Raw genomic sequence first — 405,779 nt, forward strand, 5'->3', positions numbered from 1 at the left:
CCCATTTAGCACCTAAACCAAGGAATTTTGTAAGCTTACCTACTGGCTGGCTGGCTTTCCTAGCTAGTTCAGTTTCCAGCTACTTTTTATAAAAACAGTCCTCTCCTCTGCATTGTCACACTCCTCTTATCCTGAATGAAATGTTCAAGCACATGCACAAAAGAGGAGACAATCATCTAGACATCTCTCAGGATGCTGGATTAGGGTTTGGCCGATCTTGTTCAAATGTCCACAAAACAGTAGGAATGCTTCAATATACAAAAATGTCACATAGTGAATAAATCCCAAATTTCCAACCATTTGTTCAGTCATTATTGCTTTTCCTTTGATGCGACCCACAACCACATCAGCTGATATCAGGGCAAATTTGCCACGCGGACAGGAGTGCTAGCATGTGGAGATCAAAAGGAAGAGTTATGACTTTTAAGACACTATCTTCTTAAAACACCTCTTGAAGACATAGTACCAGGAGAACTTGACCATTATAAAAATAACCATCTGAAAGGGTCACACAGGTAGCCAACTAAAACAGAGTTTTGTGAATAAATACAATTTATTCATAGAATATAGTTCAAATTAATAGTCCCATTTTGTGACAAATCAGTGTCTTTGTACCCAAGGAATAATTACTGCTCTCTGAGAACTGAAGTTTGTGCTATGTGGTCAGCCACTGAATGAAAACATTGTTAAGGTGGCTTATAGAACTTAAAGCCAAAAGGTGACTACTGATCAAACAATCTGTCTTGTCTGCCCTTAAAAATTCTGGAGATAGGAGTTTACTCTTTAATATATATAACACAACTCTTATCATCCATGGGTTGGATATTGGTTTGAAAGAGTATGACTCTTTCATTGTTCTGTGTTCACCTAAAGGAAGCTATTCTAAATCGTGAGTTATGCTGGAAATAAATTAAAATGCTATGGTAGGCTGCATTTTTGCTATTATTCTGGTCATTTGGGTTGAAGCTGGATGAGAAAAGTACCCTTTTACTTCAAAAAAGTAGGGGCAAGAAAAAGCAACTGCTGGCATTTATGGTAAGCAAATGACAGATGTGAAAAATCTAATAACATGTTCATAACAAGGTGGAAGAGCTAAACATATATTCACAGACAGAATCACCAGGAATTCTAATCTGACAAGATACGGCTATATTTCAGAAACAGCAGCAATGAAAATTTGACATCACAGAAATGTACATTAGCCTCCATTTTATTCTGTTCTCTTTATGAAATACAGATTCAAAATAAGTCAATTATTATTTATCTGCATGTTAGACTGCAAAGACAGCAACAATTCTGCTAATTGTGTTTAGCACTGAAAAAAAATGGGAAAAAAAAGACGAATCTAAGCTTATCTTCAATACATATTGGTAAAATAATGTTTGAATCGGCTACATACAGGTGTCTTTAAGAAGCAGCAGCACAGTATTCGTTGCAGGGCTTGTCAAACTGCTTATCACTGGTTTGTGCCAATATGCTGCTGGGTACTCTGGCTTGAAACCAGGGCATTATGTCCTTAAAATTGAGCAATGTGTAAGTGCTTTACTGGATAGCAGCCAATGATAGCAGGCAAGATAAAGTCCATTGAGCTTTTAATGCTGCAGTTGTACAGTTAAAATTTACAGATAACATAAATTAGATACACCCTAGAGTACCTTAATTTGTTCATCTTATTTGGGAACCTACCCAAGCGTTTTCCTTCCTATTTATTACGAATAGATTTACTCTGAAGACCATGGTATTTGTTCCTTTAAATTCCACCTGTTCTGTAGGAGATTCAGCTGCCTGACAGGATGAATGCTTTAAAAAAACCCAAAACCTAACAAGTACCTCTAAAAAGTATATTCTCTTTCAGTATCATTTCTAAGGTCTAGGACTGTCTCAGTTGTTTTTGCGTTTGTCAGTCACAGAGACTGTAGCTACGTAAGTACAGGGCAAAATGAGTTAATACTCTTTCAAAACTTATCTAAAAACTGTAAAATGATGGCGAGAGGCAATTATTCTCCTGTTTTCCCATTTCTTTAACTCTATGTCCCTCATGTGTGTTTTGATTTTGTTTCTGTTCTTGGCCAGCCTCTAGGCTGCTTACACACTTCGTACAAACAACACAATAACACAAAAATAACCTGAATTAATATTTAAATATTTAATGACCTAGGTCCAGAAGTAGATATGAGTTGCTGCTATATAACCCCAAACTAGTATGTTTCACGGTAGGGAGTTTGGGAAAGCAATTCGAAATAAGCAGGAGAGGTCATGTAAAATCATGGAATATCCTTGAAAAGGATAAGGGTGGATAAGGGTGACACCAGATTTGGAACAGGAACAAATAGCTCTTGTACATTCGCTTTAAATTTTATAAATTGAAAAGTCCACATTGCTTTTCCATTAGAAAACTCCAAAAGGCCACTAATTTCTGCCACAGAGTATTTTCCTTATAATCTCATTAATATTGTGGATATGTCTGAAAGAAAAAATCAATAGCCACAGACTATTGGGAAGTCTTCTCCAAGCCCTGCTGGATGATCATTACCAGTGATGCATTTGATGAGGGGCTCTTCCGATTTCCAGGCTCCCACAGACTCCTAATGTAGCCTTGGAGAGGGCGCTCGGCTTTTGTTTCATGCACTTCCTATCCTGCAACGCTCTTAATGATTTTATTTTCTTTCTTATCCACCTCTCCCCATTCCCGGTATCACAAGACCTGGGCTTTTTACCCTTTTTCCAGCTTTTCTCCTCTAGGCACACACTGTGTGCAGAGCAAGGGGGAGCACTTGGGAGCTGAGAGGGGATAGGATCCCTTCTCTGACCCCATCATGGCTTGAGAAGACCTGGATTTTTTTTCCAGCAGCCCTCAGCAGGGAGAAGCATTGTCCTTGAGCTTGTATTAATTATATGCAATTCATGAGCACGTATGTGAGCACGTGTTTCGACAGTCGCAGTGCAATGACACTCTGATGCCTACGGAGGCCTACCTGAGCTTTCTATCACAAATACATTAATCAAGAACAGCCCATCTGTATAAAAATATTATCCCTGCCATGCAGCCAGGAACCATGCTGACTGCAATATAGTGATCAGTTGAATTGGTTCTTCCTTTGCAAATTAAAACTGCCTGAAGCCAGCTTTATTTCATCTAGAAAATTTTTTCTTCCTATAAAATGAAAGAGGGGGTCTATAGGCATGCCATTGCTTTTAACTGAGTTTATTAAAAGCAGTTTTGTAGCCTCTTTTGGTCGTTGTCTGCTTCTTTACATGTACAAGATAAATAATTCACCTTTAAAGCCATGATTGCTGTTCAAAGTCTGAGGTTCATCAAGCAAAAGTATGGACTGAAGTAGGAACTGAGCTGTTTAAAAGTCTGATATTGAAATGGAGTGACATATTTCTCTGTATGAAATTCTTCTCGCTACATTTTAGCCATCTATAGTATAGGCGTTATAATGAATCCATTTGCCTGGAGTGCCTTTCCAGTTGAGAGGGAGAGAGAGGTGCCTCCAGAAGAAAATTAATTTGACTTCGCAGTTATCCTACAACACACAGCTTTATCCCTCTGAAACGACTCCTTCCAGAGGAAAGAGCGAGAGACTGGCAAGAGGATGCTTCAGCTAAGATGTTTAACAGTGAGATGGCCAAAAGTTTAGCCTGCTTCAAAAGAGCAGCACAAGCTATTTATCACAAGGAGCCAAGAAACATCATCTGGTTCAACCCGCTGGCAAATGTCATCAAGTTAAAGTACCCCATGGGTGCTGGCAGCTTGCTGATAATGGCCGGGCTGTGCAGACCCTGACCCATCAGCACTAACAGACACGGCTGTGGTCTGCGAGCAAAACTTAGTAGCCCTAGAGCGAGTGGTTACTGCCTTCTCCATTTTTCGGCTACAAATACTGTCTTGGTAATGCCGCAATGATACAGAGCTTATTGCTGGGTCTTTATTCCTCCCTTTCTGCAGTTCCTTCAGGGCATTTTGTAGTTTAAGACAGGTAGGAGAAGCAACTGACTGTCAGTAAACTGTGGCAATTTTCAGGGAGCCTATGGCTCCTGAAGTGATCATTGTCATTTGGTTTAAATTACAGAAATCTTCAGGCTATTCCATCAGTGTCTGGATTTCTCAGGGTTTTGAGGGGAAAAAAAAAAGTCAAGGATATTTTCTCCTCTGCTCAGTAAAAGGAAAAGAAAATTTCTCCCTGTAGGTTAGCTTAAAACAAAAAGAAAAGGAAAAAAAAATCAACCACTTTTCCCATGAATTTTGTTCATATGAGCAAGACATCAAAATCTTAAGTAATGACATTAGACTCTCTTTGATATGGTCTCCAGGGCTGCGGAGAAACAGAACAGAGATGAGTACAGACTCACACAGCTCACACCGTGGTCCCAGCTTGCCCCAACACTGTCCCATCAATCCTGGTTATAAAGGCAGTTCAACAAAAGGAGGGAGAAAGTCATTACTGATTGTTCAGTGTTTCATCCCAAGTTACATTCTCTCAGAAATAATTTTTCAATCCATAATGAGCCCATTAAATGGCACTCTAAAAAAAAAAAAAAGATATTTTTTCGGATTCTGTCATCTGACTTCATTGTACTGCTCTAACATTTACCCAGCACTTTATTTAACCATAAGCATAAATTATGTACCTGCTAGCTGAAGAGCTCTTAATAAATGAAAGTGACAGAAAGACAGAAAGACTGAGATTAGCTGACCAGTTCTTTTCTCCACAGAACCCGTAGCTCTAATTTTAAGTCGTATCATATTAATTTGCTTTTCTTTCACAAATTATTTTTAGTCTCAGCCCTTTCAGATTGATGTGTATAGATATAAAACAAGGCAGAGGCATGAGCTCCCTCCTTTTTATTCCTCAGTGTTACATTTGAATATTTACCAGTGAAGAAAGTAAGAGCCAACAACGAGATTTCAACGCAAGATTTCACAGCACCTCTTTGGAAAGATGTTTATATGATTAATAACAGTTGTTGAAAGTACAGGATATGAATCAGCCTCTATGTCCTGATGATTGGCTCTGTGAGAAGAAGAAAAAGTCATCATACCGTGGGAAAAAAAAGTATTTATGAAAAATTACTGGGAGTGATTTAAAGCAATCTATTTGTTGACTTACTTAGCTAGGTAATCGCTACAGCTATGGTCTAAGGAAAGAAAGATTTCTGGCCTGGCTTCAGTTTAAAAATATGAATTTATATCTCAGAACATGACTCCTGAGCAGGTCATTTCTGCTGCTTATGCACTGACCAGTTTAACTGCTCATTGAAAGGCATAATTTCTGTGAACGCAACGTCCCTAGCATAAAAGAAAGACAAAATCTTATTACAAAGATCTGAAAACTGGTGCAAATGTAGACCTACCTGGGAAAAAAACCCAAAAAACAACACACACACACACACACACACAAAAAAAACCAGCAAAAGACATTGGCTTTGAATTATCTTGGATCAATCGTGAATCTCTGACTATACATTGAAAAACAGGTATTCCCGTGCATTCTATGCTACAGCAATTCGTGCTTGCTTTGGTGATAGGCCTTATCTAGGGAAAAGTAGGGATGAATATATTCCATTAGCTTCCTGAAATACAGTGCCATTGTTTCTTTCTCCTACCTTTTTATCCATGGATATTTTCCCAGTCATTTTTAGTTACTGCCTCCTGTGGGCTTGTGTAGCAGACATGCTGACTCCTTAATTAAAATTGCATGCCAGGAAGTAACTGCCAGCTGAATGCTTCCCTCCTACTGTTGCATTCTGTCAGCTCAAGGATGGTTTTCTTTCTCCTCCCTCCTTATTATTTTTTTTTAAGGAAATGCCAGTTGCTGATTCTGAAAGTAAATTTGGGAAACTCTGGAAAATTAACTGAATCTGATGATTAAATCTAGACAATGTCTTTTTGTGTGTGTGTGTAGAAGGAAAACACAAGCAAATTCAAAGTATGAAGTCAGTTTTGTGGGTCTGAGTAACCCAAAAACCATCCAAATGAATACTGGGATAAAAACATTAATGGACAAGCTAGAGGGGTTTATACGGCAGTTGGTACTCACCTGAAGACATATCTGTGGAACATTCCTGTAATTAAGCCAGAACTTCTCGTGTACATGTCCCACCCCCTAGATATTTGTCTGTTTTCCTGGAGGTAAATTCCTGTTCAGGGAGAAATGAGAAGTGTGGATGTTTGCCTGAAGCTTCCCAGGCTTTCAGAAGGGTTGCAGGGCAGCAATTGGTCTTCAAGAACACATCGGTGAGACTCACAGGCTCACACACTAGTGGTGCTTCTGCAGGCTATTGCCGAAAGGGCCATGGCTGGGAGGCAGCAGGAGGATGGCTGCCCCATGCTTGTGCCCTTCTGGAAGCTGCTGCGGCTTCTTCTGTGATTGTGCACTGAGCTTCACCTAGGATTTTTGCCTTTGAAATATGATCACACTGTCTTTGTTCTGAACCAAGGTGGGGTGGAGTGCTAGAAGTCATTTCCAGCATGGGAAGATTAAAGACACAATCATTAGGGCCAGAATTAGGCTCTTGAATGCCTTGGGTAGAGTCAAGACATTCACTCTTCTCTGCCGACGCCAACATTTGTTGATTTTCATTATTGCATCCCATGATATCAGGCTCAGGCAATCACCCTTGTTGCTTGTAAGAGGCTGAGTAAGAACAGAAACCTTCTCCCAAAGAGAAGGAAATTAACAGAATTCGGCAAAAGTTCCTCCTGTCTTTCTAGTTCTACCTTTCTTTATATTCCTTATCCTGTGAATATAAATTCACTTACTGTTCCAAAGCTTTCCAGATATCTACAGAGGTTTGAAACAGGCTGCTTTGTTTGCCCTGATAAGTGGAATCTACTTCTATGTTGGATTCCGGAGAGTCTGAAATTTCATCTTTACTCTAACTAGAACAATACATTCCAGCACAGTCCAAGACTCAGGGCATATACCAAAGCACTCAAGCAACCATGCTTCTTGGCCTCCAGTGTTTCTTCAGGCTCATCCCATTTCTATGAGCAGAAATAGGTGTGTTACAAGTGCAGCAGAAATTCCAGGGTAAGCATCGCATCCATTTCCACTACATCAGTACTTTTGCAATGGCTTGTACCATACTGCACTCACAATGATTGCTGAACATCATTGATGTTAAAAAGGACAAACAACAAGAACTGCCAACTTCCATGTCACTTCTGTACTACCAGCTCCCATGAAGGGAGCTCCTGGGCAGCCGGAGGCCTCAGCAGTTCGCAGTTCGTGTGCGTGCTGTGCTCCACAGCTTCCAGGGAGAAACAAGAGCTTAGCAGCTGTGATAGCTGACTACTTTAGCATTTCGTATCTTCAGGGTATGATTTTTTTTTACACTTGCCTTTGTTTTTTCACTTAGAATAACATCTTGACCCCAGGAAACTCAATAGGAAAGTTCCCATTGATTTTAGCTAAGCTAGGTGTCAACCTATTATTGTAAAATGGGAAAGCAAAGCAAAGATTTTAGAGACAAGTAACATCTTCTACTACAGTTAACTGACACAGTTGGAAGAAACAGTAAGCTTTTGAGTGAACAGGTTTTATAGTTCATATTGCACTAGGTTAAACATTCGTCTGAAGTTAAAATATACATAAGCATAAGCTAAACACAGCAGGATGAATATTTTAACTAATCCCCCAATTAATCTCACATTTCAGAATTAATTTTGAAAATACCACTCATTTCAGTCTTCCATTTCTAGGTTGAAACTGATAAAGCACAAAGATCCACCACAAGAAAAACACTGAAAAGGAAAATAAATAAAACAAAAATACTCTTATCATTTGCTCTAGGTTATTTTCTCTGCCTAAGCCATCACAGTGCATATTGAAAACCAGCTAAGAAAAGGCCCTCAAGTAGATGAGACCGAAATGGCGCTCTTGCTCTGATTTATATTTTAGTTCTTATTTTCCATGTTTATTGCAAGCAGGTAGGTGCAAAGATCGTGAGTTCAGATGTCTGGCTGCATTCAAACTTCCTTGAGTTTGAATTTCAGTGAGGAGAAAAGGAGCAGAGAAAGTCAGGGATAAATACATGATAAAATTTGAAACAAAACTTTTAAAAACTAATCGTGGTTGCTAAGTAACAAAAACATATTTAACCTTTGCTAATGATTAACAAACCTCAAAATTCGCATAAACCAGGAAACAAACCACAAAGGAGTTTTGCAGACATTCTTTTGTTTTGAGAGCTTTCCAGGTTGCTTACAGCTTTTGCTCTTCTAAAATCTATAAGGAGTTAAGAGGAAGGAAATTACCTGGAGTACTGAACTAAAGAAGGTATTGTTTCTCTGTGAAAGGCAAATGATATTTCTTCAGAACATGAAGCTTTTTTTTTTCCCCTGGATGATACACACACCCTGAAATGAGATCTAAGCCTGAATATCCCAAGCTAGTTTTAGGGCAGGGACCTATTTTTGCAAAGTTTATGTCACCCACTCATTGCTGCAAAGACACTGTGCATAACTTTCACTTTGACTGTTAAGAGTCAATTGATGTTAAGAGTCTTCACAGAATATATTCCCTGTCAGGTCTTTGTCATAGAATCATGCAATCGTTTGAGTTGGAAGGGACCTTAAAGATCATCTAGTTCAACCCCACTGCCATGGGCCAGGACATCTTCCACTAGATCAGGTTGCCCAAAGCTCATCCAACCCGGCCTTGAACAGGCCTTTATCCTTTTTCTCTCAGTATAGGTAGTTGTAGATACTGCTTAAACACTATTATTTGTGCCCTTGAAAATGTCTTATTGCATGCACTAAAATAAAACCCAATCTACCTCATCTGCATATCTCTAACTTCATTTATAAAGCTTTCATCACTATATTTTGCTAATTTTCTTGTAAAATTTCCACAGAGTAGTATATAAGGGATCAAATTCATTTCTCTTTAAGGGTCAAGCTTCTAGATAACCAAAGGTTATACAGTGAGGCACATGAAAAATACTTTCCAGATTTGTCTTGGACAACCATGAGGCCATAGTTCAGTCCACAGCTACCAATGCCTCCAATGCATAAAATCAAAGAAAATCTCAAGTTACAAGAGACCCATAAAGATCATCGAGTCCAACTCCCTGCTCCTCACAGGAATACTTAAAAATGAATTATATGACTAAGAGCGTTGTCCAGACACCTCTTGAACTGTGACAGGCTTGGTGCTGTGATCAATTCCTTGGGGAGCCTGTTCCAGTAACTGACCAACCTCTCAGTGTTACTTCTCAAGTAGTTTTTGCCTATGAATATCTCAGGAAATCAGAGACTTCATAAGACAATCCGTCTCCTTACCTATCTAATAAAGCCTAGTTAGATTAGTTTAGATTTATCCTTTATTTACAACTCCTCTAGGTCTGTTATGTACATCTGCCTATTTGAGAATGGGAGAACCAGCAACCTGCAGTTATGAAAGTAATGATTCTATGTCTGACTGATTGTAAGATCCTTGATGTCTGCGTGTTTCTGCTGTGTGATTCCATTTCTGCATCTAAGGAGATCTTTTTACTATTATTTTCTACTCTCTGTCTTGCAATAGCAGGCAGTACATCCTAACAAGGTACACCAACATCCCAGAAAGAGTTGGTGTCCGTTACTATCACACAGCCTTTGTTTGGACCATCAAGGACGAGGGAGTAGCACAGAGCTTTCTTATTCTCTCCAGCTCAGAACAGGATGTCTCACACCCGTTTACTGGAAAACAGATAGTAAAACTGGTTGGGTAGTTTGGGGATGGTATGCTTGGTTTCTCAGAAAAATAACAATTTATTGAAATCAAAACACTGAAAAAGAGAAGCACTGACATTTTTTGATCCAATTTCTTTTATAAAACTACAAATTCCAGTTTTCCGGTTTGAAATTATATTTAGCTTCATAATTTAAGCTAACAAGACAGATGGTACAAATGAACCAATATCTAAAAATCATTCAGATTCAATTGCAACACTATATTTTGATTGACACAGACAAACATAAATATGATCAGCATTGTGCCAAAAACTTTCAAGTTATCTACTATTTATCGTGAAGTTGGAAAAGAGACTCTTTTGATATCACAAAAACATTCTTGGGATGAAAAAGCTTATTTCCCGGAAAAGTTGAAAGAGAAGTTTAGCAGTACTCTTTGTCAAAAATAAGCCAAAGGACAAACAGACTAGGAATAGGAACGTCAGACAGATCACTAATACCTTTACAATTTACAAGTCTTTATTAGTTCTAAATTTAAATGTTTATAACCGATGACTAAGATACTAAAGATGAATTCTCTCTCTGATCTTCAGAAGACCCCTGAAGATTGAGATCTGGAGGATGTACTGTGTATCAGAGACTCAGATGCAAAAAACTGTTTTCATAAAACTGTTCAACAAGGGTAAAGTTGATTTCATTTATTTGTGACATCTCTAAGTTAGATGCCTAAGTCTTAGCTGATGTTGTCCTCCGTTTCTAACCAAGGGATAAAAACAGGCACCTCTTGTTGATGGTTTATCAGACTGATACTAGAGGTTTATGTTAGAATAAGCTGAATTGCTCTGTTTGCATATTTGCCCATGTAGATGGCAAGTGAGCCTAGGATATCTAGCTTTGACTTGGAGGTTTAAGGTTTGGGCATCTAAGTAAAAACTGTTTATTTCTCAAGTTTATTTTTTGTTATTTTGAGAATATGTATAACCAAGCTGATGACGTCATGTCTCAGATTGCCGTGATGGTTCAAACTCTCTCCTTCATGTACATGTACTCGTATTCTTACCGTTTATTTTTCAATATTCTGTTTGAAATTTTGCATCAGCATCAGCTACTTATGTTCCTCATTAAAAGACGAATTTGTTTTCAAGAACTGTTGCCAGAACTCCAGACATAAAGCAGTAGAAAAAGTTTACTATCCTGAGGAAATAGGCCTTTGAGCCAAAATCCTGGGTGAGATTGTATTGAGTATCCGATGTATATCGGGAAATGTATGTTCACTGATCTGACAAAGGAAAGACATTGAGTGATAATTTCATGCCTGACAGAAAATAAACAGCACTTTATTTACAGAAGTTTAACACTTTATCACAGAAGACTTAATCAGCCTCTTACTTTGCTACAGTCAGTACTCCAGATCCAATTCTTTTTTCTGTATAAAGATTCACATGCGTTTCTGTACAAAGCAAATCTCCCCCATGATCAGATGTCTCCTCTAAAATTTTATTTCATTGCCAAAGCATCATGGCTACTGGACAGCTCAAGCAGAGGCTGAAGAGAGATAGACAGGCTGATTTAATCATTTGCCTGTCAGAATAGAAAATGAGTTCTCAGTTCTATTGCCATTAGCATTTCAAAGAGACTGTGACAGGCATATGTAGTTTAAAAAAAAATAATAATTCTGTTTCTTCCCAGATGCAGAATCCAGCTGTTTGAAACTAGCACCAAAAGAAAAGCAGAGTGCATTGCATATAAACCAAATGGGCTGGCACTCTTGATCTCCATTTAAAGGCTGGATATGACAAAAAAGTTTGAAATTCTGTTTGACTTTTGAGCTGTTGATTATTTCAGAAACAGTAACATTTCAAGAGAATCTGACAAAGCAGTGTCATGGTTTAGGCTAGCCGGCAACTAAATGCCACACAGCCGCTCGCTCACCCTCCCCCGCCCCCAGGGGATGGGGAAGAGAATAAAAGGGGAAAAGGGAAAGAGACTGGTGGGTTGAGTTAAGAACAATTTAATACTACTACTAATAATATATGAATACATATATATGTATAATGATAATAATATATACAAACAAGGGATGCACAATGTAATCGCTCGCTACCCGGTGACCAAGACTGGTCCCATCCTGGACTAACAATCCCAAAACAGATAAATCCGGACACCACAATCCCAGACAAGCGAGAGGCCCATAAACAGAGAGAGAGAGAGAGAAACAGCACTCTGAGAATCTGAGAGTGAGAGTCCCCAGAAGAGTGAAGGCCCTTCTTTCCAGTTAACCCTCATCTTTATACTGGGCATGACGCTGCATGATATGGAATATTCCATTGGCCAATTTGGCCCTCAATCCTAAATCTAAGTTCAAATCACAAGGGAAGTTGTGGACTCTCTGTCCCGGCTGTGCTCCCCCCTATCGTGTTGTGCTCCTGCACACTGGCAAGAACACGGGAAGTTGAAAAGTCCTCAAAGTCTCAGTGCCAACTATAAACATCAGTGCATTATCAGCATTCTTCTCAGAGCAAGTCCCAGACTAAAACCAAAACACAGAGCTCTTCTAGCTGTTAAAAAGAACTAACTGTCCCAGCTGAAACCAGGACAGCAATAACAAAACCATAGAGGTTAAGTATGAGATACAAAAACACTGCACGCCTGCAGGGTAGTGTTTAAAATGGCCATAAGGCATAATACAGTACTTAAGACCATATGATCTGAAGGGAGCTGCTACTGAATCTAAAATTCACCAGGCACTTCTATTTCAGCTCTAAAAGTTCTCTTGCCTTTGGCAACTGACCTTAATCTCATGGAGACACCCTCACTCATGGGCAGAACTGAGTCCTACAAAAGGCAGAGCTCTTATTTCCCAGACTCACAGCAAATGGAGAGGTGGTGGTGATTTGTACAGTTGGATCCTGCCAAGCACTACGGTTCAGGAAAGCAAGATCAGGGTTTAATTCTCTCTCTAATTTGATAGGATTCAAAGCCATATCCTCCACAAGAATGCTGCAACCATCAGGCTACAAAATACTACCAATTGGATGGAAGCATCTGATGAGCAGACCCAATTCATGCTTTTGCTAAGGACAAATAGGAATTCAGATACAGCCTGTGCTCATTCCCCTATTGACTAGGTCCAAGCAGCTCCCTTGCAAAGAGAGTTTCTATAGACCATTCTAAGACAGCTGAATGTCTCAAGTCACTCATCAATGAGTCATCTTTATACGGGAACCTAACTCTTTTCACTGATTACATTACAAGGAATATAGTCGCCTCAGTTTGACCCTCCCAGTTATCCTAACAGGGTTGATGCCTAATTTTATAGTGTTGCAATATGTGATTTGTGAGGGTCTAAATGGCTTCTTTTCATCTCAACCTTACTGCACAAGGCCCTCAAGAGATTCCTGTAGAGTGGAGATAAAAATGTATTCCCTGTGGCTACATGGGAGTTCAGATTTTTTTCTGTAAATATGTCCTTTGGCTTTATGAATGCCTCCACAGGACAGAATTTTGTATGAATTACCCTGCATCAAAACCAAAATGAATTCCAAAGAAAAATGTCTCATTTCTAACCTCAATGCATGAAAAATTAGTTCCTTCATTAATTGAAAGGCTACTTACTGTGTGATCTAAGCTTGTTGTTTACTTCTGTAATTGCTATATCTTTAATTACTAATTATCTTATCCTATGTTATATCTATGTGTGCTTGGTGAGTACCCTTAATATTTATGCATATGTATAGACTCTTTCATCTTGGGAGGGGGGCTATTTACACTCTTACATTGATCTGGATTTTCTTTCACAGATTAAGTGCAATTATTATGGGTTTAGGAACAAAATGCCTCTGCATTGCTGTTTTTTTCAGAAACTGGATACAGATCAAATTCCTGGTAATTCATTCCAGGCAACATATTTGTTTTCCATATATTTTCTGCCATTGCAGTATATGATCTCCACTGTTCACTAAGGCTGACATCTATTTTTTCATGTTGATGAGACTTTTGATTCACAACACATAAGACAACTGACAGTTAGCAAGATTGGCCAGCTTTCTACAAATCTCCTCTTCTTGCTCAGACTAGCTCACTGCATTCCTGTTATCTTGTCAATTTTCTATTGACAAATTTTGTCCTCATCCACATGAAAAGAAGTCAATGGAATTTATTATTTGTATGGAAGAGTGCAGTATTATCTTAAATCCTCAGTGAGTATTTAAGGGTCACTACCCAAAACATTGTTGGAAGTTTGCATGTTTGGTTTTTATAGCGTGTCTTTTGGTGTCATGGATGGAGTGAAAGATTCAAGCTCTGTCTCCATGCCGTTAATGGTGTGACTGCAGCAGGGCGGGGACATCAAATTAGCCCAGGTATATGTATATGTATATGTATATGTATATGTATATGTATGTGTATGTGTATGTGTATGTGTATGAGTGTATATATATATATGTTAGATATCAAAAGCAAAGGAGTCATAGAGGCAGAAAATGAAGCCTATAGCTTAAGTAAGAAATCAAAGCAGTTGCCCAGAGTTTGGATACATCAGAGCTGCTACTTCAGATGTGTATACCACATCTACCATTGCATAGATGTAGCCAAAGAGCAAGGTTGAGTGCAACATCTTTCTGACGAGAGAGCATGTCACATCTCACATAACTTTTGCTGGATCACTCAAAAAGCTGCTTGCAAGCACTTTAGTTCTTTCTGATAATTCAACAACAATTAACCTCAGGAGAGTAGGGTTTTATGCCTGGTTCTGCAATGTGACTTTGGGGAACTAAGCTTTGCTTCCGTGTCTCTCTCTTTTCTTTCTTGTAAAATGGAATAATAACAGCTACCTAAAAGTGTAAAAGTGTACCTAAAAGTTTAGCTACCTAAAGTATTATAAGACCTAAGAGGGGAAGGAAGCACAGAAAGCAAAGCACTGTTATTACTTCACCTTACCTACACTGTGTCTTTTCCACCAAACGACGTTTTATTCTAAACAAAAGAAATTCATCAGAAGTTCAGCATTATCCTTGGCCCATCATGTTTCTATGGTTACAGAGCCCGTGTTTTTCATCTGTAGAAACCAGCAAGAATTTTCCCATTTTAAAAGACTGCCATGCCCTGTCTTGCTGACCCTCCCTTATCAAGGACTGGTTATTCTCATTTTCCTAGCCTCATCAAGCCCTGCACTGAAAGCATCACTGAATCAGACTGCAGGACAAAGTATTTGAATACAAAGTAAGCATTATTTGCAGCAGTACCCAGAAATGTCATCACAAAAAATAGAAATGTAGGAAGGAATGTTAAACTTTAACCCTGAAGGCTTATCCGGTCTCTATGTTTCAGCAGATTGGACAAGCCATTACACAGTAGAGGGAACAAAATCCTCTTCCTGCCAACAGCAGCGTGCCTTGGCCTCCCTCAAGGAGAGAGCCCGTGTCAGATAGAAACTATCAAGCTTCATCTCGGATTTAATCCATCTTGGATACTTTCTCATGCTATGTGAAGGGCAACAATGCATATACAAGGATATATGTTTTTGTATATATATATGTATATACAGTGGCAGTGCATAAGCAATACACGTAAACACACACACACACAAAGCCCCTCTACTATAGGAACCACAGTGAATTATACAGATCCCTTTTCTCACCCCCAATCATTCCTTTCTACAATAAGAAGGCATGCTTATGGATCGAACTTAAGCTTCCCTTAAGCACAAGCTTGCAATTCCCTTAACATCCTCTAAAATACTACTTCTTTCTCTTCTCTACTTCTTTATGAAGTAAAGCCCACCATCCCTTCTTAGAAAAGAAGCACAGCCCACCCCTTCTCAGGGTGATGTCAGAATTTGGCTGCTTCTCAGCCAACTCCCTCTTTATTCCCCATCCCAATCCATGTATGCCAAATTTGCATCCCTTTCTTTCAGACATCTGAGGGATTTTATCTGTTGCTGTAACATCAGTGCAAATTACCACATAAAATCCCAAAGTTAGCTTGGTGCAATGATCTACCACGACTTCTTCACAGCATGCTTAATAGAGGGTTTTGTTATGACACAGAAAACAACTCACACCAGAGCTGTGCAAGATGTTCAGTGTGCTCTTGAAAGACTGATACTCATGCTGGATGATGCACCCACCTCTCTCCTATTTGAGGGGAAACATATAAGCTCTCCCTAGGCCAGTCATGGCCACTGAGCCCCAGCTTGCAGGCTTTGCCACAGGTTTGTCCAGCTAGAGTTGTCTGCATTTAAGCTTTGCTTCCATGACCATATCTCTCTAACAGAAACCTCTGCAGGTGCTTTTTTCCAAGATTTTTTTTTCCCCAAGAATTCTTTGGGAGCTTCCATCCTCCTTGTAAAGAATCTTTTATCAAAATACTATTTCTTTGATCATTCACAGTCTTATTCCATATTTTTTCTGGACTACTGCTAACTCCACGGGAAACAACCAGGGCTTAAGGTACCTGCAAGAGTGTCTGAAAGGAGAATTTTCTGGAAAGTTTTGAGAAAGATAAATGAATCCTATTTTGAGCTGATTGATGCAAATCAGCAGAGAAAGGTTACCTTCTGCTGACACCTGTTTACACCAGCTGCAAATTTGGGGCCATAGATTTAGGACTGGTTATGGTTAAGATTTATTTTTATGCCTCACCAAAAGCTTAAATGTAGTTTCAATTAAAAATAAAAAATAGTTTGACAATGAAGTGGTTGCCAGTTCTTCCTTAATTATCACATTCACCAAATACTAGAGCTAGCTTGTCAGCATTTCGAATTTTCTAAGTGGAAAGAAGAAGAGGAAATAGATAAGATGTCAATTATAGCAAACTGCAATTAAGATTACTGGCAGATGAAGACCCTCTGGGAACTAGAGTCCCACATAGCAGTAAGCTTGATAATCAGATGGCCCAACCTTGCCCTAAAGAAGCAAATGAGTCATGTTATACAATATAAATTAATCATTTAAAAGAAAAGTTTAAGAGAAAAATAGGATAGAGAAATCACACAGAAAATTCTCTCAGTTTGTCTTGTCTTCTAAAGGACACCTTTCTCATCTGATCACAAGTTTCCTGACTACATGCAGAGCAGGGAACCCAGGAGCTTCTGGCACACACCAGCCACGTCCCAGCTCCGTACTGGAGTGAGACCTGGCAGTGCCCCTGCCTGAATAACACCCAGCAAGGGAGCCTGAGCGTGCAGTCCCTGAGAAGAATACCTGCTCCCCAGCTCGGTGGGAGGTGGAGGATTGGCTGGGCAGCCGTGCAGGTTGTTGATGGGACCTGCATGTTGGGACTCCCCTCAACACACCCCCAGCAGAAAAGCCCAGATGCTGCTTTTTCCTTCTGTCATTAAACCACAGCAAAAGCAGCCGGCTGACCTCCTATGTAGATTATCATAACAAAAAAGACATCTGAGGACTGATACCGAAGATGGCATCAGAAAGTAGGGAGGCTTCCTGGGTTACTACTCTCTGTGGCAAATTAATTCAAAAATTAGTGCCATGAGAGATACTGAAGACAATAACAGTTGTTTGAAAACGGTGGCAATCTTTCCCCCAGCCAGCGACCTTGTGCAACAGCACTTTTGTCAAGTGAGAAGCATGAAAACAAGACTGTTTCGGTTCGTACTTCCTCCCACCACATCTCTCTCAAACAATGATGAGGCTGGGGAGAAAGGAAGTTTTTGTAGTCCTAACAGCTGTAATAAAACATTTACACCAGCAGATACCACGAGGTTAAACTAGATGAGATAACTCAGTACTGCAAACATCATCTCTGTCCTTAACGTCATAACCACCGCTGAGGATTTGCCATGAGAGATATGCTGTGCTGCCTTTGCATTTCTTACTCTGAAAGGGGAGCACAAAAGGGAGCTCTAGCCATTTTCCTCCCTATTAGCACTGCCTCAGGGGTCGTACAACTGAGAAATACTCATCTGACAACCACATTCTCCCTCTCATTTCAGCTTGGAGCTCCATCAAGCTGTGCTGTTAATACCTTTTTATTCACTAAAGTCTCTTTTAAATCTAAGTAATCCATTCCTTTCAGTATACAGAGTTCCATCTGCCTACTCAGGGGACAGGAGAAAATTGTCATTCCTTTAGTCAGCAATAAAGCACCAGCACATTTCAGAGAACATCAGTGGGGTTTTATCGTGACTTCTGCGTTATTCTATGTTAGCTAAGTTCCCAACAGTAAAAGAAATTCTGCCCTCAATTTTTCTACTGACAACATTGCGGTGACAGAGACCATACAAGCAAACAGCTGGTTTAGACAGCCTGATAGACTATATAGAGAAACTAGAAGAGATATAAGTTTACATTGCCCCATGCATTGGTAAAATTTGTCACTGAATTAAACAGCAGAAAATATATTTTAGTGAAACCTATACTGGAAGTAATATAGCTCAAGTTCCAGAACCAAGATGAACTGTGCATAGGAAGTGCCGATTTGGTTCACAAAGGCAGGGCATTTCTTCAGTGGCTACTTGAAAGAACAGGGAGCTTAGCACTCTGTGCACAGAAAGAATGAGAAAACTTGGCAATTATTCCTAATAGTCGTCAAGGATGACAGCTGCTTTTTTTGCACACCTGGCTGATTGTGACTCCCAGCATCCACTGCAGATCATGGGATTGTGGAGGTGACATCTGCATCCCAGTGACTGTAGTGACTGGTCTTGGGCCACGTGCTTAGAGGGTGACTGGGAGCTGTGGTGCCTTATCAGTAGGTGGCACTTATGCTGTAGCTTTATCATCTGCTGAAAAAGACCAGTTCACCAAGTACAGGAGGACACAACACCCTTCCTCTTTCCATCTGCAGTGGTGGGAAGCTGCCCAGAGTTAGGGCAGAATGGGACAGCAGGATCAGAGCTCAGGCTGCTGCAGGCAACTTTCGCTGCTTTGAAAGAGTTTTTAATTTTGAAAGAATTGTTATAGATCTGTACAACTAATTAATATCGGCTCCAAACTCTCAAGTAACGTCTCCTTTTTTTTTTTCCTTTTTACTAAAACTTATGACACTACTCCATCTTGGGAACTGAAACGTCTGCCAGCCTCATGCTGGTGATCTATTACAACATACAGCGTAGGAGTGACAGGTTCACTTAAATAGTATCAGAATTAAATAGAAAAGCAATGACTGGCAGTTGGTTGGAATTATATACTGTATATGGGGGGGGGTTAAGTAAGTCTAATTTTGGAAATAAAGTATACACAATCAACTAAAGGCAAAACAAGTTTTCCCCAGTAATCATAAAATTTCTGAGAGATAAGACGCATTCTATTTTAGAAAATAAAAAATCATTGTGGTGGGAAAGACTTTCTGGTTAACCAGTGATACAGCACATGAAGATATCTTAGTGAGTTTTCCTCTCTTTGAAATCTTTAAATCAGAATTATCTTTCCAAAAGATAAATCAGAATTATCTTTCCATAAGACACTGGAAAATAATGGATTTAGTGCAAAAATCACTCGATGAATTTTTAAGTTTCTGTATGCTCTTTTAAATCAAGCAGTTAGATTACTTGAACACTGTGTCTCACTACAACTGAAAATATATAATTTGCTGAATACATTCATGATATACATAGACTACAAACGTAAGTATTGTAAATTATCATGACAATCATTTCACTAATGACCAATCCTACTTTGCAAGTACTCTGATATTCCAGCCCAGATTTCATCATTTCATTAAATAATAACAAAGTGATAGATTTAGGAAATAGAAAATTGTTAATTTTGGTGAAAATGAAATGGATAAAGTGATGCAGACAATAGAAAATGAATTAAAGGTAATATTTAAAGATTTTATTCATTTTAGTTCTGATCAAAAGTAAGTTAAGTCCTAAATTGCATTATGCTTCCAGTTATTTTTCATACAAATCCTGTTGTGCATGACATGAATAGAAACCTACCTGTGAACTGTAAATTATGAGCATAAAAAAGAATAAAGTAGTTGAAAGTTTGTTTCGTAAGTCTTCACAGAATTTTGTGTTCATCCACAAGTCAGGGAGTCACCAGGGTAGAACACTTACAGAACCAAACTTAGATTTGGGTTAACTAATCAGGTTAATCAACTAATTTATAGCGTTATTTAGAGATTTGCTTTACCGTCTGGAGTTCTCTTCTGTTTTCTCTTGGTGAGACACCTAGACTACAGGCTTCTAATTTAGGTCCCCAAACTGAGATTTTGTGTCCCCATCATTTTAAGAAGATTAAAAAAAATACCCTCTGAAAGAGACTTGTAAGGAAGGGAGGGAGCAGAAGATTAAAGAAGTTTTGAGGTAAGCTGGGAAAGAGATTTTCTGCAGTTTTTTAGAAAAGTAGGATCCAATTTTGTAGTTAACCTCAGGGAGGAAAAACAAACAAATTTTGAAGATTCAGGAGGTGCATTTGAATGGAGCTATAGAGGTTTTGATTGCAAAAGTCCTTTTGAAGATAAATATGTGCAATTAATTATTTAACAGTCCAACAAAATCTCAGGACTGAATGTAGAATGCTGTTAGCTCCTCCAAAGTTAATATTGAACATCACATTTCTATATGCTTCTAGTATTGAATACAGCCTTCAACTTCAATCCTTCTCTTCTTCTAAATTTTATCAAAAGAGAGAAGATATTATGTGGTTTACATATAATAGTTCATCCCAGACTAGACAAGTTTTGAAAAGTTTTAGAAAGAAATAGTAAAGTGTCTGAGGCAAGAAGACCATTCTCTCCCCGACTGAGGAGGTGAAAACCAGAGACTGTGCCTGACAGCCTCCCTCCTGTGCCTTCATCCCACGTATGAGGGGCAGACCGTGGGGCTGGCAGCATCCCCTGATGCTTTGTCTGCAATAACTACAGTGTCCAAACAGCTCCCGAGATTTACCCTGAGAGTGTATGCTGCCCCGAGATTTGACCGATATATTCTGCAGGGCCGTCATGGCTTTAGGACAAGCATGACTCACAGTTGTGATGGTAGAAAGCCAGTTATCACGCTAATAAATGCAATATGGAGGAAGCTTCTAGTGCTGCTGTTGAAATGCTCTCCTCTATGAAGTGTACTCCATCCACATCCTTATCTTAATGGATCTCAGATAAAATTGAATGCCTCTCAAGCTCTTTCCATCACTCTCTCTCCATACTCATGCTTTCTTCTTTAGTCATGCTTGTCAGATCCATGTTAAGTGGATAGTCACAGTTTACAGACTACAACGTAGTCTTTTTTCTTTTTTTTCCCCCCAGAATATGACACTGTAGTTGACCTATCTTATATATACAGCTATGCAATACAGCTTTACAGTTTTATGCATAGTTGAACTTTGTTGTCCTGCATCTGCCATTAAAGAGTTTGTACAGTTCTGTTACCTCGAACAAAAATATAAAAGAACGTATTTAAAACAGTAGTTATGCAAAATTTAATAAAATATGCTAGAAAACATTTGTTTTTAAGCTATAATGAAAGCACATAGCAGAGGTTAGCTTGAAAAAATGGATAAACATGTATTTATGTTATCCTAATTTTAATATAATTGCTATTAATAAATAATATTGAAATCTGATTAGAATAAATACTTTAGGACTACATTAATAATAGTCACTAATAACCATTATGTAATTAAAAGATTTTGTTGTCTATGCAGATATTTATATATTAATCAACAATCGCTGGGTTTAAATGACTTCACTGTAATTATACACTCACCCTTCATGCAACCTTGTCTTTTATTCCATACCATTTATTTATGCAATATATCCTTTATATCATTTATGACAAGCTTTTCTCCTACACTTTTCAGCTACTTCTCTGGACCATTCAAATCTATTTAATTTGTTTTCCTCTAGGTCAGGCATCAAAAAACCCGATCCAGAGAAACCAATACTGAGTTGAATATAATCAAGCGACCCCAAGGAGGCCAGCAGCATCCCATTGGCATTAGAACCATTCCCTTCTGGCTCCTGTTCGAATCTTGGTATTTCTGAAAACCACTCACCAGTCTGGAAAGGGAAGACACAGAGAGGAGCAACATAGAGAATGGAGAGTTTTGGAAAAGTCCAGGGCAATGGGCAAACCGCTGGCACAAATAGGGGTGCAGCTCCTGGAGGAAAGCAGCCGTCACACCTGGCAGGGCTGGTGTGACCTGCTGCTGCTGGGAGGCATCCATCAAGCATTCCCACAAGTCACATCAGCTTAAGCTATCCTCGCCACCACTGGAGAAGCAAGACTTAGCTCAGTCTCTTGTTTATCCTCAGTGAATATGACTGGAACTGCTGCTTTTCTTCATGTTTTCCCTCTGACGTTTAGCACTAAGGATTTCTGCTTGGCCTTCAGCTTGTGTCATCCCTTTTCAGCAAACTCATCCTCTTCCTTCCTTTCCCTCTTTTTTTTTTTTTTAACTTTTCATTTTGAATTTTTGTAGTGAAACAGAAACCACATTTAGCAATTCCTCCATGGACTCTTCCTTCAAGTAGGATCTGCAAAGCTCTGCCCTTGGCAGCAAGTGGTTTCCCCACTTCAGCAAAGCCTCTACTGAACAACACTGTTACTTACATGACAGCACTGTCCTTACAGGAGTCAGGGACATGTGGAAAGACGTGGAGTTTAGCCCTAGGACTTGTATGAATATTCAGCTTAACTATCTATCTCAGGCTCTCACTGCCATAATTAGAAAAGGCTTCCAAATATCATAATGAGAAAGAAATGTATATAGCTTTCTGGGAAATGCCTAGCAATCTCACTTCAAGTATTATCATTTCTTTCTCACACTTTTCAGTGCTGTTGTTGCTGCTTGTAGCAGATGGCTAGTTTATATCTCTTGCCCTTTGCGCTGGAATTTTTGTTGTTTTTGTTGCTTGATGAAACAACTGGCTTTCAACAGTGTTTTTTCTTTTAACTGACGTACTTTTCGGGAGATGACTGAAACTTAAAAATGTTTGTTGAAGCAAAGTGCCTGGGCACAGACACACACATTTAAAATGAGGAACATGTACAAGGCAATTTGGGTAGGATGTTCAGAACAATGGACTGAAAAAAGCTGCTGTTTATAAATTGCTATTTACATAATCTGCCATTTCTGTTATCTGCAACATTCTGCACAACAAAATTACTGCAAGCAAATGAAATTTAAATGTCACTATATGAACTAATCTTAGCCAAAGCATAAGAAATTTAAATTAGCTCATAGTTAAAGCAGCTTGCATGACACACTTAGAAGATGAAGTAATCTTTTCAGCAGGACAGGGATGGTGGCTCAGCCTTGATTTTTGCTCAGCTGGTAATTTGGCCATTCCCCCATATTTTGAAGGTGAGAGGTGTCATTCTTAGAAGGTGGCACACCGGCCTGCCAAAATAACACACTTCTCACATGGAGGACTCACCTGCAGGTCACCTTATGCTTCAGTTTGAACTATTGAGCAAAGAGGATGTTCTCCTTTAACTACACAACGATTGGTATCGTCAGATCTGGGGCAACTATCCAACAATGAAAAAACATTGAGCATTACAGGTTCAGTCCCTACAAGTGTCTTCTGGCCCTGATTCAGCAAAGCAATTAAAGCTATGCTAAATGGGATGCATGCGAGTAGTCCCACTGAAACTCAAAAGTACCTTGTGCTCTTTAATATAAGCACACGCTTACAGTCTCTGATGGATTAAGGCAAGAATGAGCACAAGTTTGTGGGAGTGAGTCTGTATTTTGCCCTGTTGATAACAGGGTACTAGTTCAGCACTGTGCGTCCCAACACAGTTTCTGAATGATCTCACAGAACATCTATACCACTAACAACAGTATTTGGGGAGCTGTCATAGACAAAAAAACACAAAGTAAGTTACATGCTCTGACCAGTCATCAGCAGTCTTTGCAGCAGAAGTGATTTTTAATGAAACATGGTTGGGAGCTCCTTTCATGAATAAACCATAACCCCCCTCTCTGTGGGTTGAGTGGGACAGAGTGAAATAAGATGGTTCTGGATGGTTGTCCCATATTATCAATGCATGTCTTCTAGCTGTCAAGAGCGGTCTACTGCATGAATTGATGTCCCTAGTACAGCCTGTTCACCCCTCTTCCTGACTTTCTTCATCTCCAATATCATCACCCACATGAAGACACTCTGTGAATCTTTACTCTTGCATCACACTAGAGATGTGCACTTGCTCGCCAATCCTTGGGGCTGCTGCAGGCAATAAAGTCCTGTGCTTACATCCACTATGGCCTGAATGGCTGAGGAACTCAAGATGAAGACCTGGCTCTTAGGCTACAGCATCTGCTTGTGGACACTCAGCACTCATTGCAGAAGCACACAGACCATAGGATTTTCAAGCACAGCCTTCCTCTCAAAGATCAGCACAGCATGGGCAATTATGTTCAGCTGCAGTCAAGAACCACAACTGTATGGATGTGTCTCTCATCTCTTTAATTCTGGATACACACTGCAATTTAGTTTGTACAAAGCCAGCTCAATCCAGGTGAGCCAGTACAAATTCACACTAGGACAGAGGCAGGGAATGAGAGAGAGGGAGGAGCTTTCTAATCCCGAAATCCACCAGTACAAACACCACTTTGCAGATGTTGCCCATGGTTCTTTTTTCCTTCTATGCACGTCCTTAAATATGCACATGTTGTAACACACCATACATATCCTTTTGTAATGGCATCCATATATGACTCAATGATAATGACGCAATCATGGAGGTAAATAATGAGGTTACAAAGTCTGCTGATGACACTAAGGTAGCATAGTCAACAGCCACAGCAGAGAGGTGCAGAGACACTTTATGGTCCCATGTGACAGGACAAAAACACAGCAGAGGAAATTCAGTGTAGATAACTTAAGAGATGTGCATGGAAATAAACACCCCCAACTTCATCTATAAAAAAGATGAGCTTTGAAACAACTATTTCCAAGAAACAAAATATGGTGTTACACTAGATAGCTTTATGAAAGGTAAGATTTCCCAGACTTCAGAGGGCCACTTCCCCAGAGAGGAATAAATTTATTTGTTATTATATGTAGTCTTAAGGAGCACTTTGTAAAATAATTTGTTATAAGACTATTACAGTCAGACTTTCATAGTTTTGTACTGAAATTGATATTGTGAGATAAAACTAATGCAAATTGTTTTATTGGATTATTTCCTGCATTTTATCAATTCTTTGTCAGGTAGCTTGTAAAGACTACAGAAAAATCCTGAGGGTACCATAATTATGTTTCATCATACAGTAATTATATGTGCATAACTTCAAAAAAAGAGAAGTCTTTAGGGATATCTTCCTTTTACAGACTGTGATATCACAATCATCTCTAGTCATCTCGAAATTTAAATAATTAAATGTCTGAATTTGCTCCTGCTTTTAACTTCTTCCACTATCTGTGTCACTATGATTTGTTAGTACATATTTTTATATCCACATATACAGAGCTTTCAGAGATGACCTACAAACCATTAATGTTTTGGATTAAAATTACAAAATTAAAAAAAAAAACCTTTTTCTTTTAAATAGTAACTCTTTTAAACACTTTTTTTTCATATTAAGTGGAGATGGCAGCAGGTACTAGACCAGTACAACCAAAATGAGTTTTGCTTTTCTGCAACTGCATTAAAGGACTAGACGACGTCCTGAGTCCCTGCCAACCTGAGTTGCTCCATGGCTCTGCGATCATTGCCTGAGAGTGAGCCTGTGGCTAACTATAACCGTCAGACCCTTTCCTGCCCTGCCAGTATTCCCCACAGTGGTTAAATACACTCTTTGCGGGAGGTAAAAAGATCTTTCCAAAATTTTTAATTTCCACCCTTCTTTGTGAGGAAAGGAAGAGCCACAGTCTAATTCCAGCATTATAACCAGAGTCTGAAAGGGGTCTGAGCCTTATCTCAGTCTAACTCAGTTTACTTTGGCTGCCTTTTACAGTGGCATGAGTGCGAAATGAGTCATGCTCTCTATTTTTTATCACCATGCCTACAGCCAAAGTCAAGAGATACAGATCACCCCACACAAGGGGGACCAGTATCTTAAAAAGCGAGCTACTAAGTTGCTTCCATACACTGCTCCTAAGCTGGAAACTGAACATTTCAAGGCTGAGACAAATAATACCAGGAATGGTGAGAGTCATAAGGTCTCTGGCAGAGAAGAGGAGGATCCCGGAACAATGCATGTTGTCTGGTCTCTGTGCCTTTTGAAGTCCTGCAATAGAAAATTGTCATACTACCACCTGTTACAGAATGAGTGTTAAAAAGAAGTGAAAGAGGAATTATAGCCTTCCTTGGACTGCAGTCTTATTCTATTTAGCTAAACTACTCCGCAAAACTGAAATAGCAATGTTATTAGCCAGTTAAGAGACCGAAGGCTATATTTCTGTAGAATCATAAAATCATTCAGGTTGGAAAAGACCTTTAAGATCACTGAGTCCAACCATTAATCTAGCACTGCCAAGTCCATCACTATACCATGTCCCTAAGCACCACATCTACACATCTGTTAAATACCTCCAGGGATGGTGACTCCACCATTTCCCTGGGCAGCCTGTTCCATTGCTTGACAATCCTTTCAGTAAAGAAATTTTTCCTACTATCCAATCTAAACCTTCCCTGGTGCAGCTCGAGGCTGTTTGCCCCCATTCTATCACTTGTTACTTGGGAGAAGAGACCTACACCCATCTCACTACAACCTCCTTTCAGGTAGTTGTAGAGAGCAGTCAGGTCTCCCCTCAGCCTCCTTTTCTCCAGGCTAAACAACCCCAGTTCCCTCAGCCACTCCTCACAATTCGTGTGCTCGAGACCCCTCATAAGGTTTTACCATATCAAAACTCAGTCAACACAGTTTGTCTTGCTTAAGATAAACTCTGTTATGAAACACTTAACTACGTACTGATTCATTTGACCTGCTTCACCGTAATAAATGGAGACCTGTGCTTGTCCATATGTGATGAATCTCTGCAGCAAAGGGCTTCATGCAATGAAAGCTTGTAACAGTGGATGACATTGCATTAAATAGTATTAAAAACTAAAGGAGAAAAAGCAACACAACTAGTCTTAGAAGACTGTTTACAGATTTATTCTAGAGTATTGAGTTTTGATATGGGAGCACACACACGCATAAGGAATTCGAATACATAAGATAGATGTGTCCTAGAACACTAGATCAATGGGCAAGTAAAGGCTAAACATTCATTTCCAGCATAAGATAAAGCTCTGTCTCTCCAAGAAGAACCTGATTCATGAAGAAATGAAATGTGAACTAAATAGAAAGCCCTTTGGTAAGAAGAAGGGTACAGGCATCCATTTACTGAACTACTTAAAAAATTTAGAGACTGAAGACTAATTTCTAATTTCACTTTCATCCATGTAAACTCAAAGAAACTTCCCTGATTTCAGTGGAGTTGCTCTAGACTTTAGCATTTTTAAGGACAAGTCTGGCCTTGAACTCTCCATTTGTCAGAAAGATCAATCTTTCTCCTAAACCCTGAGTACTATTGTCTGGTTTTCAGTGCTGCAGGAGTTTTGAATAAGGTCAGTATTTTATCTCTTGATGTTCTTTTTAATATTCCAGGCTACCTGAGAGTTTCTGCAATGTTCTGTGCGGATGTCTCCATAAACTGTCCTTATTCTGAATTCATTGAACAGGTGTTACTTTTATATACCTGCAGATGGTAAGGCTACCAGAAAGGACATCAAAGCAAAGCTGAATAGCACTTCTGATAATATAATGCTGATTCCTCATTCAGTGCACAGCTATCATGAGTAACTTCAAAATGGGCAGGCTCCAAATGCTGAAGTGGACTTAGATGGAGAAGTAGAGATATAGAGTTAGGAGGAATAGTGCAGGAAGTCTCTCACTGTCTACAGAAAGATATGTTTTTCCTTTGTACACAGGAAGGAATATTTACCAGAGCCTTGCAAAACGCCTTTCAGAAAAAATAGTCTCATGCAAAAAGAATTATTTAATTAATTAATTTTGGTAACAGAACTGCTTGGGGATTTCCTTTATTATTTCATTGCTATGTTTTGCATATATTATGTTAGAATATTAAACAAAAATCAGAATTATTCTTTTTGATTTGATTTAAGGGAGATGAGATGAGGCTGTGACTTGTGAGGAAAAGGACTTCTTTGTTATTTTGATTTATTGGCTGTCCGGCTGCAGGTGTCTCCCCAGCACTGGTTCTTTTCATGCTTCTGATAATCACCTTTTTGACTAAATGATGTCTTAACTGCTCCCCCCATAAACAATTGCACAGGGTCAAACTGATCCAAAAGCTGCCGTGATACAACCTCATTACTTTAGTCTAGTCCCTTTTTGCATCAAGAGGAATGTGAGCTTCTGGTAGTGTCTTAGAGATGACCTTGCATCCTTTGCCTCCTGCCCACCACAGTTCTGCTCTTAGAGGCACCTGCAATGCAGGGAGGTTACTTGCACTACTGGAAAGTGAAAACAACAGTTTCTAAACCTATACTGGCAGTTTTCATGGACTGGCTGTTTCTAAATGGAATGAAGAATAGGAAAGAGGTTATAGTTTTCACAGCAAAATACAATAAAAAGTTATGCCAATCTGAAGCAAATAGAATTGCAGTTCTGTTGCATGTCAAACAACAAGATGCAGTCAGTGCTTCAGATTTAGGGACTACTTAACAATATATACAGTACACAGTAAAAACTTTGAACTAAGTTATATTAGTAGCCTCCACGACACTAGGTGCTACTTCATATGTGCCAAACAAAGCAGGTAGATGTTAACAAAGCCTTAAAATGTGTAAGAAAATAAAATTATAAAAAATCTAATGCATAAGTCTTAAGGGCAACATATACAGAAGACTGATAGCTATTGATTTAATTTCTTAGGCTCAAGTACTGAGAAACTTGGATATTTTTATTTTTAGAATATGCCACCAACAGATCAGGTGCTTGTGTAATAAAGTAATAAAATATTATTTTTTTTTAAGGACAATATTTCTCCAGCCCTAACCATAGGAGAAAGTTTTGTTGCTTTCATGGTTAGATCCAACTAGCACCTTTTCTCTCCAAAGTAAAACTACAGTACTAATAGGGCAGTGGGGTTACACAGCCCTGCTTCTCTCCTACCATTTGGCACAAGTCAGTGACACAGCTGATAGATGTCATTTCCCCTACTGGCAACACTGCTGTGTCAGAGATCAATCCCTCTCTCTACAGCCAAGTGCGAACCAGAATACAGCATTGCTTTATGTACAAATTAACATCTACATGGCTCTTGGAGATTAAAGCACATAAAGAGTAAAGTCACAGCCATTGAGATTGCAGGGAGGCTTTGGGGAGAGAATACATATATTTGCTCATACTTAGATTAGTCAGGATACATGGTAAAAATCTTCACTTCTAACGCTTTTTGTAAAGCCATGTAAATAGCTCTCCTTTGGTCTCCAATTCAGTCACATTATCAGCCTTGGACCCAAATGCATTTCTAGTCATTAACTAATAGTGATCATTTTAGTGAGCTTTTCATCAACATTGACCATAAATGTTTTACTCTGCCTGAATGACTCTTAGTGTTCTAAGGCTGTAAGGGAATTGTCTGACAAAAATCATAAAGTGCAATCTGGCCATTCACAGCAGGTACAGTTTGTTGGGAAAATACCAATGAAGTATTCAGTTGATTGTTAGTTACATTAAAATGTTATTAACTAATCTAATCTAGAGTTTCCTGGGGAGCAGAGAAATAAATAACCTTTTGATTTCCAAAGTTACTGGCTCCCCAGCATGATGCACCAGAAACCTGGATAAACTATATTCTAAGGAATCTAACCAAATATAACATTTCAGGCAAATAACCTCTAAGCCACAGAGGTGTATGGTGAAATGAACCTTCCTCATTACTTGGTAATGAACATTAAATAGAAGAAAAAGCTAGTTTAATTCTGGTTGAACTATTAGTTCCCAAAAATGATACGTTATTTATCAAGTCCAGTTGGAAGCAACTCTAGATCAGTACCCAGATCTGAACATATCTGCAACCAGCTGAACAGGCAGGTGGATTTGTGCAAATACTCACACTCAGGACCAATTTACATTTATAAGCGAGTCCTGAATATGCACAGATATGAAGTCCTGCAAGGAGAGTTCTGTAATCATGTGCTTGTTTATTTAACACACAAATGCAACACCAGACACATTGAGCGAGAAAGCATAATATTTTATTAGGCAAGAATAAGAGCATTCAAAGGGAAAGGAAGCATTATTATCCAAATTTTACAGAGCATGAAATAATGAACAAACTGCTTAGTAGCTTATCTTGGGTTACATAGGAAGACTGTGGCGCAGGCAGGAGATGAAACTGGGTCTGGCTGCTTCACCTTCACTTCTTAGCACAAGATCATCCCCCACCTTTAAGTCTGCATATCTGAAATCAAAGGCATACACATTCTTTCAGACTAAATCAGGGAAGGTTTGTACCGTTCTGCTCTTGCAAGTAGTAAAACTGTAACTTAATTTATAATTGAAGAGGCAGCACTTCCAGGAGGCAAGCCCATGTCAGGGCACTGGTTCACTACAGAATATGACTACTCATGAAATTGTTAGTATTTTTTTCTAGCATCAGCTCTGTGGTCCTTAAAGTTTTCCATTTGAACTCAATTTATCTAGTAAGATCATGACCAGAAATAATAGGACAGCAAGAAAATGAAGCAATAAAGCATATTGCAGAAATAGTCCCATCAAGAGACCACTGGCTTTTACAGAGCAGAAGAAGTATTACCTAATTAGACCTAAGGCCACAGATTTGTAAGATGAAGTAATGTTGACAGGTCATTGGCCAATGCAAACTCTTGGACATGTCTCCATCATGAACTGCACACCCACACAGGTCCCTGTTACACAGGTACCTGGATGCCAAGACTGAGGGACCCACTGGAGTGCCCTGTCTGGCCGCTCTCATAGAATCATAGAATCATCTGGTTGGAAGAGACCTTCAAGATCATCGAGTCCAACCATTCACCCTGCACTGTCAGGGTCCCTAAACCATGTTGCTCAACACCAAATCTACACGTTTTTTAAACACCTCCAGGGATGGGGACTCCACCACCTCCCTAGGCAGCCTGTTCCAACACTTCACAACCCTCTCTGTAAAGAAATTCTTCCTGATGTCTAACCTAAAATTCCCCTGGCGCAACTTGAGGCCATTCCCTCTTGTCCTGTCATTCATAACATGGGAGAAGAGACCGACCCCCATCTCCCTACAACTTCCTTTCAGGCTCCGGGGTGATCTTATAGCAGCCTACCAGTACTTAAAGGCGGCCTACAGGAAAGCCGGAGAGGGACTTTTTACAAGGTTGTGTAGTGACAGGACAAGGGGAAATGGCTTTAAACTGAAAGAGGGGAGATCTAGATTAGATATAAGGAATAAATTTTTCACTCAGAGGATGGTGAGGCAGTGGAACAGGTTGCCCAGAGAAGTAGAAGCCCCATCGCTGGAAGTGTTCAAGGTCAGGTTGGATGAGGCTTTGGGCAACCTGGTGTAGTGGAGGGTTTCCTTGCCCATGGCAGGGAGTTTGGAACTAGATGATCTTTGAGATCCCTTCCAACCCTAACCATTCTATGATTCTATGATTCTATGAATTGTAGAGAGCGATAAGGTCCCCCCTGAGCCTCCTCTTCTCCAGATTAAACAGTCCCAGCTCCCTCAGCCGCATCTCATAGGACAAGTTCTATAAACCCTTCACTAGTTCTGTTGCCCTTCTCTGAACCCGCTCCAGCACCTCAACATCCTTCTTGAAGTGAGGGGCCCAAAACTGGACACAGTACTCCAGGTGTGGCCTCACCAGTGCTGAGTATAGGGGGACAATCACTTCCCTGCTCCTGCTGGCCACACTGTTTCTGATACATGCCAGGATTCCGTTGGCTTTCTTGGCTGCTTGGGCACACTGCTGGCTCATGTTCAATCAGCTGTCGACCAGCATCCCCAGGTCCTTCTCTGCTGTGCAGCTTCCCAGCCACACTTCCCCAAGCCTGTAACACTGCAGGGGGTTGTTGTGGCCCAAGTGCAGGACCCGGCACTTGGTCTTGTTGAATTTCATACAGTTAGCCTCGGCCCATCAATCCAGTTCATACTGTCCAGGTCCCTCTGAATAAAACAGGGTGCACAGAAGAGTCCTGTGGTTCAGGTTTGCCCTGATGTAAAGTCTGCAGGTGGCCAGACTGGACACAGTTACCATACTACAGCCTTACAGTACACACGCAGCTGCTAAGGCTCAAATCTTTCACTATGTCTCCTGACATTTGGTTATGCTTGGCCCATCTCAGCACTAAGATTTTTTTCTAACCTTTAACTGCTGCTAAATCTTTGTGAGAAACTGTCACCATCTGCAAAGAAAACATACCAGGAAAAATAACTGTATACTTGAAAATACAGGTTTTGAATAGTTTTTCCCTCAGTGTAAGACACTTGTGGTAAAACAAATGAACCTCTGTCTAAATGAAAAATGAAATTATGAATGTAAGATATCTGTGTTTTTATGACTTAGAATAATTCTGTGAAGTACTGTTGCTAACAAAACATACTTTGAGATCGCACAGTATAATGGATGACTGAGCAAATACCACTGAGTTAAAGAGTTGGTGCTACGGAAGTATTTTATGAATGGGGAATCCACACAGGCAGTTTCCATTAATATCAGTGACTTATCAGTGCCATTCTTTATTTGTTTTCCTGAATGGAATGAGAGTCCCTGCTAATGAGAATAGATTCCTTACCTCAAAATGAGCAGTAAAACACTAGCACAAGAGTCATACACTCTGCATATAATTACATGTTGCTCGATTGATGTTAATAGAATTGCGGTAGCTGTTGAGTTGGTCCTTTATAAGCATAGGACTGCATAACCTCAAGATTCATATATTATACATAGCTGGATAGATATATGTGTACAACTAATCTACTTATGCTTTATCGTTGCTACTACTATTATTATTATCTGTTTCCCTATCATGCACAGGAGAGACATAGCTCTTCAGTTATCATATGGTCTTCACAGAGACTAAGGTAGATTTTATTTCTTTTTACCCTTTCCACTTAATTTTAAAGAAGCTCTCACCGTCTGGAGACACATAAAAAAAAAAAACAACCTCTAGGAAATTTGCATTTTCACAGCCCACAAAGCTCTTTGGCTAAGAAAGTCCTATTGCAGTCAATGGCAGTTACCCACCCATCAGTCCTGCGCAGGGCACAGGGCTGCAGTTCGTTATGCTTCTGTATCTGAGCCTTCGGAGAGGAGCTCAGGTACATATGGAGAGTGTTTCGGTCTCTCTGGAGTATAAGTAGAAATTTCTTTTAAAGTTCTTTCTATTCTTTCTGCTGCAGCATCTTTCCTGGAGCAGAAATGCTGGGGTGGTCTCACCCACTTAGATGGGGTGCTCCCAGGGCGTCACGCTTCCTGTGGTTAAGTGCTCTGCCCTCCCTGCCTGCAAGATCTTAGCTGATACCCAGGGAACGCCCCACCACGGCTTCCAGTCCATTAGAAGGAACATCATAGGTTATCAGCTAGTTCATTATACTTCTCCCTGCTTTAACTGAGAACCAGTCTACATCCCTTGCAGAACTTCAGGAGCTCACCACATTATCGATACTGTTTTACATCCCCTTTAACAATCTGACAAATTCACCCTGGGTGATTACAGGCTTTCTACCGCTCATTTGACTCCTCCATGCTCATCGCTTTACCCTCCACTCCTCACTCAACCCACAGCTCTGATAACAATTTTCCCAGCTGCCGTGGGGGCCACGCAGCTGCCTTCATCTTCAGGAAACACTGCTCTGCTCTGACCTCCTCATTACCGGAGTCTTCTCCGTCTTCCCCATCTTCTCGGTGTGGCTGCTCATCTCAGGCTCATCAACTTTTTCTGCTCAACCTCGCTATGACTTTAGATCCATGAGCCTTAATGATTCTCATCAGCTCTCAGTCTTCTCCTATTTTGTCTGCCCTTTAGTTTGCTAATGTGGTAGTCGGTCCTTTCTATGTATATGTCTCCTCTTTGGCCCTCACCATGGAAACCGCCTCCATCTTGCCTGTCAGTCAAGCCCGTAGCACAGGCAGCACTCTTGGCTAGAGCTCTGAAACGCCAACAGACTAAAAACTATAAATTATCATCTTTCTTACCATTCTGCAGTTAAATATTCAGCCAGATTCTTATGATCTCAATATTTGATTGCTGTGACATATTTTCTGCTCATTTTGACATGTGTCTTCTTGCCCAATTGTACATATCAAAATTCTTCTTCAAGGAGCATCTTCTTGGCTTGTGGCTAGAGCAGCATCACTTTTCTCTCCATCTGTCCTTGGACTCTCCTTTTGCTGCTCTCCAGCTACACACCTGTGTCTTGAATTCCTCCCAGCCTCTGTCTGTTCCACCTGAACCTCTTATTTGGTGTCAGGAGTTAACTCGCAGTTTTGATTTCCTGTAACATCAGCTTTCACCATACACTTGCTAGTTTTTCAAGGAGGTACCTTTGGGTTGTCTCCTCCCAAGACTTGCACAAAGCTCCCGATGGACGTCTCCAGCAACAGCGGTCAGCATTGGCTGTTGCCACTGCCCTGCCTTGTGTCAAATCTGCTGATTCTTATGTCACACTTGGGACACTGACTTCATTGTGCTCTGTTTGTTGGGATAAACGAGTCTGAACAAGGGCCTTGGGTTCCTGGGCGCCATGGTGATGGAAGTAATAATAAATGTTTCAAGATCTGAGTCTTAATTCCTTTGTTGCTGATTTTAATGGTCTCAGTAGACTCTGTCTGAATCAGATCGAAGCAGAGCAGGAATCAGTCTGTGCATTGTGCATATAATTTTAATCTGTATAACATGGCTCTGGTCTGAATATGGTTTTACAGTATGAAGGACCATTTATTTCCTACTCCATGTACATCTTTACTTGAGGAAAAATAAAGTGTTATCACTCAATCACAGGAACCTTTCCCCTCCACAAATTACATATAAAGTCTTGTTATGATGTATTACACCGTGTAAAAATAAAAATAAATATCTGCACTTGTATCAAAATGAGTGATCCCAGCTTTTGGGCTCTTTCACAGACACCTCTACATCAATCTTTTAGAGTTAACAGTTTAGATTTACTTAGTACTCTATAAAACAGAGCTAGGAAAGGTCCATAAAAATATTAATCAAATTCAACATTTGATGACTTAAATCAATCTACAAGATAAAGAAATAAGATAGAGTCAGCAAATGAAACTGAAAAGCAGTTAAGTCATGCAGCAGGAGAACTGCCTTAGTCTGAAGTCTTTTCTAAGTGATGAAGTCTTAATTTCTGTACTGGGGCAATACATTGTTTTGTGTGAGACTGCTCTCTCCTAACTAAAGGAATTCAATTTAACAAATAAGAAGAGGAAAAAAAATGGGATTTTATACAAGCTCATAGGAGCAAACCTACTTTGTGTTACGAGAGTGGCAGGTCCATAGTCATGCTTGATTATGACCACAATCACCTGTTAAAAAAGCTGCGAACAGTTTTTCAGCTCTATTTCCTTTGTTGTCAGGGTGTTCAGCAAATGGCACAACGAGAAGATAGTCTGAAACAACCTCATTCCTGCTGATATAACAGCAGTTTAAGAGAAGTCCTCCATAAAAACAAGTCACAACAGCAATGAACTGACCTTGTGGGGAACTACAGCCCGCACTTAGACAGGTCATGTAACTGCACCAGGAATCACTGCCTCGTAGGTGACTGGATGGCACTGTTCTGCTTAGCACAGCTGCAAACACAAATACTTTTGCTTGTCTAGTGAAACACCGCGAGTCCTGGCTGAAATCACTTTCATCATCAGTACAAAGACACAAGAAAGAAAAGCCAAGCTTAGTATCTTTTTATATGAACAAAATAAGTTTTATTCTTTTCTTGAAGAATTTTGAAGCCTTTATTTATTGTAAGGCTATTTAAAAGAAACTATGCATTAAAAATATGTAATCAGGCAGACAGATTGAAGAGGTATGAAGAGGTATTACCTACAGGGCAGTACACTCAAGTTCAGACTGGTATAAAATCCAAGCAAAATAATGTTTCGTAATGAAGTGTAGCTTTAAATGGTTTATACCGTTCTGGTAGTCTTGGATATGCTGTCATTAGCTAAATACTTTAATTCATTATAGCATCTGAGTTAAAATCAAGGTTCAGTAAGCAATGACAGCTACATTAAAAACATATCTTTCATGAGAGTGTCAATGGTTTTAAGATGAGCTAATTTTAATATGACTGATGGTCTAAGAGGAAGGCGATACTCCCTGTCATTCGGAGGGAGATTCAAAACCAATTATATGTATATGAAAAGTAACTGTATGTACGAAACAGAGGAACTCAAGGGACAAACTCAAAAGACAAAGATTAACAGTTAAATGAAGACCTTTCTCTGCACTTTAAAGCTCAAACGTGACCTGTCCCTGCAGAGGATGGGTGCATGGATGCACCAGCTGGAGCTCATGGGTTTTCCAGCTCTAGTGGAATCAGAGGTGAATTGTTCATCATCTAATTCAGAAAGAATCAGCCAGATTAATTCAGATCACCCCTTTATCTTCTCCAAAGAGAACACTTGTTTGATGCCATCTGTACAGCAGAAGATCTTGGGAAGCAAGTATCCCCAGAAGAGAGACTGTAAGAAATGCTCATGGGTTAATAACTTCTTAAATCATTTCAGCTGTTTGCAAAGTTAATGTCTGTGCTTGACATATTTCTTCCTTAACAAGGTTTGTCTGTCCAGAGGTTGGAGAAAACCTAAACCAATTCAGATTGCATAGAGGGAGGCAGAAAATCGTTATAATTAACATAGCCATTCCTGGTGTACTTCTGTCACTGTATGCAATAATCTTGTACATCCTTCACTTCCAACTCAGACTCAGCTTTTCTTTTCTGTCAAAGCTGTGAGAAAGTCTTTACAGAGAGCTTGATGTGTTTACTTTTGGCAAAGGGAGAATCTGCCACATGCTCAATAGAAAACTTTTAGGATCTCATTCTAGGACTTCAGTCTTTTAATCTGGAATACAAAAGCCAAAACAGTGGGTGAGGACTTCTTATCTTATATTTATTCAGACTTCTGAAGTATCTTTTTCTACTACATGAAAGAATGCTGCAGACTGTTATGTGACAAAGGATCTGTCTGGTTCATAAAATCTTTTGCCTGGGGACTTTTATGCCTCCAGTATTTACAATGAGGCACCTTCAATTTCTAGTAGCTACATTATTCTTTAACAAACCTTTGCCCTACTATTACTATAGTCCTAATGTAAACTATTCAGCTATGCCCACAATTAACCGCAGAATGAATTGCCTTGCAGCACAGAGAAAGAAATTATGATTCAAAGACCTTTAAAATCAATTCAATAAAATTGATAGAACACTTCCAGCACTTTGCCTGGGAGCAAAGCATTTCTCAGCAGGCCCATCAGGTCCGATGCAGGGAAACCAGACGCCTGCTCACGCTGCCTCCTGGCTGGGGCTGGAAAACACACATTTATGCAGAGCAGCCTCTTTTACAGTCTCTGATCCCACATGTCAGATCTAGTTAGATGATAGGTCGCTCTTGAGTGTTCCGAGGAACGTTCAGTTACTGCCTTTTTTTTTTCTCATTGCAATTCTGTTATACACAGCTTTTGCTGCTAAGATAAGACGTTATTGTTATTATTACTTAAGAAGGCTGTGAGGATGGTCTGTAAAATCCATAAGCTTTCAGGGATGATTAAACTATGTTAAAACTAGCTTATCTATCGGGGGGTTTTGTTATGATTTTTTGTGTGTGTGTGTGTGATATGTTTTAACCCACTTCAGATCCCATGTCCTTTGTTGTCCAGCTGACAGGAGGTTGACTTAGTACAAGGGAACTAATGATGTGAGGATAAGAAGAAGCAAGCACGGGAAACAGTGGCAAGGATAGCTTTTCCTATGGCAATGAAAGGTTATTCTGGCTTGATGTTGTCGAAAAACACAGCCTTTGACTTACTCGGCACAGGAGATGCTTTTGGCCAAGGTCCTCCCGAAGCACAGGATAGCCAGGTGTTTCGCTCCTGGCAGAGATGAGGAGTCTAAAGTCAGAAACGCAAATGGCACAATGGCTGTGAGCACCGTGGCTCTATGTCTCATCAGAAGGGTGATGCTGTGGAGTGCTCCATTTCTGCTCCGGTATTGAAAGCTCATGAGTCAACTATCAAGATTTTGAGAGTCTTTAAAAAGTAGTGTAGGAAGCGGGTGTTTACTATCTAATACCTGCAGTTGGGATATCTTTCAAATCTCCTTTTTCTATCTAGAAACTCCTTAAATATACTAAGACCTATTTTTCCTTATTAGCCTAGAAAATCAGGAGTCAAGAAAAAAGCCACTACCACAAGCTTCAGGATAAAATTCTGTAAACTGGCAATGCTGAGTGTATGAGACGCTGTCTTCTGAATTACCAGTTCATTTTGTGTTATTTTTTCTGCCTTATTTCCAGACTAAATCCATCTTGTTGTCTCACCAGCCCCACTCTGCTTTGCTTATGAGCTCTGACAAGATCACAGCTTGAAGTGGGGTGGCTGCATACAATAGGCAGAACAGGGTTGTGATCATGGTAATTGGCTGAGACATCCAGGCCTGTAATTGCTTAATAATAACCATATCTGGTCTTTTCTTTTGCACAGCAATCCTGTGTTAAAGTTCTCTCTGACTGCTTAGCTAACTAAAAGTTGTGTTGCACAAAGCAGAGCTGCATGCAAATGGTGTGACAAACATAGAAACCATCAGATACGTAAAATACTTCAACTCAGGGGTAAAAGACAGCCAGTAGAGAAATTCCTGCTGCGGAAAAACAAGGCTTGAAAAGCCCTTGGTTTCCTGAAATAAAATAGTACTTAGCACTCCCTAAGAAATACAGTTCTGTATTTCAAATTATTGCTCTATGCAACATCCTGCCAGAGATATTATAGAGAAAGGCATGTTGCCATCGTTAATTTGTGGCCACCTTTTAATTTTTCTTAGTTGCTTTCTGTAAATTGATCTGATGGTGAATCGCCACTCCTGAACATGGTTACTTTATTCGCTCAATGCTATTCATTATTGAATTCATCTGGGTGAAGGTTAGAAGGAGACAGTCTTGGAGAAAATATTTTTGTGAAATGCCTTCTATATAAACTGTTTTAAGGACTGTGATTGATTGGCATGAATTCCTGTGGACCAACCACTATTCGCGTTAATTTTAGCAAGAGCAAGTCCTGAGGATATTCAGATGACACTTTTTTTAATGCAGAAGGAAATTAATGTTTGGAACAGCTTGTCAAATAGCAGTTGTATCTGTCACCATTGCTTTATGTGCATGTGATACATGAATTGGACAACTGTATAGAACAAAATTACAGTCTGGATGTGAAAGTTAGACAGAAGGATATAGTGACTTAGATAAGTCACCTGTCTGCCTTTTTTTTGATGAATTTTTACTGTTTTGAATTATATCCCAAGACAATAAGCCTGGAAATTATATGAATAAAAATGCAGTCTAGCTCTTTTATTTAGTGTTTTAATGATGAGTTTCTCCATATATGTTTTTTTTCAGCACTGAAGAGTATCATTACAGTATAGAGGGTGCTACTGAGGTGAAACTAAGAGGAATAAAAAGAGGAGCAGCAGTAATCAATACAAGGGTAGGAAATATGGTAGAAGCAAAACAAATGAGTTAAAAGACATGGCATAGGTTGGTTAACTACTTACAATATATAAAAGTGGCTGACATTCATTGAATGTCCTGCCAGCCCACCACTTAGTCAGCTGGTTGCTCAAAGGTACCTGAGAAAAAACAGATGTTTGCTTCAAAACTGAGTGAAGTTGATTCCTCGTAGCAGAAATAGAAGATTATGGGTCTCCACATGTAAATCAAAACAGTTATGCACAGAGAGAGTGGCATTAATATGTAGCGCAACAACCCCTCAACTCTGGTGGTGATGGGAATGGTGGCTGGAGGTACAGGACAGATGATTGAGTAGATAGTGTAGCAAAGGACTGGACTGTGCAGAAAGCAGATTATAGCTGGCATCAGATTCTCCAGGTACTTTTCTGGTTCTGTGGTGACACAAGCTGTGCAAAATGATGGTGATGTGCTTAAATCACAGCGGTCTATTAATTTCTACTTTTGCCTGTGGTATGTTGCTATGGACATAAGTAACTGCAAGGTGTGCATTACCTGAGCCCAGAGACTCACAGCTGCAACTACAGGAAAGAAAGGAGGAATAAGTCAAACAAAACTGCCTGGCTTCATGGTGTGCCCAGCTGTTAGACTTCATGGTGTTCTCAAATAGACTTTCTAGCTGTACACTTCTCAGTCTGCTTAATGGCATTGTATTTTACAAACTTGCTAATAGTCTCATCTAAAGCAAATAGCCCTAAACCTGTAGCAGCTGATTTCATTCTCTGAGGAAGCTTTCTAATCCTCAAGTCCAATCTTTGAAGACTTTTCGGCAACTGCAACATTAAAAAAAATAAATAAATCCTCGCACAAATTTCAAGCAGGTACAAAAAAAGGAATTGCTAGTTCGATCAATCTTACACTGCATGAGCTTTCCATACTTAATTTTTACCCATCAGATCAAAAGACTGAATTCTTCCAGGCTTCATTGAACTTCTTTAAGTTCTTAAAAATAAAAAGGCAGTAATATCACACAAGAACCATGTTGTTAATATCTGAATAGATTTTGTGGCTCATGTAATTACATTTTAAAAAAATACTCTTTTTAATCTGGATTGCCATGCAGAACGAATGACTTATTAACCTTTCAGAAGTTTCACCTTTACAGAAGTATCTTCTGCACTCAAATCTGTAAAAACTCCATTTTAAATTGTGTGTAAACAAATAAATTCCTGGTTTGTAACTGAAAGCATGTCCTTGCTGGAAACTGAGGATTTTGCAGTTTCAAAGAAATCTAAGTCATGCAATGTTTCAAGGAGCTTGTAAATCTAATTAATGGACAGACTCAAATTATTAAAGGGATTACAGGGCCTCCCAAATCTACGTGTCTAATATTAGTTTAGTTGCTGGACTTTAGTGGGAACAAATCTAACGACATGATTCGGGAAAATATACACACTCAAATACATTTTTATGCAAATGCCAAGACATTAACTCATACACCTTCCTAAGCCAGTGTTTTTTAACTAGATGTATCTACCTATCTGAGTTGTCTTTCTTGGGAATTTTTCCCAAATCAAAGCCTTAAATGATATACCTGCTGCAACAGATGTAAGTATATCTGGTGGGTGTAGAGGATGTTCTTGCGTCCTTAACTCCTGGTGTTCTGCTACATGATCGAACTGCCACAGACAATATTTTCAAGGATAGCTAATCACACTGCACTTTAACAAACAAAAATATTCAGCTACAGAGTGCTGGAAAATCCAAGGTTATGAAAACAACATAACACTTAAAAGGAGAATAGTAACCATTTTGCAGATTCAAGTTCACTGGCAAAGCTAAGGAGCTTAAAACTTAGAGACACTGGTGCTATATGACCCAAAGACCATTCACACACAAATGTATATTAAAAGAAAAAGAAATAAAAGCAAAACTGACTGTGTGCAGGCTACTATTGTACAGAAAAGTACACTCTTTTCTTTGCAATATACATAATGAAATACAATCCTTCACCAGTTCATCACTCAAAGAGCTAAATCTGATTTTACAGTGAAAATGCAATTTCATCTCATCAGGTTCCATAGTGCTGAAATACTAAACTTAACAATAGAAACTGATGTGATATGTTTCAAATTAAACTGAACCACTGCAAACAATGGGTTTCTTCAGAGGCTGGCCTTGACTGAATATGTTTTTCCACTTCATTTTGCAAAGAAATCATCAAGTCTAATGGCTTCTAGCAATCTAAGTGATGAGCAGGTTGAATGAAAAAAATAAGCAACATCTCTGAAAAAATGCCGCACACAAACAAAGAGAAACTATCACACACTGTACTGAAGGCCTTACCACTTCCCCAGTCCATCTGAGGAGCTTCTAACCAAAGCAAGGAGCACAGCCTTAAACCAGTGAAGTAGTAAAAAATATTTTGATTTCTTTAATTCCTGGATAAGGCCCGATGTCTGAAGAACGTTGAGTGAAGTTAGTGTATGACCTGAAAAGGCAGATACAGAGGCATGAGTTTGAATTTTTTATCAAACGTCAGATGTTCTCTCTAGAACCAGAAGGAGAAAAGCAGAGGAGCAAGCTCTCAGCCCACAGAAGACGCACCTCAGAGCCAGCCCAATGGGCATCTGTGGCCAAGGCCAGCCATCATCCATGAACAGCATGGGCCATGCCCTGGATGTAGGATGCCAATCACGCAATGGCTCTGAGGTCTTCCATATAGTACTGCTTCCTTCCACAAGAGGTATAAGGAGGATAAAGTCTGGAGCTAGACATGCTGGCAATATCTGAGTAATGAGTAACACCAATCAAGAGACTCCAGCAACTGGAGAGGGCAGGATCAGGGCCATGTCACTCACGACTGCATAGTCAATCCTTCTGCATGGCTGCGCTTTCCACACAGAAGAGTTGGGCAGCTTCCTCTAAAGCGGGAGAGTCTTACAAAGATTTTTATCCACCGTCCCTGGAAGAAGGGGACAGTATAAGCCTGAGAGTTTGTCACTGTTACATAATTTTAAAAAGGCTTGTTTAAGGCATAAATAGTCATTCAAAAAAATTACAAGTAAAACAGGAGTCATCTCAGTCTGAATTCAGTCTTCTGTGATTTTTTACTTCCTTGCAGATACTACGAGAGATGGGTTTCTTCAACATAGTCAAAATAAACTGATGGTTTGTGGTTTTTTTTTCTCTGCCTACAAATAAAAAATAAAAGGTGAGGGGGAAATATCCAGAATTGTTTGTTTCTTTTAGAGCTGAACTGCCAGCCAATTCCTCCTTTCAAAGCCAGATGGCTGTGAGCTAATTCCAGCACCAACTGTCCAATTCCTAGATGCCTGTTTGACAATATTGTTCTTCTTTATTTGTTTACTTTAGGAATAGGTCTGTAGGGAGGTTTACAGTCTCTATCATCCTCACTTCAGGGAAAGCCTATGTGAGCAAAGAGAGGGTTAGGAAAACAAAACCTGGGAGGATTCCCAGAGAACGCTTTCTCCTAATCCTTCCAGGAGTATAATCAGATCAATGGCTTACTGAAAGCAAAAGCACTCAACTGCCAAAATGCTCTGGTCCTCACATGATATGGGCATCTGAGCCTTCCCTGCAGGACAGTGAGCACATGTCCATAGCAGTGTTGTCACTTCGGAGCTGAGCTCCACTGCCCTCTTGTTGGCCTTCAAGGCCCTCTTGCTCAACGACATGCTTCAGAGGGCTCACCTCAAAAGCTATAATGACTTCCAAAAAAGTTCTGGGGAAAATATGCAAATTCCCAGAAACTAGCCCAGCACCCCACATGGGAATCCTGCTGCACGCAGGCAGTGCATTAATGTCATTGCTGCAGCTACTACATGGGAACCCAATATTTACCTAAAACAACAGTTATATGTTGATGTTTCTAGGCTTTTTTGCCTAGTTTTCTTGGGGTGTTGTAGCAATGCTGACACACAGAGCTTGTGAAGAGTATTCGTCTACCTAAGCAACTAACCTAAGGGAAAGTCAGCAATTCAGCTGATAGTGTTTGTAGATACTGAAAATGGATCCACTAGAGTTTGTTGCTTACCTTTTACAAAAATATTTGTAGTGCATCAATCACTCATCTGATCAAACAACTCTTATTTTCACAATCGTACTCAGGGCAGTTGAAAAGTGAGTAACAGACGTGAAGGGGCTTGACTGGTCATACACACCCCAAGAGATGTTTCACCAACTCCAGAACAGTAGCTCTGAAGGGTCTAGACTTCCCTCCACAGCTTATAGCTACTGTTTAACTCATAATTTCAACAGATATATCAGAACAGTGCTAATAATAATGAAATTTGGCCTTCCTTCATGTTCCTGCTCTGGGCAAGTAAGTTCTACAACTAGGGTGAAAAAATGCAGACCTGTTACACTCAATGAGCTAAATTCAATTCTACCAGTTGAGAATCTGACAGATGATATCTCAAGAATATCATGTGGGTCAAACTCAAATATTTTTACATGTACAAATATAAAGAGATTTAAAAAATAAAAATATTCACCATTTCCTACCACTCTTACATTAAAAATTAGGCTAAGTTGTTTGGTTTTTTCTTTCCATGGGTAACACTTCTGAAAAGTTGACAAGTCAGTTGCTATCCCTGGCAGCACAGAAATGTCACTATTTTTCATATGATTACATTAAAAGCAAAGTCTACTGAAATAATAATGACATCATCTTCTATCATATGACTGCCTTTTGATTTCTAGGAAATTAAAGAAGTCTAATGCAGTCTGGAAGAACACAATCTATTGATCAAATGGGTAAAAATTAAGATGGAAAGCTCACATAGCTAACTACCTCTTTATACATCATTTTATCCTGGTGAAAATAATTTTGCAAAATGGCAGCATCTCAGCGACTTCTACATGGAATGTTCTTTTACAATGAAACAGACAATTTTTCAAACCGTTGGCCCTGGAAAGGCAGCCTGTTAACTGGGAATCACACCATGATCCTTTTGATTTTTTTCCAGCCATGTTGCTTGGTGGCAATGTTTCTGCAGGTCAGATTCTGCTTTGCTTATGTCTGTGCAGCTGCATTGTTTTGGAAGAGTGTCGGGAGCAGAAAAGACAAAACAGATAACTGAGGGCGCAAGAGACAGCTTGTGCTCTCTTGGGACAAAATTTATATGTAGGGCTTCAAAGGGAATGTTTGGTTTTATATAATAAGAGGAAAGATGGTAATTTAGAAATTATGTGACTAGAGAGCCTGAAGATAAAGATGAATTTTGGACCACCCTTTGGGTCACGCTGATGTGAACAGAGGGAGTATTAGGGTGAGTAACTAAGTTGCCTTGGGCAGGAATTTTAATGGTGAGGGAGAGCAGAAATTGGAATGTTAATCAGGAAAAAGCAACATAAATTTGAAAGCAGGTTGATCTTGGGGAAATAGAGATGGTCATTAGGGAATTCGACCCCAATTACATATATTACCTTAGGAATATTTGCACTTAACTCAGCCATTATCTATTGAACGTGTCATTCTTTATCAGCACTTTCTGTTACATTAGAAGTGCTACACAAATAGTGTCTTGAAGCTATCCTGAAAATTCCCTTTTTCTTTTTCATTTTTTTCTTTTGGCAATCAAATACTTTCTAAAGGCTGGTGAACAAAAGTAATTGGCTTTCACACAGTAAGTAGCAGGGTTTCATTCTGATTTGATAGGAGATTCATTTAAGATCGAGTTTTCAATGCCTTCTTTCTTAAAATTATACAAGTATACACATTTTCTCCTTTCTTATGTTCATGCAATCTAATTAACGGTAAAAGGATTAAGCTTTTCTTAAAAGTTGATAAATGTGAGGTTAATAAGCAGTGGAAGGAGCAATTCGAACCACGCGGCCACACTACTTGGTTCTAAATTAACTGTAACCATTCAGGAAATGAACTTAGGAATCATTGCGGACAGTGCAATACAAATCACTCATCTGTCTGTGAGAGCAGTTAAGAAGCAAATAAATTGCTAGAATTTAAAAGGAGCAGGAGGGAAAGTGATAACGAAAGTATAATAATGCAGTTCTCTGAATTGACAGAATGATGCATCTGGCTCTAGTCTCTCTATCCTCCCAAAAGACGCTGTATAGAAGTAAAGAGCTCAGAGGTAGATGATGAGAATAATTAGATACAGGAAAGAGAGATGGGAGAGAACGGCACTACTTTTAGAGAAGAATTGATATAGGCATGCACAATATGGAATGAAAAATGTCTTCTAAAAATATTTATATGTTATCCTTCTTCTTGAAGCATCTATATTGTTGTGCAACCAGTCCTGACAGTGTCTGTACTAGACATACTTCAGATAAGTCTTATCTACTTCCCAGTTGATAACACTAGCACCAAGAAATCTATATTAAAGATTTTCTTTAGCAAGCCCTGTGGGCACCTTGCTATTTAATCTGTCTTCTACATTTGCCTGTGACCTGCCTCCTATCCCTAATGAGGCCCAGTGATGCTATTAAAGATAACGCTTATTGGGAATCCAAATCAGCGCATACAAGCTAGCAGTGGGTGAGCCAATGACACAGACATGCATGGCAGTGCTGTGCAGATGACACACAGCTCTAGCTATCCTTCAAAAGGTTTGGTCACATCAGTGTCAGTAAATTGCCTGGTCCTTAGGCATATTCTCTGCTGTGTAAGGACCAGCAGGCTGGCTCTGAGTCCAGGGGAGGCAGGACAATGTTTGCAGGTAGATTAAATCACTTTGAAGAATTTCCTGTGCAGCCGTCTGTGGTTAGAGGTACATACCCATTATGGCCAGTTAAGCCTGTTGCTAAGGCATGCTCTCTCATTTCTCGGTGTCACTAAACTCTCACAGGCGGCATCTCCAACCGGCCCCAGTTGCCTGGGAGACCCACCTCCATCCTGGTGAGCAGCAGCTGGCCTCCCTTACACACATCTTCACAGGGTCTCATCCAGGCTACAGCAACATGCCTCAGCACAAAGCAGTCGGGTCAGCGGCACAAAGTGCACTTGCCCACCCCTCCGACAACCTGGGTAACTGGGGAACAATGCCACCGTGTACACGAGCAGCGCTGATTTCCCACAGAGTACCGTTCAGATTCACAAGAACCACACTTTTCTTAATGACGTCTCATGGTATGAGCTCAAACCAGCCGGAAAATCCAGGATAGATATCATGGCTTATATCTCAGGGATAAAATAATTTTATTCCTAAATTATTACGGAGAACTCAGATTTTTCAGGCATATGAAAATGTGATATGAATTCCCACAGGCAGTGAGGTCAGCCTCAAAATTCACCCTGTTGCTTCAGCTGCAAAGAGAAGTCTTCAAAATTACTTTCTTTCAAAGTAAACAGCAGATTATATAATAAAAATGAAATAACTAAGTACATAACCTTAAACAATAATCCCATCAAAGCAAAGTACTGTGCTTCACATATTTCTCTTCTTTGAGAACAGATGAAGAAAAGAATAAACCACGTGTAATTTTGGCCGGTTAGGTCATTTAGAGAACTACTGCCAAGAAACTGGCTGAGCTTGGCTGTGACTCACATTTTTCTATTAAAATCTTGTTGTTGTGGTTTAACCCCAGCTGGCAACTAAGCCCCACACAGCTGCTCACTTGCTCCCCTCCAGTGGGATGGGGGAGAGCATTGGAAGAGGAACAGTGAGAAAACTTGTGAGTTGAGATAAGGACAGTTTAATAGGTAAAGCAAAAGCTGCGCACACAAGCAAAGCAAACCAAAGACTTAATTCACTGCTTCCCATCAGTAGGCAGGTGTTCAGCCATCTCCAGGAAAGCAGGGCTCCATCACACGTAACGGTTACTTGGGAACACAAACGCTATCACTTTGAACGTCCCACCCTTCCTTCTTCTCCCCCCAGCTTTATATGCTGAGCATGACGTCATATGGTGTAGAATATCCCTTTGGTCAGCTGAGGTCAGCTGTTCCAGCTGTGTCCCCTCCCAGCTTCTTGTGCACCCCCAGCCTACTCACTGGATGGGGTGGAAAGAGGAGCAGAAAAGACCTGGACTCTGTGTAAGCACTGATCAGCAATAACAAAAACATCTCTGTATTATCAAAACTGTTTTCATCACAAATCCAAAACATAGCCCCATACCAGCTACTATGAAGAAAATTAACTCTACCCCAGTCCAAACCAGCACACTCATAACAAAATAACACTCATTTGTGACAGACCTTGGCTCCTCAGTAACAGCAAATCACATAATTGCTTGAATCTTTGGGCCTTTCTTATTTCTAAACACAATTTCTTCAAGCTTATAGTTTCCAGGGAGGATTATGGCTATTTTTCTGAAGAACCTAATTTGCATGGAGCTTTTCAAGAAAAAAAAAAATCCTGAAAATACACGAAGTATATTTTTTGTTTTCACAACTAAAAATCTTCAAATAACCTAGATCAGTGTTCTTTACATGTGAAGAAAGTTATCTGGTATACCGTGGAGCATTTTATAAGCTTATTTAGATCCTGTTCAACATTAGATATGCAAGGAATACAGATGAGATACTGGTTTACACCTCCACTTTATCAGAATTTACTGAAATTCAGTTAGACTTTCAAATTACCCATATAGATACATTTCCTTCAAATAAGCTTTATTTAAAAAAAAAAATAAAAATTGTCCCTTTAAAGCTCAATTGTAATCGGGCTTCAGACAAAATTTCCAGATGGTAGTTTCATTCTAGACAATCTGCTCTCTCGAGTGCCTCTCTCTGTAAAGCCCAATGAGTATCAAGTGCATTTATTATATTCTGATGCAACTCCTAGTGCAAGATAAATTTACTTTTCATCTAATAGTATATCAAATATTTTACATCGTAATAATTGATGCAGCAATTGCAAAATTGCTGTTCAACAAAGGAAAAAATGCCATTACAGAACAGAGCCAAGCACCCTGACAGCATGACGTGAGCCCTAATGAATTAGCTGACAAATGAGCACAATAAGTTCGACTCAAGTGTGCTCTCTAAGCAACAATTCGGCAGATCTGGTTTTCACTGTATTTTTCCTTTGTAAGGCTAAAGTCCATGCAAATTAGTTCTCAGCTGGGGTGTCAGGTGAAATGTATTGAAAACATACAAAGAGCAGCTTCCAGTGCCCCTTCAAGCTCTGCATTATGCTCAGCACCTCCTTTCTGTACACTAAATACCTCTGAGCCCCGCAGCGCTGGCCATGCTTTAACACTTACGGTCAATGACACTGAAAGAGGTAGCAGAGACAGAACGAGGACTTTTGACCACAGCACAAACCAGGCTTTGCTCTTCTGAGACGTGACTCCCTTGGCCTCTTGTAGCCTTTGGCTCAGAAGAGTTCTGCTGTAGCCTCCCAGGCGCCCGCTGCACCTGATGAAACCTTCACTACACTGAATCCACTAAAGACATTTTGAAATTCTCCACCTTGATCACAGTGCAAAGTCTGCCCACCAAGTGCTCTGCAAATCTTGTGCCGGCAGATTTTGCCTCAGGAGCAGGATGCAGCCCTTATCTCAGCAGAGGATTGCACTTTATTGTTGATCATATGGCACAGCAATCAAGCTACCTTAGTTTCCTCGCCTCATTAAGGAAGTCCATACATAATTTGAAAATCACCATTGTAATATTTCCAATCTTAAGCATGTTTTCCACAACTAATTCAGCATCTTCATTTCCTTCGCTCTGTCACAGGATTGAGTAGCCTAGATGGTTGCTGGTTGTTCTTTGTGGATTCATAATAGTCTCCACCACTCTCAATGAGTCTTCTGTTCACATACAGACAGGACAATTCTCCATCAGACCATCAACCCACCGCTTGTCAGAAACCGAGGTCCCCCTTCTCAACCATCAGAAAAGACTAGTAATATGAAACTTTAACAGCAGGATCCAGTGGCTTTGGGATGGGATCACTCTTCATTACATCATCCTCTACATAGCCTGAAGATCTCACCTGACGATGGACATAAAAGCCAATATATTTTGGAGACAGAGATTCCTTTGCTTTGCTGATGGTTAGGAACAGGAGGAACTTACCCAGGCAGAAGCTGGGAGCCGTCGGGACAAGGAGACCAGCAGCCACCTCTGCAGGATGGTCTTAACTCTGAGCAGAAGGAGCTCATCTCAAAGCTGCATCCATATTTTTAACTGTCTTTCAGTTACCATCTCAAAGCTAAAATCCCTCATCATCCTCACTATCTAGCTACAGGAGTGCCTGACAAACACAGCAGGAATACTCAGGCACAGAAGCATGAGGGGAAGGAGAGAAGACTCAGCACTCCTCAGCCTGTGCCAGGACTCAGGAGCCCTCTGCCCAGAGTGCCCCTTGGAGATGACAGTGACTTTCCATTCATCTGGAAGGAGTGCCTCTGGGAAAGCAGTTTCAGGAAACTGAACCACAATTGTCAAACAGGAGACCACCGATGACCTTGCAAGGAAAGCGCTGCCATTGGGCATGACTGTAAGTAAAGGTGAAAAAAATGGAGAAGGCCCATGGTCCCATGGTCATGCCAAGGACAGCAATTCTCCATTGCAGAGTTCCACTTTCAGAGAAAGAAAATGTACCGCAGAAATGGCCTTTCCCAGAAAAACTGTGACAGAGAGGTGATATAGGTGCATGGAAAACATGCCCAAACTTCAGCCCCCAGTCCACTTCCAAACAGGATGAGAGTCCAACACCATCCAGCTTTGCACAGCTATGAGTCTCTGCTTTCTACAAGCAGCCTACTAAGGACACCAAACAGGCAACAACACGTAGCCAGGTGATCTCCACCAGCAGCAAACCACTGGTGCCTACAGAAGAAAAGGTGTAGCTGGAGGAGCCGGAGCAACAAGCCAGGACATGGTGAATAACAAACACGAACAAGGAACTTGACTGGGGAAAAGAAGTGGTGGTGTGTGAAAGGCGTGTTGTGTACCTGTCAGACGCAGGTACACTGCCTGGACCTTGACTATGCGGCTGTCTCACCTCTCTTGGACACCTGCCCTCTTTGCCTTTCAGAGCACCCATGAGAGCAGCAGTCTGGCTCAGGGAGAGCAGGGCTGTAGGGATGAACCCGCAGGAACAGGCCCTGCACCATCCCTATCCCATACGCAGACTCAGGCTCTCTTCAAGACATGGCCAAGAAGAGACACAACACTACAGTCCAGGACGGGAATGGTGTAAGTGATGGGACCCCACAGAAATGCCATGGGATGTCCCCCAGTCATGGTCACAGTGGATACCTGGGGAAGTACAGAGGCACTGCAAGAATGAGTAAAATAGATGCAGGCTGTGCCGCAGCCTGGCATGTCCTCAAGAATCCCTACATTAGGAACAGAGGATAATATCTAAATATTCTTAATGGTATGGGACCCAGTTGCTTGATTCATCACCTCCTTTTCATGTTCTGTCACAGAATCTGAGTTCAGAGAAGTAATTTGCTTCTGCCGTTGCTGTTCCATGGGACTTGTTAGGGTACATCTCTCCAGAGGGAACCTTTGCTCAGGGAACCTATTCCTCATTGCCACTCTGATACCTTCACTTGTCAGAAAGATGGTTAACTGCAAGCATCTATGACTTTTATGGCATATCTTAGAATTCATTTTAGAAGTTACTTCTGTTTGTATGTCATTTATATACCTACTGAAAACATAGCATTTAGTCATCATCTCTCCTGGAGATAGCTGCTTTATAAAATAATAAACACAGTTCAGAGACACTTTACTTTTTTCCTTTTCTTATTTTGACGATAGTGTGTGTGTGTGTATATATATGTAAAGCAAACCAAGAATTCTGTCATGTTAAGATCATAATGGATGAGTTCATGAGTTCATCTTTTTTTTAATAGGTCGTCTTGGTTTTGAATTATCTAACAAGTTTCATAAAGTGAAAAAGACAAAGCCAAGGGGCATTTTGGCACTGTTGTATAGACATAGCTTTTACCCTGAATTCATGCTTGCCACTGAAACACTCCGTCTTTGTAGAAGCAATGTGAGCACTTGCTTTGTTGATGTAGTACATTATCTAATGTATCAAATGAATGAGGTATCAGCTGGCATTATAATAACACAGCACATCAGCAGAGTTAGCTGTCTCTATAATCAGGTCTTGCATCACTACACCGAAAAGCAATCAGAATGCTGCTTGAAAGATGGCACTATAGGAAGGAAGAAAAATTCCTGAAGTGTGTTTAACAAGAATTCACAGGATTAAAATAACCAAAATATATTGACAGCATCTGTTACATGATGCAAGGTAGAAGTTCCAGCCCTACATTAGCATATAGCCTCTTGAAACTAATCTTATAACATCTGATGAATAATATGGCACACACTACATTTGCTTTATATATGTATATTTTTAGCCTCCAATTTATATTAACTCTATTAAAGTAGCTTGTGCTTCCTTCTTTTCCTCCTTGATCGTCTGAACTGGTTCAAGAATCAATTTGCCTACAGAGAAATGTTATCACATGATCAGGTACTGTTAAGAATGATATTTCAGTATTTGCTTAACAGCTAAATAGCAAGGAGAAAAATGAAAATATCTTTCAAGTTTGTGCTGTATCTTTCACCAAAAGTAGTTACTCTTTTTTTCAATCTAGGGACCAAAGTTAGGCGTATAAGCCCACAGGTTTTTCTGCATAACAATTACGAGTGAATATTTGCCAGCTGGAAAGGAGTCTCTATCCTTCTAATGAGGTAATCGGAGTTTCACTAGATCTGGGATCAAGAAGGTCACAGGTTTATGCAAAAAGGCAAAGGAGGATGATATCTGCAGAGAATATCATCTCTGTCCCTCAAAAACAGAGGAAGATGTTATGAATCTCTCAATGACATATTCCATCTTCTGGTCTGGCCTGGATCAGCTCAGGTGCACCGCTGACACTAAGTGCTCTCCCTCTCCCTTGACCGTGGACAATTCACTCACCGTTCCCTTTTTTTCTTGCTGCCTACAGGATGGTGCTGCACTGAACCCATCTTTGCTTCTTCCTCTCCTTCTGCATTAGCCATTTTGCATCTTGCATCTTCCCTGACTTTTGTTTTCAAGGACAAAAAAAAATTACTCAGACTATGTACAAATAACTCAGAAGTAAATGCATAACTGAAATAAATTATATTGAGAACCAGAGATTTATCAGCTGGTCACTTGCTCCTGTCATCTCACCCCTTCAGAGAAATGAGCAGGGAGAAAAATGTATGGGCAAACTTGAATGATTCATGCAGGCAAAATTCCCAGTGCAACAAGGTCTTTGGAGGATTGCAGCCTTCTAGCTGAAACACACGTGGAATTGCAGGGACCTTGGCAGATGCGACAGCCTTTTCCCAGTCCGGCAGTCTCCTTTCCCTCTCCCTGTCAGCAATTTGGCTGGCTGGGCTGGGAGCCACGGTACCACCGGCAGCTCAGCCCTGGCTGTGCATTACTCCAGCCATGAGATGTGGGGGAAGGCGATTACTGAGCTATAATCCACTGCCCAGGCTCCAGCAGGATAACGCTGTAATTGGTTGCTCTCCAGCCAGTCCTCCGACACCATTGTTCTCACCAAAATCCTGCAGTACTATTTGTTGGCTGCACATGAAATTTCTGCTCTCGCTGGCTGCGTGGGTGGTTATAATGCCTCAGATTCATTTCTCCCACAGTCTTTTCATTTGCTGGCCAGATTTGGCCATTATCGCTCATCTTATCCCTTTAAATAGAACCCCCAGTGCACTGTTTTGTCTCTTTTTCCATTAAAGTCATGTCTGGAGGAGTCCTTGGACCATCACTTGCCTTCAGCAAAAAAAGGATGGAACGAAACTCGGTTGTGAAAGCAAGCTACCGGCAGCTCATGTTCCGAGCACCACTGAAACTACCTTTCAGCTGGTTTTACATTTTTCAGGCTTGAACAAAGATGCTGTGACTAATATTTTAATACATATAAATTAACATATTGGAGTGACTGGAAACTAACATTTGCAATATGCCTGACAGAAATTGTTACCAACACTCTGCTTACAACAAGAGCTCTAAGCTACAATTGCAACATACTTTTTATTTTTCAATGCAAATGACTCTGGTCAGATTTAAGATACAGCACCATCTTATGGATATTTCTGTATAGATTAATGAGTGCAACTGTTTGCTGGCAAAAAAAGGTTTCTTTGCTAACAAAACATCGCAAGGCAGAGTTATCCATCACTGTGCACTTTCTATATATGTGAAAAGTCAGAATGAGCTCTGGAAATGAGAAAGGAAATTGTTCCGACACACACTCTTCAGCAAATTTTCCATTTAACTACCAAGTCTATGATCAGGATGCTGAGTATTCTCAATATTCTAATATCACAGCTTCCAATAAGTACTAAGATTTCGTGTAAGACATCTCAAAACACTTGAGATTTATTGCTTAATCATGATATTAAAAAATACATTTAAATCTCATTTTATTTGTCTTTTGGTTTCTGAGCCATTAAGATGAAGTAGGGTTATATTTTCGAGATTTCCTCTGCAATTTTAAATAATACCTTCTTTTTCATTTTTCTCTCCATGACAGTTGAAGTTCATTCCTATTTCAGTGATTCCAGAAGCTCCAGAAAAATACCCACATTCAAATAGCAAGGGCTGGCAATCTATTTTCCAGTTTGACTCTCAACTATTTAAGAAATCCTGTTATTAAAGGAGGTGTAAATGTTCACTCTCATTTCATGCATTTTGAGTCACAAATGTCGTAAAGAAACTTTTGTGTAAGCAAAACCCAGAGCTTACCTTTTTTTTTCCTTCCATCAGCATTCCAAAAAATTAAACAAATTACATTTATTTTTGCCATTTCTCACCTGGCAAGCAAAGGATTAGTAGACGCTAATGCTTTGTTTGTTAATGTATTATATAAAGCATAGGAGACCATTGAATGCCTCAACTCATCAACAGTGATATTGGACACAAACCTGGACTCTCTCTACTAATGCAGATCTGGTTATAAGGAAAGGATATATTATCACTTAAAAAAGAAAAAGATGCCTCCTTGGGAACTCATGCAAGTATGTGTTTAGCCATAAATCTGTTTCAGTCTCATTAAACTCAACAGTCTTTAAGTCTGTAAGTACTTTCTTGACTTGGGTTAGGTTTATATGTAAAATGAATTATCTTCCTGAATGGTGGAAAAAGCACACATACAATATATGTCTGTGTATATCATACATTACATTACATTATTGTTATTAATTACATTTTATTATAAATACATCCACTACATCTAAAATACAATCTAAAATTCTAGGCATCCTGATGCTTCACTAACCATACAGTACATACCGTGAAACCCTAGGAGCTTTGAAACATTAATTGATTTCTAGAATAACTTCTGACCAGGATTTCATTTCTCTAGGAAGCATAGGCTCCAAAAATCCCATTAGACTGTACCCTTGCAGCCTTCCTGAAATGTCACCAATGAGGGGCATAAAAGGAGAAAGGTTTTCTTTGTCATAGGCTATTAAGAGCATGTTCATAGCTTCTCCCACACTGGCCTATTCCAGACCTCTCACAGCTTTGTGATTTACAATAAACATCTTACATTCCACTGGATACCAACGGACAGCCAGTGCAGTATCCTGATAACCGGTGACAGTGTAGAGGTGTCACATGGAAACTGTAAGATCACACCTTCAACAGGTGATCAGGCAGGTGGTGCTGGATATCAAAAACCCAGTGGCAAAATTTAGCAACCAATGGCAGGTGAATTTGGCATAACTCCTGCCATTTCACTTTGCTAACTTTCTATTTAGCAGTAATCTCATGTCATGATTTAGCAACCATCCCCAAAGGCTGTAATCCAAAGCACCAACTGCAAGATGCAGGACAGCAAAAAGAAATTGTATTTGTACTTGCTGTTTGTCTTTGGAATTAGTTTAAAACAAACATTTAAACATGCTCAGTATGAAGAAAGTGTGTCACCTTCTGCTTGCATTATCTATTGTTAAGTTAAATATATTTCAATAAACTTATACTGAAGCATGCGTTTTAACCTGGGACTCTCTTCAAATTAGTTTTTGAAAAAAATAGAATTAAATTAAAACAGATTAATTAATTAAAAATGTATTTGGTAAATGCCCATTTCAGTTAAAATATCTATTATATGTATGAAAAGGTGTAAAAAAAGGAAAACAAAATATTATCTTTGCTCATACATATGCCCTTATGTTAGAGGCAAATGCAAGAATTATTTATCTGGTGAATGTTTCCAGCTCTCCTTTCAGCTTACTGCCAGACAGAAAGTTGGTAATTTCAGAAAAACCACGTCAGAGATTCATTCAGGATACACATGAAAATCTTACCTGTCTTGAATGATAAGAAGAGTGAATTTATGACATCCTCCCTGACACAGTCACCAGGACATCACAAACACAGTTCCAGTAATGACAGTGGAAAGATGACAAAATGCTGAAGAGCCAATGTAACACTATAAAAAGATTCATACAGGCAGTAGTACCAAGGCCAAATTTCTTGGGAATCCAGGATCCCAAATCATAATATTGCCTTTAAAATCATTAGATCTGAAAAAAGCCAGACTCAACATTGCATTCTTTTTAACCATCTCCTTTTTGACAAGCCATTAGAGTGCAGCCACTTCAACTTCCCTCCACAAGGGTAGGGGTTTTTAGGAGGGAGTGGGGAGACTATGGAAGCTGAATTCTCACTAAATATACTAACTGCAGTTGACGAATTTAAAGATAACATATCCAGATACTATTAAGATTGTGTCAAATTGCATGAATAACGGAATAATGCAACTTCATGTTGTAAACAAAAATTCCTGGGAAAAAGGAGTTGTCACGTCACCTGTGAAGAATGAACTGAATTGTACTAAAACAGCAAAGAAACTATAGTAAAACAACTGTATTGAAAACAGACCTTCCCCTAACCCAAGGCATTGTGTTAGAAGACCAAGAGGCTGAGAGCATGAGAAAGCAGAAAATTTTCACATGGTGAAAATGCAGAGAAAAGAGTGTAATGTCACTTCCACTTATATGGTTTAAATTACCGGGCTGGTTCAAAATAAAATCTAAAGAAATATTTGACTCAAGTCTAGCCACAGAACAGTAATTAAAAATGAGCGATTAAAAAATGGTTCCCACTTGCTAGGTCTAAAAATATCCCCCTTCAGAAAGGCTATAAGAAGGTCTTCTAAGTGATAAATCCAGACATTAACAAGACTTCTCTTATCCCTGGTTTAAAAATTATTATGTTCTGGCATATCCAACTAGCAACTTCATTCAAGTTCAAACGCAGGGTAGAGTTTAGGAGCCCTCTGAAAATGAAAAGAGAAAAGCCCACTGAAGAGAAAAAAGGGGCTATTTCTGTCATCAGTGGACTTTGAATCAAGTCCTAACTTATCAGGATTTACATTCAAAACATGGACCACTGGGTACGATTAGAAGGCTTTTCAAAGAGGCATAATCACAGTGACGAGCTTTCTGCCCTTCCCAGAGCACAGCCTTTGGGTATGCTCGGTACAGCTGCCTCTATCTGTATTCTCTGCAACATTTTTCTGCCCAATAAAGTACATAAGCTGTTTGCAAAGAATTCTTCTAGAAGAAAATATATCAAATTCAAGCTCATACATAAGTGTCTGAGCAGATTTTGACTGTCCGAGTACTGAAAATGCAGATTTCAACCGTGACAGCAGGGATTCTTTTTGTTTTGACCATATGCTGCAAAAGGTCTGCCAATGTGTTCAAACACTCCCTTCATCACGAAACAGTAAATTACCATATATCACTCCATAAGGGTTTGAACCAAGCTGGCTTCCTCGCATGTAGTGGGAAGACCTGGTCATAACCACAAGGTTTTCTTGTTGCCATTTCAAACTCTTGAATAAATTTCCATACACTTTCACCATCCTTTTGGAATGGTTTGATGAAACAGCTAATCTTGTTTTGCCATCCAGGAATATTTCCTTCACACAAATCATTTAGGATATAAGTTAATGAGCCTCTGTACCATTTATTTCATCTTCCAGAATTTGACAAAACAAATGTTGACTCTAGACGTGAGGGCACCAATGCTTAAAGTTAATCTGTTTTCTTTTCCAGAAGGTTGATTCTCTGCATATCGGTCAGTGCAATGCTGAAGAGGGCAGTGATAAATGACAGTTCATTTCCATAACAAATGGAACGGAAGATACGAAATGGACATTGTCAATCCACCGGAACTTCACCATACACCTTAAAAGAAGATAAATTCATTGTAGGTGACTAAACTGAGACTCAAGTCCAGAGTTTAGAATAAACAAGAAAGGATCTCCCTGAACTATGCAAGCAGTCATCCATCGCACTATTCAGTTGCAGGCCCAGTTCCTGGTAAGAGTCCATAGAAACTGCATTTTTAGTTAATTAATCACTTATGTACACAGCCAGGAACCTAAGCTCACACATGAAACAGAATTAACAGGACAATAATGACTTCAAAATATTTTTTAAGTGGCCGGTACACAAAACTGCAGGCTTGCGCGGTGAGAGCAGCAGGGAGAACTGGAAAGGCTGAGCCCTTCCTGCATCCCTGTTATTGCTCTCCCCACCTTTCCCCTACTCCTCTCATGAGCACAGAACCGTCCTCACCAGCAATAGCACTGCACAAAGCCCCTGCTTGGACCAGAGAGCCGGGCCAAAGTTCTATCACAAGCAGAATGACAGAGGTGGCTGCTCGGCTCATAGTGTTAGGAAAAAAAGGCAGCTCTGCCATTGGAATTATTAAAAGGATGGTCATATGTAAGCTCTAAAAGTGTTCTGTCTGTTCAGTATGATGTGGCAAGGCCAGTGTACCTTCAAGAGCGCTGCTTCAGGAAAAGTGCACTTCAACTGGGAAGAAACAGGGATAATCAGGATTTGCACCCATTGCCTGTGCAGAAAGACTGAGGAATCACATAGTCCACAGAAAGCTGAGTAGAAGGAGAATTCCCTTTTATACAAAAACCTTGTATAAATAGGGAAGGAATAAACTGTTTTCCACGTTCACTGCAGACAGACGAGACTAATAGTTTTAAATTGCTCAGGGACATGGCATAGATTTTAGCAGGTCTGAGCTCATTGCTGGCAAGAGGCTGAAAACTTCCTCTCTTGTTCTTCCCCCGGTGTGTCCCAGTCACTGTCCCCTCTTGTTCCTGTCCTGTCCTCTGTGGGTCTGGAACCAAGCTCCAAGGCAGTGCCAAAGGGAGCGGAAGAACCAGCCACTTGGTCTCCTCTGCTCCAGACCAAAAAACACCACAACTTCCTGGCAGGAGCACACTCAGCAGTGGCTCCTGGGAGAGGGACAGGCCAGGTTCCGTGCATGTCCAACCTCCACCTGCTGCCCTGAAAACCCACCCTGTGCTTCCTTCTCCATGCCCTGGCATCAAGTGGAGAACCAGGTCAGGTCCCCTTTGCAAGTGCCTTTTCTCTTCAGCATGAAAAGATGGACATCACGAGTTTTTTTTACATAAGCCCCTCTTCCATCCAGGGAAATTCCCCTCAGGGTCTTTCCCATCAGCATAGGGAAAGCTCTTAAGGTCTGCCCTTGTCTAGAATGAGCAGAACAGGTCCCGTAGGAAAGTGAAGGCAAAGTGCTTTTGTCCTCCTGCACGCCCAGGAATTGAGAAAACACAGAGCAGAGCAAGCAGGGCCAGGGTCTGGGACCTTTTAAGCAGCAGTAACAGAGGCCAGGCTTCATGCTTCCATGTATGGCACAAGTTTCCAGAATAGGAAGCTTAGGGTAACATTAAGATAAGCTTTCTGAACAGAAAGAGAGTTCAGTGTTGGACCTGTTTGCCTAGGGAGGTGAAATACTAGAAGGTATTAAGAATAAGGTTAGACAAGCATCAGTCCTCAACGAGTTAGGTGTAGCGGATCTTATCTGGGAGCAGTACAATCCCGATAACTTCTTAAGATCCTTTCCAAGTCTACTTTCTATTGTTGTTTACAGACCTGAATAGGGCTTAAGCAAGCGCATTCCTCTGGAGATATGACAGGATCCACCGGAACTCGGGAGCAACGTCTGGCGGTGTCATACGTGCAGCACCTGTGTCATCCTGTAAGAGATACCACGTTCCATTATATTACTCACAAGACTCCACATGGTTCATATCAGCAAGTTTTGTGTCATTTGGGCTTGCTGAGAAACCAAGTATTTTAGAATGCAGTAACAATCCCTAGTAAAAATAACACTATCTGTGTGTTAGTGATAACCACAAGAAAGTATTAATGTATTATGGCTAAACAACAGCTACTTTATGGCTCTTACGTTTTTTGATGTTGCTAATTTAGAAGTTCATTAACCTCTAATGAGATTAATTCTAAGATTTCCACTGGCATTGTTAAGCTAATAGGACAATAGACCCTGTGTTATATATGGTCCTAACATCCTTCACCAATAAAGACAGGTTGCAGGGTAGAGAGCTTTATTTTGGTTAGAAACATTCCTTTAAGAAAAATGGATTTGGCTATTTCTTTAGAATTTTAAAGGAGATATTAATGTCACTTTTTGAACCCCACAATGAAACATGAGATTGCTTCAACTACTTGAGTTTAAGGTGTGGAGAAAAACACTGCATTTCAGACACAAGGCTAGTCTGAATCAAATTGCTTCAAAAATCTCCATTTTTTAGAATAGCTTTTAGTACTAAGTGATGATGTGACATAAATTTTAATCTGGCCTCTTAGCAATAACCTGCTCATTACATTGATGTGGCACAGCTTGTGAGTAATGCAGTGCCTCCAAAATATCAGAGCAGGACACATGATAAGCATTTTCTCACTTAGTTCTGAACATTTACATACATATGCATGAGCTAAACCTGAGTTACAAAACTGGAACATACACATGGAAATACTTTGATTCAGTTTAGGTCTCTTCTTTACATGGATCAGCATTGACATTACTTGGTTGCCTGTTGCCTGTTGCCCCTGATCAGTTGCCCCTAGGAACTCACCTGAGGAGGGGATTGGAATTTCTCTTGGGGGTTAGAAAAGTTAGTAGGAGTCAAGCATGTGGATGCTCTTTATTCCCTATGTTCTTGTCTAAGACCCATCTAGCTCATGAACACTGGCATCCAGTTCTGGCACACCAAAAGGAAATATAGGACATAAAGGTCATTCTGTTTAATGATTACTCTTAGTGAGTCAAATCAAATGGAATAGTTTGGGAGGAACACTTTCCTAAACTTTGCAATTCTGATATAGATCAGTGGAGCAAAGGTGTTTGATTTAAGTAGGAGAAGAAGAATGTATTCCATATTATCTGCAAATACAAGATGTTGCAGCAGACAAGAAAGACTTTGCAGCAGAGCAACAGCATGATGATGGCTGCAAGAGCGCGACAAAAACATAGAACCATAGAACCACAGAACCACAGAATCACAGAACAGGTTGGGTTGGAAGGGACCTTTAAAGGTCCAACTCTCCTGTAATAAGCAGGGACATCGTCAACTAGATCAGGTTGCTCAGAGCCCCATCCAATCTGACCTGGAATGTTTCCAGGGATGGGGCATCTACCAGCGCTCTGAGCAACCTGTTCCAGTGTTTCACCGCCCTCATTGTAAACCATTTCTTCCCTGTATCTAGTCTAAATCTACCCTCTTTTAGTTGAAAACCATTACCCTTTGTCCTGTCACTACAGGCCCTGCTAAAAAGTGATGTAATGTCTTCTCCACCTTCATTGTAATGCTTAGTTACTACTGCCAAACCCATTTTAGGTGTGGCCAACACCAAAATGTTACTTACCACAAATGCCCATCCAAGTACTCCAATCTGCACAGAGCACCTGAAGTTAATGGAGACATATCATCTGACATGCCTCTGTGAGGAATGCATTCCTGAAACGAAATGAACTTACATCCTAGAAATGAAACCTGTAGAAATTTTAGCCACCTCCTACAAACTCTTTGCGAAGGAATAAAATAATCTGCTGCATGGCAAAGCTGGAGGACTGGGAAACATATCAGCTATGCACAAACTTCTCACACCATAGAGCTGAGCACTGCAAACTGGTAGCACATGAACGCTGATAAATTTATCGTTATGAAGATCCATTGGACACTGCTTATCATGAAGCAGAATGCAAGCTCTATTGCTCTTTCAGACTTCTGTGCTTCCAGGTGGATTGTAAATCTGTATTACTTATTCCATACGCCTGTACATCATCTCCATTACGTGTTCTTGCCTGAGCAAAAACTCATACATATCAATGAACAACGGTGTCAACGGTCAGAGGCCTTCAGAAAATGCAAGTCAGGCCACAAATGGGATATATGCTTAGCTTCGCCATCATATTATTTAAAAAATAATCACAAAAATGTGGTTAATTCTTCTACTTTACTTCTAGGTTTTGTACTTTTGTGGCAGTATTCCTCCATGCTTTCCAGTTTTCCTCCACAAGTTCATGGTATACAAGGAAAGGCGGTCACAGTGGCTAAGGCAAAGGGAGAGGCAGTACTTCACCCACCACTCAGCAGTGTCTGCAGTAGTATATTCCCACGATAATAGCAATTACAAAGCACCCTAGAAACATCACTATCATGTCTGGCTTTGGCTACAACCTGCTTACAAACAAGGTAAGGTGAGATTCTTGCTTAATCACATGATTTGGTAATGCAAAGCATTAAGGAAACACAGTATAAGAAGTGTCTAAACTGACAATGCACTGCATGAAGCTAAAACTCATTACTGTGAACTACTGAGCCTCAAAATAATAATGAATTTTATGACCAAAAGACAGTTTATAAGTGAATTACAAAGCACTGATTCTACAATAGGAAATATTTACTGAGCATAAATATATTTTTATAGACCTTATTTTTAGTCACATATTTTCCCAAATGAAGGATTTGAAAACATAGCTAATATATTTATCTGCATCTTGAAATAAAAATCTTGGATCAGTTAAAAACTGAATTTTTCACCATTAACTATTTTTACTGCTTCTTTTATCCCCTAAATAGAAAGCTTTATTGACAAAATCCTCATTTCGTTGTCATATAAAAAAGAACAGTCCCGTTCTTAACATCATTTTGTTAAAAAAAATATGTTTTACAATCTACATCAGGCGAAATATCACATTTAGGCAGAAAAAAATTGCACTTGAATGACTGCGACTGCAACTGTAAACAAACCTGTGCTGAGGCTGGACGAAGCAAAGAGAAAGTAAAAATAAAACGGGTGTGGTTAGATCACCTAATGAGGACCAATGACTTTTTGTCATTGTGGCTGGATATTTTAAGCATATAGGTATTAGAATATAAACATTCGGCAGTGACATTTGTGTACTTAACCAGTTGAGCAGCATTTGAACACAAGCATCTGAGGAATTCAGAGACAAGCTCTGCCTGATTCTTGCAAGACTGATACCACCACCGTTTGATGGCAGCATTATCAGTAGACAAGGGCATTCAGGAAGGGTGGCTTTCATGATCTGTGGAAATATTTTAAATTTAACAGAAGATACTCTATATTTAAATGCACTGGGCAAAAAAATAGCACCAACAAGAGATCAGAAGCAAAAACTCAAATAATGTTAGATGAGAGCAGCTTTGCAGAATGGAATCATGCAATATCAGATAAAAGGTTGTGTTAAAAGTAGCTGCAGAAGGTAGGAGAGTTCGTCCTAAGCTGTTAGATATCCTGATAGATATTGTGAATTCATTTTATCGATGCAGTCAATTCCAAGTTGAGAACATTCTATTTTGAGCCTGCTCTCATAGAAAACAAAATCTAAATTGTTCTTGTTTTTATCTTTTTCCCCACATACGGAGATACAGTGAGAAACGATGAGGCCTGAAAGCAAAGTACAAGACTTTTTCTGCCTTGCTAGAGGTCCTTTGCATGCAGCTCTAGGGAAGATATTTTAAATGAATGTTTTAAGTGGCAGAAGAAAGCAAATAGCACTATCTTCACTAAAGGTAAGAAAAAAAGAGCTACAGGCCAGTCAGCCTCACCTCGATCCCTGGCAAGGTGATGGAGCAAATAATCACGGAAAATGTTTCCAAACAAATTCAAAGCAAGAAAGTGACTGGGAGTAGTCAGCATGGATCTATAGCGGGGAAATCATGCCAGACCAACCTGGTAGGCTTCTACAACCAAATGACTGGCTTGGTGGATGAGGAGAGAGCAGTTGATACCATTTATCTTGACTTCAGCCAGGCTTTCAATGTTGTCTCCCATAACATCCTCACAGACAAATTAGTGAGGTGTAGGCTAGATAAATGGGCAGTGAAGTGGACTGAAAACTGACTGTCTGGCCCAGAGGGCTGTCAGCAGCAGCACAAAGATCACCTGGAGGCCAGTCAGTAGTGGTGTACCCAGGGATTGATACAGGGACCAATACCATTTAACATCTCCATTAATGACCTGGACGACAGAACAGAGCACACTCTCTGATGGTTTGCAGGAAACATGAACTTGGGAGGAGTGGTTGATACATCAGAACATTGTGTGGCCGTTCAGAGAGACCTCAGTAGGCTGGAGAAAACAGTAAACAGTAACCTCAAGCAGTTCAAAAAAAAGAAAGTGCAATGTCCTGCACCTGGGGAAGAAATGCCCCATGCATCAGTACAAGGTAGCAGCTGATCGGCGGGAAAGCATCTTCGCAGAAAGATTTAGGTCCTGGTGGACACCGAGCCCAACACAAGCCAGCAATGCACCCTTGCAGCGATGAAGGCCAGCAGCCTCCTGGGATGCATCAGGATGAGTGTCACCAGCAGGTCAAGGGTGTGATTCTTCCCCTCTCCTCAGCACTAGTGAGGCCACATCTGGAGTGCTGGGTCCAGTCCTGGGCTCTGCAGTATAAGAGGGACATGGACATGCTAAAGCAAGCAAAAGAGCAGGGAGGTGATTAATGACTTGCAGCATGTGAGCTATGTGGAGAGGCTGAGAGAGCTGGGATTGATCAACCTGGAGAAGAGAAAGCTCAAGAGAGTCTTATCAATGTATATAAATACCTGATGGAGGGGAGTAAAGAACGCAGAGCCAGACACTTCTCAGTGGTACCCAAGGAAGGACAAGAAGTAATAGGCACAAAATGAAAACCACAAAATTCTATTTAAACATAAGAAAAAGCTTTTTTTTTTTTTACTGTGACAGTGGTCAAACACTAGCACAGGTTGCCCAGACAGAATGTGGAATCTCCATCCTTGCAGATATTAAAAAACTGACTGAACTCAGCCCTGAGCAACCTGCTCGAGGTGACCCTGCTGTGGAGGTGTCGTTAGGTTAGGCCGCTCCGGCAACTGAACCCTACACAGTCGTTCACTCACCCTCCCCCAGCCCCAGGGATGAGGAAGAGAATTAAAGGATAAACGTGAAACCCGTTTAATAATAATTAAATAAGAACAATTTAATACAGATGATTTAATACACAGTGTAGATGCTCACCACCCCCTCTTATCCGCAGCCCGTCTTGTCCCGAAGCTGCAATCCCGGATGAACGCGAGGCCTCGAAATAGAGGGGAGGAGAGAGAGATAGTACTCCAAGAGTGGGAGTACTGGGAGAGAGAGGGGGAAAAAAAGGCAATAGAGCAAAAGCGCAGCAAGCGCAAAAGAGCAGAAGCAGCAAAAGAGCCAAAGCGCAAAAAGCCCTTCTGTCCGGCTGTCCCTCACTTTTATACTGGGCATGACGCTGCATGATATGGAATACTAATTGGCCAGTTTGGCCCTCAGTCTTAAGTCCAAGTACAAATCATAAGGACAGTCATGGACCCCTTGTCCCAGCTATGCTCCCCCCTATCCTGTTCTGCTCCTGCACACTGGCAAGAACACGGCAGCTGAAAAGTCCTTGAGACCTCAGTGCCAACTACAAACATCAGTGTGCTATCAACATTCTTCTCAGAGCGAGCCTCTGAGCAAAACGAAAACACGGAGCTCTTCTAGCTGCTAAAAAGAAGAGCTAACTCTGTCCCAGCTAAAACCAGGACAAGAGGTTGGACTAGACGATCTCAGGAGGTCCCTGCCAATCTCAACAACTCTTGTGATTCTGTTACGAAGCATGAAGGAAAGTAAGAGATATCTTCTCTCCAAAAAGGTGCAGGCAGCTAGTGCAGCAAACGCAATCTTTTCTATAAAGAAGAGTCATGTAATCTTATGTATGATCATGATCATCTTGGCCTTAACACAGCAGTAGTTGTGAGATAACTCTGCTGGACTGAGCCATTACATTTAAAAATCATAGAATCATAGAATCGTTAGGGCTGGAAGGGACCTTCAAAGGTCATCTAGTCCAATCCCCCTGCAAGGAACAGGGATATCTCCAACTAGATCAGGTTGCTCAGGGCCTCATCCAACCGGGCCTTGAACGTCTCCAGGGATGGAGCATCCACCACCTCTCTGGGCAACCTGTTCCAGTGTTCTACCACTCTCATGGTAAAAAATTTTTTCCTAATATCCAACCTGAATCTACCTCCCTCTATTTTAAAACCATTACCCCTTGTCCTATCACAACAGTCCCTCCTGAACAGCCTCTCCCCATCTTTCTTGTAGGCCCCCTTGAGGTACTGGAAGACCGCTATAAGGTCACCCCAGAGCCTCCTCTTCTCCAGGCTGAACAGCCCCAACTCTTTCAGCCTGTCCTCATAGGAAAGGTGCTCCAGCCCTCTTATCATCTTCGTGGCCCTCCTCTGGACCCTCTCCAACTGGTCCATGTCCTTCTTCTGTTAGGGACTCCAGAACTGGACGCAATACTCCAGGTGAGGTCTCAGGAGGGCAGAGTAGAGGGGGAGAATCACCTCCCTCGACCTGCTGGCCACGCTCCTCTTGATGCAGCCCAGGATGCGGTTGGCCTTCTGGGCTGCAAGAGCACATTGCCGGCTCATATTGAGCTTCTCGTCCACCAGCACTCCCAAGTCCTTCTCCTCAGGGCTGCTCTTGATCCATTCTCTGCCCAGTCTGTATTTGTGCCTGGGATGTTTGGGACCTGACTGTTTTGAAGTTTCAGAGAGTTCATATCCCAATTGGTGCTTTCCATACATTTGGTGGCAAATATTTTACAGTGTTACTTAATTTTTATTTGCCATTAGAATAAGAACAAGTTATTGCAAAAGGCACCCACAAATCTGAGTGCACATTGTATTCTTCTTACTGAAAAAGCAGTTTACAGTAATCAGATCCATATTTTTAATGAAACTACCTCTTACCTACTACAGGACTAGCACTACTTGCAATGATACACTAGGAGCACAAGCACTGACGTGTGACTGGTGTTGGTGCTACTCACAAAAAAAAAAAATTAGAAATTCCTGGACTAAGGAAATGTGACCAGAGATGTTCAGCAGGTTGATGTTCGTACTTTTCCCTGCCTGCCTTTCTGCATTTCACAAATTTTGCCTACTATTATCAGGTAACGATAAGGATACGATCAAACCATATAAAAACCCCACCTATTTTTATATAGCTGCTACACTTAACACCCAAATTTCCAAGAAAGCCAGTGTGTTTGTCAGCGTGGGTCTCCCTCAGTGCTCTACCTCATTCCTCTGGTAGAGTTCCAGAGGCAGAACCCAGATTCCTGATGCTTAACACTGCCATCGAGCTAACAGCTGCTGCCCGCAGCAGGAGTAATTTCACCTTCTGAAAGCTGGTTCACTCTGGAGATAACTGCTGGCTTTAAAGATCCTTTCCTAAATCTCCTACTGGAGGACTGGGCACTTCAAAATATCGGTAATGGACTAGAAGAGCCTTTCATCACTCTAAAGCCAGCCCAGCTCATACAGTGAGAACTGGGTAGGCCTCCTGAGTTTGTTGAGTTTCTATTCCGGGTTTTGAAAACTTGCTGCTGCTAATCAACAGAGACCAAGAGCTGGGCAGGCAGAGCCTCAGATGCCATCGGTTTAAAGCAGGACGCTGCCTTTCTGTGAGCCAGTCCGTCCCTCCAGCCTCTGTCCTCCTGAAGCTCTGTTCTTCCTCATTCAGGAGTTCTCACGTCCGTCCCCCCTGGTACCAGCACCGCCATGGATGGGTGTGTAGGGAGCAAGGGAAGGACTTGGTGATCCACATGAAATCTCACGTGCCTTCCCTCCCCAGGGCTACCTTTCCCCAGTGCCCTAATCTGATTTCAGAAATTTAGCTTACACAAGGCGAAGCCTTTTTTATTTCATTTTAGAGAGTGACAGTGGCAGGCTTTCATATGTTTCCCACAGCCTTAACTGTGAAGGGAACTATTGTGAATATGAACCTGGCCGGATTTGCAGACGATTTCCGAGAGATGCGGACTCCCTGTTTACCGCAGCGGGCTCCCAGCAGAGGAATCCTGAGAGAGCAATGCACGCTGCAATCCCCGCACTCCCCATCTCAGAAGCGCGAGGTTTCAGCGGCTCCTTTTCCTGCGGGTATTGGAAATGCCTCTCGTTTTTCCTCCACACTACACGGCAGAGGAGGCCAGCGGGCTCGGGGTCGGCAGCGAGCCGCGCCGAGCCGAGCCGGGCGGAGGACACAGCCCACCGCTCTCCCCTCCCAGCACGGCGTTCCCTCGGGCGGCTGAGCCGGCCAGCGAGCGGCAGGCGCGATTCGCACGCCGGCCCCGCTGCCCGGGACGCGGGGCAGGGCGCAACCGGGGCACCCCCGCCAAGACCGGCAGGGTCCGAGCGGGGCAGCGCTGCTGAGCGGCAGCCACGGGCTTCCCCCGCCAGCGGCTGCCCTCGCTGGGAGCCGAGCCGAGCCGCGGCAGGTGCGACGCGGCCCCGCCCGGGCCAGCCACCTGCGGGCCGCTGTCCCCCACCGGGGCGGGCGGAGGTGTTAGCTCGGCCCCGGCCCCGGCCCCGCCTCCGCCGGGAGCCGCTCGGATCAATTCCCACGGCAACCTAGGCTCGACCCCCTTCCCAAACCCCGCCTCTCCTCCCCGCCCCTCCGCTCCCGCCCGCCGGCCGCTGCCGGTCGGAAACAGTCTGTGTGTAAACTCGACGTGTCCGGAAAGGTGCGCGCCGTTCCCCGCCTCGCTCTGCTCTCGGTCGCGGAGTTTGCCCGCCGAGCGCGATGCTGGATCCGTCCTCCAGCGAGGAGGAGTCCGATGAGGTGCTGGAAGAGGAGCGGCGGGACGTGCTGGTGGCAGCAAGCGGCGGCTCTCCGCGCTCGCTGCCGCCGCCGCCCCGGGACCCGCGGGGCAGAGAGGCCGGCGCGGCGCGGGCGGCCAGCCCCAGCCCCTCGGTGCTGAGCGAGGGCCGGGAGGAGCAGGAGCGCCTGCAGCGAGAGGAGCGGGAGAAGCGGCTCCGGCTGCAGCTCTACGTCTTCATCGCGAGGTGCATCGCGCACCCCTTCAACGCCAAGCAGCCCACGGACATGGCCCGTCGGCAGCAGAAGGTGAGCCGCCGCCGCCTCCCTGCTCCCGCTCCCGCCCCGCCCTCCCGGGCCCCCGCCGCCTCCTCTCGCCCCCCGCCGGGCCATCCCGTGCCCGCCCGCCGCCGAGCGCCGCGCTCCGGCCCGCAACAGGTTGAGGCGGGCGCCGGCGCGGCGCGGCGCGGGGAGCCGCCGGCGGCCCCCGGGGCACGGCGGGCGGGCGGGGTTAGAGCAGGGTGTTGCAAAGCTCGGTTTCAGCGCGGCTTCTCCGGGCCGGCACGTTTACCTAGAAATCCATCTGTCAAGAGGGGTGAAGTCTGTTAAGTTTTCGGAGCGGCGCTTAAAGTCGCCGTGCGAAGGAAACAGGAGCGCGGGCGTAAGGGCGGTGGGGCCGTTTGGCAGAGGATGAGACGTTCCTGCTTCTCGGCGTTGTGTATGGATGGAGTTAAACCTCGCGGAGGTGCCTCCTGCAAACCGTGTTCTCACCATCTGTGCCCAACTGGAGCAAATTCAGCCGTAACACAGAGGTGAACGAGAAAACTATTTTGTTTCATTAATTAAGCGCAGTCTCTGTAGAGAGGAACAGTTAACACGCGTGTTTGTGATGAGAATGGCTGCCTAGTGAAGGTTGACCAAAATTACACTCTGCATCTTGCACGTCAAAGACAAGCTCTTGAGAATTGCAAGGTATGTGGTAGGTATTTATGCTGTAACAGTGCTCATTCTCTCTTACTTTTGAGCTATTGTATAGGAAGAACACAAAGTTTAGAAACAAGGTGCTGCATTTCCAGATGACCACTTAAAAGCTCAGTTGTTGTAATGTTTGATCTAAAAAATTTGGTTTTGTTTTTTCACTTTCAGTTCTGTAAAAGAAACAAACAAACCCAAATCAAAACAGAAAAGAAACAAACAAAAAACCCCTGTCCACATCACTTTCCAGAGGGAAGGAATTCAGTTCCACTTGGCTTTTTATGATCTTGGTACTTCCGTGCCTTTAAGGGTTTGTAAAATCCAATACTGAATGCTTTGGGGTGCCTGGATTATGCCTGCTATTGGTAATTTGCGCTTAGTGAATTCTCTGACAAGTTAACGTGCCAGTAATAATAAGATTATTTCTGGAAGAACATTTTGTTTTTATTAAGTGTTAAGTATTTAAACTGCGAAGCCTGTATAAAGATATCTTGTAAGCAGGAAGTCCAAGAAAACCTGGCAAAATGAGACTTTTCACCATGCCACTAAGGACAGAGTCGGTACAGAAATGATACTTTGAAGGGACATCTGGATGTCATCTCAGTGTGACCTCCTGCTGAACAAAGCCACGGCTGACCTGATGTAGTGTTGATATTAGTCTAGGTTCAGGCAGGAGGCTCAAAAACCTCTAGAGATGAGATCGCACAGTCCATCCGCGTGACCTGCTCCAGTGCTGCATTGCCCTCTTCTTGATGAAATTTTCCTAATCAGCTCCCAAGTTACAACTCCTGGCCATCAACTACGGAACATATGGAACATTTAGAAGTTCTCACTGATCTCAGACACTAAGTATAGGAACTGTGTTTTAAAAATAACTACAGTATTAATTATTTTATTAATAAGATGTATGAAAAGAGATTGCTAATGTGCAGCTAATGCAGAAATACAATAGTTGTGTACATATGAGCAATGAACAGACCGATTGACAGAATTGGTTTGATAGCTGAAATTATATGTTACTCTTGCTAATTACTGTTTTTAAGTGAATTCTGACTTTTGGCTTAAATACTGTATGTAGAAAGAGACTTTTGTCATGTTTAGGAATTTAGCTGCAGAACAAGGATGATTTGTCTTTTGCTGGTTGGGAACTGGTGTTTTTAAATGAGACATAACACAAAAAATAATTCCTTCTAGGAGTTGCGCTTCCCTCTGGAAATAATGAAATGCACATAAACATCCTTCCTCTTATTTGACATTTTGATATATTACCCTATGGATTACTGAATATAGGGTAGCAGAACTGATCTTGAGTTTCGAGACTTGAGAAAACCTGCTTTGATAGTTCGGGATCCCTGAGAGCCGTACAAAGGAGCCCTCTGTTGTGCTCTTATTTTTGTGGTCAGTGCTGCATAGAATCATAGAATGGTTTGGGTTGGAAGGGACCTCAAAATTCATCTAGTTCTAATTCCCCTGCCACGGGCAGTGACACCTTCCACTACATCAGTTTGCTCAAAGCCTCATCCAACCTGGCCTTGATCACTTCCGGGGATGCGGCATCTACAACTCCTCTGGGCAGCCTGTTCCAGTGCCTCACCACCCTCTGAGTGAAGAATTTCTTCCTTATATCTAATTGTAATCTCCCCTCTTTCAGTTTAAAGCCATTGCCCCTTGTCTTATCACTATATACCCTTGTAAAAAGTCCCTCTCCAGCTTTCTTGTTGGTCCTCTTTAGGTACTGGAAGGCTGCTAGAAGGACTCCCTGGAGCCTTCTCTTCTCCAGGCTTAGCAACGCCAACTCTCTCAGCCTGTCTTCGGAGGAGAGGTGCTCCGGCCCTCGGATCATCTTCATGGCCCTCCTCTGGACCCGCTCCAACATAGTGGCCCCATGTCAGCCCTAGGAATGAGAGTGCAACCATTCCTGCACTGTGTCTTGCACTGCACTGCACTGCACCACAGTCTTGCACTGTGTCCTGTAGTAAGACGCTTTTGGATGTGTGATACCTGGCGTCATATTCCATAGGGTGAAAGCCTGTCTTGTTTCCTTAATGAATTTTCTCACTGCTGAGATATGATACAGATGTGGACTGTCCCTTAATCTCTTGCTCTTCTGCTTCACATGTGACTTCTGTTACGTGGCTGGCTGTCCATTGCAAGCTGGACTGAGATTCCGTACCTGTCTTACTTAACTGGAGGCGTTAACTACTGCATGCCCCGTCCATCGTCAGTGGCTAGGGGACCCAAAGTATGGTTTTGAACTAGAAGCTATGATGCTCTGTCATTCCAGCTCCTAGCCCAGGCTGCCCGTCTCTGATTGTGCACTCTTCATAATGCTTTTGCACCAGCAGTCTTTCTGATAACCTAAGAATAGTATCCACCCTGCTTGAGAGCAGAAGTAATTTGTTCTTTCTGCCAGTTCATTTGGCGTATTGCTGAGCAAATATTGCAGAATGCAGTTTGCTTCTTTTTTAATGTGGAACATATTATCCAGTGAGCGAATGAGATGGAATTCACATATCAAATATCCTCAGTTGCATTGTAATATCAGTAAGGAAATGGTTTACAATATGACTGGCTTCTTATGTTCTTGCTTCAGTATCAGATTAAAATGTGCTATACGGTATCTGGAAACCATCATACTTAATGGACTGAGTTATACTAATGAATGTAAAGAATTTTAAATGCAGGCAGTGTTTCACTCCTCTGTTGTCCTTTCTCATCCTTCCTTCTTCTCACTAAGTAAAATTAGCTCAGCTGTATTGCAATAGATAAAATTAATTAAAAAAAAAAAAAACTTTAAGGAAAAAAAAAGAAATCAAACTTCAAGAAAGAAAAAGAACTATTGTAATTCACCAGAGTTCATCAGCTCTGCTGACTTGTTTTTAATGCCAAATTCAGTATATTTTGGTCCAGACTTTGCTGAAACACTTACTTTTATAACCTGGTTGCATTTCTTCTTTTAATCTGTAGGATTTGTGGTGGAAATACTCTTTTTTTAACTCTTCATAGTTAGTTGGTGACCTCCGATTACATCCTCTCTTACTTCGGTTGTTGATAGATTTGTGGTGGAGAAGGAAGAATAAACTAATATTGGAGATGTGGAAATGAAGCATGGCATGATTTTTCAAAGATGGGGTAGCAGATCCTGACAAAGATGGAGTTAGTTCTACAGAGTAGAACTAATACGTACTTAGTAACATATTTTCAGTAGATATTAATGGACATTTGGTCATGTGTGTTCCAGACTTTTAGAGAAATATTAATACATTAATGCATTACATGTCATGCCTTTCTCAAGTAAGGTTTTTCTGTGCCTGGTTTAAAGAGACTTGGTAACTTCTTTGTAATGAGTCCTCTGGAATGTATTTCAGCATCTTTCTTTTTCTGCTGCTCTGCTCCTCTTCCTTTCTAGTCCAGCAGAAGAGAAGAAGAGAATAGTTAGCTCATCCCATTCCTCTTCCTCCTTCTCTCCCACCCCAGCCAAACTGAATCTCAAACCAGCAGACTGAATTTGTCCTCAGAATGGGATTTAGATGGTGAAAAGGAATGCATTCCCGGTGTGACTCTCTTCCATCAAGGGGAAGTGATGTATGTGAATGTACACAGAGTAAGTGATTAGATGATGACCCTGATAACTGTGGCTTGTACTAATCTATTTCACACTTGTATGTACATACTCTGCTTTACTCAGGGAGTGTGTGCCAAAGGGTTCTGTATCGGCGGGATGAATCCCAGTTAAAGTTCCTGGGAAGGAAGCGACAGTGAAGTGCTGCAATTAGCTATCAAAAACGGTATTCTTCCAGTGTTTTTCTTCCTCAACACTTTAAAATTTACTCTAGTAATCAAGTGGTCATGCAGTAGAAACCCAATACTGGAAGAGACGTAACACTTCTGTACTAAATAAGATTTCCTAATATGCATGAAAGGCTTAGTACATCAAAACTGATAATTCAAGTCTTGGTTTCGTAGGTGATAAGTAGCAGAAGTAATTGAGCTGACTATTTAGAAGTCATAACTAATTGAGTTTATTTCCAGAATACATGCCAACCTGTTTTCCTTCTGTTTCTTTTCTCTACCTGCTTAATGATGAGTATATCAAAACCATTGACTTCTAGTTAATACTCAAAAGTAAGAGTGGTACTATTCAGTAATTTATATTCGTCTGAACTCCATGAGTTCCTCATGTTCTTTCCTCTTTCTTGGACTTCACCTCTAAAGGAGACGCATAACTTTATCAGGAAAACGTTGGCTACAGGGATAGACTTAATTCTCTGGATCACAGTTTTGTTCTCAAGGCCTTTATTTCTCCTGCCTCAAGTCTCAGTTTTCCTTGCTTTTGAGCAGGTGATGTGTGTCTGCTTATTGATTGGCTCAGCATGTTTTGGGAAGGAAAAATGGTCTCTTGGTTTCTGACCCTCCTTCATAAGATGCTTTTTTCCCACTGCTAAGATAGCAAGGAGAGTACATCCAAAGGCATTCTTGCCAGAAACTGTAAACACATTTCAAAGGAAACTATAAAACTTTACCATCTGGTCAAAATTCTGCTGAAGAGCTTTCTAGGAAGATGTCTTCCGTTCCTACCTTCAATTTTTCCTTTACAAATTTCATTTTTTTGTGAAGTGTTTCAGAAAGTAATTTGAAATCAAGTTTCATTTGCCTCTTTGTTTTTCCCCATCACAAACACCTAGATAACACCTTGTCATGATGCTCTTGAGTTGAGTGTGTTTTGTTTCAGTCAAGTAAGTACAGAGTATTTTGGTAAATCTTGTCAAAGCCCATTGAGATCCTGGCCTACAGAACTCTATACGTGTTGAGACAAGATTATTGACAAACAGATCTTTTTGCCACTGTCAGAACTTGTTCTTCAGAGGAGTTGTTCTTGCCTGCAGTAGGAAGGTTGCTGACAATGGGCAGCTGAGTCAACCATGGCTGAAGAAATACTGAAGGGCGATGAGAGAACCAGAGCCTTCTGGTTACCAATGCTGCTTCAGAAATGACAATCCATCAGAGTTTTGTTTTAATCTTAAACTGTTCTACTGCCCTGCCAGCTCAGCATCGATCGGTGTGGCTTGGACAAAAGCTAGGCAATGGACTGGGAAAACAAGGCTTTGGCAGACAGCTGTGTAAGGAAGCAGACATGCAGGGACAGTCCGCACACCTAGTTTACTACGCTGAAAATTCATCACTCTCTTCTTTTGCTTGTTTGTTTTGTTTTCCATGCCTATTTTACCTATATTTGCCTTTGAAATTTGATTATTTTTTAATTATTATTATTTGAGGAGACAAATTTAATTATTTCTTTTTCCCGAATGAGTGACCTCAGATTGTTTGCTTCTTTCTGTCAGCCATGCAGTTTGACAAGTGTGTTAACTCTGTTGGCAAATACCCCATTTAAAGTGCTTGAGGAAGACTACTGATTAGTTTTTTCTACAGGGCAGCTGACAGGAAGGGATTTTGAACAATCACTTGGCTGTCTCCATCTCTGCAGGGACAGTATGGGGGAATTGGCTGGCTGGGCTGCCTTGTGTTTCTCACCCTTGGCAGGCAGTTGTTATTCTTACATTATATTTAGTGTATCTGAACCATTGTTGATTGGTGACAGAGAAGCAGCAATAGGAAATTGGCTCATCTTGTCCTTAAAACTTTCTCTGACATCACCTGAGAAACATAGTCATTGCTGCCATGGAAGAGCAAAGCTGGTGAAAATATTCTTTTCCCCTCCAAACCATGCTCCTTTCCCTGCATCTGGAGAGGGGCAGTATATCAAAATATTCATTACCATGTACTGTCTTTAACTGTAGAATATTGCCAGGGCAGAAAATACTTGTTGATTGCTAGTTGACCATCCACTGAATGATTTATTTTTATGAAGGCAAATTGACCATTTTCCCCCTTCACTCTCCCAGGCAGACCTGTTGTCACCGGTTCATGTTTGGGGACACCACTAAACAATCACCTCTCCATTTGCATGCTGCTTATTAGACTTGATTTTTCTCTTTCTGGCTTTGTACCATTTCTTTTTAATATTGGTGAATATTATCCCGAAGTAGCTTTCAGTGTATATTGTTTTGCTTTTTTAATGTACCTCTGTATTTGTGTTCTGCTTTCCTGTTATCCTTATTTCTTTTTTGTATGCAGATGTCTTCTACTTTGCTAGCTTAACACATCTGTGTCTCCTGCTGCTTCGCTTTTAGTCATGTGCTTGCTAGAACTAGAAAGCTAACAGCTCAGGGAGAAACTTGCTTCCCATTTGTCAACCCAAAAGGTGTCTGTGGGGGAAGATGGGATGATGCGTTGTCTTCTAGGAAAGCGCTCGGCTCTCCCCTGCTGATAGAAGAATGTGTGTTGGGGTGCTAGTCTTTGTGCCTTGACTCTGGTCCTGTATTTAGTTGTACTGAGCCCCAGTTAGTACACTACTCTGAACTGGGTGCCAGCCTTTGAGGTTTTCAGACTTTTTAATCTTTAAGTCTCTTTTCGTATAGGGTTTTTTTTTTTGGCACAGTGGTTGCAGAGATGCCTCCTACATTTCTTTCCAGCTTAATCCTCTTGCTGCCTGATGATGGCTGTGGCATGCACAGGTCTGGTACTCAAACTTCTCCATGGTTTCTAGCTATTGCCGCTCAGGAGGGGAGGCAGGGAGTGGAACAGCATCTGCTGAACTCTTGTTCCCTTTGCTTGGTGCCTATCTCCAGTGCCTGCTTCTGCTGAGAAGTGCTGGCACCATATTGCAAGCAGCCCAGTTCTTGGGCGGTGCAGCTGATTCCCCCAGGTTTCAGAACAGCAGCTGTGAAAAGGCAGTTTTCAGTTTGTCGCCGTGTGGGGGGAAACTCTGAGCAGCAGGAGAGGCAGAGTGTTTGCATGTGGGTAGCAGGCTGCATCAGCTTAGGTTTGCGTTTTGAAGGTTATTTTCACAGCCGTAAGCATGGAAGGCTTTTCATTTTTTGTTTAAAATTCTCTAGAAGTTGATAGTACTTGCCCAAAAGAAGCTATTTCTGGTTCTTATTTATTTTGCAGTGAGGAGATAAAGCATATGCTTGTCTTCAAGCGTGATTACTTGTATGCATAAGTTTAAGAATGTTCTTGAGTGTTTTTCCTGTCAGGAAGGGGAAAAGCATTAATTAACAGTACTGTGAAGAACGAACAGAGCTACAGTGAGTACTTCTTTACATGACCTGGCGAAGAAAATTTAGAAGAAAAGGTAATTGTATGAGAATCTTTCTCCGGCTCTGTTTCTGGTTTTCTCTCATGCATTAATTATTCATTTATGTTCAATTGTCTTGGCTATGGAGTTTTGGAAGTAGAGGCCGGCAGCTTCTGTTTAACAAAAGTGCTGGAGGGATACTCTGAGTTACAGTATAGACAGACACAAAAAAATCCTGAGGATAGTACTTTGAGTAGACTTGTTGAGGCAACAGACAAGGACGTGGAAGAAAGGACAAAGCTCAGATAGTGTGTAAATGAGATCTCCAAAGAGATGATGTACATCTACAAAGATTAGGGGAGAAATGAAAATCAGTGATGGAGAGTTTCATGGACTGAGTTGTAGGTATTGAGAAAGTTCGTGGAACTGAATTAATTTTGGAGTAGAGCAAGGACAATGACAAAGTTAAGAGGAATGAATTTGTAGCAGAGAAATCCACTGATTGTGAGAGTTACGCTTTTCAGTATGAAACAGAAATGAAGGAGGAATATCTTGGGGATAAGAGTTTGCAAGAAACATATTGGTCTAGAAAAAAGAGATAAGGATTAAGCTGGAAAAAAGTGAATAGTCTCAATATCCATGTCAGTGTAATACAGAATAGCAAGGGCGAAGAGTATGTGAGAAACTTGGTGCTCAGAGGTTGGAGTCCATGGAAATCAGAGTGGTAGGATATAATACCTTGGGGAAAACAATCTTTTCGTGGTCCCAGTTTTTTTTCTGCAGAAGTTTGCAGTTGTTTTGTGTGTTTAGGCTCTTCTTATGGTAAATTCATGAGTTTTCTTAAAAAAACAAACAACAAACAACAAACCAAAAAAACAAACCAAAAAACCCAAAGAAAAATCCGCCTCCAGGCACTCTGTGCCGAATATTTATCTTGCTGGCATTTGCTGGGGAGCATCCCCAGTTTGTGCCTATTGCTCATACGTTCCTTCATTTATTTCTAAATTATGTATTCTGAGGCCTTGTAGCAAGGTACTGGCGGCTGCTTCTTGTTCAGAAGTGTTCTATGAATGTTTTGCCGTTCCGACTGTTTAATACATCAAATATGCATTAGTGTTAAAATATTAATATTGACCAGTTTTAAATGTTTTTATTTTGATCTCCTTAAGGATGGAGTATAAGCAAAGCAAAGAAATAAAAATAAAGAAAAAGTGATTGTTTAGTATAGATCTGATATTAAATTACATCTTGGCAATCAGTTCCTGTCTGACACTCTCTTCCTTCCTACAGTTTCATTAAAAGGCAGAGGATTTTTTTTTTTTTTTTTTAGTCTGTTACCAGCGGGGACTGAAGAGTAACAAATAGTGATATTATTTGGAGACGGAAGTTAACAAACTCCTTTAGAAATTTTTGTTGCTAGTAATCTTCAGCTTGCAGAGTTTGAGTATTTGCCTGAATAGACACTTTGATTCAGCTTGTGGTGACTTAACACCAAATGCAGTATCGTTCTCGTAACCACATGTATGCTACAAGTGGAGGTTCTGAGTGTGCTAGTACATAGTTATGAAATAATTAGAAGCATTTTGGCTTAAATATTCTGTGATACAAATTCTACCATTCTCATTTATATCATTTTGTGTTCTTTTCAGAATTCTTTGGCTCCCAAATTGTTACTTTAAAAACATCACTTGAGATTTTTAAGGCCAGCTTTTAAAGTTGTCTTTCTCTGCCATCCAAGTTTTTGAGTTATCCTTACTGAATGCTTCCAGGCCTTTTTCAATGATAATAAGTGTTCGAAAATGACTAGCAATGTTTTATGTATATAAACCTTCTGTTTTACCACTTGGAACATGTCGTGGGTTAGGCTGACCCTCCCACACAGCTGGTCACTCACCCTCCCTCACCCCCAGGAATGAGGGAGAGAATTAAAGGATAAACGTGAAACCCGTGGGTTGAGATAAGAACGATTTAATACAGATGATTTAATACACAGTGTAGATGCTCACCACCCCCTCGTATGCGAAGCCCATCTCGTCCCAAAGCTGCAATCCCGGACGAACGCGAGGCCCCGAAATAGAGGGGAGGGGAGAGAGAGAGAGAGAGAGTACTCCGAGAGTGGGAGTACTGGGAGAGAGAGGGGGAAAAAAAAAAGGCAATAGAGCAAAAGCGCAGCAAGTGCAAAAGGGCAAAAGCGGCGAAAGAGCCAAAGCGCAAAAGCCCTTCTGTCCGGCTGACCCTCACTTTTATACTGGGCATGACGCTGCATGATATGGAATACTAATTGGCCAGTTTGGCCCTCAATCTTAAGTTCCACCACAAATCACAAGGGGAATCGTGTCCCCCTTGTCCCTGCTATGCTCCCCCCTTATCCCGCCGTGTTTCTGCACTCCGGCACACTGAAAGGTCCTTGGAGTCTCAAACATCAACTTGCTATCAGCATTCTTCTCAGAACAAGCCTCTGAGTAAAACCAAAACACGGAGCTCTTCTAGCTGTTAAAAAGAAGAGCTAACTCTGTCCCAGCTAAAACTAGGACAGAACATTAAAAAATAAACATCCTATAAAGGTAAGCTGAGGATTATGAGATCTGGCAGCCTGTGGATGTATGTTTTGCTCATGTGTTGCTGAAAAGGAAATAAATTAAGGATGTGATTCTTAACTGTGTCATTTAAAGGTGATCTACTCGATTTGCAGATCAGTCACCCACTAGTATCAGTGTATGTGAGTGTTTTTGTGTGTGGCTCTCTCAGACACCCTGTCTGTAGGGTGATTAGTACTTTATGGGACTGCTGGTACAGCGAGATGAAGATTCTTTTCCCCCTTTTTGCCCCTACCTCCGAGAGGCTGGGATGGGGAATTTTAGGAGTAGTACTTGTTTTTTAAGACCTTTTAACTTTCTAAATCGCAAGGAAGGACAGTGGTACACTGCAAACAGGGCTGGGTATTATTGCTGGTCCTTGCTTGGCTCTTCCTCAAATTGCATTGGAGCAGCTGGATTACAACGGTCTTTCTGCTACTTTAATATAACTTGTCTGTAGATGAAAAGCATTATCTAAGAATGCGAAGTAGTTTTTATTTAAAAGGGCAACAAAATTATTCAGGTATTCCCTAAACTGCTAGATGTTTTCTGTGTTCTGGATATTTAAATTCAAACAGATTATTAACATTAATTTGCTAACTACAGTTGTTAGTCAGAACGTGATCTGGAATGGGCTTCAAGAGGTCACAGAGATGTGATAAAATCAGGAAACTGGCTGAAGCTTCCATACATGACCCTCTTGCTTTATTACAGACTATATCTGTTACAAGTGCACTTAATTACGCAGAGCAGCACACAAGGGAAGGAGGCTGTACAGGCTGGCAGAGTTCTTTCCATATTATAAAAATTTTTCTAAACCTGACTGCTGTATTTTGCTAATCCATGCCTGATGGCGCTGGGCTGATGTGCAGTGGTCGTGGCTGCTGTCCAGGAGCTGCAGAAGTATGATCTGCTGAGGTTGTTGAGACGCTTTTTAAAAGACCATCCCCAAAGGTAACACACTTGATCAGTGACAACATCCGCATCTGCATCACCATTTTAGCTGGGCTCAGGAGTGTGCTTTAAAGTCATCCTCCTTGTCTCGCTTGCAGAGTTCTGGTTTGAACCGCTTGAATGTGACTATGTGTGGGCAAAGCTGCATCAGAAGTTACATTATGGAAACAATCATTAAGTCCATGCAACTGGACTGAGGTAAAGGCTCCTGAAATGCTTTTTTTTAGGGTGGGTGTTAGGTCCTCAGCATGAACAGCTTCATTGTACAGATGCACTTTGCTGGTGGCACACTGCTTGCCAGTGTAGATGTGACTTCAGAGGGACTTAAAATACAGCAACTAATGCAGAGTCAAGAGAGGGAGATGGAACCTAAATGAGATAAATAGTGTAACAGGGCAGTTTCCTTTCTGAGCCAGTAAAGCAGGACAGAATATGCAATGCAATCATAAAAACAGCTGAAGTAACAAAGTAATCGAGTCTTGCTATGTCTGAAGTTAATTAGGGGCAACAAACTGCCCCTAATTACTAAAAGTGTGGGATCCTCAGCAAAGCTGCCTGAGATACTAATTAAAAGAACTGTTTATAAGAAATAGAATGCATAATTAATGACTGAGAAATCATTTTCAAGAGTATCTTCAGACAGCAAATGAAGTGACCTTGGAAAATATTGTGACACTGAGCCATCCATGGAATCTAATCCCGCAGATAGACCGGACTGTTTTGCAAGAGGTCGCTGTGCTTATACTTTCTAGTGCTGAGATAGGGATTAATGGGGGCAGAATGACAGGTAGAATAGGAATAGCGTTACCTTTTTAATATCAAATGCTCTCTTCAATTTTTTTTTAAAATGTATGACTTTGATAGAACCCGCTTATGAAATATACTGACATACTGTATTTTGCTTTAATAATTGGCTTTGCAATAGTCTGCTGCTCGTACAGCTGAGTGAGGTCTTTAATGCTTGGAGAGGGCCTTTGGGTAGCGTCTTCTCTGTGTTGATTAGTAGCATGTGTATGTGTGGCAACTGTTGGCTGTCAAGTGTACGGGCCACCACATGGACTGTGATTTCTCTTTTCTACAGGCACCTGTTTGGGTTTCGCTGCCTAATTGGGCACTCCTTAATTTATAAACTTGAAATGTTTTAAATATCCCTGATCCTCAATTACTTTGACATGTTTATAGAAACTTAGATTAGGAATAACAAAGCTATAAACGCTTGGAAGCTTTGAACCCTAAGTGCGATTTCCAGTACTGGTTCTAAGCATCTGCTGGAGGCCAAGGTGGGAGGCTAGGGGTGCCCTGAAGCACTGGGGTGCGTGTGGAGGCAACCAAGAGGGACATGGATGCCTGTAAGTAATTAGGCTGAGAGACCAACCCACTGCTGTGTGGTGTCCCTCCAGACAGGCGTTACATTTAATTCTCACTGATCGATCTGTGATGTAGTGAGCCCCCCCCTTTATGTGGGATTTGTGTTCACAGAGGGAGCAGAGCCAAAACTGAAATATCCATATCCTCCGTTGTGTTTTTTACTTGTTATGGGCTTCAATAAATTGATTTGTATCTTTTCGGTCCCATAAGGTTGTGTTGTAATTCCAAATGTATTCGTATCCTGGGAAAGGGGAAACGATCGACTCGTGGCACTTGAAGTGAGACCGCGACCGAGGCAGGGGGGTCCCACTGCTGGTGCTGCATCCCTGATTCCCTGCACGCGGCCGTTCTGCCAGATTCCCTGTGGGATGGGAAAAATACGCGTACGTATGGTTATTTATAAAAGGAGGGAGAGAGAGTCTGTGTGTGTATGCATGAAGGAGGCAGGAAAAAAAACTATAGGTACTGATACGAGGGGAATAGAATGAGTGCTCCATAGCATGTTATGATCTGATCTATTTTAGAGAGGCTTATTGAGTGTAAAATACTGAATACAAGTCACTTAATACTGCTGCTTTTTCAGAAACATCCTTTTCTATTCGTTATTGTAAATTGCCATTTACTTTCTTTAAAAACAAACGACACCCACTCCCCATCCCCCCAAACCAAACCAAACCAAAACAACAAACCCAATGCCTCAAACCCTGCAGATCTACGTATCTGTCTTGGCTCAGTTTGGTAGCTACTTCATGTGAAATGAAACTCCTAAACCTTGTGATATGGAAGCAAAGAGGTTCCTATGGTTTCTATTAACAGAGGGTTTTTTTGTTAATATTGAGCTTTCAGGATTGATCTGATTTCTTAGGGCTGGCTCAGAGTGTGCCATGTTGAAATCAGTAGACTGAATTCTGCTTTTCTATTTCTGCTCTTTAAGTCTGACAGGCATAAGACTTAAATATCTGATTTGTTTTTGTATTTGAGGATGGATTTATACCTTGGCTGCAGAAACTTGCTCTGGATTGAAACATAGCATATGTGTTCTCAGTGTGAAGGATAATTTATTTTCCTAATTTGATCCGATTTGTATTTTTTTGCCTACAGTGGAAAAATATTTAGTTCCAACAGGAAAACAACTATCCTGAATGTGTGGTTAAACTAAAAAAAGGCAAAAAAAGTATTACCCCCCTGCACTGCAGAACTGTGCAGATAGCTCTTACCTTTTTCTCATTCTGACTTCAGTGAGGCTGCAGAGCAACTAGCACAGCTGTAAGAAGCCACTCTTTGAGTAAAAAAAGAAGTTGGCCCATTTTATTTTTGATAGAGATGTGGTTAGAGTGGAACAGCTTCTTCATATCAGTGATCAGAATCACACTGCCTCAGTGCTAATAAGATAAATGGGGTAATGCATACTGATTGTAATAGCTGGAGTGATGTATAGACTGAGAGATTGAGAAAAGACGTGCGAGATGTTGAAGCTCTGAGCAATACAGATGGTCAGCGATGCAAAACCATTTCAATCTATAACGCTGGAGAGCCTGGAAAATGGACAGAATTGCATAATAACATCAGAAGAAGATATGTAGTCTCTAACCTTTTCTTTCAAAAAGGGTGAAGGATTCAGAGTGAGAAACTAGATCTTTTGTCAGTGGAGTGAACCCATCCTTGGTCAGTGTGCATTTGTGTGTTTAAGGCAGGTGTCAGGGAATATTTATTCACCGCAGCCATTTATATGAATACGTAAAAAAAGAATAGAACTTAAGAGTACTGTCAAAACTGTAAAACTGTATCAAAATGCTTGCAAGTTGCTTGCTAATTTTAAGCCTAATAATTTTAAGCCAAATAAAACATTAGAATAACTTAATTTTTTTTTTCTATAGCAAGTAAATTGTGTGATCAGTTCAGAAGAAAGATCAGTGTGAACTAAACTAATGCAATTTTAAAGAGGGGATGGAATTTAATGCAGGAGAGTTTTATTTTTTTAAGAGGAGTCTTAAACTTGTGGATGCTTTGAGATAGGCTGAGTTAGGAGCACTGTTTCTGATGCAGTAGCTTCTAAGCAGTCTCATATGTGCATTTGCAAATTATGCACATACAACTTAGTGAACCAAAATAAGAGCTTCTTCTGAAAGGTGGCAAACATATCATATATGTAGGTTTGCCTTCAGAAGTTTTTTGTGTTAAACCAGGTACTTAATCCACCTACCAGTTCAGAAGATTCTTTCTGAATCACCAAGTAGTTACTGGGGAATAGCACCACTATTGCCAAACAGCTCTGCCGACTGTATTTGTGCCTTTAGTGATGCCTGTTTAATTAAATGCTTTGCTTCTGACAGAACGTGTAGTAAGCTCTGCTAACAAAGCTCTCATGCCTCAGGTACACCTAGTGAGCATCCTGGCACATATTGCGGCTGAAGGAAATTATTGCTTTGCTGTGGGATGGAAAGCTTATCTCGCAAAAGTGTTGCAAAGCTGGAGAATGTCTTCAACAGGTGAACAAGTTACTGTGTGTGTGTCATAGTTCTACACCAAACAGGAAGGGACCTCCTGGGTCAAGGCCGTCTCATGTCCAAAGAAGAGACCTGTTGTCTCTCTTATAAAGAGAGGTAAACTTCAGTTAGTCAGCATCCCTGCTGTTTTTCGTTGCTCTAATAGTTGTCAGACTTCTGTTTCCTGACTGAATGCTCTTGCATTTTGTTTTATACCCACTTGCTGTTCTGTCAGCTTCAGTTAAAATAGCAGCTTTTCCTTCCTGAAGGATTTAAGAGAATGGTGTCTCGTTCTGCTGTATGAAACAATCCAAGCTCTGAACCATCCCTCAGGCAGTAGTCTCTCTCCCTCCCTGACTACCCTAACGGCCTTCCTTTGTATGTTTTGCAGCTGGAATTAATGCACCCTCCTTCTCACGTTGCCTTTCACATTAGCATGGTGCCTGGGATGCTCTGAGGCAGCGCATCTGAGCCTTCAGCTCAGAGCAGCCCAGGAGAATGAAACCCTCGCAGAAGTTCTTGTGAATCCTCACCTGAAGTGTGGGACTGAATTACACCCCGTTTCGGCTCCCATGCTGGCTGTGCTTTCCAGTATGGTTTTCTTATCCACTCTGCGTGCCAGCGCATCCCAGCCTTGAATTTCAGTATCAAACTTCAAAATCAGAAGATTTCAATGTCGTGTTCCTATTCTCATATCTGTTATAACAAGTATGGAAATACTTTGTTTACGTTTCATTTGCAGGTACAGCCTTCCAGAACTTTGCAGATACATTTCCAGAGGCCTGTTATTTCTCCTTTAACACTTATCCTCATCTTTTATGGATTTTTTTTTTTTTCCCCTTTCATGGCAGTATCTTGGCTTCCTAAATGTTGACTAGATAAGATCTACAACATTCGTTTAGCCAGAAACCAAGAATAAAAAGGAAATGGAAGCAAGAATAAAAAGCAAACGGATTACTTGATTTTACTATCTTTTAAATAATTCTGACAAATCTGTGACTTTGTATGACTACTCCTTCCCATTCTGAGTCAGACATTGCCATATTGCCCTGATTCTAATCTTAGTTTTATACCTTTCTCCTGAGGAGTCTCTTCTCTGAATACAGAGACCGACTGCCCTCTTTCGGGATGGAGGTTTCTTTGAGTGATGCTGGAGAACGCTCAGACTCTTGTTCTAAAGAACTTCCACACTGCCGCATTCAGATCTCTCAACTCTCCAGTCTAGATGACTGAACTGACTCCTCTTAATTCCTTGACGTAGAGAATAAGTTATCACTTCTCAGTTTCCAGGCTAAAAAGATCTTTCTGACAAAATACAAACTGCTGAGACTGAATTCATGTTCAATAGCTATGCATATCAGCAAACTCTCAAAATAATTAAGTGCTGCAATGATAAAGAACAAAGACTGTTCAGTGGCACAATTCATATGCATTCAGTTGCAGCATTGCCTTCCTTTTAATTTGTTATTAGCCCAACTGCTATCAAAAGTCCTGAGTTCCAGATTGTCCAATAAGCTTCTAAAAAGGTTGTTTCTGGCATTCTGCCCTGGCCACATTTGGCATGCTGCAGAGCAGAGTTTAACAAACATCTGTTGGGTCAAGCTTTTTGTTGACCACAGGAGGTTAAATGGTCAGGACGTGCTGATTTCTCTACAGAATGTGTCTAGACTTGTGAATTTTTACTATACTTTTGCATATGACTTGAATGCTTGTAGCAGACATGTATCAGTGCAATTATGCTGCAGCATTTGCAGTTAATTCTCCCCTCTAGAATATTATCCAGCGTATTTGAGCCAATGTTTTTGTTTTCAAACCCACTGACATGTATTGGTTTTCTGTGCAACAAAACACAGATTTGTGCTTCCTTCCTAACTTCCTTTGACACCACAACTTTGTGGTTGAATAAACCACAATAATATATGACTTCTGGATCTGCCTCATCTTTTATCGTGCCTATAATGCTATAATTCAGGCATCTCCCAACATTGGAAAGTTTCAAGAAGCCTTGGCCTGTCTGCATTACTCCTGCTCAGCACTTCTAAGTAATTACAGTTTTTTGGAAAAGCTGGTACCATGAACATGCTGTGAATTGTTCTGAAGGTCAGTCATTATTTCTGGGCTTCTTGGGAACAATGCTCATGCTTGTGCAAGGGACTGAGTGAATCACTTGAAAACTCTAGTTCTGGTTCCTGTGAGGTTTACTTACACAAAGTTAAGTAAACCTCATTCACCACAACTCTTTCACTTCTCATACTCCTCAATTATACTGGATTTTATAGAACTTGTCTTTTTGTTGTGTGGTCCTTTGCACCAGAGGGAAGAAGAGCTCTCTGAAGGCTCTGATTGCTATATGCTTTGGTCCTTCATTGTTACGCCCCACGCACAAAACGTGAAGGATAGCTAAGTATTGGTACTCCACAGTCACTTTGCAAATAAGAGAAATATTGAAAGTTGATTTTTATCTGAAGTTTGGAAAGGAAATTGCATCTCCAGAATTGCAGACACCTCCGCCAACCCCCCCCCCCCCCGTTTACTGTGCAGTAGCTACGCAAAAGTCTCAGCTCTGTTCCTCTGGCATGTTCTTAATCACTGTGCCAGTTTTTTTCTGGGACAGTGGGAGAGATGGAGATCAGGAATCTTGTTCTGTTGCTTTTGGTTAGATACATAAATTGCCAGCACAGTGTGTACTGAAATTTTCTTAAGCAGCTTTTGCAAGATGAAAGATGAGAATTTATTCCCAACTTTAAAGAGAAAGGCCTGTGCTGAGCATCTGCAGATCTGTTGCTCAGCCCCTCCTGGTGATCCAAGAAGGAAAGGGACTTGATAATTGTGTGTGACAAGGTTAGTCCAATTTCTTTTTTACAAAACTGAATTGTTACTGTTAGAAAAATTCCTTTTAAAGCAAGTGGATGTTTTTAAAAAAACAACAAATGCAAACCCAACCTCTAGATTATAGAGTGTTTTTGGGGAGGAAAAAAATGCAGGTTTTCCTCTTCTACTAGTTTGAGTAACTTTTTGGTGTCACTTCAGACACTGATGAGTTGACTAGGTAGCTCACTCAAATTAACTCATCAGAGGTTTAAAAAGACATCTGAAGACACTGCGTTTTCTTCCTACAGTTTACCGCTCCATTCATAAGCCAAAAGCTTCTTGTAAAACCACCTGCGAAGAACTTTGTGGTGAGTTTATTTCAAGTTAGGGGAGGGTTTCTTCTGTGTGAACTTAAATGAAAGACCTGAGGACAGAAAATAACCCCTGAACATAAACTGCGGGCGTTCGGTGGCTTCTCACTGGATTAAGACGGGTCCTCGAAGCTGTTGGGAGGAGGAAGCTGTGGCTTCCCCCCGTGTTTAATTGCAGTGGAAGAAAAGACACACTCACACACCTGAGAGGGAGAGTGGTTGGTTATTAGCCATAGACCGGAGATGAACAGGACATGTTCACTGGGTAGTGAAGCATATTAACCTACCAATTTGGGATTTTGCCCTTTCTGCCTGTACCTTTGTGTTCCTGCTTGGTTGTGGTGCCGAGGTGACATGCTCTCTTTCCCTGGGCTCCCTGGTCATGATCTCTATCACCTGGAGGGACTGCTGTATAAATGCAGACTTGTAGTGGTCTGTGTTTGAAAGTGTCTTTATTCTCCCTTGGGTTTGGATTTTACAGCTTTCGTTCTACTCCAGTAATTTCCTTGTTGGCCCGTTTTTGTTAGGCTTGTCTTTGAGTGCGGTTGTTGTCAGCAGGGAAGGCTGGGAGGCTTTCAGCTGACTTCCTTTCATTGTTTCTTTCAAACATCTGATGTTATCTCTTCTGCCTTCATGTTATTAAATATGAGTGCTGTTCTGGAATCACTTAACCTCTTCCCATTCATGTGCCTGCAATGCCCTGCTCAGATCCTGGCCTTTAGGGAACGCGAGCAAGGAAACTTTTTTCACTTCAGTGGGATTTTGGACAAGGAGATGCTCTATGAATATATTATGAAGTTGTAAATAAGCATTTACAGAGAGTAATAGCTTTAAGATTATTTTCTTTTCTCTTTTTTTTCCTTTTGTTTTTTCTCTTTAAGAAGGGAACAAAAAATGGTCACACTGCTAAGCTCTAATTACAGTAGCTTCGGAGAGACCTGCTTGATTTGCCTTTTGAGCTCTGCACTGTGTCAGGTAGGTTTTGATCAAATGTGTTCCTGCCAGCATTCAGTCGTTAGCATTCAGTCTAAGTTAGTCACCAGTGAATTATGGTCTGTGATATGGTCCAGGTCCCATTGCTCTAGTTCTTTTTCTCTTTATTGATTTCCATTCTTGTTTTCGTTATTGCCCTGGTCTCTCGCTGCATGCTTCCTAGTGCTTTTATTTCATAGCTTTTCAGAATGAATATCCATGAGTCATGATTTGAAATAAAATGCTAATAGTGACATTATACAACACTTTGAAATAAACATTTCTGAGATTGTTCCTTAAACTTCTTAAGTGGTAGGCTTTGAGAAAAGAATCATACCGCTTTGCAATGATAAGGCAGTAGGAAAAAAAAAGACTGGTAGACTTTAGGATTTTAATTTAAATACCTCATTCTTGAGTAGGTTTTCCAGCATCAGGCATAGAGAAAAAAATTTGTTGGCCCTTTCCTTTAAGCAGAAATTTAGTAATTAAATCATAACTGGTACAGCATTAAAAATATTATATAATTGTATGCTTTTTCCTAATTGTCATGGTTTGATGGGGGGGGGGGGAGGTCTGGGTGGGCTTTCGGCGTAGCTGCAGTAGAGACAGAAGGCAAACAGCTGTCTACTTTGCCTGGTCTCTCAACGGATCCTTCTGCTGTGGGATTACTGAGGGTGAGAGGGGACTGTGTAGGGTATAGTTGCCAGAGCAGCCTAACCCACCACACTGATCTACATAGATCTGAAAAATGGCTAAATAGTGTCATGTCCCCCTCCCCACTGGGTTCCTGTCTTCCTGTCTTTCTCAATATATAAATGTCAAATGTCAGCTGCTTCTAGTTGTCCCGAGGAACATAACATGCTATGGCTATGGAGCCAGCCATGATATTAAAATAGGTAGGTAAGAGCATGGACTACTATGATATTCAAAAGTTTTTCACTTTCTCTAGTCAGCTATTGGGTCTACATTTCTGGGTTTGTTTCTAGACTGGGAGATTTCTCCACTCCATTTTATTTCACTGGTTTGCTTCTCTCTGAAAGTGATATTTTAAAGACCTACTGATGGAAGTGGGGAGCACTTCTGGTAAAAATTTGTCCCTTGTCTTCGTTTCCTTTACAACAGCAGTCTTGAAACTCAATGAGATCATGGGATGCAGCTGCTGATGTTTCATGATATGCTTTGCAGCAGTGCAACTCCTATCCTCGCTCCTGATTTTTAATTAACGTAATCTGAATATTATAATTTTGATAATTAGTTTCCAGGAGGGAAGTCTTCTCAGCTGTACTTGCTGCCATTGAGGAATAGCAACTCTGGCAGCAAGCTCAAGTTGCTGACTAAAACTTTGAGTAGCTTGTCTTTAAAACAAAAAACCCCAAACTAAACAAATCCTGCAAGAGGAGAAAGCTCTCTCTTGTCACTCTTATCTCATGGTGTTTTCCTTTATTTGTTAAGATTTTTGCAGCGGGATTGGTATATTAGACACTTTCTGAGCTTTTTTCCTTTGGTTGACCTATTTTGAAGACTTTTTACTTGTGCAGTTTGTTCTCAGAATGCACCTCAGTGTGAAACATGTTACTATTTGGACAAAATAGCCTCTGCTCGCTCTGCGGCCAGTGCTAGGAGGATCATTCCTATGTGTTGCTCTGAGCAAGGCTGTAGGACAAGAATTTGAGAGAAAGAAATTAAAGACTAAAGGAATTTACCTTTTTTCTAAACTTTAAAAAACTTTTGAGATTCAAGGCTGCACTATCCTCATTTGGAATTTCTATCAAAACATGTTTTAAAACTCTTGAACTTTATGGCTCAAGTTCTAAGCTCTTCTCTGTTTGTTATGGGATGAAATTTTTATTTAAGGCAAATTGCCTCAATGTCCTCCATGAGGATCTCGTGTCTTCCTCTAGAGAACCTGGTCACAGGCAGAGTACTGGGATAAACTGGCTGTGTCTGAATCAGTCTGGAAATGCTTTTGACCCCTTAAGTGTTGTGGTTGAAGGAAATTAGCAAATCTTGAATTTTAAGCAGTACTGTGAGCATCTGTAAAAGGCACCTATGAACTAAAATCAGGCAGAAACTGTAAAATGGCTGGCCTATGAGTTTCTGCATGGTCCCCAGTAGTAATCAGAAAGACATTTTGGAGGTGTTTGTAAATGATGATACATTAATTGTCTCTGTTTTCTGGACGGTGTATAGAATCTACTTTCTTAATTGTCATTGCAAGAGAGGAGTAATGTCGTCATGAAAGGGGAGAGGTTGGGGGCGCCATCACATATCCTTTGCTAGAAAGTTGATAAAACTGCTAGTCTGATTACTGTGCAGGCAAAAAGCCCTTGTGAGACTGAAGGTTACAGCTCTTCTGTCCCACTTCAGTGAGTGGCTGGGGGGAAGGCTCCAGGTGTGCAAGCAGAGTGTGTAGGTCTCCCATTCAGGGTGACCGAATGAGAAGCAGGCTCAAATAATTTGTTCTGGGGGAGGCCATCTGAATTTTACCTTACTGGTAGTGATGAACACCTTTGCTTGAATGTTTTCACTTAGGAGAAAACTCTGGGAGGGCTAGTGAGGAAATTTTTTAACGTAATTGTTCAGAACTCAGTGTACTTTTAGTTTGGATAGTATAGCATTTCCTAGAAATCTGTATTTTTTTTAAAAAATTAATTTAATTAGTTCTACCTGTTTTGACAATGGTGCCTCTGAAGGTCAGACATGATTAAAAAAAAAAAAAAACAACAGCAAAACCTGTCTTTTTTTTTTTCTCTCCTGCTTTGAGGATAATAATTTAATCAAATTAATAGGAATTACAAAACTGTTGGTAGATGGGAGCCTACTGTATATGTGAACGTAAAAAACAATATTAGAGAAGGGATGAGCATCTGAAAGACTTGCACAATCTAAACACTGATATCAGACATTAGTTGTCTGGGGTAAAATCTGTCATTATTTGACTTGAAAATGCCTGTTGAGCTAATATACAGCTGAGCAGTTACTAATCGGCTGGTGACATAAGAGCAGTGGGATAACTTGGAAGTAACAAAAGGACTTCAGTGTTGTTTGTGTGAGCCCGTACCACTGTGAATGAGAAATACTGCACTGAAAATTAGGTGTTTGGTAGTAGCAGCCCTTGACTAGATTCTATATATAAAATTTCTTTCAACCTCTTGTCCAGAAACAGATTTTCTTTCTGACTGCTGTCAGAAATGGACAGGCTGCAAATTTATCCTCATAAAATGTGTTTGTGAAGCTGGCTTAGAGGGAATTGTTGATTTTTGCTAGGTGTGTTCCTCTTGAAAGAACAGTAATGTGCTGTTTTTATATTTATACATGATTTCTGGGTGGAGGAGAAAAATACTTGGCTTTAAACCAGATGGCTCATGGAGAGTGTGAATTTATTTCTTTAACATGTGACTCTGGGACTTCATTGTATGTAAGCAACTTAATTGTTGATAATTTTTAGTTTTCTTGGATTCTTTTGTAGCTGTTGTTCATAGGAGCAATATGGTGTGGCTAAGTATGCCTGAAGGTGCTGCATCTGGTTGTTAGAGGTTAGAAATTTAGGCTGGATATGCTTTATTTCTGTAGCTCTGAAAGTTAGGAGAAATAGAGAAGAAATATTGAGGAAAAATTCCCTTGTCAAAAGATGAGGTGATGTTTACAGAAGGCTCACAGAATCTTGGTTTCTTTTCCTTATTTTTCTGTTGTTTGAGAGTTTATGATTAAATAATTGATGAAATAATCTTATGAAAATCTCCAATTTTTGGCTTACACAGAATGTATTTTCTGAAGTAAGAGGGGCATTGGTCCTGAAGCGTTACTCCCCTTAAGCATAGGTTTTCTGCAAGTTGTAGATGATTGTGGATGTTGTGAGCATGCTGCTGTCTTGTCATAAAACATCTGGTATTTGGGTAATAAAATACTTCGCTTTCTGAGTATCTTGTAACGTGTGATGCTGCATCAAGATGGAAGCTGAGAGATGCGAAGTTTTCTGTCAGCCTTTCTAGTGACTGTACAATATTTGTGTCCTTCATGCTATGAATGAGTCTGCATTCCTGCACTGCAACTACCCTTCATATATTTGACAAACGAAAGAATGGACAATTTGCAGGGAATATACCTAATTACTGTAAATTACAAAATCGTCCATAGAGTAGGATTATTTCTCTCACTTGATGCATGAAGAGGCTTTATTACTTCTGAAGTGCTGTAATGTTGAAGTGGCAGACATTGTCATGGATGTAACCAGTGATACAGAAATGAGCTGACTATTTGTAATGTTTTTATTTAACTGGAGAGCTAGGTCTGTCACACAAGAAGAAAAGCTTGGGAAAAGAGGAGGTTCAGCAAGATCTGTAGATTCGGGCATGCTTGTCTGAACTCTCTCATTTAGTTGCAGTGATCTGGTTAGCAGAGGCTAGCGTGTGTCAGTTCATTCATTAGGTCATCCGCTCATTTGGGCCATTTATAAAGCATCTGCTGTAGAATGAGATGACTTGCTCGCTTGACTATGTTGGGTAAGATCTCCACTGAGTGTTCTAGAGGAATTTGAACACCGCCAAGGATGAAGACTGTAACCTCTCTGTATGTCTGTTCAGGGGTTTGACCACTCTCATGGCGAGGGGTGGGAGGAGGGGGCAAAGTTCCATAGGTCTAGAGAAGAATTTTGCAGGCTGAGTTCTCCAGCTGTAGACAGTGTAGGTGGGACACATCTGCGAGAGTCTTTGGCTATTGGGAAGTCCTAAGCTGGGATGCGATGGCTGCAACCCAAGTCATGGTAAGGAACATCCATGTGACTGTGTCACAAGGAAATACAGTGTGCATCCTGACGTGTTGCCAAACTGTTTACAGTATAACTTGTATTTAGAGTTGGATTTGAGTGTTGCATTCATTTCGCTGGTCTACATTTATACCACATTGTGTTTTTCGTGCAATCTCTTTCTTCAAGACCAGAGTTCATCAAATCCAAAGTGATTAGTACTCACACAACATTATTTTGCTTACATGTAAGGGGTGGTGTGAGGGGGAAGCCCTGAGACACCTCTCCTATCTCTTAGGAAGACAAACATAATTTCCCAAGGTTATGTCCCCATGTTTACTGGGACAAGTGCCAGGATGAAGCTACCCCATTTAATTTTGACGAAGTGATGAGACTTTAAAGTTTCTAATCTAATAGGGGTTCAAGAACTTCTCTGTGAAGATGAACCTCTATCAACTTTAATCTTTGTTTCCATACATACGTTAGTGTTGCTGTAGTACACTGCTATAGACAAGCACTTCTCAGCTAGTGGGCTGAGATGCTCCAGGGTCATGAAATAGAGTTAGGCCTGATGTTTGAAGGTGTACCGTGCTCTCTGAATTCAAGACAATTTATTCCAGTACACTTGACTAATAAAGATGAGTGTTCTGTCAGCTGGCCACGAATACTTTTCTATAATAGAATAAAATAGTTAAAATTAGAATCATAGAATGGTTTGTGTTGGAAGGGACCTTTAAAGATCATCTAGTTCCAAGCCCCCTGCCATGGGCAGAGACACATTCCACGAGATCATGTTGCTCAAAGCCTCATCCAGCCTGTCCTTGAACACTTCCAGGGATGGGACATCCACAACTTCTCTGGGCAACATGTTCCAGTGCTTCACCACCCTCATAGTGAAGAATTTCTTCCTTAGATCTACTCTAAATCTATCTTCTTTCGGTTTAAATCCATTACTCTGTTAGAAATTACATTTGTTTGATTAAGAAGTATGATTTTTTTTTTTGTAGTTTGTATTGTGTTTAATATTGACAATTATCTGTCCCAATTAGTTTTTTTCCTGTACCTCTTATAGACCTCTTGCAACTTGCTCTGTTGTATTTGAAGAAAAGAGCAGTTGTAGTTTTAATATGATATCAAATTATATTAAACTTTATTTAGCAAAATGAATTTACATTTTTTAAAAACAATTTTTCGACAATTATTTTCCTCTGAAAAAGGGCCTTATTCTTTAGCAACTAGCTTATTGGTTTTTTGTGTGGGTTTTTTTTGTGTGTGTGATGTCTTTTTTTAGTTATTTATTGTTTGTTTGTTCAGTGTTGGTTGCCTGTTCCTGTTTTTAGGGCTTTGGAAACACTGTTTTGAAGGAAGAAGTAGGCTGTCATGACGAGTTTCCTTTTCCCCTGCTGGACTGAGTGGTCCTAGAAAAGATACTGCTCCCTAAAATCTGTCTGTAGAGAAGTGGCTACCACAGCGCTGCTCTTTTGGCCTTGGCAGTCGATAGTAATCTGTCCAGTTCTTATCTTTATGAAGTCGGATTTTAGGAGATGATACTGCTTGTTCTACCTATGCGAATTTATTATGAAGAACAGAATCTCATTCTTTATATAATTTGTTTGCTTTCTGCTTTCTCAAGAGTATTAATCTTATTTTCAGTCATTCTCCTGAGAGAAAATCCTTTCAAGGTAGCTGCCTCTGAAACCTTTTGTAATAACTTCCTGCTACAGCTCCTGTTGCTTCACGACATGCTTTCGTATGTTTGCCTTTAAAATAAGAACAGAAGCTCTACCTCCTTTTTGCAGTTCTTAAAAGCAAACTTTCTTGGGATGTGGGCTTTTGAAAATTAAACTTGCAAGTTTCAAGTTTTACTTCAAAGGAGGACATAATGCCTTCGTGAGAATGCTTTGCTTCCCTGTGAGCTTCGACTTCTTACACATCAGAGGCCATACCTTGGGGAATCAGGGTTTCGTTCAAAGAAACAGACGCGCAGATTATGATGAATTCTAATGTCAGGAAAGATCATGAGGTGGGATTTCTGTATTTCAGTAATGTTAGAGCAAAGTCGTCGTTAAAAACTTATTCGTTTCTAATAGTTTTTGTTTTTTGTTTTCAGCTGGCTAGTTTGTAAAGCCAGGCTTGATTGCCAAGGAGTTTTGAAATGTTAGGAGAAAGACATCTGCAAAAGTGAATTATTTTATCAATGCCGCTGAAGATGCACATGAAGTAACTAAAAAAGATGAAAACTAAAATACAAAGTTAAGTAATGTGCTGCCTTTAGAGAGTAGGAGCATAATCTGCAAGACCCAAAAGATGATGAATATACCTCCAATATTTTAGTAATCGATACTTCATTGAAGCTATGTTATCTTGCTGTAGCTGATTCTTTCCATGACCAATTCTGATCTATTATCTTTGTGCTGCAGTGGAGCTCGCAATTCCTTTTTTCTTCTTCTCTGGGAACTGCGTGCACTTGTATCACCCATGGGACACTGTAATAGGTATGCACCGTTCTGCTGGAATTTCTGGTCAGAAGAGCTTTGAAAAGTTTTTGTGTTCAGTTCTTGACTTATTCCTATGTTCATAGAAGTCTGTCTTCTATTGCAGAATCTAAGTGAAGCTGATGTCATGTAGCTTTTTAACTGAAATTACACAGCTTCTTTGTTGTTGTTAGTTTTTTTTTCTCCTTTTTAAAATTATTGTGTGTTTCTGTCTTTACTACATACCACTGTTGTTGCAAGTTGGTCAGCTTAATGAGCTTATTTTGGAGCTACAGTATAAAATATTTTTCGTTAAAAAAAGAACAGAAAAGTCAGAACTTAAATGCCTATATTTGTGAGGTCTTAAGCCATATTCATAGGTCTTCATATGGCTTTTGTTTAAAAAACGAAACAGAACCTTAATATTATTCACAGATCTTTGGGGGAAAAAATTGTTTTGTTTAGTAATTTCTTCTAAATTGCCTTGGCTATGGGGAAAAGTCATTATGGCTCTAGGTTTAATATCTCTCCCTGTTTGTTTCTTTTTTTTTTTTTTTTTTGAGCCTTTTGTTGGCTTCTGTTTAGCTGGAATAGGGACTGCAGAAGTTAAAGCAGTGACCCTGGCAGAGAGCGTGCCTCGTGCTCTGGGATCGGAACTGCCTCCCGTTTCTTATGGATGTGAAATTAGGCTGCACCTATGGGGGTCTGAATTATAGCTCCGTTCGCTTGAGCTCGGGCTTGTAACAACCGTCTGTCTTCAGCGCAGGGATGCAATTACTTAGAGGAGACTTTTAAAGTGGGAACTAGCACACCGTGGGCATAATGTAGCTTTTCTATTGATTTCTCCCTGTTTGCTGCAAATCTTGTGTTCGAGTGTAACATCCTTCTAAAATCTGGCACTCGAATTCATAAGAGCTCTTCCATCAGTGTTGCTACTTGTCTCTCAAGGGTAGGGATGCTTTCGATGTGCTGCCTGGTAGTCCACTGTGCAAACTCTTTGCTATCGAAGAGTTCACTTAGATGAGGGATGGAAAAGAATAAGCTGTTTCAGAGGGATAAACAAAAGTATTGTGGAGATGTAGTCTTTCAAATAATTGCTACTTGCAGTACAGTGGTCTACAGTACTTCAGATGATGTAGAAAGCTTCCATGTGGCTTAAAGCACAAGTACAAATTGGCACCATAATAGATAAATTAATATTTATGGGAGTCCAGCCTCCTGTCAGGCCTGAATAACGGTGAAAGAGCAGCTGAGAAGCATTAAGAAGGGTTGTAGCTAAGAAGATGACATTGCAGGCAAACATGTCCATAGTCCTACGACTGAAGTCTCCTACCCGAATTAGAAGTTAGGAAGGGAGTGGCTGATAGTCTGAGCTGTGATCTTGGGAAACCTGGTGTGCAATCTTTGGAGTCTTCACTCTTCCTGGAATAGAGTGGAGCTGAGAGGCTGGGAAGTTGGGTGCAGGAGGAGACTTGTATGGGCCATGGGACAGAATGGGAAAACTTTTATTTAGGTGGCTGTTCAAAGCCCAGAAGCCTCATTGAAAGTGTCTTGCAGAGAATCAGGGAATCTCTTTGTTCTGTGCTCTTTCTTCTTTTTCATACGGTCTTGAGCTCTCTTTCCTTTGGATGACTACAGGGCAAAATAAATGACTTTGAAACCACAGTAAGCTTCTTTAAAAAAAAGATACTAAGAAGTTAAAACTTTTTGGTGTTGCAATCTTTTCATGCGGATAGTACAGCGATTATATTGTCAGAAAGGCATTTTTTGTGCAATCACTTAATTTACAGTGGTGTGTTTTTTTTTTTTTTCTAAGTAGTTCTTTATCTGTAGAGAACTCTATTTAAAAAAAAAAAAAGAACAAATTCGAAGCGACAAGAAAGGTGCTGTTTTTCAGAAATTCTTAAGTGAGCATAGCTGTTCAAAGGCCAAATGTAAATAGTGGTTAGTATATAATGCCACTCAGAGTGATGAATAATAAAGTTACTTAAACTCAAGGGTCACCTACTACATGTTCTTTGTCAGTACATTTCCATGGAGTCCGAAAGCATTAGAGGAGAAGTGTAAGCTAGCAAAAACTGAAGAAAAACTTGCATTTGATATATTGCCAAAAAATCCACATAATTGATGGAGTGGGTTGCATTTATATTTTATATTAATCATAAGATTTATTTGAATTATTAGAGGCTATCAAGGTTTTTTTTTAAACAAATAATGTTTAATGCAGTAACATTTCCTGTTGCGTTTACTGAATTGCACAATTTATGATAAGCAGTTTAAGATTTTTGTAAAGTAACTGTTTGTGGTAATGCACTGGGAAAGATTTAATATTAATTAATGCAGAACTACAGATGGCAAAGGGAGACAGTTCAAACCTGCTGCAAGTTTGCATTCATTATAAATGATCTTGAGCTTACTTCCTTCAAACCGTTGGTATTTCCCTGTGTCCTGCTTCAGTGCAACTGCACCGACTAGTTCCAAATGATAACCTGTTATCTTGATAGTTTGATTGTAGAGTTTTTTATGCTGGCAAGTGGTGAAGGACTCTTAATGATGTGTAGGTCTGGGTTTGGTTCCCCCATTACCCTGCTGGGGGAATACACCCTTTGACCACGTTTTAACTCCTTTTTTAATGGATCACTTCTTCCAGGCTGGACGCTGGGGCTGGCTGCCCGTCAAGCCCTGCAATTCCCCGCACCACCCTGGTGCACCCATGCTGCTGGAGCCCTCTGCGCAGCATCATGCTGGGACTGTGATGTGACTGGGGCTGCAGCCACCTGGCAGCAGAAGGCACCGGTGGAGGAAGCCTCGTGCAGCAACCAAGCTGCAGCGCTGTAAGGCTGCCCTGGGATGTGCCGGCCCTCCTTCAGCCTGTTGGGGTGCCCGATGGCCAGCCCTCTGCCATCCTGCCTGCTTGTTCCCCGTAGCATAAGAGCACTATGCAAAACACCATCACTGACCACGTGGCTAGGGAGGAACAATTTGCTGCCAGTGAGCACGGGCTGGGTTTTGGCTTTGGTTTAGCCCTGGTAGTCTTTTCCTTCTGCCAGTGCTTGCTGCTTTTCCTGCACATGTTGAAGTGTATGCCATAGGGCAGGTGTCACACAGACAGCAACCCTCCTTATTTCACTAGATTGGCTTGTGGGAGCTTTTCGACCCAGTTCTTGCTCATTTTCCAGACTAATTTTTCTTTCCTGCTAAGAATCATGCTGTAACGGAGCTCTCCTGCCAGTCTTATCTCCTTGCATTGTCCTTTTTCAACCTCCCTGTGCTACCTCCTGGTCCTGTCCCAGCCTTGTTGCACAACCTGCCCCAGCTCTAGTTTCCTGTTTGCCCTAGTTGTCATCTCTCAACCTTTCACCATTCCCCCACTGTCTTTCCTTTCTTCATTCATCAGGTCATCTTCTGTTTTACCACCGTTGAGTGCCTAGTGTCGAGGATACCCTCAGCTGAGGAGGGTGCCCTCATCGATTTGAGAGAGAAGGAAAAACTGGCAAAGGCAACATTGCTGTTTGGAGTTTTCCCTTATAACTTGTGTTAGCTTGTTAGCTGTGTCAGAGGGCAGGCCAGCATCTTGGGCTTCTGGCTGCAGGGGATGCTCTAGCTTCTGGAGGTCCTTCAGGCTACACTGCTGCAACAGACTTGATTGAGTAGGCAGAAATGACCTTGACCAGCTGCTAAAACACCACCCAGCTGCTCTCTCCCTCCTTAATAGGACAAAGGGAGAAAATAAGATGGAAAAGCTCATGTGTCAAGATAGAGAGGGAGATGACTGACCAGTTACTATTGCAGGCAAAACAGACTTGACTTGGGGAGAATTAATTTAATTTATTGTCAATCAGAACAGAGTTGGATGGTGAGAAACAGATGAAAACTAAAATGCCTTCTGCCCCCATCCCACCTCATCTTTTTCCCAGGCTCCTTCATTCCTGACTCATCTACCTCTTCCCCCCAATCCGAGTGGCGGAGTGGGAAGAGGAATTGAGGGGTTGTGGTCAGTCCAGAACAGCTCTTCTCTGCCGCTCTTCTCTCCTCTTGCTTTTTCCCCTGCTCCAGCATGGGTCGTTCCCAGGGGCTGCCGTCCTTCAGTAAATAGCATGTGCTCTGGTGTGATCTCCATGGGCTGCAGGGGGATGACCTGCTCCAGCATAGTCCTCCATGGGCTGCAGGGGGACAACCTGCTCCAGCATAGTCCTCCATGGGCTGCAGGGGGACAACCTGCTCCAGCATAGTCCTCCATGGGCTGCAGGGGACAACCTGCTCCAGCATAGCCCTCCATGGGCTGCAGGGGGACAACCTGCTCCAGCATAGTCCTCCATGGGCTGCAGGAGGACAAGCTCCTCCAGCATAGTGCTCCACGGGCTGCAAGGGAATCCCTGCTCCATGCCTGGAGTACCTACTCTTTCTCTCACCATGGTGTCACGGGGCTTTCTCACACTTTTTTCCTCACTCCTCACTGCTATGCAGTGTTTTGCCTTTTTTTAACTGTATTTTCCCAGAAGTGACACCATCGTGGTGGAGGGGCTCAGCTGTGCCCTGCGAGGGGTCGGTTGGGACTTGCCGTGTCCGGCGCGGGGCAGCCCCCGGCTCTCCATGGAGGCCGCCCTGCAGCCCCCGCTGCTGGCATCGGGGCACCTGCGCAACAGCTTGTCTAAAACCAGAGATTGTTTTTACGTAGGTGGAAAAATGCCCTTTCTGGACAGAGGGAACGTTCTTTTGTCGTGCTCTAAACTCCTCTCTCGGCGTCCAAAGGTATTACAGCATTTCCAAGAAACGCACCTGTGGTGGTGGCAGCAGGCCCTGCCCGGGCCGCTGCTCCGGACATGGCTGAACTGCCTTGGTTGAGAGGGGAGATCACTGCAGGCAGGTATGCACGAAATTGCAGCCTAAAAATGCGTTTGATGTTTTTGCTGTGTGATCCAATTAAGGGGGTTTGCAATATAGTGCTGTCAGTCTCGCTTACGGTAGCAAAACATCTATATAAGTGTGTTTAATCATGCATAAGAAGAGTCGGATTTATTAAGAAGTGAACTGTCCGTTTACACAACACAGTGATTGCTTATTTATTTGTGGCTTTTGTTCTTCTCTATGCATTTGAGATATTTTCTAGTAGAATAATCATCGTGATTGCTTTCTTCTGATAACATTTAAATCCATCTTCCTTTCCCTTTTCTTATTTGAAAAGATGTAATTAACTTCTTGTTTGTTTTTTTTTTTTAGGTCTAGGTTGACTGGATATTATGCTCTTTTTATTTATCTGCCACAGCAGCCAGAGAAGGGGTAGTGTTCAATCAAGAGCTGCATAGTCCTTTGTCGTTTTACTCCTTTTTTTTAAATTCAAAACAAAACAATTGGTATAAATAATGCATGAGGAAAAAACTGTGGGTTTTACAAAGATTTAATTTTATTCTCTTTACCAATAAAAGCTTGGGAGGGGAAGGGGATAAGCTTTTTTTGATAAATGTGGTCACTTACACCCCCTGGTATTAAATGTAATTGTTTCATGGTGATTATTGCTGTTCTTTGTGATTCGTCTTAATATTAAAAAGAGAGAAGGAATGCAAGTTGAACTTGGCCTCTCTGTGCATGAGGCTAGACCCTCAGAGGTGCAAAGCAGGCACCGCTCCTTTTTCGTGCCAGTGGCATTAGTGTTTTTTTTTATTTGCAGTATCTGTGCCGCAAGTGTTCGTATCTGAACTGGATGTTAATTCTGAGGCTGGAACATAAGAGAGCTGTTTTAGTTGGGTTGAGGCTACTTATTTTCTTTTTTTCTTTCTCTCAGATTTTATCTATTACTTGAAGGAGACAAAGAAAACACAAATATAAAGGTTTCTGTCCCTTGTGGCTTTGATCGGTTCCGGGAGGGGAAATGAGAGCTGTGTTGCAGCACCCTGTCTCTAAAGGTGACCCTGTACTGCTACTGGCGATCAGAGATTGACTTTCATCCCTTCTAGCTTTTAATGTATCAGAGGAGGAAGAACCTCTGTCCCAAAGCTGAGGGTTTTGGTGCACAGCGGAAATTCTTGCTTTTTCTGTTCTTTCCTCTCCCACCTGATGCACTTGAGGGAGTACATAGGTTTGGGCTGGCATTGAGAACTAATAAACAAGTAAAGCTTATGTGGAGAAGGCTGGCTATTAGGGCCATGTCAGGTAGCGGGGAGCTCAGCACTTGAGATGTGTGAGAACTGGAGAAGGATGGAGCTTCTGCCAGAGCCTGGAGAGCTAACCTCAGTGTTAATTGTACAAGGACTCAGGCAACATGAAATCCTATATCCTATGTCTGTCATTGGGTATATTGGCAACTAAGTTGTGTTTCTGGATTTCAAGATGCTTTTTAATTGTTCAGAATAGCAGAGAAAGCCAGCTAGGTGTGTCCAATAGTCTAGTGTTCGAGCATAGAGAAAGGTTTGCACGTCAGCCTGATTCTATTCACATTTACATGCATTCTTGTGCTCTCCTGCAGAAAGAAGACATTACATTCCTTTTATTAAAATCAGGCTCAAACATTGACAAGGAGTGGAATTGGTGTTTTACACTGTTACCTGAATTATCATAGAATCATAGAAGGGTTTGGGTTGGAAGGAACCTTAAAGAACATCTGGTTCCAAACCCCCTGCCATGGGCAGAACACCTTCCTCTGAATCAGGTTGCTCAAAGACTCATCCAACTTGGCCTTGAACGCTTCCAGGGATGGGGCATCCACAACTTCTCAAGGCAACCTGTTCCAGTGCTTCAGCACCCTCAGAGTGAAGAATTTCTTCCTTAGATCTAGTCTAAATATCCCCTCTTTCAGTTCAAAGCCATTACCTCTTCTCCTATCACTACATGCCATTGTCAAAAGCTCCTCTCCAGCTTTTCTGTAGGCCTCCTTTAAATACTGGAAGGCTGCCAGAAGGTCTCCCCAGAGCCTTCTCTTTTCCAGGCTGAACAACCCCAACTCTCTCAGCCTCTCTTCAGAGGAGATACGCTTCAGACCTCTGACGATCATCATGGCCCTCCTCCGAACCTACTCCAACAGCTCCATGTCTTTCCTATGCTGAGGACTCTGAGCAACCTGATCTAGTTGGAGATATCCCTGTTCCTTGCAGGGGGGTTGGACTAGATGACCTTTGAAGGTCCCTTCCAGCCCTAACCATTCTATGATTCTATGACTCCAGAGCTGAGCGGAGTATTCCAGGTGGGGTCTCACAAGAGCAGAATAGAGGGGCAGAATCACCTGCCTTGACCTGCTGGCCACACTTGTTTGGATGCAGCCCAGGATATGGTTGGCTTTCTGGGCTGCAGGTGCACATTGCTGGCTCATGTTGAGCTTCTCATCAATCAACACCTTCACGTCCTCCTCGAGGCTGCTCTCAGTCCATTCTCTGCCCAGCCTGTGTTTGTGTACGATGTTGCACTTGGCCTTGTTGAACTTCATGAGGTTTGCACACACCCACCTCTCCAGCCTTTCAAGGTCCCTCTGGATGGCATCCCTTCCCTCCAGCATGTCAATCACACCACACAGCTTGGTGTCATCAGCACACTTGCTGAGGGCGCACTCGATCCCACTGTCCATGTCACCAACAAAGATGTTAAACAGCGCTGGACCGAATATCGACCCCTGAGGAATGCTACTTGTCACTGGTCTCCACTTGAACATCGAGGTGTTGACCACAACTCTTTAAGTGTGATCATCCAGCCCATTCCTTATCCACTCAGTGGTCCATTCGTCAAATCTGTGTCTTTCCAATTTGAGACAAGGATGTAGTGCGGGACAGTGTCAAATGGTTTGCACAAGTCCAGGCAGATGTTGTCAGTTGCTCTTCCCTTTTCCACCAACACTATAACCCAGTCATAGAAGGCCACCAAATTTGTCAGGCAGCATTTGCCCTTAGTGAAGCCATGTCGGCTGTCATCAGTCATTTCCTTATTTTCCATGTGCCTTAGCATATTTGCCAGGAGCATCTGCTCCATGATCTTGCCAGGCACAGATGTGAGACTGACTGGCCTGTAGTTCCCTGGGTCTTCCTTTTTTCCCCCTTTTTAAAAATGAATTTTCCTGTTAGTGGGAACTTCACTGGACTGGAAGTCCAGTTGACTGTCAGTCTGAATTGACAGTCCAGTTGACTTTGAGACTGTTGATATGCTTGAAGGAAAACCTATAGTGAAGTACAAGTAATTAGCTGTAAATTCAGTTTAATTGTTTCTCAATAGCTTTCTCTTTAGCACTGAGACATCTTGTTCTGAAACAATAGGAATCCTAAGAATTATTGTAACTTCCTTCATACTGTTGGGTCCTTATGATTTGAGTTTGCGTACAAAACAAATAAACAAAATAAAACCCCAATCCTACAAATGCCAAAATCTTTTGGCCAATTAAACTGTGGCTCCTATATGTAGGTGTCTAACGGAGGGGACCTCGAAACTGTGTGATGTAGAAGCACAGGACTTGGTGCTTTCCAGCAATAACCACTGCTGGAGAATGTTTCATAGTCAGAAGTTCTGAGGCTTTACCTGTGGTAGTGCAATGCGTAGATGCATGATGTGAGTTTACATTATTGCTCTTGCTGGAGAAGTCACCTTGGCTTTTCTACTTCAGATGGTCACTTGAAATATGAAGCAAGGGGAAAAAATTATCTGTGAGAAGACTACATCTGTAAAACAAGGTAAAACTTCTTCAGGAAGCTAGAGGACTGTAATTAGAAATGCACTAGTAACCTATAGCTAAAAACTGAGTAGCATCCAAATACATATAGTAGTGCAACTTGATGTTAAGTTGAAATTGTTTATGAATTTTAACCAAAAACCGTATCAAATTATATTTGTCTTTCTAAATCAGGAGTTGAATCGTATTCCCATTGTTGCTTACTGATGAAATGATATCACAGATTTGTTTTTAGATCCAGTGATTTAAGCTGGACCTTTCTATAAACATAAAGGAAAAATCTTTTTTAAGATTTATTAAGATTGATACTTACAGTAGGGTCATTTTTAATGGCTTATTTAGTTAAAATATATTTTAATACGTTTCTGACAGTTTGTGAGCTGGAGGATGATTGTTATGTCTGAGTTAGATTTACTTTTAAAATAATGGATTTATCTTGTTTTATTTTTTCATTTTTAAATTTTAGTAGTTACGGCAAGGATGAGGGAATTAGACCCTAGATGACAGAATGAGTGAGTTCATCCTATCAAGTGGAAATGTCTGGCTGAGCATGTGCTGCAGGTCACTTTCCATTGCCAGTAGAGGAAAAGAAGGCATTTCTGAGCTGCGTTTTGTCTCATCTGTAGATAACCTGCATGAGGATGAGCAGCTTGTGCTCCTGTTTGTCTCCACTGACTGTAAGGGGCCTAAGCTGACGGTTCAGCTGTGGACATAAGTATGTATTCAAAGACATCTCAGATTAGATGAATTACACCTTTCATATTGGCTGTATATTTGGGGTTGGGCTTTTAAAAGCGACAAGGGGAGCATTGCAGTATACTGTCACTGTTGGGTTAAATTTTATGTAACTGGCTTTCTACTCAGTAGTCATGATGTGTGAGAAGGCTTGGTTTTTCAGAGTCATTTGGACTTCTTGCTGTAGAAGCTTAGTCCATATTTACTGAGGAAAAGTAGTATCTTATCTATTAATAATGTTTTTCAGGCTCCTAGTTTGTCATACAATGTTCCTGCAAATGCATTTGCTCTGTTGTGATTCTTTTTTTCTACGATGCTTGTAGAAGTGTTTAAAATCCTTCTGCAATCTAAAAAAATAACCCAATAACATATTTAAAGTCACTAATTTAAACATTTGTTGCTCTCTCCTTTCCTATTAATCACTGTCTTATTTTCCATTACTTGAGTGAATCAAGTGTTTCCTACTTGTGAATTTAATTGAGTTCCTTCGCTTGTCCAGTCTGGCCTCAAGATTTTCTATTTTTTTCTCCTATGTTTCTAGCTCAAATTAAAAGACAGAGTCTAGAAAATTCTTAGGGTTTAGGTTGTCTATTTGAATCTCTGAAAGCTCTCCCAAAACTTCATAAACTTAGAAATCTGTCTCTTGACATAACGTATGCTCCTGAATCTGTGGAGGGAAATTGTCACTGAGAAGGCTTTGAGCTATGAGACTATTTACTTCTGCCACAAGGATTTTATTGCCAGACAAGTTGCTGTGTAATTAACTGATGAGTTGGAATCACAAGTTCTTGTCAGGAAACTGGCTACTATATCATTCAGAACTAAGTGAGATCTGTTTGTTTAAAAACAATGTAAATTGTCCTCCTCTTCTTAATACTTATGCTTTTTTTTTTTGTGGTTCTCTTTCTTTAGGAAATGGGTTTTCTTAAAAATTCTGGCAATTTGGCTTATCTTCAGTAATTTGCATTGAAATGCAAACTATGACTTTCGTCTTTTGTGCAAGTAGAATATAAAGAAATGATGATAAAGACATAATTAGCTAGCACTTTCCTTTAAGATAATGGTTTGAGGCTTTATAACTGCTTACTACTAAGATATGGGAGAGGAAAAGAAAGAAAATTGATAGAGTTTTGTTGTTCCTTCCATACAGTCTTCTTCCATAATGCATCCATTGCATACCCTGAAGTTCAAACCAGAAATCTTTTCTGCTGGCACACAAGTTTTAAGGGATAATTGCCCTTCGTACTTTCTACTCTGTAAAAGAGAGCGCCGTGGTCTATGAGACTGCGAATATATAGGCACATAGAATGTATTGTTTAAGCAAGATAACATTTAGCAAATTGCTCGTTTTCCCCTTCCTCTGCTCCCTTTGCTGTTCCATTATGTTAACACTTAGATTAGAACTAAATGGTCTCAAGCGTGTTTTGTATGAATAGATAAAGGAAGGGGAGAAATGGCTGTTGTGTTCTCTTACGTGCACTTGTAGAGTCACCCCAACAAGAGAAATGGTTTTGACATGTAGTATAAGCATATCTGTAGGTGTATGAATGAAAAGGCAAAGAGTGTAGCTCTGAATACTTAAAATACTGTACCATCTATCAAATATGCTCCTAATATGCACTATGGGAGCTCTGCTATGAAGTGTGTGGTGTTGGGAGAGATGTAAGGGGGGAAAAAGAGGAGGTAAAAGAAATAGTAGAAGTGTAAGAAGAGAAGATAACCCACACTGTCCTCTATCTTCAGAGAATCTTCTGTAATTCAGCAGATCATGAGTTCCTCTGTGGCACGTATGAACACTTTGGTACTTTGAGTAGAGTGAGGAGAAATAGAATCGTAGAATCGTGGAATGGTTTGGGTTGGAAGAGACCTCAAAGATCATCTAGTTCAAAAACCCCTGCCATGGGCAGGGACACCCTCCCCTATATCAGGTGCTCAAAGCCTCATCCAGCCTGGCCTTCAACACTTCCAGGGATGGGGCATCCGCAGCTTCTCTGGGCAACCTGTTCCAGTGCTTCACCACTCTGAGTGAAGATTTTCTCCTGCGTATCTAATCCAAATCTTCCCTCTTTCAGTTTAAATCCATTGCCCTTTGTCCTATTGCTACATGCCATTGTAAAAAGTCCCTCTCCAGCTTTCTTGTAGGCCCCCTTTAAGTACTGGAAGGCTGCTAGAAGGTCTTCTAGAGACTTTGTTTGCTGAAAGTTGCACTCATAGCAAGAATAGAAATATTTGCTTTTGAAGTAGCAGGTATGATAAAGTGTGGGGTTTGGTTCTGTTGGGTTTTGTTTTGGTTTTGGTAGTTTTTGTGGGTTTTTTTGGTTGTTTGTTTTTTTTTTTTAAGTGTCTTAATATGTTGTGGTGGTATGAATTTATAGGGTAGTATGTATTTTGAGGGCAATGAAGGTGTTTGATAAGGAGTCTTTTCTTCTTGTCTCAACAGCCCAGATTTGTATTTTCATAGAACACTTGGAAAATGATTTGTGCTACAAGGTGGTTGAAAGTGATGTGACCACTAATACATTCAAGTTTCAGCTAGCAGAATTTAGTTCCCTAATATTAAGTGGAAGAACATAAGTAAATGAAGAAGTACTCTAAATATAGGTTTTAAAAGAAGAAGAAATGAGTTGTTGGAATTGTCTTCACACTGCTAGCTCTTTGATCATAGTCTTTCAATCCAAGAAGTTGAGAAATATGAAAGAGACAATAAATTGCTTCCTTAAAATATTTTCCGATTCTCCCCCTTCAGAGATTCTTAACTTGACTTTTTAATTTCTCCTCATAGAAAATCGTAGGCTTGACTGAAAATCTTTCAATGCCTAGTCAAAGCAAAATGCATAAAAAGTAATAAATGTTATTTTGTCTACTCTGCTCAGAACAACCCAGCTCAAAGACTGTATCTGTATTTCTGACACTTTCGGAACTGTTGAAGATTTTGTGTATTACTAGCTTCTGAGATGCAGCTGTTAGCGGCTCGTTTTACGGTTGGGAGCTGTAGGCTTACATGTGGCTTCACGCTGAGTTCTGAATAGAATTTAGCTCTGTAGCTTACAGTGATCATCCAACATGGGAGGTGTGGAGGCTTCTCCACACCTTTCTGCACATCAAATAAGAAATGGTGGCAGGCTCAGAATTTATGATTCACATTTGGATTTATAGTCATCAGGGAATCTTTCCTAGAGATGACAAACAGCTTTGGCTGTTACATTAGTTCACTCACACATTTTTCTTCCACCTGCTAACAGTTCTTTCTCAAAGCATTCTCCACCCATCCTTTGTTTTTATTAATTAGCTCCTGTCTTAATTAGGACAATACAACAGTATTGCCCTGCTTGCCTCTTTTTATTTATTTTTTTAAGATCCTGAAGAATTGGTGAAAACTGGATTTTTTTTTTTTTTTCATTTTAGTTTTGCATGTTTGAGTGTGACACAAGTAGGATTTATCACCTTCTAAGGGAAAAATAGAAGTTTATTATCGTTTTACTGTCCTAAGCTGTCAGTTTTCGCAAGCTCACTGGATGTTTTCTTGGCTGGTAGTTTTGAGCTCTTTCTGTGCTAAGGATTGACTGGAAGTTTCTGCTTTTTGGCCTTCTTGGAAAGGACTTGGGTAAACTTTAACATTGTATTTGATATACACAAACTGTTGCTAATTAGCATAACTTTAAAATGTACCATGCATTATTTTAATTTTTCTTTTTTTCTTTAATGTATGTTGTCTTTTAGATAGAAAATGCTGGAGTACATTGCCTCTAAACTGAATTCCTGTAAGGAATCCTTGGCTCTATTAGTGTGCCTGTGTGTTTTAGAACATTTAGCTGTTTAGTATTCTAGCAGGAGGTCATGCCTGTTCCCTTCCCACAGATAACTCTTAACGGGATATTTTATAATTGGATATGCTGCCTGCCATCTTTAGACCACACTCTGTTCTTGGAGCCACATATAAACATCTCTTACCCTGAAAATTCTGCTGCTGTCACAAAGTTAGTGGTTTCCTGGTGGAGCATATGTTGCCCATATGGGCTTCTCTACATGCTGCTTCCCCTCCAGTCATTCCTATCTGTGTTGTGGATCTGAGAGTTTCTAAGTTCCAGCACTGGATGACCTACATAAGGCTGGAAAGTCGACTTTTTTTTGAGCTACTATAATTATTTTGTTGCAACTGTTGAAAGTATTAGGAGAAGTTGTATTTTGAAGTAAATATGTCACACTTGCATTGTGTGCTTTTGGTTAATGATATTTGTTTGCTCAGACCGGGGAGGTGTGCTTTATGCTCTTGGCACCTGACAGAAGGATGTGGAAGAGCCACTGGTGTGCCAGGTGCCTCTGTGAGGGATAAGGATGGTCTTACACCAGCACTCCGCTCCTGCGTTCGCTCGCGCGCGAGCATCGTGCTGCACAGCGAGATGGAGAGGTGCTGGAGCGTATAAGCGTGAGAAGAGCCAGGCTGGCAGCTGTCCCAGAGCCTGGTGGCTGGCAGGGAGTCTGTCACTAGTGCTGACCGGAGGAAGGGAGATGAGCCAGGGCACGGACTGAAATGCGAGCTGAGCTGGATGCTGAATCCACTCTGGGCACCGAAAGGACAGGAAACGGGGAAAAATGAGTTGGTGGCAAAAATGTTATATGGGAAAACCATCAGTTGGGATTGATGAGAAGGGAGTGATAGCAGAGGACTGATAGCAGGGGGAGGATGAGAAAGAGGTTTCTTCAACAACAACAAAACATAAATTAAATGAATAACTACGTAAGCAGTTTGTATTACCAGACTCTGAGATAATTCACCAATACAATAAAATTAATGACATGCTGCAATTCTTGTAGCCAATATTTCTTGGGCAAAACAACTAATAAAACACAGCACCGAAGGGCCATCTGCTAACGTGAGACACTATATTAAAACATGTCATATTACCATCAGCATGTGTGCATATATAAGAAATGGGGTCCTACAAGTCTTTAAAAAGGAAAAAAAGAGTAATGCTATTTGTGTCTAGTGAAAAAGCTATAAAATACAATAATTCTAATAATATTTTGCAATTTCCCTTGTTGATGTATGTATCCACAATTGTGTTGGATGTTTTTAAGTGAGAGAATTCAGTCCTCTTTCTGAGAGTTGGAAATGATCAGCAAAAAGAACTCTTGACAAAAGCCTTAGCACCAGCCTCTGCTATTACCGTTATGTTCAGTAATGTGTTAACTTTTAATCTATGTTGGCAATGTAACAGGGGAGAGAGCTCTCTCTGAGAGCTCACTCTGCATATCTCTGCAAAGAAAGCACTTGTAAATGAAAGAAGATGGCACTGATCAGGAAAATCAAAATCATCATTTTTGGGACTGGGCCTCTGACTCAGCTGATACAAGTCATGCATGGTTCTTACCGACTCCCTTCCGAAGCTGCAAGACCAATACGCGATGTGTGCGTTACCTCTGGCTTCATCGTCTTGCTAAAGTTTCACTGTTTTTGTCATATTGATAGGAATTTAGGATTAATCTCAAATCAGATTTAGTTAGTATGGAATTCTAGTAGTGCTTGCACTGTTACTTGCTGGTCTTTGTGCTGTGAACAGAGGAATAAACCTGAGACTTTTGTCACTTGCTTGGTGGAGTCTGGATTTTCACCAGTTCTTATCTGTGACCAGTTCCTGCTGTATCCTGGAGCCAGATGATCAGTTATTCAGTTCAGTCTGTTGTACTGAAGGAAAAGCACTTCACTTTTTGTTCTCTGTGTGTTGCTTATACATCTTGCCTGGGAAATTATGCAGCCTCTCATCTGTAAACCGCCTTCTAGAGGAAGGATGCTTTTGGAAAGAAGCCCTGTCCAGGGCAAGAGAACAATAAGCCTCTATTAAGACTGATTTCTCCATCTTAGACATGTCTTGTCAGTGACTAAGGAGTCTAAATTCTTCCCAGGAGCTGTGGTGGTATCTTGATCAGCATCCTAAATTGCTGGAGGATGTCTGTCTCCACTAAGCAGTGTTTAGAATCTTGCATAGTAATACTACCGCATTGTAGAGATAAAATGAGGGATAGAAGCTGGAGTAGCAGCTAGTCCTTTTAAGCAATATTTTAGGAAGATGGGAGATGGCAGATCGTAAAATTTTGAGTTCATTGGGGCTTTCCTGTACAAATGTAAATACAACTGAGAATTGCTTGTGCTAATGTAAACAGTAAGGCTTGAAAGCTATGAAGCTTTTTTGCTCTCCTCTATATGTTTCAAATTTTTCCTCTCCAGGAAAACAGAAACAGCAAAAACCCCACCCCTGTCAATAATAAATAAATAGAATCCTGTCCTGTCCCTGTATGGAACAGGGAGTAGTGACCATATTTATGTCATTCATGTTTGTTACTTGTAGGACCCACTGTCTGTTCTGTAGGTACATCTTCTGCTTTTAGCCCTCAAGTTTAGCTTTTTTGAAGGCATAGCTAGTTGTTTTACCTCTTTCACTTGAATTTACGTTCTGTGTGGCTTCTGTACCTTTCTTGTCACCTTTTGCTTTCCCATTTTCTGCTCTAAACGCTTCTATGAAATCTTGAAAGTCAGGTATAAGCTGAGATGTCCCAAAGAAACTGGGACAGTTACCTTCTCTAGCATTTCCTGAATTAGTATGTTAGAGAATTTATGATTTTATTACAATTGCTGGTATATGTTCCATATTTGGTGATTTTTGAGAGTTTGTATTGGTTTTCAATAGCTGATGAACTCCCAAATCTAAGTTTCATGTGTTTAAATATAAGATGAAACATTTTTTTCACTATTTTTTGTAGGTTGTGCGTTTTTTGGGGTGGCAGGGGAGAAGAAAAGAAGGAGGAAAAAGTATATTTTCTTAAGTATTTCCCAGTTTTAATGAATCAGGTAAGATTAGCTGATCTGTCACAATTTTTCAGTGTGTAAGGAAGAAAGGGATGGGGAAGAGGACCAGTTTTATGATAGCCTGTAAAAAACCAGGCATTTCTCTGTTTGTTTACCATGTTATACAATAAAGGCTATGAAAGCACCAACTACCACATATCACAATACCAAAGCATTCGACAAATCAGGACAGTGCAAAGATAGTGTCTTGAAACTCATCAGAAATAGTAAAAACTGGATTGATTTGATTATCTCAGAAAGGCTTTTTAAATACTAGTCTAAGATTATGACTAGGCAGATAAAATTTCATTTCTTTTGAGAACTTTGAAGTAATTGATTGTGGTTTTTTTTTCTTTAAACCTTTCTTATTACAGTTCATCACTGTGGAACTTAAAAATGAAAGATTTCTAGATTATCCTGGATAACTATATCCTTGTTAATGCTCTAGACAACTTGATTTATCTTTGAAGCTAGCTTTGTTCTGGTGCTGGGGTTATGCTAAATAGCCTCCAGGCATTCCTGCCCACCTAAATTTCTCGATGACTATATTGGAACAACAAATGGTTACATGATTAGATTCAAATGATATTTCAAATTAAAAGTTCCAGGACTGCAACATGATTGATTGCATGTGTGATTGCAGATTAGGCAATCAGTTTGCCACATTCCATTTGGAATTCATGTTTCATGTAGGTTTGGAAAGGACAATTTGATTACTCTCAAATAAAGGCAATTTTTTCTAGTTGTTAGTAATATCTACTGCGTCTAGAATTGTCAGCCTGAACTCTAAACCAAGTTTCTAAGATTCAGAATTGTCACTTGGATTGATTTCTTGTCCTCTTTGGACTGCTAGGATGTAGGGAGTTCATTACCTAGTTGTTCTGCTTCTTTCAACACTAGCATGTATCCTTTGTAGTCAATGTACTCGAGCAAACTATCAACCATCATCCTTTCCTTCATTAATTAGAATACTAATGATCTTATTTCCCCCCTGATTTCCTGCTAAGAAATTTGGGAAGCAGTCTTGTTCAACAGATTTAATAGAAGTGTTTGGTTAGTAAGACAGATCTGAAAATAGTTGTTGCAACTGCTTGGTTCAGTTCTTTTCCACAACTGCTTATTGTTTAAACTTTCTCTTGAGATTCAGCTTCATCTCTGTAAATGCGATCACCATACTGCAGAATGAGAATGAAGTGATCGGTTTGGATTTCCATCAGTTATTTAACTGCCTATTTTTACAGCAACAAATGGTATATAAGGATCATTCTTAACCTCATCTCACTGAGGTGATCAGATTTTGGGACAGAACAACCCATTGCTTCTGTCCCGACAAATGCTCTATTTGTGGAACTAGGGTTGTGTTAGTTGATTGCAGTTTTCCTGACTTAATTAAAATGTCTGCTACTTTTAAAAAACTTTGCTGAGCTTTTGATCAAACAGCTGATTCACCTGCACAGTCAGCAGCTGAATTTGTCATTGGAGCACAGGGGTACCTCAGTGTCGTGGGTTAGGCCGATCCGGCAACCAACCCACGCAGCTCTCCCAGTCCAGTAAATGGAGAGGAGAGAAAAATGTAATAAAGAGCTGAGGATCGAGACAGGAACAGAGGAGCACCCACCAACCACGGTCCCGGGCAAAAGAGGCTGTTTTCTTAAAGCAAAACTATTATTAACAGCTACCTACAAAAGAGAAAAGCAAACCAAAAACAGTTACTTGAGAGAATAACAAGAAAACAAGGCCAGGTCTAAAAACAACACCACTCCCCCCCCCCCCTTTTGCTTCTTCTTTCGGCTCTACCTCCTCCCCCCAGCGGCGCAGGGGGGCAGGGAATGGGGGAGTGCAGGTCAGTTCATTCCATGTTGTTACTGCCGCTTCTCTTAAAGGAAAAGGAGTCCTTACACCATTGTCCCTTGCTCCAGCGGATCCCCTGCTCACGGCGAAAGCGTGAATCCTACCCGCAGGGGGGGCCGATCCTTACCCCATCGGATTTGCCCCAAGTGTGGGCTTTACCAGTCCTGGGCTTTTAAGGAGCTGTAGCCACCGCTCTGGCGTGCATGGGTCATGAACAAACTTTAAATGCGCTCCGGCGTGGGTCAGAATACCGACTTAAATGCGTCTCCGTACAGACTTTAAATGCGTAAATGCGGTAAATGCGTCTCGACCGGTGCCCATGATTCACAATAGTCTCAGGCTCAGACATCTCCTTTAACAAAGCACCTCCCCATTGGCGGGGGTTGTCTCATGGACTCTAGATGCGTACCGTGCTCAGGCTCTGGCATCTCTTCCCGACGTGGGTATCCACGGGCTGCGAGTGGGTCTCTGCTTGCTCCACCGAGGACTGCTACAACGGGGCCGCTCGCAAGGGGGACTCAGCCGCGGCACACGTTGTTCCGTTCCATCTTCACTGACCTCTTATCTGTGTGGCCATTTCTCTTAGATCTCAGTCCTTCTGGGTGAACTCGGCCCGGTGGGTGCCCCAGGAGCGGGGCTCTCCCCGAGTTCCCAAGGGCTCCGCCGCCGCCATCCTCGACGGGGCGGGCATCGGGGCCGGCCCGGCCGGGAGCCGGGAGGGGGCCGTGCCCCCCTCCCGTCTCCTTGCTCCTGGGCACCGGCACACCTTTCCGGTTCCTTTGTCCGACGTAAATAGGGCAATTCGCAGAGGCGCCGATTGGCTCAAGCCCCGAGGGGGACGGGAGTCCGGTGTGATGGGCAGCTTCTGCCACCCGGACCTCCCCCCCCACTTCAAACCATAACACTCAGGATGGGAATTGTCTTCTAGGTAGGTACGTGACATGCAGGGAAGGCAAACGTACATAGAGCTCTGTGTGTGCTATTTTATTAAGATGAGTGTCATGTGAGGAAAATATTTCATGATTATTTTTGTGGTGTCAGTCAGTGTGACAGTAGAGTGTATAGATATAATGGAGGCAAGTTAAGGTGGTAAGTTAAATTTTGATTGTCTTTTTTTTTTTTCAATTTGAATGGGTAATTTAAACATAACTTGAGTATACAGTTCCTTATCCTTTAACTAATAAAAACATGTTCCGTGATCACTCCATTTTAAACCTCAGAACAAGAATTCCAGTTCTGAGAACATGCTATGAACTGTCTGCAGACCGTCTTTTACTACGGAAGGAGAGGCGGGCTAACAGTGCTGCTATTAATATATTGACTGTACTTGGTTCTCTGTATGGTCAGACATCTTGATACACACAAAATTTTTGAGTTTCTACATGGGAAGCCAGGAGACTTTTCAGATGTATATAGCTGCTGAATCTAAACAAAGCTTCAGGGCAAGCACAAAATAATCTGAAGTCTAGGGCTTTGATTTAACTTTGAGGATTTGCTGCAAATAATGTTGAGATTCAGAGCTTGTATGAGATACTGTATGCATATTTTCTAAAAGGACAGAAACGTTAGGCAGTGAAAATTTACAGATCGTTACCAGCTGCTTCTTTACTTATTTGTAGGAGTAACAAATATTTTAAAATACTGAAATGAGAGAAAACTTACATTGCATGTGTTATTTACGCAAAGAGCTAAAAGCAATACTGGAATCCTGACAGCTTGCAACCTAGCTAATGGCATCAATTCTTTCCTCCAAACTGAGAGTGTTTAAAATAAGAGTAATGTAGATTTATTGGAGAGAGTTTTGGCCAAAAATGATAAAAAGATTCAATCACTTGATCTAGTGAAGTGTTTCTTTCGGTTTCTTTCTTTTTCCCTTTTTTATTTTTCTCCCCATGAAAAATACCAGTTGCTGAAGAGAAAAACAAAAACAAAAACAAAACAGCAGGGGAAAAAAAACCCACAAAAAATGCTTTAACAAAACAACACACCAAACTAAAACCCAGTGTATGCAGCTTTCAAATAATCAAGCCTCTTTATCTTCTGTCTTCAAGCCAAAGTTTAGCAAGCCCTTGAACTTTGAAGATTTATTTTCCTCATTGGTATTCAAATTGTTGCTTTTGGGTGGATTTTGGTGTGGAACTGATGGTAGCTGATGGGCAGCTCTCAACTGGGGAATGGCTGTAGTGCCTTACTAATGCTTCTGCTTTTTGCCTTTCCGCCTTTCTATAAGTTTGTTATGAATTGGAGGTTTTGTACTCACTCTGTAGCTGAGATCAGAGGACGTTTCAGAAGCAAGTATTTCCATCTCTGCCACTTGTTTTCTTTCTGGCAAGGTAGCAGGAGCTAGTACTGCCAGCTGGTCGTCTTCTGGACACAGTGCCATCCCACTGATGAGGCATAAACATCTGAGGCTGTGTTTTAAAGCACAAAAACATACCGTTTTGTGTGAGGGCTTTTCCTGCTCTCCGTATCACTGCAGTACTCGTCTTATTGCTTGTTTATCTTTGTTCATCCGTTGAAATTACCGTCCTGTGTGGTGGCAGGGACCTGGCTGGACCTGTGCAAGGAAACCCTTTCTTTTTTATTCTCTTTCAAGGGTAGATTCTGCCATCGTTGAAATAGTTGGCATCTACTCTTCTGTAGTCCTGGATGCTGGAAAGCCTCATTCAAGATGCGTAGACGTTTGGCCCATGAAGTCAGGGAGAAAGTCAATAGGCGTGTGGTGGAACAACTAAAGACAAGTAACATAAGGCTGAAGTCCGGTAGGGACTGGAGGAGGTGAGAAGGATCATTTTAGGGTGGAAAGTAATTTTAAGGGAACTAGAAGATTCTAATCAGTACTCGTTTAATATCTTTTTCAACTCATTTAAAAGATCCAATTGCTCCATAAGAAGCAATTTCCATAAAAAGCAGAATCTGCTTTCCTGTTTTATTCAGCCTCTGAGTTAAAACTCGCTTAGACTATACCAGTCAAGAACTCGCTGTCCTCCTTCCCACATTTTTGTGCAGGATAAGTGGAGAAGGTGATAAAGAATTACATATTGATGAACCAGAAAAAAAAATCTGAATTGGTATATGGAGAGTCTTGGCAGACGTTTCTTACCATAGTTGACATAAGCTAACTGTGCTGCAGATGTATGACTAAATGCAATTTGTAGTTGTGAACATACTCTGTTTCTCTGGTCAGGATGATAAATTTCGTATGTATGTATGCTGCACCAACTAAACCATGCTCTGTTGTTAGCAGATGAGTCCACATGAAGATTTTTAGGCAAACTGATGCTCAAAAGTACTGGAAGAAAATATACATTCACCTGTTTGTTTGGCCCACAGAGGCAGAACATGAAACTGAAGTTCTTCAAAAATAAGTAAGAATTCAGTACTTTCTGCAGCACTAGACGTGATGACAAAGCCTTATATAAGGTTAGGTTCTTCAGCGCTAAGTCATTAGGGAGTCTTTCCTTAAATTCCTTTGCAGTTTGAGTGTAATTTGTCTTGGATAAAATAAACAGGAAGGTTCTAGAGTCGAGTCACTGAAACCTGAAGGCTCAATATTTAGCAATCCAAGTAAGTCATACTTTTGAATAACTAGACTAAGCACTCAACTCTTCTGAAACAGCAGCCCCTCCACCTCCCCCACCCCAGGCAGCCCCTGTTGCAAGAAGTTAGTCCTCCACAGGTACTTTCCCCATGCATACAGTAAGGCTATGATTTGACAGGCAGGACATTACTTCTAAAATATTCATGAAGTATTGTTGGCTTTTCCCTTTAGGGAAAAAAAATCACTGTGATATAGTAGAATTGGATTAGTAATTCTTAGAAACATGGTTAAGATGTCTGCACAGCAGTTGTCTTGTTCCACTGGGGACCACGTGATAACTGGTGCTTTCAGATACCCTTTGACATTTGCTCCCCAGTGAGTTGATCTGACTCTAACAGCAGCAGGAGATTCATCAAGTTTTGTGTTTTTATTTCTCTGGGTGATGTTGTAGGAATAGCTAACTGTCTTTGGGCGCCTTAATCATACTTTTACTTGTAGTCTTAAGTTTGGATTTCAGCATAATTAACTCTGAATTTCAACTATTTGTAAGGATAGTTCTGGAGGATGACTGCAATCTGTAAGCTATAAACCTTGTACTGGCACCCAGAACTCCAATATACTGTGACTCTAACTAGTTTCTAAAATCTTGTTAAACTACTTTGCATAGAGACACACTGTATCAAAAATTCAGTTTCTGGTACAGGCAGGAGAGATAAGATTGTACAATCAATGTATGCTCTTTTAAGGGCCTTAGCGCAGGATGTCCTATTTGTGGTACCTTGAATGTGACGTCCATGTTTTCCTGCTGTTGCCAGCATGGTATGGAGATGAGGAACCTTTCAAGAACACAAAGGTGTTTGCAAGGTAAGTTACTAAGAGAAACTTGACTGTGTGCAGTGTCTCTCAGACAACTAAGTGCTTGAGAGTGCTGCTACTTTTTTTTTTTAGACTGTGCAAGTGTTCCTGTATCTTCCAATCACGTGTGCAGAAGACACGTTTAGCTATTTCCTGATGTGTCTTCCTCTTTTTCTGCCTTGATATCTTCCAGTGTTTATCTTTTTTATGAATAACTTTTCTGTTGATACATAGAGAAATCATAGACAACGGTCTCAAAAGCAATTTCCTGGCAGCTTTTGCAGAGGTGAGGTCAGTGTTATAGAAGAAATGGAGCCAGATTCTTCTGAGAGATGGACAGCTAAAAGGATGAAACACTAAAGTTGCAAGTTGCAACTAAAGGAAACTCCAACTGGATATCAGGGAAAAAACCTTGTGTTAGTGAATATGGTTAAGCACTGGAACAGATTGCTCAGAGATTTTGCAGAATCTGCATCCCTGGAGGTGTGCAGACCTGGATGGCCAAAGCCCTGGGCACTGCAGTAGTTGTAATACAGCAACTTTGATGGCTGACCCTGCTTTGAATAAGAGTTTGGACCAGATAATCTCTACAGATCCCACCCATCCTAAATTTTTCTGTGATTTTTGTGCATGAGCAATACACAATGGTGTGTACTTGCACTGTATGCTTGATGCTTCCAAGAAATTTTGGATTGATTATTTGGGCATATGCGTACCAACTGTATGATGTATTCAGACATGGACAGGAAAACAGATGTGTCTCAAAAGCGTGGGACACACTGAGCTTTGGCGACATTACCCAAAAATAAGCAACTGTTAGGAAAATCCTAGAAAGAATTATGCTTAGGTGTATTAGTTAGGGAGGGATAGGGCAAGCTTATTTTGTGACATGATCCAGAACCATGAATGGAATATGACTGTCAAAACAGAGGAGAAGCTGGACTGCAGCAATGCCACATGCCAGTGCACTGGAACGTACGGGCTGTTGTCACAGCTGAAGTTGCAGAGATGCTGCTGGTACTGTAAAGGACGTTGGAAATAACCTGTATGGTGGGAAATACTCATGGGGACAGAGTTGGCTTTCAATGATGTCAGAATACCCTTCCTAGTTAATCTCTGCCTGCTTTCTAGTGTTTTAATCGGCTCAATGCACTTGTTACAATTCAGCCAACTTACTATGTATTTCCTTTAAATATATAGCCTGTTATTTGCTTGATTCCAGGTAGTTGTAACCATATGGGAAGCTACATGTTTTGGGGGAGATCGTTGTAAAACAAATATTCCTGAAGAACAGTGACTTCAGCAAAAGCTATACCTCTGGAATAGCTGAGTTAGATCCTTAGTGGGTTTATTTGTGATTCTCAGAAAGCTTACTGCAATTTTAAAGTAGCAATTTAAATATAACCTTTTAGGCATCTGTAGAGAGCTTGAATTATTGCTTCATACGCTACATGTTGCCCAGCCTCAGTTATGCAGTCTTCATCCACATCATAATAGTAAGCCCTTGGAGGCTCAAAGTTTTGCTTAACAGCTTAGCATGTTGGAGGCAAAACTTGTTCCAGTGTTTAGTTTAACCAGTAGTTTTAGGTGTTGATAGTCAACTAGGCGACTTTGCTTTGTCTGTGCTTGCTTGTTTTCATCATCTCTCTCTACTTTTTTAACTAGACAGAAGACAGTTAACATTGTTATTTCATTCGTTTTTCCTCCTTTGTTTAGGAAAACTTTGCTCCTTGTGAGGGTGGGAAAAAATAGGAAGTTGTAGAAGACTAAGGCAATAAAATGAGTATGGAAAACACTTCAGTTTATTATGTGCATATTGCAATATTTGTGATCGCATGTTTGGACTTTGGGAAGAGAGAGAGATGATGGCATTTTAATTTTCTCTGTTGTGATATCTAGAACAAGATGTTTTGATATAACTGATTTTGAAAGGGGTGTTCTAGATGTGGAAGATGTAACTCCTGATAGGCAACCTGTTTCATGTATCACCTGGAACAGCTCCACTGGGTAATAGGAGGAAAAAAAAAATCCAACAGAATAATTCCCACCTGTAATCCTAAACTTCACAGATTTTTTTTTCTCCAGGGTTTTTGAGATTTTTAACTAGATGAAAGGCAAAGATGTAATTTTAGTTTAAACTTAAACATTTTTTCTGGTATCAGCAGTAATACCAGTGTATCTTCCAAGAGCTGTATGATATGTAGTTTCTTACTTCACTTCCTAGATTACTTGGATGCCTAATTTTTATATATGTTAGGATGGTAGCCATTTAAGGGAGTGAAATGACTCTTGGAACAATAGCTTGTAATATGTTAATGAAACACATCATGCTGCAAATACTTGTCAGAAGTAAGCATAAATTGAGAGGAGTTCATTGGTTCCATTTCTACACTTCATAAATTTGGGAATGAATTTCAGCAGGCTGAAGTGAAAGTGTTCCCAGTAGATTTTTAATGAACCCTCAGGAATAACTCAAGTACGAAAACGCATCTTCACTCACTTATCTGCAGCCCATGTTACTCTGAAGGCTCGTCTCTGGTTGGTGTTGTACCCGGTTAGGGGTTTCTTAAAGCTCTTTGCTCCATCTTTTCTTTCTTTTTGTACTTGTCTATGAAAATCTGGCACAGGACATTGCCCCTTGGTGCTTGGATCGCATGGAGCTTTGTCCTTGCCTTGCAGCTGGCCAGTTTCAATGCCAGAAACCTTGATGAATTTGGTACTTCAGACTTCTGCTATTAGTTCACAACGAACTAATTGCATTTATGTCTTTTTTTCGCCTCTATTTCTTAACATGTACATTTTTCAAGTCTAAGCAGAAACTAAGCACAATGTGTGATTAAAGTTTTGTCTTGTGTTAGGATGTCAGTAGGGAAGGGGTTTCATCAAGTGTAAAAACTGGTTGACAGACTCCATCCTCTCCTTCATTCCCGTAGACTAAGTTTTAAATTGTTGTTTCAAAGTTGTTTACTGTGTACGTAAAACCCAAGCAGTTTAGTAACCAAACACTTACCAAACTGTATTTATAACATTATTTTCCTAGACCATATTCCCTCAATTGGTGTTTTCTAAATAAATGGTCATTGAATCCTAGTAATAATTCGTAAAGCTAGATTTCCTGTAACTGTGTGGTGCTTTTTCCTGGTCTGTTTTCTTTTGTTAGCTCCTAATCAGAAATTTAAGACTTCTACAATATTTATTTAATCTTGATCCAACTCATTTTTTTTTCTCCTCTGCACTGAGTTTAACAAATGCACATATCCCAAAATACTGTGTCAATCCAGTTCCCTTTCAAACCTTAATGAACAATCTATGACAAGCTAATATTTATAACAGTTCTAGACTTAGTAATATATTTATCAGAAAAAAAGTTAGTAGATGCTGTACTGTTCTCTGAACAAAGACATAAGTTAAAATTTGGAGATGTATTGCTGTGTTCCTGTCATTCCAGAAGAAAACCCTGGCACTGGTTTAAGTGCCTTAATCTCTAACAAGCATCAGAGAAGAAATGAACACGATTGCTTGTTGACTGATTCCTGGGTTGAGTTGAGACTCAGCAGAATATTGTTGCTATACAATGATTTCCACATTTGGGTTACTTTATCAAGGCAAAGGGCAGTTATTTCTTCTATCAGAACTCTTTGGCAAGTGACAACCTGCTGAGCTTGGCTCGAACTTGACTCTCCCTCACTTGGATCTCAGACCATCTGTCCCTGCTCCACCCGCTTTGCATCCAATGCTGTTGCCTTTTCCTGCCAGTCTCTTGTTGTTTTATCAAACCTGGTTCCACAGCGTGCCCCAGGAATTATTGCAGTCTAAATTGATAGTAAAAGACTCTCAAGTTTTCTGTCACTCTTTCCAGCCTCATTCCCACAGGTGTACTATGCTTTCACTTCCTAGCAGGGAAACGGGACTGTTGATGTAAGAAAGGAATACTGAGGTTTCACAGGCATGGTCTGTTCTGGTAAAAACTCATGAATTGTACCATGAGTACAGAAAAGAACATCTTTTTAGAAAATTAATCATAGGTAAGTCTTCAGATTCACATGTTTTTGTAATGAAAGTACTTGCATTTGAAGTGACTTTTTGCCTAACCTGATTATTTGGATTGTTACATTGGAGAATGTCTTGAGGCCTTTGTTCTTCATTATTTGATATATGTAGGCTGTCCAAAAAGAGAAGGGAAATAAAATGTGCTTGCTGTGTGCTGTACAGAGTAAAAATGAATATCTTGGAGGTAACATTACCAGTGGATCCTCTCTGCTATACTGCAAACTAAAAAAAAAAAATTCCCTCCCGGGGAATGAGTTGTAGTAACTGCTTATATTTATTGTTGAGCTGAATATACATGTATGGAGTAAACAAATCTGTAGTATTATACCGTACAACCTCATTGTTTGTTGTGATTCATTTGGTTTACTCATGAAGAGAGAGCAGGTTATCAATATATCCAGCATGATACAGAGTCATGTTTCAACTGGCAGACAGTCAGCTTTGTTTTCAATATTCTGTCCTGTTTAGTATTCAGAGCATGGAGGAGAACGTGATGTAAGGGAATTGGTTTGCTGTTTTACTGACTGACTCAGCCATTTAACTCTGTTCCCTCAAGGCATCAAAGACTGCAATAAAGGAAATACATTTTGCCAATAACTTTCTATGGAAATAAGTGCAGCTTAATAACTTTTTAGATTAGTGCCAACATTATTGCACAGTGGAGAACACCTTAATTAAACTTATCTTTTGGTTTTTGTTTCCTCTAAGTCTATATTACTGATACTGAAATCTTATGTAAATCTAACCTCTGATTTATAATTAGAGATGAGATTCTTTTATTATTTTTTTTTAAATTGAAACTTCAACTGAAAGGTGATTTCTTTCACTACTATTTCTTGTGGGAAAGCAGAATTTTGCTATGACTTTATTCCTCCTTATTTTTAAGTGGGATAAGTGATAAGGTTAAGGCCAGACTTCTCTAGATTTTTATGCTCTATTTTCACAGAACTTAATTTCTCCCAGTGCTGTGTATTATGCATTGCAATGTGTCTGATGGTCCCCGTTGCTTGCACAAAAGGGCTGTACGAGAAATTAATTGCTAGGATATACCTGTAAAGTACATGAAGTTTTCAGTTAAACTTCGTTTTAAAAACCTAATAGAATATCCTAATGCAAGAATGTCAGGGACTTGAACTGCAAAGTTTCTCTATTAATTGATTTGGAAAAATGCATCTGTGTAAATCTGGTGATATGACTAAATTATATCTCAACTGTCTACCTTCTTTTCATGGCAAAAGAAATGAGCAGGTATTTGCAGTGGTGAATAATTGCATCTTTGGAAGACAATGGTACTGTGCACATTAGGTAGAATTTGAAATAACTCAAGTGTAAGTAGCTTGTGTTGAATGTAGGAAAAGTTGGATCACAGACATTATTCTGCTTGGAAGGAGGATTGAGCTGAAGCTGATTTAGATTTCTAGTCCCATTTGAGAATTGTGGTGTCTATCCATGAGTGGTGAGGGGAGGAAGGAAAAGGGGACTCGAGCATGGACAATGTTGTGAGCCTCTGAGGAGGGCTGTACTGGACCCAAGTTGACACCTGGGCATCATGGGAGAGATACCAGAATGACCATGTAACACCAGGTCCCTTTTTCTAAGTGAAACCTATGGTTGAATGAGATCTACGTGTGCATGTGAGCTGAGATGAATCCAAAGGTGAAATCTTCTGGATCCTCTTTGAAGTATCTGTGAGGAAGAAGATATACAAGGAGAAAATTGATTTATGAAAGCTGAAAGACTGCAAAATTTTGAAAACAGTAGAAAACTGGGAAGACAAAGATACAGCACAGGTTATGTTTGTAAAGAAATCATTGAAGATCCTGATGAAAGCTATTCACATCAGTGAATAGTTTATGTAGTTTACGTTGGGTGGATGTATCTACGGGGAGATGTTATAAATGGTGTAGTTTCTGCTTTGATTTTGAGTAATGTAGATTCAAATGTTAAGGGTACAGTTTTATTCTTGAGGTGGTTGTTCTGCAGGGTGTTCTGCCTTTCTGCTGAGAACCTGCCTGATAGAAGAGAAGGAGGAGAGGTGAGATGGAGAGCAGCATGCTAGAAGCTGTGTGGTCACCAAAGCTGGAGGCAGGAGTAAGGAAAGAGAGGAGAGCAGATGTGGAGGCCCTGGGTTATTGCTAGGAAAGGGATAATTTTGAGGATTGAGAGGGAAAATGAAGGGGATGTTGGGGAGCAGTAGGGGCAGGCCAGCCCTCAAGGGGAGGCAAGCTGGGATGCCAGCAGGGGCTGTAGTCGGGATCATGTCTGGAGGCAGCGCTCAGGGTCAGCCTCTGTCTGGTGGTCACCTGGGAAGGCCACAGTAATGAGGCAGGTTCAAAGCAAGCCAAGGATTCATGTCAATGAGCGAGGATTGGGCTGAGCATCAGGGAGGCAGGAGACGGGGTGCTGACAAGTGCTGCGCAGCCACCACAAGAGCTGGGGCAAGCGGCTCCAGGGCAGGAGGGTCAGGAGCTCCCTGCTGCCCTTTTGCATCACAGCTCTTGCCACGAAGGGGCTGATCTCTGACTCGGCCAGAACACCGTACAGCAGAGGTGACAAAACCAGGTGTTATACTCGGAAATGTTAACATACTAATACTGTCCATTATTCAAGTCATCTGAGGTGCAAGCACATATGTGCTGGAGACCAAATTAAAGCTCAGCAGCTGTGGGAATTGTGGTGGCCTGAACTGTGCACATCAGGTCGTAGAAGGACTTGGTGAGAACCAAGGAGCATCTGTGTTGGTTTGCACTATACAGCGTTCTCACAAGGGAAGACAGAATTAACACTCAGGGATGAAATTTGTAGATGATAATTAGTAGATATTGTGATAGCAAATACTGCGACTTCATTTCAAGTGGTTAGGAAGAGGTAAATACTTAGTTAAGTAAAAAAGGAAGGAGAATCCAGAATATTGATTATGAAAGAAAAAACAATCAGATATTTTTTTTTTAATGTATGAAGCTGCTTCTTCCCTAAAAAAAAAAAACAACACAGGAATAAGGATTAGATGGGGAAAAAGATGTTCATAAACAGAAGTAAATTCTAAAAGGTTTGGATGATATGAGTACGTAACGAGCAGAGGAAATCACTTAGCATAGCAAAAAGCAGCACTAGAAATAGGATTAAAATGCAGCGAAAAAAGAGGAAGTTCTGAGTCACTATGAGGAAAAGCCTGACAATAAAATCTGTTAACTACTGTTATAATTTTCCAATTTAACTATTATGAGGATCCCGTTGCTTGGAACCTCTAAAACAGAATGGACAACCATTATTTGTGATATTCTAGGGGGCCTTTTTGAGTACTTCTCCTTTTAAGGGAATTCTAATCAAGTGTTTTCTTGTGGCTTTTAATTATATAAAGATTGCCCAGGGAAATATAACTTTGTATAGAATTAGTATACCAATCTCTTGGGCTTCTCTTAAGAAATGTATGAAATCTGACATTTATTTAGAATGTGAAAACTGTACATTTAGTTTTATATACTGTATTTGGCTTACACATTTTAATGTTATAGCTTACAGTTCTCAGAACTCGTTCTATCTGAAGCTCGTGTTTCCAGAAAGGTGAGTGAATTTGCAGTAACTGATGAATTTGCTTTACCTGTTATGAAGATGCTGGGGAAGAAAGATGTCAACAGATGTTTGAGTGCTGTGTGTAAATTTTTCACAGACTAAAACAATGCTTTGACAAAAGAGGGCACCATAGTCATGTATGGTATATATGTATGTATAACTGAAATAAGTCTGACTGTGGAATGCTCGATCTTGTGTTTCAGATATGTAGGTCAATATGACCAAGTATGTAGACTTGGATAGTATGTCTGTGTGCTTCAGTATAGAAAGGATTAATTGAATCTGGTGTACACAGACATCTAAGAAAACATGTTGGATTGTACTGTGCTCAGGGATCATGTGTTATCTCTGCATCCCTTTTGGAAGGCTTTTTTTTCAGTTTGAGAATTCAATACTAAGTGGAGTACTGCCTAAAGCTGCAACCAGATGTCACTATAAAATCTTATTGCTCATCTGGTAGTTTCAGCTGTGTAAATTAAGCCCTGAGAACTTTCTGCAAACTGACCAGAACAACTGTGATTATCTAGTCTGACTTCCTAATTATGTGCATTTAAAAATGCATCTTGTTCCTTTTTCAAATCCTTCCTTTCTACTGGAACATTTGGTTGAGGAAGATGTTCCTTTGTACTAAGGTCTTCAAATGGTGGCGAGTTTCCTGCACATCTTGATAAGCAGAACCTAGCCGTGTATTTTTTTTTCTTTAAGAATTTTTGAGTGTATTAGATAGACTGCTGGTGTTGAATAGTGCTGTAGCCGTCATGGCTCTTGGATGTTAGAAAAAGATTTGTAGGAGAAAATTAATACTTTCTATTAGACCAGTCTATATGATTGGGGGAAGGGGTGGGGGAAGTTTTAGGTGCGTGAAATAATCAAGTTTCAGATAGAAGCATAAAATTTCAGAGTTAATTGCTAGCTGGGGATAATTGTTCTTCATTGAACAGACTGTGTTAGAGAATAGATAGTTGTGGAAAGTGTACATGGGCATTGGGGAGGACATGATAAAACTTTTACATACTTATTATTTCTCTGGTATAATTTTATAACGCAACACAAAACTAAACTTTCTTAGATTCGTATGAACTGCAATCTTTAGATTTCTGAAAATTAGTTCCCAGAGATAGCTCTGAGAGGCGGGACTGGGAGGTCAGAGATGGAGCACTTTCACGAGAAGTGCTCTCTTTGCTGTTAAGGAGGTGTTTGTGCGAGTTGGTTGCCGTGTGCAGTTGCTTAGTTTCATCCCTGTGGTTTTCATGAGAACATGTGCTGTGCTGGTTCAAAATCATATTATGTGCTGAGAAATAAATGTATTCAGGAGTTAGGATGTGTCTGTCTCAGAGGATGTGATGGCTGTGCAGATGTTGTATTTGTCATTCAGATGGTGTCTAGATGTTGTTTGTGATAAACGGATTCCTAGGCTCATTGAAAAGTGGGAGATAGAAATGTTTGAATGTTCATCTTGAGAGGCTGAGGAAGGATTTCGAAGTAGAAATTTCTCCCCTTACAGATTTCCAAGGAAGGAGAGTATGTGACAAATATAAGTGTACAAGATGAGATCTGGTGATACCTGGGTAGCTCATTCAAAGCTGCAGTCTTTTCACAGCAGTGGTGTCCTTGCCAGACAAAACTGAAAGGCACTTGGGTTAGCGGAGTATTTTTGTTTGGTTGGTTGTTTTTTTTTCTATGGTCCTTGACATTATGGCTCTTTGAGCATCCTAGTTCTACCATACCATAGCTAAACTGGGTTGTGTGTGGTCATGTGTAAAGTACGTGTGTCTGTGTGATGTGACAACATAACTGTTAATGACCTTACAGGCCAGGCTTTACCTCTGTTTCCTTAGGTTCTTCTGTTTCTTGATTGGATTGGAGAAACAGTCAGTCTAGCCAACTACACTATTTCTAACAGTGGCCTTAATCAGATGCCTAGGCAGAGACTGGAAATGGAGCACGTGTATGTGGTAATTCCCACAATTTTATTAATCTCAGGAATTTTCTATACCAGATGGAGAGGAGTGGGGGTTGTATTTAGTGTGTAGCATTTTTGTACATATAATCTGCAATAGATTTCTCTTTCATAAACTTGTCTAGTCTCCCAAGTGGATTTTTGGTATCTACAGTATACTTTGGCAAGGTGTTGATACACGTCTGTTATCCCTAATCTTGTTAAATTTTCTTGACGTTAATTTGTTAGTTGAAGTTGAAGGCATGTCATTAATAAGTGTGAATTTATTGCCGTTAACCTGAAGAGTGATTCAGTGATGTGGACTGTCTGCTCCTATCTATTTCTAGGGAAGCCAGAAAGCTTAGTTCAAAATAACCGTTTGTGCAGCAGTTTATGTATTGTCAATTTATCTTTCCTATCTCTATGAAGAAATGGTATTTTCATGTTTCTGTTGGGATGATGAACTGAGAGAGGGTATGGGTTGACCAAAAGATGCTGATGTACAAGTATAGTAATCAAGTGTAGGACTCTATGATCTTAAATGTCTTTTCCAACCTACAAGACTCTATAGAATGTCTTAGAATATAGAATTGAAGGCAGCCTCAGCACGTTCTCAGATAACATGAAATTGAGAAGAGCACTTGAGAGCAGAAGGGCAGGGCCGTTACTCGGGAGACTCCTGACTTCCTGAACAAAAATCTTCAGATGTTCAGCACAGAGCGCTTTCAGGCTAGAGCCCCATGCATCTTTACGGGCAAGGGACTGACTGGCTGGGTATTCTGCAGCGAAGGACCTGCAGATCCTGATGGAGAGCAAGTAGGGCATGAATTGGGGGAATGAAGGCTCATCTGGAATACTCTGTCCATTTTGGGTTGCCAAATAGAAGAGTGATGTCAACAAACTGGAAGTTGTCTATCGGAGTCCCCACAGATGCTTAGAGAGATGGAAGACATGGTCCACAAGGGGAAGTGGCGAGATCTGGGTTGGTTTAGACTGGAGAAAGTTCACAGATCAACTGCTGTCTTGTAGTCCTTAAGGGGGACAGGGCTATAGAGAAGATGGAACGACTCTTTTAAGAGGTGCACAAGGAAAGAACATGAAAGAATAGTCACATGAAAGTATAGTCACAAGCCACAACACAGAACTTCTAACGTGATATTAGGAGGCCAGGAGGGAACTTCAGAAAAAGCATTGGAGCAGGTTATACAGAGAATCTGCAGTATCTTAGTCCTTGGAGATATGCAGAGCTTGTCTGGACAAGGTCTGGAACAGCAAGATGTATCTTCAGCCTTGCTTTGAGGAGGAGGTTTGCCTAGATGAATTCTACAGGTCTTATCCATCCTAAATTCTCTTTCTCACAGCCTTCACAGGGAAGACAGATGGAGTATGGACACAATTCTGCTTATTAATGGAACTAGATATTTTTTTGTGGAAAATATTTTGTAAAATTATCTAGTTTGATTAAATAATTTTTTAAACATTATCAGAACCCAGAATAAAATGGATACTTTTTTCTGGATTTTATTCCAACTTTTATTGCTATCCTTTCTATTCCTCGAATTTAAGCCAAACTAGTCCTAAAACATGTTGCCACAGAGTGTGATGGACGTGTAACTTGTATTTGCCAGGTGCCAAACAGAAATTACAGTCTCTTAGTTTTGCTTTTATTTCCATCTCTGAGAAGAATAATTTGGCTTTCTTTTTAAATCCATTTCTTCAGAGAAGGGACTATCTTGTTATCTGTGAAACCTTCACATGGTCATTTTTCTTAGAACTGAAAGAAACTGAGAAGTGCATGCGGAAGTTGTATGTGAGGAAAAAGCTGACGTTTGCACAACCAAGGAGGGGTTGTTTGATCATAGCATCTCCTTAGAAAGTGGGCAAAACAGAACATGAATTTCAGCCTTGGAAAGATGAGAGTAGGCTGGAGGAACATGTGTTTTGCTGATGCTTCTGTTAGTTCAAGCAGCTCTGCCGTAGCCTCCTCAGCTACACCTAGAGATCTTTGCTGGCAAAATATCCTGGTGTAGGTTGTTGGCAAAGCTAGCTCTTCACTGCAGTGCTTTAGACGTATGAAAAAGCAGTTTCTGCTTAATTTATTTGTGGAGAATTTCCACAAAAGGAAAAAAACTGGTTTCTTGGAGTAATAGGTCTTCTGACAAATAGTTGTGGGGGTGCACAGTTGACATGGGGTGGAAAAGACGATGTAGATGCACAGGAGGAAGACAGGAGCTGTGCTGTCAGAACTGATGCAAATCCGTTCAGTCTCACACAGTTTGAACTGGTGACGAACACTGTGTGTCGGAGCTGTACTTCTGTCTACGTGTTAGCAGCAGTTACCTCTAAAACGTCACTCCATTTTTATTTCTGGAAAGGCACTGGTAGCTGAGGTTCCCGCCACGGCCAAAGATCACCCTGTGCATCACTGCTGTGCCTAATTTTCATGGTCACCCGCACGAGCCACCATGGGCTTTCTTGGCTGGAAGCATTGCTTGCATAGCTTTCGGGCATGACTAGTCTCCTTGCGGCTCTGGCAACCTCAAGGAAGTCAAGCCGCAGTGCCGGCGTGTGCTCTGCGTGGGAGATGGCCCCAGACAGTGGTGGCACGAGGGACAGCAAAACACAGCTGGCCTCGCTGTAGCGCGTCTACACAGCCACTCCAGACTTGAGAGGAGATCAGTGAAGTCTGCCACACAGAAGAAACAAATACAATAGTCCAAATCGAGCTGATGATTGTCAGCTGAATTCTACAGCGGATCTCAGGTAGTAGGAGTAGGTACAAAGAAAATTATTGCAGCTCACTGACAGCCTCATCTCAGAGGAGCTAGATTTTATTGGGGTGTGATATTTACTGCATTTAGGACAACTACAGAGCAGATTCTTTCTTTCCTAGTGTGGCATAGTCTGTAAAAGGTTGACTTTTTTTTTTCAACAATAAAAAAAAACTACCATTGCTATGAGGAGCTTCTAAGTAGTTAATTTTTTCTGCATTTCTTTATATCTTTTCATTCTTCTTTCCAAAAAATAGGAAAGTCTGATTTATTTGGGATTTTGTGTTTTGTTTGTTTGTTTGGAGTTTTTTTTCCCCACAAAATATTTATTCCTCTTCATTATCAAGTACTTATTTTTCTTTTCCTCTCAGGTGGCTAATGTGAGCTTTTGGAAGCTGTCCTTGGTTCTATATTTTGGTAGTCAGTGTGGTACACTTGAATTCCTTCACATAAATCAGACTTTGCCTTTGGATATTGCCTGTGATTTTTATCCCATCCCCTCTATTCCCTGAAGAAAATCAACCCCTAAACCCTCTGTTCTTCATGAAATGTTTTACGGTCCTGTCAAAGAATTTTGAATATGCTGCTCTGAACAATGAAAATATTTAAAGTTTCAGAATTAACGATACAGAAAATATTTCTAACTTACAATGAAATACCGTATAAGTGGAATTGAATGAACAGTGTGTTATTGCTAGTGTTTCTGGTTTTTAAACAAGTAGCACACAAACGAAAAGTAAATCCCATATTGTGCTTGTTTGATTATAAAGAATGAGAAATTTGTTTGATAAATGCGTTAGCTGATTTTGGAAATCTAATGTTTGATTCTTTGAGGCACTGAATTGTTGCACAATGAGGATGTACACAGCGTAGTCACTGCTGAGTGACAGAAAACAGAATCCTTACAGACACTATTTTACTTGGAATAACTTCAGCTTTAAGAAAATCAAAGAACAGCTAAGGTTGCTAAGTGACAGAAAAATATTTATCCGTTATTTAGAAAATCAAGCCGGTTTATGCAATGAATAGTAAAGGGCAGCATATATTGTGTGCCACCCACATGCTGTATAGGGCCATTATTGTACATGACGAAGACCTGCATAATTCAGCACAGTAACCACAGCTATCACCATGTCTTAGTGCTGAGATTCTCTAATACTATTTATTTAGTCGTCTTCCTCAAAAGAAAATCTCTCCAGTAATTCACTATAATTGAACACTCTCCATCTCTGCTCTGAAACACAAGTAATATTCTTGTTTGTGTAGGCAGATACTGGAAGAAGAGGCAAGGTGGGAGAGAAGGAGGGGAAATGGAGTGAGAGTCACTGTTTATAACCGGCTATTTGCTTTGCAGACTTATTCTCATCAGCGATGTGAGGTGAAGCTCGTTAACAGCCAGTGATGTGGCACAGGTGTGTTGTTTTTGTGGAAGGATAGGATAATGATGGGTTCAGCCTAAGGCTCTGTGCCCTGCCCTTGGCTCTCCCAGAGGAAATATGGGTGTGGCTTTCCAGAGTCCAGCCCTGTGGGTAGAGCCCTCCCCACCCACCACCATGGGTGGGAAGCTAGTTACAGCAGGGCTGGTCAGGGACAAAGACCTGGGTGGCTCTTGAGTCTTGCTCAGCAGTAGAGTGAGTGTTGTTAGATGCTGTCCTGCTGTTTCTAAGGCTCCTTTGGAAAGAAGAAAGCCTGATGTTATGGGATGACCAGTACCCCTGCACAGCTGGGCTGAGAGACCCTGCAGAGGAGGTGCAGGAAGGGAGTTGCTGAGCTTGACATCTTTAAGCATGCTACTGTGGTTGGAGACCAGGGAGATGACAGTTAGATTGGCACTTAGCCAGCTACCTTTCAAGGCAGAGTGAAATCATATGAAACAAAATCTTAAAAAAAAAAAATCAAAAGCCATGTAAAGTGCTGCATGCTCCTTTCGTAGGCATGTAGAGCTTAGGTTGAAAACTTGGTTTGATATGCAAGTGGACTTGTTAAATGTATATGGCCTTGAATGCATGGTCTGTTTGAATCCCTAGGAAATTATTAGTAGTTGAATTTTTATTGTCCTGGAAGTGGTGTGTTAAATTGAGCATCGCTGTAAATGCATTGACCTGTTGTATTGTCCAGGTTTGGTTCTGGCTGAGGGTATGGGCAAGTGGGATGAATTATCCTGTAGCAAAACTCAATTCATGGCATCAGAAAGTTAGTCCTTGGCATAATTTCTACTCTTTTTTCCTTTTTTGTTTTCCTTGACAAAGAGCCTGGCAGGACAAGAAACAAAGTTATGTTCAAAGAAGGGCGTGAGAAGTTGGATGCAAAAGGATTTATCTGTACCTTTGTTTCTGTTCATTTAGGAGATGCAAATTTTTATCTCCTGACTGAAATGGAGGGGAGAGACAGCTGTTTGAGGGAATGCTCATTGGGTTATTTATTTTTCCACTGTTCTCTGCTCTCTAAAAGTGTCCTTTTAGCTGAAGTTGTCCAAAGGCAGCTGCTGCTGTGGAAGGCATTGGACAAAATGGCTTAGTTTTGAAATAATAAAGCTGCTTATTCTTAGGAAGTGTTCAGGGACTTAAGTCATGTTTGGTGCTACAGATCATGTATGTTGCAGCTGAGAATTCGGGGAGCAGCTCTTTAGTTGACTCCTCCCTACCTCTTTCTTTTTGTAGTCTGCATGAGAAATATTTTATCTAGCTCTTTCTGTAATTGCAGTCATCATCTCCTCCTATTTTCCTAAAATATCTGTGTGGTCTGAGAAAGGGTAATTTCACGCTACGCCGTGAGAGTAGAGAAGAAGCAATGCTGGTGCCTGTGTTAAGGTCAGGGGCTCATTGATACCCGCACAGATCGCAGCTCGGAGTGTGAGGGTGTGCGACCTGCGTTATTTCTCTGCTGTATTTCTGAAATTACCACAAGGTGGCAATGGTTCGGGATGTTATTCCTCCGGCAGCAGCTCTTCGGCTGGCTGCGCTCGCCGGGAATAGGGTCAGCCGCAGGCTGCGGTTGCCAGCCAACGTCTGCGGCGGCTGGTTGTGGCCAACACTCAGGCCACGTTTTAAGCTTTTTCATTTAAAAGGCCAAAGTTTTGTAAGGGACAGTTGTGCTGAGAGTTCTGTCTTTGCTGGCTGCTGTGGCTGCGTATGTTTAGAGCAGTTGTGAGCTGCTCTGTGTACTTAGGCAGCGAGCAGCAGATGAAAATGCTCTAGATCTAGCATCAAACTCTGTGAAGTTAGGTTGTTTTCCTTCCTTCTCTCCTTCCCTCCCTCCCTCCCTCCCTGTATTGCTGTTACAAATACATACGTGCTTCATTTTTCCTTCAAAATATTGCAGTTTATTATTTAATGAAGTAAAAACTGTGACATTGGAACAACTCCCTAAACTGCCAGGTCTGTTTGACTTGTGACTTCTTATAAAAATAAGAATTTAAACTCTGTGTAAAATCCATTTATTGAAATTGCTTAAAAGTACAAGGGGAGCTAAACCAGAAATGCCTCTAGGTTTTCATATCCAAGTTTCACTTTAGAAGGGAAAAACCAAATCTTTAAATTAGTGCTCAGAGGAATATATTGGGGGATATAAAACTCCTTTGAAATGTTAAATGCAAGGTCAGAATATTTTAATACTTAAGTGCTTTAGGCTCTTTTGATACCTTTGTATTACTCTCTAAATTATGAAAAGTTAAATTGCTACTGCAACGTGAAAAAGTTATTCTTAATTAAATAGCTCCTTGAGAAGTTTATTCTATCTTAAATACATTTTCATTCTTTAATAGTCTACTAAGGTTAGTAAGAGAAAAGTAAAAAGTAGATGTTACCTTCTGTAACACAGGGATGGAGGGGAAGAGAAATTTTTTATCTGTTGTGTGGCTGCAGTAAAGTAAAAGCAAATCAGAGGGCAGTTAATCTTGTTTTCCCTTACAGTTGTCTTTGCTTATCTTCAGTCATTCTGCAGAATGCAATCAGACCTGATATTCTAAGTCGCTGGAATTTAGTTATACATTCTCCCATGAAGCAGCAGTTGTTATTTATGAAGTATCACACAGAGTTGCGACAACAGATTTCCCACCACTGAGAATGTGAAATCCAGATAAGCAATATGAAACTGAAACGGGTTGGTGGAAAGCAACAGAATAAGTGAGCCTTTGCTGTATGCTTCAGGTGATATTCACAGTTCAGTTTACATTTAGGGGTACATGTAGTAATGTCAATTTTTATTTTGATGTTCATGGTTCTTTCTATTAGAATTAAAATGCGGACACAGACACTGATGGTGAAGATGTGAAGAAGTAGTGAGAGACTGAAAGCAAAGGTCTGACGTGTATGGGTCTTGCACGGAGGAAAGGGCACGTGCAGTGGAAGGATAATCCTACTGCAGAAGGATTTTGAGCTCCTTTATGTGAACTCTTACCAGAGAGAATCTGGCCAGGCTTATTGCCCTTAAGTTTAAGAATTTCTCTTGGGATTCTGGTGATGCATGATGTCCTCATCTCTTGTTCCTTGTTAACCAAGATGGACAGCTTCAAAGGTAGCCCAGACTTGTATAGGTTAAGCTGTTTGGCAGTGTCCAAGAGTTAATGTCCTGTACAGACACCTATTTCTCTTCATTTGCTATTATGGTATTCTACTGCAATTAGATTTCCTTTTTTTTCTTCACATTTCTAAGCTACTACTTTTACTGTTAGTTTTGGGTTTTTTTTTCATTTTTAAAGGCACTTCACTGGAAATTCAAGAGTGTTAATGAATCCATTGAAAATGACCAACATAAAATGAAAGATGAGTAAGAATTCACTGTATGCTCAATATTCTAACAAATAAAAGAAAAACAGAGGAACTGTATATACAACAGCAGACTACTATACATTTTCTATATCTTGGCAGTTAAAACAACTGTGTCTCTATATATGACAGTACTTGGACCTGTAAAATAGACTTCAGATCATCCTTAGTGCAAGGTACAGCTTTTCATATTTTCCATTAGAATTCTTACTATTTTTTAGTTTTACAGGAGAACTTTATTCCCCTACATATCCAGATTTTGCACTGAAACATAAGTAATTAAAGAAATGTACAGTAATCCTAAAATGCCGCTCAACCCTTAGAATTGCTTACTACCTGAAGTAGTGAATATGAAAGCCATATAGAAATATTTTAAAGGCATTTCAGTTTGCTGAACTATGATGGTTAGAAAGGAGGAAGTCAGATTTAAATTTATATTTCATTGCCTTATTCATCATAATGTTTTTGTTTGATATGTGGGTAATAGACAAGCAAATCACCTAAAGAATGAAGTCTGCAAGCATGAGAACACATTTCCATAATTGCCTTGGCAGGAAGCCCGCGTGTTCTCGTGGCAGAGCTGTGAGTATTCCATGGGATGAAGGAGCTGCTTGCTCAGCAGTGGTACACCGTCTGTGGGAGTGCTGGCCTCTTTTTTAAGTCCCCTATGAGAACAAGTGTGTGCTGAAAAAAGCATCAAACCATCTTTAATTATTTGCATTTTTTGATATCTCAAGTTGTCTAATATCTTTAGAAAATAAAAGAAGAATAAGGGGAATCAAAGAAAGGGAAGGATCTGTCCTGCATATCTGGGAATAAAGTTTGATTTCTGTTAGAAATAGCTAAAATTGTTGTGCAGATTCTGTGCAAGGAACAGATGTCTGGCAGACAGGTGGAGAGATGCCATTTTTGGTGTATGTGCAGACATGATACAAATACTTCTCTCCCGTTGGTTTTTAACTAGCAGTGGTACAGGCTGGCAATGCGTCAGTGTTGGGCTGCTGCTCTTAAGAGCTCATGCAGGAAATTTTTCCAAGTCACAGCAACTCTGAAGTTTGCTTGTTTCAACGGGAGGTCTTTTCTCTGTAGGGGTTTCTTGGGGCTTGTTCTGTATTGCTAATTGTTTTGTTATGGTGAGGAACAGAATTATCATTTATTTTTAACTAGCTTGGATTTTTTCCAAAGGCATGGTTCTTTGGCTTTGCATTGCTACTGCCTGCATTTTGCCGTTTTTCAGAGGATCTCATATCAAGTATTTAGATGATATCTATACTATTGTTACCTGTGAAAACAGAACAGCTTTCAGGTTTGCGTTCAGTTTGGAGACTTTTGCAGTAGATTGCTACGTGTTTGATAGAACCACATGACTTGACAAACTTTGCAACTTTATGTAGTATTAAAATCCTCCCTTCATATGAAGGAAATAAAGATTGTCCAAGATAGACACATTATCAGGATAGTAGTAATTTTGCTAATCTTGTAACAGTGGTGTAGCTTAAGTGGCTTCGAAGTATTGACACTAGAGATCTGATAGCCTAAGGTCGCCATACTTAACTGTAGATGCCAAAAAGTTCTGTAAGAAATGGTGATGTGATCGGGGTAATGTTATTTGTTGCAGGTTGGCCATTACAAACATAACTTTCTGCCCTCTGGAAAATATTTTCAGTTTCTGGCTATACATTTATTTATTTGTTTATTTTTAACTAACCAGAATACAGGAGGGATGAAAAAACTTTTCAATGACTTCTGTTTGAATTTTTGTAATGTTAAAGTACAGGAATACTCACTGGAATAAAGGCTTTACATTAGTTTTAAAGTTCTGGGAAAGCAAAGCAACTATTTTTATGTTTTTAACTGTTGCTTTGTTATATTAGTATGTTAGTGGCAGTCTCCTTTGATGTGACATTCTAACTTCTCACAGATTTGATAAGGAGAAATATCTTGCTAAATATTTCAAGAGTTGATAGGAACCTTGGCAAAAGACCTGTGTCTGATCCCTGGAGAGCTTTCAGATTTTGTGTTTTCCCATAACATTACACTGATAAAAATGGGTTGATTGCAAGGTTTAAGCATGTAATGTTCTCTACTAGGAGTCCGCTTTCAAAGTGGACTCTCTTTTGATACGAAATCCACCAAATGTAGTTTGGTATCAGTCTTGGAGCCTTGTGGCTGCTGTTCCCTGAGAATTAGTTGTTTCACATCATTCATAGTGATATAACATCGATGGGTATCAGTCTATTTTCTTCACATTGAGCATATTTACTAAAACATGGCAATGTTGGTGCCTAGTTACTCAGAAAAATGGAGGCATCTCAGTTGTTATTTACTTATTTGAAGGCTGGAAAATTGAAATATTTGAATACTGGAGCTAAGAGCTATATTTTGTTAGCTGGTGCTGCTGCCAGGGGGAACATCAGCCATTTTGTTCAGCATATGCATATAAAATATTGCTCTGAAGAAGTATCCATGCAGACTTACCTTGTAGCATCCCAAGGACACAAGGGAAAGAGGAGAGGTTTAATTGCATGCTGCGCATGTGCATGAGTTGCTGCAGCAACCTGGCTTGCCCAGGGAGGACCTTGAAGAGCTGCAACTCATTAGGGAGCCAGCTGCCCAGGGAGCCTCTGCCTTTTCTTCCCTGTTTACATCTTCCCAATGTGTATAGTACTGCATATTTTTACTTCAAGACTAACTGCATTTATTATTGTTCTCTCTGCTCTCCTTTTTGTCTTGCATAGCTCAATAAGCAGCAGCTACAGATACTGAAGGAACGTTTCCAGGCCTTTTTGAATGGGGAGACGCAAATCGTAGCAGATGAAGCATTTTGCAATGCTGTGCGAAGTTACTATGAGGTAAGTACGTGCTTTGTTTTCTGTATTGTTTAAAAAGTTAATAGGATCTCTTTTAATGAAGCTACAAGGCAATGAATTTTAAGTTTCAAAGGCTGTGAACTTCCAGACCTTCTAGAAACGGCTTCTTCCTACTCCAACTTTGCTGTTTTAAAAGTTGAAATCCACTGCCTGGGCACATGAGATAAACTGAAGTGGAAAATATCCACCCTTTTTGAAGAAGGGAGGTGGAGAAAGACAAAATGAAAACCCTCTGATGCTAAAATTCTTTCTGACAGTGTTCAATACAACTAGACACCACTATCTTTATCTCCATATGTCGGTTACCTCTTTTAATCACCACTTCAGTTGTAAGTTACTATCTTGAGAAATATGTCTTCTGATTTTCGGTTATGGTGCAGAGATTTTTAGAGAGAAGCAGCCTGTTCCCTTCTTTCTGTGCAGCTGGGCTAGCTCTCGTGTTCTGCTGTGACCTCCCAGGCATGTTCAGTGCCTATGGCCACCAGTGCAGATCTTTATGTGTGGTTTTAATTGCTTAAGGGACAGGTCTTATTCCAAACTAGGAGGACAGTTCACTGTCCTTTTTGTAACATCAGCAGTAAGTGGTTAGAGAATTTGTTTGCTACTCTTAGCAAATAGTACTGTGAATTCATTTTGTCTCATCTAACTTCAGACTTACTCAAAGAGTCACGAGTGCTGTATGTTAAACTTGTATTTCTTTAGAAAGGTCTTCCTCCATATTTCACTCTATCACATCTTTTTTTTTTTTTAATTGTTTTAGCTTCATTTTTTTATGTATTGTTTGTCCTTTTCTCTGTCAGCTATTCTTTACTAGTGAATGAAACTTCTTCATGGAGGAAAAGATGTGACTTATAGCTTGGTTTTAACTACATTAAATTATGTTGCACAAAATAAAGAGGAGACAGGAGTGGACAAATGGTTTTCCTGTTGTACAGAAATGTGAGAAGTCAGTGAGAGTTTCTCCAAATCATGGTCTGATCAGTACTGTGGCAGTTGAAATGAAGGAAATCTCATAAAAATGTTTGTGGAAGGATAGGGATGGGTCTAACTTGGTTTACAAGTCTGCAAGTGAAACAAGAACATGAACGTTCACAAAGTACATAGGGGTGTGAGAACAGCATAGAAGTTGTTAGAAAGTAATTCTCTTTTCTATGTAACTAATGAAGAAGTTAAAGCTGGGAAGGACAGTTTGGAAGATGGTGCAGGGCAAGGCTGAGCTAGTTAGCTGCCCAACAGTAGATTTCAGAGGAGTGTGATGTCTCAAGATGCTGAACCTGGGGTAGAATTGGAAGAGACATAATGTTTATGGTTCTTTCTTTCAGCAAGCTGTGTAAGAAGCTTGATGTGTTGGAGGAAGTAGCCTGCCCTTTGGAAATGATGCAATAGTGAATAAAAATGATTTTAAATTAAATGTCTAAAAAGTAACTGTGCTGTTAAGATTCACTTTGTGTGTCTTGTTAATGAGATTTTTTTTGTCACATCGAGAACTATGTTTTTAGACATATCTGCTGTTGCACTGAAGGGCTACACTTAATAATCTTAAAATAGCCCTTTAAAATGAGAGACTCAAATTCTCCAGCTGTTTTCAGCCATTCACCACTTTGAATTAGGTGTACTAATGTTCTAGTTGTTCATTTTCAAACAGAGGATTCCAAAGATCTTGGTATCACTGTCAAAGCTATAATGACACCATGAGCTAGTGGGATCTTTGTCCCATGTTAATACACCATGAGCCTATCTACCAGCTGTAATTTGGTTCTTCAGTCTTTTTTTTGTTTGTTTATTCCACCCCCTCTGTTCTATTTTCCATCCTTTCGAGAGATTTCCTTCCAGACTTACACAACCTTTTCCAGTTGTGCAGATTGAGTCAGCATTTGCTAGTCATTTTTAATTTCTTTTCATTGGGGTAGATAGTTACCAGTAGTATGCAATATTAGATTTAATGAACATTGCAGTGGTGAAATCCAGCTGGAGACTTAGTTCAAGCCACTGCTCCTCTTCAATGCATTTTAATCAAATTTTATGCATCTTACCATGTATTCTCATGTCATCGCTTATATGTCTCTTGTGCCTATTTCATTTGCTTCGTTACCCATTTGTTGAAAATATTAATCTGTATTACTTCTTTGTGTGTTCTGTGGCAGCTGTGCTCTGATGCTTTCTCATTCTATGTCTTCCACATATGATCCAGCACAGCTCCTGTTCGATGGTGTTAATAAGTCTGAATTACGAACATCTTGTGTGATTACGTCATACAGCATCTCATACCTCAGTGTTAATTTCTGTATATTTTAGTTGCTGAGCTACAGTTCAATTTTATCTGACACGGAAGGAAACAAATACGTGGTCTGCACAGTAACTATTCTACTCTGAAAATGATTGATTTCCCTTTAATCCTATGCAGTAGTTATGGTTTGAGACTTATTACAACATTGCTTGCTAAGCCAGGCTATTCTCGTTACTGTAGTTAATTTTCCACACCCAACTCTTTAACTTTGAATGTAAAAGAGAAGGTTTGTTTTGGGCATGTGATATAAATCCTGTATCACTAGTTGCAGGTGTTTTAAGTCATTAAATCTGTCTATACTTACTGGGTTTGTTAAGAATTCGTCCCCTTTAAGAAGCTAAGAGTAAGTTCCTAGGATTTAGAAACTCAGTCTTTGATTTTTTTTTTCTCAAAATATTTGCTGAAAGAGTAATTTATTTACTAAGTAAACATGAATGTTACTATGTAAGAGAGACATGCTCCTGTGTCAGGACTGCTTGGGAAGATTTATAATGGTCAATTTTGTTGCCTTATCCTCCAGCGTTTTGTCTTTTCTAATGCTGCTGTGGTTTTTAAGACTTTTTATTAATATTCTGGTATAGTTTTTCCTTCATCTTAAAAATCTGGTAGGAAAACAATTCATAGGAAAATTTGCATAAACTCTTCTTTAATTCTCCAGAAATGGTTATTTTTGTGTTCTGCATAATCTCCCTTTGGCATCTCACCACACTTCCTGAAAGTACTGCTGAAATTTAGCATAATTCGTTTTTGTATACATATAATTAAGATTATCTCGAGGAATTATTTCCTCTTCCGTCCTAGTTTTACAGAAGGTATGGAAATGTTTACAGTTTTCTCTCTGTAATCACTCTCTCAGAATTAACACAGAATTTTTTTTCATGGAAAATTCCATTGCAGACATTGAGCCAGATTCTAATCAGTAGAACGTCAGATGTTGATGATGATTTTTGGATAAAGAGAAAAATTCAATCATATGGCAATTTATTATGAGTAATTATATTGGACACACTGCTAAGTGTAAAATTAAGTGAGAAAGCGACTTATGAAAAAGTCTTTCCTTGCATATTTCAACCCAGTTTTTTAAAAAGTTACCAGTAAAATAATAGATAATCTTTCATTCATCAATTCTTGCATGCTCTTTCATGGAGATTGGAAAATGTTCTTGTGCAGAGCCCTAAGAGGTTCATTAGCCACCTTTAGTATACATGCCTTTAATAGGTATGTATATACCTTGAGTTAAACTCACAGTAATAATTGTTTAGTCTTGAATGTATGCAGTCTTAGATAGTTCTCAGGTTTTCCACTCTCTGCTTAAAGCATTGTGCAGCTGCAAGAAATTTTATGTACTGATATTTTTCCTGTTTTTCTTGCTGCTTCATTTTAAATATGTAGTTCTAAGCCATAATTACTGCATGCTGCTTAAATCTGAATGTTAAATGCAGGATCTGTGACACTTAGCACTATGAGGGGTTTTCAGAATTTAAAATCAGACTTAGTTCGACTGTACCTGTTTGCCTGTGATACAGAGATCATATTTAACTTAATTTCTACTTAAATTCAGGTGTTGTAGTCCTTCGCAAATTAAATTGTTGTCTGCAACAGTCAGGCAATAGGAAAGAACTGAGGTATGGCCAATAGCAAAAATTGATGAGGGAGAGGAGTCATGTAAAACCTAGCTAATGGATAGGCCCTGCCTGGCTGGGGAGAGGGTTTAAAAAAGGTGAAGTAGAAAGCAACCGAACTCAACCATAAGAAAAAGCAGAGGTCCCATATTGTAGAATCATAGAAGGGTTTGGGATCCTTAAAAATCATCTAGTCCAACTCGCCTTCAACAGGCGGGGACATCTTTCATTGGATCAAGTTGCTCAAAGCCCTGTCCAACCTGACTTTGAGCACTTACAATGATGGGTCATCCACAACTCCTCTGGACAACGTCTTCCAGTGACTGACCACCCTTATAAAAATTTCTTCCTTATATCCAATCCAAATCTACCCTTTACAGCTTTCTAAATGGTAAGAGAAACCCTTTCCCTTCCCTCTCCACAGTGGGGGTAGGAGACACCTTTCAGCTTCTGCAGTAAGTAGAGCAAGTGTCCTACAGATACCTTTCTCCTTCGGTACCAAACCCTGAACTGTCAGTGCAAGCCCTTCTGAGTAACATGTTGGCAGGGTGGCAGTGGGACATGAATCCTGGCTGCATGTCGCTGGTTAGACCTGCACCCGTGTCTGTAGGCACACCTCTCCTAAAGACTGGGCTGCTTTGGTCAGTCTTTGCTGGTGTAGCCTGCCTTCCCTCTCCTTGAGGTCAGGGACGCTTTCTTTCCTGGTGCAGGCGGTGTGCAGAAAGGACTCCTGGTGGGCTTTATCAGCTGGTTGAGGTGGTTGTGGTGCAAGCCAAAGGTGGACAACGCGAATCTTGGGCGTAGTCGGAGGGGTTAATATTGGGCTGTTAAGGAGTTTCGAAGTTTTACAGAGACTGTGAGTGAAAGAAAATTATATGTAAAATAATCCCATAAACATCTGCCCGAGTAGATGTCTCTGTGATAATATCACTGTTGCTTTGTTTTGATCAAATTGGTGGGAGCATTTACAGGCATCCTGAAAATGTTTTCCTTCCCTTAACACAAAGCAGTTGTTTAGTTTACAGGAGGAGCACACACTAGTGTGAGAAAAACATTGGTTATTTCTTGCACATATCCTTAGAAAAGGCTGAATTGTGTTTATTGGAGCTTTTTTATATGAAGGCATTCAGATGTTGTTTAGTCTGAAAAAAGTTGAGGTATTTTTGTAGAGGAAGGGGTGAAGCAATGATGCTATTTCTGCCCATAATTTTGGAAAATTTGGTCTGAAGGTTTTTTGCACAGAAGTGAGGAGCACAAGGATCTTGCTGATGAAATGGCAGAACGGAACTAGCTTTTTGGACTAAGTGATATATTGGTTGCTTTTACAGCATGATTTTTTAATATCAGCTATTTTAGGTACACAGTTTTTAAAGGCAACAAAAGGCATAGTTGATCCTGATGAATATTTCAGGGATGAGAATGACCACTAAAGGAACTAAAAAGCATTCATTAGAATCAAACGATAGTACACAAAAAATAAATAGTAGCTAAATGTTGGAATGTTCTGTTTCGATAGTATCAAGGCAAAATAATGGAATCAGTAGATTAAACATTTAAATGCATTAGGATAATAATTGTAGAAGCTAACTGGGTTTCAGGGCATGAATTCACTGGTTTCTGCTTTCGTTTGTTTTTCTTGAAAGTCATAATTGGCATACATATGCATTGAAGAATATGGGCTTTTGCTCTGTTCAGATCCTCTTCAGAAACCTGAATACTAGGCCAACTTGGGATTTATTGTTGATACAGTCTTATTTGGAGAAGCTGTTTCAAAAGGATGTCTTCTTACATTAACTTTAGGATAATCTTGTGATTTGCCTTGTGAGGGAGCCTTTCAACAACAAATATGTTTATAGTTGCACTTACCAGCACTTACACAGTTAGTTTCCTTCCAGTTGCTTTAAAACACTGGCAAAGTTGAGGTCAGTGTAATGTTGGCATGGAGGCTGTTAGGTTACACATCTGGTTTAGGCCAGTTCTTTGAAAAGCTTCGTAAAGATGTTCTTAAGCTGCTTCTAGGAAAGAGGCATGACAAAGTTTTATCTAGGTCATCCATTTCATTGAAGAAGCTCTAATGCCCTCAACGTTTTGGATCAGCAACCACAATTTGGCGTGTAATGGAAATTGTCTCAGTGTTAGCAGTGTAATTAAGAAGTGAGGAGGAGATAAGATGCAACAAATTAAAACATGCTTTACGTGATCTAGACCTCTGCCATGCTGAGACCTGATAGAGTGTTATATTGCTCTTGCATGGGAAATGTGTCAGTGCTGAGGTCCTTTAGTTTCTTGCCTTACAAATAGCTACGTGTAACTGTATTCTTTGCATTTTCGAAGACTGGAAGTCCCGTTTTCATTTCACCTGTATGATGTCAGAGAAGCAAATCATTTTGCTGCGTATCAGCACAGAACATAATTGCTAGCTGTTGAAAATGTGTATGTCCAGTCTCTTTGGACACTGATATTTGTGGATGATCACTGTTAATTTGACTGAGGATGTCGTACAGTTTCCATATTGCAGATGTAATTATAACAGACCTATATTTCAAACCTCTAAATGAGGTAGGTAGTTGACAGATGGAGTTTAGTGCATTAATTGTACCAATTGGTAGCTTTGCAAGTGGTGTGTGCTGATAGGAAGAGAGGAGGAAATGGCTCATTGAGTTTAAATGAAAAAAAAACGCCAGTAATGGTATCCTTTTTGTTCGTTTTGTGACCACTGTTGTTCCAGGCAAATAAAGAATGCCTTGTGCATCTGACACTACACTGCAGAAGTAATTAGTGTTGGGTAGTGAGGTATGTCTTTACTGTAGTAAGCATTATGTGACATTACTTGTTTATTAGGTAAATTCTGAATGTCTGTTAATCTGAACAAACCAATTAGAAAACCAGGAATGGCTCAAATTGTTACACAACAGTGAATTTGGTCTGTGTTGCTTAGTAATTTTCGTCCTAGTCCCAGTCCTGTTTTACTCAGTCTCAAAGAAAAACAAAACTTACCTGGACACTGGTTTTGCACAGTTAACAGTATGTTGCACTGAGACATGGACTCTAGACATTTTTATTGATGCTATCTTCTGGGCAACCAAAAATAGTGGAGATTTTTTCAGCTAGCCTGATACTAATAAGAAATGTGACGGTTTAACATCAGTGCTGCAGAAATTAGGCAGGAGATGCTAAATTTTATTCTCTTTTTTTTAATTTGGAAATCATTATTTGGAAGGATTTTTCTTTCACTAGATGATGAAAGGATGACAACTCTTGATCTTTTTGTTGTCCTTCCCGCTGCCATTTCCAGGTCTCAGCACAGAGCTGACCTTAAGGCCCTTTGGAAGTGCAAAGAATACTGCAAAATATTTCATTAAAAGAGTTATGTTAATGCCAATGAATTTTCCTTTGTGCCTTTATATTGTGATGTCTGGGTGTTCCAGTCAGCAGTATCTCAGGGTCTCTCCAAAATAATGGGGAGCAGCAGGACACTTTTTTCCTCCTTTCAGCAGTCAAACAGATACTCAGCCCAATCTGTGACTTGCTCTCTTTCTCCATGACCGGAGGGAGGTGTGTAGTTTCTCATTAATAGTACACTTGAAGTATCTGAACACAAGACACGTGAAAATATCCACAAGATGCTTATGGACTCCATTTGAGCCAAAGTTAGTCTCTCCTGACTGCTGCTGGAATTTTCTCACATAATTTCTTTAGGTTTCAAGTTTTGATTAGATATCCACTGTAGAAAGCTGCCATATTTTCCTAATTAATCATTCTGCTGAATTGCAAGCAACAAATAGCTAAAGGATTTCTTGATCTTAAAAACAAAACAAACCAAATAAACAAAAACCCCAAACCCAACCCACCAAGCAAACAAATATTAAAGGAGAAAACCTCCTGGTTTTGTGTACCATTAGATTGGATTTCTAGGACTGATATTTACTCTGGATATTATTTCATTTACTCTTAGATTTCTTGATGGTGGGATAAATAACTTTTGTTTGCATATTTTGATTGAACCTCTCTGTTACCATTTTGCTTTGTGATATAAAGCTTTACCTGTCAAATCCTTAGAGATGGGTGACTTGTCAAAATCTTTTAAACTTTTAAGTAAGGTCTTGTACAGTGGCATTTTGTTCTTAATGGTGTATTGAGAATCTCTGAGTAAACCAGCCCAGAGAGTACATGGCAGTAAGGGATAAAAAAGGTCAGCAAATGCACAGCTGAAATCCAGAAGTTAGTAAATGAGAGGTTTTAAATCCTCGCTGATCTCTCTCAACCCCATTCCATTTCTCTTCTATTACTAATTTCAAAAGATGACAACAAATTCTTACATCCTGAGAACTGTGAAGGCAGAACACAGACAATGATGATGTAAATATTTTCTTAGCGATTGTTTTCAGGTTTTGATTGATCTACATTTCTCACCATAGGGTATTGCTGAAAAGCCAAATTGGAAAATAAGATTCTTCTCAAGCTTCTATTTTCTGAAATAAGCTTTATGGTGCTGTAGTGATGGCTTTTTCTATTTCATATTGCCTTGAAAAGGTTTTGCTACTCACAGAGCAAGAGATTTCTTCAAAGTTAAATCCAGGCATAAAGTTGCTATCCACTCAAGATACACAAAAAGAAACAACATTATCTTAAACGGAGCATACTAAGACGAATAGATTACCCAGTCTGTTCCAGTTAGTAAATTCCTGCTTTGAGCACTGCTAGTGAACAGTAACTACCTCATTAAGGAAACTGTCCTTCTTTCCACTTGGCCATGCCATCAAACCATTTCCCTTCGTTTCCTATTTCAATTTTTCCTACTAACTTCAGCTCATTGCTTAGCTTGCTGTTTTTTAAATGTAAATTGTACAGTCTCTGCTTTTATTGTGTAACCTTTTGTATAAGTGGGTCTGTCTTGTGCCACCTTAGCAAAACAAAAGTGCTGAGCAAATTACGTATTCTTAATCTGTGGTAAATAATTTGATATCGGGCATTTATTATGGTCCCTCTTTGGACCCTTCACTTTTCTTATTTCTAAATGAGAGTTCCAGACAGTTCCCCAAATCCTGGTGCAGCTCTGATACTTTGTACCACTTTGTTTTACTGATGTAATTCCTCTCGCCCAGCTGAGTGATGGTCCTTACAGAAGTGAGTGACCAGCAGGGATGTGAATTTTTAAGGCTGATGTAAAGGAAGGAGGATTCACAAGTGATTGTAGGAAATACCATGGGCCTTGGAGCTGCATCTGCAGGTGTTTCGAGCAGGTGCGTAGGACAGCTGTACACAGAGCCTGTAGTACCTCAGTCAGCTGGTGCAGAACTAGCTTCTGACAGAAGCTTCTGGTCTGCTCGCCAGCACGTCGTCATGGAGGTGTACTCCAGCGTTCAGAGCCCAGTCCCACACAGCCTGCTTGCTTGCACAGTTGCCAGCGACTGGCAAGATGATTAAAGAAGGTGCTGCTGTCTAGTTTTTTCCCTTCTTGAATGGTCAAAAGATGCAGTTCTGCATCTATATTTATAGATTCATATGGTCCTAGACATGCATATAATTTCTCTGGATATCTTCTTTCTGTTTCTTGATCTTTTCAGCAGTGATGGCAAAATAAACATTAAGATCCTCACCTGTGGCATGCTACTAGGCCAGTGCTTCCCAGCTAGAAAGCTGCAACTGAGTGCTTGGGACCTGTGAGCATTGCATGCCTTTCAGCATTTTCCCTCAGTTTGGAATGTCAGCATGCTGGTTCACAGCCCAGCGTGAGAAAATAAATAATCTCCAGGGGGTGAGGCTATGATGTTTTTGTTACTCTCAAGTTTTTTGTTCTTGGTGTACCTTTCCTAAAACTAGGAAAGGTTTTCCTTTGAGAGTAGCAGGCATCCTTTATTTGTATGTGTTTGTATCTCTGCAGTTCTACTGGGATAAATATGCACCGTGAATAATATGTTGTTCTGCTCATCGTATGCAGATACTACTGCAGCAGAGGCTTCCAAGTCTAAGTGTAAGAAGTACTTTAATCAGAGATCAGATTTTAGTTTCAATGAAATCCAACATTTTCTCTGACCTTTCTTCATGCCCAGCATAAAATTAGCCACGAATACATACTTAACTCCCTGTTTTGAGTCTATTCACTTGGGAGTCTTCTATAATCTTCCTATGAACATTAACAATAAAACGGTTTATATATGGAATTACAGCTTGTTTATTCGGTCTTTCGTAGTTCCTGTCCTTGGTTTGTTTATGTCCAGACAGTCTGGAATGCTGTGGTAGAAATCTGTGGACAAATTACAAGAACCGATATCCTAGTACTGTCCCTTGTCTGTTTTACTGCTTGTCTCTGAATGCTATTCAGTTTTTAATGCTTCCAAGACTATTTCCTCTATAGGTAGTTAAATTAGATGGAAGCAAAATGAAGCAAAGTTAACTGTCTAGTTCTGTACTGTTTTTCTTGCACTGTCATAGTGAGCAGTGGCACACGCAGTGCAATCAGTAGAAATGCCCACGTCTAAACCCCTTTGGTTTTACTCTCTCATGAGATCTCTCTGCACCTTCCTCCAGGGCAGTAGTGCAGCAGTTTCTTATTTGAGATAAATCTGCAAATTAGAAAATATCTTTTATTTTTGCCATTAATTAAGAAGTAATTTTGTAATTTTAAAACCTAACCTTTTGTAATGGAAAGCGAGTTTCCATTTATACTTGGCTTTTGGTAGCTCAATAAAATTTAGTGGAAAACTATGAAAAAAAACACACAGCCAAATTTTTACAAAAGTTGATTTTAAAAAAAAGGCATTGGACAATTGCAAGTTTCCCAAACTTAATAACATTCAAGCAGCAATATTGTCTCAGATCAAAGTCCAAAGAATTCAGTATCCTTTCTCAGATATTACCAGATCAAAGGAGATGTCTGATGAAAAATACCAGGGCAGGGGAGGCCCACACGATGATTTAAATAAGTGTTCTCCCCAATTGCAGTCATCAGAGCTCAGAGACATCCTCTGTTTGGCCACCTTTCCATCACTGGTAACAGCATAAGGCAATTAACCAGTTCTTCAATTTTATCTTTCAACAACAGGAAGAGCTTGTTATTACTGTGTTCATATTCTGTTCAGGCAGTCTTCTGTGTCTGGAAAATGAGACTTGCATCATATGTTAAAATGTTTTCTTTTCTCTTTTCTCAAGTTTCTTGGAAGTTTGGTTTTGCGGGTAGGAAGGAGGGATATGGGTGAAGTTTTCAAAGCCCTGTGGTCTTAGCTCCAGAATTAATTAATTTCCCTCTCTTTACTGTAGTGAAGTTTACTTCCCTTACTTTACTGAAGTGGTTTTAGTTGCTATCCATCCATTCCTTCTCTGCTTGTGTTGCGAGAGAATGATGGACTTACAGAAGTGATCTTAAAATACGGTCTTTTTACTTCTGGACAGTGTTGTCCTGTCCTAACAACTATAGAAATGTTCAGTTGGAAAAAGACTGAGTAGGCTGGTCCTTGAGGCCCCAGTAACTGATGAGATTTTTTTAGCTGGAGAAGAAAGTTCTTTTGAAATACAGGTTCTGAGCTGAGGCTTGCAGCAGTAATTGGTGATTAATTGTAAATGATCCCTGTTGCCTTATTCCAATTCTCAGCCTTCTGACTGTGCTTCAGACATGCAGCAAATACAATTGAGAAAATTAAACAGAGGAATAAAAAGAAGTGATGCTTTCCACTTAGCTCCCTCTGTTTCTTTGCATGCTTTGAGTTGATGGGTCTTCTGTGCCTTTCTCCTGGCAAGCGACTCAGAGGGGAATAAGAGTGAGCGTGTGTCTCAAAGTGTGCTGGGAACCCACAGCTCCATCACGGCTGTGCAGCTCACAGTGATGCTTTTAGTTCTGCTTCCCTCTTGGACTACTGAGCACATCCATAAAGGCTCACTGGGAAGTAAGTAAAGGCTCTCTTTCATCTTTCAGCATGAAAGAGATTTACCACTTTTCTAATCCAACTGGCAGTGAGTACAGATTCAGAAATTTGATCTCTGCTGCTGATGAATTGGTGAAGGAAAAGGTAAAGACTGTCCTTCCTCCCTGCTTTGAGAACGTGAATCACTTTTAACTGCGTTTTCCCTTCACTTCAGAGAAAAGTCAGAAAGGATGGACTGCTTCCCTGTATTTTATGTTTACATTTCCATGAACATAACATTGAAATGAAAGATGAACTTGAGACAAGTATCTTTATCTAAACAGAAATACACTCCTTTTGTACTCTGGGTGTGACACACAGTGTTAACTACACCAGCAGCTCTACACCTTCTTCATATGAGTCATGTTCAGCTTAAGTTTGCAGCTCATTTGACACTGTGATGCTTTTTTCTTTTTGCCTTTTTTTTTTTTCCCCCTTTATATGATGGCTACACCATCAAATCGCTTTGTCTAAAGGATTTTCAGATGCGCAGAGCTGCATGGCTAAAACAGCACCTTTGTTATTTGTGAACAACATGTTCTGTTAGTGTGTGATGCCTCAGGCAAGGTACAGGAAATCTCATAGTTGGCATGTATCATCTGAGTGAATACCGAAATCTGTTGAGAATCCCTTTTCCCTCAGCTGTCTCTTCAATGCAGTACCACTGTTGGGAACCACTTCTCACCTGAACCTAAAAGTTACTTCCAACTGCAGAAGAGCTCCTGACGCCACCGTTATACTACTCTGAGCATAGTACAGTTCAACACCGGTGTTGAAACAGTTCAACACTGTTTGAACTTCAAAGCTAAGACTGAAAGGAAGGACAGAGCCAAGACCACACCAATCACAGGCCCTGAAGAGAAAGAATGTGATTAGGAGAAGTCCAAGATGAGTCATCACACTTATGTGAGTAGAGAGTTTATCACTGTTAGAGGAGTGAGCTTTAAACACACAGGACTCATGGTAGTGGCTGTTCAACCAGATATGAATGGATGCTCAAGTCCTTTTTGTGGATACCTCTGAAACAAGAGCTGAGATGTCACCATAGGGTCTACTTGGAAAGTACTGCTCTCACCTGGAAGGTTGCCTTGTTTCTGACATTAAGCAAGGATAACTCTCCTACATTTTGAGGATGAACCCAGAATGAGTATGTAGCCTTTGTTTCCTTGCCAGTGTCACAAAGATGGGTCTGAGAACTGCAAGTAGGCTGCTATCATTCTGACGTGTCAGCCTGATCATCGTGACCCAACATGTGTGCAGCTTGTATCCAACTGCATTCTGTAGTTCTGTGAAGAGGAGACTGAATTGTCTGCCAGCATTACCAGACAGGCTGATGATGCAGAGGTCAGGCTTCTGTAACCAAAAAATGGCAGCAAGACAGGAAGAACTTACGTGTGAGAGTTGTCATAACTATTTTAAGGCAGCCTGTGGAAAAAAGATAAGGCTCCTTTGAAGACGAGTCACAGAGAAATTTCCAAGCAGTTGAGTGGAGGATGTTTTAATTCTTTGTGGTTGTGAAATGCAGATTTTGGTTCTGTTGTTGTCTCTGAGAAGAATGAGTTATGTATATCACTTCAGAATCTTATTGATCACTGTGGATCTCTTAAGGCTCAACAGTGTTTTGTGACTCTTGATCTGAATATGCATAGTCATTTCTCCTGACTTGAAATATGAAGACTCAGGATGGCTGTAGGCTTCACAATAATTCTTTCTTGAAATCCAGTCTCCTCTACTGAAAGGAAAGGTACGTCTGTCTTTCCTCAGGTGAGACAGGAGGCAAACGCTACTTCCAAAACATGTTCATATTCAACAGTCAAGAAGTTAAGTAAGCGGTCCTGAAGGTCTGAAAATATACGTAGGTAAATAACGTGCTGCAGGGGCTGGAATAACTTCAGGTGTCAAGGAATGAGACATTTCTTTTAGAAGTACACAAGCCCTGTGTGTGTATACAAGCTCAGACCTGATCCTTTGCAAAAGTAATAATGACAGTGAATACCGCTGGCAGAGGAGTCTGCAAAACAGGAGCTTGCGTAGACTGGAAATTGTGTTCAGTGTAAGCAGTAATGAGAAGTTCTTCTTATTACTGTTAGTTTAGAGAGGGGAAAAAAACCTTTTTTAATGAAAGCTCTTTAAAGGTTAACAATATAGCACACATTACTTATAAAACAGTCTGTAAATTTCATTTTTGGAGATGGTCTTGATTTGTCTGTTAGCCTAAGTCAGAATAGATGTTAATGAATGTGAAGTTGATGCTGTTAAAGTGTCAGAAAAGGTTATGGTTAAACAGCAGTGTGGACATGTTAACAGCTTTCAGCAAAGACAACTTTCCGTTTCCACACAACAGAATATGACAAAGGGGTTGATGATTTGAAAAAAAAAAAAAAAAAAGTTGTCTTTTTCTGTCAAAATAATGTTACAGCCAGCCTGATGACATCCTGCGAGATGGAATTTAATTTCTCTTCAGCACCCAAAGCATGACTCTGGATACTCACAGTAAAGCAGCGCTGCTTCTTTTTTTATCACATTGTTCTCTGCGTGGATCAGGTGCCAGAAAAGTCTCATCCACCTGCTGCATGTTCAAACACCATTGCTTTGTTTGAGGAAATGCTGAGGACTTCAGTGTCTGGCATTCTTCTGTTTGGATACCAACAGAATAATAATCATATTAAGAATATTTGAACAACGGAAGTATTTAGCTCAGTCTTTGGTTCTTTAAAACGTTTGTTTATTCACCTTTAAAATATATTTCTAAAATATGCAAATCAGTGATCCTGTAACAGTTGTTACTCGGGTGGAAAGAGACCCCCATCGCAATTTAGAGGTTTGGAGTAAGTGCAAAATACCTAAATTACTGTGGGTTTTGGAGTTTGGGGTTTTTTTTACTTACTTTGTTTAGTACTTCAGTAAGCATTATGGTGAAAGAAGGTAAAGTGGGTCTGGAATATATAGAAGCTTTAAAATGGAGGTCTGAAAAAGCCACAATGACACGTTTTAAAATTATTTCGATAAAAATGTTCTTGGTGCACTTGAGGTAAATCACACGTAGCTGTGTGACCCCAAGTGGTCCAGCTGTTGTTACCTGTCCACTAGATTATGGGTCGAGCAGATACCCTGAGCGTGGCCTAGTATTGAAATAAAATGCATTTATGAGGAACAACTGCAAGGGAGGCTGTTTTAATTTGAAATTCAGCACACGTTTAGCTAATTATTAGAGCTCCAGCAAGGGACTCATCACATTACAACCTACTGAAATTTTTTTATTCTGGACTACAGCAGCATATCAGGCTACATCTTGAAGAAACACTGTGGTTCTGGTCCTCACATCTGGATTGCCAGGGCTGTTTAAACTAGAAATCCGCCTCAATTTGTTAGAAGATTTGTACCAAGTTTCCACACGCCCTGTGCAAGGCCCAAAAACCCACCTTCTCCCGTACATGGAGGCTGGTTTAAAATTTTTTGAGTTCCTAAGTAATAACCAGACATGGTGTTTTAAAAAGCAGGATTTAAACAGGTTTTTCCAGTGGTCATCTGTTGAGTTGAAGGGGGAATAACGGACCAAAACTCCATGGGAATTTTACGTGCAGCTATTTGCAGTTCTAGCGTAAAGTCCGTGTTCTACACAGAAACTGCTGGTGTTGGCTTCCGTTCTGTGAGGGGTGGGATTGATAATCAAATGCATGCTCTGCAACAGAGGCTGGTGAACTTAAATGGCGAGAAGCAAGAGATTCCCATAAGCAGAGCTGAATGTTTGGTTTTTCAAATTTGCATAACTAATTGACAGCTCATTAGGAAAGCTCTAACTGCAACTGGAGCAACAATAGATGTTGTTCGTTCTGGCTTCCTCTCCGAGTGCTCTTGCAGTCCCTCTCCTGGATCTCTGTGCCGTGTTGGACGGATGGGCTGTGAGTTTCGTAGCTGGTCTGAGACCTCTGCCACGCATGAGGCACCTAGTGCTGCTCTGCAGGGTCCCTCTGTCTGCTAACAGCATCCTGAGACACGCTTCTGGAAAAGAAACTCCGTGCAGGGCAATGTCTGCTGTATCATACTGATTAACAGGGTAACCAAGGGTAGGGAATGAAAGGATGCATCCAGCCTCAAGGAAAGGATGTAAAAAGTAAACAGCTCCGCCCATGACAAATCCACCTCAAGCACTCCAAAACAAAAAAGGTAGTAATTATGTTAAAAAAAAAATAGCTCTTATTGTATATGTCTTGTGGCTATGTGTATTTTTTTTGCAAGATCGATAATGGAACCCACAGTATAAAAGAGAAGAAATTCAGCAAAATTAACTTCACATATAAAAGAGAAGGCATCTCCTGCAGGCTGCTGATCTAAGTTTGAGAGTGGTGGAAACTTGTTTCTTAATTTCTGTTTCAAGAAGGGAAGAAGCTATCATGGAAAAATTATATTTAGATGGCTTTGGTTGGAGATCTCATGTAGCTGGTTGTAAAATACCATCAGCTCTTTTAAGGCTTCTTGCAATGCTTTTTCATATAGGATAGACTTACAAAGTGAAAGAACTCTTTTGGGTCATATAAAAATAGGATTTAAAGAGTACAATTTCCATAGCAGCATTCTGAAGCTCATCCTGCCTGTTTAGCTGGCCCTGTGCCTTGTGCTGGAAGCATTTCAGTATGTTCTTGAGGAAAATGTTGCGAGGAGGAGGAGGTTTGTTAAGAATTAGCAAAAGTTTCAGCAGTCAGAGGGCCGTATGAAAAAGACAGGCATCACCTAGGCTAGAACAGAACAAGATTGCTGGTAGCTAAAATTAGAAAAAGATTTTACCAGGTTTTTAAAAGTAAACTGTAGGAGAAATCAATCACTTCAGGATAATAAATTGTTTGTAAATGAAATCATAACTTTGTATCTTAGGAAAAATAGGAAAAGCATCTGTAAAAATCAGTTACTAAATAGTAAAGAGCAATCTAAACAAACATCAGTTAAGCAGAGTGTGTAAATTAAAAGCTGAAAATTATTTCCAGCAAGTTCAGCCATAAAATCCAAGTGAGTACTTCTGCAAATGCACCCTGTAGTCAGTTGAAGGGGACAGATATCTTCAGGAAAGTGCAGCATATTTTCAGATGGCAGGAACCAAACTATGATCTGGTTATGATCTGTTTATGATCTGTTTAACATCTGTATCAATGACCTGGATGAGGGGATTGAATGTACCCTCAGTAAATTTGCGGCTGACACCAAGCTGGGAGGCTGTGTCGATCTGCTCGAGGGTAGGGAGGCTCTTCAGAGGGATTTGAACAGACTGGATCGTTGGGCTGAGGCCAATGGCATGAGCTTTAATAAGGCCAAGTGCAGAGTCCTTCACTTGGGATGTAAAAACCCCAAGCATCGCTACAGGCTTGGGGAAGAGTGGCTGGAGAGCTGCCTGGCGGAGAAGGACCTGGGGGTGTTGGTTGACTACCGGCTTGATATGAGCCACCAGTGTGCCCAGGTGGCCAAAAAGGCCAATGGGATACTGGCGTGTATCAAGAATAGTGTAACCAGCAGGAAACAGGGAAGTGATCCTGCCCCTGTACTCGGCACTGGTGAGGCCGCACCTGGAATATTGTGTCCAGTTTTGGGCCCCTCGCTTTAAGAGAGATATTGAGCTCCTGGAGCGAGTCCAGAGAAGGGCGACTAAACTGGTCAAGGGGCTGGAAAATAAAACTTATGAAGAGCGGCTGAGGGAGTTGGGGCTGTTTAGCCTGGAGAAGAGGAGACTGAGGGAGACCTGATTGCAGCCTACAAATACTTGAGAAGGGATGGTGGGGAGGTGGGGGAAGGGCTCTTTACATTAGTGATGGGTGATAGAACAAGAGGAAATGGGTATAAGCTTAGTCAGGGGAGATTCAGGTTGGATGTTAGGAAGTATTTCTTCTCTGAAAGGGTTGTCAGCCCCTGGAATAAGCTGCCCAGGGAGGTGGTTGAGTCCCCATCCCTGGATGTGTTTAAGAAAAGGGTGGATGAACCACTTAGCGATATGGTTTAATGGGGATTAGGGACGGTTGGACTGGATGATCTCTAAGGTCTTTTCCAACCTAGAAAATCTATGAAATCTATGATCTGTAGAAAGCGATAACTCTACAGAAGGAATACTACTCAAGAAAGAAAACAAGCCTGTAATTGTTCTGTATGACTTTAATTGCTGTTGACTGCTGCATTTATTCCACCTCCAGAAAAGGATATAGCAAAATTAAAAGAGCCATAGGAAAGGATATCTCATATATATTCGTATATTTATATGTACATATTTTATATGTGTATATAGAACAGTTTGCAGATGATATGGACTCTTCAGCAAGGCTGCTGGAGTAAATGCAACTACTCTTGCGGTTCCTGAAGTGCAGCAGAATCGCTAAGTTCCTGAAGCTTAAGAAACTGATTGGGAGGGGGAAAATGGATGTGGAAAATTAAGAGCTGTTTAATAAAAGCCGATTACCCAGAAACCATGATTGCAAATATGGCGGGTGAAAGCAACCATATCCAGGAGGAAGGAAAACCTCAATTAAACTGAGTGTAAAACAGCTGGAACTGATAATAATAAATATAACTGAGAATATATGAAGTGTAGGCGATTGAGAAGTATTTGCTGAAGGTGGGGGTGGAGGGGGGAAGAAAAGCCATAGTTACCAAGGCAGAGATACATGTTCTCTGCCTTTGATTTAGCACTTCATATAGCTCATAAAAGAAAAAAAATGAGTGCTATAAATTAAAATGCCTAAAGGTGTTCCTCAGCATCTTCTGTAGATACTACCTATAACTACTATTAAACCAGTTTTAGCTATTTTTCTTGTTAACACAGAAAAAAAAAAAGACAGCAATTAACTCTTTGGCTTTTCAAGTAGAATTCCAAAAGACCTCATTGATTTAAGCCTTTAAGATCAGAATAGGTACCTCCTTTAATATATTAGTTAAATGTAAGCTAGGTTTCCCTTGAGTTATCAGACTTCACGCTTGGTAACTGAGTAGGATTCCTTGCTCAGAAGGTCCTATATTTGTATCCTAGTGATGAAAACAAGGTCATGTCAAGCTTGCAAGCAGTTTCTGACTTCAAGAACTGTAATAGTGGAGTAATGCTCTGTTGGCATTTCATCTTCTTTAAGGCTTCTCTCCAGCTATTTGTTCATGCTCTTGTTTATGTATTTTAGATTAATTGATCACTGGTTAAAACAGATTAACAAGCCTTGGAGGAGGAATAAGAATACAGACTACTTCCTCCCAGGTGGATGTTGAAATATCACTGATCTGGAGATCCAACTTCCCATGTCTTGGCTGTAGTAGGAAGATGGAGTAGGTTCCTTGACTGAGAGGAAAGTCAGTCTCCTCACTGATGGAGAATTAATTCTTCTAGGCAATAGGAGATGTATTTTTCATTCTCCCAACTCCCATAACCTCACATCGTTGATAAAGAGGCTTCTCATCTGTGTCTGGGAGAAATTATTTGACCATTTATCTTCAGAATGGAGTTCAGGACTGTGAGGCAAGTTAAGTCCTCCAGCTTGATGGTTGACACTTGGGCTCTTAAGAGGAATATTATTTTTAGATATGGTCCCTTTTCTCTGTGTTTAGACATCTATGCACTGTGTAATGTTATGCCACACCTCCTGGTACGCTGGTTTAGCGTATGGAGGCATCTAAGTCTGGGCTCTCCACTGCATGGTAAATTCCCACCATCAGAGCACCAGGATCCTCCTGAGGTCTGTCTCTGAGTTTTCCCAGCTCCTTGCAGTATAGAGGGCATCTGAGGCTTCTCATGTCTGTTTCCCGCAATTACTGAAATAATTGATGATGTAAATAAATTGACAGAGTGAAATCAGATTTTTATTATTTGTATGTAAGTGTTTTCAAAGACAGTGGTTTAAGGATTCATTTGAGGCAACCTTAGTGAAAACTGCCTGTGGAAGGAGTTCTCTGTCCCCATCTCACCCTCCCTGCTGCACAGCCACACTGTGAGCCAGACTCATCTGAAAACTAACTCATGGGCAGAGAGATGGAACAGGTTGTTTTGAATATTATCTGGTTTTGTGTTATTTTATTAATTTTCAGCTGGATCTGTTCCTTGATTTATATGACTGGGTCATGTAAGCCAGATCATCAGCAGAGTCAGCTGAAAGACAGCCACTGGACACTTAAGGAGGGATTTGGGCAAGGAGTACAGGCTGCCTTTTGCTGGCCACCAATCTCAGGTTGCCTTAAACATTACTGCTCAACACTACTTTTTGTTGCTAGCATTTTAATAATTTGCAGGGGAAATTGAATGAGAATATTATTGGCCTTATTAGATGTTGTTATTTAGGTGACAGAGACTGTGTTCATGTACTAGAAGAACTCTTAGTTTACCATTATTTTGCAAAATAATTGGACAACAATTCTGGTGCTTCTTCACCTTTTTCCAGCATTCTGTAACAGAGGTCCTGAAACTTTGTCCACTCAGAGATAGCAAATTTCTTTTTTTAATACAAGGCAAACCACCTCCCCTTGCACACTTTTTCACTTTTAGGTACAGATAATGGTGATTCTGTTCTGACATGTGAGAAAACTTTAATATTATGTGCTTGTGGTGGTTTTAGGCTGATCCAGCAACTAAAACTCACACAGTCTCTCCTTCTCCAGTAAAGTAGAGAGGAGAGAAAAAAAAACAAAGGGACTGAGGGTTGAGACAAGAACAGAGGGAGCACCCACCAACCATGGTCCTGGGCAAAACAGGCAGAGCTTTTCTCAAAGCAAAACAGTTTATTAATGATTACTTAGAAGGACAAAGGGAAACAAAAACCGATTACTTGAGAGGACAGAAAGAAACAAAACCAGATCTTAAAACCGACACCTTCCCCCTCCCCTTCCTTTTCCTCCCGGCTCTACCTCCTCCCCCTAGCAGCACAGGGGGCAGGGACTGGGGGAGTGCAGGTCAGTTCATTCCGTGCTGTTACTGCTGCTTCTTTCTTAAAGGAGAAGGAGTCCTTACACCCTTTTCCCCTGCTCCAATGGATCCCCTACCCACGAGGAAAAATCCACAAACTTCTCCAACGTGAGTCCAGCCCACTGGAAACAATCCTTCCCCACAGATTGCTCTGGTGTGGGCTTTACCACAGTCTCGGGTACTTAGGGAGCTGTAGCCACTCGCTCCGGCGTGGGTCGTCACGCAGACTCCAGATGCTGCTCTGCCTCGTCGTGCACCCCAACACGACCATCCTCAGGCTCAGGCATCTTCTCCCCACGGGCTGCGAGTGGGTCTCTGCTCCACCGAGGCCGTCCTGGTTGCAGGGGGGCAGCCTGCCATCTCACCATCAGCCGCAGGGGAAACTCGGCTCCGGCACACCTCCTCCCGCTCCATCCTCACTGACCTGCTGTCGATGCGGCTGTTTCTCTCAGATCTCAGTCCTCTCCAGGTGAACTCAGCCCAGTGGGCACCCCGGGAGTGGGGTGCCCCCGAGTTCCCCAGCTGGCTCCGCCGCCGCCATTCTCTGTGGGCGGCGCCGGCCCGACGTAGGCAGCTGCCCGGCCGGGAGCCAGGGAGCGGGGGCAGTGCCCTCCTCCCTTCTCTGCTCGATCCTGGGCGAAGCACCTTTTCCGGTCCCTTTGTCCTGACTTAAATAGGGCAATTCGCAGAGGCGCCCTATTGGCTCAACCCCGAGGGGGATGGCAGTCTGATCTGGTGGCCAGAACTAAGCCTAACCCGGTTCCAAAACCGGGGAGGTCACAGGGACCAAAACCCCTCTCCTGCCACCAGAACCACCCCCCCCTCCACATCAAACCATGACAGTGCTCCATGTGCAGTGGAGCTCATAATTCTTACATACACAAAGTGAACTGAACCCAATTAAACACCTGCAGGAATGAAAAAGGAAAAGTCAGAGGAGAAGCCACCTCTGTGTACTTGCGGTACAGATCTATAGTACCTTTCTTTCCTACTCCTATTTGCACAGATTAGAAAATGTAACTTTTTTCCTGCAATGTTCCCAGAGTTCCCAACTAGATAAAATGGGAAAAAACTAAATTACTGTCCTCTGATCCTAATTGAAATACCAGAAGATGTCATCTAAAAAGATGAGAAAGTCGATAACTCCGTTCCATTGGGTTTTAGGTTGATGAAATTGATTTCTTCTCTACGGCTGTGTTGGAATCAGAAATTCATATTGCTTATATAGCGTTTAGACTAAAGTCTGTTCAGTATAATGGATTATTTTGAAGCTCTCTCCAATCTTTCAGTTGTTTCTTCCCTGAATAATGCTGCAGAATGGAAGCCCAGCCTCAGGTTCATTCTAAAAGTAAAAGCAAACAAAAAACCACTACATGAAGCATAGTGAATATGAGCATAATATCTAGAAAATTTTAGCAAATTAGGGTTAGCTAAGCTACTTCTGGACCGGAACCATGCGGTATTGGACAACGTATAACAAAACTGCCTTTTTTCTCACATTATGAGTTGCTTACCGGATAACTTCATGGGCATAATGGTAATAAATGGGTACTGTTCATAAACAGTGTTTTTCATGAAGAAAACAGGAGGATGCATCTGGTTTAATGCCTTTGTTCAGTTCAGGGGTTACTTCTGAGTGTGTCTGGGCAGGCAAGAGAAAAGGGACCCATCTGTGTTTCGGTGGCTGCTACACACCAGGTTGGGGAAGACCTTCAAATGTTTTTTTTTATAAAACATAGCTTTGGAATTTGAAAGCTTTGATATTTTCTCATGTGCTCAATTTAGATGGAAGGTGGGACAAAAGTTGGTGTAGAGTCTTATCTCAAATGACATGGGCAAAGGCAACTGTTACAAAAGTTGTGTCTTGTTTTTATTTGAGTACTGGGAAGAATTGCTGGAAAACTATCATGAATCTTTGTTCAAATCAAAGCCAAAATCTGGGCAAACTTCAATATAAATCCATTTCTGTTGCTGACATTAAAACATAACTGCCTTTGCTGAAGTTTTAATTTAGAGTTTGTTCAAACCTGGCAGTGGCTGCTCAGCTGGATGTTGTTTTATTTTGGTGTCAGTTGTTCTTTGCATCACAAAAGATCAAAGGCTGAGAGTGACAGTGAAGTTTTTATCCCTTTTGACAATGTATTTATGTGCTGCCTCTGTGATCGTTTCACTGCCAGTCTCTCACTTGACGACATTGCAGCTTTAATTGCTTCCTGATTACAAGAGTGGTGCTGCACCTTGCTCTCTGCCTGGAAGCTCCAAGGTTTTTTGGTATAATTTAACGCAGACAGATTCCAAATGCAACCTGTCAAAATATCTATTATCTTGGAAGTTAAAGATGTTGAACTTGGCTCTGTCAGCGTGCGAAGCAGTTCCTGCCAAAACCAATTGGATGTGCTGGGTGAGGAGCGCAAGGGCAGCCCCAGGTAATGTGGAGGCAGCTTGTATTCGCTGTAGCTTGTGTGCAGTGTCGTACATCCGTGCGTCTCTCTAGCTGTACCTGCTCCACAACATGTGCTCTGGGATGTGGCAGTGCTGCTACGCAGGTGTATTCCAGCGTGCTGAGTTCATAGTTTATATCTAACAATCTTGTAAAATCTCTTTCCTCCTTAACTTGGCAATAGAGAGTTCACTTCTCTTTTTCTCTTGTTGGGCAGCTATGTACTGACTTTGTGGCTGCAGCAAGCATTAGGCTTAACTTCTAGTAGACTGCGTCCTGTTATAGTTTTGTTCCTCTCTTAATCTTTATCCCTTACCTGTTCAAATTCACTAACATTTTGCTTATTTCATGATTTATGGGCTCAATTCTTAGTGTAAAGGTTGAGGGCCACAAAGATGATCCAGGGACTGGAGCACCTCTGTTACGAGGACAGGTTGCGGGAGCTGGGATTGTTCAGCCTTGAAAAGAGGAGAATTCGGGAGGACCTAATAGCTGCCTTCCAATACCTGAAGGGAACCTACAGGAAGGCTGGGGAGGGACTTTTTCCAAGAGTGACCACTGATAGGACAAGGGGAAATGGGTTTAAGTTGAAGGAGAACAGATTTAGATTAGATTTTAGGAAGAAATTCTTCAGTGTGAGGGTGGTAAGACTTTTGAATAAATTGCCCAGAGAAGTTGTGGATGCCCCTCCCTGGAGGTGTTCAAGGCCAGGTTGGACGGAGCCTTGAGTAGCCTGGTCTAGTTGAGAGGCGTCCCTGCCCATGACAGGGAGGTTGGATTAGATGATCTCTGAGGTCCCTTCCAGCCTGTGCCATTCTATGATTCTATGATAATCCGAGTTGTTTCATTGAGTGGAAACATTAATTCTGCAGCAACACTAACAATGTAAATTCTAAATACATAGCTTATTTCTTTTTTACTAATTGTTTTTTTTTTTATTATTACTTAAATAGTGATTAAGATGTGTATGCAAATTCCAAAGTAATCTGTTTATAATAGAAGTGTCTTGGAAGGTACCAACATTCATAGAAGTGGCCGTGATAAGGAGTTTGTTTCTGACTGTCATAAAATTTATGATTAAAATAAAAAGCCTTGAGGGATTATCCTGGGCTTTTCAGAGCATCAAATTAGAAAATCTGTGTTTGAAGATGGCAGAAGGCTCTTGGTATGAGTAATGTGTTTCAGAAGTTGGCAGACGAATAGTGCAAGTGTTTCCAAATAGCCTGACACTGAATTGAGTTACCTTTTCTATAAAAACTACTTAGATCAGGGCAAGTCTGCTTCTTAGATAAGTAAGCGGGAAATATGTTTTCAGAATAATCTAGAATAAGCTATAATAAAAATGAACAGTCTTATGCATTAGTGGAATTATGACTAAAGATTGAATGGAATAACAAAACGAAAACTAAAATGAGAAGAATTTGCAATCAGACTTTGGGTTTGCAGTGTTTAGGATTGAGCCTTAGAGGTGACAAGAGAGGTGCACTGTTCTCTCTGCACATTAAAAATGCATTAGGATGTTGACTAATAGACTAGTCACAATAACCAAATAACTTGAGCCTTATCTTGGCATAAGTAGCACTGTTTTTACAGCAGGAGGTTAATGTTTGTTTGCTTTTTACATTTGACTTGTATACCATTTGCATTTCTTGCCAAAGCTCTTGCCTTGTTCTTGAAAACATTTTGGAATATCTGTGTAGTAACTACTAGCATTTATAAGAAAAAGCTAAAAAATAAGCATATCTTCCTGTATCTTTCTAGTTTATTGAAACTGGTTCCCTATAATTAGAGAGAAGAGAAAGAGAATGAAGTCTTTTTACTGCAAATTTGAAACTGGACTAGGAGCAAACTGGAGAAAGAAGACTTTTCAACGTCATGGTGATGGTGGTTTTCCTTTCTTTTTCTGTCCTCAGTTCTCTACCCTGTACACATTGCTGGGAACTGTGAAACAAAAAGGATCTGGGTTTTGGAGGAGTTTGAGGGAGGATTAATTATAAGAGCTCTATGAAGATTTTTGTTTCTTTTTTCCTGCTTCTACATGTAATTGTCCAACAAAACTGTCTGCAGGATCTTGAAATACAGTGGACTGATAATAGATTTCTGTTGTTAACAGCATCTCCCTCTAGAAGCATGGTAAAGGGAACGTGTTAGTGTGGAAATGCTGAGGGAGGAGGACAAAGCTGCTGGGACAACATCTTCCCTGTTGTCCCAACCTGGGTGCAGATTTTCTTACCTCAACTGTACCATAATTTTGGATTTATACAATATTTAAACAGTGTGGGCACCACGGAGGTTGGGGTGGTGGGAGCTCGGTGGGTAGCAATTGCTGCTGTAAAAGGTAGAGGCAGTAATTGACCAGTGTGGCTGTAGGGGAGTTACTGTTCAATTTCGTGTCTTAAATTGTTTGCTCAGTTAAATCCTTGCTGTAGAATATACTGCTAGCAAGGCAAAATAACTGATGATTGTATAAAATAAATAAATAAGAAATTGAAGATGTTTCTGGCTTAGGATGATATGTTGAAAAGGAATCTTTAAAATGGTCTAGAGAATACTGTAGTGGAGTGAATTAATGTTTTAAAAAACTGAAGTACTGTAAAGAGAGAGCAAACTATGACTAAGAAGCCTCAAAGTTACCATTAAAGCTATTTGGACCTTGACATATAATTGGAATGCATAAAAATAGTCTAATTTATAAAAGTTTGCACTTTGCATGCGAAAATCTAGAGGGATTAATCTGCAGACCAAATGTTCATTAATCTTCCCATTGAAGCATTGCTGTCTGAAGTGTAGCCAGCTGGGTGATTATTAAATCTAAAGAAGGATTTAAGATTCAGAATGCATTTTGAAGCTTTTATGTATATTATAACTTTTCTACCCACACCATGAATTGATCACCCTTGTGAAAAATTAATCGAGGAAAATGTATTGTTGGGTTTTGACACACAAAGATTTCACTTTATAATGGGGGGAGAGAAGGGAATTTATTTATAATAAAGACTGACTTTTTAAGAAAGTGGTATTGGAATAAAAGTATTTATAAGACTCCAGTTAACAGCTAAGTCCTACATGCCAATGGCTTGGTGTCCAACAGCTCTGTGTAACCTATGTACCACTTCCCAAAATAGAAATGCGTTGTAATGAGTGATGAGATGGTATTGCTTTAAGAGAAATGTCCAGACAAATAATAATGCATTTTAAGCCTACAAACAAAACAAACAATTCCCCAAATGGTCCTGCTTTCATGAGGCATTGTCCCTGCCTGATTTCCACTCGTATTCCGTTATTCATGTCTTCCTCTTAAAACAGAAACACTTTGAAGTACGGATTGTCTTTTTGCAGGGGCAGAGAGGCAATTCCATAACAGCAAATATGTTGTCATCATGAAGCAAGTATTACCTATCACATCAGCTTGCACGTAAACTTGACTGTATTGTTCCATCCTTTTCCTCCCCAAATCATTTGAAGTCTTCTGTTTGGCCTGTTCAGAAACTTTCAGAAAGCATTTGCACCCCTTGCCTTGAGATGCTTTGTGGAACAGTCTGGACAATGAATATTTGTGAGCTTCTCTGTCCTCATTGTGGAGAGAAAGATTCCTCCAGGTAGTGCCTCAGAGCAGAGCCTGCGTTAAGTGCTCTGTGTTGTCCTCTGGGTGAATGTGCCCTTTCCCAGCACATGGAAAGGTGTCTAAAATGGGTGAGTTGCGCAGGTAAACATGGGTTGTAGGACTGTTTGTCCTTATTCTGCTCTCAATGGTTCCTTTCTCTTAGCGCATAATTACAGATGGAGACACAATACTGAGACTTTTCGTTTTTCTCTTTGTTGAGAGTTTAGACATTGCTAAGTTATGAACTAGACGGGCTTTTACTGCTTTAATGTTCTGGTTTGCACCTCTTTATTTACTTGCCTCCAATCGTACAGCTCTTGATGCCTACAGCAGTTTTTACCTTATTTTCTCCTATTCAGCCTATTTGTTCTTACCTCTTATCAATTTAGTAAGGATAGAATTATTTTTTAAACCATGAGAGTGGTTTATCCTAGCAGCTGTTGGGTTGTACAGGAGAAGGTAGATGCAGACAGCCTTTCTTTTTGATTTTGAGGTGGGAAGTACACAGCTGTGGTTCTTTATCAGAGATCTTTCTCTGCCACTTCTGCCTACTACATCTAGTTCTCAAAAATACTATTAAAACGATGTTACCCTTCATGGGATGCAAAAGAAGTTTTTTTTCTTAGATGGAAAGCAGCTGAGTTTTCCTATGTGTGTATGTAGGGCTTCCTTAAATCTTGAGTATCATAATAGGAGAAAGATACTATACTAAAAGATGGGACATTGTCAGTAAGCCTTGCAAGGCTTAAGAGAGTCTACTCTTTTCTTTGTTTTTCCGGTGACTGTCCAAGTTTTGCATTATTCATGGTATGTCAATTCCTTTCGTTTCCTTAGACCACAGAGTGAACTCAATGCTTTAACCTTTCTCCCTGCCCAACAGTGCCCCTTCCACCCCACCAAAAAAGTAACTGCCAAAACTTAATAGTACACAGAAAGAAGTGGCAGGTTAATTGCTTAAATTGTCAGTTTACTGACACTTTTTTAGTTGCTAAAACAGAGACAGAAAAAAAAATAATGTTATGTGATGACATTTCAGGAGGCGTCAGTCCAATTTCTGTTTGCTTATGTGCATTTTGAGCATTCATCTGCACTGGCAGAATATATAAATTGGAAATGAAAAAGTGATCTTGATGAGTAAAAAAATATATTTTAAACCGGTGTCCTCCTCATTTTAAATGAAAGTATTTAGGGTGGTGGTGGGGAATAGGGACCAAAAGGGTCTCAGGAGGGCAACTCTGACTATAGGCTGCCTGGTATTATGTTTAAAAATACAGATATAGTCGTGTGTTTGTTCAAACTAAAAGCTACTAATCCATGCTTGGGTGAAAATGGTTAATGCAAAACAACATTAATGGTAATAGGGAAATGAAGTAGCCAGTTCTTTTCATCTCTGACAAAATGAGCCCAGTGCAATACCAATGATGAAAACTGTCACTTACATAACCTCCACTTTTCAGTCAAGTGGAATAAAAATTAGAACCACAAGTGACTGTAGAGGAAAATGCCATGAAGGACTGTTTTCCCTTCCTTACTTTACTTGCCCATTTACCTCACTTTTTCTCAAAGTTAATGCAAGAAATTGGATCTTATATTTAGAACGACTGTATCCTAAGAGATAAACACTGTTGTAAGAGATAAAGTGCTGTGTTTTGTTGTATTTTGTACAGCACTAAACAAACACCAAAAAGTCAGCAAATTGAGGAGTTCCTTAGCAAGGCAAATAGAAACATGGGCTATTGATTTTGAACAGCTATGTGGTTTTCCTCAAGTTTACGGGTAACAAAGGAGGTAGTTATGCATAAACTAATCATCATCTGTGATTGTGGAATAAATAAGTATGCTAAGTAAGTGGTTTTTGTAATACTTCAGGCATGACTGTGTTTGCTGCTCATTGTTTTTGTGTATATATGTTTCCTTTTTGAAGTCAGTTTCTTTTGATCTTCAGTTTCCTTTTTCTTTCTGCTTTATTATTTCTAGCTGCTTTTCTTGTTCTTCATCTTCTTCCCTCATAGTCAGGGACAGACACCTTCCTTCTGGAATTTGTTCTGGAAAATTAATGGGACCAATAGTGCGGTGAAAGTAAGCCTTTTTCGGTGTTATCTGTAAGGCGTGCTGTGTTACATATTCATGTTAACAGCCGCCTTCTGGCTTATGGTAGCATTCTGATTTTGACTGGGACAGAGTTAGTTTTTCATTTTAGCAACTAGAAGAGCTCGGTTTTGGATTTGGTCTGGGATTTGCAATGAGAAGAATCCTGACAGCACACTGATGTTTATAGTTGGCATTGAGACATCAAGGACCTTTCAGCTTCCCGTGTTCTTGCCAGTGTGCCGGAGCACAACAGGCTGGGGGGAGCACAGCTGGGACAAAGGGTCCACAACTCCCCTTGTGATTTGAACTTAGACTTAGGATTGAGGGCCAAACGAGCTAATGGAATATTCCATATCATGCAGTGTCATGCCCAGTATATAGATGGGTGTTGACTGGGAAGTAGTTCTCACTTTCTTCTGTGGGACTCTCTCAGTCTCTCAGAGTTCTCTCTCACTCTCTCTTTCCGGGCGTCTCACTCCTCTGAGATTGCAGTGTCAGGACTTACCTGTTTCGGGATCGCTTGCTGGGACAGGACAGGCGTTGGTCACCAGCTGGTGAGGAATTACACTGTGCGTCGCTTGTTTATATATATTATTTTATATATATATATTCATATATTATTATTATTTTATCACTATTACTTTAAATTTTATGTTATTATTAAATTGTTCTTATCTCAACCTATGAGTCCTCTTCCCTTTTCCCCTTTAATTCTCTTCCCTGTCCCCAGGGGTGGGGGAGGGTGAGTGAGCGACTTCGTGGCATTTAATTGCTGGCCGGGTTAAACCACGACAGTCGGGTAAAATAGACCCTTTGAAATTCTCACCACGTGAAACTTTCCATTGTTCCCCAAAGGAAGGAGTTCTGGTCAGGCATGATCAGCATACTGGGGAGCAAGTTTTCGGCTCTTTTGTAAAGAGGCAAGGTACTCTGGAAGGAACGTGTTGATAAGCTCCTAACGCTTGCTGAATTTCACGTTAGTAACCAAAAAGATGTACTTTGGCAAAAAGAGTCTTTGCAAATGACTTATACTTCTATCAAGTAGATGATGATGAGTATAACCAAGGACAGTAAGCATGATGCAGCCTTACACCATGGAGGAAGAAGTTCCTTATATGATCGAGGAAAACTTCTGCTTTGTATCTCTATGCTGAAATAGTTTCATGTCTGCTTTAATTGCCAAAGAATGGGTAGTTGGCAACTTGCCTGGCTTGATGACAAGACAACCCCTACATTTAACTTGCAAGCAAACAAATGTGTACTTCAAAGTATAAAACTCTTTTCCCTCCCTTTGTGTTTATGGTCTATATCAGTGAATACATTACAGAGATGGATGTTGGAAACTTCTCATGTCTAGCATGGAGTTTAGGTTTCTCTTGCTATGATGGTAATTAACATCTTCCCTTGGGCAGGCTGACAGCTGGAGAACCATTTCTGTTTTGGAACTATTGAACTTACTGATTGATTCTAGATCCATTCTATGCAGTCTGTTCTTTGTTCTGTATCTGAAAGGTCTTGAGAAGCATCTACAGAGATAATACGGCTTTTTTAGCAGGAGAGAGCTGTTGAATAGAAAAGCCTAGGCCTGTACAGAAACTGCTCAGTCTCCAGTGACATTTATACATTTATTTCCACAGTTAAAAGGAACAATGAGCGGACTGTATAGGTGTGATTTCAGACCTCATGGCATTGTCTACAGCAGACTTATATCCTAGCCAGGAGGAAAGCAATATGCAAAGGGAATGGTGCTTTCTCCCAAGCAGCACGTCGGATGTCCCAGTCCCGTTATTAAACACAGAATTACTGAGACCTTTTGACAGCAAGCTGTTTCTTATGTTTCAAACAAATCAAGCATCACAACATTTTGAAATATGCAGATCTATTTCTGTTGTTGTTTTATCTGTTTATCAGCTAATTTCTCCCTGCTGTAGACAACTGGAAGACGAGAAGTCATTTTTTGTATTTACTTGCTTGTATTACCCTCCTGCAGGGTCCAGCATGAAGGTACTTGAGTCTTATCTTTGGGGAAGAGGATTTGCCTCTTTCTGGCTGCTACTGTTGAATACGTGGCTGTGGATCTGCCCACACAGATCTTGAACCACGTGAACGTTAATTGCCTGTGTGAGCAAAGTCACTCAGGAAGGAAGTTGGACCACTTTGAAGTTGTACATCCAGGTGATATTTGGAGAATGACCCCTCCAGTGTGCTGGTACTTCCTGAGGTCCAATACTATGCTGCACAGAGTCCCTCAACACACTTCAGACAGCCAGTGAACTTGGGCTTGGTAGAAGGGGAGACTGTACTTCTAAAGAGAAGATGGCAGTGGCTGTAGCAAGTAGAGCTGTTGCTAAAGTAATCCACAACTGTGCTCATACAAGCAGCACTATATAACTTGCTGTGTCTCACCAGGGTGCAGAAACTATTGTTGCTGTTGTCAGCCTTGAAAGGAGGATAAATATACTTGTTCCAAAAGGGCGTCTGGATAACTTTGATAAATGAATCCAGGAGAAAACACTGCTTCTGGGTGCAATAGTTTTGTGGATTTTTTATGATGATTGTCACTATAGCTCTGTTTGTTCTTCTGCCCAAGGCGTGAACATTGCAGTACATGAGTCTGTGAAATGTGTAGCCATTAGGAACAGAAATTTGGGAAGACTTCAGGCAATTGCTTGTGCCAATTTGAGAAAGGAGGCAAAGAAACAAATCCCAGTGCACAGTGTTGTGTAGTATGCATACAAGCATGATAGCCTAGAGAAGTAGCACACATTTTAATTCACAAGAGTTTGGGTTTTGGTGGTTTTTTACAGATAGCTGGTTGCTAAGCTGTGGGAAATGTCCAATGTGCAGCTGTGACGTTGCCCAAAAGAGCTGAAGAAAAGTAAACTTTCTAAAGAGATCAGCTTTGATAGTTTCGGAACCATTACTCTTCATAACAAGAACTCATAGCTTAATATACTCCAGAAGGGTAGTAGACATGATATTACAGAAAAAAAAAAGAAAAATATTACATGAAGATTATGCCTCTTCAGACATTGACAGTTTATTAATTTAAATTTTGTTTCATTTTCTCACCTTAATGTAATGTGATGTTTAAAGGAGGTTTTAAAAACAAATAAAAAATACTTGCTCTTAACAAAAATTTAGGATTTTTTTTTATTTTGGCATTATTTTTTCTCTCTGAATTAGGGAAATGTCCTAGTCAGTGTAGTATACTTTTAGAAGAAGGAACCTCTGATTAACAAAATCGTAACAGAAATACTTAAATAGAGAAATAGATGTTTATTAATGTGATCTCTTACAATTTGAGTATCTTTTGCTTTTACCTGAAGGTAAGGTCTCTTTTCTGAAGACTTACACAGATAAAGAAAATAGCCCTTTAGCTCTAATAATTTCATTGAGTAAAAATCAAAATAGCACCTGGAGGATATTTCTAGGGGGTGAAAGAAAATGAGGGAGACAGAAGACCTGAAAGCCAATCTTATAATTGATTCTTTTTTTTCTAAAATCATAAGAAATACTTCTGATAGCAAAATACTGAGGAAATCTTAGTAAGTGACTCAGTTTCCACTCATGTTCAGCAGTCAATAGTTATTAAAAGTAGTTACTAAAATGCGTTGGTAACTGTTAGTCTCTTCTTAGAATATAAATGCTGTTTCAATGGCTAATGCAGTAATTTTATTCAACTAGCGTAAAAGTAATTAATGTGTACTATTAGGTGTATGAAGCTACTGCATAAGCTATTTATTTTTGACCCCAAATGATCTTGTTATTGTAATCTGACTAGTTGATCAGACTAAACCTAATCTAAACATCATCTTCATAATTTTTGGAGTAGGTTTTTTTTTTTTCTTTCCAGACACTCATAAGTGCAGTGAGAACATCATATCTGAAACAATGGGTTTTTTCTGCGGCTCCAGGGTATAGAAGCAAACAGTGTTGGTCTTAACATATGTGAATTCCTACTAGGCATAAGCCTTTGTTCCTAAAATATGTAGTTGTGGAAGCTGTTCTCCAAACTGTCAGAAGTTTTTTGCACCTTCATCAAACTATCCCTAATTCTCGATGTGATGCACTGTGCGGCTTCAGAATACAATAGAACTACTGAGGGCCGTGTGAGCTGTTCCCAGAGAACATTGCTCACGCTAATGGCTGAAATGGGGAATATTTATATTCCTGTGGAACAGGAAGGGCTTCAAGAAATGGGTGAGAGCTGTTGACTGCAATGAGAGTTGCTCATAAGCTTTTGTGTGAGAGGCTTTGAGGAGCTGCTGCAGTAGCAGCAAAGGTGCCATTTAATGTCACACAGTAAATAAATGTCCTGTGCTTTGTTTTGCTTCAAGTAATGCTTCTAGTACAGCATGAAGATGCATATCGCAACAAATTTTTAAGTAAGAAACTTATTTCAATTCCTTTTTAATTGCTGGCCATTTTTAAAAATTTATTCTGTGCGTCATAAGTTCAAGAGTTCTGGTAACTATACGAAACACATCAGGAGCTTGAGTGGAGAACACATCAGAAAACCACATCAGAAACCTGAAAAGCGTTCACAAACTTGAGTGTTCCTTGGACTTCCGTCAAAGTCCTTTTTACTCTTGTTCATTCTTTATCAAAGAGGTACTTCTGTTCATTTCTATTTTTTAATTTTGACTGATAGTTTTGTAATACAGTTCTAGCTTTGTTTCAGGCAAGTGTAAAATTGCAAAAAAAAAAGACTCTTTAATACAAAAATGATTTGTTGAGGACAAAATGCTGCTCTCTGTATTTGTATATCTGTGTCAGGTTGATAGGGTTCTCCTGAAAAAAAACCAAACTCAAACAAGAGAAATATCTGTAATCCTTATGTGACAACCTTTGTTCTTAGTTCTTTTTATCAAACCCTTTTGAAAATTTTTCTGCCTGAGGATAAAAAAAACTTGTAAAATAATTTTGTCAGTGCAAGCTTAGTGTGTTGCCAGTTGGTGCTGTGTGTAGAGCTGAGTCAGGCTCTGCTAGAACCGATCTATAAGCAAGTAGCTGAAAGGTCGTGTTTTACTGGTATGCGTAGAAGAATTACAAAACGTTATTTTCTAATTAATAACACCACTTATACAAACTAATAGAAACATTATTGATATTTATACCTATAGCATTGGGATTTTTTCTTCCAAACTGGCTAAAAAGGTGACCTTAATAGAAAACTCCATCCGTATGTGTATTTCAAATGAAAGAAAAGACATATAAAACCCACTGCCCAAATCACAGAAGGCAAAGGCAGGGACTGTGAGAATGAAGAACCTCCTACTGTAGGAGAAGATCAGGTTCAAGACCATCTAAGGAACCTGAAAGTGCACAAGTCCATGGGACCTGATGAGATTCATAGATTCATAGATTTCTAGGTTGGAAAAGACCTTAGAGATCATCGAGTCCAACCATCCCTAATCCCCATTAAACCATATCCTCAAGTAGATCATCCACCCTATTCTTAAACACATCCAGGGATGGGGACTCAACCACCTCCCTGGGCAGCCTATTCCAGTGGCTGACAACCCTTTCAGAGAAGAAATACTTCCTAACATCCAACCTGAATCTCCCCTGACTAAGCTTATGCCCATTTCCTCTTGTTCTATCACCCATCACTAATGTAAAGAGTCCTTCCCCCACCTCCCCACCATCTTTTCTCAAGTATTTATAGGCCGTAATCAGGTCTCCCCTCAGCCTCCTCTTCTCCAGGCTAAACAGCCCCAACTCCCTCAGCCGCTCCTCATAAGTTTTATTTTCCAGCCCCTTGACCAGTTTAGTCGCCCTTCTTTGGACTCGCTCCAGGAGCTCAATATCTCTCTTAAAGCGAGGGGCCCAAAACTGGACACAATATTCCAGGTGCGGCCTCACCAGTGCCGAGTACAGGGGCAGGATCACTTCCCTGCTCCTGCTGGTCACACTATTCTTGATACACGCCAGTATCCCATTGGCCTTTTTGGCCACCTGGGCACACTGCTCGCTCATATCAAGCCGGTAGTCAACCAACACCCCCAGGTCCTTCTCTGCCAGGCAGCTCTCCAGCCACTCTTCCCCGAGCCTATAGCGATGCTTGAGGTTTTTATACCCCAAGTGAAGGACTCTGCACTTGGCCTTATTAAAGCTCATGCCATTGGCCTCAGCCCAACGATCCAGTCTGTTCAAATCCCTCTGAAGGGCCTCCCTACCCTCGAGCAGATCGACACAGCCTCCCAGCTTGGTGTCGTCCGCAAATTTACTGAGGGTACATTCAATCCCCTCATCCAGGTCATTGATAAAGATGTTAAACAGAACTGGACCCAGCACTGAGCCCTGGGGAACCCCACTGGTGACCGGCCTCCAGCCGGATTTAGCCCCATTTACCACCACTCTTTGGGCCCGGCCGTCCAGCCAGTTTTTAACCCAAAGGAGGGTGTGCCTATCCAGGCCAGCAGTTATCAGTTTCTCAACCAGAACACTATGAGAAACTGTATCAAAGGCTTTACTGAGGTCTAGGAAAACTACATCCACAGCCCTTCCCTCGTCAACCAGGCGGGTCACCCTGTCATAGAAGGTGATCAGGTTTGATTGGCAAGACCTGCCTTTCATAAACCCATGTTGACTGGGCCTGATCACCCAGTTAACCTGTATGTGCTCATTAATAGCACTCAAGATAACCTGTTCCATGACTTTGCCCGTCACCGAGGTCAAACTGACAGGCCTGTAGTTCCCTGGATCCTCCTTCCGCCCTTTTTTGTAAATGGGGGTAACATCCGCCAGCCTCCAGTCCAGCGGAACTTCCCCAGTGAGCCAAGACTGTCCAAAGATAATGGACAGGGGTTTGGCAATGACATCCGCCAGCTCTCTCAGGACTCTCGGGTGGATACCATCAGGCCCCATAGACTTGTGGGCATCCAGCCGGAGGAGCAGTTCCTTGACCCGTTCCTCTGGGATCACAGGAGTTTCGATTTGCTCTCCCTCCCTGCACTCAGACACCGAAGGCCAGCTCACCTGGGAACTACTAACCTTATTATTAAAGACTGAGGCAAAGAAGGCATTAAGGACCTCAGCCTTGTCCTCATCCCTAGTGACTAACGCACCCTCTGAGTCCAGTAGGGGCTGGAGGTGATCTTTAGCCCTCCTTTTGTTATTAATATATTTATAGAAAGACTTTTTGTTGTCCCTTACAGAGCTGGCTAGTCTAAGTTCCAATTGGGCTTTTGCCTCCCTGATTATCTCCCTACACGTCCTAACTTCCTCCCTGTATTGATTCCTGGATGCCTGCCCATTCTTCCAAGACTTATAGACATCCCTTTTTCTTTTGAGATGTTCCCAAATCTCCTTTGTCATCCAAGCTGGTTTTCTACCCTGGCGGCTCAACTTCCGGCACACAGGGACAGCTCACTCCTGTGCCTCCAGAATTTCCTTTTTGAATAGTAACCAACCCTCCTGCGCCCCCTTACCCTTGAGAGCTATCTCCCATTGGACTTTGTTAATCAGACTTCTAAACAGCCCAAAGTCAGCTCTGCCAAAGTCCAGCTTGGCCGTTTTAGTGTTCCCCCTTCTAACTTCCCCTAGAATTGAGAATTCTATTATCTCGTGGTCACTATGCCCCAGGCGTCCTCCAACCTTCACATCTCCCACAAGACCTTCTCTGTTCACAAACAGCAGGTCTAGGGGAGCACCTTCTCTAGTCGGTTCACTGACCAGTTGCGATAGGAAGTTGTCCTCCACACTCTGCAGAAACCGCCTAGACTGTTTCCTGACTGCCATGTTATACTTCTAACAAACATCAGGTAGGTTAAAGTCACCCATAAGGACAAAGGCTAGTGAGTGCGAGACTTCCCCCAGTTGTTTAAAGAATAGCTCATCAGTTTCACTGTCCTGACAGGGTGGCCTGTAGCAAATTCCCACTACAATATCCGCCTTCATAGGCCCCCCTTTGATTTTCACCCACAGACATTCTACTAGGTCATCCCCAACATTTAACTCTAAACAGTTTAGACCTTCCCTTACATATAGGGCAACCCCACCACCCCTTCTACCTCTCCTATCCCTCCTGAAGAGTTTGTAGCCATCCATGGTAGCACTCCAGTTATACGAGTCATCCCACCATGTTTCAGTGATGGCAACTATATCATAGTTTCCCCGGATAACAAGAGCTTCCAGTTCCTCTTGTTTATTGCCCATACTGCGTGCGTTCGTATAGAAGCACGTAAGTTGGGCTTTCGACCCCACTGCACCCCTAGGGGGGGAAGTTTTATTACCTGAGCTGTTATTTTTGGGATTCTCTATTACCTCTGGGCAACTTGTGTGTTGCTCCTGACTACACATATCACCCCCTACTATCACTGAGGCAGCAGGCCGAAGGCACCTGCCTACACTCCCTTCATCAGACAATGGAGGGCCATCCTCGGCTGTTAATCCTCTAAGTCTGACAATACCCCCCACCCCCTTCACATCTAGTTTAAAGCCCTGTTGATGATCCCAGCTAGTTCTGTAGTGAGCAGCCTTTTCCCCCGTGGAGACAAACCCGCCCCGTCCCTAGATAGAAGATCTGGCATTAAGGTCAGCCCGTGGTTAAAGAAGCCTAGGTTGTTTTCCTCACACCACTTTTGTAGCCAATTATTTAAGTCCTCGATCTTTGTTTTCCATCCCGTGTCATGTCCCAGAGTCGGTATGATAGGAGAGAATATTACTTGGGCCCCTGATCCCTTCAACATTCTTCCCAAAACCCTGAGATCTTTCTTAATAGTCCGGATGTTTCTTTTCCTAATGTCATCCATACCAACTTGGAAAATAAGAAGAGGGATGAGAGATGCATCCACAGGTCCTGAAGGAACTTGCAGATGAAGTTGCTAAGCCACTGTCCATCATGTTTGAGAAGTCATGGCAGTCTGGTGAAGTTCCCACCATCTGGAAAAGGGGAAACATAGCCCTCATTTTTAAAAAAGGGAAAAAAGGAAGACTTAGGGAGCTACAGGCCAGTCAGTCTCACCTCTGTGCCTGGCATGATCATGGAGCAGATGCTCCTGGAAACTCTGCTAAGGCACGTGGTAAAAAGGAGGTGATGGTGCCAGCCAACATGACACTTCACTAATGGCAAATCTTGCCTGACAAATTTGATGGCCTTCTACGACTTGGTTATGGTGTTGGTGGATAAGGGAAGAGCAACTGACATCATCTACCTGGACTGGTGCAAAGCATTTGACACTGTCCTACATGACATCCTTGTCTCTAAATTGGAGAGATATGGATTTGACAGATGAACCACTCGGTGCATAAAGAATTGGCTGGATGGTCGCACTGAAAGAGTTGCGATCAACAGCTCAGTGTCCTAGTGGAGACCAATGACAAGTGATGTTCCTTAGAGGTCGATATTGGGACCAGTGCTGTTTGTTTAACATCTTTGTTAGCAACATGGATAGTGGGATCGAATGCACCCTCAGCAAGTTTACTGATGACACAAAGCTGTGTCGTGTGGTGGACATGCTGGAGGGAAGGGATGCTGTCCAGAGAGACCTTGACAGGCTTGAGAGGTGGGCCTGTGAGAACCTAATGAAGTCCAACAGGGCCAAGTGCAAGGTCCTGCACATGGGTCAGGGCAATCCCAAGCACACGTACAAGCTGGGCAGAGAAAGGATTGAGAGTGAGCAGCCCCGAAGAGAAGGACTTGGGGATGCTGGTTGATGAGAAGCTCAGCATGAGCTGGTAATATGCATTTGCAGTCCAGAAAGCCAACCACGTCCTGGGCTGCATCCAATGAAGCATGGCCAGCAGGTCGAGGGAGGTGATTCTGCCCCTCTACTCTGCTCTCGTGAGATACCACCTGGTGTACTGCGTTCAGCTCTGGGGCCTCCAACATTAGAAGGACAAGGAGCTGTTGGAGCGAGTCCATGGCTGGAAGAGGGCCATGAAGATGATCCGAGGGCTGGAGCACCTCTGCTATGAAGACATACTGAGAGAGTTGGGGTTGTTCAGTCTGGAGAAGAGAAGGCTCTGGGGAGACCTTCTAGCAGTCTTCTAATACTAAATGGGGGCCTACAAGAAAGCTGGAGAGGGACTTTTTACAAGAGTGTGTAGTGATAGGACAAGGGGTAATGGCTGTAAACTGAAAGAGGGTAGATTTAGATTAGATATAAGGAAGAAATTCTTCAACATGAGGGTGGTGCAGCACTGGAATAGGTTGCCCAGAGAAGTTGTAGATGCCCCGTCCCTGGAAGTGTTCAAGGCCAGGCTGGATAAGGATTTCAGCAACCTGATGTAGTGGAGTGTTTCCCTGCCCGTGGAAGGGAGTTTGATACTAGATGATCTTTAAGGTTTCTTCCAACCCAAACCAATCTGATGATTTTGTGATTCTAAAAGTTTGTAGTGCATGGCCTAACGGGCCTCATATTTAATTCGTTTACAAAGAAAAGGCAAAGGTTATCTACAGTTTAGTTTATGCAAACTCTTTTATATATATCTTATGGGTTTTTTGTAAGCTTTGCAGTAGAAAATAAGATTATCATATTTGTGTTGCCCGCATATACGATTAGTTAAATTTGCTATGATGTTTGATAAATACAACTGTTACTCAAGGGGTATGTGCTGGAAGATGTAAAAGCAGTTCTTTGTTTAATATTTTCAATATTTTCTCAGGTTGTAGGCACTGCTAAATGATGATTTTCATCTTTCGACAGAAATATACTTTTAATGTAGCTATTTAGTGCTAAAAACTATTTTGAATTACGCTTTTTACTAGCATTTGCAACAGATGAAATTGCATATGTTTAATGATTGGAAAAAAGTGAATTTAAACCATACTTCAGTAGAGAGTTGCAAATGATAATTGTTACTGTAATTATAAGGGAAGAAGAAATTGAGGAATTCTTTAAAAAAAAATTCCTTACCTGATTATCTTTGAATGGTTTGGATATGAGGAGAACTTCAGCTGTGGCTCAGTCCAAGAGTATTTAGAAGGGCTCTAAATACCATGAATTGAAAAAGTTCCTCAAAATGCATATATTTGGCCCATAAAACCTGTATTTTAACTATCTAGTTTTTCCTGAGTGCATCATATGTGTTAATGGAGTGTTTCTTTTTGGTGTTTGCTAGTTTGTTAGCAGTGGTTAACATGAAGAGTTGATGATGACTTAGATTCAAGGAACCACTAATGGTGCTAAAAGTTCGGATGCTGACTGACAAAGAGCATCACTTCAGGATTTCTTTGAGGAAGACCAGAAAACGTTAATAGGAACAGGAAATACTTTGTTAAAACATTGGACTCTTGTCAAATTAGTTTTAAGTCATACAAGGATTTCCAAACAGTCGTGGCTGATCTGCCAAACCTAGTTCCCTGTAGAAATACATTTCTTTGTCCCTTCAATAACTTTTCTTGCGATTCTGTATTTCATGTTCAAACCTCTAATTTTTTTTTCTCTCCAGGTTCCCCCTAGTGTGGAGAGACTTGGGCTAACATTCTAACACTGGAGGTTTTTGAGTGATTTTTAAATTAGAACTAAGTCTAATAAGCAGACAATTCAAATACAGGAATAAAGAGGAGAAGAGCTAATAATTTAGGGAATGTACTTAGTGTTTTTTTTTAAAAGATTGATACCAATACAGATATTTTCCCCAATGGGAATGATTGGGCTGCGAATATAATAAATGTTGAAGAAAAAGTGGTGAACTACATTAAGACTACTACTAAAGCTTATATGTTTCATTGTGAAAAGGAATGCTGCCAAGAAGTGCTACCAGTGTTGGAAAGCATGTGTGTATCCATAGAGACTGGACCCACAGATACTCATCCAGACTGGCTTTGTGGAACAGTGGTGGAAACAATAACTCCATTGGCATGAAACTGATGGTGTACCATTCTCCACGTATAGTAGTGATTCCCGTAAACTTCTATTTAGAATTTTTTTTTAAAAAGCAGCACAAAACAGCTTAGAAAAGCTTTGAAATTGAGGAGACAAATCTCAAGAAATATAACTGAAGCAAAGGATTTTGCCTTTAACATGAAGTGTACCATATGTCTTTCAAGAACAGGAGCAACGAGACATTTAATAGCTTTTTAATGCATCTTACTGTGTCAAATTTGAGACACATATGGTACACTGCTAACTGAATTTCCATTCTCTTACAGTTTTCTGTTGCAAACAAAATTTTGAAAATTGAGTCTTTCTGTTCCAATGTTATTATTACTTTTTAATTATCTCAAATTATAGCAATTATAGCAACCAGAGATCAGGTTAGGAAAGCTAAAGCCCTGATAGAGTTAAATCTGGCCAGGGACATCAAGGGCAACAAGAAAAACTTCTATAGATATGTCAGTGATAAAAAGAAATCTAGGAAAAATGTAGGCTCTCTCTGGAAGGAAACGGGGGAACTGGCTACTCGGGATATGAAGAAGGCTGAGGTTCTCAATGACTTCTTTGCCTCAGTCTTCACTGGCAAGAGCTCCAGCTGCACGGCCCAAGCCACAAGCCACAGAAGGCAAAGGCAGGGACTGTGAGAATGAAGAACCGCCCACTGTAGGAGAAGATCAGGTTCGAGACCATCTGAAGAACCTGAAGGTGGACAAGTCCATGAGACCTGATGAGGTGCATCCGCGGGTCCTGAGGGAACTGGCAGATGAAGTTGCTAAGCCACTATCCATCATATTTCAGAAGTTGTGGCAGTCTGGCAAAGTTCCCACTGACTGGAAAAGGGGAAACATAGCCCCCATTTTAAAAAAAAGTAAAAAAAGAAGACCCAGGGAACTACAGGCCAGTCAGTCTCACCTCTGTGCCCAGCAAGATCATGGAGCAGATCCTCCTGGCGACTATGCTAAGGCACATAGAAAATAAGGAGGTGATTGGTGACAGCCAACACGGCTTCACTAAGGGCAAATCAAACCTGACTAATTTGGTGGCCTTCTATGATGAGGTTACGGCATTGGTGGATAAGGGAAGAGCAACTGACATCGTCTACCTGGACTTATCCAAAGCATTTGATACTGTCCCACACGACATCCTTGTCTCTAAACTGGAAAGACATGGTTTTGATGGGTGGACCACTCGGTGGATATGGAGTTGGCTGGATGGTCGCACTCAAAGAGTTGTGGTCAACGGTTCAATGTCCAGGTGGAGGCCAGTGACGAGTGGTGTTCCTCAGGGGTCAGTACTGGGGCCAGTGCTATTTAACATCTTTGTTGGTGACATGGACAGTAGGATAGAGTGCACTCTCAGCAAGTTTGCAGATGACGCCAAGTTGTGTGGTGTTGTGGACACGCTGGAGGTAAGGGATGCCATCCAGAGGGACTTCAACAGGCTGGAGAGGTCGGTGTGTGCAAACCTCATGAAGTTCAACAAGGCCAAGTGCAAGGTCTTGCACATGGGTCAGGGCAATCCCAAGCACAAGTACAGGCTGGGTCGAGAATGGATTGAGAGCAGCCCTGAGGAAAAGGACTTGGGAGTGCTGATTGATGAGAAGCTCAACATGAGCTGTCAATGTGCGCTGGCAGCCCCGAAAGCCAACCACGTCCTGGGCTGCATCAAAAGAAGCGTGGCCAGCAGGTCAAGGGAGGTGGTTCTGCCCCTCTACTCTGCTCTCGTGAGACCCCGCCTGGAATACTGCGTTCAGCTCTGGGGCCTCCAACATAAGAAGGATATGGAACTGTTGGAGTGGGTCCAGAGGAGGGCCACGAAGATGATCCGAGGGCTGGAACACCTCTGCTATGAAGACAGGCTGAGAGAGTTGGGGCTGTTCAGCCTGGAGAAGGTTCCGGGGTGATCTTATCGCAGCCTTCCAGTACTTAAAGGGGGCCTACAGGAAAGCTGGAGAGGGACTTTTTCCAAGGGCATGTAGTGATAAGACAAGGGGCAATGGCTTTAAACTGAAAGAGGGGAGATTTAGATTAGATATAAGGAAGAAGTTCTTCAACATGAGGGTGGTGCAGCACTGGAACAGGTTGCCCAGAGAAGTTGTAGATGCCCCATCCCTGGAAGTGTTCAAGGCCAGGTTGGATGAGGCTTTGGGCAACCTGGTGTGGTGGAGGATTTCCCTGCCCATGGCCGGGTGGTTGGAACTAGATGATCTTTGAGGTCCCTTCCAACCCTAACCATTCTGTGATTCTAAATACAAGTAGTTCATTTTAAAGATGATCTTATATTTTTTCTCCTCATGAAAAAAAAATGATAATTTTCTGCTCAAAAAGGAGTAGTACAATAAGAGCTTTAGGTCTAATGAATACGTTTTCAGAACCAACCATGTACTTTTTGTAGTCTGTTATTCTCATCATGGGTTTATATTTTGAGTAATTTCGTTCAATATCCACCATATATTTTGCGAAAGAATTATCTTGGAATAATTTTTTAAAATTTAGTAAAAATACAGTTTGTGACCCAAAACATTTCAGAGGGGAATATTTTGAGGTTAGGAATACATGCAAATTTTATTTTGTATTTGCACATACCTGTTGTTTCGACCAACAGGAACATGCCATCATTTTGTCAATGTTGCAGGCACCAAGTGTTAGAATAGTGCTTCCCTTCCTTGGTTAAGTGTTGCAAAATTGAACAGATTTTCCCTGCAGTCTCCTTGAAAATCAACTTCAAAATAAGAAATAAATTAGGAATTAATGTGGTTCTTAAGTCAAGGAAATGCTAGCAGCTTTTCAGCTCTTGCATTCTGGATTAATGGTTTTGAGTAGTATGAGTGAAAGAAGGTAATGAAAGGTGAATGATTCTGATGATCTTACAGTGTGTATTTTGCAGATTTATTTTTTTTGTTAGACTGATCTAGTTCTATTAGCAATACATAGGGTCATGTAATCTTGGATAAACATGAGATTTTTGGGAGGGAAGAACCTGTAAATATTCTTAATTTCACTTTTTCTTCTACATCTCCTTTCTCTCATTGGGTATGCAAACTAATGTGATGGAAGATTTAATGTTGTTTATGAACAGTACTAAGTGGCTGAAGTTAGTTTGCAGTAATCTTTTTTTAAATATTTTTTTTGTATTTGCTTTCTAGGGAAGATGTTGGAGGAATGAATTAATTGTAATTGCAGACTGTTAAAACAAGGAAAGGCTTAACATCCTTGTACCTGTTTGTGTTAAGTGGAATTTCTAATTATTTGTTTTGAAATGAGGTTCAATATTTGTGTATCGTTTTGAGGAAATTAATATCAGCATTAATTGACGGTAACCATGTCAGGTCCCTTTATGGATAAGAATTCAACCTGAGATACTTACGTTTCCAAAAAAGGAAATTCGTCATGGTACAGTTAGAGCATGAAATGTGATTAGAGATGATGTTTTTTTGAATAATCTATTTAGGCAAGTACTTTTAAGCTTAATCTACAGCCTTCTGTACAATATCAATTAGGATATCTGTTGAAAGATGTATTTTGTAAGTACCTGCATTTTAAAATGTGCTACAGGGAAACATGCATCGACAAGCACTGGAACTTTTAGAAAATGTTTTTCTTGAACTTTTCCACCTGTGTACTTGTCTCTGCTTAGCTTTTTAGCTCCTCTCCTACTCATCTGTTTTGTATTTTCCAAATGAAGCACAGTAGTATTTTAGGTTGGTTGTTAGGTGCACCATCCTCCAACATGTCATAACATACAGAGTCAGAGCTCTGCTATCCTATCATCTCCATTCATTGCGTTTTCATAGCTCTTGGTGACTAAAATAACTATCTAAAAACGCATAGTTAACTCATCTTCCACTTCATAGCATCTGATTGAAGAGAGGAAACAGTCAGAAAGATGATGAATAGGAAATCTGTTTAGACTACATGGTATCACATCTCTTCTTTGCATTTCAGCTCTGCTTGACATGTTGATGTGGCACCCAAGCGGTCCCCCAGCAGCCCAGCCTTGCAGGGTAGAGGGCCTTGACCCATGTCCCTCTGCTCCAGCAAGCCTAGTGGTTCTCCCTGAGTTATCCATTCAACAACATGATGCAGTTTATCCATTGTCCAGGGCACGCATCAGTTGTTTACACAGCTGATCATGCTGCAGTAGTCATCTTTTTGTTGGCTGCATTTCATAGAGGAACAGTTTCATGGGACTTGCTCCTAGAAATGAGCTGGCCACGCACAGTGGCTGGGAAGCTCAACCTTGCCGGGGCCTATGTTAGAAGAGATGAGTGACGAGTGACTATCCTTGAACACTGAAAAGTTCTTACAGAATGTTGATTTAATTGGCTTGTTGTTGTAATTGCCTTGTCATATCTTAGAGTATATGTATGTGGGAGGGTTTTTTGTTTGGTTTTTTTACACAGAGAATCCCATATTGTGTCTCCAGTGTTGTATCTACAGTAATAGAACCAGTTCTCTATATTTGAGTCTTTCTTCTCTCTAGTGTTAATATTGTTTGCAGTATTTCTTCAAGGTGTTTTTTTTTCCTGCATTTCTGGCTCATCTTCCATGAGATTCTTGGCTGGCTTAAAGATTGTTTTTTAACTTATATTCTTCAATTTTGAGACAGTGTAGTTTATCCATGAGTTACTTGCAAGTAACTTTAGACTTCTGTGGTTTTCATGGAGAAAAGAGTAATTAAATCTTGTAGGTAAGTTTTAAGTTAGCTACTGTTAATTCAAACTTCACTCTAGCTTAGCTATTGTAAATTTATGCATAAATACTTTAAAAGCTACTTAATTTAAATACTTATTCAATGCAGAAACTTACTTTTGCAACAGTCACTTGTTTCTTTATGAAAAATATAGCAAACTTGGTCTGTGTAATTCTTCTTTATAAAGCCATTACACTGAAGCAAAATATTAGCTTGTAATCCCTTTATAAGGGATTATTTTGTGTTTGTGTCCATGCCTAACTTTTTATGTTTATTTTTTTTTTCTCTTCTTTTATTTTAAAAGGTATTTCTCAAGAGTGACCGGGTTGCAAGAATGGTCCACAGTGGAGGATGTTCTGCAAATGACTTTAGAGATGTTTTTAAGAAAAACATAGAAAAGAGAGTCCGAAGTTTGCCGGAAATCGATGGATTAAGCAAAGAGACAGTGTTAAGTTCTTGGCTAGCCAAATACGATGCCATATACAGGGGAGAAGAGGACTTTTGCAAACAGCAGAATAGAATGGCCTTAAGTGCTGTATCGGAGCTGATTCTGAGCAAGGAACAGCTTTATGAAATGTTTCAGCAGATTCTAGGCATCAAAAAATTGGAACACCAGTTGATTTATAATGCCTGCCAAGTAAGTATTGGTGTCACTCAGTTCTATTGTGTCCAAAATATCTCCCCCCTGCCAACAGATCAAGCGCTTCCTCCCTGTGTATAGAAGCCTTCAGTTTTCAGTACATCTCCACAGTCTGAGGAGATGAGACTACTCAGAAAGGAATCTTTGCATTGTTTGGTTGCTGGAGAGCACTTGGAAAAGGGTATGCCAGAATATATGGTACTTGTGCTACAGGGGTCTCCTGAGACCTTTTACCGTGTCACAGTTCCAGTGATTTGGGTGATTCTGCAGAATGTTCTATGGTCTATATACTGACATACCTTCATATAAATTGCATATATATGTACATACATTTATGTGTATGTGTGTACATCTTCAAAAGAAATTTGCTACCATAAAAGGATAGGTGACAGATGATTGAATTCAGGATGCTCTTGGCCATCCAGTGTCTAGAAGGTCAATGTGCTTAATTTCAAACACCATCTACGAAGCTAAACGTGCACATTTTTACTTTGTTGTTTTGTTGGATAAAAGTGTGTTCCCCATAAATTACAGAGGACAGGACAAACAGTCTATTCAGCAGTCGTATTTGGATTTATATGTATAATCTATTGCTAATCAGTAGTGTAAATAGTATGTAAAAATATTTTGTCTGGCCAGTTTTCATAGTGATTCAACTGTGAATTAGCAATTACTTAGGGAGGAAAAACCTGGAAAAAGAGAGATATTTTTGCGTCTTGCAAGTGACCAGTGTGGATGTAGCATTTCAAGTGAGCTGACACAGCTTTCTACATGGTCTATAAAATAGTACACCAAAATACAGCTAAGTGGTTTTTCATATATTATGCTGAAGATTAGCTTGTAGTTATTGGCCATCTTAATACGAGAACAGATGAAGAATCTTGGACATCATTGCCTACTTCATTTAGGGTGTACTGTGGCATAAAATCATGTAACTGTTCTATGATTGAAACATCTGTGGTGTTTAATGCTTCTCACGGTCGTAGACCCAACTTTCATAATGAGTAAGTGTAATATTTTATTCTGCATCCAACTATGAGGGCTTCCTGTTTTCATTGTGAGCTGTTTACTGACAGGGTGGAAAGAGATTTCTGAATGAGCAGTGTTTTGATTGGAAAGAGATAGAAAATATTCCTTCTTTTTTTCCTGTTTGCCCCATCTTTTTCCTTTTGCCTCTGAATTCACATACATGTAAATCATGAAGATAACCTCTGGGATATGCAGGTTGGTAACAAGATGAAGAAGAACTGAAGTCTTGGAGGATAATCCTGCTTATTTCGGGTTTTTTATACAATAGAAATAGAGGCATGGGATAATTCAGTTTGGAAAAGACCTTAGGAGGCCATTCGGTCCAACCTTTTGCTTAAAGCAGGGTCAGCTGTGAGGACAGACCAGGTTACTGACGGATTTAGCCAGTCAGGTCTTAAAACTTCGGAGAGTAGAGATAGACTGCACAAACTTTCGGGTCAACCTGTTCCAATACTTGAAAACATGAAAAAATAACTCTTTTTTTCCCTAAAATATATAACTTCTTACTTGTAGTAGAAACTCCGTATGACAGATTCCTGCCTCCTCTGGTGTCTGATGGTTGCTAAGTCTTACTTTATGTGTCACTGTGAATGGTCAAAATCTGCTGTTAGTCTGTGCTGTGCTAGAGGAACACAAACAAATGTGACTGTAGAGCTTTGAACAACTAAATAAAAAAATGGTTCCTGTAGTTTGGAAGTCTTTCTAGTGATACAGTCCACTAGGCTTTTCTATCTGTATATTGGGAGGCTTCTTAATTTTGGTTCTTAATTGCAGGAATGTTGATGGAACAAAACTGAGTGGCAAATACTAACAATTTTCTGTCTGTTCTTGGTCCATAACCTATGGAGAGACCGAAACATCCCAGCGACTCATTTTTGTCTTCTGCCATGTTAGAATTTTGAGCATGGGATGATTTTTTTTTTTTTCTATTTTTTAAATTGCAAATTAAAGAGGAAATAATCTTGTAGGTAGGAAGGGAGAATGACTGACTGATCATCCTGATGTATGCAAAGAGGACTCAGTGGGATTAAGAGAAGACTCTTCTCTTGCTCTTCCTGGTTTTGAGCACTGAAGGTTGTAAAATCTCCTGTGCAGGTCTCCAAAATACACATTGTTTACCCTGGATTCATATAAATATTGAAGGACAGGAAGAAAGGGAGACTTACTTCTTTGGGCAGCAGATACAGGAGCACCTGCAAATTTCAAGCTGGGAAGAATGGAGAGGGAAAGGCTTCAAGCCTCCACCTTTCTTGTTTGAGGTTCTAGCTTTCTGAAGATTTTAGTTTTCAAGGTAAGGATGACATTACTTTGCTAGAGCAAAAACTTTCATTAGGTACTCCAGCAGAGTTGCTACCAACCATACATTTCATATCCTGTTCCTATGGTCCAGTCAAGCACATAATACACCAAAGGCATGAGGAGATGTCTCTTGCAGAGAAAAAGACAACAATCATAGCTTTCCCAGGAAGCATATTGCAGACAGCAACCAGTCTGATAATGTAGCACCTTTTCGCCTTTGGCGAAATCCCTTATTTCTCATTATAGTTTTAATAAATATTTTAGTTTAGGCTCTATCTTACTCCTTTCTATTGACAGTGTATTTATAGAAGATGAGATGAAGTTAGACTCGGATTTCAGTCAGCAATATTCATTCTGCCCTAGACGCCTCTATCTGTCTTTATATGAAAATACTCACGTTCATTTCCCTTTGCTGTGGCGGTTTAGAATACTAGAGACTTGCAGATAATGATAATCAATAGTGTCTGGGAGCAGTGAGATAAGTGAAAGTCCAAACAGATGTTAAAATTGTATTTTTGATAGACGTTTTCATGAGTTGGCTTCTAGCCTATGCTTCTAGCAGAGAATCAGATATATGAAATTCTGTATATTTTGCAGCTCTGAGAAACAGCTGCCCTTAACAGCAAATCTATGCGGTTAGAATTTGTGCAGAAAACCGTCTTTTTCTTTCCCCCCTTTTTTTTTGGTTCCTTCGAGCCCTTTGGAAATGGGAAACAGGAAAACATCTTACAATGTCAATGATAAAGAGTAAATTATCCTGCACCTACAGGGCTGCTAAGCAGACAAGGATGCTCTTTGTAACAGCAGGAGGTATTGTCTGACAGCCTCCTCCTTGTGACTTTCTCTGCATTAAGAAACTTTTTATTGGTTTTCAGCAGCTTTTGCTTCCCAGCTTGTTCTAAACGGAGTGTTCCCTTCAACTTTTAAACTTTTATCTTGCAGCAGCCCATCAGACAGTTCTGCTAGGGTGTGGGTTACTGTTGGTCCACATGAGTTGTCAGTCTCCATCCTTTGTATAACAGCAGTGAGTAACAGCATTCATACAATTAGCACAAGAACTTAATTGAAAATAAAGTGAATAGCAGTAGACCAGCTCTCTGACGTTGTCAAGCACAGTCCCCATAGCTATGAGAATTTTATGCATTTTTCTTTGAAGAATAACTTTTTGTTGCAATCTTTTAACATATACTAAATGCCTAAGCTTGTCCTTAGGTAGTGAACATTAATAGGATGTTCACATTAGGATGCTGAAAACTCCTTCTATGATCTCATTTTCAACTTCACAATTTAGAGCAAGGTCAGCAACTGCTGCTGACCACCTACCTCTCTTTGTGATTAAAAGATTCAGTTTTATAAGTGTTAACTCTTTCACCTGATTTTTGTTTACATTCTGTTGCCTTGAGCTGTGTTTTATGATAAAGAAATGATTGCTCATTAACTGAGACTTAATGAGCTCCTTGACTTGCTTTTGAGATGCCTGGCCACAGTGTGTTGTTATGGTTTCTTTGATTTATAGAGATCAAACATGATGTAGTCCTTTTTCTTTTTTTTTTTTTTTAATTATTCACTTATGTAGAGCATAACTTTGATGCAGAAAGTCAAACTGAAAGTCAAACTCAAACTGGTTTGTGGTCATGCACTATTTTTACACCATTTCACCAGTACCAGAATTTCTGTATCAGGTAAATCATAACTCTAGACAGAGTTGATTTTATTTTGAAAGTACCTTTATAAGGTTGACTTTTTTGGCTGATCTAAAGCCATTATCTTGAGTGCGAGAAGGAGATAACAGCACTGATTTTCATAATGAAAGAACTCTTGCAAGTCACATTCTCTTTTCTGAAAGGTATGAGGTAATTTTGAGAATAATGTAACACTTTTTAAGAAGAAGAATTATTTGCTAAGTCTTTTTACAGTAGACTTTTTGGGAATCAACCACAAACTAATTCTTCTGGAAATAGCATTAGATGGTACTTTGTTGCAATATACAATTTTCTGTTTAAAAGTCTTGTTATTGCATCTGGTTCACAGTCTTTATTATCTTTAGCTTTCATGAGATGTAACTCTTTGTATAAGTGTCTAATATTGAGAATGGTGGACTATATATTGTATCTTCCATAATAAATTTTTGTATTTTTAATTATGAGAATATTTTCTGTCAAGAATTTCTCCTGAATGGAAGTCTGCTTATGGTGCTCAATACAATTGGACTCTTTCACCCAGCACTTCACTGAAGTCCAGTTAATTGTGCAGTTTTGGAAATAAGTCAAATTAAGGGCAATAAGGCCTTCCTGACTTTTGAAAGTTTGTAGTTCTGACCCTTTCCTCAGTAAAATCATGAAAATCGTAGAATCATAGAACGGATCAAAGAATTTCCCACTGGATATTTTTCTTAGAAACTTTAATACCCTATATAAGTTATAGGGCCATATGCAACTTTATAAAGCCCAAAGAATAATGATATTTTTGTACAGAAAGTTTCAGTGTAGAGTTGATAAACTTCTTCTTGAAGTAATTAAACATTTAAGTGTTAAGATTCCCTTTAGTGTATAGACCAAAACTTAAACAGATTAATTAATTCTTTAAATTGAGGGAAGGCACAGGAAAAAAAAAAATTATTTGGGCTCTATATTATATCTATATTATAGACCACATACCATTATGCAATATGTATATCTGAGTCTTTTTAGACAAAAGAAAAGACACTGGATCCATGAGATGTTACGATGTTACCAGGGCTTCAGCTAAGCCACTATCTTTCCGATGGTCCCCAATGTCTGTCATTGCTTATTTCGTGATAAGTTATACCTGATACAACAAAATGACCTCTGAAGAATGTTGGCAAGGTCCATTGCTGTGTTTTCAAGGTAGCATCAGATGTTAGGTAAGACATCCATTGATGTCTTCAACATCTCTTTGGGCTGAAAATGTGCTTTTACCCAGCCAAAGATATTCCTACTCCTCTGTTTAAAAAAAAAAAAAAAAAAATAGAAAAAAGAAAAAAAAAAAAGATACCTCGTGCCAATCACCTGCTTTACTCAGGAGATCTGCTACCTTCAGGCCTTACCTGGTAAAAGGTTACTGCTGGGCAGCCAATGCATGCCCCCAGTGCGGGGCAGGATTTATTTGCTCTCTAGGTAAAAGGCAGTTTTGCAGAGACTGCAGATTAAATGGTTTGAAAGGCAGGAGCGAGGAGGGAAGCTGTCCGGGCTCTTGGTGGGCAGAAAAGACTGCAATGGTACGAGAGATAGAATCATAGAATGGTTTGAGTTGGAAGGGACCTTAAAGATCATCTAGTTCCAGCCCCCCTGCCACAGGAGATCTCTTGGGAGCAATAATTTTGTGGGACTGTGGGAGGCTGTAGTGTTACAGTTAGTATTCAGTTGTTGACTGCATTTTTACACGATAAATGTGAGCCTAGAAAGTTTCTGCACACAGTCATGTTGCAATAAGCATATGCTTCCTTACACAACAGGTCAGTGCTTTAAATTTGTCATATGCATCTGTCAACCTCAAAAGTGTTTCTTGCCTTTGATAACAGAAACGTTCAAATGTTCACACTTAAGGCTTTTTCACACATCAACTCTAGTACCTGCAAATACAAGAAGATACCTTCTCCCATGCATTCCCCCCCCAAAATCTTTCTGAATGATTTTTCCCGGTTCTTCAAGGGGAAGAAAGATCTTCCACTGTCTATTCTTGAGCAAGAGCAGAATCATTCAAACCAAAAATTTAAATGGAGAAATTGTCATTTCTCACAGGATTTTACATGTTGTCACTTCTTCATGCGATGTCATTCTTGGTAACATGCACACAGGAATTTAATATGAAGTTAGCTCATCAGTTATCTTTTTTAATGTTTGTTTGTTGTTTTTTTTTTTTTTTCTGAGCCTACTTCATGTGTCTTTTTCCTCTATTCCAGAGGTCTGGAGAGGTGTTACTCAAGATGAAAGTTTCAGTGCGTTGGAGAATAGTGCTGCAACATCACATATTCTTCTTAAGATTACTTCTGTAATGGGACTATGAGAAATCCAGAGCTAAGCTGTACAGCTTTTGTCAGACCAGTTTTGAGTTTCAGCTTAATAACATGAGTTCTGGTGAAAAAGGAAGTCTTGGAACCCCTAAGTGATTTGGTTCTGTTAGCACACACTGATGATATTTAAAAGAAAAAAAAAAGTTTTAGCTCCTGTAAACAAGTGTTCTTTCTATAATTGCAAAGTTTGCTTTGGAAAAAAAGCTTCTGATTGCCCCAAAGGGTTTTGATTGGTTCTCATTTACTCTAATGATAGAAGAATGATGGAAAGAATATTAAAGCATCCTCAGAGAAGCAAGTTACTTTTTTAGCATGTTTAAATATCTGACTCTGAACAACATTTAAAAGCCTTGCAAGTTACATGATGGAGAAGTACTTTGAAATATTTATGCTTTTAGTTGAAGGAATACTGAGAAAATACCAGGGAGAAATGGTGTGCTGGCAACAGTAATGCATTTTCAGCACTTGAGGTATTGCAGTATCCTGCTTACATTCAGCTATTGGGTGAGAAAAATTGGCTTTTACATCTACATTTAAAAGGAAAACAGAAAATCACAAAAATATTCAAAGGTTTACTTGGTCAGTATAAGTGTCAAGAAAAAAACATTGAGGGATAGTTTTTTCACTTTCAATCACTTCTAAGACAAGATTTACTTGTGGATTTTTCTGTCATAGAGCTTTCTGCGCAAATGTGGCTTTTGTTCTTGTTGTGCTTCGTTTTCCACTTGTGTGAAGGAGTTGGACATGTGTGGCCTCCAGTAGCCCGAGAGACTACCAGCACTCATAGACTAGTAGATTTGCCTGTGTTTTCTAAGTTAGCATCCTTCTAGGCCTGTTCTCCTGTGCATCACTTTTCTTATCACAAGAGGTAAGCCAGGCTTGACTGAGAATCAGCAGAGGGAAGCTGAGAATTACATGTCTCCCCTGCTCTGTCTTCTGCCTCCTCTGAGGATTGAAATCATCAGTGTTGGGATTTGGGCTGCAGATCTTTCTATCAAGTTGTTTTGTTTTCTGAGACTGTCTTATAGCATTCAGTGAGTGCAGGAAAACAGCAGCAGAATGGGCATTGTAGGATAAAAAAATAAGGAAGTTAACTTTGGTTTTGTTAAAGCAGATCCTTTTAAACTGCTTCTGTTTTTTACCTTTCCCTGTGCTTCTTTCCCTGAAATATTCTTTTGGAGCCTTCATGAAGTAATTGATGCTGTTTTGACATTCTCTGGAGTTCCAGATCCAAGGGAGTTAAGCTGCCTCAACACTCGAAGCCAAACTTTTCCAACATTGAACTTGCACTTATATTAACATCACCAGTGCATTTGACTCATCATGTTTAATATTACCCGCTGATTATAAAGTTCCTCTAGTTTGGTATTAAGCAGTAAAAATAAATCTTTTCTCCCAAAGGCTGTAGTATTTATTTTTTTAAAAAATGTGGCTTTTTGTTTTTAAGGAGAGATTCTCTATCTTCAGGTAAATAAATACAAGCCAAGTAATTTTTACAGCCACGTTTTCAGACTGATGATTAAGTTTATTAGTGTGTCTGATTCCTAGCTTATATATTCATTTGAATGATTACTTGTGAGCAAGCTGAATAAGTTAATGACCCTTAGCATGAATTTTTCACCTGTTCTGCTTAAGATATGGTAGTATTCTGTATTCCCTCTCTATCATAGATTTCTAGGTTGGAAAAGACCTTAGAGATCATCCAGTCCAATTCGAAGTAATGCAGTTTTGCTTAGAACAGTCACTTCCATCCCAAGGATCAATTTGATTATTTAGATTTGTTTCTCTGCAGCGTTTTTCATCCTGTGAGGTGTCTTCAGCAGCCAGTGTGAAGCCAACAGAAGCCACTGAAAAAGCCACAGGAAAAGAATGTTTCCATACCCCTCTCTCTCACTGACACAGAATGTTTTGTTCTGAAGCTGCTTTTTTTCCCCCCAATTTTGAAATTTTTAAGGGAGAACCCTCTTAGCTCTTCCTTCTTGAGAGGAAGTTTCTTTGCAACTGGCTGCCTGGACAAGGTTCATATGGGTTCCCACACCCAGTCTCACTCTGTCTCAAAGATGCAGGTAAATTTGGAAATGAGCCAGCAAATATATATATATGGTAGAGACATATTTTAAACAGTTATGTCAAAGCCCAAGCACAGTAGAGGATAGGCTGTCCTGTGCAAGAGTAATTGTGTATGTAAAATGGCTGAGAGATCTGCAAGTTTGTATTTTATCCTCTAGGAGGCTGTTTTTATGGCCGTCCTGAAAATGAGGGAATTCTTAGGTCACCTTTTCAGCTGTCTTCTCTGCTGAGGCTGTCCTGATCTCTAGGATCCAATCTCTCGATCTCTAATCTTCCAGGCTGTCCACCCCTGACACCCTCTCACCCTAGAAGAAGATTGATTCTCAACAGAAGAGGTGTCATGCTGGGAGATGCTCCTTGGCCTGTCATTTATTCTCATATTTGATATTACAAGACTCGAAGAGAGTTGTTCATATAATCCAGATTCAGTCTGGTGCCAGTGCTGAGGCTGTCTGCTTTGTTATCAGATGTTCATCATTTCAGACTGCCAACATGTTTACAAGAAAGTGCCTATTTCTCTCTATATAGGTCTTCTATAGCTAGGTAGATTATCTTCATTTTAGTTTTCTGCTACAGGCATGGAAAGTTCTCAGACCAACTGAAATAACACTTTTTTTGGTCAGTAACATGAGTAGAGAGAAGAAAAAATAATTGCAACCCTCAGTCTGAAAGTTTACAGCCTACTGGGAAGCGGAAGAGTAAGAGGAGAGTTAAAATAGGATTCATCTATACTTTTTGTCCTCTATGGGAATAGGTTTCTTGAGATAACAGATAAATAAATTGACTTCCAGGTATTTTACCTATAAACAGGAAAAATCTGAAATAAAATTGAGGCTACTTGTTTAGCAGAAATGTTCTCTTCTAGCTGCTGTTCAAAGGAGCCGTTGTATGGTAAGCGCTCTGGAGCTATGGCAGAAGAAATACACTTTTGCAGATGAAGTAAGGGAAGAGTCAATCCCTCCGTCACCTCCAAATAAACTTTTCCTCCCTGGTCATGCAGTGCCAAGCTTTTCTAATGTGAGAACACTAGGACTGCCTGTAAATGAGGGAATATAATACTGAGCCATGCCTGAGAGAGCCTCCAAGGGTGCACACGATTTCTGGAGTAGCTTTGTTTTATTCCTAGGAGCACTGTAAAATCATTCTCCAATCAATCTGAGACATCTTCTCCCCATACTGTGTCTTTCCTCAGGAGACTGGAGACAGCAGGATCTTGCCTGAACAACCTCTCTGTCCTTAGGGAATCTTGTCTGACCAGTATTCCAATTTTACCATACTGGAGCAACTATTATGTTTTACAGATGGATAGCAGACTTTCTGTAACTGGTGTTTTCCCACCTATTTAATGTTTGTAGTTTCCTTCTGTTCCTATGTTTGCAGGGGGATGGAAGCTGGAAGCTGATAACTTCTAGCAGCAGGAGAATAGCTCCCTGTCTCTCAGCAATTGTTTAGAAAACTGGTTCAGGACCCTGGCAGCACAGAAGGATAACTGAATCCTTTTGTGGGAAGAATGCATGTTGGACACCTCAAGTCATGGGACTGGGATCAGCAAAAGGACAAGCAACAAGTGTTAAGAGTTTGGTGACTCCACCCTGTCTGGGACAAAGGTACCCATCTGCTGGACAGATCTTTTTACTTGCTTCTAGCCTGGATCTGTGATGTTGCAGAGAGATTGCTGAGGCTTCTCTAGCCTTCCAGCTACTGCCCCTTGCTGCTTGTCTGTTTGAGCACCAGTGATGTGACCTTGAGAAGATCAAAGGTGACTGTAAGACTAAGAGCAAAGATGGCCCAGGGTGACACATCCAACCTTCATAACTGATGTAATCAGTGAGGCTTTGACCTTTGGTTGTGGCACCTTGTTTTGAGAAGCAAGAAGTGATATAATGAACCTGATGAGAAAACATGGACATGTTTGCAGACAGGATTGCTAACCTAACATGAATGACTTTAAACTAGGTTTGTTAGAAGATAAGGAACTAATCTCAGAGTTAAATGAGAAAGCAATGCATGTGGAGAAGATATGTATGGTAGAAGGCTACAATGGAGACAATAATATTCCCACTCAGAAAGGAGAGTGTTCGTAAATGTGTCTACACTAATGCCTGCATGATAGTGTCTACACAATTTAGGCAAAAACCAAGAAGTCCCGTCTCTGGGTCAAGATTAGAAGGAAAAGTAATGTTGAAGATGTGGTGGGGGTTAGTTGCAGACCACCTGACCAAGAGGATAAGGCTATCCATAAGCAATTAAAAGAAGTCTCCCAATGGCAGGCATTGATCTCATGGGGGATTTCAGACAGCTGCCACCAGTTTGCTGAGAGGTTAATGTGGCATTGTGCAAGCAATTGAGGAAGTTTCTAGGCTGTGTCAGTGATAATTTCTGAACAAAAATGCAAAAGGAGCAGCTGGGATTAGTGGTCTGTTTGACCTGCTGCTCACAAATAGGGAAGAGTTGGGGTTGAACGTGACCACAGTAGCAGCTGGGCTGGAGAAATCGCCAGTAGACAGTTCAGGAGTTGGAGGAAGGCTGAGAAGGTAAGCTGTGAACATACTCTTAATGTAAAGAATTGCTATGCAGAGACCTCTGCTATGCAGACACCCCAGAAACTGGAGTGTGGGGAAAAGGAGAGCCCAGGAGTTCACTGATTTCTTAAGAAAACATACTAAGAGCTCAGGAACACATCCTGTTGTACAGAAAGTGTGAGAGTTATAGGCCCTTAGTCCCTGGAAAGATTCTGGAGCCCCTTTTGCGATCCATTTTACCAAGAGCAAATGATGCCTCACCAACCTGACTGCTTCCTTTCATGAAGTGACTGACTATGTGAATAAGGAGAGCAGTGAATGGTAATGTACCTTGACTTCAGTAGGACTTTTTGACATCATCTTCCACCTCATTCACATTTGTAAGTTGAGGAAGTATGTAGCTGACTATTAGAGGGCTTGAAAATTGGCTAGATCACAATGCTGAAAGGGTGGTAGGCAGTATTTTAAAAACCCAGTTGGTAGCTGAGAACACAGTACTCCAGAGTTCAGTACTGTTCAGTGTTTTTATTGACAGCTTTGATGATGAGAAAAACTATCTTCAGCAAATTTGTGGACAGTGCTAAACTGAAGGGGAGGATGGTGCAGCTGACATGCTGAATGATTAAGGGTGATCTTGAGCATTAAGCTAGCGGAAACCCCATGAAGCTCATCAAGGAGAAATGGAAAGTTTTGCACCTTGCGCAAGGTAACCCTGTGCATGATTATGGACCAGGAACCAAGTGCCTTTGCTGAAAAGGATGGGACGTGTGAGAGTGGGTTTTCCGGGATGGATGCCAGCTTGAGTGAGAGCTAACCATGTCCTTTTATTATAGATGAGGTAATGCTGGGTTACATTAGAAGAAGCATAGGTAGGAGATTGGAAGAGTTGTTCTTCCCCTCTGCCTGGCACTGGTAAGGAAGATAAGACTTGTGTGGCCTGGCAAAGAGGAGTCTAACAGGTGGTTTAATAGCAGCCTACCGCAGGCAACTTGGAGAGCAGTGTCAAAGACAAAGATGATGGCACTGATACTGTATACTAGCTGATGGTATAACAAGAGTTAACTGTCACAAGCTGAAGTTCAGAATGATCATTAGAGGAAAACTTAAGTGTAAAGGTACTGAAGCAAAGGAACACATCAGCCAGAGAAGTTGTGGCATCTCCATCTTGGAAGTTTTCAGACCTTGGCTTGATACAGCCACAACTGACTCATCTAGTGTTGTGTAGTTGGACACTGGACTTGATAACTTCAAATTGCCTATCTAACTAATGTTTCTATAGTGCTGTGTCTTGTACTTAGATCAGAAATGATGTTGATAGCAGGTGCTGACAGTTCTTGGTGCAAACACCAAGATAGATAATACTTTCCATATTTTTTCTGAGTGTCAAAGCCGTGTTGTAGTCAGTTGCGATCTAGCCAAGCCATGGAACCTAGAGACTGCTATCAAATAGACCCTTCCTTCCTGGTCCGTTGAACTCTGTATCAAGCTTCTTTAATACTAGACTAGCATTTAACTAGAGTTGGCTTAGAGTCTGTGTCACTAGAGGTGTTTTCAAGTAAGTTGGAGAAATATGTTTCTAGGCTGGGCTAAATATAGTTGGACCTTCTTTTGGGATAACTGATGTACAAGGTGTTCTCTGACCTATTTTTTAAGCTATATGTTACCAGTGAAGTTGTTTGTAAACATGGCAAATTTCTGGTTACATTACGCTTTCAGAAGAGTAACAGTTGATTGTCATGGAAAACAGATGTTGGTTCTTTTCTTGCATTACCAAAAAAAAATGTTCCCCATATTAAGGATATCCTAGCTACATGCTATTAAGCAACATTTTGTCATCTGCTTTGTTAAGGTCTTTTTTCCTGATCATGAAGTAAACGGAATATAGACTGAAGATCTATCATCTGTTTTCTTTTGTACCTTACTCCAAACATTAGAACCTTCATAGATATGGAAGTCAATTTTTCATGGTGCAACTCAAATCTGTAGGTGAAGCTTGCCACCTTATACATTAACCTCTGGATTAAAACTTTTTTAATCCAACTATTTGAGTTTTTTATTTTTATGGATAGGTATGTACACATCACTAATACCACTGACTTCTAGAAAACAGTAGCAATACAGAACATTCTCCAGCTACAGAACTGAGCAGAAAGGGAGAAAATGAGATTCCATTTCTGTCATCTTCTCCACATCGTATCTACAAAAAACTTCAACGATATTTCTTAACTATCCACTGATTTTCTTAAATAGTTTTTTTAATAAATTATTAACTGTTTTTATTAATATGCTCAGATATTGTATATGTATTGTATATGTATACTGTATACAAATTCAGACTTTCAACTAAATAGAAATATCTTGCCTATTCGAAATAAGAACTGTTTATATGTGGCTGAGTGGTTTGGTCTGGGTTTTTCTTTTCCTATGATGTCCTTTGAACGCAACATCATATATAGATTTTCGAAAATCTGTGATAAATCAGTGCTTCAGTTGTGAGTTGTTAGCCCAAATCTTAAGTTTTCTATCTAGTTAAGTCAGCCACATGTAATTATTTGGGAAATAATATTGGCATGACATTCAAGATGCTTTTGCTTACTTAATGCAGTGCTCATTAACATTTATTGCCCTAATTGCATATATTCCCTTTGGTTTCAACACTCCAAAGAAAATCTAATCAGTGATTAATAAGGCGAGAAAACATTCTGCATGATATTTTTGGAGAGCGAGGAGGGTAAGCATAAGGAGAGGGGATTTCCTTCTGAAGCAGGGATAACTTCAGGAAAATATAAAACACCGTGAGCCCATTTAGGACATAAATATGCATATACCAACAGGATTTGCATGCTAATCTTTGGGTTGTCTTGGATATGATAATCTCTGTGCAGGGGGTGGAGGAGGAGGAAAGTGGAAGACTTCTTCTAAGGAGGATCAGGACATGAGTCATAGCTCATTTAAGGCCCGTCACTGCCTCGTTTGGGTGGATGTGGGAGGGTATTCCCTAGCCAGAACCTGAAAGCAACTTGTATTAAAGGAGGCAGCCAATATCTATTTCTGCGGGTTCTGGGGGAAGGTGAGAGGGAGAATAAGAACGCCCATTTCTTTGATCATCTTACTCACTAGACATTACCAGTGCAGTTGGGACCTCCACAGTATTTATGGTAGGTGTGTAGATAACTGCTTAAGTGCTTTTAATAACTCTCTGGAGGCTTCTCTGTGTCTCCATTGACTACCTAGGGGCCCTACATTTCTGACTTAAAAGATAACTTCATTTGAGTGGTAAAATAGGCATAGCTCTGAAGCTTTTTGCACTGCTTGGCTGTAGGAAGAACACCCATACAAATAACAAGACAAAGGCTTGAGTGGAAAATAAATAAAAGTTAACTATTTTGTGTGTGGATATTCATAATTTTGTGGTGGCAAAGTTGGAGTGGAAGGCATTTTCATAGTTAGCAAAACTGAAGACTGTAACTTTTACAGTGTGGAAGACGAGCTGTGCTGAGTGTGTAGAGTCAGTCTTGAACTCCAGTCAGTCTTCACATCCCTGAACTCCAATGTGGGGATGTGAAAATCAAGGTAGATAAAATATGTTAATAGTATGACATACTACAGATCTTAATTTTTCCATTCCCGTTAATAAAAAATGATGCTTTGCATCCACGTCCTTGATTTATCTGTGGGACATAGTCTTAATATTTAGAGTGATTACATCTGTAAATAGTAAGAGCCTGCCATTATTCTCCTTCTTTCTCTCTCAGCACAACATGCTTTCCTCAGGTTTTTATCCTGTCCAGCAAAGGTGGTCGAATATTGTAGTCTCAACCAGTAAGAAGGGCAAACCTGGGTTTTGCCTCTTGATCTGTGTAGTCATCAGAAATGCCAAAAGAACAAGAGGCAGAAAATTCCATTGCTTGTAGTGACACCTTTGAGCTGTGCTAACATTTTTTTTACTCTTCTATAATCCATTACTGAGCCACTGATGTGGATCCTAATGTGATTTTAATCACATCAACTTCTGGAGTTTAATATTAATACTTGCTGATTTAAAAGCAGTGCTGTTCTTAAACAGCCAGTGGGCTGACTCATCATCAGCCCATGACACAGTTTTCTGAATGACCAGCTCTGTAGTAAATATCCGAGGCCTGAGGGTATTGTTTTTATGGTGCAGTCTTAGTATTTTAGAAGGAGGTTTAGGGGGAAGGTTTCTTTTGTTTTCGTTTTGATTGGTTCCTAGAGAGTTTAAGCGTGGTTTCTATCTGATTCACTCTGTTTAGGAGAAGCATTGCATCTTTGTTCAACACCTTCATGAATATCCTGGAGAAGGCAGTATAAGGGAGATCTCTGAGTTTACAGATGAAACTAAACTGTTTTGAGTACTCTACTGTTGCTCTAGTTGCAGGGAACTCCAAAGACCTCACAAAACTGCATGGGCAGAAGTGTGACACATAAGCTCTCGCGTAGCTAAACGTAAGGTAGTACATCAGAGGAGAAGTAAACTATGCTGAACTGAGCATGGACAGTTACAGCTCAAGAAAGACACTTTAGATTCCCTGTGGTGAAATCATTAATTCTGTGTGCAACAGTAGCATTGTTTTCCTGCTGTATATAACCTCTTTACGCACATACATTGAGTCTTGTTTGCAGCTTTGGTCTGCTCATCTCAGGGATATAGGGGAATTCAATGAGGACTAGAGGGTGGCATTGAAAATCACGGAACAGCTGCTTTTGAAAGACAGACTGGAAGGGCTGAAGCTCTTCAGTCTAAAGGTGAGAAGATTGATGGGGAGGAGTGTGGTTGAGGTGTACAAACTTATGAAGGCAGTGACCAAGGTGAATGTGTACCTTCACTCACCAAATGCCTCACCACTAGAAAGTGGGATGCTCAAGGAAGTTTGGAGATTCAAAATGCATGCAATGCTTCCTTATCTGGCTTTTGGAGGACTCCCAGAGCGTTTTGCCATGGGGAGCGATGAGGGCAGACAGCAGCAGGAGGTTCAAAAGGATTTGGACAAGTTCCTGGGGAAAAGGTCCGTAAATTGATGCTAATAGGACTAGGACTGGCTGTACCTTCTAACATCCCGCTCACTTCCTCGGGCTCTACGCCTATCATTAGAGTAATGCACTTTGGAGAACAACCAGGCTTCAGCATTTTACCTAAATAACCTCCTCTGCTGTCACTGTCATGCCCACAATTCTGGGTTGTATGGACTATGAGTCTGATATCACGGGGTGTTTCTTATGTCTGTTGCACTCAAGATGATTGTAGAATCCAGAGAGAAAATAGGAAGGTATTTCCTTTAAAATTTGGAAGATGAAACAGAAATTATACATATGTATAATTACATATTTTATTGTTGGAAGAATATCATAATTGTATGAGATTGGTCAAAATGCCAAAAAAAGATGTAAAACAGTAGTTTGTGAAATGAGCAATTAGAATAAAGCATGACTTATAATTTTTTTAAATTCTTCATGTAGAACTGATTTATAGAAGTGTAACAACTTCTGCAAAGTAGATGTTCTATCAGTTTACTAGCACAGTTTCTTTTGATTGTCTGTATATGCTTTTAAGCTTTAAAACAAATTATCTGTCTGGTTTTATGCAGGTTTTATTGCCTCTCTACCCATTGTTTACCTGGGAAAGCCAAGGCTCTTGGCTTGCGTTGAACTTAAATAGGTTCTTATTGGACCTTTTTTATGAACAATTTATAAATGCAATACAGATACAAATAAGATAAACATGTTGCTTTTAGTTTTATTATTTAAATCTTGATGGTTTATCTAGTGGAAAGTGCATGAAGGTAGTGCTCATGAGAGCAACAGTCATATTATTTTTTAAGCATGTGTCAGAATAAGTGCTGTGGGATATGAACCACTCTCTGACAACAAACAAGCAAGAGTCATGCAAAGGGTTACATGGCCACTGTGGACAGTAAAAATAGTGTACATTAGATATGTACAACTAGAGGTATACTTAAATTTCCCTCTTTTTTATCTATTTGAGTAGGGACAAACGCTTGTGTAACAAGCGAGTTGTCGTTAAATTATGAAGACAATTGGGGCTACAGCTAAAACCAAAACATTATTGGAGGAGGAGGCATAGTTTGCAATTCTGGGGCTCAACTTACTACAAAAAAAATTTGAAGTGTATGTTCAAGGAAACTAAGCAAGATTGAAGAATCTGTTGCTGCAGAAAAGGACATCAATGTAGTGAAGCTGTTCTTGGTAAATGTTCCAATTAGTGCATATATATGTCTGTGTTTATACAGTTCCTAAAATGGATATGTCTTGATTCTCCTCATTGCAGAGAAGGTCAGAAGAGCACCAAAATAATGGCATTTATGGACAAGCTTGTGCCAGTGTATTAAAACCACATGAAACTGAAAAGCCATTTAAGTGGTGAATAAAATACCATTCTGGGTTTTTTTAATGTTGGAGTTTTCTTTTTTAATTTTATTTTTATTGAATTTTTCCCTTTCAAAATCTGCTGGTAGTAAGGTCCAATAAATATAATGATTCCAAGGCCATGTAAGAGTCTCTGATACTTAGAGAGAACTGCTATAATGAAAATGTAATCCAAGAAATGCTAGCTAAAGATAAATCATTAACTAAGTACTTGCTGTCTGATTTTTCTCTCTTTGATGCCTAAACAGACTATTGTGCATAAATAAATATTTAAAATATTTACATCTAGGTCAGTGTATCTTTTCCACTAAAACTCCACTTTGCATAATTAACAGCCTCTATGAACCAAATAAAGCCTTAACTTTTATCTTTGCATTAAATCAGAGGAAAAGCTAGTAGCAGACTCAGTGTTGAGATAGGGTAATTTCCTCTGTAAATACAAGGGCTTAGCAGACCTTCTTCAAATGTTATCATCCAAATTTATCATCCAAATACCTAGGCAAAAAGTGATTTGTGTGCATTACTGAATCTTATTTATTTACATATCACACATCAAGATTTGGTCAAGAAACAGATCTCTTAACTCTTGGAATTTAGGTTAGCAGAACATCAGTTTTAATTTCAGTTCAGTGATATGAAATAAAACAGAAAAAATGTTTCATTTGGACAGTTGATGCAGAGCAATATGACAGTCTGTTGTGGAAAAGACTATGCATATAAATTAGTGAAAATCTTGGTTGGGAAGCCCTACTCTTTCCTAGCCCAAGAGAGTGCTGGGATCCATTCAAATAGATGAACAAAAGACTTCATTCTTTATTGCGCGAAGATATTTGCATTACTTTTCCAAGTGTCCTTTTCACAAAATATCTGTTAGAGCCAGTAGATGAAAACATGCAATAAAATATTGCAAGACTACATTTTAATTTTGGCTAGGACAAATTTTGAATCGTTTATTTCTTTTTCGATTTTCTTCTCAGTAAAGATAATATTAAATAGAAGATACATGTTGCATTTGAAGAATCCTTTGAAGCTCTCTTTAAATATTGGCTTATTCTCTGCCATTTGGGACCTATCGTTTTGGCTAAGGTTGGCTGATGAGTTTAATCAAGTTAGCTGTTAATAGAAGTCATTTAACTTGTTACAGTTTCTCTAAAAGGTTAATAGCAGTCAAACATGAAAGATGATTGTTGGGGAAATGGTCATTGAATAAAGTTGCATTGCACATCTGCGCATCGCAGTGTAAAAGAAACTATTTCTTCCCAGAGATTTTCTCATTAATACATGGTATGTATTTAATTCTTCAAATGTCTTACCATTTACAGTTTTGACTAAGTACAGTGGAAGTTTTACCTGTGTACATGTACTTTATGTTATATTTTGAGTGGAGTGGACTCAATACAAATTTTTAACTCTTCCCTTTACATATATTGCGATCATCTTGAATACTGTGCGCATTTCCTTTCCTGTTTAAGTCTTATTGAAGGTTTTCCTGGGCCTTTTGATATTGGCAGTCCCTGAATAAACTGAAATCTAATTGTGAGAGACAACTTTTCGGCTGGTGCTGAGACATTCAAACAGCTCTTCAAATGTTTGCAAAGCTTGAATGTAAGGAAAAGCCGTATCAAAGTCTCAGCTTTGATTATTTGGAAACTGCCACAGTGTCCATCCAGTGGTTGATTAAAAAAAAGTCCAAGATTTTAAAATTGTGTTGTCACAATTAATTTTGGTTTTGTGAACGTTGAAGTTGTTTTATTGCATTGATTTAATTACTGTAATCTTGACTTCAGATTTTAATATTTTTATGATAACCATTTTTTCAAATTAATATATAATCAGTATATTAACGAGTACAAAATTAGTATAAATTGTATCTTCTGGCACCTTAATCAGTCATACATGTACAAATCTGCATTGAAATCACATAAGCAGGTCCAGAACTTTTATAAAAATATTTCAGAGACCAAAATCTCTCACGATCTGAGATTGTGCATGAATTTTTTGAGCTTCTAGGGTTGTATAGAGCTTGTAAGAAAATTTTGAGTGAGGTGTTATATCTCATGGAGTCATTGAAGGTACTCAGGCACAGCTTTTGAAAACATTGATTTGATTAGATTTTATTTTTTTATCCAACTGAAGCCACTGTAGAGTATTTGATTATTGACTGGGACTTGCTCTTTAGCTGCGTTATTACTTCTTGTCGACCATATTGGCTACAGAGAAAGTGATATGCGTATTGTTTGCTCTGTTCATCTATACCCCCTCTATCCTAATTTCAATATTTATGATATTGTAAAACTGCTGCTTCCCTCAAAAAAAAAAAAAGAGAAATAAATAGCATTCAGTAAGAATTTGTATTAAAACAAATCAATTCAAACTGATGTTTGAGTTTTTTGCTGGCACTGTGTTGCAGGAAAACTGAGTGATCAGCTTGACCAATTGTCTGAAAGGCAATCTTCTTGTGCTCTACTAGAGCAAAATCGATAAGAAAAGGCTGTGAGGCCTGATGGTGCATTGGGAAAAATTGTTAGAACACCTCGTACGGGCGTTGGACCTGTTAGCTTTTGTAAGTCTACTTGCTGCAGACGGATTGAAAGTGCTTTCAGTGGTTGCTGAGTTTGTCTTTTGACTTAGAATTAGCTGACAATATGCGTACTGGTATTCCACAAGAGAAATAATTTCAAAAATAGGTGCTTTTTCCCCGCCTTTCTTTTAACCATTAACGGTTTTTCTGTCTCTGACATCCTTCCTCTTATGTTTCACTTTGAGTCTGTGTTGCACATATTCTAAAACACATCTCTGAGTTCATTTGTCAAATCTAGCAGTTTGTTGCTGTTTGGGTGTTTGTGAGACACCATAGGGACTTTGCAGAGTGCAGAGAACGTGAGAGAGCTTTTAAATACCTTTTTATTAATCTGTTTTAAAAATCTGAATTAATCCTCTGTATAATCTATACACAAGGAAGAGGAAAGATCTTAAAAATGTCTCTAAATGGCATAGCCTCCTCTGAAATAGAGGAGTGACTACATTTTCTTTCCTTTCACAGCTGTGTCATTCTTGTTGTGAAACAGGAGGCAGAAGGTTTATGACAAGGTCCAGTAGAAGCCATTTAGAAAGCTTCCCATGTCCTGCCCTTAAATCAAATCTGTTTTTTCCCTCGTATAGGAAGAGGAAGCAATTTACTTATGTCACGATTTTGTTCTTCAGAAGTTAAGTCCCGTTGAATTCATGTCCAAAAGCATCTGCTGTCCGAGACTGGGTGGTCTGGTTTCAGCCTGACTTGGAATCTTGGTTCAGAAGCTTGGGAAGTTAGGAATCTCTGCAGCCTGTTGGTGTTCAGCACACGGTGGCTCTGTAACGCTGCAGACACCTTTAATCTCTTCCCAGTCTGTTCCTGTAGAGCAACTCTGCCTCTGTAAAGATAAGAAGGGGAACAAATCCTGCAAGTCTTAGAGGCGGCAGGTCTATCTGAAGCAAAACTCCTTATTTTAGAGTCAGAGATAAGATAAGTAAGGACAATGGTCTGAAAAACGCCAGTATTTGCATCTGCTATGCCTACTGCCTGCTTGTTGCTTACTTGATTGACAACCTAAATTGAGCACTAGGACTTCTCTGGCCCTCTCTTTCTCTTCCAGCCTTGCTGCTGGATGCTGTTAAGTTACTTCCAGAAATCAATTTTTTTCATCATTATGTAGTCACAACACTTTTAATCTAAGCCCTGTATTCCGTTTGGTGTGTGATGACAGATGTTGCCTTGGCCTGTCGGGCAGGAGGCAGGGATGGACCCTGCGGGATACCTCACGTGGGCTTCCGTGAAGAAGCGGCTGTAAAGAAAAAACAACCGTTACTGTCGCACAAAGGGAAAAAACTTTGGATTTTCTGTTGCAGAAATAAGAGCCAGTCCTAAGATACGTGAACAACTGGCAGTTTAGTCATTAAATGTAGAGAAATTTCTATTGCTGTGGGCAGGTCAATGTAATTTCACGTTGATGTTAATGTGAATTAGAAAGCTGCAGGGAAGGTAACCACACATTAATAAAATAGTCACTTGTGGGAACGATCAGTTAGCTTGAGCTCTTGTGAGCGTAAAGAACAGCAACTTGCAGCAGGTCAGTACTCATCCGTACTCAAACTGGTCTTGTTTCTTGGGCATAGGAGATCTGACTTACTTTGTATGTAGAGAAATGCAGATTAATGCCATGGGCTTTAGTGTGGTACCTCTTGGCAGCATTAGCACCTTTTGTACCTTAAGTTGCTCTGGCACGTTAACCAGATTTTTTGCCAGTGTACCTTTTTTTTTTTTTTTTCACCAAAATACACAAATATTTTACAGGCTTTTAAGTAATTTTTTTTTCCAAAAATTATTCTTCAAATAAGAATCGAAAAGTATGCAGTCTTTTCCAACCTTTAAAATATGTAAACGTTAATTCATTCGGATGTATTTCTGTTCTGTGCTGTTGAGGCACACAAATTAAACAACAGCTTGTCAAACAAGATATCATGCCGCCGATCCAAATAGTGATTTTTAACTCTGATAAGTTTACGGTGTTTTTTAAATGAGCAGATAATCTGAGGAGCGTAGACTCCATCCATACTCAAAACAAGGAGCGACACGGCCTGAACATGTGTCTGAATGCTGAATCTGCTTTAGCCTCTGGTAGTGGCTGTTTGCAGCCTGACTGCTGCAAAGTTCGTTTTTCAAAGGTTTGTAACTTGGCCAGAGTTGAGCTGATTTCCACGTGGGGCCCCACTGAATTTCAGATCCTTACTTCAAAGCAAGACAGTGCCAGAGCTCTTTGACAAGGTGGTCACCATTTTTCTTCTTACACTTATGAAGCAGTGTATTGTCCTCCCTGGCCTCTCCAGAAGCAACAGAGTGATTTGGTTGAATTTGGTAAAGCAGAAATTTCGAGTAGAAAAGTTCAGTCTGTTGACTTAGAAGTCGTCACTTATATAAGCAACCAAAAAAAACATCCTCTAATAAGAATTGTTAGGCAACTTGCATATTGAGGACGTTCCCACTCCATCTCTACTAATAAAGAAGTTTGTAATAAAAATGATTGCCCTTTTCAGAGTGAGAAAAAATAAAGGCAACTTCAAGCAATAATGAATAAAAACATTTTCAAGTGAATAGCTTGATGTCTAACAGTGGCAGGTTTATTTTAGAAAGCCGTTTTTATATAACACCATTGGGGAAAAAAATGATTATGAGCTACCACTTCTTTTTTTGAATAAAAAGTAGCTTCTTATTCACCCAAGCGTAGTCATTCCTAACTACTGATTTTTCTGAAGGAGCTTTTAAAATCCAAATAATCATCTTTGCAAAAAGAAAGGGCACAAGTGACACAGCTGTCTTATTCATACCCTTGCTCAGTTGGGAATTTTCCTGCTGAATTTACTAGCCCTTAAAAGGGGAGTCAGTGTCTTTGCCTAGGTTTTACAAGTTTTGAGGGCTGGGTATATGGCATTTAAGGGAAACATTGATTTGTTTGGTCAGGACTTCTAATGTATTTTATACTGAAAACAGGTCCGTGGTGTCTGTAGAGTCTTCTGTAGTGAGGTCCCCTGCTGCTAAAATACTAATTGGTTAAGTGAGGTTTAAGCAACATGAGGAACATCTCTATTGTTGGTGCAGTCAGTAAATAGCTATAGTGTATAATTACTACCATTGCAGAAAGCCGAAATGTTTTTATTAAATGGAATTTATATGTACCCTCTTTTAAAATAATCTCTAAGGCTATAACTTTTTTTTTAAAACATGCCTTCATATTGAAGGGTGGGAAGCATTATGTGATGCCATATACATGCCAATTATTCTTTTAAAAGAAAAACCAACCAGCAAAATCCCTTTGCTTGAATTTTAAGTGATAGCTAATTTTAAGTGATTACCAGTTAGTGATTTTTTTAACCAAATTTCAGTTGCAATACTGAGAATAAGTTGCTGTTCTGCAATCTTACATTTACCTTAATTTCTGTGCATAGTGTCATATGCTTCTCTAGTTTTTATTTAACAGTTTGAAAATTACTGCAGTGGTTGTCATAACTGTGTATTCCACAGATGTCTTGGATACGGGTTTGATCCACGAATAAGGAATTAAGGAAAAGCATACAGTTGATGTTAACCCTTGTCACCACTTCCCACCCATATGGTGGGTTGTATTGTTTTCCCTATGTAAAAAAAAATGGGCACAACTCACAAATTCCAAATGCCACCTATGTTTTCAGAATCTACTCAGTCTCAACTGTTATTGTCACTTCAGATTCAGTAGACATCTAGAGAGTGATTGATGATGCATTCATAATCACTGACTGATTTTCTTGCAAAGTTATTTTTCTTGCATTTTGTTGAATTTAGAATAAAAACAAGTAGAATGACCTTACCTGGAACATGATATCAGAGTTACTGTTTTTCTTACTGTCGCTTCATTTCACATACTGCAAAAATACTAATATCAACAACTGTACTTCTTACTAGGACATCTGTGAATGACCTATCAGTCATTCTCTACCTTAGCTCTTTTCCATAAGGAAGCACCTTTCTTCAGTATTTCACCTCTTCAGCTTCTTTCCATACCTTACAAAACATTATTACATTCATATACATTTTAATGGTTTTGCTACTGTTAAGTATTTCAGGAAGAAGACTCAAGTTTACAAGTAACTAAGTAGGGGAATCAGCACATTTTTAAGCACTCAAGTGCAAACAGATAATGGGAAGCAATGCATAGTTAAGAAAAAAATGTTAAGATGTACAAAACCGGGTTACATCTTCATTAATTAAATGATCATTTCATGTGGTTTTTTACATGGAAAAATAACTAAATACCAGTCTTTAAGCAAAAGCTTTTGCCTCTTCAAATGGGTTTATAATAAAGGCAGTCATTTAAGTTGTGCCTTCACGCAGAAAAAATTTTAGTTTCGTTCTGCTCTCCCACACCCTCCTTTTTGCAGAAATAAAAATTCAATCATTAAAATTACCTTCCAGCAGATATTTTTCAAACAACTGCTTATCATGGAATATATTACTAAGATAATGTTGACCTTCTCTTAGCCCAAAAGTTGTTTTTCTTGTTAGACTGACTTTTGTACTGATTAAACAAAAATAATTGCAAAAATTATGTGGTTATAATACAAAGGAAAATAGAAGTTAGAAGCATTCTTGGTGACAAGTTCAATAAGCAGTCTCTTACTTTGTTAAGTAATGGAAGAATACAAATTTGGGAATTTATTGAAAATACTGTAATTGTATTCTGAAAACCTAAAATATTTGCTTTCATTGAGAATGCTCTTGCATTTATGCTCACAGTCAAACTAGGAGTGGATTTACAGACAGGCTTAGTGGGAGGACCCTTCAAATCTGGAACATGATCCATCTCCTACTCTCTAGTTTAAACTTCAGCCGCTTTTGGGGATGCCATCAGATTTTTTTCTCTTGCTTTCTGTAGTCTGGATCAGTTTCTGCAAGGATCTTGTGAGATGCCAGATTGCACAGGTGACAGATTGCATGTTCTGTCATCGCTTCCGTACCAGCAGTGGAAAACTTTTCATCCTCTTGCTAAATGCGGTCAGATTTGCAGTAAGCATAATGCTGTAATTGACCTGTAAGTGCTGGACGGTGTATTTTTAATTATTCCTTTTTATTAATGGGATTTTGAAAGAAAAATGCCTAATTTTCATGAGCGCCTTGGTTCAATAAGATCTAACAGATTTAGCTGAGGAGCGTTGCAGAGGAGATGGTGTTATGTATTTGGCCTGATGCACTGAATAGCAGTCTTACTTAAAAGCCTTACTTTAATGTAATGAATCATTTACCAAATTAACTGTGTGTTCTTTAGCTGAAGATCTCATTTAATCAGAGAACCACTTTTTTCGAGTTTACATCCCTAATCTATTCAAGTTTTTTTTAAACAAGAGCAGTTCAAGTATCCTTAAACCTTAGCCACACACTAAATGCACCATGGTCATATCAGTGTGTGGCATCGTGTCTGTGGTTAGCCCCAGGGACAGAGTGAGACCTCCACTGGGACTCCATCTTTGTCCTTGTTTGGTATTTATTCCAGTGAAAAGGCAAGTTGTGCCTGATCTTTTCCAGATGCATCATTCTTCTTCCTCTTAACCAGCTGTGCAGATCAGCGTGTTGAGGTGAATCCCCACTTCACCTACACTCCCCTCCACCGCCTTTAACAAGTAAACAGGTGAAAAACGATCTGGGGAGTGTTTTCTGTAAAGACCCAGCTGTTCTGTTGAGGTGAAGAGATTCGTCCTTCCCTTTTACCTCCCTGATTGAAGTCAGGCATTTAGTCATGACTATTCCCTAGGTATGGAAATAGTGGAGGCTCAAAAATTGGATCTGCCTTGATGTGAGCAGTTGGCCATTATTTGGAGAAAAGAACTGTGAGTAAAGTAATACCATTCCCAGAAGGCATAGCCATATAGGTTTGTTTCCCTGTGCCTGTGTATTCCTCTACAGGAACTCCGGGCACCAAAGAGTAGATTTCCTTGCAAACATTTTCTAAGCCGGTCTGTCAGCCCAGTTTTCTGCTTCATGGAGAAATTTTTTCAGCTGCTGTTTTCATAAGGAAATAATGCTTCTTCTGTTTAGCCCGAGTATTATAAACTCAAGGGAGCAGTGGCTGCCCTTCAGAGACCCTGACTGCCATGAGTGAACTGGTGGCCATTACATTTCTTTCATCTTGGTAAGACTTAAAGTATTTGCTTAGTGTTTCACTGATTTTAAGACAAAAAGGATGCCATTAACTTCTGTTTTGTTTTTAACTACATTACTTGCTATAAAGTTAAAATATAGCGTGTGTTTCTCACAGTTTATTTTTGTTCTCTATCCAAGTTGGATAATGGAGATGAACAAGCAGCCCAGATCAGGCGCGAACTAGATGGACGGCTACAGTTGGCAGAACAAATGGCAAGGGTAAGTGGTTGCTTTCATGTACCCAAAAACATATCTTCATATGAGATTGAGTGGGACAATACATAGTGTGTGTTTCCGGTTTCTGATTCTAAAATTGAGCAGAAGATCGTTTGAAGACAGTCTGGCAGTTGCATTGCTTTTTGCTCTGGAGTATCTGTGTCAACAGGGGTGGGGAGAAAGCAAAAGTTGGTTTTGGAAAGTTATATGCTGTGTGATCCTACGTTTCCTTCATCAGCAAATCCAGTGGTGAAATAAAGGATATATTATTTGCACATTTGGGATTATGTATTTTGGAACTAAAATAAGGCATCGCTTATATACACAGGTGCATTATGTTGTGCTTTGGGTATAACGAAAATGTTTATGTCTTACTACAGGTTATATGTGATATACTTTTTAAGCATATATAATATAGTTTACATTTATAGGTTAAGTCTAAGTTCGTAATGGTTATATTAGTATTGCAAGTAAGAAACTATGAGTGAATCTTGTAGGTCAAATTAGTAATGATTGGGTAAATTCTAAATTCTTTCTGTAAATTTTAGAAAGCCATGCCTAGTTTTCTCTCCTATAGCTTGCATTTTATTTCAATGAACAGGATTATGCCCTTCTATATTAAATATCACAGGTGGGATTGGTATTGTCCCTGGCCATCTTATTAAATTTTGGGAAAAGACTCCTTTTTCACAGAAAGGCAATTTCAAGCCTCTTCAATCTTCTGTGAAGCCTGGGTTTATAATCAAAGGTGTTCAATAATCTGGTGTTTGCTCTGTTGCCTTCTTGCCTTTAGCTCCCAAAAGTTACAAACTATTGGAAGCACCTATGTTATACTCTGTGTGTGCAGAAGGAAGTATATCATATTAATATGATATAATTGTAAAGCAGTTAAGATTGGCTCGTTTCTTTAAAAGTAAAAAAAATATCATTTAGGTCTATGAAGTTCATAAAAACTTGGAGGTGTAATCTTCCTAAAAAGCAAAATGCTGTCCATAAAATTTTCAGATTCATTTTAAAGCAAGTGAAAATTATGAGCACTATTTGAACTGTGTAGATCTTGTTCGCTCTGTCGTTAATGTGTATTCACTGCACAGCTGCAGATTTTTTAAAGCAAAAATTATTTATGCATTTGTTACCCAAACCATTCCTTGAAAATTCTCGTGGTTGCCACAGTGTCAACTGCACGGTTTTGCACAGGATAAGGAGCTCCATGTGCTACGTGGTACATCCGAGTCACAAAGCAGAGTTTTCGGACATCTCTTTTAAACTATTTAAAATGCAGATTTTTCTGTGGTGGACTTTGACAGCTAGTCCTAATTCTAGCAGCTTTGAGAATTATTAAAGTTATTTAAGCCTAAGCAATCAAATGCTGCAAAATATGAACTTTATTCTCAGAGCTCAAAACCAAGGTAAAAAGCTTCTTCATACTGAATTATGTGTTCTAGCATGTTTGTTGGAAAATAAAAGGGTTTTCAGTGATGACTTGCCTGTAAGAGAATTATTAAACTGCAGTCTCAAAAGATCAGCATAGCTGAAGAGAAAACTCTGCGTGTAGCTTTTGTTGTTGTTGAGGTCTCATTCATTGTTCCTATAATACATTACTTGCTGATTTTACAAGTTGTTAAATATATATGAGGAGTTTATTTTAGCAGAAAAGATAATTCAGCCTATTTAATGGAGGCAAGAACCTTAGAAATATGTTCATCTATGGCAGAATAAAATCAGTGGGGAATTTGTGCATCTATTTGCCCATCTGTTTCTTCATATGTCTAAATTTAAAGCTTTTCTAAGATAAACTTTAATCTGATCCTATGAAGAGACTACCTCATGTCTTTTCTCCTTGAGAAATGCATCCTGAAAATCCCTTTTAGCACTCTCAGAAACCAGACCTAAAGGCTAGTGTGTGCATCAGCCTGATCAGTGTCTCACATCTGTTCCGAGAGTCTCTGTTTCAAGATATATTTCAGTATGTTGCAGTCAGAGTTGCCCAAATTTCAGTGTTGTGCTGGGGGATGTGGTGTTCTTCAGATGATCCGAGCTTTTCAAATCAATATAATTACATTCCTGTGCATATGCACTAAAAAGTAGTGGGGAAAAAAACACTATTCTTGTTGTGTCTCTAAATTACTATGTGTTATAGCAATTTGTTACAAATTCATCTTCTTAAAAATCAAATAAAAGGCAGGGGGTGGTGAGAGCAGTGTATGGAATTTGTAGACCTCAGATTCTTTATGGAGGATCCTTACCTTTGTCTCGTGAGGGAGAGAAGTAACTACAAACATTCAGGATTTACGGATATAAAGGCCTCAGTGTAGTCGGATAGTACTGTCTTAAGTCTCAGAAGACTGTAGTCATAAAAATATGCAGCAAAAGGCACTGTAAAAAGTTTCACCAACTTTCACTTTGGGGTAGAAAAAGCATCTTAACAAGAGGAAGGATATTTTAACAACACAGTAACAGTCTGTCTTCTTTGTATTCCATGTTGGCATGTTATTATTTGAATGATCCTCACAGGATAAGGTACAGACTGAAAAACACTCTGAAGTTGGGGGGCTTGGCTAAAGCATCCTAAGCCTTACCCTGTGAGTTTAGTTTCTAACTATAAATATCTTTTTTTTTTTCTTCTTTCTTTTTCAATCTGTAATATACTGGCTCTGTAATGCTGTAATGAGCCAGACCACTTGACTTGCTGCAAGTGTTTTGGCTCACAGTTAACTTGCTTTATCTTTGTTATCGGAACAAAATCAACTGTAAAGGTTTTAATGCAAAACATTTTATGATACTCCTCATAACAGCTAATTTCAAAAATTATCTGGTTTAGGAGCAAAGTGCCTACCTTTGCAGATGATAAGTGGGAAGCAGGACTTGTTTCTCATTTATACATAAAACATGTATTTTTGAATAAGATAACACTGAAGATATATTGTCACTTTGTACACTTAAAACACGTCTAAAAGAAGTATCTAATGTGTACGTATTCAACCTGGGTTTAAGGTTTCATGATTCTGGGGGGCAAGAGGTTCCATTTTCGCAAACACCCCTTACTTTATATTTTTTATGTGTTCAAAGAGATATTTTGTCTACTGTATTTGAGGAAGAAGATGGAATTCTCTATTCAAATTACATTTCTTCTTGTCAAAAATAACTGTATTTATAGGACAGACTTAGCCTTGCCATTACTGTTTTGAAGGTATAAAAATAGATAGACACTGGAATTAACACTTATTTTTATTAAATATCTCTAACTGACAGCAAATTAGTAAATTAACTTGACATCTAATGCAAGATGATTTTTTTCCTTCCCTAACTTTAAAAATACATCTTCCAAGGAAAGAAAATTCCCAAAATTCGTAGCAAGAGAAATGGAGAACATGTACATAGAAGAGTTGCGGTCTTCAGTGAATTTGCTGATGGCAAATTTGGAAAGTCTTCCGGTGTCTAAAGGTGGACCAGAATTTAAACTGCAGAAGTTAAAGCGATCACAGAATTCTGCGTTCTTGGACATAGGAGATGAAAATGAGGTTCAGCTGTCGAAGTCTGATGTGGTCCTCTCCTTCACATTAGAGGTAATCACATATTTCACTCAACATCTGTTGACAGTTTAAATTAACTGGAGTATCTATTTCTTGACACTTTTTTGTTATTAGTCTTTCCTTAGTGATTCTAAAATTTTATGATAAAGAAGTAAATTATGCTTTATCTCTGATAATTAAGCATTAGGATACAGCTATATGAGGCGTTTTCCTCTTGCAGCATTAGTTGCTTTTGAGCCCACACAGCAATGCAGGCAGTTGAATTCCCACACATATAACTTTAAATGAATTCCAGTTCCTTAAATACCTAGGTATACTTTTGAACATAATAATGAAACACTGTTATCAGGAACTCGTTAATAGAATTTTACAAACAAATTGTGTTTTCTCACTGAAAGGTTTTAGAGAATAAACAAAAAAATATTTTTTACTGGTGGTCATAGCAGATTTTTATAAATTTCTGCGTTTTCCTCAAGAGACTGGTTTGTATTTACTTGAGAGTAAGCAGGAAGTCAGGACTGTAGGGATGCAGTCCTAATCCATACACAGATCAACTGACTTCAGGAAGAAACCACAAATGCAGCTGGTTACTTAAACGTATCTGATGACAGCATCATAGCTCAAGTCCAATTCTGCATATGTGCGTATCAGGAAAAGCTGATATCTCTCTCTTGGTAATAACAGAATCAAAATATTTCCAGAGTGTGTATTGTATATTTGTTGGTTAGAAGGTGCCACAGTTGAGTTATGCACTTGAATTAACTTTAGTTTATTTAAGACAACAGATAATGTTACAGAATGAATATTTTGATTGTTAAATGGTTTAAAACAAACAAACAAAAAAGTATGTTTCTCTTTTAAACAATGCTCTTTCTTAAGTAAAATGAGCACCTGCTTTTTTCATGTGATATTGAATATTCAGATCAATTTTTCTTTCCTATGTCATCAATATACACATAGAATAATAAAAATGTCAAAAATGGACAGATGAAAAAGTTTAAATCCTTTATGTAACAGGGAAATGACTTATCCCACTGTATGCAATTTTAATAGTACTAGCTAATAATGTAAAAGCCCAATGTCAACTTTCAAAGAATAGTAAGATCCATCATTCTGTATGCCAAAAAGTATTAGTTCATCAGTCATGTAAAACTGAAATGCAGGCCTTAGTTCTGAAGTATATGAAATGATCAAGTAGTTTTATAACTCCTGGGCTGAATCCTGTGCATCTCCATCACGTGTGCTGTGTCTGCCTCAACTGGAATGCAGTGCCTGGAATGGTGCCATAAATAGCAAGAACAAAAAGTAGTTCTGAAGCACCAAAAAAGTACCTGAAAATGTTTGTTGATAATATTTTCTGTCTTCAAGAAAGTTTACTTGGTGAGGGGTGGAAGAAAAAGAAAAGCTTTCTCTGTGCCTCTAGAGAGAAATATTAAGTATGTACTAAAAATTATGTGATATTTGGGGGGAAAGCACAGTAAAAGATTGAAACAATCATGAAAAGAAAAATCACAGGAGATATAATTTCCAGTGAATTTGGAGCAGTTTTGTTTTGTTTGCAGACCTTCCCCTCTCACACGAGAAATGTAGACTATTAGATCTGGTGAACTAAGCTTCCCCTCCACCCCATTGCTCTCACCACTGATAAAACACACAGATGTTCTACAAGGTTGGTAATCTCCAGTTCATCCTAGGCAAGACAAAGAATTAAAATGTTACTCTACATGTAGCAGATTTTAGTAGGGCAAATTTTCATTTTAGATATGGTGTTAAGCACATAAGTTGAGTTTCTTGCTGGACAAGTATGTGCTTATTTTATGCTTGGGACAATAAATGTCCAAGGTTATAAGGGCATGTTCAGACTGAAACATGGTTAGACTGTTTAGATGTTTCGACTGAAACTCTAAACTAATGTTTAGACTGTAACATGGAAGATCTGCTCTTTTGCTATGCAAATGGGCAAATAAGAAAAGCTGATTGCATTTCCTTGAAGACACAATACTTCAGTTTTGGAAAATGTGAGGTCATATGTACATAATATCACATTTCTTGAATAACATGTAAACATATCCATGTCGTCTTTTGTGGTGTGACTTAACTAAATTGTAGGATAACCAGCAGAATTCCCACTGAGGGCTGCTGCACAGGCACGTGGAAGAACAGGAAATCTATAACATGTCTAAATGTTAGGACAGAATAAAAGAAATCTATGAAGATTTCTTGATGGGGGGGGGTAAGTGCCTGGGGTTCATGCTGCCGCTGCATGTCATTATTAAGACAGAACAGCAAAAGATGTTAGTAACATTTATAATGTTCTGGTGGGAATGGACCTTGCTGGCTAAGAGATGAGACACCCCCTGTGTGTGTCACTGCAAGTGACAATGACTAATTTTGCAAGTTGGAGTTTCCTCAAGGAGCTCATTTGCAGAAATTTGTAAAATAAACAAATAAAATATCGAAGTAGTAGGAAAAGACTTAATAACTTGCGTTCTTCAGCTGTTGGACAGTTTCAGAAATAGACAAACAATATTTAAGAAGCTGTTTATCAGCTAATGAGCTAGTACATCAGCTAGTGACAGTTTCCTTCCTAATGAAATGCAACTTTTTTCCATTGCTGGAATCCAGAATTGCTACCAAAGACAAATATACTGTGCAATTAAATTGGAAACTCAAGAAGAAGTATCAACATAAAAACAAATAAACATGAAGTCTGCATTCAACAAGGACATACATTTGGCATGTGGAAAGACTGCATAGGCAGCATTAGCTATAAGGACCTCTAGTGCAGTCTCTCAGTGATTGTTGATCACTTTGATAACTGCTTGAATTCCTGGACCACAAAAGATGGAAAAGAGAGATGATTACATCATTCTCCCTGAATTGCTGTTATTATTTGTAAAGCGTAATAGGCAGTGTTGATAATTTACGAGTAATGTTAAAATGTTCTAAATGATGAATGACTGTCATCTCACTGTAGTATTACCAAACTAGCAATTTTACAGCATATTTAACTATTATGAAGGTTCTGGGAGTTTCAAAGTACAAAGGATTTTACAGCTAGAGGTGAAGACTGGTGTAACGTACTTGAATTGAAACTGATTGGCAAATATGCAAACAGTTTAATAGCAAAACATTTTAGTAATTCCTTGCTGACCTAAGAAATTGATTGCCTCTAGTGAGACCAAAAGTAGTTATTACTTTTGTCACCTTTAAAACAATCAAACACATACTGGGTTTTGAGTATGGTTCAGTTGAGTACAGCTTCTCTGCTGATTAAATGGACAACATTTTTCCAAATTTCTTCTCATAGGCCCAAATGGGTCTGGAAAGGAAAGCAGCTTTTCTAAAGCAAGCAGGGAAACCAGACTTTCTTCTCAAATCTTCTCTGAATTAGAAACATCTGAAGTGTAAAAATTCCAATAATTTCACACCGTGACAAGCTGTAAAGTTTATAAAGGCGGAGAGCAATTGAAATAACACTGCAGTTGGCTCTTCTGAGCTATAACTGGGTAGTTCAGAGGAGCTGAAAAACAATGGGATCTGCCAAGCTCAGAATTTCCCTGGTGAGGAAATTTCTCAGGGCACAACTGGTAGAGATGGCTTTTTTCCTTTCTCTTTCCCTCTCACATCCCCATATGCACGCCAAACCTGACTGCAAGCAGGGATCTGGGAGAAGGAAAAGGAGGAGGTAGCGGGGGAAAAAAATTACAGCTGCTGATGGCGATGCTCTGACCTGCCTCGTGCTCAGCACACCACCAAATTGCTTCTGAGATTCAAGGGTTGCAACCTCCGACGTCACCGCGCCATGATTAACTTTTCAAGATGTGATCAGTGTACTTACTTGTCTTGTTTACTGCCTGACTTAGTAACCTGTTCATTCTGTAAATACTTATTTAGATGACTGCTTAAAAATATATTTCCTCATGTATTAACATTTAGAACTATGTTTAGACATTAGTCTCCAATTCAACTACTAGCATTTAAATTATGATTGGAATGAGGGTCATTGTCCAAGTAAAAACAGAGAAAAAAATTCAATTCCTACTATACATTGCTGAAAGTGGAAAAAGAAGACAAAATTAAAACTCTTCTCTTACTGCGAAGATTTGAGTGAGTAGGGTTTGGGGATTTTTTTTTCTTGTTTATTTGGGTTTTTTGCCTATGTGGACCTTAGTACTGCAATAGCTGTGCTATGTAATGTTTTCTGAAGGATAAGCTAGTTGTTTTCTCTTCCTCAGATTGTTATAATGGAGGTGCAAGGTTTAAAGTCAGTCGCTCCCAATCGAATTGTCTACTGCACCATGGAAGTGGAAGGAGGTGAGAAGCTTCAGACGGACCAAGCCGAAGCTTCCAGACCACAGTAAGCCGCTCTGCTGTCACTGCATCCAGCGCCTCTTTCCTTCATGTCATGGGAGAACCTGACTGAGTATCTTCACAGCTTTTACAATTAAGTTAGCACTGGGTTATATGAAGTCTTTTCCTAGGCAGCTATCCTAAATTCTTTCTGAAAAATAAAAATACAAATAATAGTTGTTTGGGGTGACGTAAGTACAAAGTGTGAAGAATGCTGTCCGAGTAAATGCCATCAAGTATATGTGTGAGGAAAAGAGCTAGAGACTGCAGCATTGTGTTCTTACCTGCATCCTCTGAAAATACAAACCTCACGATAGATCTTAGCCCAAGGTGATTTTATGTATTCTAGGTTAATGTGCAGGTGGCCTTGTGGAGTGTAACTTGCACAATTGATGGAAAATCAATACTCAGTAATCAGTCTTGACAAAGCTTACTCACCTGCTGAGCCTGTTTCATTTTAAATTGTAGGATCCACTTCTTTCAATTAATTTTTTGAGGGAGGCAGTCAGTAAACTGCTTTGGAGGGGGATAACATCATGCCATCTATAGTTGAACCAGTCAGAGTGGCAGAGAGAAGGAAAATTAAGTGTGGATTTTGGTTGATTTGTTTGACCTTACACACTGACTTCAGACACTTTTCTCTCTGTTAAAATGTTATTTGGAATCTTTTGTAGATAACTTTCCAGACAGTGTGTTGGAGTTCTACTGGCACCATAGTGTGCCTTGTGAAAAACAATTTAAAAATTGCAGTTGTTACAGTATCTGAGAAAACATCTTCAACAGAGTTGGAATGGTAGTTTCTGTTCTATTCAGACCACAAATGCGGACTTCAGTTAGGCAAAATTTTAAGCACAGACTTTTGTCTACCTCTTCTGGGGTTGGGAGAAAGAGATCTAATTTGGTGGACTTTCTCCTAGTTGCAGCAAATGTCATTGGCAAGTAAGCCAGCAGTCTACTTCGGTAGCATATTCAGACAGCTTTGCAGAACTCCAAGTATGTGGGACAAGATGTAAAATTCACTTGTCGCAGTCCCTGGCTGTGTTCCTTCTCCAGGGCATAGGAATGCTCAGTCTTGTCATTTGCATATAGTATGTGAAGAACTTCTAAAAGCAACGATAGCATAAAAGACACACAGACACACACATTGAGGCAAGGTCATTAGTGGGTGTGCAACATCTCCTGCTCATTTATGGACCTGTTGAGTCATTCTTTGGTCCTGTGAGAGTCACAAGGCTTTCTCACAGAGGACATATCTTCAAGCTGGGCTTTCTCTTCAGACTCACTGTTGGTCTCATACTGTTACCTGCAGTGAGTGCCTCCAACCTTTGCCTACTCTCACAGTCAAGGTTCCCCTTTCTTCTGATCGTGTGTCTCTCTTTTCTACTTCACACTTGAACTTGTTAGCTTCTCTTTTAAACGCTTGATTAACCCTGATGTCATTGGTACAGGTCTTAAAATCTCTCTAAGTCAGCTAGAATACACAAATTCTTGAATCTTGGTCACAGTCTTTCTCATTCCAGAAAACAGTTTGTAGATGTTAAGGGTTTTGTGTCTCCCTAGCTGTTTCCAGATATGGTGGACAAAACATGGTAGAGATGGTTCATATTCAGCTCATGGTTTACTTATTTCATATGGAGAGCTGCAGGTTAAAGTAGAGGTTGTAAAACCAATCAGAAGGTATATGTTGTGTATAGATGCATCCTACCTGTCAAAGTAGAAACTTTGTGAAAAGGAAGTTCCAGAATAGATGGAGTCAATGAGAGAACTGAAGTGTTTCTAGAAGAAAAGGGTAATGTTAGAGCTGATTTAGCAGTTTTCAGGCTCGATAGTTATGAGTTGACTGAATATGGGAGAAAGGCAGGTTATAGGCTTTCCGAATAAGTGATGTCTGAACCAAATTCGTATGGACTCTTATGGAAAAAATTATGCATCTTTACAAAGCGGGTGATTGAGGGGCTCCCTGAACCATACAGCGGAAGGACAGGAACAGGAGTTACTGGTGCTGTTGACCTGCTGTCCTATGAAACAATGTAGGTTGAAGGGGCAGGACTCATAGAGTGCTAAAATCTATCTAGTTCCTGTGCTCTTCTGAGTTGTACTGTTTTCCATTTCTGGCAAGAGTAATTATGAGACATTGTTATACGGTATGATTATGAGCATAGAGAGACATACAGTTTGTGAGCATATATAGAGACGTAGTTTGAGGCAATGGAGGAGGATATTAAATTAGACAAGCATGAAATTAGCAAATTATGGGCAAACAGTAAAGAAATGGAGGAAACTTCCTATGGAATGGGAGATCCTTTGTTCCACAGTTTAATTTTTCTGTCAGAGCCAAATCAGATTTTCTTGGTGCTAGCAATATTGATTTTTTTTTTTTTGCTTGGTGACAGAAGTAACTAAGAAAGCTTGGCAGAGTTTAACCAGAAAATTGCATTGGTGGAAGAGAGCCTAGGAGACACTGTTATAGGCAGGGAGAGGTCCCCAGGTTTCATAAAACTTAAGGTGTGTCTCTCTTCTCTGTCCTATCCCAACTTGTGCCCAGTCCTTCTAAGATCTTTCTTACTTCTATGACCGACACATCCCTTGCCCTATGCAGTCACTTGCCTCCTCTTGCCCCACTGCTTCTTCCAGCACTCATCACTATCATCTGATAGGGACCTGCCAGGGTGATGGGGAGGGTCAGTCACTAGTTGAAGGATTGGATGTTCTCCTGCAGAGAAAATATGAGAAGAGATGGAGCAGAAAGTCACTTCTGTTTCCTGTTGATGTTAGTAATGGTACTACTACTGGGAAGAGAGATGCCTCCTTTCCCCCTCAGTCCTTTGGCAGCAATGGGCAAAGTCATGTAAGTAGAGGCCAGTGACCAGCTGGGCAAGTGCAGCCAGCCCATCTCTTCTGCGATACAGGAGAAACAAGCTGTCGGCTGCCCTAGGCTACTGCTTACTTTGCCTGCTGCTGGACTGGCTCCTTACTGGGATAATTTTCGGTGCTGTCATTCTGATATGAAGGACAATAATCAGTGAGGCTGGAGGAGAAAACACAAAACTCATTGGAAAAATAAAAAGGAATCAAGAACCATAGTTCAGCTCAACTCTTCATATCACTCGCAGTAACATATTTGCTCTGACAAATCCCAGATAAACGAGAACGTAACTTCAGATTTTATATAGGATGTGCAGCTAGAAGAGGGTAGCAAAGCTCTCATACTAAGTGTAGAATGAGACCGTGATGAAAAGTTAATGATTACCACCAACCTGATGTGGGAGACTGCTGGCAAGAGCTCCAGATCATATGCTTGTCACACAGATTTTCGGTGGCTGGTTTATGGTTTCGAACTGCTAGCTACATTTGTGAAAAGAAGCAGTATAAAGAAGTATTTATGCCTGTTTTTTTCATCTACAAAATATCAGTGTACACAGTGCGCTGCAGCTACTCAGTCAGAAGTTTCAAAAGCTTTGACAGTGAAAAGGAGAAAACGAGATACTCAGACAAATGCTTCAAAATGGATTGCAAACCAGTGTGACCTCGGAGTGGAGATTAATGGAAGCATGAGTCAAGTGGAGACTTAATTCAGGGTTTATCCGCTATTCCAAAATGTTGAATATTTTCTCAATTATTTTTATGAATATGTATTTAGATATTCCTCTGAATCCCTGAATGCTTCTGTAAGAGTAATAAGGAAATTAGAAACAATGTTCTTTCTTAAAAGGGAAAGACCTAATTAGAGTCCCAGAGAGGAGAGCACGGTTTTATCCTGATAGTTTAACAGTAAGAAATATTTTCTAGTTTCTTATTACTTTTAACCCCTGTCTGCTTTCTCTCTCTTTGAATAATGATTTTGTGAGTTTATATTGAAGTGCTTCATCTCCTTCTTAACCAAGCTAAATAAAGCACTGTTTATATGTATGTTACCGAGTAGCTAATAGTCATTCTAAAGTGCAGATGCTATCGAACAATATAGTTTGACTGAGCTTAAGTCTTGGATAATTTTGCAAACAGATCAGTTATGCAGCTTCACATGCAAACCCTATAAAATTTTGATGACTGCCTGTGAAATATTTCTTCATTCCTTCCAACTGTTTCCTGCCTTTTAGCCCTGCTGAAAATCCCTCCAACATAGCCTGTGACCTTTTCTGCCAGAGCTCAGTAAGCAGAGCCTTCAGAGGACCCCTTCGGTTGCATGAAGCTTTGCATAACTTTGTTGCTGTGACGCCGTAGGGGGTCATCTTGCAAAATCCAGTGCTAATTTCATTTTTCAAATGTTACTGATGTGGCTTCACTTTTAGTCTTGTGGAGTCTGGTGTCCACATGGTTTCTTATCATTGATTTTGATGCATTCTGAATAGTAAATAATGTGCTTTCTTAAAAGTGTTGTCTTTTGTATATGTATAGTCATGTCTAAAGATAAAAGATGGGAATATGCTATCTTTTATCACTACAAGTGACATTCTGTTGTCACGTGTTTATGCAATAATAAAAGATCATATCTTGCATGATGAGAAAATTGTATTAGAGCCAGTATATTCTTCATGTAATCAAGACAAAATGATCGTATTTTGCTGCCAGTGATTGCATAACCTTATAAAAACTATTATTGTATATTAGAAGTATGTGAAGAATACACGATTGAATAGCTGACCATAGGAGACACAAATAAAGTAAATGCTGCTCATGTTATTTTTATGCAGTATTCTGCCATTGTTAATTGCATAAAGTACTTAAAGTATGAGTACTTATGGATATATAATTAAAGATTACTTAGCAAAAATTTTACGGAACACTTTTAAAAAAAAAAAGAAAAAAGGAGCTAAATTTCTAAAATTTAAAACTTCCTTAAATGACAAGGTATCTCCTAAAATAAAACCAAACTTTTTTAATAGAATGTTTTGAGGATATGGCCTAAGATGACATTGGCTAAGTGAAAAAGGATAGAAAACATTTATAACCTGTGACAATCATGTTCCAAGCATCAGCTAGTTTTATTTCTTCATCATAGTCCTTGCAACTTTCAAATTTTTATTTTCAATTAAGGGAAACAAAGAGATGATCGTACCTACAGCTGTCACCTAACTTGTGGTCACATGACACAGATGTGCAATATGTAAGGGAAGAGAAGGCACACCTACTCTTTTTTTTTTTTCCCACCTGCTGCTGCTCTGTGTCTGATACAGCTGCATAAATGAGATTAATTTTGGTGGGTAATGCTTTAATTATATTGTCAGTTTTCAGTAAGCATTCTTTATAGTGTTTACATGTGTAGAAATCCATGTTCTTGCTCTTGCACAGGAGAAAAAATAGAATGAAAAAGTTGTCCCTGCCTCATATTGCTTCGAGTCTGCAGTATAAAACTAGAGACTAAATATAGGAAGAAACAAGGGACAGAAACACAAGTGTTTGCTGGTCAGATAGGCAGTAATCAACCTGGTGTGTTGCTGGCAAGCCAACTGACTCTTCTTAGGGTGTTGGGGTTTTCTGTTGTTTATCTGAGTGCTTTTTTGTTGAAACGAGGGTATTTGCCCATGGGATTTTTACAGAGGGATAATGAGATTGCAGTTTCATAGAGCCTGATCTAACTGTGCTTAGCTTGTTGTTCATGTGCTTCCTATTGCATCTTCTGAGGATAAATCCTCTTTAGGATTTAGCTTCTTGAACAGTCTTTTACTTGGTGGGTTTAACCTGTTCTTTTGACTATTACCTGTGGAATTTCTTTACTTACAGACAAGTGCAGTGAAATACAGCGTTGATGTTATAGAGGATAACAAAGTAGAATTGTTCAGCCTACTTTTGGCACCCAGACTTATTTTCTTTAAAACCTAAATACATTTTATGCCACGTTTACAAAAGTGAGGTTATATGTTAAAGAACCTCTGTGTATCATTAGTAAGATCATTTGGAAGGCTAAAGCCTGACGTACATAATTATGTTGGTGTGGACAATGTTGAAAACTTGGTGAAGGTGAAGCTTGTTCCTTTAATTATTTTTGAATTTTAGGAAAGCTAGTGGGGTACAGATCATGACAGGCAACAAAGTGTGTCTACTTTCATAAACTAGGTTTGATTATTACCATTCGCTCTAAGATTCATCTTTATATCTTTGAAGGATAAATTCCATCATGGCTTTCATCTTCTCATATGTCAGTAAGTCTTTCTTTTTTGGATTGTCCTGATTGGAGCAATTCAGAAAATAGGGTGGAAGAAATTACTTTTCAAAAATTGGATGCTATGAGCAAATACCATATATGTCATTCTAGTATCCAGCTATGAAGAGGAAAAAAGAAAATGCCATTAGGAATTTATCTGATGTTTTCTGGATTCTGCAAAGGAAAAGATGGAGAAGAAAAAAACACACATTTATCCCAGCCTGTGTTCTGGATTAATGATGGTAGAGTTTCACAAAGGGAATATGGATTCAGCTGAAAATTTACATGACAATTTTATTCAGTTATTCTTGATGCCCAATCGGTTGCTTGCTTCTTTAGAGAAAGGAAACAATACCTAATCAACTCAAATATAAAGAGTAATATGATATCCACAAGAAAAAGATATAGGATTTCTAAAATAAGTCAGTTTCTATGCAATGTTCTGTCATTGATTACTATTTTATGTTGTCTAAAAGATTTTTCACCTCTCTTATTGCAGAGAAATATGAATTACATACAGGCTCTTTAATATTAAAAGAAATTTGAAACTCGACTGGATAATAATCTGAGCAACCTGATTTTACCTGGCCTTTCTGTGAGCAGGATTTGAACTAGATGACCTCCAGAGGTTTCTTCCAGCCTAAATTTTATGGTGATTCTATGATAAAGTCCCAAAATATTCTGTCATAAATCTGTCTACCTATGGGACTTGTGAAAACCACTGCTGTTAGAAGGCAATATTCACTTGTCAGATGAAGACAAGTGTGGCATGGAAGAAATTGGGATGAGAGGAGGAAAGAGATAATTAAACTTGGTTGTAATCTCTGCTCTATTTAGATAGTTAGCAATAAGCATAATCCTTCTGCCACCAGGGCATATCTTTTTCTAATTTTCTTCACCTTAATCTTTTTGATTGTTCTGGCTGAATCCCGGTTGTTCTCCTTGCTCCTGTGTGCTCAGCGTGCTAATAATTGACTGAAAGCAACCAGGATTTCTGTCCTGGTATGATGTTTGCACTTCTGAAGACTGCGGCTTTTGTGTCCCACCTTCTGCTGCAGCGCTTAGACCCCAGGCAGAAAGCTGGTGGGATGAGGGCTTTCTGTTTAACAGGATCTCTGTTCAGAGTCAAGGTGTTAACCCTCCTCATCTAGTATCATTGCTGGAAAGAATAGCTGTTTCGGGGTGATTGTCTTCTTTTAAAATGTGTAATGACATTACATACCTCTTGCAAGACTGTTACCAGTTTTATTTCACAGTGCGTTTTGGAAACCTTGGGGCTTGAAGATGTGTGTCCCACTGTTACCTATCTCACTATAACAATCAGGGCTTGGAGAAAGACTGTTTACATGCTGCTTAATGTACACAGTGTATCTGTTTCCATTCTCATTCCCACCTGATCCACAGCAAATGTGACTAATATTTTGCAGACAGACATTAAGCGTTCTCTAACATTGCGCTAAAGCATCTATAGATGTGTGATCCAGCTTCAAACTGGAAGGCATTTGGCTATGAGTAGTGTGGTGGTGAGCCAAAGGCAATTAAATCCCGCTTAGAAGAAAAATGCTTTGAATCAGGCTAAGCTTCATACTAATATAGCTACACGGTCTCTGGCTGGGTCTAAGGCAAAAGCAGCCTATAAAGTCTCATGTAGAGGGATGATGGTCTGTCAAAAAAAAAAAAAAAGATGGGATTGGGAAGGATTACCTCAAATTTTACCTCCAGTCTGCTTCTGGAATACTCCTGGATTTGAAATTTGTCATTTAAATTAGTCTGCACCTGCCTTATTTTTGGAAAATTGAATTATTGTTTGTGGGCGATAGTTGACGTGAAAATAATTCCTTTGGATTTTCTCTTAAATTTTGATATGATCAGAATGTCCCATTTTACGTTTTCAAAATATACAGGTTTTGTATCTTGTTTTGAAGAGACCTTTCAAAAATTTGCTTGTATTTGTTGTCAGCAATATAATACAGGTACATTCTAAATAATTGCTAAACATTTTACGAGATACAGTGTTTGAATTGGAATACATTTTATAGTTTAATTTAGGTTTGGTTTGTTGCTTTAGGTGAAGAGAAAGGTTGAGGAAAAGGGTTTACAAGGAAGAAGTTTTTGCCATTGAGTCCGGTTCAGGCTAAGAATACCTTGTGCACCTCAAATGCTCATGACACAGAAAACTGTTTTTTACCCCACCATGGGCAGACTATTCTTTGCTGTCACTGTGTTAGTATTGATCCTCAGAGCTGTCAAGCAGTCCAGTACTTTAGAATACTGAACAGATGAAGAAAAATAATTTATAGATCTTGAAATTTCTTAATAACTACATAGTATATAAGGTATGAGTCTATACCATAAAAAGCAATACCAGGAGATTGAGAGTAGGAGGACCGCAGAAGCAAAGGCAGAAAAATGTGGACAGCTGGTAAGAAGAGTAGGAGTCAAAAAGAGGAGTAAAGGAGTTTCAGAATAAAAGAGAAGTGGTGTGACACCAGATGGAATACTGAAACTTTCTTATTTGATTCCTGGGTCTTCCCTGATAGACTGTGCAGGCTCAGATAGGTCAGTCTGTTTTGTGATTTGTTTTCCCACATCTTTAGACTGAGCCGACAACATCTGTCTGCTTCATCAAAGTACTGTCAGTTTTTCAACATTTGTACAATGTTTTGAATGTTTAAAGTGTCACACAAATACTAAATAACGTGAAATAAATAGGATTTGGAACTTTTAACAATGTCATGATGGACTCATCATTATCTTTTTCAAGGCGTATTCACTTCAAGGTGTATTTACTTCACTTCAAGTGAAGTAAATATGCGTACAGAAATTTCAAGAGCATAAATGATCATGTTTTACCTTTGTGTCCATCACTGGCCCCAGGCTGGATTTGAAACTCGATGGTAAACAAGGGTTAATGTCTCTCATGAATTCTTCACTCAATATGTAACAATGGTTCCCAGTGCCTGGCAGTGTGTCAGTCTTGTTACATACCCATGGAAATCTTCACCCTGACTTGTCTTGCTTGCCTGTATTGAAAGTGAGATGGGAAAGCAAGACTAAGTAGTAATTTATTTGTACTGGTTTATGTTTGTGATGCCAATACTTGTCATAATAGCATTATATAGTGTTAGAGTGCATTTTTCTCGTTTTTGGTGTAGAAAGCCTAAATGAGTGTTTTTACTTATTTATTGTGCAGTGAATCCCTCTTCTGGCTTTCCTTTCTGTTTTGTATTAGGTCCTTTTTTATTTTGAAGAAAAACTATTCACAAGTTTGTCCTTTTTTACGAGTAATTTTTTCAGATATTAGTAATGTTTTATGTTTAAAAAGAAATACATGATTGTGTCTAGCTCATTATTAGCTCTGTGATTAATGGTTAGTAATTTTGAGCTCTGTTAATTCCTGTATTTAAAACAGTTATTATTTTTACCAAAAGCAAACCCTGCAAAAACCACCCCATGATCAAATTATTCTTTTCTCCCTGTCATATTAGTCTAGTTGTGTAAAGGTGCTTTACAATATAGCATATCCATCAAAACACTATATCCTTGCAGTTGCTGAAGTAAGGATCCAATTCAGAGCTTTCAGTTCTTCAGAGCAGTGTTCCAAGAAGAGATTGCCAATGTTTTGTAACAATCAGCCTAAAAGGCTTTAATTTTGCTGCTGAATCCACAGTAAAAAAAAAAAAAAAGCCACAAACAAAACACCACATTCATAACCATTCACTCTTTCTGAGTGACTATACTAGACAGTGACTTGACAATGCATTCAGAAATTGAATGCCAGGCTATTTAGTGCATGCAGCTACAGGTGCTGAAGACACAACTTTTCTCTTAGCTGAAGAGATGGCTTGTTAGTCTGCATTTCAAATCACTAGTGTTCCAAGACTGAAAAAAAAAAAAGTTCCCAATAGATGGAAATAAATGAAAAATGGTAAAAGAAAAAAAAAATAAGAAAAAGGGACAGTAGTGTAGACCCTGCTTAGGTGCAATCAAAGGTGACATTTAAAGACAATTGTATGACTTTTCATCCATCTACCAAAATTTCCCTTTTTTTCTATACTTCTCCGTCCTGCTATTATCCATCTCTGTAGAACAAATTATCTTTCTCGTATCTCTATTTTGTAGCTTTGGGAAGATGTCGATGGGAACATCGGGGTTAAAACCATTACTATTGTAATGCTCCTTCACTAGCTGACAGCCCTGAAAGTATTTATGCAAAGTGCCAGTGTTTCTGTAGTAGGGATTGTAAAATAAGCAATCTGTAGTTCTCAGCAAGATTTCAGCATGAAGTAGTGGAATCACAGAAACACAGGGAAGAACAGAATCAAGACATTTAGAAGATTAGACGGGGTTAGTGATGAAAGGCCAAGATACTTGGGCAAGCTCACGGTTTAGTTTGCCTGAGTGCAGGGATCATCTGTGCTTCTTCTGTAAAAGGACATTATGATTTTTTTAGAGCCTTCTTTATGCATTGCCTTTCAGCTGCAATTTAATGTGCCTGCTCTGATGGAGAAAATTATGGTCCTTGCACTTTAATCAAAATAAGTGAGTAATTTTCAGGTAGAGAAATAAGAAAATGTAGACTCTTTCTTTCCCCCCAAGAAAAACATTTGCAACCGCATTATAAGCATTATAGAAAGGTACAAATATACAAACTCTTGCCTTGTGTTTTCAAACTTGAATTCCAGATCCCACTGACTGAATGGAGAATATATGCATAAATATATATTGAATAAAATACTGGTTGTAATGTGGCATATAAGGAATAATCATTCCCCTGTTAATCCTTGATGCTGCATAATAAACTTGTCAGTTCTGCAGTAACATTTCAACATCCTTTTTCAAAAGCTTTCATTAAGGAGAGAAGCTGGAATGTTTATATTGTTTTCGTAAGGTGTGCAAAAGACAGAAAATAAACATGCCTTTGGGTTGTATGAAACAGCTGTTAGCGTTAAGACCATGATTTCTAGTGTGGCATCCTGATGTCAGTCATTGCCAAACAGATGGGTAGTTCTGTGCTTATAAGAGAAAAGGAACTGCTTATGATATTTGTCCAATTATTAGGGAGAAGAACGAGCAGCAATTAGTACCAGCTAATACCCTCTTTGGGAGGCTCATTAAAAAAGCCAGAATTGGGTAAGTATGGATTTAAGTCTATTTTTGTTCGACTGAGTGGAGCCTCCTCATCAAATTAAAGATTTATTGTCAGATCACTGTGGGGTAACTTGCACTGCTGATACAGCAGCTTGCTTGCTCTCTCACAGTTTTTTCTCTCTCTGTATATCCAGTTGTAGTTAGTAACATGCAACGCTTCATAAATTCCACATTCACACAATACTTCACTAACAATAGAATGTTTGACAGACCTGGAGTTAAGGTGTTTTGAACTAGATTGAAGAATCGAAGTAGTCAGATGTGTCAGGGAGGTGCCGTCAGTCTTGTCTGTCTTTTTGTTTCCTGGCCTTTCATCTCACGACTCGTGCTGCAAGTATGATCTCTAACCTGAAGATTATAGACACCTAGTTTTCTGCAGTTAAAGTATGTTTTTAAACAAAACAACCAAGTTGGTATAGATTCTTGAAACAGTTGAGACATGGAGATGTTATGGAGACCTGAACATTGTATTTCCAGTCCAGCTCTGAGATGTTTAATGGCTTTGAACTGAAAGAGGATAGATGTAGATTACATATAAGGAAGAAATTCTTCACTGTGAGGGTGGTGAGGCACTGGAACAGGTTGCCCAGAGAAGTTGTGGATGCCCCATCCCTGGAAGTGTTCAAGGCCAGGTTGGATGAGGCTTTGAGCAACCTGATGTAGTGGAGGATTTCCCTGCCCATGGCAGGGGGGCTGGAACTAGATGATCTTTGAGGTCTATTCCAACCCTAACCATTCTATGATTCTATGTGCAAAGATGAACTGCTGGTACATCTCTTAGCCCTGCGGAGCAGTCAGCAGCCTGACAGACTGGGTTTGGTGGGTCTTCCTGCTCATTCCAGCTCTGTAGCACATCCCTCTGTGGATAGGGAGTAACAAAATTCTTTGAAGAATGAAGAAGTCTCTTGAGGTAGGTTTATGTAGTAGATTTGAACCAAGAATCAAACCTGGAAAGATGCAAAAGGAGGCACCAAGGAGACCAATACACTTTGATATTGGTTACAAAAAGGCAAAAAGGAGATTTCCTAATTGCTGATCAAGTCCTGATGGTGCAAAATTCTGTAGACTTGATATTTTGTCAGAAAGAAAATGTTCCAATAAATAGTGCTGAAATAAAATTTCTAGATGTTTGCTCAGATTAATAAATTTTGTAACTCCTATGTAAGACTGGAGAGTTAAGTTCTCAAAGAAAAGCTTTGACTAACTGAGGCTGTGACTAGAGTGGAAAATCTGAGAGAGAAATTTGGTACCTTTTCCAGTATACCAGATGTGATACAAAATGAAGTAGAAAAATAAATTTGCCTAGACTGTGACACAGTGATAAATCTTTACCTGAAATAAACATCCACCTTCTTGCTGGTAGTGGGTACTTTTGTAGTGAAGGGAAAGCAACTTTGGTAAAAGACTCTGACACCAATTATAGTATCAGCACATGTACCTCTGGCAGAAATGTAAATAGGGTGAAAAGATAGGGGCTTATGGTTGAAGATGATCAAACATCAAATCATGCCAGTTTCTATAGTAAAGCAAATGAGTAGGTGAAAGCAGAAAAAATATGTATACAAAAGAAAATCATGTGGCAAAATGAGAGCCTAAAGAGGTAGGATTTTTTTTTTCTTTTTTTTTAGGCTTGAAGTTGGTGGTTTTGGAGGTTTCAAGTATGCTACATGGGGTGCAGCTGACCGCTCAGTGAGAGACACTGCAGCATTTAACACTGAAATTATTGTTACTTTTGACTACTTTTCCAGCAAAATTTTTTTAAAAAAACAACACATGATACCACTTCTATTTTGGCTGCTTTCTTCCAACTTCTGATTCCAAATGGTTGGAGGAAGGATAGCTCTGCAACAACACAAAGTTCCAAAGAAACTGGACTTGTGTTCTAGTAATCCACAAGGAATAATAAGGAAGATGAGCTATAAGCTTTATGTCATTTGCTGTGATTTTGGCAGCTGGGAGGAATATCAGATGCCCCCATGTGAGCATAATGCTAAGGTATACAACCGTGGGTTTGCCTTTTCTGACAAAACGTGATTCCTCATATGCCCTTCCATGAGGAATGATGTTAAAGTCTAGGCAGTAAAATCTGTGACCATCTGCTCTGCCAGATAATTCCGTTCCAAAGACATGGTCTTTAAGAGGCTATGAGAGTTAGCTGACATCCCAATCAGCAAGGAGCGTGAAGATCAGTGTGTGGAATGTTTCCACCAGGAACATTAAGCTTTAGGAATAGATTCAGGCCATTGCTTTTCAGTCCAGGATTTTCACTTACTGCTGCAGATGGAAAAAGGAGTGGGAGAAAGATGTTAGTCAATGGTAGTGATCACATCTGATGTTAAAGATGATTTCCAGGAGTACATTAGTGTCAGCAATAGGTAGGTGACCCGGTGTTAGTCCCATCCACGTCAGTCTCTCATTGTGCACCTAAATAAGAGAAGCAGCAAATTCTGCCAGGCTCCCTGGGCAAGGCTTATGTGTGCCCCATCCCTCCCTGCTGTGACCTGCAGAACTGGAGCCTGGGAGTGTGACTTCAAGGAAAGCTGTACCACTTTCTGGGGAGGTCTTGGAGCCAGATGCTGGGGTGCCCAGACCCCAGCACATGCCATAGGGTGTACCTGCTGCTCAGCTTGCAGAAGCTGAGCCGCCGCCGGTGATACTCTCTTCCTTGAGCAGGCTGGGTCTCTTCTCTTCCATTTAGTCAGTATGACTGCTTCTGATTTCTTTTCTTCTGTCTGTGGGTTAATGCTGGCACTAGATCATTCTGGAGAGGCTTTTGTTTTGATTTGTTGTTTTAATAGGAGTTTGTCTTGATTATTTGGGTGGTCCTGTCCTTTGTGATGTGCACAGTTCAAGGAACAAATTATCCTGGTGCCCAAGAGAGAGACAGTGCAACTAACAAAGTGCTTAGATTGTGTTTGCAATTGCAAGGCAGCATTCTTCCTGAATAGTGGGATCTGAGGTGGGGAGACTGAAGATACAACTATCTCATCTTTTATGAGACGTTCTCCTTGGAAATCTCATTTCTGTATTGTGATAACACCTACCCCTGGGATTGCTGCTGGGAAGAGCAGCAGTGCTGGGCCTTGTCTTGTCCTGCGACTACAGCATCTATCATCAAATCAGAAAACAAATTTTCTCCCTCTCAGGAAGGTAATTTCTTGTCAGAGTCCCTGTTTCAATTACTACTTTAGCCAAGGCTAAGACTATCTCCTCCACAGACAGAGAGAGCCTCCATCTAATCCAGACAAAGCAAAGACAGAATGTAACGTAAGATTCAGTTACTTTTCAGGGAACCTCACTTTTGTAGTCTGACATGTGTTCGGTCACCTGTAGGACTGGTTTATCCAGAACCACAGCTTGCTTTGGTTTTGGTTTTGGTTTTGGTTGCGTATTACTTTCTAGACTTTGTCTTGAAGTCTGTAACTCACGTTAGTTGAAGGATTTTCTTTTACCTGTGAGATCCCATTGCTGGAGGATTACTACTGTATGTTCATTTTCCAACAGTGGAGAGTCCATATAAATTATTCTTGAACGTAAAATGAAAATACTACGTTTGAAAATGAGGCCTTCTAAGATTTTAGATTGTGTAATACATTCTTTTATAAAGCATACTCTTAAGGTCACCTGTTTTATTTATTTCTTTAGTTTGCTAATCGTAATGTCTCAAGTAGTGGAAAAAATGAAGCAAAACTGGAGCTGCACTTCCTTTTTGCATTTTGTTTGTGCCTAGTAGCGTAATCAGAATCAGTATCGTCAATGCAATGAGTACCACGCAATTGTTTAGGAAAATGGAATTGCTTGTTGGAGGAAGTTGCAATCTAATCTGCGTAACTTTCATTTTTTTGTACTTCTGGTACACGGTGTGGGGAGAAGACTGCCAAACTGAATGCCTCAACTGAGATAAGAGATTCAGAGCTAGAAGTTTGTCTACCTAATTTAGCTTCACTAAAAGCATGAAGCCATGTGGCACTAGTTATCTGGCAGAGCTATAGCCACCCTGATAAGTAACAATCTTTTCCGGTTTTTGCATTTGTGTTTACATTTTTCCTACATGCTTATGCTAAGTTGTAACATCTCATGAAACATAAAGTTTTCTCTGTTCGGGTTTCTTACTTTCTGCATAGTTCATTCACGTAAAGTTAAATATCTGAGTATTTTTTCTAGAATTGAGATGTGATTCTTTGCTGAATTAGTTTGACTTGTATGCACAAGACAGTGAATCTACTAACATATTTAATAGAACAAAGATTTTTCTTCCTCTTCCCCCTTTCTACCTTTCCCCCTTCCCCTCCTTCGCTTTCTTGCTTGGTTCTGTTTTCCCCTATGAAGATATAATTTCAGTGCTTTTGAGTTTGCTATTAAAACATTTTATTACTGATTTTTGATGACAAAAATCATATAGAAAAACCCTGATTTGTCTTATCACAGAGAAAAGCCAATTTTCCCATGTAGATACTTTATCTTGGATGCTCAAAAATGTACTTCCATGTCCTTTCCCCTCAAGAGTTTGGAAATTAAGTTCTAGGAGTACATTAATAAATATTCCATACAAAAGATTACAGTCCTATCACTCTCAGGCCTGTCCTCTGCCCCAGTTAAATTCCGGTTTTTATTTATTGCAGATGGGGAACTCAAGGGGATTTCACCACTACTCACCCTCGGCCTGTTGTCAAAGTAAAACTCTTTACGGAAAGCACCGGGGTGCTGGCACTTGAAGATAAAGAACTGGGAAGAGTGAGTATTATGTGTAGAAACAAGAAATATGTGAGAAATGATGTGCAGAATCATAGAATCATAGAAATGCAAGTACTGATAAAACATGCCATAAAACGGTATAAGGTATTCAGTGCAGCACCTGCTCTGCTGCGGCTGTACCAAACAGTGCTTTTTCTTTTAAGGCTGATTTTTTTCCAGTGTTGAAAACATGATATCTCGACTTGGATTGCCGTTCAGAAACTTGCATCAGGGATCCGTGATGGTTCTCTTTGTCTTGTTTAAAACTTATTTTAATTCCTAGATGACCTACCAATGCTTGTAGCTAGTCAAATTAGGAGTGAAGACAAGAGAAGAGAGAGGACTTGGTGTGTAATAAATACAGCAAAGACTGGGGAAACGGAAGGAAGGACTTGAGTGATGAAAGCGTAAGAGAGGGGGGAGGAGTGATGGAGATAATATGTCAGACTAAAATAAGAGTTCTCACTCTTGTGCTGTATGAGCTTCCCTTCCCTTTCCACGTTTTCTCTATCTTGACGGGTTCATTTATCCTTCTTAGGGCAAAATCAGAGGCTAGAGAGTGCAATGTATCCTAGAAGAGGAGGGTAGTGTAAACAAGGCAGAGAGGGTCTGCAAATCTCACCCTCCCATCTCCTGTTGAAATTCTCCTCTCTGACATGTAACACATGGAGGATAGCTCACATTTTAATGCTCAGTTCTACATTCAAAGTCATGGCTGTTTCTCATTCAAGCAAGGAGAACTGTTGGAAAGAGCGGGGCTCTTCCCCACTTTGTGTCCTCCAAGGGCAGGTGGCGGCACAAAGATGGATTCTCCCACACATTGGGTTGCTTGTTAAGGTCAGGATTGTGTCCTCAGTATTACTTTCTTGCCTCCTCTCATATCCTTCTAAGAGGCCTCCAAGGTCACTTGGTTAAGGATGGCTGAGGTGAAGGTGTGATCTTCATTGGGAAGATTTCCAGCAGGGGTAACTCAACGGCAGGAGCCAGGAAGGCACCATGGCAGATGCAGAGGAGCCACGGAGCTACAGCTGAGCAGATCAGAGTCAGCAGTGTCTGGTTTCAAAACAAAGAAAAGAGACACTGAAAGGATGAACTTGGAGGAACAGCATAGTACTATTAAACACAGAGGAGATTCTTCTATGTCCCTGCTAGCTTGGTCCTTTCAAAGGAGCAAAAGGAAAGTCAATGCAAAGGTGCAGGGCAGTGGAGAAGGGACTGTGTGGCCATTGTGAACAGTAGCCAGCATAGTCATTGCCAAGGAGTCAGAAAAAAGAAACGTTAACAGAATAAAGGAGCTAAGAATTACAAGTGCTAACAGGATCCTCTTGCTCTGTAACCTTAAATAGCCAAACTTCAGGTATAGCCTTGGTCTGCTTTCTTACACTGCAGCTTGTCTCACTTTCTAGAATAGGACATTAAAAAGATTTTAAATTATTTTAAAGAATGGAAACATTTCAAATGTAAAATATTGAATATAGTTTTTGCCTTAACTGTGTCCTGTGGCTCCAGACGGTTTGGTTTGTGTTTTTTCCCTTCCTCCTCTCCCTTTCCACTCCTGGCCACCTTCTGACACATCTGTATTTGCCAACTGGCAATAACTTTCCTTTCTTGGTTGGGATGGTGAGGGGAGAGAGAGAAAATAAAAAGAGATGGTTGAGAGAGGCTAGGGCTGAGCCCACTGCCCTGTTGTTGGACAGTCTGACCCAGTTTTCCCAGAGACAAAGCAAGATATATAAAAGGTGAGAGAGGATAAAACCACATTCTGTTTCTGTTGCTGATTCTAACTCTCCTGTTGTTCTTCGGTGGCCAGTCTGTATGCTTTTATCAGATGCTCTTGAGGTTTGGCAGTGTGTACCAGAATTAGGCTATTAAAATAATAACTTTTTGCTGGGGTTTTTCCCCCTTGTTGCAAAGGACAGAGGCCATCACCTTTTTTCCCCTTGTGTTAAAGCTTGTGCTGAGATTGGGTGTAGCAAGCAGAAGTAACCGGGGGATACTTGGATACTGATTTTACATTTTATAATCCATTCCTGATTTACCAAAAATGTCCAGCCCCATCCTTGCCCAAAAAATACCTTCTGTAGAAGATAAGTCAGTAAAAGATAAACCTCCCACAATGACCTTATGCACAGCACATGGTCGTTAGTGGAGAAGAACATGAAAAAGAGTATGTTGGCTGTGCATTAGCCTGTTCGGGCGTCTGGCCTGTCCTGCACCTCCCGGGTCTGGCGATAGCCAGGGTTGCTGACAGACGCCTTCCAGCTGGTGGTAGTAGACACTCAACTTGGGAGAAGGGAGAATCTGCCAACTTTCCTCTCTGGGAAATACCAGGGTATTTGAGAGTGGTGGTTGCAAGCTTCAGGGGAGATCGGGAGAATATTTGACAGAATTATTACAAAATATTTTTAAGGTGCTGTGTACGCTCATGGTACACATTTTTCAAAGGCTGTGTTGTTGTCGACGCCTTTGTTTTCAGGTTTGAGAGATGTAAATTCAGGTAGCCTTTGAAAAGATGCAGGATCCTACTGGAGAAGTTTAGTTGTAGTAAGTTTGGTGACTTACAGTCAGTACATTGCAGTGACTTGCAGGAGTGCAGCTGATTCAGCTAGGCTTGTTACACTCCAAAAAGGCCTGAAGATACTTCTGCTGGTATTTTTTCTGTGCTTAAAAATTCACCTCAAACCTGCTTCTCTGAGCTAGGCTTGCTGTGGACATTAATTCTCATCTGCCAAGTACTTTCTTCAAAGCATGCATGTCTTGACCTGATACCACTTTTCTACGTTATTGAAGTTTGCGTTTCCCATACCCTGTGGTTATTGTGAAGGTTTTGTTCTGTTTAATCTATAATTAGAAATAGAAGACATCATTAAGCTACATGATTTGAATTTCGAACTTTCATCACATCCCAAAGGGTTTCTTCTGCCACCAAGGCATCGGCTTTTTATGAAAACAGAGCTAAGTTGTGAAATGTGGAGGCAGCACGGATTTCTCCTGAGCTGTAGAGGAGAAGGCATTTCCATTGACCCCATCAGTGCATAACAGTCTCTCACACTTACGAACTTAAGATGTAGGTCCTGATCTCAGTATGACAGCACCACAGCTCATCGGTTTCAGGAGGAGATGCTGCTGATTTCCAGAACTAGCTCATGGTGGAGCAGAAGAGATGTAGGCTCATGGTTTCAATAGAGAGGGCAGACCATACTTACAGCTTCATATACTCCTTGTTGGGAAGCAGAAGCTGGGGGCTGCGCAGCCTCTGCTGCAGAAGTCACCAGGTGAGCACAAAGCGACAAAAGGGTTGTTGTCTGTACTTAACATCTTCACCCTTCAAGTCATCAAGGTCTGACATCGCTCTTACTCTAAAAAAACCCAAATAAATCCAGTCATGAAGACCAATAGAATTTGCTTGCTAGGGGATATTATTCTGACTTCCTGCTGACCACTTCAAGTGTTTTCAGAAAAACACAAGTTGTTTAACCTTTATTCTCTGTTCTAAACAAACTGGAGGACAGTTGGACAAACTCAGTTTTCCACTGAAAGGAAAAATGGAGACGTGCTGCATAGGAGGAGTGTTGCGGACTACTGATGTCTCAATCTTCGGGGATCACAACCCAGAAGGTCGTTGTGATCTTCCTCGTATATCAGAAGGCTCTAACACCCTCCAAAGGTCCTTGTCACAACCAAAGGCTTCTAACAGAGAGCTTCAAGACGCTGCTCTCCAGGGGCTCCTATCACTCCAGTCTCCAGGAGGGAACTGCCCCACTCCCTCTTGGGAGTGCCCCACCTTTATTCATTCATGAGTCACGTGGTTTCCGGCTGACCAACGTGACTCACAGCACCTGTCCTAGCAAGGCACAGGTGCTTTCTATTGTAGTAGCCAGGAGCTCCCCCGACAGCCAGGAACTCCCCCGACAATTCCCCCTTTCTTTTTTTGAAAAAAAAGGAAAAAAAACACCTAGTAGCCTTTAGGGCTTTCCAATGTTCCAATTCCATTTTTCATCGCCATTTGTCAGATGCCTTGAAACAGAACCGGGGGGGAGTCGTTCTTATGTTTTTCTGTCATACCACGTCGGTGGTGGATATATCCACTGTTCTGATGAGGTTGGATACATCCACCCCGGTTGTTCTGGCTGCTTAATCTGCGGCTGCCGCAACATTCCTTCAGGGGTCTTTTCCGGATTAGTTTGCGGTTGTTGCAGTGTTCCCGCAAAGGGCTTGCCTGGACCATATGACATCTGTGCATACTTTCTCTTTCTGCTGCTCCTCGGCCGGCCATTGGATTTGCAGTTTTTTGCGAGATGACCTATTCTCCCGCACTTATAACACTTCAGTTTCTTATTATCTGAGGCCATCAAGGTGGTGGCTAGCGCGGTCATTTCATGTTCCACAGACCCGACCTTGGCACATGCAATGACCATCTCCTCTAGGGAGGGATCCCCTGGGAGTACTTCAATAGCTCTTCGACAGTCAGCGTTGGCGTTATCCCTTGCGAGTTGTTTTATCAACAGGGCCCGTAGATTGCCGTCATAAACTTGTTTTTCTATAGCCCCTTGCAATCTTTCTACAAATTGTAAGAAAGGTTCCTTGATTCCTTGTTTAATTGTGGAATACTTCGCTTGGGGTTTCGCCATTTCTGTGGTCCGCATGAGGGCCTGCATTCCTATTTGTTTGATCTGCCCAAGAATTTGGGGATGCCATTGGGCCTGTACCGCCGGATTGCTAAATACCTGACCCGTTCCCATCAGGACATCTGCACCTACGGCATAACATGGGTCACCTTGGGGTAACTGTATATTTTGTAGTGCCTGACGATCAGCCAACTGCCTCCATGTGCTCATAAAAATGGAGCGTTGTACCGGCTGGAACATAATCTGAGCTAGATGTTGAAAGTCATACGGCACCAATATTTCCAAGTTTAGTAATCGTAATAATTGTGTTACTGCTGGGGAGTTTGGCCCATACTGTGCTACCGCTTTTTGTATGTCTCGTACGACTTTCCATGACCAGCCCAGGTATTGATTGGGCTGGTTAGAACCCGGGAGGGTCAATTCCACAGGGAATACATTTGGCCTTTCCCCTATTTCCATCATGGATGATTTTTCGTTATTGACTGGCAGCCCCAAGACTTGAGCCAAGTCCCAATCCCCAGCCTCTATTGCTTTCATTTTTATTTCGTTCCAAAAACGGACCGGGTCACGGCGTTGAACTATTGCTGTAGGGGTTCCCAAGGGGTTTGGATTTAATAAACAGATAGATTCTAGTGATTTTTCCCTTGGTGGAGAAACCGGTGGTAACTCCTTAGCTGAGCTGTCACTTGTCTTGGAGGTTTCTCCTGAAATTTCTTTTGCTACAGGGGGGGTCATAGCCTGATGCAGTATCTCCACTACAGCTGCTAGCTGCTGAGATACTCCTTGGAGCATTGTTACGGCCTGGCGCACTAGTGCTGGCTGCGCCAAATGTACCTGGGCCGGATAACCAGATACCGCGGGATATGAAGTTGCCAAGGGTGGGGCCAATTGCTCGAATGGCGGAGCCGTAGGCATAACGCATCCTGAGGAGGAAGGGGGGGTTGCTGGGGCAAAGGGTGGGGGACGCTCCACTATTTCCTGCAGGGTGGGGTAGAGTCCCTGCATAGTCCCCGCAACTTTATTAATCTCTGTGAACAGCGAGGATACGTCTAACTCGCTGTCCACGCTGTCTGGGGTTAGTCTTCCTTCAGATAGTTCGTTGTTCCCTTCATACCCCTCGCTTGCAGATACATAATCTGTTGATTCCTCTTCCTCCTCTTCTGCTGACCCCTTTTGAATTATATTATCTAGGGCCTCCCATGTACGCAGCAGGTCGGTCCGGCCCTTTTGCTTGACCACAGCTTCATAGAGTAACTTATCCCCCAACCTTTTCCAAAGTTCTAGGTTAAAGGTAAAGGTGAGGTTGACTAGATCTTCATGTCCCGCTGCCCAGTTGAGTAGGTAATATAAATGCTCATTACTTATACTGAGCCCCGCAGCCATTCCTGCAGATTTGAGAAAGGTGAAGGTCTGGCTTTCCTTTACAAAATTCTGACCCATGTTCACTCTTAGCGGCTCACCTTGTTCCAGGTGTCTTGGTCAGTCCGCAGCTCCTGCCGCTCTCAAGCTTCGGTCTGCAGTCCCGGTGGTTCCTGTTCCGACGAATCACGTCGGGGTCACCAATTGTTGCGGACTACTGATGTCTCAATCTTCGGGGATCACAACCCAGAAGGTCGTTGTGATCTTCCTCGTATATCAGAAGGCTCTAACACCCTCCAAAGGTCCTTGTCACAACCAAAGGCTTCTAACAGAGAGCTTCAAGATGCTGCTCTCCAGGGGCTCCTATCACTCCAGTCTCCAGGAGGGAACTGCCCCACTCCCTCTTGGGAGTGCCCCACCTTTATTCATTCATGAGTCACGTGGTTTCCGGCTGACCAACGTGACTCACAGCACCTGTCCTAGCAAGGCACAGGTGCTTTCTATTGTAGTAGCCAGGAGCTCCCCCGACAGCCAGGAACTCCCCCGACAGAGGAGAAAGAATATTATTTGGATTTGAGTTCTGCAGAACGTGATGAGTTTCTGAAGTCATCTGTGTCTGTGGTTGTGTGGATCTCCGTGTACAGTGAGCCACTGAATTTAACTTCTAGAAAGTGAGGCAGGCTGCATCTTTGAAGCTAAGTTTCTTCTAATGAGGAAATGTTAATACTTTACTTTATTCAAATATCTTTGAAATGTGTGGCACAGTTTTTATGTGACTGATGCTGATCTGGCCATTTCAGTAGTTTTCCTATGTGCATACAGAAGGCAGAATTGATATTTGCGTTTGTATGTGCAACAACTGAGAAAGCGTGAAGAAGCCTTCAGAGTTTGGAGTAAATATTTCTGAAAAATCAGCCTGGTGGTTTCAGAAAACTCAGGGATCTGACACCACTTTCCTTGTTCAGTACTTTGTGTATGAAGATGTTCAAACCTAGTAATTCCGAGTGACAGCCGTTGTGCGTGCTTAGCACACATGTGAATACAATGTGAGAACAGCAGGTGGTGTTTGATTGCTGTTACTTTTGGAACATAAGAATATTTCAGCCTTGTCGCTCTGACTATTCAATTAAAAGGGAACTATTGTCTCTCAACCTGAGCTGCAGCCAGCAAGAATTAGCTGTGTAATTCTGGTTTCTTTCATTGGTGCTTTTACTCTGGGTTTGATTTAAAGGCATTATGAAATAGCAGCTCACTGGCTAGGTACTCGTACTTGCCTGATTGCCTAGTTTCTGAATGCCAACTGCACCGGGTGTGTTGGTTGTCTTCTGTGCTGTGTTTGAAGGGCTGCTGAGCAGAGACAATTTCATACTGTGAATATGTTGATTTAAAACCTGCCATCCTGGGGAATGTGTTTCTCCATCACATTTTGAAATGACTGAGGTTTCGCAGGTCTGACTTCTTCTGTCTTCTTTTAAGTATGGAAAATGATGAGAAATTGCTTCAACTGACCCTTTTTCTCTTGCTCCCCGAGCAGTCTGCCTGTCAGCACCCCGCTATGTCTGCCTGAGTGTTATTGTTTCCAGGCTAACAGGGGTTTTCTCAATAGCTTCTCTGAGAATGCCTCTCCTCAGACATTCTTGAGATATTTTTCATTCAGGCATGCTCTCTCTTAGATTTGGGGAACAGGCTGTTTGGGACAACTTTTATCAGTTGCTGACATCTGTTAAGGTAAGTCTTCAGCTGGGCTCAGCATCAACAGAGGTCCGTTCATTGCATAAATCGCAAAGTCTTCCAGGTTCTTTGTCAACGCCAGTATTTTAGGTAGCTCTTTCACTGTGCACCTGTCCAGTTTTTCTGTTTGATTTTTCTTTCTTTTTAACCACCTATTACCCGAAGCCTTGTCTCAGTGTTTTAGCTGTAATACAATCATAGCTGAATCAACAGCGAACGATCGCTCAACAGGTGAGATGATGGGGCTTGTGTAAAATACTCGTAAGCTCCCTTGATGGTCAAGCTTTTATTAACTCTTTCTTTAGAGGTTCCTTAGGTGAGAATTCTCAGAGTTACTTTCAAAAGAGCCATCTCCTTTTCCCACTTCTACCTCCAACCTTGTCCCTTCCCTTGAGCTTCTTTTGCTTCATCCTCGTGGCAGCCGTGCATCATGACTTAACACTCAGGGGCCGCGAGTGCGGTGCTGCTTGGCAGGCTGCTGCTGGGGCGTTCGAGGGAACTTCACTTCTTGCCACACTGACAGCAACTTCTGGCTTTCTGACATTAACCTTTCTTTGGGCAAGCAGCTGACATAACTCAGAACAGCTCCAAACTCAAGTTAGAGGGGGAGGTGACTTGAAAGGAGTCAGTAGACGTTTCTGTCAAAATAAGTCAGGCTGAGGCCAGAGTTACACAAACTACATAACATTAAAGGATCTCTACACTGTTACTAGTCATCTATTTCCTATCTCAAACCAGCTTCAATAATTTTTGATCTAAAACCAGAGTGTATATATAACTAGGAAATTTTCCTATGATCTTTGCTCAGGCAATGACCAGCAGCATAAATTTGCATGTGCCGAATAATAACGGGTGTTTATTTCCTAGCATAAAAATGGCCTGTCCTCTCTGCTTGTGCATCTTTTCAAATCACTACATTTTAACATAAGAAAGAAAAAGCTTTCTATAGAATGAATGTTGCATGATGAAAGCTTCCACAAATGCAGTTGAGGGACCGTATGATCTTATGTGTTGTGTGCTCACTGTTTTTCATTGGTTTAAATAATCACAAATTGAGTTAGAAGTGTCTCTGGTAGAGCACGGGAGTTAGAGAACTTGGTTTCTCCAGTTCATCCTGGGACTTCTTGCATGACCACAAGTGTATTGTTTATTCTGAACAGAGCTCACAATGCTGCTCTATGATTAAAGTCGTGTGACTTACAATTCAGTTTTCCATTGCTTGTAACTTAGCCAGACCTTAAGTGTTGAGGCTAAAATTTTTTGTCCTAGGCATGGAATGAGATAAAAAGAAAATGTGGATTTAGTCACTGGCAAAAAGCAATCGTTTGTAGCACCGTTTGTGCTCTGGAAGAGTACCTCAGGTATGGGAACTTCTTTTGTCTCATAAAATCTTCTGGCTTTCCTGTTGGGGACCATTTGGGTGCCAGAAGCAGCAGGGGCTCCCTGGGATGACAGGGAGCAGGGCAGGATGGGGGACACCAGGGCACATCCCTGGGGATGGGGGCAGGTTGAGGGTTTGATCTGCTTTTTGAAGATTGCTGAGGCTGTTACGAAGAAGAGGCTATTGATTGACTGGATCTTTATTTTCTTTAAGGTTGTGTGGTGTGAGCTGTACTGAAGGCGAGATAAGGGTTTTCTGTGATAGCATGTTAAGTGTCATCTGCCACTCAGCCAGAGCATTAAGGAGCAGCTGCAGATTTTCTTCACTTTCATCTTTTTGCTTGTGACAGTGAGCCAAAACTCAGCGTAGTCTGCTCAGAATTACTGTGATTAACCAAGGTCTGGTGCCCAAGGTCTGATATCTCAAAATGTGTCCTAAACCACCTCAACTTGTAAGATCTGTCTCATTTCAAATACCTGGGACAAAAGAGTGGGTAACTCCCGTGCTTGGGTTCCACTCTTGAATATCCTGGTTTGAGTGGAAGTAGGCGATAGGGAGGGGGAGCAGCTGGGATGCGAGGACATGAGTTGGCTGAAACTGAACTCAGCTGCAAGTGTGGGATGAGAGAAAAAGTAGAGGTTATCTTGACCCTTGATTTTTCTCAAGTGTGCTTACGGCTTGCCTCTTAGCTCCGTTGGTCCCTTTTGAAGGCTGCATTTTCTTTAGACAATGGGACCGCTGTGGCCAGGGATGGTTAGCTCGAGAGCTTTATCTAAATGTGGGAATATCAATAGGAGGTATTGTTGCACAGCACTTTTGACTCTGAAATTTCTGCTTGGTTATCTGCTCTGAGAAAGCAGTATTGTCCCAAGTTTCATTTGTTCAGGCTTTCAGATTATTTTGGACAACTCAGCTTTTCGTTCATACCTTTAAAAGAAGATATGGTCAATGTGCCGAAGAGAGAGGAGAGTTAATAGTTGCTTGTCTGGATTGACTGTTTCGCTCAGGTGTACTTCAAAGAACTTCTCTTGTGATGCAGCTGGGGACTTAAATACACCACTGAATCACAATGAACAGTGGTTAGTTAAGTTGTTGAATGATATTAGCTTCGTGTCTGTCAACCTGTCATATTTTAAGCCTAGGAGAGAAACATTGTCAGTCAATCACAGTTAAGAAAGTGTTTTGAAAATATCACCTTGCACAGACCCATAAATGTGTTGCTCTATAATATTTAAGATTTCTGTGTTTATTTTACATCCCAATGAGGAGAGGCATAAAGTGAACTTGCCACTTTTTCAGTTACAGTGTGGTCTGAGAAAATTCAATACTATATGTAATTGGACCACATGGTCGAATATTTTTAATGATCATGAGATGATTGAATTTACTGAATTATCCCAACCAACACTGGTCTGATACTATTAATTTGCCTAAAATCAGCTGAAGCAATGCAGTGCACAGCAGCTACGTTTGGTGTGTAGCGTTCTGGTCATTAATTGTTCATTATGCTTTTTAATGCAGATTACATGTTAGTTTACTTATTGTTAACACAGTCCTAGACTAACAACTCATATTTCTCTGTGCTGTTGCTGAATAATCTACTATGGTGATATTCACAGATATAAGAACAATAAAATAAGATAAAATAAAATAAAGTACAAGAAAAATTAACTCAGAAATGTATGATGTGTTAGGAATTTTATGAAACTTTTAGAAGTTTTAGACACACTGAAAGAGCGTGGGTGTAGTTCTATATCCTCCAGAGAAGACACATGAGTTGATACCAATTTAATTTTTAAAGTAGAATATAGAACAACAACTTGAGGATTAAAATCCCTTAAGCAGTGCTGAAAGGAAATCTGCAACAGAATAGCTTAGAAATTTTCTCTGTGGACAGTGACAATGACATTGCATGTGTGCCGATGGGGAGAGAATGCTTTTAATATGAATTTCATCAACTTTTTGCTTTTCCTACCGAGAAAAATTTGCCCAGCGTTTTGGTTTCAGTGATTGCATGGGAGTTTACAGTTTGTGTCGCTTGATGATATGGTAAACAATGGTTAGTATTACCTTTAGGCAATATTAGTATGAAAGTTATTGTGAAGATAATTAACGCCTGTCAAATGCTTTGTGTCGATGTGTGTACGTGTGTTTGTGTGTAATGATAAAAAGGTTGATGACAAAGTTCTTTTAGCTTTCATTGTTAAAAGCTGGAAGGTATGACAAAGTGTAATACAAACACAACACAGTGCATGCTTAAATATTCTGCCAGATACTGACTGGGAGAGGTTTGAAAACAAAGCTCCAAAATACTTGTTTAAAAATTAAGAAAAGGAATTGTCAGTACTGAAGTTATGAATTAATTATACACTTGTCTGCTTATATTTTCATCAGCATTCTAAAAACTCAAGAAATTGACAGGAGAAAAATTTCACTTGAGATGCATGAGCTGTACTAAGCTGTTACAGGACAACAGGAACTGCAGTCTGTAGAAAAGAAAAAATTCATAACATCACCTACAGTCCTGTGTGAATGCCAAGTGATTAAATGCGAGGAATGAGTAATAATTCTGTCTATATAATCTTGCATTTAAAAAGATAAACAAACTAAAAATCATTTTCTGTTTGATGCTTCAGAACTCAAAGGTTACCATACTCATAATGCTTTTAATTTTTTTTTTTTAAGGGATGGCTTTTACTCCAAATCAAAATCAGCTTGTTTCTTGGGAAAGAAGGAACAAGCTCTGTTTAGTGTTTGCTACCCGTTTGCAAAAAGAAAAAAAAAGTAGCCTCCTGATTTACTAAACCAGAATATGCTTTTTCTTTTTCTATCTCTTTAAAAGGTACTGAATGTACTCAATCGTTCTGACAGGTTGTTTCTGCCACTGGTGTTACAAAGGTTGCACACTTGATTAGGGGTGATGCATCGTATTTCTCTGCTTCGCTTGAGCTCCTGGTGTTAACAGGATGCAGGAAGGCATTTCTGCAAAATACTGAAATGAGAAGCTGAAGGCCGTCAGCTTACGTCATCTTTCAGATGATTAGATCTGAACGACACTATTGTAATAGTTTTGGCTTAATAACATCTGTTAGAGTTACACTTGCTTGGAGATTCTTAACTCAAATCCTTGATTCAACTTTCCTAACAACACAGAGGAGAATATCTTGTGTTTTATGTGTGTATGACAAGGCACAAGTACTGTGTATAAGAAATTAACTTGATGGTTAACATTAGGATTAATTTTAAGTTTTTAAGAAATAAAAAATGTGAAGAATGCTGCTTTTTAGAGTGTTGTTGCTTTTGAAATACTGCTTCATGGTAATGGTAATTCAGAACTCACTGAATGCGATGAAAGTCTCCTAAATAGCATGTTTAGATTCTGAATTGATTCAAAAGTAGTGCTTATAATAAGAATGAAAGGAAATTATGTTTCAGCAGCATTTAACTGCTAAATATGTGAGTGTGGGTAAGGATTTAATGAAGTAGTAATAATTAATTGTACTGACTATAAACAGATAAACTTTCTGGATGGTAAATAAATAAATATTTAACAGCTTTGACTAACATTAATCTAAAATTAATGATTAGCTAGTAAAACTGTAAAGAAATGTATATAAATGTTTTAAAAATAAATATTTAGAATTCAGTGTATTTTTAATTTTTTAATATATCTACCACTGGAGATTAAACAAAAGAGTTGTGTCATATCACATGGGAACTGGACATAGTATCTTACATTTATTATACTCCATTTGCAGCAAAGATACTTTGGAATTAATCTCCAATTAATTTCTGTGATTAATTAAATTCTGTGATTTTTGCTATAATTGGCTTTTATTAATACTATTGATCAAAAAATGGAGTTGGTAAGAAAGAGCATATTTTGGTTTTCTGCCTTTAAGCCATGTCACTTCTGGAGGAATGGTCCGTTGCATAATGCTACAGCAAATTGTTTCAATAGGACGTTTCCAGTAGGGCACTGAGTAATATGAAAGTTTAGGTTCTTGTTTAATTGTACATGACCATTTTCAAGTGTCAGCTGTTCCTTTTTGTTTAAAACTGTTAACTCAGAATGAACTAACAGAGGAGGAAATTTTATTAATTCATAATATGAAAATTCCTATTTGTAAGAAAATTTTTATTTTGCAAATTTGTCTATTACAATAAGACTGATTCAACTGGTTTATTAGCTTTATGAAGCCTTTTTTAGTTATCTTTCAGATTGGAGGAGATGCAACACGAATCCTCACTGCTTAGAAGTTTCCATGAAAGACTAGCAGATCTTTTTTATATCAACTCGTTGAAGTTTTTATTTTATGACTTGCAGGTAGTGTTGTATCCAACATCCAATAGCCCAAAGTCACCTGATCTGCATAAAATGATAGTCCCCAAAAACAGCCAGGACAGTGACTTGAAAATTAAACTGGCGGTGAGAATGGATAAACCACCTCACATGAAGCACTGTGGGTAAGTGTCCGTTTTCTGGCTGTCTGTATTTGTTATTTTGCCGCTTTGTGCCTGTGTTTAAGCATATGTAGCTAAAAACATAAAGTTTTAAAACATTATAAATAACAGTTCCTATAGCATGGCATTGTGTTATATGCTCATTTTATACATAAAGCTTGGAATAGTCAGGAATAACAATAATTTCAGATGTTCAGTGATGTGTAAAGACAGATGATGAGCTAACTCTGAAATGCAGAACTAAGAGTACAGTGTCATTTAGAAACTGGTTTTGACTGTTATGATTTAGAACACTGGAAAAAGGAGAAACGTATTTTTCTATTAAAATATGATAATTATATACCTGAATGTAATGGTACTTGCAACATAGTCTCCCCTTTTGTTTCTCTGTCTGCTCTATGGTATTTCTCTTGAAAGGAATTTATGTACGAATACCAATTTAAGGATGTTTTTTCTGTCTAACACTGAAACTATATGGAATAGATATTCATAAAGACAGCTCCCTTAGCCAGCTGCCACAGCTGTTCCTCATCCCAACTGCAGAAACAGGTAGTGGTGCTGACGGTAAGCAAGGCTGTGTCTGTTGTTATAAAGCAATTACCAGGGCTGTTTTCCATCTTTTTAACTTCTTCTGAGTTAAGTACACTTCAAAAAAAGAGGGCTATTCAACATGTTAATGTAGAATTAATGTAGTGGCCATACTATTTAGATTTCTTTTTAATCTTCTCCTGTTAATATTCTGCTTGTTTTATACAGACAGCAATTGCCAAAATTTCATATACTCAATACTTCTTTAAAAAAAAACCCCCACATCTTATTTAAGTTTTTGCAAAGCTGTAATTAGTTGGGCTGAAATTTCCCAGGTATCAACCTTAGCCCTCATTTTGGTTTTGGGAAACTTAAACACAAATGATCAGGACTGTAACAATGAGATATATGCTGGCTGGAGACCTGTGGCTGGTGACCAGGAGCTGGGAGGAAAGACAGGGAAACCAGTCGTGGAGCCAGCGGGAGAACTGAAGCTACTGTGCTTGGAGACTGGGACTGAGATGAGAAGACTTAGAAGTAGGGCCACAAATACACAAATAAGGGAAATGGAATAATGTGGCTGGAGAGAGCAGGAAGACCGGGTTGATGTGAGTAATTTGGAGTGGAGAGGACCTAGGGAGGGGAGAAAAGTGCTTGTATGTACTAAAGCATGATGCTGTCCTGTCAGTCCCCACGCCCTGCCCCATTCATTTGCACTCACCAAACACCTCTGAAATGGTTTGGTAATTGTTGCACATCCTTGTCTACATTCGGTCAACTAGCGTGGTTTCAAGCTCCTGCTGCTGGAACGTATTCAGCCAGTTGAAGGAGGTGGTGCAGGGTGGCATGGTGCTGCTTGTGTTCTTCAAGGGTTTGTCAAAAGGCAGCCATGGGGACGGGATGACTTGAACAACATCAGTAACGAATAATACACAACAGATGCATCTAACTTGCATGTGACCTGGTTCAGTTGCATACTCCACACCACACCTACATCAGGGATATTGTGCTCCTGTGCACCAGTCCCAACAGGTGACTGGGAGAAGTCCCTGGTTTTGATCAGGTCACTGATAATGTTGGGGTCGTGCTGTTTGCAACTCCAATTAGGGTATAATATGCAACTTATTTTGACCTGGGTCAGAAGCAAGGGCAGGGCTCCAATGCTTCCTCCCATCGTGCTCCTGGGTTTCCTCAGAGGCTTTCTTAGCTGGGAGCTGTTCTTCTGAGGTCTTCAGAGAGTCTTCCTAACCCCCTAGTTTGCTTTTCCATACTGGTTTATGTCACTTCTTTAGTCTTTATGTCACTTTCTTTAGTCTTCTTGTCTGGGCATTAAATGGATTGCCCAATCAAATATTACTTTCAGTAATGTAATTCAATCATTATCCCTTTCATCTGCTGCTGCTGGTTACTTCCTCACATTGATTTTGAATCCTAATCTCCTGGCACAGTTGTTTACTTCTTCATTTTACTTCAGAGTCACCGCTGTCCCTATTCTCCAGGCAAATATTGTTGTTCTTCCCACCAAAAGTTCTCAAGTCAGTCATCATTTCCCTTTCTTTATATAGAAAAATTTTGCCTTTCTATAGCCAATTATAATGATTGTTACCTACATATTTGTCTAGAAAAGTTAGGGCACCAAGGGAGGGCTGTATGGACTCCTCCACCATAAATATATGTGAAATGAAATAAAAGGTTAATAATTCCTCCAATAACTGTTGAAAAACTTGATGAAATACTGTGTGATGGCACTGGAGTTGCGGTGAGAGGAAGAAAGAGGATGTTTGTTTGGAGGGAAAAAACCACCTGCCAGAAAAATTATTAATGTGTACAGTCAGGAGCTGTTAATGTTATGAAAAGCCAACATTCAGACACTCTCTGCAGCCTTCTCTTGGCTTCCTGAGTGAGTATAAGTATTAGGTGGTCCCTTGATATTTTTCCAAGAGGGATTCCCACCTGCTTCAACACACAGATTAAAGTTATTCTGGTTCTGAACTGATACTGTGTTCCTTATTTGTGAAGATGCTGGAAACACGCAGTGGATGATGGACAGTATTATGGGAAGGCAAAGGAATATTTTGCAGTTAAGGTAGTTAAGTGATGCCTGGAAGAACTGGCTTTTATCCCCGTTTGTGCTACTCAGAAGGACCTTCCTGTAAGAGATTGAAATGTTTCCACTTAGAGTAGCTGGTGGTGGTATTTGTTTCCTGTGCCCAGTTTGATAAACTGGAATCTGATTTTGTAGATTGCCCAACACTCACAGCTACTAGCTGAAATCAATGGAAACTGGGCTGTAAATATATGTTATGCTGTTAGAGTCCGAATATCCCAAAGATTAGCTCTTCCACTTAATATCCGAAGCCTAAAGTGTTTGGTACTTCACTTCTCCCATTATAAAGTAAGAATAACACCACCTTCCAGTGTCGTAGATGTTTGAAGGTAAATCCTGGGAAGCGACTGGTAGAAAAGTCTCCTCCATGAGCTGGGGGAAGTGGGGCATGGTCACTGCTCTCACACATGGCCAAAGGCTTAAGCTCTGCTGGGCACTGTTATTGCGATGCCAGGCTCTGCAGCTCCATGGTGAACCTGCACCAGGTAGAAAAGCAAGTGAGTCGAGTCTCTCTGTAAAGCAGTGTTTGCATAACGTGCATTGAAACAGGCCATTGGAGAAAAGAAACTGTTGGAGAGCTGGAAGGCAGCTGCTGCTACCATGAGTAGTGAAAAGGGCTGGGAGGTTTTTGTTTATTTTATGTTATTTTGGTTTATTTTACTTTATTTTTAGTATGTGATCAGATATTTAAGCACAGTGTCATAGAGTACACAAAGCATGGAACTTTGTCATGTTAGCAAGTTTAATTTTACAACCTTACTAACCAACTTTTAACGTATTTAATGTGATTATCGCAGTTAAGTTCTAATCATTCAGTTTATTTTTGAGGAACATCTCATGCTTTATCTTTGCCCAATCTTTGAACTAGACAACTTACATTTTCTGTGTCGGTCTGAGTTAACAAGCCAACGTACAAGATCCATATTTGTCTCATAGGAGAAGAAGGCAATGTGTTGGCCTTGCAGCTGAGAATCTCAAAATTTATTCAAAGTTGAATTAAAATTTTACCCCACAGCCAATTGCAGAAAGAGGGGTTTTATTAGATTAATGCTCTATCATGATTAAAAAAAATAATAATGTTTTTTCAGATACAGAAGCTATGCTCAAATATTTCAGCTTCTGCAGGGTCAGCAAAACCCACAGGCCCAAGCTAGCTGTGGGGTTACAGTTTTACTCCTTCAGAAAAGTTTCTCCTATTTAAGACTTACTTTACTTACTGACACAGGGGATATGCTGAAAGATTTTAAAACCTGTCTTGCATTTATTCTTCAGGAATATCCAGTTTTGCAAATTGTACTGTCTTGTACTTAAACCGAGATTTTTAATTCATGAGTAGTATTCTGGACTGCAGCACGTTCAGATCATGTTCCCTCTTTTGGTTTCTACAGTCATAACAAATAATTATATTTGAAATAAAATTATAAACTTGGGATTTTTGCATTATAAATTGTAACCTAAGAGCAAGAAATAAAAATCCTTATGACTCAGCACTACTATGAATCTCAATTGCAGTTCATTTGTTCCGCTGCGAAAAAGAGGTGGCTTTGCTAACCACATTACTTTTACATTAGTGTTTATGTTAACATGTTCATACGGCTAATCTCGTGTTACTCCACTAATGTGATTTCTTAAAAAATGCTTGGTCAAGGAAACACTCCATGATTTTTCTATGCATTCTCTTACATGCTTAAAAAATAAGGAATACTCATACACATCTCACTGTAAACATAATCCTATTATTTATTTTAGATTTTTTTTTTTATTCTTGCATGAAAGGCTCTCAAAGTATGAAACAACCCAAACGATATATAACCACCCTTTTAAATTTAAAACCTCTCAATAGATTACAAGGGGAAGCATACACAGCCAGAAATTCTGAGTAAAGACAAGGTAAATGTCACTCATTAATGGGGATTTGTAGAACGGTTCCGATTATTGGCAATTCATGATACTTCAGATTCCTTTCTCACAATTTGTAATGTATTTGCCGCCTTCTCATAGAATGTGGTAACCTTCTCCTTGTCTAAAATGTAGGGCACATAAAAGATTTTTTTTAATCTTCTCTATTAAGGTAGTAAAGCCAACATCCATACAAATGGAGGGGTTTTAACATTTCTAATAATTTCTTCTGTGCAGTCTTGAATCTAAAACAGGTCATCAGAGGAAATAAGCAAAATTGGACCTAAAACTCCCTATATAAAATACTAAACCCCTGTTTATTTCTGTCGAGTTAGAATAGCAGCATTAGGGAGATGCTGTTTGCTTCAGGAAGACTCACTTGGCTCTCCTTAACTCATAATTAAATTAGGGTTGAAAACCCAAGCAGGACAGGTTAATCCACTCCAGATGCGTGGGTTGCTGTAAATACCTTTCTAATGTGCGGGGTTTTTTTAATGTGCCTTTGCACATCCCTGTGCATTGAAACCATGAATTTTTTTTAAAAGTAGATTTTGTGTCAGTTAAGTTGTCTGTTAGCATAGCCTAGTGGTTACTAAAGGGTATTATTCTCTTGCTTCCAATCTAGAAATAAAAAGGAATACTGAGATTTTTTCAAGTAGCTTGCTTTAAAAGGATTAGTAATGCTTAATGGTCATACTGAAAAAAGAAAAATAAGTAATAACAATAAATTAAATTCTTACAAATTGAACAGCCTGAACAGGACAGTGTTAAAAAGTAGTATTATTTGGTTTTGACTTCTGAAGTAAAACATTTCAGCGTAGCTCTTGTCCAGAACTTTTTCAAAGAGGTGAAAGGCAAATTTCATTCTTGTAAGTTCTCTTCTGCTTTCTGCTATGACATGTGAAGAAAAGTCTTAGAAACCTGTATGCAGATGTTTCCAACATCTTAGGAAATCCTTACTAATACTTGATATGGTAATATGTAGCATAGACTTCTTCAATTAATATTATTTTCCATTAGATAAAAACAATAACTTTCTACATTACTTTTCAAAAATTACTAAAAATACTTTTCTCATTAGTGAAAACAGTAACATTTTTCTCACGAAAAGGAGAGGGGGCTCTCTGAGAAATTCCCATTGCTCTTTTTCGTTTCTTAGCAACACAACGTAATTGCCTGTATGAAATGTTAAGATACGTAGATACTTAACTAATTATAATGTTTCTTTACATACGTAAAGTCTTCTGTACCTCTGTATAACATTTGATTTGTCTTTCCAAGTTTGTCAGAAGCACATCTAGTTGTAACCATGAAGTCAGTATATCAGCACCATCTAGCTTTCTGTTCGTTGCTATTGCACTTTTTCTTCCAGCTTAGAAAAGGGTAGCAGAGCACTGGCTTCAGCGGCTGCTTCGAAGAGTGAGGTTCTCGCTGTTCTTCTTCAGTTGTGAACGTCGAGACTGGGAAGCATGAGGAAACTCAAATGGAAGAATCTGTTGAGTTTGTTTGAATTTTTCAGATGTTACGTAATATCAGATAGTTTGGAATCCTTTTCTGATCATTTAGTCAATGGCCTCACTATAGCAGCCCAAAAATTTAGGTATTTAGGCTATGTCAGAGTTCTCTGAGTTTTCTCAAAGCTACTAGGTAGGGAGGAATACCTTGACAGATTGGTTTATCAATGCTAAGACATTGGCTATGGTAAAAAAAGGAAAGGTACACTGGAGTTGGTGAGGTAAACTTTTCTGTATGTGTCCTGCATTCAGAAGAAGTATACATTATCTACTAAATTAAAATAAATGCCTAATCATCAGACAACAAAGCTTTGGAAAGATGAATTACCAGAGCAAGATGTGGGCCTCCGTCATGTCATCTTTTTTCTTCCACCTAATTCACAGTTTCTCAAATCTAAATTCAGATCAGAGATAAACTATGCATAGCTGCCTAAGTGATTTTTAAAAGCTAAGTCTCTTCTTATTTTAAATGAAACTCAGGCTGCTTTGCTATGTAATGAGACAGTTTTGCTACAGGTAACCATGCAGTTGGGAGAAATATCTTCAATTCTACTGATATTTCTTAGTTTTCTTACTAGTTACAAATATTGATCTTTATAGATAAAATAGTGTCTGTGTATATAAACTTATGAAGATGAATGAAATTAAATAGATTTTTTATGTGAAATATATGTCACTTCAATTAATTCCTGTGAGGACTTTTTGTTTGCATAGGTGGTAGTTTAGGGTTTGTGATGTCCTCTGACCCATACAGCTGTTTCTGTTTGGCAGCAGACACACTTGATTTGTATTTTTAACATCTGCAGTTTTGTTCAAAGCATTTCCGTATCCTATCATAAGAACAGTAGAGTTGTAAGAAATGTGAGAAAGTGTATCAGTGCTCTTTATCATTTCTATTATAATTACTCCTACTTAGTCTCAAATACATTTTGGAGGTAGATCATTCTACAAATACCTGACAGAGATTTCCCACTGCCATTTGCAACATCAGGCCTTCCAGTATTTTGAGATGACCTGTAATCCGTAGGCAAATGGGAGGTTATCAAACTACCTTTGTGCCATTGATGAAAAAATAATCCTCTGCCACTCATTCCTCGTGTGTGGGTAAAGGGTGCCTGCCATAAAGGAAAGCCTTGGTCATCACCTGAGTCTTGTTTCACTAACCATACAACCGAAAATGCTCCTGTTTCCTGAGGCTGTCTCAGTTGTTACCTTGTGAAATCTTGTTAAAATATGTTGAAGCACTGTGGGATGCAGCCGTCTGCTGCAAGAGGATCTGAACACCGGAATCAAGTGTGCATTCAAGTCATCTGGGTCTAAGTAAAACTTACTCCCTCTAGCTCTGATTTTATAGTGTACACAGCTTTTCTTGTCTCTCCTGTTACTGGCAAAAGGGACAATATTTGCTGAGTGTAACTGGCTTCAAAACTAGTGCCCAAGCTGTCTTAAGAACCTCATTCTCATCTATCCACATAAATGAACTCTTTTCCAAAGACTTCCTTATAAGCGAATGGAGATGTCAGTAATATGGAAGATGAAAAAAAGCAGGCATATCTAAAGGGAATTCTCTAGTAAAGAAACTTTATTTATGAAGGAAAAGTAAGTTAAAGGTTTCTTTTTAATCTAACAAAGTATTTCGGATATGACCACTTGAGGAGGTCATGGGACCTGGCAGCAGAGAGAGAGAGAGAGAGATTATACTTGGTCAGCGCTCTGCCATGACCAAACACTGACAATGTGATGCCAGCACCTGCACTGCAGAACTGTTGGGGTTGGCAGCATGGTCACAACACTTTTGAATTAGAGTTGGCTCATGCTCAGACTCAAAACATGGGCAATGTGACCTCATATTTGCTTGCCATATGCAGAGGACCTTAGAGACACTGGATGAAAGATTTCATTGCAGTCTCTGACAGGAAAGCATAAAGAAGTATCGGAGTTTCAGTTAAGTTTCATTGGCTTCAAAGACAGAAGAGGAGTGAAGTGCAAAGCTTCATTTTCATGTCATCTAACATCCAGCATCACATATTTATATATGTAGAGCATATTTTCTCTACTCAATGAATGATCCTGCAGAAGAATATGTCAGAAACTACTGTGAAAAGCATCCTGGCTGCAAACTTCAGAGTACTTTGTGAAACGTAGTCGTCGCTGAATACCTTGAACTGGGCTGGCATTGCTGATCTGTAACTTAAATACTTTTCCTGCTGCGTGAAGTTACATGATGCTTTTGAAACCATAAGAGCTTTTTACTAAAACTTAGGAAGAGGAGATTATCTTTCTTTGCAACAGCAACTCTCAGACAGTTGCTGACTCCAAAGATCCAAGGCCCTTTCTGCAAGACAAGACTCATATATCCCAGTGCAGAGTAAACCCAAGTGTTTCAGGAACTTCTGACACATGGAATGAGACTACTGAGAAACTAATATAAAATTTGAAAACTAAACCAGTGACTTTACAGTTCAGCAGAAGTATTGGTCAAATTTTGGCCCATAATTAGTAAAGATTTTTAAATTTAAGTTCAATAGCAATGGTGTATATTTTTTGTTTAGTCAGAGAGTCAAAAGTGTCATTCATGTCGCTATAATTATCTTATATTTCTTGCTAAATCTGACAAACCTGTCCTCATTTTTACATTCGTAAGGCAACATGCACTTGTATATACTAAGGTAAAAATTTCCTGTGTATGTTAAAAGCAGCATAATAGAATGGCTCGATTTCTAATTCACTTTTAGTGATGTATGGATGCCTTACTATTATTATTCCAAGGTGTCTCATAGCAGTATTTTCTGTTATGCTAGTTTAAATTGTGCTAAATGCTAGTATTTCGTTGTGCTAAATGAACACTAGCATTTTGCCATGGAGAAAAGTGCTAATGTGTTAACTGTCTTCATTTAAATGATTTTAATATCATACACTTTTGCAAAATCAATTGACTGTAATCAGTTACATTTTAAAAATGAAAATTGAACTTCATGAAAAATGACACATTAAAATTACATTAATGATTGATTGGATAATGATGATGAGTTAATGGAAAATTACTATGGAAAGAAAAAGCAAAAGTGTTTATCCTGCTGCTAGATCCTTAGAGAACAGATTATAGCTATGAGCCTGATTTTCAGTGCTTCTCACAGTAATTGCTTCTGAGGAGGCATGGGGTATCTTGAACACCTTAATGATATGCCACTGCCACTTTAATTGCTAAGAGAAGCCAAGAGAATCCTAATTGCCAAGAGAAGCATTACTAATTAAGTTGTCATTCTTCATTCATTCCATAGTAATTAATCTGAAATATTTGTAAAATCTGAGATTTAATTTTAGATCCAAACTCACTTAGCTTAACTACAACAGACTTCATGTGAAAAAGATCTATGAGTTAAGCAAGGTTAATAGTCAGAAAACTTAAAATATATTTTTTTCATTAAAAAAAATTTGCTTTGTTTTTACTCATAACTTTTTAAAACATCAAGTAAAAGCATTGAGAATAGATTTAAGAATCCATTCTCACAAATATGTAAGTTATATTTAAATAATGTATGGTTTTGTCACAGTCTCACTGGGTCCTAAACTCTTATTCTTTCAGCATGGATTATCTCTTATGGTTTACCTTAATGGTGCCTTGCATTCAGATGTAAATGCCAATATTTATTTTTTTTTGTCATGCAAGATCTTGAAACCTGTGACCAAGCATCTCAGTGACCCACAGAACAGCTAGGTAGACTTTTCTAGTCTATACTATTAAATTTCTCTCTGTAATTCTCAATTTTAAATCTCTCTGCATCTAAACTTCCTGATCTTTGTGTTCATGTGTGAGGGAAAACCACCTTGGCAGCAATTTTCAGTTTATCACGTTATAGAAGAGGTCACTTTCAAACCGTAACAATGATCATGAGCTGTATTGCAGCATCACTGGGGACTTGTCATCAGAGTTTCTGTGACTCATAACTTGTAGCTACTCCACTTGAGCAGATTTGAATGCAGCATCACTGCATGAGAGAGACTGGTTGATTGAGTACCTACTAGTAACAGCCACTTGTTGCAACAGTAGGATGAGATTAAACCCTATACCCAGGTGGCATATTACATGTGATAATCCTACCATGGAAGGAGAGGAATTAAAGGATGAACAGTGCAAAGAGCAGTAACCTGGACTTGTCTGAGGCACTATGAAGGATTTTTAGCCACTGATGGCTACCAAAATTATGCTACCCAATACAAAGAGGTGGAAATCTGAAAGACCTGAACTGTGCTTGGCATGTGCCTCCTTCTTGACTACAAAGGGAGCCAAGTGTGAAGTGAGCCCAAAAAGATCTGTGAAGTCATTCACTGGTTGCTGAGGACCTGATGATCACCTTATATGAACTTCTGGGGATTTAGTTCAATCTCTGCCTGGTCTTGTCCTAGACTGACTGCCCTTTAATGGATGGAATCTGTGAGTATATTTAAGTACCTAAAAGTAGTTGGGCAAAGCTGGGCACCAGCTTCTATTGGTACCCATGGCAAGGATTCAAGCAAGGGTTCAATTCTGAAAATACATGAAATACATGCTCCTGTGAAACCTTACATTTGTTCTTTTAAATGTTTGCTTTATTGGATTTTTAAAAAACATAAAGAATGAAAGCTAAAGAGCCTTGCTTGTCATTGGAGATGCTCAAATCACAACTTCAGAAGGCTGTTCATGTGTAAAAAGGAATTTTTCTGTATTTTCATTAAAAATAACAAAGCGGGTGGTAATTTAGAAGGCTAAATGATGAACTAATATTTAACTGAAAATAGACCTTAAGTTCATGAAACTGTAGATGAGGGATTGAGAAAACCTAAAGTTTAGTGTGATTTGTAACGGGCTTTTTTTCCAAACCACTAAGTAATAACTTTGGTTTAAGTTTAATTTACATATAAATGTTTTTCTTATGCAAGATAAGAAGAATAGATAGGTAGACCGTTCAGTCCTATGTGGATTGAAGGTAGTATTAAAAAAATAAATGTTATTTTATTGTAGCAAAATATATGTCTTATTAGGTCCTCACTTAGAAGATCATGGTCTGAGCAGTTTAGTCACTACATGTACATGAAGAGAAATATAGGCAGGTAATTTTTTTTCCTATGCATCATTTTTCTTACTAAAATGAGAGCATAGAGTAGGTTGCTTGTTTTTACTACAATGAATGATGAACAGTTAAATTTCTGTCACGTCAGAGGTGTTCTAAAATTTGTACTAATAAGTTCAAAGTAGTGGGAACTTCCTAGTAATTCTACACTCTAATCAAGGAGACTCGGATCTGACTGGAATGTTCAGGTTGGCTTCTTTAGCTTAAATTTCTTTATGCTATTGTTACACAGTTCCCATAACTTTGAAAAAGTATCATTCAGAACAACATCTGACTTTCAGTTTTGCCTAAAACTTGAGAAAAAAATTACTACTCTGTAAATACGCCCAAAATGTTGCTGACAGTATCTTTAGAATGAAATCATATGCAAGTATCTCTACTTCATAACCTATTCCAGAATTACATATAATAGAATATATATATTTATTTTGTATTATCATCTTTTAAATAAAAAATCTTTTAAATATATTTAAATAAATAAGTTTTTTTAATATTTTTTTTGCCATCTAAGTTGCTTCTGAAAGTTGTCTAGAAACTTCCTTTATGTGATAAGTCTGTAGTAATGAAGATGTAACTGATTGTGATATTCATAACATTATTACTGTACATTGTAACCTAAGCAATATTCTTATTTTCCCAGACTGCAGGACCAAATATCATTGAAATAATTGTTTTAGATTTGGTTTCTATTGCTTTATTCTGCTACAAATCAGCATAGCACACATATCATGCAGGTGAAAGATCACAGAATCACAGAATGTTAGGGATTGGAAAGGACCTCAAAGGATCATCTCGTCCAATCCCCCTGCCAGAGCAGGACCACCTAGATCAGATCACACAAGAATGCGTCCAGGCAGGTTTTGAACATCTCCAGAGAAGGAGACTCCACAACCTCTCTGGGCAGCCTTGTCAGGTGATCTGACTTGTTTCTTGGTGCCATACACTAATCTGTGACATTGAAGAGTTATTTCCACCTGACATACACTGACATTGCATATGGTCTGGCATGGCCTGGCATTATTTCTGTACGGAGAGCGCCAGTAATATTAGCTGCAAGGACAGGGGCAGGCCACCTGCCTGTTGTGTCCTTCTGTCACATGTACTGTCCATCTGTTACTTGTAGGAAGGTAAAATTCTCCTAATTTTTGTCTTTTGAAATATAAACCCCGACAAAATCAAAGGCATTTGCCACAAAAGAAGTTTATTTTAAATGCTAAACGTACATAACCAATTTAACCCTCTGTATGTGCCAGAATGCTGGCTCAGTTCAATACTGTAGGGTCAGTTGTGCTACACTGTGTTTGAGGGTGGATTTTAATTCATAACACACTATTCTGTATGGGCAAAAATAATTTTGACACAATATTACATGTAAAGGCAGAGGTAACTTTTTATAAATTCAATTTAGTGGGGTTTTTTTTCTCTGCAGTAGTATAATTTCAATTATTGCAGTATTGCATTGAATTTTGACATAGTAACAGAGTCCCCATGGAGCCGCACTACTGTTGTTTTGCCCAAATAGTATATTCATCACAGCCAGCTCCCTTTAAATAGTCCACATCCTGTTAAATGTCAAGACAATTGTGTTGGCAGTTCCATTCTGTACCATTTTGTCAGGGTCTTCAAGTACATCTCACATCCCTGAATAAGCAACATGACAGTATCACCTTTGTATGCTGATGGTTTCTGCGATGTCATTGGAGTAGTGGTGCTTTCATACAGAGTTCTGCACGATTATCTTACTCTGTCTTTTCATTTAAATAAAAACTGTAATGAAGAGTTCACCCTGCATTACAAATAATCTTTTTAGTGTTCTTACTGTCACAAACCTGTTTTAGTTTAATCCCATCCTAGATTAACTTTGTGTCTGTTCAATGATGTAGCATTGCTTTGTCTTTTTGTAATGTGTGGGATTATTTTTCACTTTATGCATAAATTATAAAAGAGATCAGGTCAGTGAAAAATGCGTATGAAATGTGTCAAATCCTGTGCATCATTTGTCTTTGGAGCAAGACACAGAAAAAACCTGTTGATTATCATTCACGCTGCTTTTATGGAGTAAACAGAGGACAAACTGGCAGCGGAATTGTTGTAGTAGGCGTAGGTTTGAGTTCCACTGCTAAGTCTCCACCAGGGTCAGACCAAATTCCCTTGCTTTACCAGATGGAGAGCTTTTCTGATAACATTAGAAGATTGCCAGCCCAAAATTGCCATCTGCTTTTCTTCAAAGATGAAAAGCTATATGGTTCTGGTGAGAGAATAAATTCCTAAGTACAAAACTAGCAACCTTTGTTCAGTAAATAAATCAGTGGCTTAGAAGTTGCTATTTTTATCCTGTCTTCCTCCATGTCCGATTTTGGCCACTGATATTTTAAGCTTATTTAAATTTTGAAACCATTTTAAGTTCAGAGTTTTAAGTGGACTGTGCCATGCCATTGAGCAAGCAGAAGAGAGTAAGAAACTTGGCTCGGTTCGTAGTAGTGCTGGTGTGGGGAAGTCTACCTGAGGATGTGCTCCCCTCACAGCCGGACTCCTGACAGCCAGTCTCTTCTCTAAAGCTCAGTGTTTATGGCTCTCTAGCCCTTTTTCGTCTGGCTGTAAGTCTTACCTTTGAAGGGCAAGCTGAAATCTGAAGCAAAGGTCTGAACACGTAGACTACAGAATGATTCCTTTTAGGTTAAGGGCCGTAGGCTGGGAACAAATACCACGTTACATAGGCATGGGATGTCATCTGAAGGATCTTTCAGTCAAGCCATTTAGCAACACATTCTGAGTAATGAATGCATTCAAGCAACATTGGAGTTGTTCTGCAAGAAACACAACCGGGGCTGGTATTAAACATAACAAATGTTGCCAGTAGCTGAGAACAGGTGCTAGGCTAAGATCTCAAAAAATGTCACAGTTGCTTTTCTTTCATTCCCTACTTATGCCCCAAAAAATGCATCAGAGGAGAGGAGAGGAGCCAACAGTTTGCGTAAATGCAGCTTTGCCATTATTTTGTATATTGAGAAGCAATGGATCCGTTTTCAAACAGAAGATAACTCTGATCCCTAGATTAGTATTGTATGATTAAGTTAATAAAGTAATCATATGGCACGTAAAATTTTATTGCCATTCTAGAATGTAAATTTTCAATTTAATCACAAATGCTACGTTCATTTTTAATTGAGCTGTATGTATTCTACTTAATGGAAGGCTTGGACACTCAATAAATTTTAATTGAACACCTGATTCATGCCACTAACGCATTAACATCTGGACACTCTATCTTTTATGCATATAGATACACTGATTAAAACTTGGCAGAAAAGCAGATAATAGGAAAACAAAAAGACAACATTATGGAACACTTTCAGCCATAATTTTTTATTATATATTGAGAAGCATTTAATTATCTTATTTCATTTAATTAGCCTCACTACTTAGGTCAATTATTTTTAATTGATATGACATGTTAGCAACTTCGCTAATTGGCACAAAATAGCCTGTGAGTATACTAAATGTCTTGTTGTCTTGTCTGAAATAATTTCTTATGGTTTTTTGCTTTCCAGAGACTTTATTTATTTCGCAGTCCTTTCAATAACATAGAAAATATTTTGGCAGGGAGTGATTTGGTTTAAAATTTAGCATTTCACTTTTCATTTTTATTTCTGAGTTAAAGACAAAAATGATTCTAAAGAAAAATCATTTGCTTTCTAACTTTATATTTTAGAATCAGAAATTATCACTCTACCTTCTGTAGCTTTTAGAAATTGTGGTCTTTCTTTAGAAAGAAAAGTGTATTTTTAAGCATTCTTTCTCATTAAGACTTTAAGCAAAATTTGTCAGCATTTATGAATTTAGTCTAGAAGTAAAACAGCAGCATTGTGTCACTCCGGGTATTGTACTTGAGTGGTTTCGGTATCTGTTCCGTACTGACCTGTTTTAAACCAATGATTTAACACATCTGACTACTCTAACAGGGTATAGATGAGCTCAAATGATATAAATGTTTTGTAGTGTGTAATATCAATTTCCAGTTAAATAGTAACAGAGCTTATTAGAACAGAGGCTTTATGGAAATGTAATTGATCAAAAAATATTTTTGTTTTGCATGAGATAATTTCTTTCAATGATTGATTATACCTGTCCTTAATTTTAGATTCTTCTATTCCAAACCATTTTTGATGTTTTTCCTTAAAGGCGTAACGTATTTTTGACTCAATAATTCTTCCAGATGTATTTGGTATCTCTGTACTCAGAAAAAAAAACATTACAGTTTCACCAGTTGACACTTTTTGCATTTACCAAATACTGAGACTCTTGCAAATGATTTCCATGCTTTTTGAGTTGTTGGATAATCTTTGTAATATATGTGTTCAACTGTGTTGGCACTTCAACGGATGGAGTAACTAGTCACTATACAATGAATGGTCTTCCTCTAATTTGAGAAAGATGTATTATTAATATGTATGACTGTGCTCCTATACATACCTGATTTGTGGAATAATAAGACATTCTACTTATTTAAAATACTCATTTTCAAACTATTTCAAATATAAGTTTCACAGTCCTTGCCCTAAAGTTTAACTTAACCACTTTTTGTGGTTACACAGTAGCATTTATTTCCTCTTCAAGTCAGTCACACACAGGTAGCAGGAATAAATTTGAACTCGATTTCTTAGTCTGGGCCATTGCATTATACATATCCTGACATCCACAGGAGGGCAGCATGGTTAAATTAAGGGAGAAGATGGGAATATGATTATAGTGCAGCTAAATGAACTCACTTTTGATTGTTTATATTGTTTTGTGAAAGCTTTTATAATTGAGAAGAGTGCATGTTTTCCTAGCCAATACAGATAAAGCAATTGCATGTTAATTTTAGAAGTTTCCAAGTGTAGCTTTTTAGTAGCTATAAATGTGATTTTCTCTGTATATATGCTTTCTATTTGAGAAGAAGGTTTAAAATATTTAATGTGGAAGTTATTAAAGCCTAATTGGTTATTTAGTTCTGCAAATTCCAATAAAATCTGTTTCAGTATTTTGGCAAATCAAATATTTGGAGACTAGAGGTAGCTATTCCAGTAGGCTAATAGGACACTGGAACTACTCCGCTCTCTAACTCTTCACTGAGTTATAGCAGGAAATTACTCCTTTTGTATCTATGTGTGTGTCTAAATATATATACACACACACACACGTAAAGTTCTGTTTGGGGAAAGAGATTGAAAAATCTCAATCTCAGATTTGAACAATAATCAATGAGTGATGCTAAAAAGATTAATTATAACTTTTGTTCTGCTTAAATTGATCACCAAAACACTCATGGAAGGCATTTTACCCTTTATGTTGTATACAAATAAATACTATATTTAAAAAAGTATTTATAAAATTTCAAGTGAGTAGAAAACACTCAAACTTCCCCCCTCACATCTAATTCAGCAGTGTTACAATGTATATTTTCTCTTAGATTTTATGGATTTTTACTTTTATGTAACAGCACTTTTACGGTTGAATATCACTTTAGTATTGCTATTTTTGGGAGACAGTTGCTTGTCAGAGCAATCCTGTGCGGCAGGAATGGGCTGACCCCAGTAGATGGCTCTGATGCTCCCTCACAGGTGGTAAATTCTGTATTCCCGAAGTCTTACTTCTACAGCTCCAAACGCGAATCAGCTCCAGTTTATTAACTCTAGTGCAGGGACAGTGCATTTGAATGTTTTTCTTTTCCACGTATTTGTTGCAGTAAAGAACTTTTGACAAAAAGAAAATCCATGCTGTTGTTATAGGCTTTTATCTTTCTTGCATATCACTTTTTAGTTTTCTTCTAACCACCACCCAAAACAAAACCATTTTCAAGATACTCACATTTCTTAAGGATTTTTTTTTCCTAATTAAGTTAATCTATTTTTAAAATCCTGAATTCTGTGAAGGGATACTAAAGTTTCTCAAAGGGGATGTGTTTCTTAGTCTTGTGTTTCTATTATTTCCTAGAATAACTCCTGCAGAATTCAGTTTTAGATTGTTTGCTTCTGTATGGCATTTCTGAGGATAAACATCCAATCACGTTAGCGATTCTAATGCAAATTACTGTACACTGGAAGCTGTCTTTTCTGGTGCCACAAGACAATTGCTAAATAATCGTACTAGGTGGCAATTTTAGAGAGAACCAAAAGACCTGCTTCTAGGCACGAGTAGTTGAGATGTGAACTGTGCTACTAGGTGTAGATTTTGAAAGCTTGAAAGGGTTGAGAAAACCGTTACGGAAATTCATTGAAACCAAAATCCATTAACAAATAGTAAATACAGAGACACTATTTCTAAATAAAGAAGCTCCTAGAGCCAGTAATAGCATGAGTATAGGAGAAAATTCTGAGGTGTATAAATGCATGTTTCCATCCAGCTGCTGCTTCACTCCGCATCTTGTTGGGAGCAAAGTACAGGACTGAATGTGCTTTTCGGTGGCCACTTCTACATTCTTTCATAGAGAAAGTTTCTTCAAAAGAGCCAAAGTGGAGTGGAGTCAGAAGTCTTTTTGTTTCTTTGGCATCTTTGGAATTCTATATGTATTCTGTATAGGAAAGGTTCTTAAAATTTGTATTTTAAGATAATTGTTTGACTGGGTCATACTATAAAGGCTTTATTCCTTGTTCTTACTCCTTTATTGCCATCAAAAGGCTGCCAGGAGTATGAAAGTACGTTTTTGACTCTAACTTTTGTTGAAAGAATCACCTGCAGTTGTCATTCTGCAATGGTAGGTTTTCCAAGGCGGAATGTCTCTATCAGAATGTTAGATTAGCTTTATTGGCTTGGACTAGATGTTCATCTAAACCTGTATCATGTCTCCCACTGTGGCGAGCAGCAAATGACTGGGAAAGTTTATAAGAGTAATCTCTTTCAGACTCCACCCGTCTGCAGAGCAAGGACTTTAAGAGCCAAATATGGTTCTTTGCATATACTAAGATTCAAAGAAATCGAGTTTATCTTTCACAAACCTGTCCAGGAATGCCTAAAATGCACAATGAAGTGTAACTAATTTGAGTTTATGGAAACAAGCCATAACAGTTGCACTGCTCTGTGAGAATGGAAATTAACGTCTGGCACTGTTCCTACATTCCTTAGAAGTGCTAGAGGTGCAACGGAGAGAGTCTACACCACTGATACAGGCAGCATGATGTGTTCTTCTGCTGTCGAATGTTGGGTAGAGAGAGAAGTGGTATTTATTGGTTCCAATGTTTACATGTAGTCTGGTAGATTAAAAAGGAATTTTCCAATGTATGAGAGCTCGACGTGCCAAAATTTTAGTCCAGAAGAAAATCACATAGTTCCCAATAAAAAGCTTTTTATTTCTGCAAAGTGGGGAGAGACTATTTTAAAAATTGTATATGAATTCCGAGAAGGTAACTGCATTTTCCCCACTGCTGCTTAAATTGTACTCTAGCACTTTGCATTCTGGACTGTTCTGTAGTAGCACAACTAAAAAGAATTTTCTTCTACCAAGTGGGCCAAACATTTTGAAATCTTTAGAGTCAACATAGTTTGTGTTCATTGTCAGCTAAGTTTAGTCATTGCATCTACAGAAGCTTTACCTCACAACACTGACTTAAAGGGCAAACTAATGTAAATTATTCTGAATTGTGCTTTAGAATGAGTCCTTTTGTCAGACCACAGGCAACAAACACTTTCCGTGAATGTCACATTATCTACTGTTCATGATGCCTGGGTACAGAAAGTACCTCCTTCATTACGTCTGTTTTCAAGCAACTAACTGCAATGCCTAAGTTTGGAGTCTTTGCGCTGTAGGGATCTGGTATAGCCAATGGAGAGAGAAGGGCACTTCCAAAGGGTAGTTTGCAAAGCTCTGAAAATGAAATATGCCCTGAGTAGTTTACACTGAGTCCATACAAGGGAAACATGGTCATGGAAGGTGACATAGTGGAGTCGCAACGATGAACGTATTTAATTTGCTGTTTCCCTTTGTAATGTTTTCTTTCATATTTTTTTAATTCTTGAAGGATTTGCATGTTTTGACACACAGAGTGAAAAGGCTGAACAGCTTTACAGGCTTCTGAAATGCATTTTCCAATGTCTGGAAGGTAAGGGCTGGTGTGAGGCTTTCCTGAATGTGTCTTCTGCTGCACTAGGACCTCAGGTTCTGAAAAGTTCTTACTTTTCTCCACTTTGATTTCTCTGCTACAGATGCTAATGTAATAATGCTAACCTCCCTCACTGGACATGTTGTGAGGAGTAGTTACCTGAAGTTTATAAAGCACTACTCAAGTGTCCAGCAATGTTCCTATTAAGAAAATAACGATAGGTGAGTTAGGACTTGTTAAATTCATTTGTTTCAAAACTTTAGTGATGTTTTAAAATTGTGGGTTTAACTGAATTATTTTAGGGATTTTTAAAAAAATCCAACTGTGAAGAATTTTAAAAGATGGTTTTAAAACATCGTAACATTCTGAGTAAACATCTTCTGCTGTGCACAAATTGAAGGAAAGTGCTAGACTAACTCATTATCATAATTTCTGTGCTTCATGTCACAAATAGAGATACCAAGTGTAACATATTTCCTCATGCCTTTGCTAGACCAGATGTACCTCTTTATACTAAGTCATAAAGACTTTGAAATACCTACTAGTGATGATGACAACATACGTCATGAAAATACTTAGAATTTACAATCTTTAGGATGGAAATGTGTGCCTCTTGTTCTGCTTATATGATTTATTAGCAAAAAAAATGCAAAATTAGCTCTGCTGAGGTCTGTATTCTTCACGAAATTAAAGTTATAACAATTCAAAAGTAGCTTTCTAGACAGTGAAAAGAAATATATATCCAGCCAGAGATAATCAAAGCCGAGTATCATTCCTGAAAGAGGTCACTGCTCTTACTGGCCTCTGCCACTCTTCCCAAAAGTGGGCTATTTTCAACACTGGGACTCCAGGACTGGAATTGCTTCAGCTGGCAGCTTAGTTCATTGATTTGTTTTACACCAGTGTGACGCTGAGCAGAGTGTTTTGACTGATTCCATCTGTGACAGTGTATGACCTAGAAACAAAACTAGATTTTTCATATTAACAGGTCCTCAGCCATTTAAGTTTTTTAGATCACAAATAATATCACTGCCTGACTGGAAAAAGGGTCACCAGTTTTTCTATCTAATTGCAGTGTCATGTGCTTCCAGTGACATGGAGAGGTGTCTAGGCTGGATGCCCGGATGCTTCTGGGTGCTCAGGATGCTTCTGAGTTGATTTAAGGTCTGGCAATGTAAAGAACTGTTTCCATAGCCAAACTGGATGCTCAAGGGAGAGCAGTGCAATTGAAACTTTTTCTACTATGTCAACATTAGCATGTAATTCAGATTTTCACTTTTAAAATCAATGTGTTAATTTTTCCTGCTTACTGTGCTTTGTTTCACATCACAGAACAGTTTGTGTTCACAGACTTGTTATCCTGTTAGATGAAATTAAAACAGGAGATGAGCTCCCGGGGTGCACCCATATGTGCTGCAACCACTGGTAGCTATTTGGTCCATGAGTTCAGACAAGAGCAAGTCCAAAGTAAAGTGCATCAAAGAGCACAGAGAGTGAATGTCTGCTCCTCAGCACCGGTTGTTGCGCATTACCTGTTTACATTACAATTAGGTTGCATTAGAATCGGAACACTTTCTACATTTATGTTGCATCTGAAGGATTTCATTCTTTTATTGCCTGGAATTCTCTCAAGGCTAAAGGATGGCATAAATTGGATTAGTAATTCTCAGGTTGCCATTGCAGTTACTTCATAGGCTCCCTAAGTACTGGCATGAATATTCATAAATGTTGGAGCGCTCTGGAGTGCAGTAAGACATCAGTGTTAAAAGAATCTAGGGGTATCTGATCTTCCAGCGTACCAAGAACCGTTTATACTGTAAGTGAAAAGTTATTTAGGAAGGGAAAAACTCCACATATTTTCCTGTTCATATTATGAGTATCTTGCTCATTGGAATAAATGGAACTGTTTTCTGTGGCTGCAGTGTTTGTATTACTCGACATTCTTCAACGTTTCTTTATCCTTAACAGGTGTAATTACAGTAGAAGTTTAGGCTGATTTTTTTCATTCCATCTGTCAAAGACTTATTTAGTTCTCTTTCTCAAGAGCACAGAAAGTACTAAAATAAATCCAAGGATGTTTACAGCTAGGTTTCTTATGACCCAGGTCATATTGTTGTCTTGAATCAGTTTTCTCTCTCATCCTCAACTGAAGACAAAAAAAAAATGGCTTAATCTTGCGGGGTTAAATAAAAGAAGGAATGCGGTGCAAGGAAGATTCCTTTTATGCAAGCGAGCAGGGATGACTGAAAGTGCCTGTGGGCATTTGGTCCCCATTGGCTCTCACAGCGAATGCAATGATGCCCACAGATAGCCTGTATTGTTGTCAGTTAAATGGGATCATGAGTGTCTGAAAGGTGTTTGAGAATGAACTGAAAATCATTTTCACAAGTGGATGATTACTTCTGCCACATGTTAACCGAACTCTATCAGAGTGGCCCAGATTTTTGAGACTGCATTAATTGCTCTTTCAACCTTGACTGAGGTTTCTCTTTAAGAAAGGCCTTTGCTGGACTAAACTGCTACACGTATTGATTTTTCTTTCTATATTTTTTCATTGTTTGTGATAAATGAAGCCTTTTACAAGTAGAGAATTTATCATTCAAGATGTAGATAGATTGCTTCGTTCCTTAGAATAAAAAGACCAGTCTAAAAATGATCTCTGTAGAAGTAGTAAGTCCTCTCTCATTTCTCCAGCAGTGAATAGCTCCGGTATTCCACACTCAATTATGTTTTTCAGCTATTCATTAGGGCTGATTTTTTTCATCAAAAAGTAGAACCCTGCGCTCTCGCAGCGTGGACTTAGAGCAAATAAGCTGCCATCTTCTTTCCTGTCATCACATAATTGAAACTGAACTATAATATTTAGCAATATGGTTTTGCATTTTTGTAACATAAGGAAATGCACTTGGAAAAATATTCAACTTCATATGTTTAAAATATAGTGATGCTCAGACAGTTTAAATAAAATGGTTCTTCAGTTTGGTTGTTCTATTTCCAGAGGCAAAAATTATACTGACTGAGACAAGATTATATGTAAAACATTTTTATACAGATGTTTCTGGGTTTTATAATGGAAATTAATTTCTTGTATTTTTATTAGTTTTACAGGAAAATGAACTTTAAATATTAAATGTTTATTCTTCTACCGTATTGTAAGCATTGTGAGCTATAATCAGGTAAATTTGTGACTTCATACAAACCCAATTTTTATTTTTTAATTTGGGAGTGAGAAAAAGAAAGCAGTATGAAATAATGTTGAAGAAAAGGAAATTATAGAACTGTTTTTAAGAGCAAAACTCTTAGTAAAGAGATTGCGTGGTTTGTAGGTTTGGTTGCATTTTCATATTGCTACAAAACTGTGTTAGAAAATGTTTACATAAATCTTTACACTTAATGACTCAACATGTTTGATCAAGATCCTATTTTCTTTGTGCTGTGTAAAACCAGGCATATTAGTCTTAAGTTACTGGAAATTATGTGAGTAATATAAAAAGACTGAAGAAGGCAACTAAGCATGTACATGCTAACTATAAATATGCTTTCTAACATGCTCGTGTACAGATATAGATGTTATATATACGTATCTTACTTATTATATTAATATATTTTTACAGAATATGTCTGCCATCTGTATCTGTTTCTATGTACATCAGAAAACCAATCTTCCCTAACTTCTTGTCAATCTATCCATTAAACACTTTCAAAACATGACCTATAAGCAGTTACTATTTCAGTGCTCAGACACAAGGGAACTATTTCAGTATCTTCCTTCTCAGTGTATGGCTGAACTGTAATAGTTCAAGAATTATTTTACATTATCTCAACTCTGGAACCCAAATTAGAGTGAGAAAATTGTAGCAAATGATGTGGTTAATTTTTAGAAATATGGAATTGCCTACTTCTGAATATCAATTTCTTCTTTCTGTTGCACAGAATATTGTACCTAAAGAAATGTACAGTGTTTGAAGGAATGACTGCTGTGTGTTTCTTGTTGCTGCTGAGGGTTTTTAAAACAGTCTGAAGAATTAACGCTATGCATCTTGTGCACATTTTTTTGGATGGAGAGAGTGAACAAGGCTTGTAGGTGAATACAGATACACATACTGGTAGAGAAATATCAGGCTGCAGCTCTGTGAGTTGGTGACTATGAGAGTCAGCTCTGGTTTGTGATACTGACATTTACCAGAGACCTGTGAAAAATGATGCAGTTTCGCGTCTTAAAAATAAAACATTCTTCGACTTAGCTCAAGTTCACTTCTGAATATATTAACCTCTTAATTTTCTGCTCCAGTTGTGAAACTCAAGTGTCATTTAATTCTGGAAACTGACTTCCGTAGACTTGTTCTGTTCTAGATATCAACTGCAGTTTCTACAAATCCGGGATATTACTGTCCAAATTTAACAAGGTTCTTAAGTCCTTTGCTTCCCATTTTTTTCCAATGTAAAATACATGGGAAAGAGAAGTTCAAACAGGAGTCTGGAATGTTTGGCTTCTTCTGAGTATAAATGTTAGACTCTCAAGTAAGAATTAATCTCCTCATCTTTCAGGAGCATGCACACTTTAAGATGAGCACAAGATATATCCCCTGTAAATGGCTGAAACTTTCTACATTGGAAAAAACCTGTCACCATTAGTGATGGCACTGGAAGAGAGATTAATAACATAAGATTATAACTCTGTGTTTATAGTGATTTGTAAAATCGAGTAACGTAAGGCTTTGCACTTCTATAGTAAATCCCAGCTTTGTGTCATGAATACTATTTTCTTTGTTACCTAATCCTATCTAAGACCAGCAGATTTTAGAGTTAGCTAGTTAATGTTCCACTCCTTTGTTTCCCAAGGCAACTCTTATTTAACACCTTAGTTGGAAATGATTTATAGGAGGAACAAAAAGTGCATGTTGTTATTAAATTTCTTTTTTGTATGCTTTCTTATTTTATAATTTTGAATTTACTCTAACTTGTGATAGTTGTGCCTGTAATTCAGGACCGTATGTGATATATCTTACATGAAAAGTAATTTAAAAAGCAACCAACATTTTCTCTGATGGCAAATGTTGAGATAAATTAAAGGCACCTTTCTATACCAGGCTCAATTAATAATGGAAAAGAATGAATTAAACCTGATATGTCTAGGGTTGGATTACTCATTTTCTGCCATGTTCCTGTTAGAACATGAAGTCACCGCTGCTGATGATCCCAGGATTGCTCTCAAGCAAGAATCCTCCATTAGTCTATGGCTTCTTTACAGCCATTTAAGACATGCCAAGAGGCGGGGAACATGGTTAGGATATTTTTGTACTGTAGCATTTGAGGACTGTATTCTCAGTTGATCTTCACTGTCCATGGGGCTGTTGTCCTCCAGCATACCTGTAGAGAAACCTACAGGATATTCTGAGGGATGCGTGGCAGAATCGCTGTGAAGAACAGGGCAGGCTTAGGACTGAGAGAGCCCAAAGGCCACCTGTGGACCCTTTTACTTTTCTCCCCGCTGATCATTAATCTTCAAGGCTGAGTGAAATTCATCGGTCATTCCCCCTCCACCCTATGGCAATAGTAAAGAGATGAATGGGGCAATAGCAACGTGGTATGCTTTGGGGAAAGTAAATGCTCTGATTTAGGGGAACATGCCTGGCTCTTCTGAAACATATATGAAAAGCAGAACATTTTGTATTTTGTGGGGAAGATACAACTCTCATTCTCTGAGGTAAATGCTTCCTTAGTTGCAAAATATTATGAAGTTTCAAATAAACCTTAATGGGCCCTTTTTTGGTACTTTTCCTGACATAACCCTTACTCCTCTACTTTCTTTTTACTGAATTTATGATAATCACAGAATTAAGAAGTTAAAAAGAGTGTGGCAGGATCTGGACTATTCAAAGAAAGCTACATCATGTGGTAATCCTGTACACAAAGCCACTTGTCCTTTCTCTCATGTGAATAAAATGCAGAGTAACCAAGCAAGGCTGAGCTTCAATACACATGTAGCAGGAGTTGAAGAAGGGTAGATATCAGTGTCGTAGTAATGAGGGAGCCACTACGTAATCTGACAAACCACCACAGTTAATAAGCATTATGCTGAACATTCACATTAGACAAAAATTTGTCCTTTGTGATACCTAAAGCGGGAAAGAATGTGCTTGAGTGTATGCCCAGGACAGGTGGAAAAAAAGATTTTGGCTGTATCTCACTTGCCAACGTGAGATGTTGGTTCATTGCTCCGTTTTTCAACTCAGTTAAAAACCACCAGGCAACAAAGCTCTAGAAGATATCAGAAAGTAGAAGGCAACAGACCCTATCCTCTTACCACAAAGGCATCTGTCTATCTACCAACCATCCGACCAACCATCTCCAATCCTAGTTATTTTAACTTGTCCATAATATGTGTGCCATTATCCTCTGAAGAATGCCCTGTGAAGCCAGCATTCATTGCTCTGAGCAATTTGGATCTTTGTTCTGTCTTTGACCCACTTAGTTGTACTAGATGCCCTTGATAGAAGCTGGCCAGCCAGAAGGGACATCTCACAGGTAATATTTTGCTCTCCTGTCAGGTTTTAAGCAGCAGATCCTTACCACTCATAGGCTCTTGCTTACAATCCCACAGCTCATTCTTCCCCTCTTGCTGTCTTTGTTAACAACAGCGCAACAAGTTGACGGAAAGAAGTGTTGCTATAATGCCATTAAACTTGCTGCAATTTCTTGGGTAATGAGGGTGCTTCGTCTACTGCCAAACAGTATCAGCTTCTCTGGTTTTGTCATCTCACTGGTTGATACTCCTTATTACATTGTCTGATTCAAAGCCTGACAAGGTGACAAGGAGATTTTTGCCATCTAAGAGTCTTTATAGTGAAGTGCTTCTGTTTGGAAAATTAGATTCTAGTTTGCTCTGGGAAAAAAAAAAAAAAAGTAATCTTGAGTGTCTGCTGGCATTTTGTTATTTGAGCATTTTCCAAAACTGACACTGTGACTGACTTGTCACAGCCTAGAGAAACACTATCAAATTGATGGAAAACAAATGGAAAAAACCTGTTGGGGAGTTTAACTTTTCCATCTTTCAGTATTTCTGTGTAGTCAAAAGTGTTCTACTTTAAGCTATTTTTTCTGTTTTCAGATGCAAGTGGTGAAATATAAGTGATAAGCAGGTTAGTCTTCTCAAACATGAAATCTTTTGTTTCTGATTTTTGTCTTATTTTGAGTGAAAAGGAATATCTCTGGTTTTGTGTGATCTGAGTAAAGAGAAGAAAAAATCACTTCTTAGATGTGACAACACTGAAGAAGCAGCTTAGGAGGTAGAGCAAATGAATACACTCGTTTGTATTGGGTCCTCCTAATATCATGTGTCTTATAATGGAAAAATATTCCTTTGCAGATATTTGTATGCTCTAGGACAGAAGGTTTGGAAGCGGTGGAAAAAACGCTACTTTGTTCTTGTTCAGGTTAGTAGTCTGCCATAAAATTTCGTTGAAAAGTAGTCTTGTACTATCCATTTTTTTATGTATAGTTTCTGGAGCCATTAGTAAATTGGTATCTTAAGGCAACACATGGAGCATTACTCCAAGCTTCTTACAGCACAGAGAAACATCCAGGGTATTTTTTTTTTCAATTTACATATGTAGCAAACAGAAACGTCACTGAGCTTTACATATATATAAATGAGTCCCTACACTGAGCAATGGTTCAACTGAAACTTGGAATCTTCTGAATGAAATTGTAGTGACTTTGAAAGATTCCACTGACAGCTTTCTAGCAGTGCGTGATTTAAAATAAAGTTATATTTCACAAAGTGGATTGTACATACTGTTTCATTTATTCTATCTCAACAAAGATTTCCTGCCTTTAAAATTAAATAAAAGCAACAATATCTGCTATTAACTTTTTCATAAATGTTTTCTGAATAATGCTTTTTTTTTGCTCTTCCTTGCAATATCCAATTGGGTAAAATTATGTAGTTGTTACAGAAAATCTAGTGTAGCGATTGTTCTTGGCCACAAAACTGTGCTGGGCTTGTATTTCATAACTTTTTGTCCAAACCAAGAACTCTTTTAAGTATTTTCGCATGCTAGTGAATGGTGACATTAACATAAGGTTAGTAGAATAGGAATAGAAATGTAGGTTTTGAGTGATCAAAACTGAGACATTAAGGATTTTTGTGAGTCTTTGGAAAAATCGTTTTTTCTGTTTGTGCTTGTCTTCAGTTTGCAGTTACAAATTTGATGTTCTTCCGAGTCGGTTCAGAGAACGCTGTTCTTCTGTGTCCTTTGTTTTGTTGACAGAAAACTATTGAAGTGTGAGTCTCTGTAAATGTCGTACAAAAGATGAAGCCTGTTAACGTTTTTTTAAGAACGAAGGCTTCTAAAACTTCTTTAAGGAAAGCCTGATTCCTTTCTCTACCACTCTGTTAGTCACACTTAACTGGTGTCCTCCTATTCCTAAAAGATGACAATTGTAAGAATATTAAAAAAAAAATCCTGAACGAGGTCTTTATTAAAGTAAAGTTAAAAGCTGAGAGTATTTGCATATTATTCTGGCTAGGCTTGCTGTCAGTACAGTGTTCTCCTTGGCTTCAGTGGGAATTGACTTGCATATTGATAATCAGTGAGTAACGGTTATAACGTTGAACAAAATCTTCTAGAAAGTCTACTGATTCATTTGGGTTATGATATTACCAAGGTCCTCTGTGAAGAGATGAGGACTTTTTGTGGCTTTATTAAGATTTGCAACGGTTGGGAAGATCTCTATATTGGATAGCTGTTAAGGCATGGATGTGAAGAGAAAATAACTTAAAGTTACTGGGGAAAAAAAAGAGAAAAGCTGGATACTCCCTTCACCTTCATGCTCTTCGTCAACACTCTTCCTACTTTACATCCCCCCCTTTCACAAAAAGAAAGGTGTTGTTCTCTTCCTCTAAGCCATAGGCGTCATCCAAGCCTCAAAGTGCACACCTAAGAAACACATAGGCTTCCTCTGTGTGTGATAGGGAGGCACCTGTGAGACTGTGAGACCGTTTATTTCAGCCAAGTTAATTTTAACTATCTTCTGCGTTCTATGCTGCAATGGAAGTACTGCAGGAGAATATTACAGGAATTTTCCCACTGCGATGGGATTTAGACATCTATTTCATTTTAAGGCAGCTATCAACTCAATAAGGCTATATAAAAAATACTGTGTTAAATCAATATTTACTGTCCAGACAGCTCTGGCTCATTTATATCGTCCAGCCGTGATACATACACTGACAATAAGGTGAAGTCAATACGTGTGAAATAAGCATTCAGTAATGAATATCAGTCTGCTGTATTGACGTATTATTTACATATTGATGAGTCTTCCTCTATAGATTAGCCTTTAGCTTATGTTAGTAAAATATTAAGGCCATGAAATTCAGTTGTAAGATGGAGGCTATCAGTATGATTTGCACATGCTTTGCAGATTTAACTCAGGTGTGAAATTAGATGAATAATGTTGATTTTTCAGGAACGTGATGTGAGTAACATGCATCTTTGTTATTGCTACACGTATTAGAAGCTGTTAGTGGTTTGTCAAAGAACAGCTCAATATTATAGGAAGGTTACAGAGTCTGGAAATTTTAACCTCTTTGTTATATTTGCTTTTCTTCCTTTTACAATCCAGTCACTTCTCTAAAAGGTTATTCATTTCAAACTAGAAAAAGACAGGGACATAACATGTTAGGTAAAAAGCCTCAGCTGGACATGCTGTGTTTTACTTCATTTACTGTCTGAAAATATCTTCCTCCAGTAATCTGAATACAGTTTCACTTCTGTCATTTTAATTTCATCTGTTCTAATGTTTGAAAAGTCAGTCATTTGTTCCATGGATGAATTTTTTTGTAAACACCTCAGATACGCAGGCTCATTCCTGCTGCTGAACTCCTGAAGCAGGCTACCCAGTGATGCCCTGTAGCAGGGACCACGGAGTCAGCCTCCAGGTTTGCAGTAATGTTCCTCCTGGCACACTGAACATGGGGTCTTTCTGCCCCATGGGGACATCCCCTGGTGACACTGCTCATAAGTCTTGTCCACATTTCTGTGCGTATCTGTCCATCATGCATGCACAGGTTGTTGGTTTTCCACTGTGTTGTGACGTAGGTAGAACAGCTGCTAGTTGGGACCTCTGTAAAATTAGGAAATTCAGGTAAATGCAGTTATAGGAAGGAGATTCCCTTTTCTCCTGTTAAGCACTACTATTTAAGAAGGTGGCTTGATTCTTTTTTTGTCTGAGAATATATTGTACATAATCCTAACTTTTGAGTACCCATTATTCTATGAAGTATTGATACTAATTTGCTGATTTCTAAGGAAAAACTACCTACAGCTCCATTAACTACTAAAAATACACTTAAACCTAGTCATAGATTTATATAAAAAAATGTAATTTCAGATTGTGCTGGTGGTTCTCTCTATAGTAGCTGATACCAGCCACCGATAAAGATAAGGAAAAGGGTTTAGGGGATTGCAAATGTAAACAAACAAGATAAGTTCTGCATTTTTTTATTGTTTTGAGATTTTTTTTGCCATAACAAAGTTTTCTAGAGTTTTTCTATTTGTTGCTTTGGTGGAGAGACTTTAGAAAGCCTCATTTTCAACAAAAAGATGAAGTGTAAGACTGATTTTGACATGAATATCTTTTAAAAAATTGTTCCTTTAAAATAAGAGAATGCATTTGAAATATGTTTGAAAAAAGTAAAATCAACAGCATTATAATCTCTGTCTTGTTATAGGGGTGAGGTTAAAAATGAACAGAGACACGTAGTCCTGCTCTTCCACAAGCTGATTTTCAAAACCATAGAATGGCTGAAGAAATCTGAAAAAGCTGGACATTCTATGCATTTCCAGAATTAGTGTCTGCTAGCTTCCTTTTCAATGGCCGAGTTTGTACAGTGTGGTTACACAGAGTTGTTAACGTGAAAATGTGAGTGGTGTGGGTGCCTGTCAGGTTATTTCATTCAACAAAGTTGAATAATTTGAAAAATATTTATACTGTAGTGCCAAGTATCTGTAGGTTTTGTTTACAAGGAAAGGAGAGGAGGGAGCTCTCGTTACATACGCTGCATGGTTCGTTATGTATGTTACATAGCTGTTGATTAGTCACACACCTCTGAATCCTTTGCAATTATCAATGTATGTAACGAGAGCTCCCTCCTCTCCTTTTCTTGTAAACCACTTGAGTGAGTGTACTAAATTTGATGTGGAAAGCTGGCACTCAGTTTTATTTGCTTGACAGCGTCTCTCAAATTCTTCTCTCCTATAAATCTGCTTTTGCTTAACTAATGCATTAATTAGACCAGAATACCTATGTTTGATTTTTCTCAGCTGTAGACTTCTGCTGTGGCTCTGGAGACACGAGTTCAGCGTTTGAGGCCTGATGGCAGTTTTGCAGCGAGAGCTGTTACACGTGTTCCGTCCACCCGTACCGGCTGTGGCGGAGGATGTTCGGTCACCATACACATAGCACAGCATCATCCTGTTTCAAAACAGAGTTTCAGAGGCCCATGTAAATTCAGTTCCCTTAAGTTTCAGGTGTTCAACAGATTCATAAGCTGGCTCTTCTGGTCCCCTTTTATAGTCTTTCCAGTTCTTCATTTAAGGCTGGGAACATCTCAGTTTTGTTTCAGTGATTGCTTTTCCTCTCCCAGCTGTTACATTCCTTTCTTTATCTTTCCAATCACTTTTTCCTCAGCTCTCCTTATCACTTTCTGTTCTATCTAGGGAGTCTTAAACCACATGATGACAGATTATCTTCTTATTGCTTTCTTATTTTTTTAATAATTGTACTTGATGAGGAGTAACTGATGTTGTTCACGCCAGCTACGAGCTGCTTGGCCTACACAGTATTGTATCCAGTGAGCCAAACAGCCTGGAGATGGGTGTGAACACAGGTGAAAAAGATACAGGAATTAAACTATAAAATTGAACTGAAGATTCTGGTACTTACCATCTTTAACTAGAATTGGCCAGATTATGTGTTCGTCTCTCCAGCTACATGAGAATTGTAGCACTCCTTATGCAAACAGACTTTTTTTTCCCCCCAGCTTCTAGGAATACAGGAATTTTTTTTTTCTCACACACTAGACTAAGCACTTTGGTCACTACCACAGTACCAAGTATTTTCCCTACCGGAACCTAATTTGCTTACTTTCAATTTTTCATAAAACAACAGCCCAAAATACATTGTATTTCAGGAAACTGCAGAAAGTTGTGTTTATGGGAGGTTTTTTCCTTCCTTTTGGCAGGAAGGGGAAAAAATGCAAAGTTTTACACTGTAAATATTTCTGGGAAAAAAATGGCATTTATTTCTTCAGCACAAATGAAAGCTAATTTGAACAATGCTACAAGTGTTTTACAATTCTGGAATGGAATTCAGCAATTAAGAAGTCCTTTCTTATTCAGGTTAGCCAATACACATTTGCAATGTGCAGTTACAGAGAAAAGAAATCTGAGCCTCAGGAACTGATGCAACTCGAAGGATACACTGTGGATTATACAGCTCCTCACACAGGTACTTCTTATGATTTTGAAGTACAATATGTTTGTGTAAAACAACTGATTCAGTTTGTCCGTTTTGATTTAGCAGAAAAAAAAAAAAAGTTCTTTTTTTCAGCATCTGAAGGTTTTGGAATTATTCCACTATGATTTTCTAGTGTGAAAAATCATGCTTTTAGAAAGACGCTTGTTGTAAGAACAAACAACAAATTTACACTATGGTTGCCTGAAAAATTGTGAGACCACATATGATAAAAGGAAAAAAAAAATCATGAATTCTACTCAGTCTTTCCCTTTTCTCTCTATTTTTGATGGTGGAGTCATGTGTCAGTGTACTATGAAATATATTCATAAATGACTTCTTAGAAAAGAAGGCAAATGATGACCGTGCTTGCTAAAGACAAATTACTCAGAGTAACCAAGAATAAATTTGAAGATATCAGGAAAAGCTACACAAGTTAGTTTTAAAATGGCAGAGGGAAATCGAAGCTACACATGTAGAGAAAAACAATTCTACTCTACCTACACAGTGAAGGATTATGAATTTAGGAGACTTCTCAGATATTGAAGATGGATCTTTGGAAACATTGGTTTGATGTTTAGAATAATTGAGAAGATGAACAATGCTCAGAAGGCATTTGGAAAGCCAAAACAATGTTGTTGTTATACAAAAATCCCCGGCACAGCCATGTTGACGGTTGTGTGCTGTCCTGGTTATGCGCTCTCAGCGCAAATGAAAAAAAGTTGCCAAGGAAGGAGCAGCAACACTGATAAGAGGTATGGAGCTGCCTCTGTTCAAGAAGAGATAAAGTTAACAGGAACTTCCAGCTAAGAAAATGATACCTAGAAGGAGGGTATGTTAGTGAAATGCAAAATAGCATATGACATGGAGAAAATGAATAAGAGGTAAATTGGAATTGAATTGGAAATGGAATTACGGAAATATTTTCTCCTGTGACTTCCGTATTTATTCTACTTCTATGTTACTTCCGTATATTACGATTTCATCTTTATAGCTCTCAATTTTATTGTATTTCTAGGTCATAAATATCTATAAAATGTTTTAACACACACACATAGAGGAAAACCAATAATGTAATGAACAGCGATAGTGATTTAGGATGAACCTGTATTTATTAAGATTAACTTATTATTTCCTGCTTCAGGTCTTCAGGGTGGTCGAATGTTTTTCAATGCTGTTAAAGAAGGTGATACTGTGATATTTGCCAGTGACGATGAGCAGGATAGAATACTCTGGGTTCAGGCCATGTACAGAGCCACAGGTCAATCATATAAGCCTATTCCTGCAAGTCAAGCTCAGAAGATGAATCCTAAAGGAGGAAATGTCAACACAGATATATCCCCACTTTGTGAGTTGGCTTTCTTTTTCTTTTATGGCTTTGGTTTTGGTTTTAGTTGGTAAAATATGTAGCAGCTCCCTCAATGAAGTTTAATTAAGCAAAACGCGTTCACTAGGGAAACGTGCCTAGCAGTTTGTTGCTAGCCAGAAGCACTTTAACTCATATTATTATTACCAGCCAGGGAAATCCTGACTTGCAGGTCATTATTTTTATTATAATCCATGAAAATACTGCAATTAGCTTCAGATTCATTACAGTTGACCCAGATATTACCATGGAGATGGTATTTGGTTTACATTGTAGTTTTCAGTGGCCAGCCAGTGTAGTGTTGAATAGAAAAGCATCAATCTATTCTCAGAATTTTAGAGGTTTAGTTCAGCGTTATCATACATTGTATATATTTTATCTAAAAATTGCAATGCAGACAGTACGTTGTGAGCTGAAAGGCAGTAGATGGACTGCTGGATTTTTGCACTATTCAGTGTAATATTAAATTACATACAAAAATTAAAAAAAAAAATAAATCAAGGTTAAATTTTCCTCATCTATCTTTGAGGAAAATATTGTCTCAAAGAAAATCAAGGTAGATAACATGTATTAACCGTACTTTGAAATTTTCATATAAGCTCTTTGAAAGTATTCTTTCATGTAGGTACCTGCACATATGAAGCATATATGATTTGTTTGTTTGTTTCAGGGGCTGAGGGGAGCAAATTTTCTATCCTATAAAACTAGTGCAATCCAAGGATTTTTGTAATAGCCATCAAATATTTACAACATCATTGGACTGTATACAGTAATCCTTCTTTATCATATATCCATATATGTAAAGTGATAGAAGGGAGACTCAAGTTTTAGACTCAACTTGGTTTAATGTCTGAAGTCTATAGCAGGTTGACCCAAAACCATTCTCCTCCGTCAGTTCTACTATCACTCGGTCTCGCAGCCTTCCATTCATCCTGTAATCTTTTATCATTATGCTATTAGAAGACAGTAAAATATGCTCATTAAACTCAGTAACAGTTATCTAAAATCCTGACTGAGCTGTCAAGAACATTGAAAAAAAAACGTGATTTATCTCACAAAAGCAATAACATCTGTTTAATTTTTAATCTAAACCAGTTTGAAAGGGTGAACTAACCATGCATCACAGGGGGTGTTAAGGTGAACTGTTTTGCAGAGGTAACACTGCAAAAGCTAAGGTGAGGCAGCAGGCAAGGAGTGCTTCTGCTTACCTCCTCCCAGTCCTTTCCATTTTCCATTGCCTAGAAATAAATGCTAACATTTCCTTTTTCCATTGCCTTGTAGACAAAAGTCTACCTTCCAAAGTTAATGTTACATTATTAGATGTAATGGCAAGTTGTGAAAGTGCAGGCCTTTCACTGAATATTTAACATTTTTAATCAAGTGATATATGTACATGACAATAACGGACACTTTGTACTCACAGCCTCTACTGTTTTCTATATTCTCAAGTTCAAAACCCGTTTAAGAGTTTTCGTAAGCTGTGGTAGAATTATTCCTGTGATCTATACCATGAACTCCTTTTGTATAAAAGAAAGTAGTAGAAAGGAAGGAGTAGAGACTCCTTTTGTATAAAAAATGATGTATCTCTTGCAGTTATTGGTGCCTTGTTCCACATAAGATAATTCATTCTACAAAAGAGTACTTAAAATGACATGAACAAGATCCAGCCACCTCAGAGCTGCATCAAAACAAACACATCAGGAACTCCTGAAAAAAAACTAGACACATGATTATAAGAAGACAGCCAAGGTCTGACTGATCTTTAACAGCAATTACAACAAATGCAGAAAATGGAAATGTTGCTCTTGCATGTGCCCAGCAGCAGCGCTCCAAAAGGCCAACCTGCAGATCTCTAACTGATCTGAATGTGCAGTCTCTTCTTGTTGATACTGTATGACAGTTTAGGATCATTCAGGTAGGGCATTTAGAAAAAACTTGATATTCTGTACTACCAATGAGGTAAATAGACATTTAAGTGTGGCACTGAAATCAACTACTATTGTACCAGTCCAACTTCTAAAATGAATACTAGCCAATTTCTTCATTTCTAAGAAAAGCAACTTGGCAATGCACTTTTGTACTATTAGGTGGCTCCAAAAGTGAAGACAGGCTACTGTCAGCAATGATCAAGAAGAAGAGGCTGCCCTTCAGTCTCACTATTCTGAATTTTTTGAATATTTTTGCTGTAATGCAAAGGACAGAGTAAGGGTGCGTAACTGTAGAAAAGCCAGAAGTTTCCCAAGGGCGTGAAAGTTTCAGAGAAAGTGCCAATTAAAAATAGATTCATCTGAGTGACATGAAGTTGCAGGAGGAGATCCCTTTCTTAACGAGCAATGTATTCATTCATACAGTTAGAAAGGCTGCTGAATAACTTAATAACTTGGTCGTAACAAAGGACTGACAGCAGCACATGAGAGGATTGTCATGTCTCAATGAAGCAACACAAAGCCAAAGATCATTCTGATCCTACACCACCATGAGTTCAGAGACAGTCTCTGTGAAAATATCTGCAGAGAAGAAAGGAGAGAGACAGATACTGGAAAACCAAGTTAGGTGAGGAATCATTTGATCTGAGATGTATAGTTTGCCTCATCTCTCTTTTAGAATGATGTCAGTTATCAAAAGAGCTCACGAAAGGAAAATAGTTTTAGATTTTGCAGAGACTAATTATAACAGTTGTCATAAAAACGCTGTTTAAAGCCCATGTACAAAACTTCAAATCCTATTTATTAAGTAGCAAGGGAGTATCAAAGGGAGTCGAATACATAGGCCATACATTGGTATTACAAGACATCAATCCAATGAAAGCAATGCTGAAGACATTTTCAAATGAAACATCCATCTGACCAAAAAAGCATCACGGTGGAAGCTTGTGTGGACATTTAAATTGTCCAAGTGGAGCAGTCAGTCTTGTGTAATCAAGAACAAAGTGCAGGCAATCTGCCAAATGAAGAAATGCTTTGGGATTAGTCATGAAAATATAACATTAACGTTTTCAATCTATTTGGACATACCGATGATAAGGGCTATAAAATTTCTCTCCCTATCATAGTATGGGAATAAATTATGAATTTCGTATTTCTTCTAAATGTTATTTGTATCACTCTCAATCTCTGAACTGCCTACACCAGAGACAGAGACTCTGTGGGAAAACCAGAGTATGATTCGTACTAAGATGTCGTAATACATACACATATGAAATACCACTGCTTAAACTTAAAGTGGCATCGCTCAGTTTTGGAATAATTGATAATGCTCTTGTAAAGCAGTTCTTTTAAAATCATTCTGAGATGTTTGTAACTGTATATTCAATTCATTAAATGTTTTAGAAACAAACAAATAATGTCAAATTTTTCATTTCACATAGTTTTCTCAACAGGTTTAGCATCTTTATATCCATTATATACTTTGCCGCCAGAAGAGTGGAGTAACTCCACCCTCTCTGCATGTTCTTCTATTCCCCTTCATGTCCCATTCCGTGTCCAAGACCAATGGCTTGCCTCCAACTACCCCCACCTCCATTTTAGAAAGAAAATGTTAACACTGACCTCCATCACCTTAGGCAGTCAGTAAGTCACCTTTATGCTCTCCCCTGTGCTACTCAGAAACATGCAAAAAATAGTTATTATCCTCTTCAAATCCATCCTTCGGCAAAATACTGGCAGTCCATCAGTGTGCTATCCTGAGGCTGACAGTCAGGCTTTCTCATACTCTTATATTCTCATATTCATCGGTGGGATGGCTCCTATGACTGGAGTGTTGGAATGGAGGGATACAGGCTCTTTAGGAGGGACAAGCAGGGGAGAGAAGAAGGAGATGTCACCCTCTATATCAAGGACCAGCTGGAGTGCATGGAGCTCCACCTGGGGATGGATGAGGCACTGACTGAGAGCTTATGGGTCAGGGGATTGAAGGGAGGGCAGGGACATGTGACATTATAGTGGGGATCTGCTACAGGTCACCTGACCAGGAAGACCAAGCAGATGAGACTCTCTGTGAACAGAGAGGAGTTGCCTCACACTCACAAGCCCTGGTCCTCATGGGGGACTTCAACCACCCCGATATCTATTGAAGGGACAATGCAGCAGGGCATAAGTAATGCAGGAGGTTCCTGGAATATGTTGATGATAACTTCCTTCTCCAAGTGGTAGAGGAACCAACGACGAGATGTGCTTTGCTGGACCTTGTTCTCACCAACAAGGAGGGACTGGTGGGGAATGTGAAGTTCAAGGGCAGCCTTGGCTGCAGTGACCATGAAATGGTGGAGTTAAAGACCCTTAAGGCAGTGAGGAGGGTGCACAGCAAGCTCACTACCCTGGCTTTCAGGAAAGCAGACTTTGGCCTCTTCAGGGATCTGCTTGGTAGAGTACAATGGGATGAAGCCCTGGAGGGAAGAGGGGCCTAAGAAAGCTGGATCACCTCCTCCAAGTTCAGGAGTGATGTATCCCAACAAAGAGGAAATCAAGAAGAAATGCCAGGAGGCCTGCACGGATGAACAAGGAGCTCCTGGACAAACTCAAACGCGAAAAGAAATCCTACAGAGGGTGGAAGCGAGAACAGATAGCCTGGCACAAATACAGAGGAATTGTCTGAGCAGCCAGGGATCAGGTTAGGAAAGCTAAAGCCCTGACAGAATTAAATCTGGCCAAGGATGTCAAGGGCAACACAAAATGCTTCTGTAGGTACATCAGTGATAAAAGGAGGACTAGGGAAAATGTGGGCCCTCTCCAGAAGAAAAAAGGGGACCTAATTATCTGGGACATGGAGAGAGCCAAGATACTCAGTGACTTTTTTGCCACAATCTTCACTGGCAAGAGCTCCAGCTGCACCACCCAAGTCGCAGAAGGCAAAGGCAGGGACTGGGAGAATGAAGAACCACCCACTGCAGGAGAAGATTAGACCATCTAAGGAAACTGAAGGTGCACAAGTCCATGGGACTTGATGAGATGCATCCACAGGTCCTGAGGGAAGTGACGAATGAAGTTGCTAAGCAACTATCCATATTTAAGAAGCTGTGGCACTCCGGTGAAGTTCCCACTGACTGGAAAAGAGGAAACATAGCCCCTGTGTTTAAAACAGGAAAAAAAGAAGATCGGGGGAACTACAGGCCAGTCAGTCTCACCTCTGAGCCTGGCAAGATCATGGAGCAGATCCTCCTGGCAACTATGCTAAGGCACATGGAAAATAAGGAGGTGATTGGTGACAGCCAGCATGGCTTCACTAAAGGGCAAATAGTGCCTCACAAATTTGGTGGCCTTCTACAACGGGTTTACAACATTGATGGATAAGGGAAGAGAAGCTGATGTCATCTACCTGGACTCATGCAAAGCATTTGACACTGTCCCACCTGACATCCTTGTCTCTAAATTGGAGAGACATGGATTTGATGGATGGACCACTGAGTGGTTAAGGAATTGGCTGAATGGTCACACTCAAAAAGTTGCAGTCAACGGCTCAATGTCCTAGTGGAGACCAGTGGCAAATGTTGTTCCTCAGATGTAAGTTTTGGGACCAGTGCTGTTTAACATCTTTGTTGGCGACATGGACAGCAAGTTTGCTGATGACACCAAGCTGTGTGGTCGATGCACTGGAGGGAAGGGATGCCATCCAGAGGGACCTTGACAGGCTTGAGAGGTGGACCTGTGTGAACTTCAAGTTCAACAAGGCCAAGTGCGAGGTCCTACACATGAGTTGGGGCAATCTCAAGCACAAATAGATGCTGGGCAGAGAACGGATTGAGAGCAGCCCTGAGGAGAAGGACTTGGGAGTGTCAGTTGCTGAGAAGCTCAACATGAGCCGTAAATGTGTGCTGGCAGCCCAGAAAGCCAACCATGTCCTGGGCTGCTTCAAAAGAAGCATGGGCAGGAGGGCAAGGGAGGTGATTCTACCCCTCTACTCTGCTCTCGTGAGACCCCACTTGGAATACTGTGTTCAGCTCTGGGGCCCCCAACACAAGAACGGCATGGAGGTGTTGGAGTGGATCCAGAGGAGGGCCATGATGATGATCCGAGGGCTGGAGCACCTCGCTCATGAAGACAGGCTGAGAGTTGGGGCTGTTCAGTCTGGAGAAGAGAAGGTTCCAGGGAGACCTTCTAGCAGCCTTCCAATACCTAAAGGGAGCCTACAAGAAAGCTGGAGGGGGACCTTGTATAAGGGTATGCAGTGATAGGGCAAGAGGTAATGGCTTTAAACTGAAAGAGGGGAGATTTAGATTAGATCTAAGGAAGAAATTTTTTATGAGAGTGGTGAAGCACTGGAACAGGTTGCCTAGAGAAGTTGTGAATGTCTCATTCCTGAAAGTGTTCAAGGCCAGGCTGGATGAGACTTTGAGCGACCTGATCTAGCGGATGGTGTCCCTGCCCATGGCAGGGGGGTTGGAACTAGACTGTATGATTCTGTCACTTTCTCTCCATCTGTTATTTCATTGTCTGATATTTAAATAATAAGGTTCTGGGGGCATAGATTGTCTCTTTGGCCTGTGTTTCTAAGCATGTAGCACTTTGGAGTTCTGGTCAATGATCAGGAGCCAAAACGTGCCCGACGTAAGCTGTCACTATCTGTATGGAGTGGCACTTGAAGAAATCTAATGCATGTCTTGCCACTGTCTTTTGCAAAGAGCATGTGCACCTTCATCTGCATCCAACCAGTTCCAGCCTCTTCTGTCTCAGAGTCATAGTTCTTACCCTACTACTCCCAGTCTCTAAATCTTTTTAATCCCTACAATGCTAGATTTCTTATCTCTCCATGCTCTTCTTTCCTGCCTGCCTGATTTAGTTCCAATTACTTCCGCAATCCTTAAACTCAAGCAGGGATGTCACTGAGAGCCACAAAAAAAGGGGAGAGGTCACCACTTTGCAAGACCAGTTCCTGTAGTTCACCCTAGCACAGAGTAAATGCTACAGAAAACATGTATTTGCTTCTGAGCTGGAATGGGGCAGAGATGATGCCTGGTGATTTGGTTTTCACTAGGAACCACTTGAGCATGTGGTTCCATGTGAAGAAGAATTCCATAAACATGGAATTCTTGGCAGTCTTAATTCACCCGTCTCTACTGAGTCACTAAGGATGCGATGATGCATTTGCAGCTGGAATAAAATGGAGTTTCTTGCAAAGATGGCAAAAAGCATATTCGGGATGCTATTCTGCCAAAATGAATAACGTTGCCTAAAAGAACATCCAAAGATTTTGCTAAAACACCTGCAATAGCTTTTGTACGTTTTTACAATGGTTTTAAATATACATACTTGTACTACCTTAATAAAAAAAAAAAAAAAAAAAGGATAGTTTTTTTGCTAACAGTTTCCAAAAGATGAAACAAATATGCAACCTGAAACAGAAGCGTAACATGGAAATAGCAGCTGAAACGTTGAGTTTGAGTTAGAGGCAACTTGAAAACAGGACAACAAATTCCATTAAGAAGGGAAGAAAATGAATTGTGAAAAAACAGAAGTATTACTGCTTCAAAGTTCTCCCCAAATATGTTCCAAATATTTCCCAAGATTGAGAAAGTGTAGAGAATAAAATGGAATTGTATTTTTTCTTAAATGTGTATCACAATATGCACTCTTTTGCATTTGCATGTATCTTGAACACAACATCTAAATCTCATTTGTGTAGGAGTTTGAAAAATATAATCACTATAACAATTTTTAAAAGTAGAGTGTTAAATAACTTTTCAATCAGTCATATAAAATTTATGGATTCTTCATAATCTTTGATCAAGTTCTTATAATTTTTTAAAAATCTATTTAAATAAATCCCCCCAAATTTACTAGTTCTTTTGTATGTATATCATAACAGTAAAATAAAATGTAATGTATTACACTAGATCTGTTTTTCTATTATTTCCTGCTTGCCTACAGCTGGCAAAGGTAAGTTTTTAATTGTTTTTCTGTTGCTAGAATATATTTGGTAACAGATCTTCTGTTACTATTTGACAATGTCATTTGTACCATTTGATTCACTTAAAAAGATGGCAATCAGTCATGGATCTTTCTGTAGAATTAAATCTGGCAAATATTTATATTTTAAAATAAATATTCTTGCTTATTTTGCCCAAATTATGTAGTAGCAGATTCTGCTTTCACAAACTGCATTATATTCAATAGGTCACCTTACACGTTCTGATCATCTGGATGACAGTATCAGAATGCTGAATCGGTTTCATTTGCAATATCCAGTTTCTTGATTTCAAAATAACTACTTGTCAGTACTTACACAGATCTTCTGTTGAAAAAGGAGAATCTTTTATATTTGTGTGATTAACTAGAGAAAAAAATCAAGCTAGTTAATTTAAGAAAGATTCAGCTGTGTATAATTTGTACATGAGACCAATGGCAGAAAGAAATGTTAATCCTTGTTCTTTTCTGTCATCTGTCTGTGGTAAATAATGGCTCAAGAAATCAGATAGCCATATAAGAAAGAAAACTTACAAGAAATGTAGAAATCGGTCACTTACACATGAAACATATTGGATTTGGAAAACTTTTATCTGTATGTGGATCATTTTGGAAACTATAGATAACTTCACATTGTAGTTTAGTACTTTCACTAATGTAGTTGTGTTCCTACCAGTTGTTTATCTTTGAATTCATGTGTTTAAATACATTTACATTGCACTAATTAAGAGGGAGCATTTCATGTACCTATGTCAAAAATGGGCGCTGAGTCTGTCATTAATGATAGGCTGGTCTAATGCTCATGGAAATATTGTTAATCTATGTAATCACATATGCTACTGATCCTGGAACCATTTAAAATATATGCTGCTGTTTCTCTGGGACGATGGTCTCATACCTTATGCCATCGATGTATTGTCATACTGTTTATTTGCTACATCCACCTTGGTGAAATCTGTCACATGGATGTGACTCTTGCTTTGACAATGCAAAGCCAAGTGATATGAATTAGTTTCTGCATCTTTCCAGGATGTGATGCTGCAGATCCTTCAGCTTGAATTAAATAATTCTCCCGTCCACAAATACAGCTGAAAGTTGGACTTGACATGGATCAATATGATCTGGGGCTAAATTTCTAAATGTGACTGATTATGTTAGCATCATGCCCACAGATCAATATTGAGTTTTATTATGAACCTGACTCTATAATTGGGTTTAATCAATAAACTTTTGTCTCCTTTTCTTTAGAAATTTTAGGTTTGTACTATGCAGGTTTTCAAAATTGCATTTAGGATACACTTAGATCCATACTTTTCTAGTAACGAATATAAAAAGACCTAGGTTTGAATTTAAGGGAACAAAGAGCTAAGACCCTACTGAAAGGGGAAGTCAATTTTTAAGTTGATAGGACTGTTCACCCCAGTACAGTCTATAGAATCCAAGACAGCTAATGTGCTAATACATAACTAGTCCTTTTGGGCACTGTAAGGCTTTTTCTGTCCATACTTGATAGATAATTCACATTGAGGACTTTGACAAAACATAGCATTAATGAAAGCAATCACTGGAGCTTCTCTTTTGATAAACCCGCGGGGTTTAAAGGCGTTGAAAGATGCAATCTGTGAAGAACAATAAATTTGGGCCTTTGATTGAAGTGCCATTTGGGATGGTATGTTTTCTCGATGTATTTACACAAAAATGCTGATCCCTTTTTCACTACTCTTTGCTGGAAGGTTGAAGGAGCTCTTTGCCATTACTACATTAAGGTTTGTCTCATTAAAAGCCGTGTACAAAAAGAAGGCTGGAAATGACCTCGCTCAAGCCAGTGTGTTCATTTCTGCTCCAGTTTGCCATTTGAGAAGTAAGCTTCAAGCCATGATGAATATTTCTATGAGAAGTACTTTGATCTGCAGTAAAGATGCTCTTTCTTATCTGAAGAAATAAATGCATAAACCTTTTCTTTTTTTGCAACGGAGGGAAGGATATTTATTTGGCTATTTTGCTAAAATTAGAAAGAGAGCCACACAAAACCAGGAAATTATAGAATACATTTTTTTCATACTCATAACATTGTTTTGTAAATCATAATGTTTGAGGAGCTCCACTAGAAAACCATCCTTTAAGAATTATTTTAATGTTCCATGTTATATTTTCTGGTAGCCTTTCTAAATTTTGTTTAATCTGTCAGTGGGTAGCAACTTTATTTTTTTTTCACTGTTGCACTCCGTAGATCGATATGATAGAAAAATAATTCAGTCATATTATTTTCAAATTAAAAAACGTGGTTGTATAATAAATCACCTGCAAGCATCTACTTATGTAACTTACTTCTTTGAGGTGTTTTCAAGAAAGTTTATATATTGAGACTTATATACCATGTATGCACTTGCGTTTGTAAATCTGCACACACATTCACGTGTATTGTTCTGCACTTTTTTCCTTTGTATGAATAGATGCAGACCGTGGTCAGAAACATGGCATGGATGAGTTTATTTCTGCTAATCCCTGCAAATTTGACCATGCTTCCCTCTTTAGACTGCTTCAGAGGCAGACCTTGGATCACAGATTGAATGACTCCTATTCTTGTTTGGTGAGTACTGGCTGGAAGACAGATATAAAGAAGTGAGAAATAGTTGTTACAAAGTGGTCCTTTCTTCCTAGTTCATTCAATAGCTGCGGTTGTAGTTGGAATAAAGGGTCCAATCGATTGGTTTCAAATTTGAAAATTATACACTTGCAAGCTGCTGCTGTGCCACTCAATAGAAAGCAAAGAGACTCAAACTGCCTCTGATTTTATCAGCTGAAATTTATCATGTCCTCTGTGGAGCTTTGAATAAAAACAGAAGGTTTTGATACTGGTAAGAGCTCCTGTGGTAGGATTTACTGACACCTGTACAGGCATTTTAAGGTACAAATGCAATCGCTTCATGTCAGAGATTTGCACCTATCTTGTAATTCTTCGTTCCACTGTGGTGTGAATGAGGAAAAATGCCAAAAGAAGGAAAGCAGAACCACAGGCAATAGAGATATACGGACTATATGTATTACCTGAATTGCAAAAAACAAATGGGAGCATAATGATTAAACAAGAACAAGTAAAATGTGATCTCTATATCAAAAAGAATGTTTTTCACATTCAAAGACAGCTATAACAGATAAGATATTGGCATAACGTGCTTCCATATTTGTAGCTGCAGTTTCCCTTTCCTACATAATGCTTTCTATTCTATGCTTTGTGGGGCTAGGAGTTGGGGATGGGGCTGCTTCTGGTTTTGCTTTCAGTAGGGAAAACCAGCAACAATCTTGTGGAAGTCTTTCAGATTATGCACACTAGTTAAACAGATTCGTGTGGATCAGACTTCATAACTTCCTGAGGCTTTATTTTTCACCTCATAATGTGTCTGAAACAGCGATCTCTCACTAAGGACCTAAAGTGTCTTATAGCACGTAATTTTTTTCACTTTATTATCCCAAAAGCAACAAAAAAGGATAACTTTTTTTTTACTTCTTTTTTTCCGTTGATCTGACTAGTCAGGTAATACAAAGATAATGGTGGGGGTTTTAGGTTTGTTTGCAAGTGTAGAATAGAAAAAAAAAATGATTATTTTATGATAGTTGCTTCCTTTTTAAAACACTACCAGATAAGTATGTATAGAAAAAGTTAAAGGACTCATTTTCTGTCTGTGAGTTGCACACTGAATCAAAGAAGAGGCCCGAAGGTACATCTGTACAAAGTAATTGGCACTCAAAGAGAAAATGGTTAGCTGTCTAACAGTGCATTGGGGTCAAAATCTTTTTTTATAATAATAATATAGTAAGACACTTAATATAACCTTGAAATCAGGAACTTTTAGAAGAGGTTAGGTGAAATACACAGTGCTATAGCAACCATAAAGCAGATGCATTTCTTATTGTTCTTTTTAAAATTCAGCTTTTAATAAGTAGAATGAGTGATCATTTTGCGTTAAAATGCATATTTAACTTTATTTTTTAATTCAAAAAATTGGGAATGTCGAGGTAGCAATAGAACACTTGAACACATAAGTGTGATCTTTTTTTTCCTGAACATCTCTGTTCTTACCATTTTTAGAAGCAATGCATCTCTTTATTTCAATGAGTATAGAGTAACCACAGATACAACTTGTAAAAATAAAACCAAAAATGTTTAAGAATTAATATTAAGCAAAGATCTGTATTAAATTACTATATGACCTAAACTTCTTTAATTTTGTGTATGTCTCGGTATTGAGAAGCTTCTTTTTGGGTGTTTTTTTTTCAAGTTTATAACAAAAAAATATGCTGTTATCTAATACTCTGTAGCAAATAGTCGTTATGTGTTTGTGAGACTTATGCATGGTATGGGGTTGAACGAGGGCAAGTAAGGCACATATTTATATGAAAATGACCACACTAAAACAGATCTCTTCCAGAGACTGAAGTTGAAGTATTGAATTCTTTAAAAATTTGTATTCTTGTCACAATTTTCTCCTGGAAGAACGTTCAGAAATTGTAATAATTATTTCCTTTTGTATTGCTAAGCATTGACATGCAGCATTTTCGCATGTTTTCCATAAAAATGTAGAGAGAGATCAGTGACAATGGCAATGTATTGGCAGAATATCAGTCACAATAAACACTATTTATTATATCTAGGGGTAGGATACATGTTATTGCAGAAATTCAGTTACAATTCCATTTCATTCTTCTTTCAGTGGAATACTATATTTTCTAGCAAACACTGTGTAAACTAAATGAGCCGTCGCAACATGACTGGATATTAGTTTAAAACACCAAGTACTGTTCTGGGTGCTGTAATAAAGCTAAGTGTTCTCTAGAAACAGCTGAAGCTCTTTAAAGGCAGTGGAAATACTGGCTTCAAATAAATTAAGCAGGAGCAAATAAATTTGTGAAATAACTTTGAGATGTTCTTGTTTGCGAGAACATTATTATGTTGAATTCAAGAACTGGGAGAATATAAAATTGAAATTCCTGTCTCAGGCAAGACTTCTGGTAAAGCTCAAACACTGATGATTTAAACTTGATGTGAATATATTTTTAAGTGTTGTTTAATAGTATTTTGGCTGATATTTTGTATAAATGTTAAACACCTGAGCTTGCAGAAGTATTTACAAACAATAAGGAAATATTGGTCTTCAGCTGCTGAAGTGATGTTATAAATTCATAACTTGCAAAATCATTTTGCTTACCCAAGTGATTTGTGTATTTGAGTTCAGGTGTTCCTCACTGTCTCTTATCCATTTGACAGGGATGATGAGAGGGATATATCACCACAATTAAGAAAGAAACAAAGAAAAATGCTTATTTAGAACAGCTATGCAGTAGACGTGATTTTCCAAGGTTTATATTTTTCTCTCTGCTGCTTTTTGGAAGCTCACTGTAATATCTTTTTTCGTGTTGGAAGGCAAAGCAATCAAGGCTATTCTGTTTTACATTTCTACATGAAAAATCAATAATTTTTTTACACACTAAATTCACTCAAGAACTGTTTCGTAGTGAGGAGGAGTGTCTACTTCATGCATGTCTGTGTCAGGGTAATGCCATTCTGGTCTCATCAAGACTGCCTGAGCAAGTCCTCAGTGTGCCCCAGAATATCTAATTATTATTTAAGGTCAAATCATATTGACCTTATTCAGGTGACTTTTAACAAACTACCTAGCTTTGTATCTCTTTACTAGTGTAAGTTGTTAAAAAGTTGTTACAAGTGTGCGTGTGTTATGTAAGAAACAGGGTAAATGGTCCAATTGTGGTTCTCTCACATTAAAGTTGCAGCCACAGGGAAGTGACCATGCAGAAACTGTGTTTTAACTGTCCATGTTAATGTCCCTCACCATTACCCAAATGTTCTTTCATAGCTTACAATTAATTACTTTAATAACATTAATTATTTGGAAGTGTTAGTTTATTTTATATTAGGTTTTGAAATAATTGAATCTGTACCAGACTTTGGATGTATCAGCTTGTTTTTGTGAACCATGTATTTCATACTAGTGGTAATTCAGCACTGCAACTAGTTTCCTAACGTTTACTCCTTTCAGCAAGAGGGCTATTGTTGAATCTAGCTTCCAGTGCCATCAGCATTAGTCAGATATAAATCATCCTAGTTTAAAAAGTTTACGTAATGCGCATAAAAATATATGCTTCTATTCTTTCTTTGATTTAAAAGCTGCGTGTGGGAAAAGAAATCTCAAAATGTTGTGTGCTTTTTCCCTTTCTCTTTCAGGGTTGGTTTAGCCCAGGTCAAGTCTTCGTATTAGATGAATACTGTGCTCGCTACGGAGTGAGAGGCTGCCACCGCCATCTTTGCTATCTCAATGAATTGATTGAACATTCGGAAAACGGTTCTGTCATTGATCCAACCTTGCTCCACTACAGTTTTGCATTTTGTGCTTCTCATGTTCATGGTAACAGGTAATTTAATGGTATATTTTTAAATTCACAGCCTTAAGATGAAGCAAAAGTATTTATAGGCTCTTGCATTCACCAGGTAGGGAAGTCGCACGCAACGGAAATCAGTTCATGAAAGTTTCTTCAGGGGTATTGAAGGTTATATATAGATTACTATGAAAAAAAAAATTTAAAAAAATCTCCTTTCAGTTCGTGCTGTCTTAATGTGTTGTGTTTTCTTGAGCATTGTATAGACAGGCTGATTCAAGGCTAAAGGATATCATCTTGTTAAAAAGGTAGTCTTCTGCATTCTGCGTTTGTGTTGTGTTAGTGAATGGTGTTTCCAGTGGACGTTTTGAACAGTTTTGCTGTTTAAGGGAAACTTTTACTCTTTTGCTGCAGTCTGTAGCTTGGAAACTAATCATACTACACTGAGTTCTTCTGGCTGTACTACCACAGGGAGAAAAAACATATCTTAGGAATATGGTGTGACCCTCAGCCAGGAAGAGCTAGGACACTTCTGGAATTCTTTCCACAAAAGGGGTAGGGTGCTTCAGGAACTGTTATCACAGTGATGCTCTTGAGATGATGTCTTCCTTCCACTTGCAAATGAAAGACTTGGAAAAAATTAAGTTGTTGCTTTGCTGTGCTAAGCACGTTCTTTAAAAGAAGCTTTTGCTTCATCTGTCTTTTTCCAAATTGTGAGGGAGCTAGCTCTGCTGTTGAACAGTGGGTATTGGAGATAGGATCATTGGATAGCTCAGGTTGGAAGGGACGTCAAGAGGTCTCTACACCAATCTCCCACTTAAAGCCGGGTCAGTTGTGAGGTCAGACCAGGTTGCTCAGGGCTTTATCCAGTCAGGTCTTTACCCAATTTGAACCTGTCGTTTTCCAGTGTAGTTATATCCATTGTCTCTTGTCAACCTCCCGGTAGCAGCTGGGGGGCTGCCATTCAGTCCCACTAGACACCACCTATTCTCTAGGCTAAACAAGCCCAGCTCCCTCAGCCTCTCCTCAGAGCAAGTGCTCTAGCCTCTGACTATCATGATGGCCATCCATTGAACTTGCTTCAGTTTATCCATGTCTTCCTTGTACTAGAGCGGGGAGTGGGACAGGCAATCTATCAAACCATAAGACAACATGCATTTATACTGTACTGTGCATGCTAGATTTGTAGACTGCTATAGGAAATATGTTTGAAAAGTTAAAAAAAAAAAGAAAGAAGGGACAATCCTTAAAAAGGATATTGTCTCCTTCATTGGGTCAGACAAAGCCTCATCTGTGAGAAGAGGAGCTGAGCATTTGTGACCTGGGTGATTTGGTAGTGGGAGATTAACATTATGTAATCCTTCATAATAATATCCAAAATTAAAATGTTTTTGAATGTGGCTGAAATACTTTCAAGAATCTTAATGTTCATACTGGTAAGTTAGGATATTTTCGGGCTTTTACTTGGTAACCTGTTCTCTGTAAAAGCATGCTTCTTTTGTCAGTTCCTGAAGAACCTGACACATTTGTATTTCCTATAGAGTATAAGTCTTTGTTGTTTCTAGCCCTTTTATTACTGGTTTCAACCTAACAAGACGAATATACGGTGATAATTGCTCAAACTTATTTCAAGAATTCAAAAGAAAGATAGATACATTTCTTTTTATTTCATAATTTAAGTGAAGGACAACAGTGCGTGCAGTGCATGACAATATCTCAGGGAGCACATCATTTACACAGTGGTAAGCACTCTGTTTGTATTCTGTCTATTCCTTCTGTACAGATATTCTCTGAATAGCATTATGAGTGTTTTAGGAATAAAAGAAGTGTTGAACAGAGAGGGTCTGACTAGAACTGAGATATTGTAAAAAGGAAGAAAAAGAAACATGAAGAAAGAAGAAAAGTAAGTCAAGGACAGAAGCAGACACACTCACCGAGGATGACAGACACACATATACGCACATAATACATCCACTCATTCATCTGCCGCAGCACTAAGAAATAGTAAAAGGGAAAAAAGAATTTCACAGACAATGCACGACAGGCCAAAGTTCTAGGCTGATCCCTGGCATTATACATCTTAGTTTTATAAGTCAGGCTGAGAATTAGAAAGACCACAGAACAAAGACAAAGAGCTTTATACTCTGGGCTTGATGTATTCAATTTATTTTTCACCTTTGCTTCACAGAGTGGATCTTAGACCTTCCACTAGCCTGAGAAAGATCATCAAAATTGATCTCGAAGTCAGGTAATGGAGGAGCATGTAGAAATGCAGCCGTACCTGTAGTTCAAATTACCCATTTCTTTTAGGCATGAATTTTAGAGTAGCAGGCAATCTAGTGACATCAGTCAAATGATCAGATAAAGATGTCACTTGTCTTCATTTCTGGTAGTCTGGTGAGGAGAAACTCAAGCACAAATCAGAGAAAATCTACTGAGGCCATACCAGGACATATGCTGAGCACACCAATGACTACATCTGATTTCCTAAATAAAACTGGTGAGGAAGCAGTATCATACGATGGACCCCAACTGTCCATTAGTCATAGGCACTCTCTAAGATCCTAGGCATGGTTGTGGGATTGCATGTACTGAATACTGCTCCCAATAAACACTATGAACAAGACTAAATGAGATTTGGCTCTTTCCACCCTTCATATGTCTCTAGAAGTCTTTCCACAGATTTTGAACCCTCAGATATCCCCTATGCTCTTTTGCTGCAGCCTAGGACTTGAAATATGAGCTTGTTTCATGCTGCAGGCTGTAATGCTCTTGCAGGCTATAACACAATAGCCATGGTTTTATGTCAAAACACCTGGAATAAACACATAAAAGTAAATTGTTGTCCTAGAGCTTCAGGGACATTGTAGAGCACAGAGGAGTCCTGAACTGAGCTCTGGTGTAGACTGTACACAGCAAACACTGACACCTGGTCTCAGGACCAGTAAGCAGTCCCCAGCTGTTTTCTTTCCTGAGATGAAGATATAGGTAAGTTCTGACATTATCAAGCATACTAGTACTTAGTTTGTCTCATGCCAGTGTTGGTTTGGGAAGAGAAATGTTTATGCAGGGTCAAACACAATGTGCTGAGCCCTAGACTGAGGAATTTAAGCTTCAGTCCTGCGTTTCCTTTCCTGCTGAGAAGATCATTACAACTGGGCTAACAAACTGCTTATGTAGAAAGGGTGTTTCTGCTTTTGTGGATGCCATTCTTAAGGCATTCTCTTCCTAAATAGCCAAAAAGCAAAATATTTTAGTAAAAGAATAGGCTCGCTGAGTGTTTAAACAAAACCACATCCTTGTTTCTGAATCAACTGATACTTTTTTCACCAGTAAATAAAACCAGCTTTCATTGGTTATGCTTCTAATGCTATGTAACTTTACAATAGCATCTCCTTTGGCTCCTCTTCACAATGTTTTTCTTCTGAAAAGTTCCACTATATGGTCCCTGTCAAAGTCCTTAGTTCACAAGTGAACTTTTCACACTACAGTTATGCCTGCATTTGTGTACCTCTGGTGAAAGTGAAATGGGCAGAATAAGGAACTATAGAATATTCCTGAATGCTGACATTTCAGTCGAAACAGTCCAGGTAGGAGCTATTGTTTTCTTCTCCATCACGTTCACTTTTGTCTACTTTTCATGCTGTGACTTCTATTCAGCCCCTCTTGTCTGAAATGGATGCTGGTGGGTATCACATGAGGTGCAAAGTGACTTCTTTCCACCTGCTGAGTTACAGACTGAATTGAAAAATTCAAAATTTAAGCATATTCCCTGGTTATATCTTTTCTATTCAGAAAGAAAGCTGATTTATTGGAAGTTTATATATGAGAAGTGAAACTGAAAGTAATGCCACAAAAATCAGTTTATAACTGAAGATAAATAGTTTCTTTCTGCTTTCATTTTGAAATCTTCAGCACATGTGTGCTTGTATAGACCAGTCATATTGAGTCAGGGTTCTTCCAAGCCAGCCAGTCATCTGTCTCCAGCATTGACCTGCTTGGAGTAAGAGAAGGGCAAGCACATGCAGTATTTCCTCTTAGTGCTCTTTCAGTCCCCAAGTCTTTGCAGCTCAGAATATGCCTATTCCCTAACCTGAAGTGAGCCTCCATTTCAGGTACTTGTCCATTGCACCCCTGAACCTGTGTAAGCCCTTTGCACCCTCAACACCTTTGGTATCAAGTTCCACAACTCAGCCTCCTCTTGCTTGAAGAACTCCTGCTTTGAACTTGACTCCTACATGTTTCATTTCATTTTCTGTTGCTATTGGAAGAGAGAAAGGAGAGACACACACACAAAAAAAAATCTCTGTTGTCTCTTTGCTATTTAAGATTAAAGAAGTACGAGTGAACCATGTGTTGATTACACTGGATGGATGTTTTCTGCTAATTCCTTATCCCTTTCTGTTAATTTCTAGTGTTGATTTGCTTCTTTGACTGTTACTGAACAGGGATGGTTTCATGGAATTATCCATCATAACGCCAAGATCTCTGTCCTGAATAACAACTGATTTTTACTTAAGCCTATCTACTGTGATCAGTTGGCTGGTTTATTACTACTTGATTTCATAAGGTCCTTCTGGAATTCCACACTATGTCACATAACTATCATTACAGTTATATTTACTACCACCTCAGTTCTTAGGTATTTGCCAGGTCATTTATGAATACTGTAAAATAACAGGTCTCAGCACAGATCCCTGCAGAAGTCTACTGATAACTTCCCTTCACTGTAGGTACTCACCATTTATTCCTGCTCTCTCTTTTTTCACTGTAAATGTAAGGACTTTCACTCTTAACTCAGTGGCTGCTTACTTACCTTAACAACTTTTGGTTAGGGACTCTGACAAAAGATTTTTGGAAATCCAGGTACATTCTATCAGTCAGGTCCCACTCATCCACCTGGTTTTGATCCCTTTAGAGAACTTCAACAATATCAGAAGGTAAGATTTCTCTACCTTGTGGCTTCAAAGCCATACAGACTTCTTCATGATAGATAATATTTACCTAATTTTCTTTGGTTTTGTCCTTAAATATCCTTATATTATAGTTCCTTCTAATTTTCTGGGATGTATGTAAAGCTTACTGGCTTATAGTTCCCCCTATCTCTCTTGGAGACTTCTGATTTTTAGATTGATCTCACATTCTTCATCTCCCATTCCTCAGGAGAAAGGCAGTTCTTGGTGAGATCACACAACCATAAGTAATTCAAATCTGGCCCTGGCAACTTACTGCGGTTCATTTTTCTAATTTGTTCCATAAGCTTTTTCTTAGTTGCTTTAATTTTGGGCAGATTCTGTGCTGAAAATAAAGAAATTTTTTTGCTGTGAACAAAAGAGCTCCAGCGTAGGAGTCGTCTTAATTTTCTTCATAATAAACACCAGTGCAAATAATTCATTTCATATCTCTGCAATAGCCTTGCCCTCTCTGAGAACTCCTTTTAGATCCTTGCCATCTGTAGCCTGCCAGCACTGTAGACTCTCTGATAGGCTTCTTGCTCCTGTAATACTTGGAGGAGATATCTTAAAGTGGAGTAAATGAACACATAAGAGAAATGAAACTATGGAAACTTTGGAGAGTGCTATGCATTCATATATTTCTTTTCATTTTTCAACGTTTTGCGATAAGAACCATTTGTTGCAATTTTACACTTCGTGTCAAGTGGTAAAAGAACGTTCAGAGGAATCATCCCTTTCAAATCTGGGACAAGGAACTTTGTAAAAATAAGGAAAATAATATCATTACATTGCTGTGTCTCTTCTTTTTTTTTTTTTGAGCTTCTGAATAGATATTTCCTTCTCTTGACTAAATTAACTCTAAAGTAAGGTTTTCTGCATCTTGATGATTTCTCCTTCATTTTATAACCTTCATAAACAGTATCTAATAAGATTTAATCTAAAATTCCAGAACTTAAGTGAGTAGTTTCTCTGCTAATTTGCACATGGTCACCATGTGACATGAAAGGTTTTTTCCAGTTGATCTCTTCCCAGAAGTCTTATGTTTTTATATGCATAATTTTGTATTTAAAAATACTTTAATAGCATGTGGACTTCTTAGATGGTTTTCCCATTGCTAGCAGGATTTTGTGGAACCTTTCAGTTTTAAGGAGTTGAAAATGCTTCCTCTTTCTGCTGTGCTTCTTACTCTCCACCCTATATATTCTGTCTATATTGTAATGATAGCAGGTGCAAGTTCTTCTTTCACTGTTTTTTATTGGCAATTGAGCCTTCTTCTTTCGTCTTCAATCTGTTCCAAGGCTGTCCAACAACTGGAGGAAGGAGCCTGAGATCCCTTCTGGTATAGGATATTTAAGGAAGTGTGTTACATCAGAAATTATATTCCATAAGTCCACCAGCAGCTTATATAAATTCTCTCTCATGTTTGATACAGCATCTCGAGACTTAACAAGAGTCTTTTGGTTTTGTAGTTTGTCTTATTTTTCTATCTCAGGATAGAAATATCTCTTATTTTTCTATTCTATCTCAGGAGTTCTCCTGAGTTGAAAACTAGAAGCAAAGTTTTTCACCTTGTTGCAGGTACCAAGTAAAGCCATGTTCACCTCATCTTTGGTTTAAGGAAAGATACTGTCCTGCCTTGGAAAGTGGTAATAACTATAATAATGTTATAAGAAAATGTTTCCTCACTATAATATTAACAGAGGCACATTTTTCAACATTTCAAAACAAACTTGTTTCTGAAAAGCCTCAGAGAAATTGTCGATAGACAAATAATCACAATTCACACATTATTAAGAAATATTAGGACAAGGTTCTGTATTTTTAAGGTGATACTTGCCATCTTAGGCAATGAAGAAGCAGGTAATGCTTGCTATTACATACTCTCATCTTACCTAAACATTTTACATTGTTTTGTCATGAATTTCAACTGATTAATGCCTATACATACCCTTATACTTTGGGTAAAATGATATTATATTAGTACATGCTTAGCTTTTCAGTAGAAGGGCATTAATGAATCCCACCTAAAATAACTGCATAAAAGATCATTAAAATTAACCTGATTTATCATCTTAATCTGTTTTAGTGGCCTTCTGAATTGGTCTTTTTCATTCAGTTGTGAAAAAGAGGGTATGACCTGTAAGCAGATGTGGGATCAGCCTGAGAAATGCGTACAACAGAAGGCTCTATTGTGCCTTTTTTTTTTTTTTTTGTCAGAATGTTTGAAGAATAGTTAATATAAACAACAAAATGCTCAGTCTTCAAATGCCTGCTGGTTAAAGCTATGTTTAAATGCCAGGTGATAATTTGCCCTCTTCATTTTCTGTTAATAAAAAGATGTCTGCTCTGCCTGCTTCTAAGCTGATAATGTAAATCATTGTTTTTCTTAGGCTTCTCTAACATAAACCATGGACTCTGCAAAGGACTTAATAATAACAATGGTGTTTTAAAGGAAAATTTGGGTATTAAAGTCCTTGGATATTAAAGTCTATAAATAGATAATATAATCTCTATATCAAAATTCAAAACAATTTAATCTTCTGTTTACTAAGAAACAAGAAGTCACACTTTCATCTTGCTAATTTTAAAATTGTCACTATTCTTTCATTTTGTCGTGCATCCTACTGAATTTAAAAACAAGTGCTCTTACAAAGCACTGAAGTCTTCTAAGACAATTTGTTTCTAGGAGCCAAGATGACATTTAAGTTTTGTTTTTCCTACGCCCTTGAAATGTAGTTTATTATATCAATGTCTTGAAGTAAGACCTTAGCTGAAACATTTTTCTTGTATTTTCTTTTTCGTCATAATTTCTCATCTTTCTCTGGCAGATTCTTTTGGTCAGCCTTACTGTTGTGTTGTGTGCACATGTTATAATATCAATCTGTGCATTCCTCTCCTCATACTCTTTTTTTTTTTTTCCAAAGTGATGGTCTATGTTTTTAATGAGGAAAGCTTTTTGAAAAGACTTTAAACATTTGTATAATATGCAAATATGCAAAAAGCACCAGTACCAATGATGTTCCAGAGGAAAAAACAAAAGTCAGTCATGTTCAGTTAGTATTTCGCAAGGCTATCTCAACAGAGCAGTCTTGCTTAAGGTAACAGTTCGCTCTCTGAGAGGCCACTAGGAGAAGCTGTTTCCAAAGTTGAAGGCTGGAAACAATCTACAGTCAACCCAGTGTCCATCATATCTAATTCCCATTAGAACTGGAATGCCATTTTTATCTCATGTGCCATAGCTATTCACAGGAATCTTAATCTTACAATTCATCAAGTGACCTCTGCAAATTATTGCAGGTTTTAAGACCTCTAGACATCAAAATATTTCTAGAGGGCACTCTAAGCCTTAAAGGATTGTATCAAGTGAGGAAAAACAGTCCATTGCCAGAGGAAAACCTAAATCCACCAGCTAATCAATCAGCTTCCCTAGAGTAACTGCCATCAGGACAGCAGTCTCGCAAGATTGTCATAGTAAAAGTTTCTTTAAAATCTCTGGTCAACCACTGGTTTTGGTGTCATTGTTTAAGTGTCTCATGGTCGAACAGCTACTTCCCACTTGATTTACTAGCTCTAGTTCACGAGGTCTTTATTTCAAATCTCTTTTGATATTTAAGTCTGGGTGAATTAAACAATTTGAGATGTGACCAGGAGACAACATTACATCTGTGCCAGTTAGACTGTGATTTAAGCAGACAAGACAGGACAATCCAAATCCAATTGACAGAGTTCTCAAAAAATGGAAAACTAATATAAGTGAGAGAGAGAAGGCTACTCAGGTTTTGAGAGTTCAATTTCACCTAGTTCTGTAATCCAAAAACAGTTGTGAAGCATAAGGAGGAAAAGAATGTGAAAGAAAGGGAAATTCACTCTCCCTTTAGCTTCTTGAGAAGATAATGTTAAAATGAAAACTCTTCTTAAAACAGTCCATCACTTTTCTTGGCTGAGTTCTTGAACGAGAGGTCCCAGGCTGCAATAAGAAAACTGAGTACTGGTTTTGAATTGAAAAACTCAAGTCCAAACCACTATCCGTAACGTTTGGAATAGTAGGAAAGACACATTTGTTGTTGTTTTTAGTTGCAAAATAGTTCTTGTATAGTTTATAGATAACCTAAATCTTTGAAAGTCAAATGACGGCTTGAGTCTGATTTTCTTGACAGGCACAGTAATTTGTAAATAAAAATAACCAGCTCAAAACAGTGCTATTTTATTTTATTCTGTCTTTAAAGCAATTAAAGAAAAAGATCTAGAAGATAAAATGAGTGGGAATTTTGAAACTATTTATCTATTTTTTCTGTCTTGGTTCATCTCAGAGTCAGATTCTTTTTTCTGTGGATTCTTTTTTCTCAGTAGTAGATAGACATTGCCAAGAGTAGCAAAAATAGTCATCAGCACAAGACGAGTCTCAGAACTGTGTTGCAAAAATGCATTTTTGTATTCTGTTGGTTGCAATAAGGCTAACAGGCAGAAACAAAATAATGGTTCAGAGTTTGTGCTGTTTTCTAAAAGCATGTTTTCAAGAGATTAGTGTTTCAGTGCTATAGATGGTGTATTTTTCTAATGCTTTTTTTGTGTACTCTTTCTTTTTCTTCTGGGAAATTTGCTTCTATCTGAACATCCGCTGAAAAAATATTTAACAGTTCTGAAAATTTTAGGTGTTGTCAGCGAGGCTCTGTAAGACGACAAACTCAGTGAAGTGACAGGTCCCCGGTACGTAGTGTTTCTAGCTTTAGCGCAGGTTGACAGATATGACATCCTACTGGCTCACCTTTTTCACTTACTGTTATCTGGACCCCTAGGTCTTTTCTGTCGTATATATGACATGCCTCAGCGAGGTTTAATATGACAGAACTATTTGCTTTATCACTCCAGAGCACGATCTCTCCTGACAATGAAATCAGACAGTGCAATTTACTTAAATTTGAACCCATTCCATCTGTCAGAAGGCTGAGGTAAAGTATCCTGGCATCCATCAAAGGAGAGAAGAGAAGTTATTTGCTCTTTCACATCAAATTTATACAATAGTATATTGATGTGCCTGGTTACTCATAACTCCACCATATCTGATTTTTATTGTTGTCTTCACAATAATTTAAGGAGGCCAGGCATTCTTTCCACCTCAACTTGACAGATCACAAATATAAGTTATTTAAGGAGTGAGAATTATGTCATGACCAGGTAGCAACTTATCCCTCCTAGATTTAAGTGTCATGGAGAAAGTTAAAGTAACAATTTAGCAAAACAGTGTTGTCTTTCTTCATGTCATTTTACCACAATTTTCTTAGTTATAGAAACATTGAGATGCAGTTTTGGAGGCTCTGAAGGAGGTACAGGTTGGATCCACACTTCGTTTCAGAGTAGGAAACACAAGCAGGAAGCAGTAGCTGTTTTGTTACCCTGGAGCTGAAAATTGAGAGTAACAGAAAGTTTTCAGATACTTCTTTTTAAAGTATGCTGTATTTGGGGAAGTTGTGACTGCGGGGCAAAAATACCGTTTGGGAAATGGGCATTTCAATTTCCTTTAATTTTGTCATTATTTTAATATAAATACATTAATAATACCTTTAGGCTAAGACTGTAAGTGTGTGCTTAATATACTTAATGCAAGCCTTATTATTAATTATTATAGAATCATAGAATGGCATAGGCTGGAAGGGATCTTAGAGATCATCTAATCCAACCTCCCTGTCATGGGCAGGGACGCCTCTCAACTAGATCAGGCTACTCAAGGCTCCGTCCAACCTGGCCTTGAACACCTCCAGGGAGGGGGCATCCACAACTTCTCTGGGCAATTTATTCCAAAGTCTTACCACTCTTGTACTGAAGAATTTCTTCCCAAGATCTAATCTAAATCTGTTCTCCTTCAACTTAAACCCATTTCCCCTTGTCCTATAAGTGGACACTCTTGTAAAAAGTCCCTCCCCAGCCTTCATGTAGGTTCCCTTCAGGTATTGGAAGGCAGCTATTAGGTCCCCCCGAAGTCATCTCTTTTCAAGGCTGAACAATCCCAGCTCCCGCAACCTGTCCTCGTAGCAGAGGTGCTCCAGCCCCTGAATCATCTTTGTGGCCCTCCTCTGAACACACTCCAACAGATCTATGTCTCTCTTGTGGTGGGGACACCAGAACTGGACGCAGTACTCGAGGTGGGGTCTCACAAGAGCAGAGTAAAGGGGGAGAATCACCTCTCTTGACCTGCTGTCCACGCTTCTCTTGATACATCCCAGGATGCGGTTGGCCTTCTGGGCCGCATGAGCACACTGCCGGCTCATGTTGAGCTTCTCATCTATAAACACCCCCAAATCCTTCTCTACTCAAATACCCACTCTGTGCCCAGTTTGTATTTGTGCCTAGGATTGGCCCGACGCAGGTGAAGGACCTTGCATTTTGACTTGTTGAAGCTCATGCAGTTAGCACTGGCCCATTTCTCAAGCCTATCAAGGTCCCTCTGGATGGCACCTCTTCCCTCAAGTGAGTCCACGGCACCACACAGCTTGGTGCCGTCAGCAAACTTACTGAAGGTTCACTCAATGCCATCATCCATGTCGCTGACAAAGATGTTGAACAGACTGGGCCCAGAACAGACCCCTGAGGAGCACCGCTTGACACTGGTCTCCATGTAGACATTGCACCATTGACCACAACTCTTTGAGTGCCACCATCCAGCCAGTTCTTTAACCACCGGGTGGTCCATCTGTCAAATCCTTGTCTCTCCATTTTAGAGACAAGGATGTCATGTGGGACAGTGTCAAACGCCTTGCACAAGTCCAGGAAAATGACATCCGTTGCTTTACCCACATTAACCAGCGCTGTAGCTTTGTCGTAGAAGGCCACTAAATTAGTCAGGCACGACTTGCCCCTAGTGAAGCCATGTTGGCTGTCACCAACCACTTGGTTATTTTTTATGTGCCTTAGTACAGCTACCAGGAGAATCTGTTCCATGATTTTACCTGGCACAGAGGTAAGGCTGACTAGTCTGTAGTTTCCCGGGTTGTCCTTGTCCCTTTTTGAAAGATGGGGGTTATGTTGGCCCTTTTCCAATCTGTAGGAACCTCACCAGACTGCCAGGACCTCTCAAATATGATGGCTAGTGGCCTGGCAACTTCAGCCGCCAATTCCTTCAGGACCCGTGGATGTATCTCATCAGGTCCCATGGACTTGTGCACCTTCAGGTTCTCTAGGTGTTCCCAGACCTGATCTGCTCCTACCCTGGGTGGTTCTTCACTCTCCCAGACCCAGCCAACATCCTCTGTGATTTGGGTCGTGTGGTTCGAGTGGTTGCCAGTGAAGGCTGAGGCAAAAAAGTTGTTGAATATTTCAGCCTTCTCCATGTCCTCAGTAACCAGATCACCTATATCCTTCCAGAGAGGCCCCACATTCTCTCTTGTTTTTCTTTTTTCTCTCACATACCAATAAAATCCTTTTCTGTTATTTCTAATATCACTGGCCAGATTTGACTCTGTCAGGGCCTTAGCTTTTCTAATCTGGTCTCTGAGTACACAAGCAACTTCCCTGTAATCATCCCAGGTTACTAGTCCCTGCTTCCGTGCTTTGTGTATTCCCCTTTTGTATTTGATTTTAGCCAGGAGTTCTTTGTTTATGCATATAGGTCTCCTGGTTTTTATCTGATTTCTTCCTTTTAGGGATGCAATGCCTTTGAACTTGGAGGAGATGATCCTTGAAAGTCAACCGGCAATCTTGGGCTCCCAGTCCCTCCAGGGCTTTATCCCATGGCACACTACCAAGGAGGTTCCTGAAGCGGCGAAAGTCAGCTCTTCTGAAATCGAGGGTTTCAAGCTTGCTGAGCTTCCCCCTCTTAGCTGCCCTTAGGATCCCAAACTCCACCATCTCATGGTCACTGCAGCCAAGGCTACCCACGAGTTCAACATTACCTACCAGCCCTTCCCTGTTGATGAGAACGAGGTCTAATATGGCACCTCTCCTCGTTGGTTCCTCTGTCACTTGGATAAGGAAGTTATTGTTAATGCATTCCAGGAATCCCCTGGATTGTTTGTTCCCCGCCATGTTGTTTTTCCAACTGATGTCGGGGTGGTTAAAATCCATCCCATGAGGACCAGAGCTTGTGAATGAGCAGCAACTCCTATCTGCCTATGTAGGGCCTCATCCAGTTGGTCCTCCTGATTGGGTGGTCTGTAGCACACCCCCACTGTAAAGTCTCCTGCCCTTCCTTTCACCCTGGCCCACAGGCACTCAGTTCTTTCGTCATCACTTGCCAGGTGGAGCTCCATGCATTCTAGCCGTTCGTTGACATGAAGGGCAACACCCCCTCCTCGTCTCCCCTGCCTGTCCTTCCTGAACAGTTTATACCCCTCTAGTCCAACACACCAATCGCAGGAGTCTTTCCACCATGTCTCTGTGATGCCGATCAGGTCATAGCGCTGCAGGCTCACAAGCATCTCCAGCTCCTCTTGTTTATTGCCCAAGCTGCGGGCATTCATATAGAGGCATTTGAGGGACTCAATTGGGACTCAAATTATTGGGACTTAAATTTGATGTTTAAAAAAATACCAGTGCTTTTGTTTTTTGAAGACTATTTATTTGTTGCATCCCTTATGCTGTATTTATATGGAAGTCTTGTTTACGTGCTACTGTTTGTCAATATGGGATGGGAGATCAAAAATCTATACTCATTCTAAGCAGAGAGATTCCTAGGTGTTGCCTGCTCTGGCTTTTCTCACAGTAGTTTGCCTCCAACCTTTATTTTAATATCACTTTCAGCCATATTGTACCTGTGGGAGAACATATGGAAGATTCAAGGAACTGAAATTCAACAAGATCTGAATAGGCCCATCTATTGTGCCAATAGTACTAATTTTATTGAGAAAGATTATATATCTTTGGAAATGATGTGGTAGAAATCTTTGTGTTCATATTGAGATCAGGTAGCAACTTAGGACTTGAATTTAAAATTCCAGCTCAAAAGTTATTTGTCTAGTTTCAGTTCGTTCTTTAACTATATTCACAAGTTATTGTTTATCCTTCAAGGCAATGGGAAAGATGAGAGCTAGCGTGCATGTTAACTGAAAGCTGTAAAAATAAAGATCGCTGTTCAAAGACAAAGCAGCATGAAGGGATATCAACAATTATTAAATATTTACTGTTACAGGCCAGATGGAATTGGAACAGTATCTGTTGAAGAGAAAGAAAGGTTTGAGGAAATTAAGGACAGACTTTCCTCTCTTTTAGAAAACCAAATAAGCCATTTCAGGTGAGTGTATAATTTATTCAATGAATACTAAGTTTTGTCTGGAAGAATTTTCTCAAGGTGTTCAACTTTGGTATTGAACAAGTAGAGTGAAAATAAAATAGTCTACCTGCAAAGAATTTTTGAATATTTTAAATATGGAATCCTTTATTTACACAAGTGATTGTGCTTAGAATTTATTTCTGTAAAAAATAAATAAAAGTTCCATTTTTTAACGGTAAAAAAGATTGTATAGGAATATAGGCCTGATTTTTGTTGGTCCTTTTAAACTTTAAGCTTTCTATAACTCTAAGAAAATTTCCTGTGTGGAAATGACAGCCGTATCAGTTTCTGGATTAGTGCTGATTAGAAAAATCATATGAATAGAGATGTTTGACAAATGATAGCCAAAACTCTTTTCTAGATGTCTAATGTCATTTGCTCATTTTCCTAAATCAGCAAAGGTCCATCATCCTCAATAAAGTGTTTGTCATATGTAAGGACTCTCAGTGTAAGGACTGCTATAGCAGTAGAAGATGTTTAGGGGAAAAAATAGAAGAAACAGTGCAAACAGCTTTCTTTTGTTTGGCAAGGTTGGCTATAAGTTTGTTGGATGCCCCTCTGGTTTGATGAGGTAAGTGTCTAGTATTCACTGATGTCTGTCATGTTGATAACTAGGTTGCTGGGGATTTTTTGAGCATAGAAGGCATAGCAGACTTCAGTTGGGCCTCCATCTCTGTATCAAACTAAAGAGAGCTAGGATTCTTCTTGGATGATATTCCTTTTGGGAAAAATAAATGATGCTTCTTCCCTTTATTTCCTTTAAAGAATTCTCTGACATGTTTCCTGTTTCCTGTCTTCCATGAGATTAAATAGCTCTTGCCAGAGAAGCAGTACAGAGCAATGTAGGATAGAGTACTTTCTACCCAGGTCTTGGAAAGGCAGGAGGAGAGTACTGACAAAGAACATAATCTGCAGGGAGAAGGAAAACTTGTATCTGTGACAATCTTCTCATGCTTGCTACAAAGAGAAAAATGAAAGAGTATTGGAGCTGGGAGAAGATCTCTGGCCTGTGATTGGCATACTTAAGACCACATCCTGTCAAGTTTATGGTAGAAAAGCTTTTCTGTAATTTCCAGTGCGTATAAGTACTTTTATTCATACACAATGGTGAAGTCAGTGAGAGTAGCTGTGGCCGAAAAAGCGTTGAAGCAGTAGAAGCCTTCTGTATATGTACAGAGGTGGTAAATGGGGAACAAGAAAAGAGGGTCGGCATCTTCAGAATGATTCTGTTCACTTTCAGGCCTTCATGTGCATGAGACTAATTACAAAATGTGTGATAATGTCTAAATCATTATTTGAGTTGGAACAAATGAAGGTAAAACCCATCATGTCTGCTTACCTACACACTAGAGTATGTTGATGAGCTTGGGTTATGTCAGTGACCATAGGATCTTTCTGACTCAGTCTTGGTGGGTTTAGAGGGAATTCAAACAATGCTAGAAACTCCTCCTTGAGAGCAATTAGATGTGTCATTCAAAGATGAAGGCCTCCATGCTTCAGAGGATCCTAAGGTTTGCCTTAAAATCCTATTTAATCAAGATAGACAAACAGTGGTCTGCCAGGTGAAGAGCGATTATTGTATCTTTCTCTGAGCAAATATTAGAAAGAAATTAATAAATAAGTGTCTGGATTTAAATGAGGATACTGGCAGAATACTGGCAGAAAGAAGAATCGATAGTGCCCTGAAATCTGGATTTATAAAGCAAATAGAGTCACAATATAGGACATCCTGATAAAGAACTGGTGTTAGTCTTTTAAAGAAAACCTAGACTCAAGTAATGTAAAAAGATCACTTGTATCATTAATTAATGATAAATTTGTCTGTGAGATTGCTTTCTTAAGAAAACGTGGTATTAAAACCACTTCATATTTCTATCGATCAAAATTGTTGTGATAACTGTGAAATGATGAATATTGTGAAAAATACATTCATCAGTACAGATTGATGCAAAGCATGCACTGAGTTTCTTTTCTTTGGCCTTCCTGTCCCTGAGTGCCCTTTATTCCTTTTCACTGGGCAGTCCCACCATCTCCCAAGCTGGCTTCCTGCTTCCACTCTCCTTTCTACTGTCAGTTTGAGCATCCATGCTGTTTACGTGTGCCCTAGAATATTTTAGAGACTTTCATGTTCTACTTGTTTGGATAGGTTTTACAGTTCTTAATTGCCAGATTCTCTACAATAACCTTTTAATCTTTCTCATGGAGTCACACAGAGGTTTTTTTTTGTTGTTTTTTTTTGACCACTTTTTTTTTTCATTGTGGCATGCATTTGACTTGGGCTCCTACTTTTTGAATTTTCCCTCAAGCTGTTTATAGATTTCTTGCTTTTTGGATTGTTCCTTTAAGATTTTGACTGTTGTTTTTCGAGTTCTTCCTTTTTTCATAGTCCCCATTCTTGAAATTTAATATACATACACTGAATGTACATGTACTGGGGTTTTTTTTTGACCTGTTCTCTTTTGCTACATTATTAAATATTTATTGGTTTATGATCACTACTGCAGAGCACCTCTCCTGCTCTGCACCTCTCAAACTGTGTCCTGTTCACATTTGAGACCAAATGCAGAATTGCATCTTTTCTTGTGGGTCCTAAATTAACTGTCCAAGGAAGCAATTCAAAACTGCAATCCCAAAATATCATTAAATCTCATCCTAATGATGCATTGATCAAGTGTACATGTGTGTAGATGAAATCTCTTACTATTTGTCATCAATTTGCCGCTCCTTTAATCTCACATAACATTTCCTAATCACTCTCATCATCCTAATTATGGGGTCAATGATACAAACTTTCAATGATAACCAGCACTTTTTTTTTTTTCTGTATTCTGTTGGAAATTTTCTAAGCTCTGCCCTCACTCCATTGCTTAGCATTGCATGCACTAATCAGCCATCATTGTGGACAGTTTAGCTGAAGAGTGTATTTATCTTCCTGCCCTTTTCAGAGGTGACTGAACATCTACATCCATCTAGGTGACTAGGTCACACCCATCTGAAAAAGGTACTTTTCCATGCCTGTCAGCTAATCCGCAGCTTCCAGTTTTAATACTCCTCTCTGCCTGTCCCGTGCTGATGACTCTCATCAAAAATATTTCCCAGTTCTTAGGGTATTTAAACCTTTCCTTGCTGTCATCTTACCTACCCACTGACTCTAGATCCCTGCCTGCCTCTCAGGCATCAAGTGTGGAAGAGACAATATTTCAGAGAAAGCTGCCATGAGGATCTTGGAGTTAACCTCTTGTCTGGCTGTGTGAACTGAATCTCTGGAGCGTTACTCCTACACCTTTGTATGTTGCTGGTAGTAATGTAGACCATAAAAGCTGCTTGTTCTCTGTTCTCCCTAGGAAAGACATCTCCTGAGGTCCACTACCTCTTTACGCAGCAAGCAACTCACTGCTTGGTACTCTTGAATGTCACAGACCCAATTGTCCGTATGTCTAATAATTGAATTGACCACTGTCACCATCTGTGTCTCCTGGTCCTTAAAGATCCCCTCAGCTGTGGGAGCATCCTTGGCACAGCCAGAGAGTGTGAAATCGGCTGCCATGGGGGTTTTGTCCAAGAGCTTGAACTTCTTGCCAGCAAGACGCTGCTTCCTTGCCTCCTCAGCACACAGAGTCAGGACTGCTGAGTGTCCCTTTAGGTCTCTACTGTGAACATTTCCTTTCCTTTAAGCTTTTTATCTCAAGAAAACAACTCTTCTCTGTCGGAAGCTCCTTGCACCAATTGCACACATAAGCTTGCTGCCCGTGTCACACTCATGCAGATTGCCTCTGCAATAAACTGAGTAACCCCTATTCTACTGTAGGACTTATGCCTGCAACATGAACTTAAAACTGGTTGGGTTTTGGAAGCTTGTTATGTTATTTAAATTGCAGAACATGCCTGGAAGTTAGTCTTTGATTTGAAATATTAAGTATAATCAAGAAATGAGTGACATTTGTTGAAAAACTATCTTTAGAGATTGATAGGAATAAACAGTGGGAAAAACAAATCAAGGATTGTGGAAATATGCTGAATAGGGAGGAGGAGACAAAACACCTGAAGATGTGTTCTGTTTTAAGATGACTTAAGGCCTAAAGGTCATTAAATCTGTTTTACCAATTAATTAACCTGTCCCCCCAAAACTGGTAGCACTACAGTAAGAAAGAAACAAAATGAGGCAAAGCAAATACTGGAATTCTCACTGCAAGAAATCCTTTTTTGACCTCATTTACAGGGTTTTATTTTGACTGATCTAAATGTATATCTAAAATTCACTAGTCTGAATCCTTTTATCATTAGAAAAGAGTTTGCTATTGGAACATTAGAATATGAGGCTACCGTTCTCAGTGAGTAATAATAAGAAAAAAATAATCTCAGCAAAGCAAAAAATCCTTTTTCCAATGGGGGATATCCCAGCAAGATTTTATTGACAGGATTAAGAGAGGCTACAGTTGGCTGGGCATTGTAGCCTCATTGAGCTGGTACATTGGATCATTCAGTAGACAAAAATGAAAAAAAAAAGCTATGAATGGGATTACTTTTTAATTTACATAATTTTAGAAGTATCAAGACAGAAGTGGGTATGCTTTAAGTTGTAGCTGATAAAATTAAGATATAAAATGTTATGGAATATCTGCAGGTGTTTTTATTCCCATATATCTCTAGAAACTTAAATATTTGACATTTTATCCTTATCTTAATCCAATATTAAAACAAGATATAATATACAGAATGCTACTTCACAGCACCAGTAGCTGTCATGGCTACATGAGAAATACTACCTCTATCCAGAAAGATGACAATTAAGGTTGTCAGAGACCATTAAATATGCTTCGTAATTAAGGAAGTGGAAGTGATTCCCTTTGCCTTTTATATTTTTTCTGTATTTAGGCCTGAGCTACTGGTGGGCTAATACTGCTGTACTATGTATGTGCTCCATGCTAGGCTGCTGACGAGGTCTTCTGCTTCTATTAGTGCTTTGCATATGGGAGTCTTCTGCTAACGTAATGTAGTACCGGTTGTGTACAGTTACATCTCAAAGTAAATTCTTAATATAGGGATTATAATTCTGATAATTTTCTCTTCTTTTTTCTTTTGTGTTTGTTTTTTTTTTTTGGTTGGTTGTGTTTTACTTTTTAAGATACTGTTTCCCTTTTGGACGTCCTGAAGGAGCTTTAAAAGCCACACTTTCATTACTTGAAAGGGTAAGTTTGAGAACATATCTTAAATTCTGCTTGAGTACTAAACCTGCATTTTTCTTTTGCCTTCAGGCTGCTGAAAGCAGACTCGTGTCTTCTCAGGTATTTTACTACTTGTTTTAATTGTTCACTGGGAGGTTTTTTTCTCAACATTTTCCACAGAAGCAAACAGCTGTTTTCTGTAGGAGTTATTTTTTGAACTTTCTCTTCAAGCTACTGTAGTGACTCTCTGTTTCTTTATAATTTAATGATTACCCAGCATTGCCTCTAAAGTAGTACAAGTCTACAGCTCCCCTTTCCTGCTTTCTATGGCTTCTATACTGCTGGTATTGTCTATACTGATATGTAACATTTAAAAACTTCTGTATAATCCAAATAATCTTCCATAAATGCATAATCTGAGTCAAATTAAGAGAAAAAACCTATATGCAGCAAAACTGTCATGAACAGCTATAAATGTAAACTCCTGCCCACCAAATCTTGTATTGACTGGAAGGGAGAGGACCTCATAATGGCTAAAGCATCTCAGACTTCAGAGGAAAGGGAACTTTAAATTCCAGCAGAGATTCCAGAGGAATTGTATCAGCAGGAGCCCAATGAAGGTATGAATTGAAAAACAGCTTAGATGCCAGTCTGTGTAGCTCTGCCAAAATATGAGAGGTCTGATCCTGGGAAGTGTCGGTCATTCTGCACTGCAGAACACTCCATGGGAGATTCTGTCCTAGAAAACCCGTGCCATGTTCAAAAAAACATAGAGAGTCTGAATATATATGTTTCCTTTCACTTACAATCTCAGTGACTGTAGTGCTGTGTAGATTCCTTTGTGTTATATTAAACAGCCATTTCCTCTCACTGTTCCTGCTGTTACAAATGGCAATGGTACTCTCTGTCTGGTGCTCAAGCAACACCATTGTCAGTCTTGACTGGGAGCAAATGTACATGCCCATACCTGTGAATACACAATGAGTTACTAACATTTTATTTTACATGTCTTTGAAAATTTTGCAAAAGCTCAGATCCAGAATAATTTTTTTTTAATACTGTATTTTCACTTGTTGATAAACCAGGAGTTATTAATTAAAAAGAAGCAAGTTAACAAAGGTAGATATTTCATGTGTGTGTGCAAGTAATGGAATAAGTCTGCTATGCAACACCATCTTCCTAATAGCTTCTCTGTTGCTGAACCTGTTTCTTTTCTACCATATCCTTCCCCAGACCATATCTCTTTCTTCTTCCCTTTAACAGTAATTTTTAGTTATGTTGTATAGGGATGTAGCTTGTCTGAGAATCCATTGGAGAAACAACTTTAAAAGTTGTGAGTTATCTGAAATTTCATTATTTACATTAAAATGTGGTAAAAACATACTGAGTTTTGTTTACATCTACCTGTTGAAAGTTAATGGAGTATAAAATTAAAGTAAAAATGGAAGTGAATTGTTAACAATATTTATTCCATTTTTTGGATGACCAATGTTCATGTGAGTATCCCAGAGTATATAATCATAGAATCATAAAATAGTTAGGGTTGGAAGGGACCTCAAAGATCATCTAGTTCCAACCCTCCTGCCATCGACAGGGACACCCTCCACTACACCAGGTTGCTCAAACCTCATTCAACCTGGCCTTGAACATTTCCAGGGATAATGTTGCATTCGCATAAAGAGGTATATATTCTTAGTTTACCTCACTTGCAACAGGTGATCCATTTTATCAAAGTCCTATACTTGAAAAATCAATAGGCTTTAAAAACTGACAGGTTTTAGAAAAGCTTTATATGATCTGTTTTTCTACTTATCCATAATAAAATATTCCACCAGCAGTTCAATATTTCCCCTGCCTACTATAGATGACTTTTATTCACAACAAGGACAGGCTGAATTTGAATAACTTCATGAAGGAAGAAAAGCAAGTCGCTATTAGCTAGCTCTGATGTTATTGTTCATGGTTTCTCCTTTACACTAGTGAAGAGTTAATGGGTTTGCAATGGTGGAAGCTTTTCCACAGGTGAGAACCAAGCAGATTTCCACATCCACATCTTTAGTGGCCACCATGACTCAGCCTATTATGAGAAAGCTCTTGTTATAGTGGTTTTGGTGTCACCCAACTGTAAACTGCCTGGCATGCTGCAGGATGCCAAGTGATAGGAGTAGTCTTGTACTGTGTATAAATACCACTTAGGTGGTCAAATGTGAGTTGAACAGAAACCTTCAAAGACAAACATCGAGTTCCGTCAGCTGAAATAGTTCCTTTTTGATTTCCGCGTTTAATCATTATCAGATCTGTGGTAACATTAGGATACTTTTATCCTTTTCCCTTGGGTTTTGAGTAATGACTGTAACCAAGCGGTATAATTGTCTCTGGTGCAGGTTTTAATGAAAGATATTGCCACTCCCATACCAGCAGAAGAGGTGAAGAAAGTGGTTAGAAAATGTCTGGAGAAGGCTGCCTTGATCAATTACACTCGACTTACAGAATATGCCAAAATAGAAGGTTAGTACAGCAATCAACTGCCAAAGTGGCTGTAAAAGCCAACAATGCCTATTAACTGAATATTCTGTGAGCAGCCTTTTCCCTTTCCTGAACAAACCCCTTCCACAGCAAGGGGAAATGTCTCATTAAAATCTCAGCTGGTGAACTATGGAGCTTTTTCCTATTCATTGCTTTAATATGCCTCCTGGGACCCTGTTTGAATAGAAGACTAGGACTTCTTAATTTAAGTTGCCCTTTGTTCTTACTTTTGAGTTCTCCATAAATCTAAAAGACTGTTTATGGGTTATTTTTTATTTCTCTAACTATTTCTAGTAGTTAAACTAGAAGAATCCTTTCCTTATCTGCAGTAACAGTACCTTGAAACTTGAAAACTTTGGGTATAGATGCTTTTCTGATACACTCATAAGGCAGTCAGATAAGTGTTATTTATTTTTGCTGTTGTGTTGTCAGATGTATAATAATAATCTGATCGTTGAAACCTTAATTACATCCTGATCTCTTGAATGAACAAATGAGACAAAATACTAAGTTTAATGGTAATCAGCAGTTTTTCTGGAGTTTACATATATTCTAGAATGTATACCATGAAATTAATAAAGATTTTGCTCAAAAAAAAAATTACTAGCATGCATAATGTCATTTTAATGTTTGTAAACCTTATGCAGAACAAAATGGAAGTGATAATAGTCAACTGCCTTATCAAGACACATCGTTTTTTCTCCATAAAGTGCAGAAAGCTTGAAATATACCTGTACACATATATTCAGGTGTAGAAAACAGTGTGTGCGCATCTATATTATTGGTTTTTTTTGGAAGTAGAGTCAATTAGCAGGAAAATATATGAAGGATAAATTTCCTTTAAAAAAATCCAGTTTTTATGCATAGCATGTTTTTTTGTAGCATATATTTCTAGTAATGCACTGTAAGAAATAGAATTATCATAGCAGCAAAATGAAGAAGCCTCATATGTTTAGCAATATTATAAAGCCAACTTTTTTCCTTTTTTCATTTCTGCTCAAATTCTCTGAAACACATGAGTTAACTGATCTCACAAGTGATTAACAAAAAACCCATCTCATCACTATAGCAACCAGTATTATATCATGGGAGTAACAACATGAAACCATCTTAGTAACCAGTTTATCATAATTAATTATGATATCATGTTGTGTTAAAGAAAGAAGGATGAATATTAAATCTATTCTGGAAAATGAAAAAGCAAAAATACTATTTTGCTTAGTTTTTGTCTTTCTGTATTCACAAAAGGGATTTTTTAATGTTCAATATTTCAGTTGTTTAGCAAACCTGTTGAAATAATGGGTATAAAAATAGGAACATTTTTAAAAGATGACAAAAGCATGCAAAAGATAACTAAACTCACTGACACTAAATTGGAAAAGTTTTTTACAGTGAAGTAAATACATCTTTGCCCAGGATTTTTAACTATATCCTAAAGAATTGTGGCAGTTCCACTGCAAGTAGCAAATTTTGCGGTTTGTAATATGCACACTGTTAACACTGCAGTAAGCTGGAACAGCACATAAAACTGCTGTCCATCCCATGGCATATTTTGACTTGCAAATTTCTTTTTGGATTTATTGTCTTTTGGTTGAAACACAAGTAGATTTCTGTACGTAGTTTTACACTCGTGTAATTGTAAACCCAAAGCACAATAGATCAATTACATATATAAGTCTAGTACCTCAATCAGAAACAGGTTGAGTACTTTTCTGAGAATAAAGTAAAGTACTATTTGAAGGTGAAGGGCTCCAGCATCATAACGTGAGAAAATTAAACACATTAGTTTTCAGTAGCAATGAGATCTGTATTTTTACCAATATAAATGTAATAGTTTTCAGAAATAGGTTCCATTCTCCTTCTTTAGGTTTATGAGAGCATTATTGTATCCGTACACTGAAATTACGTTCTTCTCTTGAAAGTAATTCATGTTAGTGCTTGTTTTAATTGCTTACTCCTCAAATTGCATACAGAAAGGGTATAGTCATTGCATTTATAACGTTACTGATGTCCTCAAATGCAGCTGTCATATATTTGGGCAATTTTTGTCCTATTCTTTGACTATTTCTTCAGTGAACAACATCGTATCAGTCAGGCAAAATGCAACTATTGCATGATAATATCAGCTATAGACCAATAGTAACTACCTAAAAAGCAGAGATGCAAAGAAGGCTCTAACAAAACTAATATTCTTATATTCTTCCCTTCCTATATTCTTTTACTATTATTTATGTTTCTAAATTCCCAGGCACAATATTGATTCAAACTCAGCCAGAGCCTGAAATATAGACTATATAGGACTAGTAAATATAAATATACTGCCTAAAAGCCTACACCATTTGTTCCTCAGCTGACAAAACCCATCATTTGTGTGAGCTGACTGTCAGGACTCTCCCTGCTATACTCAAGATGTCAAGATTTTAACTCCTTATTTGGTATTTATTCTTCTCTAATGAAATTAAAATAGTTCTATCTCTGTAATGATGTTTTTCTTTTTTTTTTTTTGTTTTAGCAACAGCAGAAAAGGACTCAGGTGATTATTATTTGTGTGCATGTCTGCATGTATTGATGATGTAGTGTGTTGTTTCTGTTGTTTCATTATTTTGGTTAATTTCAACAATACCAAGATGTTGACCAGAACATATGTGAACATTAAAATAATTTTGGTGTAGTATAGTCCATGCATTCTTCATTTGCACTGATACTTAACTATGCCGTGCATATTTATTAGCAATTTAGATAATTTTATATTTTGGAATGTGATGCAATTGTCATTTCTGTGAAAGAGATGTAATTAAGTGATGCAGAAAAGTTTGGCTGTTAAATTCGGAATCAGTTTGTGTGTTTAGAGAAATGTAATTTCATAGCCATAAGCAAAAATAGTATCTATTTCTTAATGGGACTGCTGGATTTATTGATGAAGGTCTTGATAGGAGAACTAATTTCCTAAAGCTGGTTTTACAGTTCTCTGATACGGCTTTGTTTAGTGATATGTTCATTTTTCTAGTACAGCTGAAGGTTGGGAGGATGGTAGTTCTCCATGTTCCTAATTTCTTGAAGCCGATATGGTACATATTCTCTAATGGTGCGGAAAGGTTTTTCGAGCGCTTATATCCCAATATTTAACAGAGTGATCATAAAAGGAGCACGGCTGAAGCAGTATTTGTGGCTGAGTGTTATTGGCTGCATAGAAGTATGAGAGATTGTGCATATACATACTGTGAAATAGGTGCGTGTGCTACTTTGTCTTACCTTTTTTAAAGACGTACACACAGACCCAGTGAAAGCCTGATCATGATGCCTTGTGGGGTTTCCATAAAAATATATCCCACAGTTATGGGAAGGAGAATTGAGTTGGTAGTATTTCTCAGGATGAAATCATTTTCCATCTGGAAAGACAAACTGGCATGATGACCATAAAGATGGCATGAAAGTAGTTCCAGGTGGAGCTCCTTGCCAATGAGGAGCTTTAAGGGAGAAAGATGGTCCATTTTTGGAGGAACAGCTTCTTTAGCCAGTAAACAAGCAAAAAATACTAGCAAATTGTAAAAACTACTCTTTTTGAGGTCTGTGTTCGTAACCAAAGCTTGCAAAAATTCCATTGGTTCTCAGAACTTCCACTAGTTTTCATTTGAAAGCTTTAAATGCTCTGGAAATAGAAGAGCTCTATTTGCAGTGGTTAACAAAGAGGGCAGATGATGTGCTGGTGGCGTGGCTATTCATGCCGCAGCCTGTTAGGATGAGTTGATACGAGCTCATGTTGATCGGATCATCTCCCAATGCCCTCTGATCAACAGGGAGAGGTTCCTTACGCAGGTGATTCAGAGCACTTGGAGGCTCCTTCAGCGATTTCTCTGTGAAATTTCTCTCACACAATCAAATCAAATGCACTGTAAGACAGTTTCCCTACTAGGTAGGCTACCTAAAGCTAGAGAGCACAAATATTCCATTTAGTATTTTTACATCTGTAGGTATGGAAGAAAATATCTCTTCAATAGAAATTTAGAAAATGTTGAAATTAATTTGTGAAATGAGAAAACTAAGTTTAGAGTTTGTGTCCTTTGACCTATGCACTCTAAAACCTCAGCTGTACACTTTTATATAATGTATATCACCTCAAGTACAAATCTTTCTTGTGCCACACACTTACTATTCTTGTTTTTTCTCAGGCTCATTATGTCGGAAATGTAGACCATTAAGCACAGATGACAGACAGTTACAAGCACAGAAAAAAAAAAAAAAAAAAAGACTGTACCTGATTTCAGTCGTTTTACATTAGGTTTATGCATGCTTTGACAGAAACTGTTGCCATGTTCTTAAGACAGGATAGCAAAGCTGTCCCTTAAGTGACCTGGCAAATAACTGTATTGGAGAATGGATGAGAGGAAAGCCAATCACATACAGCAAGTAAATGGAAATTCACTGTGTGAGTTAGCTGAAGCTAGAGGCTTATAGGCTGTGTTTATAATTTAACTGCTTAATTAAATTCTGCTTCTGACTAAAAATTCAACTGAAAATTAGACCACTCAGAAAAACTAATTTTATTTGAAGTTGTAAAGTAAACTATGTTCCACCAGAATTTTTTGGCCCATTGAACTCTGATGGAAAAGATAGGGCATATGAAAGGAATCTCAATGAAATTATATTTTAATCTGGCTAACAGGGTTAGCTGCGTATCCTGCTCCTGTTGGTGTTATTATCTAAACTACAGATTTCATCATGAACTTAGTGTACAGTATGCTGAGCCCTAATACCATCTATTGCATTGTCATGGAAAATAAGGAAAAACTATTTCTTGATAACTGTTATTTACCCTTTAACTTGTGCACTAGATACTGTACAGGGATTGTTGAATTGCAGGAGTGTCCTTGTTAGGTAATACAGAGGTGAACATGCAAATTCTTTTTCTTGCGAGAATCCTTTTTCAGCAGTGTGGTTGCCAGGTTCCCAGGTCTATTCCCCAAGTGCTCTCATTTTCACAGTCTCAATTGAACAAGACTCTGAATGCTTTCCCAGAAGACGGTGGTTACTTTCTTAATGGCAGACACAGTGGTATAAGCAGCACTTTCATCAACAGGATTTGTTTGCAGTCAGGATGACATTTTAGTTAGCACTCCCATGTCGTTGTACTATTATGAATACAGAACAGCTTTTTTCAGTAAAAATTACATTTGCAATGACAATTATACAGGGTTCAGCATGTCATCCCTTACGACATGTACAGCTGAAATTCTCATGCAGTAGCTAATCTGTTCAGTCAGTATAATTGCCATTATGAGGAGAATAGCAGCAAACTTACTATTATCATTTTGAACTAGGTCTAAGAACTTTCATATAATGCCCTTGTAGTTTGCAGCAAGGGTTTATAATTTGTCAAGGAGATGATCAAAGTATCAATATGTGAAAATCTCTTTTCGAGTATAAAAACCATTTTCATTTCAGCACATGCTGCCTTTAAGACTTCGCTACCTGAAAATACTTTTTAGATTGTTTTGTGTATGACATTTTTCTGTCTTACTCAGTGTTTAACTTTAGTTAATTCTTCCTGTAAATAATGTTGAACATAACTGGATCTGCTAGATTCTGAGGCCAAAGACAAATAGCATTCTTCAGATGCATTTTGTATAGCTTCCATTGTACAGCTTATTGAAAATTCACATGCCTCCCTCACCTGTTTCCTCTCCTTCAAAAAAGATTACCTTCCTTATACAGAATTCACATTTTTGTGTATATTTTATACGCATCCATTAACACACACACACAGAGTAATAAAATACTTTATTTTTTCCTCTTCAGAAATGAATAGTTTTCCCCATTTAAATTTATTTGAATTCTGAATGGCTGAGGAGTAATAGACTTTGCTAGTGCTGTTGTCTTTGCCTAAGAGAAGTGACAGAAACTTACATGTAAATACATTTTTCAGTACAAGAGCATTACCTTGCTGTGGAGAAATAAAGGGACTGGGTTAGGGATTAAAGTGGTAAATGGCTGTGAAACGAACAGGGCAGTATCTGTCATTGTCCATAGATATTAATTTCTAAAGCAATAGATTGTAAACATCCGAATTATTAGGTAGTTGTCTTTTTACTCATTATTTTTAAAAGTCTATAGTAACTGAATACTTCTACAATGACAGGACTCCTTTTGCCAATCAGTTGTAATAAAATGAATGATAATAAATTTTATTAAAATCAAAGCAAATAGTCACTGTGTAGTGTGCGATTGCTCAAAGACAAATCACAGTTGTCATCGCAATATTTCTTTCTATCAGACAGACTGCCAAAGGCTGAATAACTGTTAACTCCATGCAATAGAAGGTCAGGAGCAGCTCAACAGTTTGCTGTTTTTTAAAGGACATCGATCGTTAACGTACACATTACATACAAGTTTCTAAAGGAAGGGTAGTATGTAAATGCCCTCAAGGCTCAGAAGGATCTATCTGACTTAAAAAGAAGAACACTACAAACATTATTGAAATTGAGAAGGCAAGTGGAGAGAGTCATTGTACCTGGAGAGGACTTGATTAAAGCTCTCCATGCATGTTCATTTCACTGAACAAACAAAAATGAATGAGTTGCACAGCGGCATAGCACCTTCTTGGTCTCTGTTTGTTGTGCAACTAAACAGAAAGGAGAGGATATGGGCAAATATCCCTGATTGCAGTTTTGGAGCAGAGGTTAATCCAGAACCCCTGGCTTGTTAGGTCTATGTCCTGATATGCCTTTGTAAACATACTGACATCCTCTCTCAACAGCTGGGCTGAGTCGATCTTTGTCAGTGCTTTTCCCATTTTCTGCTGCCTGCTTCACCCATGTGAAGGCCATTTCAAATCCTGTTTGCTCTAGAGGTATAGGAATCACAGTCAAATTAGTTCCTAGGTTTTAGCATGCTAACCTTGTCCTATATCCCTAGTGAAGGGATGGTTCCCTCCTTCATTAGCATTTCATCATCTCCAATTCCTCCTTGCCCTATAACACATTTTTGGACAATTGTTTTGTACTCATGCAACCTAGGCTCTCATCACTTTGTCTCAGAGTTTTAGCCTCCTGTTCTTCATTTTTATCATCTTAGGAGCCTTTCTCTATTAAAGTTCGAATTCCACCTTCTTGAACATTGGTAACAAGAACTGTGCAAAGTCGTCCCTGTGAGATGCCTTGCATAGTACTAGCAGTATTTTTGTACCAGGAATGCTTTATCTAAAATATTCAAGGTCTTTTGATGTCTATATCATGTTTGTGGCCATTCTGTGAAAAGTTAATTTAACTTAGTCTTCACAGTTTTGATCATTTCCAGCTGAGAAGCTCCCGGTTTATAGGAAATGCTTATTGCTATTCATGTGTCAAAATGTATTGCCCTCTCTCTTAAAGTATTAAATTTTGTTTCTCTCTCCCATGCTTTGGAATTATTCAGTTCTTGTTACTGCATTTAGACCCTGCTGTCTATTGCCAATGTTTTACAACATTGTTATCAGTGCATTCCTAATATTTATTCTGAAGTCATTGGTGAAAATATTAAGGAAGCTCAGCCCTAAGATGGATCTCCAAGGAATTTCTCAAGAAACCTTTCTTTGCTCTTTCTCAATGCTATCTATTGCCTTTCTCTAGAGGCAGCTTCCTTATCCAACACATAGCTTCTTTTTTAATCCTCATTTTCTTCAGCTTAACTGCTAGTTTTCCCATGAGGTTCAGTATCAAAAGCTTTATTAAAGCCAGAATAGATGAGATCTACTGAATTTATTTTATAAGAAAATATCCTATCAAGAATAGCTACTGCACAAGTCTAGTGCGACCTACGTTTGCGAATCTGTCATGTTTTATTCTGTTTTCTGTTCATTATCTGTTCTCAGTAAGTTCTTCAAAATTTGTTTCAAAGTCAATAATTGTCAACATCACTTTTCCCTTCTCCTTACCTGCCAGCATTAGATTTGTTGTTGTCATCTTTCAGTAACTCCCAAAAATTTAGACACTTAAAATTATTATATTTTTAAAAAACACTTATTATTAAGTCTGCACTTTCAAGTGCCAGATTTCTCTCAGTCTAGTATGTCAGTTATTTAAGTTGCTTCATTCATGGAACCCTTCAGTTTGCCATTTTTGTTACCTCCGAATTTTATTACATAGGAACAGAAAGTGCTGAGAACATTAGTTCTTTCCCCTTTTGAAGAGAAATTAGAAGTGAGGGAAAGGAAGAAAATACCAACTGCTTGTATCTGTATTGCCAAAACTAGAATACAAAGAATCATAAATTAAGTGCCTTTGATCAGCAATTAAAAATTTATATTTCTTTTCATCTCTGCCTTTTTTGTTTTGCTTTTACCCTTTCAGGTTCCTTGTTTCAATTTTTTTTCATGAGCCAAGATTCTCCTTCCTTTTTGAAAACAAAATATACAAAAAAACCCCAAAACCAGCCTGTGATAGTCCCATGAAGGTAATTCCATTGAATACTATGATAAATTTTAAAATACTGAAAACATTGTAGTGTGACCCACTTTATAAAATAGTAAGTTATAGACTAGGAGATGTGAACTCTGACTTTCTACAAATATTATTGTCTCTCTATACATAGGTGATAACGGTAATTAATTTTAAATTTTTTTGTCCCTACAATTTAAAATCCTATTGAATTCTTAGAAAGCAATTATAGAAAGGCTGATTTCAACTTCATGATTAAAGCTGAATTCCACTATTTATATAATGCTAGAAATTTTTTTTAATCAGAAGAATATACGATGGCCTCCCAGATGTTCACTCCTTACTTTCTCATATAGAATTAATTCTGTGAGAAATTGCAAGGAAGTCCTCCACGGTCCAATTGAAATTATCTGTGAGTGGATTATCCCAGTTGCGGATTAACTCTGCAGAGTCAGTTCAGGTCTAGTTACACATATTAGCTCCAGTTTATCAATGTTGGTACTGCTTTTGATACAAGTCTAGAAGCAATCTTGCTGGTTTCACACGTCAAAAAGTCTGAATTAATGGGCCCTCCTGGAGCAGAGTTGGCTCCATACAGCTCGAATTATCATGTATCTATATTATCAATTTATATTATGGCCTGTTTTACTGCAGGGCTTCCTTGTCATCTCCTCTACATCAATATAAGTTCACTCCCAGGCTCCTATTTGGAGTGAATCAGTCAAATTTCTTGACAAGAGAGCTGGTATAGAATAAAGGGTAGCTCATTTAGTCTCCATGCAGTACAACTGGATTTGGAAAGAAGCACGTAACATTTAGGTCACTCTGCACAGTATCCAAAAACAGGCAATATTCCTTCAGAAACTCCAAAACTTGCTCAGGCTGGGCACTGCTGTATGTGCTGCACATCCTATAAGGAGATTGATAGCCAACAGTCATCACGTTATCTGCCTTCCTGGCACATGCATAGGAACGAATTAGTTGATGGTCAGATACCTCCATTAGTAGACATCTTGCGCTTTCTCCAGGCTTTAATGCTGGTAGCACTAATACTAAGTAGCACAACAGCTGAGTGCTGCCAGCAACCAGAGCGACAGTGCCAATGAAAATTAAAACAAATGCCAGTTTTCTTACATGAAGGATCAAAATGCAAACTAGATGTTCTGCTGCAGTTTGGCATGAGATGACCAACTCCTAAGCTGCAGCATCACCATGGAAGTCTCCAGCCCCATCGAGCTGTCTGGATGAGGAGGTACCTGTAGGCCCACCAAGTCTTTGGAACTTGGTGTCTCTCTCAGAGTCCTTGGCTGTGCAGGGGAGTGATAATCCAAGGGAGCAGCCGTTCTCAAGTGTCATGCGATTATTTGCCTTTTTTATGATATCCCTGACATTGGTCTGTGGGAGAGCCTCTGGCCTGGAAACGGGTTGGCTCTCCTGATTGTCTTGGTCTGGATATACTTGATTGAAGAACAGAAGGAAGAGTGGAATATGGGATAGGGAAAACCAGTAAGGGATATATGCTGTGCCACAGGGAGATGACTGGAGGCCAGACAGGTGCCTCCCAGCTGCACTGTACTCATACCCAAGAAGGAGAATCACCTCTTTAATCAGCAGATTCCTGTGCTCAGACAATGCCAATGAGACATCAAACACACACGTTTAACAGCTTGTATGCTGGGGAGAAAAAGAAAGAGGTGAATTTTACATTAGTCTTGAAGGATAAACTCTCTTCTGGAAAGCAAGCTCAGGTTAGGTCTTAGGCATACTGTTGTCAGGTTTTAGGCATCCTGATGGGCTCAAGAAAGGAGGAACACGGAGTTCTCTCACCCATGTGACACGGGAGGTCAGACTGGATGATCTGACAGTGCGTTGTGGCCCTAGGCTCCATCGGTCCATGAAGCAGTCACCTTTTCATTTCAGTGGCATTTTAGTCAGTTAACTTAGCTCATTTAACAATATTTTCTTGGTACCTATGTGACTCACTGATAATGCACACTTGAGAAAGCATTCATTATTTGCAAAGCCTGGCTTGCGTTTTTATTTCAGCAGAATGTGAAGATGAAAACAGATGATTGATGGCTTTTTCTGTTTATTTTCTAAAAGATGTCAAGCAGCATATTTACTGACTCGACTCTTGCTGAAACTTGTTAGTTTGAGCAGTGTAAACACACCTTAACAACCCTTTGTAATTGTGGGGATAAAGACATCATAAATATAATGAAAACTGACAGCACTGATTTCCATTCCTGTGGGTTTTTTTACGCTTATAATAACAAGCACAGTGTTTTGCTCAGACATTTTGGAGGTTCTAAAATTTCCAGATAACCGTTTGTTGGTACTCGTATTTCAAATATACTACTTGTTTGGTTAAAAAAAAAAAGATATATTTAGTTCTTTTTCTCTCAAATTACTTCATAGCCCCTTGTTTATTCATCCATTAAATGATGGTTATCCATAACACATATTCACTAAATTCTGGAAAGTGAACGGTCCTTAGTTACAGAAAAAAAAGACTACCTGATGTGGTAACTTATAGATGGAAAGGGAAGCTTTAGACTAAGCCTATATATATAAGCATGTACCATTCAAATGAAATTGCAGGTATTGATTTGTTCTGTGAATAAGTAAATAACAATACAATTAGAGAGATTTGTGCAAGGATGCAGAGTGAGTGAAATTCTCTGCCACCTTTTCTTATCAATAAATCTTATCAGAAAATAATGGGGTTTAAAATATTGTCAAAAACTACATGAAGCATCAAGAGTAATTTCCATGGTTTTAGCAAGTAATAAATAGTTTTGGAGTAAACTAGTGAATAGTAAATAGCATGGGGAATTTCACGCAAGCTTGAAACTGGAATTCATTGAGCCTAATTTTAGTCATTCCTACCTTGAGACGTCATTCAGAAACTTTCCGTACTCACCTCAAAGAGAAGTTTAACAGTTTTCATCCTCTTTTTTCTTCTTTCCTCCTAAACACACTAATCCTATTGAAAAAACTATTCCTGAACGTTAATCCCGTAATGACTGAAATCCTTGCATTTTTTGGCTTATTTATCATGACTGATTTCTTTTTATGCCAGCATCATGGAATCATAGAACCATAGAATCATAGAATGGTTAGGGTTGGAAGGAACCTCAAAGATCATCTAGTTCCAACCCCTCTGCCATGGGCAGGGAAACCCTCCACTACACCAGATTGCCCAAAGCCTCATCCAACCTGGCCTTGAACAATTCCAGGGATGGGGCATCTACATCTTCTTTGGGCAACCTGTTCCAGTGCCTCATCACCCTCAGGGCGAAAAATTTCTTCCTTATATCCAATCTAAATCTACCCTCTTTCAGTTTAAAGCCATTTCCCCTTGTCCTATCACTACACGCCCTTGTAAAAAGTCCCTCTCCAGCTTTCCTGTAGGCCCCCTTTAGGTACTGGAAGGCTGCGATAAGATCACCCTGGAGCCTTCTCTTCTCCAGCTGAACAGCCCCAACTCTCTCAGCCTGTCTTCATGGGAGAGGTGCTCCAGCCCTCGGATCATCTTCGTGGCCCTCCCCTGGACTCGTTCCAGTAGCTCCGTGTCCTTCTTGTGTTGGGGACTCCAGAGCTGAATGCAGTATTCCAGGTGTGGTTTCACAAGAGTAGAGTAGAGGGGCAGAATCACCTCTCTCGACCTGCTGGCCACACTTCTTTTGATGCAGCCCAGGATGCAGTTGGCTTTCTGGGCTGCCAGTGCATGTTGCCAGCTCATGTTGAGCTTCTCATCCACCAGCACTCCCAAGTCCTTTTCCTCAGTGCTGCTCTCAATCCGTTCTCCGCCCATCTTATGATCTTACGATCATCGCTGATCGTAAGTAGGTGTTCTCCTTCCCAAGTGTTCCCACTGTGGGAACACTGTATTCCCAAACTGCCTGTGTGGGAACACTTCTGATCCTCTCTTTCATCCTTCATTTTATTAGACTTACTATGCCTTTCAAACAAACAAACAAACAAATGAACGCACACAAAAAATCCAGACTCTCCATTCAATGTCATTTCTGATTGAAATTCAGAATTCTTATCCTTTCAATGCCATTTATGATCAAAATTCATCACTTCAGCACAGATGACCAGAACTACATTTCCTCAGTGCCTTGCTCAATGGAATTAATACTTCCCTGAGACCATGTTTCTCTTTGCCATGATGTCATCACAGTGGTGGGTCAGGATAATCTCATAGCTAGGTAGTAAATCTATGGTCTTTCTCCTGCTCTCCCTACTGATAATGATGTCTATTCAATAGCCACTTTTAGACTATCTTGAGCTTATTCCAGGTGTGGAATAAGTGAATTTACTCCAATGAAAAAATGCAACATCAGATTCAATGTAATTATTAGAATTACTTTCTTACTAATTTAGAGGAATCCTTCTGAGATATAATTTTTGAATAGTTTACAGCTTATTTAGTTTCATTAGGAATGAATGCAATTATGTATGCAATTATTTTGTTTACTGAGTTAGTGGTAAGGTCTATGAATTTCTAATAAAATGAGTTGTTTCTGCTGAAATGAGATGTGCCAGTCATACTCTCTGTTAATATCACTTGTTTCTTCCCAAGACTCATTAACATCAATGATACTGATAATGATGTATCAGCTGTGTGAATAGTACTTGCTGTGTGTTTGGGGAGGGGAGAACACTGATCGCTAGAGGAAACAGCAATTTCAATCCCAGATAAGCAAGTTTCTGAATCCAATAGCAGTCTTTATACTATAACCTAAATAATACAGGCTAGACAAATCCTTTATAATCTCAGTTGATATAATACATTAATATAGTTGTGGTTATATTAATACAATTGTTCTACAGTATCAAATTTGCAAAATCGGTACAGTATTAATAACTGTGATCTTGACATTGGGAATATAGGTTTGTGCCTTGGTATGTGTTTTGTGCTTGATCCATGTTCATACAATAACTCTTGAGTTAGACTTTGGTTTTGGAAATCATGTTGTTTTAACATGTCTGCTTATGGAACACCTCTGCTATGAAGACAGGCTGAGAGAGTTGAGACTGTTCAGCTGGAGAAGAGAATGCTCCAGGATGATCTTATTGCAGCCTTCCAGTAATTAAAGGAAAGCTACAGGAAAGCTGGGGAGGGACTTTTTACAAGGGCGTGTAGTGATAGGACAAGGGGCAATGGCTTTAAACTGAAAGAGGGAAGATTTAGATTAGATATAAGGAAGAAATTTTTCACTCTGAGGGTGGTGAGGCAGTGGAACAGGTTGCCCAGAGAAGTTGTAGATGCCCCATCCCTGGAAGTGTTCAAGGCCAGGTTGGATGAGGCTTTGGGCAACCTGGTGTAGTGGAGGGTTTCTCTGCCCATGGCAGGGGGTTTGGAACTAGATGACTTTGAGGTTCCTTCCAACCCTAACCATTCTATGATTCTATGATTCTATATGGTCTATTTTAATAAGATTTGAAAAATTTATTTCAGTTGCTTCAGTAACTTATTTGCCCGCTTTGTTTTTTGCATGAAAACAGAGTGGTTTTGTAGTCACCTTTAAGCAGATGTTTTTTCTGGAGATTCTAATTCAATGTTTCTTCAGAAAATGCATTAAAACTATATATTTCATCAAAGGACTATGCATCAGTGTGTTAGTGCTGAAGAAGTGGACAAGGTCACCTGCCTTTAAGATGTCTGAAAAGTTGTTTTGACTTGCCATAAATGTTAAGGGTTAAAAATATTTAGTGCATGCGGTTTGATATTCTTACTGACACCAAGGAGATTATGTAAGTTTTTTAATTAATCTGTTAATGTTCTGTGTCATGATCAATGCATAAAGTAGGAAAGAAATGTCAGCAGAATTTTCTGCATATGAGGTTGTGTATTCTTGTGATTTGCTATTCATGTCATCCACGAACATGCACAGAAAATGAGAAAATAGGATTCCTGAGACTCTTGCTCACCTTGTGTTATCAGCTTCATAAGGCCTCTGCAAACCTGGTTAATATGACCATACTTCATATGTGATTATATTGTACAACATCATTTCCATCCCATGGTTTACACTTAGAGACAAGAGCTTTGTTAAGTAAACAAGTTCAGATACCTAATATTGAAGTTATTCCTAATGATACAAATTATGTAGTTGGACAAATTACTTTCACTGATGAAACTATGATTGTAAAAAATTTTAATTTATCTCTTCCCTTATCTCCCATGGCTCTTCCTGGGATCTAGTTCTACGATGTTTTTTAAATTGAAAACTAAACTGAGTTTAATTGCCCTGTAAGAGTTTTAGTTACCTTTGTTTTACCTTTGTTGTTTGCTTTCTTTTTGAAATCTACTCCGTAGAATGAGTGATCATCATGTCATTTGTAACTTTTGCATTTGTCCTTCTTTTCTTTTATGTGGAGATTTTAATAGATTTGTGTCAATTCTGTTATAAGAGCTTTATTTTATAGTGCTACTTTTCTCTGTGGTACTGAAAAGAATGCAGATTCTCTCTTATTGCTGAACAGAAGGTAGAAAATCAGTTATTTGAATAACTAGTTGTTAGAAAATAGTTATTTGAGTAATTATTGTGTTTTGTACTTATTTTTAAATACACCTAAAATGTAATGATTTTTAAATACACCTAAAATGTAATGTCTTATGTAGATGAAACATTTGGAATTTTTGACTACTGCGTGAATCTTGCTGATGACAGTAATGAGTCATCTAGCAAGAACAGCATTATACTGACGGTACAACAACAGAAGAGATCTCTACTGTCTGCTGTCTTTGTGTATCTGACCTTGAAGACAATCAGAACTTGCTTGTTGCAGAAGTTGAGCATCTAATACATTGATGCACCTGTTAGTTCTGGCGTATTAAATCAGATAATGTTTATAATGATCAGTGATTCTTTTGTGAATTAAATATTTTCTCTTTCTAGTGACCTGGACATTCAGCTGCCTTTACTTGTATTAAATGATTGTCCTTAACATGTGAAATTGTATATACTTCAGAAAATTGTAACTTTGCGTCATTTCCATTTCTTTCTGACATCGTTTTCTCATCTTATTGAATCTTACTTGTAACTAAAGCAATTTTGGTTTGCATTTTATATTCATATAGAGACCATGAACCAAGCAACACCTGCTAGAAAACTGGAAGAGGTTCTTCACCTTGCAGAACTCTGTATCGAAGTATTGCAGCAAAATGAAGAACATCATTCAGAGGTGAGGCTGTAACTGCGTTTGCTGTAGAGACGGTTTGTTCCTAGATTTTTTCTCCCCTGATGCGAAGCAATTCTGTCAAGAAACATTTTAGTTTTACTTTCTGACATATGTTTAAGGCAGTTCACATTTACAGAGGAATAAGAGACTTGAAGCTTATGAAAAGTGAAGCGAAATAAAACTCTACTTGAATTCGCTTGAATGAACTGTAGGTTTAGAAATGAGAATTAAAAAGCATAAAATAGAGAAAGCATCTTTGTGCTGGAGGTGGTGAAATGGTATGGAAAACATTCATAGCCTTATATAGTTGTTCCTTCCAACTTTTCACCTCTCATTCAAAATTGAAAGAAAATGCTAGTTTTCATCATGCTGTATAGTCTTGATTTTAACGTAAAAATAATGATGGGTGTAATAATCGCATGCACATTGCTCTTCTGCTGATTGGAAAAGTACTGCTTTTAAACTTGCACTTTTTAAAAGGGCATTGTAAGGTGGAAGAAATAAAATAGAACAATTTCATGATTCTTACTTCATGATACAGAAACTGTAATATTTAGAATATTTAGAATTATAGCACCTTTTATATCAAGTAATTACAAAAATAAACTTGACCAGGTACACACAATTGTATATATTATTAACATTTAATTAATAAATACAGTTTTCTTCTGTTCAGGAAATTGTTTTTAAAATGTTCTCGAGAAAATCAATAAATATTTTTGGGGAAATTATGCAAAGGCATAAACATGATTTAGTGTATATAGTTATAAATATGATCATTCAAAACATCTGGTTTTATATCACACTCTAGAATCTAGTTTTCAGCTTACATCTGTCATGTGTGAACTTGTTATAGATGTTTTATCTTATACTGAAGAAACAGCTGTTTTGATGATTTGAAATTAATTCCCTGGAGGTCCTATTCTGCACTACTGTTGCCACCGTGTTACTCTGTAATGATTACTTAATAAAATGTATATATTGTTGTCTTTGTCTTTTGAGGACCTGCATTACTGTAAGAATATTAGACTTCTGTGGAAAAGAACACAGAAGAAACAGATGAAATGATACATGTATGATTAAACATCTCTGTTCAAAGATTACTTTCCATAGTACTTATTTGCAGTCAGAGGTGTCGTATTTTTCAGAAGGGTAAATATATTGCATGTGCCTTCAGAAAAATCAATTCAGCAAAAGTTCACAATCTAATCTAAGACAGCTTTAAAAGAATAAAGGTAATTTTAAGATTATGTTCTCCTTCCTTCATTTACGTAATAAATGCTCAATTTTACAAAAATGTATAGAGCATGCAAAATTTCAATATTAAAATATATCGGAGAACATGATCACAAAATTATACATTCCTCACTCAAAACTGAAGGTTAAGTATGGTGATTTCACATCATAATGTTAAGTAAATATCCAGTCTTTGATGGTGCAGTTGATAAAAAGGATCAGTAATCTCTAAAATAGTGTATTACTTTTTTAATACTGGATTTTATTTTTTTTTTTAAATTCATAATACTTCCAAATTTCTGGGATTCTCAAAGGGAAGAGAGGTACGTGATTCCTGATGAACTAAGCATTATTTTTCACTACTTATAGCATGGAACTGTGCATTGAATGTGTGGCATAAATTGTTCTGATGATTTCTGGTGTTGTATTGCCGCATTTGTGTGTCTTTCTAGAATCTAAGAATTTCAGTCTTCTTTTAATCTGGTCAGTGTTTTTGTTCTCTTAGAATATGTGTCACCAATTACTGATTGCCATTAGCTTGATTTCATGCTGTCCAAAATGGCTGAACAACTATCTTAGCTGCAGTATTTGTTTTTCTCTTCTTCTTCCTTGCTGCCAAAGCAATGATAGATAGTTCTTGAGAGAATCAAAAGAATTTCTGTCTAGGTTCAAAGTGTCATTTGCAAAGGGGAAGAAGATGAAAAGAAAATGCACTGGGTTTCTTGTTTTGGTTTTCCTTTGGTTTGAGTTTTTGGCAATATTTTCTGAGAAGATTTTTGCTTTCCTAAAAGGGACACCTGCCAATGCCTGTATACATTTGTTTTCTTCTTTCTTTATTTCTTTGCATTTAGTTATTTTCTAGGGTAAGGATTCTATTACTTTAATAAGTTCCCATTTAGACAGGATTTACTAATGAGAAGCTTCTTTTAGTCTGAGGAAAAAGACTCCATTTCAAACTCTTGCCAAAATTTTTGAAGCCTCATCTGTCCTTTCCACTATGGTGCCAATCGGCATCCTTCAATCCAGACACCACAACACACAAAGTTCTTTTCAGTAATAGCAGAGGATGCTCAGCATTTCTTTAAAACCTCTTGCTGATTCATCTTTTCTCCATTTGCCCCATGTCAAAAAGAATTACAAGCAGTCATCAGAAAGTCCAGAATGGAAAAAAGTATTTGTACATCACTTTTCAAAAGTTTTTTATTAATGCCTTTCAGGCCTGTGTACGTAAATCTACATTACCTAGGATCTGTGCTTCAGAAATGCAAGTGAGGATTTCTATGACTTTATTTGAAGGTGCAGGAGCTCAGCACTTCCATAGATCAAGCTACATATGTCCCATGTTGGTAACACAAAAGTATTGAAAACAAAATATTCAAGATCAGGGGCTTAAGTTTGAAAGCAAAGACATTTTCTTATCTAGTATGTGTAGGTATTTCTCACTGAAATTCGTGAAGACAGTTCTGAAAAGAATTTCTCACAGATATTTTCGTTAACTCTGAGCAAAACACTCTCAGCAATGTGTGATATTCATCCTATTTCATAAGCTCACTTCACCTTCATCTTTAACTCCAGGATCAGACAACTCCTTCTGACCCAATACTCAGCTTCAATACTGACCTTTCAAAGCCCAGATTTAAGTGACAGTAAAAAGGTACAAGATGTATATGTGAAGCAGTCTTTAAGGTGGAGCTGGCTTTGCTTGCTGACCCGTTATTTTTCACAGATTTCTTCTCTCCTTTTAAGATAGGATTACCTAAGGATCTAAATTTCTACCAAAGAAAACTGTGTATTCTAACATGTTGTTAAGTTACTGAAAATTAATGTAAACATTAGTGATTTTCTAAAGATGTATTTATAGCATTTGTGGAAGGAAAACTGGATACCTTCCTCAGGAGAAGCCAACATCTTTAAGGCAAATATAGGAATTAAAAAGCACTCTGTATCTATTAAAAAAACTCTTAGACTTCAAGGAATAAAATTTCACACTAAAACCATCCCTTCTGATTAACTAATGAGTGTAAAATGTATTGACAAGAATTTTTTAGAAAAATAAATTAGTCTGATTACTTATAGCCTTAGAATTGAATGAAATCAAAAGAAGCGTAAACAGTAATTTTTCAAGCATGAGACCTTTATTCTTTTCTTGGCTTTCTGGCAAAAAGAGTTGCGGGGATTTGTACTCCTTTTTTGGGTTTTTTTTGTGTTACATTTTTGTTCTATCATCTTTCCCAGCATAATCTATTTGATTTCTTACGTTTTTGATGCAAGGTTTTATAAAATATTTTATAAAATATTTTCACATTTTTCACTTGGCCTGTTCATCCTCCTCAAATGAGACAGGACATAAAGTTACATATCCAAATGTATTTTACCATAGAGACAACACATCTCTTTTTTGTGACTTGTGTTTAGTAATTCCATTTTGTCATGTTTGCAGGCGTTCGCTTGGTGGCCAGAATTATTGGCTGAGCATGCAGAGAAGTTTTTGTCTCTTTATTCTGTTGATATGGACTCAGCACTCGAAGCACAGCCGCAGGACTCCTGGGACAGCTTCCCACTTTTCCAGCTGCTGAATAATGCCCTCAGAAATGACAGTAAGATCTTAAGTTTTTTACTTATTGTGTGCATAAATTTTTTCGATATGCCCACCCCCTAGAAATGCGTTTCTAAATAACTTAATTCTCCAAATGAAAGTGTGAGTGCCTGTGTTTATGTTATATATCCTGATGCTTCATTTCTTGGAAGTTGAGCAGTTTCTCTCTATCCTTGCACCGTTTCAGTCCTTATTCTGGTGATCCCTTAACCATTCAGTATCACAAATTGCTCAGTTTTAAATCAATGATGTACAAGCAGCATAATATGTATTTGATATTACATATTTAATCTATACAGCTTAAATAAAATTGTTAATGTTTCCTTCTAAGTGTACATGCAAACTACTTGCAGACTAATTGTGTCTCTAAAGGTATTGTAGCCTTAGCATGAATGTGGTAAGATGCACACAGCAAATCAGTGTTGTCTTCACTCAGTGTGTTGTTGTATCATTATTTGAGTTGGAGACCAAAATTTGAAATAGCCATATTATCTTGCTTTTGTTCATCTTTGAAGAGAGATTTGGTTTTTTATAATAGTTAAATGATTTCCTAGACATGTTTTCTTTGAAAATGATTTTAGTAATGCAGTTAAGGAAATAACCAATGAAACCAAAGAAAATTAATTGATTGTTATTTTAAAAACATTGGATGGCACCTTATTTTGCAGACAGGTCATTTCTCCTAACATTTTAAGGCATCATAAAGAAAAAAAAAATGCTACTTTTTATATGTTTCACATATTCTAGTTCTAAAAAATGAGAAAATTACTTACTGGTTTTTAATTATTTTGAAGATACAAATGCTTTTTTAATGCAATGATTCAAGTTATTCCAAATTTTGAATTTTTAATTATAAATACAAGAAATCATTTTAATTCCAAAATTCATTTCATTTCTCTGGAAATTCAATCACTTTTAACAATATTACCTCCATGTATGGAAACTGCTTGATTGAAAGAATGGAAAATAGTATTCAAGAGCTTTTCTCCAAGGTTACACCTATTGCAACCTATATTATTTATCATTGTATTATTGTTAACCTTGACTGCCAAGTGTTTATTGAAATATGTACGTCATCTCGATATAGTACCTGTTGGCCATAGCATGAAACAGAGCAACTAGCAAATGTACAATTCACTGTCACATGATGGATGACGAACTTCATGGAGGGAAAGGGGCAAATGCACAGGGCCACTAAACTAAAGCTGAATCTTAACCAGGATTGTTGAAAGTCACTGTTACTGCACCACGTTGGATGTAGTCTAGGACAGAGCGAAAGAAAATTATCATCCAGTCTTAGAGATCTTTTCTCATGAATTATGTTTCCATATCATGACATTTAGCAATACATGAAATGCCATATTCCTGATCATTCCTTTTTTCATGTGTTATCCTAGTGAAAGAGAATGTATGTCAGTGTTTCCTCTAGTCTGTTTTTAAGATGTCATGAATGTTTTGTCTGGATCCCTTGTTGGACAGCTGCGACTACAGAAATGTGTTCAAATTGCCATGCTGGTGGTAATTTAAGCTCCATTTAGAAGGCTGCTCAGAAGGCTGTAGGAATTGCTTGATCTTGGGTCAGATCTCGTAAGAGTTAGACTCCTTCACAGTGGGTTCTGCATTACTTTAAGTGGGTGTCTGATCAGCTAAAATCCAGATTAAAAATCTGAAGCCTGTATTCGGGTTTTTTTCCTACAGTCTTGCTTTTTCAGTTTGGGAAGCACATCTGTAATTGTGATGTTTCCTGCACTTAAAAATAATGATTTGGTTTCTGAAAGATGTGGAGGTATTTTACAGTAGTCTTACAAAATGGGTTTGTGGCACCAGTTTTAACTACAATGTTGTGTCATTTGTGTTCCTTCGTGCTTTGGTTCCAATCTGAGAGAAGTGATAGAAACAAGCAAGAGCTGTCCTGACGTGCAAAAAGGTTCCTGGTAGGCTACTGATTTTTCTTGCCTTAAAAGATTAAATGGATAATAATGCTAAATGATCAAAACAGCCTTAGGAAAGAAATTTTATGGAAATTTTCATGTCAAAGCAATTATTAGAAAGATTTTAAAACTGAAGGATACGAAACAACTGCTGTATGAAATGTCACACCTGTATACCAATTTCAGTAATTCCCTAATGGTAATAGATACAGTAAATGACAGTTTCTGGCAAGTGAAAGCCATCTGGAAAATTATGCACTTCTTTTTTCCCAGAACTATTGGAAAGCAACCGTGGATATTAGTCACCTTTTAATGGGTGGATATGTTAGCAAGTGGCAAGTGACCATTCTACCAAGAACTGATTCCCAAGTGGAACATACCTCAGTGCTTATTCTTTAATTAACAGCCTTTTCACCTTGCAAGTGCATTAAAGCCATTAGAAAGAGCACCCCATGCTTATATAATCAATTTTACAGTCTTTCAAAATGAAATAAATAATTCTGGCTTTACCCTAAGTGAAAATCTTTTCCTGAAAACTATCACCTTCATGAAGATAGATTTAGAAAAAAAAAATCTAAAAAGGGAAAAACTGGAATGTGGTCTCATGAGGATAAAAAGGCTAGTGTTAATAATTAACAAGGAGAGTGAAGTGGAGTAAATTAGCCATAATAGAGCCCACAGTGACTGGCAAAGTCACCTCTCATTATCAAAAAACTCATTAGGAAATGAAGAGGTGGAAATCCCACTGGGTTATTCTCACTCTCTGCCTGTATCAGAGATTACTTTTCAGATTTCTTTCAAATGAAGAACTGTTAGGTCACCATATTGCATATTAGGTTAATCTTCAGTGAAATTCGGAGGACTGACACCTGCGTGTTATTCTATCTCAAGAGCTTTAAATGAGCTCTAAATCTTCAATGCAGGAGTCAGCTTTCACGTAAACCTGACATGAGCGAACTCCTAACAATAAAGAAACAATCTAACATTTACAGCATTAAAGAAAACTTACATGTAAGACTATAACTATGACATTAAAATACAGTATTAGACCATGAAATAATGAAAATGCATAGTCTTTGCTTTTCAAATAATATCAAATGATTAAATTTTACATTGTATGCAAAACATTGTACAAGATTCAAAGCCAATACTCATTTAACAATGAGCAAAAAAATGGATTTTTCTAATACAGCGTATAACTTTTAATGAAGTAAAAGAGGGGAAGTCCTGACTGAAGCTTCACATTTCTATTTTGAGAGGCTCCATTTTGAGTCACTTTAAGCTTCTCCATTTTTTCTGACCTTATTCCACAACAATTAAGAGTTCATCAGTGTTTGTCAGTGATTGCTTTCCTGTTAAGGCTAACTGAAGAACTACTTGAAAAAATGGATGGAGGACTATGATCTTCCTATCCTATAAAAGTTTTTAGCTTTTCTGACAAGACTTAACAAATAACAAAGTGATTTAAAAATTACATTTACTGTGGAGAGGAGCAGTAGCTTGTAGGTAAATTTGTTGTGATTTTTCAAAATGTTTGAAAAAAATATTGTAGCTGCTTTTATAATAGACATTTTATTGATCTCCAAAGTTTCTATTGTTCATACACAGTCATGGCTGACTGTGTAAAGCTTTGCAGATTGTACAGCGATAACAGTACCCAGTATCTGTCTATGATAGTGAAATTATGTTTTCCACAATTGGGTATTTGGAGAGGGAAGAAAGACAAGGTTATCCCAGGATTGTGTCTTTTTTTCTGTCATGATCATGTTATTTTTTGTCCACAGAGACTATAAATTATATTATGAAGGAGCCTGCTCTAGAGGGCAATTTACTTTCTGTAGTTGTTTAATTATTCACATTAATCAGGTTTTTAGTGCATCAAGAGAGACATGTATTAATTCCTCTTCATTTAAAATGTTATCAGAGATATCTTTTAGTGGCATGTGCCTAGTTAAATGAAGCGTCTATATATTTGGCTTATTTTAGAGGTTTTTCAATTATATAGTCGATATTCTGCTCCTTTCCTTGCCAAGTTTGTTTTCCAAGTGTCACTCACGGACACTGTGTACTGTGCTGTTGCTCAGCATTATTGCATTACTACCTTGACACAAATCAGTCGAAACTAGGAGTATTGTAAAGTTAACTCATAATCTTTGTTCTCCATCAAGTATTAGTGAAATGTCTGTGTACCTGCTCTAACTCTGCCATGGTACACCTGTTGACAGTCCAATGAAGCTGCTTTAGGAAAACCAGCATGTTGAGTGCTAGCCGCTTGAAAGTCATTGCCGTTATCATGGCTATTGATCTCAGACAGGAATTCTCTGATTCGTTTTTTCCAATATTGCTGTTGCTAGTAGTGGAGTGGCAAACACCACCAAAGACAGAATCACCTTCCTTCTTTTTTACAGCCTGTGTACCACTTTTGTACTAGATTTTATGTACAGCATCATAGCTCCTATCTTAAACTACAGAGTGGAGATAGAGAAGAATTAGGATTTAAAGGAATCAGGGCAAACTTTATACCCACACTGATACCTCTCATCAAACATTACACTTCTCATTAATTGTAGTAGGAATCTTTTCTTAGATCGGGGACTTGGGATTTTTGCTCAGTCCTATTAGGAGCTGCTTTGAAACCATGACTTACCTTCAGATAAGAGGTACATGTTTTGGTTACTGATACTGAGAGCCAACTCAAGCTACATTATTGCTCACCAGAATATCCAATAACCTTTTTGACTGAATGGGAGTTTTAGGTACAAGAAAGTTGTTCAATAAGCTGTTCGTGTCACTCTGTCTTAAAGGTGAAATAAATTTTCAGCTTGCTTCCACATAGTACATCTCTAAAATTCACTTTTAAAGTATGGCTTATATGTAAAAATGCTCAACAATTTGTATATAAGCTGCTATACTTGCAATTTTCAGCACAATTTATGTAACTGATTAATAAATGCTCTGTGGAAGCAGAATATAATATAAGCAGGAAATTAATGGAAATAGAAACTTTCTTTTTACAGGTTATTTAGTGATTTTCAACTGCTACGAGTACAATATGGAGCCCCAAGGAAATTTCGTTCTTGAAATTTCCTGGTTTTATTTTGGATTTAAAAATATGCCAGAAAATCCAAATGGTGCTACCCTGAGAACCCTGTGGAGAGCAGGATAGTCATAGACTGCCTGCCAAAGTGCTAATTTTGTCAGTGGAAAAGAGACTCTTGTTAACCTGGGTTGTTCTTTCATTCTGCAGAAGCTCTTGAGGACAGCATAACACGCTGACTCCAGGATAACTCCTAAGCTGTGCCTGTATAAGTAAAAGCAAAACAAGCCCCACAGCTTCTGTTGTACACAAGCACAGTAGATTCTTTTCCTACTGTTAGAGGAGAAACCTCATTCCAGTGCTTCATGATTAGACTGTACTTTTTGTCTCTGATCTTTTCTTGACATATTTTAATATGTTTTAGCTACCTAATGTGTAAAAATTGAATAACTTTCATCTTCAACTTCAGTATTTCAAGAATTTGACATCTGGGGATCTGTTTCTATTCCTGTAATCCGTTTTCCATTAATGTTGTCTATGCATTGTCTTGCCCTGGCATAGGCTTTCATTTTGTTGTTGTTTGTGTGAATATGAGATGGTTCATGTGAAGAGAGTGCAGGGTGTCTATATTGACAAGACAATGGAGAATTAAGCTACATAACTTTGAAGACAAGTGGTAGTTGAGGGATTTGAAGTGTGGCATTTCCTCAAGGATCTCTTGTTTCCCATCTGCTTTGATGCACAGGTGGTGCCTTTTGGTAAGATCAATTCTAATCATAGGGTAGAGTGCCATGAGTCTGCTGATGATACTCAGCTATATCACTTACCCCTGCGCTCTGAGTTCTTTCCTTGCCCTGCAGTAATCCTTGACAGAGATCTCCAGATGGGTAAATCAGAGCTGCCATGTCCTCAGCCCTGGGAAAACAGAATGCTCACGGAGTTGTTGATCCGAGACAGCACTCTCGTATGTGTGCCCAGGTACAGAGGGATCTCTGTGGAGGTGCAGTCAGATTAAGAGTCTTGGCATCCTTTTGGAAAGTTTCACTTCCCTACAAAGACTGGTGTCAGGATGTTAGGAAAATGGTTCACCTTTTTAAGTGGAACAGCTTTTATTTCCTGTGACTCCTTTAAATTTCATTTTGACTTCGGAATAACAAGAGTCGCCCTCCTGCCCGTGAGGCTTTATTAGTGTAATTCCCCAAGTAGGGCTTGTAGCAGAGCATTTCTGCGGTGTGAAAACACTAAAATACAAGCTCATCCCTTCAAGTAACTGTGCCTGCCTGATTAACACCAGTCCTGCACTGATTCACATAAAGCAGCAAAACTCACTTAATTGACAGTTGTATTCTTGTTGTTGTTTTTAAGCTCAAAGTTGCCTTGAAAAATCAGCCTAATATGTAGCTTGATACCAGGCACCCTTTGTTTCTCAAAGGCAATGTTCATCAGCTGTTTACTGTGAAACACACACAGCATGTGGGCAAGCTTCCACACCTTTGTGTTAATATCCAAATCATTCGCAGTTGTTATTATTGCTGATCACAGATGCTGCAGTTTTAAGATACAAAAATACAAGGGAAAATAACACTTTTTTGAGTCTCTGACATATGAATAATTGTGCCAGAACTAGCTAGTTAACAAGTAGTTCTATGAGCAGTGTAAATAATGGAGCATGTTTGTAATGGACTCATAGGTGCCCTCAAGGGTGGATTCTCAAGTGTTTAATAAGAGATGAGTCTATGCCGCTGCCTTTTTCTCAGTGGAAACCCTAATAATCTCTGCCTGCTATCTAGCTGCATGTTTTCATGAAACTTCATATATCTGATATCGCCACCACTCTGTGTGATATGGTTGAAATTAGCTAAAAGTCTCAAAATTCTTAGCAAGAGAGAGGCAAGCAAACAAAACCAGAGCTGATCACATTAGTATTGTCTCCTTAGGTAAAAATGATTGATAGATATTTTCTCATTACTCTACAAGGATGTTTTTGAGAAAATAGTTCTTGCTTTCAGATCATTGTATTCAAGAAAAAAAAAAATAGCGTCCAGACATTCAGCAACAAAGGCACTTCTTTGCAATACAACCAGCAATAGAGAATTGAAACTTGGTGACACATTTTCCCCACAGTTGCCATCTCTCCCAGGTTCATTTTGTGGTGAACATCGTTCAGGAATGGAAGGCAAAAGATTTTCCAGAAATTGCAGAAAACGTTTTTGTATGTTACACATGGGAGTTGTACCAGTAGTGGAGCAAGAGGAATTGTAATTTCATGAGATGGTTTCCAGGGTTTTAAGCCCCATGATCCAGCCTTTTCTTCTTAGGAAGAGGAGGAAGCCTCCTTAAAATGCGATTGTGGTACCCATCCAAATCAAATGAGAAGCCTGGATGCAGGAATAGGTGGGAGGAGAAACCCACAAGAGAATTTAAAACAACAGAATATGGATGAGAGAAAAAGAAGGCTACCAACATCAGGAGAATTTCTCTCTATGGCTCAGCTGGCCTATATGATTTCCCTGTATGACACATGGGAATATTCCTATAGGTCCTAATAATAGTGCTGGATTAATGGGTGAACACAGACACATTCAAAACATGAAACTGATATACTCCCTTGGTGGGGCAGGACATTACTGTGATAGAGTTAGCATTTGCTAAGAGAACATTTCAGGGAGTACAGAGACAAGCAGTGACGGTGGCAAATCTTCAGTTTGCATTGTGAATACAGGTTTTCATGCAGTAAATCCCATCTGTGAAGCAGATAATTTTCTACTGCTTGTAGCTACTTTACTTGTCTTGAGTAGTATGCTTCATGCTTATTGCATACTCACCAGTCAACTCCATCTCTTTCAAAAAGCAAGAGAAAACCTCTAGGTGTGTTACACGTTGTCAGCTTTCCTAAGCGCTTTAGGCAACTAGTTTTCAGGACTTACCATTAAATAGTTATAAAACTACAATTGTTGTAAAGTTGGAGATAATTGCTGTAAAGTTGAGACCCCACCTGGAATACTGTGTTCAGCTCTGGAGTCCCCAGTACAAGAAGGACACAGAGCTGCTGCAGCGGGTCCAGAGGAGGGCCACGAAGATGATCCGAGGACTGGAACACCTCTCCTATGAAGACAGACTGAGAGAGTTGGGGCTGTTCAGCCTGGAGAAGAGAAGGCTCCGGGGTGATCTTATTGAGCAGAGAAGAGACCAGTGTGGCTGCTGGGGCTGTTTCACATGAACATGGACTGGCTGGGAGGTACCTTTGTTCCTGGGCATCTTGATGAGGTTTGTGCACATGTCAGGATGGGAAAAGCCAGGATTCTGGTATTGAGATCTGGCCTTCGAGATTTTTATGTATAAACATACATAGACATACCAAGACATGTTTTCTATTCAAAAGCTTGTTGAATGTCCTGTGTAGCTACAGGCATTGATTCTGGACTTCACCAGCTCCCAAGGACACAGAGCAGATGGGTAAACTGTTCTTATTTCTCCAAGCACTCATGTGTCACATACTGCCTTTTTCCATTAAGCAATCTAGAGGAAACACAGTATACCTCTATATTTTTGCACACAACCTAGTGAGGCTGGAATGTTTTACTGTAACCTTGGTTCTTCTTAGCATAAGGAGAATAAAAATAATTCAATTACGTTCAAATACTCTTTGTTTGGTTGTATTTTTTGTTCTGTCTTTATAAGTATTGAATAAAATTGTGAAGGCTTAGATTCAGCAAAGTGTATTATTAATTTTAAGAAGATGCAAAAGTGTTCTGTTTTGACAAAGAGCTTCAGTATATGCCTAGTTTTCGTAACAGTGACAGTTTAAAATGTACTGCAGTATCCTTATGGAGCACTTCATTTATCTTTTATTAACTGTATTTATTTGCCACACAAGCTGGATCTTGTTCTTAAAATGTTTTTGTGTACTAAAACATTTTAAGAGATACTTTTTTCTATAGCAAAATAAAGCAGAGAAAGGCCTGACGTTTTTTATTTGTGTTTTGTTTGTTTTTAAAGCGTTTTTGTGCAATGGAAAGTTTCACAAGCACTTACAAGAAATTTTTGTTCCCATGGTCATCCGCTACATCGATCTCATGGAATCATCAATTGCCCAGTCCATTCACAGAGGTCTTGAACAAGAATCATGGCAACCTGTCAAGTAAGTGCTTTCTGCAAGATCTGAACAAAGCACCTGACTATAGCTTTCTATCTAATCAGGTATTCTGCCCCGTTGTCCTCTAAATATTCTATTTTTTATTGTATTCCTACATTGTTTATTTCTTCACAGGAGCATCACCAACAGTCTTCCTAATGTAGCTCTTCCAAAAGTTCCAAGTTTGACTCTTAATCTTCCACAAATACCTAGCTTTACTACACCAACCTGGATGACTTCTATGTATGACTCCACGTGTGTATTCTTCAATAACCTTCTGACTGTATGTCAGCTCTGCATGGCCTTGCTAGTGTTCTGTGCAGCTGTATTTGGATTGCATGGTGTTTATGATCTCTTAGTTGGAAATTATTGTTTCTTGGGAGTGAGCCAAGCATGGACTGTTAGTGAGTTGCGCTTTCTAGTGCATTAAAATGTAGCAGTCTTAAACCTGATAACTTACAAATTCAACTTGGCAAAGGTCTATCATAGTATGAATGGTGTTTAATATCCTAAACAACCTAATGATTCTTCTGAATTAAGGTGGGGAACCTTTTGGATAATTGATTTTAGGTTGTGGTTTTGTAAAATGAGGCAGCCCATCATATTTTTGCATGGGTTTGATTAACTCATTGTATATAGATATTGGTTTACTTGCAAATATTGTCATTAGATTAAATATCCATGTTACAAGGAAATAGTAAAAGGTTAATAAGTACTCGGAATAGAAGTACATCCATTTCTTTGTTTGTTTGAAAAATATGTATTTCTTTTTTATTTCTTCCCAACAGTTCAGTGCTCTTTTCTTAAAAAATAAAAAATAAAGCAGATGTGCCCTGTCCTGTGGGAATATTCCCATAGTTACAGGCCAGATTTCTGTGTGACAACACATTCATATACATTACAGAATGCCTCAAGAAGAACCTTATTTTAGCTAAAGTTGTATTAGGAAAGGACGAATGTGAAAGACTTCAAAAAACTTAAGTTCAAGACACGAAGCTTGATGATATGATTTCAAACCAAGTATTGCCTTCTCAAGCTTTATGACAGAGTTAAACACTCCTAACAAGCACTCAGGTCCATTACTGCAAGAGTTGATAGTTTGTGCTCTGCCAGACTTCTGGCACTTGTCTGTTGAGTATTATGGTTGTTCTTCTGCTGCTAATTCCCCTAAAAACTGACAAAACTCCTCTTAATCCTTGGCTTTGGTACCTTTTGTGTTTACTATAATAATGCTAGGTTTCGCCTGATATGCTTATGCAAGTCGTTTCTGCTTTGAATACAAACTAATTGGTCTTCTGCTACTCGAATTCCTTTCTGTTACTCCCATCCTTTCAAGGGTTACTTTTTTTTAAAGAATAGCTTTCAGAGTTAAAGAGTTGTTATAATCTTTGATACAGTCTTCTTACAGTCTGTATTCTAGCAGCCTCATCCAGTGAAAATAACTTATACATATTAAAATTCATGTATTTTGAATATTGAATTTATAATTAATATATAATAAATATGGATTATGATTGGAGGATTATAGTGGAACATCTTTCTTAAATTTGGTGTGGCAATAAATTCCTAGACTGTATTGTCAAAAAATGTGCGAGTATAGTGAAATTCAGCCATTGGCTCATCCCCCTTGTACATCTTCTGGTATTAAGGTTCATGGTGTGTATGGCAAAGTGTGCATAACGTCCTAAACTAATCAATGAGCTTTTCAAAGTATTTGGTGAATGCTGAGGTTGACATGTGCTGTAAGCACTTGCCAGCAGTAGCTGTCACTCTGCTTCTTCTCAAGAGAAGTGAGGCGAGCGGTGTCTCCACTGCAGTGTGGCCTCTGTAAGGCCATCATCCTCTTTCAGCCACCCCGCACAGCATTCGAGGAGAGGTCTGCCAAGGTGCTAGCTCTGTTGTAGGCACCTCTTCATGTTCTTTTTCCCCAAACATAGAGCTTTGAAGTTGTATTCTATGAAACATGTATAAATTGACATTCAAGACTGCAGATAGTATTGTTACCTTTGTAATACTGTGGAATTCAGGTAGTATTTTAAGAATCAGCCTACCTACTGAAGAACCAGGTAACTTCTCAGAATAGCTGTGTATTGCATCTGGACCAAAAAATAAAAGTGAAGGCACTGCAAGCCGATTATTCCTCCTCCCAAGCTAATGAGTTTCCTCTTTCCTGCTGGTTATGGTGTCTCAGCTTCTGGCAGAGGAAGTAGTTCACTTTCACTATTTCATGAGAGAAAGAAGGAGGGGTTTATTTCCCCCCACTGCTCCCATCCCATCCTTTTCAGGAAGAACAAAGCTTCCTCTTTCTACATAATTCTCCAGTGGGGACTAACCAAATACCGAGGCTCCAATTCCTGTTAAGCAAAACCCAGTCTTTCCTGTCAGTTTTCCCTTTCGATGTGATGAACACCCGCCTTAAATGGACTAGAGTGGCATATTGTATTGTGCGTAGAGTCAGTGAAGGCATGTAGATTCAGGAGCCCAGACCTTGCTTTGTCAAACATTGCAGGTGGCTCCTTCTCCCCACTGACTCCCCCAAGTCTTTCTCTCCCAGTCCGCTGTGCTCCTTCCTCCTGGCCACACAGCTGATGCTTTGGCAAGAAGGTGACTACGTATGTCACTAAGTTGAACTGGACTTCTCTCTTTCTCTTTGAAAGTGATGATTTTGGCCATTTAATCATTGACAATTTGAATTACACAATGAAGAATCTACAAGCAAAAAGAATGGGAGAAAGTAGTCTGTGAGCCAACTGAGTAATAGTTAAATGTTTACTGAGAATGCCAAGTCCTGTTTATTTTGGGTGTAATAGCAAGATTTCATATGCTCCAGACTTTACTAATGTTCGTGTTCATGCTTTTATGTTTATGTTTAAGTCTACTCATATTCAACAGATTTGTTGCATGCCTTCCTAAGAACTTTTGCTGAAGAGAAAGAGGCATTCACAGTTAGGCATTTCTTTGTATGCTGTATTGATGAAAACATATTTTCCTCTCTTTCAATTAAAAAATACTGCGATTCATTTGAACGTTACTAGAGAAGATTGTTTATGCTTTTTCGTTAACCGTTGTGATTTATTTTTTTACTTGATCAGAAGTTTTGGAGCAGTAAATGCACGCTGCTTATAACAGCACTTAGGAAGATCATTACCTCATTTTCAGCTGTTTTGGCTTAGCCTTTTATTATTGGGCATTGGAAAGGGAGGTATGAAAAGGGGAAAGTGTTATGAGTAGTAGTCTGTTTTTCTTGATTGGTCTCAGGAGAGGACAACTCAGAGGACACCTTGGCTAGACATACAGAGCACTATGAATTACTGTTCCATTTGGCTAAAGACAACATCCTGAAAGAGCAAAAAAACTTTTAATATTCCATAAAAGCTTCTAATCAGCCAGAACCAGGGCTTTTTTTTAATTACTTATTTATTCATTCAAATGTACTACTTTAAATTGCATTTTTGTTCCATTTCAGATGTTAAATTTAATTTCTATGCCTCTTCTAGACCTGGCTTTTAAATTAGATTTGTGGATTCTTTTAATTGTTTGTGATTTCACTTATATGTTATCATTTTAAGTGCGGACATGAGACAGATTCACTTACCAAAAATATTGTAGATAAAAATATTGTAGATACAGACCTGAGGTTGTCTCTTGCCAGTGCCAGTGCCAGTCTAGAACATTAGGTTCAGCAAAACTCAAGGCTGGGGAAACATGGAATAAGATATGTGCTTGCAGGAGGATGCTCCTGTCTTGTCTCCCAGCCAGAACAGGCAACATTAAAGGAAATGTGTCAGCTATATTCTTCCTGCTACGACTCAGCTGTAATGAGTGACAAGAGGGACTGGCTGGAGAAGTCGCAGTGCTCTGATTGTGATACGAAGGGGTCTGGTCTGAATGTGTCTGAGCTCCCGTGCTGGACCTCTCTGTGGGTTCATGCATGCTGAATAAGTCAGGACCCCACCTTTCAGTGCTGTTTTGAGGGATTGCATCTGTAGTGCCATGGATGTTCCTTCAGCAGTGCTTGCCTGCAGTAAAGTGGAAGGAGGCTATGGTTTGCGGTTTTAAGGATGAGTGTTTAAAAGCATAGTCATAGAACTGATGGAATAGTGAAATCTAGCTGGTGTGCTTTCTGTAGAATAAGGAGTTTTCTATATAGCTAGTTCTTATTGAGCTTTCTGGAAGATGAATTGTGTATTGTGAGCCATATTCGTTCCAAAAATACTAACATACAGGAAGAAGGAAGAATCAAGAAACATGTTTTGGTTGCTAGATCCTCAGGTTGCCTCAGTCTGGAAATAAGTAAGAGGAACCATGAGGTAACTCTGTCCCTGACATCTGTGAGGGATGATATGTAAGCAGTTACTTGCTATGCCAAAGTTCTTCTCCATCCTGCCCCCTCATCGGTTCATGGAAAATAGATTGGGCAAGCGCCATTGACTCTGTAACTACTGAAAATCCTTTTCCTTTGAAGAAATTTTCGGTTGACTTACTGAGCCCTGAATAGACATCTTGAGGCAGAATAAAGGAAGTAGAGCTGGAGCTCGTAACCTGGCTCACAAAGGACATAGAGCTGGTGCCCTGTTTTGTAAACAGTCCTCACAAAACTCTAATGGATAAAACTCAGTAATAACCTTAAAAAAAGGTAATTGCAGTAATTTATAAAATCACCATCATTGCCTTTGATAAATTCTACAAGAATGGAAGCCAGCTGATTTTAAATCTTGCAGTTGATTGAGAATGTCCTTAGATATTTAATATTTCTCCTGTATTTTCATATCCCAAGCCACCCTATGGAGTTTGACATCTAGGGAAGAAATTACATATTCTATGTCTACTCTAAAGTCGTGTGTGTGCTGATCTTACAGCCAGTGTGCTTTATTAGTGGACTGTTGGACTAATTGCTACTGCTTAGGTAGCTGGCAAGCTTAGTGGGAAGCTGCCTCTCTCAGCTGTAAGTGGATAAGTGAATTGCTTAGGAGGCTGTATGCAGCTCTTAAGTTTAATATTCTGTCGGCTCTTGGCGAAACATTTTATCTTGGACCTTTTTTTGCTGTGTTCAGTATGATACAAGGCATAAAGCCATAAAATAATTTAGGTTAAAATGGACTTCTGGAGGTATCTGGTCCAATCTCCCAGTCAAAGTGTGACCAAATACAAAGTTCAGTTGCCATTACAAAAAAAAAAAATAATTAGGATAGGCATAATATTTGTGTCTTTTAATCATTGGGAACCTTCTCTTACTGCCATGAACTGATTAAAAAGAGTGGACAACTGGATAGTACTTTTTACATGAAGAACTAGTGCTGAAAGCTTGAGTTTTGACCAGCAAAACAGTGGAGTTTTTACTTAATTTTAAAAATATAGATAACTATATTGAATATAGTTTTTTTTTTAAAAAGTACCAGTTCAGTTTCCTGGTGCAGCAATATTATTCCATTCATTAGACTGAAGTAGCTTTACCATACATGTTCAAATAAAAACTGGTTAGTAACGAAGAACATGTCCTGTTCCTTCACAAAAAAAAAAAAAAAAAAAAAAAAAGATTCTGCATACAGATTCAAACACTTTGGTGATTTGATTGGAAAGCAGGAATTCTTCCTGCTGCCAAGAGGAGGTAAAAACTGAGTTTGGCTCTTCTTCATGTTACCCTTTATGGAGTATTAAACCCTGAAGTGACATAACCTCATAGTAGGGAAAGCAAATCTGTAGCCTGTACAACCACTTCAGGGTATTGAGGTATGTGCTGACAAATAATACAATTTCTAATGCTTTTACTGAATAAGGGCCAGGAAAAATCCTAAAATTCAAGTATCTGGTACAAATAGCATTAAGGAGTTGATTGAAATCACAGTTTTCTGCAGCCTTTAACAAACAGAAGCTTTTTTCTGCCTGGTTGTGTGAACTAGGAAAAAATAGTTCCTGTTACAACACTTTATTTTCCTTCCCCATCTTACTAGTATAATATGTTAGTCAAATTCAAATGTCATTGAACAATGCTGGAAAAAAAATTGAAGAGTGAGACCTCAAAATGTTATGAAAAGAGAATGAATGAATTAGTGTTTCATGAACCTGTGTCTATTATTACATTTATTGTAATTGTGAAACTTTATTTGGTAGTATAATGAAACCAAATTAAGTGGCTACCAGGGAGTGAACGTGCATAAGAATACATTGATGTTATTGAGAGCACATTAGACCTCCTGAATCCTAAAGAATGTCATTTGGAATTCCATTAGGCAAAAAAGAAAAAACTATGGAATAATAAAATATGGTTAAATTGTATGATCTGAAGATGAAAAATGGTATTTCTGTTTCTTGAGGAAGTGTGTTTTGTTTCCTGGAAAATATGGTTTTTTATCAACTGTGATATATATACCAAGATTGTCTCCATTTCTGTCCGTATATAATTTGTCATCTTCTTTTACCCTAGTCATCTCAAAAATTGACTAAGTCATTTTCAAATCAAATGTTATGTATGACATAGCATCTACAGCTTCACTCACTGCCAGTGTACACAGGAGATGTAGTGAAATCTTTAATATTTGGTTATCATATAACTTGAAAAACAGTCCACCAGGATTGTTAGCTTTCTAAGGAGTGTTGGTAGTTCGTTATTTCTGTTTCTTAATTAAACTTAGCAATGTATACAAGTGCTCCCTATTCAAGTCCAACCTTAACAAGTAACATCCCTATGCGAGTTGTAATCTTTGCAGTCCCGTGGGCCTTTTTCCCGTTTCTGCTGTTTTCTTTCAGGAGCATGATACAATGTAAAATTAACAGTTAGTTTTTAAAATAAGTGGGGAAAATACGCATGATATCAAAAAGGCCTATCTGAAACTGTGGGATATCCCCCTACACACAGTGAAGACACCAAAATGTGCGCCATTTAAAACCAAAGCTGAAGTCGGGGTCGGTCGCTCGGACCCAGCCTTTTCCTTAGGCAGGCACCATGGCTCCCAGCTGGTCACCTGCTGCCCAGCCCTTGCTGGCTGCCCCTTTGCCTGGCCCGGCAGAACCTTTCGGCACAGGGACGGCATTGCAGAAGACAGCAACAGCTCTGGAGTCGTGGTGGCATTAAGGCAATGGGGCAAGAAGGCAGTGGGGTGGATTTGGAAGACGGTGCAATGCTGTGAGACCGAAGCAGTGCTCCTGCTGCATCCATGCTGCCCCTTCAGAGCCCTGAACATTTGCTGTGCTTCACTTCACTTCACTGCCCGCTGTCTCAGCTAACCTGGTGTGAACCAGTGGTGGTGCTACTGTCTGAGGGGTGCATTGGGTGGTCGGATATTAGAGGTCCCTTTTATTTTTTTTGTTTGTTTTTTAATCTCACCTTACTCTTTTCTGAGCATGCTCAGCACTCACTGACTCCTTCCATGAGAGCTGAGATCCCTTAACACTTTGATAATTATATTCTTTTGTCATGAGGCAGAAGAAAGAAAATGACAATAGTAACATGTTTAAACTATTGGATCTGAACAGGCACTATCAGGCTGGGTTTTGGTTGCTTGTGTCGCTAACACCCTGGAATGCCATGCTGTGTTGTATAACTGTCCTTAAACAATAACCTAGGCATTGCAGTACAACTCATCAGGAAAATGTGATTAATCCACAATGACAGTGAAAGTATAACCGTAGTTGCTGCTAAGATTAGCCTTACATTGTTGTATCTTGTCACAAATGTCTTTAAATTTAGCAATTGATTCAGGGTAGAAGAAGAACTTTAGAACTACATGCACAATCTGAGATGACTTAGAGCCATATTAATCCTCTGTTTTGTTTGCGCACAAATTTCTTTAAATAGTTTCTGTTCTCTTTTTCCCACCGGGATCTGATGTTATTCCCTCAGTTAGAATTAATGAGCATTTATCAAGGGACTATTTGTCTGGGTATCTCTTTTACAGTATTACTATTAGCATCCTCATTTCTTTGGTAGGCTTATCTACCAGAGTTATGAAAGCAAGAAAATGTATGTACAAAGTCTTCACTGTTTTGAAAAGGTCCTTACTAATTAATAATTCCTGTATCCTTTATTTTTCCTGTCTTGATCTGAAATTTGAGCTACTTCATTTTTCACGTTCCCCATCATCCCATCTACCTCCCTAGCCTCTCATATTTCTCTGCTAACAGATGAGAAAACTTTACTTTTTTCGCCCTGATGGGAGTTATTTTAATTTTTCCATTACCATTTTCACATTCTTGGAATAAGAGCAACTGTACTATGAGATACAGTAAAGTGAAGGATGAAGATGGTGAGATAAGGAAATCTTATTATCTTAGATAATTCTATGGCAATTGGGATAGATGTCCATACATTTATCTTCTGTTTTTTGGGGACTTTGTTTTGTTTTGTTTCTTACAGCAATGGCTCAGCTACATCAGAAGATCTTTTCTGGAAGCTGGATGCTCTGCAGATGTTTGTTTTTGATCTTCACTGGCCAGAACCAGAATTTGCCCACCATTTAGAGCAGAGACTTAAACTCATGGCCACTGACATGATAGAAGCCTGCGTTAAAAGGTACAGTTGAAGTGATCAATCAAAAATTGGGACAGATTTGAAAATTTACATAGGAACAGTCATACTGGCTCACAGAGGTACAGCTGTACCAAAATCCTATCATAGGAATCAGGGCAACTGTAAAGAGATGATGACTTGTGTGTATTTCCCAGCATCCGGAAATCAGCAATTTGGCATCTTCTAGGAAATTCCAAGGAGAATTTCTACATATGTTGTGAATAGACCCTTGGAAGTGAATAAACCAAATCTCTTTTCTATTCCATGTTTGTGGCAAATACTAACAAATCTCAGAATTCTACTGGAAGAAATCACTTTTCTTTTTGTATATTTCCATTCTCCATTACTATATTATTCTTTATGTTCAGTTAATAATACTGCTTAATTTGTCATTATTTTAGAGTACTGTCTCTAAGAAATATATTACAAACTAAAGAGTATACAGCATTTTTGCATTTATACAATAAACAAAGGAAAGGTGTCTGTAACCAACTGAAATTAAGTTTCATACTGCTAAGCTTCCACAAATTATAGAAAACATAGTGGTTTTTCTTTCTTGAGCTGTATCTTATAATTAGGGGTATATTCTTTTCAATTAAGCATAGATAATCTATGCTTAATCTTATCTATATCTTTCAGTACGTATCATTGAGTTTAGAAGAAATGTCTGTATGTCTAGAAAATTTGCAAGGACCTCATATTAGGTGCTTCAGAAGCCATGATTCCACATACAGAGAAAGCTTAGTCTGGACACATAAAAATACTGATTTTTAAAAGAATAAATAGAAGAATGAGGGAAAAAATGAAGTAAGTTTGTAGACAATTTAATAGTGTCAACCAGAAAATACACAACATTGATAAGGAACGCTAAAGAAACAGAGAATCTTTAATGTCCCGTAAGGTTAAATCTGATAACAGAGTATTTTATTATTTTTTGTTAAACATAGTTGGACTAACAAGGGGAACCTCGGGCTTAGCATGTGAGCCTATTACTAGACCTACAGTGATGAAATCAAGGTGAAAAAGGCAGAAGCATTTCACAAACATTTCTATTTGATTTTGGAAGGGCAATAATACAATGAATGGAATAAAAGTTTAAGCTCTGTAGCAAAGGAAGATGTGAGACAATATCTATTAAAATTGAAGTCACGTAAGCTTACATCCATCTGTTCTAAAGAATTTGACACAGAAGTTCAGTCAGCTACAAATATCTAACAAATCCTAGAAAAATGGTGAAATCACAAAGGACTGGAGGGCTATCAGTGTAAGCTTGGTCTTAAAAACCATAAAAGGAGTAGCGTTGAGATGCAGTAATATATTGATTACATTGACTTCAATTCTGGAAAAAAATGAAAAAAATCTTTACGCTGGGACTCTTGTCAACAGGACTAAAATACAAAGATGTGTATAATTAGTACTAGTTAAAATAGTTTATTGACAAATGAATCTTTTCAAATTCATCTTATTTCTTTTTTAAAGATCATTACAGATTAAAGTGGGAAAGGCAATTGTGTTAATATAAACACTTGGATTTCTCCTAGGCAATAAATCTAATGCCACATGTCGTCGTTATCTAAAACTTTGCACCATACAGATTTGACCACGTGGATTTTAATGGCACACACAAAATAGGTTAAAAATGGCTCATTGCCAGGCTCACAACCAGAAGCTGAGAACAGAATTATTAACACAGAGGCATTACAAAATAGTTTCTTATTAATCAAGTTTTGGTCTGTGATACCAATCCTGACATCTTTACTGCTTGCTTTTGTAGAGAACAGGAAAATTCTGATGGCAATAAATGAAGGTTTAATTAATATTACAGAATGATCTTAGTGTCAATACTTAAAATGTATTAATATTTTAGTTAATAAATAACATACTAGTGTTACTGCACTAAGTATGCTTTGGTATTGTCAAAGATACCGTACATGAAGTGACAAAGGAAGTAAATTATATCCATAGAATGGATTGTATGAGACAGTAGCAACTCAGAAAAGAATGATGGAACTATTCTATTATAACTCTTATTGTAATACTAATATGATCTATAAGACTTTTTAACATGAAAACAGGATGCTTCTGTTACCATCTTCTTAAAATACTGTGTCAGTTTCTGGTACCCACATTTAAAAATAAAGGTGGGAATAAAACATTACTTTAATATTTATGTATTCTGAACTATTATTATTTATTTCAGTGACATTGCTCCTTATTTACACTGGTGTGAGGAGAAAATAGGTTTTTTGCATTATGTATCTCCTGATACATCTTCCTTTTCACTATAAATACTAATATTTGCTTAATAATAAACTCCTTTTGTTCAATAAAATTCTCTTTTATATTAAAGCCAGAAAAATATTTTTTAATTATGTTTCTTAGAAGCAAGTGTTTTGGTATGATAAACTACATATTAACAAATGTGGGGTATTTTCATTGCTTTAAATTGTTCTTAGTCATCATACAAGGAAGCATATTGTTATCTAGTAGGCAAGAAGATAATACTTTTATTATTCAACTGAACTAGCTGTAGCAGTGCAGAACCTTGAGATCACCATCAATGCAATTGTTTATTGAATGGTTAGATATTCTGCATTTACAGAATTTTATTTCTAAAATCTTCTCACATGCCTGTACATTGTTAAGCTAGCATGTTTAGTAAGGTTTATGCATTTGTGCCCTGGTTGATCAGAATTATCAGAGAGACTCATATTACGAATTGTGTTTTAATAAACAGAACAAGAATTGCGTTTGAACTAAAGCTGCAAAAGACAAACAAATCAACGGACTTGCGTATCCCTTCTTCTCTGTGTACAATGTTTAATGTCTTAGTTGATGCCAAAAAACAAACTGCTAAACTCTGCATACTGGATGGGGGGCAAGAGGTAAGCGGAATTTTGTATGTTTAATTCCTATGCTTGGTTAATCTGAAACATCTCACACTGCAGGCAGGCCTTAGTAGCTTAATTTCGAACTAGCTGAAATGTGTCACGTCGCTCTGTTTGTACAGGAGCAAGCATAGACTGCTCCCTAGAAGCATCACGCAAGACACAACCCCTCATCTTCCACCAGAGAAGACACAGAGTGCTTCTGTAATTTATTTGCTTTGACCTGTGAGTCTGTTGAACATTCAGAGGATTTCTTGACTCACAGCCCCTCCAGGAATTTCTCTTGGGTTGCAGCAGAGAAACAATCCACTTCAGGACTCTTTTGTAATAGTAAAATAGAGCCAAAACATTGTCCTTTGCACCCAGGTTTTAAATGAGTAAGGTTTGTTTTCAGCTGGGTCATATACCCAGCATTCGTGGCTGTGTACATGCTGAAAAGAGAGGTAACAATCAGGTAATTTGATGGGATGTTTTTATTTGGTCTCCAAGGATGGGGACCTTTTTGGCAGTAGTCTGCTGCCAGGACTATACATACTCCACAGTGGAGCACTGATGTGCTTTTGGAGGATATTTGGACTTCACTGACTACTGTCCTTCCTGTGTTGTCACTCTTGGCAGGAATAATCTGTGTAGTGAAAAAGGACATACTACGTAGACTGGTGAGATCACCAGCATAAAATTAAAACTGTTTTTACTGTGTAATTAACAGTGTAATTTTGTTTTATTTGCTTTTGGAAAGAGGGTAAAAACATTTGTCAGAATTTGGCAACAAAGAAGTATGTCTGCTGTGAGCAGTTTCACATTTACATTATTTGGTTATATTGTTTCTGTTGATTTTCCATTTCTGTACTGTGCTCTTCTTTTTATTGACTCGTCTTTTTAAGTTAGCATATTCAATATAATTGTCTTTTTTTTTTTTTTCAATTCAATGAGACATTCATCATTTTCCTGTTCTACCTTGTCATCTTTATTTTTCCTTTTGGTTTTCCGTGACATGAACCAGTTTGCTAGTCAATGGGTAAGTGTCTTTTCATTGTTTTTTAACCTACATTTATTAACAGCCAGTTCATTATTAACAGCCAGTTTTTATTTTAAATGGTAATACTGCTTTTCTTGTTAATTTGTTAGCCTAGCCCTCGGAATTCCTTTACAGCCTGACCTTGCTACAAACTGATTATGAGCTTCTCAATTCTTCTTTCCTTGTTCATCCTCTTAAGGTGGTTCCAGATGAATTCTTCACTCTTCTGCTTTTCAGACCCAATGTCTTGTCTTACTGAGTCACAAAGTTTTCGACTCTTTCACCCCTCAGTGAAGCAGAAGAGCAATAAACAACTTGTTTCAGGCTCATCAGAAGTAAACCAGACTAGCAACTCTTCACCTTAGGCTGATGCTTTTAGTTAGCGTCTGAGCAATAACTGCAAACACACACGTGCACACCTTTCTTTAGAGTAAGACAATACCAAAGGCAATACCAAAGGAAAGGCAATACCAATACCTCCGTAAAGACCTGCAGACAAGTGGTATAGCCTCGTTCTCTACAGTCATTCCATTCCTCTCTCCTGCTCTGGACAATGCCTCCTGCGTTGTCAGCCAGTCCCCCTCGGAGACTAAGTCCAGCATTTGCAGTTACTTTTTGGACTGCAGACACTCACCAGGTTCTTTTCTGAAATCTTCCCATCCTCTAGCTTTTCAAGCTCCATCATACACTCTTCACAACACCAAAAATACAGCCCTTGTTCCCTACTAGGTCTGACCATGACCCCAAATGCTTCCAGTGCTTCTTTTAAGTGCAAGAGTTGGACAATTTAGCATACCTGTGATAAAATACGTACTTCTTTCAAAGTCCTCAAGTTAATCTTCATCCCAATTCATCTAATAAAGCAAAGGAATCTCAAGTTTTTCATATATCAGAATTCTCAGATAGTGTGGAAACTTCCTTCTTTCTCATAAACTTCATAGAATCGTAGAATGGTTAGGGTTCGAAGGGACCTCAAAGTTCATCTAGTTCCAACCCCCCTGCCATGGGCAGGGACACCCTTCACTACACCAGTTTGCTCGACGCCTCATCCAGCGTGGCCTTGAACACTTCCAGGGATAGGGCATCCACAGCTTCTCTGGGCAACCTGTAATTATTAAACCTTTGAATTATTGCCTATCAGTTTCTTCCATTCCCAAGACTTTTTTTTGAAGATTAAGAAAAACTTGGCTTTTCAGTTGCTTGTAGATGATATCATAATTTTTTTAAACCCTTCAAGATTTGTTGGATGAGATACTTCTGGAATCTGCCAATCTGTCAAAGCAGGAAGGAGAGCATCTCTTAATATAATCAGTTGTATCTCTGACTCTTCTACAGGAGCTCTGGCATTTCCAGTTACTCCTACTTAACCACTTGGCCTTGAAACCTTTTCCATATTACCTTTCTTTCCCTTGTCCTCTTTCATCTTCATTTTAGTCTCAAACATGGTCTTTTATGCCAGTCAAGAAAAGCATTCCGTAATTCCTGAGTTAAAATTTTTTTAAAGGGCTGTTCATTGGCCTAAATCCAGTGCTGAATATCTATCTGACAGTTTCTAGAACTTATTTTACTAGTGACGGAAAGTGTTATTTAGATGGTTAGACTCAAACATTTCCTTGAGTACAGCATGCCCTTTTCCTTCCCTGTATGGAGCTATAAGCAGTTGTATATCTTGTTCCAGTAGAGTTAGATGGAGAACTTTTCACTCTGTTGTCAGATAGGAGGGAATTCTTAACATGTAATTAGGGCATTCTGGTCATGGTTAGCAATCAGCACCTTGAATTTAGTATTTAAATTTGATTGAGTCCCCTGGTTTTCCTACGTTACTTCATGCACTTCTCACCGTTCTCCCAAATGTCTTCCAGTTAAGTCCACTCTTATAAAGAGATGCTAAGTCTGCCATTCAGGAAGGCTCTCCTCCTTGCCTTCTGGATATCTTAAAGCCTAATTGAAGCACAGTGTCATTTGGCTACAGGCAAGATCTTTATATTGTGTTTAAAGAGAGCTCAGCTGGCTGGATGCCTTCTCTGGTTGCCTTAGGAGAATTTGAGAAGCAGGTCCAGGGAAGAATCATATCATCTCAGACTGACTGTTGGTGTCTGCAGCCTGCTTTATGGACAACCAGAATGGCAATTCATGGAGTATAGGGGAAGGGTACAGTAAGACAGCTAAGTAGCATACTGGTTGCTGCTATTTCTCAAACTGTTGCCTGCCTATCTTCTTAGTTTCAGTGTCTGTAGTCTTGGGTAGTTGTATGCTGAATAGTATCCTGCTTTCTTCTTTCCTGAACCAGAAGCCAACAGGTGCTATTCCTTTACAGTCCATGCGTTCTGAGCCAAATGAATAACAGCAGTAAGGGAAACCTTTTCCGTCACACAACATTCGATCATCCAGAGATTTTTCTGCTTCTGTTGTTTGGGATAAATAGTTTAAAACCTATTAACTTAAAACTTTACAATCTAGATGCTGCAGTATTCTGCCAACATTCATATTTTTGAGTATAATAGGTAAGAATCACACAGGAAATATTGCTGGGGGCAAGAATGAAATAGAAAATATTTCTGGGGCCACTTAGGTTGGCAAGTGATTAGGTCCGAACAGGATTTTTAAATCTGAGCCAGACCTTATTTGTTGTTTTCTATATCTGGGTAGCAGTAAATGCCATTGGGCTATACTGCTGAGTGCTTCATAGCAGAATGTGTGTAGAAGCTATTTTAGTTGTTTCAGAATTCCAGCCTCCCAGTACCCTGTCATGCTTATAAAAGAACAGAGATACACTTTTCAATCTGGGGAAAAACGTGTGCCATTTCAGTGGAATATGCTGCAGCCAGTGCTTTGTATATCTACAGAAAAATTCAGGGAAAGGGGGCTTCAATTTGATGAACTTTGTTTCTGAAGTTATTTCACTACATAGAGTTCAAGAAGGAGACTCATTTAACTGCATAATAGAGGATTATAGCCAATTGGATAGTAAACAGTGCAGAGACAATTTAATGTACATGTGGTACTGTTATATGTTGGCAGTAGCAGTTTCAGTTCAGATGATCATGTGCAATTTATTTTCACAGCAGTCCAACCTTAAACAAAAGAAAGCTAGCTTGAAAAATCTTTTTTAAAAAAATATTTAATAAAGCCAACTCCAATACTGGGACATGATGACATAGAATGGAAAATAAAATTGACTATATTGTAGAATTGAGCAACTTACAGTTCTCAGCAGATCACCACAGGATTTAGGAACAAACTGCTCTGTTCCCCAAAAGCACAAGTGTCAAAAGGCACTAACATACTTTTCCTCCTTCCTAGTAGTGATACTGGGGCTGCTTCTAGGAGCAGGGAGCCATATTGGGAAGACCAACTAGATTGTCCTCAAACTCAGTCCTGTTTGGTTACATCCCGTGACACTCTTTGCCACTAAGCACAGTTTTCTCCCATGTACCTCCTACAGCTGCAGCTGTATTTCATGTTTTACTGGGAGTTATTCTAGGGCAGCTGGGAAGGCAGAGTCCCCTTCAGGGGCTTTGGGATGATGCTGAAAGACTCCACAAGGTGTATTCAAATAATTTAGCTGTGGGAGCTGACTTGTCTAGCTTCAGACTCCATGTGGACTGTGATCACATCAGCCAGCAGAGAAATGTAAAGGCACAACTATCCATACATGGGTTTGGAAAAAGGAAGTGAAGATTTGTCTGCTCTCATCGAGCAACCTTGACAGAAGCAGAAAAGCTGTAGTGCTACAGGTACTGATTTCAGGATCGTATATACAACCTTCTCAGCTCATACCAGTCAAATAATCTTCTATGAGGATCTGAAGCTTTGTTTTGCCAGGGCTGGCTGTTTTAGTGGAAGTTAGCATTGGGGAAGAGTGGGTTAAAAAATGCATGATCTCATAGTTTGCAAAATAAATCTAGAAAAAAAGGCAATTAAATTCAGGTTTAAAAAAATTCAAATATTCTTTCTAAACAAACATAATGATTTTGCTTGTGATTTTTGAATAAGTGGGTTTAGTTCTTGTTTTTCTTGGTCCCAAGTGAAGTTACTTGGTGTTATATTCCATTCCTACAAAATTATATTTGCCTAATGTTGGGGAAAAAAAAAAAAAAAGGAAAAAGAAAGGAACTGATATAAGAATATACATCAATCCATTAATTTAATGTGCCATTGAGATAAAGTTGCAGACACTTTATGGGAGCAGGAACTGTGATTTTTCATAGATCATAGGAATATGTAGTTTTGACATGCATCTGTGGGAATATCATTCTTTATTGCTTTCAGAGAGTAAGAAACCATTGCCTTCTGAAGACTGTGTAAATAACAGATATCAGACCATATGAGGTGATTTAACTCCGTAGCACATCAAGAGAATATTATATACGTCAAGACATTAATATTATTAGAATGAAATGTATCTGGAACTATGGAAAATTCTTTGATGTACTTCTAAGACATTCTTCCACTCTTGTGGGATGTTTACTGATGTTTTTCTGAAACATGTATTCACATTTTCCAAGTAGTTTTATACTTTAAAAGACGTTAAACCCAAAAATCAACACACTTGCTATTGATACCTGGAATGGATACCTATGTGTGGGCAAACACATCATTTTACTCTCTGTTAATTAAAATGCAGGTTTGGTAGGTACACTGTTTAGAAGATCATTCTTAAATATTTTAAGCAGATCAGATTTAATGTTTTGGTTTGTATGGCAACTCTGAGACTAATGAAAAATAGCCTTTAAAAGCTTGCAACTCTGAAAACTATTCAGCTGGCAGCTGCTAAGTTAGGCTAATGTTTATACTGACCTCAGTACTTTTACTCCGAGCATTATGGTGTTAGCTGTTCCAAGTAGCCTTGAACTGTGAAGATAGGGTTAGTCTTTACAAGTCACATTTTCTGTGAAGTGGCTATTGGGGACAATCTTCGCTGTCAGATGAATGTTTCTAAAGGAAGAATTACTGTTTAAATTGATGTGCCTCCTTGACAGAATGGGATCCCTAGTTCCTGTTAATTTCAGGAGGGAACTCTGTAGTATTATCTAAAAAGTCTTTCAGATTTATTTTAAAAGCATTTACTTAAAGGCACCTTCTTTATGAAAAAGAAAAAGGCTATGGAGAATGAAGTCTGTTTTATTATGCCTTTTATAGCCTATTAATTTGTTACCATGTATTCTGCTTTGTTGATGAAATTTTAATTTTGCCCTCGCTTGAGCATATTGTAAGGTTTGTATAAACTGCAGCTCACTGTGCTAACAGAAAGGCTCTTTTAGGATGAACAATTGGAGCTCATTTTACTTCTAGAGGACATTTAAAATAACTTATGAATGAGAGTTGTCAGACATGAAATGCTGTATTAATTAAATCTTATTCTAGTCTTTTTGCTTCTCCAGCTAAACCAACCCTTTAGAAAAAAAATACATGGCCACCTTAATTATATAGGAGAAGACAAAAAGTATCCTTCACATTCCTTCGCCTGAATAAGAATAAGAACTCAATTCATCTAAATAATAACCCCATTAGCTGCTTAACTCAACAATGTACATGGGAAAATTTTCAACACAGAATGTAAGAAAGTGTTGATTGGGTGGATCGTTTTCAAGGGTTTGTTCTTCTGATGTTCAAAATGATAATTTTAAGTAAATCTGATCTGGCAGGGTTATCAGCTTTGTACCATTTATGACTTATGACAAAAGTGTGTGTTCATATACATGCTAATGCTTCTTTATCTTTTGAAATACAGCAACAATACCACTCAAAAATAGATGACTTGATTGAAGAAACTGTTAAAGAAATTATTTCCCTTCTTGTTTCAAAGGTAAAACAATTTAGATTTTAATTTATAACAAAGCAGAAAAATACGTTGCTAATTATTGAACTTCTGAAATATCACACAGTTTTTCTGTACACTATGAGATTGGGGGGATAGCACCATGATTTGTAAATAATAGTCATGCAAATAATATTTAATTTACAAAATTAAATTTTATAACCCATTAGGTAAGCAATTTCTGTGCAACTTGGTAATTGGTAAGTTTGTCTTCTGTGTTTCTGTTATGGATAAGAACTGCTAGCAGCTAGTAGAACTGGTAGGACTTGATTATGTCAATATTACCTTAAGTAATAGCATGTTTTATTTTTTGTTTAATTGTTCACATGAAAACAGTTTTCCTATCACTAAGTAGTATTTAAATTTTGTGTTTAAAGATGGACGCCATCTAGAGTATTGGTATAACTTTTTAATGAGATTTTACCCCACAAACCATTTAATTTAAAAATTGTTTCTTGAAATTGACTGGGGTTTTTTATATTTAAGAGGAAAATATGTTTTGACATGATATAGGTACTTGGAGAATAAGTGAAGAAAACTTAAGCAATGTCTTATGTTATTGTAGCACCTCTGCTCCAGCAAAAGTCTTAAGTGCTTGATACAAAAGAAAAGCTTTCAGACCCTAATAGTTTGAAGGACGCAGCAAATAATGAAAGAACAGAAAGATTTTATAAGGTGTTATATTATCTATACATAGCAAACTACCCAGAAATATCTGACTTTCAAAGTAGAAGTAAGCTGTACATTTACAATTTGTGAGTTAGTGGGAAAAAGTAAGATTGTGGTCATATTTTCACCATGCCTTCATTTCCACTTGTTACAGCTTGCTGGCAGGGGGTGGAGAGGGCAGGAATCTCCTCTCAGATTGACACCCACCATGCTTGCACAGGAGCTGAAGAGGAAGTTTTTTGTCAAATCGTTGTAGAAGTTTAAGCAATGTGTCTACTTACTGTTAAATGTGTAAAAATCTCACACATTTTTTCTCTAAATGGAAGTTTTGATGTAAACATAACTGCAAATTGCTCAACTCAACAGTTTCGAGTTTTACATGCCGCCTGTCATCTCTCTGAACTGACCTGTCAGGTTACGGGCGTAGTATTATTGAAGAAGAAAGAATTTAATCAGAGCAAATCATGCTATTAAAAGTTAAACCTTTTGATTATTTTTTTTAATGTCTGAGATAATAGACATTATTGAGAAGTCGTGGCGGTCTGGCGAGGTCCCCGATGACTGGAAGAGAGGGAACATAACCCCCATTTTTAAAAAGGGGAACAAGGAGGACCCGGGCAACTACAGGCCGGTCAGCCTCACCTCTGTGCCTGGCAAGGTCATGGAGCAGATTCTCCTGGGAACCATGCTAAGGCACATGGAGAGCAAGGAGGTGGTGGGTGACAGCCAACATGGCTTCACCAAAGGCAGATCGTGCCTGACCAACTTGGTGGCCTTTTACGATGGGGTGACAGCATCGGTGGACAAGGGTCGACCAACGGATGTCATCTACCTGGACTTGTGCAAAGCTTTTGACACTGTCCCGCACGACATTCTTCTCTCTAAACTAGAGAGGCATGGGTTTGATGGATGGACCACTCGGTGGATAAGGAATTGGCTCAATGGCCGTACTCAGAGAGTAGTGGTCAACGGCTCGATGTCCATGTGGAGACCGGTCACGAGTGGTGTCCCTCAGGGGTCCGTGTTGGGCCCGGCCCTCTTCAACATCTTTGTCGGTGACGTGGACAGTGGCATGGAGTGCACCCTCAGCAAGTTCGCCGATGACACCAAGCTGTGTGGTGCCGTCGACACGCTGGAAGGGAGGGATGCCATCCAGAGGGACCTCGACAGGCTGGAGAGGTGGGCCCGTACCAATCTCATGAAGTTTAACCAGGCCAAGTGCAAGGTCCTACATCTGGGTCATGGCAATCCCAGGCACAAATACAGACTGGGTGGTGAATGGATCGTGAGCAGCCCTGAGGAGAAGGACTTGGGAGTACTGGTGGACGAGAAGCTCAATATGAGCCGGCAATGTGCTCTTGCGGCCCAGAAGGCCAACCGCATTCTGGGCTGCATCAAGAGGAGCGTGGCCAGCAGGTCGAGGGAGGTGATTCTCCCCCTCTACTCTGCCCTCGTGAGACCTCACTTGGAGTATTGCGTCCAGTTCTGGAGTCCCCAACATAAGAAGGACATGGACCAGTTGGAGAGGGTCCAGAGGAGGGCCACGAAGATGATAAGAGGGCTGGAGCACCTTTCCTATGAGGACAGGCTGAAGGAGTTGAGGCTGTTCAGCCTGGAGAAGAGGAGGCTCCGGGGTGACCTTATAGCGGTCTTCCAGTACCTCAAGGGGGCCTACAAGAAAGATGGGGAGAGGCTGTTCAGGAGGGCCAGTTGTGATAGGACAAGGGGTAATGGTTTTAAAATAGAGGGAGGTAGATTCAGGTTGGATATTAGGAAAAAATTTTTTACTATGAGAGTTGTAGAACACTGGAACAGGTTACCCAGAGAGGTGGTGGATGCTCCATCCCTGGAGACGTTCAAGGCCCGGTTGGATGAGGCCCTGAGCAACCTGATCTAGTTGGAGATATCCCTGTTCCTTGCAGGGGGGTTGGACTAGATGACCTTTGAAGGTCCCTTCCAGCCCTAACGATTCTATGATTCTATGATTCTATGATAATAGAGGAAGGAAGAAAATAGTCATATTCCTCCTGGATGCATGTACAAGAAATTCTAGAGATGATTGCCATCGATACAGAGGGATTTGCATTATTAGGTATACATACACTATTACAAGAGGTTGAAATCTTGGAACAGGAAGGAACTATTCTGTGTCATGGACTGATCATTAGAAACTTACCTGGTCTCTCCTCACTTGAGATGTGAAATGCCAATGGCATCCTGATTGCTTCTGTTTCAAGGCAGAAAGCCTCTGAGGGTACAGAGGAAGGCTGATGTTTCACTCTTGGTTTTGGCCAGGAAAAACACACATCAACGTGTGTAATATCCATGCGTGTTCATTTTTTCCATCTAATATTTTTTAATTATTTTTTAGCCTTCACCTCTGTATTATTTCCTTTGTGATCCAGTGGAATAGATGTTTCAATAATCGTTTTTAGTGCAAGTCATCTATGAAAATGAATAGAGTAATTTCACTTCAGTGAGACTTTACCTGGTAAAAACTATACTGTGCATTTCGTATGCAAGACTTACCAAGCTAAAGCATTTAGCAAATCCCAGGAATAGCACAAAACAGTGAAACAAAGCACAGTGTGTCTCAGGGTAACTAATTCAGAGAATGTGAGGCATACACAGAAATGCTCTTAGAGCTTCACATGTACACTGAGATCTTAGAAAACAAGTTTCCAACTTCATAGCTAAGCCTTTCGTTTAAATGGGCATCCTTGACACTGCAATGTTTTGCTCTCTGTTCTGTTGTGTCCCACTTGTGTTGGTGCCATTTGTTGGTGCTGTGGACACCATGTTGTTGGTGAGATCTTTGCATGATAAGATTGAAGACCCTTCTGCAGGGAGAATCCTTGCCAGTCAGATAAAATGAGTTAAAGTATGAACAGCAGCTTCTCACAGGCATACAATGGCAAAGCAGAAAGCCAGTATTTGGCCTAATGAAGCGACCATAATTATACTGTGCATGGGGTGCAGAAACAACTGCCATTCTCTCTCCTGATGTGGTTTTGTTCCTTGATCAGCACCTACGTACTGGTGTCTTAATTAATCACTGTAAATATGACAGGTTAGATTGATAAATGACAAATGTAGTTTTACACTTGCTCCTGCTCCTTGAACTGTTAAGAGCAGGGCTTGTTGTAAAGTGATGATCTCAGTTCCTCTGGAGGTGACACTGTTGTGACACTGTTACAGTGCCCATTAACAGCATGCCAGATGGAATTTTGTTCTGTCCTCACACTCATAAAATGATACTCGTGGTTATGAGAATGACTGTGTTGGGAGGAAGGGATGACTTTTAAAACAGTCTTTATAAAAACTGGAAAGCAATTCATATGTGTAAAATAAATGTGCATGAATACAACGGCTGACAGATACTTCATGTTACCTACTATGAATTATTTGAGCAACATAACATCACAGAGGGACGTGAGAAGGGGGTTTGTTAGCTGTAATGCTAATTTGGGGGAGTTTAAACATTAAGGCTGTAATTAATGCAAATAATAAGATCTGTTGTTGCTGTTAGAAATAAATTTTGACAAAAACGCCTTTTCATGGCACTTGCTGAGGAGTTACACTACTCAGAATTGCAGGTGAAAGTACAAGTGAGACAAACCACATCATACCAGAGATTTGTGGCTTACATTTTCTCACCCCTTCTTGGCCATATCGTAGCAATTCAACAGCACATGCCGGTGTTGAAGACGAGCTGACAGAGAACACTAGTGCTGTTACACTGTTGGGTGAAATCAGGGCTGGGTTTCTATTCAATAGCAAAGATATGAGGAACATGATATCGAGATCACCACAATTTAACAATTGTGCTCCATGATCTTTGAAGCTGTGATCTTAGAAACTGTGGTCCTAGAAAATAACAGGTGTTTTCTACCCAAAATACATACTGGGTACAGGCAGCCCTGTATTTAACCATGCATTGCAGAGGCAGCAAAGTGGTGTTGGGTAGCAGGCCCACCTCAGAAGAATTTTAGGGTTGGGTTTATATTTCTGCAGTCGTTCAACAATTTCCATCAATTTGATTGATAGGTGAAACCGAGTAAAGAATGTTGTCCTTGATTTCAGCACTTTGTGAGATGGAAAGAGTGTTCAAATTTACAGTCTGCATTGCCCTGCTGAACAATAAAAATCTAAGGAAGAAAAACTCACATTCTCATTCAAAATATTTATATTTCGTATAGTGCATTTAGATTTCTCTCTGTGCTTTTCCTCCAGGTTGTTTCGGTGTTAGAAGGTGTGCTGTCTAAATTGTCAAGATATGATGAAGGCACTTTCTTCTCATCATTAGTTTCATTCACTGTAAGTGTTTGGACTCACAATGGATCTGTTCCTCTTTCTGTGCATAATTCCGAAATTGTGCACAGTCTGTAGTAATAAGGACTTACTGTGTGTTGTTTTATTTCTGATTTTCTAAAGGTGAAAGCAGCTGCAAAATATGTCGACGTTCCCGTAAGTACAACCTTTTTCATTTCTTTTTTTGAGTGTTCATAATAATTCAAAAAATAGGCATTTTGTTAGCTCACATTTTTTATTGTTGACATTTTACTTTCCTACAGAGATTCATGATAACTTTACACAGAGCATTTAAACCGCCACAACAATCATCACAGGGCATTTCATTTCCTTCAAGCAATGAGTAACTCTCAAAGCAAAGCTTAGAAAGGTTATTCTCAATGCACTTTTTCAGTTGTGGAAGAGTGAGGATTGTAACTTAGATACTTCTTTGTAGGGATCTTTCCATCATTTGGATAAATTATTCAAATGTGCAGGATAACAAGTAAAAGCATCATAATTTAATATCAATTATTTATTGATTTCTTATTTCAGGACCCAGTTTTGCTTATTTAATCCCTTGCTTGCTAAATCTCTATTTGCTTTACCATTACTTATGTAATGTTTGTGTGGTGTAAATAAAAACTAAAAACTATACCTGTTGGAGCTATTTTATACATAAAAACAAAATTCAGCTATTAGAATATTTTTATTAGAGTATCATAGTAGAATATCTTTTATTTAAAAAAGCAAGGAAGAAGTTATCAGGCAAATATTGTCAATATCACTGGTGATAAATAGCTTTTTTTCTCTCACAAGGATGTGTTCTCATCGGTTTTTAATGTGATTCTAAGACAATGTTATTTTCCAAGCATAGCAAATAAATTTACTGAAATGATTATGTTAAGACCTTAAAAGAAATAAAATTACAAATATAGAAGAACACTAGACATGCTAAGACTATATGATTGCTAGAAATCCTTTCAACAGTTCTATACTTAAAAACATAATACTTGCAAACTTACGTTATTACATATATTTTTAAAATCCATGCATCCTAAATAAAAGGGAAAATCTCTGTTTCTGCAGTTTGTTTTGTTATCTTTAAAGTCACTTTATTCATAAGATACAAATTGTAGCATTTTTGTCTGGATGATGTTTTCAGAATTTTCTTCTCATCTGGTTACGTGTTAACTTTTTCTGAATTGCATAAATGCTTTTATGTGTTATGAAAAAGAAAACAAAGTAGACCTAATCTTACATTCAAAGGGGTGACCTCATATCAAATGCAGTTAATTTAGAATAACTTTCTTAATATATTGTGCTGTGGAGCTGCCCCAAAAAGTCTTTGGTGAGGCACTTAAGGCTCAAAAGCCAAAAATTACTGGAAAACCTAGAGATTCATTGCCTTCTGTCAGGGAACGTGAAAAACTCTCCAAATTACACGCAATATCTATGAGGAGCAGAAACCAAAGTCTTTTCCATTGATCTGGATATGTTGATGTCAAAGTCAGTCATAAAGATGAGATTGAAAAATACCTTTGCCACAAGTTCAGGGAAATATTGCAAGTCACATCACAGGGATGCGCTGCTCCAGAGAGAGAGGAAGCCAGAGAGGGGAGGTGGTTGCTGGAGCCCTATTGCCTTTCTCACATTGGTTGGTTGGTCTGAAGAGATGACCAGATTACAGACAGGCTATCAGCATCCTTGTATTTTTACAGCCCCTTCACTTTTCAGCTATCCCACACACCTTTCCCACAGCCCAAGATGCAAACTGGACTGGAGTAGCAGTACTATAGTTATAAACTACAGGTGTAAACTGTACTTCAGGGAAGCTCTGGATCTGACCAAGCAAACATTTTTCCAAATTCTGGAGGATATTTCTCCTGAGTTGAATGAGTTTGATAGGCTGGGGTTTGGTTTTGCTTCTCCACGTTCTTCCCCTTGTGAAGATGCTGTTGAGATCAAAAAGAGTCGTTACTGTCACAACTGACAGTGAGCATCCAGTCTGAATAGGGTCTAAAAACACCACCTGTGGAAGTTACAAATTCCAACTGCAAAGGAGGCTGTAAGTCATCACTTTACAAGGTCGTCTCCTGGGCTCACAACTGAAGTGAGAAGTGGAGAGGGAGGCGACACAGGGTGAGCGGAGCTCTCAGTCGTGTGACGGTAACCTGGCAAGCCTTCACTGCAGCTAATTAAATGCCTGTTGCGGGAGTGTATTTTGAACAGATATGGCTTAAAATAATCTTCTTGTCCCTCCTTATCATATAGCTGTGTATATGGAAGTGACTTAAAGGTGACCACAGTAGGCCCTTTCTCTTGATAGGGTTGCAAATACGTGCAAATTTGCACTTGTTTAGATGACCACGTTCTGACCCCGTGCCCCACCTCCATTCCGGGATCTCACTGGGTCATCTTGGTGTTGTCTTTGGAGTCTCTGAAACAGAGCTGTTGATCGCTTGGTTGATCTGGAGGAGAAGGAGACTGGGGAGGCAAAAGGCCTTTGTGTGTGAATTCAACAGAGTTTTTGAACTTTGAGTACCAGGCTGAATATTTGGCAAAGAGGGAAAAATATGCTGGTTTATAGTGAAATAAGAAGAAACTAACCAGACAAAAGAGATGTTAGAAGAAAATGAAGGTATTTCTGAGCAGAATGTTTTAGAGAGAAGATGAGAGGTAAAGGGGATTAAAAAATGAAAATGTAAATAATAATAGAAATAATAAAGGATTCAAAAAGAAGAACATACTTGGATGATTCTTGGTCATTTTGAGGAAAAGGTTAATTCTATTAATATTGATAGGCAATTTAAACATGAAGTAGTTGAGCATGAAGATGTACACTCCCCAGAAGGTAACCCTCAGCTTCTCAGGGCCAGGGTGAGAAATGTGGACTCAGACTTGCAGTTATTTGGCAGATATGTTTGTGAAAATGTTGCGTTGCTACCTATGCTTCCATTCTTCAGTACGAGGGTGGTAAGACTTTGGAATAAATTGCCCAGAGAAGTTGTTGATGCCCCCTCCCTGGAGGTGTTCAAGGCCAGGTCGGATGGAGCCTTGAGTAGCCTGGTCTAGTTGAGAGGCGTCCCTGCCCATGACAGGGAGGTTGGATTAGATGATCTCTGAGGTCCCTTCCAGCCTATGCCATTCTATGATTCTATGATTCTTGCCAGAGAATTATGAGCAACTCCATCCAAAAAAGGAAGTTTCATCTTTTTTTTTAACCTGTTTTGGAAAACATTCAACATAAGTTGCCATTTTTCAGAATTCCCTTTAGTAAGTGGGACGTACACAGTCACAAGGAGCTCCCATTGCTTTCCCCAGCCATTGTGTAAAGCTATATGGGCACTGTGTATGTTTTGGGAACTGAAACACCAACAGAAATACTAAGAACAGTGCAAAGTAACCCAGACTGAGAAGAGTATCAACAATGAAGGCTTGTGATTTCCTAAAAATAATGATGAAAAAATCTGGTTGCTATTACTCTCTTTCTGTTGGTAATTGTCACAGTAAGCCATACTCTGAAGTGGAGCTGCGGCTGCTGTGCACGTGAAAGAAACCAAATGTTCAGAGGAAAATAAAACAAACATTACAAATATAAGTAGTACGTCAAGGATGCAGTTTGTTCTCTCGTTAATGCTATGTTTTGATGTTTGGGAATACAGGAGCTGATTTAGGTTACAGGTTTTTTTAAAAGCAACTCACAGAAATTTGCTATAACTCTTTGTTAGTTTCTCCTAAAGCCCAAGCAATCCTTAGGAGATGTAAAAGTACAACCTCTCTAATTTTTTTCTCTTTTTTTTTAATATTCTGTTCGCAAAGCCAGTTAATTAATGAGAATAGGGAAAGAATGCAGTAGAATTGAGGGGAAAAAAATGTATATTGTTAATCTCAAATGATTATTATTACTCAATCATGTAGATAATTTCATTATGTTTGATTTCCCATCATGTAAGTCAGTTTTGCACGCAAATAATTGTGTCTCTAGCTTTTCTACACACATTTGCCTAATTTACAAATATAACCAAAGCAATTACACAAATTGAGCATCCAGTCACATGTATATTTATATACTGCTTTTTGTTCCGAAAGGTATCTTTAAATCCCTTTGTAGGAGGCAGTGATCTATGCCAGTCGTTTAGAGGGCACAGAAGGCACCTAATCCTCCCTGACTTGACGTAGGCCACCTGCCATAGGGAGCGCGGGAAGGACGCGGGGCTGGCAGCGGCGCACAGCTCGCACAATGCCGAGCCTCTCGCGCCGCTCCCGCCTTCACGCGGGGATCAAAGGTACGGAAAGGGGCCTCACACAGGTGCCAGCCTTTGGCTTATGGGGTCCCGTAGAGGCCAGAGGAGGATCTCTGCCTCCTACCAGGCAGACACACATTGGGACCATCCAGGTACCTCCATTTCCAAATATCACACTTGTACTGCGTGGCCTCTTTTAGCTGGTTTTAAGAAGCAAACGGCTTTTTCTGGGAAATCGGTGTTTATTCAGGTGTGGCCATACTGTGCCATTCATTTTTAAGCAGGATTTACTTGGAGACCTCCGTTTAAAAATAAAGAGCACAGAACAGCCATTATCCTCATGCTAAGGGCTCCTCCTGCCTTCCTCCTCCTCCTCCTCTTCCCATGTATACCCCAACCTGGGAACTGGTCCTTCTGTTTTCCGATCCATAAACCCAAGATGGTGCATAATTGGAGGGAAAGCCCTGCATCATTTGTTTTAAGTAAGCAATGTTAGTGATGTACCTCTTAAATGGGAATCAGAAGGGTGGCTTCTGATCAGTAGGAAAGTTCAAATAACATAGAAAAACGTATTTTCTGTGTTGCCCAGAGAAGTTGTGGATGCCCCATCCCTGGAAGTGTTCAAGGCCAGGTTGGATGAGGCTTTGGGCAACCTGGTGTAGTGGAGGATTTCTCTGCCCATGGCAGGGGGGGTTGGAACTAGATGATCTTTAAGGTCCCTTCCAACCCTAACCATTCTATGACTCTATGATTTATTTGAGGGGAGAAAGCATATCTTAATGCCTGATTTTGTTAGAGTGGCTGTAGCACTTTGAAGACCTTCTGCTCTACAGAATCAAGATCCTCATGCAAACACTTACATGCCTGTGTTGCCCTGTGAATGCAGTGAAACTGCACATATATGAAAAAATGTTTGTGTAAATGCTTGCAGAATCACAGCTGAAGTTCTGCATGACAATTCTCTCTTAACACATTTAGCCTTTGCCAAGGTTGCTTTTTCATCTACAAGAAGATGTATTAGAGACAGAGAAAATCGGTTGTATTTTTTCATTTAAGAAAAACAGTTTTTCATAACCATGTGAGAACAAAATGTTACCTTTAAAATAGACTGATTGTACAAATGATGCATCTTCCTGCCTGGCTTATGTATTTTGATTTGTAAAAAATGAAAGGAGTAAAGGTTTTGTCATAACTACGAGTAGATTCTGTTCTAAAAATATTTTAATGATATTTTAATTCTGTCATTCCAAAGCTCAAGTGATGAGCCTTGCAGTATTTAGAGGAGAAATTTCAGGCAGTGAAATTTTCCAACGTGCTCTTTAATTTGGTCGTGGACACTGAATAAGGAGCTCCTGTGTTTCTCACAATAACCCCCTCCAGCTCATCACTCCTTTTCATTTCATTGTTACATCCACGCTGTAGTTAAAACGTCTCCCTCCAGGATGCAGGGGAGGGGAAGGGGGTGGAGAGGAGAGCAAGCACAAAATGGGATGAAGTTTGTGATTACATAGTTAGTCTCTAACATCTGTTCTCATCTTCAGAACGTGAATGTTCTGACAGGATAGCAACTCGGTAAAACTAGGCTTTTTTTTTCTTGGTAATATCAAGAATACAAGTTTGTTTAATACTCTCTGATGCTGAGAAATGTTCTGTGACAAATACCAAAGTGAGAATAAACACAACTCAAGTATTTACAAACGCATACGGGTTTTATGGAGATTTGTGGCAAACTGTTGCATTGCAAAAAGCTCTGCAGAAACTCAGGTGTATCTTTCCTGTAGGGAAGGGCTAATATTAGTGACACTATGAAGCTTGTTGCAAACCTTTCAGCAGCAAAATATTTGAATGCCTGAAAATCAAGGCAGTGCAGCATTACTTTTGCCTAGGTGCCTCAGGCAAAAATTTTGCCCGTGGGAGCAGTATGTGTCAATACAGCTTCCTACATCATCGTGGAAACGGGAATAATGTATTTTAAAATTTGCCTCCTTGAAACTATGATAGCGTTTTCCCGTTTAAAGAGGGAAAGTTAAGCCGTTTATTCTTTATCTGAATTTGTTGCTGTGAAAAAGTGTCTGTTGATCTGGACCCACCTACCAGTGAATAGTAAAAGAGACAACCTGCACCTGTGGGATTAGGTGCAGCAGCAGGAAGTAAGAGCACTTGCAGTATATAATTAACAAGGATTTTATTTTTTTTTTCCCCAAACAGCATGTTCATCTTGCCAGGTTAACTAGTGATTAACCCTAAAAAAGAATGTGCTGAAGCCTACACCCTTGTTTAAACTCATTCACTCGCCAGTGTATTCAGTTACTTGTGTAACCAGCGACAAAGTAACCCTATTTACAACTCTTCATTTCCTGGTATTTTATTTGATGTCTTTGTGTTTCCAGTTTCTCCATTCATCTCTTTGTTTGGTTCTCTTTCATTTTCAGATAGGCAAAACATCTTGTCTGCTGTTCTGAATAAAACAGACGTAAAATAACTTTTTATCTATCATAAAAAACCACTTTTTTTCTTGGGGAAGTTTTCAGACAGAATACCTTTTTTACACTTATCCAGATAAATATACCAGGTTAAATTCTCCTCCCAAAGATGTGCAAATAACTCTCTTCCATTCACTTCCGCAGATGTTCAGTCAGAAATTCAGAAGAGCAGAATTTTTTGAGTATAGAAGTGGAGACTGAGTTGCTTAAGTCTGTCTAATATTAGTAATGAAATGCCCACTGTCACAGTCACTTAAAATTAATCTCCGTTTCTATTTGTTTGTCTTTTAAGGTACATTAAATTGCTTTGTTGTTTAGGTTTTTTATTCTACATTAACCCGTTGTTTTTTTTCTGAAGTTTAATAATCCACAATAGAGCAATACAGGATCATGTAATCAAAGTTTCCCATCTAATACATAATCCTTATTTAAAAAATAAAAAAAAATTAAAACCTGAAATACATAGCACTAAGCCTGTTTTGATGCTTATAATAGCTTTCTTTTCTTCTTTCACATGTTTAGAGAAAACAAATAAATTCAATGCATGCAATATGGAGAGATAATGAAGTATTTGATATACCGTTGGTGTATTCAATGTTTAATATGTTTTGCCCACCATGAGCAGAGATGGTTAGCTTGCAGTGATTTTGGTGAGGTTTTAAAACAGAGAGTTTTACTGCTGGAGTATTGATAACTTCCTTACCCAGGCATATTTTTACTGTAGGCAGACAGTGTTTAAAAGGAAAATTAATTTTTTTTCCATAGCAATTTCAAAGATAATTATCCTGCACACATTAAAGAAGGCTGAAGTGTTTTAAAGAACTGTAATTCTAATTGGTAAATGTCACCAGCTGTTGCAGTTACTCTTACTTGTGTATATTCTTTTAATGATTACACTCCTGTGCCACAAGCTACATGAAAATATATTCACTAGGTGTGAAATTCCCATATGTCACAGCTTCAAGACTAGGTAAACATCTCAAAGATAAGGGGAGAATTAATGCTGATGAGAAATGTTATTTTTCTAGCTTTTGCTGTCTGCAAGATGAACATTTTTTATTGAACTCAGTAAAAGAAAAAATTGCGTGAATTGGAGAACCATTAGGTTTTAGCATCCAGTAGAAGATTCGTTTTTACATTTGAATATATATCTCCAAGAACTATAATCAACTTTTCATTTGTTATATTATCTCCGTCACTCACCCCCCCAAGATTTCAAAACATTTTCCCATTATCTCTCCAAGTTAAAACTAGTCCAGTTCCTATAAATTGCCTGTCAACTTTTAGAAAGTACCTAAGGTTTCAATGCTGGTTGTATTCTTTTCTACCATCACAAATGAGTATACTAAGAGAATATATGGAGCTTTCTGTTTTAAATCTGCTAAATCACTTCACGATATAGTTGAACTTAAAAACATTTCTGTCACGTTTTAATGAAGAAAATGCATTTTATTAAATAAAATCTATTGATTTCCGTGAACTAGGTTTTATCGTAATCTTACATTTTTATTTCTATGCTTAGGATCAAGGTGTGTAACTCAGATGTAAATATAAATTTACATACTTTCTTCTTAAGAGTTTCATGTAGCCATGTATGTATGTGATAAATTTTTGAAATGAACTTTCATTGCCTCTGGAATGACCAATCTAAATGTACAGGAGACATTGAAGTTTTCCAGTGTGAGTTTTGGAGATGCTAGGGGTGTTAAACCAGGCCATCATTCCACATTTAACTGTTACTTTTAAGAAATAAAACTGCCATTGATGCACATGTGTAAATGAAAAAGAAAATCTTTTTATTTTGGATTGTATTCCTATATGTGTCCATGGTAGATTCAGTAAAAATAAAGTGAAGCTCATGATCCAGGAGGTTTCACTCACTGCAGTTTTGAGGGGAGAATGCTCTCATCCTGTTACTGTACTGGCAGTTTCTGGACAGGTGACAGTTTGAGCATGTTTCACCTCTCCTTCCCTCTTGTGTTCAGACCTGTTTATATAAATTATAATACAGGACATGCGTGATAATAAGGAATGAGAAATTGTAGACTAAAAAGGAAGCCTTGATATAGCATTATAGGTAAGTATTTTAACCATATTAGCATGTTTATGCATACAGGACTTTAAAATATGCCAAATAATTTACTCTTACAGCTTTTTACATATGCTGTTTTCAGACAATAACAGCTTCTGAGAAATGGAGATGATTTATGCCTGGGAATTCAGGGACTGGGTAGAGCTGCTTTCGTCCTCCTTCCCTAGAGCTGTTAATTATTCTGTACAGTCAGTATTAGCCAAATCTGAATCTTTTATACGTAGCTTTGTGCTAAGCCTTACTGTAGAGTATTATAAAACTTCGCCTTCTTTTGCATGCCTTGAACTTTAAAAACTATTATTTGGAAGCAATTGAAACTTTTACAAACTTGCTCATTCTTGGTTCCTGTTAGAGTAAAGTGAACTCCTGACCAGCTCTGCGTACGCTGCCAGGGAAGGGGACGTTGCAGGCTGTCAGGGGCTTTCACGTGGAACAACATTTTGTGGATACAGTGATCCCGAAGTCCCAGCTGGGAAGGAGAGAGAAGTTTCAGCAATCACTCAATCTGGCCTGATATAGTATCACATACACAGGACATACCCTAGCCTGTCCCATGTTTCTGAGCGAGATATGAAAATTACGCCTACTCTGCTATTCATACAGAACACAGATTGGTACAAGAAGGGAAACATTTCAGCCCTTGCACCTTCCCTTGTCATCCTGTGAGCTGATTATGCCAGTGCAACAGTTTCAGAAAAACAGGGCTACAGGCCTGCTCTCGTACCAGCCTTTTTATGCTGTTGCTCTCAGGGCAATGCTTGAACTTAGTTTGAATCAGAATTAGTAGCAGCTAACCTCAAACGCAAAATTCAGTTGTTCTTTGGAAGCAAATTGCAACAAATCTGAGGCACTGCAAAAGGACCTGAAGACATTTTTTTAACCATTTTCTGAATGTGACAGCAGGATCTGGACCTTGAGGGTGGAGTAGCTATGGGAGCCTCACTTACGAAAAAGGGGGAAATGTCCAAGTTTGCCATTGACGTTACTGGAACTAAGACTTTATTCTGTAACATATGGCAGCATAGATTTATGACTCAAAGCATTCATGAATTATAACACTGAGAACTTTTCTTAATAGTGAACCCTCCTAAACTCGGTAACTAACCCAGAATTCACAGCAGATTTAGTAAATACAGTTTATACCTATATGAGCATTGTAACATAATTTCAGTTTTCATTACGATTAAGTATAACTTCTTACAAGTCTCAGTTGTTGAATGGTCTTTCTCTTTCCCTTCCTACTACTTTCTCCCCTTACTTTATGTCTCCACAGAAACCAGGGATGGATCTAGCAGATACCTACATTATGTTTGTTCGACAAAACCAGGATATACTTCGAGAAAAAGTCAATGAGGAAATGTACATAGAGAAGTTATTTGATGTAAGTAACTACCCTTGCAAAACTTGCTGGTATCACTACTATATCAGAAGGGATAAGCTGCATTTTGGTGACATTCAGCAAGCTGTTCAGATGTTCTTCCCTATTGATCAGTTTTGCTTTTGCTTTTTGTTTATCATCTTCAGCTATAAAGGGTGGCCTTGCGTGAAACATTTTGTGCATGGAAATTTTAAGTGCTAGAAGGCATAAATAAAATTGGTAGAATATTATTATTTGAAATAGTTATTTTTTCCACCGTGAGTAGTCCCATTTTATTCCATCTTTTGATTTTGAATGTGTTAATAGATAGAATTGGATTGGTGTGGTTTGTGGCCTCCTTTGCAGAGTTAATTTCCCTAAATAAAGAACTTGTTCGTATCACTGCCTGCTCATACACAGAAAGAGGCCAGTTATGCCAGGTACATCTACAGGATTGACTGGTACTTTCATGGAATGACTTTTAGAATTTTGTTTTATGGATTTTTAGTTTAAGATTTATAATTTCTTAAAGTTGGCCAAACATTTATTGAGTCAAACTTGTTTTCAAAATTTTCATCCTGCTTCTGCAATTTCAGAGTAATTCATCCTCAAGGCCCACACATTGCTAGCCATCTTATATCTTCAATATAATTTTCTTCAGCTTTGATACTGGTTTCCACAGCCTCCCTCCACTCATTCCTTTGCCCTGATTCCTCCTCTTTTCGTTACAAATGATAACCTGCTCTGCCAAAATTTTTCTTATACAAGGCTCTCCTATCAGGCCACTAGCAGCACTCTTGGCATATTTCTGCTCATTCAAGTTCTGACCACTAATTTGTATCTATTATGTCCCTTTCTGAGGAGTCTGAAGGAGAAGATTTAGGCAGTTGAAATTGTAACTTCTGTATAAATTCAAAGCACTATACCTGTAAAATATATCTAAAATTAAAGTTATTTTATTATAAATTCAGATCAATTTACATGACATTGATGCCAATCACTTATAATTATGTAGGAATTTGAACAGGGAAAGAAGTCATCTCTGGCACTGTGCAATGCAATTGATTACAAAACAAATTCTGGAACATAATACACACTTTGAAATGTATTTATTTGTGTGTCATTTCCTAAGTATTTTAGAAAGCTTTGCTGGCAGTTTCATTTAATTATGCAAGTTACAGCAAATGTTTTCATAACAGCAATTCACAGCCTTTACTGTGACACTACAGTTGTGGCAGTCACAGAAGGTCCCATAACATAGACTCTCAGCCACAGTATGTCATGTCAGTGTTTGTTGTTTGTTAGACTGGGTGGTCAAAATGAGACTTATCTCTCAGATTTTATATTTCCAGACACTCCCAGACAGCTTTACAAAAAAAAGTATCATCTGTTTTAATAAGCTAAGTGCTAATATGTGTGAAAAGAATGATTTTATAAAAGCTTTGATGCCCTGCAGGGGTAGAAAAATTATCATCCATCCAGCTGGCACCTTCACAAAGTACTAAAACCATATTAGCAACTTCTGCTTCAGTTTGCTTTTGCACTGAATCTGCAAGCATATGTTTCATTTTCAAGTTTCTATTTTTTATTTTTCTTTGGGGTTATTTTTGCTTATGTTGTAATTTTCTGAATGTTAATAAAATTACGTGCCTAAGGCCAAGTCTAACTCTCACTGGAGAGACCACATTGACTTTGTTGATGTAGTGGGATTAGACCAAACCTTAGGCTATGTCCATAGCAGTAAACCAGCCAGGGCCAGGGCACAGGTCTGAGAATTACCAAGTGATCATCCATACTGTTAGGTCATAAGTATGATTCCTGGTATGATTTTGGGTTAAGCCACCTAGCACTAACCCAAGGACAGAGTCTCAGTACGATTGGGCTTAGCATGGGTTGAGGACCTCTTCCAAGTTTATTTTCAGCAATCAAGCGTTTCAGCACAAGAAAACATGTCTTGTATGGATGCAAGCCATGACATAGCACTTCCCTTTGAGATGCGAAACCATTCCTGTCCCCTTTTACTCAGTACTATGCATCATATGCTGTCATGCCCAATGTCTATAGCTGTAAGGAGAGAAAAAAGATGTGCATTGTAAGTATTCTGTGTATCAAATACCTATTTGTATCTTTATTTTTCTTTATATAGGGTGGTATCACATTTCTACGTAACATCACACTAGGCGATATAACCAATCGGACAGAATCAGATAAATGCATTAACAAATAGGCAAGCTCATAGCACGCAGAAATTTGAAACAAAGACATCTCACTGTATTGACTCACCTTTCCTAAGACTAATTCAGATTCAGAGCAGTATGACTAAGCAAGATATTGCCTATCATTTTTGAGGGTTTTTTTAAATTAGCAATATAACAGAACTAGGTACTGTTTATACAGTCAATTCTTTTAAGTTGTATATCAATAGAAAGAATAAGATATGTTCAAGATTTTATGTAAATATACTTCAAGGCATTTGACTGGCTACAGTTGTAGATCACTGTTGATTTCTCCTTAAAATACATTGTATTTTTATCAGATAAGAAATCATCAGCCAACAAAAATTGGAAGAGTGTATGCCTATGTCTCAGCCAGGAAACCACGTCATCCAGAATAACCAAAAAAAACAGACTGTTTTGTATGCTAGAAGTGATAGTTATAGACAAGATCACGCCTCGGACACTATTTTATCCAAAAACTGTGTACTTATAAGCTATTTATGCATAGATTTCATTTACTTGATTCAGAACTGCTATTACAGTGACCAAGAGAATGGCATGTCTATCATACGAAATAATGTACACATCAAAGAAGATCTTTTAAATTGAAGAATAGTATCGACACGAGTAGAAATGTCTCTCAGTGGGTCACAAATACGTTAAGGCTAGAAATTGGAACATTTTGTGTCTATCTGAGAAGTCTCAAACTAGGGATAAGACAAAAAATGTGCGTTGTTTTATGGTGGTGCTTGATAAGCCTGGAAAAGCACTGCCATGCTATACAAAATGTGAAAAATCAGGAGAATGGAATTTAAGCTTGAGATGTGAATCCTTACATATGTGAGAGGCTCACATCTCCAGGGGACTTGGAAAGAAGACTAGGCTGCTGGTTTTTTCTGCATCATTCTTAAACCACTTAAATCCTATACTTCAGTACCTCTGCTGATCACGCAGCAGAACCAAGGTGGTTTTTTTCCCTTCCTTTTCTCTGAATAACTTGTCTTCTGGGTGCATTTCATTCTTCATCTCCTCTGGAAGGGATATAGACAGCACAGAGAACAGTATGGCCTGGTGCTCCTGGTACCACCGGTCTCTCTACAAAGCCAGTGTGCTGTCTTGTCCTCAAACCTAAACATGAGATTTGGAATCACAGAGTTTTTTGCACGGTCAGTTTGTCAGAGACACTTAGGACTGTTTGTGTTCCCTTGCAGTGTGAGACATAGCCTTCTTCCTAATATCAGCTGGGAATTTTACCTATCAAATTTCTTCCTGTCACAAGAACTCGAGACATTTATCTCCTTCTCTTATGCTGTAGAAGCTTATAGTTGTGGGGGTTTGCTTGTTTGCATGCTTATTTGGTTTTTTTTAATGCCGCAGATCTTTAAAAGCACTAGAAAGGTTTTGTAGTGCATTGTACATGTGGATAGTCTACAGTAGCTCTGGGCTAAATGTCTGCTTCATGTTCATGATTCCTGTAGGCTTAATTCAATTAATGATCTATGTGATTCCCTTCAATCCCGTACACCACTGAAGTAAACTAAGACAATTAAGTTACATTGGGGCAAGTTGCTCTACAAAACTCGAATAAATCAAAATTTTGCTACCATTAATGCTGCAGTGACTTAGGTAAATTCCATATATCACAACTAAATCATGAAGACAGGCCCTTCTGTGTTTGTTTAATAATTGCATTTTTTAATTATGATTAAAAGCATCAGCCACTGAAACTTTTTTAAAGTTTAACCTCTTAAACCAAGAACTCAATTTTTAAATAGTTTAGTAAAATGGTTTAGAAACAAATCTGTACTTTAATTATTTAAATTTTTTTTGTCCAGTGTTTGAAATATACTTATTTTCGGAAAAGGCTGTAAAAGTACCAGTTGTTGAATGGGAAAATGAAGTATTCAAACAGAATTGCACAAACCTAGAATTTGAATAGAATAAATATAAAATATTGCTATTAGTAACACCCCTCTTACTGATACAGATAATCTGCTTAATGGATGATGTAAGAACATTTATGCAGCCTATCAAAGAACAGTGCTGTGTATTTGATTACAGAATTAACAGACGTAAAAAATATCCAACTATGAAATTCCCATAGGGTCTGGTTCTACACTGTCAAAATCAATGGGAGTTTTACCATTAACCTCAATAAAAGCAGTGCTGTGTCCGTAAACATGGCAGGTTATCATCACAGACTAGACTTAGATTCATGTTTCTACCTAAATTTTTAAGTTGGGACTAATAAGCCTTGAACTACTGAGCATTTTAAATTACATTAGACTTCTAAATTAAAAACTGTTTCCTTTAAAACCAATTTTGATTTTGCTAACAAACAAGCTTTAAAAAAAAAAAGATAAGTCATTTTGCATAAAGCACTATTTAAAACATCAATGCAATACTTACTTTCTGTAGAAATGTAAAGTTCTGAAGTGCCACTTGGATAGATTCTCATTTTCATGTACCTGTTAATGGCACATGAAGTATGGATATTCTTGTCTCAACACAGAAAAACTGTTTCAAACATTTTCCCTTCAAAAGCCACCTTGGTTTATTTGCCATTAAGAGCATTATTTTACAGGTTATATTTGTGTTGGGTCTGTTGTGAAAAACTTAGGGTGTGGACAGATGTATGACTAATTTTATTAAGACTATATATGCAATGAAATCTTTATGCAATAGTTGATTGCTGCTTTGAGAAATAAAGAATGGTTTAAGAGAACAGTTCTAACACATCAGTGTTTTACCATTGATACAACTTAAAGGTTTTCCAATTTTTTTAGGCTCTAATTTCTGGGAAACCTGTGCACGAGTGTACCATAAACACATAAAGTAGTCAGAGCGTGCACCCTGGAAAGGTCAATATTGGCAAACAGGTCCCTTCATTATCTTGTACAAGACGGCACCTGTTAGCAGATGTTGAGTTTGGCCCTGATTGTCCATCTCTTACAGATGTTAAACTGGTGTGGTGTGACCGAGTAGTCCTGTTGACTTCACAAGGACTGCTCACATAGGTGACGGTCCTCGGCGCAGAGTAAGAGATGTTAGTGACAGGGAACTCATACAACTTTCTTTGGAGTGCAGAAAGACCGAACGTCTTTATGAGTAGTATAAATGCTTAAGAGCTCCAGATTTATGTAGCTGCTTTTGGCTTTTGTACTTCAAAAGTTCAGATGTAATGTGATACTCTTTTTCTGTCAAAAAAATGCTTATGTTTTGTCTGGAATGTGAATTCAATGCTAGCAGTGTTCCCATATCACTAACATTATTTTCCTTTTCCATTAGTAGCAGGGATGGACGATTTAAGTTCAATGATATACTTGAGATTATTTGAGGTAGTAATTATTCTCCAAAGATTACTACGTCATGTGCTTCATTCTATGTCTAAATGGAGATACGAAGTACTCATCTGATTCATTTCTGTTTGCCATCGTATCTGCAAGTACATTTTTAACAAATGCTTTATTCAATTGCATAATTTCTATAAGTTTTCTGACCTTTTACAGAAAAATGTGTTTAAAATGTGCAAATTCTTCTCCTTGGCAAGTGAGTTAATCTTCAGCTGGTGTTACATAGCTAAGAGGCGCACATATTTTAAATGTGAGTTTTCTGTAGTACCAGGTCCTTGTTCTGTCCATGTCTACCTCAAAAGCACCATTACTGTAGTATTTAGTATTCAACAATGTTTTTCTAGAAAACTTCAATTGTGATTTTTTTTCTCATTCTCCAATTGTTTTCTGTCACGTTAATTTTAATAAGTAATCTTCACTTTCCTTGTTACGTAATTATTTGCAAGTGTGTGCTTTGATAAAAGGTCTACTTTTTGATCTAGATTATGTGCCAAGGCAACTTCAGCAAGTTGAGACTAGGTAGAACTGGCTAAAGGCCACATTTGAATCAAAAGCTGTGTTTGTATTAACTTCTGAGAAACATGAGAGGACCGTGCCTAATTACTTAAAAGCGACTCAACAAAAATGGATTGTAGCTTGTTGATCTTCTTATTTCTTTGATAACTCAGAATAATCTTCAAGAAATATGTGGGCTTCTTTCTCGGATTCTTGAAATTTGATCACAGTGCAAAATTGTCCTTTGGCACAAACCCAGAAATACACATCTTTGCATGATGCACCTGGACATATGTGGCAGGTCTGGTAGAATCAGCTAATTAACAACACAGGCTTAAACAGGCACCTCATCTGGCAGTGTAGTTAGTTGCCTGATGGTGCTCAGCAGGATTTGGTAGTGCTTTTTATTTTTCTATCCTAATGGTCTGCTGCCCACCTAATTTTGCCTTATTGTCAGCCACTACTTACCGCAGCTTGAGGCCCTCCCAGGAGGCTAAATTATTATCAAAGGATTAGGGAGATGTAGCCTTGCAGCTCTGACATTTCTGATTACTTGTCTATGCCAGAACACTAATTAGCTGTGACTAATTAAGAAAAATGTTCCTGCCATAGAAAACCATTTAAAAGAACTGAGAAGTAGAAAAGCAATTGAAAAGCTGAGCAGTGCTCAGATTTGCCGATGCTCTTTAGATTTTCACCAAAGTCTTAACTCACCTATAATTATGTCTAATATTTTATAAGGAAAATAGAAAGCTCTTGATATGAGAACCACTCTGCAGTTTTCTCTTGATCTAAAGACATCCTTGTCATTTTAAAACAGTTTGTGCTGTCTTTTTCAGTAAAAGAAAGAATTTTAGAGAAAACTGTAGGCAGTGTCATCAAATGTAGACTGAAAAAGTGAACTATATTAACTTGCTCAAAAATATGAAATTCTTTTTCAAGATGGAAGCGTCATCTTTCAAATTTACTGTTCAAAGTCTGTTCGAAGTTCGATAAATTATTCCTGATGTTTTCAAGTAGATTCACTCCATTTTTTGAGATAGAAATCTCTGTAAAAGAACAACAGTTCATTTGAAAGCTGAAAAATTTAACCCCGGTCAGATTCCATATAGTATGTAAGTTTTATTTGATTTTTTTTTCTTTCTGAAATATGCTGAGAAAAGGAGTGCCCACTCTTGGAGGGTGCTGATTATGCTGCTATCAATCCAGCAAAGCTCAGTACTGTTGAAATCAATAGGACCACAACACACTTAAAGCAAAGCATGTGCTTCAGAGTTTGCTGCTTCAGGATCAGAATATTCAGCACTTTGTAAACTGTTTTATACTTTAGCGGAGAGTGTTTTCTCTAGAGGAAATGATAACACAATGGCTGGTTTTGATATGTTTTTGATATGATACATTTCCTCACCTCTTCCTTTTTGATGCCATTTTTAATTTCTGAATTTCCATCTTGTTGGGTATCGAATAGCCCAAAAAGATATAAAAAAGATATTCTCCAGACATTATGTATCCCATAGTCCCATAGTCCAGCCTGCATTTAGTATTCATGGAATGGATATCTGCCACCTTTTTCACACTTATTTAATCATATTATTTAAATATTCCCAGCAGGGGAGTAGAAATCTATGAAATAGATATTCTGATATCTTGCTAAAAGAGCTCTTTGGGTATAAAAAGGAGAAAGATAATTATTTTTTGGAGCACTAAATATCGTATCCTGATATTCAGAATTTCTTATGCTGTCCTACCCTCTAATCTTCCAGAGTTGTGTGAGAAGCTCACTTTTTTTAAAAAAAAAAAAAAAAAAAAACAAACAAACAAACAAAAAAAACCCACAAAAAAACAACAACAATGTATAAATTGTTATAAAATGCAATTTAAAATGTGCATCATGAGTCAGAAGAGAAAAACAAATGGAAAATATCCCAAGCTCAAGATTTTAAAGCCCATCCAATTTTTTTCTGAGGGGTCTTTATCGATCAGGGGTAGAACTATGGAGAGGTTTTGGGGTGTTTGTTTGAGGAGGGGCTATAACATTGGGAGCTTCCAATACAGTTTCCCTGTAGATGTTTCTAGTCTATACTGTTCATTCATTTATTTAACTTAGTTAAATGCATCTATCCATCACTCACAGTATCCATTCACTAAAAACAATAACAAGTTCTGTCAAATAAAAGAGAACTCCTTGTAACATCCAGGCACAATTTAGTCCTTTAACCTTTTTATCCTGCTAGGCACAAAGTTGCAGCGTCTCATTCTAGGCACTGCATTTTTTTTCCTTATCTAGGTGGCTTGAAATGTGTCTAGCAGCTTAATGGAATCAGTTGAGCGTGGACAACTATAAAAATATAAAATAGCACTGAAACTTTAGATGAGTCTGTCAGTGAGTGTTAACTGTGGCTGCAGCTTTCACATTGTACGCAGTCAAGAGAAATCAATAAGGATTGTACCATTTATATTGTCTTATCTAATGTTTGTTCACCATGAAGTGCCAGGCACAAGCACCATCTAGGGAATATTGATTTCCTGATGTACTGTAATTCACACACGTATAAACAGCAGGAGAACCTTATGGTTTCTCAAACCTTACTTGTGGATTTGATATTTATACCTGTATTTCATGTGGGTCAAGCTTAGTTTAAAAAGGAAAATCAAGCAAAACTCTGTGTAAGTGTTTGCAAATAAACACACAACCTCGTTTTTGATCGTATTACAAGAAAAATAGTACCAAAAAGCATAAGAATAATCTAGTTTTACTGTAATCAGTCTGGAGTAACAGAAAGAGTTGCAAATCAAAATAGTACCAGGTGAGGATGCTGCAGAGTTCTCTGACAAAGTGATTCATCCGTGGAAAGAGCTTCTTAACCTGTTTGATCATGGGGAGCTGAAGCTTTAAATGTGCAAAAATGTTGACCTGTATAGAGATGATTTTCTTTAAATAATTTTCCAGTGTCTCATCATATATTTTCTTAATTTACACAACATTGACTGTCCTTTGTACTTACACTGTACTAAGAGTGTTTACAATGTGCAAGAAAAACAGTACAAATAATGAAGAGAAAATCAGCTAAAAAAAAAAAAAGGGCAATGCAGCTGTAAAATCTGCATTGCTGAAAGAGTGCACATGGGCAACAGGGTCAGAGATGGAAAGGAGCAAACCAGGCATCTGCCCAATCCAAGGACGCCTTCTCCAAAGAGATGAGGGGAGGAGAGAAGCAAGAGAGAGGCAGGAGTCTGGACCTCGGCTCCACACCAGCGCTGCTCAGTGTGGTGCCCAGTCGATGTGGTGTAGGAGAGGAGAGGCTGTACCACTGTGCAACTCCCTATCAACTGCACAGCTGCATCCAACCCTGTCATATGCCACTGCAATAACATGCAGGGTAAACGGATGACGAGCAACGGATTGCTGAGGTGGAAAGAAATGAGCTGCCTGTAGGTATCCACTCAGAGGAATGCAGGATGTTTTAAATATTCAAAATATGTACTTGACCCCGTTCCACATGGAGCAGGGAGTCTAATAGAAGACTCCAGGACAACAGCTACTAAAGCTACAGACTTGGGCCCAGCTTTCGTCCACCACACTTTTGGTACGTGGTACAGAGATTAAGAGTATGCTCACCTCCCCAGGGAGGCCCAGATGATGGAAAAAGCAGACGTAGGTATCTCAGTTACATACCTGACAGGCAGAGTGAACCTGGACCTTTAACCTCACTAATGTTACACATGGACTTAAGAAGGCTGCTTAGCATTTGTGCAGCTAAGAGTGTTTGTAGGGTTTGTAAAGCTGGAGCCTGACAGCAAGAGGCTAGTGCTGTAACGAGTAACAACTTGGTCATTCTGCATTGTGTTCATTTGTTTATTTTGAGGATCCAAGCTGGCTTTCATTTCAAGGTCACTCAAGTGATGTCCCCATTCTGTGCCCTGCGGGGTGTTTGCAGATGTAGCCAAATCGCAATACAACACACAGTGTAGCAAGACTGTTTGCTCCGGAGTTTTAGCACCAGAATAACCTATGGAAGCTCTGTTCACAGATGCGTTGCGTATCAGAGTGGAGTAGGGAAACTATTTGTGCTGTTAGTCTCTCGTGGTCATGAGCATTATGTTAGTACTTAAAATCAGAAGAGCAACATTACATATGTCCAGATTTGAAAGGAAGTTATGCATGTCTGATTTTGCAAACTTCCAGTTTTCCAGCATGTCTACCATATGTGAAGAAGCCGGAAAGAAATGAAGGTCACGAACATTATAAAGTACCATAAATATTGTAAATTGCTATTTAGCAACCAATATACAATGCAGGGAGAGATTAGTACTGTATATTTTGTGTTAAAAGTGAATATTTATTTGTAAATTGGCAGCAGTTCCATAGCAACTAGCCAGCTTCTAATTATCAAACTAAAATATGAAAAAAATTACTTTCCTCCTAAAAGGAAAGCTTTTCATAAGTTAGATGTTCTTTATTATTTCAGAACAATATCCTTTTTGCCTAAGAGTTTCAAAGATGCTTAGGATGCTTTTAATTGGGCCTCATTCTCTTTTTTCTTCTCATTACTGATTTCTGAAAACTAGCCTGCCTAATTTTGTTTCCTTATACCGCAAAAATATTCCATCCAACAACTGTTCACTTGTTTGTTGGCATGAGTCCTGCTGAACAAGGTCTTTCTGTCAAGGTTTGGGTTCCTCTTTCTGTTGAGCTCCTTTTCCTTTTCTGCTGATTGCTTTGGGAGTGACAGTGGGAATCCTTCATTCCAATAGGCAGGGAAGAGACTGACTAGAGACTAAAGTGTTTGTTTCATGAATTGGTCATTCTTAAGAAAAACAAAATGTTTTTTGAGCTCCCTGAGAGAGGTTCATTGGAGTAAAGGCACAAAAAATGCCAAAGAAAACCAAAAGAAGAGTCCCACTAGAAGGAAGAAAACTTTCTTCCTTGGCCAAGCAAGGGTGCAAGAGGCAAGTTAATAAATCTGCTACAGTCACACACACACAAAAAAAAAAAAAAAAAAAGGAAATAAAAAAAAAGATGTGGCTTGTAATTTGAAATGACCAAGCTAGAGAAATCTTGATCCTGAACCCTTTATCACAAGAAATATGAGTGTTGAAGCAGACGGTAGTATGTGTTTTCTTTCTCACTTCTCCTTTCCTGGTACATATAGCTGTAATTTAGACTGCAAACATTTTTGCACATTCCCAAGCCACAGTTCAAAACTTGGCTCAGCATTTCAGGCTTAGAGGAGGAAGCAGAACATGGGAGCTGGATGAAAGCCCAAGACATTTCCAGGAACATGCCTTGATCAGTGGTGCGGAGCATTAGAAGTGTAAGACACTGGTGGGGTGGAAGAGGTGTGTGTCAGGGGCTTTGTGCAAAGTAGGAGCACGTGAGGAAACACGGGGCTCGGGAGCATTGCAGCAGAAAGGAGTGATAAAGCAGTAGGGGCACTTTTGGACAGGTCCTTGAATGAAAACGTGGGAAGGAACTGCAATGACATGGGAAGTAGAAATAGATTTTTTTTCATATGACGCATAATATTGATTTAATCATTTGCATCTTCCAGATCAAGGGCTTTTAAACATCTGATTCTTGGTGTAGGGAAAAGGCTTCATTTGTTTGTACTGCCCACTAACCCCATGGTTCTAAAAAGGGTAACGCCATGGATTTTCCACTCGTGCTTAGTTTAATTGTAATTTCTTTCAGTTTTTCCTAAATAAAAATTCCCAGGGGAAAAAAAAAAATTGCAAAAGGAATAAATGTAGTGGCATCATGGTAACCTCCAAAACCAATAGTATTCTCCTTGAACTTTGCGAACATGTAAGAAAATGCAAAAATAAGCCTCCCAAGCCTTCCAGGTCTGATGTCTGCATTTTAAAGGATATATCCTGTTACTGGATGAAAGCTAAAGTACAATAAAGTACCCTTTCAGTTTTAATATTTGTATTGATTGTATTTTATATGTTTTAAATAACAATAAAAGCAATGTTTCCTGATGCAGTAAATGTACAGGAAGTGAACATGTAGGTGAGGTGGTGTTCAATCAGTGCCCATAAAATGGAGATACAATTCTAATTCTTGGCACAGTAGTAATGTCAGCTGTTTCCCCCATATTCATTTTGCTATGAAATTTATGCCACATAAAGTTTTTTCTCTAGTCATAGCAGTGCTTTGAATCAAAAGGTGGAGAAAATTTTCTTGTTTCAGACAAATAATACAAACTTCTTTCATGTCCTAAACAGAAAGATTGCTGTCTTGCCAAAAACCAGTAAGGTAACTGTAAGAGTAGCCAGGCTACAAGTGTACTTGAAAATGTTATTGTATCTGGACATGGTATAATTGCTATTTCTACATTCAGAGGCCAGCTAACTGACCATTTCTGCCAACTGAATCTTACTGTCTCTACTGTTGAAGCATGTCTCAATAACATAACATTCTGTGTTGATTAAGAACAATAATCCTGAGACACACACGTGAGCACACACACACACAAAAAAAATCAGCTTTGCAAGGACTTCCCACAAAGGCAAAATTCTGGATTTTGGTGAGAATGTTTTTTCAGAGATGGCATTGGGGGCTCAGAGTCAAACCTAGCTCAACATTTTATGTCGTGGCACTAATGTGTCACAGAAGGGCAGTGGTTGTCACGATGAAGCCATATGGAGCTGATAGTGGGATGGGAAAGCTCTTGCATGAGAGCTTTCTGCTGTCTCAGGTTTCCCCAGCTTCTGTTCCTCCATTTTTCTGGTCACTGACATGGTTATTCTCATTGGAAATGCGACTGGAAGTTCCTCACAGACTGGTGCACATATATGACCAGTGCAATCTGGGGAGAGAATTTGTTCCTCTCAGAGGAGTGAAAATACAGGAAGGAGCGGTGGGACGACTACATCACTGGTCAACAACTTCTAGTCTCCCTCCATTAGAAGAAATTGAGGTTTTAAACAGTTCCTAAATTGCCTGTGTCAGGAATTAGAATTGGTAGGCTGAGAAGAGAGTACAAACAAAATTTCTAGATATTGATAAATTTTTTGTTTATGTCTACCTACAATTGCTTCAACCTTCAAAGGTTTCTCAGGCTTTCCTAATCAAAAGGCTACCTAAATCTGAGTGAAAAGCATAAACATCTTGTGCAAAGTTGCTTCATTGTTGCTTTTAGTTTGCAGCTAAATATTTTTCATTTCCGGAAAAAATATAAAGATATTTTGAATGTTAATTACTTCTTCGGACTTGATTTCTTATTTTGATGTTCCTGTATGTACATACCGTCTGATGTATCACAGTGGCTCACAGGTTAAGAAACGTGTCCCCAGATTTAGGGGTTTTTAAGAGTTACGAAGGCTTTCCAGCCTCCAGAAGAGTGTATGAACTCGTCACTACTCAGGTAAAAATCCTCATTTAAGTGGGTGATGTCTATACCTAAACTTGAGAATACAGCTATAACTTCTAAACCTCAGAGTGTTTTCAAAGACTCTGCAAGTAACACTTGTTTCCCTCATTGTCATTAACATTCAACAAAGGAAGTCAGTATGATTATTTGTATTTTGCAAAGAGGGAAATAAACTATGAAACTTAAATAAGGAACTTTTTTCTGACTTTCGTAGTTTGCATTTTTAAGGAAGAACTTAGTTATTCTTCCATCTTTTAACATTTTTAAAATGTTCTAAAAGTTCTATGGCACGCTACTAGTGGAGTGCTAGCTATCGAAATCTTGAAACAATATGCTAGAATTGCCTTTTAATAAAAGCTAGGCATTTTAGCACTTAGTATTTAAACTGCTCATAGTATTTCTTATTTATTTCAGCTTAGGCTGCCTTTGATGTACAATCTCTTCAGTGAGAAGAATACTTTTGTTACTGTTCCTGGTAGAAGAAGTAGAGCTAGAGGAAGTAAAAACATCCCGTTGTCGTCCGAGCAACTCGATTCCTGATCAATAGTGCGATAAAGGCTTCGGTGGGAAGATAAAATGCGGTTCCTAGAAAAGCCGTTCCCCCTGCCATATTCAGCAGAAAAAGCATTTTGACAGTGCCCATTTGTCAAGAGCAGGCGAGATATAGAAACTCGACGGGGTCTTGTGTCTCAGGCGTTAGGGATAGCAGCCCTAGAAGGACTAAAGCATTGTGTATTAGTATGTATTGAGCCTCCTTCCAGGTGGCAAACAGCTGCACCTTTTTAGAAAACTTCAAAAATAAATCTGAAGTGCTTGCTTTCAGCCCATAAGTGTTATATTTAATTGAAGCGTTCTGCGAATGTTATAGCTCAGGCACCCAGAAAGATGGTGAATATTTAATATATTTGTTTTGTATTTCCACCGGTCAACAGAATAATGAAATTCCTTAACTACTTCTCTTTAACTTGCCTGAAGAAAGCACGGTATGTTGCTAAATCGCTTTTCACTGGCCCTGCCGAGAAACAACTTTAATCCTTGTTAGAAAATTGCAGAGTCTGGGCCTGACAAAGAGCTCATGCCTGGCGCATTGTGAGCGCTGGGAGCGGGGCGAGGGGAGCCCTTTACAGCTGCGTGCCTCCAGCCCGCCTCAGCTGGACTATTTAGGCGAGGAGGTTTGTCAATTCCTCGCGACAATGGAGCGAGTTTTTCAGTGCCTGTAGCCGCGCCGAGCCCCGTTGGGGATCAATGCTGGCCATTCAAGCTGCACCCTCTTTCATTGCTTTGGTTTGTTAATTTAAGACTAAAGGTCCGCGGAGGGGGTTTAGGGTGTTTAAGAAAGCTGATGAACTGTTTAAGAAATCTGATGAACTGAGAGCGTTTATAGCCCTGGTGTGGCAACTATTGGCACTGAGGGAGCTGTGTCCTTGTTGACCCTCTTGTTATTAAAAATGCACAAGTGCTGCGCTTCTCAATATTTCAACACTCTTTCATTGTCAATACCACCTTCTGAGCCCTTCAGCTTGTTGCTTGCTCTAAAGATCTTCATAGATTGGGTTTGAAAACTTCACCTTAAACACTAGATTAGACTGATGTTCTGTTTTCCGTGCTCCTGTTGATTTGTTGAACCTTCCCAGGGCTGGAAAGCAAGTAGCAGCTTGATGGGGAGACGGGCTGCTAATATGATTTACCAGTCTACAGTCATGCACAATAAGTGTGAATAAATACAGGGGTCTCACAGAGTCAACCCTAGCCTTTCCTTTTCTCTTATTTTTTACTTTAAAAGAGGTATCTCAGGAAAATGAAGTGAGTAATGCATGCCCTTACAGGAGCTGGATGAGCTATGAATAAGAAGGGGGGGTGGGGGAACCAGGAGGCAAACATATTTTTGTTAAAGTGGTTGGCTGCTGTTATGTGCTGATGTGAAAAAAAGTCTGTAATAAACACTCACTGCTTTATTCTTGCATAGATGACAGCAAAGAATATGGCAGTAATACTGTATCATTGACATCTGCAAGAGTCGCATTGTCCTTTCAGTGCTATTGGGAAACTGACTTTTTCTTAAAACCAGTTAGAAGGAATTTATTATTATTATTATTATTATTATTATTATTATTATTATTATTATTACTACTACTACTACTACTACTTTAAAACTGTGTAATCTCAGGACCATTATCTAATCGCTAAGGCGTCTGAGTTTGCGGTAGATTCCCGTAAGTCACAGTAGATGCATCCCTGCCTCTATAACACACTCTTGGTTGTCAAAATATGTGGCCTTGGATGCCATCTCTGAGAGGGATTTTCAGTGCTGTGCATTTTAACAGGCTCCAAAAGAAGAAATAAGGAAACATTTACTTTTCTTCTTACAAAGTCCAGCAGGTTCATGCATGTTTATGCAGCTTCAGCCTATACTAAGTGCTCAAAACTAGTGGGTATAAGGCTGATAGTGAACAGGAATCCTATCCACAAGTACCTCTAGGAGAACTCTAAAAATATACCAGATGTGATTTTTATTAAAAATACTGTGACAATTCAAAATAAGAATACGTATTTTTCTAATACAACAGCAGTCGTATTTTTTCTGATCAAGGTATGTTGACAGAGGAGCAAGTACTGTAGTATAATTTCACAATCAACCAAATTAAACATTTCTACTGAAAGTTTAACATATCAAAACTAGTCAGGAAAACATATTATATGGTTTTCGTTCACAAATTTGCATAGCAAAATTAATTGCCTCCAATTTCTTAGCTTCGCTTCCAGTGCATGTAAGCATATCCCAGATATGTATGGAGAGTCTAATTTTTACTGTATCCATCTTAAATTATCCGACTGGGCTTTAAAACATGTTTTGCCAGAAAACTGGGACTGGGTCTATTCTGAGTGATCCAGCACTGTTTGGTGTTGTTGCGTGGGGAAATCAATCGCAGAATTTTCAATCCTGTCTGTAATTTGCTCGCGTGAGCAAGTTTGAGCCCCCTCTGCTTTCTATCTGATACAAGCCAAATGCATCATGGGTGTGTTACTGGATTTTTTTTATGGAAGAATATCAGTTTTCAGAAAACTGCTACCAAAATCATTCTCTCTACCATGATTACGTTAAAGACTAACAAATGTAGAGTCTGAGTGATAATATAATAATTGGACTCATCTTATTGCAAATAATGATAGATAGTCTGGGTAGAATGCTTGGCATATGAGTTTTATGTTTATTAGATCAATAGAGTTCCCCAAGTGAATAAGCTCCACTGTATTTTATTTTTTATTTTTTAGACATCTGTATACATACAACACCAGTCATGTAGTTTACAGCTGCCACTTAGTAACAACTCTGTCACATTAAAAATATTTTACAGGTACTTATAAGGGAAATCAAAACCAGCATGCATGTTTGAGGTGAAATAATGTAAATAGTGTAAGAGTGTCGTTCAGTGAGAAAAAAACAGTATTTTATGGATACCAAATCAGTCCCACATGTTACTGAATAAATCAAACTATTTTTAAGAAATGTGCAGCTATCTGCATTTTATCTATCTATCTGGTGTGTTTGTTCACTTCTGTAAAATAGTAAATTAATAGGAGAAACTCTAAAAATGTAAAAAGAAATTTATTTCCCATTATTTAGAGTTAAAATACATTTTAACACATTAAACAAAATAAATGGAAGCCATTATTATTTGAAAATCTTATTTCAAACTTATCTTAAAACGGATAGTTACAATGAGATGAGATTGTTTCCTGTAAGGAAAAAGTATTTACATGTATTTACTGTATGTCTTTAAAGCATTTTCCAGAGAGCTTACATTTTGATGAAAGAATTCTATTTCTGTCTTTTGTTACATCCAGTAGCCAGTAATTTCTCTTCATTTTTTCAATATATTTTTTTTTATTTGTTAGCATAGAGGTGTCTAATGAGACATGTGAATTACTTCACGATGTATACCGTGCCTAACATGCTGCATTTTAAAATATGCACAGTGTTTTCCTCTCTTTGCATATCTGTGTATTTTGTAAAGGCACAAGAAATCACGTTAGAAAAGAATTTAAGCCTCTTCTCTGTGGGGAAAGACACTAGAAACAGAGCTATGACACAAACTCTTTTAATCTCTCACTGCTAAAATGAAAAAAAAAAAATTGCTTCCTTTTTACAGTTTAACTAAATGACATCTGGTTGGAATTTTACAGGAGGGGGAGGAAAACTGCTGCAACTATGTTTAGTGAAATCTCTTTTAATCCAGTTAATGTGAAAGAACTGTTATAGTAGCTATTTGGAGCTGAGCATTTTTTTTACGGTAACATAGACACCAACAGCAGAGAGCTTATTCTTACCCCATCCATTTGTGAAGCTTTGAGTGAAAACATACCCATGCCTAAGACATAAAAAGGAAATAAGGTAGGCTGTAATTATAATTAGTATAAAAAGAAAACTTAATGTGGTTATTTTGGGAGGAGTGGAGTGGTGTTTTGGTCATACTTAAATACAGTTTGTATGGATTTCTAAATATTTTTACTTAATAAAGAAATGATTTAAATGCAAAAAGCAAGACAGATTCCATATTCTATGTTTGGTTCTGTTTTCCTGTTTGGATTGGAAAACATAGGTATTGCAAATTGTCTCTCAAGATACCCTACCTGTTTTATCCCTTGCTGTTTTAGTTGTCAATTCTCTCATGTAATTGTGTGTTTAATATCCGTGCTTACTGACAGATAGCAAAATGCATAACGCTGTTTTGCTTGAAAATGTTGTAACTGGAAGATAAAATGACAGTTGCTAATTCATGTAAAGAACGGTCTAGGTCAAGTTATTTGATTTCCTACTGACCCATGCAATTCTCTTAACAGGAAATTATATCATTGTTGACTTCAAGTGCTGATCTGTGATCATTTCAAAGTGTTTCATTACCTCTCATTACCGAATCTGTTAAATGAATACTGCAGGGTTGTTTGGTGGGTTGTTTTTTTTTTTTATCCTTCTTTTCAGCAATGGTATAGCAGCTCCATGAAAGTCATATGCATGTGGTTGGCTGATAGATTAGACCTTCAGCTTCACATCTACCAGCTGAAGACTCTCATCAAGATAGTGAAGGTAAATAAAATGTGTTTGTGTTAGACTACATAGTAAAGAGAGAAAAGTGATAAAGTATGAACACGGATAAGTATAGATCACCCTAAAATTTAAAAAATGTGAAATAAGGTTGCACACTTATGTAGTTTTTAGGTTGGGATTTTTTTTTCATGATTGTAGCAAATTTCAGAAGAAAAACAATTTATTAAAACCTTTAATGTTAATTATTTGTGCACTAGTAATTGTCATCCATTCTGGACTGAGTGACAATTAAGATTGTTCCAAGGAATTTTCACAGATTACTACTAGATGTACAGCAATGCCGTATAGTATTCCTAATAAATTATTGTTTGTCATATTAATGATTTTTTTTAACCTTAATAATCCAAATAGCATCCTTTCTCCATTTTTCCCACTCTCCTAAAAAGTAATTTTTTTTTTATGTGCATGTGATTACTAGGTTCAGTTGGAAAACAATATTCAATGTATTAGATAACATTTTCTAATCTTTTGTACTCTGAGATAAGTATCAATAGAAATACCAATCCCTCCGGTCCAGTCTTCAGTGTAAGCAAAGAGTAAAATACGTTACAATAGGCAATTATGGGTTAACCTACCATAAAAGAAAGTTTCCTTCTAACTCCCTTTCAGATCTTAGTTAATACCCTTAGGCAAGAGGCAGAAAGTCATTTCAGATTTTTTTCCTTTTAATTCTGTCTTATTTAACTCTGAACACTCTTGTTATCTGTATAAATGTGGAAGAAGAAGCACCTGTTGTCAATGGTGACCTTGATTTCTTCAAAATACTTCCTCATGAAGTTCATGCAAGACTGTAAAGTCAGAAGTATTTTAACTTGTGGACACCAGAATTGCAATTGCAACTTTCAGAATTCACTAGCTAAATGGAAAAAAACAGAGGTAGATACGCAAGAAAACGGTCGTAATACTGCTGGCATCGTGGCTCCCTGAACTACCCAAGCTTAGCATTGCTATTTTTGACCTTAACTGAGAACAGGATCTTTTGACCTCTCTGGGAACAGGATTTGGCTCTTTGTTACATTATGTGCCAAAAAGGCAAAAACAGTTTGGTGTTTGTGGTTGAAATGAATGGCTCTTGTGAAAGGTTTAAAGCTTTTCTCAAGTGAAGGTAATTATCCTCCTCTGGGGGGAAAAAAAAAAAAAAGTCTTACAGGATCTAAAACCTGTGCCCAGAGATATCTAAGAATGGGCAGGCTAAATTATACCAGTTAGATCATAGCATCGTAGAAGGGTTTGGGTTGGAAAGGACCTTAAAGATCATCTAGTTCCAACCCTCCTGCCATGGACAGGGACACCTTCTCCTAGATCAGGTTGCTCAAAGCCTCGTCCAACCTGGCCTTGAACACTTCCAGGGATGGGACATCCACAACTACCCTGGGCAACCTGTTCCAGTGCCTCACCACCCTCACAGTGAAGAGTTTCTTCCTTAGATCTAATCAAAATCTACCCTCTTTCAGTTTAAAGTCATTGCCCCTTGCCCTATCGCTACATGTCCTTGTAAAATGTCCCTCTCCAGCTTTCCTGTAGGCCCCCTTTAGGTACTGGAAGGCTGCCAGGTCTCCCTAGAGCCTTCTCTTCTCCAGGCTGAAAAACTCCAACTCTCTCAGCCTGTCTTCATAAGAGAGGTGCTCCAGCCCTCTGATCATCATCATGGCCCTCCTCTAGACCTACTCCAACAGGTCCAATATCACATGGGAAATTAAAAGAGGACACTCTTACAAAATGGAAGTTCTGAGGAATGAGCAGCACTGTCAACCAGCCTTCCCTCTGCAGCCTGGCACTCTGATTAGCATTGTTCAAAAGAAATAGGCTCCCGCTGGTGATGGGAACACACTGGTTATGGCAGTAGCCTTTCAGTGCCCGTACACCTGGTTTGCTTTGCACATAAATTCCAAGTGTGTTATTCCATGGCACCTTCTGTGGATACAGAAGATTGAAGAAGATGATGTCAGTCATAGAAGTTCTGGTCAATGTGCTGGAAGACAGAAAATCTTGTCCATCTGTGTTTTGGTGGGTGAAGAAGACAGAACTGGTAAAACAGGAACTCAGCAAACAGGAGGCTACTGGGAAATAAGAAACAATGGTTCAAGTAGAGTATCATAAGAAGCTTTCACTACTGCAGCCCAGCTGGGTAGAGGCATGTGGGGAGGCACAGCTCCTCCAAACTCTAAAGTGAATGAAGGCTCTTTTCTGTTTGCTTTTGGAAAAACTGGGAGGGCTGTGTTGCCCCTGTCATCTCTTGGAAATATTCCAAAGAAGAAGTTGGAGGTCATTTTTGAGGGACATAGGATGAGTAAGAAATAGATGATTCTTCTATGTTTGGATGCAGCAACAGTAGTGGCATTATTAAGGACAACCAGAAGAAGAAACATCGTTTATTCCCATTAAAGCCTTATGATGGCATCAAGGTATCGTTGTATGTCTGAGACACATGCAGAGGGATGTGACTAAAGAAGGGTCAAAGACTAAGAGGAAAGTTAGGGAGAAATGAAAAATTAAGCTTGGAAGTGAACATTGTTATCCTGCAAAAATATGTCAAGAGAAGAGCAATGACTGAACCCCAGAGTGCTGGTCTGAGAATGCAAGGAGTACAATGTAAAACTGAAAGAAATTTCTGTAGGGCCTGTTAACAACATAAAAGGAAATTGAAGGCTCAGTCTTATAAAAAGGGAATGCAATGGTGACACTTGAAAAAAGACCAGGCAGGGTACTCGCAGGAGTGTGTGAGCAAAACATAAGCTGCATCCATTGACTCTGAAGTTGACCTATGAAAGTCAAATAAATCTCAGTGGCAGTGATTCAGACAAGGTTTAAATCATCATCATAGATAGTGGCAGAAAAAATTCTTCCAGCTGAATGTTACCCATTTTGAGAGGTGTCTTTTGCAGTTCTCTGAAGTATTGAGTGAAACAAGATCGGCTCTTTTCTTACTCTAAGGGTTGTGCACGGTCTCCCCCGGCAGAAGAATGGGCCTGACAGCCCTCAATTGTCTTCCATTTTCTTTTTCTCGTGTTCTTTTCCATAAACATTGGGAACTCATAGTAACAGTGTACACAAAATAAGAAACTAGATAGATCAACTTGTCCTTCTTGTTAGCTTTTTAGGCTAACTTCAGGAAAGATTATTTCAAATGTGTTACAGCTTGAAGAAGGTAGAGTAAATTATTTTCGATGTGCTCAATTGAACGTAACATTCTTACTTGATAGAAAGTCAAAGAAGAAAGTCATATCTTCTGGTTCATAGGAAGGCTGGATATCAGGGAAACAAATATTTCTCAAGTGAAAAAAAAAAAAAGATGTGAGTCAAAATGTAGATGACTTAGAATATAAATTAACTGAAGTAGTCATAGAATCATAGAATCATAGAATGGTTAGGGTTGGAAGGGACCTCAAAGATCATCTAGTTCCAACCCCCCTGCCATGGGCAGGGAAATCCTCCACTACACCAGGTTGCCCAGTCACCTGAGAAACATTTACATGATAGGATATAGATCATAAACTAAAAATTATTTAATTTTTCCACATTTGGCATTTAAATGTAAAGTTAAATGCAAATAAAATCGCATTATGGGGAAAGAGTCAGACATTTACATTTTCTGTGAAATTACAGAACTGCCTGTAGCCAAATTCACGTTTCACATAGAAAAATTCTTTGTTGGTTTCTTGGTGAATAACTGGGACAAATGGAAGTTACTGAGAAATCAGCATACAATTACAGAAACGTAGTACAAAACACAATCTCTTAATGGAATGACCGTCAAAATGTGGCTTGTAGACTCTCTAGAGTTTGTAGAAATCTGATGCAGCCCAGAAACTAAGACTGCAAAATCTTTAGCAAACTCTAGATGACAGGTCCCTATCTGCAGGAGGAACAAAGCTGTTCCTTGGCATGCTAGAAGTGGCCGGCGTGTAGTGCAAAACTGCTCAGACTTGCTCGACTCCAATTCAGAATGGTTTTTTTTTTCCGCAGAAAACCTACCGAGACTTCAGGCTGCAAGGCGTGCTGGAGGGAACGCTGAACAGTAAAACCTACGATACCGTTCACAGCCGTCTGACCGTGGAGGAGGCCACAGTCTCGGTCACGGACGCAGGAGGACTTCAGGGCATTACTATGAAAGACAGTGATGAAGAGGAAGGATGATGTTCTTTCACCAAGCGTTTGGAGTTTGGGGTGATGGTCTGAGGATGGGGGTTATCTTTGGCTTGTTTGGGGGTTTTTTTTATGGTAACTTGTCCTTGTAGTTGCATTTATAGTTTTGCCTTATGATATAGGTGCAGAAATGTAATTTGCTCCATTTTTTTAAAAAACTGAAAGTAAGATTATCAGCGGAAAAGTGCCAAGGACTTTTTGAGAACAATGGTTGTAGCATATTTTAATGTATAGCTTTGCTTAGGGCTGCGAGAACACTGGCATGGAGTTTGAGTTCCACTTGTGGTTACGTTTCTTTCCCTTTTGTTCGTTACCATTCGTTCTTGTATCTCCACCAGATATTGATGTCCTGTGCAGAAAACAAATTGTGTGCCTCACTTAAAACCCAGCTATACAGGAAATCATTCTTGGAACAAGTCAGTGCCCTAGGTAAAAAAATAGTGTATTTTCAGGATTACACTCTGTTTACCTTTTTTTGTGCTTAATTTTACATTATTATGTGATGTGCATTAAAAATTTTAATCTTGGTTCTTTGTATTTCGAGATTGGTATATAAGTAGTAGGACTTCAAGGACAGTCAAACACATACAAACTACTTAGGAGTGTTGTTGTGTCTATTCATTTTGCAGGTTTAAAGATATCTCATCATGTTGGATGTCAGTAAGCTTGCCGTCAATGTTTCTATTTCTGTGAAAAATTTCAGGCAATAAGAACACATTTTGTCGTGACTACTTCTGTATCTACCCAAGTTTGTACAGAATTCTGCAATTAAAAGATGTTTTCGATATTTCAAACCATTTGAACTGTTGCATGATTCCTCATGAGAACAAGTTTTTTGAAAGATAATTATATTTAGTTTATATAGTGATCTGTAATGAATATATTTATTTTATAGCACAGATACATATAGCAAACAAATATCCAAGGACACGACGCCTTCATAAAGAAAAAAAGCAAACAAACCCCCCTCACTGGCAGATGAACAGACAGTGCCTGCTGCCCATTTTTCTGTGCCCTCAATATGAGCTGGAAAGAATTCAAATTTTCATCACTCAAAAGTCACACAACTTACGAATAATGCAGCTGTTTGGAGGTTTTGTGCCTTTTTTTTTTTTTGTGGGAACTCAACTAATTCCTGGCTTTCTATAGACAAAAACAGAAGGAACACAAATGATACCCACAGAAGTAAGGAAAGTTGCTGAGGTCCTCGTTGAGCCATAGTGTTGTACTTGAAGGGCTTTGCCGATGTTGAGGATTTACAAGGCTGGTGTGCAGTTTCCCTGCAAGAACAGACCGTGGGACTTCAGGGGTCTGTTCCAAGTACACGGAGCTGCAAAGAAAAGAGCTGCAAGGAAAGTGGTTTTGTTTCCCTGTTGCCAAGCAAGGAAGGGCAAGTTACACTTGGGAGAAACCCAGAGTGGCAATCTTTTCCTGCAGCAAACTGGCCTCCTCGTCTGCACGTAAGTTGGGGTGAATTTGGCCAAAAGGAAGAAACAGGAGCTGGTGAGGAAGACTGTTCTTCCCAGCTCCTCGTGCCCCAACTGAGCACTCCAGAGGTGCCTGGGGAGGCTGGGAGGGCAGGGGCGTGGGCACCCTCCACCTCAGGATGCCTGGGGCTGCAGCACAATGTGCCTTTCGGGGAGCAGCAGGGTGTGAGGCAGCTACTGCAGGGCAGGGTGGCCAAGGGGCAGGCAGGGCGCACACAGCACATTCCCTTCATCACTTTGCGTTCATGTTGCCAGCTCGGCTGGGCTGGAGGGAGTACATGGAGCTTCAATAGTATTTTCCACCATTCTCAGGCTCCCAGATAGGTTTGCTGGTTTGGGTTTTGGTAGTGGTAAAAGAATTGCATATTCCTTTCCCGTCTCTTGTCCTAGCCATGCCAAGTGCGTGGAAGCTGGTGAGGTTTGAAGGGCCAGGTGGGGCTCTAGCTGAAACCCAGGCTTGCTAAGGGGTAGCCAGCTGGGCCAGGAGCTGCAGCTTCAGCCCATCTGGCTGCAGCAGGCAGTGGAGTACGGAGGAAGCCAGGCTGCCAAACGTAACACCCAGCTCCCAAACCTAATGATGCAGAGATATCAGTGCTGGCCAGTCCCAGAGAGAGGCTGTCTCTGCAAACATCCCTGTTTACCCTCTCCCCACCATCTTTACCTCCCTGAGACTCTACGGAGGAGGCTGTGGAGGAGCCAGTTGTAAACAGGTGAAGGCAGGTGTCACGGCGATGGCCCTGCGATGCCTGCCAAGGCCTCCAGTGCAGCATCATGCCAGTTCTATGCAGGGCTCTCCCAAGGAGGCGTTAAGAGACTTTTAAGGTTCTGAGATGACCAGAGGGTAGGAAGCGGTATCAAAACTGGACGCTGTCCCTAGCAAGTCACTAACAGTGTGGGGACCTGGAATGGGAACTAGAAACACCGGGACACAAGTGACTGTCACAGCACAGCCAAGGAAGTGATGGGTCCAAATCTCCATCAACAGAGACTGACCTGGCAGTAACCCATCTGCCCAGCCCTGCCAGTCAAAAGCCCCGTAGGAAACATACTGATTTACACTCCCCTCCCCTGTGGGTTTGTCCTCTGTCCCTCAAGTTGTCCCCACACTAAGAAGTGTTCCCTGGTAAGGCAAACAACTCTCCCTATCGATTTGGACAGTTACAGAGTAGGTTACAATAATTTCACCTGTCAGAGCCTTAAGAGGACCCATAAGCCATCGTGGTCCTGATGAGCCTCATCTGGTACCCACACCCACAGCCTCTGCCCAGGGGCTCCACCTCAGCTCAGTCCAGGGCTGCCAGACTCTGCCCCAGTGATGCAGTAGGAGTGCTGGTTTCTTGCTCAGCTACAGCCCCACCTGTGCTTGCTTATGGGCCCCCTTGATCCAGATCCTGACCCATGAATTGACTTCAGATCTTCCTGATCATCACAAACGTGTCAGTGATCTGGACTCTGGGTTGCCACCACCTCTCCCCCTGCTCTGCTGTGCCCTGCTCCCTGGTTGGCCATGGTGGGACCATCTCTGGCTGGTGGGGCCCTGCTCTGCCAGCCTGGGGAGTCCTTTAGGAAGCAGCCAACCCTTTCCATGCCCTGATATCATCTTTAAAAGAAGAAAAAAAAAAAAAAGAATTTTTGTGGCCTGAACTGGGTCTGAGTTACTCAAATTTCATGAAGCATGATACATCTACACCCTATATGTTGAGCACTTTGCTATACAATTTCATCTGCATGCAGTACTTGCAAGACATGTCTGCCAGTAAGATCAAGATGAGTAAGGAAATAATAATACTAAAAAAAAAAAAACACAAAGATGATGTAACTATGAAGAAGTTACCAGATGTTTGTGATTTCAGAGAAATTAACTCAGACACAAAGTATCTGATCAGTGATTATTAGCAAGGCAGCACGGCAGACATCGCAGGACGGCAAGGTACAGAAATGACAGCGCTCCAAAGGTCATTCCACTTCTTATTAATTCACATGTTTTCTTAGTAACTAGATTTGTGAAACCGTGAACTTGAGAAGCTTGAGAAGGCCGGTGAGTATCTGGATGACAGCTTCGGAGCCGGGCACCGCCGCCGCCAGCAGCAGCCGCGGCAAAACCCCGCTGACACGGAAGCCAGGTCCGCCTTTACATTTTAATTTACGTCTTTGAAACCTCAGCACCCTCCTGGAGGTGTGTGCCCGGCCCGCCCGGGAGGGCCGAGCATCACCTCTGGCCGTGCGCCTTGGTGCGAGGCAGCCGGCGGCTCTTCCCGCCGCGCCGCTCCGTTCCGCAGCCGCCCCCACCGCCGCCTCGCTTTCCCGAAGCGGGCGCGGAGCGCAGGGAGCCCTCGGCAAGGAGGCAGGAGGGGGGCTTGTTCAAGTCACCCTCTCCCCGCATTTTTGAGGCTTAAAAGGGGCTGTTGGAGCACGGCGGGAGCGCGCTCCGCGCTGTGGGCGGCGTTCGGGGCCCGGGCGGGAGAGCGGCGCTGCCCCTGCCCGCCCGCCTGCCCGCCGTCGGGGCAGGGGGATGCCCGGGACGAAGAGCTCGCTCCCCTTGGCTATCGCTTCCCCCATCCCCCGCCCCAAGGAGGGATAGCACGGCTCCCGCTTGGTGCCGTTTGCGCCCGCACTGGCGGCTCCCCGGCGGTGAGACTCGTGCTCTTAGAGCCACCTCGCGCTTTACATCTGATCCCAAGCAAAGAGCGGGCAGCCCCGGCCGCAGGAGCCAGCACAACTTCGGAAGGAGCGCTATAGCGAGGGGGCGAGCGAACCCCCCTCGGGGGACTGGGTGCTTATTCAAAGGCGCCCAGAAGAGAGGCCCCCCTCCTTGGCCCTGGGGACACGGCACCCACTCAACGTTCCCGAAGGGATCTCGGGTCAGGCCCCGGGTGTTTCCAGGCTTGCGGGGGGCCAGAGCTCCTCTTGGGACATGCCGAACCCTGGGCGCGGAGGGCGGTCGGGGCATCTCTGCGTGGGCAGCAAGTGCGGCTCCACGAAGGACACGACAATGACAGAGAGGGGGTGTAAGGCCGTGGGGTGGGTGGCTGGTGGGCCTCCCTGCACGGAGAATACCCGTTAGGCACCTTCCGAAGGGGTTTTGAA

At 39.3% G+C, this 405,779-nt stretch overlaps 1 protein-coding gene across 16 annotated transcripts; it reads left to right on the forward strand.

Moving 5' to 3' along the window:
• Positions 1–68,181: 68,181 nt before the first annotated feature.
• On the forward strand, positions 68,182–401,196 carry CADPS2 (calcium dependent secretion activator 2). 16 transcript variants are annotated; one of them, XM_086609733.1, is made up of 32 exons: positions 68,182–68,505; positions 137,373–137,486; positions 183,188–183,520; positions 209,721–209,801; positions 213,128–213,364; positions 217,570–217,691; positions 233,600–233,711; positions 247,138–247,277; positions 273,881–273,947; positions 278,919–279,027; positions 280,178–280,381; positions 288,262–288,270; positions 290,751–290,887; positions 294,539–294,726; positions 308,767–308,868; positions 314,033–314,096; positions 316,457–316,580; positions 319,111–319,131; positions 332,106–332,209; positions 333,757–333,765; positions 335,883–336,039; positions 345,006–345,147; positions 345,277–345,396; positions 353,495–353,650; positions 356,385–356,532; positions 357,539–357,553; positions 363,288–363,362; positions 368,277–368,360; positions 368,478–368,510; positions 378,429–378,536; positions 396,934–397,038; positions 401,026–401,196. In XM_086609733.1, exons 1-32 carry the CDS (start codon positions 68,182–68,184, stop codon positions 401,194–401,196), a joined length of 3,915 nt encoding a protein of 1,304 aa, XP_086465859.1. The 16 variants fall into 16 exon arrangements, with proteins under 16 accessions (XP_086465859.1, XP_086465857.1, XP_086465868.1 ...); XM_086609731.1 differs by lacking the exon at positions 357,539–357,553; XM_086609742.1 differs by lacking the exon at positions 345,277–345,396.
• The last annotated feature ends 4,583 nt before the right edge of the window (positions 401,197–405,779 follow it).

The sequence above is a fragment of the Tauraco erythrolophus genome, chromosome 4 (genome assembly GCF_009769465.1).
Source record: "Tauraco erythrolophus isolate bTauEry1 chromosome 4, bTauEry1.pri, whole genome shotgun sequence".
Classification (NCBI taxonomy): domain Eukaryota; kingdom Metazoa; phylum Chordata; class Aves; order Musophagiformes; family Musophagidae; genus Tauraco; species Tauraco erythrolophus.

What these genes read in the sequence shown, in the direction of transcription:
- CADPS2 (XM_086609733.1), top strand. Translation starts at nt 68,182, where the DNA reads ATGCTGGATCCGTCCTCCAGCGAGGAGGAGTCCGATGAGGTGCTGGAA. An exon ending in GCTACTTTGTTCTTGTTCAG is followed by an intron (nt 273,948 to 278,918) that starts GTTAGTAGTCTG and finishes TTTCTTATTCAG; the next exon opens with GTTAGCCAATACACATTTGC. An exon ending in TTATACAGCTCCTCACACAG is followed by an intron (nt 279,028 to 280,177) that starts GTACTTCTTATG and finishes TTCCTGCTTCAG; the next exon opens with GTCTTCAGGGTGGTCGAATG.